The sequence below is a fragment of the Oryzias latipes genome, chromosome 7 (genome assembly GCF_002234675.1).
Source record: "Oryzias latipes chromosome 7, ASM223467v1".
NCBI lineage: Eukaryota > Metazoa > Chordata > Actinopteri > Beloniformes > Adrianichthyidae > Oryzias > Oryzias latipes.
The window spans coordinates 3,406,704-3,983,419 of record NC_019865.2 but is presented as its reverse complement, the minus strand read 5'-3'; the positions used below and the strand labels follow the sequence as shown (position 1 = coordinate 3,983,419).

The 576,716-nt window shown below is 41.5% G+C and overlaps 17 protein-coding genes and 6 long non-coding RNA genes across 32 annotated transcripts in view; 15 read left to right on the top strand and 8 right to left on the bottom strand.

Annotated features, from left to right (window-relative positions):
* LOC101157292 (serine/threonine-protein kinase SBK1-like) overlaps nt 1–3,350 on the bottom strand; it is a 4,200-nt gene extending 850 nt beyond the window's left edge. Inside the window, exons 1-4 of the mRNA XM_011476765.3 lie at nt 3,165–3,350; nt 2,231–2,397; nt 1,068–1,270; nt 1–158 (exon numbers count right to left, since the gene is read on the bottom strand). The exon at nt 1–158 is cut by the window's left edge and continues 850 nt beyond it. Coding sequence (XP_011475067.1) covers nt 1–158; nt 1,068–1,270; nt 2,231–2,393 — 524 coding nt within the window. The 5' untranslated portion in view covers nt 2,394–2,397; nt 3,165–3,350. The remainder of the gene's footprint in view (nt 159–1,067; nt 1,271–2,230; nt 2,398–3,164) is intronic.
* A 28,796-nt stretch (nt 3,351–32,146) lies between these two features.
* Nucleotides 32,147–33,850, bottom strand: LOC110015326. Its single transcript, XR_002290504.1, has 2 exons — nt 33,642–33,850; nt 32,147–32,647 (listed from the first exon to the last, which is right to left on the bottom strand). It is a non-coding gene; the product is annotated as an uncharacterized LOC110015326 (long non-coding RNA).
* Nucleotides 33,851–104,781: 70,931 nt separating this feature from the next.
* On the top strand, nt 104,782–107,373 carry LOC105354319. The gene is made up of 5 exons (XR_908964.2): nt 104,782–105,531; nt 105,619–105,806; nt 106,288–106,331; nt 106,840–106,923; nt 106,994–107,373. It is a non-coding gene; the product is annotated as an uncharacterized LOC105354319 (long non-coding RNA).
* Nucleotides 107,374–119,903: 12,530 nt separating this feature from the next.
* LOC105354317 lies at nt 119,904–126,013 on the top strand. Its single transcript, XR_908962.3, has 2 exons — nt 119,904–123,094; nt 125,667–126,013. It is a non-coding gene; the product is annotated as an uncharacterized LOC105354317 (long non-coding RNA).
* LOC105354318 lies at nt 123,087–136,891 on the bottom strand. The gene is made up of 6 exons (XR_908963.3): nt 136,320–136,891; nt 135,980–136,020; nt 131,026–131,132; nt 126,860–127,968; nt 123,399–126,430; nt 123,087–123,320 (listed from the first exon to the last, which is right to left on the bottom strand). It is a non-coding gene; the product is annotated as an uncharacterized LOC105354318 (long non-coding RNA).
* A 3,210-nt stretch (nt 136,892–140,101) lies between these two features.
* On the top strand, nt 140,102–143,315 carry LOC101157054 (serine/threonine-protein kinase pim-1). Its single transcript, XM_011476764.3, has 6 exons — nt 140,102–140,507; nt 140,655–140,761; nt 140,851–140,901; nt 140,987–141,353; nt 141,702–141,878; nt 141,965–143,315. Exons 1-6 carry the CDS (start codon nt 140,438–140,440, stop codon nt 142,174–142,176), a joined length of 984 nt encoding a protein of 327 aa, XP_011475066.1. The 5' UTR covers nt 140,102–140,437; the 3' UTR covers nt 142,177–143,315.
* An 11,978-nt stretch (nt 143,316–155,293) lies between these two features.
* LOC110015299 lies at nt 155,294–157,733 on the top strand. The gene is made up of 3 exons (XR_002290475.1): nt 155,294–155,647; nt 157,267–157,311; nt 157,457–157,733. It is a non-coding gene; the product is annotated as an uncharacterized LOC110015299 (long non-coding RNA).
* Nucleotides 157,734–172,287: 14,554 nt separating this feature from the next.
* On the bottom strand, nt 172,288–184,682 carry gss (glutathione synthetase). The gene is made up of 13 exons (XM_004070286.4): nt 184,183–184,682; nt 183,590–183,731; nt 179,980–180,125; nt 179,828–179,903; nt 178,725–178,864; nt 178,513–178,629; nt 176,736–176,816; nt 176,546–176,623; nt 175,435–175,504; nt 174,926–175,120; nt 174,769–174,850; nt 174,464–174,653; nt 172,288–173,602 (listed from the first exon to the last, which is right to left on the bottom strand). The coding sequence occupies exons 2-13, from the start codon at nt 183,719–183,721 to the stop codon at nt 173,479–173,481; spliced, it is 1,431 nt and encodes a 476-aa protein (XP_004070334.1). The 5' UTR covers nt 183,722–183,731; nt 184,183–184,682; the 3' UTR covers nt 172,288–173,478.
* On the top strand, nt 183,980–194,144 carry LOC101171079 (U8 snoRNA-decapping enzyme-like). Of its 3 annotated transcripts, none has more exons than XM_011476763.2 (5): nt 183,980–184,030; nt 190,252–190,383; nt 190,552–190,592; nt 193,517–193,757; nt 193,831–194,144. In XM_011476763.2, the coding sequence occupies exons 2-5, from the start codon at nt 190,252–190,254 to the stop codon at nt 194,083–194,085; spliced, it is 669 nt and encodes a 222-aa protein (XP_011475065.1). In that variant the 5' UTR covers nt 183,980–184,030; the 3' UTR covers nt 194,086–194,144. The 3 variants fall into 3 exon arrangements, with proteins under 3 accessions (XP_011475065.1, XP_004070336.1, XP_020560090.1); XM_004070288.4 differs by lacking the exon at nt 183,980–184,030 and adding an exon at nt 184,038–184,146; XM_020704431.2 differs by lacking the exon at nt 183,980–184,030 and adding an exon at nt 189,778–190,162.
* An 823-nt stretch (nt 194,145–194,967) lies between these two features.
* Nucleotides 194,968–233,844, top strand: LOC101156817 (rho GTPase-activating protein 4-like). Its single transcript, XM_011476762.3, is given in 25 exon segments — nt 194,968–195,131; nt 202,772–203,094; nt 209,740–209,911; nt 209,979–210,141; nt 214,686–214,748; nt 214,836–215,009; nt 215,178–215,306; nt 215,383–215,604; nt 215,726–215,827; nt 216,797–216,982; nt 217,065–217,149; nt 218,583–218,610; nt 220,780–220,807; nt 222,295–222,355; nt 222,441–222,518; nt 223,258–223,386; nt 224,217–224,322; nt 224,401–224,628; nt 226,167–226,222; nt 226,296–226,467; nt 227,145–227,234; nt 227,369–227,476; nt 228,501–228,603; nt 229,765–229,917; nt 229,919–233,844. Coding segments are annotated over 24 exon segments (2,748 nt in total). The 5' UTR covers nt 194,968–195,131; nt 202,772–203,024; the 3' UTR covers nt 229,961–233,844.
* A 1,614-nt stretch (nt 233,845–235,458) lies between these two features.
* On the top strand, nt 235,459–239,267 carry LOC101156574 (caveolin-2-like). 2 transcript variants are annotated; one of them, XM_004070563.4, is made up of 4 exons: nt 235,459–235,717; nt 236,583–236,791; nt 237,543–237,730; nt 238,900–239,267. In XM_004070563.4, exons 2-4 carry the CDS (start codon nt 236,588–236,590, stop codon nt 239,075–239,077), a joined length of 570 nt encoding a protein of 189 aa, XP_004070611.2. In that variant the 5' UTR covers nt 235,459–235,717; nt 236,583–236,587; the 3' UTR covers nt 239,078–239,267. The 2 variants fall into 2 exon arrangements, with proteins under 2 accessions (XP_004070611.2, XP_011475063.1); XM_011476761.3 differs by having other exon boundaries at nt 235,461–235,717; nt 236,580–236,791.
* Nucleotides 239,268–242,673: 3,406 nt separating this feature from the next.
* Nucleotides 242,674–258,006, top strand: fam50a (family with sequence similarity 50 member A). The gene is made up of 13 exons (XM_004070285.3): nt 242,674–242,948; nt 243,866–243,950; nt 244,049–244,148; nt 245,448–245,575; nt 245,740–245,816; nt 247,591–247,657; nt 247,848–247,909; nt 248,033–248,109; nt 248,287–248,341; nt 249,466–249,514; nt 249,723–249,793; nt 254,641–254,751; nt 257,864–258,006. The coding sequence occupies exons 1-13, from the start codon at nt 242,838–242,840 to the stop codon at nt 257,870–257,872; spliced, it is 1,002 nt and encodes a 333-aa protein (XP_004070333.1). The 5' UTR covers nt 242,674–242,837; the 3' UTR covers nt 257,873–258,006.
* A 189-nt stretch (nt 258,007–258,195) lies between these two features.
* Nucleotides 258,196–276,648, top strand: LOC101156324 (interleukin-17 receptor D). The gene is made up of 12 exons (XM_011476759.3): nt 258,196–258,453; nt 265,571–265,655; nt 265,768–265,926; nt 268,268–268,386; nt 268,993–269,116; nt 269,674–269,712; nt 269,810–269,955; nt 271,323–271,397; nt 271,559–271,625; nt 273,582–273,722; nt 273,805–273,980; nt 275,653–276,648. The coding sequence occupies exons 1-12, from the start codon at nt 258,334–258,336 to the stop codon at nt 276,184–276,186; spliced, it is 1,785 nt and encodes a 594-aa protein (XP_011475061.1). The 5' UTR covers nt 258,196–258,333; the 3' UTR covers nt 276,187–276,648.
* Nucleotides 276,649–276,951: 303 nt separating this feature from the next.
* On the top strand, nt 276,952–288,877 carry sars (seryl-tRNA synthetase). The gene is made up of 11 exons (XM_004070284.3): nt 276,952–277,895; nt 278,711–278,781; nt 279,910–279,990; nt 280,087–280,245; nt 281,244–281,387; nt 281,473–281,628; nt 282,960–283,181; nt 283,262–283,391; nt 285,481–285,638; nt 285,999–286,128; nt 288,328–288,877. The coding sequence occupies exons 1-11, from the start codon at nt 277,760–277,762 to the stop codon at nt 288,489–288,491; spliced, it is 1,551 nt and encodes a 516-aa protein (XP_004070332.1). The 5' UTR covers nt 276,952–277,759; the 3' UTR covers nt 288,492–288,877.
* A 1,543-nt stretch (nt 288,878–290,420) lies between these two features.
* Nucleotides 290,421–293,616, top strand: LOC101169696 (PTB domain-containing engulfment adapter protein 1). The gene is made up of 6 exons (XM_004070283.4): nt 290,421–290,591; nt 290,686–290,757; nt 292,746–292,844; nt 292,918–293,055; nt 293,178–293,282; nt 293,358–293,616. Exons 1-6 carry the CDS (start codon nt 290,544–290,546, stop codon nt 293,418–293,420), a joined length of 525 nt encoding a protein of 174 aa, XP_004070331.1. The 5' UTR covers nt 290,421–290,543; the 3' UTR covers nt 293,421–293,616.
* A 495-nt stretch (nt 293,617–294,111) lies between these two features.
* On the top strand, nt 294,112–300,953 carry LOC101169451 (transmembrane protein 106C). Of its 3 annotated transcripts, none has more exons than XM_011476757.3 (8): nt 294,112–294,422; nt 294,533–294,855; nt 295,605–295,668; nt 296,716–296,875; nt 298,171–298,311; nt 298,459–298,508; nt 298,598–298,648; nt 300,174–300,953. In XM_011476757.3, exons 2-8 carry the CDS (start codon nt 294,651–294,653, stop codon nt 300,304–300,306), a joined length of 804 nt encoding a protein of 267 aa, XP_011475059.1. In that variant the 5' UTR covers nt 294,112–294,422; nt 294,533–294,650; the 3' UTR covers nt 300,307–300,953. The 3 variants fall into 3 exon arrangements, with proteins under 3 accessions (XP_011475059.1, XP_004070330.1, XP_011475057.1); XM_004070282.4 differs by having other exon boundaries at nt 294,526–294,855; XM_011476755.2 differs by having other exon boundaries at nt 294,113–294,422; nt 294,546–294,855; nt 300,174–300,772.
* A 1,003-nt stretch (nt 300,954–301,956) lies between these two features.
* On the bottom strand, nt 301,957–357,134 carry tns2 (tensin 2). 5 transcript variants are annotated; one of them, XM_023956350.1, is made up of 29 exons: nt 356,884–357,134; nt 356,387–356,699; nt 338,284–338,389; nt 338,141–338,178; nt 319,334–319,372; nt 319,027–319,065; nt 317,210–317,259; nt 315,864–316,047; nt 315,540–315,590; nt 315,322–315,444; nt 314,643–314,707; nt 314,374–314,457; nt 313,227–313,339; nt 312,376–312,436; nt 312,222–312,297; nt 311,971–312,100; nt 310,039–310,104; nt 309,816–309,932; nt 307,842–309,356; nt 307,581–307,746; nt 305,598–306,538; nt 305,403–305,528; nt 305,236–305,331; nt 305,061–305,138; nt 304,023–304,100; nt 303,774–303,942; nt 303,634–303,702; nt 303,475–303,504; nt 301,957–303,333 (listed from the first exon to the last, which is right to left on the bottom strand). In XM_023956350.1, exons 1-29 carry the CDS (start codon nt 356,889–356,891, stop codon nt 303,195–303,197), a joined length of 5,070 nt encoding a protein of 1,689 aa, XP_023812118.1. In that variant the 5' UTR covers nt 356,892–357,134; the 3' UTR covers nt 301,957–303,194. The 5 variants fall into 5 exon arrangements, with proteins under 5 accessions (XP_023812118.1, XP_023812117.1, XP_023812120.1 ...); XM_023956349.1 differs by having other exon boundaries at nt 319,027–319,068; nt 356,884–357,133; XM_023956352.1 differs by lacking the exons at nt 356,387–356,699; nt 356,884–357,134 and adding exons at nt 347,606–347,668; nt 348,238–348,290 and having other exon boundaries at nt 319,027–319,068.
* A 15,010-nt stretch (nt 357,135–372,144) lies between these two features.
* On the bottom strand, nt 372,145–385,187 carry LOC110015325. The gene is made up of 3 exons (XR_002290503.1): nt 383,133–385,187; nt 379,825–379,978; nt 372,145–372,652 (listed from the first exon to the last, which is right to left on the bottom strand). It is a non-coding gene; the product is annotated as an uncharacterized LOC110015325 (long non-coding RNA).
* A 5,793-nt stretch (nt 385,188–390,980) lies between these two features.
* LOC101169203 (keratin, type I cytoskeletal 18) lies at nt 390,981–394,559 on the bottom strand. Its single transcript, XM_004070281.4, has 7 exons — nt 394,115–394,559; nt 393,220–393,302; nt 392,995–393,151; nt 392,737–392,901; nt 392,530–392,655; nt 391,268–391,491; nt 390,981–391,155 (listed from the first exon to the last, which is right to left on the bottom strand). The coding sequence occupies exons 1-7, from the start codon at nt 394,499–394,501 to the stop codon at nt 391,026–391,028; spliced, it is 1,272 nt and encodes a 423-aa protein (XP_004070329.1). The 5' UTR covers nt 394,502–394,559; the 3' UTR covers nt 390,981–391,025.
* A 2,556-nt stretch (nt 394,560–397,115) lies between these two features.
* LOC101168952 (keratin, type I cytoskeletal 18) lies at nt 397,116–402,670 on the bottom strand. Its single transcript, XM_004070280.4, has 7 exons — nt 402,148–402,670; nt 399,523–399,605; nt 399,092–399,248; nt 398,683–398,847; nt 398,039–398,164; nt 397,650–397,870; nt 397,116–397,574 (listed from the first exon to the last, which is right to left on the bottom strand). Exons 1-7 carry the CDS (start codon nt 402,571–402,573, stop codon nt 397,460–397,462), a joined length of 1,293 nt encoding a protein of 430 aa, XP_004070328.1. The 5' UTR covers nt 402,574–402,670; the 3' UTR covers nt 397,116–397,459.
* A 53,636-nt stretch (nt 402,671–456,306) lies between these two features.
* On the top strand, nt 456,307–460,682 carry LOC101168366 (keratin, type II cytoskeletal 8). Its single transcript, XM_004070277.3, has 8 exons — nt 456,307–456,802; nt 457,933–458,141; nt 458,566–458,626; nt 458,716–458,811; nt 459,027–459,191; nt 459,280–459,405; nt 459,486–459,750; nt 459,831–460,682. The coding sequence occupies exons 1-8, from the start codon at nt 456,416–456,418 to the stop codon at nt 460,112–460,114; spliced, it is 1,593 nt and encodes a 530-aa protein (XP_004070325.2). The 5' UTR covers nt 456,307–456,415; the 3' UTR covers nt 460,115–460,682.
* A 79,145-nt stretch (nt 460,683–539,827) lies between these two features.
* LOC101167707 (intermediate filament protein ON3) lies at nt 539,828–544,174 on the top strand. Its single transcript, XM_004070274.3, has 9 exons — nt 539,828–540,599; nt 541,760–541,968; nt 542,070–542,130; nt 542,210–542,305; nt 542,409–542,573; nt 542,652–542,777; nt 542,873–543,093; nt 543,175–543,236; nt 543,320–544,174. The coding sequence occupies exons 1-9, from the start codon at nt 540,069–540,071 to the stop codon at nt 543,520–543,522; spliced, it is 1,674 nt and encodes a 557-aa protein (XP_004070322.1). The 5' UTR covers nt 539,828–540,068; the 3' UTR covers nt 543,523–544,174.
* Nucleotides 544,175–557,335: 13,161 nt separating this feature from the next.
* On the top strand, nt 557,336–560,851 carry LOC101168116 (keratin, type II cytoskeletal 8-like). Its single transcript, XM_004070276.3, has 9 exons — nt 557,336–558,004; nt 558,790–558,998; nt 559,091–559,151; nt 559,225–559,320; nt 559,424–559,588; nt 559,667–559,792; nt 559,888–560,108; nt 560,190–560,251; nt 560,338–560,851. Exons 1-9 carry the CDS (start codon nt 557,540–557,542, stop codon nt 560,511–560,513), a joined length of 1,581 nt encoding a protein of 526 aa, XP_004070324.1. The 5' UTR covers nt 557,336–557,539; the 3' UTR covers nt 560,514–560,851.
* Nucleotides 560,852–576,716: the final 15,865 nt, after the last annotated feature.

The window sequence follows — 576,716 nt, the reverse complement described above, 5'->3', positions numbered from 1 at the left end:
CCAAAGTCTGCCAGCTTGACCTGCTGGCAGTGACTGTCCAGCAGGAGGATGTTTTCAGGCTTGATGTCGCGGTGGACCAGCCCATGACTATGGATGAACTCCAGAGCGCTGGCGACCTGCAGAGCGCAGCGTTTTACAGAGGGTTCTGGAATACCCACCTGAAAGAAAAACACAATGCTTTCCCATTGACTTGCTTTAAGGTTTTGGTGACAAGAAATTGTGTCAGCTTCAAAACACTCAAGTCTGTTGTTTCAATTGATGTCAATTGATGACACGCTACGCTGTTTTTCATTCTTCAATTTGTCATTGAAACTAAATATTTTGGTTAATTTCACAGTTTCTGGTGTTCATGGTATATTACAGATATTGTGTAATTTTAACATTGGTATGGTTTGGTTTAGACGTGGGTGAAGGCGGGGGACATCATGGACAGGTCGACAGTCTGTAGCAGATGTTTATGATTTCATTTACTATTTGACGCAATTTGACAAAATAATGATCCATTTATTTTGTAGATTGTAGATTTATAGATTTACATACGCATTTATGTTTCAAAAAAAAATTTTTTTTCACTGAACTTCTTTAATAGACTTAAAAAAGAAGTTTTTACACCCAAACACTGACTGAACGCAGCTTTTAGCCTTAAAAATAAAACTTTTTTTTTTTTTAAAGTTGGTTTTATGGTCTTGATTTATTAATATTTCGTCTTCTATGTTAAGGTAAATATAAATGTATGTCATGCTATTCTTCAGCCTTTCAGAGAAAAAAACTTCCAACACTCTTTTTTAAACAACCCATAACTACAAACGTCTTGGATATCAGAATCTGAATAATTTGTCATAATCATTGTTGGTGAGTGTGACTTTCACCAACTAGACTTCGTTGTGGTGATTGGTGCTAGAATAAGGCAGAAAAAAATAATTGAACATGACAAGAGCGAATATTCACACAACATGAATAAAAATGCATCAAACCAAATATGATTGGTTTAATTATTTAAATGTCAAGGTTTTTGTTTATTTGGGATTATGGCATATGTTGGCATACATGCAGTGTAACACTCCAACCTTTGGTTGGATGACGGCAAACAGGTCCCTCCCAATGACGAGCTCTTGAGCAAAGCAGTAGTGCTCCTTAGACTGGAAGGCAATCCCGAAAAGGCCGACGATACAGGGGTGGCAGGACAGGTGCAAAGAGATGCAGTACTCCCTCAGAAAGCCCTGCAGCTTAGTCGAGGCTTTTGGCATCACTTTCAAGGCCATGGGCGTCCCTGCAGATCATGAACACGGCTACTGTTATCACACTCCGCACGCATGCCGCTTGTCTTATGGAAGTGGGAAATGACTGGTGCTTGTAATTACTGCTGCTGGACTGGAGGAACTTGAGCCTTCTGTCATCTCAGACACACAGAAATCTGCGTTTCACCTATAGATTCTGCTGGATCTGCCGGTCGCACTTCCACTCCAGGTTTGCCCACATTGAACACTGTATTGTTCGGCTTCGGCTCGACTTTTTTGGGGGTCAAATCTAGCTCCTGCCCAGTCAGAGGAACTGGGTTTTTTTCGTCACCATCACAGAGACTCTGTTTTTATCTCTTTAAACTGAATGTTGTTTTTTTCTCATCTTTATCGACCAAAAAATCACTTGTGTTCTCAAAAAAGTGTTACCTTTATGTTTTAGGTAATTTAATGAAAGCCAACAGAGGTGTGGAGTTGACTTCAATTTGTATTCAATTTCAAAAGCAGAGGCTCATGTTGTGACTTACAACTTGTACTTAAAACACTTATGACTTTCATTTGATTTTAGGAATAGGATTTGTTAAAAATGATTTTTTTACCATTTTTTATCTGCAGACTGTCATCAATAGTGTCCATTAACAGTTTCTTTATAGCATTAACCCTTGTGCTATCTTAGATGACCCCACCCTTGCATTGACGTGTTCTCCCTACCATGACAAAGGTGGATAAAGGTGGAAAGATTTCATGTAATCCATGGACACCAGTGAAGATCACAAATCATTGAAGAAAAAAGGTTCAGAGCACTGTCTAGTGGGTCTAGATGACCCAACTCCCAACGTTAAAGTGCCTAGGATAGCACAAGGGTTAACAGGTAGACTGACGTGGACTCTTCAGCTGAAATATTTGGATTGGGTAAACTAGAGGGATTGTAACTTCAAAATGATTCACCATTTCGCTTTAGTTCCACAAAAATGACACGAGTGAAGTCACACCTTTGAAGCGATGAGTGACCAGCAGCACTTTGCCATATTTTCCTCGTCCGATCTCCTTGATAACGTTGAAGCGTTCCTGGATCTCCAGATGGTTGATGCTCTGAGCCGTCAGCTCCATCAGCTCGTCGATCAGGTTGCCGTCAGGGAGGCCCAGCTCAATCATCGCTCTTTAAACACAGGCAACACTTTTTTCAATTCCCACTAAAGTTAATTTTTCTCTCATATTTTTACACTATACTATAACACTATAATATTTTTTTTTCTCTACCAGTCTATTTAGATTAAACTATTATCTTGTATTGTTAGTTGTATGATGTTGGTCATGATCACTTTTTAGCTTTTAAATATCTAAATGTTATATAAAGAATTCTAGAAATGAGCGCTTACAATGGACAAATTGTAAAAAAAAAAAAAAGACGTAGATATATCTAATCCATTATTATTATTATAAACATGACACAACATTTTGTATCAAAATTCATACCTTTCATCAGTTGGAGGCATATTGTCATAAAGACAGTAAGAGGCTTGGATTTAACTAACCAAAGTAAACTATTTATATTGTATGACTAGTATTAGTCTATAATATTCATACATTATCAGCACATTTACTTTATTTGGTGGTTGCGATTTAGTTTATATTAAGTAAATAATGAGTTTATACACAAAGAAATAAAATAATATATATGTTGACTATTTTCTATTGATTCAGTTTATTAATTATATGATGCTAAAAACAGCCATCTAATAATATTAATCAATATCATAAGATAGATAGATAGATAGATAGATAGATAGATAGATAGATAGATAGATAGATAGATAGATAGATAGATAGATAGATAGATAGATAGATAGATAGATAGATAGATAGATAGATAGATAGATAGATAGATAGATAGATAGATAGATAGATTGATCGATGAATTCTTACGTTTTTGTCTCGACTCTTCCCAGCAGGCGTTCTTTCACATCAGCAGCATGCTGAGTCTCAAAAGCTCACGCAGGTCCAAATGCAGGCGTTCCGTGCACTGCCGCCGCCGCCGCTGCTGCAGGGTTGGAGCTAAAAGTTTCTCATCACACTGAGCTGCCCTTTACTCCTGTAGCATGGTGGGGGGGGAGGGACTGCCCTCCTAAACAGCTGATTATGAACCGTCTCTGCCAAGAGGAGGAGGACACTGTGTGGGTGTTTATGCTCTGCCGTTACCTTCATTGTTGACATTATTTTAAACTTTACACAGAAATGAACATAGTTCAGTGTAATCAGATCCACACATGTTATGTCACATTAAATGTTATTGAAGTGTTGCACAAGAAAACAATTTTATCGTTTGTTTGGAAAAAAGTCCAAAGGCTTGAAATAGTTTTTTTTAATGATTATGAATTGTAAAAGTTTGATTAAAAAAACCTTGTGATAGTGGATTGTGTGACTTTGTACGAGAAAAAAGTCATAACTGTTAAGGTACGAGAATAAAAAAGGAAATTTACAATTTTTTTGGTAAATTTACGACTTTAAAGCCTGTAAAATTACGGCTTATAATCTCGAAAATGTTACTTTTTTTTTTGGGTGGCCCTAAAACTCAGTTGAATGTTTTAGAAAAAAAAAATGTATATACATTTTTTTTATTTCAGCTGTTTTGCAATTCAGTGTATAAAGACAGACCTACTTTTGAAACATCCAGCTAGTGGTTACCGGGTGAATTGACTTGACACGTTCCAGTAACCTTTGTGCTATCCTAGGCACTTTAACCCTTGTGCTATCTTAGATCACCCCACCCTTACATTGACGTGTTATTCCTATCATGACAAAGGTGGATAAAGGTGGAAAGATTTCCTGTAATCCATGAAAACCAGTGAGGATCACAAATCATTGAAGAAAAAAAGTTCAAAGCACTGTCTAGTGGGTCTAGATGACCCAACTCCCAATGGTAAAGTGCTTAGGATAGCACAAGGGTTACCATTGGGAGTGGGGTCATCTAGACCCACTAGACAGTGCTCTGAACCTTTTTTCTTCAATGATTTGTGATCTTCACTGGTGTCCATGGATTACATGAAATCCTCTTCACCTTTATCCACCTTTGTCATGGTAGGGAGAACATGTCAATGTAAGGGTGGGGTCATAGGATAGCACAAGGGTTAAAACCACAAATGTTTCAGGTGGTTTGGTCCTTAAATACACAAATCTTTTGGTTAGTCACCTCCCAGTTCAGGAGGGCCAAAGCTGCAGTCACACCTGTGTCCAAGTGTGGGGATTTGTGACCCATTAAGGTTTAATTCACTCAACACTGTCCTGCAGTTATTTTGGGCAGCAGAGCATTAAGATAAACTGATGATCCAAAGAAACAGATACTTTGGTGTTTGGTGTCTTAATTAAGTTGGAACTGATAGAAATGATGGCACCCAAATCCAACAACACATTATTAATGTTTGTGACAGTTTCATTTTGTGCTCGTCTCCTCTCTATTTCACGAGCACGTATGGTTTTCCTTTTGGACCTCAGAAAATCCTCTGTTCTGTAACAGCCAGCCTGCCACTGTTCCGCAGAACCAGGCTAACGCAGAAAGGCTGCCATCAGTGATCAGCGTAATGTGGTGGAGCTGGGTTTGAAGGTTGTATTGATCGTGTTACACTGCCACCTCAGACATGGAGTCATGTCATTTTTGCGATCCCATACATCCATGATGGGGCTGGGTAATCCTTAAGACGCCAACTCCCAACAGCTGCTGCTGCGCTCTAAGGGTCTGAGCCGTCATGTGCCTGTCAGATGGTTAGAAGTTCAAAGGTTACTGCTTTGATTAGGAGACATGGAGGGAGAGCTTGTTGTTCATGTAGACAAACACGTGTAGAAGAATCTCTGTGGAGAATTATCATGTCAGCTCATGGGCTTCTATGAAAACAGAAGGAAATTTACAGTCAATTACAGTAAGCTTAAGAGACATGTAGACTGTAAAGGAAAAACATTTCATAGACAGTTTTGACTGAGCAGTAATCACATTGCATTGGCACCATGGTCAGCGCATGCCACGGGCCCTCAAGATCCTTTGTTTTAATTAAACAATCGTACGGTAAATGACATATACTTATAAAGCGCTTCTCCACCTTCTTTCAAAGGCCCAAAACGCTTTACAGTCACAGTCCCATTCACCCATGCACACACACATTCACACACTGATGGCGGCTTCGAACACTGGCGCCAACCTTCCACCAGAGGCAAGATGGGGTTCAGTGTCTTGCCCAAAGACAGTTCGACACATGGCCATGCAAGGCGGGAATTGAAACTGAATATTACGATCATGGGTCGACCGCCCTATTGCTGCACCACAGCCGCCCTGGTCTGCACCAGCCAGGGGAGGACCCCCGGTAAGAGAGGGGACAGAGGCAGCCTGCTTCCACAACCTGCCTTCTGCACAGCGCTGGATACCGCCACGCTAGATACCTGAGCGGGAGACTCCACTCCAGACTGCTGGAGGGGTTAAAGATCGACTGATTTATATACAGATAACACAATACGGCAGTCATGCGTGCGTTGTATACGCGATATGAAAGTTTTACATTGGTGGTACATGCTTGAAAAGACGTGCACTATTCATGAGGTTTATGTAATAATTGTGTTTAAACTACGTAGATTATGTGTAAACAACGTAATAAATTTTGAACAGCTCAAAACTGAATCCATGTAAAGACAAAAACATCTGAGCACATCGACGAATGAGAAATGAAAGAAACACTTATGAATTATCACACATGTATCATAAAAGACGGATGTTTGATATGTGGAAAATGCACAAAATATTCGTAGGGATAGTGTGACTCGGCCTTGACCATTGTCATCGGCTGCTCGTTAACTTTATTTACATTTAAAAAAATATGATTACGATTATTTTACTATGAGGGTCATCTGAAATGTCGTGAATATTGTAACCCAGCTTCTCTTTTCTACCTGCAGCTGTGAGAGTAACTGCAGCAATCTGTGAATGAGCCTGAGTCCTCTCGGTCTGAGGGAGGGGCTGAGATACTGGCTGCAGCATCAACAAAGAGGAAAAACAAAAACAGGTTTAATTATTGTACAATACCTGTTTTTAACCCTTGTGCTATCCTAGGCACTTTAACATTGGGAGTTGGGTCATCTAGACCCACTAAACAGTGCTCTGAACCTTTTTTCTTCAATGATTTGTGAACCTCACTGGTGTCCATGGATTACATGAAATCTTTCCCTTTATCCACCTTTGTCATGGTAGGGAGAACACGTCAATGTAAAGGCCCGTTCACACCGGGACGAATTTCGCCGGCGATTTTCGCCGACGTTTAACGCCTCGTGACTAAACAAATGGCACCAATGAGAGTGTGCACACCGACGCGAAAAAACGCCTCGCGTCAAAGCGTCAAAAAAGAAAAACGCCTTGGGATCGTTTTCTTTTTTTTGACGCCTCGCGTCGAAATCTATTCGACCAATGAGAATGCCGCTTTTGCACACGTGTCTGGAGCTTCTGAAGTTACAGTAAAACACAACTTGGGGGCGCTCAAACACAAAACTGCCTTGCTGAGCACACATACCAGCGAAGAAGATAGACGCCAAGTAGCGTCTACACTGCCGCGAAGAAATAATGACGGACATTCTAAAATGTCCCCGAACCAAGCACCAGTTGGAGCTACTGATGCTTGAAATATTCATGTTTTCTTTGTATGATTCTGACAAGCGCGTAAATACTTGCTCTCTTCCTCTGAGTGAAAAGCGACTTTAAGAAGCGTAAAGTTGCGCAGCGCCACCTTGTGTACAGGAGTATTTCTGTTTACATTAAGCGCCATCTAATGTCAGGGAATGAAATTGCATGTTCGCTCGGCTCATCGTCAGCGAAAATCGCCTGGGTGTGAACACAAAAAACGTGGCGAAAAACGCTGGCGAATAACGCCTGGCGAATATTCGTCCCGGTGTGTACAGGCCTTAAGGGTGGGGTCATCTAAGATAGCACAAGGGTTAAATTTAGTTTTAAATACCTTGATTTTTTTCCCCACTTATTGCCTATTTTTTATTTTGAGTTTGGACCTTTTGGTCAAAAAGGGCTTGAAAACTTTTTTACATTTCATCAATTATAGCAAAATGAGTTTGTGTCATTTTCTAAAGTTGACTTTGCCTGAGTTTCATTTATGTTAAGTTTGTTAAAAAAACAAACAACTGTTTACATCAAAGGTCTTTAGGGTGAGGGTTGGGATTAGACACATTTCAGAGGTTAGATGTGTCTAAATGGTTAGAGTTATCTAAAAGGCTGGGATTAGTAATGGTTCAAAGGTTAGGGTTAGTAGTAGTAGGCGTGTCACAAATGTTAGGATTAGGCATATTTAAAGGTTAGGGTCAAGCGTGTCTCGAAGGTCAGGGTTGGGGTTTGGCGAGGCGCTTGGATGAAGCAAACAGGGAAGACATGAAATCAAACCCAACAAAATGAACCCACTGAAGCATACACATGAATTTAATGTCATATATGGTAGAGAGTGTGAGGCTTGAATGGGGAAGTTTGGCCCCGAGTAGAAATGACATATTTTCATGTCATCACATTGAAACTCGTCACTCATCACAGAGAGAACATGACAGCTGCTCCAAACTCCTCCCACAGACCAAACTTCACCACATAACACTGATACACGTCTGTTCCACGCACACTTTGTTTTTAAGATGCACTCTTGTTTTCTCACGTTCCGCCAGGCCTGGACATTCGCTCAGAAAAGGTGTGAAACACCTGCTGAGGCTGGAAGGTTCCTGGACATGACAACCTGCAGCCATTCCTGGTGACAAGTAGTTTGGCGTGTAGCGTGCAAAATTACCCGACACGCCAATGTGCACGAGGGTGAACAGATTTCACATGCACAGTTTTACATAGTTTTGACCTTTAAAATCACAAAGATTGTAATAGAATCTTTGATGCTGTCAAGAAGTAAATCTGGGTTTTACATTAAAAATACACTTTCAGAATTCTTCTTCTTCAAAAAAAACATTTGTTAATATTATTATAACAATAAAATAGGTAATATGGAGATAAGATTGAAGTGACCTTAGTTTCAATTAGCTTTAATGTCCATTAACCTTTTTCACCACATCTCAATAAAAGAAGCTTTGACCAAAACCTTCTAACCCACACGTTTCTTTTTACCAGAGGCTCATTTATGCAGTGAAGGGTTTCCTAACAATACATCTATCAACACATTTCTTTTAAAACCAAAGCTGAAACTCTCCAGGATTATTTCTGCTGATCACCAAAACCCTACTCAAGATGTTGGCTCTTTTGCAGAAGACCATGAGAAGTATCTTCAACTTTTGGTCCAGTCAAAAGTATTTTCCCCCTCTTGATATATATTTTTTCACAATTGGTCACTCTAGATCAGTGGTCTCCAACCTTTTTCAATGTCAGACAATATTTTCACGGCCGGTCCAAACGAATGGTTGAGCCCTCTTGTTCCCCTGTTTTTCCTGTGTAATGTTGGTGTTTTGAACTTTTTTCTGTAAAGTCTTAACATGATTTTCATCTTCCACTCTCTGTTTTCATTCCATTTTTTTCAGTTTTACTCATTTGCTAAAGTATAAAACCATATAAATTCAAACATTTTACAAAGACTATTTATTAATCCACTGATCTCTGACGATGGGAATGTGGACGATTTATGAAAATGTATTTCAATGCATTTTTTCCAATAACAAATCATTCAAATGCAATGTATTATGGTCTATATTTACCAATCCAAAGAGCATCTTTGCACACTAGTTTTCGCTTCTGGGAAATATCTAGGCCACTGGATTTTGGAATTGTAGATTGGGCCATCCCGAAAAATGGTGAACGGCCTATTTAGTGCTCTAGGTAATGGGTATTGGGGGAATTCGGACACAAGTGAAGTTACAATGCTTGGTTTTCTAAAAGACATTAACAGTTTATGTGCTACACTAAAATAAATCAGAAGGTTCTGAGTGTCCATACATTTTACAGTAATGTCTTCCTTCCATATCTGTGTCTCCTGATGGATGTGCTTGTTGTTGTAGATTAGCTAACACCACTTAACTGCCACCTATTCACTGAAGATGTAAGGAATGTCGGTCCTGAGATACCGTCTGACGGTTCTGACCCGTCCTGAGCTGATCTGCCTTGTGAGAACATGACATCCAAAACATTTAACCCTTGGACGTGTTTTACATAAGAAGAAAAACACTAAATGGACTCAGTAATGTGAACATTTCCTTCCATGATTTAGTGAATTACAGTCTTATGGAATAAACTTGAAGTGCTAATAGAGATTACCATGAGCTCTCTGAGCATGTGTGTGAGTCATGTACTACAGAATAGTTCTGGTGAAATGTTTATGGGCATTACTCTGGGGGTCAGATGAGAGGGAGAGGCCGCTGGGTCCTGTAATAGAGAGGATAGTAAGTGGATGTAGGAGGAATGGAGTTTACAGCAGTGAAAGCGTTGAGAGAGCCGGCGAGGACAGCCTTCCTGGGTTAGGTTACAGATTGACATGTGCTTTAATGGCCATCAAACTAATGGGGTTGTGAAACTGAATTTTCCAAACAGTAAAATGTACTTTTACTGTGCCCAGACACTGAGGCACAGTTATGAAATCAGTCACATTAAAGCTGTCGCCGCCTCCGGTGGACCTGGATTTTCACTTTTGGATAAAATGATTGGAAGAAAAAAACCCTGGGATTGATTGTCAGATGTACAAAGGTGTAATTTTAGACCTAAAAAACTTTCCGTGTTGTTGCAGCTCTTTAAATAGATTGCTGCGCCCGCTGTGTCTGAGTGGGGGCAGGACCCGTCAGAGCTGTCCTCAGCGCAGTGATGTATGGAGAGTCGCTTAAGCTCGGAGCAATGATCTCAGATATTGAGGCTGATCAGAGACGTGCCTGAAATGAAGACGTAGTCCAACATATGAATGATTAGTTCTAAAAACAGAAAGAGACGAATGAACTGTTTACCTGCCAGAGGTGGAAGGAACGCGCTGACCTTCATGCCACATCTGATACAGAGCTTGGAAAAAAAGATAGATACAGTCGATCTCTGCCACATACTTGTAAAATTAACACATTCTAGTACTTAATATAAAAATGGCAAACTTCCATTTTTAGAAAGCTATCATAGGTTAGCAATGAGTTTATAGCAGTTGACAAATATTCTACTACTTGTTAGTTAATGTTAACTTATTGGATTGTTTTGACGGTATTTCTTTGGCTGCTAAACTATGGGATGTTTTTGAGGGAACATTTTAGTATTTTTTTGACTGAACTTTCCAACTGTAAAAAAATGCGTCAGTTCCATTTTGTCTGAATATTTTTGCATTTTGGTTGTTTTTTAGTATGTCTGACTTTTTCCAAAAACCTGCATAGCATAAAACAATTGTGCAGTACAAACGCCCGTATCATTGACTGTATTTGAGTGACACCCCCACCCCCCGGCATTCCAAACAGGAAGTACCCACTGGTCCCAAGATCCCAAAATCCCATAGACTCCTATAGAGAAATAAACACCAATTACTCAATCATTCTATTGGTCCAAATAACCATTCTTGATCTGATACCTTTTTTTTTGCTAATCCTCATTTTTCTTTCCATATTTTTTCTTTATTGCAAATTGTTCAAGTTACAAACTGCACATCAGGCGCCCTCAATAAAAGTAGATGATGCCTGGTGGCCCAACGTCCAATGTTTGAAACGTTTGATTGACAGATTTCAGATAAATTACTGCTAACTGACCTATCCTCTTGGTCCAACATGGCGCCAGATCCTTGCTCCTCTCTTTGCTCCTCTATGGTGCATAGCATGGTCGCCACGTTCTTATCCACAGTCTTTGTTTTGCTCTTGTCTAAGCCTTGCTCTCCGTTTGCCTCCAGGACTCATTCACCACGAGTGGTTGCAGCAGTCATCCTCCCCTCGGATCCAAGCCACAGAAAACCTCCTGTCATACCACGAGCCTCTGCATCCTTACGGTCACCAGTGACGTCACGGGCCGCCGAACCGAATCCATCCTCGCCGCCGGTTCCCCCAGGGACGTCACAGCTCTGCCAGGAACCATCTACTAACCGAGAATCTACATTAAAAACTCTTTCACTCACCCACAAACTCACCTGTGTTTCTTCCGGGTTCCAGCGTCTGGGTCTGTCCGTTACGCTCGCCATGACACAACTAAAGTTGAATAAGGCTTCGTGCAAATCTGGTGCTCCATGCTTTTTCTTTCACAGCTCTGTTCCAATGTATAAAAGACCTGCTGTCTAATTAATCCATCCGGGCACAAACCGCAATATTAATTTTTCCTCCATGATCAGTTTTAAACAGCTAGCACACTTGCATGAATTGAAAGGGACTCTTTCCATACATCACAACCAAATCAGAGTCTGTGATTGGTCAAAGTTCAGCCTGGTTTAACTTTTAGCGCCCGTTCTATGGCCGTGTGTTTTGTACGTTGAACACGAGAGATTGTAATGCAGAAGCCCAAATTAAACATTTACATGTGTTTACGTAGACTTTTCATTGGAAGTGGCCGCTTAAACATGTGTTTTGCATAGGGTGCTGTGAACATAGCTTTACTGTTATAATGTTTTTAAAACTTTTAAAGTCCCATGTTTGGGTGACCAAAGCGAAATTCGAAAGCCACAATCCTCTAATAATTAGTTCAGAGTACTGTAGAGTAGTACATCCAGTAGCGGTTTTAGGCACAGGCCATACGGGCGATTGCCCGGGGCGCAAACCTAAAGTGAGCGGTGGTCGCTCAGTGCTTGGCAAAGCCCGGGGAGCAAGTTAGTGTAGGACCGCCACTGAGTACATCATTCGTTTCTTGTACATTTTGAGTCAAATCCAAACTTTGCTTCTGCAACGTATTTTTTGAATGAAAACAAAAATGTATTTGTTCTCAGGACTTCTACAGGAAAGACATTACATTTACATTCTCTTAATGTCATTTTTAAAGTAAACTTTATGAAATCTGGTTTTGTCTGTAACAAAATATCTCAGCCCAATCACCGTCCCTCCTAATTTAAATGTCAGCGCTCTGCTACAGCCAGACCGGCAGAGGTTAAGCTTAGGATGCATGTTTTTGTGATGCCAAACCATCACAAGCATTGACCCTGAGGAATTCACAGCAGAGTCGCATTACACCGTGAGCCGCTGCTCTCCTCTCCTTCCTCCCTCCTTCCCCAGCTCTTTTGATCCCATGAATCCAACAACAGCACCCAAACAATGCTGTTCTGTAGCCTGCAGCAGTGTTAATTGAGATAATTGTGTGGAATGAGCCTCTGGTTATTCCTACCACGGACAGCATTGAAATTCCTCGGAGACCTGACCGGAGCAGAGTGTTGGACATGTATCCCAGCTCTGATCCAGGCTGTAATCCCTGCAGGATTTCAGTATGTTGGATACAGTGGTTTGTTTTGTCAACAACTACTGTCAGAACAGAGGTTCATCGAGGTGCCGCGTCAACCAAGAATAGCTCACGGGAGGCCAGTATTGGCTGACGGGAGTGCGGAAATACTCCAAAGGAAGTGCTAATGGAAGAAAAGGTCTGACTGATGGACAAACTCAGGATTTAAAATGATTCTTGATCCTTTTAAACAGAGTTATATTTGAGTTTTGGTTCATTAAATTATGTATAAGCTATTTTCATGTAGTTCAGCAAAAAGCGCTACATTAATGCAAAAAAAAACATTGCAATAGCTATAAATTCATGGTAAATAACTCCTATCCATCCATTTTCTGAGCCTTTTTGATCCCTTACGGGGACGCAGGAGTGCTGGAGCCTAACCTGGCCACTGTTGGGCAAAGGCAGGGTACACCCTGTTTCATGGCCACAATCCTGCACCCGTGTACACGCACATTCACACCTAGAGACAATTTTGAGTCATCAATCCACATATAAAGCATGTTTTTGGAATGCAGGAGGAAGCTAGAGGCTCATGCAGCTCATGGTAAATTACTTAAACTTACAAGTAAACTAAAAAACAGTTTTCTTTTCCAGGGGGGGGGGGGGGGGGGGGGGGGGGCTATACCAGTACAGATTGTTGGTAGCCAGGAAGGCAGATAATAAGTGTCGATATTTATTTGCAGTTAAAGTGAGCTTCAATTAAGAACAATACGAAAACCAACAATTAACTTTATTTCTATTTAGTTATTTCATGTTTTATTGGTTTTCTTTTTTGAAGTTATATAACAATTTACCCGAAATTTTTCATAGTAAATTCAATTTCAACATAAATGAAATGACGTATCTTTGTGAAAGGTTGAAATAAAAACAATACATCTAAGTCAAATTAACCAGTTCTATATCGGCCCGCCGCTGCTGAAATAATCAGCCTGGCTGATGATAGGCTGACCCTAACCACAAACACATGAGGATTTTCTAAATCGTGTGATTTTTTTTACTGTTTTTGTTGTTTCATTTGAAATTTTATTATAAGTTAAAAAACGGCATGAAATCATGCAGGATTGTTCATCTATTTTTAACATGGATTTAAAACGGACGAGCTAAAGAGACTCAGTAGGAGTTTTACAAATTTAGCATCCTCAACTCACCAAATTCTTTAAATTTAGAGATAAAGGTCTTTGACCTCAGTAATCAATATATCCACTAGGGGGCAACGATGGTCTTTGGTCTGAGGCTTAATTTATGTTCTGTTAAGGTAAAAAAAATAGTTGTCTCCCCTTTTCCTCTCAAAATAAACAATTAAATACTTTAAAACTGGCATTAATAAATGCATCTTTTATATCAATGAGAGTGTTAGGGATGGGATATAAATATTAAAAAACAATAACCAACAGACTTGTATTGGACCTCTTAAGCCCTGATCATATTTTTTAATGTTTTATTTTCACATTTTGAATAATAGGAATCATTAAAAACCCAAAATATAGTTCTATTATGCATACATCTACATTATGGGCTTATTGGTACACCTGCCTTTTGGCCTAATCATTGGTTTTGCATAATCATTTGTTTTTTTCTCTTTTTCCTTTGTTTTGTTTGCTTAAGTGTGAATATAAAAAATGACAACAAAAGAGAAGATTTTCCATCCTACTTTTCTGTGGTTTTATTTGATAAAATCAGGGAAAATGAACAGAACCAATGTGTTAGTCTTTTCAGGAGGCAGAATTTCAGGATGACTTGTTTTTCAACAGTGATAAATACTTTGTAATATTCAAAAACGTGAACAATTGCTGTATTTAACCCTTGTGCTATCTTAGATGACCCCACCCATACATTGACGTGTTCTCCCTACCATGACAAAGGTGGATAAAGGTGGAAAGATTTCATGTAATCCATGGACACCAGTGAAGATCACAAATCATTGAAGAAAAAAGGTTCAGCGCACTGTCTAGTGGGTCTAGATGACCCAACTCCCAATGTTAAAGTGCCTAGGATAGCACAAGGGTTAATTACAAGAAATTAAAAATCATTTAAATATTGGTAACATTGCATCAAATAAGCAACCGTCTTTGTTTTGTTTTCAATTCTATTTAATTTACTACTCGTCTCCCATCAAAAAGTTGTTTTTTTTTTAGTTTGGATGGTTGTGAATTGAAAAACTTCAAAGTAGTACAGTGTCTCGTAGTCTACTTTTGGATGAACACGGTGGGAGTTTAACCCTTGTGCTAAAGGCACCTTTAGATAAAACAACACATTACAAGACTGACAGAAACTACCAGGAGAGCCCGACACATTAATCGCCACCGACCGCTCGGTCATGAAGGAAGTGTTTGGCAGATTGTGGGCCATAAAAAATAAATGTAAAAACGAATTGCTGTTAGCCAATCATCATCCTTGCAGTGAAAAACAGCCAATTCGACATCCTCTTTTACACATGCATGTTTCTACTAAACTGAACAGATCTGGAGTTTTCTTCCTCCTAAGCTTAAGAAAGATGTGAGCATCAGCGTCCGACTCCCAACCATGGTCGTAGCCGCTAATGTACCTTATTTTCTCTCCACTTGGTCCGAGGTCAGTCACTCAAAAAGGGCCTCGAACAGAACGGAACTTTTCTGTATCGCTGCTGAAACGAGCGGGTGCATTTCAACAAGCTGTTGAAGGGAAATGCAGAAACATTTTATTATGTTGCAATTTCACATATTCATCTAAATCTATCAGTTTAAATCAAAATGTTCTGATTCACTTTAAAATCTCACAATAAGTCTGTGTATTAAAGCACATAGTGCTGAACATTTTAAAATGTTATTTTATATTAAATGCTTTTACTTTATGCAAATCTATTGTAGCTGGTTGTTTTAAAAGTAATCTAGTGGAAAATTACATTTCTTTTGTCAGAAGCAGCCGCCTGATGTTAACCAGATTGGCTGGTCCTGACAAGGTACCCTCTCCCAGGGTCAAAGGTCATCATAAGACCAATTGTTTGATTTTTTTTTTTTTTATATGTACCAATTTTTATAAATGTAGGCATTTTTTATTCTCTGATGAGTTTCCAACTTTAAACTTCCACTGTTTTGAACCTGAAATAAAAATCTTTCGGCAAAGGGTAGCTCGGTTGGTAAGGTGAGAGGCTACCACACAGGAATCCAGGGTTTGATTCCCGGAACAATGGTACTGGGGCAATTACCATATCAATGGCGAGCAATTAACATTGGTCCCAAGGGCCCTCGGGCAAGACCCTTAATGCTACTGCCTCCCAAGCGCGACTTGGCTGCAGCTCACCACTCCCCCAGAGGGATGGGGGGAAATGGGTCAAACGCAGAGAAGAATTTTAATTTGAACATTTCGTTTGTTTTTATGGTTATCAGAAAACCTTCCTTGTTTGCCCTACAGGGACAGGACAGTCTGACATAAACTAGCTCTTAGTGACCCACAGTGTTTAGGCTGGGGGGGGTCATGCTGTCAATCATTATACCTTCATCTTCCTTGTCTGTTGAATGCCATGAAAAAAAGGAAGTGGACTGTTTTGAAAGTGAAATATTTAGGGGCCTGTCTTATTGACAAAGAGGAACTGCGCAGCGTTTTGGGAAACGATCCGCCCCTTTCCTACACGCATCTTCCTTGTTTCTTCTAAACCCTGATCTCTTCTGTTTTCTGCAAACTTGTTTCACTTTCCGTGTAACAGAGAAGCCTCTTTCTGTAAACCACCACCGTTTGTTTATTTTTAGCAGACATTCAGAACAGAAAATTCTACATATTAAGACACTAAACTCCTTATTTTATCACTGAGCTGCTGAAAAAGAGAAGCCAGAATGTTTTCTTGGTAAGTTTTTTTTTTAAGCCAACAAAGCATTTTAAAAAAGGGAAATGTTTTTTAAAGGAGAAAGTGCAGATCAAAGTCATAATTTACAGCTGACGGAAACAACTATATTATTCCCATTGTTAGGCACGATGGTGGAAGGAGAATGGTTTGGGCTCTCCTGGAAATATCAAACTCCCACAAAGCCACAAGGAGGAAACAATGCAGCCGGGATGTACATGGGGGTATTGGCCTGCGAGCATCATTCAGACTCTCAGAGTAGCTGCAACTGTGTTATTATTCTTCCTAAAACATGAGAGAATATTTGTTCAAATCTGAAAATACCTTCAGTAAGACGGTTTTTTGAAGGATTTTTGCAGGGACACGTAGTTTGGGAATTAGGCTTAACCGCCCTTACGGGTGGATATGGGCTGTCTGCGGGTGAGGAATGGGCAAACCTGCATGGGCATGCCAATGGCCCGCAGGGAATGTCAATAAACCTCTCGGTCTAGTCTACAGCTAGTGCTGTTCACAATATTAACTTGCGTGCAGCCTGACTGTTAGAATGAGGAGGTTACCCAGTCTCAGCGTAGCTTGTGTGGACAACCTGTAGCATTTGGTCAGTAAGGAGCCAGTACTCGCACCTTTACTAACGGCTGGAGTGTGGCATAAAGGCACCATACAACAGCATCACTGGTACACCATACGAACGTGAAACTTACAATACACTAACCACACGTACGACAATGGTACGTTCCGTTCTCATGACGTCCTTTAAAGGGTTCGTAGGAACCTCATCGGAGGTAACACGCCTGTACTCCCCTTAACCCTTGTGCTATCCTAGGCACTTTAACGTTGGGAGTTGCGTCATCTGGACCCCACAAGACAGTGCGCTGGGTTAAGGGTGGGGTCATATAGCACAAGGGTTAAGATAAAGCCACTCTCCCCTATGAACAACCCAAAAACCTGCAGAACCTGAACAGGTGAAAAAGCCTGCAAAGAGAGGTTGGCCTCCTTTTAGCCCTAGTGCTATCCTAGGCACTTTAACATTGGGAGTTGGGTCATCTAAACCCCACAAGACAGTGCTCTGAACCTTTTTTCTTCAATGATTTGTGATCTTCACTGTTTTCCATGGATGACATGAAATCCTCTTCACCTTTATCCACCTTTGTCATGGTAGGGAGAACACGATTCTGCAAAAAGTCTGCATTTGTGACTTTTCCCTAAAAATTTTCAATCTTTGGCATAATTTGCACATTTGTGTATAAAACAAACTTGAATCCATGAAATGAGTTACCGTTGCGTGGTAAAAACCGTTAAAACCAAACTTACAAAAACTTTCTAATAACATTTACCTTTTAAAATTGGCTGCTAAATAATTTAAAGTCAATGAAATGAAATCATTGATGTATGTCATTATTTTAAGTTGTATCAATTCATATATCATTGTTTGAGTGGGAGTCATCAATGTCATTTCTGAATTAGACTTGAAGGTACAGCATGTACCAAACTGCCTTCATCGTTTCAACGACCTCACCAGCAGGGGGAGCTGGAGCACCACAAAGCAGAACAGTGACTGGCTATTTTTTGCTTCAGGGAAGGCCACAAAACTCAAATTTAAATGTAGAAAAGCAAATGCCCTGCATGAATACTTTTGCTGAATGTTTCTAAATTCTGCAGGAATAATGCAAAGCAGTGACAAACTTCAAACATTTGGCAGAAATGACAGCCGGCGACTTATCTGCTGCATCCAGAGAGGAGTGTGGTCACAGAGTTCAGCGCTATCATGTGACTCTTTCCTTCCTCTTTCTGACTTAACTGGTGTTTAGTTTCTAAGAACTGATTCAGCGTCGTCTCACCGCAGTTTCACTCTACTGTCTGCTGAAAATGATAATGTCTTTGAGGTTTGGATTATGACTTCTGCTGGTTTTACTGACTCTCTGCAGAATTTTCACACAGGTTATGCAAACGTGATGCTGCACCTACTGAACCAGATTCTAGACGGATCACCTTGTTCCTGAATGAAGCTTCCCTTGTGAGGATTGTTGAGTGCAACTGGATTTTCAAAGCTTCGTATGAAAAGATGAAAGTGTTATAGTGCATGTGCGATTCCTGCATTGAAGTGTCAGCTTCACACAAAAAAAAGGCCAAAAACTGTTAAATCCGGATGCTCCCCTTGGATGCTCGGCTGCAGCCCGTTTCCTTGGTAACAGAGGAGTTTGGCTGGGAACCAGAACCTGCAGAAATTCCCTTACAGTGCTCACTTTATTTTCTAGGCAACAGCAGAGACAGCCGTATTGCAATATCTCCAAATGTTTGCATGCGTGTAAAGAAAATACACGTCTAGACGGGCTCACTTCTTTCTCTGCTTTCATTCAGTTTCACACATCCAGCCTCTGTCTGCTCTCATGAGAGCAAATACTTCCACTTTTCCTGTACGTTGAAAAATGTGCCAAACTACAGGCAGATTGATGTCCCAGTGGGCTTTCCAGTGTGTCTTTAGTATCAGCAGGAAACATTTGATAAAGGGACGGTTATCTACTTTAGTCAAAACATCAAGGTAACAACTAGTCATTTCTTGAAAAACAAGTTTTCTGAGGGAATTATAGACTCACTCCAGTGAGAAGAGTGTTTTGGGAGTTTTTGTGACATTTTTCTGACGATGGAGGAGATATAGTAAGAAAATCAAGCTCAAAATTACATTTCTGAGTATTTCTTTAACCCCTTGTGCCATCTTAGATGACCCCACCCTCACATTGACGTGTTCTCCCTACCATGACAAAGGTGGATAAAGGTGGAAAGATTTCATGTAATCCATGGACACCAGTGAAGATCACAAATCATTGAAGAAAAAAGGTTCAGAGCACTGTCTAGTGGGTCTAGATGACCCAACTCCCAATGTTAAAGTGCCTAGGACAGCACAAGGGTTAAGCTCAAAAGCTGACATGAAAAGTCACTTTTCTCCACATCGGAATCAGCTGATTCACGTTGAACGGTCAACGATTTACAGTTTGTCAAAGGGCATGTGGTATTTAGGTGTTGCTGAGTTAAACATGTCACTGCAACCATGTAAACAAAGGTTTACAAAATACAGCTTTAATGTGTATTTGTATTTCATAAGGAACTTTTGATTTGTTGACAAAACTGATCAAACTGAACTTTCAGAGATGTTCATTTTTTTCGCAGCGAGTCTTCATGCAACATTATCATATTTTCACTGTATTCTTTTCACTCGTTGAAGTAAAGACTTGGAAATGTTTTGATGGCTTCTCTTCTTTATGGCCTCAATTTGTGATGCCACTCAGACGGAGAGACAAAGGTTTTTTTCACGCTAACTTTGCGGCCCTCATCTCATGCCTCAAAATTCACTTTCACCCCGATTTCATCATGCCCATCCAGCTTTCTTTGGGAGCCGTGCGTCAGCAGTAATGGGTTGTGACGGATGTTTTAGGCCTCATGCTTTTTTCTTTTTTGGGGAGGGGGACAACAGAGCCTGGTAAGCTCTGGAGTCCACACACCATGGGAAAAAGAGAGGCATCCAGATTACAAGTCCATCAGAAACCCCTGACCCCTTTAGTTATTATGGGTACCTCAGCTTCTTTACCTACATTCCCTCTTCCCAGGAAAGCTTTTCCCTTTTTCCATCTGAATTGGGAGAGCCATAACCCATAATCTCTTCATCTCCTCCCTCTTCTTCTTCTTTAATGCCTTCAAGTCTCCTTGTCTTAGAGGAGCTTTTGTTTCTGGAAACCGCTGGAGTCCCTGCCGTGGAATGCTGTTGGCAGCCTGGTCCCGCCTCCTGGAACGGCATTCCCATGCTGGGTCATTGTTGAGGGATTGATCGATCCGGGGTCGCAGTTAAGGAAGTGAACTCGGAAGTTTTCACCAGAGTTTAGCACCGTCTTGGTGCAACTCATCATGATTTATTTCTGCAAACACAAGAAAATGTCTTGGGATTACTTCAGAAGGGTTTGTTGAAGTTCTGGTCAAACCTAGATTAGAATTATGCTGTCAATCATTCAAAAAGGAGGCACAAATGTAACATATTTATAATTGCTATTTAAAAAAAAGGCCTCCAAAGATTTTAAAAGCACAGTTTTATCATTTCATAAATATTAACCATATAATGTAACGTCGTGCCCCAGATATTTGATAAGTCGGGTCAGCTTGATGAAGCGTTGATGACGAGTTTTTCAGTTTTAGATTTGAGATCAATGGGTCTCTGCTCCATGTGGTCGTCAAGGCTCCTTTGGTTTAATGTGGGAAGACAAAGCCATCGATGATGTGAGGTGGGGTGCAGACACACCACACACAAAGGGGGGGAGGGGGGCAGCAGCGTTTGAGGCTCCAGTGAAAGGAACTGTGTGTGGCGGTCGCGGCAATTCAGAGGCCTTTACTCGACAGAAGCCTTTGTGTCTCATCCAAAGATTGCAAGTTCACAGGAGCACAAAGAGGCTGAAAAAAGGAGGGAAAGTGAGGGCCTATAGACCTTTTTATTAATGCTTCTTTTTCTTTTACTTTAAAGGCTTGCCTCATTACCTGAATGCGTGATAGATACAGACACTTTGGACACATGTTCACAGACAGAGGAACATGCAGCCCACATCTAAGAAGGCTTTCCTGGGGCGGCAAAGGGGAGGCAGGAGGCGGTATATGAAGACGGGCCTCTTGCTTTCCACAAATGACAAGAAATATATTTGAAAACCTGTTACTTTTTAGTGTTGTGCATAATAACACATTTTCTGTTTTTAAGAACATAATAGCCCTGTGACAGACAATGTCTCAGCACATCATCATGGATACTTAAAATCTAAAAGCCTTACAATTCTTTTAGCCACATTTGGAGCATTTTTTGGAGTAACTGTCAAAACCTAAATTCTCCCAAAGTTTTAGTACACTCTGAATACTTTTGATGTTTTTTCTTTGGCTGTTTCCAACCTAAAGTTTTTACATCAGTATCTGGTTTGGCGCAACAGTACAACCACCATCTAACAACAGGAAGAAGTGGTCTTTTGTGTGGAGATCACACTGGTTTTAGATGTTCCAAATGTCTGCAGAGCTCCTGTAGGGAGTAAATCCTTGAGCCATGACTGGAGAAAGCCTCTTTTTTTGCAGGACCATGTGAGCTTTGGGGGTTTTTCTCTCAGTGCTGCTCCGCTGTCTTTGCATTTGGTTTTCATGGCGCTGTCTCTACCATCAGCATGGCATCTGTCCCTGCTTCTAAATATGAATCGTCTTCATTTTAAAGCCATGTCCCCCAGCCACTTTGTACATTTTGCACAGATGAAAATTGGTCACATGTGAAAATACGTGGAAAAGTTGTGTTGTTTACGTGAAATTTTCACTGATGTATCACGAATGAACCACGTTAAAACCACAGAAGAAGCTTTTGAGCTTTTGCAGAAAACCACTTCTTTGAAGCAGTTTTTTTTCTTTTTTTTAAAAGGTGAGAAGTCAGAGATGAGTTTACAATCTCACGATGATGAGAATAAAAATCTTTTGTTCAGACTCCTCTGTTCTTCGCTTTCTTGTTTGGCTGCACTGGAATAAAGAACTACTTCCCACGATGTGAAAAAGCTGCACTGAAATACACAGACCATCTGCTAATGCTCCATTTAGCTTTCCAAGAAAGCAGGCCATCTTGGAATAGAAACACCAAGAGGATAGATCTGTGTTCGCATTATGGTCTTGCTGAGTGGTGTAAGTGTCTCCCGTCAAGTATGATCCCATTAGAACAGGAGAAGGAGCCAGATTTATCTTCTCACATCCCCATTTGTGCGTGCACTATCACACAAACATGCACATTTTACTAAAAATATGTGGGCTTCACACTAGCCGTTTCCACTGACTGTTGTGTCCTGAGCTTGTTGCTAATGAGGGTTTTGAGATGGTGGGCATTTCCTTCCGGGCTTTCTCCTCTCTGCGCTGCTCCATTAAGACCTGCTCAATCACCAGATTGCAAGCGAAAGCCTTTTTGCGTCTTCTGACAAAAGTGAAGCAACGTTTTCTCACTGGAGCTGCTAAGGTTCAGCGTCCAGTTGAACAGGAGAAACTTGCTTTGCACCTTAAAGTGCAGAAACATGGGACACTTTATGATATTAGAATAGATTGGAAAATAAAAGTCCTAAACCAAATGTTTATTTTGAGTTTTTTATTCACAAAAGAACGTATGACACCACATTTGAATAAAGAGGCTAGAAATGTTTAAATTTGAGGCCTGGTTTATGTTATAAGATAGTCTGACTGAAAAGGCAAAACGTTTTAAAAAAAACTCAGAAAACACTTCAAAAATGAAGTTCACTTTTGTGTCATGATCAAATATTAATATTTAAAGTTTTACAGGAGAAATCATCAGAGGATTTCTAGTCTGCAAATGAATGTGTGAAAAGATTCAGAGAAATGAAGAAAAAAAGGTTACTTTTCAGGTTGAAATTGTTTTTTTTGCTTCAAGAAGTAGACAATTCGATACGCATCGTCATGGTAACGGCTACCGAGCTCTGCTGCAGGTGTATGAGGACTAACCAGCGTAGGAAAGTGGTTTATATGCTCAATGTGATGCCAAGTGATTCAAAGCATCATTTCAGGGATAAAAGTTCCCCAGATGTCCCCTTAGTGCCCTACTCGCCAATTTTAACTGCACCCCCCTTAGTACACACACCCCTCCCCCTTCAATATATACATTCCAACATAAACACACACACATGCACACACACACCCTCTCAAACACACATACACGCACACACATTTTGCAAGGAAGGTGGGACCTGGGTCCATCTGTCCCCTACCCCTTCCCTGGTGGGGGGTGCGGGCCCCTTGGCGATGGCGGCCGTGTCCCTTGGGTGCCGCTCCCTGGGCCCGGCGGTGCTCTCTCCGCACGGTGGGGGGGTTCATATTACACCTGAGCCGGGGGTGTTCGTGTCCCTGGGGGGTGGGTCCTGGTCCTTGCCCCTAAGCGCTGGGCCCCGCCAAACTTCCAACATGGCCGAGCCTGGTCGGGCCATATTTATAACACCCCTTGTGGGCCACCCTTTTTTCCCCGGGGTTCCCCCCTCCTGGGCGGGGGCGGCGGGCCCCTGCCTTGCTCCTCCCTGGACCAACCGTGGGCCGGGTGGGTGGCTGCCTGGAGTGCGGAGCGGCTCTCCTTTGGGGGGTCCTGGCTCGTACCTGGGGTTGGGGCGGGGGGATGCCCGGAACTCCTGGGTGGTGGTGGGGTGCTCGTCTGGGGCTGTGGGCGTCCTTCTCCGGTGGGGCCCTGCGTTGGGCTCTTCCGGCGCGGCGGGGGGGCTGCTTTCCTGGCTGGGCTGGGGCTGCGCTCTCTTTTCCTCCGCGCCTCCCTGCTCTCTGGCTCTGGGGGCCTCGCGGCGGTCCTGCTGGCCCTGGCCTGGGTGGCGGTCTTGGTCGCCCGGGGGCGGTTGTTCCCTGCCTGTTCCCATGTGGCGTTGGGGGAATTCCGGCTGCCGCTGCTGCTGCGGCGGGGTTATGGGTGTGGGGGTGGCTGGGCGCTCCTCCTCCTTCTTTTCACATTCCACCATCCATTTTAGAAGAACATAAACACTCACCTGAGCACAGGTGTTAGCTCACCTTTGCACTAATAGTTTGCATGATTGAATGAATGAAAGATTTCACACTAGTTGGTTTAAAGGCATAGGTATGCGTTTGTGAACACTATCTGTTTTGTGTACATGTTGACATGTGGACATTTTTGCGGCTAGCAGGTGTGTTGATAATTTTTGAGTGTGTGTGAACAGGCCCCCCCTTTTTGTACTACATTTGAACTGTACCGTAACGATAAACAACCAGTAAACCTGTCTGCTCTATGCTGCTTCATGGTCTTACCCCCCCCCCCTCTCACTATCACCCCCCCCCCCCCTCTAACATCCCTCCCTCTTCTTCCCTTCTTTCCTTTTCCGTCCGGTCCAACACCAAAGATTTTCAATCATGGTTGAAATGAATAAAGTTTGGCCTCAATTACAAAAGGGGTTTATTCAGTCAAACCTTTGTTTTGTCTGAAGATTAATAACACCTCTTGTTAAAGTAAAATATGTCCAACACAAGAGGCCCTCAGCTCTCATCTGCCTGCCTAGCTGTTGGACAGGACAAGTTAAAAAAAAAAAAAAAAAAAAAAAGTAATTACACCTTTTGTAGGTGTCCATTGTCACTTTGTAATGCACACCCTGCAGCCAATCAGAATCGAGTATTCACCCTGACCGAGGTATTAGCAAACGTCAAAGCTTTATGGGGATAGTGGCTGCCTTGTTCAACCATGGTCTAGAATGTCCTGGGGGTATTGGCTCATTTCTGGTCTTCTGTTTCACTGTTGGACAGTGTTGTGTGGTCTGAAGGTTCCAAATATGGCCTTTTTCTCTCGTCACGTCCCCAAGGCTGGAAAAATGGGAAACGTCCCAGTGTGAAGCCACTAAAAAGGCTCCAACATCTGATAAACATGGTCATGAAGTCAGACAAGACGAAGAAAATTAAAGAAAGTGATCATCTTCATGACGGTTGATCTCCTTAACCCTCATCGTCAATAGCTAATAAAAAGAAATTGCAAGTGCACATAAACTTTATAAATCAGTGTTTATTTGACAGCTAAATGGGGCTTTTACAGCCGTTCAGGCCCCTTCCGTTGGTGTCACTGTAGCCCCCCCACAGTCCTGAGGTCACAGAAAAGAGCTCTGAATTCCTTCTCATTACTGATGACATGGACAGAAGTGCTCTTATCTTTTGCCATAATTCTACAGGCAGAGTGCTGATCAGAACCAATAAAGCTGATTTATTTACTCCATGTTCAGACCTGTGCAAGCGGAGAGTTCTGGACTCCACGTTCATTGTTATTGCATCTTAACTACAAAAAAATAGCTTTTACTTTGAAATTCCTTCAAGAACGCAGTACACACACATTGATACTGGCGCAATCAGCCGATGGTGTTCACAGTGGACAAGCAGGGAGGGGCTACTTTTCCCGTTTCTACTGTGTACTAGCGCATCTCTTCCACCTACAGCTGGAACAGGCTGGGTTAGAAATAAAAAAATTAAATAGAAATATTATTTTATATTTATTTTTAGAAATAAAAAAAATCTGCGACAGACCGGCGAACTGTCCAGGATGCCGCCTGCGCCTTCGCACACTAGTGGCCGGGATAGGCTCCAGCAGCCCCGTGACCCGAAAGGGACAAAACAGAAGAAGATGAATGAATGAATGAAATAAAAAAATCAACATGGAAAATAAACAACCTTTAATTTTTACCGTTTTTAAAGGAGTTTTCTAAGAATATACGTCATGTGCCCAAAGCTAAACAAACAGTAACATCTGTCCACTACAATAAAAGCATATATCACATGTGATTTGTGCAATGACCAAAATAAAAGCCTACAAAACGTAGACTGTGCAGTTGTCAAAATTAAAGCATACATCATGAGTGATTTGTGCAATTGTCAAAATAAAAGCATAAATAATGTGTGATTTGTGAAATTAGCAAAATAAAAGCATACAAAACCTATATTGTGCAGTTGTCAAAATAAAAGCATACATCATGAGTGATTTGTGCAATTGTCAAAATAAAAGCATAAATAATGTGTGATTTGTGAAATTAGCAAAATAAAAGCATACATCAAGGGTGCTTTGTACAGTTGTTAAAATACAAGCCCACATCACATGTAGTTTGTATAATTGTCAAAAAAAGAGACATTTCGTTTGCTGTGTACAATTATCAAAACAAAAGCCCCACATTATATGTGATTAGATATATTAGATATATATATATAGATATATGTGATTTATTTTTTTGGTGGTTGTGCTTGGTGATTCTGCCGCCCACAGACAGCAGCAGCGCAGCTGACCACATGAAAAAGGTCATTGATCACACAAGTGGCTGCATTAACTCAGGACAATGTGTGAGTGAAGTTCTTAGCCCAGACGCCCAGTAGCTGGCATTCTGGTTGGTGACATAAATCAAGCCTTTGGAGGGGCACGATGACAGAAGGAACAATCGCTTCAGGGGTCAGTAACAGTAAAAAAAACCAGATGACCCCTGAGAGGAGATAGTTGAAGAGGGTTAAGCTGGATTCAAGAAAGCTTCAGAAGTTTGGAGGAAGATCGTTGAAATAAAAAGATGGAAAAGTAAGAACACCTTTTTGGATTCTGCTTACAGCTGTTAGACCATGTGCGGTGAAGAGGCAGATTTGCACCGTTGGAATTTGATCTTTTGGTGGAGGAAGTGTAATGGTGTGGGACAACATCAAGTCATCAAAATATTTTTTTTTTTTTTACTTTGGAGGCAATCTCAATTTAACCCTTGTGGAGGCACTTTAACATTGGGAGTTGGGTCATCTAGACCCACTAGACAGTGCTCTGAACCTTTTTTCTTCAATGATTTGTGATCTTCACTGGTGTCCATGGATTACATGAAATCTTTCCACCTTTATCCACCTTTGTCATGGTAGGGAGAACACGTCAATGCAAGGGTGGGGTCATCTAAAAAAAAGATACACAAACTTTCTGCAACATGTATCTGTCCCAAATCTTCACAGTCTGGGACCTAACTCTCATCAAAGATGACAACACCCACCTCCACAGATTGGGGTAAAGAAAAAAAATGAAATACTGAGGAAAAGTGAGAATCTGACATGTTTGTTATATAGCAGGATTTCGAATTTTGTGAAGAGTTTCCGTAACATTTGTTCCCTAATCCAGTGTGCATCCATGTTGACACTTAGGTTCACACAAACACCAGTAAATTTGTGTTTCCACGAGTTTGACAGCAGGTCTGTCATCCTTCTTTCTTTTCAGCCATATCTGCTCCATTTGCTGCTGCTTACCTCGATGTGTTGTGATAATCAATGAAGCCTGGAGTAACATCTGCTCATCAGCAGAGAGGGATGCAGAATGAAGTTCAGTGATATTTTGGTTTATTCCAAAAGATAATTCAAAAACTGAAATCATTTGCAGCATGAATCCATACCTGGGAGGTTGAAATCAGAACTGTGGAGTGTGCTTTTATGTGATGAGGGGAACACGTGTTCATGCGATGCTTGTTAAAGACGGCAGCGGCGCTGCTGCCCTCCATTGTTGCAGCCAAACCCCATTTGGTAATGAGCTGAGGACCAGCAATCAAAGGAGGATTTAGCATGAGCGGGCGGGTGGAGGTGTGCCTGCATGTGTTTTTTTAGACACGCGTGTGTGTGTTTGTGTGTGTGTGCATCCTCGCTCTTCACCAGCTGCATAGAAGATGGGGAATTAGAGGGGTGGATGAAGGGGAGGAATTGTCCATGGGTGGGGATGTGGAGCGGTAATGAAGACACTCCAGCCCCTGCCTTTGCTCTGACTTTGGCGTGAGCTGCTGTCCGTTGTGTGACTGGCTGCAGCTTACGCAGCACTTGCAGCGACCGAGGCCTGAGCTGCAGCACATCTCGCCCTGCGCTCGATGCCTCACCACCTTGGTAATGCTGGAGCCAAAAGTCGGACGCCACGCTCACGGGAGGATGCTGCTGACCCGGCGCCGCACTCAAATACAGAGGCAATCGAGGAAAATGCCCCCCACCCCCAAGATATATTCCAGTCTCACCAACCCCCAACACCTGCACCACTAAAGCACTCAAACCAACCTCCCTGGAGCCCCTCCTTTTGGTGTCCTCGTTGAACCCGTTTGTAAGGACCGCCTCCTCAGCAGCAGTGTCAGCCCCCTCCCCATCACCCCAGGGGGGGTTTTAAAAGGGCGGGAGTCTTTGTGTCTGTTCAGCATGTGTGTCTGAGGGCAGGAAAGAGTCAGAAACCCGAACCTGCAGACTTCTAATAAAGGAAATTGAAAATCCATTAACGCAGGAATCTTCTTTGCGTTTCACTTTACTATATTTTTATGTATAAATGTTAACATTTTTGGCTAAATTGACATTGTGGTTCTATAACAGAATTTACTCAAACAGGCTTTGTTTGTACAAAAAAAGACAAATCACCTCTAGAGTTTAATTGAAACACAATTCTGCAGATCAAATCCTCACATTCTGCTAGAACTTTAATAAATTTAATCTTCGACTGTTGACCCTTAGATGAATTATTTGAAAAAGAAAAACCTAGATCATTGACTCTGATAATAGGATATAAAAATTTTATAAAACTAATGATAATATAAAAAAACAGAAATTGATGGAAAAAGAAAAAACAATTTAGAAAATGACTTAACAAAAGTCTGGAATCATAATGATAAATCAAGTCCCAGTCAAAAACATGCTTAATCTATAAACAGATTTGTCCTATATTTGAAAGAACTTCCACATGTTTAAGCCCAGACATAGATGTATTTTTTGCTTAAAAACTATAATCCAAAAGACAAATGTGAAATCTTCCCCTCCTGTGTTTTATTTTGAAAGTGTGTCAGTAATTCTTCCAGGTTCACCGAGTCAATCTTTCCTTATCCCTTGTGCTATCTTAGATGACCCCACCCTTACATTAACGTGTTCTCCCTACCATGACAAAGGTGGATAAAGGTGGAAAGATTTCATGTAATCCATGGACACCAGTGAAGATCACAAATCATTGGGGAAAAAAAGGTTCAGAGCACTGTCTAGGGGGTCTAGATGACCCAACTCCCAATGTTAAAGTACCTAGGATAGCACAAAGGTTAAAGACTTTAGTAAAAAGACCAGATGGATTCTCAAAAAATATGACCCAAAGTAGAATGCATTTTTAACGCAGAATAGAAGCTGCTTTAAATATCAAGTTTATTGCAACGATTTATTGTAATGTTGATGTATTTTAAGCTTTCTGAACTTACGAATGACATTCATTCATTCATTTATCTTCTTCTGTTTTATCCCTTTCGGGGTCATGGGGCTGCTGGAGCCTATCCCGGCGAAGGCAGGGGACATCCTGGACAGTTTGCCAGTCTATCGCAAGGCTACAAATGACTTGTGTGTACTATTAAACAAAACATGATTTCTTTTATTTTCCGTATTATAAGGCGCACCTGAAAGCTTTATTTTGTTCAAAAAACGACAGTCACCTCATAATCCGAAGTGCCTGGACTATAGATTAACTGTGATTATGCTTATTGATGTGTAAGCGAGGGTCAGTCTGTTTTGCAAGAAACTTTGGGTGTTATTGTAAATACATGAACGTGGCTAACGTATAGCAAAACTGTGTTTTTTCACGTTACTGACAAGGTTGGAAGTTAGCATAGTCACAGTAACGTTTAGGGGTGTAAGGAAATATCGATTTGGCAATATATATAGCAATATTTCATAGGACGATACTTGTGTCAATTTAACTTGCTGTCAAGACGATATAGTTTGAATTACTTATGAGCGTCCTTTAGCGTCGGACTCGTTTTCCACTTAAACCCCAACAGTTAGTTGGAAGCGCAACACACTGAGGCACTTTGAGCAGCTCTACACTGCACAAAAACAACAAGATCTGGCGAGAAACAGCTTGTTTTAAAGGCCAAATGCTCATTCAACCTTGCATTATTTGTTGTTATGAGACGTGTAATGCTTAGTTTTTGCTTGCGATGAGTACCGAACCACCTCTCTGTGCCACGTTGCTGCCAGTACCGTATAAAAATGTGAATTGTGGGTTTTTGGAGTGGGCTCCAGATGAGAACGAACGACACTTGAGATGTATCGCCGAACCTTTGCCAATACACACCCCTAGTAACGTTTGTCTTATCTGTGTCCGTCTGTTTTTTTACATTGCAAACAAGGTTGGGAGTGACAGGTATTGTAAATACTCCAACAAGGCTGACGCTTTTTATGTGGCTAATTTGTAGCGTGTTACAAACAAGTTCCAGAGTTACTGTTAACCCTTGTGCTATCTTAGATGACCCCACCCTTACATTGACATGTTCTCCCTACCATGACAAAGGTGGATAAAGGTGGAAAGATTTCATGTAATCCATGGACACCAGTGAAGATCACAAATCATTGAAGAAAAAAGGTTCAGTGCACTATCTAGTGGGGTCTAGATGACCCAACTCCCAATTTTAAAGTGCCTAGGATAGCACAAGGGTTAAAAAAAAAAGTCAAAGTGACTGACAGGTTTATCTTCGACCCTTTTTTGCTAAATGGGTCTTATTGTTGGGCATGTCTTAGAAGTTCGAAAACAGACCACTCATTGACGGTTCATTTTATAATCTGATGCATCCTATAGTGCAGAAACTACGATAATATAATCTACATAAATAATTAGATAAAAAATACTTTTTGTATCAAAAATGTTCAATCTTGTGTAACACAAAGGTTCACAATGGAAACACGTTTAGTAATGCAGTATCTCTGCTTACATATACGGTCAATGCACAGCCCTTAAAAAAGAAAAGGTGAATCCTGGGTAATAATATCAAATAAGTGGATCTTCCAAAAACCATGAAAACCATTGGTCATTGACGCAGACTTGTTGAAGTATACGCCATTAAAGTTCTGGTGGAATCAAGGATAAACGTTAATGGTCAATGTTTGTGCATTAAACTGTTGTGACATATATCATTGAATAAAGATGGCCTTTGAATCCGTCCCATTTAACTCATGACCCAAGCAACAACCCCGCTCATGAGACTCCACAAGACAAGGGAATTCTTGTTTAAAACAAAACGCCATTCTCTGCAAAGCAAGTAAGTGGATGTGCTGCGAGCGCACTTGCTGCCGTGGACACCCAGAGCATCGTTTAATGGTCTTAAAGATTATTTCCTGTGGATTTGTCCATCCCCTCAGCAGCTGCTGATCCAACCTTCTGCCACATGTGTTCATCTGCCCCGCAGTTGGAGATTGCGGTTACAATAAAATCAGATTTCATGGAGTCAAACAGCATGCCTTGTAATAACAGAACCAGCGCCTATCAGTGACATTCTAGCTAGCTTTTTGTCTGAATGATTGGGTAGTGTGACTTCACAACACCCCCTCTTTGCCACCATCACCGCTTAATTTGCTGTGCAACTATAAAATTCTCAGAAATGACTTCATGTCTCCATCTAAAAGGGGCTTTGATGGTAATACCAAACAGAATTATTGCACAAACGTATGACATCTGTGGAGCTCTAAATTTTATAGACTCATGGAGGTCAGTCATGAGGAGTCATTTAGAACCACAGAGCATAATGAAGCCTGTTCCTGTGGGAGAACATGATTGTTCCTGGAAGAAAGTGATGGTTAGAAGTCACCAGTGGGAGCAGGAAAAGACTTTAAGCAGCAGCTCAGCCTGACAGGACCAAAGAAATAAGAAATTAAACATTTGCATTTAAATGTATTTTTTAAAAATTGCTGGGATAACCATACCTCCAAATAATTGTGTCCTTGTTCGTAAATCCACAACACTTTTGTCTTGAATTTAATATTATGTACAAGGTTTTGGCAAGGTGTGTTGTCTAGCATGCTTTATGTGTCTTTCTGTCTTCATCATTTGGCGTTTCAACTTTAACACAATGTCACCTGGATGAATGAGAACCTTCATCAACATCTTTTGCTACAGTTTGGTCCAATTCAGATGAATATACAGAACACATAAATCCTGGGGCGTTGAAACACGCTGCTCATTTTTGAAGAGCAGCTCACAAACTTTCGTCATTCAAGGAAATTATTTGGAGTCAAAATAAAAGCCTCGCGAAGGCAAAAACTGACTTCCAGATGGATGTGTTAGGAAATGTCAGCTGCTTTGGCTCCAACATCCTGTCTTTTGCGCCGCCGTTTGAAGCCAACCCTAAAGTAACAAATGTGGTAGTTCTTCAAGTTACCACTCCAGGCTGGTTTCAGAATAGACTGATTTATTTTTGTTTTTAACAAATCAGCTCTATTTATTTTATTAGAGCTGGATTTTCCAGATAAAGTTGTCCTGTTGGTTTCACAGAGGCAAAACATCCATCGTGCCTTTGGTGTGGTTTGTATTTGTGAAGCAGCTGGGATGAGGACCGGTGTCGCCACGTCTGAGGCATGGTTCCCGGAGAGAGGTGGGTTGTCCTCTGTGGGTGGGTGACCCTTATCCCGGGTGGAGGAGTTTTAACATCTTGTGGTTTTGTTCAAGAGTGAGGGAAGAATGGAGTAGAAGATAGACAAAAAATCTTTCTCCCAACACTCATCAAAGGTCAAGAACATTGGTCATAACTGAAAAAAGGTCCAGGATACAAGCGTCCAAAGTGAGATTTAAGCCAGGTTCTCCCTTAGAAATAGGGTGAGGAACTCGGTCAACTGGAGGGAGCTTGGAGTAGACCTGCTGCTCCCCCACATCACAGCTTCATCAAACACATTGAGCTATGGATTAGAGTAACCAACAGGAGGTTTGAACAAATCGTTTTAGGATTTTTACCTTCCTAAGATTAACTGGATGCAACTTTCATGCTTGGTGTTTGAGATGAGGTGCAACAACCCTGGGAGAAGGTGCCACTGCCATGTGGCCCAACCCCCAAGGAGTGACCTCAGTTGACCCCAGCTGCAGGGTAACAGGCAGTTGGGAAACAGCTTCTGGACTGTTCCCAACTGCCCTTTGAAGCACCCATACTCCAGACTCTGCCCCCTCCCCAAGCAAAAATAACCAGGTCTCTCTGTTGGGAGATTGTAGCCATTCTGTTTTGATTCCACAAACTGAGAAAAGAACTGGGTTGGTGCTACACCTCAGGAGCAGACCAAATCCCCCCGCCAAAACCTGGAGAGGGCCAATGGAGACCCTAAGGACCCCATTCGAGCCCTAGGGCCAGGGGTGGCATGAGCCCTGCTCTGGGCATAGACAGGCCCCCCACCTGGATCAGCCGTGGCCCCATGCACCTGGGGTCTAGTTTGATCCCCCAGCTGTATCCAGGGAGACCAACCCCTTGACTTAGCTAGGGCCCCCACCCTGCTCTAAGATTATAAGATCCAACAACAAATTCCTGCATTCAGTGAAGCCAACATTTCTTTTAAAAAATCTTTTACGATTATTTGGTTCAACTTTTGCAGATATTTTGATAGAAGTACGTAAAACTGAAAAAATAGTGACAACGTATTTCGAGATGGTGATTCTGTCATATTAGGACTGATTGTCTAGTCAAGAAACAACTTTCCGAATGAATTTCATCTTTATAATGATCAAATACTCAGATCTCTGAAAGCAACTGTTACCCTCCTTCCCAAAATAGCAGCGACTGATGGTTGCGCATAACCTTATTATTAGACTGACCACTGTCAGCTGATTGAAGACAAACACCCGCACTCACATTCAGGAGTCCGTGCAATCATCAGACCTCAAACACACACAGCCTGAACGTCTCACATGATCTTATTAGAGCTGACAGGATCCACGAGTCTCTCATTCCTCACATTCCTGCCGGTAACCGCCAGCCGGCTGTGGGCTCTTGGTGGTGCCGCCATGCCGGGCCGCGGCGCAGCCACCCGCACTGACTGCCTGTTTGGTGACTGTTTCTGCTCTGACAGTCAGACCTTTGGAAGTGATGTAGACCAGCATGCATGCAGCGGCTGTTCGCCAAACAAGGAGGGGGGGGGGGTGACGGCACAAACACGGCAAGGGAGAAAGGGAGGGTGTCCTGGCATTTTTAGTGGAGGGACAGCCTGACACTGATGTCATCCGTAACTGCTGGGCATGAGATAACTGCTGCTCGCGGCTTCGTGGCTCCCTCACCAAATAAGGACGCCTCCGTTATTATTAGTACAAACAGCAAACCCCACAAAATTCTCCTCAGATTCTGCCATAAATTACAAAAAAACAACCTGTGATGATTGTTGTTCTTAGTTCTGATGTGTTTTAATACTCTGCCATTGTCCAAACAGCTGGATCAGACGTTCAGCGTTTGATCAAAGACCAGAGTCTTAACTTCATCATTTGTAACCCTTGTGCTATCCCAGGCACTTTAACGTTGAGAGTTGGGTCATTTAGACCCACTAGACAGTGCGCTGAACCTTTTTTCTTCAATGATTTGTGATCTTCACTGGTGTCCATGGATTACATGAAATCTTTCCACCTTTATCCGCCTTTGTCATGGTAGGGAGAACATGTCAATGTGAGGGTTTGGTCATCTAAGATAGCACAAGGGTTAAAGAAGCATGCAAACAGACGGTCTTTCTGCTCCCTCGGACCCTAACAGGAGTGTGCATGAAAGCCTAAATCAAAGATGGTTCCTGATAAGTCTCTGTTGGTCCGCTGGGGGCTCCCTTGTGCCAGCTTTCTGCCGTCACACCCCAGCTCAGTCATACATCAGTAGTGAAACCCGACCTTTAAGGTTTGCCCTCGACAGCTGAGCGCCCGCATGGATCCTCTTACCCTGTGGAAGCATAACTACTCTGAACATGAGACTGCTCTATTAATACCCCACTGTGGGAATCTGACTTTTTGTCAGGTACCGAGTCGCAGAGCCAGCTCTCCTGAGGAGAAATGAGAGATTTGGAAAAACTAAGCACGGAGGCGATAAAACATCTAACCTCCTCACGCTGTGAAGGAACGCCGGGAAAAAATAAAAAGAGGGATTCCCAGTCTGTTCTTGTGTGGGTGGTGAGTGTGAGGCGCGCCAGGCGGGGGAAGCCCCCCTCCCCTCATTTCTGCCTCTGCAGTGAACCTCACCCATGCAGCAACCAATCAGATGGCAGCAAGAGGAGAGCAGAGAGTGACAGGGGGAAGCCGTGCTGAGGACGGCGCCTGCCTGCAGAGGTGGGTGTGTTTGTACGCACATCGCTTACATGAAGCCATATTCTCCCTGACCGAAAAAAGAAATGTGAAGTTGATCACTCAGGTATCACAGAATACAGCGAAAAATTACCGAATCCAATCCCCTGAATTCAGTTCAGTTCATTTATGAAGTTTAAATTTGTAACTTGGGTCCACTTAAGGTACAGCATGGAAATTACAGGAAAAATGTAAAACCAAACAAAATCTTAATGATGTAATTCGGCTGCAAAATAAATACGTCTTAATCAATTTCTAAAAAGCAAAATTAACCATGTGTCCATCCATCCATCCATCCATCCATCTACTTGCCCTCATCCAGGACTGGGTCATGGGGGCACCACTGTCCGACAAGATGCCCAGACTTTCCTGTGCCCGGTCACTTCCTCCAGCTCCTCTGGGGGGACCTTGAGGCATTCCCAGGCCAGCTGAGAATCGTAGCTAAATTCTTCCCCTACCCGTATGGCTTCTCCCTCTTGCCCCAATAGTAGGGGCATTTGTTCAAGTGAACAAATTGGGGCTGGGTATCCTTCTGCCACTAGGGTGATTCACGTCATGCTGTGACGCGTTGCAGAAACGCATTTCTTCAAATGCGTGTGCTCTGAAGCACATTAAATGTTAGTAATAGCTTTTTGCTCTTGCACGACTTTTTAAAGTTGTAAAATCGATGTTATGTATTTTGCAAGCACTGGCAGCTACAGGCTGGCAGATGACCAGGGAATGTTGATGACGTCATCAAATGGTAGTAAAGCCCGAATATGAAGACACTATTTTTCCATATCTCTCCATTTGGAAGGCTAAATGTAGAAGTAGGGGGAAGCCGTAGGGGTAAGAATTCAGATCCGGTCGTGGTCGCTCCACCAAGTCCTCGGTTATTTCTTGATATCATTTCTTGAAAAAACAATTGAGGCTTACCCTATACCCTATAGTACCCTACAGAGCAAAAAATGATGGTAATAGTTGTTTGTTTCTCAATTGAAGTCAATGGGATTTTGGCATCTTGGAGCCGCAGTTCCTGTTTGGAACGTTGGGAAGGGGTGACACTCAGTCCAGTTCTCATTTACAGTGAATGGACCGTATGATGAGAGGGCATTAGTGTCTGTAGGATCTCAGGATTAAAAGCCTCTGACTCTAACAACTTTTCCAATGTGATGAAAAACAGGATTACTTATATGTTATTAAAAAACATCTGATGGATCCACACTTTCATTTTCTGACGAATTAGGACCCATCATACACGGCCCTTTGTCCTTTTGATATTTTAAGGGGAGTTTCTGACTTTTTGTAGCTCATCCTTACCAGATTTCCTCAGAAGAAAACGTGTTGATCATGTAAAACATGACTTCCACTATCTCCTCTTTAGAAGCAGGAAACCTTTAGGTTTACATCTCTTGCTGGAAACAGAAACAGGGAGGCCTGAACCATGCGCCCTCGGGGAAATCTGGAGATAATCAGTGAATGGCTGGCCTGCTGGGCTCTGCCTCTCTTCACACGGCCTCCTGAGACCACTAGTTGTCATTGTGTGTCAGCGTGAACATCCGTGATGTGGGGGAGGGTCATCTGACAATTAAACCTTTATTGTTTCCTATAGAAGCAAATTAAGAAAATTACCTGAGTGCACTGTGAAGAGGAATGGATGTGACCACAAGCTGGTCAGGAGAAGGGGTGAAGGGTCAGAGGTCGCCGCGGTGACCCTGCAGGGATGCTGTGTGCAGGTTGGTCCTCCTTTTAGCTCATTGCCTCAGCATCACAGTGAGGGGGGAGCAGAGGAGAAATTGTTGAAAAACTGAAGCTAGACTCTGTACCACTGTAAATGTGAAAGAAATCTGTGAAACTAATCATCAGAAAGGATCAGAAAAGTGAATTTTATCAGACAAAACATTTACAGTGTAGTAAGGCAGACGTTGGAGCAGTGTTGTAGTGAAATAGGTCTTACACATAAATTATGTATGAGATGTAGTAAAAGAAAAGTTGTCTCCACTAGAGCATATGGTTTGCAAGGGCTGGAAGAGAAATCCATAATATTGTGAGTTTGTTTTTCTCACCACAGATTTCTGTTTGTGTGGACTCTAAACCAAAGCAGAAAAATATATTTGTGGGTTCAAAGGTTCTTTTCAAGAAATGTTTGTTGTTTTTTTTGGACAAATAAAAAGGAATTCAGATGCTACATCAAGTGGAGTCCTGTATTTCATAGAAGTTAGCGACATACGGCATGAAGGGGTTAAAAACAATGTTCAAAATCTTGAAATCATTTTCCATGAACAATTTCAAATATTCAAAATCAATTATTTGTTTCTCAAACATGTTGATGCTAAATCTTCCAACTTAAGCAAAAGAAAGTGACGCCGGAACGGCAGAATCAGGCCAATTCTAGCCAGCTCTTAGCACATCTCAATGGTATCAGTTACATCACTGCATGCTACTGTGCTGCAGTCCTGGGGCGACTGATGAAAGTGGGTCATAAGGCCCTGCAGCCCCCCAGGCTCGTCACCATCCGTGCTCCGATTCTTTCCTCCACACGCTCCATACATTGAAGCCGGGAGCATCTCTAGGAAGGGTGGGGTCATGGTGGGGAGGGGATGAACCCGCTCACCCTGCCTTGCTTCTCAAGACACATCAATATCCGCCCGGGATGATTTATTAATGGGGCCATTAGAGGATCTGAAAACTCCAGGATTTTGTAGACGGACAGGAATCCTGTTGCATGTGAGGACGCCAAGAATCTTTTGTCCTTATATAAGATGCAGACAAGAAAGCAGTTTTCTGGTAAATTCTCCACTTTCCTCCATTTCCGACTCAGGGGACTTTTATGACGCAGGCAGAGGCTTGGATGTGAATGACAAGCACATTCGAGAAAAACTGAAGGCAGGGGAGGAGGTGTGTGCGTCACTGCAGCCTCTCACGACTGCCTCTTTCCCAGCCTCTATCTGCCATTCCACTCAGGTAGCCTGAACTCACGATTCACGCTCTCCAATGTGCAGCCGGCGTCACCACGGAGAACGCGGCGCCAGAACAGAAGAAAAAGGGCTTCTGGGGGAAACGGACTGACTGACGGTGCAGTGCCTGCATCAGCAGCTGAGCTCAGACGTCAGCAGCCTCTTTGCTGCGTCATCATCTGTGCTGCAGAAAGACTGGATCTGCTCCGACACACTCTGCTAGCCTCTCTGCTGCCCTCGGTTACAGCTCAGCGGCTGCTGTGGATGAGCACAGGCTGTGGGGGCTCTGCTTCTGACACAGTTAAAACCACATTATCGCTTCCAGTAATATGCTCTGCATGAGTTCTGTTTGCTTCATGATTAATTTAAGGTGGAGGCAGGCAGAAGAGTTGCCGTAACCCCCCCCCCCCCCCGTGAGTCATTTCTGCAAAGACAGCGTCAGCAAAGCTTGACATCCTAAATGATGGTATGTTTTGCAGAGTTCTCGCACGTCCTCTGATGGTTCACTGCATAAAATCAATACCAAAATTAAAGCTGTGCAGTGTTGAATGACTCTTCCCTCCACCGCGCCCCCTGAGGCTCTTAAACAGCCGCTGCTGAGGCTGAACGGTTGGCATCACACTAACAGGTGGACCCCAATGAGATTTGAGAACCACAAAAAAACCTTAGTTTACAGACCCACTCTGAGAAAAACTATATTTTTAACACGTTCTTTTGGCATTTTTCTGATGATGGAGGACATATACAGTATATATGTATATAGAGAGAAAATTACGCTTAAAAATGTATTTCTGATTATTTCTCAATTCAACTCGTTCGGACAAAAAATGCCGTTCGAAAAAGATTGTATTGTAACAATAAAAATACAATGGGTGGGTCACAAGCTTTCTGCTCCACTGAACTCTCTGCAGAAACTATGTCCTAGAAAGCAACACAGATTTTTTCTTTTTTTCAAAATTAAAAGACCACTGGGAGTGTTTTGATTTTTGACTTTTTCAAAAACTATATAGATAGACAGAAAAAAGCTATTGTCTTTTAATATATGGCAATGATTGACAGGTTTTTATTTAGCCATAAATCATGTAAAATAAACCCTCAAACTTTTAGGTCAATAAGCAGACAGATGTTGGCCCATTATGCCCTTGTAAATGTAAAATAAATAATTATTCATATAGCCATAAAACATGTAATTCTGGATCCAATGATGTTTGGTGAAGTTTCTGTTCTTTTTAATTGGTCAGTATTTGGTTTTATGTTGCAAAACCCACATTTGCTTGATATTTTTATTGTTTTTGTTTTTTTTTATGTATTGACCACAGTCTTCAGATTTGGACAAATGCTGTTTTTTTTTATCTTACTGAATGGATTTTAATGCATTCAAATATGAAATGGAAGCATTTTTGTAAGTGAGAGTTGTCTGATGGAGAATTTGTTAACAAGACAGCTGCCTATTTGGTTCAAATTGCTTTAATTTGATAAATAAAACAAACATGGTCCAACAAATCAACACCTTAATTCTGCGGGTATTGTCACACTAATAGTCCAGCAAATTCAGTTTGATTAGGCTGAAAATGGTAAAAACTTTAGTTTATTTTAGCTCGCCTTTACACGGAACTTGACAAAAATAAAACACCGGGAAAAAGTTCCAATAGCTGCTAATTCAGGAGCAAAACTGAGCACTGCAACCTGAAAAAAGGTGTGTAAACCAGCTCTCTAAAACTATGTAATTATTATCCTTCACCTTTTGACTGAAACAAAAAAATTCTTTTGAATCTTTTTCCAATCATTTGTCTTCTTATGCATGGGGAATATTTTTGTTTCACTTTAAATCCATAGCTAACGTCACTCACCGCCCGTCTTTGGTCTGTTTGGATCCATACTGTTATTAACCCTTGTTCTATCCTAGGCACTTTAACATTGGGAGTTGGGTCATCTAGACCCACTAGACAGTGCTATGATCCTTTTTTCTTCAATGATTTGTGATCTTCACTGGTGTCCATGGATTACATGAAATCTTTCCACCTTTATCCACCTTTGTCATGGTAGGGAGAACACAAGATAGCACAAGGGTTACACTGCACCAAGGTTCACAAGGTTTACAAGTCAACCAAGGCCTTCATGCTTGCCTGCTGGATTTGCACCAGAGTTCAGATGAGCAGTTGGTAACATTTCTATTTTCCACACTTATGTAGAATGCACATGGATGAGATGTGGATGTAGGCCTGGACATTTCATTTCCCAAACATTCTCATTTGGTTCTTGAAAACTAACAGGTTTTTTTTTTTAAACAATCATGTTCTTGTCATTATTTTCTGCTTCACCTGCTGTTTGATCCACCGTCTGTGGGTTCCAATGAGTCCAGACTTTTGAGATGTCATGGGAAGAATTTCTCTTTTCTGTCGGATTCCATCGTTCAGGCTCCAGGCTGGAAACACATGAAGAAAGAGCCCGTCATCCTAAAGTCTCATGGAATAGACCCCCCCCTTACATCCGCTGATAAACATTATCACGCGCTGAATCCTGATGAGGTTCAGGCGCACACATGGATTGGGCACAGCAGCTCCTCATTCTGCATCAAAGACTGCATCGCTGACTGCTGCACTGCAGTGCAGAACAGCACGTTCTGTTCTGGAGCTGCGGCGGACCCGCAGCGTTCAGACAGCACAACACGTGCGCCCGTTTGTGCCTCTCATGGCGCGCGGATGTTCTCTCGACAGGAACCGTTAACACAACAGACCAAGAGAGGAAGATAAGCTGTTGACTCTGGCCATTCTCACAGGATGTTCCCAGCATGCCCTGTTCCCCCTGGAGGCAGCAGAGGTCACACCAGACATACATCTGTCCTTCAGAATAAAAAACGGATGAGAAAACACAGATCAGATGTATGAATGAATCTGCTGTGCATGACGAAAACAAAACAAATGCTATAGAGTTGCTTCTTAGTTTTAAAGTCAAGTTTTTGTCAGACAAACATTTTTTTGGCCCTCTTCTGTTTTTGCGATTTGCCCCACAAAGGGATTTGGATTATAGTTTTACACTAAAATGACGAGTCTTAACTCTGATGGGAAATTTAGTTTTTGAACAAAATTTCTTGTGTTTTTTAGTATTTTATTTGCTTTAATGCAATGTGTTGTGCTTCTACAAGAATGAAAGGCGCAAAACAAATAGAAACAGTTTGAAGTTTGACGAAAAAAATACCAATGCAACCAACAAACTATCACTGAAGTTGTGTCTTTCAAAGGTAGTAAATCTAAAAGGTTAGATGTTTTGGAAAATTGCTTTCTTTGAATTCAGTTCAATTTTATCTATGTAGCCTAATATTGCAACAATAATTGCCTCAATGGGCTTCATACCAGTAATTGTACAAAAACATGAAATCACTCATAAACTTAAAAAAAAAAAAAAAGATTCCAGTAACAAAACCTCAGAGATGTGCACACGAAGAAGGGAATGCACCAGAACTCTTAGAGAAGAATTAGCTTATCTAACTCTACAACTACATGTTTAAGTAGTCCAGCAGACGGGCTACATACAGATGAATGTGGGGATGGCTGGGGGCACAAGACGAGCCAGAGGCGAGGACCACGGCCAAGGACAGGCTTTGGAAATGTTGATAGATAAAGCCATGATAAAGGCAAAGTCCCAAAATGCAGAAAACAGGACTGTGGCAGTAACTTTTGATGAAGATATTTAAGCATGAAAATACGTAGAAACACAGCAAAAAAGATGGAAAAGCAGATGACAACGTATACGTGAAAACCAGATCCTTAAATACACTGATTGACTAAACATAGACACCTGTGGGTGATCAGAAACTTAAACCTGGCAACAGGACAATAAAGAAAACCCAAAACTTGAAAAACCAAGAAAACAACTGAAGGACTGAACCAAAGAACACAATCTTCACAGTTTCTGTCTACAATTGTTTACCAGAAGAGGCGAAAAATCTTCAACTTGAAAAACTGAGTCCATTTTAAAAATGTTTTCTGCTGAGGAACCGTCCTGGAAGAGTCTTTACAGATATGTTCAACAAGTGCTAATTCTTAAGATATTTTTTTGTAAATCCTTCAATAATGGCACACCTCTGTTTTAAGCAGTGTGCTCCTTTTTTCGCTCCTGCACAAGCGTTTGCTGATGGCACCAGGTTGTATATGAAACATGACTGTAACAGGATGAGATGAAAATCCTGACAAAACAAAGAATCTTTAAAACTGCCCTCATGAGTTAATATGGGCCGTCTTTGAGTGAAACATGGGCAAATCTTTATGGGGCACACACTAAATATCAAGGTCGTAGACCGCTCAATGACCCTGTAAAGCAGAAATGTTGATGCACATCTTTTACAGAAAGATCATAGTAAACATTTATACGACATGCAAGGGTAAGTAGGTGAGACTTCTCATTTTTTCAATCCCTCCAAATCCTGTAAATTGCACAAATTGCTGTTATTGTGATAAGTTTGCACTTCTTACTGTTAGAAATGAAGAATTCAGACAGTGATAGTGTATTTGGGTGGACATCCTACAGGTGTCCTACAGACACGTATCATGTGCAGGCCTTGTGGGTGTGGCATTCAAGCGCGGTCAGTAAAAAGCCAGTATTCTTACCTTACCAACGACTAGGGTGTGGCAGACGGACACCCTACACAGCATCACCCGTACATCATAAGTGTGTGTAACTTACATTATTCTTACGGATACTTAACGATACACTGACCACATGCACGATAATGGTACAATCCATTTCCATGACTTCCCATGAGGTGGCTGTACGAACCCGAACCGCAAGACACACCTGCGCTCCTTTTAGGATGCAGTCACTGTGACCCTCCACGGGCCGGACAACCCAAAACTCGCTACATCCACACAGGTCAACCCCTGTGCAGGTCATGTGACCAAGCCTTAAGTTCACTCCTCATTTAATGTAATGTTCGGGTCAGATTAGGAAGACTTGCTCAAAGGCAGAGGCAGCGTTTGACTCAACTGTGCTTCTTCCTGTCAGGTTAAAGTGAGCCGAATGCTGATGGTCTGCTGCAGTGGAATAGAGCGCTGTGAATTAAGCCGTGGTGGTTTGATGTTCTAATTTTCCTCTCTGCTGGTTTGGGGCCAAGTGTTACCGCCGGAATTGACCCCCCCCCCCCCCCCCCCCCCCCAAAAAAAAACAGGAAAGGCTGAATCTACTTAACATGGAGGGAACATGACACTAAAGGGAGATGTCTCTTTCTGCCACGAGCTACAGGACATCAGGTGGGATGAGTGCTGCCTTTACCCCCCCCCCCCCCCCCCCACAATCCCCACCATGAGCACACAGCCACACTGAGACCTATTAAAAATCAATTTTATAGCCCCTTCCCTTCATGCTCCTGTCAAACAGGGAAAGTGGCAGTGATTGCCCGGAGCATGAAGTCGAAGGGGTCGTGGGGTTGAAGCTTTTGAATGACGGGTTGATCCCTCACTTTCAGGTCAGAGGCAGGATGTGTCTTTTTAAATGGTTTGAGCTGCTTCTAGAGATAATTCTGTCAGGGGAAACGGTTCTGAAATCCTTTGTTTGCTTTGAGAATATGGACTTTCTGAGGTCCAGCATGGACATTTCTGCAGGAACGAGTCAAAGAAACCTCCATCATCTCCCTCCAGGAAATCCATACGGATGCCCCTCACATGTTCGCTGGGCTGCAAAACTTGAAGTTTTCAGTCAAAATGAGGTTCAATTAAAAGAAATCGAAAGTTGGAAATGTTTTTTTCTGACTAAATGGAAACAAAAATCTGTTGTCAAAAATGAAATTAGAAAACAAGAATCAGAAAATCACAGCATGAACTGATTGAAAGACCTGCTTGTACCAAAAAATGTGAACATATTACACTTAAACATGAGAAATATATCTACTCGAAGACTTTAACCTGAACTTACCCCCCAAGTTCATCAGAATTTCTCACATTAATTCGAAATTGGTTCAACATTTGCAGGTAAATGAAACACAAATGTCCCAAAAGCCAAGTTCTATGACCAGGGTCATGCCGAGCCAACCGCCTTCGACTGCCACCCAAACCACATTTGACCGGCCCCTTCTGAGCTCTCCTGCAGGTAGTGGGCCCAAGAGAGAGGGATCCCACGTCATTCCTTTGGGCTGAACCCCCATGGGAGGAATCCCAGTCCCTATAACCTCCAGAGTGGGGCTTCAGTGACGCCAGTCCGGAGGACATAGCAGAATCTCTGTTTCTCAAATGTGTGAAACTTCATGAGAAAGGATTTTTTTCTTTTACATTTAGTCTCCAACTACTTAAAAATCTGATGACGTCCTGAGAGACTATAAATGACAGAAAAGGCCTGAGGCGGTCTCCACAAGTTGCAAACTTAAATACAACAGCTAAAGCAGCAAACGCAGGTTCTCAGTTGTTAGAAAAAAACACTAAAAGTTGCTCCAAATGTCCAAAAAGACAAATGTATCAAGTATCAAACCAAACTTTTCATGAATTGAAAAAAAAACCTTTATATCCTAAATGAGACAAAAAAGAAAACAGTGTTTTATTCATTTAACACAAATATCATTTCATCAAATGGCATTTCAATTAGTCACAATTTTGTGTTTTGCCCAAAAACACATGGAGCTGCTGGGATTCAAACCATTGATCGAGCATTTGGTGGCCAATCGGGTCAACCAACAAAGGAACGGCCACCTCTGAAGATTCCCTCCTGGGACAATTTCGTAAATAAAATTATTTGACATTTCTATGGCTGCTGATTTATTTATTTATTAATTACCAGAATGTTTGAAAAGTTGTTGATTTTATGTCCAGAGAAAAGTATGGAAGAAGATCTGAGTTTGGCACAAAGTTTTGGTCAATGAGGGTAATGAGAATTAAGTTGCACAAACATAAAAACAGTATAAAAATTGAAGAGAATAATAAGTGAAATACGTTTTTAAACCATATCTAGAAATAAAAGAGACTTAAACAAAACGAGCAAGTGGCATTTTTAACGCAATGCAACCCAATCATGAGAAACTGAAACGTTGAGGTCTGACAGCATCAGTCACATCCGCCATGCTTTGACGCGCTCTTATGCTTTCATGAGATTACATTTCATTTCTGCCCTTACAGCACTTTAAAACCTGAATTACAGAAAAGTACAGGACTTTAAATCCTTTGTTTTTGTGTGTTTAATGAATTTCAAAATAAAGCACAGGAGACCTGCAGGCACAGATTAAAGGCTTTAACTTTTGTAGCTGGAAAAGTTTACGTTCAACATTCATTTTTAATTAAACCCTTTTTTTATATATCAACGAGATTACTGTTAATTTAAATGAGGGAATTATACAAATTGCACAATTAAAAGAATGAAAAGCCAAATTTAAAATCCCATATGAATGTAATAATCTAAAATATCTACTGTGTACTAAATAAATGATAAAATAATCACCTTTAGAACAGTTTAAACTTAAAATCAGGGAGTTACAACCTTGAAGAAATATATTTCTGTTTTAATTATTATTGTATTTGTGTATTTGAAATATTTTTCTCCCTATCGTATCCTTGAAAAGGGAACTGCCCTGAATTGTAAGAAACCCGATGGCTTCAGATAAAAGTCTCTTTTTTCCTCAGCTCGAATTTTCTTGTTATCCATCAGGACTTCTGCTTCAGTAAAACCTTTGTGTCTGTTTTTTTTAATTCTTGGTGAAACTTGTATGTCTTCTTCTTAAGTTTTAAAAAGCTCAAATTTAAGGGAACAAAACAGTCATAAATGTTTTTTTGGATCACTGTCTGTTATTTTTCAGCTGGTTTGCTCATGTCTCTAATATCACAGGTAAAACCATTTTAATCTGAGAACAAAACCTTTTATCCTGGAATTGTGGATTTAAAAAAAAACAAAGTTCTTCCACTTTCTTTCAGTAAATGCATGCTATGTTTTTTCTTTATTACCAATTTATTACCAATTGTGACATCCATCCTTTTTTCTTTATGTTCAAATCAGCCATGATGAACATTCAGGATGGAAACAGAACAGAATGGGCTTTTTTCTAACCATTATTGTTGGTGTAGTGAAGCAGAGGAGGATGAATGGATGAGCAGCCATCCCTCTGGAAGCTTCTCTGATGACTGCAGGTGTACCGTGACGGTGTACGATTTCTGTGACGCCATTTCCAGGTGAGCAGATTGTTTGTTTGGCATTATTTTATTTTTTATTTGCGAAATTTGTTCTCTGCATTTGACCCATCCCCTGGGGGGGGATGAGCGGTGAGTTGCAGCCACACCGTGCTCGGGAGGCAGTTAAGGCCCACACCTCTCAGGTGATGTTAATTGCTCGCCGTTGATATGTACCTTGTACCACCAGTACCATTGTTCATTCCCCTCCGGGAATCGAACCCTGGTGTTCTGCGTGGTAGTCCTTCACCTTACCAACCTATCTAATCTATTAAATAATGTGCTGAAAGAAAAGTAAAAGGAGCGCGTCACAGAAACCTTAAAGTGACAGACAGCAGTTCTCACAAGCAGAATTATGATGTCGTTAAATGTGGTTTATTAGGCATTCGTTCCAAGTCCCTCTTAGTCAATGAGTTAATTAATGATAAAAACCTTAGTCTTCTAGCCTTAACAGAAACTTGGCTCAAACTGGATGACTGTGTTAGCCTGAATGAAGCTAACACAGTTAGCTTCATCCCCCCCCCCCCCCCCCCCACTTATGCTAACTATCAGAAATCCAGGATTTCAGGGAAGGGAGGCGGTTTGGCAGTAATATCCCAGTCTAGCCTACTTCGCAGCCCTTAAGTCAAACATATTTATAATTCACTTGAAAGCATCATATTGTCTATAAATCACCCAAACAGGAAGATTCCAAAACCTGTTTTATTCATAATTATTTATCCCCCCCCCCGGTCCGTGTTCTGAATTTTTAACTGAGTTTACAGACTTCCTATCGACTACTATTTTAGATTTTGATTAAATTATAATATTAGGGGATTTTAATATTCATGTTGATGACCCCAGTGACTGTCTAGGAAATGCTTTTGCAGCTTTATTAGATGATGTTGGTTTCACCCAAAATGTAAATGAACCCAATCACACTTTATTTATAAAACAGCGCTTCTCATGCATTTGTGCAGCTCGAAGCGCTTTAACATTAAAAACAGAAAACACACAATATTACAGTAAAAACCCAACCCACCCTTCACTCACTGTCATAAGCACACCCTGGTTCTAACCCATGGTATAGAGATCAGTCAGCTGAGTGTCCTTCCTCATAACCCCATCATTTCTGATCACTTTCTGATTACCTTCCAGTTTACATTAGAACATGCTACTGCCCCAGTGAATAAAAACAGCTTAGAACAGTGCTTCTCAATTATGAGAAGGCCCCAACCTAGGAAAAAGAAAATGTTTTGCACCCCCCCCCCCCCAACACCCCCCATCCCCCCACCCACCACATACACACTCGCCGCAGTGACAATATATTTGGTTACTATCTATAAAAATTGTGTAAGCATACCTAAAATTGTATTTTTTAACATTAACAAAAGAAAAAAACAATATAAAACCCACTTTTAACAAATATTAACTTTATTTTGCCACAAAGAAAGCCTGTTAGTGTCTGAAACAGAAAAGAAGCTTAAAGTGCTTGAAATAAAAAATCTGTCAGTCCTTATTTAAACAAGAAACATTTTGACCAACTGAACCATTTGATGCTGATAAAAATTATTCAAACAATATTGAATGTAAATTGATCTGAAACATTAACACAGCAGCACCAATATATTTAACATTTTTAGTCTGAAGAAATAGGTTAAAAAAAAAAACATGTGCAGATTTTTTTCTAAATGATTGATTATTTATTTATGATCTCATAAAGTGCAGCTGTTTTCCTGCATTATCTGCTGTCTTTATGTCAAATACTGACACCAACTAAACCATAGGCAGACAAAGAAATCATTTATGGAAAATAAAGACACGTCATCAAAATGTCTACAATAGTTCAACATTCTTTCTGTGTGGAGTTTGCGTGTTCTTCCTGGGCATGGGTGGATTTTCTCCTGGGACTTCCCACCGTCCTGAAATATGCTTTGAAGGTTAATTGCTGACTCGAAAATGTCTCTAGGTATGATTGTTCAAATGTTCAGCTTTTAATTAGATTTCATATCTTTTCTAAGCTAGAATTTATTTTATTTATTTATTTATCTTTTTACTCTTATGTTTTATCACATAATTTTATCCTTTTATTTGTTAAATCTAGAACTTTTACTCTATTTCATGATATTTTATCACATACATATTTGTTTAATTTTTTTTATACTCTTATATTTTACGATATTTTAACACATATTTCTTTGTTTAATGTCTTTTAGCCAAGTTAGACTGTTTATGAGTGTTTTTTCTCCCCCTTAGCTGGGGTGTTTGTGTCTATGTTGACATCCCAGCCAACAGGAGGACAGGGCAGACGGCGCCTTCTGGGTTCTCTCTTCTTTATCTTTTTTCTTTAGTCATTTTTCTTTTACTTGTGTTTGTCTTTGTGTATTTTATTGTCATGGTGTGAGTTTGTTTTGTCTTGGTTTTTGCTTTAGTTCTTGTTCTGTGTTGTTTGGTTCTGTTTCCTATTTTATTTTGAAAGGGTTCTGTCTTTTCATGTCTTGAGTTTTACTTCCTTGTCCCTATCTGTCCTGATCATGTTCACCTGTGTCTTGTCTGCCCTGTCTGTATTTAAGTCTCGTCTCTCCCTTCCTCTTGTGCTGGTCCATTGACGTCTTCTTGTCTTAGCGTCATTTATTTCTTGGATCTTGCCATGTTTCCATGTTTCTTGCCACGCCACAGTAAGGCGCCTTTTGTTTGTCCTATCAAACCCTCTAGTCTTGGAACCGTTTGCCTCCCGCCTCTGCATCTGGGTCCTACCTGCTCTCGGACCCCCTTCACCGTGACATTTTATTGAGCAGGGCTTATTTAATTATTTTATTGCATGAAAGGGGATTGGTGTTTTCTGCATTCTTGTTTGTTTTTTATGTACAGCACCTTGAGCTGTTTTTATTACATGAAAGGTGCCATATAAATTATACATTTTTGAAATTGTGTGAGGTTGTGTGGCCCTGCGATGGACTGAATAGCCATTCAAGAAATTTGCAGCCTTCACCCATCAGTGACTGGGATAGGCTCCAGCAACCCCATGACCCCAAAAGAAAATAAGTGGGTTTAGAAAAGGAATGAATGGATTCTTTGAGGCTCAAAATTTGTTTTTGTTTTTTTGTCGTGCAGAGGCAATTTTTTTTGCAAAGGAGTTTTTCTGTGTTTAGAACACACATTATTTTTTAAATTCATGAAATGAAAAGAACAAACGAGGAATAATAATTTCATCCTGTTGCTCGTGTTATAAGAATATAAAGAAATCAGTGCAGAAAGCGGTGCCCTCACCTGCTGAGCGGCACTCACAGATTAAACACATGCGTGTGTTTAACACGGGTGCATGTATTGATTGTGGAGGCGGTGTTAGCCTTGCGGTTATTAATAGCCTGAGGAGGAAAGGCTAATGGGAGCTCTGCTTCCTCCAAGTGGTTTATTCATAGCAGGATCATTACCGTCATGATTGACCTCCTTCCTGCTCATTTGTGTGACTGACAGAACACGGAAACACGCCGTGTCCACGACTTCTGAAGAGCACAGCCAGGGTTGTGACCTGGGGCATCACGACCGCTTTTTGTAAGCAATATTATCAAAAAACTGAAACAAAAAACTGAGGGAAGTCCAAACCATTTCCTTCACTGCTGGCAGTGTGTATAGACGTGATGCTTGTGAGGAGTCCTGTTTCAGGATGAGATGGTGAAATGTGTGCATTTGGAAGTTATATTTTGAAACATGAACAAAATGTTCTTTCCAGATTCAGTGCGATCTTTTCCGACCCTTTCGGAAAAAAAGATTGAAAATCGGTTCACCAACTTCCATTATTGTTTTTCAATTTCTGTCACACATTTAATGATTTGTGATGTAAAGTTGTGTGTTCTATACACACAGACAGGTACTTGAACACACTTTTGTGTGGCTACGTGAAGCGAGCTCACAAACTCGCAGTTGGAGGAGGCTTGGTGTGGAATGTCAAAGCGGTGCAAATCTCATGACTCTTGCTCCAGGCTTTTTCTTTTATACAGCTCTATTCCGATATATGAAAGACTTGGTGTCATAGAATTCCGTCCGGACACAAACCGTAATTATTGATTTCTCCTTAATATCATTTTTTTAAACTGTTGGTTCTTCCATAAATTATAAAGGACGCCATCCATACGCCACTACCGAATCCGAGTCCCTGGTTGGTCAAAGTTCAGCTAGTCTAAAGTTCGAGTGTTCAATTGCTGCACATTTTGAACGTAAAGCCCAAACACGAACTTATCGAGCTATGTGCTACGTTTCAGGTGGAACATTAAACAGATTGTTGTTCAAAAACATAGATGAAGAAAAAAATCCTTTTTCTTTCCATATTCCAGCCGTTTCATCTTAGTTCCGCGAGACTTCACAACAGCACGGGTAGGTACCTTTGTAAATCACAGTGACACCAAGTGGTCAGAATATGACAGAGACATATCAACAAAAATGATATGTTTGATCTATATCTGTCTGAGCAAAGAACCTGCAGCCCTGCTGCTCTGCTTGTGGTCGTGAGTGTGGGAGGGGCCAGTTGCAGCACGCACTGTTCCCTGAATACCTGCGAAAAAATATCTCCAGGAGTTTTGTTATACCAGCACTATTAGAAGATCAAGGAAGTTATCAAAACTACAAAATAACTCTTATTGGCAGCATAAAACTTGCAGCCAAAGCCTGCTTGCTGCATTTCGCTGCACACTGTGCATGCTTTGTTAGCTTGCGTGAGCTCCTCTGGTGCTGCTGTTCCTCTCCTCTTCGCTGGAGTGTTCACTATCCCGACGCCTTCTTTTAACCCCATCACCATCATCAGTCCTTGGGCCAACAAATTATTCATTATCTTTTTCCTGCCTCCTTGATATGCTTTCAGAAAGCTTTTCCTTGTCCTTCAATTGAGCTGCATTAACAGCGGGTGCAGAGTTCATGTGTGCACGAGCGGAGGATCCCAGCTGCCAACAACATCCTTCCCTCCTGCTTACATCCAGTAAAAGCTGTTTACACGGATCTGCAAGTCCCTTCCTAGCTCTGCCTGCTGCATGACAGCTCCACACTTCCTTTACTTCTTTTTTTTGCCTGTGCGGAGAAGCCACTGAGTTCAAAAACAAAACAGTGTCCTGCAGAAATCCTGTTGTTTTCCCTCCTTTTTATCCAGTTACGCTGACTTCATCTGCGTTTTCTGCATTCGCACAGGCCAATCAAAGTGGCCTTTTGTCAGTGATGGATTCATTCACTTTCCTGCAGATCCTTTCTGCTCACACTTACTCTGCTGCACAGCTCCGACTGTGCCAGCTTCCTGCCCTGAGGCTGCGCCTGACACTGGAGAGGCAGCTTAACAATCACTGTTTGTGTTGCTTTTCTAAAGCACTTGGAAATATGGGCCCCAAACAATCGACAGCCTCCATGTTTCAGATCAAGATGACAGCCTTAATGTCAGCTCTATTTGAGACAGGAAACACCTTGATGAAAGTAGATTGGGACTTTTAATAGAAATAATAATAAGCCACTTAGGCCTTGGTCACCTGCACCTGGACAGGGGTTGACCATGTGGGTTTTTTTTGGGTTGTCCCGGCTCGTGGAGGGTCGTAGAGAGAAGTAGCCACATCTTAAACCCCCTGTAACCCTTGTGCTATCCTAGCCACTTTCACGTTGGGAGTTGGGTCATCTAGACCCACTAGTCAGTGCTCTGAACCTTTTTTCTTCAATGATTTGTGATCTTCACTGGTGTCCATGGACTACATGAAATCTTTCCACCTTTATCCACCTTTGTCATGGTAGGGAGAACACGTCAAAGTAAGGGTGGGGTCATCTAAGATAGCACAAGGGTTAACACTTGAAATGTGTACAGCGACACCCAAATAACACACGCTCTTTGATTTAGCTGTGATTTCTTGAGTTTTCCTATCAGCACCAATATGGAACACATTACTAACAGCTCAAAGCCGTTTTTCTCCACATCACAATCAGCTAACCTCCGTCAATTGCGTAAACACTTCACTATTGTGAGGTGTAGAATATCAGTGCATAGTTGCTTTTCTGCGCTTGAGGATCAGCTGGAATTATGTTAATTGCCTAAATCAGGGGTGTCAGAATCCAGGACTCGATGACCGGTGTCCAACATGTTTTCCAACCAACTTGCCATTAAAGCTCCTTGTTGGCTAAACACACTTGATCCAGGTATGTAGCAGCAGATAAGGCAGCATATCTGGAAAGCCAGTAGGAGGCCGGCCATGGAAGGCTGAAGTTTGTCACCCCCGGCGTAAATGGTTAAAGAGTTAAGGCCTGTTTCACACCGGGACGAATTTCGCCCGCGATTTTCTTTTTTTTTTTTTTTTTAACTTGTTCTGTCCAACAGCTGAGCAAACAGATTAGAGCTGAAGGCTGTTTGTGTTGGACAGGTTTTACTATCACAAAAAGAGGTTATATAGCTTCAAGAAACTAGAGTGTAGATTTGTATAAACCCCTTTTTGTCGTATTATTTTTTATTTATTTGTTACATTTAGTGTGTGTGGGGAGGGAGAGGGGAAGAATGTGAGGGAAGGGTGGAAGAGAGTAAAAGGAAGAAAGGTGAAAAGGTGGGGGATACAAGCACTGATTTGAATAAGTTATTATTTTAAGCTGTAACAATTATCCCAGATCTGCTGGAAAGACGAATGTTACATCAAAGGTGAAAATCTGACACTAAGATGAGCGAAAAAAATCTGTCCATCACTGTAGGTAAGGAGGAGGGATGAAGCAGACAGGGAGCAGTGTGGCAGTGTGCACGTGCACGTGGGGGTGGAGATACATGCATGCTGCCGACGTAAACCGTGTGTTCATAAAGGGAGCCAGATCCTACCCAGCCAGACCAGGAGAGGGGAGGAGAGCCCCCCAGGCCAGAAGCCCCCCCAGCATCCGGACCCAGGCAGCCCGGGAGGGGAGGAGGAGGGGACCGCCCACCCCACCAGCCAGGCACAGAGAGGGCTCCCCTACAGGGGCCCCCCCAATGCCCAGAGGCACAAGCGCACAAGACAGGAGCGCTTAGCCGTACCAGGCGGCAGCCATGGGGGCCACCGGGCGCCGGACACCGAGACAAAGGCCAGGGACGAAGCCAGGGCCCAGGGAACCCATGAGCCGGCCACCACCCGACCGGCGCCCCGTCTCCGCAAGCCAGCCCAGGCACGCGACCTTAGCAACCCAGGGATCGCCACGCACCCACAGCCACCCCCCATAACCCTAAAACCCTACGCACTACAACCCCCCCCCCGCCATAATATCTGGGCCCCCCTACCCAACCCTCTCAGTGCCCTCCCCTCTCTGTGATGGGGAGGGAAAGCCCCAGAGGGTCCCAGCGAGCCAGCCCCCAGGTCCGTCCTACCCATGCACTCACACACACATAATCACAATCATCTGGTTACCCTCCCTACCCCGCCGCCACGCAGTAAGACCCCCCTACCAGCCAGCCGACCCCCAGCGCCGTATGCCCGACCCTTCCCGCAGCCGACAGAATACCCATAAGCCCGGCCGCCCTGAGAGTACCAGGCGGGTGAAGACCGGACGCCCCCCCCCGACCCCACCCATGTATGGAGGTGTGGGAGTGCTGTGTGTGTGCTGCAGGTAAAATAGGAGGTCACCAGTGTGGGGGGCTCCACCGCTGCCAAGCCGCAAAGCCCCCCACTCCGGGGTCCCTCTGTGAGTGGTGTGTATTTGCTGTGTGTGTGCTGCTAGCATGCAGTGTGTGTGTCTACAGAGGAAGTTAAAATTGTGGGGGGGGCCAGCGAAAGGTGGCGATTTTCGCCGACGTTTAACGCCTCGTGACTAAACAACGGGCACCAATGTGAGTGTGCACACCGACGCGAAAAAACGCCACGCGTCAAAGCGTAACTTTTTCAAAAACACCTCGGGTTCGTTTTTTTTTTTGGTTTGACGCGCCGCGTCAAAATCTATTCGACCAATGAGAATGGCGCTTTTGCACACGTGTCTGGAGCTTCTGATGTTACAGTAAAACACAACTTGGGGGCGCTCAAACACAAAACTGCCTTTCTGAGCACACATACCAGCGAAGAAGATAGACGCCAAGTAGCGTCTACACTGCCGCGAAGAAATAATGACGGACATTCTAAAATATCCCCGAACCAAGTACCAGTTGGAGCTACTGGTGCTTGAAATATTCATGTTTTCTTTGTATGATTCTGACAAGCGCGTAAATACCTTCTCTCTTCTTCTGAGGGAAAAGCGACTTTAAGAAGCGTAAAGTTGCACAGCGCCACCTTGTGTACAGGAGGATTTCTGTTTACATTAAGCGCCATCTAACGTCAGGAAATGAAATTGCATGTTCGCTCGGCTCATCGTCAGCGAAAATCGCCTGGGTGTGAACACAAAAAACGTGGCGAAAAACGCTGGCGAATAACGCCTGGCGAATATTCGTCCCGGTGTGTACGGGCCTTTAGGGTAGTCAAAATGTCAAGAATGTCAATGTGTTAAATGATTTAGGGGACCACAAGTGTGTCTTCCAGTTCCCTCGAGGCTCGCACGGCCACCTCAAGGGACTTCATGACAATGGAACGTACCATTGTTCTGCGTGTGGTAAGTGCATCGTGAAGTACTTGTAAGGATAATTCTAAGTTTCACGCACTTACGCATCATATTCTCACCACAACCCGTTGTATATAGATGCATGGTAGGGACCTCCCTCCGCGTCACATATTGGTACAGGGAGTTGTGACTAAAACTTTATGGGGGAAAAAATCGTTGTGTTTCTGCACAGTTATGGTTCAATTTAAGATTTGTTGGTATTTTCCAAAGATAAACACAAAAGGTTCATGCCAAAAGACAGTATACAAAGATCTGAGTTTAAAACTTTCATATTTAGCACATTATTTATAGACCAGGCCAACTGGAAGTAGCCATACTCCTTGGTACACCATAAATTGGGACCTCAGAACAGAATGCATATCTTTCTTTCTTCACTCTGTAACTTTTGTCATTCATCCCTCTCTGTTTTGTGATTATTTGTTCTCGTTTTAGAAATGATTTTTTAATGCAGAAAAACTCTCAAGAACTAAGTAACCAAAGTTAATATTGAAGACCAGCTAGCTTTCTAGGGTAGCCACGCTGACCTCTTTGCGTCATAAACATTCCTTTAAAATAAGTGTGATTATAAAAATATGTAGAGCCATTTCATTTTCACAATAAAACGTAGACACTCTCCACCATCCAAATATTTTACATATTTTTTAAAGTCGATAGTGGAAAGAGAAAAGAAAATCTGCCAAAGCAACTGTAAGAATTTGTTGTAAGCAGTTCTCTTTTGTTGAGTTTTCCAAAACACGGTGTTGACGATGACGACTTGTTTTCCATCCCTGTCATCCTCTGGTTACACATTAAAAGCTTCCTGTAAGTAGTGAGGAAGATGATTGGGTTGCTGTTTGCTTAGCAGTGTTTGCTCATTGTCACTGGCTTATGTAATGGATACACTCACATGGTGGCAGGAAGAATGAGGAAACCGGATTTGTTTTTTCCTGATTTTCATCCAAGACCCCTCCCCCCCCTTCCTGATATGAGTGTGCAAACACACATGAACATGCAGGCGTTTGTGGTTGTGTGTACACACATGAACAGCTGGGTGCGTTTGTTTACACTCGCTTCAGGTTAGGCCTTCCTTCCTACCTAGTCAACAGGTTTGTTGGTGAGACTGACTGCTAAAGGTTTCCTCCGGCTTCCGCTCGGGATGTGACAGCCGTTTTCCGACCGTTTTCCCCGCAGATGCGCACAGACAATGCGGATAGCATTCATAAAAAAAGAAAAAACAACAACAACAAAACCCAAACATGTCAGTCCTACATCCTCTAGAGGATTTTCATCGTGAGCATCCTTCCTCACTTCCTCTGCTGAACTTTAAAAACATGAAATGAGGAATGGTCAGCGTTGTTTTCCAAAACAAAGAAACTGTGAAATTTGAAAACACTTCCTGTTAAGTGATGTTTTACAAATTAAAAGTCTATTTTTTTTATTTGAACATTTATATATTAAGAAAGGGACATTACGTATGAATGGAGGTCATAAAAACATGCAAAAATGCCAGAGTGTAGCCAGTCTCCATCTTCATCCATCTAGTTATATGAGCAAATAAATCACAGGTGAAAGAATGTTTCTGTCAGACAACTCTTGCAGTAAGAAATATTTATTTCCACATCCTTAATATTCACATTCTTTAAGTTGGCATTCACATCTTTCGTTTTGGCATAAGGCTCCGTTCAATTCCATAATATAATTTTCCATAAAACTTTCGGTAACAAAAACCCCCCTTAACGGAGCCCACAGGTGGAAGCCGGGGAGGAGGGAGGGGCGACGAATGAGCGCTGAAGGTAAGAAAGGGGTGGACAGCTGCGCACCTGGCTTAAATAGGGCGCTGAGCAGGTGAGTTAATTAACTGAACCGTCCTATGAGTAACCTGTAAAACACTGTTTCATGCAAGTGTTTCATAACCACAGGATTCTGCTTTTCTTCTATCTGCTGAAGGGGAATTCATTTTTGTCCAAACCAGGCCCAGATTTGGCCAGTCCCACTATGATGTGTGGGTAGAATCTCAAAGTTGGGGGTGTCACATCCCTCTGAGCCTCTAAAATGCATTGAAAATATGCTTTCATCTCTGTTAATCTATCTATCTTCTCCTTTGATCTGTTTGATACGTACCAGTTTTATGTTGAATGCTCTTCCTGACACTACCCTGTGCACTCACCGGACTTGGGACGAGCAGGACACTGGTCTTTGTACTGTTGATGATGCTTTTATATAGATATATTTTTTTCTTTTTCTGTCTGTCTATCAGTCCACCGTTAAGTGTTATTTTTTCTTTTCTTTCATGTAGTTTCTGTTTGTTTTTTTGTTTGTTTTTGGTTGTTGTGTGTGCGTGTGGAGGGGGGGATGTAATAGTAATGTGTTACCCCCCTGCCCCTGCTAAAACAGAGTCTTGATCCAAACTGCTTCAGTTACTGGCTGGAAGCAAACGTCGTTGATCCAGTGCTCATCAGAATGGACGGGTAATGACCTTTTAACTTGGTGCTTATGAGGTCTGGCAGAAACTCGGCACCAGGTTTGACCTGATGTTACAAAAATGTCCTCGTGAACAAACCTATCATGTGAGAATTTGTGTCACACACAGAAATGCATTTTTAAAAAAATCCTCCACTGAGTTTTAACACAGCACTTACGCAAACAAGAAAGCCAAAAAGAGTCTCGTGCAAATTCCACACATCAAAGCATAAATGCGAGAAAATATGTCCTGCTTTGCTCCGAACACGGACAAGTATGTACAAGGACGTCATGTGACAGCTGCAAGTCAAGAAAGGACTCTCAGTTGTTGCTAAGAATGCAAAACATGTGACACACTTTTGCTTCTTTCGATAAGCTGCTGGTATTTTACCGGTTTTTCAGCAACAGGTTTATAGTTTGGGATTGTATATATATATATATATATATATATATATATATATATATATATATATATATATATATATATATATATATATATTTAATATATATTTAACCAAAATACTGAACAGAGAAGAAAAGCAAACTCAGAGCTTCAGGAAAATGAAAAACAAGAAAATATCTTCATTTTGTTTGCTTGACGATGGCTTTGACAGAAGAACTTCAAGATCTCAGCTGAGAAATCAGTTTTACATTGAAACCAGAAAGAAAACGAATATTTAGCTTTAAAATGCGGATGTTTTTTGAGGGTACTTAGCAGGGGGGAGTTTCGCAAAGTGAAGAAGTCTTTCCCTGTTTTCTGCCCACACTGCAGTTCAGGACCATTTAGAAGAATTCCACTGGTGCATCTGCTGCTTTTTTGCATTTAAACTTCCTCATCTGACATTTAGACAGTTTTGCAGAATACTGCGTCTCACAGGAAGAAACCTTCCACATCTCCCCTGCTGAAAATAACTTTGCCGCGTTTGCGCTGTCCAACATTCAGCGCGCTCAGCAGGGAGAGAATGGGGGGGAGGGTGGGTGTTCAGAGCGTGGACATGGAGGGCAAATATTTATAAAAAGTGAAAAGAATTAAGCAATTTAGAGTTAGTCAGTGGCTTGTTTCATTAGCACATATTTGCTAATGGAGCAAATGAATGTTCTTCATGATAACTATGCCGAGTTCAATTGTGCTTGAAGCTGTAATATGTTAAAAGACACCATCAGATGACTACAAAAAGGATTTAAAGCCACACTGTGGCTTTTTTTTGATGACATACCTGCACGAGTTAAACCCTCAGTCTTTCTGAAGATGAAAAAGGTGTGAAACAAACCAGAAAAAGAAAAAAAAAGGCCAATTTAACCAAAAATTTCCTAACTTACAGATGTTAAAGGCTCTGTTTAAAAAGCACCTAAAAAACTGGTTTATATCACAACAAACATGTCTACATTAAACAATATTAATTGCCTTCCCCTCCTTGTCCGATCTGTCCCCGTTTTATATTTGTTTTTATGTTTCTCATTGTGTGCATGTTTTTATGTATTTAAAATGATTGTTTCCTGTACATGTATATTTTCTATAAATGTAATTAATTGATGCTTTGAGGTTTTTAGTTTGACAATTTTCAACACCTGTCCGGGGACTACGGATGTTAAATTTGCCTTTGGGCTAATTCTGGCGCATTGCAGCCATGCTTTTATTGTGCACTGTCTCTGTTAAATAAATGAATAAAAGAGAAACTTGTTTTCTGGGCACAAAGATGAGGAGCAGTTTAGTTTTTTGAACGTTGGGTGTGAGCCTGCAGAGGTAGATTCCTCATTCCACCACAAAGCTTTTTTTAATGTGAAATTTGTTGCAAAAGTATTGCTCGTGTGTACAAAAATGTTGTACTTGTAAGAAGAGATTTTTGTCTGTAAATGAAAAAAATTCCTTTAAAAAAGTTTTTTTTTTCTTGTAATAAGAAATTTGTGCAGCTGTTAAACAGTTTCGTTGCAAAATAAAATAAATAAAAATAAAAATTCTACAAACGAGATAAATAAAAAAATGATCAACACTTACTTTTCCGTCACGTGTTTTTATGTGCGCATGACGTTTCACGCAGTCTTGATGAAATACATCAATTACCATTTTTCTAGTATCTACTGCCATTTTTTGTCTTCTCTCCTTTGTTTTTTCTCTCTCCTGGCTTGGATATAACGCCTCTGATCAGGTGGTCTAAGCAGCACACTGATTGTGTGACAGTGAAAGTGATTTATTGAGAAGCAAAAGAATTGTACATGTAACTTTGGTTTTGTCATGGTACAAATGCTCATGGTTGTATGTGCGCATTTCATAAAGCACTTCACAGACGTTTTTGTGGACAGACAATTCTTTTCTACAGATACAGAATCATTTTACAGACACACAAATCTTTCATTACAGTTACAAAATGTACAGGTTTTTTTTTTAAATTAACAATATGTTTGCAACAGATCTAGCTTCAGACTTTTCTGTGATCTTTTGCAGGATTGTAAAAATCTGCATGCATTGAAAAATGGAGGCTGTTTTTTTTTGTGTGAAATCTTGCCAGTTGTTGATGATTAATTTACTTTTTTTTGCTGAGATTTTCACTTTGAGCCACAAAGATCTAATTACATTGATAAACCTGGGATAGATGGAAAGTAGGGTTGTGTATTTTTTCCTCTTACACGAGTCAACACGCATCTCCATACACGGTTAAATCAATACAGAAAAAATTGATACGATGCAGTACGATTCTAAAGAAATGCCTTTTAACAGAGAGGCTCTTTTTTATTATTAATTTTGTAAGCAATAAAAACAAAAAAGTGTATTTGACAAAACAGCTTCAAACATAAACATTTGTCATCTTTTAGACTTTTTGTTCTTTGTGGTTAAAAGAAGTTTGTCATATTAATTTATTTAAGTATTGGTTGCAATACTGTGAAAAAAAGGGTGATCATTTGTTTAGTTCAACAACACACATCCCTTACTGTGGTTCACCTTCAGCCAATTTGAGCAGACCCACTTGGTAGAAGCTAGTTCGTGATTGGATATCTTTCTGTTTGCATCATATGTACATTTAAAGACAAAGACAGTAAAGACACAACAGCAAGAGAAGATGACAAAGGTTGTAAAAATCAGCGCTAGATCAGTTTTCAATATGTATCGCAAAGCCTGGTAGGAAAGAGCTAGACGTATGTCGTTAAAAAGATTATGCTAAAAAGGATTTTCTTGGGAGAGAGAATCAGTTTGAAAAGACAAAATGGTTATTAGTTAGTTTGAAAACCAACGGTCAAGTTTAGAGATGAGGTACAGGCCAAGAAGGGAAGAAGTACAACAATAGAACCCTGAGGAACACCAGTGAGAAGACTGTGGGAGCTGGACCTCAACATTTCCAAACCAGAATTAAGGTTTGTTTATATTTGTTGTAAAGATTAACTTTGCGGCATTCAGGTTCACGGGTATTAGCTTGGTATGCAAAACTACCCCTGTGGTCATTTGTGGAACTGCCTGGAACTGACTTAAAAATTCGTAACAATCCATCGCAAACATTGATCTTCCTGACAAACTCCTAGAAAAAAAGACAGTTTTTTTGTCTCAATAAAGAATTCATACACCAAACTTTTGACAAACTGTTGCTTGACATGTGCTAATAAAAGCATGAAAAACTGTTTAAAAAAAGTTGGTATAGATAGAAAAATACAATGTAGGACAGAGGCTGTGTGTAACAATGACAATACAAAAGGTTTCTGATTTCTTACTCTTCTTCCAATGGTGGTGGTAGGGGGTTGGGGGGTCTGTATAAAAAAAATAGAAGAAAAGAGAAACACACCGTGACAGAATGGAGCAAAGCTATTTTTAACTGGCCCAGGCAAGCTGATAGGGCAGCTCCATATATAGAGCAGCAGAGGCAGATCAGGTGACCGTGTTTGTATCGTGTCGCTGTAATCTGGATCCTCATCTGCTAACCTTGTTTTTGCTGTAGCTCATTGGATTAATGCCTATCCTGTTGCCTCTAATGAACCTCAAGGAATGCAAACGCACCCAGCCATGACACCACAAACATCAAATATTCATAATAAACTTTTCTTACCCCTTGATTGTCTACGCTTTTAACACATTGTGGAGAAACGTTTCTGCTATAGGTCATTAACGTATGCACGGCTGCAGGCAGATTGCAGCGGGGTTAACCGCAGGGCGGCCGCTGATGTGTTTGCTGTTTCTGAGGCTTGACAGACAGGCGGCAAGAGCATCAAGGAGCTTTTGTGTGGACACATCAAAGCAGGTCCGACTGTATATTAGCTCAGCTGCAGTTCCTCTCCAACAGTTTTCCAACACAGACACTCAAACTTGGGGGAGGATGAATGGAAAGTTTGAGTCATGGTGTGGATTATTCCAGACTTAGTTTAAATATGTGAGTGGAGGCAATAAAAGCTGAGATTGTGTCTCTTTTTTAGGTGTTTTATATATTAAAAGATTTTCTAGTGAGTTAAATATATCATTATAGTTGGATTTATGCTGAAAAAGGGCTTTGATGACCGGCCACCCCCACCTGGGATAGCATCTAGGGTGGGTCATATACAGTATGTACAAAGTGGATAAAAGGATAAAGTACATAACTAAATCTCAATTAAAATACTGCTGAAGTTTACATTTGTTAAAAATATTTATATTGCTTTTGCATGAATTTAGATTTAAGAAAATTATTTAAAATTTAAAAAGCTGAAAAAAACTTTACCATAAAAGGAAAAAAGTACCATCAAAAAGGAATGAAAACAAATCAAAACAGAATGGAGCAAAAGAGCCAGAGAATGGCAAAGTACTGAATTTGGGTTGAAATTTCAGGTAGTTTGTGGGCATTTGACCTAAAATCAGCTTTTTTCTTTATTCTGCTTTGGTTTAAATGGCGTATACTTATAAAGCGCTTTTCTACCTGGCTTTAGAGCCCAAAGTGTTTCTCAGTCCCATTCACCCATGCGCACACGCACACACATTCACACACTGATGGAAGCTCCGCTGTCAAACACTGCCACCAGTGGTTTGATGTCTTCCTCAAAAACACTTCAACACATGGGCAGGCAAGGCGGAAACTAAACTTGCAATACTCCAATCAAAGGTCAACCGCCCTAACTCTGCACCATGGTCACCCCAGTTGTGCAAAATAACTTGCATGCAGTAGAGATGTGATGAACCACACGTTTTCATATGACAACACCAACAGTAAATCTGGGTTTGGCAGTTTCCTGGAGAACAGAACAAATTTGGCTGCATTTTGCCTCGGTAAGGGGGAATTATGTTGGGGCTGCGGACTTGTAATTCTGAGGAGAGGAACTCTAAAAGCTTGTATCTTCCTGATCCAACATGACTACACCAGAATAAGGTGAACTTTGGTGTGGAAGAACTTGGGTGGCCTGCAGAGTTCTGACATCAACCAGACAGAACATCCATCCATGCATCCATCTTCTTCCGCTCATATGGGACCGGGTCACGGGGGTAGCAGTCCATGAAGATTCCCAGTCCACTTCTTCCAGCTCCTCTCAGGCAACCCCAAGAAGTTCCCAGGTCAACTAAGAGACGTAGTGCCCAGAACACCTCTCCAGGGAGGCGTCCAGGAGGCATCCGCACCACATGCCCGAGCCACCTCAACTGGCTCCTCTGGATGTGAAGGAGAAGAGTGAACAAGCTCCTCACCCTATCTCTAAGGCCATGTACATCCACCCGATGGAGGAAAATCATTTCAACAGTTTGTATTTGGGACCTCGTTCTTCCTGTCATGAACAGACAGAGCAACTTTTGGAAAATTCGGAGCTAAAACCGTGAACTGGACCATCTTGTCCAACATCAGAGTCCAAACTCAAAAATGTGCTTCAGGAAGAACGAATGAATATTTGGGTGAAGCGTCCTGAACCTGTGGAAAGACTCCCTAGAAATAAATTTAAAATGTATGGACAGAAGATAGTATTCAGCAGTGGACTGAATCTGGACTGACTTGTTCATTCCGTGAGTTTGACGGAATCAAATCTCATTTTATTGAATCAATCATGAGATGGAGGTGCATGGCAAACTCCCTTTAAATTTGTGTTTCAGCCGACATTTGACGAATGTTTGCAAAGAAAAAGTGATTCTTGTGATCTTTTTTTTTCTTCCTGGGGTTCAAACCGTAATAAAAATCACTTCTCTGGTGATCAAAAATACTAAACTTTAATTTGCAGACGGGTGGCGTTTTCCCCCACAGGAGGAAATGTTGCTCAGCATTAAGGGTTACTACAGCTCACTTGGAAAAAAATATGTATATTTATTTTTATTTTATTTATTTTTTTGGTCAAATACATATACTGACACTTTTCTCTGTGTTCTGGAAGTTATTCAAAATAAATTAATTGTTACTTGAACTGAAAAAGATCCGTCCATCCTCAAACTGGCCTAATCCCGTGATCCCGGGATCACGAGGTTGAAAGTGCCAGGTGAAGGGGGGGGGTTTACACCTCATATAGTTTGGCCAGTCCATCAGAGGGCATGGCAGAAACTTGAGTGTCTGGAGAAAACTCACATTTCCCCAGACTGAATGTGCAAATGCCAGAAAGAAGGGGAATCAAACTACGACCCTCTCACTGTGAGGTGAAAGTGCTAACCACTACACCACCGTGCAACCCTGAACTGAAAAAAGAGCCTGCAGTAAACGGTGTGTATTTTTCTTCCTCAATTGTGGCCTCTTTAGTCACCTTTACATGTTCCCACACACACATTCCCACATACAAATACAAGCACACACATTCCCACATACACATTCACGCACACACATTCCCGCATACACATTCACGCACACACATTCCCACATACATGTTCACACACAGTCCAACACGTATACGCTCATACATTCCACACACATTCACAGATACACAGTCATGCACAAACATTCACACATTCACGCACACACATTCACCTATACACGTTCATGCACACACAATACCACATACACATTCACGCACACACATTCACCCACACACATACACGTTCATGCAATAACATTAACACATACAAGTTCATGCACACACATTCCCACATACATATTTACGCACACACATACACGTTCATGCACACACATTCACACATTCACGCACACACATTCCCACATACATATTCACGCACACACATACACGTTCATGCACACACATTCACACATACACGTTCACGCACACATCTTCAGACATACACGTTCACGCACACACATTCACACAATCCCACATACACGTTCATGCACACACATTCACACATACACATTCACGCACACACATTCCCACATACATATTCACGCACACACATACACGTTCATGCACACACATTCACACGTACACGTTCACGCACACACCTTCACACATACACGTTCACGCACACACACTCACACAATCCCACATACACGCTCATGCACACACATTCACACATACAGGTTCAAGCACACACATTCAGACACACATATGTCCACCCACACATGTATTCTTACCCATGTTCACAAATGCACATTGAAACACATTTGCATACACATTCACACACACACACACACACTTGCACACCTAGTCACACAAAAATGTCAATACATACATACGTTTACACATGCCCATTTAAATACATTCAAGCACTAAATTTCATACACACACATTGTCACACACACCTTTTCACAACCATGTTCACACATACACATTAAACTACTGTACATTCACACACAAAATTCACACACAAAATCACCCAAATTCAAATACTTTCACACACAACCACACACATTCTACCAAGACATTAACTCACACACAGACCGGCAGACTCACTGACCCTGCAGTGACAAGAAAGTGTTTTTGTGGGTATCTTTCTGGGAACCGCCTCCCCGGTTTAAGATGCACGCTTTCCATTGAAACGCTTTCCATTGGCTGGAGCATTAATCATTAAGCAGATGGTCATTCTTCTTAAGTGCACATGTGTGTGTGTGTGTGTGCATGTTTGTGTGTGTGCTGGAGGCAAAATGTCACAAACATGTATCAAATGACCATCCTTCAGACCGCACAGCCCTTTTAAATGATCTGCATTTATCTGTTTTATCACATCCACGTTAATTATTCATTTAAAATGAAACTGAATACTTGTTTCTTTTTTTCAGTGTGTTTGATAAAATGTGGAAAAATGTACAAAAACTTGTGCATAGATACATTTAGTAGACTGTCTTATAATGTTTAAAAGCTACACAGTATCTCATTGTAATTCATTGTAAATATATATTTTAATCTTTTGCACTCATCTAAAAATATTATGAATTATCTGTCCAACACGGTAACATCTCTTGAGATGTACTTCGTTTTATGATCGTAACCAAACTCTTGTCAATGCACAGAAACACAGATGAGTAGGGGGGGGACTTGTAAAGGTTAAGTTTTAAAAAATTAACCTGCATTTAAAACAACCTGAATAAGAGGAATGTTTAAAACACTTTCAATATGAGAATTTTACATGAAAATGTTAAATTTACAAAACATTTGTAAAGACATTTTTTTTCCTTTTTTTTGCTTCAAACGATTTAATTTAATAATGAAATAGGGACATTATTCCTAACCTTTTTTTAGTATTTAAGTGCTGTTCCATAATTGAACCATTTTTACACATACTGAAGCACTTTTTCTGTATTATTTATAATTTTTAGTAGCATTTTCTTTTTAAGGTATGATCTATTTGTCCGTCCATCCATCCATCTATCTGTCTAATTTCCTCTGATTTTACTGTAACTAATCTAAAAGTTTCAGAGACATTTTTCTAGAAACAAAATATTAAATCTTGTATTTGGAAAAAAATATAGTCAAATACATCAAACAAGGTAGTTTGCAGAAAATCAAAAGCTCCACCATAAAACTACATTGGTGTGGTTCATTTTTCTGTTTTGGGAGTTTTGTAAAAAAAGTTCTCATTTATTGTTTTACTGACAATTGAACATTTTTTCATTTGCGAACCAAAAAGAAAATTTGTAAAAAACGTTATTTGACCTTGTAAATTTTTCATTTGAATCCTTGTACGTACACAAAAAGAAGAAAACATCTGAGGGGTTTAGTGTGTTATTTTTGTTGGTTTCAAACTATAGTTTGAACCAGATTGCTTCCAGCTGTCCAATACGTCTCTTTGGCATGAGTTAAATAAAAACCAGTTGAATGTCATGGTGTTCACGGTGTCTCTCAGCGCATTTCTGCAGAGGCGACAAAGTGAAAATGCACCTCCAAACCCTCCTCAACCGTAACATCTGGTCACATTCAGATAATCCATCAAGCCAAAGCGCTGTGGGCAGCAGATCTGCTGCTTTCAGAGAACTGTGCTCTTCATGTGATAGTGCGCCTTCCAGCTGAGTGGCTGGAGAGATAAGCGCAGTGTTGTGAAGAGAACAACCAACAGGCAAAGAATTCTGTCTGTGCAGGGAAGATAAGATGAGAACTTCCAGCCTCTTTCCCCTTTGACTTTCCAACACCGGATCTCTCACACTGTTCAATGAATATTTATGAATATTTCTACTCGCAGTCAACTGAGCCAATGTAAATACTTAAACCCATCAAGCAGTGTTGAAGAATGCGTTCTTTCTTTTTTTAAATTTTCCTTTAAAGAGTTCATCTTTGAACAGATCAGTCATGTAATCAGATGATTCCTAGAAATTCGCTTTCAGTTTGCAGCCAAGCAGCTCTTTGACTTGTTCTTCTAAAGAGCATTGAAGCCCATTGAGACGACTGTCGTTGTGAATTTGGGCTATACAAATAAAATTGAATTGAATTGAATATTTGAGGTCTGGTGGGAGCGACTAATGCTCATATTTTCCTCTGGAAATAAACGCTAATATCCAGTTATTGAGGTATTTTCAGGTCTAAAAGAACAAGACAGACTTCCGTTTACAGATAAACTCAGCAGGTCTTCAGGCGTCTGCATGTGGTGATGCATGAAATCTTAGAAAAGTCTCAGTCACATGACCCCATACAGGGGGGTTTGACCCAGGTTTTTTGGGTTGTCCGGGCCCGTGGAAGGTTGTAGAAAGGAGTGGCCCCATCTTAAGGGGAGCCCAGGTCTGTTTTGCCGCTGAGGCTCATACAGTCTCCTAAAGCAGCAGTCCCCAAACCAATCATTTGGTACCAGGCCGTTCGAGAAATAATAAATAACTTACATTACTTTCGTTTTATTTATTTCAGAATCTGAAAGATGTTTTATTTTGAAAAATTGCCAGATTCTCTGCTATATTTGTCTATGTCACTCTTGACGCAGGCCAAGGTGCTCTTCTCGGTCACGTGATAGGCTACCGCTAAAATAAAAACCAGGAGCTACCAAAATAAGTAAAAAACAAACGTCTTTGGAAAGTTTCTTTGCCAAGGGGAAAATGCCCAGCCGGGAGACAGAAGAGGAGTATCCCACTCTAAAAAAAAGAAAGCTACACTTAATAGACAGCATTTCTTTTTTGCACTACGAGTGTGGGAAGGGGAGAGGATGATGACACCCGTGCGATGTACAATTAGATTAGATTTGCTTTATTGTCGTTGTCCATTGTACAATGAGATTGTACAGTGAGTTAATGTTATGCGAGTCAAAACAAAAGCTCAGAGTTCGTCTTGCTTCGTCTCTGTTCCTCCGTCGTGGAATGGCTACAATAATCGTCCGCTACAGCCTACAGACTGGTTCGTGAGAACTATGTCTGACGTCATACTGGTATGTGGCTTTGAAAAGGTTGGGGACCACTGTCCTGGAGGTACACCATAAAAATGAAATGTACCATTTTCATGCATGTGGTAAATGTATTGTAAAGTGTTTGTAAGGAAGTTGCACACACTCTAGTCATTAGTAAGGTGCATGTACTGGCTCCTCCCTGACCGCGCCTAAATGCTGCTCGCATCCGCATGCGAGCAGCGCGTGATACGTAGGTGCCCGTAGGACGCCCACACAACTATACTCTGTCCATTTTCCTCGTTTCTAACAGTCATGTAAAAGCACACACCTATCACTCAAACAGGACTAACAAATTTCTTGTGCAGGATTTTGTGATCATAAAATGTATTTAAAAGCACCTTTCAAGGAACCCAAGGACACTGGTGAGGTTAAATAAAGGAAAAGTTCATAAGACATGCCTGCGTCTCACCTCCTTCACCCTTACGTGTTGTAGAAATGCTTAACCTGTCGCCAACAGAATGCCCGTAGAAGAAGTTTTGCATAAACATTTTTGCTTTATGCTAACTTTGGGTCTAAGACCTTGAGTTTCTTCCAGGCCAATTGTGTGCTGTGTACAGGTTTAACCTTTTTTTTTGCCTGCAGACAGCTCATATCCACCTGTGAGGGCAATATGTCAAAACTCCATCTGTTCCTTTACTCTACCTTGCTCCAGAAACTGCAGATGGAAATGGGTTCTGTTTTAATATAAAACTAAACATCTTTGCTGTCACAAGAACGGGCAGACGGCTGGATCCAAATGCAGCAGGTCTATTAGCTCAGCTGAAAGTCCACGGAGCTAAATCAGGGTCAGGCAGGCAGGAGTCGGTAACAAGCATGAGATCATGAGAGAAGAGACAGGGGCAGTTAGGATCCAGGCGAGAGTTGGGGCAGGTGCAAAAACAGAAGATAAGGTCAAGATATAACACTCGGTAAGGGAGGCAGAGTGGCACAAACAATACTTCACACTGAGTGAGGCACAGTGCGGTGCTTAAGTATGCCTGTGGTTGATTGAATGAATGAGAGTCAGGTGTGCGGACTCCTGGAAGTGCGCGCTGGGGTTGCTGGGAGATGTAGCACCGTTAAAACTCTGATGACAAAGCTCTGACCTTTGACATTTACCCTCTTGTACAAAATGTTAAGGCCCATACACACCGGGACGAATATTCGCCAGGCGTTATTCGCCAGCGTTTTTCGCCACGTTTTTTGTGTTCACACCCAGGCGATTTTCGCTGACGATGAGCCGAGCGAACATGCAATTTCATTCCCTGACATTAGATGGCGCTTAATGTAAAACAGAAATACTCCTGTACACAAGGTGCACAACTTTACGCTTCGCTTTTCACTCAAAAGAAGAGAGCAAGTGGTTACGCGCTTGTCAGAATCATACAAAGAAAACATGAATATTTCAAGCACCAGTAGCTCCAACTGGTGCTTGGTTCGGGGATATTTTAGAATGTCCGTCATTATTTCTTCGCGGCTGTGTAGACGCTACTTGGCGTCTATCTTCTTTGCTGGTATGTGTGCTCAGCAAGGCAGTTTTGTGTTTGAGCACCCCCAAGTTGTGTTTTGCTGTAACTTCAGAAGCTCCAGACACGTGTGCAAAAGCGCCATTCTCATTGGTCGTATAGTTTTCGACGCGACGCGTCAAAAAAAAAAAAAAAACGAACCCGAGGCGTTTTTGAAAAAGTTACGCTTTGACGCGTGGCGTTTTTACGAGTTGGTGTCTCATTGGTGCCCTTTGTTTAGTCACGAGGCGTTAAACGTCGGCGAATATCGCGCGCGAAATTCGTCCCGGTGTGAACGGGCCTTTATCCTGTTCTTGTTAGGACAAATAAAGGTTAAAAAACATTTTTTTTGGCATCTATTTGGAAAAATATTTGTTTAGAATTTGTTCTAAATTTCTGAAAAAGGCTGAAAAAAATTTTAAGGGTTGACAAAAACTTTTCCTGTGACGCTTCAGAGGCCGTCCAGATGTGATGTAAAGAGGTTTATTTTAACGCCTCTTGAGAAGATTAACTGTCTTCTGAGTGTTGAAGGAATCAGCACAGCCCGTGCAGCGCACATTGGTGTGAAAACGTTTCCTTTTTAACACGCAGTGCTGAGTCAAATTGGGAAACTGCTGCTGAAAAAGTCGAAAGGGGAAATCACCAGCATCATGGACCACTGAACAGGGGGTTGTTGTCATGTGAGGGGGGTTTTCTGTGGCTTTACAGTAAACTGAACATGTGGTTTTGCTACATCAAGCAAACATGAATCCAAACTCCATTTTTGGTTTTTAGCTAAGAATCTTTTAAGCTTCACTTTGACTTTGTCAGCTTCAACCATTTAAAACTGTGTATAATGACACATGCTAATCAATAAAGACTGCTTTGTTACACAAAGCCTTTTTAGTTGATTCTTGGGTGTTTATTTAACATGTTGTGATTATTTCATATCTGGGGGTATTCCAAGCATGTTTAAACTACCCTGACTTAAACCCTGAACTCTGGCTGAAATCCGCCTGAACTTGTTTACTCTGGGTATGTCGGTTCCAAAAGACCGGATATGAGTTGGCGTAATTACGCTCCACTTGGTAACCCTGGGTTAACGCACGTGCACGGCAAGTACATAAAGTCAATCTGAATGGATCGCTGATTTAAAGAGTCACCATGGAAACGCGTCGATAAAGAAAGAGAGACGCTACACTTCAGTGAGACGGCGTCTGAAGATTATACGTCCATCAAAAAAGTAATACGGCTGCATCAGCAGCAAAAAAAAAAAAAAAAAAAGAGTGTCTGCTTGGAGAAAAAGAATGGACAAAGTAAACGCATGGGTTTCTCATTTATATTTTCATTGTGACGCATATATATATTTAACTTATCCAACTTAAATGAATTAACTCACTTGGTAGTATTGAGTTAAATGTATTCAACCTAATTTCTTACATCTTCTTCTTTCACTTTTGGCTTCTCCCATCAGGGGTCGCCACAATGAAACAACCCTCCCTTGAGGATGAGTTCACTTGGCAATGTTTTTATGCTGGATGCCCTTCCTGACGCAACCCTCTCAATCCAACCAGGCTTGGGACTGGCACAGCAGCAGAGAAGGGAATAGGGAGCAGCCTGGATTTGAACCCTGGTTACAAGGACGGAAGGCGCCGCAAACCAGCACAAGCTAAACCGGCCCCTTATGTCTATCCAACTCAATTTTTTTTTACAACTGAAATTTACATATTTGTCTAACTAAATGTCATTTTACTCCAATTCAATTAAATGTTTTTCCATCTTAATCTATTGTACTTCTTGAACTCTCATATGTCTAAGTTTGAGCCTGCAGATATTCTTATTTTTATAACAATAAAATGAATGAAACAAAACAGATTCACAATTTGACACATAGTGTCATTTTCCATTTCTCTGACTTTAACATTATACCACTTACCAGTAATGGTCCCAAATAAACTCATCCTCCTCTCCCTCCCTCTCACTCATGGTGCAGAAAGAATTAAATATAACAGGACAAATAACTCGACAAAACACAGTAAAACAGCTAAACAATTAAACACATTGGGTCAAAAACCCACCCTTAAACCCAAATCCGTCCAGACAGGCAAAGGGAATGGTATCCCACAATTCCTTGTGGTGCCGATCTAACAGCAGCACCAAAGTAACACCTACTTAATTGAATTAATTTGAATGAAAGTAAAATAACTGTCTGAAAACTATGTGTTATTTTTAAGCTGACTGAACTTAAAAAATGATTTACCTTAACTGAAGCAAATAATTAAGTTAGATCAAAGTAAAAAGGTTTATCTTTCCAACATCTATAGGTGGTCTTATCACCCTCTCACGGTGGAAAAAGTATTATCTGAGCTTCTTCATCCACTAAATCATCTTCAAATGGACACGCCATGCTGCTTCACCTCTCTGAAAACAAACTAACCTTCAACTAAACCTGCTCCAGACCAGGTTATGTTCAGAGCATGAGTTGCCATGGCAACTTGACATACCCTGAAACATACCTCCATTTTCGGAACCTAAAGCTGAGGTTATCAACTTCCTTAGCCTCAAACTTAATGTGGTAACTAGCATAACCTGCTTTCTGGAATACCCCCCTGCTACACCAAAATATCAAAACACAACAGATAATGTTACAGAGATCACATGAATCTAAGTTATAGCTAAAAAGTTTCATAAGCTGGTCTGTTATAATATTTTGAAAATATTGTTCAAAGCAAAAAAAAAAGACAAGTAAAAACAAGTAAATATGTATCTATGGCCACAAACTGTGTTTATATGACTTTTTGTTTTTCATAGTTAGTAATAATAATGAAAGTAACAATAATAACAACCTAAATATTTAATGAATTAGTAAGCAACTTGTTAAAGCAACTTTGCAGAAGTAGATCTGAGCAGTTTATTGACTCTTTTCCTAAAGACCCACTCCCATGTAAATTTATTTTTTTTGGTGTTTTTAACATGATCTTGTGGCATTTTTCTCATAATAGAGAACATATGGAAAGAATATTTAGCTCAAAACTCCATTTCTGAATATTTCTCTTTTCAGGTTGTTGTAAATCAGGAGCAGAAGGAATAACGGGCCACAAGCTTCCTGCCCCACTCTGGAACGGGAAGGGGAACGAATGGGAGGCGGGGTCACTGTGCACCAAAGGTCCCGCCCACAACTCAGTGGTGAATTTCTGATTAACTCCTGCCAGAAACTGTCCTAGAAAACGACACCGTTTTTTTTAGGGGGGGGGGGGGGGGGGGGGGGGGGGGACTGGTAACACTTTAAAAACAGATTAAAAGATGATCAAAGTGAGACTTTGAGTAAAATCATAGTTTTACAGCTTGAAGTCAGGAAACAAATTGAAACATGATGAAGCACTGAAGCGAGTGTTGTTGTGTTTAGTTGTTTACATCCTGGAATTGTTGATTGAGGTTTTGAGGGGGGTTGATGCTTTTCAGAGTCTTACTCGTGAGCTTCTTCCTGTCATTTGGGTTCGCTGGAACTGGACGGCAGTTGGAGACGCAGTTATGAAATTTTTCTGAATGACTCAGCAAAGCTAAAAAGGGCTTTAAATTTTAAAGATGCAAGATTGTTTTTGTTTCTCATCAAATTTAGATTTTAAATCATCACCTGATGTCACTTTTTTTTCTTTTTCTCTCCATATTTTTTCACTATCAGGCAATCTGGAGAAGTTTAAACCTCAAAGAGACAAACTGGAGACTTTTTTTATCCAACAAAGTCCTTTCACTAACAGAGAAGTAGATCTTCAGATAAGTCGTTGTGTACCAAAGAACCTCGGCCTGAGCTTGTTAGTATTGACTAGAATGAGTCTTTACAGGTCAACGACCTGAATTGTGGTGTGTCTGGTTCTTCAGGCAGCTCCGGTATTCCAATCCGTTAATGATGTTTATCAGACTCATAAGTGCATTTAGAAGTGATCAGGATTGACGATCAGTTTAAAAATGCTGATCAGACACCAGACTGAACACTGAATGACTTTGAAAAAGCCCAAAACGATTGAGAGTTACACAAAAAAAGGAACATTTGACAGGATTTTGGGGTTTGTCAGGTAGTTTTTTGAAGCAGTTGTAACAAAGAACTTACAGTTCATCCTCAGTATATATTAAAATAAAAGGGCGTTCCTCTTTATTTGTGGAACACCAGGTACATCATTTTCTCTGAAGGAACAGCTGTAAGAAAAACAAAGATCTACAGGGAAGACATCCGGGAAATTCAGGAAAGCTTTGGGATAGGCAGTCAGAGAAATGTTGGCTTCATTTGACAGATATTGCTACAACAGTGGCAGCGTACAAGTGGTAACCATGGTGATCTGAACCCAACATCCAGTCAAAGGGGTGAGGCTCTAATGATGATGATGATGATGGTTATTGGAATTGGGAGGAATGGCGTAAAAGAGCAACGATTATGGAAAAAAGACAAAGGGAGGAGAAGGAAAATTGATGGGAAAACGGCTGGAAGGAGTGACTCACAGAGGGGGTTGAGAGGCAGCACACTGGGGGAGGAAGAATAGCTGAAGAGGAATGTGGAAGATGAATCAGAGGGAAAAGACATGAAGGATGATAAAAGGAGAAATCAATCTCAGGATGAAGAGACTTTGCTACAAAGGAAGGGATGAAAGGACAAACTTTCAGGGAAGTGAGGGGAATAACTGATCCGAGGTGGAGAAGAAGAGGAGAAGTCGACAACCGATCAAATACACAACTTGATCACAAATAACCAGGTGGAGATGGAAGATGGTGGTGAAAAGACGAAAAGCAGAGAAAGACAGGAAAATTTGTAAAAATTGATGAAAAAAAGATGATGAATTTGCTGGATATTAGAGTGAATGGGAAATTCTAGATATTCTTGTCAATAAAGGTTATTATAAAAAGTAAAAAGAACTAATTTTGGTCCAAAAGGAATCATTTTTGTTGTCAAACATTTATTTTTCTTTTAAAGTAACTACACCTGGAGTTAATTTGAAATGTGAAGTCAAACACGTTTGTCTCTATTTGTTTACTGATAAAAAATGGGGTGCGCATGGAGGAATTAAAAAAAACTGTTTTAGAAAAACAAATAACTAACCTGCTGCATTTGGAAGCAGCCGTCTGCCTGTTCTTGTGACAGTAAATTAAAGGCAGTCTGTATAATGATCTATTTTGCCTTTTTGAATTAAAAAAAAAAGTATAGACTTTTGGGAAGCTTTAGCAATTTTGTGTTGTTTGAACTCAAACCTAAAATTAAACATATTGAATTCCTGGTAAAGCAAGTGTTACATTTCTTGGCTTTGTCTTTCAAACCTGACGGGTTTGTGTCACTGAGATGCAGCAGAAACATTCTAAATTCAGTCGGAGAGCAAGAAGGGAAGGTGGCGAGTGGAAAGGTCAGCTTTTTGGCGCTGTGATTGGCCAGCTGAGACCTGCAGCTCCACAGTCAGCCGCCCATCAGTCACTCTGTCCTGATAGAAGACGGATGAAAACAGAGTGTGTTTGTCAGAGCTGCTGGGCGTCAGGCTCACAGTGTCAGTTTCTGCAAACCCTCACACATGCCATCTCCAGTTTATAGTATCTCTGTCCCGAGCAGTGGATCCGCCGTCACGTGTGTCACAAAATTCTTCGGTCTGTCTTCAATTATGATGAGATGCGCAGACGTGAGGTGTCAACACTGGCAAAGACGAGCAGGCACTTCCCATTTTTCCTCATAAAGGGTCATCTTTTCCCAGCTGACAGGGTTTTTCGCCCTGTTAGTCGTGTGATTTATCGCCCCCACCGCGGCTGAAGGTTGGAGGCGGATGGGAGTGCGGTGCAAACAGCTGAGCAGGGCAACGTGTCAGTACAGAACGCCACGCCCCAATTCAACCACCGCCCCCCCCACAGACATACACAAATCTGACAGCTTCATAAATTGAATTAGGCCTTAATATCCTCTGTTGACGGATGACAGAAAGTAAGGAAACAGCTTCCATACATTCAAACATCCTGGCACAGGTGTTTAGTGTAGATAAGAAAGCACAAGTTAGGCCTAATCTACACATACATGTGGCATTTTGAGGGTGCTAACGAGGTCGTGATGCAAATACAGTCCTGGAGAATATACGTGTCAGCATAGCTTAGAGTAAAAAACCATAAAAATCGTTCAACATGAACTCACTCTGGCAAATTTGGAGGCTTTAGCAGCAAAAGTTTCAGACGTAAAAGTGGCGTTTTCCATGAACAACAAGAAATATGGAAAAATGTAAGTTCAGTTTTGGAAATTTAGGGGATTCAGCAGGTTCTGAAAATGGATGAATGGATGGATAGTAAAGTGTAATTGTCCTTCTTCAAGTGCTTTCACACTGGCGTTTGTTTGTTGCCATGGATCTGTGTTTTTCACACGGTGTGCCGGTGAGATGGTGAGGTGTTCTGTGGGAAATCACTCATTTTCACGGTTTTCACAAACATTTATCATCTCCAGGATATCAGCTCTGTGTTCATCCAAACAGGCCCTGATAAAACACTGAGTAGTTAGGAATATGAAAAATCATCTTTGTGTTGATTTAATTGCATCAAAGACACTTTGATAAGAATGACAGTACCGCGATCTAGCCGCAGTTTTAGCAAATACCAGTAGTTCTGTTTTTGCAAAAGTCCCGCCCCTTTAACTGTCTCCACCAATCATTCTTGGAGACCTAATCATACATCATCAGCATCACTTCTGACCAATCAGTCAGAGGAGAAGGAATAACGAGTTAACAAGTGGTTAACGTCCTCACTTCCTTGTTACGACTTGGCTCATGAAGTATCTGAGAGTATATCCAGACTAGAAAACTCTTTGTTCTGGATCGAGTCCCAAACCTTGCGTTTGGTCTGTATTCATATTGGCATCAAGCGGATCGTTCTGTAACGGACCAAAGCTTGGACACAAAACCACGTGGCTCTTCAGTCATTGGCCAGGAACTACGAGGGCGGGTCAAAGAGGCAAAAGAAATACGGACGAGCTGCGCTTTACAATTCTTTTTGGGAAAGTTATCGTAGAAAATGTTATGGTTCGATTACCAGTTTTGAACGTCGGGAAAAATACTTTTTACATGTTACGTTGGTACGAAGGCGAGCTGCACGGTGGTAACTGGCAAGGAAAGTGTGTGCTTTAACTCAGAGGATGCTAGCAAATGCAGTGCCGAGGAGACGCCCATTCTTGCTCTGCTACCTTTCTTCTTTCTTTAACATGTTCTTGATAATCCTCTTTTATCCCAGATTGCATTGCTGCTACAGCAGGAAACTGTAATAATCTGTTTTGAATACAAAGAGTGAACTACAATGCAGAGAGATAACAAGTCTAACCTTTGAGGGCCAACGTCTGCATGATTTAGTCAATAGCATCTGCCTTATGGTCATTTTCTTAACTATTGAATCTGTGTTAGGTTTTCTCTTCCAAGTGGTAATTTCTAAAACTCTCCTTTAAAGTGAGAAATGACCTTAAAAATTCTAATTTTCTTATTTGAATACAACTGGATTAAAAGTATGGCAACCTTACAAGATTTCCAGAAAATCATTTCAAAAGGATAAAGAGACGGTTTGGCTTCTTGACGCAGTCAAACAGCGTTAGCAGAAAGGTGTTTTTTTTTTTTTTAAACAGTCAGTTCTCTGAAATTCTGTTGAAAATGTACAAAACAGTCAGAGCAAACAGAGTTGGAGAGATTCAGAAAAGCTTGACTACATTCAAAAGAAAAAAGATTCTTAGAATAAATCAAAATGCTTGAAGGTTGTAAGTAAAAAAAAGAAAGATTCTCAGAAAGAGAATTCAGAAAAACAGATCGGGTACTCATCAAAGAAGGAGCCTTGTATGTTTAACTAATGGATATCACTGAGTGATGTTTAACTTATTACTCTATAAGTAGTGTTTTTCAACCTTCAAATCTTGAGGCACAACCAAAAATAAACACAAGACAAAAGATTGTCAAACTTGTCAAATGAATAAAGTTTGACCTCGAGTACAAAAGGGGTTTATTCAAACATACCTCTGGTTTGTCAGAAAATTCAGAACCCCTGTTGTTAAAGTCAAACATGTCCAACACAAGAGGCCTTCAGCTCTAATCTGTTTGCCCAGCTGTTGGACAGGAAAGGTAAAAAAATACATAAATAAATAAAGAGAAAAGACAGACTCTAGTCTTTATTGATCCACAGTCTCTCCACAATCTTACATGCATTTTTTTGTAAAAATTGAGGCAAACTTTGAAGTTGCAGCTATTTGTCCTAAAATTTCAGATAGTTTTCAATAATAATTTTCAACTAAATTAGTTGAGCACTATCCCGGGTAGTTTTCCCTCCAGATTATTAAAGTACCATTTCATGTAACCACACAAAAAAAAAAAAAAAAAAAAAAATGACATTCTTTCAAAACTGTAAATTCGTTTTTAAATAGGTTTTTTAATTTTTGTGTAACTAACTCCTGAACAACTATATAATCGCAGCATGTTTGAGAAATGTTAGACAAAAAAGACCAACATTGTATTCATGTTTGTAATTTTAATTGTAACAATACAAAAATGGGAAGTCTATTTGTTTTTCTTTGATTTATATCAAAAACATAACTAACAGACATTAAAAAAACACAGTTTTAATGTTTTTGGGTGAATAAATTGTTTCATTTTAGTTTAAATGTGTCTGCTGGTCCCTTAACCTTAATCTTGTGTCTTTTATTTTATCATTACATATATTTAATTTTAACTTTAAGTTTTTTTAAAGTGAAAGTAAAGTTAAAAATTGAATATATCATTAGAAAGCAGCGTTTTTTTTTTTTTAAAAGATGACTTAGAACAAAAACTGGAATCTCTGACTTTAATTCCTTTGTTCTTCAACAAAAACCTTGAAGAAGAACTAAACTGCTTTTTCTGATTTCATCAAGAATATTTGCAGAACTCCCAAAAATAATCTGCACAGATGTAAACCAGCCTTTTGGTCTAAGCTGATCAGACTCCTCCTCCCATATCGACAACATGCAACAGACACTAATTTAGCTTCTGAACCTGCTCAGTAAAGACGAGTTAGACAACTCTCAACCTGAACAATTCTGCTGCTCCTTACAATACTGTATCCAGAGAGCTACAAAACTCATTTCAACCAATAATAATTCTATTCTGTTCCATCCATCATCATAGTTTCTTCCCTGTTTCTCTGCTGTGTGAATTGGGTCAGATCTGGACAGTCAACCACTTCTTTAGTTGCTGTGGTGCAAAGGTAGGGCGGTCGACCTCTAATCGGCAGTTCGCAGGTTCAGACAAAACTAGACTAAATCCTGAAAGAATTGAGTTTTAAACTTTCTACATTTTCACTGTAAATTCCCTTGAGATGATCTTGAACATTAAGGAGAACAGAGAAGACATTAAAAAGGGTCAAAGCTTCATTTGTTTTAATGATTCCTTTTTTTTTCATGTACTTATCATATATTATGAATAATGCATCAAGGAGGAAAAATACTGATTTATTTTCGCTTTTGTCATATTTAATTCATAACACAGAATGGATTAAAGATTAAAATAATTTTCTAACAGAACATAAACAGATGCTGTGCGTCATAAAAGTTTATGTAATGAAATGTATACAAGCTTGTCCTATGTGTAGATGTTTCATTAATATTACTGTCAGTACTCAGATACACTATATTTTTAGTTATAATAGTATATAAGATTGGATTTTCTGTATAGGAAAAAGTTGCTTTTTAAAAAAATAGTCAATTATAAAACAATGAAGTGTAAATTTATTAATTAAAAAATATATAATATTTAACCTAAATGTAGTGTTTCCAAGCAGCATCTAATAAAAATGCATGAAAGATAGAAACATATTAATCTGCATTTATGATATTTTCCAGGGTGAATTGAAAACGTTTTCCAACTTTAAGAGGATTTTTTATTTATGTTTTCATTTTATTCTTTAGTTTTTTATGTTGTTCAAGTTAAATTCATACAAATAAAAAAATAAAAGCTGCATGAAAATGAGCAGTTTGAGATTTAAAGTATCCACAAATTCACACCAAAGTTTGTAAAGTAATGGCTTTATTTACATCCTCTCATTCATGGGAGATTATGAGCTGCTTTTCTAAACAGCTTTTACTTTTTCTTTTGTTATTTTGATGCCAATGCCCCCCCCTGTGTGTTTGATTCACCCACACACCTGTCTGATCTCCTCTGAACAGGTTACCTGTTGTCTTTCATCAAACCACCATCGCCAATCTGGATTTATGCCCTTTCTTACCATCATTTCCTGCTGTATTTTAACAGTTTTCATCAAAAGCTGCCATTTTTCCCGACCAGTCATGCAAACTGCTGCCTTGGTTGCTCATCAGCCTGCTCAGATCTCCCTTCTTCACTTAAAGACACAAAGAAACATTTGTCTTAGAAAAACGACAATTTCTTTGGAGCCAATAAACTTTTCAGTCTTTTTAACAGATATTTGTTCACATTTAACCTTCTTCTCACATCTGAAGACCTCTGAGATGAATGTCAGGAGGTAATTGGACTTCACTATTGAAAAAGTAAAGCCTCCATCCATTCATCCGTCCATCACCTGCTCACAGGTCAAAAAACTAAATTAACCAGTTCAGTTGAAGCAAATAATCTTACAGACCCGCTCCAATGAAAATTGTGTTTTTAACATGTTTTTGTTTCACCATTTTGATGATGGAGAAAATATATAAAGAAAATTAGGGTTAAAACTGTATTTCTGATTTTTTCTTTTTTCAAATCATAAATCAGGAGCAGATGAAAAAATGCAGGTTGAAAGCAAACGTAGGAGTGACAGAAAAAAAACACTTCTCCCTGCTCCATTCCGATGCATCCACTTGCAGACACATAGATCCACGGACGACTTGGTTTTCCTCGTCTGAGCTGGAGTCTGGATCAAAACCGGCAGGCTGGATAGCTCCAATAAAAACGACGTGTTTCTTTTTTTTATTATTTTGGCTAAAAACAGCATAATCATCATAAAAAATACCACTGGGAATGCTTTGAAAATAGATCAAAAGATAATTGGAGTGGGACTTTAACTCAATGCACAGACAATACACTGACACCATCTTCTGCAGGTGAACTTTACACATGCGACCATTTAAAGCATCACAGTCAAAAAGTAAATAAACCTACTCCCCTCCCACCCCCACCTGTCGTCATCACTAATGTCCACCTGTCTTTACATACAGGAAGAGGAATGCACTTCCTCCTTTTGCTCCTGGAAATCAGGTAAGTAAAGGCTACCAATCAATTTCAACAATTAGGGAAGTTAATAAAGTGAAACTTTACAGCAGTGAGTGTGTGTTTTAGCCTGTAAATTAATGATATGGAATCAATAAAATGCAAACACACAAACCAATCCAGGGCAGTAAATGTTAGCCGACACGCATGAACTTTAAATGAATGTAGGAAGGTGGACGGAGGACAAATGGGTATGACCTTCCCCGCTTTGTCACAATCCCCAATCCATTAAAGCGCGCCCCACACATACCCATCAGAGGCCTGTCATTCGTATTGGTTGCAGTTATTAAAATGAGCTGTCATCCTAATTAAGGTCACAGCTGTGGAGCTTGAAAAAGCCCCATTTCTGTAAACTGCTCTGTATTCAAGAAGAGCTCAAACCGGCTGCAAACACAGGGGCAGCTCTGCTCCGAAGGCAGCAGCACGATGTGCTTCTGGGAGATGGAGAAGGGATGTCTGCTGCAAAAATGAAGTGTGTCGTTGTGACAAATGTGCCGTTGTCAGCAAACAGACTAGATAGTTATGTGTCGCCAATGTGTGATGGATGAACACCCTGGTTAGTTTGCCGAGTTCGCTGCATTTTCAGCAGCGTGAGGGAATATCTGGACACATGCATCAAATCCAGACTCCTGTCCAACCCTGAAGAACACAACATTTGTGTTCCCCACATGGAGACAAAAGCTCCGTGGATTCATCAGAAGACCAAGATGCTTTTGTCTTTGTTAGAGCTTTAGTTTGTTGATCTACAGTCTAGTTAGCAAAACAAAAACTGCTTTTTTTATTTGTTTTGAGAAATGTAACTTGCTTTTTCTTCCATTAGAACTGCTAACAAGAGCATTAAACCATAGGTTCAAAAAAGGTTATCAATTAACATTTTACAATTGTTTTATGGGAACAGGAATATTTACTGTCAGCATATTATTTACATATAACAACTGTTGTTCAAATGTTGTTACGTGTTATCACCTTATGCTGTGTAAATGTGCAGCAAATATTCCAAGCTTCATATCCGAGACCATTATTGATTTATTGTACAAGTAAAGAGTAAGTGTTATTGTATCTGTGACCTCTCACCTGTTAAAATATGGCATCAAATGTGCTGTTTATTCTCCCAACGGGTTCAGTAGCAATTGAGGTCATGAAGGTCAAACAGCCTAAAAACATGCTCCATTCATGCAGAATTTCCTGGATGACAATATTGTTCCACCTCCTCTCAGTCTGTTAAACTGATGCAGTTTACGGCTCCTGCAGGAGGAGGAGGAGCTGCTTTGCGGCCGCACCGAGCTGGAACTCCCACTGCCATCGCTGCTTCCTTCTCTGTCAGATTTTTCCTATGTTACGTTTAGAAAAGGTAACACAAACACACAGATAAAAGTGCTTCAAATACAACTGACCTCTTAGCAAATGGACATTAGTGGAGAAGAGGGAAAATAAAGAGCAAGCCTTTAAAGCTATGAAGAGAAGTTGAGCTTCAAGGTCTGATAAAAATATAACTCCTTGAGCCTGCCGTACAAAATTATTTATTTCGTCTCAAATGCATCTTAAAGTGGGTTTGATTAGTTATTTTCCTAAAGCAAATGTTTACTGCACACTTTCAAAAGTAAAACGTTTACAAAATCGAAAGCCTCTTACGCACGTTTGTGAATGAATCTAACAGTTTTGTAATAACAAAAAAAATGGTTTGTTATTCCAGTATTGCTTGATTCTGACATTGAACATGCACCTAAAAAGGTTTACGTGGAGTTTCTTCATTTATGGAATTCTAAGTTAAATATTTAGGCACAGTTTTAAACAAAAAAGGAAACAAAACAACAGAATCTTTTTAGAGACATCGTGCCAAATATCCTTTAAATCCCAAAGTTGAAAATGAAAAGAAACCATCTACTTTTACTCCACTAAACTGCGTTGATCCATCACTTTCATTTAAACGGATTATGTACTTACAGAAAAAGCTCATTTGTAGAAACCTGAATTGCGCTCTGAACCCATCAGATTGGCCCCAGGCGAAGAAGTTGCACATTGAAAGCGCGTATCCCCACACATATTTTATGTATGTATCCTAGAAGCAAATGTCGAGGAAATGAAGAAAGATCAAGTGGCAACATTACGCCTCTCATCTCTCCGGTAGGTAATGCTCAGCAGCAAAGCTCAAGGCAATTAACCCCACAGTTAATGGATTCACATTAGCGTCGCAAAGATTTCCTCCCTCCAACAAACTACCATCATCTTGCTTCTTCCTGTTGTCAGGGGCTCTGCAGGGCTCGCTGGGAGTTTGGAAAGAGTTGGTGGAAAGGCTGGAGTTAGAGAGGAATTAATGCTTAGGAAGGAGCAGCTCTTTAGGCTGACATGACTCGACAAAACCTCCAACAAAATCAAGCCTATGGATTGACTTTAATGTTAAAGATCTTTGAGAAAACCCTTTTTCCCCCTCGCAGTTTGTTTTTTTCATGATAAATCTGCAGGGAATGAAGAATAAAAGCTTCCAAGAAAATACATCCCTGCATTTCTAAAACCTTAACAGGCTTCTCTTCTACGTTTTCAACGGAAGCAGCATTTGCTTTGTCTTTTCTTACAGGTACTGTCAAAAGTTAACTTCTTAGCATGCTGATGCCATGTTAAACCTGTTTTGAGCTTGCTTCATAATGACTGTATTTTGTTTACAGGCACTCAAATAACCAGGTCACTGTTTTGTACTCCTTTGTGGAAACAACTAGTAAATAAAAGAACAGGAGGCTAACTTCAGCTGCACACGTACGTGAACATCTTCATCTGATGAATGTCCTACAGCAACAACTTTGGGACAAAAGTTATGCCATCAAAGTATAAAGTTAGAGGCAGTGGCATTTAGATTCAATGTTAAGTCAATGTACAGATGCAGTCAGATGTCCAAACACAAACCTAGCTTTGATCCTTGATGTGTTGATGAAGCCAGGAGGTGGAGTTGGTGGAGTCCAAAATCAACACGAAGGACAATCTGATCACTCTCTTCCTAAATTTCATAATATTCTTTTATTTGCCTTTTTATTTTGCAATAACAAAAAACAATTTAATTTTATTAAAGTTTTTTTTCTTCCCTCGGAATCATGCGAGACATCAAGTCATCAAATTGGCTAATGGAGAGACAGGAGCACCACTCCAAGCATCTGTCATTCATACGCAGCTCAGCAGCTCAGCATCTCCTGGATTAGATGGTGAAGCTCACAGTACTAAAGTTAAAGTGAAAGTCGCATTAGCTGTCACACACCTAGGTGTGTGAAATTTGTTCTATGCATTTGACCCATCCCCATTTGGCGGACTAACCCCCCCCAATCCAACCCCTTAATGCTGAGTGTCAAGCAGGGAGGCATTGGGTCCCATTTTAGAGTCTCTAGATTTTAGAGTCTCTGGTATTCAGAGGTTCCTGGATTTGAACTGATGACCTTCCAGTGTTAGGGCAGACACTCTACCACAAGGCCACAGAGCTGGACTGGGAGAGTCCAAGAATGATCTCATGAACTCAGAGATGGAGACATGAATACCAACCCTTTTGTAGAACTTTTCAAGCTCAATAAACCTGATCTCTCAACCTCTAGCAATGAGGCTGAAATCTTTTGACAGTAGCTCCTCCCACACAGGGCGGGAGCATAAGGGTTCCGAGCAGATTTTAAGCCAGTTAAAATGTTAAACCAGTAGTGGTGTTTATGTGTGGGTAGAGTGCTTTTTAATTCATGGAAGTGTTAAAATAAAATATGTCCAACACAAGAGGCCCTCAGCTCTCATCTGTTTGCCTAGCTGTTGGACAGGACAAGTTTAAAAAAAAAAAAAAAAAAAAAAATATTATAATTCATGGAAGTGCCAACTGCTTAAAAAGTTATTATGAAGGAGAAATGAATAACTGCGGTTTGTGTCTAGATGGAATTCTTTGACACCAAGACTTACCAGATATGCACGCACGGTTTCGACATTTCGCCTTTTTCAACTGCAAGTATCGGATAGCGTCAGTCCGGTGTGAACACCATAAGCTAAGAATGTGCCACACATGCCTGTGTGAACGTAGCATAACAGTTACAACCGTTGTTTTAAAGAACTTACAGTCATTAATGATCTGTTGACCAAAATTCTGGTGGTAGAGCTGGTAAAGAATCAGTATCTATCTATATATCTATCCATCTATCTATCCACATCTACAGTATCTATGTCTATCCATGTCTACAGTATCTATGTCTATCTATCCGTCTGTCCGGCTGTCAATGCATCTATCCAAACTCTTCCTCACAGAAAATTGTTTCAGTATTAAATCTCATCATTCAGAGTCCCATGACTCATTTTCATTTCATTCACTTGAAAAAAATTCACTCATTGCTCCTCCACGTCACACCTCCCAAGGCTAAGAGAGTGAAAAGTTTCATACAAGAGTCTGATTTTCTGTCCGTGATTTCTAAAGAAAAATGTTTCTCACTGCAGGAGCTCGGGGGAATTCGTGGCATCCAAACTCCTTTTCTGGAATTTCTTTTTGCTTTTCATTGCCGGGAGATGGCTTTAAGTGAATGAAATTCTCCGAACAGAAAGCCTCTGGTCTAAATGGCTGAACACTTTTCAAAACTGAAGCGGTTTCTTTTTATTTCCGAAGGACATCTGCATTCATTCTTTCAGGAGAATGTGAAAAACATAAATCCATTCACTTTTGTGTGTTTGTGAAAGGTTACAAATGAAAACTGTTGAACTTATTCCCAGTAAGACATCTCACACAAACATAAAGGAGTGTGAGCGTCATCCCAAACTGGATCAAGACAAAGACTCATTCAGGAGCAGACATTTTGGGATTTAATCCATTAATAGCTCATTGATAAAGTCTGTATTTCTTTTCCTTCTTCTAATTCAATAAAACATTCAGTTAAACTTTAAGCAAACATCTTTAAAGTTTCTAAAACTTGAATTAGTCAACAACATAACCCTTAGAAGCCTTTGTTTGCGTTTTTTGCAGTGTCATTGTTACAAATGTGGCTATAATACATTCTTTTTGGTTCCTTTTGGAGTGTTTTTCTGTCTTTGCTTTTTTTTTTTTTCTGCTGCGGTGGGAGGTTCTGTCTTTGTTTGCAGATTGGAGCCCAGAATGTCCAGAGTACCTGACTGGCTCAGGGCATAAGAAGTTATTACTACCTTGCTCAATTTTTAAGCTCAACAAGTTCACCATGGTAACCAATCCCAGAAGCTTGTGACTTTTATTTTATTTTTATTTTTTTAATGGAACAAGTACCCAGACTGCTGCACCATTCTTTGCCTATCTGGACTTTACACCAGACAAAGTTCACATTGTGCTTTACAATCCAGGCCTGAGTCTAGATTCCACTGCAATCCTAAATGGTGATACAGATTATTTTTTTTGTTGACAATCTGATGAATAATAAGATAAAATAAAAGATTTGTAAGCACCATTGACTGTGTATGATAACTGGACTGAGTGACCCCTCCCCACGGGTGGTTCAAACAGGAAGTACCCACTGGCTCCAAGAAGCAGAGAAATAAACAGCTGTTACTCAGTCATTTTATTGGTCAGAATAACCATTCTTGCTCCAATACCTTTTTGTTTTACATGTTCTTGATAATTCTCTTAAATGTATATATTTTTTTCTCTAGTGCAAGTTTTTCAAATTATAAACGGACAAATAAAATGCCTCAATAAAAGTGGGTGGAGCTTTTTAAGTGGTAGGGGTGGGGCTTTCCAACAAGCTCACTCCTGATTGGTGAGAATAATTACCATTAAAATGATGACTCGGACCAATGTCTGCTTACTGATGACGTCTGCCTCCAATATATCGATGTCCGTATCACAAAAACTGAATGAATTAACTTCATATGGTTGGAGTAAACCATTCTCTATAGGAGACTTTGCACTCATTCGCTCCAGTTTTCACATACAGTCAATGGCAAGCACACAAAAGCAGTGGGCTACATTTTTAACATTTATTTATCTTTATGGTGTTGTGTTGCATTATTTGGTTTACAGTCAAAAGGTTCTCAGGCGTGTTGAGCAGGACGATGCCTTCTTCAACAGAATGTTATCAAAATCAATGTGGAGTGCATTGACGGAATAAACACAATTATTGTACCGTACTACAGTGGATCTGGATACGCCAGAGTCCACTGAACCAGTCTGCAGCACCTTCCTGCTGTACTGATATGAATAAACAGGTTTTTATTTGCATGCGTGTGCAATTACTGAATAGAAACATGTTTGTCATATGTGTATTTGAGAGAAACATTGAGACCATTTAACCCTTGTGCTATCTTAGATGACCCCACCCTTGCATTGACGTGTTCTCCCTACCATGACAAAGGTGGAAAGATTTCATTTAATCCATGGACACCAGTGAGGTTCACAAATCATTGAAGAAAAAAAGGTTCAGCGCACTGTCTAGTGGGTCTAGATGACCCAACTCCCAATGTTAAAGTGCCTAGGATAGCACAAGGGTTAAACAACCAAACATTTGATTTTTCTTAAACGATCAGATTGTGTAGGTGACCATGAAAACAAGATAATCTATTGTCCTTTACCCAATAGCAGCAGTTATCTGATGGGGAGAAACATATACTTTTCCTGAAAAAACAGATATTTTCCTGACACCTTTTCACTGATCTAGTTTTTTCTTTTTTCCACAGTTTTACACCAGTGCATCAAACAACACACAAAACACTGAAGCAAGGAAGATGTAATGCTGAATGAAATGCATCACACTGTAGCAGAGCCAATGTTACGGCTGTCAGAGCTACATTGGTAACAACTTTTGTAAAAACAAGACATACGTTACATTAATTTACCTGAGTTAAATAAAACTAAGACAATATTCAGATAAAATCCTTAATAGTTACTAAAAAAAAAACTCACAATAATCAGTTAACATACCATGACATCACCAAAGAACATTTGGTCTCTTGGCTTGAAGATAGAAAAAAAAAAGTATCGATTAGCATTTTTCTCATCAGAGTCAATTTCAATAACTCTCCATAAGTTTGTATTACTTTCCCGAAGGAGAAATGTTTTTATTTTTCCTCTTACTTTATCATAAAAAAAGGGGGAAATTGTTTCCTTATTTCTGCAGTGCTCACACGGTTCTGTTTAACCGCCAAATGCAAATGATTTCTGCAGCATTTCTGCATTTGCATTTGTATGTTTCCTGTCTCCTGAGAGGAGCATTGATGAGACGTGTTTGACATGACGTGTCAGGCAGATGCTTCCTTTGGTTCTCTCTGAAACAATAAATAGTCAAGAGGTTTTTATTTTTTTTAATCAGAGGAAAACTAGTGGGGATACAGTGAAGAAAGATTTTTCGTTTACTCCACATTTGAACAATTACAGCTGTCAAATGGAACCTCATTGCACATGCGTGTCTGTAGTTTTGGGAGGATTTCTTTTTTTTTTTCAGAAGGCTTTTAGTGTTTATGGAGGCTCCAACGTGTGAATTCATGTCAAATCCTGGATCTTTGAAGATAAAACTGTTGCCAAAAATTATTGGAGACGTAGAAACAGCTTGAACTTGAGCAGTGTTGCAGTGTTAGAAATATAAAAGGCGACATTTGCATTTAAAAAAGGGAATTTCTCTGTATATTCTTGTGAGACATAGCTTAAGATCAGACTAATTTAATGATCAATCAATCAAACTTTCTTTATAAAGCACTTTAAAAGCATAACACAAAGTGCTTTACATTAAAACAAAACAAAATATAAAAACAAGAATGAAAATTACAATAAACAAGCACAAAAATTAAAAATAGGGCCCCCCTCCCCATACCTACACACAGCCCCCCCCCCCCCACTCCTTTCACACATCCCACCCCCTAAATGATGGGGAAAGACAATGAGAAATGAGAAATAGGCTGAGCACGAAAACAAGATGTTGGAAACGCTAAGAACTGGAACCTCCCTCTCTGTGGACAGCCACATAGACACCCAAAAGCAGCATCACAGGCGGGGACCGCTCCACCACAGCTAAGCGGTGATGCAGGTTCCCATCTAGAGCTGCGGTGGCTGAACAGCAGCCGACCCAGAGGGAGAGAATCCAACTGAGGAAGAACCGGAAATAAAAATGAGAATGAAAAAGTAAACATATGTTGACATGTTAAGCAGTGAGCGATCCTTACAGCATCTTTGGTTGCCATGACAACAGGGGAGGAACCCACTTTTGGACTCTCTTTTCAGGAATTAATCAATGTCTAACAAGAACAAAAAGGTTTTTCCCCCTTTAATTAAAAATAACCATCCATAAGATTTAAAGTTATTTTTTCCACTTTTGTTTCTATTTATGAACAAACGCAAAACAAGTTTCATTTAGACAATCCAAGTAATAAATCTGATGTTCAAAAGAAATACCTTTGCAGCATTAAATTGTGTGTCAACTTAAAAAAAAACATGTTATATTTACAGGAGTGTAAGAAGCGTTAAAGACATTTCACATTATGTGAACAACTGAAACACAAATGTGCATCACTGTGAGCCTCCGGTGACCTTTGCCGGTTTTGTAGATTCTGCCTTCTTTGTGTTGTTGTTCCTTCAAATTACATTTGACCCCAGATTATTTTATTTTCACTTTAACCTCATTTAAAGTCTAGTATTAGAAAATTGAACACCAGAGTGGTCATGAACTCCTCAAATAGTGTTTGGATTTTTAATGAAAACTATACATTCATACAGATTCATAATTCAGCCAAAAATAACAAACATTTCATATTTTTAGATATGCATCCGTTTTTCTGTCCAGAACTGAAGATTTTCCACAACTCCCAGCATTTTTTGTGCATAAATCCAATTTTTAAGATAAGAAAAATGACAATAATTTTCTATCGTTCCCTCTGTTATTTTTATATTTTAATCAGGACAATGCAAATCGATCAATGTCTTAGCCTACCTAGAACATAAATCTAAATTACATCTGTTGTTCTAAGGAGGATAAAAACATACAGATGTTGGACACATTGAGTGAAATGCAAATAAACACTAAAGTAAAGCTTTTAGAGCATATATAATGTAAAATAACCGTAATGTTTACATTAAAAAACCCAAAACTCCAGCAAAAAATGCAGCTGATTGATCATTTTAAGTATGAGCACATCTATATTTCTTTTAATCTCACTCAAACGGTTTTAAACCATGATTATAGATTCCGATGTTTCATCTTCTACCGTTTGGTAGTCCTTCCCCGTCATCCCAGGTGTCTTCCTTCTGCGCCGGACGTGAGCCTGCAGCCACTGTGAAACGAAAGCATTTGACTACTGGTGTCGATGTTTGGGAGAGAAAAAAAGGGGGAGGAGCACAAAATAGTAAAAACTAAAGAGTCTAAAAATAAAAAAGGGATAAAAATCCTAGAAAAAGTCGAGTGTTTTTTTTTATTTACAAATAATATTGAGGTTTAAGATTTTTACTGTGAAATTGCATCATTTTTTTCTTTTCTAAATATTATTTACGTTATGTTTTGTACTTCCTGTGTTTGTCATTCAGCTTTGCGAGGCCAAAGGTCGACTATTATAGCAGAAAGGTATTTAGGATCAAATCTGCTGTGAGACAAGTTTTTTTTCTAAAGTTTATTCTTAACTCAGGCATGTGTCAATTATTTTTTTCATTATTATTTTTATTATTATTATTATTATTTGCATGCAAATATATTTGTTATTTTCATGTAACTTCACCATCTGTGGCTGTTCGAACAAACTACTTCAGGGGAAAATTAAACTTTGTCAATGGGATGTAAAGAGGTTGTCGGTGTTCCTCATGCAAAGCAAAAGTCAAACAGAACAAGTGTGTGCATGCAAAACTGAAATAAGCGTGACAAACACTTCTGCTGAACTGCACAATCGCAATTCATTGAACTTCCTGAGAATCTCAAATTCCCTGGAAGTAAAGAACGTAAATCCCCACCTGTTATTCCCACCATAATAAAACCGTCAGAAAAAAGGCTGGCATTGATGAGCCTGGAAAAGTCACATTGTTTTGTTTGTTTGTGTGTTTGTTTTAAGGGAAAAAGAAAACTAAAAACTTACAATCTTAAACTTGCAATTGTTCCTCTATAGGCAACTGGATATTTTACATATTTTGGGAAACGTATTTGGTCTGAAATTCTTCAGACACAATGTGAAGGCAGCAAGTGGCTCAGGCGGTAGAGCAGGTCGTCCAGTGACCGAAGGGTTGGCGGTTCAATTCCCGCTCTCCCTAGCCAGCTGTCGTCTCCTGAGCGCGGCGAGTCTGCTCACACCAGCGGATGGGTGAAATGCAGAGAACAATTTCCCCACTGTGGGATAAATGAAGTCAACTTTCTTTCTTTAGGAGACTATATGAGTACAAGCTAAAAACAATGATGGTTCTTATATTTCACAACCGTAACAAAAATCCTCAAAACACAGAAAATTATATATTATTTTTTTTGTCAATAATATATAAAGCGATGAAGGTGTTTAAGTAGGTTTCTTTTAAATAAAAAAAAGGTTTGTGTCTAATCTAAATATTAGGGATTATTGAAAAATTAAATAACCCAAATTGTTTCCAAATCCAGAGGAATAAAACAAACTTCTAGATTTTTAAATTAGTAAAACAATGTTTTTTTTTAATGAGACTATTTTTTTTCTGAAGGCTGCCTGAAGAAGTGAAGGATTTTTGTTTTGTCCTTTACATCATCTTCCATCTTTGATTCATATCTTGTCATATTTATTCATTTCTTGACCTGATCGAGTTGTTTTGTGTTGTTCCACTGAAAGTACCTCAGAAGCATTTCTCTGTTTAGTGCTGTTTGACCCACAAGTGTGTAAAAAGAAAGAAAAAAATGGATGCAGTCCTGCAGCTGCTTTATACATGATTGACCTTCTGACCCTGTCTGAAGCAGCCAGACCTCTCTGCTCATCTGGATCCAGTTCGTCAGTTCCTAGAGTCCAAACCAAACATGCATTCAGATTCTATGCTCCACAGATCTGGAAGAGACATCCAGAAAGCCTTAGATCAGCTGATACAGTCCATTTAAATCCAGGTTAAAGACCCACCTGCCACCTCATGTTTAATGTAAAGCACTTTGAGCTGGCTTTGTACACAAAATGTTAAATGCAAACAAACTGCCTTGCAGAACAACCTCTATGCTGCAGTTCCTCTTCTCCATGCTTGATAGTTTTATTTGTATTCAAATCAATACGGCAACAAACATTTGTAGAACTGGGTGAGCATTCAGACATTTGTATTTACGCGTCCACGATTTGTTCACCATCACATTTATGCAAAAAGTAGCTGCACGTCCAAAACAGAAAATACACAAAACCACAGTTTTTCTACCCAAAACTCATTCTATGTATGTAAAGATCTGCAATAATGCATGGAAGTCTTTGCTCTCCCCACTGAGATTTCATTATTCCCAGAGTTCTATTCTCATGAAAGGAAAGTAATTACGCACACGCAGTGTGCGATGCTGAAAATGCACGCCAAACATTTTTCATGTTCATCAGGACGAGCGTGTGCGCGCGGAACTGAAGGGGGTACAATCTGAAATTGTAATTTCCCAGCAAGCATCTGCATCCTGAAATGTTGCATGCGTGATGAGTCTCTGCGAGGCAGCTGGTAAAAATGTAAATGCAGCGCAGACTTTGTTTGAGCTGGGGTTTTTTCTTTGCATTGTAAATCTGCAGGCTGATAATTCCATAGAAATGTCCTTTTTTTTTAAATAAGCAGATTCCATGCTGTGAGAACGCTCACCAGGAGAAAAACTGAGCCTCTGAGGAACACCACAAACATGAAATGCTCCTTAAAATATGCAATCTGACTGTTGGAACCTTTGAATACAAACAGAAATATTCACAATAGAGCCCCTCCTTCTAAGAGAGATGACTGAACTAGAGTCGGGTTGATAAACTGACAGAATTTTTAGCATAAATTCAAGTTTTGCACCAAGAAGTTCAAGTAAAACTAGAGGAGGATCAAGAAAAGCCACAACAATGTGGAGAAAAGCACATGAAAGCATGGAGTTTCATAAACTAAAGTGTAATCTTAGATCGGGACGCAGCTGTGGGGATTAGAAACTACAATCAGGTGTGAAAACATGAAAAAAAAGAGCAGGAAGACAGTAAAAACAGAAGTTCTCACACATTTACAGAAACTTTTTATATCTTCAGATAAAAGTACTGTCCTTCTAAGAGACTTTCTCTACATTTGACCAATTAAAACAAAAATATAATCTTGATAACAAAGACTTTTTCAAATATTTACAGATTCCGCGACGTTATTAGGGCAATCTTTCCCACCTTTCCCAGTCAACCAGAAGAAAATGTTATGGATGAGATTTTACACAATGACCCATTGAAAAAGGGCTCAATTTCTATAATATATCATACCCTTTTTAACATTGAATGTACCGATACATTGGATCATCTGAAAGAAGCCTGGAGTTTGGACATGAAAACAATTACGGAAGAACAGTGGATAAAAGCTCAGCAACGAGTTCACTCCTCATCATTGTGCAGCAGACATGGTTTAATCCAGTTCAAAATCCTTCATAGACTTCCCTTGTCCAGGAAAAAACTATCAAGAATGTTCTCAGGAGTGGACCCTTCATGTGAACGTGGTGGACACGCTTCTGCCTCACTGTCCCACACATTCTGGGACTGCAACAAAATCATTCCTTATTGGACCAAAATATTTGAAATGTTGTCTCTAATATTTAAGGTTAAGTTAGCATTGGACCCTATAACAGGATTATTTGGAGTGCCAACTACTGGAATTTGCTTAAACAGTAAACAAAAAAATGTCTTGAATTATGTTACCCTATTGGCTACACGTCTAATCGTGCTTAATTGGAAAAGCAAATTTCCCCCAACATATCTTCATTTGATAAGAAACATAATGCAATATTTAAATTTAGAAAAGATTACATTTTCATTGAAACAGCAAGAAAACCTTTTTTATGAAACATGACAACCATTTATTGACTATTTCAACAGTATAGAGACATGTCAACCCCCCATTTAAACTCATAATATTAAAATAGCAGGGTTTTTTCTTTTCTTTTATGTTTTGTTTTGATACTGTACTGTCTGAATTGTTTGCTGAAAAAAAAAGAGTAAAAAAAAAAGTACTGTCCTGATTTTTTATTGACATTTGTTGCATGGCTTTCATTAAAGTATTTTCATTTTTTTTCCTTCAAAAACACACAGTTAAAGAAACATTTCAATGCAGTTAAAGTTGTTCAACGTGCATCAGTTTGACTGTGATGTTTTAGATGTTTAATTAAAAAAAAACCTTTCACCATGAACCACCAGTTTGATTCAGTGGTTATGGGACTTTGTGGCTTTTCTAAAAATCTAAATATTTGCAGAAAATATTTGTGATAAGATTTTGTGATCACAACATTTTTCATCAATAAAACAATTCACCTGAAAGTTATTTCGAATATTCTCAAATCAGCAAAAAAACATGGACAGCAATGAAATGTTGTCATTTAAATTAATTAAAAGTGGACAAATATACTGAATATTAATGAGAATAAAACAAACGTTTCAACAGTGAGGAGTGATATATTGATAAAAATTAAAATTACGCTAGAACCTTTCCACCAAAAGATTGCTTCTATTTTTTTTACATGCATGTTACATTTTTTTCATCATGTGTAAATTTAAAGACTTTTTGGTTTTTTTACCATGTTCTTGTGACATTTCTCTGATAATGGTTGACATATAAAAAGAAAATTCTTCACAAAAATTGAAATTCTGAGTAAATGTTAAATGGCGTATACTTGTATAGCGCTTTTCTACTTACAAGGGAAAGGGCTTTTACAGTCACACACCCATTCACACAATGGTGGCCACTCCGCTGCCAAACACAGGCGCCCGCCTACCACCAGAGGCAAGCTGGGGTTCAGTGTCTTGCCCAAGGACACTTCGACTCATGGGCGTGCAAGGCGGGAATCGAACCTGCAATCTTACGATCATAGGTCGACCGCCCAACCGCTGCACCACACCCGCCCGAGTATTTCTTTATTCAAATCTGGAGCAGATGAAAAAATGTTGTTTGAAAAAGATCGCATATGTGACGTCGAAAATACGCTGAGCGGGACAAAGTCTCCCTGTTCCGCTCCATTCTGATGAATGCACCTGCATAGATCCATGAACGTCGATGTCTTCCTGCTTGCCATTTCTGTTCCTCAGTCATGGGTGACAGGAAGAGCGGCAGGGCTGCTCCCTCAAACAGTGACAACTCAGAGGTGAATTTCTAATGAATTCCTGCTGCTCTGCAGAAACTATATGTCCTGTAAAACGACACTTTTTTTCCCAAAATTTTGCCTAAAAATGGCTAAATCATTAACAAAAGACGCTCAAGGAACGCTTTGAAAATGGATCAAAAGTTGATGGGAGTGAGACTTTAAAATGATGTGATTATTTGAAAGCACTTTAGGGGTGAAGCTCATCCGTGTTTCATGACCTGTGAATCTTCCTGGACGTTTGGGGTCAGGGATTTAGAGTCTGAAAAAAGCAAATCATGACCATTTTTGTTCAGGCGCAGCAAAAAAAAGTCTTGCCTTTGGTGTGAAGATCGCAGGACAGCCGGAAAACCAAGCTTGCAGATAAGTGACTGCCTCTCTCCACAACCATCTGGCTCAAATGTTGGCGATAATGTGATCACAAAGGATTTCACTTGTTATTGGATTATCTGCAGGTCGCCACATCACATTCATTTTTTTTATTTTGTTGTTGATTACGCAACAGCTTCTAAATCCTAGCATCTGATATGCAAAGGAGAAATTAAAATGTGTCAGCGTGTGAGCAAACACATTTACCGACGTCCTGCATAGCTGTAAGAGGCAGATGTTTCAGAAACATTTTATTTGTCAGCTTCGTGTTGATGCTCTGTGGCCTAAACTGTGACCTCAGAGTCAAGAACATGTCGGTGCTTTTGTTTTGGTGGTTGCATAAAGGTCAAGGTAGGATGAAGGCAGGATTACTGGGATTATCGGGGCTATCGCTCTGAGGGTCGGAGGTTTTCTTATGTTTCCCCTGCTGTTGTCAACGCCAGCATAAAAAGCAGTCATCACAGCTGCTGTACTAATCCACATCTGCACATGTTATCAGAGGGATGTCTAGAAAATTCCACTGGAGTGGTTCAGACCAGAAGATCCTAGAAAAATCACAACAGAACAGTTTTTAAACTTCTGTGAAAATCTGTAATGGGATCTGCAGCTCGTTCTTCCTCACTAAGACACATTCCTTTGGAGAAAGTTGAACGTTTCCCTTCATAAAAAAAAAAAAAAAAAAAAAAAGATTCATACTTTTGTAAACTGCAAGGATAAAACAGAGAAAAGTTGAGACGATTTAAAAACAAACAATTTTGGAGGCACACCGTTGTAGAGATCCATTTTTGAACAGCGTGTTATGATCAACTCAAGTGTTTTTATGGTGGTTTTTGTTTTAATTCTTTAGATCAACAACAAATGTTTTTGGCTGATGTGCAAGTGGAGCCTTAAAGCTGGTAATTCACAGTGAGATCATTCAAAAGAGTTTGGGTTAAAGCTCAAAAGTACAGACTTAGAGAACAAGTTTTGTTTGCAATTTCTGCTGTTAAAGAGACTTTAGGAGGAAACAAAGAGATGCAGGTCTGATGCTTGGTCATAGTGCAGATGAAAGTGTCTGAATGTAAAAAAATAATCCCCGGGGAGGTGTTCAGTGTGTAAGGGTTAATGGGCGACGAAGTGTCAGAAGTGTCGGCCAATCAGAATCGAATACTCGATGGGCGTGCATCAAAAAGTGATATACCACAGTGATAACCGCACACCGAAAAAAGAAGTTCCGGTCACATAGCACACATGTTCTGTATCACTGCGCCGGCTTCTTTAAAACAAACTTTTGCTTCATCATCTGGACACAGACAAGAGGGAATTAAACCTTACTTAACGCACGCCATGGAAGGAAGCTTGAACCGTCCCAAAGCGGAGGGCGGTTAACCATGGTCACTTAGAAAATAAATATTCAACCAATTTTAGTACTGTAATCAGTTCAATTCAAGTGCTACGGTAACCTACGGTGTTTAGACCAGCACAATGAAATAGAGCATTTGGGAAATGTGACCGGAACTTCATTATTTTGTTATGGTGTATCACTGTCCACTATCACTTTTTATTCCACACCCAGCAGCCAATCAGAGCCTAGCATTCCCCCGGACCATTGTAAAAACTAAACCCGAATGCACGGTTTCAGTTTGGATCTTTCTCATGTCTCTGAAAGTCTCCAAATATGCTTTGTGGTCCACAACTGTGCTTCCTTCAAACCTCTTCCTGTCTGGCCATGAATGAACTGAGCAGACTGCAAAGGAAGTCTGCGCAGCTGCTGCTTCCTCACTGCAGATGTGAGGCTCCCAGCTGCAGTTGGATGCCGGTTTCCTCTCTGAATCCTCGCATATCTTCACGATTGCTTTGCTTCAAAGCCGTCAGAAATTCAGTAAATAATCTGCTACTGGAGGTGGCGGTGCACAGCTGTCTGCAGACGCTCCCGCCTGACACATTCTCAGCCGGACTCGCAGACATCTTGTTTGCGTCGAGCTTTCTTTGGCAGAATTCTTGTGGTTTCAGATTTTGCAGCAACACGTCGTTTTCTCTGCTGCTGGCGTTTTTTTCCAAATCTCTCTGAGAAACCACATCTGGACCGGCGTGCCACATCTTCCTGACCTACCTCCGTCCCACCCCCACCCCCACCCCTCTCCCCTGAAGGGACGGAGGGGAATGAGTTCATTCTCCGACCACGAGACAATACCTCATCCTTCTTCTGCAGCTTTCCATCTGAATCATAGCCTCAGAAGAGGCAGAAAACATCTCCATCGGGCTTCGCCTTCTTGCTCCGGCCAAAACAAACAGCCACGGCTGACTCGTGAGCAGGAATTAGCAAACGTGTGGCCCTGGTTCCCTTCTCACAGGTTTGCAGTGAACTGCTGCCAGGTGACCCGCGCAGTTGGTCCAACTGAGAGTACAGTTCAAATAACGGAACTCATCACTGAATGGGTGAATAACAGATCATGTGGCCAGACTTGTGAATGGGCCTGAAGTGAGTCAGACCTGTGCATTCAGAATCAGGAAAACCCAGTTTTAAATCAACGTCCTGATCTGGGGTCACAGAGGAAGGTTCTTGCGGTTGTAGGTGGTTTCCATCAGCTGTAGGTTTGTACACTGAGGGATTTAGTGACAGACGCTACACAAAGATTCCACTATAAACATGTCATAACCTGGTGAACAGAGTTTAAAGGTATTACGCTGATTTTTTCCAGCTTTTTAGACAAAACTGTTCGAAAGTTCATTGTTTTAAGGTTTCAAGCTGCAAATGCTTTGACAACATTTCTGTTTTCTTTTGGCTTTTCTGTCCTCCATGAGCTCATTCATCACCTGAGTGTTCATTTGTCGTACCATGTGATCGACATTACACTTAGCCACATGATGCATCATAACCATGGACTGTCTATTAAAACTGGACTGAGTGACCCCTCCCCCTTGCGTCCCCACGGACTCCAAGAAGCCAAAATCCCATAGACTTCTACTTTATCATGTTCTTGCTAATCACAATTTTTTATTTTATTTTGTTTTGTTATTTTAATTTTCGTTTGATAGATTTTGTGTTGCCCGCTTTAGGGGTGTTGCCTTCCAACAAGCTCACTCCTGATTGGTGAGAGTGGTAACCATGGAAACAATGATTCAGAGTAACGCGAACCAACCACTGCTCAGGGTACTGACAACATCTGGATCCAGTCTTCAAAGAAATGGTGACTGAATCGACTTCTTTTAGCTGGAGTAGAAAGTAAATGATTTTCTATGCGCGACGTCGGTCCAGTTCTCAGATACAGTCATATCAGAGGGACTGTGAGGGTCCAGTTTTTTTGTATCACACATCTCATTCTGGAAAAAAGACGAGCTAAAATAGTCTGTGTTCCTTAAATTGGCCTGATTGTAGTGTGATATTGTGCTGTGAAGTGACCTTCTACTAGACTTTTAAACTTTCTGTCTTACTGTATGTTGCACCACTTTATAACCAGTCAGATCTGATTTTGACTGAACAAAAAGGGAAGTTCAGCTTGAAAATGAGAAGAAAATCTTCACAACAATCCCCAATAATTAAGCAAAGACAACGATTGGAAAATCTTTGCATTTCGATTATTTTCCACTTCAAAGTTTCCCTTCAGTCCTGAAGATCGGTGGGGAGTTTCAGGCTGGGGCGTTCAGAGGAACCAGCCCGTCTGCACTTTCGGCAGCATGGGAAGGAGAGACGAGGTTACACGGTGAGTTCTGTTGGGTTTTCCAGTTTGACGTCGGCGCCTTTTTTCACTTCCCCTTCGCCATGAGAAAAATAAAAAACACTGCAGACAAAGGATTTACCAATCAGTTGGGTTAGTGTCACTTTGAGACCATGTCTTATGTCTGCAGTGGACAAATCAGGGAAGGATATATACTATGACTCAAAAGATCCGCTCAATATTTGAGTTTTCCGTTTACAATCTACTCATAATGAACTAAAACAGCTTAAGGAAGGGCTCCAAAATGATTAAAACACAAAATCAAAATGAATTTAGTCCATCTTCAAAGCTCCCACCAAATGTAAATCTACAGTTTACATGTTGATCAGACTGAAAAATAGGATCAGAAGGTTTATGAGAATTTTCAGGCAGCATATCAAATAGTCTTTTCTGTGTTTAGCTCATAAATGGCCATGCCATACACAAAACTTTGTTTAGAAGTGCAAAACATTTACCTGAAATCTAAGAAATGCAATCATTTCAGGAAAAACACACATTTCAAATGTGTTCTTAAATGTTTCAACATCTCAGCAGACTGTAGGTCAATAAAAATTTTTTAAAAAAAGATGCATTCCAATAACTATGTACTATAGTAAAAAAGTATTTTTTATGAAATTAGATTTAACTGTTACATGGATGTAGTTCACTTTGAGGATGGACTGGTGAAATATGCTATAAGTTATAATATTTCAGGTTTTTGAAATAGTGATAGTATGTTTTGTGCAAATCAACTGATGTGTCTGAAATGATGCCATTCTGACAAGATTTGACACATTTTTGTGTTAGATTTCAAAGTAAAAGTCAAAGTGCAAGTGCTTTGAGCACCAAGAAAAAAGCGCAGATAAATCAAATCAATTATTATTATTATTATTATTATTATTATTATTATCATTGAAAGCAGGTTCCTCCATCAAAAACTAGATAATGAAAAGAACGTGTGCTTTCATCACTGTCAGCTTGATTTAAAAAGCCGGATCTTTGTCTGGAGGCTGCTCCTTTACTCACAAATCAGACTGACCTGAGTTGACCCGCAGTGATCCACGGCTGGAGCTTAGAAAAAAGCCATTTCCACTCCCCAAACAATACGAGGCATGACAAAAAACGAGCGGCAGGGGGGGACTTGAAGGGGGCACTGAGTGAGGAGGACATAGAAAGGAAGACAAATGAGGCTGGAAGATCCAACATTCTTCTATTTGGATGGATTTGGTCTCCAAAAGAGGCTCCGAACTGCGGCATAGAGCAGGTGGGATTATGGGTCGTGACCGCTTTGATGTTGACCCTACATGAAGTCAGCTGACTCTGTAACCAATTGGCTCGTTAAGACTGATCATTTCAGCACAAAGGCGTCCAGAGCAGAAACGCTCTGATAAATGCTGCTTTCACTGATGCTTCTGAGTGTTTATAACTTCCACTGCGGCTTCTGCCTCGATGTTTTTGTCAGGAGGAGAGTATTAACTATGATTACTAGCTGGAATGGCTTGGATTAGAGGGGCTTGTTAGTACATGAAAACAGCCAAAACAACAGTGTAAGTCATTTTATCCTTTTGCAAAAACAGCTTTTGTGGCTGACAATACATTTTTGTTTTTATAAAGATGATGCAATTTTGACACAATGGTAAAAATAAACTTTCAGCCATTTTGAGGAATTCTCCTGCATTAACGACAGGGGTATTAAATAAATTCAATTTCTATTCAATTTCATTTATATAGCTCAATATTACAGCACAGTTCTCTCAACGTGCTTCATTAATTGTTATAGGATATGTTATAGGATACAATAACTGATTGCTAAACTAAACCAAACTAAACTGGACAAAAACGAGTTTAGAAGATGGATGGAATTTTATGAGAAAAAAATCATATATTTATTATTCTAAAGCTCATAATTTTACAAGGATAAATATGTAATTTCATGAAAATACAGTTGTACATTCACAAAAAAAGTTCAGAAAAGACAGATTCAGCAGATTTCTCCCTATTTTCTGCAACATAAAACAGTTAATGTTTAATTGTCTTTGTTGAAACGTATCAAAAGCTATAAATGACATTTTATTTTCCAAACAGCATGACTTTTTCATGTAAAACTACGTTTTAAAGCACAAGACTTTATTCTGATAAATTGTTGACTTTTTTCTCAAAATCTAAATCTTTATTCTCATATATTTATTTATTTTATTTTATGGAGGCCCTAATGATCTGTTGAATGAACTAGATTTAACCTTAAAGTTAAATAATTGAAATTAATGGTAAAATCCTACTTTGTTGCCCCCCTTGTGTGTCTGTTGCATAAGGGGAGGATCTTGTTTGTGGAAAACGTGGAATATAAAGAAAACAAGTATAAATATGTTTATTTTATTCATGTTAGATCCTTTAATAAATTTTGTTTGTTCATAATTTTCACATCTCCGACATGGGTCCCAGAATTTAATCTCTAGTTATTCATGTCATCAAAGTAAACTTTAAACCCCATCAGTGCCTCAGTACTTTCCCCACCCTGGGTTGCATATATTCTAGAGATTATTCTGCTCTCTGACTTAACAAACTGTAGTTCTAGTTTCATGAGAGCAAACAATTCACAGTCGGTCTCGTTACCCAACTATTAGTGGATTTTGAACTATTATATTTAAGTTACCGTAAATAAACTCATGTCAAAATGTGAGATGTTGTTAGACTGATAAAGGTGGATATGAGAACCAGATTTTAAATTGTAGGTTACACCATCAATTGTTTTGTTTTATATTGTATATTCAAGAGGTTAGAAGGAAACACTGAACGGATGCTTTACACAAAGTCGTTTTAAGTTTCGATATTTCGTCAAGGGATTTCAGGTAAAGCTTCTACGTCAAACCGTGATAAGTTTAGTTCATCCGTCCTGTTTCTTCAGAAGCCTCTGTAAAACACAATTTGTTAAAAAAATATCCCTGCAGTGAGTGGAAGAGGTGTCTTCTGAAATAATGGTGAACGGAGGGGAAGAGTTTGACATTTGAGACCTAAGATTTCCTGTCAAGAGCCGGTCAGTTTCTTTGAACAATGACTGTTGAGTTTCCTCCAAGCCACAGCTTGTTTTCGGTTATCACACCTTCAAGATGGAGGCGCCAACGAAGCAGCAGCAGCAACAAGCCCCCCCCCCAGAAGGTGTCCATTTACAACACTCTAAGCACGGGTTTCAGGAAAATAAAACTCCTAAAAACAAGTTTTTTCTGTCAAAGTTGAAGGGGATGAACCAAAGCGATCCTTTAAAAAAAAAAAAAAAAAAACATCTGGAAAAAAAGTAAACATCTGCAAAAAAAGTAAACATTTTACTTTTGGAATGCATCTTTGGGAGATTATCTGACAACCTTTCAAAGGGTTCTTTCAATGCAAAATAATGAACAACATGCCTTCAGTACCAGTACTGCCCATTCTGGTCTTCAAGACCCTCTATCCATTGGTTATCTTAGTTTTTTTAGTTTGCCTGGATCTGGTGAATCCATCTACAGACTAAACACACCTGATCCAGTCAGCAAGTGACGCAGGAAGAATTTCCATCGTCATTCACGCTGGAATGAACCACACCAGAATTCACCTGCAGTTAACTGAGGACTTCATTACAGGTGAACTTTCCCAGCTGCCAATCAAAGTGGACTCTGTGACCAAAAATACCTGTAGGCAGTACCAAATGTGGACCAATCACCACCTTCTAATTAAATTAACAATAGCGCCTTTTATTATTTTAGTAACACTTGAATTGCTGTATTCATTTATTTATTTAGCATACTGTTTGTGCATAACCTACATGCTTATATTCTGTATATAGAGTAGAGTTTTTTGCACTATGGTGACGGTTGGTATCTCATTGTACATGTGGACAGTGACCATAAGGTTTTCTGATTCTGAAACCTTAAGGTTACAGAAAACAAAAACAAAAAAAACAAAAACTACTTATTTCCCTTAAAAATCTTGTTTTGTCATGGCCGGTTAGTCTACAGTTTCCTTTTTTTTGTGCATTTAGGAACTCCCCCCCACACACTTTTTGTTTTTTTAAAGGCTGTTTGTATTTGGACTCAATATCACTGGGATGAATTCCTGTGTGGTTTCATGATCTCAGGGGTAATTTGGTTCACAGAGATGGAGCCAGTTGTAATGCACTCATCAATTTTGCAGGAGCCTGCCATGCAGTGCATCTGTAAAATGTCTCCAGACATGTACGTTAGCATCCTCATTCAAAAGCTCCATGAATAAGCCAAACGGAAAGCACGCAAAGATGCTTGTGGCCATTTAAGACGCACTGCTTTAGATCAACTCTGCATGAACTCGTTTCATGGTGACAGGTAATGCAATAGCATCGTTTTATTTTTGTTTTGTTTTTTTTATTTCCATAGATGACTGAAAAGCCTGAAAGCAGCCAGAGCAAATCTGTTATTTGCAGCGATGCACGCGAGCAGATTGCAGCGAGAGAAGAGAGGAAGGCTGAGATGAATAACCAGAACGGTGTGTGGTAGCAGATGGAGACGAAAGCAGAGTGATTTAGAGACGGCGAGGAAGATGAGGAGACATGAGGAGCAAGCGTGCAGATGAGTGTATTAGAAAACCACTCAGCCGCTTCAGACAGCTTGTAAAAACAGACCACAGATCCCCACAGCAAGGTTCACCTCGGGTTACGGCTGCTGCACTCATCCATACAGCTGATTATAGGACGACAGAACAGGAGCCACGGCAGACTTTCCTAAAGTTTGAAGGTAGCTGCTTCAGTCTAATTTGTCAGAAACACAGCAAAAAACTGACTGTAGAAAGACTCCTGTGTCAAGAAAAAAATGTCTTATTTTCTGTCAAAGAAAAATGTTCTCATCAAAAATATTTTTAACAGCTAAATAATCTTAGTTTAAGAGAACATCTTAGTGGATAGAATTTCCATTCTATTCGATCCATTTTGAAAGCGTTTCCGGTGTTCTTTTCTTTATAATTATGATGACTGTTAACAACCCAGCCCACCATCCCCCGCCTGTTGCTGAGAGCTCTCTGTTTACATCTACTCTCACACTAGCTTACAGCCCCTCACATCCCCATCTTAAAATTAAACGTGCAAAAAAAAAGCAAAAGTAGAGCTATTAGGTTTTGAGACAGATTCATGCTCAGACGAGGAAAACACAGATCTAGTCATCTACAAGTGGATGCATCAGAATGGAGCGGAGCAGAAAGCTTGAGACCTGCCCATTGTGTTTTTTACATAACAAATATTGTCTCTTTTTCAAACTGCATTTTTTTTCATCTGCTCCTGATTCACAAATATTGGAATACAAGATGTCACTAATGAACAAGGCAAGAAATGATCAACAACAAAAAAGATCACTTCTGCATAGGTGCTATACATAATTTAGTGTAAATGTTTTGAATAAAACTGTAAATAGAAATGCGCACATCATCAGGTGTTGTAAAAAAAAAAAAAGGGGCGGAATCATACAAGATTTCTCTTCAACCCACCCCTTTTCAAGCACACCGTCTCGTTCTGTCGATTTGAAACTCTTGTTTATTTTCATTTGTGTTTGAAATAAAGAAAATTGAAGGTGATTTAAAAATGTATAAATCCAAAAGCAAAGCACAGACAAAGTCAACACAATGTGAAAAATATCTTAAAAAGCAGACGAAGCGCCACGAAATTACATAAAATTTTCCACAGATTTGCTCCCAGGCGAATCACAATTATGTGTCGTTAACTCTCATGTCTGTTTGAAACCATCAATTTTAAAGATTAAAACCTTTTTAAAAACTTCACCTTAAAATGTGAATAAAAACTATATTATGGGGGGGGGGGGGGGGGGGTTGCCATTCCTATGTATTGTAAACAACAGGGAGTTTGGACCACTAAGGGTTAATCTTGCAAAGAAACTTTCCTCAGAAATCGGAGATTCATCTGCTTTCTTGGCTGCAGGTAGAAGAAAGTCTGCAGCCACAGAGTTTACCTGTTTGTTCACACCACTCGCAACCTCAATTGTTTACTTCCGCCAGCAAAACAACACAACCAGAGGTGACGAGAAGGCTTTTTTTTTTCTCTTTTCTTTCGCAGTTTTATCTGCCGACATGTGGTTTACTTTCACTGCTGCACACAACTGGAGGCAAGGCAAGCTGCATAAGCTTGACATCAGGAAGCTCCTGAAGCATCAGCTGAACAACTGAGAAAGATGTAGACTCTACAGAGGAAAGCTGAAGTTAACTTACATTTGTTCTATCCGGTTTCCATCCTTTGTCTGTTTTCACCTCAACATTGCAAAAGTACCTGTAGAACACAGCTCCCCAATACTGTTCAAGATCCACCACCCTGCCTGGTTTCCAGCTCTCCCAGCTGATTACCTGGATCAGGTGTGTTCAATCATTCAGAACGAGGAGACACCTGAGTCAGCTCCCAGCAGTGATCAGAGAACTGTAAAACATTCAGGGCCAGGATTGGGCAGCCCTGCTTTAGAAGAGCAAACATGGGTGATGCTTATCAGATGTAGTCAATGTTGTGTTTAAAGTTGTACTGCACTGCAGGTGATGCTCAAGCTTAGTTCCTCTTGTTTGGTGTCCGTTTGCATCGCAACGCTGACCGACTCCCAGCAGAATCTTTCTGTTGGGCAAACAAGCGCAGGTGGCAGTGATCCGGGCATAAATATTTCAGGAGTGTAGCTTTTAGCGGGGCTTTGAAAGGTGGTTTTCTTTGCTAAAGAGGAGTGGGGAATAAGGGGAAGTAGACCGCAGCACAACTCCAGGATACAGCTGTAGGAAACCATCCAGCTGCTCCATACATTATTGAAGACGTCAATGTCCTGTTTGTCCCGCCTCGGCAGTTAGAAAGTGAGAAAACTGCTCAGTGTAGATTGGGCTAGAGTTATGTAAGAGTGCTGTTCTGGACTTGTTAATGGTTGGTTATTTTATCTGCAGAGGAAAAAGCCTGCAGCACCAATGCAACATTGGGCTCGGTGCATCTGTGGTGATCCTTGTAGCAGTGGTTCCCAACCTTTTTCGAATCGGTTTAATGCCAGACGGCATGTTCTCGGACCGACCTGTAAGACACTGAAGTGGACGTCTGGCGTTTGGTTTTGGCTTCCAGTTTTTTTTACTTTTTGAGGGTAAAGTTTATCTTCATCGTCTGTAAAACACCTGTTTAAACTTCATTTGTTCACAGGATTTTGTGTAGTAACCATTAAAATGTGATCTAGATTTTCTCTTAACTGCCGAAATGGAAGCCAAATAGTCGGACACCAAATGGGTAGATTTTAAAAAAAAAAAGGTCACTAAAACTAGTATTTTTCTAATACAATATAATAAAGAATCCAATGTTTGAGCAACTTTATCAGCACCATCTCTCGACAGTCGGTTGCTATGTATTGCGCACTATTATCATGGTCTGTGGGAACAATTGTTGCAATAAATCCACAGTTTTCGTTTAATGCATCTTTTATTTTTGAAAGGCTCTTCTTCTGTTTCCTTTCTGGATCTTTACTGCATAAACTTTCCAAATACGTTTGTTTTTATGTTAACTTTCCTAGCTTGGAGGTTTCAATTTAGTGGCCGGCTTAGATGCTTTAAGAAGGTTTTTTATTTCCATAGATGCATGGACCGGCCTGCGGGTTAGGGATTCATTTTTGACCAAGGTAAGTGCAGTCAGTGTGATAATTAGCTGCAGGTTCCCCCTTTTTGTATCATTATGACTGGAAAAGCAACCGTCAATGAGGTTAAGCATTTCAATTCGCTTTAGCGTTGTTCCCTTTCCTGCAACAGCTCATCAGATTGCTTTAAGGAGACTTTTGGTTGATCAGTGTTTCAGAACATTTTTGAAAAAGGATAAAAAGAAACCAAATTTTAAAAAAGGGCTAAGATTGACCGCACTGTACTTTTTGCACAACTACTATGGAAAGGTTAATGTGCATTTTTTTTATAGTGTACTTTAGGATGTAAATACAAAACGTTTGCTTTATATTTAAGTTTTTTGTGAAAATTTTAATAGCAATCAACATATTTAAATATTTATACTGATGTTTTTCTGTGCTTTTTTATTGTTTGTAAAAAAAATAATAATAAAAAAAAAAGTTTTTTTCTTGACTTTCTTCCAAAACCTAAAGATTAATAACTTTTTATTCTTTTTTTCCTTCAAAAACCTAGAGTTGCAAGAAGAATCACTTCTGAAGCTTTATTCTTTTTGTTTGTAAAAATGCTGTCTCCAAAAGCAATGAGAATCATTTTCAGGTAAGTTGAGGTCAGACGTTTTAAAATGTATGAAGCATCACATTCATCTGAGTGTTATTTACATTTATAGAACTGAAACACCCAGAAGAGCCTGCAACAGGAAATCAGGTTTCTCTAAATTCTTACCTAGGTTTCCTGTTTACTTCAGAGTGAAGAAGCCGAGTCCTTGAAGAGAGCGGACTGAAACCCAACTGCTCGCGTGCACATCGCACCATGAGTGTATGTGCACGGAATAGTAGCTAACTGTAAAGCCACGACGCTCTGGCTTCCAGACTGAAGCACATCAGTTCGCAGTCAGTCTCTGCTCACTCCACTGTAAAAGGACTGTTTCCACCTCTGTGTTTGGCTTTAAAGCCACAGAAAAAAATCATTGAACTTCTATGAATTTTTGTATGTTTGGGATCAAGCATGTGCGATCTTCTTTGATAAAAAATGCTTAAATTCTTTGAACTTTTGTTTTTTTTGTGCCCCGCCTCTTTTCACAGTTGTAGATGACTTTAATCCACCTTTATTTACAGAGTTTTGTCTTAGCCATTGACTGTCTATCAGAACTTGACTGAGTGACCCCTCCCCCCTGGCGCTCCAAACAGGAAGTACCCGCTGGCTCCAAGAAGCCAAAATCCCGTAGACTTCTATAGAGAAATAAACAGCTGTTACTTAGTCATTCTATTGGTCAGAAAAACCCTTCTTGCTCTGATACCTTTTTCTGTTAACATGTTCTTGATTATCCTAATTTTCCTTCATAATGTTTCCTGTGGAGGAAGTTAATTAAGTTATTAACTGGCCAATCAGATGCCTCAATAAAACCAGGTAGAGCCTGCTGGCAAGATTGACAGATTTCCCGTACCTCACTGTCAAATGGTAGGGATGTGGCCTTCCAACAAGCCCACTCCTTATTGGTGAGAGTGGTTGCTATAGAACTGCTGACTCAGACCAACTCGAACCAATCACTGCTGAATCCAAAATGGCGGCATCCTCATCGCAAAAAACAAAAAAAAGAGGATCGAATTGACTTCATTTTGCTGAGAATATAGGTATCACATTTTCTGTAAGTTACGCCACACTCACTCACTCCAGAGCTTATGTACAGCCAATAGGCTTGACCATTAGGACAGTTCTGCAATGCATTATGGGATCTGTAGAATGAATAATGTTCGTACAAGCAGGACTTTTATGGGTAAGGTGAACCTCCCCCCTGTGCCTCAGCATTAGCCCAAAGGGCTCCAGTGACCCCGAACAGAACCAAGCAGGTATAGAAAAAGAAAGCTTCAACTTTGATGATACATACATATTGATATTGAGGACATTTCACTAATCTGGAGTTTTTTTTAACATTTTTGACAACAAGCCAAATCTTTCTTCATTCTGTCAACAACCCACAGTTGTGGGAGTTTTATTGTTTAGACTAAATAATGCTCCCAAATATGGTGGTAGAAAATTCAGCTGAAATTTACCTTATCCCTTGTGCTATCCTAGGCACTTTAACATTGGGAGTTGGGTCATCTAGACCCACTAGACAGTGCACTGAACCTTTTTTCTTCAATGATTTGTGATCTTCACTGATGTCCATGGATTACATGACATCTTTCCACCTTTATCCACCTTTGTCATGGTAGGGAGAACACGTCAATGGAAGGGTGGGGTCACCTAAGATAGCACAAGGGTTAAATATGTGCAAAAACACAAAAACAAAAGTATTTCAGGCACAGCTGGATGATGAGTAAATCTCTTACAGTAAACGAGGGGCCTTATCAGAAAGCCTCAGCAGTGATTCAAGGGGATTCTGGTCAGACCTGAGTCTGAACTGTGTTTATCGGCTCAGTTAGTTCTGGGAAAGACTGAGGAGGGTCAGCTGCCATGAGTGAGTAACAGTGTGTGTGTGTCGTTCCGTTGGTGAAAGTGAAGGAACTGTGTTTCTCCCTCGCTGAAGTTCAGATCAGCTGGAGTTTTGATGATGGTGGTGCAGGAAAGGAAAAAAAACACACAAAAACCAGGCATGAGTGTGGACTGATCCACACTGCCCCGGAGATGCTGCACTTCCCTGGAAAGAATGTGACTTGTGGCATTGCGCCAGGCTTTTGTGAAAACAACGTTTTTCACGAATCTCAAATGCAGCTGGTTTGTTCAAAGTAGCATTCAACCAAAGTTAGAATTCAATCATAAGTGTCTGACATTAACAAATGAGTCATGAAGTTGGATTGTGAGGTGGAGTTGAACTGTAATCCTGTGAAAAGGCTTCTGAGGCTCATTGGTGCTGCCTGGTGAAAGTCTCAGAGGCTGCAGGAATGCACTGACATAGTTGTTCAGCTCTCTGTCAGAGCTGGGGAGTCGGACATCCTCTGATGAGCTAATCTCCACGGAGTCCTCCCTGAGCACTCTCGCTGCATTCCCGTATGTTTTTGCTGATATGTGAACTCAGTGAGGTGATGGCTTTGGCTCGGAAAGCCTGAAAGCTGTTGTTGGAAGGTTTCAAATGATGACGCCATGGCGTGGTTTAGCTCTCTGAGAAGGAGGACAGCCGTCTCTCTGCTGCTCCAGTCTCACTTTGGTCTTCATGGCTCGACCCGATCGATCAGAGCAAACATGTGTCACGTCCCAACAAATGTAGACATTCTTCTGTGACACAACAGGGCCTTCGCCTTCTGTTCAATGTTGCAGTTTGTCAAATGACCACTAGGGCCTGTTAGCAAACGGCAATTTTTGGCTCCATTTTAAGTCCGACTTTAGAACAGAAATAAACGTACATTTTATTCAATTCATTACAACGAAAAGAAGTCAGATTTTTTTATATATCAGCTGTTGGGTGAACACGTAAATTAACTTCTTTTTTTTTTCTTCAGAAAATGGGTGTAGCTAACTCTAATCGTTCTTCATTTCTACTTTTTTATGGGACAAGGTAAATGGTAAAGGGCGTATAAACTTATATACCACTTTACAGTCACAGTCCCATTCACCCAGTCACACACTGGTGGCAGCTCCGCTGTTGATCACTGGCGCCACCCTCCCACACTTTGACACATGGGTGTGCAAGGTGGGAATCGAACCTGTGATCGTACGATTATGGATCGACCGCCCTACCGCTGCACCACGGCCGCACCCAATTGTGACATCATTCATCCTGTGCTTTGAGGAAAATGGCAATCGCCGTGAAAAACCGTTTGAATCAATCTAAAGTACTCAATTAAAAGATATTTTCTTTTCCATACAATGCAAATGAAAACAACCTGCAAGCATTGAGAGATTTCAAAATGGACGTGTGACATGAATGTTGAAACATATTTGTTAATGTGTGCATTATTTAGAGACATGATCATACCTCCTAATGATGCATTAAAAAGTGCTGCATCATACTGTTATTATGAAACCTTTATTGTAAACAGTAAATCTAAGAAAAATTAACCAAGAAAACAAAAAAATTTTTGCTGAAGAAGTGTGACTTACAATTTTACTTTTAAATACAAGTAATTGCCCTTACAGGGAGAAACGCACTGGTTTCCACCCGTTTGAAGGATGTAGACCGCTAGGTGAACCCGCAGAGCAAAAATGTGCATGTGCATTTTTTCTATGGTTTTGCTGTATGTAACAGGTCGTAGTGAACACTTCTACAACACTTAAGGCTAAGGTTGAAGTAGATGTGGCCCAAATCCAGCGGACTGCACAGGAAGCCCAATAGTGCTTGACAACCAGAAGCTGCATTTCCAACACACAAATGCACAAAACTTTTTCAAAATTCTAGAAATGTCGAAAAGACACGTTTTTGTAAGGGTAGTCAAGATCCAGGTGAGAGTCGAGGCAGGCAGCACGCAAACAGAGTCAGGGTCAGAAGACAGAAGATTAGGTCCAATGAGGTCATAATTATGCGAATAAACCAAAAACTACCCACGTGATAAGTCATTCAAAAACATGGCGATGGATGTGAACAATACTTTGCTTTATAACAGATACATTCAATTTCCTGCCACGGCAATAGCGCTCATCATCGTCCTATCCAGGCGGTGGAGCGGCTACGGATGAAATGAAGCCATTTTGGGAAATGGTGGCTGGGGATTTTACAGAGGAGGTGTGAATCCAACAATTCCACATGACACGCCCAACTTTTGTTGAGATGTGATGCTGTGGGCCCCCTGGTGGCGCCCGCTGTGCAGCCAGTTCCTACAAAGAAGTGCATCGTCATCGCTATCTGACTCATTTAATTCAAAAAGTGTTTCGATTGCAGTTTTGCAAAAAAAAAAAAAGCCAATTTTGATGCGCCTCAAAAACCACCTCCTCCAAGGGGAAAAAAATGTTTTTCAATAAATGCGAGTTTTTTTCAAAATTGTGGTTTTTCCATTAGGCCCATGTATTATCGCAAATCCAATTTGCACAATTTCATAGTCTATGAAAACGCAGCTTGAGTGTAGTTTGTGTGGTCATCTCACAGGCATCACACGCACACCGCGTACATGCAGCGGTCAGTAAGGAACCTCATTGATGACCTCACTAATTATAGGTGCGTGCAAATCACATTAGGCTTGCAAATACTTCACGACACAATTCCCAAATGCATGACAACGGTACATCTATTTTTCTTGACATTCCTTTAGGTGGTTGCGTGAGCCTCAAGGAAACTGCAAGACACACCTGTGCTCTGCCTGAGATGCAGCCGCTCCTCTCTAGGACCGTCCACAGGCCCATGCAACCCAGAAGTAGCATCACCCGTACGGATTTATGTGACTGTGGCTTTAGTTCTACTGTTTCTGTTGATTATAATGTAAATTGAACTTCTTTCAAGTAATATTGTATGTGGATTTGTTCACGGGGTTAGAAGAGGAAGAAGTGACTTTACTGAGCAGAAGTAGTAAAGCAAATAACTGGCTTTTGTCTCAAATTGGGGGTCCTCTGCTTTGTTTTGAAGTTCTGAGGCATAATTAACGATATTGACAGCAGTGTTTGGAGAGGGGCCTTTGAATTTGACACACACAGCAGCTCTGTGGACATACGGGGGCCTCAGGGTCTGCAACACTTTTCCAGGAAAGAGCAGCGACTTCCTCCGCCAGGGTGCACAGACCAGAGAAACTGAGATGCAAGATGCCCCGCCCCTACACTCAGCTGCTCGTGCACAAACATCAGTGCATGCGCAGAGGGGCATCCACACATGTCACTCACGGGCTTCTGTTAAGGGCGTGCTGGTTTCTATGGAAGTGTGGGGCTGAGATAAGGGGGCTTCCACGGAACAAGTGGGAGGTCGGGTGCATGGCGGCTTACAGACAAAGGGAGGGAAAGAGCCTGGAGGTGGGGGGAGGAGGACCTGGATGTAAACAAATCCATCCATTCATAGTGGATGAGTGGCTGTGCTGCTTTGTTTCTGTGGAAACATTTTTTCTGTTTGCTGAGCACATAAAGATGAGTCACAAAGATGAGTCCAAACACAGAAGCAGCACTCAGCCTTCCTCACGGTTTGTTTGACCTGCTCCACCGCCGCGGCTCATTGTCATTGTTTACAACCACATGGTTAAGGTAATTTGCATAATAATAAACACACCGGTTTTTGAATGGATCGGCTGTAAGGGTAGTTGATAAAGTAGATAGAGATATCTGTTACTGGATTTGACATTATGGGGGTTTTTTTATCTTTATTTTTGCAGAATCAGACACAACTCTGTGCCTTAACAGGAACACTCAGAAGAAAAACGGCAGTAAATGCCGTATATTAAATAAAGCACATTTTCTACCTGGATTAAAGGTCAAGAGCTGTACAGTCACAATCCCATTAATTTATTTACAAATTCACACAATGTTGCCATAGCTCTGCTGCCATGCATGTCTTAATCAGACCACCAGAAGCAGTTCAGTCCACTGTCTTGCCCAAGGACACTTCAACACAGGACAGGAGCCAAAGCTGCTCTACCTCTGTACAACAGCCGCTCCTAAATTAATAATTACATAGAAAGATTGTTAAAAAAAATAATTAGAATCTGGCCACATTAGAATGAATTGAAACAAAATAGTATATTTTACTTTATTTTGATGTTTTTTGGATTCTGTATTCAGCTTGGGACAAACTTAATCGTATTATTCTGGGTTTTTAAAGTTAATTTGACACTGTGGACATGCGCCGCTACCTTTTAACTAACATCTACACCTGATAGTAACGATAATAAACCTCTAGCAGCTTGTTGCTTTTGTGATTCTACCCCCTCCTACTTCTTAATCCTCCTCTAACTTCTTTGACACCTTTTTTTTGCTATTTCTCCCATTTCTTTTGTACCTTTATCCACCATCTCTGGCATTCCACTCGTTCCTTCTATCTTCTTTTTTTACCTCCGGTCCAACACTAAATGTATAGAAATATAATTGAAATAATTAAAATAGTTTCAAATACAAAAAGAGGTTTGTACAAATACACACCTTGTGTGCCAAAAGATTCGTAACTCCCTATTGTGACAGAAAAATCTATCCAACACAAGAGGCCTTCAGCTCTTATCTGTTTGCACTCTGGCTGGACATGATAAGTTAAAAATAAATAAATAGATAAACAAATAGCCAATTTGACATTTTTCCCCCCATTTTGGCCAATGGAAATACATTTTTTCAGTATATATATATATATATATATATATATATATATATATATATATATATATATATATATATATATCTTATATATGTATCAATATGTATCAATTATCAACATATGTCAATATATATAACAGTAAAAAAACAGGTTCATCTTTACAGCTAAAACAATTAAAAAAATTACAAAATTTTGTATGTAATTATACACTCTTAAGTCAACATCAGCCTGTTATATCTGATGCAGATTTAACAAAAAACTTAAATCAACAATATATTTGGTTTTGTTACTTTGAAAGAACTGAAACAGGAGAAAGTTATGTTAAATCCTGTTTAAACATTTATACATCATAAACTGGATTTGAAATAGGCAATGTCCACCCCAAGGCTTGATCTAAGGACCAATCAGTTTTTGTCTTTAAATCAAAGGTTTTACATTTTTATGCCATGATATTTGATTAATTATATATTTAAATGCAAGGTAAGACAGGCGCTGCTTTAACATTAACAAATGTTGCTGAATAGACAAACAATGATGAAAACTGGTGGAAAAAATTTGAAGAAAAAAATAGTTTTTAATTATTGAATTGACTTTTTAAAATAAGCTAATACAACACAAATAATGTCACAAACCACCAGAACATATTTATTGTCAGTGATTTGTGAGCTGCTTTATTGACCATGTTTCACTAAAACCTACATTACATTTTGAGGAGATATTATGGGCTGCTATTTTTCTAGGCTTCCACTGCTTATAAATGCAAGCAAATGTTGAATTTCCAATAAAATAAACATAATATGCAAATAAAATGCAAATGTTGCACGACTTCCCTCGCAAAATTTAGGTTAAAATATCATGTTTTATATCTCAAATTTCATGGAAAATGTTCCTTTCAAATTGAAATGTTTCTGTCTCAGAGGATCAACTTCAAACCTGCAATAGAAAACTCAAAAACGACTCCTGGACCTTTAATTTCAGCTGTCCAGTCCGACATTCTTCACACAGGGTTTTAGGCCAAGTATAGGCAGGTGTAGTCAGGGTTTAAATTTAGAAGGAAGGCTAAACGTTTTCCTAAAGTCTGAGTTTGAACTGCTGGAATTACAGTTCTTGGTTAGAAATTGGCATTGGAAACACTTTGGATTCCCAAAAAGGATGCTGTGGACTTATACGTCCTGAAAATGTTAGACATGACATTTTTTGTCAGACGTTTTTGTAGCCCCCAGGTTTTATGTCCTTTAATGTTTCGCCATTTATATCCTTGATATGAGCTCATGTGGAACTTCCAGGAGCGTTGGACAGATGGCCAAAACAATAAAACCAAGATGCTGGTTATAAAACACAACAATTAACCTTTCAGCTGCAATTTATTACACAAGTAATTTGCAAAAATATTGTTTGCTCTTGAAGATCAACACTTTCATATTCCATATCTACCTGAATCCATTTTAGTTTGGCTCTCTATACTACTAAAAAGAAATGCCCAGTGCAGCTTAAAAATGTCTTCAATTTGCACAAAATACTTGAAATCCATTGATCATATTTGAATTCATCAGCCAAGTTAATAGTCTGCATTTATAACAAACCCTGCTCGCTATATTTAGCATTTAGAGTTCCATTCAAACCTGCAGCTGTGATGCTACGTATGCACACTCTGATCACTGAACTGCTAAAAACAATTGTTGGACTTAAAAAGCACTTAAAAAAGCAATAAGAAAAAAAACTAGAAGGAGCTGCATTTCCAGAAGAAAATGCAGGCTTGAAAGCCATATTGCTGAATGAAAATGAAACTTAAAGGGTAATAAAAGGCACAAAAAAGTAAGAAAGAAAGAAAGAAAGATTTACAATCCTTTAATAAATCACATTAAAATAAAGACACACTGTACATTAATAAAAATGAAAACCTAAAGGGTAGCCCCCATTGCGAAGCAAAACAGTATGTATGCCAGTAATCCATCCAAATTGGAACACAATGTTATCATCCTACCCAATAGTACACAGAACTCCCTCCAGAGCCCACATACCTTTAAACTTCTGAAGGTCATCGATCAACTTAATATAAGCCAATTCAACATTCACACGAGAGAAAGAAATCATAACAGGAACACCCACACAACCAGCAGAGAGTAACGGATTTTTCCTTGTTAACCAAATTGCGAATTTAGCTTAATAATATAATATATATATATATATATATATATATATATATATATATATATATATATATATATATATATGTTTCCTTCGGACCGTATACTTAGGACCATAAACGAACAATGTGAAGGAAAGCACCTCCGCAAGCCTGAGACACCAGTTTTCCAAGACTGTAAACAAACCTGTCACACTGTATCCCCAAATGGGCCAGAGTTTCAGATGCCCCACAGAATTCACACTTGTCTGATTGAGTTAGAACAAAGTGTGCTTTGTATCTGTTTGTAGCTATGGCACCATGTACAATTCCTCATTGGAGATCAGCTGTGCGTTTTTCAACAGGCAACTTGTACAGGGACCGCCAGTGTCCTTTTGGAGTGTAGCCTGTTCCAATAACCTAAGTCCACTTGGAGGCATCCATGTCTTTCAACTACATTTTTTCGGTTTTTGTTCATGTTTTTATCTTTTTTCTTTTTTTAACTGCTTCAGTGTCTCCTGAAGAGGCTGAAGAAGTTGGTATAGATGGAGGTCTGATGAACAATCGGATCGTGCAGAAGCAGAAAGATGTGGGTGTGCTGTACACTGGAGATCCCACAACGTGTTTGACAGCTGCTAACTTCAGGTCCTCCTGAAAAACCGACAGTTTTGCTCCTTTAAGCACAAAGGCATTCCATAATGACTAATGAGTATTTAAGCTATGGCATTAATCATGGAACTGCATATATAAACTTGAATCAAAACGTGCCACACCCGCTGTCTTTGTGCAAAAACCGTTTCTTCACAAACTCCTCCCACGCACTGATAACCAAACACACCCGGTTCAGCGATCCCCTCACATGACTTGTATGCTTTGCTTCACGTGGCTGTATGCAATGGATTTATTGTTGAACTATGGTCTGCCATCACACTTTACTCCGTGACTCATAAAGGGAAAAATGTGTGTGAGCGCGGCTGTTGTTGTCTTCACACCCGTGGCTGCTTGTGAGTCACATCCTCTCCGATTTACTATCTTTAAACGAGTGCACGAGTGTTGTGGAGTTTCTCTCTGTCAGGTGAAATCCCCAGCAGATGCAGTGTGTCTTAGTTTCCCTCAGAGTGCTGGGTTTTGTTCTAATATTCCACTCCTGTGTTTCTGGTCTGTCTGCTGTCCCCTCCTACAGTCCTATTTACAGATGTGGGAATAAAGCAGAGTTTCATTTTCCCCGTAAGAATCTTTACATTCTGCAGGTGCTTCAGTGCGCTGCTTTTGAATTGACTGTTTGCTTTCAATACCCGTTTATTTGGAAAGGTTAAATGGGCCTTGGAAAACATGAAACAGCTTCAAATTGGCACACGTTGTCATCAGTTTCAAATAAATCATTGCACATCTGAACCATTTTCTACTTGTGTGATAGTACTACTCAACACAGGCTAGAGGGGAAGATACAGTGTTTTAGTGCAACTGGGAGTGATGCTTTAGTCACAACTGCTATAATGGGTGGATACGGGCTGTCTGCAGGTGAAAAATGGGCAAACCTGTAAACCAGGTGGCCCACGTGAAATATCAAGGTCGTAGACCGCTCAGCAAGCCCGGAGAGTGAAATATCTGTTTTTTCTACAGGATTGCTGCAAGCGACAGGTTGTAACTTAAGCAACACATAAATAAGTTAGGGGGAATTAGGTGACACAGACGTGTGTTGTACAGATTTTTTTTTCAACCACCCCCTCCCAAATCCTGAGCGCTACGCAATGGGGCGCTGCTGCTGTTCACGTGATCAGTGATACATGAGGAAATTAGGCAATCAAAGCAAAGTTTGTGTGAACATCACGTAGACTCCTCGCATTTGCACGCAGTCAGTAGGAGGCCAGTGCAACAGCATGACGCGTACGTCATAAGTGTGTGAAACTTACACTATCCTTACAAATAAGTCATGGTACATTTATCACATGCACGACACTGGTACGTTCCATTGTCATGAAGACCCTTGAGGTGGCCGCACAAGATGCAAGACATGTGCTCCCTTTAAATGTGGCCGCTTGTCTCTGCGATCCTCCACGGGCCCGGACAACCGGAAAACCTACAGCACTCCTACGGGTCGACCCCCTGTACAGGTTATTGTCAATGTGGCCTGAGTGAACTAACAATAAACGCCTCTGGCTTTGGATATCTTCAATCTAAAACAATGTATTGTGGAAAAGGCATGGTACTTCCATCCGTGTTTACCAACTCTGTAGATACAAATGTCCACAATTGTAAAAACAAAAACTAAAAAAGGAAGAAGCAACTTCTTTTCCACGACCTACTTCATTGTTGAACAAAGGGAAACTAACTTCACAGAAATCCCCATTGAGAAGTCACATGCAGTTCCCCTTCCCACCAAATTTAGTTACTTCCTTAACTAGTGAGCTGCAGATCATCTGCTCCAAACCTAAAAGCCACAATGGGTTCCACATGTTTTACTTCCAGGGGATTCGCTGAAAACTTTTTAGGTGACGGTAAAATATGATTTTCTAGTCCTTTTGATGGGCTTATGAGAGGAATTACCCTCAAATGGGGCCAAAATGAAAACTGCATTTGCATTTGTGGTAAAACCTCTCTAAAATATGGATTTTCCATCTTCAGAGTTGGATGGTAGGCAGGAGGTAGTCATTGTGTTTCCACTTGACTCAGATAAAAAAATTTAAATATTTGTCTATTCATCATTGTTCAGTGGGTGTGACAAACCTGTCATTCTACGTTTCGTGTTGATTGTCTGCTGGAGGTTTTGCATGAAAAAAGGAAGCGTAGATTCTGCCGGTTCTCCAGTTAAATTCATTGTGCCATAACACAAAGCATGTGGTTCTCATCACAACATTTAATAAGAATGTGCAGTGCATAGCAGGCGACCGATCAACTTTAGTACAGAACTCAAACATGTTTTTGGGTGTGATTTCATGGTAAATTCAGGTTCTTATTATGGTTACCTGGAGGATGATAAGTGCCATTGTTGGTGCATCAATGATTTAAAAAAAGGATGAACTGTCCTCTCTGGATAGGGAGAAATAATTTCTGATCAAAAAAAACTACCAGATGTAACAGAGGATTGAAGCTTTTGTAGATCTGGAATCTGCTGATGCAACAGCTGTCATGCATTTGCACAGACTGACATCAGATCGCTTTCTGTGACCCAAATGAGACCTACATAAAGTTTGGATTCTACTACTACTACTACTACTTAGTGGTCGACAGATTCATAAAATTTGCCCTGGACATTTTGACTGTCTCTGCAAACGGGTGTATGGTAAAGTATTCCAATTCCAGTCTTAACCATAAACCAAGAACACAATCTTCTACGTTGGAGACAGGACTATTTGGTTTCAATTAATCAGAAACTGCAGGAAACCAGTTTAAACCCCTTGGTTTGCATTACCACTTCCTTTTGTTGTAATGTTCCAAAAGGTGAAAGGCTTCTAAGTATGAGGCCAGCCAGGCGCCGTTCTGTCTTTTTGGTGCTCCCACTGCTTTGGACCAACTTACAAATACTCTGATGTCAAAGACGGCTTGAAAGGCAGTGCCGTGTTCATGTTTTTTTTCATAACATATTCTGTCCTACGTATTCGGAATTTGCGGATCCTGCGTATTTGAGGATGTCTCTGGTCCCTAACCCCCGCAAATACGAGGGAAATACTGTATTCTATCCAACTACTCCGTCCTGCTACTACTCTCTAGGAATAAGGAGGGGATATGCTTCTGAGGAGTACATAGTGGAACTGTATCCCTTAGATTTAGATTCAGATTTATTTATTTTTTTCATCCTTCCATTTCATCTAAAATCCACTGCAAAGGAAAATTACTTTGCCCAAAACATAACAAAACAGTGTGCACACATGCTAAGCAAAGGAAAGTCCAAGGCAGGTCAAAACATGTTGGTTAGGCAAATGCAATCCAAATAAAAAACAATAAATACATTGTATGTATGTATGTATGTATAACAATGGTGAGGCAAAAACAAAGGCAAGTAAAGAGAACCATGTGAGACTGCGGATAGGTGTAAAACAATACAAGTGAACATGAGCCAAAGAAAACATAAAAATCATATTTAGAGATTCAATCCTTGCAGTTGAGCCTTCAAAGGAAATTAAGGAGTGGTAAATATACTCACGCAAATTTCAGGTAATACTTTTTACTTTTTTTAAGTTTAGTCAGCCCAAAGTGGTCTTTTGGCACTGCCATTATTTTTAAGGATCGTCACTGGAATCCTTAATTGAGGAGTTGCACAAGCGACCTAATTCCCAAAAAGGGCTCAGCAGGCGGCAGAGCAGCCAGCAGAACTCAATCTTTTGCTCAGATCAGCATGGAGGCATTGTGGTGCTAACTGTCTGTGATCTTCCATTGTTGCTAAATGGCCCAAAGAACAATTGCCTGCATTCCTGCACTGCTGGGCCATGTAACTGTATCTGCAGGACAGAGGTGTGACTGCATGTGCATGTGTTTAAATATGTCAGCTTTGTTTACTCACTCAATGCATTTTCCTTTGCAGAGTTTGTCTGTGGGTGGCCCGCATGTCACTGAAGGTGATCATCACAGGTGAAGTGATGTGGCTCCTAAAGGAACCATTTTGATTTCATTTATTTTCCACCTTCTCATCAGTTAAACCCCACAGAAGAATTGAGAGGTTATTTTGGGAGAATGACAGTTTAACTGACAAAAACAAGGGAAAAATGCTCAGAGGAACTTAAAAATTGAAGTCATAGTCCATAAAAGCTGCTAATCATTCCAATGTTTTCTGTTATCAAGAATAAGTTTAATAAAAAAAAGTCTAAAATCAAAATGACAACAGTCTAAAAAGGTAAACCTCAACTTTTAGCTGTTTGAAATTGCGAACGTAAGTATAGTTGCTACAGCTCAACCGTTTGGGATTTATTACTTAACATCATTAATTTGAAATGTGCCATTTAATCCAGGACTTCTGCAGAAATTTAGAATCAACTTGAAAAGAAAAGAAAAGAAAAAGAATATCTTTAAAAACTGGAACGAATTCCAAGCGTGAAAGGGTTAAAAAAAAATTTCTGGGCATGTAAATAGTACAATGACAATAAAGCTTTTTTTTGATTCTAGAAGAGTTTTGTTATAAAGAGTTTTCTAAATTTACAAAGCAGCAAATATATTCTTAATCCCGTGTCACTTTATTTATTATCCACTTTTAACATGATTTCCAGTTTTAAGAAACGGATCAACATGCAGACGAAACACTTCACCAATTTATATATTGACAAAGAAAGGTATAAAGATCATAGAATAAACTAATTATTACAAGATAACGAATCCAATACTCATACATTTAAAAGAATTTAAACCTTAATGATCCTGTTAACTATTAAACTAATGTGCAAAGTTCACAGTAAGCTGCTTACGGCCTAAAACCAAACGTTAGATGTGGTCAGCATAAAACTTACAGTCACATTTATAAAAGCCGAGAGGAAAAACGTACACAAAAAACCGGAGCTTTAACTCCAGTCTTGACATTTTTTCAACTACCGTAACTCTTCAACCGTTGATGCATTTAATGTAATTTCAGCAAAATCTGAAGCGGGGAAAAGCGGCTTTGGGCTGATATGCAGCATTTCTCTTTTTTCCGGTGTTGCATGGTTGTGCAAAGTTTATAGGAAGAACTACTTTTCTCCGCGTCAAAATCAGCCAATTCATGTTAATCGTGTCAACAGTTGAAGAACATTAACTATTTGAAGACCTACTCCAATAAAAATAGTGTTTTTAACATGTTGTAGCTTTTTTCTCATGACGTATAGGACATATTTGATTTTTCTGAGTATTTCTTTATTCAAATCGTGGTGAATCAGGAGCAGATGAAAATAAAAGCTCCCATTTGTGATGCAGCAACTGAGATGGGCGAGCCAAAGTCTCCCTACTCATTGTCCTCGTCTGAGCTGGAATCTGGCTGTGCAGCAGGAGAGCTGCTCCATATTTTTGTTGTGCTGCTAATGTTGGGGTTGTGAGGGGATAGAAGCTAGTGGGAGAGCATGTAAACAACAGGATGATGGGAAATCAGCAGAAGCTAACTTCTGCTCCAACCGTCCTGCCCTCAACTCTGAAACGAATTTCTAATGAACTTCTGCAGAAAATATGTCCTAGAAAACGGCACAGGTATTTGAATTTTGACAAAAAATGCTTCATCCTAATTAAGAGACCACAAGGAACGCTTTAAAAATAGATCAAAAGATGATCAGAGTGGAACTTTAAAGTGTCGCCGGCTGTTGTTGAGGGATTGAACAGAGAATTATGGCATCCCTAGTAACTTTACCTTTGGTTTTTGACGTATCTGTTCCATTTTCTTACATGTCTATTTGATTGAATGGATGTAAAAGAAGTTGCTCTTCAGGTTACAGCTCACACCTTTTACATTAGTCACCGTTTACATTGTCAGGTTTGTTTTCTGTCATTTTCACGAGTGAACAAAATCGAAACTGACATTTGACTCAAACTGAGACATCTTGAAAATGTTAACTAATTTGTCTCTCGTGTGAAACAGGTTGATCTTGACTTCACAGTGAATGATGAAGGTTATATAATTTTTCCAAAAGGGAAAGGAAACCGAATAAAAATTCTTAAAAGAGCAAAATCTGTGAGTGGTCAATAAAAATTGGAGATTGTCGCACTCCCTGACCCTCTTATCCAACATCCATGATATGTTCTCTAACGCAGAGTCCTGTTCATTAAAGCATATTACCATGACGCCATCCCTCTGATAATTGGCCCACAACACGTTTAGAGTCATGACCCACTATGGAGACAATCAAAAAGGGCTTGCCCAGGAGAAATGCTTCCTTTCCTTGAAGAAACATCCCAATTCTTGTTATTTCGCCGAGATTCTCTAACAATCCCCTATGAATGAGAGGATCTGTTTGCTCACACTCCCTCGCAGAGAGGTCAGAGGTCAAGCTCAGCCCCCAGAGCAAGCGCCAAGATGGAGAAGATTGAATATCAAGGTGCTAATTGTCCCAAAGACTGTGAAAATCACTTTTCACAATAAATCTCTTTCCCCAAATACCTGCAGAACATCACTAATAAAACAGCCTGAGCGTTCACATTCTTTTTGCTGCCCCTCAATCTCGTGTCATGAAGTCAAGAGAGATGGGTTTGGATGAAATGTTTCCAAACCGATTCAGCAAAGGAAATGTTTGAGAAAAACGTTTTACAGGAAAAGCACCAGTTTACTAAAACAGCCATCGGTTCAGCTGTCTTCATTTGGAAACTTCCATTGATTGGCATGTTGTTAACTACCTTGGAAACAAACTCAGACCTTAGAAATGCCTGGAATGATTTGCACGTAATATATGAAGCAATTTAAGTCATGCAACATAAGAGGAAGCCATAAACTGAGACCGAGTTAAAAGCAGCTTGGCAATAAACATTTGTTTTAAATGTCATGGCAAGCTAGGCGAGGCAGACCCAGGCGCTGGAACCCAGAAGGAAAACACAAGGTGAAGACGTTGGTAAGTCAAGTTTTAATGATATTCAGAGTTGCTTGAGATCTTGATGTGGCTGGAGGCTGGAGAGCAGCGGGTGAAGTTGCTGGAAGAAGCTTGAGGTAGTTACGGCTCGAGGCGAGGCTGGTGGTCGGAGTTGGTTCGTGGCGAGGCTGGAGGTTCTTGGTGTTCCGAGAGGTTCTGTGGCTCAGGTAATCCGGTGACTCAGGTGTCCACTCGTGGTCAGAATGTCCTGAAGGCGAGGCAATACAAAAGTTGGATGTGAACATGAACAATTGGACTAAACTAGAAGAGAAACCACGTTGTGCACCATCAGGAGCAACGAACTGGCGATGAATGCTGGTTCCGGATCTGCTTAAATAGGTCTGGTCGGTGATGAGGTGAGTGGACACAGCTGGGAATCATCAGGAGCTAAGCAGAGAGGGGAGGGGGAGGAAAGCTGAAAGAGGCACCATGACAGTAAATTGTTTATCATTTAAAGCGTTCATTCCACTCTTTTGAGTTTGAATCATGTCATTGCAGATCCAAATGTATTTAATTTTACAGTTTTAATTTTCATTTTTGCTTTTCATTTGTTTTGCTTTTCACGTTTTTAACAAAAAAAACGTTTGACAAGGTTTGCATTTTTTGCATAAAGATTTGAAGACCTGACATAAAATTGAGTCTTTTGCAAAGTCACACCTGAGAACAGAGAGTTTCTGGGAACCACTTAAGGGATAGGTAGTGAAGGTAGTTCCTGTAACTGTTTAAGGTGACTCTACAACTTAAACCTGTTCTTATTTTTGTTTTGACCACAGAAATCCTGGCTTCTGGGAAAACAAAGACTTGAAACAGGTGTACCAAGTCCACCGGCCCAGAACAAAAATCTGCTTATGTCAGGGACGGGGGGACTGAGTCAGGGAGCCCGTCAGAGACCGCTTCACACGGTGTCAGGGAAAAATGCGTCGAAAACACTTTAGTGTTCGGCCGAGTAAACACAACAGCGAGAGATCATCTCAGGGAGAGAATTGAAGGGTCAGATGAAGATTAATCCTCTAATATCATGCTACTTGTTTAGACTGTTAAGGTCAAATTAAATCAAATAATTTTTTTTGTAAATCTCTTACTAGTTCAAACCTTATTGAGCTGATAAAAATTATGAACTGTTGGTTTAAACATCAGAAAATTACTGAGGAATGAGCTGAAAATGCAAACGGTTTTCAGTTTTAGAAAAATTCTGAAGGTTAAAGTAGAGCTTTGTTGTCAAAGAACACGGATCGGAGGTGGAGACTCAGAACCAGCACGTGTGGCTTTAATGTCAGGTCTTCGGTCAGTGCACGGGTCAACCAACACAAAGAGGACAAACTGCTTTCCCTCCTTCAGCGGGGTATTTCTGTTCGACTTCTGCATTATCAGATCTTACGCCACTTTAAAATGTCCGCTTTTACAGAACAGGATTTCAGCAAGTACCTATTCTTCCATCTGCTTTTGCTTCAACATTAGGTAGTCTTGAGCTAAACTGTACAGTGGCCGAGAACCGCCATCACAGCAAAAAAAAAAAGCAACTGCAAACAAAATGAAAATGAAATCAAATAAAAAAGAAGAAATGCGAATAAAAAATAAATGCTGCAAACAATAACCGGCATCACAGCAAAAAAGAAAAAAAAGCGATGCAAAAAAAAAACTTTAAATGCAAACATAAAAAAGCGATGCATCTAGGAGAACGGCTGCAAATATTTTTTTCTTTTTTTCTTTTTTTATTATTTTTTGGAAAACGGCTGCAAATAAAAGGAAAGCCTTAGCGGAAGTGACATCACCACGAAAGTGACGCCACAACAGATCTGGAGTCAGTTTACAGAATGTACACCAGAAGTGGGTTGGCTTTGAATCGGAAACTGAACGAGAAAGTGAAGTAACTGAAAATGTTGGTGTTAAATGTTACTATGTGTAATTTTGATGTTATCTGGTTTGGCCAGAGGTAGCCCTAAGTTTTATTCTGGTTATTGTTAACTTCGGCTAACGCGCAGACACAGCCAGTCCAGTGTACAGAAAGACCACTAATCAAGCTGAGTTTCACGCGGAACGTGATTCAGCATTTGCGTCTACCGCCTCTTGCGCTTTGCGAGGGCACTAAAGGAACATTCCACTGCATTTTTTGGACTATAATCAGCTAAAACAGGGTCCTGTTCAAAAAACCACAGGACCCTGACTGCTTAAACCTGGATTATATTATTCATTTGGTTCTAAAGAGTACATTAAACACAGTTTCTGATTTGTGAAGATGTGAAATAGGATGATTTTTAAGGCATTTTATGCACTGAGTCCACCTCAGACCAGGTACTGAAAAACCGCTGGACCTGAACTGCTCAAACCTGGATTAAATTTAGATAGTAAAGAATAAATTAAACACGGTTTCTCATTTGTGAAACTTTTACCTGATTTGTGAAAATGTGAAATAGTATCATAAAAGCGTAAAACACGATAAAACTCATCTTATTATCATTCTAAATTTTAATATGGGTGGTTTGTATTGTCAATTTTTTTCTATCTACTTTTAGAGGATGACCTTGAAGGAGCTGTTGATGTTTTTTTTCTGCAGGTGTGCCACGTGTTCCTCCATCTGGTATGAGTCCTCTGACACGCCTTCACTTCATGTCTTCCTCAACATAAAGATTACCAACGGCGAATACCTGTGCCAACATTTTAAAGATTCCTCTTTTGGACTCCTATAGAGCCTGTAAAGCCAACATGGACTTTGGAATCAATCAAGAATTCCCCTGGCTTTGGGTGCTTTTAGACAAATGAATTTTTTTTTGTAAAAGTTAATGTTGCCACACCCAGTTATATTTCAGGGCTACTATATTTGTTATACTTTCTGTTACACTTTGAAAAACTGCAACATTTTTTATATAATACTTTCTGTAATAAAAAATACTGGACTACAGACATTTTTGTTCGGTTTCTTTCAGACATAGAAAACTTTTTTTGACACGTGAAATGATAGGAGAGAGGAAAATGACATATAGCTAATATCATACATAAAAAGGTTGTATTACTTTAGTTCTGGGTGCCCAAATCCAGCTCTTGAGAGTATGCTTCCTGCTGGTTTTGGGATGCCCTGGTTTAGTTACAATGCAAATACTTCCCTAAAGGTTTTACAGACCAGCCATGTTTTTTAGGGCGATGTAGTTCTCAATAGCTGATTCCCACTGCAAAGAAGCTCTTAGACCAATCTGATGTTGTAGTCCTCCAAAGAGGGTTTCATGCTCATCCCCACCAGGAGTTGCTGGCACTGGCAAGATGCTGGTGATGTGGTTCAAGGTTTGGTCAGATGCCGGGAAACCGCAATTGCTCCCATCAAATCTACGAGGAAGTACAGAAAAACGTTCATACTGAGCAACACATCAAAAAGGTTTAGCCTTGTTAATTTTTTTAGTTTCATGGTCATTCTAATAAATTCTGTCCGCAGAGTAGCAAGTGGAGTGTGGTTCAGTCTTCTGGTAAGGCCTGCACCTTTTTATCTTGCTTTTTTTTGCTGCAATGGCGGTGGCCACCGTAAAACTGTCATTCATGGCAGCTGCCATTAAGACTGACTCCATTTTTAATTTCAGCTGGTCGCAGGTGCAGCGATATTTCACCTCAGAGCTCAAGTGTAACGTCACTGAAATGCTCGCGCAGAACACTCTGAGCCTCCCTTGTGTCTGCTTCAGAGTGACATGCTGTTCTGAACAATGTGATCTGTGTTTCAAGATTTAGACTTTTTTAAAAGAACATCAGGTCACAGGAACAAACCTTCATCGAGGTCACAGACAGATACACGATGAGAACCACTGACGGATTATGAAAACTGGACTGAGTGGCCCCTCCCCCCTGGCGTTCCAAACAGGAAGTACCAGCCGGCTCCAAGAAGCCAAAATCCCAAAGACTTCTATAGAGAAATAAACAGTTGTGACTCAGTCGCTCAGATTAACCATTCTTGCTCTGATATTCACATCAGATGTTAGCGTCTTGTCTGTCAGTCAGTGACACGAAAGGAAAATGAACAAAATTAAGGGCAATCCACATCGAATCCCTTCTGGGTCTTTTCTGTGTGGACTTTGCATGTTTTCCCAGTACTCCTTTTTCCTCCCACAGTACAAAAGCACGCTTCATAGGTTATTTGGTGTCTCTAAATTGTCCCTGAGGTGCGAATGGGAGTGTGTTTGTCTCTCTGTGTTGTTATGTACTGGCAAACTGTGCAGGATGTACTCCACTTATATAGTATGTGGATAGGCTCCAGCAACCCTGTGTCCCTGCATGGGAAGAAAGCAGGTTTAAAAAAAACAGAATACTAACCGGTTTTATTGTATTCAGACAACAATGGAAGTTATTAAAAACAAAATCTGATTCAGTAAATCCCACATGACTAGTTCATTTTCACTTTTAAATCATTAGACAGCTTCAGTAAAGAGTTCCCACTGGTGGAAACACCAATGTTCCTTTACGTTTTACCTAAAGTGTCCTATGGTTGCATTTTTGGAACCATCAGAGTTTTAAAGAATATTTCTGTTTTTACATGATCAGTTTCTGACAGGGCAGCCCATGTGTGAGAGTTCTCGTTCTGCAGGTCTGTGAGCATCTTGTTTTCTCAGTTTGAGTGACAAAACATACGTGGGACATCTGTGGATTGCCGTCCCTCCAGGATTTCAGTTTTTACCTATTGGAACTTATGCAAGAAGACAGATAATCTGATTCCTGAAACTGTCAAAGCAGGTCAAACCAAGAGGAGACGTTTGTTGCTTGAGTGTTACCGGAGTTTGGGCGTTCCTCTTTTGCCTGCAGCGTAGGCTTACCCTCACACCCCTCTGGCATGACAGTGCACATGGCATGAAATGCGTGGAATCTGGCTGTGCTGTGTTCCTCTGTAACAAGAGAGGTGTGGAGCACCTGGGTTAGGTGAACCTTTACTGGCATAAAACACTCCTAATCCACCAGGATGCAGGAGAACTTTGTTTTGGGCATGCACCATTGATGACGCACCTCGGACCAAACCAAATGTCACATTCGTCATAGCAGGCCATCACTCAAACTGGAGTGATGGATGGGAAATACAGATAAATGTCAGGAAGCGAGACAAACTAACTGACATTGAAGTTTCAGAGCTGCTTCACGTCAGAAGGCCTTCAGGTGCTGCCAGTTTAGAGAGAACGTTCAGCAGATTTCTTCTATTAAAAAAACTTTTTCCTGTCTTGCTTTTTCTTTTCTTCCTCCTCTCTCCTTCCTCTTTTGTTTACCAAAGATACAGCCATCATCTTTCCTGGCACAGAAATTTTCCCAGGTAGGCAAACACGGCTCTCCCTTATGTCCACTGTTGATCCAGTGGGCCATTGGCTCATCACTGACGTCAGGACCGCAGAGTGTAAACAAAGGCTGGGACTCCAGGCTGCGCCTCTCCCACGTTCCCTTCACATCCGAGGCTGCTGTTTATAGAAGGGTTCCCTGCGCACATGCGGCCACAGCAGGGGTGGGACGAGTGGGACAGGAAAGTTACACATCCGTGTGTGTCGTTCAGAGTTCGGATTTACGCAGCTTCTGTTTGATTTGTCAATATTCTTAAGGCAGACGCTCATCTGCAGAGGAAAGCTGACAGCTGCTCTGACATTATCAAAAGGTCATCTTCCAGGCCAGGATTGTTTCACACAACAAGAGACAGAAAGACACAACTGTTACTGTGATTACAACTTTCCCGTTTTGGTTAACAAAACCAAGAAACAAAAGGGAAATGTAATCATATCTGTACTTAAAAATATATTTATGAGCGTCATAAAAGCAAATAAAATTTGGGTTCAGTTGCAAACACATAAACACAAATGGCTGTTAAGCTTGATCCAGGATGATGAAAAAGGAAATCAATCTCATTTGAATACCAATTTATGAGGTGCCCGTTCATCAGAGATGTTTTACTAGAAATCTGCAAACATCTAGCAAAAATAAATACATTTTTCTAGATTTCAGTTTAATCCAGATTTGTATAAAAACGCCAAATTGTCTATTAAATGAATAGCCTAAGAAATCAACTGCATACATCTAAGAGTTTTTATGGTCATTTCTGTACTGAGCACATAAATGACGGTGATGGAGAGGAAAACTCCTTCTAAATGGAAGACGGGAGAAAAAGGAAAAAGGAAGGGTGCGACAGCATCACCCGTACATCATAAGTGTGTGTTATCATCCGTTATCCTTACGAGTGCTTCATGATACACTTACCACACGCACAACAATGGTATGTCCATTTTCATGACGTCCATTGAAGTGGCCGAATGAGCTTTAAGGGAACTGCGCTCCACTTGGGAAACGCTGCTCTCCACTACCCTCCATGGACCCGGACAACCCACAAAAGCTCATACGGGTCGAGCCTGTGCACGTGGGTGCATGTGACTGAGGCTGGACATTGGTTCTAGACTTTTCCATCCTTTGTCTGAGGGCCATTCACAGTGTGGTCCAGACTGTTAGAAGTCTTTCAGACAAGGCCAGACTCACTAACTCATCTTAAATGGGCAACAAATACCAAAAAAGTTTACAAGTTCATTTGTTTTGGTTTCAGAAGGTCACGCGGCCTGGAAACACAACAGCTGCTGGTTTAGGACCCAGATTGCCTAAAGTTAGCAACCTTGTTCCTTGTGCTAGTCCACTGAAATGATATGTCAAACAAAAACATATTTAAAATTGTTGGTGGAAACGTTCAATATCTTCCGTTTTGAGCTGCTATGAGGATGAGTATCCGTGACTCATCCTCATAGCACCATGTTTTTATTTATCACAGTAGCCATTTATTCACCCTCTTTTTTCACTTTTGTCACTTTTTTATGTTTAAATTTTAGTTTCATAACGTTTTTCTTTTCTGTGTTTTAGTCTAGTTCTTTAGGTTGTTATTCTTTTCTATAAAGTATACATAATGGTTAATATTGAAGGTTTCAAACAGATTTCCCTCTGTCTCTCACATTTGGGTCCTAACAAGAGCACCATGTGTTTAGTCAGACATAACTGCTTCTGGACAGTTTTTATGTCTCCTAAGTGGATTATTAGACCAAGAATGTGAAAAAGTTCACACCTAGATTTGATTTAACACTACAGGTTTAGGAGGGGATGATATAGAACCCCTATTTTACAGGGAAGTGTTTACCCAAAAAAATACATGCAACAAAAAAAAGAAGAAAAAAAACTGCTAAAAGTCTTTAAATTGCAATTTATCTGATCATCAAATACAAAATAATATAGTATTTACCCACTCCTATGCATCTGCATTAAGATCGTTTTTCTGCACATGCTTTTACACAAGAAAAATCCAAAGAATTTTCTTTACCTGCTGTATAAAAAGTTATTTTAGACAAAAACTGTAACGTAAAACATTCAATTCTGTTTGAAGTTCCTATTCAGACTCTCAGCCTTGTTTTTTCCTATGTGATACTTGATTCGTCATCCTCTTCTGCTTTGCGACACACATACTACAGAACGACAATCTGATGTCTTAACAGCTATTTGAACACAACTGAAGGTGCGCTTTTGCATGAAAGCAGACGCTAAAAGCTGCATCTCAAACTTTTAACTACCGCTTGATCAACAAAGAAAGTTTAAAAAAAGGCTTTACAAGCGCAGCAGTGCTTTCGAACACTGCTGGCTATGTTTGTTAAAAATGTCAAAGTGTGCTTCTCTCAGAACGCTGCATGATGTGATCCAGCGTGAACATCTACTGCAGACAAAAAGAACGGGACAACATGTTCCTGGAGCTCAGATGCTAATTAGACAGATCTGGTTATTTGTAGGGTTCCTCGAAGGGATGGCTTCTTTAATCATTTTTAGCGTGGAGCCAACATCATTTGTGAAGAATGCTAAATATGCGCTCATCCTATGATAATGCCTTTCATCAACACACACACAGAGGAGGGAAAGAAGAGAGGAGTAGAGACTTGTTTTCCCACCTTTTCCCCCCTGAGGGACTGCAGGCCCGGATGACTCCACAGGCTTCCTCCCACAAACCTTCAGTCTTTCAAAGGTAAATTCACTCCAGTGGGATCGTTTAGGGAAGCTGAAAAAGAGCACAAATTTTACATTTTAAATTTGAATGGTAGCTTAATTAAAGATTTATATTGTAATTATGAGACTAAATTCCATTTAAACTGAATATTCTGAATCTACAGCATAGAAATGAGAACTCCTGAGGACAACATGTTGCATGCAAACTTTTTTAAGTTGTGTCTTTGGTCAAAAAACAGACATTAAATGTTTGTTTTTGTTTTCTTTAACAATCCAACTTAGTATATCTAGTCCCCTGGATTTTAACGCAATTTGGACACATGCTAATTACTTTTTTCTCTTATTTTAAATGGCACATATGATGTCACCTACTAACCAAAGTAAAAACAAATATATAATAAATATATAAACATTTCAAGAAGACTTTTTCTGAATCCACTGTATTCTGAGGATGAAAAATGGGATAATTCATAAAAAATAAAATACTGCATTGCGTTTGAACGATCTGTCATTAGGGAGCAATGGGGAGGAGCCAGAGGGGTGGGGGATGAATTTGGATTCGGCCTAAATCTGAGTCTCCCTGTGCTGGTCCCCAGCTCGAATAAAATCAGGGTCGTTTCGTAAAAATCCCTGCCAACCACCTGTGAGAAAACAGTGACAGCAAATTCACTGTGGCGACCCACGAAAGGATGTGGCAAGAGGTGAACATAAGTTACCAATTAGGACAAAGAGTCTTAAATAAGTTAGAGAAACCAAGTGCTGTGATGAAAGTCTGAAATCAAAAGTGTTTTCTGTGTTTTACTCTGTTGACTGGTTAAAGGGCTTTACCTTTTATGTCCTGCTTAAGCTTCTGCACATACAGCCCAGGTTCCCATTACGCCTCTGCCAGTTACCTACCGGAAAATAGAGGGTGCATCCAGTTTCATTGGCTTCCTGTTACCTGTTTTTACCCATCCCCTTTCTTTCCAGTGTCATCCCGGCTCTAATCCACGCCACATATTTGGTTCTGAAATGAATTTCTTCTGGCCGTCATGAGTGTTAAATACCTTTCCTGCGGTCGCCATTTCCTGGAAGGAAAAACTGCAAAGCTGATCTACAGCATATTTGTATATCTTTCTCTATTTCCTGAGTTTCTGTCACCCTTGGAATCTGTCTCCATTTACTAACGTCTTCCCAAAACATCTTATGTGTGTCACACAGCAGTTCCGTATTTGCTTGAATTTTTAGCTGAGTATAAAAAGTCTCAGTGACTTCAGACCCATATTTTTAGGCTCCTTCCCTTCTGTGCAAACAGCAAACAAAGGAGCCCAAATATTAGAAAACAATTTGTGAAGCACGGCTCACAAAAAGCAATCAAGAAAAGCAGAGCCAAGATGAGTTCAATGGGTTCGAGTAAGCTTTTCCATCCGGTGGTGGATGGGAACTAAATCAGAAATCTCACAGCCCCATCCAAACTGCTAAAACAATCGGGGGGTGGAGGGAGGGGGGGGGGTGTCTGGACGTCCTGATATGGGGTTTCCCAGGGAAACAGCTTTGAGCTCTTTCTGGGCCATGACATCACCGGCAGCAACACAGAGGTGTTTTCATTCAGCCGGATGAAAAGAGTTTGGTGGGAAAACCCCCTTCGGCACCGATGATAACAACAAAAACTGACGGCTAAACTCTCTCAGCCACGATGCAAATGAACTGTAAACAGTGGGTGCGGGTCGGTGGGCGGGGCCGAATGAGAAAAGTAACATTTAGGATGGAGGTTGGAATCTTTCAAATGCTCCACAACCTTACCCAAGAGGTTACTGTGTTAGTCATTGTGAGCAGAAGCTGTTGCTGGAACATAAAAAGAGAACAGCTTACTTCTGAAGAGGGGGCAAAGGAGGGACTCTGTGTGCTCCTCCTTGGAGGGAGCACATTCCCACCACCAACATTCCTTAGCGGTGACACTGGGTTGTTTGCGTGACGCCAGTTTAATATGTCAACCATGTCTGTTTCCCACGTGGATAAATGTGTAAAGCCCCGGTGCTGCACAACAACTCCATCCCTCCCACTACCCTCCGTGGGAAGGTGACAGGCTTCTTCCTGGTTCAGCACATTCTTCTCAGATATGCATCAGTTCAAACTCCTCCTTCCGGTTTTCAAACACGCCACGGCACCACTGGAAGAAGTGATGCTTTGCTGCGGGGGAAAATCCAGGATGGAAATGAGAAGACAAGACCCATCTTGGGTTGGTTAGCCAAAACACTGATCCGTTTTCTTTTTTAGATCTTAAAGACCTCAAAGGGCTCCCCCACATTTGTTCCTGATTGGGTCTTCACAGAACCACTTCATCTTATTGCGACCACCTGATTTGCCTCAGGGTCACTGGAGACTTGCTGTTGAGGTGTTAATGTGAAACCACGCAGCCACACTAGAGGTGATAATGTTTTTGTTTCTAATTTTACGGTTTATTCATCAACAGCCTCATTATTTATTTTTTTTTAATCCCAGAACAGGGGGTGAAGTTTTATTTTCTCTAATCTAAACTCCCATGTGGACGAGTAGGGAATGACAGCAACACTGTTGTTGCAACCAGGGGCAACGGTAAAGGCATCCCGCCTTATTTTACACACATGGGAGCGGCTCCTCTTCAACGAGCCCAACAAAAGCTACAAACAAACCTCGCATTGACTCTGTAGTAACCAAATCCCTAATTGCGACAAGTGGGGATAATTTCCTGAAAGAACAGCCTGAGCGGCGCTGCGCAGGTATGCCGCTCACCCCTGACCCCCGAGAAGGCCTGTGCTGACATGAAAGTTGGCCTGTGGTGACCTTTAGGGTCCTCTACCAACTCACTGTGATGCTTTCCCACAAAGAGCCACTTTGATGTCTGTTGGAGGCTTTTCTCATGGCCCTGCCGGTCAAGACCTCTCACGTCCCGAGGAGAGGAGGAGGTAAGGGGCTACCTGAGGAGAGGTCAGGCCACACTGGAGGTTACCCTACTCCACAAATGCTCCCTCTTCCTTATGGCGACCTCTAAAGATAATTTACCCTCCCTGAAAGACCCCCCCTGCATTATTCCCCTTCACACACATACTGAGTCGTTCCTCCTTCTTAGGCATGAGCTAAAACAGACGCAGCTAATTTAGAAGCGCATTTCAGCCCTTGTTTATTTGTGTGTGAGGTGTTTTGGTGACGTATAGGAGTCACAGTGAGCAGCTGCAAACCGCAAGGCTCGCCTCATACATTTTAATCCAGGAAGCTCAGAGTTGAGAGGGCCGTTGGGGTCATAACCTGTGACAACTTACATAGTTCTCCAGAGGAGGTTTGGAGCTAAGCTAAGATTCACAGATGAATTCCTGACTGTCAAATCCAAAGCAGTGAGGAAACCATGACCCCTCTGTCCTCATTGTCTGGAAACCCAATCAACATAAATGACACGGGCAGGCTTTGTTTGGCTGATGGGGGCAAGGCTGCTCCTCCTGCTGAGCCGTGGGGCACTTTTACAACCCCGCTCTAATTATGTGCTAATCTCCGTCAATCACCGACTGGACGCACAAGGCACCACCAGGAACTCCTCTGCACACCACTTCCACGAACCAACTGCCCGTCTTTCCTCAAAAGATTGTTACGTCATGGTGGGGCAGTGGTTCGCATTCTGACCTCGCAGCGAGAAGGCCCCGGTTTGAATCCCGGCTAGGAACTTCCTGTGTGGAGTTTGATCCTGCTTCCTCCCACAGTCTAAAAACACCCTTCATTGGTTAACTGGTGTTACCAAATTGCCCCTAAGTGACTGGTGACTCATCTAGGCGGAATTCCAGCTTTGCCCAATAGTAGCTAGATTGACTCAAGCAGCCCATTGACCCCAAAAAGGATTCAGAGGATTGATGAGTTGTTGCCGAAACTCGTGAGTCGAATGGGTAGCTCCATATTTGCTGTTGTGTATGTGAACTGCCATACCTGAATTTGTGGTTCAAGTTCCACTCCTATCATCTCTTGATCTATTTTCAAAATATTGCCAATGATGGTTATGCACTTTTTCCAGCAAAATAAAAACATCTGTGTCATTTTCTAGGACATAGTTTCTGCAGAGCAGCAGTAGTTCATCAGAAATTCACCTCTGAGTTGTGGGCGGGACTGTTGGCATAGAGTAAGCCCACCCCCAGTTCTGGAAAACCATCTGTTTACACTCTCTCCTGACTCTTGCTAGCTTTACAGTTACAGATACTCGGTGTGAGGATTACTTAGATGTATTTTTTAAAGATGAGTCATTAGTCAAAACATTATCTATTAAAAGACCTTTCAGAGCAAACTATATCCAGATGTGTGATAATGTATTACCCTTTGCACACGAAAGAACAATTTTTTAAATGAGATATTTGTTATTTTTGCAGCTCATTTTCCTACACGCAAGTAAGAAGACTCGATCTCTGAGGCCCCGCCTTTCGCTTCTTGTGGGTACCTCCCACTTTCATGTCAGGCCTCGTCCACGAAAACAAATCCGAATTTTTGCAAAGATTGATGTGCATATTGTCCATATAAAAGGAAACCGTTTTAGATCCATGCAGAAAGTGTGTGTGTGTGTGTTAGCCTGGGGGCGGTGCTGCAGTGCAGACTCTTCCTGGAAGGGGCTGTTCCTCACTTTGTGATGTCACAATGTGAGAACCCAGTCATTTTTGTGGATTGGGAGGGGCTGGTGCTCAGGGCCAGGGTTTTAGAGGAATACTGTGTGTATGTATCAAAATACCGCGTTGAACCCAGTCTGCAGCTTATGGTAATACTAAGCGGTTGAAATATCAGGTCAAAAGCCTGCCTAACACATTCTCTGGTTATGAAAACCTCTTTGAAAGGTTGGATTGCTTCTACATTTGTGCACCTCTAAACACCTCTTTAAGCTCATTACTGCACACGTTTTGTGTTTTCACTTACGGAACCAAACGAGATGAGCTTGGGATGCCGGTGATGACTTACTAAGGGAGAAAGGAATAAAAAAAAAGGTTAAAAATCCAGGAAAAGTGAAGCTTAACATTTTTTGCAGGGCTGCATGCCGAGCAGCAGCCGCAACGCTGACTCAGCACTAAGTGGCCTCAACACCATTTTATAGTCACTGAGTTGAAAAGGTTCACAGAACTCTAACTGCACATTTGGTTCATTAAAGCTTTAATCTAAAAAAAATACATTAATCTAAAAGACTGAAACAAAAACGGAGGAATTAAAGTAAACGCAACACAAACATTTGTTCGCTTGTCTTTAATTTGCACCGACTTACTGCAGTAGTGGAGTCCTGTGCAAACAAATAGCATATCTCAGAGCTTGTTATTTCCACACTTGCTTGCCCCCCCCCCATAATTATTTTCGCATCCCCCTGCAGAGTGACAGCAGGTGGGATCCGCCGCGGCAGCTGAAGCCGTGATTCGCTGGCCGTCCTGAGTGATGGACACGCAAGTGTTGAAGGAGCAGACAGGTGGCAGGACCTTTTACCTCGATGAGTGAGTCAGAAAGGAGAAGGACAGGCCACGCGGGAGGGAAAGTGAATCACAATGTGGGAGGACAATGTGAGTGCAGTTAATGTGTGACACAGGAAATGTCATAAATTTCTGATGAAGGGTGCGGGTGGAGTGTCAGGCCAAGGATCTGCCTACAGGTCAGGGAGATAAGTGAGTTCATGGGATGTTTCCCCCTTGCAGCGCCAGTGAGGGACGCAGCGCTGAACCGGCTTTCGGGGTCAAAGTTGACATCATTTTGTGCCGCATAAGAAAATGATGAGTTTTAGCAAATATTAGGGACATTTGCATCTTAAATATTCACTCCAATCATCTTTTAAACTATATTTAAAGTGTTCCCAGTGGTATTTTAATTATAATTGTGCCAAAATAAAATGTTTTCTAGGACAGTTTCTGCAGAATGACCTTGTTTGTTAAAGAAAATAGCATTAGGAAAATAAAATTCTCATCAAAATATGAACCAAAAATACAAATTATTTATGTTTTCAAAAAGCCAAAATTCTGAAGACTGAGGATTTTTCTAGAGAGATTACAATGTTGTTGTTTTGAAACTTCTCTCTGGTCATAGTTTCTAATTCTCCAGAAAGAGGAAGTCATTCATAATGCGTGGTTATTTCATCTGTAAACCAGCTCTGCAGCTGCAGTGCTGCTTCCCCTCATGGACTCCTGAACTTCAGTGTGATAGCAAAAGCCTTACATAAAGGAAAGAAGAAAAAAATTTTTAAAAATACGTCGCATGCAGGGGGCAGATCTGGGATGTCCTTCTTTACTGTAAGAAGCGACAGCTCATCCCTCAGGGGGAAACTAAGACTTCCAGATATTGGTGTGAGCAGCTGGCCACGGACTAATAATACGCCCCTCTGACAGACTGAACTGGGTGGCTGTCATTTGAGCCCTGCTGATCGTGCATGCAAGCATTTCTGCTGCCCGCAAAAAGATGCGCTCACATGCTGGCGTGCGTTTCCACGTCATTCCCGGCTCCCTGGACCGTGAATAAAGATCCACTCTGCAGCTACACTCCTAAAATAGGGATTGCACCACATTTGAATGCAATACCTGCACATGCACCGAGCAAAGTGGTGGGATTATTGAGCATAAGGAAGTTAAGTTATTAAACAAAATAGGATTAAGTGAGTCTGAGCTCATTGGTCAGATCATCCCTGATCTAAATCTGAAACAGCAAGAAGCCTCTTTGTCTCAGAAGAGATCATGCTGTGCAGACAGCAGCTTTGAAATTAAAAAGTAATCAAGAGCTCTGCAGTTGTGCTAGCACCCACACACACATCCACACACAACCACACCTTTGTGCAGGCATTCTGGCATTACCTTCCGATTTTAGAGGGAAAATACCACAAAAGTGGGAGAGTTTTTCTCTGGCATTACTTTAGAGTGTATAGATGAGGGGGAAAAAACATAAATATTGGGGAGTTTTCGTAACTGTGATAGCTTAATGGGGACGTGAGCGGGGCAGCCCCTCATTTGCAAGTTGTCCTCATTTCAAACGCTTCATAAGCAGCAAAGGAATTCGCCCTGAGCGTCCCGATCGCAAGTATGGACAAACTTGTGTGACTTTCCACCCAGTTATGCAGGCTGGCCTGTGAGAAAAACTCCCATGCATGTCTTATATGCGTTATTTAACCCACTTAGATCCAGATTCCAGCTCAAGTGAGGAAAACAAAGACGTCCATGGATCTTTTTGTCTGTAAGTGGATGCATCGGAATGGAGCAGAGCAGAGAGCTTGTGGCTTGTGTGTAACAACTACAAGCTTTTTTAAACAGCTTTTTTTTGTTTGCTCCTTAATCACAACAATTTGAATAAAAAAACAATCAGAAATGCATTTTTAAGCTTAATTTTTCTTTATACGCTGCCTCCATCATGAGAAAAATGCCTCTCTTTTAGAAGAAAGAGAGGCAAACGTTGCAAATTCGGCACAGGACTCTCGTTTGGTGTGAACGCAGCATTAGAGTTTTTCTTCTTTTCTGTTTTTTTTTTTTGTTCCTTTCATGAAGAGTAGCACATTACTTTAACATATTCTTTGCACAAAACACATCCATACATCTTCATGACTGGAAAGGAGCAGAGAGAGGAAAAAAAATCCAAAATTACTGCCCTTATGTCAGATCCTAAAGAAAAAGGGGAAAAAAGAGACAATTCTAAATTCACTTTTCTGCCTGCCACCACACCCAACACACATAACCACCCAATATATTCCTAATACTTTTTTTATTATTTGTACAGATTTCAGAACTTTCTAATGGGATTTTATTTTATTTTTTTTAAGAAAGGGCCCTGTTTAATCAATCATTTCCATTCGATCCATCCATTCATCCACGCTGGTTTCATCCTGGGAGGGGTCGTGGTCGTTTGGCGAAGTCGGGGTGCAGCCTGGACAGTTTTCCCCTTTAGATGAGTTTGCAAAAGCTGAAGGTCACTTCAAATGTCACCGACTCGAGGAGAAGCCCCTCATGAAGGTCAGAGGTCAAGGAACATGGTTTAACGTGGCCGTGGATGTGCATGAACTTTATGAGCCTGCCTCTGCAACGATTGCTGCTTACACTGTTATAATTCACTACAGTGTAATGGGATTGAGTCACAATGCAAGAAAGACAAAACTGTTAGTGAAGCTACGTGAGATTTGAAGTGCTTCATGACTTGAGTTGGTTTTAAATCTGTTTTCCAATAAATCTCTGTTATGACGGTTGAAGGGATGCCTTGGAATTTCAAAGGAAAACGAAATGCAAGTTGAGCGGGTTTTTTTGAAGAAAAAAAAAAAGCACATGTCATTCAGACAATAACAGGCGCGGGAAAAAAGGAGGGCGGAGGAGTGGAGGAGCAGAGAGAGAGAGGGGGGGGGGTGTTTGGAGGAGTAAATGGGACTCTTTTTATCTCCAGTTTCCCACATCCTGTGAACGGCTGCAAACGCGGCCACCCAATTTGAAAGAATGAGAGGAATGCGAGCCCCCCTCCCCCCCGCCCCAAACCCTCCCGCGCGCCCGCCCCTCGCGCCGCTTTGATGCGCAGCCAGTGGAGGGGACATTGTCAGTTAACAGAGCTCCAGACTGATAAACTGCGCTTTTAATGGGAAGATAATCAGGTAAATGGTCGGCCTGTTAAAACAACCGCATTGATTAACTGCTATGTCTGTGTCCAATCACCAAAAATATTATAAATATAAACAAAATAAATAAGTAAGTGCTCATTTGTTTTTATCAAATATGGTCATAAAAATAAGTATTTTTTTTCCTTTTTGGTTCTCCAGATGAAAAGCACTCATGTATTTTTTTATATATAATTATTTCTCCTGTGGAAGCAGCGTCTGTCTGAGTTCCTAATAATGGTTTAGTCTGGTTTTTGGCGCGTTTTGATTCCCGCCACGTCTGTCTGGGCCGGCCGGTTAAGAGGCTGTCTGTATTTTTATTTTGTGATTGACGGGCGTTTGGAACTCAATCCTTCAACCCCATTGGCGGAGAGGACCGAGAGGGGCGGAGATCCCATTGACGTCACTCATCCTTTGCTACGACTCATATAAGAATCCTGCCCCCCTCGGATCTCCTTTCAGGAGCCAGCGTCTGGCCAATGCCTCAACTCTTTTAATTTAAAACTGTGTATATAAATTATTTTTACTCGTTTGTTTACAAATATTGCGACTATATTTTGTTTTTTGGAGCTCCGCACTGCGGGATTTGGTCCCTGTGTTCCCCCCTACCCCGGAGCTCAGGCGGATTGTCCTCCCCTCTGGATGAAAGGATTCCTGCCGCATTTTTGTCGCTGCAACGTGGACTTTCAGCCCTCCAGCTCACGGGAGAGTCGCAGCCCGCCTCTGGATTAAAACAAAACAAAGTCCCAGCTCCAGCCGGTCCGTGGTGGATTATTATTCCAGAAATGCTGCTGTCCAAGCTGAATTCTCTGGCCGCAGACATGCCGGCGAAGATCCAGCTCCAGGTTCATCAAGGTTAGCCGCCCTCCGCGCTGTCATGGAGGACTGCAGTGGCCGGCAGCTCCGGCTCACTGTAGCGCCTCTTTCCCCCCCGAAACTGGGCTCTTTTCTTCCCGCTTTTCTTTATCTCTGGGATTTACCGGCTCCGTGTCTTTTTTGCAGTGAAGGAGAAGGAGCCGTTCGAGAAGCTGTACCAGGTCGGCGCGGTGCTGGGAAGCGGCGGCTTCGGGACCGTCTACGCCGGCACGAGGATTTCCGACGGAGTTCCGGTGAGCACGCGCCACATTTCCCTGACTCCTGCTGCGAAAATTCAGTCAGTGTTCGGGAGTTAAAACGTTGTTTTTTCTGCCGGTTACAGGTCGCTGTTAAGCACGTAGCCAGGGACAGGGTCTCCGAGTGGGGAGAACTGGTAAGAAACTAAACATGAGCGCAAATGTATCTGAATTTAACGTTAAAAAAAACGGAGCATTTATGGTGGATTTTGGTGTTTTCAGCCGAGCGGCGCGCGGGTTCCGATGGAGATAGTTCTGCTGAAGAAGGTCGGGACGGGCTTCCGCGGCGTCATCAAGATGCTAGACTGGTTCGAGCGGCCGGACAGCTTCATCATCGTCATGGAGAGACCCGAGAACGTCAAGGATCTGTTCGACTTCATCACCGAGAGGGGGGCCTTACCGGAGGAGCTGGCGCGGAGCTTCTTCCGCCAGGTGCTGGAGGCCGTGCGCCACTGCCACAGCTGCGGCGTGGTGCACCGGGACATCAAGGACGAGAACATCCTCATTGACCTCCGCACCGGGGAGATGAAGCTCATCGACTTCGGCTCCGGGGCTCTGCTGAAAGACACCATCTACACGGACTTTGACGGTAAATTTATTTATATATAAATATATATATTTTTTATGTTTTAGGATAAGTGCGCGTGACTTTCAGGCTCACGTAACAGAAATTCCTCCGAGTCAGTTACAAACAAAACCTCAAAGGTTTTCCGCCCCCTGGCGGACGGAAGTGGTATTTTTACAACCCAAAGTTTGTAAACAAAGTCACATGTCTGCTCCCCTCCCACGCGCGCGCCTCCCTCTCTTGCAAACACGGGCTGTCAGAGCTCCTGAGCCTCAGCTGACAGTTATGCAACCACACCTGCAAGGCTTTTATTTACACCTTATTGGATCTATTGCAGCGTTTAAAGATTTTTTTATATTTTCTTTTCCACAGGTACACGAGTGTACAGTCCACCTGAGTGGATCAAGTATCACCGCTACCAGGGGCGCTCTGCCACTGTGTGGTCTCTGGGTATCCTGCTATATGACATGGTGTGTGGGGACATCCCATTCGAGCACGACGAGGAGATCACCCGGGGTCAGGTTCTGTTTCGGAGGAGAATCTCTACAGGTGAGTTCACCCCTGCTCACCCCGCCGGCACGTCTGCATCGCCGGCGCTGTGGACTAACACGACGCTTCCCCCTCTACTCCTCCAGAATGCCAGCACCTCATCAAATGGTGTCTGAGTCTGCGACCGACTGACCGGCCGTCCTTCGAGGACGTCATCAACCACTCGTGGATGCAGAGCACCGCCTCTTCGGGGGTGTCCACGGCGCAGACGGAGAAGACGACCACGGAGATCCGACTGCACAGCATCAGCCACGAGCCCAGCTCCTTCACGCCACCCCCCGTGGGCGTGGCGCGGTGATGGCCGTTCGCACTGTTCTGGACTGAACACTGTCTGAAGGACTAATAGCCGAGACTGCGTCGCCGCCCAACCAGGAGGCGCCTCGCCCTGAGGGGCCGCTCCACGCCGTCCTCCTGTGGGACCGGGTTGAACACTGGTCGTCCTGCTCAACAGCTCCCGGGCAGTAAGGACTCCTCTGGCTGCAGCGCCCTGCACTTCTTCCTCCTGATTCCCAAAGGCAGGAGATGCAAGATTTACAGGCGTTTGTCACAGAGGAGCTGCTCGTTCTGGAGAAAGTGCCTTCTTAGAGATGGGGGGGGGGAAGGGGGGCCTGATGATACTTGAACCTGAGAAATCAAAAAGGCAAAGGAACCTTTTTGCTTCCTTACAAGGCTTTATATTTGTTGCTGTCAGTTTTAGTTTTTTCCTCTCATGGGCCTAGATCAGTGAAGCCTGTGCCAGTTTTACAATCACTACTTCCACCACCACCACTACTCCCGTCGCCATTAGCAACCACACAACCTCCTGGTAGCAGCCAAGTCATCCACAACAGGAAACACTGGACTTACCTCAATCCTGCGTCCACACCCCTCCTCCACCCGTCGCGCTTCTTCCGTTCCACGCCGGCATCCGCCGAAACGCACCGAACAATGCAAACGTCGGCATACCGGCGCGCCTCTGCTCCATCCTCCGCTTCAACTCTAGTGGGAAGAAAAAAACTGTAAATGAGAAAGATATTTATTATCAATGCTGTGACTCATCTTCCATCTTAAAGGATTTTTGTTTAATTTTTTTTTGGGTCGCAGTGTTTATTTATTTATTTATGAAAGCATTTTTGGCTGTGTGTCCCACAGCCAGCGAAGGGCCCACGATTTATTTAAGAGGAAATGCAAGTTTGATTATATTCTTTCTTTTCATATTTATGGATGGAAAATTTCACAAGAGCAGGCGTACGTTGGTCTATGCCGTGTAAATAAAGTGTAAATAATTCACAGAAACACTTCCATTTTCATGTACATAAACATCTACTGATGGTGGCTGGTGTTACGCCGTTGTGTGAATGTTGTTGTTTTTTTCCACTCACTCAAATTAGAATTGTAAATTGTGTTAGAAAGTTATTTTTATACGATTCCAATAAATATTTTTCTTTAACGATGACATCCGCTTGTGTGGTTTTTGTTTTTGGTGAACAGGATCAGGTTTGGACGCCTCCAGCGAGCTCCGTCTGAGACGTACGAGTACAACTTCCTGTCTGCCGCTTTTGTAGAAGCGCAGTTGATGCGGAAAAAACTGATGACAGATAAGAGCGGCGTAGAAGGTCTACGGGGAGATAAGAGCGAAGGGCTTTAGCGGCTGTTTTGTTTGAATCTACGACACGTGCAGGAAGAAAACAAAGCAAATCTTTTCTGTGAGAGGCTGCGTCGTGTGGCTGCCACTCTAAAAAACATCTTTCATTTAAACTACGTGAGCTTTCCTTTCTTGGGTTTCTGTTTTAGCCGTTGCAACAGGATATTTTCCACTTGGTGTTTACAAACTGCTCAGGTGCCCAGAGGCTTTTTATTTTATTTTTAGGAGTAGTTCCTTGTGACTCGAATTTGTTTTTGTTGTCTAATAAACCTGGATTTCTGCATAAATGAGACTAAACGCACACATCCGTTTTCAGCTTGTGTCAGAAGCCCAAAGGTGACGTAAAATCAGGATGCCCATCCGTCCTGATTACTCAGGTAATTGTTGGGTTTACAGTGGAATTAGTGAGACTAATGTCAACATTTGTCCCTTTTCTTCATAAGTTATTTAAAGAGGTGAGTATTGGAGCCAAGATCGACCGGTAAATCGAGAGCTTTGCTTTCTGGCTCAACTCTCTATCACCACAACGGACCGGTACCAATCCGGCTGTCTCCGTTGTGAACAAGCCCCCAAGATTGGTAAAGTCCTCCACCTGGGGCAGGGGCACCCCACCCACCCTGAGAGGGCAAACTACCTTTCTCCGGTCTAGAACCATGTTCTGTCTGTGTTGGTTTTCTCCAGACTTCATCCCACCGTGCTTCATAGGTTAATTGGTTTCTGAAGTCAATCTGTCGGTCGCAGACAGATTGACAACCTGACTAGGGTGTACTCTGCCTTCGCCCAACAGGGACAGGCTCCAGCAACCCCGTGACCCTCAAATAGGATATAGTGGGTTAAGAAAATGATTGGACGAATGGACACATGGATGGAGTGCTGGGGCCAGCTACTGTCGGGCAAAGCGGGGGTACTAAGGCAAGACAGTTCTCCAGTCCATCACAGTCTCCAGAAATGTCGTTCCCATTATTTTGGATTTAAAGAAAAAACACTCCCATAAAAGAAAGAAAATGTGTTTTCGAGGACAAATATGAAGAAAATTACAGACACTAGATCCATAAAGATCATAAAGATCTTGGTTTTCCGCGTCTGAGCTGTAATCCGGATCAAAACGGATATGGATATTGGATCAGTTTTGGACATTGAATACTGGATTGCTCGCCTTTTTTTGTTGCAGTGGTAATATTAGGCTGGGGTATGTGAGGGGCTGTAAACTAGTAGGAGAATGTGTAAACAAGAGGGTAGTTCCATGCCAACTGTCCCGCCCACATCTTAACTGTGAATTTTTAATGAACTCCTGCTGCTCAGCAGAAACTATGTCTTAGACAAATGACACAGGTTTTCTTGATTAAGGATAAAAACAGTACAATCATAATCAAATGACCACTGGGAGCGCTTTAGATCAAAGGCGGACTTTAAAGACCCTCAGTTGATATTTTCTGCAACGTCAGAACTGAAGGTGCAATAAAAGTGCTATCTTTAAAGCATTAGATCTTCTCTGTCAAATTTTACAACCTTGCAACCGTTACAACCTTCCCCCATGGTATTTTTTATTCTTTTATCTGTCCTGCATTTCTCCAAACTTCTTCATCACCTCTGTTGCCCTCATTCACATCTCCATTCAAATCTTCTTCAATCATCACCCTCTTTCTTCCAGAATTCCCCTGGATCTTCTCATCCATCTCCCTCCAGAATTTCTCCTTTTTCTCTTGCTCTTATCTTGACATTCAATATAACAACTTCGCCTTTCAGCTTCAGACTCATCACTATCTGACATTCTCTTCACTTTTTTGGACATTCTTAGCAAAGACTATCTCTGTTCCTCTTTCTATCCACACCACGACGAAACCTTAAATATGCTCCCAGTCTTTAAGCCTTGCTCCCTTTTCATCTGAACACACAGTAGATCATTTTTATTCTTTCCATCACATTGACTGGCTCTGTAGTTTTTCTGTCAAATACTTGAAGTCCTACACTACTGTCTTTCCTTTTCTTTCTCTGTTTACCAGTTACCAACAGCCAGAATCCCATTTTCACCAGGATCCTGTAAATCCTTAGTCACATGCACCAGTATGAGGGGTTGTACGGTGAAGCAAGTTTTTGGGTTGTCCAGGCTCATGGAGGATCGTAGAGAGGAGTGTCTGCATCTTAAAGGGTGCACAAGTGTGTTTTGCAGGTCTCTTGAGACTCGTACTGCCACCTTGAGAGACGTCGTGAAAATGGAACATACCATCGTCGTATGTGCGGTAGGTGTATCGTGAAGTATTTGTAAGGGTAATGTAAGTTGCCCTCATGCACTCATGACGTACAGCCGATAATGTTGTAAGGTGCCTTTATGCCACACTTAAGTCATTAGTGCAGTACGAGTACTGGCTACTTAATGACCGTGAATGTCGCACCAACAGGTGATACGTAAATGCCCATAGGATGCCTACATAAACTAGGCATTGCCCGTAAAGATTTGCCCATTTTTCACCCGCAGACACCCTCTAAGGGGGCAGTTGGGACTAAGTCAACAGCAAGCAATCTGGTAGGGCAGTTCAGTTCGTGATTCACGTAAATGATTTGGCTTTGGATTTACGTAGAAGCGTCGATCCAATTACTTCCAATCAATATTTCCATCTTAAAAGTCCACCAGACCTCATGACTCACAGCAAGTGTTTCTGCATCAACTGTGAATAAACGTCATCCAATTAAGAAACCCCTAAAATGTTCCGTCTTTAAGGGAATACAAAAAAAAAAAAGGCGATGTCTTTTAAAAATAGAGGTTGTTCTCTTCATCATCAAGTACCAACGAACCCTTTCTGTGAAGAGGCTGCAGCAAACAGGAGACCACAGGCTTCTACGAATGACACATCGCTTCATTTCCCCTCCAATTCTGAGAAAACACAGACCACTTGAAAGCTTGCGTGTCAGCTCATGTTTGTAGGAATACCAAAAATGTCACCAGAAAGCTTTTTCAGTGTCAAAATTCGGACTATTCTGGGGTTTATCACAAAGCAAAGTCTCACGTAAACTGGGGCAGTATGGCTCGCGCATTTAACATTTTTCTAGGTAGAAAGGTGGTTTTTAACGCCAGAAAAAAAGATTACGTATAAAACTTTAAACATTTCTTAAAATTATTTTGAAAAAATGTGAGTCTGTTTTTAAATAAAGCTCTCTTTCTAGAGCACAATTAAGGGGGGCAAAGCTGAATCTGTTTTTCTGATTATGAAAAATATTGAAACCAGAAAAACTGGATGGATTTTGTGAGGAGTATGCGACATGACAGATGATGAAGTACACACGAAATTCCTAATAACTGAATCACAACCATGGTAAAGACCACATCGTTAAGCACTTCTTTGGAAGACTTTTGCAAGTTGGAACATTTGGAATCTCACAGATGTGGGCCATACTGAGCTATGCAGCCAAAGAGCAGAATTACCGCTAATTTAATAGATTTTCAAAGCTGTTTGCTTGACTTGTAAACAGAAGTCACTGTGTGAAAATTAAAAAAAAAATGTGACATGTCTTATATGGTGACCAAACACCTGTGAAATGGGGCTCAAACTGCACACTGGAGATGACTTTGGAGTGACTTGAAACGTGACTTGGAGTAAGTCTGTGAGTTTAATTTGTATTGATCTAAAACAGGTGTTAAAGTAATTTTACAAGTAATTTCATGTTTTCCCTTGATAGTAGTAGATGTTATTGGAAATGTTATTGCACCATCACTGAATTTTTTTAAAATAGATTTGTGTCTATGGTACGGCCATATTTCCAAAAGGCCTTACATTCCCACAAGCCTTGGAACTGACCAGGAGTTTTCCACAATGATGATAAAACTTGAATTGTGTTTGCAACTCAAGACCTAGGACTTAACTTGGATTTGCCTCTCTAAAGCTACGTTCACACCAATGAAAAGCCTCTGTAAACTTGTGTAAATGCAAGTTTGGGGCTCCCATGTTCAAAACTCTCGCATTCCATCATCGTTACGCATGTTTTTTTGGGCGCTAAAAACAGAAGGTGCAGCCATCGAACGAACATTGAAAGTTAAACCGGGTCAAACCTTGACCAATCAGGGACTTGGATTTCGTAAGCACGTATGGAAAGTGGTCTTTTTAATTCAAAAATGATAATGAAGGAAAAATTAATAATTGCAGTTTGTGTCCGGCTGATTTGCTATGACACCAAGTCTTTTATATATCAGAATGGAGCTGTTAAAGAAAATGCCTGAAGCAAGATTTGCACTGCTTCGACATTTCACACCAAGCCTCTTCCAACTGGGAGTACATGCACTGGTGTCGGGTTGCAACAGACCTGTGTGAACTCCATATGCTAAAAGGGCATTTAGGAACCCGCGTCCAGCACATTCCTAAACACGTATCACATGCCCGGGGGGTACGTAGCATATGAAAAAGTTGACATAGATTTGTAGGAACTGGCTTGAAATTTTGCATGGGCTTCTAAAAAGACTTGTCTCCAGCGACAGGAAACTTGACTTGAATTTTCCCTTTTAAAATTAGACAAGTGGATTTGGATTAGTAGTCATTGTCTTTGGACTTGACATGAACACGTAAGACAAGACCTGATTTTGATTTGTAACTAGAGAGTTGGACCTAAATTTAAAATTACCCTCCAAGATTACACTTGATATGATTTGGAAACCACAAACTTGGAAATTGGTAAGGACTTTTTTCTTTAAGACAAAATCTGACTTGAACTTCTTGACACTTCTAACTTGCTGCTTTCAAACAAGACGTAGCAAGACTATGACTTGGAAGTGGACATGTACTTGTTTGAGACCAAATTTAACTGTTCATTGGAGCAGCAGCTGAGTATGAATAATTTTAAAGTCTCTGTTCTCATGTAGAAAAAGGTGGAATGCCCTCTTCGAGTCAGGAACGAGTCCCTCCTCCTGATAGAGGAGTATCTGAGCCAGTCCTGTTCACAAGTAGGGCCAGGATGTAGCCGGAAATTGGTTTATTAATTAACTGTTTACAACTTTTAATTTGTGGGCCAATTAATGTTTCTGCCCTGACTTGAAGCCCATCAACAATGGATTAAAATCCCACATAAGAGTAGCAGAAATGTTCTCAGAGCTGTTGTTGATGGGGAAATGATTTGGACATCTTGCGAGAACGGCACCTTGACACTTTCACAGCGAGGTGTTACGCCATGTACTGCCAGGGTAAGCCCCCACAGCAGATCTGTGCTGTCCTGGAAGCACCTCTGCATCTTTTCCGAAGAGCTGAGCGCCCTTACAGAGAGGCAAACACTAGGGAATATAATGGATAAATGGGAAGGAGGATGGATGAAGCGAAGGTGGGGTGAATGTGACTGACTTTCTGAGGGATCCAACATAAAACTCATTTTATTGTTCTTTCACCCTGATGGCAGCTATAACAATGTTGTAAGTGTGATTCTGGTGCATGCACACAGCAAACACACAGTGTTTTTTTTTCTAACCTCTTGGTTCATTGAATGACTATTTTCACAGAGAGCACAGACGCGTTTTTTGCATGTGAGTCACGGTTTCCCCTCAGACTTTATTTGACCACCACAGTTCATCACTGAGTCACTGCAAAAACTAGACCTTGGAGAGAAACGGCTATCACCGTTTTCACAGCAACACCATGTTTGGTTTTTCTGAAGAAAAGACGCGCCGATAACTCCACAAAGAAAGCCTTTGTGAGTGTGATAACTGCTTTTGGCTTTGGTCACAGCTCAGAGGGCCACTCGATATGCTATCCTCATCAGCCGCCGTCGCAGGCCTGAGACTTCCTGCAGCCTCACCAGTCAGAGCTTATTAGTTCATCTTGGTGTTGTTCCCGCAAGTCGCATGCTGTGCTTCCTTCTTATTAGCAAAAGACAGAAATACCATCTGTTGCATAATCATGTCCTCCTTGTTCTTTTATCGGGTTTTAAGTAATTATTGTCTGGAGCTGCCCCAACCCTCAGGCTCTGCATCTTCTGTTTATCTGCCCATTGATTAAAGCCCATTCTTTCGAATCTTTGCTTGATAGTTGAGGAGGAAATCATCTGAATTTAGATTCCATTTCATGCTAAAGCACAAATTTTGAGGATTACCTCCAATACTTGAACTGACAATACGGTGTAGTTCTTGGGGTGTTTCTATCAAACCACCATAGAAGACGAGGAATGTAGCCACGAGGGGCTAGAGATTGTGTCTGAGAGGTTTAAGTGAAGGTAACTTGTGGGTTCTGACGGCCTCATTTCTGAAGGCTTCAGCAGCAGAAGAGTTGCAGAATCTCCACGGAAATGTCCTCAAACCTTTGAGTAAACGTCGGCATTCATGAGAGAAAGCGATGCGCCAATTTTCTCCCAAAGTCGCTCTGCCGTGACACCGTGAGAGAAACACCTCAAGGTTTTTCCAGGAGAAACACAGACGTGATAAACCGTGGACAGCGAAATATTATGTCACGTCATGACACGACCTGCAGAGACAGACACGATGTTTGTGTTTTCATGTGTTTGTTTTGGTCACAAATTCAAGTTTTGATATGAGAAAATAAAAATGATATCAGTCATTAAAAAGTAATTTTGTTATTGTAAGTTAAAGCGTAATTAAGAATTAATTAACTATTAAATAAAGTTTTAGCTCCTACTTTTATTTGCATTACTAAGTGTGTTACTTAATGCATTAGTTATTTAACCTCAATGCATAACAAACTTTAATAAAAGTGACATAATGCAATTAAGTACCCTAGTATGCATTAATTCATGTTAGTGAATACCCTTTTAAAGCCTTAAAAAATACCAATGTAATTATTTACAATGGCTGATCAGAGTCAATGAAGCAATAAGTAAGGTTTTGCCTTAGTTTTTTACTCTGATCTAACCCTTAGTGCACATTGAAGACCCCGGTAAGCATTACTTAACCGTAGTTAATCATTCTGAATTTATTATTGGTGTCGTAACTTTTGGCTTCATTATTTCAGTGTTTTTCAACCAGTGTGGGAGATGGTCAGGTGTGCCGTGGGAAATTGCCCTCATTAACTGACCTAAAAACATTCACCATCTCCAGGATTTCAGCTCTGTGTTCATCCAAACAGGCCCTGATAAAACACTAAGTAGTTAGGAATATAAAAGATTATGAAATACTTTTTTCTTTGTGTTTATTTCATTCTATTAAAGACATTTTGATAAGAATGACGGTACCGCAATTTATCCGCAGCTTCAGCTGTTTTCGGAAAAGTCCCGCCCCTTTAATTATCTCCACCAATCATTCTTGGAGGCTTAATCACGTCATCAGTCTGACCAATCAGAAGTGGTTAAAGTCTTCACTTCCTTGTTCTGATTCTCCTCATAAAGTGTCTCAGTTCTAACAGAAATAGCAGCTAAAGCTCATATTTAGCAGTGTAGCTTTCCACAGAATCCGGTATCTGACCCTGGAACAAGTGAACAAAACAATGAAGCTCAGAGACGCAAGTATTTCTGCCCTTTTGCGGCAGTTTTCACATTACTTCTCCCATGATGCATTGGGTGTGACAGCATCCCAGCGCACAATGGGTCTTTCTTGTTAAACGTCTTGAAACCACAAAGAACACAAATCAAACTGTTTTTTAAATCTTGAATTTTATCTTTTATTACATCTTTTGGAAAAAAAAACTGCAACTTCCAGCTTTTTCTGCTACAATAATTATCACAAAAATGCATGTGAGATTGCGGAGGGGCTGTAGATCAATACAGACTATAAAGTTTCTCCTTTTTTTTTTTTTTTTTTTTTTTGATGCTGATGTGCCGCAGGATTTATGTCAAGGTTAAAGTGTGCCGTGGCTCAAAAAAGGTTGAAAAACACTGCATTATTTGACTAAAGAGGTTTGAGAGCCAACATTTGTTGAAGAAATGAGAGTGTTTTTTCAAAAATGTTACACACATTCCATTTTCCATCCATCTGCAGAACCTGCTGAATCCTTTTTGGCATCACTGGGCTGCTAGAACCAACCCAGCTGTTGTTGGGTGAAGGCGAGGTCATCCAATTTTTCTGTGGATTAATTAGTTTACTCAAGCAAATGTTTCCCAAAAGCAAATTATTATTAAACATCAAATAAAGAATCCATAAATAAATAAATGAATCAATCAATGATTGAATCAATTAATCAATAATGAGTTAGTTTGTTTGTTTTAATTGAGCTTAAATTTGTGCGTCTTTCTGTTTTGGAACACCGTTAGGTTTAGCAGAAGGACACTCTTGTCAATATGCCAACGTCTCACATCAGGTTTAGTTTTTGCCAAACACAATCCTGCAGAGGATGTCAGAGATCATCTGCCCGGTGGTTGGCTGTGTCTGAATTCCATTAGTACTCCCTGGTTAGTGCACGGCCCAGAAAACTCTGTGTGCATCTGTGCTCACTAGATTCGTGAATGTAGACCACGATATATTAGGTTTGAATGATTTGTCATTTGAAAAAAAAGCATGTAACTTCATTTTTATTATAAATATAAAACCCTGGCTACTGAACAGTCTTTTTAGGGGTTAGGTGGTACAGGAAGCCACTGTGTGAGTGTGGACGGAGCAAACAACACTGGCTGCTATTGGAGGATGCTCAGTAAGGGAGGGTTCTAGTCAAAAGACCACACCCCTCTTTGTAAACAATTACCATTAATCAAATAAAAAAAAAACAGTGTCCATTAAAAAGTCATCCCCTAGTAGTGCTTTCATGGATATGGAATTAAAAAATAAAAAACTAACAAACCTTTCTCATTGGAGAGAAAACATCCAATCTTGTGGTTCGCTAATGACATTTCCTTGTTACAGTTACGGTACTTCTGTCATCCCCAAGCAAATAGTTCAATCAATTTTAGGAAAGCTTTTATTTTAAAAAGCAATAAAAAAGACCCTTCCTGATGTGAACAGAATGTTCTTTTACTTGGAATTGAAAATCCAACCTAGAAGTGCAGCGCTCACTGAACCACAGCCTAGGGGGCATTGTTGATGATCTCAGGTGATGTAGATCTGAAATTTTATGTTATCGACCAGGAAAGATGTATGTGTTTTTGTGATAATAATCTCAAGAGAGGCCATTTAAACAAATCTGAATAGCTTCTATTTATACTATTATGTCAAAGCTTTATTTATTGCACAGGTTTCTTATTCAAAGCTATAAATAAACAATTACCTGCTTATAAGTGACAAAATAACCCCCTAAGTCTAGATAAAGGTTTGGGCTGCCCAGAATGAGGTAAAGATCCAAAAAGTGTGGAGTCTGTGTGAGCTCCATGTCTCCATAAGGTCAGTTTAACCTCGTATGAAAAGCAGACGGCATGTGTGTAATCATGTTTCCTGCCAGCGCCTCAGTCTCCTGTTACAGCACAAACGAGGTTACGGCGCTCCACAAAGGTTGAGCTGAACTGACTTTTAAAAGAGTAACACAATGTTCCTGAAGTCACCAGCTTTATTCTGGCTCAGGTGGGAGTTTGTGGGCGGCGGAGGCGGCGGTGGAGGTTCCACTGTCTCTGCTCATTCAGAGCTCGTCTGTCACCAAACTGGAATGAATTACCTTCTCTCAGAGAATTACAGCAAGATCAAGGTGACATGTTGATAGAAAACGGTCTCCAGCTGCTGACTTAAAGAAACAGAAAAACAACCTTTAATGAGGTACAAATACATTTATGTAGTTGATCCTGGACGCAGGATATCCACATACCGTTTTTTCACACTATAAGGTGCACTTACAGACCCACTCCAGTCATTTTTGATTTATTTTCAAAGCGTTCCAAGTGGTCTTTTAATTGATTATGCCACTTTGGGTCAAAATCAAAAAACCTGTTATTTTCCAGGACATAGTTTCTGCGGTAGTTGTAGCCGGGATTTTTGGAGTGGAAGTAAGCCTCCACTTATTTCCCATGATCCCTTTGTGTTTACACTCTCTCCCACTAGCTTACAGTCCCTGCTGGGACTATCCAGCCATACAGATTTGTGCCAGATGCCAGCCCAGACGAGGAAAACTAAGACATTAATGGATCCGTTTGTCTGCAGGTGGATGCATTAGAATGGAGTGGAGCAGTTAAGACTTCGGCCCGCCTGTTGTCGACACAAATGAGAGCTTTTTCAAACGGCACATTTTCCAGGTGCTCTAGATTCACTACAATTTGAATAACGAAATACTCAAAAATGCAATTTATGCTTCAATTCCTATATGCCATCATGAAGGAAATGCTACAAGAACATGTTAAGAACACCGAAAACACTGTTTAGATTGGATTTGGTCTTTAAAATTTTTATATGGATTAATTCTGGTTGTCGAAGGTATTTTGAAAGGTACAGGCTGTTATTGAGAATATGCTAATGCGGCCAACGAGCAGCTGTGCCTGACTGTGTTGTTTTACGTGTTACTAACAAATGATGTTTTGGAACATAAACTGAATGTGAATGGAAATCTTATATGTAATCATATTGTTGCCAGAAAATCTGCAATAAATATGGAATTTTTAATCGAAAATGAAAAACAAAAACAAATCTGAGGTGGGTATGAAAAAGAAGAAAAACAAATAGACAGTTTCAAAGCGGCTGACCGGACTGCAGAAGTTCTACACTCAGAACATGAGACTTCCTTTCAAACAAAACACTGAACCAAGCTGAACCTTCTCTGCATCACCACAGAGATCCACGCTGGGCTGGAAGCATAAACACGACCTGCATGTCTCCTCCTCTGTGAACGAAACAGCTCTATGTGTTTTCAGAAGGGCTGCGGCAACAGGCCAAACGGTACTCCTATCTCTGGAAAAGATGTGGAGGGGGTGGCAGAGTATACCGGTAGATACCTTGGTGTTCACCTGGACAAAAGGTAGGACTGATGCTGTTTTCAAGAAGGGTCACAGCAGGTGGTCCTTCATGAGGAGGTTCAAGTCTTTTGGGCCCTAGTCTCATGTGCTATGTTTTTTTTTGCAGTTCCCTTGAGGCTCCTGCAGCCACCTCACGTCTTGAAAATGGAATGTGCCATTATTGTGCGTGTGGTAAGTGTATCGTGAAGTATTGGTACAGCCAACGCACTTATGGCATACAGTGCCCATTAGTAACCACCTTAGGCCCCTTACCGACCACGAGCAAATGCTGCACAATATGCGTGTGATATGTACATGCCTGTAAGAAATGCCCACATGAACTACGCTCTGTTGTTCACTTTTTGGCTTATCCCGTTAAGGGTCGCCAGCACAGATCCGCTGACACAGTGGTTTGGCAGATGCCCTACACACATTTTCAAGGCACAGGGTAGGCAGCAGCTCGAAGGGTCTTGCCTTGCTCATTGGACACCCTGGGAAGCAAACCCAGCCAACTGAGCTATCTATCTGCTTGCAGGGTTACCCAAACTAATATGTTCTGATTGTCTAATTTGGTTTGTGGCTACAATCCCAATAGATTTCCATGCATCGATTTTCTGAAGCCGCTGTATCCCGTTTGGGGTCCCGGGGCTTTGGAGCCAGTCCACCTATTGTTGGGCAAAGTCGGGATTTACCCTGAACAGGTCACCACTCTGTTGCAGGGCCTCACACCAATTAACTTCTAAAAAATGTTTTCAGACTGTGGGAGAAAACCGAGGTGCCCGGAAAAAAAAACACGTATGCAAACTCCCTCCTGAAAGGATCCTGGGATTTGAACCAGTGTATTCTAGCTGTAAGGTGAAAGTGCTAACCCCCACCCCACCATGCCGCCTCCAATAGATTAATCCTTTAAATAAAGCAAATTAGTACACTTGTCTTCTATTTTAAAAAGCCTTCAAAGGCAGATCATTTCTTCAAGAATCCCAACCATATAAAATATTTGTTGTAATCAGAATGAGGTTGATGCTTCTAGACGTGACGGCTCAACAGATCTTCAGCATTCCCATGGCAGTCCATTAGGCAGGAATGCTTTGGAGCGTTTGAAGGTGGCGCTTTCAGTTGAATCCCTCTCCAGCAAAGCACTGAGTCATCATGAGGCAGCCTGTGCTCACACGAAGGCTGTTGTATCCACTTTGTTTTTGCATTTTTGTAAGTGACTCAACACGGGGTGGGAAGGGTGAGGTTTGATAGCTCTCTGCTCCACCCCTGATCGCTCTCAGCAGCCTTGCCTGATCCCACGGGATGTGGCCACATGTCATCCTGAGGTTAACAAGCCTGGACATGGAGGAGCGGTGGGCGGTTGGAGAGGCAACACAAACAACAGGTACCACCGTAACGTGCAGATCGTCCTGCTGCCGGATTCTTTTCCCACACAGATCATCTGTTCTTGATAACAGAAACTAAATGCAGGAATTCGAAATTTTCATTTTTAGTGACTGTGTTCATTAATCCCAGATTTTTATTCAAGAAGCATGTTGTGAAGAAAAAAAAAGACACCCCAAAACAAAAAATTTAGCGAGTTCAATGGCTGCAAACATACATGAAGACCAGCTTTCTAGAGTTTTACACCCGTTTCTACAATTAATCTGAGTAGAGAGGAGATTGACAAAGATCTACAGCCAATCAGGACACAGAAGACAATCCACTGTAAAAAATAAAAATAAAATAAACATGCAAAAGTGCACCAAAGACATCTGCGAATCAATGAGACAGTGTAAAATGAACCGTGATTTGGCGAAAGACCTTCATCGTTAGACTGCAATGTAGAGATGCTGCACGCATCTTCTGAAGTGCCTCTTATCTATCAGGGCTTTTTTTGGTTTAAGTCATGTGACAGCTCAGTTTGATGGTTCCTTTTTGACCGCTATACATCACGTAAAGTGTCTTTTCACTCATTTCTATGAAAACCCTTGAGGTTTCCAGTAGTAAAGTACTTTCACGGTGAGGCGAAGGTACTTGTGCTTCTGTCCAACAGGAAAGCAAATGTAAAAGGAAACGTTTGAAGAAGACTAATTGACCCTCACTGGTTTGGACGGAATAAAGAGCTGCAGTAAAAGCTATAATTAGAAATGGATAGAATAAACAGATCAGCCTGCTTTTCTTGGAAATGCACAAAAAAACGCGGCTTGCAATTTATCTGAAATGCTGAGATATTTCAGGAGGATACGAGAGAGTCTCCGTCACGTCTGGTTTTGATGCACACTGCTTCAAACAAATGTTTTCATGCTTCACGACATGACACAAAAAAGGTTTTAAAGTCCCACTCCGATCATCTTTTGATCCATTTTCAAAGCGTTCCCAGTGGTCTTTTAACGATAATTAGAACCAAAAAAAACGGTCCGTTTCTAGGACATAGTTGCTGCTGAGTGGCAGTAGATCATTAGAAACTTGCCTTTGGGTTGTGGGTGTGAGCAAGTGCAAGCCCATCCCCACTTCCTGTCTCTCCAGTTAGCTTAGAGCACGAAGCTATTCATGGATCTAGTCGTCTACAAGTAAATGCATCAGAATGGAGCGGAGCAGGAAGCTTGTGACCCGCCCAGTGTATTCTCGAAGTCAAAAATAAGTTCTTTTTCAAATGGCATTTTTTTGTTGGCTCCGGATTACCAACGATCTTAATTAAGAAATACTTAGAAAATACAATGTGAAGCTTAATTTTCTTTATATATGTCCTCTATCATCAGAAAAATACCATGTTAAAAACACAATTTTCATTGGAGTGGGCCTTTAAAAATTGCCCCGGAGAAGAGGCGAAATGTCTTCACCTTAAAATGCTAATTCCAGATCAGCCTATTTAAAACTTTTCTGCTATGGACCCACCCTGGGTGAATGAGAGTCTTCACATATGAGCTTCCTGATTGGCCATTTTCTATAAAGCATCAGAATACAAACAGGAAAGAAGAGAATCGACAGTGAAATTAGCTCAAATGTTGAAATTTTCCACAGATACGGGTGAAAAGAGGTGAAACGAGGTCCTGAGACCTAAAGCAGGTCAGTTCCAGCTTCTCATCAAACACTCTCATTTATTAGTCCTGGCTGAAGCATTTTCACTGAGTACTTTTCCCAGGCCTGCCTGGGAACTGCAGGAGTCCAAAGCCTGGCTGTGGCAGCTCAGCAGCTCTGTGTTTGTCTCCAGGATGCTTGCTGGGTTTCCAGGGTGCTGGGAGTAACTCGTCTGCCAGGACTGACCCTGACTTTCTCTCCGGCGGTTCCCTGAGCTGCTGATAGGCTGTGGAAAGGGGGGGTGGGTGCCGGCAGCGGGTCCTTGAAACTAAAAGGTTATGGGAAGAAGAAGGATCCGGACAGAATCGCCTAAAAAGGGGTTCTGCTCTGCCTTCACCAGGGTTGCTTCAGGTCTCCCCTCCCTCTGTCGACTCCACATAACATTAAAAGAATCATTGAAATTCACAAATACACAAATGTTTTGCAGCTTTAATTACAACTAAGACACACAAGTCTACCCCCCCCCTCCCAGGCAGGAACTAAAGTGAACACACACCAGCGGAAACTGCAGTCTGTGTTGCCAGGAAATGTAGGAACATAAAGCCTCCATTTAAAAGCAGGAAGCTGACAGATAAAAGAAGTTCTCCTATGTTAATCAATGAGCTTTTTTTTTGGGGGGGGGGGGGGGGGGGGGTCACTTTTCCCCCACTCCTAGAATACAGTCTCCTGCATCCCATAATCACAAATGAAACCAGGACTTGCTGTATCGTTTTGTCCTTCCTGAGGTTATAATGTTTCAGTGTTTGTTGTCTTCTCTGTTTACTTATAGAATTTTACCAGAATCTGGCTGCAGAACAGACTCATTATTGTTTCCCGTCTCTAAAAAAAGATGGTGGGAACCCGCCCAGAACCTAGAACAATGTGGCTGAAAGCCTTCATCAGAAACAGACACATCTGATTAAAATCCTCTCGAGGATCGAGTTTCTCTGTGCTTCTGTGGAGTCATAATGAGATTTCAGAGAATATTTTCATCAAAAATCCAAAACTTCTTTTGTTTTTTGTTTTGCTTCGATAAACAATTGTTAAAGATGATGTGCCTTTATTTTGTAATGTTCCTGATTGGCCGTTGATTATTCGTGAAGATTTCCAATCAAACTGATTACCCTGGAGAACCCACAAAGTCAAATTTGTCTGAAAATGAACAAAATTTACTTACATTTATAAGCCTGGATTAAAGTTGTTGTTAGGTTTCTTCATGGTTAAAACACAAAGAAAAAACTAGCCAATGCAAAAGGGAGCTTGTAATGTTGGATTTTATATATTAATAGAAGTTCAATCAAACGAACCGCAAGATTGCCTGATATATATTTCTTAATGTCAACTTTAAAAGTCAACATTTAATGGATTTGTTCTCCTGAAAGACCAACAAAAATGGTGTTTTGGGGTTTTGAACATGTTCTTGTGGCATTTCTGATATCTAATAATGGCTAAATCCACATACATCTTCGTTTTCCTCGTCTAAGCTGGCATCTGCCTGAAAACTGTTCGGCTGCAAAGCTCCGGTATTTTGTTGTACCCCTAATGTTGGGTTGGGGGTGTGAGGGCTGTAAGCTAGCAGGAGAGAGTTTAACAGAGAGCTCTCAGCAACAGGGAGGGGAAGGGGAAGGGGGGGACTGGGTTGATCTGCTCCAACGGTCCCACCCACAACTCAGAGGTAAATGTGTAATTTCTTCTTTCTTTTACAGAAACTAGTAAAGGTCGGTACTATGGGACATCGTTGATTGGATGAGGATGTTTGTCCATAACTAGAACTGTTGAGTATGAAACAATAATGCATATCGTCATCTACGGGTATTCCATTCATCTCCCATAGTACCCACCTTTCCCGGTTTCCTCATTTTGTTTATATTTTGTGTTTGTATTTATTCTCCAAAATGTTTTTTATTTTTATTTTTTTCCGATTTGGTTTCTGAAATTTTGCTTTTTTGCTTTTCTAAATTTCAATGCTGTTTTTTTTTAAATATTTGTTTTACTTTTTCATTGTTGTTGTGATCTTTTAAAATGTTTTGCAATGAGTAATTTGTACTTCAGGACCACCATAATTAATAAATCAAGACATAAACAAAGTGGGGCCTTAAGTCCCTTTAAATGAAAGAGAATCATCAGCGTAACAGGAGATTCCTGCAGACGGGATTCAGAATGAATGGAAGTGGTCCAAGCACAGAGCCCTGGGGATCACCACAACTGATTGTGCTGCGTGAAGGGGACGATATTTGACAAAGTGGAGACCGATCCATTTCATGCTCCTGCAAAATCCATAGCACATTAAAAAAAGGAAGGACAGTCTGAGGCGCTCATTGTCAGCTTTCTTCATTTCGCTGAAGCATTTAGGCACATTTGAGAAATAATTTGTGGGATTTTTGTACAGCTGTAAAAATTAAAAAAAAAATTCGATTATTTTTCCCCAACAAAAGAGGAGCTTCTGTTAGCTGTCCATCCATCGCTCCATGAGAACCTTTGCAGGGTTTCCAGGAGAAACTGTGGGAGTGCTGCATTCCTCTGAGCCTGACTCAAACGCGGCGCTGCCACGTCCTGCAGGCTGAAAGGTCAGCCTGCTCCGTCAGCACGTGAGAAAGCAAACACAGCCAAATCCCGTTTGGCCCTAAAATGCATTTGAAAGGAGATGAAGAAGGAAGAAGCTCCTGAGGCTTTGTGCAACCGCAGAAAGCACGGATCGATATTTGAGGGCAAACACTAAAGTATGACTGTGCTGTTTTGGCACTCGGGCAGCCTTGAAGCTGGAACATATTTATTTTGTTAAATTGGGAAAGAGAACACAGTGTTTTATTGCTTCAAGCTACAGTAATTTCCTCTCTGAACACTCCACTCTTTTGCCAAAATGACAAACCTTTCACAATAAAAGCTTGCGAGTAGGAACAACAGGAGGCGAGAGGCGGAAGGACTTCACAGCTCAAACCGCAGTGATAAGAACACCGGTTCACAATGAAACTCAACGTTTCCACCTTTTGGCTCTCCACTTTCGCCTCATCCTGCTCTTCCTGCGTGCTTCAGCTAATATTTGTCATAACTTCCCCACCCACGTGCCTTCCCAATACCCCCCCCCCCCAGGCGCCTGGTTTCCCGTAAAGATGCTGCCTCACGCATTTCCTCATTCTTGAAAACCCAATAAAGAACAGTGATGTGGCAACGCTCAACACCGGCCTGCGGGCGCTTCATTCAGCAACTGACAAATGAGCCCCCCCCAACTTGTTGTGAAACCGCCAGCTAGTTCAAACACATTCTCCACTCACCGCCCTCCAAGTACAACAACTCAGGTTGTAGTAAATAGACTTTGTTGTTTATGTTGTAGAGAACTGAAGGGGCGTCATCATATTTGAACTGCTCTATTCATTAAAAAGGAAATGTTTTTGTTTAGTGTTCCTCCTTTCAGTCTGGAATGTTCTGACAAACATTAAGCTTTATTTCAGCATCAAACATCGAAGCAATGCCACAAAGAAGAACTGGCAGATCTTTAGAAGCCCAACAGCCAAGTTCAACACCACCTCCAGACACTTTTTACTTTAATCGCTCAGCGAGGAAAAGACTTTGGCGAGTTTGTGTTGAAGCTGAAAGCCTCCTCCTGACCCGAGGAACCCGATCAGGCTTGGTCTTTGATGAGCCCGTCCCGTTTTACCCGTGGCTGTGGATCAGCGGCGGCCGTTCCAGCTCGATGTCATCTTGTTCCCCCATTGAAGTCGAAGGTGGAGACCATGGCGGATGCAGCGAACAACCAGCAGCAGAACAACCAACAGCAGAACAACCAACAGCAGAACAAACAACAGCAGGAAAATCCAACAGCAGAACAAACAACAGCAGAACAACCAAAAGCAGAACAAACAACAGCAGAACAACCAACAGCAGAACAAACAACAGCAGGAAAATCCAACAGCAGAACAAACAACAGCAGAACAACCAAAAGCAGAAAAAACAACAGCAGAACAAACAAGAGCAGGAAAATCCAACACCAGAAGGCAAGGCAAGGCAAGTTTATTTGTATAGCACAATTCGTACACAAAGTAATTCAAGGTGCTTCACAAAACAGAAAAATGCATTAAAATCACAATACATCATAGAAATAATCAACATAAAATTTACTTTAAAAGAAAAAAAAAATTTAAAAATTTAAAAAGAAAGGAAGGAAAGAAAAGTGCAGATAGGACCTTTCAGTCATATACACGGCTAAACAGAAATGTTTTAAGTCTAGATTTGAACATGAACACAGAAGAGGCCTGTCTTACGCCTTCAGGGAGGCTGTTCCAGATTTTAGCTGCAGAATATTGAAACGCTGATTCCCCTTGTTTAGTTCTGACTCTGGGCATCAACAGGAGGCCGGCCCCTGAGGTCCTCAGAGTACGAGATGGTTCATATGGCACTAACATGTCAGAGATGTACTTTGGTGCTCGGCCATGGAGAGACTTGTACACAAGCAGAGCTGCTTTGAAGTCTATTCTTTGAGGTACAGGGAGCCAGTGCAAAGACCTGAGCACAGGACTAATGTGATCATACTTCCTGGTTTTGGTCAGGACTCGAGCAGCAGCATTCTGGATGTACTGAAGCTGTTTTACAGCTCGTTTGGAGAGGCCGGTGAGCAGGCCGTTACAGTAGTCTAACCTACTGGAGACAAATGCATGGATAAGTATCTCCAGGTCTCGCTTTGAGATTATGTTTTTGATTTTGGCAATGTTTTTCAGGTGGTAAAATGCCGCTGATGTTACTGACTTGATATGGCTGTTAAAGTTCAGGTCAGAGTCCATGATTACCCCTAGATTTCTGACTTGATTTGAGGGTTTAAGAGACAGAGAATGAACAAACAACAGCAGAACATCCAAAAGCAGAACAACCAACAGCAGAACAAACAACAGCAGAACAACCAACAGCATAACATCCAACAGCAGAACAAACAACAGCAGATCAACCAACAGCAGAACAAACAACAGCAGAACAAACAACAGCAGAACAACCAACAGCAGAACAAACAACAGCAGAACAAACAACAGCAGAACATCCAACGGCAGAACAACCAACAGCAGAACAACCAACAGCAGAACAAACAACAGCAGAACAACCAACAGCAGAACAAACAACAGCAGAACAAACAACAGCAGAACAAACAACAGCAGAACATCCAAAAGCAGAACAACCAACAGCAGAACAAACAACAGCACAACATCCAACAGTAGAACAAACAAGAGCAGAACATCCAAAAGCAGAACAAACAACAGCAGAACAAACAACAGCAGAACAACCAACAGCAGAACAACCAACAGCAGAACAAACAGCAGCAGGAACATCCAACAGCAGAACAAACAACAGCAGAACATCCAAAAGCAGAACAACCAACAGCAGAACAAACAACAGCAGAACAACCAACAGCATAACATCCAACAGCAGAACAAACAACAGCAGATCAACCAACAGCAGAACAAACAACAGCAGAACAACCAACAGCATAACATCCAACAGCAGAACAAACAACAGCAGAACAACCAACAGCAGAACAACCAACAGCAGAACAACCAACAGCAGAACATCCAAAAGCAGAACAACCAACAGCAGAACATCCAACAGCAGAACAAACAACAGCAGAACAACCAACAGCAGAACAAACAACAGCAGAACAACCAACAGCAGAACATCCAACAGCAGAACAAACAACAGCAGAACATCCAAAAGCAGAACAATCAACAGCAGAACAAACAACAGCACAACATCCAACAGTAGAACAAACAAGAGCAGAACATCCAAAAGCAGAACAAACAACAGCAGAACAAACAATAGCAGAACAACCAACAGCAGAACAAACAACAGCAGGAAAATCCAACAGCAGAACAAACAACAGCAGGAAAATCCAACAGCAGAACAAACAACAGCAGGAAAATCCAACAGCAGAACAAACAACAGCAGGAACATCCAACAGCAGAACAAACAACAGCAGAACATCCAACAGCAGAACAAACAACAGCAGAACATCCAACAGCAGAACAAACAACAGCAGAACATCCAAAAGCAGAAAAACCAACCTCAGCAAACAACCAGCAGCAGGAACATCCAACCGCAGAAGAACCAACAGCAGAACAAACAACAGCAGAACATCAGACAGCAGAACAACCCAATCCCAATCCTAATGGTGGGACTGTTCCATCTGAAACGGCTTTTAATGCGTCCTTTATAAATATTTCATTACGGACTCTTTTTATCTAAATTTCACAGATTTTATTTTGATCCTATTTTGAATTGAATAATGGTTTACATTAGTTTGTTGTATTTGATTGTTGTGTTTTTTATTGTTTACTTTATTTTATTTAATTTTTTCAATTTTAAACTGCTATCAGTTGTCTGCATTACCTTGGTCCTTGGTTCTGATTGGTTCTTCTGACCTGCTGATGCAGATCCTTTAATTTGATCAACATAGAATAGAATGGAACTTTCGCTGTACAAAACGTTCTTTATAAATAAAGATCTGATGATTTGTACAATCAGAAAATGGAAGGAAACAACAAATGACTGCTAGTGAAGGTTCTCATTCAACCAGGTTGTTCTGAAGCTGAGCCCTAGCAACTGGACCTAAGTCTTCCTCCTGCTCATCAAAGCTGCTTCATCGGTCAGTTAATGACGGCGTTTGCAATCGCACACTGATGGTTTGTAAACTCCTGTCACATCCATGAGTGTGATGTCACAACTAAACTAACATTCTTGTCTCCAGTCACTTTGGGGCTTCAGGGAATCGCTCATATCAATGTTTGTGCAATACAGAAATGTAGTTATAAGGCATTGTGGAAACCTTAAAACATGATTATGCTATTAAAAATGTATTTAAACATTTTCATCCATTTACAACTGTTGTTTAAGGGGGCCAGCATTCTCAGTTTAAAATGGCTCACCATTGAACTGAATTGTGGTGAAGTGAATCGTCGCATCCCTACTGCAAACCAGTATGTTTATGTTGAAAGGGTCAAACATCTGAGGTGGATTTGTTTATTTAATGTTTTATTACATCACGCCATGCTTAGCAAAGGCCAACTGAAAGGTTTGTCTTCATTATTTGCTTATTGGTAAATAAAGGATTTTTTTTTGTATTTTTTTTGTTTTTTTGTAATTTGGTGAGATACAAATCATACATTGAACCAGAACAAAAGAACCTAAAAGTCGAGGAAGCAAATCGTTGGGTATCTGCCAATCGTTCGTATCTGTTAGCCAGCATTTAAAGGAATTGTTCCATCGAAACAAAGTCACCACAGATGCAGAAAAATGACCGAAGAAAACGGTTGTTGTTGTACACTGGTACGCCTTAAGCCAAATCAAGGAAAAGCAACTTGTAAACAAGCCGATGCTGTTTGTCCACGTAAGGAAAGTACGGAGCTCCCTCAATAACCCCGCAGTTCACCTTTCGCTGTTTTGCTGATTGTTTTCCGTGCAATTTTGCATGTTTTTTATTTTTTATTCAATGCACTGTGTTCTGCATCCTGATTGGCTATTAACATTGTCAATCAACCTCTTCCCATGTCTTCAGTACAGAACGTGTTCAGGTTGTGAATGTCTTGTTTTCATTTTACTGGACTTACTTTTCTATGAAAATTTGAACTTTGAGAGTTTATAAATGTATATGTTTGTTTGAAAAAAATGTGTAGTACGATGTTTTACAGCCTTAAAACATCTAGAATTATTGTAAAAAAAAATGAAGTAAAGATGACTACTTTGCAGATTTCACCTACCGTAAGTTATTTTTAGAACGTAACTCCAGCGTTAAATGAAGTTAACACTATGAAGAACATATAAGACGTAAAGTCGTCTCCAGCTTTTGTTCAATCTGAAAAAACATTTTTATTTACTAAATCAAAGTTAGTGAGTTACTTTTACTAAATTAGTTTTTTCTTCTTCTGAAAGTATTTTCACTGGACTTGACTTTTTACTTGTTTTGAAATAAAAACTTGACTCTTTTTCAGCAACAAAAACCTGTTATTCATGATCAGCAACATGCTTTTAGTTTGCAAAGCTGCTTCTATCCATTATAGGCAAACATGATAAAGTCTGAAACTTTCCTGCTGTCCTGAGTACGTGGTTCTACCAAACAACCAGACGAGCGTCTGCAGGAAGGATTAGAAAAGTCGATAAATTAGCGGTTTGTTTTGTAAGTTGAGGGTTAAGAAAAACTTCCGATGAACTTCAAGTGAGGAGAGAATCGCTGTTTCATCTCCACCAAAGGAAGACAAAGGTTAAATAAATAGGAAGTTGCGACATGTGTTTGAAAATGTTGGCAGGTCAAACAATATTGTTCAACAGATTTAATCTCCGCATCAACAAAGGTTTTTCTGTTGCACATAAGACGACAAACAGACGAATGCTCAGGTTTTTCCTTATTTCATTTCGGGACCAGAATTTACCAGAATTACATCATCACTTGCTTAAGTTTTAGATTACCGGTACTTTCTGCTCAAACTATTGCTCAGTTCTTGAGTGACTTTTCCCACAGTTAATGTTTAATTTGATATGTATTGAGTAATATTGTTGTGAAGTAAATCCACTGGAACTTAGGTACAGTTGGCAGAAACTCCACTCACCTCCAGGCTTTTCTTTAAACTGTTACTAAAAGAAAAAGCAGAAATGCCAACTCACACTCACAAAGAAGATAAATAAAAACATCTCCACCAACATTTTCCAAATACGGTCAAAATGTCTCATGATGACCACGTCCATGTGACCATGACCATGTGGTAAACATAAACACCAGTTACTAAGGGACAAAGGAATGAATGAATCTTTATTTTAATAACTTTGCAACGCATGTCCAAAGTCCGGCCCGTAACCTGTGTTTAAAATTTCACCAGGCCACGGGCTCCTTTGATCAAATGAACGAATGAATGATACTTTATTAATCCAAAGGGAAATTAGGTTCCAATCAATGATATTTAACCCCCCCCAAGTGTACGATTTCTAAATGAAGCCGTTGTGAACCTGTAGTAATGCTGTTGTGTGACGCGTCTTTCAAGCTCGGGACGGACGTGGAACGCCGACATGACAGAGGCAATGTAAACATTCTGATTAATTAATGAACGTTCTACTTTTTTGGTGTCAACGCAACGGAGACGGACCAGTGGAAGTCAGCCTCAAGTGTTCTGTTTGACCCGTCGCCAGCAGCATTCCCGTAGAAAAATGTGCTCTCCGGCTTGGACATTTCTGTCGGGTTACCTGCGTGCCCCGTACAGGTTTGTCCATTTTTTGCCCACAATCAGCCCGTTTGAACAGTTGTGACTAAGGCTTAAGTTATTTTGCAGCTTTGAGTAAAATATTGTCACATTTCCTGAAAGTTCAGGCTGTTTGGTTCCAGCCTAAAGAACCTCCGCCAACTGTCGCCCCTAAACCTGTGTTAATCAGTTATTATTAGAGGATTATGAGCTCCGTCAGGTACAAAACAGGAAGTGACCTTGACTCCTGTTGCAGGTCATTTGTGTTCAAGCCCAGCTTCCTGTAAGGCAGTTCAGGTGAACAGAGCTTTGTGCTTGTGTGCGCGTGCTGGAGCTGGAATGTAGATGGGAGTCATGGGAGTTTCTGGGTGTTGAAACGGTCTGTCACTGTCTTGACTGTTACTGGCATCCTTCACAGCAGCAAGCCGGATATTAACATTACACAACGCTGATGGAACGGCGGCTAACGCAACACAGTGTGCCCTGTACGATACAGACATTTAAAAAAAACACAGCAAACGCAGACGCCGCTATCAGGCGGTTGGGAGGGAATGTAAGCAGACCGCCTGAACCGTGATACCGAGACAGATACAAAAGAAAAGCATTTCTCCTCGACCCGGGTCTAATCAGTTCAAACATGATTTCTTTTTGCAATCGAAGACCTTTAACGCACCAGGATCTAAAGTCTGGGGGAAAACTGAAGGAGATGAGCGGCACGGCTTTCAGAGTATCGTCAAGGTTTATACTCCAACCTTTATACAAGGTTTATATAATTAACCGTAGCTGAGCTGTCTGAACGGAAGTTTAGAGTCGCATGTTTGTGTGCATTAAAAACGTATAGGTTCTGATAAACAAGATGAAATTATTTTTACAACAAAAAGCGGCGTTAAGACTGAACCATGAGGTTTGACAGGTCCAGAGAGTTTTCTTCAGTCAGGACTCATGATCTCCATAAACCTTGAATCTCAAACTTTTTAGGATTTACTAGAATTTCTTTGTGAAATGTTTCTTTTTCAAGTAATTTATACCATAGTCCAGGTTGAATACTCGATTCTGATTGGCTGCTGGGTGTGCATTAAGTAAAGCAATTCGCGGAAGCAACCGTACTCCGCCACGGCGTGTGTTAAAAAGTGATAATGCATACTTCGTCGGCCATTAACCCGCTTATACCATGGTCACTTGCAATAGAAATAAATAGTAACCGGTTTTAGTCCTTCATTCTTGTTTTTTTCCACCCTTGTGGAGTTTTTTTTCTAATTTGCGGACTATTTGTCATGCGTGAGGCACCACACCACCGCTGCAGTCAAGACTCTGCGATATAAAGCGATATATATATGCTGATCTTTCCGATGGGTTGAATAAAGCATCAGTTCAGAGAGAAACTTCACCTCTTCCTCTTGTTTTTGTCCAAATGATGAAGCAAAAGGTTGTTTTAAAGAAGCCGGCGCAGTGATACAAAACATTCAAGCTAGGCGACCGGAACTTCTTTTTTCACAGTGCGGTTATCCTGTGGTATATCACTTTTTAATGCACACCCAGCAGTCAATCCGAATAGAGTATTCACCCGGACCATGGCGTAAAAAGTGATAATAGCCACCTAAAAAAGAAGACCCGGTCACATAGCTTAAATGTTCTGTATCACTGCGTTGGCGTCTTTAAAACAAACTTTAGCTTCATCGTCTGGACAAAAACAAGTGGAAAGAGGTGAACTTTCTCTCTCAACTGATGCTTCATATTATAAGATGAGGACAATCATGGAGATGGAAGGAAGAAGAACCAGAACCTCCACTCGGCTTCACTAACAGAGTTTCAATAACACGATGCCACAGATGAGCTTCCAGCTCGTTTCACTTTGTTTAAATGGATCATAAATAAAGATATCGGTAAAAATTACAGAATCTATTCCCCATACCTATAGGTGCATAATTCAGATTCTAAGCTTTTTTAACCTTCAAACAACTCCTGACTACGTTTGCATAGTAAGATTGTTGACATATTTCGGTCTGGAAAAACCAGTCAAACTATTTTCCGATAAACGTAGTTACTTCCTCACAATAAGGATTTCCGCTCTGGTTTATTTTAGGAGAGAATTTTCGCTCTCAGGCTAAGAATGATTTGAAGAAATAATGTTTGTTCCAGCAAAGACTACTTTTAGTTCAGGGATTGTCCCCCTGCCATAAAGGTAAATCGGCAAAAGGGGAGCCAGCAGGCATTTTCACTTCCAGCTATTCTTCTGATAGGATGCAGCAAAAGTGGCAGGAATGAGGGAGAAGGTGGCGAGCGTCGATGCTGTGTCTCTCACACGACTGAGCAAACCCAGGTAGGAATCTGGTCTGACTGCAGAGAGGAGCAGGGTGACTCTGACCCACTTTCGTCCCGCCGTGACCCACATCGTGTCACTCGAACGCACACTCCGCACGGAGGAGTCAATGGCTGCCAGGAGCTTGTGTAACATGTTTATCACAGGCTGCAGTGCTTTCTGTGGGTCATTGTGTGGCGCTGGTCCTGCTCGCCCACGGTGACCCTTTGTTTCTGCCGGATGACCCTGACCCCCTAAAGTCCGCCTCCTAACCCCCAAACTGACATACATGGACGCCGCAGGTCGGTCAGAGCTGGAGAGCAAACAAAAAAAAAAAAAAAGAGGGGGAACCAAAACAAACAAGACAGTGTCCTACTTATAAAACAAAAATTAAACTTAAAGACGATCTTCAACTGAGACACAATTCTAATCAACACCTCAGAAAGTATCTAAATGCCTTTTAAATCCTCCAAGGACTAAACTTTAATTATCATTTTTAAGGGAAAATCTTTTTTTTAAATTGTGTAATCTTGCAGTTACAAGCTGTTACCACTAGATGGTGCTGCTGTTCCCTCAACTCCTTTTGAACAATTAGAACATTACAGAACAGATTACAAGACATGGCTTAACATCATAAATCAGACAAAGTCTTTAAATGACTACAAACAAGCAGAGGGGGAAAAATATAGAGTGAAACAACAAAAACAAAACTAATAGGATAAATCTGAGCAAAGTGATGCAACCTATATATATATATATATATATATATATATATATATATATATATATATATATATATATATATATATATATATATATATATATATATTATTTTTTAAAATCTGTCAAAATAGAAATCCTACAACACTGAGCTCACAACTAATTTATAACTTATAAAATACAAAAATGACCAACAATTTTACTTAAAATAAAAAAAAATGTGGTGTTTCTTCAGACGTGTCACAAAGTTTCACGAATGCTTTGTTCTCTATGATCTGTAATTTTGTTCTGTACAGTTTGTAAAGTCACATTTTAGCTTTAGCTTCAGGACTTCTTGATCTTTCTGGATGCTTTTTTTGTTTCATAATCCAGTGTTTCCTCTTGGGGATCCATTGTTCTGGGGCACTACTGGCTTCTCCTGTAGGGGGTGCTGTTGTTGCGTTGCCCGTTCTCATGGGGCCGGCTGGGGTCCCGCTCTGTGGGCTAATAGCTGTAGAGTGGGCCCTAAGCTGCACTGTGTTGGGCGGGCACTGTGGTAATGACCCCCACATTCGGGCTGGGCCTTGGAATGAATGGATCCCCATTATATCGTTTCCTCACAGCAGAACCGAGCCAGATCTTTTCTTTATGCTCCAGTTCTTCGTTTTTTGTTCAGGGTTCTACTGGGGGAACTGGGCGGGTGGAGGGAGGAATCTGGTGAGGGAGGGGTCCCATCTGTGCATGATTGTCCTGCGTTTTCTGTTTTAAATAATTTTCCTATTTTATGACTATTTTTTCTGCTTTTATGTTAAGCGCTTTGTGTTTTTAACCAAAATGAAAGGCGCTATATAAATCAATAAAGTTTGAAGTATTAAAACTTTTTCTTGACCTACCATGAACGCCGCCTCTTTCATTCCTAGGACACATGGTTTGTATAGAAAAATGTATTGTTTTACCTTTTACTTAAATAAATTGTTACAATTTTATATTGTTCTTTTTTCTCCCTTTTTCTTGATTTTGTTTGAACTTAGTTGTGAACTGGACATTTCTAAATAGACCTAAAAATCTATAGAAGAAAAAAGATTGGAGATCTGAAGTGTTTGCAAATGTAAAGTTAAGTTAGTCCAGTTAGACTTTAAAATGTCTCTAAAAACATAATTTCAGATATTTTGTAAAGCTGCACACACAAAAGCCAAGGCCAGCACATTTCCAGCTTGTCTTTGCTGCCACCTGGTGTCTACATTATGTTACTGCATGCTCATCTAACCAATGTTAAGATGAATTTCATCGAGTTTTCTCAGCACAACTAACTTCTAGTCAGTGACTCTTGTTCACTAAACATGTCAATTCTTTACTTTTTTTTATATTTATGGATACAAATATTTGACTTTCCATCTCATGTTTTGCCTTCAAACCCTGATTATTTAGACTTTTTGCTTTGCTTTTAGGACGTCTTGGGGATATTGTATAGAAAAGGTAATTAGAGAAACTTAGCCTCCTCTCTTCCTTTCAGCTTCTCCCTTCGAGGGTCGCCACAGCGAATCAGCTTCTTCCATCTAACCCCTTCTTCTGCATCCCCTCCTCTAACACCAGCCACCTTAACGCCTTCCTTCACTGCATCTTTGGTCCGATGTACCGTATTTTTTTAGTACTCGAGCTGAAATAATGGATTTTGCCCCATGATATTATCAAAGCACAAAGAATCAATTTAGCAAATTTGGTCATTTTTTCTTCCAACAACAGGCTAATCTCTCTACATGTTGACTTATCTCAATTATATATCTTTATAATTTCCACAGAAAACAAGAAAAACATCTAAACCATGCTGTGGAACCTCAGTGATGCCAAATAAAAGCAGACAAGTGCATCAGACTGCTGGTTTTATCCAACATTACAGAAATTCTGCTAAACAAAACTTGATTTAATAACTCCTTATGAGGTTTTTTCAAAATAAAAGCTTATTTCCCGAGTCTTGAGATGACTTAAAAAAATTTAAAGCAAACACGTCTTCTCTGATTCTGTCCTGTATAAAACGAAAGGAGCACAGATGCAGGCAGGAAACTCGTGCTTTGGGATAAAAGTCTATAGACTCTATATACTCATGGTATTTTGTATTTGGATCACTCGTTGTAATCTGTGTACAAAAATATACATTCTGAAACAGCTGATAAATACAAATCAGAGACGTACAACTGACATGAAGAGGGTTTCCTGGTTGGAGGTGTGGTCCCTGCTTCCTTTCACATCTAAGTTCAAACATGAAGCTGCCTCATCCAAAGCATCAGACGTGAACCAACTTGGAGGAATTTACAGTCCGGCGCCATCAGGCGTCCGCGTCGTCCTTAACCCTTGTGCTATCTTAGATGACCCCCCCCCTTACAGTGACGTGTTCTGCCTACCATGACAAAGGTGGATAAAGGTGGAGAGGATTTCATGTAATCCATGGACACCAGTGAAGATCACAAATCATTGAAGAAAAAAGGTTCAGAGCACTGTCTAGTGGGTCTAGATGACCCCACTCCCAATGTTAATGTGCCTAGGATAGAAAAAGGGTTAAATGACACCTCGTTGGAAATTATGCAACAGACAACGGCTGAGAAAACAAACGCACTAATTTGTCTGTAATTGATTACCGGTAATTGCGATCCCTCCTAGTTATTGATATAGAAGTTTTTCAAAATAAAAAAAATATGTATATATAAAAAAAACAGGAGAATTTTTACACCGAAATGTGAAAATCTTCTGATTCCTTCCCCGTGGCTTTAAATGATCAGAGGCGAGAACGGCTTTATGGAAAATATCCTTTTATTTTTTTATTTTTTGGTCCATTAACATTTCAGTTCAACTTATGGAAATGTTCATTTATTTTTTGTAGCGTTTTCTTCATTTAAACCACAGAAAAACCAGACACATCCTTTATTTCAAACTATTAAAAGTTTTTTTTTAAACAAAAACATCAAATATTTTACTCTTGTTACAAACAAATACTCCATTTGAAAAGATAATTTGATTTTGTTTTTTATAGATTATAAAAATTGAATTTCACTTTAAACCATAAGTGTTCTTTATCATATAATTTGCACTGTATATTACATATATTTTCTGAAATTCTAGAAATATTTGTTTTTCTCCTTCTTAAAATAATAACAATCAGAGAGACCGGAAGTCCTTCACAAGACAAACCAAACCGTTTAAATGTTCAGGTTTGTGATTCTCAGAATGCAGAACACGAGTCTCTGGACCACAGAAGTCTGAAAAGATCTGAAAAAGGAGCAAATCTCGACCCTCAGCAGCATAAAACCTCCCATCATCCTTTAAAGATTCAGTATTTTGGTCCAGTTCCTCCAGTGATGCATCAATGGAAACATTAAATAGAAGCTTTTCACTGTTTATCTGATCAGTAAATCCAGAACTTTCCATCAGACATTGTGTGGTGGATGAACGAGCGAGAGGAGAACGAGGAGGGAGCCCGTAACTAACCGCGACTCTTCCTCCCGTTTGAAGGATGAAGACTCTGAGCTTCAACGCTGACCTCTTTTCATCCGGCCGCTTAAGCAGGTCCAGTAAGAACAGCAGCTCGTCGGCATGAAAACGCACGACTGTGCTGTTTAAGCATGAAGTGACACATTAGAGGCACAAGGTGGCGCCACTGAAAGCCCAAATGAAAACGTTTCAGTCTGAATAACAGTCAGGATTTACGAAAAAGATTACAAAATGTGCTGATTGTAAATGTGGATTTGAAGATTTTTTTTTAAATCAAACAAAATAAAAGAGTTTTGATTTCTCCCTCCCAGATTCTAAATGCAGCTTTTTCAATTTGACTGATTTCATTTCAAAAGCTGCAACTCAACATTATTAATAATTCAGAAATCAAAAAGTGATTAGGAAAATTCCCAGCCGTCCACCTGAACCGCGTTCGTGACAGCAGAGACGTCCGGCGGTCTGGCGCCGTGTGACCTCCACGACCCTTCGCCTTCAGATCAGGAGCGGATTGTCCAGGACGGCCACGCCCGCTGCCACGCCCCCATCAGAGTGCTCCGAACTCTTGGTTCTCAGCAGATGACCCACGCATTCGTTCATGATCATGTCGGCGCCGTGTCTGCAATGAGAAGGAGCGTCAAACGCCGACTGAGCGTCCTCTCAGGTGTGAAGAAGCTGCAGGTGGTGAAGAATGATTTTGCCCCGCCCACTTTCTGTTCTGGTTTCTGATTTGTTTTAGATCTTCTGCTCTCTAATGTTGCATCAAATGAATGGAGGTGAACATAATCTGGACCCTCAAACTATGCAAGGGGCCGATTCTCTTCCCATGTGGGTCAACACCTGTGCGTACAGGTGCACAGCACTTGGGAATTCTTCCCCTACCTTTTACAGAGTCTGCATTTGGAGGGACTACTGTTCCATAACTCTCCGTTTGGAGGGCTCAATGTAAGGGTGGGGAGAAGCCGAATGGGTAGTGGAAGAATTCGGCCTCAGGCTTCACCTGGTTTTGCTGTTTTGCTCCGCTTCTGCTGCAGAACCTAAAGTTCAGCCTGAGTTCCAACAGATCAAAGACCTTCTCATCCAGAAAAAAGTCTTCCAGATCATGAAGTAGCAAAAGTCTATCACACTTCCGCCCCCATGCTTTTGAGTTGGTATGTTGTTTTTCTGAAAAGCTGCTCCACTTTGACATCAGATGCCACAGAGCAGAAGCGTTCTACTCGGTGTTTCTCTGGAGTCTCAAAGCGGCCGAGACGTCTCTGTGGTTCTTTTCTGGGCCGTCAGAATGAGACGTCTCCCGTTTGCTCCAGAATGTTCTTAAACGGCCGTGTGATCCGACTCATTTTTCTGTCACCGTGCCGGTTTCGTGACGACGTGCGTCAGGAATCCGGATCAAACTGAAATCGTTCCCAGATCGGGATGAACCACGTTTCAGCAGGTGTTTGAGGAAGCTTGAGGAACCCCCAGCGGCGAGGAACATTACCTCACATAGGCTCCAAACGCCCCCAGTTCACTCAGGCAGTTGCTGAGGGTGAGGGGGCCGCCCTGCCTCAGCAGGTAGTTCTGCACGGGGGCGGGGTTGATTTTGTCCATCAGGATGTACGCCGTCCGCTGCGTGGCGTCCTTCAGGCCCTCCAGGACCTGACGGATCTCCGCGCCGTAGATGTTGTTTCCTGAAAGAGCGACGCCGTCCGTCACAGGTTTTTTGATTCAAGCTCAAAACGGCAGAATCATAGGAAAAACAAACAAACACTGTAGCCGCTTTGAGAGGAGACCATCTATACTGACCTCCTCCTTCCCGTTGGGGCTTCAGGACGTAGCGGTCTGGCGCCGCCAAGGCCATCTCCACTGTTTGGTCCCCCTCTGGTCCCTAAAGGAGGACAAACTTCTATCAGAACCAGAACCACGCAGAGAACCAAACGTTAGCAGTGCCGCCCCCGCCCACCATGTCGAGGGTGTAGAGGCCGGCGAACGTCGCCCGGATCTGTTTCACGGCTTCAGGCTGATCCGGGAAGAACTTCTCCACAACTCCCGGCCTGGCGAGAACCTGCTGGACCTTCTTGGTTCCGGCTAAGTGAGTGCTGATGTCCGGACATTTCACGGCGCGGGATCGCTCCATCATGAGGCGAGCGTCCCAGCACTGCAACACAAACCCAATCAAAGGTGTTTCTGCAAACGTTCTTAATCAGTTTGACCCCCCCCCCTCCCCCCTGCAAAGCAAACGTGTCGGTTCTGTCTGGTTTTTGCTGCGTCTGCAGGACTTTTGGGGGATTTTCCTGCCGGCTTTGTCTGAATCCACATTCCCGACAGAACACGAGCGCGCTTGACCAGCAGAGCGGAAGAGCAGCTTGTTTTTCTGGGGCTCAGGGAGCTCCTGAGCGCAGACGGGGGACGGAGGACGGTCCCGCACCCATTCAGCTGCATGGAGACAAAACTTCATTCTGCAGCTCAGACCTCTTCAGACGTGTAGTTCTGCGGCATGTAACCGTTCCTGAAGTAGACCACAGCCACCTCCTTTCCATCCCTGACAAGAAACGAAGAAGAGTTTACGGCAGAAGCTCTTCCTGACATCAATCAACACATTTGTGGAACATCTTTCATCTAAAGGTTAAAGCAGTCAAAAGACATCAAACTCAGTCGACATAAGATGGTCCAAAACGCTGTTCCAATAGTATAGATTTAAAGATTTAAAAAAAAATCTAAATACTTGAAGACCCACTCAATGAAAATGATGTTTTTAACATTCTTGTAGCATTTTTCTGAATATGGAGGACATATTTAAAGGAAATGAAGCATAAAATTGCAATACTGGGTATTTCTATTTTCAGATAGTTGTGAATCAGGAGCAGACAAATAAAAAAAAGACTGTAGCATTGATGTAGCTGCTACGGTGGGCGGGGCCACAAGCTCCCTGCTCTGCTCCATTCTGATGCGTCCACCTGCAGACAAACAGATCCACGAACGTCTTTGTTCACCTGGTCTGAGCTGGAATCTGGATAAAAAACTGGACGGCTGCATAGCTCCGACATTGCATCATTTTATTAATTTTTAGGAATTTTTTGTTCTCGATTTCTTAATTTTTCAGTAATTTTCGAGCAGGTTTTTAAGAACATCCTATATTTTCATTTTGTTACTTATGCCACAGTTGAAAATAAAAGAAAATCACTGTAATTTATCATGTGTCGTCATGTTTTGATCTACTTTTTATGACAAGTACGTTTTGTTGGGGATATAATATCGGGTAAAAATGACCCGGTAAAAGTGGTGGTGTAACGTTTTGGGGCGAAATTCTTCTAGGGTTAAGCTTATTTTTCTTCATATATATGAGAAAAAGGCCACAAGAACATGTTAAAAACACCATATTCATCACAGTGGGTCTAAAAGACCCTAAGACCTGGAATAGAGATGTATTGTTCCACCTGTAGAATCCCTTATATGTACGATCATTTCCATCTATTGGTTCCAAATCAAACAAAAACACATTTGTTATTCCTCAGGTGGGATTTCTGTGCTTCCAGTTGGATCGGACAGCGATGCACTGAATCATGGGAGTACAGGGACGTACACAAACAGCCTTTTGTCCTGGTCCAATGATCCCGATCTACAGACATCGTCGAAGCGCTTCCTGATTGTGGGAATATTTCTGAAAAATTAAGGAGAGCCCAAAGTTAATTTCACATTTCAACATTACAATTTTTTTTTATTTCTGTGCTACAGCAGAGAGAAAGTGGAGGTACAATCAAAGTTAACTGTACCTCCTCCACAGTTCACTCTCAACGTATCGCTGATCAAAGATGTTCCTCTGCACCTCTTCCACCAAAAACATGACGAAGGCTCTGCAGAGAAATAACGGTTGGTATTGATCCCACAACCCGGAGATTGGTGGAGAAGAAGAAGAGCTGCCAGAGCGGTTCTCCTTCACAGCAGAATGAATGAAGACAGAATGAAGCTCAAAGCAAAGATCTGTGGTCAGAGGAGAATATGGATCAGCGGCTCCGTGACTTCAGGATATTAAAATAAAAAGCCAGCGTGTGAACTCAAAGGATTTAGTTGACCATCTGTGTTTACAGCCTCTGGACAGGGACGTTTAAAGCAGGCAGGAGCGGCGCCGGCTGCACTCCCACTGCTATTACACTTTTAACAAACACCCCCAGCCCCCCAGGGAGCCTCTGCTGCCTTCACTGAAACAGAGAAGAGACTCCCGAAAAGACAACTGCATCACAGTTTATACAGCTTTGGAAAAAGACGGTTATTTCCTCCTCTAATCCCCTTTTTCTACAATCGGAAAGTCGACAGGAAATGAAAGATTTTTCACAAATTCTCTGCTTGATGCTTTCCCCAAAATGTTTTATATTCCATGAGAACGTTTTCAGATGTTTGTCCTGAGCTGGAGAAATAAAAGGAAGGAAGGTCAACAGGAAGCTCAATCCCATTGTGCTGGAGATGAGCAGCTAAGTTAGTGAGGATCCAGAAAGATCAGGATCCTGGTGATCCACTAAACCAGTCTTTCCTAAAGGTGTTGCATGTGGTGTTTTAATTAGGTTTGTGGAATTATTTCATAGTTTGAAGTGTTTTTGGCTTTTTCTCCCCTCGTTCCTCTCGGTTTCCGCTTAATCTAGCAGAATGCAATTCCATCTCAAACGGACTCTTATTTGACATCAATTATTTTGTGTTTTGGGGGTTAAATGTGGCATTTGTTCAGCGGAACTGTCAAACCTAAAAGGACCTCCTGAATGCTGGGACATTATAGAGCGAGGCAAGGGAATGAGGAAGTACAATAACAAAAAATATTGTGTTGACCTTAGCTTTTTAAATCAGTGGAGTTTCTTAACTTGGTATGCCTGCGATGACGTTTTCGGTCCAGCAGGAGTCAGTATTGAGCGACACAGTGTCAATGCAGTTTGGGCAATGTGCTGAAGCGCTTCATGAGGCCTCATTTACCCATCAGTAATTGTGTCACTTGTTCCCACAGACCACAACGCATCATATTCAGTAACCAACTGCTAATAAAGCTGCTCAAATGGTGCATTCACGTCCATCATTATGTTCATAAAATATCACTTTTAGTGACCTTTTTTTTAATCTGTATTCGTCGCACCTTAAGAGTTGGACGAGGCTGAAGTTGCCGTCTGATTTGTTTTTAGTTTCCACTTTGAGAAAAAAATCTAGATCACATTTTAATGGTTCCTACATGAAATCTAGTGTGCAAATAAAGTTTAAAGAAGTTGCAGATATTTTTACAGAGACATAAACTTGACCCTTAAAGGTTGAGGGAAACTGGAAGCTAAAAAAAAACACAGACTTTAGCCTCGAACAGGCCGGTCTGTGAAAATGTTGTCCGACATTGAACTGATCTGTGGCCTGAAAAGGGTTAGAAACCGCCGCACTAAACCACAGCTAACGCTGGAGGGTTCATTCAAACTTCTGAAGGTTTTGTTCATAATGGCCTCTTAGCTTCTCCTGCTCTGGCTTTTCAATGCACAGTACTGATAACAGCTGTTCTTCATTTGCGGGATGGATCTTGGTTCCCACCTCTCTGATCCGTAGAGCTCCCAGGCTTTAGCCACAGCCCTGGCCAGTCCAGCTGCAGGGTTGTTGTCCAGGATCTGCCGGCTCTCCTCGGGCCTTCCTGCCACCTTCAGGATGTGTCTGTTCAGGACAACAGAGAGCGCTTCTGTCAGGCTTTTCTCCGCCTTAACGTGACTTTACGGGATTCGAGAAGACCCCGTGAGGTCTGACGTGACCTGTGTACGTCTGGAGTGCGTGAAGAGAGGCCTCCAAAACTGGCAGCAAACGTGTTGATCTCTATTTGCTTCAGAGCGGACGTCCCGTCTTCGCGCTGATCCAGCATGTAATCAGAGCGGTTGAGTCCCAACACGATCTTCTGTGAAGACGCAAATAAAACATCAGCAGGTACTGATGTCAACATCTCCAGAAACCCACCACCCACTGATTAGATTTAACCCTAAATGAACAGGATGCCTTTTTAGATTGTTTTTATTCTGCTGGTTTGAATGAAAGAAAACTCTAAATATATATATTTTTAATTTATGGAAAGAAAAACAGTGACATAACTGAACACAGCATGAATTTAGTCTAAACAAAAGCTATCAGTGATTCATTTGGCTGCATGATGTCTTCACGCCTGAACTTTTCATGCACAGAAAGCCATTATGAAGTCAAAATTTAACTAAATCATTGATGAAAATGATTTTCATGATGTTAAAAATACACAACTGAAAGAGCCAGAGTTTAGCTGACTTTCCAAACTTTAAAGTGGTTTTCTAGCTTAAAAAAAAATACAAAATACACACATTTTCAAATCATTTGTATTGAGCATAAACGTCTTAACATTTAAAAAAATATCATGTAAAAGATGGCAAAAAAAGCAGGATGCTCCTGAAGGAGATGAATGTTTTGGTTGAAATATTAAAAGAGTTTAAATGAAATAAAACCAGAAGGAGAGGATTACCTTCAGATTTAAGACAATTCAAACCACGGTACCTTATTGGAAGGATCTGGACTGAATTGGATCACAATAGTGAAGATTTTTTTGGAAGGACTTGATTTGTAAGAATCAATCTCGACTGAAGGGATGATTCTTGCTTTTATTCTTGCATCTTGGTGCTTTAGAAATAGATTTACTTTAAATAAATGTGACTATAACTGTGACTGCTGATGAAGCATTCATCGGTCGTCTTAACATGTTTTTATAAAGCAGCAGGAGAAAGAGATTCTGGTTTTAGTTGCTTTGATTGTTTTATTGCCGCATCTTGCAAAGAATAATAAGTTTTATTAAACTCACAACTGATGCAAAAATAAAAAAAACAACAATTCCAAAAACTACCTGAGACCGTCCTTCTTCAAGGATCTGCTGGTGGATCCTGAACAACCTGGCAGTGAAGTCGTCCACCTCAACGGTGCTGAGAACAGAGGATCAGTCAAAATTCTGTCGACTAGAACCAACACCTGTGTTCATTAATGAGGTGTAGGACGTACTTTGCCAAAGCCTCTTGGAGGAAGTCTGAGTCCTGGCTGATCTTGTCCACAAGTGTGTTGAAGTGAGTCTGGACTTCCAGGGCCTGCAGGAAGACGGCTTTGGGCACAGGTGAGGGGAAGAGCGTGAACGGGGCGTAGGTGACCAACTGGAAACAACAAATACATGAGCGACATCATCGACAGATTACGGAGCGAGCCCAGTTTAAAAGAACTGAGGCAAAGACAAACCCTGACCCTGATTTATTTCAAATCTAATTTTGTTACAGAGCTAATTGTTTTTTTCATGTTAGTAACATTTCTTTTGGCATTTTTCTGATGATGGAGGACATATATAATATAGAAAATTGATCTTAAAACTGCACTTCTGAGTTTTTCTTTATTCAAATTGTTGTGAATCAGGAGCAGATGAAAAAAATGCAGATGGAAAAAGCTTGTAGGCGTGACGTAGAAGCTCCAGTCGGCAGCGCTCCATGGTGATACATCCACTTGAAGACAAATAGATCCATGATCGTCAGGATCTGGATCAAAACTGTACGGCTGAATCCAATATTACATAATTGTGAAGGGCTATAAGCTAGCCGGGGGGTATTCCAGGAAGCATGTTTAAACTAGCCTGACTTTAAGCCTGAACTCTGGCTGAAATCCGCCTGAACTTGCTTACTCTGGGTATGTCGGTTCCAAAAGGCCGGATATGAGTTGGCGTAATTACGCTCGACTTGGTAACCCTGGGTTAATGCACGTGCACGGCATGTACATAAAGACATTCTCAATGGATCCGATTTCCGGAGTCACCATGGAAACGCGTGGTGAAAAAAAAGAAAGCACAATACTTCAGTGAGACGGAGTCTGAGATTTAAATGACGGCGTATGAAGATTATACGTCCATCAAAAAAGTAATACGGCTGCATCCGTAAAAGAAAGAGTTTCTGCTAGTAGTAGAAGAACAGACAAAGTAAACGCACGAGTTTCTGATCTTTCCATTTTCCTTGTGACGCATACCGTATTTTCAGGACTATAAGTCGCCCTTTTTTTCATAGTTTGGCAAGGGGTGCGACTTATACTCCGCAGCGACTTGTATTAGAAATAAATTGAATTAAATACATTGTTAACCCTCTTGTTATGTTCATTTGTGAGGAACAGAGATGATGTTTCTGGGTCAATTTGATGTATGAGGTATGTTAAGTGTTAAGAGTATGTTAAGTGACTCAGAGAATCAGCAAACTTTTTTTTACAGTAAGATCTTGAAGGCTAAAAACATAATATTCTATTTTCCAATGATTTCATAGATTCAGAAATGAAATAAAAATGACAACTGTTTCTACAAATACAGGATGAAAACAGAGTATTAGTTGGCCAATGATGCTTCATGAAAGGAATAAATAAATAAGTTTGAGAAAAAATTATTGTGAAATTATTAGATAAACAGTCTGCTATGATTGTGTCATATAAGGTTGTGAAAGTTAAAATGCGACTTATAGTCCAGTGCGACTTATCTGTGTTTTTTTCTACTTTATAATGCATTTTTGGGCTGGTGCGACTTACACTCCGGTGCGACTTATAGTCCGGAAAATACGGTATATATATATACATATATATACACACTACACAAAACTTAGCATATTTCACCAACTTAAATGAATTACTTCTATTGGTAACAAGTAATTGAGTTAAAAAATATTCAACCTAATTTCTTACGTCTATAAAACTCATGTCATATTAACATCTTCCACTTTCGGCTTCTCCCATCAGGGGTCGCCACAGCGAACGAGTCGCATGGTAGATTTGGCAATGTTTTACGCCGGATGCCCTTCCTGACGCAACCTTCTCAAACCGGGCTTGGAACCGGCAGAGGTAGAGAAGGGAACAGGGAGCAGCCCAGAGTCGAACCCTGGTTTCACGGACGGCAGGCGCCGCAAACCAGCACGAGCTAAACCGGCTCCCAACATGTCATATTAACATAAATGTTAATATTACTCCAATTCAATTAATTGTTTTTTCCATCTTAATTAATTATATTTCTTGAAAACTCATATGTCTAAGTTTGAGCCGACAGATATACTTATTTGTATAAAAATAAAAAGAACGGAAAAAACCCACAGAGTGCATAAATTAATATAGAGATTTTCCATGATTGTCATGACAGTAATAGATGGTAGGGGTGCTATATAAACTCATAATCCTCTCCCTCCCTCTCACTCATGGTGCAGAGACTAAAGCAAAATAGGACAAAATAACTAGACAAAACACAGTAAAACAGCTAAACAACTAAACACATTTGATCAAAAACCCACATTTAAACCCAGATCCGTCCAGACAGGACATGGGATTTCATAAATGAAATAAAACATTCACACCTGCAATAAAACATACATCGGAGAAACAGGACGCTCCTTCATCACAAGAAAAACAGAACATCAAAAAGAATGCGAAAAGGAAACAAACAAAATACTAACAAGAGCCAGACGACAACAGGCAGTTCAAGAAAACATGAAATCAGCCATAACGGATCACTGCAAACAAGAAAACCATATCATGGACTGGGAAAAGGCCAAAGTCCTCCGCACTGAAGACAACAGACACCGCAGATGGATCATGGAGGCGGTGGAGATCAGAAAACGAGCCCACACTTCTATGAACCGGGATGAGGGGGCTTTCCTGCTCTCTCACACCTGGAGCAACATCCTCCAGAGAAAGACGGACATCAAGGGGCGGAGTCACTTGTCAAAGTTTGACAGGTGACTCCGCCTCAGTCACAAATCAGCTGTTTTTAAAGATGTCACACGCCACCATCTGATGACGACCCTGACGAAGGTGGAAGACATTCCGCCGAAACATGTCGGTAGGTTTTACACAAAACAAACCCAGTGTCTGATAAAAAAATATTTTAAGTGCTTAAGGAAAAGGGAATGATATCCCACAATCCCTTGCGGTGCCGATCCAACAGCAGCATCAAAGTTACACCTACTTAATTAAATTAATTTGAATGAAAGTAAAATAACTGCCTCAAAGCTACGTGTTATTTTTAAGCTGACTTAACAAAAAAATTATTTATCTTAACTGAAGCAAATAATTAAGTTAGATCAAAGTAAAAAAGTTTATCTTTCCAACATCCACACGTGGTCGTGTCACCCTCTCACGGTGGAAAAGTATTATCTGAGCTTCTTCATCCACTAAATCATCTTTAAATGGACACGCCATGCTGCTTCACCTCTCTGTAAACAAACTAACCTTCAACTAAACCTGCTCCAGACCAGGTTATGTTCAGAGCATGAGTTGCCATGGTAACTTGACATACCCTGAAACATACCTCCATTTCTGGAACCGAAAGCTGAGGTTATCAACTTCCTTAGCCTCAAACTTACCATGTGAGCTAGCATAACCTGCTTTCTGGAATACCCCCCAGGAGAGAGTGTATACAAATGGATGATGGGAAATGGGGGCGGGCTTACTCTGAGCCAGCAGTTGCACCCACAACTGAGAGGTGAATTTCTAATGAACTCCTGCCGCTCTGTTTTTGGCTAAAAACGGCATAGTCTTAATTGGAAGACCAATGGGAACGATTTGAAAACAGATTCAAAGATGATTCAAATGGGATTTAAAAAAATCTCACCTCAGATGAGTTGGGGCTCTCCTGGATCCTCATCAGGACCCCCTGGAGGAGAGCTTCGTCTTTTGCCACATCTGCCAGTTCCCTCACCAGAGCGGAGTTCTTCATCACTTCCTCCGGAATGTTCTCCCCCATCCTGATTCACCTGAAAGTGCAGAGTGTGATGGAGCAGCAGCACAAGGGAGGAACAAGAAAATGCAGAACCTCAATGAGAATTGATAATTCCACGTGATTCACTATAAACCCAAAGCTGTCTTTAAAAATCTGCTCATTTGGGATCACAGTCTCGGGTGACACGCACATTTATTGATGGTATTAAATAATTATTATTGAATCCATGTTTATCTACAACAAAACTTTAAACGACAGTAAAATAGTTCCCCATTACCCACGTTTTAAAGAAAGTGACACACTCACTCAGCGGAGGGATATCAGAACGTCACAGTGAGTGACACCAACACAAATATTACGTTCAAAACATTTAAAATGACTTGAATGCAAGTTATTTATTGGCTACTTATTAACGTATAAACCCGTTTAGTGTGATATCCGGGGTTCAGGTGAGTTTTTAAAAGCAGATGCGAAGTCAAACTTACCCGATCTGTCTGAGCTGGAGCTTGAAACAAGAAGCAGCAGGACGCGTTTGGCTAGCAAGCTAATCTATGTCGACAGTTGCTTTTAGCTAGCCGCTGCTTTGTTGTCTTGGTTCTGACCGGAAAACGCCCCAATGAATAAACCTCAGAATATGGCTATGACTTTCTACGAAACAGAGCTTTAAAATACCAACGGGGTTAACATTGACAGCGGAGATGTGGATCAGAGAACCGCGCGAGCGAAAATCAGAGGAGGAATGCCGCTACTCCATTCAGTTCCCTCTGTCATTGAAATCCCAATAATGTGTCTGCCTGTACTAAGAATCGCGTTCCAGCTGTTTATTTACAGTGATGTGACAGCAAAAACGGCTGTTACAATGATTAGGTTTGTGTCTTTTAAAAATCTGTTTTATTTTGAGAACACACAGATATACATGTATCTTTTAAAGCTTCACTATTTCAGTCGGTAAAAGAACACGTTTTTTAAAAAGCGGAAATAAACATTAAACAAACCGGTGGGTTTTGAATGTAACACACGTGGGTCTTCATGCTGCGTTCAAAGAACTGCGGAATCGAAAGATACTATAATTAAACTTTAATAAACACTACGTTTTATTGTCTTCTTTATTTACCTGTAATTAAACGACATTATATTTCAAATATAAATAGAGGTTGTGTATAAAACCTAACATTATAGCAAAACTTTTACATAAAATAACTTTTTTTCTTTTCGGGTAAGAATTTTATGAAGAAACATAAATGTTGTTCGGTTGTTTTATCGGGATGCATCGTATTTTTCCTTTACAGAAATTAATCTAATTTAGCGGTTTATTTGTTTTTCACTTGTAACTTAGATAGGATTTTATTTTTTACTTCTTTCTAGTTTGCTAGACGCAAGCAGCTCCTTAAAAGGAACCTAGAGGTATCCGCCTATTGGTCAATACGGGTTACGTAACCAATCAGAACACTCCACGTCACGAGTGTGGTGTTATTGGTTGGAAGTAAAAAAAAAAACAGCTGACTGAAGCTTGACTCAGCATTTTGAAAGCTTTTAATGCAAATCGTCAAAGATTTGTATTGCCTCAAGTGCAAAGTGGTGTAAACTTGTGATTTTATGTGTAAATTGAGTGCAGAAAATGAAGAAAAAAAAGTTTAGAATAGTCTCATCCGTTTTTTCTGCAACATTATTAGTATTTTAAAGAGACTTTTGGAAACGTATTTAGAGTGAAAACGCAGTTTTTTTGGGACATTTTCTCAAGTGCAGAATGTGATCACACCTTAACCTTTTAGTGGTGATTTTAAATGAAAACATATGTTTCAAACACAAATGTACTTCTTTGTTGAGTTTTTTTTTTGTTTTGTAAATATAGGCTATTTATAAACCTTTATCTAAATAATGAAAGATGGTAAAATATACATATTAGTGTGAATCTTTAATCCGTTTTTATGTCAGTAAGATCTCATTAAATCTGTGCACATTAACTGTAAAAGTTCAGTCAAGTTCAGCATTTCTTGTTGGATTTTCTCCCATCCAGCAGGGGGAGCTAAAGTTTTCTGAGAAGTTACTCATGTTTTTTTTTCAACAAACTTTATTAAACATTTTTCAATTTACAGAAATTCACATTCACTTGCACAATAAACAATTGTTAATATCAAACACACATATAAGACCGAGAAAAACAAAAAACAGTAATATTTTTAACTATGTGTGTACCTCTTTTTTATTTTATTTTTTTTTTTTAGATGCTCATATACAAAACAAGTTAGGGTGAACAAACGTTATAAATGCACATGAAGAAAAAAAGAAATAAAATTAAAATAATAGGCAAAGGCAAGGCAAAAACAATTCAAAATAATAATACTTTTGATATATTTTGATAAATTACTGTAGTTTTCTTGTTTTTGTTAGGAATGCATTTAAGACACTTATAATAATCAGAAAAATAATTCAAAAAATACTAAACAAAGGGCATGTATTTTTCCATTTACATAAATGAATGAAATGTTTGCATAAAATAATAACAACATTAATGACATCAGAAATTACTGGGTCCAGATTTTCCATATAGAAAAGAACATCACATAAGGAAAAAAAGGGAATATTTAAAATTTTGAGTGACAACCAATTGTGTATATCAGACCAAAATTTTTTTAAATCGTTGCAACTGTAAAAAAAGATGTTTTAATGTTTCAGTTTCAGATGAAAAGAATAAGCCTGGTTCCGATTCAAATTTGAATCTTTTATGTAAAAAATCTCCAGCAGGGTAAATTTTAGATATTATTTTGAAATGCGTTTCTTTCATTTTAGGTGGAAGTGGGTACTTTATGTATAAAGAAAAAGATTTGTTCATTTGGGTGGTTTCTAACTCGCATCTATTGTTTATACTAAAGTTGTTGAAAATTATCTGTTTAAAGGTTAGAGTTATTAATGTATTGTTGCATTTATTATATTTCAGGGGACTATTGTTAATTTTCAGCTCTGAAAATTGTGGTTTGATTTCATTGTATTGTAGTATGTTATGAATAAGATTAAGTAGAGGTATGGGAATTGCTTTACAGACTTTGTTATAACAGTTACTAGAATCCTTAATCTTGTATTTAGTTACAAACTCATAGTATGATAACAGCCTTCCAGCAGTACGCATCAAGTCATGAACAAAACACACACCATTATCATACCATTCAGACATAAACAAGGATTTCTTGTTCACAGTTATAAATCTGTTGTTCCACAAAACAGTGTTGTGAGGGGAGAAGTTATGGTTGAAAAGCATATTCCCAAATTCTAAGGCTTGCTTGTAAAAGTTTGATAGTTTCATTGGTATTTTTGATGTATTATAATCACACCAGCAAAAACTCCAGTCCCCCGACCTTACCGACGTTTTTGTTTGGGATATGATACCACATAGAATGAGGCTGGGAAATACAGCCTTTCAACCATTTCATTCTAAACGCTACAATCTGTGATTCAACGTCTAAAGCTTTTAAGCCGCCAATTTTATAATCTCTGACCAATTGTGATTTTTGTATATAGTGAGTCTTATTTTTCCAAATAAATTTAAAGAGAATAGAATTAGACAATTTGATGTTTTTTGGGGATGTATATAATGAGTGGCAGGGATACACAAGTCTTGATAAAACCTTCCGCTTTGGATAATAGAATGCGACCAAATATTGATAGGCCACGTCCCAACCATTGATTTAAAGTTTTCTGTATTGTTTTTAGTCTGGGAGTGATATTTACACTTTCTCTATCATTACTGTTTTTTGTTATTATTAGACCAAGATATTTCACTTCACTTTTTCATCTTCCATCCACTTTGCCTTTGAACGAATAAATGCTCCTTTGGCTTTTTCGGTATAGAGTTCATCTAATTTAGATTACAATTTGTTAATTTCAATGACATTCTCCTCACTCAGTTGAGTTAAATTACACAAAGTGTTTAATTTTGAAATGATTTCAGTCTGTTCTTGTCTTTTTTTCCTAGCCAAAATTTTTCCTTCTACAATCGCAATTTTTCTAATATTAAATTTGAACCACTCCCATCTTTTAATAGGAGACAGGTATTGTATTTCTTTTATTTCAGGAATAAGTGATTTGATTTTTTTACAAAAGTTTTTGTTATTTAAAAGGCTATTATTGAATTTCCAGTGGGATGTTCCATTTTTTGGTTGATTTTTTTAGGGGAGAGAGCCAAAGTGATAGCACAATGGTCAGTGAGAGGAGAGTGAGAGATATTACAATTCAAGAAGAAGATGATAGATTACTTGTTACTAACCAGTAATCTATCCTTGAGCGTTGAGAGTGTTGAGTTATTCCAGGTGTATTGAAGTTTATTTGGATTTTGTCTACGCCAAATGTCGATAAGGTCGAGAGAGTTAGAAAATTTAGAAATAATTTTATTGAAACGAGGAGAGTTATGTTGAGTTGGATATCTGTCTTGGTTTTCATCTGGTACTACATTAAAATCACCTGCAACAATAACTTTGTCAGTTGCATACATCTGTTTCCAGTTGATTATCTTGTGATTTATGTTTGTAAGGAATTTCTGATTTTTTGTCCTATTATTAAAACCGTAAATGTTAACAAGAATATATTTAGTGTCGTCCACCTCAATGTTAACCATTAGCCAATGACCTTCTGTGTCACTTTTATGATCAACAATTTTACCATCAGAATTTTGTAAGAAAATTGCCACTCCTGCTGAACGAGGACTGCCATGAGATAAATAAATGTTTCCACTGCCCCACTGAGATTTCCAAAAATCAAAATCTTCTTCACTACTGTGTGTCTCTTGAAAGAAAAAACAGTTCACGTTAACTTGTGCCTTACAGTAAAGAAAAATTGCCTTGTGCTTTGTTACATTCTTAAAACCACGAACATTGAAAGATAACAAAGAAAGAACCATAAAGAATAGCTAGAAAGCAATTAACTCCATAAAGGGCTATAATGCAATTTCACATTTTTTTATCTGTTTCCTCAAAGCTGTAATAACATTCAACACAATAACATACCAGCTTTGGATGTATTTTCTCTCTTGTCCTTCAGGAAGATGTCTTTGCCCATTCAGTCTAGATGAAGGAGTGTTGGTTTCAGGCTATGACCTGATGACCATCGATGACCGCGTAGCCGTCCTTTAAAAAGGCCTTGAGTCCTCTCTTCCTCGCCTCCTCCACTCTCGGCCAAAGACGCTGACGAGTCTCCCTGTCTTCTTTGCAAAAGTCTTCTTTGAAGCGAACATTTAGATCTTTGCAGATTTTTGCATTTTTTGACATTCTCCAGACTTGGTCTCGAACAACTCTCATTCCAAACTGGATGATAATCTGTCTTGGTTGGTTATTTTTTCCTTTCTGTCCCAGCCGATGCACTGTGTCCACTGAGTGTCGTAGTTCCTCAACGTTGACCGACATCACTTTGGAAAGGATCTTGAGAGTTTCATCTCGTGTGATTTCCCCTTCTTACTCAGGAAGGCCAATAAGTCGCAGAGACCATCTTCTTTTATATCTTGCATGTTCCAGACACATTTCACGGAGAGAAGCATTTTCCTTTTTGCAGAGACACCATCTGCAGTTTGAGGCGGTTCACATCTTCCACAACACTTTTAACAGCAGCTGTATTTGCATCAACAGACTCTTTAACTTGTTTGACAGCATCTGTGTTCTCTTGCAGTTGAAACTCATATCCGTTCAGATATTCGCTTTAAGTGTCAAACTTGGTTGTCAGGGTTTGAATTGCATTTAAAAAGGACACTGTTGGATATTTCCTCCTTGCGTTCTCGTGGAGCATTCTTTTTAATCTTTTTAGGGTTTGGGCTTTTTACCGGTGTGTGGTGTGTGTTGACTCTCGTCTGATCTTGTGGGGTGTCTTCCTGTTCATCCATCCATCCAACTTCTCCCTCGCTGCATGTCTGTCCTGAAGCCACTAGATCAGAGGTGGGCACTGAGGGCCGCATTCCTGCATGTTTTCCAGCATACCCTGCTCTGGCATGTTCTAATTGGCTGGACACACCTGAACCAGGTAATCAGCCATGAGTAGGGCAAGACTATCTGGAAATCATGCAGACACACCGGCCCTCGAGGCCTGGAATTGCCCACCCCTGCACTAGATGGTACTCATGGTCTTTGCTAGTGTTAGCCATTTCTTCACGTCGAAGTTTGAAAAATATAACGAAAACAGTGGTAAACAAACCTCTTTCAAGCTGAATCGGTTTGAGAGTTCTTCGCTGGTATTTTCTTTAGCTTTGGTTGAACTTCTCACATGGAAAGAATTGTTATTTCAGCTGAAGCGTCGGAGCCCCGAAAAACGTAACCGCTTATTCTGCCATCTTGGTAACACCGCCCAGAAGTTACTCAAGTCTCAGGTCGGCCATTCTTCCCTCATCCAGCAAAGCTATCAGATCTCGAGTCAGATCAGAAGTAATCTTAAAGTCGGAAGACAAAGCAGGACAACAAGGAAAACAGATACAAACAGAAGGACAAAAAAGTCAGCGATTTCACATGAAATGACCCCCCAGGGGTGAATGGAACCATCACACTGTGGCTGTGAGTAACTTTTCTGTTTGTGTCTCGTAGATGGCGAGTGGACAGCTGTCGAGGGAGGAGGCCCTGGCGTGCTCGGGCTGCAGGCATGCGTGCCATGTGATGCTGTATGCCGACACAACATCCAAGCTGTTTGGGAGAACTCCCATCAGACACATCGTTCTGGTGAGCACCATGTGTGCGATACTTGTGTGTGTGTCAGGGGACAAACGGGGCGAGATATGCACTGACCTGAGCTTTTGCACAACACACAATGTTGTTTTTCTGCTTTTTTAAAGGGAAAACGTGCATTTTTCTGTGTGTGTATATAAGAAGCTCTGTCACCTCCCACAGATGCAGATGCGCTTTGACGGTCTGCTGGGTTTCCCTGGCGGGTAAGTCTCTTCTGGGGAGGCTTTTTATATCCCTGTGTGTGCAGGTACGATAAGCGCCGCCCTGTGCATCTCTCTCTTTTTTTTCTTTCTTTACAAGCTGCTGGAAGCCAACAAAGGTGGTAAAAATGCAAAGACATGCATCTTCTGCACACCCTCATTTTGTTAGCAGCAGTTCAATAAACTGCTTTGTTTTCTTGGTTATTATTCAGGAAAAATGAATCACTTCTCTTCTTTCTTTCTTTTGTCAGGGATTTGCAGAAGTTAACGCCAACATTTCAGATGCATCATCAACCAACACACTGAAATTATTTAAAAGGGGAGGAAAAGGAAAACAGAATGAGGAAGGTTGACCATCTTCATGCTGCTTTATCATTAAAAACATTCACTTTATTGTTTAAAATCAACATTATAAACCAAAAGTAGCAAGTAAATCTGTTGTTATGCAAGAAAACCTCAGATAAGTTTTCAGATTATGTTGACTAAAGCTGAAATAATTTCTCCTTCCTATGCTGACGAAGTGAAACTCAAACTGCAAAATGCTGACAGGAAGCAAACACAAGTGAACTAAACACAATTTCAACTGAATGAATTTCAATCCCTTTACCCTGACAGTCTTTTTAGGTCATTTCAATCACTAAAGATTTTGATATTACCTCTTTTCCATTTTTAAAATTGAGTTTAATACAAAAGTGACAATAAACTAAAAAAGAAAGATAATAGTGCTATAATATAGGACAAACAATTAATACTAAAAGTGTTAGAATTTTGAATTAAATGCTAAGTTTTGCTTGAAAAAAATACCCAAAGTAATTATGGTATTTGAAATACATTACTGCCTAAACAAAGTCTAAAAAAAAATTTGAGAAAATTATGTATAATACAATTAAAATCTACAGTATATATTTGATTTCCTTGATTTATAATTTTTCATGCACACAAATTATGGTAAGGAAGCTCATTTGAATGTGAATTTACATGTAAAATATATATATAGAAAGAATGAAAGAAAACTAAATTAATATAGAAATGTTTAAAATGGAAAATAAATGTCAAATGCTTTAGCTGAATCCTAAATTGACAATAAAAGTCACTGCTAAACTTAAATATACAAAATAATTAAATGTACAATGTACCTCGCTGTAATGCGGTTCTCTGATTTTTTTTTTAGTGGAATTTTGCTTTGTGTGTGTGTGTGTGTGTTCTGCGTCATGATTGGCTGTAGACTATTGCCAATCAATCCCCTCAGTGTTGTGTCTCCTGTACAGAATGCATTCCAGTGAATCTGACTTTCTTGTTGCTTAAGTGCAAAGCTGCTTTTCTCTGTCTGAATCTGTTGGAGTTACATTATTTGTGTAAATGGTCTTAAGGGTGTATTTAGATTGGAAAAATCCTTTGGTGGAGAACCAGTCCACTTAATTTGGTCCGGACCGTGGCCTGAACCTTGTGTTTGGTATGACTTTTATACATTGTATTGAATTCAAGATTGCAGACCTTATAATTCATTTTCCAAAAAATAAAAAATGTTGTTAAAAGATCAGCTGCCAGCAGCATTTCCCAACAGCTATGTCTCCTTTACGATAGGCTTTTAAACAGCGGTAAACTCTGCAGAATTCATGTTCTCCTCAACAACAGAGAGCTTCCCTCAACTGGATCACAGCCCCGAAAGACAAAGAACGTAGCCTAAATACAACACTGTGTTATCATAAATTGATGTCGCAGACGACGTGAATCTCAATGATGCAAAATAAAATGACAGCCACACAGTTTGGAGTCCTTCTCTCTGTTTGATCGTTTTTATTTTTTATACATGTTGAGAAAAGGACAACAGAAGTGAGCGCATTTTACTCTGAGGAGACATTACGGCCCGTTGCAGTCGCTTAAAAACGTGTCTTAATAATGTGTCTGTGTTAACGGAGTTAATAAAGTGTCAGTAAGGGGCGCTGGATCCTCTCAGCTCGGGGAGTAAACTGCTGTCAAACAAAACAGAAGAAGGAGAAAACATGGGAGGATCGCGTGGTCCTAAACCTTTTCTTTTTCTTTCCATTTTCCCAAAATTAAAGTGGACTATTCAAACATGTAGTTGTAGAGTTAGATACGCCAATTCCAAGCGAAAAAAAGGAAATGGAAAGTTTTTTGTTGGTTTTGCTGTTAAAGTCCCACACAGATCATCTTTGTATCTATTTTCATAGCGTTCCCAGTGGTCTTTTAATTGTGATGATGGCGTTTTTAGCCAAAATGGACAAACCTGTGTCATTTTCAAGGTCATAGTTTCTGCAGAGCGGCAGGAGTTCATTAGAAATTCACCTCTGAGTTGTGGGCGGGTCTGTGGAGTGTGTCATGGAGCAGCCCCACCGCCCCTTCCTATCATCCCTTTGATTACACGGTCTTCTGCTAGCTTACAGCCCTTCATACCCCCCAACCTAACATTAGCAGTGCAACAAAAATGGCGAGCAATGTTGGAGCTATGCAGCCGTACAGTTTAGATCCAGATTCCAGCTCAAACGAGGAGAACAAAGACGTTTGTGGATCTATTTGTCTGCAGGTGGATGCATCAGAATGGAGCGGAGCAGAGAGCTTGTGACCCGCATTGTTAGCTTCTCCGTCACAACTACAAGCTTTTTCCAATGGCTTTTTTTTGTCTTCTCCTGATTCACACAATTTGAATAAAGAAATACACAGTAATGCGACCTTAACCGTAATTTTCTTTTTATATGTTCTCCATCATCAGAAAATGCCACAAGGACATGTTAAAAACATCAGAAACATCACAGTGGGTCTTTAAATGTTTGCGTTAAAAAAGTGTTCATGTATATTTTTGCTCTGGTGGTACGAAAGCTTCGTGTTTTTGATTTCTTAGCTCATAATCTGCAGACTCTCAGAAGGATAATCTAGTACTGACCTTTGACCCCTCTCCCTCATGTCAGTCTGGTTAACCCGGCAGAGGAGAGTCTGGAGGCGGGGCTGAGCAGGGAGCTGCTGGAGGAGCTAGGCCTGGAGATACCCATAACTGAGGAGGACTATGTGGAAACCTGCTACGCTCCCGCGCTGTCCTGGACCGCCAAATCAAAGCTGATCCTTCACTTCTACGTGAAGAAGATGGAGGAGGAGCAGATCAAGGAGGTGGAGAGGGCAGCTGCATCCACCGCGGTGGATCACGGGCTGGAGGTAGAGCATCCCCTCCGGAGGTCTGCTCTAACTCGCGCTCTGTTTCGTCCTCACCTGCTTCCTGTCCCTGCAGGTCATGGGGATGGTCAGAGTTCCGCTCTTCAGAACCAACCATGACGGCGGTCTCTCGTTCTTTCTGTCCCACTCCTTCATCGGCAACGCTCGCTCCCAGCTGATCAACTCTCTGCTGCGCCTCCACCTCATCTCCCCACAGAACCTGGCGAAAGCGCTCAGAAAGTCACTGGGGATGCACGCCACAACCAGGGAGGATCTGCGGGCGGCCCTCGCGTTTGCAGAGCGCAGCACGGCCGCTGGTGCACAGCCCTGACATGCTTTTCTTTTACAAATAACCAAAAAGAATAAAGTTTCTTTGAAGCTTTTCAAATTTCATATAATTTCCGTCATCCAAAACGCCCCGTGGAGCTTATTTGTGCTTCAGTTAAAGCTAAACAGGAAAGTTTTACTTGAAAACACACAGAGGATGCTGGTTGCCTTATATGGTGAAGATCAGAGTCCTCTGTGGTTGTCTGAGTCTGCCAGGAAGGTGCGTCTCCTCAGCCTTTGTTCTGCTCCAGAGTCCCGGCAGCGCTGGTGCAGCCCGAGGATTCATTATGTCCACGACGTGCTACTCCGCCTGCAGGAGAGGAGCTGATTCATTTTAAGTGCCCCCCAGGTGCTAATAAGACGCCTGCAGCAGATGTTTGCAGGCTCGTACCCGTGAACCGGAGCACGATGCCACCATGGTGGAACCTCAAAAATCCACCTCAAAGAAGCACCTTTTATGTCTCACAGAGCCGTTGTCATGAAGCATTGACTGTTTTTTTTTTTTTTGGGGGGGGGGGGGGGGGGGATAAGAAAGCAACCACATCCTGCCCAAACAGACAGGAAGCAAAACCTTATTTCTGTGGTCAGAAAAGGATGCTGTTATGTGATGCGTTTGTACAGCGAATGATACAAGGTCATCATTTAGGAGCGAAAAACAGCAACGAGGAGGGGGGGGGGCATAGGAGGAGAGGGATGGATGGAGGGATGCTGGAGGAGAAAGACGGTGTATTCATAGCAGCAGCAGCTTTTATAGCCGCCTAGAGGAGAGAGCTGGAGGGGGCGTGGCTTGGGCCAGTGCTTCCTATGACCGAGAGGGAGGCGGTGGGAGGAGAGAGGCAGCTCTGGCATATAGCGCAGGGGGGGGGGGGGGGGGGGGGGGGCTGTCTCTGAGCATGTGTGCGCGCGTCCCTCACACTGGAGCGAGTCAGCGAGAGGGAGTACAGAGCTGAGCGGAATCTGTCAGGTTCAAACCCCCCTCCTCGTGAGGCAAACGAGGGATGAGAGCGGAGGCGCAGACCCCAGGGAGACGCCGGAGGACCCCAAAGTGAGGTATGTGCGGCTGTCACGGCGGAAGCCAACCTGTGCCGTGCGTAAAGGGGCGCGCGCGCACGCGTGACTTCAGAGTCTTCCCACAGAGTTGAGCGTCTGAGACGGACACAGTTTTCACTTTGGGGACAGATGGAGCCAATGACTGTTGGAGTAGCAGTTATGTAATGCGTGTGCACCATCTCCAGGCTTGGCTCTCTGTCTGCTTCACGCGCTCGTGCGGCTGTCCTGGGGCTGTTTGTGTGGTCGTTGTGCGCAGCCCTGAGACCATATGTGCCGATTTTTGCAGCCACGCAACAATTCCATGTTGCCATTGCAGACACCTGCATGGCAGCATCCCTGTTGAGCTCTTTGTTTACAGAGCAACAACAACCTATGCAACCGTCCAGAGCAGCAAAGAGACTGCAACCTTTTTTGGAGCATTTTTCATCTTCCCTCAGGTTTGGACAAGTTGCACCTTTTTCTTTCTTATTTGTGTTTGACCACAAACAGTTCAGATGCATATTTCCGATGTATTGTCAAGATTGAACATAAGGTTTTTATCAAATAAGTTTGTGAAATGTTGAAGTTTGTAGCTTTTTCTAAAAGGAAAAAAAATGAAGTGGGGCTATTTTTTTTTCAAAGAATAGCCATCTCAGAAATGTCATCTTGCCTCTTTGAAATCATCTGTTGGCTTTCTCACAACTCTCAAGCATAGTGGCAGAGTGTTGATGAAATGGGCTCTTTTTGGAGAGACCAGATACGGAGTTGACCATAAACTTTTATGTTCCGTGCCTCCTGACTAGCAGAAACAAAACAATTCTTTTTTTTAGAGTCAATTACCGGAACCCCACCCCTTCACATATGGCGAAAGCTGCACATGTCCTCTGTAGATACCAAAATGAGATAATTCAGTAGTCTGCAGTGGCTTGGAGATATTCAGGTTTTCTACAGAGGACACATTTGCATTGCTGGCTCTATGGTCGGGTCAAATATTCGGGTTTGGTATAGTAAACTTGGTGATCCAGAGTAGTTGTTTCCTACGGAAATTGATGTTTCTCATTAACTCAGTGGCCTTGTGGAACAGTGACTGCCCTAAAACTGAAAGGTTGTACGTTGAGTCGTACCAAAGACTCGAGCAATGGGAGCCAATGCCTTCCTGCTTTACACTCAGCATGAAGGGGTTGGATTTGGGGGGGTTAAACCACCACACTATCGCAGAGCATTGCTGTGTCTGTGGCTCACCGCTCCCCCGGCGGATGGGTCAAATGTGGAAAAGAAATTTCACACACCTTTTGTGTGAGGCAACTGATGCGGCTTTAACTCTTGCTAATTGTATAATAAAGAATAACTTCAAGAATTATGCTCAGTTCAGTCAGAAAAATCATTCATCAGATCTGCTCCTCTTCCTCCTGCAGCGGTTTGCCTGTGAACTACGACACTGACTTTTAAGGCCTAACAGGAACTTCACTTTTTCCATTTTCCTCTGAATAAGAATGAGTGGTTGAAGCTCTTGCAACACTTGTTACTGTAAACTGCTCACCCAACTTTTTTTTGTTGTTTTTTTTATTTTTTTTATCACTGTATTTTAAGAAGGGAATAGTCTTTTTGCAGTTGAAAACATGGCTTCCTGTTTTGAAACACTTCAAAGAAGCTGCTAAGATGCAAAGCCGAAGAAGGCCTTGATAGGTTGGGGCCATTTTCAGGGCCTCTGCCTGCAGTCGTGCGTTTGTGCTTTCGTTCACTTAAACTGTGACATCCGGTAACTCAGCTGTGATTCAAGGTTTGGCAATATTTAGAAAAAAAGCAGATAAAGCACCCTTCAACCAACAGAATGCAGTTTCAGGCCTTTTTTGGGGGGTTGGGTTGCTCAAAGTGACTCATGTTCAGAGTAACTGTTTCTTTTGGCTGCAGTTGAACAGAAATGACTCATGTTTTAGAGCCAATGAAATTGCTTCTGTTGAACCTCTATTTTTGAAACGATGCAGATTTAGAATGCAGCATCCTGATGCTGGGATGGCAGGTGACAACATTTCTGACTTCACCTCTTTTTTTTGTCGACCAACATTTTTGAAAGTGTGCAACAGAGCTCCGCCGGCCTCTCCAGGAGAAACCCTCATTAGGTCTTCAGAGTCACCTCTAATGAAATCATTAGGCTCCCTTCCAAAGAACATGCCGCACATCTGTTCCCACAGGCTGCATTCCTCATACCCCACACTGGCGTCTCACTGGGGAAACTGACACCCTCCTCGTTCGGCCTCAGAGCTCAGATACTGGATCTGAAGCAACTTCGCCAAGAACGACTTTGATTATTTTGTCCCATTTATACAGCGATGCCAAATAGGATTATTTATTACCTGATTCTGCAAGTTGTCCTATTTGCAAATATATGATAGGTATATAAAGTTCATCATAGAAACAGTTTAACTGTGAGAGACAGAATGTAAATAAAAAAATCTAGGATTGTTTGATTTTTATTCAATTTACTTGTTAAATGAAGCAGAAAATAAGTATTTAGCTCAAACACAGAAGTAATAATTCTGTCCTTCACAGAGCTGTAACTTCTCTTTTTAGACGCTCTTCTATCCTCTACTTGTTATCTGTATCGTTACCTGTAAATGACGTTGAGAACGGTGAGAAAAACGGCACAGAGCTAAACAGAGGAATTGGTCAATGACTAAAATCCTGCAGAGCTCCAAAGGACCTCCTGCTTAAACCAGCACATGTCCAGACCCGTCTAAAGTCCTCCAGAGACCCCCTGAAAGATCCAGAGGAGGATTGGGAGAATCTTGTAGTCAGATGAGTACAACTCTTTGCCATGTATGGACGAGGAAGAGCGGCAAGTCACATACTAAGAAAACCCAACCCACTGTGAAGCATGGTGGTGGAAACGTCATGGTTTGGGGATGCCTTTGCCTATGTATGGTGGGAGTATTGTGGATGAAACATGTCTGGATCGCCTAGCAGGACAGGAATCCCAAACATATCGCCATGGCAACAAAGAAGCGGCTACATTACATTTTATACATTTATACAGCATTTAGGAGTGTTCTAGCCAGTCTCTTGACTTCAATCCCATAGAGAATCTGTGGAGGGACTTAACAGTCTGTGTTGTCCACCAAACATCAAAGCTCTTGAGAAGATCTCCATGGAAGAATGGACCAGAACAGCAGCTGCAGTGAATGCAAACCAGCTAAAGACCTACAGGAAATGTTTTAACCCACCAGAATCACATTGCAAAGGATTGAGTTGAACTTTTGTTATTGACCGAATGCTTTATTTTTTCGTTACAAAGAAACAGTTTAAATGCAAACAATGGGATTTCCTGGATTTTTTGTGTTCATTCTTTCTCTCACAGTAGTAGTTTATCTATGATGAACATGACAGACCGAACTCAGCTCTTTAAGTGGAACAACTTTGTGACACTAAAAGGATGCTGCTCTGTGGAACTGTAAAAGAACTGCTTTATCTTTTTTCATTGAAACATAGAGCTTTATGTGATAGAGTCTATGGAGCTTTCAACAGGTTGAATACAAATAACGGTGTAATAAAGTTACCATCGTTTCGTTTTCTGTTAATTGTTCATTTGGTGGGCTTGGTAGGCTTTTCCATCTGACCAGACAGGCTGGTTATGGTTATAAAACCCTTTTGTCTCAAGCTTTCTTTAGCTTAAATCTAAACGTTATGCAGCAGCTGCTCATTTGAGGGCAGCATTACCTCAATGGAGCTGTGAGCAGAACAAATGGCAAAGAAGAGAAAGTAAGTCCTTGCTGCACCGCATTCACCCACGTGGCACCTTCCTGTTCTTCCATTATTTGTGATTCTATGGATTATCGCTTTAATTTTCTACTTGTGATGCACATCATGCTCAACATGATTGCACAAGGAATCGATGGCTTCTGTGCGGTTGATCCTGCGACCTATGACCCCTGACTGTAGGCTTCAAAATGACCCAAATTTGGTCCTTCATTTTTTTTCAATTCTAGTTAAATAAATGTATTGAGACATGTTTGTAAATACAAACTGTTGACTGCAAATACAGCCGTGGTGGAGTGGTGCAGTGGTCGACCTCTGATCCCAAATTGCAAGTTTGGTTCCGGTTTTACCCACCCATCTGTTGAAGTGTTCTAAGGCAAGACGCTAAACTCTACACTACTGGTGGTTAGAGGTTAGCACCATTGTAAGGCGGTGGAGATGCCCTCAGCGTGTGAATGTGCGTGGGTGAACAGGACTGTCTCTGTGAAGCACTTTGGGACTTAAAGGTGGCGTGGAGTAACCCCGCCCCTCATTCCCCACCCTGTTGCTGAGAGCTTGGAGCAGGAAGCTTGTGGCCAACCCACCGTATTTTCTATCTTTTTCAAACCACTTTTTTTGTCTGCTCCTGATTCACAGCAATTTGAATAAAGAAAAACTCAGAAATGCAATTTTAAGCGAAAGTTTCCACATAGTATAGAGAAAAATGCCACAAGAGCATGTTTAAAACACTAAAAACTCAAATTTCATTGGAGTGGGTTTCTAAAAGCAAGGTAGAAAAGTACTGTATCAGTACACACCATTTAACTCTTACATTTGTAGTCCTGTCCTGTCTTGCATACATTTGTGTAGTCTTTCCTACTGCATTGTTATTAGCTTGTTTCTCTCCGGCCCGCCTGTCAGGGTGGTGAGTGTCATACCTGACTCTACCCTGACTCGTGTTTGCATCGCTGAACACCGAGCTGAAGCTTGGCCGAGGCGTACAGACCGGCATCAGATCGCTTTGACAGGAACGGGATGCCTAAATGCCTGTGTGTGCCCCATGCAATGGAAACATTAACCAATCTTCAGCTTTTCAGGAACTGAGCTTTTCTTAGCTGAAGGTTCCTGTAAGATCACAGCCCTTCTCCTGAACTGGGACTCAGGATTTAAAGACAGAAATCTGTCAAAAGCCAACAAATCTACAAGAATAGTAAGAATTGAAATGAAAAAAACGGACTGCCCAGAAATCCCCTTCCAGCGTCAGCACTTAAAAGTTTATACAATGGCCTAATTGTATCGTGGCACTGCATATACTTTATCCTGTCTTGTAATCAGTATGACATCCCTCCCTCATTAACCTTGACTTCAGCTGTGAAATCCTGATCCCTCATGACCTCCCTTTCTGCCTGACGTTCACTCCTCAAAACCTCTTTTCTTTCTCAGTCTTCTGCTGAGAAGCCTCCTCCATCCTTCTCAGATCATTTACATACATTTTGTTCGGCGCAGATTAAGGTCGCACTGATGAAAGCCCCCCTCCCCGAAGAGCCTTGTGGAGGTCTCAGAGTCCCATTTGTAGAAATCTCTCTTTGTTTATTAATAGTTCTTTTGCATTTACTCACGACTTCCATCTGAAACCGTCTCTGAAATGTGTCTGAAGCACATTCACGGTTTGCAGGGGAGGAAATGAGAGTTTCAGTTGCATACGCTTTGCCTCTGGTGTTTTGGAGCAGCGTGGAGTGACATAACTCAACAATTTTAGGCTGTTTTTTGTTTTTGTTTTTTTTATTTTCACGTCTCCTCTTCTTCATGTGATGCTGCACGCAGGGTTACAACAGGCTACACCAAGCCAGTTCTCTGTTGTAACCGTCACATTTTTTTGAAAGCCAAAAAGGACTGCTTGAGGCTAATGGAGAAACAGTTTCCAGTGAAAGCTGTGAGTAGAGCTGTGTTCTTCAGAGCTGTGAAACCTGTTGAGAAACTGACACCGGATGTGGGAAGTGAGGTTCATCTTAGCCTGCTTGCTTTGTTGAGAGTAAAAAAAAACCCAAAGACGTATAAATTTAGACTACGACAGCCTTTCAGCAATTTATTAAAGTTTGAAAATGGACCTTAGATGACCTCTCATGATGCATATTTCCCATAATGCATTGCAGGAACAGTCAGATCTGCTGACATACAGAAGCTTTGAAGGGCGGTGAAATTTTTTGCTTTGTTTTTGTCCTTCTTCCTGCTGTAACCTAAAGATATCCAAAAGTTTGAAGTCTCCAGAGTCATTTTAGACTAAAATCTGAATGATTCAAAGAAAAAAACATTGCACACACACACACACAAAAAACTGCTGTCTTGTATTTATTTCACGTAGAATTTCAGAACCTGCTCTAATTATGTTTTTTTTTCTGTCAGAGTGGGAGGTCCTCTATCTTTGCTTTCTGCTGCCATCTTTGTTTACAGATGTTCATTTATTGTCAATCTGAAGGCAACATTCAAATGCTGAACATCTTTTAGTGGCAGCAATTCAGCTGACTTTTCCACTCATTTTACATTAGTCCTTCTAACATTTGGTTATTTTTGTAATTAGTTGTTTTTTGTAAGTAAAACCCAGATTACTGGAATAATTGTGAGTTTTTGATTCATTAAGGTGCTTAATTTGCTCTTTTTTTTCTTTTATGTTATGTCAATTGACTGTATCTGAAAACTGGACTGAGTGACTCCTCCCTTCTTGGCATTCCAAAAGAAGTACCCGCTGACTCAAAGAAGCCAAAATCCTATAGACTTTTTAAAAAGAAATTCACATCTGTTACTCAGTTATTCTATTGGTCAGAATAACCATTCCTGATCTGATACCTTTTTAACATGTACTTGATAATCCTCCTTTTTTCTGTAGAGCAAGTTATTCAGGTTATAAACTGACCAATCAGATCCTTCAATAAAAGTAGGTGGAGTCTGCTGGCCCCTACGTTCAACGTTTGAAACATTTGATTGACAGATTCTCCTGACCCACTCTCAAATTAACGGGATGTGAACTTCCAACAAGCTCACTCCTTATTGGCGCAAGTGGTTACCATAGAAATGACTAATTACAGCTCAATTTCTGTCTCCAACATGGCGTGTTTACGTTGCAAAAAAAATGGCAACAGAAATTATTTCATTTTGTTATTTCATCATGGGTGACGTCACAATCACTCGGTCCAGTTCTCATACACAGTCAATGGATGAACACTGCTATACCACGCAGTAGAAATATATTCAGGACATTGTCATAATAGTTGGATGTTCAGACTTTTGTCTATGAGAGAACTGGAGGAGCATTCATCTAAAAACAAATATCTCAGTCAGATTTGGCAAAAATTTAGTGTCTTTAAGAAACGCTTAAAACCCAGTTAGCTGATTGCTATTTTTGAAATATAGTTGAGTGTCATCTGCATATAAGTGCTTCCTCTTCTACAGGATGCCGATAAAAGTGAGATATTTCTTGTGTCATAGGCTAGTGCATATGAATTTTACTGTACACTATCCCCTCAAAGTGTTACACAATGTGAGCGGCAACGCTGCAAACCAGCAAACAAACTGCTTTTTGGTGTCAGTCATTGCTGCCTCTTGCTGTGGTTTCTCAGGTTACAGTCAGTCAGTGGAGGCATTTCTCTGCTGCGTAACCTCGAGGTATAAAAAATGCCCTTTATTACTGCTGCTATTCATCACCTCTGCTCCTCCCATCCCCCTATCCTTCATCTTGCCTCTTCATCACTCTGCCCCCTTACTGTCCACTCTGCCCCCATCACACCGCTCCTCCTATTAAGCCTCCCTTCTCTGGTGTCACTGTTCCTTTCTGTCTTGTCTTCTTGCCCTCGTTTGTCCACTACTGCCCTCTTGTCATCATGTCAAACTCTAACAACTTTTTCCTCATCCTTCCTCCTCTCTTTGCTGCTCAGGTCACTTCCCTTATGAGCACTCAAACCTGGATCCCATCGCCTTCCATGGTGTAATCGATCTGTGTTACCTCCCCGTCGAGAGAAAACAGTCGACCCTGATGTCGATGCAGTTGTGAGGCGGCGAGACCAAGAGGTCAAGGGGTCAGAGATTACATCGAGCTGGGACTGAGAGCTTTCCAAAGCGAGGAACCGGGAGGCTGCGCGAGGACCCCGGTGCCTGGAAGGACGGTGTCATCGACTCAAGGGGTCAAAGATGATGACATCGCACGGAAAACTGAGGAGGGAGAAGGGGAGCCTGGCGGAGTATGACTCTCAGATGAAGGGTGAGCCGCTCCGTGTTTCATCACCACGTCTGTGGCCTTTATCTCGCTTCTCTTTGTGGATGCCTGGCTTCCTGCACGCATGGATGCATTTAAGGAAGCACATGCACACTGATGTGTGTGTGCCGCCGCTTTGGATGCAGATTGTGCATTTGGGTACATGCATGTAAATCCTCTCAGTGGGAGGCTGGATTCAACTCATTTGGGGCGCACGATTCTGCAGGACAGAAAGATGCGCGTCATGTGGCGTGTTTGGGTTCTGGAGCTGCTGCTCTCCGTACTGTACTACAGGGGTGTATTTATAGCTAGTATTAGTGATGCTGTCTTCTCGCATCCAGTCAGCCGGGGGCTGTGTACTCACACAAAGAAGGTGGTGGGGGGAATAGAGTAAAGAGGGGAATGATGGGGGGAAAAAAAGAAAAAGAGGGAGAGGTGAAAGAGCAAAGGGAAGGCGGAGTTACATAGTGTTTACATTGGCCTTTTCATATCAACGTGCTGACACGCTGCTCTATTGGTTTTGCTGCGTTTGCCTACAAGCTTGTGTAAATAAGATCACTTTATATGAGGTGGCAGAGAAGCAAAGGCTTCCCGATTTGTTTTTCCTGTATGTCAGGAAAATTCCGCTCTGCAAAAGCGGAATAGTAAAAAGATTCTTGTTGTAAGAAAAATTCCTTATTTTTCGTCTTTTCAAAAAGATAGTTTTGTAAAAGCAAATCAGCTTAATTTAAGAAAACATGTCTTAGTGACTATATCGTATTTTTCTTAAAATTGGCAGATTATTTGCGTATTCAAAGAAAATCTTTCACTTTTAAAGATGTATTTCTAGGGGGGCTGTTTTGCTGTTAAAAAATGTAAAAAAAAAATGTATTCTTCCAGAATAAAGTTTAAACGCAATTTTTTGATAATTTGGTGATGCATTTATTTGGGACTCTTGTGAAAACAAACATTGTGTTACAGCAGTCTGTTTTCTGACAGTTTAATCACATTTTATTACATGTAAAGTTGCTGATAACACATCTATTCTCTCTCCTATGTTTTAAGTTCAAAACTTTAAAGTTTATGAATAAAAAAATAGCAATGATTACGTTTATATCTTTTTTCCTAAAAATGTAAATATGCAACAAATTCTACATTTCACAGGACAGGATATACATTTTTTTGTGTGTGTCCTAAATAGTTTTGCCAGGTGGTCGTAGCCATAGTCATGACCGTTGTGTCTTTGGGGTTAAAGAGTTGACTCCGTGAGTTGAACCTCTGATGGCCGCTTTATCAGTAAGAACAGAAGCAGGGAACATGTATAGCATGAGGCAAAAATGATCAAACTGATTTTAGCTCATAAAGGATTATTAATTACACTATATAAATTGACTAAAACTCAGACAAATTTTCCTCCTTACAAAACGTCACCCTGGCAATGACTTAAAATATTACAAAAGACAAAACGCCTGAATAAAGCAGACAAAATAATTTGTCCAAATATAAATAGTGCGGTGTGGATATAACCTTCCTATATGGCGCCATCATTGGTCAAAGGGTAAAGTCCAGGGGCCTCATTTATAAAACTTTGCGTAGGATTTGCATCAGAAGTGGCGTATGGATGAAACATAGGACGTGCGTACGCACAGAAATATTCGGATTTATAAAACCGTGCGCACGCACATCCTACGCATCTTTCCCTTAATAAATCACAACCAACTCTAAATGCAGCGCAGCTTTTGCGGCTTCATGACACGCCCATAGTTGCTCATAAATAGTCCGTGAAACGCCTACAAATGAATATTTATTGATTGTGAAATCATGGCAAACACCGTGAGGAAATCAAAAAAACGTAACTTCACTCAATGTGAAGTAGAAGTTATCGTTGGCGAGGGGGAAAGATGAGAAAAGTGTTGTTTGGAGGGCACAGTGTGGGCATTACTAATGCCAAAAAGGCACGTGAGTGGCAAACGGTGGCAGACGCCGTAAATGCTGTAGCCTCACAACCTCGGACCGTGGCCGAAATAAAAAAGAAATGAAAGAAATGATCGGACATCAAAGTCGTTTGCCAGCAAGTCTTCTTGCTGTCTAAAGATTGTGCGTCATTACGCATTGTGATGGGGCATTTTATTTCCTTCCATTTAATTACATCTGACAAGCTACAGATGTTGGTAATAATTGACGTGGAAATGGGAAATTGTTCAGCGCTAATTTAATTTCTTGTTGCTTTCTAAATGGTTGAGACATACGCCATACATTGTTTTATCAAAAATAAAACAAACTGAAGGCAAATGCATGAATACCATAATTCCGTAGCTTATGAAGAAATATTTTACTATGAAAACAACTTTCCCCAGTGGACAATTAATATGTCCGTCTGTCTGTCTGTCTGTCTATCCATCCATCTGTCTGTCTAATTGCACCTATATCTGCTCCGCCAGACGGACACATTAACGAGAATATCAGTTTTGTACATTATTTCGTTCTGTTAACTATATTATTTATGAGGATGAATTGCACAACATGCCAATATTGCAGAACATGTTTCACCTTTCTTTCTGCAAATAAGTGTTCATTTGAATTTCTGTTGTATTTTTCGTTTGATTTTTTGTTTGTCTCACTGCTGATCGATCAAACGGGTGTTCGTGTAGCTGTTAATTGTAAGACTTGCTTTGGGAAGTCTTCATGTTATTTCTGAGAGGCAGGATTGTCATTTTCACTTTCACGTGTTTCTTCCATCTGCCGACAGTGTCGCCGTTTCTCATTTCACCCGTTTTTGTGCGTACGCCTGGGTCAGAGCTTGCGTGAAGGACCGCACATTTTCCTGTCAAGTTTGCTTTTTATAAATTTCAATTATTGCGTAGAGAGTGGCGTACGCCTTATTTTGTGCGTACGCCACGTTTGTAAATGAGGCCCCTGAACTTTTGTGAACTCTTTGGGGTCTGAGCTGACAAACGATCTAGCTTGAGCAAAATCCCAGCATGAAAATTGGTTCATACATTTTTGAACTTCAAGTATAGTAAAATATGATTGTTATGGGTTTATCACATGTCGGTACATGAGAACTGGAGTGAGTGAGTGTATCGTCAACCATAGAAACGGGTACTTCCTGTTTGGAGCAGCAGCAGCAGGGGAGAGGGGTCACTCGGTTCAGTTAATGTTTTATATTATTATATTCAATTTAAGAGGTTTTTATTTTTATTTACATCTGAAGACATACTCTGACCGTAAAATGCTTTAGCAGGAGTGGCGTAACATTCACACATATGTGGATGGACCAGGTTAGAGATCTGGTAGCAACACTCATATGTAGTCAGTGGTTTATCACTGGAGTGGAGGCCATTCCTTTGATTGTTTGGATTGAAATCCATGTTAATAATATGTTTTTCTTACAATGGAGGACATCTATAAATGAAAATTAAGCTGAAAATTGTATTTCTGAGCATTTTTTTTTTTCAAATTGTTGTGAATCAGGAGGAGATGAAAAAATGCTGTTTGAAAAGGGTGCATTTGTGACGTAGACGATACGGTGGGTTGGCCACAAGCTTCCTGCTCCGAGCTTTCAGCAATGGGGGGCGGGGTTGCTCCACATCATAAGTCCCGCCCACAACTCTGAGGTGAATTTCCAATGAACTGCATCCGCTCAGCAGAAACTGTCCTGGAAAACGACAGTTTTTTATTTTAATTCAGACTAAAAACGGCATAATCATATTTAAAAGAGCACTGGGAACCCTTTTCTAATAGTTTAAAAGATGATCCGAGTAGGACTTTAAGGTTCTGATGGTAAATGTCTGTAGAACCTCTTTTAAAGAAGGCAGAATTTATTTTTTCTTGGGATTCAAATCAACAGTGTGTTCTCATCTGACGTTAATATTTTGTTGATTTAAATGTCACACAGAAGGAAAAAAAAAGATCCACATGGGATAAAGCGTAAACAATGTTTGTGTTTATTGTTGGGTTGCTAATTTACCGCAGTATCCAAACCTAATCCCTCATCTGTTAATAAGGTCAAATGCTTTAATCCAGTGGGGGAGGTTTTGTTCAGAGGAAACCATGTGTGTTAACTTAACACAGATTCAGATTTACAGTTTGTGAACGGGTTATTCTTTTTACCCGAATCGTAGGCGTTTGCACACAAGATCTATGAGATGAATAAAAGGTTTTTTACAGGTCGATCCGTCAAACAAAAGGTTATGTAAAATCCTGCAGAACGGAGGTAGAGGCGCCACTGCATCAAGAAGAAATTCACACAAATCCAGATGCACGACTCCAATGCAGGCTTTAATATATTTAATAGAGTCTGACTTTATTGCTTCCAAACTGACCTGATGCTCAGAATTATTTGTTAAATTTCATAGTGAGAATTAAAAACAGATTAGAAAATGCAGAATAGAAAAAAACTAACAAATTCACCTCTAATTTTAGAGAAAATTATCTTGTAGAGGCGAATAAATGAGAGGCAAACAGTTATATTACCATCCAATTATGTTCTCTGTTTGACGATCCGTGACCGTTGGATCATGCATGACCCATTCACATTCTGACATTTCTTATCATGAAACCAAAAATGTCACACAATTCAGAACCATAATCTCAACACATGGCTCTGATCTCCATTTACAGATAAAGGTTTTCTGTGTAAAATTTGCAAATAAGCTACAGAATTCTGCCGCACAAAAAAGCTGTAAAATTCCCAGTATTCTGAACATCTAAGGCTGCTGTCTTTCAGAATAAGATGCAGCTCGGAGCTGCAGAAATGTCAGCGGTCTGATCGCTTTGGTCCACCTGCTGCACACATCAGTTTTCAGGAGGCGTCTCTGCAACAGCGAGCAGTTTGTGCGTCTCAGCATCAGCAGCATTTCTTTGGTGAACAATAACAAACAGCAATGCATCTCACTGCTTCTGACAGCCGCTTTGCATTTTCTGAGCTTTCCCTTCAGCTTTACATGAATCAAAGTGCTTCTACATGCAGCTCCAGGTACAGGAAGGCAGTCAGGTGTCACCTGGTGTGATTGTTGTTGAAAGTTACTCCCTCTGTTCATTATACTCACAGTTAGACTGCACCAAATCTAAATTATTTTAAGAATTTTGCAGAAAACAAATTTCAGGGAGTTTGAAAATATTTTTTTTGGCATCTCAGTTTTCCCAAAAAGGGGTACTTTCCTTCGGTTTGTTTTATTTTTAAGAAAATGGAAACTTCAAATAGTTTCAACAGCAGCTTCTTTTAGGTCTTAAGTGATCAGGGAGCAAAGTGGAAGTCCTGCTGTTTCTTTGTTTGGGCCTCCACCTCCTTATTTTATTTATTATTATTTTTTGTCAAATGTTATTTGAACTTGCAGTTCACCTGAAGGTCAAAAGGCCACCTCAAGGGACGTCATGAAAATGGAACGTACCATTGTCGTATGTGTATTGTGAAGTATTCGTGAGGATAATGTCAGTTTCACGCACTACAACCTCAAAATTTTGTGCGGGCCACCTGTACAGGTCCAGGTTTGTCTATTTTTCACCTGCAGACACCCCGTATCCACCTGTAAGGGCGGTTGTGACTAAGGCACTAAATGAGCCAAGATTTCCCACTTAGCAGAGTTCTGGTGAACATTCAGAGGAAGTGAACTGTCTGAAGTAACAAGAAGGCCGACGTGAATGTGGCGTGTAATGTTGAATCGCATCAGGGTTTACTTGCAAGTTAACATCTGCAGTAGGATCCCCCCCCGCATGGGTTTCAGGTGTGTGCAGTGTTTGAGTCTGGCCCAGGACTCGTGAAATCACATTCTGTCTGCTCGAGTACTTTCAAATGGAAAATCCTCGCACTTTCTCAACAGCAACGAGGTTAAAATACTCGAGATTGTCTTTGGCTCATCGGCGAGATGCTGCTTTTAGAACGCTAATAAAAAATGCATGATATGAATGTGGTGCAACCACCCGCAGACCAAAATAAACACCATTATTGGATAGTTTTGCCTCGTGCTGTATTCAGGTTTTTAAAAAAATGGCTCTGAGTCCCACAAACAACTGAGTTCCCTTTAAGTTTTTATGGCTGCAGGTAGAATAGTTGAAATTCTGAACCTCTCCTGAGTTTTTCTTTAATTTTAACACACAACACACTCAGTTTTGTGATACAAGTTGAAGAAAATCCCACAAATTGTGCATGTAGCTGTTTGTTTCTCTGCCGCTTGTCTTCTTTTTGTTTAGTTTCTCAACCCTTTATTCCTGACTCCATCAAGCTACAGATCTCTTCAAATATGTATGTAAATATATATACTGTTTTTTTCTAACAAAGACATCACAGAAAATCCACATCTTTGTGCATTTTATCTTGTAGCAAAGCAGCTAGAAGTAATTTTAGAATTTTTTAAATAAGTTTTACTATTTAACATTACATTTTTCTAAAAACAAAAATCTTTCCCAGACTGAAAAGGGTTTTTAAGATTCTGTATAAATGTATGGATCTCTTTTTAGCAGCAGACAGACTGAATATTTCAATATTTCATGTGATGGCTAAGGGGTAAGAAAACCTCCTGCCTACAGAGCGGATCTGTGGCGTAAACCCGGTTCCTGTCGGCGCCTTATTTGTCTGTGTTTGCATGCATCAGCGTATCTGTTTGTTTTTATGAATATGCATTTATGAAAATAGCTATTCTCCCCTGATTGTTTGTCTGTCTGTCATGTCAGATCTGCGCGCCCAGCTGACAGATCAAGTAAAGATTCTGGACTCCCAAGTGGAGGTAAAACAGCAGCAGCTTTCGGACCTTTCGGAGTTCCTCCGGCGCCGAGGCGACATAGAGGCCGAGTACGCGCGGGCCCTCGACAAACTCACGGAGAGGTTCACGCACAAGACTAAAAAGTAAGCTGGTGGTGTGTGTGTCCCCGGTCTGCCTCTCCGTGCCGTCATATCAGGTGTGATCCTGCAGGAAGGAGCAATGGGGTCAGTCGGTGTGTCAAGTCTGGTCGGTTCTGCTGACTCAGACGCGCCTGGAGAGCCGGGAACACGCAGCGCTGGGGGACACCTGCTGCAACACGCTCACTCAGAGGCTCGCACACAGCACGGAGGACACACACCGTCTGCACAAGCGGGTGAGTGCGCGCTCAGTCGCGTCTAGTTCAAGTGAGGCTGCAAGAGTCTCCCTGCTTTTATTGTGAAACAATCACAGCCATACAAACAATAGATCATCTCTGACTCCGCCCACCACATTCTGCTAAATTCACTCCCCCAACCAATGTTCTGAACACAGGGATTGGGCGGGGCAAAGTGAAGATTGACGCTCTGCTGGGTCCATCAGTCAAAAAACCATGCCTCTTAATTTTCGTATTTGAGCTTTAAAATGATGAAAAACAAGTGATTTACACCCTCTTACTGAGTGATTCACTCAGTTTTGAAGATGTTTGTGGTTTACGTGTTTAGAAAAAACACAAAGGTTTGTTGCAGCAACATCAGGAACAGTTCTTTAGAGTTGGAAATGATGGTGCTGCGGTTCAAATCTTGATATGAAGACAGTTTTCTTCAGAGCATGTTTTGGTTTGCTGCAAACCTTGTGCAGTTGCCATGGCAGCAATTTGGAGGCGGTGGAGTCATCAACGTTTTTCTTGTGGTCTGTGGCTTTTTGATATAAGTTTTCCCTAAATGACAAACAGGGTTTAAATGTTTCAATTTATGTTTTAGAAATTCTTTTTTTTTTTTTTGTAACATTTAAAAGTCTTCAATAAAGCCTCAAATGCTTTTGCTTAAGATTATTTTTACAGATTACAAACAGTCCAGCTTCTTGGTACCAAAGATGAGCATATCCTGAGCGCCAAATCATAAATATTCTCAGAAAGTGCACAGTGTGGGATTGGTAAAACTGCAGGTTGTCTAAATTGACTCACAGGAACTTGTACAGTTAAAAACGAGCAGAATCTTAATTAGGCCACATGCGTTGTTTTTAAAGCAGCTAAAAGGTTTTGGTTCAACGCCAAGAACATCTAGGTCCTTTCAACATCACTCTCAGCTCCACATCAAACAACGCAAATGTGGCCAATCAGAGCCCAACTTCACAGACCGTCAAGAAAAACATCCTAGAGGATGAAGCAAGCTTCATCTCTCTTTTTTTGTAGGAGGATTGTCTTTGCTCTGCCTCTTTTTTCTGTTCTGATAAATGGTATTTAATACTTGAAAACATTTAAAATATATGTGACGGTACAGGTGCAGCAACCTAAGGTATTTAGGTATAAAGGACTGAAGGAGCCAAAACTATGAATATAATATAATAAAAATAGATGTTTGTACTGTTGGCTGTATATGAGAACTAGACTGAGTGACCCCTCCCCCTTGGCGCTCCAAACAGGAAGTACCCGCTGACTCCAAGAAGCCAAAATCCCAAAGACCTCTACAGAGAAATAAACAGCTTTTACTCGGTCATTCTATTGGTCAGAATAGCTATTCTTACTCTGATTTCGTGTTGCCCCTAGTGGTAGGGGTGTGGCCTTCCAACAAACTCACTCCTGATTGGTGAGAGTGGTTGCCATAGAAACAAAGCTACTGGTTACTGCCGACATCTGGTTCCAACATGGGGGTGTCCGCATCGCGAGGAAATAGTGTCTGACTTGACTTCATTTGGTTGGAGCTGGGAGTAAACCACTTCCTGTTGATGACGTCACGCTCAGTCACTCCAGTTCTCTGCTACATTCAGTGGTTAGAACGTTATTCTAGAACAGAAGAACTGAATGGAAAATAACAAAACCTCAAGACTTGCAGCATGAACCAACACATAATACAATATAATACTTGCAGCCTAACATGATACTTCCCTGAAGCAGAACAGCTGTGGTACGGTGGTCCCTTGCTATACTGCGGTTAACCTTTCGCTGATTCACTGTTTTTTTTTTTTTAGTTCAATTTAGCATGCCATTTTGTTTACAGCGTATTGTGGTCTACATCCTGGTTGGCTGTAGACTTTTATCAATCAAGCTCCTCTGTGTTGTGTCTCCTGTGCAGAACTTGTTCAGTTTACCAAGCTAAAATAAATCATAGATCTTGAGATCTTTCATTCTGCAAAATCTGGACCTTTTTTTTTTAACGAAAGTCCTTTGAGAGTTTGAACAAGACAGAAAAGTGTGAAAATGTTCATTACTGTCTGAGAAAAATGCATAAACAGTGTAGTGATGGGTTTAACGCCTTTACACATCTAGAATAATGTCAAAAATAAAAAAGACTTCTTTTCAGATTTCACTTATCGCGGTTTATTTTTTAGAGTGTAAATCTGGCGATAGACGAGGTAAAACTGTACGTACGTCGAATACAAAGTAGTTTGTTGCAGTTTGGTAAAACTTTACGAACCACAATAACGATCCCTTAAAGATACTGAATGTTGGAGTGTGAGAGTTTGGGAGTTATTAAACGATCAACAGATAGGAATTTTCCCAGATCTTCATAGCACATTCAACTCTCAGTGGTTTCCATTTGAGGGGAGGGTAGATTAAGATGCCCCCGGGGGTTCCATCCGGGCTTTAAGCCCTGTTTCCCCCACATGTGCTGTGGTGACACATCAAATCAACGAGGACTTAATGTTGTGAGACCTCAAACCTCATAGAATTGGTCTCCTTTAGGTCGATTCGAGGGGGGGGGGGGGGGGGGGCATTTGTCTTGCAATTAATTACGGTACTGTGTTTGTCATTGTATAGATCTTCTTCATTCAGATAATTTCTTTATTTTTTCTTAAACAGCAAACCCTTAAACCAGGCCTCGCTGAAGATGTTTAAATGTTGCAAGCTGCAAAAGTTGGAAGTGCAGCCTTGTTGGATTGCAGACAGCAGTGCGTGCTTTGAATGATCTGATTTGGATCTGCTCCCTTTTTTCTGAGGCTGCAGATCAAAACCACTTGGGTTGAGTTTTAGCTGATAAAAATCGTTTTAAGCTCCAACCATTTTTTTCCTTCGCTCTGTGAGATCTGACAAAACAAGCTGTGAACCAACTCACTTTTAATCCTTTCTCTCTAAAGCAACTGCCTGCACACTCATCATTGTTTTTTTATTCCATATGAAGGAAACCAAAAAAGAGGATTTTTCACTTGAAACATTACTGATAATTTTTTTTAAATGTTTCAGGTCTTTGTTTCATTTCTCTCCAAGCCTTGACCTGTTCCCTAAATTGACAGGAAGTACCAAATATTGCAGTTCCTCTGCAGACCACTGAAGGCGGATTGCTTCCCATGTCAAAAAAGTTCATCTTTGCACCCTCAGGTTTAAAAACCCACTCTGAGGAAAATTTGCTTTTTGGTGTTTCTAACATATTGTTTTAGCATTTTTCTGCTAATGGAGGACATATATAAAATAGTTAAAATTGTTCAAATCATTGTGAATCAGGAGCAGACCAAAAAAAGGCATTTAAAAAAGCTTGTGGTTGTGTTGTGAGGGAGAAAGTGTAGACAAAGGGATGATGGGAAAGGGAGACAGGCTCACTCAACACCTATACTCCCACCCAGAACTCAGAGGGGAATTTCAAATGTGTTCCTGTCGCTCTGCAGAAACTATGTCCTAGAGACGACACAGGTTTCTAAATGTGGGCCAAATAATCCTGATTAAACGACCAACGGGAAATGGATGAAAAGATAACTGGTGTGGGATAGAGATTTTTGTAATTTTTTATAGCAGCTCTGAGCAGGATGGAATTATTTTGAAATCGCTGGTCCAAAGCTTTATTTTGCTCTGTCCACTTGCCATTTTTGGAATAGTGTTGGGTTGGGCGGAGCTACGTAAGGTGGATGTGTGTTTCCCTCTTCAGAACCCAAAAGCTGACGCATTAACTGTGAATGAGAACTGGACTCAATGACCCCTCCCCCCTGGCGTCCAAACAGGAAGTACCTACTGGTTCGAAGAAGCCAAAATCCCATAGACTTCTATAGAGACATAAACAGATGTTCTTCAGTCATTCTATCAGTCAGAATAACCATTTTTGCTATGCTACCTATTTTTAACATCTTCTTAATAATCATAATTTTATATTTAAAGCTATATTAGTTATGAACTGACCAATCAGATGCATCAATAAAACTAGGAGGAGCCTGCTGGTTCCCACATCTAACGTTGAAAGGGTTTGACAGTTTTCGTGTAGCCCACTTTCAAGTGGTAGGAATGTGGCCTTCCAACGAGCTCATCCTGATTGGTGAAAGTGGTTGCCATAGAAACGATGATGGACCGACTCGGACCAATCACTGCCCACTGATGTCATCTGGCTCCAACATGGCGGCATGTGTATCATGAAAAATGGCGACTGAATTGACTTCAGTTTGTTGGAGGGGGAAGTAAACCACGTTCTACCGGTGACGTCACACTCACTCGCTCCAGTTCTCTGATACAATCTTTTCTGTCTGGCTTCAGATATATGATTTTGTTAGCCAAGCATGACCATGTTTGGTTAGACGTGCACATTTCAGTCATCGAGTGCCAGCCTCGCACGGAAACGTGCTTTCATCATTGCAACCTGCCACATATGTTCCAAGATCATAAACCGTGATGTGATTGTGATGAGTTACTTCATGTAACTCTGTGGATACGGGTCAAACACAAACAAATATACATTTTTATGAAAACTGACTCAAAATGTTGGAGATTTTTGAATTCAAGGTTTAACCTTTTTATCACAGAGCAAAGAAATTGGAATCCAGATGCAGGACGAGTTGCTGAAAGTCACGACGGAGCTGCAGACGGTGAGCTCCCCGCCACAGGATTATGGCACACATGGTGATGGTGAATGTGCGCTCATGTCTCTGCTGTTTCACCCAAACTCCTTCAAGGCTCTGAAGACGTATAACCAGTACCACACAGACTGCCTGATAGCTGAGGGGAAGCTGAAGGACGCTGAGCGGCTGGAGGAGAGACACACTGGCAAGGCGACCGAGCTCGGCCCCGGCCAGCTGGTGGGGCAGAAGCGGAGCTCAGTGAAGAAGATGGAGAAACTAATAGAGAAGGTATGTTTGAGTGGCAGGAAAGAAAAACCAAAACCCAGCGAGTCGTAAAATGTTTTTTGTGCTTGGAACCCACTTCCTTTTCCTGTTGTTCACCCACATGTCACGCGCATGTGAGCCAGTTTTATTTATTTTTTTTACAAATATCTGTGCTTTTTCTGTGGCACCTAGAGGTTTGGCAGAGTCCAGGAGACCCAGCTGAAGTGCACCAAGGCGCGCAACGACTACCTGCTGAACCTGGCAGCAGCAAATGCAGCCATGAACAAGTACTACCTGCAAGATGTCAGCACCCTCATCGACGTAAGGAGGCCTTCCGCAGCAGTTTCATCATTTTAGGAGAGATAAAAATTTCAACCTCTCTTTTATGTTCGAGCAGTGCTGCGACCTCGGCTTCCATTTGTCTGTGGAGAGGGTAATGAAGTGCTACCTGGCCAGTAGATGGCGTATCCAGAAGACAGAAGAGACGGGCCTGAAGCAGCTGGAGGCTGCGGTGACTTCCCTGGACCAGAGCGGAGACAGAGATGCTCTGCTGCAGCAGCATGACTCCGCATTCTGCCTTCCCTTCAGGTTCAACTACCACCCACATGAGGGAGACCAGGTGAAACCGGGCTGACGGGATCCTTTTCAATGAAAACTCTCAGTCTTTAGTCACAATAAAAACTTTTCCATGCACCGTTACTGTCTGTCTTAATATCTTTGATTATGTTTCTTGGTGTCAGGTGTGTGAGGTTAGTGCGGAGAGCCAGGTGAGGTATGAACTGGAGACCAGGTTCCAGCAGCTTCAGTCTCGACTCGCTACCGTTACCTTGGAAACAGAGGAAGTAAGTTCATTATTGTTTGTATTCTTTGATCTGAGTAGACCACTTTCAACTTTACCTGATAGCCGCAGGCGGCGTTGTATGGCCACAGATGCCGCCCTCACTCTCCCCTCCTGCCCCTGCCACCCTAGTTGCAGCACATGACAAAAACGTTTTTTTTCAAAGTGGAGGTTCTTCCGTTGGTTATATCTCCATAGCAACCATTTTTTGGGCCGCTGGGGGTGACAAAGACGTCTATGTAATTTTTAGAGGAATCAGCAAAAGTGAATTTTGGGATTTCCTTGGCAACTGAGATTTTTTGTTGATCACACCCAAATTCCCAGTATTGTTCAGCTTGAGCTAAGGATCCATGTATTAAATTGTCAATATTTCGGTAAAAAATATGCGAGCAACGGGGTAACCCTACTTTTGAGAGCCCACCACGCTAACGCCGTTCAGAATCTACAAACTTTAAAACCCAAATTAAACCCCAGATAGCTTCCTGATGACACACAAGAAGTTAGAAGGCGATAGATCGACATCCCTAGATGGACCTTAAATTTGTTGAAAATACCTAAGTTTTTTTTCGGCGGGGGGGGTTCAAGATGGCAGCCTATTCCGGCTTTTAAAAGTTCCTTGGATGTTCCCAGAATGCGTGGTTTGGTTTCATTGACATCATTTTTTGGGGCCCATAAGAGATTTTGGCCCCATTCGTTTTTTTAGCGCCTTTGTCTGCTGTGATGTCATCATTTATTATTTCTTTGGGAGGGGCGGGGTGTTGTCCACCATGCCCAAAATTCATATTGGGGCCAAATTTTGGTGAGTTTGTGAAGGCGTAGTAAGAAAGAAAAGTTGCAAAAAACAATCTGGTCCTGCAGTCCAGGTGTGTGAGGTTATGGCGGGGAGCCCGGTACGTCAGCCTGGTATTTATGCCAGCTGCTGCGAGGCATAAATATGTTTTTAATAAAAGTTGTCCTTCCTTCCCCTCGTCAGATCAGTAAAACGCTGAAAGCCACGCTCGCCGCCCTGCTGGAGACGATGTGTGACAGCGAGTGCAACCCGTCTCCAGACGTATGCAGCAGCCTGACACACGACCCCCCTGTGGGGACCAGTGTCCCAAAACTGACCCTGGCTAAACGGCGAGCCAATCAGCAGGACACAGAGACATACTACTTTACAGTGAGTCAGCTGGAGCTTAACGCAACATTTTTGAATGACAAAATGTTGATTTGGGATTAAATGTTTCTTGTTCTTATCGTAGAAAGTCAAAGAGTTTCTCACCAGCAACTCTCTGGCCTCCAAGCTTCAAGCCAAACATGATCTTTTACATGATGCCATTCAGAAAGGTAACTAAAGCTGGATTTTGTTGCATTTTCAGAATTTCTCTTTATATGATTGTTCAGATATAATCAGGTTTCCTATTTTTCTAGCTTTTAATGGCATTTTTAGTTATAATTTATCATTTGAACAATTATTTTAATCAAAAAGTTGAATTTACTAGTTTCAAATGTAACATATATTTTATATAGTTTAATATTTAGCAAACATTTAATATTTTTAGTTTATTTTGCATATTATTTTCTGTACATTTTTACAATTGTTTTGCATTTTTTAGCTACTTTTAAATAATAAAATAATTTATCTCTGTAAAATTCCAAAAACTATTATGTTAATTATTTACTTAATTTGCCTTTTTTGCTTGGTTGCTCATTTTGAGTTGCAGTAATTAGCAGTGGCAAAAACATAAAATTTGAAGCTAATTAAATGTTAAAAATTAAATTCAATAAGAAAAAAAATCCCAGGTCCAAATTTGACCATTTGGGAACTACAGGGTTATAATAATAATAATAATTATAATTATAATAATACATAATAATAAAATGGGAATGAACAAATTTGACACATTTTCAGTCATTTAGCAGTTTCTGCAAAAAAAAAAATTTTGGCATTTTCTGCATCTGCTTTTGAAATTAAAACAGCATTTTTCTTGTCATCTTGTACTTCAGTATTTTTTTGAATTTTTTGGGGCATTTTGCAGCAATTTAAGTTTATTTGGGTTTATTTATAGCAACTGTAAACATTCATGAGCTCATTAAGCACTAAGTTTATTCGGTTTTCTGTGTCATGGTACGTTTTTACATCTGTTTATCTACTATTATTTATTTTTCTGCTTCTTTTTTTTTTACATATTTAGCTTTTTTTGCATTTACTTTTTCTTTTTTAATTTGTTCACACTATTGAACTTTTTTTTTGCCTTATTCAACTTAATAGGTGGTTACATGTTGTTCTGGTATTACATTTTTTTTTACTTTTTTTGGCTCAGTTTGTTGTCTGTCACATAATTTTGTAGATCTAATATTCAAATTCTGCCTCTCTTTTGTTGACATGGTAATGAAGCATTTATTTTAGGATTGTCTCAGAATTATTTTTGTTTTGTTTCAGCTTCCTTATGATCTTTTATGTTAGCTTTTGTGGCATTTATTTCAGAATTGTAGCATTTAAATGACCTCTTTAGTAATGATCAGTAGTATTTATTGTATTTGTTGAAGGAAAAAAGAGGTCAAAGTTCACTCATTTCCGCATTAAGTCTTAAACAAGTTTTACTTTTCCCAGGTTTTAAACAGATCCTGACCTCATATATCTGTAGGATGTTTATCATCTTGTTTATGAAGAGTTTAAGTCCCTACAACAAGTGTTTTAGTGATGCTTTGTGTTATTATTATTAGCAGCCACTCACTGTGACCTTGGAGTTTCACGTTTTTCTGTTTTTCTCTTCCAGCTGAGGCGGTGGACAGCGACCCTTCCAGGTAAAATGAATAAGAGCTGTTTTTAAGAGCTAAAGGCAGTGAATCTGAGAGGCTTAGAGGTCAGGAGAGGGCAGAGAGGACAGACGGGAAGAGGAGATGGACATGCCACTCTGGAAAACTGTTGTTGTGATCCGTTTTCTGTTCACGTCAGATCGCAGAAGATTTCCAGATCCTGTCACTGACGGCATGTGTAATCGGGCCCGTGCATTTGTTATATTTCCCAGAACGCAATGTGCTCGGTCAGTGCGTGTTCGGAAGTCCAGACCTGTTTCCCAATTCTGCCACACACTCTTCACCTCAGACATTCTCTCCTACATTCAGGTAACAGACGCTCAGACTTTCACTTCCCTCTTCTCTCTGCTGTACTTCGCTGTGCTGCTGCTTATATGGTCCTGATGCAGAGGATACGGACGGATGGGGGGGGGGGGGTTCTTGCAGCACGTTATGTGCCCCCCCCCCCCCACCGCATGCAATGCTAAAACTGAATCTTAAGAAAATAAAAAAATTCTTGTTACAAGAAAAATTTTCAATTGAAACGTTTTAGAAATCATGTCTTTGAGACATGCATAAGAATTCTTGGTAATAGCTTTTTTTTTACCGCATTGACGATTTTTTTTTGCTGCCAGTGGGGTTAAGGGTTTTTGACTTATTCCTATGGGGGCTGTTTTAGCAGTGTGCAGAGACTGCTGCCATTCTGTGCTTGGTTATGTTCACTGCAAAAAGGGGTAGGCTAAAAAATAGGAAAAAGAACTCTTATCTTCAGAAGAAAATCTCTAGAAAGGAGTAAAAGGATGCAACAAGTCATCTTTACTGAACGAGAATAATAAGATATCAAAATCTAGAAACAAGGAGTTCCACACAACCATTCAAAATTGAAAAATCTGCTAAAGAAAAGCTAACTGTTAGATAGAACTTCAAACTTCAAACTAAAAGTTTTACAAACCAGTTATTTGATCCTGGTCAATCTTGGAGCCCCAATCTGATGAAAACGGTGGTTTTAACATGTATGTGACATTTTTCTGACGATGAAGGACAAATATAAAGAAATTTCAGCTCAAAATTGCATTTCTGAGAAGGTCTTTTAGAGTCATTGGGAATCAGGAGCAGATGAAAAAATGCCATTTTAGAAAGATCGTATTTGTATAAATACAAATAATAATAATAAATATGATGGGCGGGGCCACGAGCTCTCTGCTCCGCTCCATTCTGATGCAGACATATAGATCCACGTACGTTTTGGTTTTCCTCGTCTGAGCTGGAATCTGGATCTAAACTGTACGACTGGATAGCTCCGATATGTCTCCCCATTCTTGTTGCACCGTTGATGTTAGGTGTGAGGTACTGTAAGCGTGTAAACAGAGGGGTAGGGGGGCGGGGTTTCTTTGCACCAACAGTCCCAACTACAAATTAAAGGTGAATAACTAATAAACTCCTGCTGAAACTATGTCCTAGAAAATGACAACATTTTTAGATTTTGCTTAAAAACTACATACATAATCATAATTAAAAGAACATTGGGAAGACTTTAAAAATAGATCCAAAGATGATCAGAGTGGGACTATAGTAGATGTTCATAAAATCTAAAAGTAGCACATATTCTCAGAACAAAACTGTGCATTTTTGTTTCTACAATAATGGAAAAAATAGCAGTCTAACCAAAGATTACAGCAAAAAAAAATTTTTTTGTTGTCAAGAGTATGGAGCAAAAGGGGTTTTGACTTTTTTTTAATCACTTATTTCTTCCTTTCTGGATCCTATCTCATGATGAGGCAAAAAAAATTCTCCAGTGTGCTGATTTTTGACAAAAGCTTGGAAAGGTGTTGAGCGAATAGAAGTTAAAACAACATCAAAAGTTAATCAAATCTCTTGCATGTCTAGAAACCAGGTTTGAAATATTTGGAAGGATTAAATAGTTTGCAGTGCTCGTAGCTTATATTCTGGCTTTCTCTCCTTTCAATCCTCCTCCTCTTTTATCTCTTCCCCTCTCGCTTGTGAAAGGGATTAAAAAGCTCTGTCCTCTTTGCTGCCTCCTCTCTACATTGGGCCTGTGTGTGTGTGTGTGTGTGTGCTCCTCCTCTTCCTCCTCTAAATCTTCTTCCCCTCATTGTTGCCTCTCTTCTAATCTCTTTTTCTCTGTGTCCCTGCTCTTCTGTGCTTGCCTTGGTGCAGAAGAAGAAGGAGAATGTCTCGGACACAGGTACCAAGTACCGCCGGCGCCTGATCTGTGCGCCGCAGGCAGGCGGGCGGGCGGAGTCATGTCATGGACTTCACTGTTACATTTAATGAAGAGCCTGTTTTCACTAAACACGTCAGATTGGGGAAAAAAACTGAAAATGGGACGCTGCCAGACAGAGCTTTTCTCTGCGGTGCAGCAAATAAATGCCAATAATCGTTAACGTCCCATTTATGAAGCTTTTGTGTATTTTAAAACCGTGGTCCCCAATCCCTGGCCCATGGACCGGTACTGGTCTGTTGATAAAAAAGATATAAATAAATCAAAGATTGTTCAATTTTAGAAGCCACCAAATTCTGTCCACCACATCCGTGTACGACTCTTAATGCATGTCCAGTCGTTCACCTTGGTCGAGTAAATGTATTTGCCTCCTCCTTAAAGCAGCTGCTAAATGCGAAGCTAAAAGTTAACAAAAAAGCGTGTGTGAAAAGTTCCTTTTCCAAAGACGAGCCTTCGACTTCAAAGTAAAAGAAATACAGATTTAACATGAATCTTACTTGAAGTATGGACTGATTGTGAGAGTTGTTTCCGCACATTAAGGCCGCTCTGCACAATATGCAGTGAACGACTCTAAGGATACAAGATCGCTGCTAATAAAGTTGCATTCACTGTGGATTTATGTTTATTAATATATGCAGAAAACACACGTTATTATGGTGGTATCATTATATTTTGTAATATTTATCCACTAAACCTTAAAAGTTGGACAAGGTTGAAGTTAGTGTCCGGTTTTTGCCTCCACTTTGCTGGTTGAGGGGAAAATCAACATTACATTTGAATGGATCCAAAACGAAGTGGACGTTTAAAGCGTCTGCAGAGGTTCAATCAAAGGAAGTTTCTGATATTTGAAAAACGTGTTAAAAAAAAAAAAAAACGTACAGCAAAGCTGAGTTAGGCAGGAACTTGTAAAGAAAAACTTTAGCAGAAAAAAGACTTCTCTGTGTTAAAGAGAAACACACAACGAATCAATATTTCATAAAAAAATATATATATATATTTTGTTGTTTCACTGACAATGACAAATAAATCTTTTTGAATCTTGAAAAAAAACCTGAAAAAACAAATCTTTTGCCTTAAAAGAGAATTTAAGCCTGGATTGAGTTATCAGAAAACGGCATTCTATGATCAATAAAAAAGTTTTTTTAAAAACCCTGTAATGTTGTCTTAATTGAAGCAACGACTGTCCTTGGAAAGCGGAAGCTTAAACAAATTAAACGCCAACTTCAGCGTTGTCTGTGAAAATATAGTCTGACATTAAACCGGTCTGTGGCCTAAAAAAGGTTTGGGGACCAGTGATTTAGGAAACCACGACGCAGAGGCAGCAGTAAAATCTGGTCCATGTCTAAAGACCCCATAGGAAATATTAAACTAATTATTATCTCGTCTTTCTTTTGTCTTCTCACTTTAGTTGCCCATCTTTGTAATTTCTTTGTCTCTTCTTGCGTCCTCAGAGCTCCGGACAGCAGATTCCTGTGGTGGTTGAAAGCTGCATCCGCTTCATAAACCTTCACGGTGAGATGGTTTATTTCTCCGTTTCAGTCCGTTTAACGACGGAGTCTCTGCCAGAAGCGTACGTGACTAAATGTTTGTGCGTCAGGACTCCACCACGAAGGGATTTTCCGAGTTCCTGGATCGCAGAGGGAGGTCAACCTCATCAGAGACGCCTTTGAGAGAGGTAAGAGAGAGATCCTCGGCTGGAACGGGTTTCCTCCTGACCCAAGGAGAAGGAGATGACGATGTCCCGCACTGCAAAGAATGTCCTTTGCAAAACTAGCCCAAAACAAAGAATATAGGATGTTTTTCTCTTGTTAGTGAAAAAGTCTGCCAATAGAACTAGTAGTTTGTCTTGGTGAGAGTTTATAAAATAAGTTCTGCCCTTTGAAGAGAAATTAAATCTTCAAATTGGCACTTTTATTTAAGTTTATTCCTCTGGGAAGTCTTGAAATTATGTCTTAAAATAAGCCTGTGTTACTTAATAAAAAAAACTTAACATCCTCAAATTAAGTATATTTACACGCGCTTCCCTCAAATGTATCCCATTTTGTCCTAAATCAAAACTATAAATACACACGTTGGGATAAAAATGTATATGTAAAATATGAAGCAAAAAAAAAACTGGATCCAAGTGCTGCAGGTTTATTAGCTCAGCTAAAAGTCCACAAAGCTAAATCAGGGTCAGGCAGGCAGGAGTCAATAATGAGCACGAGAGCATTGGAGAAGAGACTGGTTTAGTCAGGACGAGAGTCGGGGCAGGCGGCAGGCAAACAGAGTCAGAAACAGGAGAACCAAATATAACGCTTGGCACTACCGGCAGAGTGGCAACACAAAGGGCAGGAAGTCTTTTATTCTTGAAGGAGCCTTCAGAACGTGTGATCTGAGTCTTGGTGTGAGTGAAAATGCTTGAACTCCTGCAGGAGAGGACCCGCTGTCGGAGGGTGAGTGCGACCTGGACTCGGTGGCGGGCGTCCTGAAGCTGTACTTCAGAGGCCTGGAGCCTCCTCTGTTCCCCTACGACAGCTACTCTGATCTGCTGGAGTGTGTCCGTAAGACGCCTTTTTTTCTAACCTCCACATGTGTCTGTGCTTCACCTTTTCTCCAGGTTATGATTCATTAATAGAAGTTAAATTTAGCTGCTTGTGGCAGATACTAAACACAGCTTGGATGGGAATATGTCTGCATAGATGATACATTTTGATGCAAAATGGTGCAACTTCTGTGTTTTTTTTTTAAAGTCCCACTCCGGTCATCTTTTGATCCATTTTCAAAGCCTCACTATTGGTCTTTTCTGCAGGGCAGCAGGAGTTCATTCAAAATTTTGCCTCTGAGTTGTGGGTAGGACTGCTGGCATGGAGTAAGCCCGCCCCTGCTTCCTGTCATCCATCTGTCTACATGCTATCCCCCTAGCTTACAGCTCATCACACCCCCAACCTAACATTAGCGGGGAAACAAAAATGGCGAGCAATTATGGAGCCGTATAGGTCAGATCCAGATTCCAGCTCAGACGGGGAAAACAAAGACGTTCATGGATCTATTTGTCTACAAGTGGATGCATCGAAATGCATCAGAAATGCAGTTTTAACCTTTTTTTTATATGTATATATCCTCCATTATAAAAAAAAATGCCATAAGTACTCGTTAAAAACATGCAAAACACAATTTTTATCGGTGTGGGTCTTTCATCTCTTCTCGTGTAGGCGTGCATCATTTTGTTTACAGCTCAAAATTCTTGATTTTAACTTTTAGTTGCATCAGTGAGGAACCTTGTAATCCTGCTGTTTTGTAAAGTTGCAGCTCTGAGGGTTTCGGGCGGTTTGTATGTTTGAAGGAGTTTGAATCTGCCGCTCAGCCTGCTTCCCCTCCCTGTCGTGTTCAGAAATCGACGACGACACAGAGAAAGCGGCCAAGATCAAGACGATTGTTTCCACCTTCCCTCGGCCCCTCGTCATCGTGATGCGCTACCTTTTCGCCTTCCTCAACCAGTAAGCTGCTGCCGCCCTCGGTGTGGGACTTGAACCGTGACATGGGCTGAGAGAACCATGTGTGCGTGTTTTCCCCAGCGTGTCCCAGTACAGCGATGAAAACATGATGCAGCCGTACAACCTGGCCGTGTGCTTTGGTCCGAGCCTCCTGAGGGGTCTGAATTCTGATGACGCCGTCGCTAGGCAACCACAGGTTAACGACCTTGTCAAGACCATGATCATCCAGCATGATGCCATCTTCCTCGGCCAATCAGAGCTGCCGGGCCCTGTCTATGAGAAGCACATGACTCTGGAGCAGGAATACTGGTGAGATGTTTTCCGTCGCTAATACGAAATGTGGAAAATTACGGCGGGAGAAGTTTCTGACATGAGCTTCTCTAAACCTTCAAAGCATTTAGTTTATGGTTTAGCACCAAGTAGATATAACCCAAGATATACCCTTAATGTTGGCCTGATACAACGATTTAAGTACAAATGTCAACAATTTCCTGTACAGCAGGAAGGCCTAATGCAAAATCATAAACTATAAATTCTAGAGAACATTTTAATTAGTCAAGAGGTTTAGAAGGCACCGTTTTTTGGCTCTTTCTGCTTTATTTCTACTTTAAACTGTATTTTCAAAGCTGGGAATAAAATAACAAATATATCCATTAAAATAAAAAAGTTCTGCAGAGTCAGCAGCAGCTCTGATCTCCTTTTATGAGATGCAGCATCCATTCATCAAACCAATCAATCGGTTTTCTCTTGCTGTCCTTTTGCTGGAAAATGACTTTTCCTTTTTTTATGTTTTAAAGTTTTTCCTTCGTTCATCTCAAATAATTTGTTAAGTAAAAAAGCGATCATTTAGAATATAAATGAATCAATATTAAAATCAGATCAACTTGAACTGAATCCATTCATGAAATTGTCAGACTGACTCCTCTAAATGGAACAGAATGTTTATATTTCAGCACAGACTGTAGTGGAGCCTTATATTTGAGTAAATCTGAACTTTTTCCCCACATAAGATGACTGGAGTTGAAAGATTCTTCCTTTAATTTCCTTTTGGAAGAAACATTTTGTTTTGTTAAATGTTATTTTTGACTCACAAAATTTATCGTCCAGTGTAATCCATTTTTTTATGGGTTAGTGTGATAAATATGCACAGATCTCTTTTTTTTCCTCTACAAATTTTGATTTTTGTTGTTCGTGCTGTTCCCATTGTGATGTTATATTAGGGGCGGAGTCATGGGCTTTGTTTACCCTGGTCTGTTGTTTTTGTTGGATTTGTGATGACTGTATAAGAGAACTGGACTGAGTGACTCCTCCCCTCTGGCATTCCAAACAGGAAGTACCCGCTAAGAAATCAAAATCCCACAAACGTCTATAGAGAAATAACCAACCATCACTCAGTCATTCTATTTTTTTAGCATGTTCTTAATGATCCTCATTTTTTTTCGGGGATTTTGTTTCTGTAGTTTAGATTATTCAACATGTATACTGACCAATCAGATGCCTCAGTAAAAGAAGGTGGAGCCTGCTGGCCCCCATTTCCAAAGTTCAAAACATTTGATTGACAGATTTTGTGTAGCCCGCTTTCAAGTGGTAGGAGTGTGGCTTTCCAACAATCTCGCCCCTGATTGGTGAGAGTTGTTGCCATAACTGGGTAGCTCTAAATAAGAAGGATAAAAAATCCCTTCAGTTTCAGTTTGACCCGTCTCCTTCGTTGCCTGAAAGACGCATTACTTTCCTGTTACGATGCAGCAACTACATAATCTGATCAAATCTCTAAATCCTGTCTTCTTCATGATGAAGATTGTCAGACTTTTCTATCGGTAAATTCTGGTCTTTCTGCTGACCTGCAGTGAACCCATCACGGAGGAGGGAGATGGAGAAGCAGAGCCTCTCCCCAGTGAGGACGGTGAGTGCGGACTCAGACATCAGGGCGGATTTGTGTGGGTTTGCCGCCAACGATGTGCTCAATGTGTGCGCAGAGTGGGAGGCCGTGGCCATGTTCGACTACGTGGCCAGATCCCCAGCAGAGCTGTCGTTTAGGCAGGGGGACCTGCTCCTTCTTCACAGCAAGGCTTCCTGTGATTGGTGGAGAGGCGAGGTGGGAGGGGTTAAGGGCCTCATCCCTCACAAATACATTAACGTTTTGGAAGGGTGAGTGGCCTTTCTTCGTATTTAAAGGATGTGTCACACAACCACTGTATACATTTTTGGCAGTTTCCGTGGATGAAATTTTGCTCTTTGTGATCCATGGGTCATATACGTAATTCATACGTGTCTCTTGCATTCGTCCATGTGCACAGATGTCCATCGAGGACGTGTCGGTTTTGAGCTGTTCAAAGTTTTTGGTTGGTTTACGCATATTTTACATAGTTTATACACAATTATTACATAGATCTTTTTCATGCATGTATCACCGATGTATAACTTATTGCATCGATGGCACACATATCACATTCAAATTAAATTATTGACACACGAATCACCAATGAATTGCATATGAACAGCGCAATAAACACACGCGGTCCATGTTCTATGTTGTTTTGCGGGGTTTATTTGTCTTTCTTCCGTGGTTTTAATGTGGTACACTCACTTTTTCCACGTCTATTCACGTATGACCAATTGTCATCCAGGCAATATGCGATAAATGCAAGTAGTGGCTGTGTGACACGGCCTTAAAGCGATTCTGGCAACTGTGAAAAAGGTGATTGCTGCAAAAGAGGGTCGGTAAAATGATGTATGATGTTTGTGTTGACAAATCCATCTGTGTAGATCGTAGAGTTACTCAATAGCACGCTCTCAGCTGTGGTGGTTGCGTTTTCTGCCTTCAGGTCAGAGCGAGGGAAGAGAGATGAAGGAGGCGGAGGAGGCAGCACTGGAAACCTAACAGCAGAAGATCCAAACTCGGAGAGCACAACTCGGTACACACACACACCAACAGACGTGGTTTCAAACTCCACACTCAAAAAACACACAATTTTCATTTGTGTCCAAAATACATGCATGTGAGCTGACACAAACCGCATAGAAAAGTCACGCAGCTTCTCCTGAACAGGATGCGAGTGAACAGCGATAGTGCTTCGTTACCGGGGAGACAGAAAGGAAGTGAGGGTAGCCCGGGTCGAAAGCCTCAAACCTCCCCCGCCGCCCGGCACCTACCTGTGTAAGCCTCCGTTCCAGAACTCACTGAACACCTGGGCCCGTTTGGGCTTCTGAGACAGAATGTTCTGTCTGCTAGAAAATATTCAAATGCAAACTTTAAAGACCCACTGTGATGAAAATTGTGCTTTTGACATGTTCTTGTGGCATTTTTTCTGATGATGGAGGACATGTACAAAGAAAATCAGGCTAAAAATGTCATTTTGGAGTATTTCTTTATTCAAATCGTTGTGAATCAGGAGAGGAGGAAAAAATGCAGTTTGAATAAAAAACTCATTTGTGACGGAGATTATATGTTGGGTGGGCCACAACTCCCTCACTGTTCTGGTGGATAGCTCCAATTTTGCTTGCCATCTTTGTTGCAGAGGGGCAATAAGACAGTAAACCGGGACCTCTCAGCAACAGGAAGGGGAAGACTTTAAAAATGGCTCACAAGATAATTGTAGTAGGTGTTTAAGAATGAAAAAAAAAATCTATTTTTGTTGCAATTAATTTGATCTGTGTAACCTTAAATGGAATTAAAATGTCAAATAAAATAAGGTTAAATCCAGTTTAGTTATTTCAATTTAAAATAGGTTAAAGTGAAATAATTACTTTGGAATATACCCAAGTAACAAACAAACAAGTAAAGCAGGGTATTCAGGGTATATGTTGAATCTAAATTTAGGGTTTAAATCTGGAAATTTACATTACTGATACCAAAGGCTAAAAGAGAAGCATTTTTAGTGTTTAAATATAAAAGACAGTATTGTAATATCCCGTATGACCTCATGGTGGCACTGTTGTCTTGTTTGAGATCATTGTAACACATCCCTGGCAATTTGGCTGATTGAAGCAAAAATATTTTTGCTCTTATTTTGCCAATTTTTTTAGCTTTTTCATAAATAATTATTAAAAATAAAATCGTCTTTTCTGGTCAGTTGTATTTGATCTCAGTTGTCTAGTGGTTGCAGAGCAAATCAATGGTCCACTGTTATTTGTCCTCATTTGGGTTTGTCCAAACATCCGTTTGTGCTTTTTCTCTTCAGGTCTCATGAGCGAAGACACACTTTGGACATCGTAAGACCGGGTAGCTTTAAAGTCTCAGACAGAGCTCCAGTCGCTCTGCAAGAAAGACCTCCAGTAGATAAGGTCAGTGGCCCTCTCTGTTGTCAATGGTTCTGTCTTGTGTCAATAGTTCTTTCTGGTGCCAGTGGTTCTGTCTTCATCTAACATCATCTTTGAAAGAGCAGAGGAAATGTTTTGTTCCTCTCTGGTTGATCCGGTTTGGGGCTGAAGTTGACTAGGTTCAAGACTCAACTTAAACTTAAAAAGCTGAATGTTCAGCCTTAGTACCATGCACCCTTACTGAACGTTACGGATGACCTGCACGGGTGCTGTGGGTTTTTGGGTTGTCCGGGTCCGTGGAGGGTCTTGGAGAAAAGCGGCCACATCTTAAGTAAAGTGCAGGTGTGTGATGTGGGCCCACCTCAAGGGATGTCATGAAAGTGGAACGTGCCATTGTCATGCATGTGGTAAGTGGTAAGTACCGTTGAAAGTGGCCATCATTCAGACGCAGCTCTTGCAGTAGATGGTGAAGCTCATCGTACCGGGGGAGTCTCTACATCATCTGTGTCTTTGATAATGCAGAGATGAGGCTAAAAACTCTGGCTCCTCCCACATGCATCTGTGTCAATCGCATTTGCTGTGAAAGCAGCATTATGACGTATGGGTGATGCTGTTGTACGGTATCCTTACGCTAGTAGTTAGTAAGGTGCAAACGCTGCCCACACAGGGTGTGCACGTGATATGTGCAAGTTTTCATAGGAGGGCCACACAAACTATGTTCTTATTGTCTAATTCCCTCATTTCTAACAGTCAGGCTGCAAACAAGGAGCGTGCACTTATCACGGGAACAGAGCTAACGGGCTCCTTCAGGGTGCGCAGGATTTAGAGGTGTTGAAAGGATGAAAAGATCTGTGCGACACGCCTCCATCTCACCAACTTACCCCTTAGTAACCCTTGGTATTTAAGTGTCAGCTACGGCCTGTTGCTTGCAGCATGCCCATAGATTAAAAAAAAAACGCTCATGGACATTTTTACTCACCAAGCGGTCTACAACTGATATTATTTCGTATGGGTCGCCTGCCTGCCCGGTACAGGTTTGACCTTTTTTTTTTTACCCGCAGACAGCCCTTATCCACCCATGAGGGCAGTTGTGACTGAGGCTTTAACAGCTTCCGGTCTGAAATATTCACAGACTTCAGCAGTAAAAATGTCCTAATGCCTCCTCACATCTTCTCTGTGTGTCAGGAGATGCTCAGCCGTCAGATGAACTCTGTCTTCAAGGAGCTCCTGTCCCGACAGCCTCCGGTGCAGTCGTCCGCCCCCGTCACCTCCGCTCCGTCCTCCTCGTCCTCCTCTTCATCACTCGCACAAGCTGCTCCCGCCGCCAAAAAAATAAGTATTTGGTCTCAGAGGAAGGGACCCTTTCAGACCGGTGGACTGAGATGAAGTGAGGACAACAAAAGAATTTACTCTTGATTATCCTGCTGTTGCCAACGAGGAGGCTGGCGCAGAACTTGGTTTTATTTTTGACATGTGTAAAATAATTGCGTCTGCCATCTCATAGTGCCACAAGTCTCTGTGCCGTGTAGCCGTGCGTCCGGTGTCTGTTTTTTAGCCAAACGGTTTCCCTTTTTTTGTTGATTTGGTTACGTCTTGGCAAATTTCCCAGAATGGAAATGTGACTTGATCAAAACTGACTATCTCCAAGTGGTTGGTGCGGTTCTGGCTGTGTCAAGATAAGGATTCACAAGCTGCCCCCTAGTGGCAAGTCTGAGAATAGCATACCTGACGAGTGCATATTTGAACATATACACCTGACCTGTCTGGGAGAGCCTTCACATTTTTGACCATTAACACGTTTTTTTCTCTTCAAACCATCAAATGGGCGTAAAACTTGAATTTTCAATTGAAATTTATTATTGAACTTTTATGAGCACTGTTGTTCGTTATTAAAAAAAATGCATTAGAACTGTGATAAACAGCTAACGTAACCAAATATTAAACTAAATATATTATAAGTATTATTTTTTGTCCAAATGCCCTTATTTAAGCATTGCACATTAGTCTATGTTGAATCATAAATTCCTACAAACTCTCATAAATTCTGAACTCAAATATAAACTAATCGTAATTTGTAGTTACCGTATTTCTAAATATGCACTGAATGAAGATGAAAACAAAAATAACTGCAACTGATTAATGCATAATCTGGAAGCTGAATGCATTTGATGGTAAAGTTTTAACATCTTTTTAAAATGATCAATTTTGTGATTTTTATTTTTTATTCTAAAATCAAGGATAGGTTATGGCAATAAAATCTAAATTGGTCAATTCAAAAACATAATGGATTACCTTAAAAAAAGTCCACAGCAAATGACACCAAATGTTCATAATTATCAAATATATTATTAACTCTGTCATTTTAAATTAGATTAATGTTGTGCGTTTGTTTTAGTTAGATGTGAAAGTTAATTTGACCTGACTAGCTGTAAAATGACTGAAGCTACACTTCTGTGTTGCTATGTAGCCAACAGTTAAATATTACCCATCAGGCCTTGAGAACTAACTTTCAGCTAGAGTTTCATAGAATAAATCTCTTGCTACATGCATGTTCTAAATGCTAAATTAGTGGGTTTTACTTAAAAAACATTGAGTCTGCGTTAGCAGCATCTCCCTTTATGGAAATAGTAAAGAACAACCTCCAGTTCACAGTTAAGGTTGGATAAACGTTAATAGATTTTTAGCAGCAAAAATCATAAAATACTTTGAGACAGTTTTGGCTGACAAAAGCTAAAAAGCTTATTTGGGAAACAAACCCCATCAGGTTTGATTGTCTGGACGTACGATGGAGGATTAGGGCCACCAGAAAGGACCATAAATAAATATATGAGAAAACAGTTGGGATTAAAAAGAAATTATTAAAGTTATTATCATCATCATCAACTTTATTTACAAAGAGATTTAATGCAATTGAACTCGAACAAAACGCTGTACATTAAAGGCTAAACATAATCAACACCAATTTAATAAACGAGTGAATAAAAAAAAGCACATATAAATTATGAAAACATCAACATTTTATGAGAATAAAGTTATAAAATCATAAGGAAGAAGTCAGAATTTTACAAGACTAACGTTGTGAAATTAGGATTAAAAACACAAAACCTTTACTAGAATAAAGTTTTACAATAATGACAAAAAGGTAATAAAACCATGAGAATGAACTAAATTTTTACAAAAGTGAAGTTGTGAAATTATAAGAAAAAAAAGTCAAAATTTTCGTATAATTGTCAATTTATGATTTACAAAACTATAGTTTTACAAGAAAAAAAATCATGCTGTTTTGACAACAAAGATGAAACTTAATGAAAATAAAGTCGTACATTTACAAAAAACAGTAAAGCGGATTGAGGGAGTTTCTTGAGCAGTGTGAGGTCCCTCGGATTTTTTTAAATTGCTCTGCAACATAAAAAAAACCCGATAATGTTTGTTATCCTTGGTGAAACATTTTAAAGCTAAATGTAAGATTTTAGGGCTTAATTAAAAAATACTTTTTTTCCTGTAAAATTACAGGTTTTTACAGAGTATTACAGCTTATTTACGACTTTATTCTTGGACAATTTTGATTTTTTTCGTACTTTATTGTCATATATTTGTTTCTTTTTAGTTTTTTATGGAGGCACTGATACTCTTGTCGTACCGATTGTGCAAAACCACAATGATGAATATAAAACCATGGAGCAGGAGAGCACCTTTGGGGTGCTGATGGGTTTAAACTTCTGGTTATTTCTTTTTTTTTTTTTTTTTTTGCGTTCTTCCAAAGTAATTTGCACTTAAGTACAAATTTGAACTTTTTCTTGAAGAAATTAATTAAAAAGGGCATTTTGGAAACAAAATTATTTAATTTACAATAAGAGCATAAATTAATTTCTGTGATTTGTATTTAAACTATTACTGCAACGGATAGTTTTATTTTTTCAAGTAACAATGATCATTTGGAGGTTAAATATGTCTCATCAAATGGCTATTATACATGTTTACCTTCAGAAACTATGAATTGGTGTTTGTGTTTTACAAGGCAACTGGTAGATTAAGGAAAAACACACAGAACAACCACACATTCCCCTTTATATGTGATAATCGGGCCTGGAACAGGCCAAATCTCAGGGCTTTTGCAGAGTTAAAGACGGCCTAACTCAGGTTTGGGTTTGACAGAATAATTTCGAGTTTCCCACTCAGGTCTTTGGGTGATTCATTCTGCTTTCCTTGAGCGGCAAAGTTGGAAATGAGTCATTTTAGGAGTAGATCATTCCAGATAAAAGTGTCAAAAATCCCAACAATGAAATACAGAAACTGATTCACAATCCGTTCAAGCAAATAAACGACATTTTCTAGCTATGAACCAATAACAACAACATTTCCCTTGAATAGACCTTTAAAGTTTTACTGGAGTGTGTTTAATTCAAGTTCAATGTCATTTTACAAATCAAATGGAACGCACCATTATTCAGTCCCTCCAGGATTTTGCAAAGTTGCAATCGCTTCAATTCCCACAAACTCTACAGATTCAACCACATATTTCTTTTTTTTTCCCTATCTTGAAAATGTTCATTTTTGTGTAAAACTGATTGTTTTTATATACATATTTAAAGTTGCACAAACATGAAAAATAGCTTTATTTTAAAATAAATCCCTGTTCAATAAGGAATTTCATCAATTCTGTGAATTTCTTTTGGTGATTACATGAAATTGCGTTTTTAATAACCTGGGAAAAAACTGTTGCTTTAAGTCTCGTACATTCTGCTATGACCCTTCAGGTCAAAATGATCATTTATTGCGACTTTTATTGCAAATTTTTAGAAAAACTGTCTCAATTTCAGGATTTTTTTGCTCCACAATCATTAAAAAAAGCCAGTGAGATCCTGGCGGGACTGGACTGGATGCTTTTTAACTGGAAACGGTACCCACACCTGAACAGCCAAAATGGTCCGGTATCAGAGCTGACCCCCTCTGGTTTGAACTGTGAAAGCAACGGCGGCATTGTGGATCCAGGACGGAAAATCTCCTTTCTCCACATACTGTTGCCCCTTTGCAATGACGCTTTAAGCACTGGTCATATTTTAAGAAATGCTTTTGAGTTTCTGATGTAACTGTCACTGTCATCTTTTTGTTTGTTTGTTTGTTTTTTACATCCATGATTCTTCTTCTGCAACTGAAACCTGTGTTTTTAATCTGTTTGATGATGCCACAAGATTTACTGTGTTCAAGTGTGTATGTGGATGAAAAAAATCTGAATACAATAAAGAGAATAAAGTGATGAATAAATGTGTTGCTGTGTTCAAACAACTCCAATCTTATAACAAACAGAGCCGCCCTCAAAGGTCACATGTTTCTTTACGTAACTGAATAGGACAGCCGATTCTCAGAATCTGTGTTTTATCATGAACCAAAGAGGGCACCTAAAGGACGACCAAGGTTAGTTTAATGAAGCCTCCCCGCTTTGGAGAAACTTCTCCATTCTCTGGGAGTCTCCTTCCACTAGAGCGGCACATCGTCAACCACTGCCTCCCTCAGGCCCGGCTGGTTGTGGAGGACGCCTTTGGCAGGATTTCTGCGCCGTGGCGCCTGAATATGCACCTCTTTGAAGTCCAACTGGAATCTGCAGTGAGGGAAGTTGTGGCCACCGGAGATGGACGCTCCACAGGCTGAGACGGGTTGCAGCCAAAGCTTTCCAGAAAGGCCCACCAACCTTCATGATGCATCTATCTGCAGAGGGAGCAGACCCATAGGAGCTTCAGAATAACGCCTCCTGTCTGAACCACAACAACTCCTTTAGGAGCTTGATTAGTTATTTGCTGGACAATGTGACGTATTACGAAACGTTTTCCATAGCTAATTTAATCTTTCTTAAAAATCAGATTGGAGTATGGAAATTTACGACAGAGTTTTAAGGCCAGTTTACATAAAAATTGTTATTATTTTTTTCAATTATGACTTTAAAGTCGTAAATTTACAAGAAAAAAGTAATAACTGTTAGATTACAAGAATAAAGTCGTATATTTATGACTTTAAAAGTCATTTGCTAAATTTATGACTTTTTATTTTCTTGAAAATTTACAGTATGAGATTTAAAGTCCTAAATGTACGACTTTTTTCTCGTAAATTCACGACTTTAAAGTCATAATTGAAAAAAAAACATCTGTTTGTAAAATGGCACAATTTACAAGATTTAAAGTAGCAAATTTACAACTTTTTTCTCATAAAAAATCGTAAATGTACGACTTTATTCCCGTAATTTAACAGTTATGACTTTAAAGTCGTAAATCAAATAAACAAATTAAAAATAACATTAAAGACCGAACAAAGACCATGTGAGGCAGGAATGAAGGTATTTTCCTGGAAGATGAGATGATGGTAAAGTGAAGGACACAGATGAAGTTTTAGAGAAAGGAGACAAAGTCTGTTTCATTTCCTGCAGATTACAGCCTTTTAGAAGAATTCATTGCTCTCTGATAAATTGATTTGTGAAACTTTTTTATGCTTCTTTTTCTCATACTAAAACCTTCAAACAAGGATGTTGGAGGTTAAAACAAAGTCCTGTTTGGCAGCATCTTAAAAGTCATTTTTTTCTCCCATGACAGATTTTTTTTTAACAAATCCTGGCTTCAGAGCAATAAATCTAATCATCAAACACATTTTTTTGCATAAAAATGTATACATTTATTTGTGTGAGTCCATTTATTTACTTTTTATTTATTTATTTGTTTATGGTTTTGGTTTGATTTTCTTGAATTTGGTCACATCTGTAAGATAGAACAAACCAAAAATGATCGTGAAAGTGATGTTCCGATTTCGCCCAACTTTCAATTCCTAATATTGAGTTTATGCAGTGATGCAGCAGCTGTAATGTGATCTATCAGACTCATCCACCCCTCCTAAAATAACCCCCTACCACCGCCAACCAAGACAGACCCCCACATGCTCAAAAAAAAAGGGAGGCACTGCCCCAAATTAGCACTTGTGCCGCTCAAAGTCAGTGTCAAACACTGTGAATGGTGTCCATGCCATGTCAGTTCTGCGGGACGCTGAGAATAAGCTGCTCAGCTGCCCTCAGGGACGTTCCAGATTAGCGCTACCAACTCTGCCCCGTCTTTCTGCAAGACTCTATTACTTATACAGGATTAAAATCCCCCTTTTGGTGAGTCGGGTGGGTTCTGATCGGTTTCAGCCTGTTGGTCCCCCAGCTCGCCTGCATGCTTTACACAGAAACTGAAACAGCTGTAGAGTACAGATTTAGGCATCAAACATTTTTGGTGTTTGATGACCAGGTAGAAGGCGTGTCCATGAAACTCTGGTTCCCAGACTCCCCATTTTACAAGTTTTTATTGGTTTTATAAAAGCAGATGCTCCAATTTCCTGCAGTTTTCCTTGAGAGTGGATGCAGGGAAAAAGGAGCCATAAAAACTAAACACGGCTTGACAAAGGGACAAGGAAATGCAGAGCAGGAAGCATGCAGCAGAGAAGCCCTCATGAAATGAAACTACAGAAAAGGAAAATGTGTGAAGACAGGGATCTTTCACACCCCGGAAGAGAGGTTTTAGCAAAGGGCTAAATTCACTACAGAGATTCCTGTAGTGGATTTCATTGCAGCCCCAGAATCTGCCACCATTCACCAGAAGAATCTGAACTAAATTATGGATTTCCTCAAATGTGCCAAACATGAAGGATGAGGCAACAAAAAGGGTGACCGAACAACATGAGTAGCATCTCCGCGACCCCTTACTCCTGCCTGTTTTGAGAGGGTCAAAGGGACGCCCCTCACCCAATAGTTACTTCCCATATGCTCCCATCCTGCCTTTTTATGGTTGTCTGTAGAAGACTGTACCAAGCAGGGCTCCAGGATGTCCCTCATCACAGTAAAAAGACTGTGGAGCCCCCCCAATTCAACGGGTTTGCTTCCAAAAGGAACGCTTTTCCTCACGCCATGTCGTTTTTTTTCTCCTCTCCGTTCTGATTCAGTTGCTTGCATTTGGATCCTCAAACTTTCTATGTCTTGACAGCAGAAAAGATGATGATGGTGAGAGACGACTGCTTGGTGGAGTGTAAAATTGACGACAGTGATGAAGAACAGATAAACACTCCTCCTCCCCCTCCGGAATTTGCCTCCAAAGCTTCAACCCCGAAACCTCCAACCCCTCCTGCAGAACAAGCTCCTCCCACTCCCACCTGTTCTGTCAGCAGAGACCCAAAAGGCATCAACAAACATCTAAAGGTCGACATTTTTTTTCCCCCTCTAGATCTGCTCATTCGTGGGTCCCATTCAAAATCCTTTACTGCATTTCTACAGTTTGTTGCTTGTTGGGGTCGTGGTGGAGCGGTTTTTGTGTCTTGGAAATAAACTTTGTATTGATCTAAATGATTTATAATAATAAATGCATTTATGAGAGGTTGTTTCCTCTTCAATAAAGTTTTAACGAGGTGTTCTTTACCTCTCCTAATGAAACAGTTGATTGATATAAACTTTATTTAAACGGTTTAAGTTTAGACTGAAAGTTTGGACTAAAACAACGATTTGGATTTCTATTTCAGATTTCTTTTCAAATGTTGTTTCTTCATTCAATTTTCTTTCAAACGTGTTAATAAGCATTATAGAAAATAGGGATACATGTTTGAAAGGGAGCACCTACGGAAGAGGATTAGGGCCACGGAGAAAGAAAAAAAAGGGCCTCGAAAATTCTGACTTTAATCTCAGAATTCTGACTTTAATTATGTCAAAAAATCAGAATACTGAGAAAAAAGTCAGAATTTTCTATGCCCTTTTTCTTTCTTTCTCTGTGGCCCTAATCCTCTTCCGTAAGCAGCTGACTCTACTGGTTTTTAATGTTTTTAGGCTGCTGCAATGATTCTTCCATTTTAACTGTTTTTAATCTTTGGTTCAGATGTTTGTAGTTTGATACCCAAACAAATGCAGCCCAGCCTGTTGTTGTCTGAGACTCCTGCTGTGTTCCGTCTGATTGTTCCAGGTGGAGGTCAGTGACGTCCTATCAGAGCCCACAGCTCCTCACAGCACGGCTGCAGTGTGGACCGTCAGTGTCTGCGGCTTTGAGCGGACACGCGTCTGGACGTACCGCTGCCTGACGTTGCTGCTCGCCGTCCCCATGGCTTTCGTGTGCGGCCTTTCCGTGGCTGTTCTCGCCAGCCTGCGGGTCTGGTGGGTTCTTTGAAACTCAGCAGTTAACCTGACAAAGCTCTCAGGAGAAAAACCCTCCGTTCTTTGTAAAACCTGCAAAAAACGATTCCTGTAAAAAACCATGATCATGATTGAATTTTTTGGTAAATATGAGAACACAGACTTTTAAAACCCAAATCAACTAAAGTAATAATTGTTGAGATCTTCAGGATTTTGAGCCAAAGCCAGTTTACCTGTCCTCTCTGTGGAAGTTTTTTAAGTATAATTTCATCAGATTAAACGTTTTTCATTCACAAAAACAGACATTTCTATTGAGGGTGACTATTGGCATCTGAAAGTGCCCCTCTCTATCCTGGAGTTAAACTTTTTACAGTTACTTAGCCTGATGTGACTCCTTATTCTCCATGATTAACTGATTTATCATCCTTCAGGTGTGTGAAGAGAAGCACTTTCTGTCTTAACAAAAACCTACGGTGCACATCTGGAAAATCTCTGATTTGGTGGACAACTCTTCAGTTTAGTGACAGCAAAGGAGACTCCGGGTTTCTAAGAGCGGGTTAAAGCTAAGATGGTCCTTTTACAGACTCAGTAAACTAAAGATACGTGTATTTAAAACGACATTTTAAAAAATTAAATACAAATATGACTTAAAAACTCTGTAAAAAAAATTGTGAAAAATTATAAACAATTCTAATATTTTCATTGTTTGACATAGAAAGATGGAATAAAAAAATACTTAAATTCATTATTTTAAATAATGCATACATGTTTCTATTTTTCTCTTTTATTCTCTGACAGTTTTTCTTTTTTAGACTCTAAATGTCCGCTTTGATTCTTTAAAATAAACTAATTTTATAAAGATGCATTAAGGCGGAAGAAAGAAACTGCATTTAAATTGTTCAGGTCACACTGTTTTAGTATGTCTGCATTCATATTTGCTCACACACAACTGTTAGTCTTTAACTTCTTTTTACCTATATCTCTTTTTTTATTTTCATGTTTTAAAAAGAAAATATGATGATTTTTATTCAAGCTTTGGTTTGTAATTCTGTTTTCTTTTTGTCTTTGAGATGGTCTTAATGGTTTATGTGTGAATTAACTTAAAATTATTCATGAAACAACATTGATTCTAAAGAACAGCATTGATCTGCAGGTTTAACGGTGATGCTCTTGTGTGCTTTCTGCTGCAGGTTTCTGGTTCCTTGCATTCAGCTGAGCAGCCTCTTCATTCCATGCCTGCGATCTTTGTGTTTGTGTGCAGTAGATGTCGTTGTGTCTCCGTTCTGTGTGTCACTCGCGCTCTGCTGCAGTCAGATCATCATAACACTGACAAGAAAGGACAAACCTGAGAGCAAGGACACCGTATGACCGATTGTTGCTCATGTGGGAGTTTCTCATGTGTTTTGAAAGTAAAAATGAAGTTCCTATAGTAAAAATATGAACTTGAAATAATTAAGCTTTATTTCTCCTGTAATGTGCAAAGCGTGCAGAAATTGTTCTCATAAATTTTTTTTGCAACATTCAAAAAATAATGTAGTGTAGGCCTAAGTAAAAATATACAAAGCCCATGTACATTGTTGGTATTTTAAGTTTCTTTTTAACAACACAAACAATCAAATACAATAAGTTTTATTTTCTAATTATGATTTATAAACCAAAATTTAGACACACAAAAAAATCAAGCATTTGCATTATATCAGTCTTTTTTTAAAAAACGTAACCCTGGTGGATTGAGTTTTTGTTTTTATTCGTCAAATAAATAAAGAAAAACTTTACATTTGAAAGCGTAAACAATTAAGAATCGACCTTGCTTGAAACCGGAAGTGCATGTTTCTTAAAATTCCGGCATACCAACAGTTACGAACAGCAGGTCCGCAATTTTGTACGTTGTCAGGGTCGTTTCAAAGCCGTAGAGATGATCGAACCAAACCATTGACTGAAAAAGTTATTTACACTCAGTAAAACAAAGTGACAACAGCTGCGTTACCATGGTTCCGTTTGCTCACCATGGTTACGAGTAGAAAATTCCGGTTCAGACAAAATACGCACTGCCCGTTTTTTAATCGTTGTACCTCAGTAAACATAACTGAGAAGACAACGTTTTTCCGTTGAAATTAAAAATTAATTACTCTCTCTATCTATCGTTTCAAACAACATTAAGGTTGTATTGCCTATTTTCTTGACCGTTGTAGGTTTTTTTAATTTTTTTTATTTATTTATTTTTGCTCCGAACATTTTTTTTAACTTTATTGTATAAAACGGAAGTACAATACAAAACACAATTTTACAAAATAAACTTCAGATATGCCAGGGGAGTACATATATACATTTTTCATAAAAACATTCAGGTTTCTGGAACTTTCATACAGAAATACAGCTTTTTGATTAAGACTCTTGGAGATGTTACCAATATACATTTAAATTTTTTTGATTAAAACAGGGGAAAAAATAGAAGATGAAGAAAATTTACATTTATGAATTTAAAATTTGCCAAAAATAATAATAAGATTAATTATGAGTTTTTTATTTGAGTCCAAGTTTTTATTATGAAAGCCAAAAATTATATATTCAAACTTCAGAGTAAAGTTGGGGTGATTTCTAATAATAATAATAGTACAATTCCAAAAAACATGGTTAATTGTTTCTGGATATTCTTTGCAAAAAGTACAAGTAGGATCAATTGTTTTAATGTATTTTAGCATGAATTGATTGGTGGGGTAAATTTTGTGAATTATTTTAAAAGAAACTTCTTTCATTTTATTATTTATCATAAATTTTTGGGTCACACTCCAGCCTTTCCTCCAGATACTGTCGGGAACAAAACATCTCCAGTAGGTTTTAGTACACGGTACAGAAATGACATCCTTTTAAAACAACACACGTATTTTTTTGTTGTTATTCTTGTGGGTAGGGGTAAAACAAATTTTTCCTGTGGGGGTGTCAGTTGCATCCATAGGGGGCATTTCTTCATTCGTAGCAGTTGTTTTAAACATTTGGCATATTTCTTTGGAAACAGCATCAAACACAATGGCATATTCTTTAGGAGTCAAAACCAGATTGTGTTTAGAGTTGAATTCAGTATACTTTAATAAACGCCCGTTCGTGTCAAAAAGTTGACCGTTGTAGGTACCATGACTATTCGGCCTGCTGTGACGTCAGCACTACTCGAAGGACCCCGAACGGTTATTGAAGGCCGAATGGTTGTGGTACCTACACCTACACCGTTTCAAACCCCCTTTTTACTCTTCATTTCCAAAGCAGAGGGGATTTCTGGACTTACTTACTCCGCTCTGTCTCTTCACCTGGACAATCAGACTCTTAAATCTTTTGACCAAATGTTGTTAAACTTCATCTGGAAAAACCGTATTTAAAAAAATCTGTATTAATGAACTCCTATGAAAAAGGAGGTCTAAATTTTCTTGATTTTACTACTTTAAATAATACTTTTAAAATAAACTGGATTAAGTCATATTTTAAAAAATCCACTCTCCATTTGGAATCTTTTCCCTCATCACATGTTTGCTAAAGTAGGTGGTCTCCATTTTCTTCTGCTTTGTGATTATAATATCGACAAAATCCCAGTTTTTATTTGGAATAACAGATATATCCTCTACAAGAACAAATCTTCATTTTACAATAATTGGTTTGACAGTAATATCCTACTGGTGGGTCAGCTCTTTAACCACAATGGTCAATTACTTAGATATGAGGAATTTAACCTTATATACAACCTTGCTGTTCCTCCTATAAGAGTATGCCACTGTTTTTGATGCTGTCACTACTGAAACCTGTGAACTCTTTAAAAATACTACACTTGATGCAAATATTTCCTTCATGTCTCTAAGTGACACCACTGTTGGAAAATCTTGAATCAACTGTGCCCGAAAAAATAACAAGATCACACGTGTTTCAGCAAAATGTTGTTTCTGTTTCCTCTACTGTTTTTTATTGGAGAAAGTTTATTCCTGACTCGCCCTGGAAAATGTTTGGACCCTGCATCAGAAATTATTACTTAATAACAAGATGAGAGACGTCCCCTACAAACTCCTACATAGAATCTATCCCACTAATCAATACATGTTCAGATATAAGAAGACTATTGACCCCATGTACCTTTTGTAAAGAACACCCAGGAACAATCAGTCACATATTTTGGAACTGTAATACTACTAAAAAATTTTGGAAAGATTGTGCACATTTTATAAATTACAAATTAGATTCACAATATCAGATGATATTTGAACATATCATATTTGGCCTACACAAAAAAAATATAAGATCAAAAATAAAATTGGCAATTAATCTAATTATAATATTTGGTAAATTTCATATTCACAAATCAAATTTTTCCTTATTGCAACTTTTTTCCCCTGTAATAATTAATGAATTAGAATCTTATTTACATACTATCTCTAATGGCTTAAACAAAAAGGCCATACATATTTATGAAAACTGTCTGTCTTTGAATATTTTCAATGCATAGCAATCTGTTACTGTAATATTTCTTATGTAATACATGTACCATCCCCTGACATTCTCGTTATGACTGTTGTTCCTGTCATACATATTTGTTCTATTTGTTTTGAACAATAAAGTTTAAAAAAATACTCTTCATTTAAAATTAAAGATCCAGCCTAAACTAGGTTGTCATTTTTGTTTTCTAACACTCATTTGATTGTTTCAATCAATTTACTAAAATAAAGTTAAACCAGATAAAAAAAATAAAGCAGAAAAATATGTTTACATTTTTAATGTTCTGATCACAAATTACTTTACCTATTCGGCATCTCTTATTCAGTTTGTTTTTTAATTTACATTTGAGTATACAATTAGACGATTTTGGTAACACAATCAAAAACATGTTTGTTTGTTTTTTTAAATAATCCAGATATTTACAACACTTCTTGTGTGTCTGTTGTGAGAAGTGTAAATCATAATTCCAATTTTTCTCAAATACGTGAAGGCAACATTTGGGACTGCGCCTGCGCGGCGGCCATTTTTGTTGTTGGGGAACCCGCAGTGTTTTGAAGCTCTGGAAAACTCTGTCACTTTTTGATTAAACCTCGCTTCTAAGCCTCTTGTTTGTGAGTTTTTTTTCTCGGAGGAAACCTCAAACTTCAGGTGGAAAATGGCGCAGTACAAAGGAGCCGCTAGCGAGGCTGGAAGAGCCATGCAACTGATGAAGAAGCGGGAGAAAGAGCGAGAACAGCTCGAGCAACTGAAGCAGAAGATAGCAGAGGTCCGTCACTTTTACATCTTCGGTGTTTAAACTCCCACTAAAGGAGGTCACCTTCTCACAAATCTGTTCTTAGACTGCGCTAAAAGGCGTAAGTCCAGTAAACAGTTGTTATGTAATTGTTTCTCAGTAAAGCTTGAAAAAAGTCAACAGATCCTCACCGTGTCATCCTAAAAAGTATAAGCTGCTGTTAAAGTCACTTTCCTGTGTAGGAATTTATAAACTCGTCTGCTTTGATGTTATTTGTGTCTTCATTACTTAAATTGATTTATTAAATGTGTAAAAATGATTACCGATACACACTTTCAAATGATCTATCCCAGAATCCTCAGAGAAATTAGTTTTTTATTATATTATTAATATGAATTACATAAAAATGTTTTCAACAATGTTTATATGATACGCTCATATTAAAAAACGGTAAAGCTCGTTTGGCCGTGTCATCAGTCAGGTGGTAATGATGCTAAGTCCAGAGTGATGCTTCTCTCTGACTCTTTTCCTCCATGTTGGGAGTTCAGCAGGTTCTCTGGTCAGGAGAGAGTGATAGAGTAACATCTGTTGGCGGAGGCAGTGTGATAATGTGGGCCTTAATGGGGAGCAAAGACTTGTGAGCCCGATGAGGAGGATGTGCAGGCTGGTTGAGCTGCTGTTTAATGCATTTCTAAATCACCGGCAAGTTTTTCATCTTTAAACTTTATTCTTCAAACCCACCAAAATGAGTTGACAGTAGAGAAAACTGCTGGTCGGAGGAGATCCAAAAGTTCTTCATGGCTCAACCCACACATGTACCTCACACTTGCCTTTAAATAGAACTAAAAAGCAAAAGAAACCCATCAAAAATGCACAGTATTTAATTAATTAAGCTGATTTCACCTTTGAATATTCACATTTTTGCCTTCCCACCAAAACTCTCTTTGCAGGACAACATGGTGAAGGCCAACATCGACAAGAAGTTCTCTGCTCATTACGACGCCGTGGAGGCTGAGCTGAAGTCCAGCACCGTTGGTTCGTGTCTTTGCAGTCCTTTTCGGAGTTTTTGAAACGAACAGCAGTTGTGAAGCTCCTCGGTGTCCTGTTTATTTTTTTATTTTTTATTTTGTTAGGTCTGGTGACGCTAAATGACATGAAGGCCAAACAGGAGGCGCTGGTGAAGGAGAGGGAGAAACAGCTGGCTAAGAAGGAGCAGTCCAAAGAGCTCCAGCTGTGAGTAAAGACGCTGTTTTTCCCCCCTCATGTTTTGATTGTGTCTGAAATAAACCCTTTAATGGTTGTAATTCACATACGTGTATCTCTGTCTACTTCCACAAGAGGGCGCTAAACACTTGGAGCAAAACCAGCTTTTAAAACGTAAACAAACAAAATCAATATATTTTTTAAGAGTTTACCTTAAACTGACTGAGAAACAGTAATTTAACTTTAAAAGAAAAAAATCCACAATCTAATCTGTTATGGAACATACTTTATAGTTATCTTATTAAATAAGTTATTTCTTATAATATTTCAGTTCAGAGGAATATTTCAGCTAATAAAATACTAGATAAACATAATTTTAGGTCACTATTGATAGTAACCTGGAAGGATCAAACTGAAGTCTTGAAGCCTTGAAATATTTTGCTTAATTATTTGTGTAAAATGCAAGCTTTACATTTTAAATTGACAAAATAATATATAGAACTTTTTATGATAATTTATTCCTTCAAGATGAGCCTTTAATGTACTGTAAAGGAGAATTTGCTGGTTTTGTTGTGTTTTTTAATTACTTTTTTTTATTATATATTTATCATACTGACTAGAGGTGTAGGCGGGGTGTCGTGGTTAACAACCCCCCCCCCCCCCAGCGAAACACAAAATCCCCTGGCGGCCGCGTCGCAAATGAATACAATTACAACGCAGTATTCTTTATTAACAAATAACAGTAAGAACTAATTACTGCATCACCGCGGTGATGGTGACGGTTATCGTATCATATATAATCCAGTTTCTGGTTGTCGTTTTGCTGCAGAACCCGAGTTAAATTGAAACTCAAGGAGGGCATCTTCCTATAGGGTGTTCTGCTAAAGATCATAAGTCATAGCTCCACCATGACACTACCACCTCCATGTTTGGCTGGTGCTCTGATATTTTTTTATCTAAAGTCTGTCCAGATGAAATAGGACACTCGCCTTCCGAAAAGTCCCTCTTCTGCGTCGTCTAAGGCTTCGTGGAGAATCCAGATGTTTCTCTGTGTTCTTGCTCCTCAGCATTATCTCTTTCAACAGATCCGTCGTTGATTGTGGTGAAAAACAGATGATGCAACAGTTTTTTTTATCTGTTATCTTTTAGCGCTTCTCAGCTTCAGGTTATTATTTCTTAGTGAGCTGTTTCGACTTGTGTCACTTCAATTGTAGAGATGACATTTTTTGCTTCTTCTGAAGTTCTAAACCTCACAGAGAAGAAAAATGTGTTGATTTGTACGATTGTCCGTCATCAATCAATGCCTCAATGGTTCTATTTCTCTCACAGCAAACTGGAGAAGCAGAAGGAGAGGAAGAGAAAGGAGGAACAGAAGAGGAAGATAGCCAGTTTATCCTTTAATCCTGAAGAAGAAGAGGAGGAAAGTGAGGAGGAAGAGGCAGAAGACGAGCTAGATGGTGAGAGGGACAGAAAAAATAACAGTTTAACAAATACACTTTCTTTTTCTCTAAAAGGTTTCTAATCCTATTTTTAGGTGCTAAAACATTTCAAACATTGAATCCCAATTAAAAAAAAACTCTGTGTTTGCCCCTCCAACAAATCAAATGATTTGTTTTCATAGAAGGTCCAGTGAAGAAGAAGAAGTTGGGTAAAAATCCAGACGTGGACACGAGTTTCCTGCCTGATCGGGACAGAGAGGTGAGCCAACTGAAAGACCGAAAGCTGCTCTGATGACGAAAACGAACCAATTTTAGAAGAAACCTCACCATGGAGGTGTAGCCAAAGTAGCTTCTGAATCCCAGGAAGCAAAAACCCAAACCAGAAAGAGAACAGGTTTAGTCAGACGGAAGCGACAGCGGTTAGAAGTCGGGAATGAAGAAGCGGGTCTGGAACCTCCTCTCCTGGAGTTAGCAGGAGCGAGGTGAGCGACATGAGGATATTAGGCTGCCTGGTCAGAGCATACGAGGAAAACCAGAGGCCAGGAAGTCCTTCAGGCAGGATCAGAGTTTCACCACAAGTGGCTTCATGAAACCTTTAAGAGGAGACATAAGTCCAGAGAACATGACTCAACTTCACAATAAAAATGATCTGTCAAAGTGAACCTGCAGACTCAAAAACCCTCACAAATAAACAATGATTTTAGGTGCAGAATCCAAAGCAGGCGTGAGTCTCCGTGGAGACGTGAAATGACTTTTTTTATGCTCTAGCTTTGAGTTCATCCCAAATGTAGAACTTTACCGAAATGTTTCATGCTGTTGCTAAAGCTGGAGATGACTATTTAATTTATTTATTTATTTAAAACTGATGAAAAAATAATCCTCCTAAACGGAGAATGTATTGATAAATGACCAAATGCAAAGTTCAAAAAAGGCTTTGGATAAAGTTTTGGTAACTTATCGAGTCCAAGCCCCTTTTTTCAATTCACTCCAAACTTCAGATTCATACAAACTGTTTTTTTACAGAATGACAATAAATAAACACATAACCTAAGAAACCATCCATTCTGGTCTCTAAACCTGGATAGTTTTTCTGCTCCCGTTCCCACCAAAACATTATCATATTCATAGAGATGTCAGATTATTCACTTGAGCTGCATAATCTGACACCATCACCTGATTTCAGAATCAAGCAGAATTTCCCTTATGGTCACTGATTACACAATGAAATGATGATGCTCTCAATGTGTTTAAAATACGTCTAAAAGTCAGGATTAGACAAAAAAATCTATTTTATATAAGAAATCTAAAACATGCTCATCCAGGACAATCGTAGACTGCCGTTTACCATTGAGGAAATAGTATTATACTTGTATATAAGAAATGACCAATAATTGCATTTCTTTACCCAAATAAACATGATATACATGTGTTATTGAACTGAATAAATGGCTAAGGGATTTTTTAGCGAATCTAATATCTCAGTATCAGATTATCTGCAATTTCCTTAATAATTGCAATTATTTTGCGTAAAAGAAAAAGAAAGACTTAATGGAAAATGAAAGCCTGCAGGCAGATGCTTGTTTGAAAGCCAATCCTAATTTTCTGTCCAAGACCATCAGGAGCCTGTAATTCATTTACAGGCTTTTAACATCTGTAGGAAATAAGATGATGTAAACAAACTCTTTGAATAATTCATCCCAAGTTTGACAGAAAAGTGTAAACCAGCGTTTCTCTGATCATCGAATGCGTGACGACTCAGTTCTGATTGTTGCTGTCGTAACGGGAACAGGCAGACTCATGCACCTCCTTGTTTCAATATTATCTGTACGTGAATTTGCCGTTTTTCCAGATACGTGCTTAAAAACTTCAGTACTTTTGCAGAAACCAGCTCCCAACTCCAGTGCATCCAGACTTAACAGGAAAGAAAGCAATCTTCCCCTCACCCCCCGGATCCCTGCGGATGCAAACGGCTGCAGACGCTGCACCTCAGCTCTGTTTTGCTGTGACTCTCCTGATGGCCTTTGTGTTTTCAGGAGGAAGAGAACCGGCTCAGAGAGGAGCTAAGGCAGGAGTGGGAGCTGAAGCAGGAAAAGATTAAGAGTGAGTCCCAAGGCGCCACTTTGGATTCAATGTTTCTTTGCTTTTAGATGAATCAGATGTAAAAACCCTCAAATGATGAAGGGTTGTGGATGTTGCATCTCCAGAACATTCTTTGGTGGCTCCTAATGGATTAAAGGAACGCATGTTGGCACCAGTGGTGTGACAGAGCAACTGTTGTTTCCCTTTGCAGATGAGGAGATTGAAATCACATTCAGTTACTGGGACGGGTCTGGACACCGGAAAACCGTCAAGGTGAAGTAATGGACGTGTAATGTGTAGGAGCGGTAATAAAGTAGAAAAGTACTCCCCTCCTGGAAGGAAGAAATGTTTCCACCGTCAGTTTTCTTTTTGGGAATCGTGTTTTTTTTCTTTCAGATGAAGAAGGGTAACACCATCCAGAACTTTCTGCAGAAGGCCCTGGAGGTCCTGAGGAAAGACTTTAGTGAGCTAAGGTGGGTTTCGGCCCTGATCCGGTCTCCTGACCGAAAGATCATGGTGATGTCTTCAGATTTGACCATCAGGACCAGTCCTGCTGCTCTAAGAACTCAACCAGAGCTCCACTTAACTCTGCAAAAAGCCAAAAATATGCTGACGACCCAGTTTGATTCCTGTCTGTCGTTGTTCCACAGATCTGCTGGAGTGGAGCAGCTGATGTACATCAAAGAAGATCTGATAATCCCACATGTGAGTGACAGTCGCAGCTCTTGGCATTTGGTGATGGAAGACTTCCTTGTCTTTCATGAAATTAAAAACGTCTGTATATGTTTACTAACTTTGGTGGTTGAAGCTCTCAGCATGAAGACCACATGCTCCATGATGAGTGCTTTGATAAAAATTTAGTAAGTGTTCAGAACCATAAAAACCCTTCAAGTTAAAAAGAAAATCCCCCAAATTGTTTCTTAAATCCAGATCTAAATGTCTGTAAGATCAACCAGGGCCCTGTATAATGTTGCCATGGCAACTGAAAACAAGCTTGGGTACATATTTTTTTTTTTTTTTTAATGGACGTCTGGATTCAATTACCTGTGTGTTATTTACCTTCAATGCGGTTCTGTGAGAAAAAACTATTTGACTTTGTGAATTTTCCTACAAACAACCTTTGATTTTAATGGAAGTTTTACTTGAACACAAAGAAGCAAATCAACAATGTTGACATTTTGAAACCAAGTTCAGGATTTGATCTTTCATGAATCAGTCAAAATTTAGACTTTTGATTGAAGAAGTGGATCACATTCAGTCAGTAAAACCAAACAGCTGCCCAATAATGTCAAGATCAAGTCCTGTGGACCTGTGTCCTGCTCTTTTCTGAGGCATTCCCGCCCCACCATCCGATAATTACCTGACGCAGGTGTGTCCTGCCAGTAAGGAGCAGCAGTGGTCGATGGAAAAAAGCGGGACATCCTGCTGTACGTGTCAGGCCTGATGGCCACTTGGTACAATTTCCGCACTGTCCACGGATGAAAATGAGTCATACCTGAATATATGTGGAAAAAAGTTAGAAAATCTGTGTGGAGAAGGTCACCAACACAACCAGAGGTTTGATTTAGAGTCTCTGAGACACCAATGCTTGGAGAAAGTGAACAAACGTCATGACAAACCAAACATCCGACCTCTGCAGACCAACAAGGGCTCAAATGTGTTCTTCTCTTCATCTAAACTAATGTAGAACTTTTTTAAATTGTTTCTTCTGGAGTTTTTCTCTCTCATTATTCATCTAAACTTTCCATTGACATTGAATGCTGATCATTTCTGTCAACAGATCCGTTTCCTTCGTGTTAGTAAACGACTCTGCTTTGTGTTTCCTTCAGCACCACAGCTTTTACGACTTCATTGTCACCAAAGCCAGAGGGAAGTCTGGTGAGTCTGATTATCTCCTGTCAGCACGTCTCCTCTTGAGTTTGCGTGGAGTGTGCTGCGGCTCTCGTCTCTTTACAACACGTAACACTAAACGCCCAAACATGTCCAGTTGTGACGGTTTCTCTAACGAAGCAGGATGGTGACATTTTCCATGGGATTGTAGTTCAGTTTCTTCAGGATTTAGTCTGAAGTGTCTCCTCGCCTTCAGGGCCGCTGTTCAGCTTCGACGTCCATGACGACATTCGGCTGGTGAACGACGCCACGGTGGAGAAAGATGAGGTGAGAACTTCTGTTTGGAGAGAAGTCGGCACAAAAAAAATTAACTCTTAAAGAAAAAAAATCCAGTTGTATCATGATGACCAGTTTCTCAATTTTATTCAGATTCCATCCATAGGCGGAGCTACAGGGGGTTAAGGGGTGGGGCAGCTTTTCATTATTGACCAAGATTTAGCAATCATCAATACAAGCTTCTTTAGGGATTGCAAAAATAACAAAAGCAACATTTTTGAATGAAATAATAATAATATTCTAGCTCCGCCTCCGTGACTCCACCCATTCCGTGATGTCATCACAGATGCCATGCAGGTTTACTGTGGAGTCACCAGAGATTTTAGAACGAACCAGTAGACCAGTGGCTCTCAGACTTTTTTTTTTTAGCAGACCACCCTCCTTAAGTCTTACTGCCCCCAACATACCACCCAAACAAAGCAAAGGTTTTCTGATACTAAGATCTTCATTCGTTTGGGCGACCAGTTGGTATGAGTCACCGTTAAAGCACTACGATATAAATTCATTTGGAGCAAACTGAATATTTCCGACTTCATTGACTGCGCTGAAAAGCACCTTTTCTTTTGTTTGTGCTTTTAAAGACCAAGCAGCTCGATTCTGCAGCGTCATCAGTGCCTACCATTAGCATCCGAACAACGCCAAAAAGTTTTCACCGCCCCTTCTGTGTCAGAACCTTATTGATCAGTGGCGCTAACGTTGCAGTTGGTGCCCTCTTCTAGGTGAAGAGTGGTACTACAACAGTGCACTCTTCTGCATACTGGACTTTATTTTCATCTTCAAACCATAGACTGTATCAGTGGACAGAACCAAAATGGTTTACTTTCGACTCCAACCAAATAAAGTCGATTCAGTCACCATTTTTTGCAATGTGCCATTCAAAGCAATTTGTTCCGAGTCAACGCTTCCATAGCAACCACTCTTGCAAATCTGGAGTGAGCTTGTCGAAGTCCACACCCCTACCACTTGAAAGGGGGGGGCTACACAAAATCAAAACATTTCAAACCTTTGATGTGTGATCCAGCAGGCTCCACCCACTTTTATTGAGGCATCTGATTGGTCAGTTTATAACTTGAATAATTTGCAATAAAGAAAAAACATCTTGAAAAAATTAAGAATAGCAAGAATAGGTTAAAAAAAGGTATCAGAGCAAGAATGGTTGTTCTGACCAATAGAATGACTGAGTAACAGATGTTTATGTCTCTGTGGAAGATTTTAGATTATTGGAGCCCTTCCTGTTTGGACCAACAGGGGGGAGGGGTCACTCAGTCCAATTTCATATTCAGAGTCACTAAAAGCATAGCCAAAAGGATCACATGACTTAAAGACGATGTGGCTGTGACTTATAGATGTGGAATATCATCTGTATCAGCTGGCAAACACCTAAAATATTATTTTTATATCAAACTAAGATTCTTTCATTACTGTAGACCAGTGTTTTTCAACCAGTGTGCCGTGGGACACATTAACTGATCTAAAACATTTTCCATCTCCAGTAAATCAGCTCTTTGTTCATCCAAACAGGCCCTGATAAAACACTGAGTAGTTAGGAATATAAAAGATCGTAAAATACTTTTTTCTTTGTGTTCATTTGATTCTGTTGTAGACATTTTGATAAAAATGACGGTACCGTGATTTAGCCGTAGCGTCAGCTGTTTTCGGAAAAGTCCCGCCCCTTTAACTGTCTCCACCAATCATTCTTTGAGGCTTAATCACACGTCATCAGTCTGACCAATCAGAAGTGGTAAAAGTCTTCACTTCCTTGTTCTGATTCTGCTCATAAAGTCGCTCAGTTCCAACAAAAATACCAGCTTTAGCTCGTCTCCGGTGTCAGACCGTGGAACAATTGAACAAAACCATGAAGCTCAGAGACACGAGGCTATCTGCGTTCGGAGGCTGTTTTCACTACATCTCCCATGAGGCATTGGGTTAAAGTTTGTTTTATTTGTTGCTTTCGACGCATTGTGGGAAAAAAAAAAAAAAAAAAAAAAAAAAAAGTTACAACGTCTCAGCGCGCATGAGTCTTCCTTTGAGATCTTGAAACCAAAACGAACACACATCAAACAGTTTTTAAATCTTCTAACTTAACTTTTATTACATCTTTTCGAAAAAACAGCTGCAGCTTCCAGCTTTTTCTGCCACAATCATCACAAAAATGCACGTGAGATTGTGGAGGAGCTGTAGATCAATACAGAGTATAGAGTTCTCCTTATTTTTTTATTTTTATTTTTTTGATGCTGGTGTGCCACGGGATTTTTATCGAGGTTAAAGTGTGCCGTGGCTCAGAAAAGGTTGAAAAACATTGCTGTAGTTGTTGCTACTGAACATCAACGGAAAATCACCTGTGGCGCAACCATTCGCTGAGAGTTTCCAGCAAACCGCTTCTAAAACACGAGGCTTCCACTGTGGGTGGAACAAAGGGCGCCGTTCGGTTAACGGGGTGTTAGCGCTCATAACTCTGCTTTAAAACAACAGCACCCCTCCGACACCTCAGGTACGAAAACAAAACAATAAAGACAAAAGTTCATAATAGCCTCCCAGTTCCTGCTTGTTCCGCTGAGATCTCCTGCCAGGAATCCCCTCCGGAGCAGCGCACAGCAGTTTGGACCAGAACTCAACAGTTTGACGTCCAAAGACCTGAAATAAGCTGTAACAGTTCCTGAGCGCCAAAACCGGGAACGGATTCAGCCGGTTGATGGACTGGATTGGAGATCTATAAAAGCTAAACAGCTTTTTACATATATTTAAACATTTTTCTTTATTTTTTTAAATAACATTAAATCCATTTAGAACGACACTCTCTTCGCGTTTTGCTGATTTTTTTTGTGAAATTTTGAAATCGACTGACACGTGTTTGAAAATGTCCCCGCCTCCCCCTTTGTGTTACACAAGTACAAACATAAGCTAAATTTATGGTTAAGTAATTGAATTGCGCTGTGGCTTGGCTTCAAATTTAATTTAAATCTTTTAAACTACTTTTGAGGGCTGTAAATTGTTTCTAGATCCTTCTGCGTTTTAATCATTCCCAGCCACCTGTCCGCTCCAGTTTCCCGCTGAGTTGTTTGGTCCGACTTCTTAAAGTTCAGCTAAACAAAATCCTTTTCAAGGACCTCCGTAAAAAAGAAAAGCCTTTAAATGTTGTCAGACGTGCTGCTGATTGTTGGCGTGTATGTTTGCTTCCACCACAAAATATTTTTGAAATAGGAACAATGTGGCTGCTCGAACTGGTTTTTCAGTTAACCATCCAGTTAACCCTTAACTGTAACCGTACAGACAAAAACAGGTCAGCTTGAATCCCATTCTCTCATTTAAGATCTTTAATGACGTTTGACAAAATACAACGTTTTTAAACTTCATTTAGCCTTACGGATCAAGAAGAATCAATAAACCTGCTTCCCGTTTTTACCAATTTACGTCTTTTTTCAGTTTTGTTGATTGAACAACAAAGAACCACTTTAGAATCCAGGTCTTCTCCAGGCTCCTTTCACAGAAAACTGCAAAAAGATAAATAAAATGTATACTACAGTCATTTATCTTTTCTTTCCCATCTGGTGCAGATTAAAAACGTGTTGGAAAGCCTGTGTGTCAAAGAAAAGAATCCACTTTTTCTCAGAAAGTAGAATTTACGTTAATCCCAAACACATCATTAATGTTTCAGCATTAAATCACGCAGGGAAGTTCAAGTTGGGTCATATTTACTGACTCTTTCTTGGATATATAAACTCACCAGCCACTTTATCAGGGGCACGTTGCTAGAACCGGGTTGGAGCCCCTTTCGCCTTCAGAACAGCCTTAATTCTTGGTGGCATCGATTCAACAAGGTTCTTGAAACGTTCCTCAGAGAGTTTGATCCATATCGACTTGACCGCATCACGCAGTTGCTGCGGATTTGTCCGCTGCACATCCATGATTTCAATCTCCGGTTCCACCACATCCCAAAGATGATCTATCGGGTTGAGATCTGGTTACTTTGGAGGCCGTTTGAGTCCAGAGAACTCATTCTGAGATGATTCCAGCTTATCCTGCTGGAAGTAGCATCAGAAGATGGCACACTGTGGTCAGAAAGGGATGGACATGGTCAGCAACAATACTCAGGTAGGATGTGGCGTTGGAACCATGCTTAATTGGTACTAAGGGTGCCCAAAGTTTGCCAAGAAAATACCCCCCCACACACACCATGAAACCACCACCCTGAACCGTGATGCCAAATTCTGACCCTACCATCTGAATTTGGAGACTCGTCAGACCAGACAACGTTTTTTTCAATCGTCTATTGTCCAGTTTTGGTGAGTCTGTGGATTGTAGCCTCAGTTTCCTGACAGAAGTGACACCCGTCTGCCTCCCGGTTGGACGTGTTGTGCGTTCAGAGATGCTCTTCTGCTCGGTTGGAACCAGTGGTTCTTTGAGCTCCTGTTGTCTTTCTATCAGCTGGAACCAGTCTAGCCGTTCTCCTCTGGCCTCTGGCATCAACAAGGCTTTCCCGCCCACAGAACTGCCTCTCACCGGATATTTGCTCTTTTCCAGACCATTCTAGAGATGGTTGTAGGTGAAAATCCCAGCAGATCAGCAGTTTCACATTCGGAGTAATGTCAATCACCTTTCTTCCTCATTCTGATGCTCCGTTTGAACTGCAGTAGATCATCTGGACCATGTCTACCTGTCTAAATGCAGAGTTGCTGCCGTGCGATTGACTGATTAGAAGTTTGCGTCAACCAGCAGTTGGACATGTGTGCCTAATGAAGTGGCCAGTGAGTGTAGATTAGGAATAATCTTGTCCTGCCAGTGTATGTCCTGGGCTATAAAACATGGGTTTAGGACTTATTGGCCTCTTTTGAATTCAGTCTCACGCAGGTAAAGTGGTGCTGAGGAGCTGGTACGAGAAGAACAAGCACATTTTTCCTGCCAGCCGCTGGGAACCGTATGATCCGGAGAAAAAATGGGACAAATACACGGTAAGAACACGTTTCTGCTTCATGCTTTTCTGTCTATAAATGTTAAATGTGTGGTATGAGGTAATAATAACAATAATAATAATAAATTTTATTTCTATGGCGCCTTTCTGGACACTCAAGGTCGCCTCACAGGACAAAAGTATGTAAAAACATAGAAATACAACAATAAAACTTCTAAACACTAAATAAATGAACAGTTAAAAACAGCAGCTTAAATATTCTGTGTTGAATGCATGACGAAAAAGGTGAGTTTTGAGGTGTTTGGAAAACTGAGAGAGTGAGTCCATATTTTGTGGATCAGAGGGGAGGAAGTTCCACAGTTGTGGGGCAGAGCTGCTGAATGCTCGAGCCCCCCCCTTGGTAATGAGACGTGGTCGTGGAACAGCCAGTCAAAGGCAGGAAGGGGATCTGAGGGAGCGAGTGGGGGTAGCAACAGTCAGGTTGTGGGGGGCTTTGAAGGGTAAAATGAGGATTTTGATGCTCTCATCAGACAGCAACTCTTAATGATTAACTGAGGTCAGAGGTCACATCAGGATGGTGTTTTTATTCAGTTGAGGTTGTATTTAGAGTCCTTCATCAGAGTATTATTATATTATTGTAATAAAACAGCTGGTGTAGGCTATGAAAATCAAAATAAAGCTGATTAAAACAGTTGTTTTCAACCCCCTCTAGTCTGATTTGACTGGATTTCCTCCACCACATCCGAATCATTAATGACACACGTCAAGTCGCTCAGACACGTGTCCAAAAAACCATCCACCACTTTCTTCAAGCGGCTTCACCAACTAAGAAATTGAAACCTCCGAGCTAGCAAAGTAAAATAAAAAACAAACGTATCTAGAAAATGTATTCTGGCGGAAAAGATCCAGAGAGGAACCAGACGAAGAGCCTTTGACTTCAAAATAAAAGAAAGCTGCATTTAACAGAGAAAAACCAGGAGTCCTTACTCCAAATATGGACTTATTATGTATATAATGCAGAATATTCAGCAACCCGCTGTCTAATGTTAGTGGATGCTGCTGATAAGGGGGTTCAAGCGGTGGATTCATGTTTATTATTATATTCAGAAAATTCCCGTTTCTGTTTGTTAGTTTTTATTTGTTGCACCTTAAAAGTTGGTCGAGGTTGATGTTGGCGTGTGATTTTTCTTTTTAGCTTCCACTTTGACCGTTATAGGGTTAAGGGAAATTCTAGATCCCATTATAAATGGTTCCTACACAGAAGCTAGTGTACGAATAAAGATATTTCTCAGAGGATTAAGATAAACTTTACCAACAAAAGTGAAGAGAAACTAGAAAAACGTCAGCCTCGTACAGGCCGGTCTGTGAAAATATAGTCATGACATTAAAAAGGTTAGAGATTTAAAGTCGTTTTTCCGTTTGACTCTGAAAATTTGATCTCAAACCATCTCTTTTTTCCTCCTGACTGCGGGAAGTGATGAAAACATGATTGAATACGTTTAAACTCAACTTAAACTGTACTTTTAATATTCAAAGAGGCTTTTCTCTCCAGAGTCAAAGGATTTTTCTTTTTGAACCGCCTGAATGTTTGTTGTTGTTGAAACTAAAGTTGCACATTTCAAATGCTTTATCGCGTTTGGGGGCAACAGCGGCTTTGGAAAAAGCGTTTGTTGGGGAAAACAAACTCTCATCAGGCAATGTGGTTCATATTTTTCACACAATGCCGCAGGTCCGTTGCATGCGTGACCGAGACGAGCGGCTCCAAACGAAGCCTTTTTTTCTGAGCGGAGCTGCCAGATGCTCAGACCTCCTGACACGATGTTTGGAGATGAGAGTTGGAAAATGTCTGAGCGCCCTGACGTGCACGTGGGGGGAGGCCTCCTCCAGCTGCCCGCTCTCCTTTCATACTTCACTCGTCTTTCTACATAAACATCCACAGCTAAAGATTGAAGTTTGATTCCTGCACAAAATCCTGGTAAACAAAACCTTCAGTTTCAGGAAAACATTAACTTTGCAATCAACAAAAAGAAAAATGGGATTTAAAAATCCAAAACAGGACACTATGGTTGAATATTTACATTCTCGGAGCAGAAAACAACAGAACAAAATGCATTTATTGGCTTAGAACGTTAGAGTCAGGTCTGGTTTAAAATACAGAAAAGAAAAAACATTTAAAATACATAAAAATACAACAAAAACAATAAATCAACTTTGATGTTTTGAACTGAAAATGGAAGAAGTTTATGTTTAATCTACAATAAAATAGAAAACATTTGTAGAAAGTAAAATATCGTGTTAAGTTTTTCCTTTGTTATATATTTTTTGTTAGTAAATTACAGTTATTAAAATACTGTTATCCCTGTTATTGTTCTGGTAAATGTGTACAAAACTAATGATTCACAACACTGGAATAAATGTCCTCTAAACAAATTAAAAATAAAAAGTGCTTTATGTGATAAAGAAGCCGTGATTTTCTGCTCTTTTATGACTAAATCAAATCCTATAAACACTCTTACTCTGCTGTACTGCTCCAGTAAATCTATATTATGTCTTTAAAATAAGCACGTTTTGCTCTAAAAAGCTTTTGTACCTTAAACTATGTATCTTTGTTCTCTCTTTAATCCAAAAACATCCTATTCTAAGCGTCGCAGCAGTCCAACTGAATTTACATATTTTTAGATTTATTTTTCTTACGAATTCAAATAAAACTTTTCAGTTTCTCTAAATTAAACAAATCCGTTTCTTGAAACAAAACTGCTCGCCATCAGAAATAAAACTTAAAGTAAAAAAAACATTATTTAATCAAAGATTTTGCTTAAAAGAAGATTACTGCACAGGGAATTCAACATAATTTGCCTTACGTTTTTACATTTTACAGAAATGTTATAAGAATTTAGTTTTGTATATCAAGTGTAACACAATATTTAAAGCAGCAACTAGACAAAAATACATTTTTAAACCTTTTTCCCCCCTAAAATTGAATAAAAAACAATGTTTGTGATCATCAAAGTCTGTGGAAATGTGGCTTTTATTGTGAAGTTTTGACCAGATGTTTGCTCAACATGTTTTTTTGGTTTGAATCGCACTCGGATCACAGAAATGAGTCCCAGGTTCATTTTCAAGCGATGTTTTTTTGTTTTGTTCTCTTCCAGATCCGGTGATCCTCCTCCGTGTTCCAGGAACCCCTGATGGCCATATTTCTGTCATATTTTCTCAGAACTTGTAATCATTGTCGTTTTCTGTAAAGTGCCGCTTGGCTCTTTGTACCTAATAAACTGTGAAAGCGTCTCGCGGGTGACGTGTTTCCTAATATTTTGGGTTTTCATCACTTTGTCACACCTGTTTACTGGCCGTGGGTGTCTACATGTCTCTTCTTGTTTCTTCTGCTTGTGATCTCTAAATTGCATAGTTCTGCTGCTCCTGCGCTTCACCGTGAACTCGCCTCTAGAGTGCAAAAAATACGTTTGTTTTTTTTTTCTGCTAAGGCTGGCTGCGCCCCCACCTGGAGACGCTCCTCCCCTCCTCCACTTTCTCCCTCCTTCAGGTCGCTCTGGAGGCATTTGAGCCCGCAGCCAGCGGAGGATCACACGGCTTGCTTCCATGTCCCGCCGGCCGTAGCGTCATGAGGGGGGCAGCCGCGGCGGTCTGGTTCCTGCTTTCGGCCCTCTGCCAGCCTCTCCGGGCCGGAGGCTCTGCTGCAGCCGTCGCTCCGCAGGACTGCAGCCTGGACTGCATCCGACAGGTAAAGCTGCCCTCCCGGCGCGACACGTCCCTCAGCCTCGACTGAGTTCACGGCTGTGCGGCTCATCGGTCACGTGTGGCGTGTGCTCAGCTCCCAGTTTACGATCTTTATACTACGAATGTATGAAGCTTAAAAAAATAGAAGGAAGTTTTAACGTGGGTTTCTTCTGTTCGGTCAAATATTGTGTTTCATACATGGGATGCCCCTCCAGGGTCAGGTGTTCTGGTGTTTGGTTTCAGCAGAACTAAAAGTCTCCAGTTCTCTCTGGTTTTGATGTCAATCAGATGGTGAATTTCCAGCTCGTTGTTGATGCCTGAGGCTCTCTGTCGTTGTCTCCACCTAAGAGAGTTTTCAAACAAGCAGAACAAGATCCAGCTCAGGACCGCAAGAGATTCAAACTGGAATTCCTTCTGGTAGGGTTCACACACATCCCCCCCCCCCCATCAGGAAACAAGGCTCAAGAAATGGACTTGATTTACTCTCCTACCTCCACGTAAAAGTATTCACTCAAGTGGAGGTAAAGCTGCTAATGAAGAACGAAGAACAAAACCACGAAGCAGAACTGGCCTACAAAGAAGCAGAAACTTAATTTTCTGCAGCCTGTAATCGAGTTCTCTCTCTGTTAAAAGAGACGGAGCCTGAAAATAGGAAAATAGCTCTAATCCTAAGAAGAAAATAACTACAAAGTAGTAAAAGTATCTGCCAATGCTTACCTGACAAGAAATCTTAGAAGAAATGAAAAACTGAGTTCCACACAAGCATTCAAAAAGCTTTTGTTGTATTTAATGTATGTTTATGTATCTAAGGGTAGTTTATTTTGCTTACAGTAACAAAAAACAAATGTAATAAGTGGAAAAGACTCATTTGGAACAAAATATAATCAAAAGGAGAATACCATGTAGGTACAAGTTGGTCCACCTTCATGAATCCTCATAAAATCTAAAACCTAGCACTTATTCTCAAAACCAAAATCTTTTTTTTTTTAAATATTGACAGTGCCAGTCTAACTTATCTACATTTATTGAACTTTAAAATAACATCCTTAAAATTGAACCAAAGATTCTTAGAAAATAAAGTTAGAACACAAAAAATGACATTAAGCTTTTCTGCATTTTTTTTGTCCATTAACACACAGAAAAATATTTGAAATAGTTAAGTGACATGTTAAAACCTTCTAGCTCAGGGGTGTCGGACTCTTCGACTGTTTTCTCTGCTACTGATACCTGTTCCAGGTGTGTTCAGCCAATAAGAAGCTTCGACAACAGGTTTGTTGGAAAACATGTAGGACAGCAGCCCTCAACCAAACAGATTCAATGTGTCTTCTTCGTGTTGGGAAGTAATTCTGTTCAATAAAATGCATCTAAACGTCTTGTAAACCAAACAATTAGAGGTTTTTTTTTAGTCTTAAATCAAGTTTTTCAATTGTCAAGATGATTGAGCAAAATGATTTTTACTTATTTTGATAATAATTTCCATAGCTCTTAATGAGACAAAAAATATTCCAAAGTTTCGAGAAAATCTGGGAAAGGTGGGGGGCAAAGAACCATTGAAACAATTAAAACCTGCTGAAATGTGTTGAAGGTCTAAAAACAAGATTTTAAATATTTCCCTGTTGGTTTGTTAGAAGATTCATAACCCTTGTTGTTAAAGTAAAATATGTCCAACACAAGAGGTCTTCGGCTCTCATCTGTTTGCCCAGCTGATGGACAGGACAGGTTAAAAAAATATGTATATATATTTCCCTGTTGGGAAATTTAAAATATAAATATATCCAGTTTGCAGTGCAGCTTCATTTTTGTTTTCTGTTAGCTGTAATCTGGACACAAGGAGATGGATGAATTCATAAGTAGTTTTATGATACAATAAGTTAACTTTCAGAATAATTTTGCTCCCAATTAAGTTGTCATGGATACTTGATCCAATGACATGGCTAAAAACAAATGTGTATAATCACATTAAATGTTTATTTCTGTTATAAAAAAGGCTTTTTTCTACACTTGGGTAACGACTCACCTAGTGGCCTTCAGGTAAATGGACCCTGCTTCAAGCTACTTTTTTTTTTTAAATGTGCATCAATCCGGAAGTTGGAGTCTAAACTCTGACGAGGGGCCCAACTTAACCAATCATGCGGATAAAGTCCAGCTTCCTTCTGCTGCTCTTTCTCTATCCTTCCTCGCCAACTTGAGTTATTTCAGTTAAAAGGTTTGAAAGCTTCAAATGTTGCATCTTAAATGAACACAAAAGAATGTCAGAAATTATACAAATGAGCAAGTTTACACTTAAAAATCCCACTTAAGTATTTTTATTACAGTCTTTTTGTGTCAACTTCTCATGTTTGTCTCAAAGCTGTCAGTAATAAAACCTGAAGCTATTAAACCACTGAATCCACTGATTTAAATTCCCAACTTTATTCTATTTGCAATCAACACAACTTGATTCTTATAGGCCCACTAAGTTCAGCTTGACAAAACTGAAACCTTTTTATTAAAACTATAGTTATGTAGCAAACAAATACTTTTTTTTTTAAATTAGGACTTTAAAGTCGTAAATTTACAAGAAAAAAGCCTGTGCTGTTAAATTAGGAGAACAAAGTCGTATATTTCTGACTTTAAAAGTCACTGGCTAAATTCATGACTTTTTTTTTCTTGTATTATTTACGAGAGAGAGAAAAAGTCATGAATTTACCGAGTAAAAACACCAAAGTTGTCTGTTTATTGGAGCCTAGCCTGAAGATGAAAGATGTGGAGCATTTTGGGAAGTTTTCTTTCCGGTTAGATTTCAAAAACAAAGATATTCTGAACCTTTTGGCGACTCAACATCCAATTCTTGTCAGTAAAGCTGGCTTTTCAGGGGTTTGGTGTTGATAAAGCAGAGTTTTCTTTGTAAAATAAGGAGCTCAGAGACACATTTGGGTGAAGATATCATCATTCTCATTCACATACCCAGAAGTCCATGTGTCACCTGGCGTCATGAACCTGTCATGCACAGAACATTAAACAGGAAGGAAAACAGAGTTACATACAAAACGAAGAGATGAAAATAGTCTGTTATATTAGCATTAGATCGTTGAAAATGCCAAAAAGTTCTCCTCAGACGGAAGCATCACACAAACGTGGAGATCTTGTCTTTGGTGGAGGAAGAAAGGATTCAAGTGGACATCTGCAGGGATTCACGTCTTCATCAACGGGCTGTAGAGATCCTGCAAGCCACCAATCAACAAATTAAACATTCATAAACCGTAAGTCAAACATAGGAGCTTCCAAACATTTGGAACGTTATCTATAAACATCCAGCTCACCTGTTGAATTGAGTTCAGTCTGCTCTTCTGCTGCGTGGCATGCATGTGCTGCACTGCTGTGTGATCACTTCCACTTTCATCTCATAAATGTATGAGTAAAAGTTGTAAATTTACGACTTTAAATCTTGTAATATAATTTTTTTTTTTTTTTTTGGTGACACTAAAACTCTGTCATAGTTATGCAATGAAAACTGAAGGAAAAGCTTTAATTTGCCCTTCATAAATGAAATCAAAATCAAGTAATGGAATTTATGAGTTATAATATTTCATTTTCAACGTGTAGGTTTTGGTTTTCTTGTTATGTTTTAGTTTGGTAAAAGCCTTGTGGTGCCGATGCACATTCTTTTCATTTTATGATCCTAACAGAGAGACGACAACAGATTTGTGTTCCTGGTGACATTTTGATCACTGTGGTCCTCACAAGAGTCTTTTAGCTGCTTCATTTAGAAAAAAATGTGTTTTTTTTACGTTAAAAACACAATTGCAAAATTGTGTTTTTAACGTCGCATTTTTCTGATGATGGAGGACATGGATAAAGAAAATAAGGCTTACATCTACGTGTTTCTATAATCAAATCGTTGGGAATCAGAAGCAGAAAAAAATGCGGTTTGAATAAGGGCGTATTTGTGACGTAGAAAATACGCTGGGTGATGGGAAGTGGGGATGGGTTTACATCACGCCAACAGTCAAACTCAGAGGGGAATTTCTAATGAACTGCAGAAACTATGTACTAGAAAAAGACAGGTTTTCTTGGTGTATTTTGGCTATAACCAGTATAATCACCGTAAAAAAAAAAAAAACAAGCACTGGGAATGCTTTGAAAATGGATCAAAAGGTCCGACAGTGATCTGGTTGAGCTGCGGGACGAAAAATGGAAACAACTGTATTTAAAAAACGATCAAAATGAAATCATTCTTTAGAGCAATTAAACACCAACAATAAAAATGACATTTTTCACAAAATGAAAGGAAGACATTTTCTGTTAGTGCTTTGGTATTTGTTTGGATTTAGGCGGAACATCGTTTTCGTGTCGCTCTCAAAGCCATCCATCTCAACTCCCTGTGGGTCGGAGCAGACGCAAATTATGGCCCATGGTGCCTAAACGCCTGCAGATGGGGGGCTTTAGCCCTTTGCTCTTGAACACGCTGCAGAGAGCTCACCCGCTTTTCCCGCCTTCTGCTTCCCATTTATCACTTTTAGTGCTGCAGGTAATGGCGTGAGTCATGGACCTTAATTTCCGAGAAAAAGGCAGTTATGCTGTCGAGGGCAGCATAAATCATCTTTAAAAAATGTCTTCAATTTAATGGAGGATAAATGAAAACACTTGGTGTTGCAACAACAGGAATACATCAATTCGAACCATCTATCGGTCTTTTACAGTGCAGCTTTTACTGTGCAAATCCTTGCCGTTTTTTTAAAAAAAAAAAGGAATTTCCAGAAAACACTTGAGAGCAAACAGGTTCTGTTGTCGAAATGCGATCAACTCCAAGTTTGTCTTCCATGTTTGATGAGTCCAGACTGAAAGAAATTCACGCTGTTGCTTCATTTTCAGTGACCGACTGTCGATTCAATCTTTGGGATTTTGAATTGATAGTTTGGTTCAATGCTTCAGTCTGGGCTGCATTTCACTTGTCCTCTGCTGAAAGACCCCGACTCTTAACCCCTGGTGGGAAGTCTCAGCTTCCATTGCAGAACAACAATAAATCCTAAAGGTTTTGTTATTTGTCATCACGCTTGTGGTTTTTTTATTCATTAAAAGCAGCTGTTCTTCCTTAAATCACATGCAGGAAATCAGATCTAATGGCAGACAGCTGGCCTCCTTAAACACAAATCCCTCATGAAAAACGGCTACAATGCCGGGCAATTACTTTTTAACGCCCACAGATGTCTTTTATTGTGAAGTCAAAACCATTTCCTCGACGACTGACAGACTTATCTAAAGTAGTTTAATGACCTGTGAAGGCTCCGATGTCTCCCTAAGAAAGTATGAGGTGATATATATGCCAAGACACGGTAAAAAAAATTGTTTGCTTTCCAAAATTTTTGTTTTTGTTTCAAAAAACTGTTTTTCGCTTTCAAAAACTATTTTTACGTCTGCTACACAAATGTTTTCACATGCATAGTGTCTCATCTCGCTTTCTCCCTATCTTTGACTTTGTGTTCATACGTTTCAGTTTAGCGTGACGTATCTGCCATCAAGCAGCCTGCTGATTGGTCTAGATTCTAACCAATCAAATGGCCATATTTATCTAACTTGATGGCGTCTGCTAACGAGGCTGAGAAGCCAAACCGGCTCTTTTTACCCTCGATTTAGTCTCTTAGGCTAAAGAACAATTCATTTTAAACATTTGGAAAATAATTCCTGTTTACTTTCTTTCTTGTTTTTATTTTGTAGACGCAAAAATATTTTTTGAATGCAAAATAAAAAGTTTTTGAAAGCAAATATTTAATATTTTCATGCATATCCCTTCATAAGAAAGTGGTCTTCTGTATTCATAACTGAGCCTCAGGAGGAAAACACAAAGAGGTTAGAAAAGGATGCTGTGAGACTCCCAGATACACAAAAAAGTGACATCAAAGTAATCCTAAAGTGGAAGTAATCCCGTCTCTGCACTTGAGTCTTCTGACAGCAGAGCGGAGCCTCTGCAGATGATCCAACATGCTGCTGCACGTCTGAGTTATTGAGAAAACAGAACATCAAAAACGATATTTTAGTAACATTAGTAATATCTGTTAAGACAGATTGTGGAATGAAGTGTTGACCTCTGCACGCACAGATGCTTCACTTTAAAGACTAAAGTCTTCTGCAGTTTTCTGTCTGTGCACCTTGAAGGAATTTCCGTTGATGACTGAACCCTCTCCAGCAGAATGTGCGGTTAGAAAGGGTCTTTTAGGCGAAGAGTCCTCAGATTATCACAGGGATCCATCATGCAGATGGAAAAGCGGAACAAAACCAGACCTTCTCGGTCTTCCTCACTTCTTATTCCTTTGCTGTCCTTTTACTTATTTTGCCTGAAATTAAACCGTTACCCGGGCGAAGCAACGAAACAAGGCGAAAATGTTTGACATTTTCAAACATGTCAAGCGGCCAAAATGCAACATATTTTTAACAAAAGTCCTGATAAACGGACAAATATCCCCAAGTACAACTAATAATCTCTCCTTCTTTGTTTGACGATCTCCCAGCTTTACCTGAGATTAATAGCTGTAGTCAGGTGTACACCCATAATCCCAAACAGGCTCAAACAAAGAATGGTTAAAGAATCCCAAAACACACAAACAGAAAAACGTTATGAAGATAACTTGTATTTGCGCGAAGGTCTGTCAGGTATTGAATTAACTGGACCCAAAAGCAGACAGAGACTTGGTTTGAAGTTATGCAGTTAAACGTAGAAATGAAGGACTGGACTTGGCTTAGTTTAAAGAGGTTTGACTTGGCTTGGTGTCTGCAGCCATTGGTGAATTCTTCTATGGAGAAGCAGACGAACCGACGATGGCTGGAGGGCGTGATGGACCAATAAAGGTTGTCTGATTGGATGTAGAAACAGGTGCAAGTGACCCCATCCTCAAGCAGGTAAAAGTAAAGTCAAGTAAAGGTGCGTCAGGGCGACCCCGACACCTGACGGGGTCTGAGCCTCACTGTCAGTACCGACGATGAAAACTCGTAACCATCTGCCACACTGCATCTTTGCGGCTGAGACACGTCGAGGCTTAATCTGGAACGTGCGACTCTGAAAGCAAAATAACTCATCTAAACAAACTTTAGTCATTCAAAGTTCATCTGACAGACTGATTTTTGTGATTATTTCTCATCTCCAGGGTGGATTTGCGTGTGAATACTGCAGAATAACCAGAAGCAACATCCAGCAGGCTTTGGGTTTTAACACCAGCATCCCGTTTGGGAGTAAGTGGATTTTCATGAGGGCTGTGTTCTCCTAACAGTACGGAGCGGCTGCAGCTCTGGAAGCACTTTGGATCAGAAACTGAGACGTATGTGACCCCTCCCTCCCTTTCAGGTTGCATCCCATGGCCATGTTTTGAGCTGCTGGGGAACGAAGACCGTGAAATCTGTGAGCACTTCGTCCACGCGCCCAACGATGTGAAGGTCGAGTTTGTTGATGACCCCAACCTCAAATCTGACACCATCGTCGTGTCCTGGAAGCCGAGCTCCTATGGTAGGTTTGACCCAAACCACCTTTATTTGACCTCATGATAGAGCAACTCCACCTGTTTAACTCCTAGAAAGATGTTTGTGTGGATGCTACAGAAGAAAATTAAGAAAGATGGAAACGGTTTTTAAAAAAAAACTTTTTTTTTGTCTTAAAACAGTGAAACAAGTTGAACACAGCCTAAATGATTTTTGAAGGCTAATTAATGACAAAAAAATTGACGTTTATTCCTTAACAAGCTTCTAACAGGACTTAACTAATGAGAAAAAATTGAAATTAGTGGAATAGATTTTAAGAATTTTGTTAACAAAGTAAATAAATACAAAATTAAAATTTCGTGGAACAAAAAAGACAGAAAATTAACATCTTTGCAGTTTTTATAAACACCTTAAAATCTCAAAAACCAGAAATGATTTTCCTAAATCCTAAAGATTTTATGTCTTGAAAAACATACGAGTTTCTCAGGTTAATAAATACCAAAAATACAAAAAATTGACCATTCCAATCAAACCAAAACTTACAAACTGTATTTCAGTAATGTCTGATGTTAGCGAGGTAACGCCCGAGAATCTCTGATGTCTCATAGGGCATCAACCCGCTTATACCGTGGTCACTCACAAAATAAATAAATGGTAAATCAATTTTTAACACTTAAATCTGATATTTTCTAGTGGACTATTTGATATTTGATGTGACACGCTGTCATGGGAACGGCTACAAACTTTGCCCTGACCTCTGCTGCTCTGCTGCAGCGCAGCGACTTGTTTATATGGTGAACGTCGTGTTCGTTGATCCAAAGCATCAATTCAGAGGGAAAGTTCACCTCTTACTACTCGGTTTTGTCCAGATAATGAAGCAAAAGAGCGTCTCAAAGAAGTAAAGTCCAAAGGTAGTTTCCTAGATCGCTTTGACTGCAAGAAATATTCCCCATTAACTCTGATCACTAAATGTGTATAGACAAACCAACTTTCCTCTCATTAATTAATAATATCAATGATTTAGAAACACGTGTTACGAGTTTTTGAGGTTCCAAGGTCAGCCCAAAAATCGAAAACATTCAGGTTATGTGACCAGAACCTTGTTTTAAGATGTCCATTTCAAAAAGGAGAGATCTTGACAGTGTGATGGAAATATTTCATAGTGAAGCATAAATAGTTAATGAGGAAAACTCCCGATATTAGTGATCAATATTGCGATGATGATATAACTTGGAAAAATATACAAATAGTAAAAAAAAAACACTTCCATTTCACTGCGAAAGTTTCATTTAAATAAGAGTCAAAATACTTTAATGTATTGTCCAAATGACCCTCGTCTAATTAGGAGGTCAACATCTAACATAAGAGGCTCCCTCCGATTGGTCAACAACGTGAAGGACGTCCATCTGATTGGTCTAATGCATAAAGGGATTCATTCAATTCAGTAAATAGTTCAACAGGCCATAAGATTGTTTTAGCACATTTAAGGTTCACCATTTAATTCGCCGACTTTTGCGATATGGATATTGCACAGCTTGAAATCGCGATAACGATAAATTTGCGATTGATTGTGCAGACCAAGTCAGTAGTCTTTGGCGGTTGGGCCGGACTCATGTATCGTGTTTTTGATGACCTCGGGCCAAGTGAAGAGTGCAGACACGGATTGCGGTCAAGGCCAGACCACGCCGAATCAGAGGGCGGCGGTGGGCCGGGGAAATGTCTGGAATGCGGATAAACAAAGTTTAATGGATATAAAGGCAGGGATTTGAGACAATCCACAGAGAGGGGTAGGGGTCAAAATGGATAAAAAGAAAGAAACATTGAAAAACACACTGGGACATCTATTAGTTAAGCCTTGTTTCCACTGAATGGTCTGGTTTAGTGGTCCAGGTAATGACCGTTCCACTCAAAGTTGGAGCCTCACGGCGCATGCGGGGTGAAGCTAATTTTTTCCTGCTTTTGGTACTTGGTATCTACAAAACTTTCTTGGCGCTCTTCTTTTTTTTGTCGTGATGACTTTCTGCTAATCAACGGGCTTCAAAAGGAGCTCCGCCCTCACCGGTCCGTTCCATTTTTGTATGGACCTACAACCAACAGAGGACCAAAAATGGTACCGTTTGGTCTGGCTTAGTGAGTCCATTTTATAATGTAAACACTCAAAATACCCGACAGAACAGTACCGACCGTACTGCTCAGTGGAAACGAGGCGTTAGAGTCCTGCAATAAGGACATGGTTGGGTGAAAAATCACAGTTAGGTCCTTGAAAGGGTCCTAGACCTTCAAGTCTTCAGGTCGCATCATGGCTCGTTTTTTAGAAATCCCTTTAAATCTTAATAAGTTGAAGCCGACGGACGTTTGTGTCTTTGCAGGGATCGCCTTCCTGCGAGGCTTCCAGGTGACTCTGCAGGCTTTGGGCAGCTCCAGCATCTCCTGCCAGCTCTTTTTGTTCCCCCGTAACGTTTCCCTCACGGCGACTGAGGCTCACACGGTAAAATATACAGCTTTGTTTTTCACCGCTTCATCTGGGCGGCACGCCAGACACTGAAGTGTTTACAGCCAAGTTGGATTGAATCAGTATCATCTCATGTTTGCTTTTCTTGGCTCTAAACTGAAAGACATGGCAAATAAAGATTCAATGGAGTGTAAATGTTTGTTCAAGTGTTGTGTTGAAAAGAAAATAAACCAGACAAGATTTCAATGGAGTTTATTGTGATGGGGTCAATTCACAGCATAAGTCCTCTCAGACAGAGAGGAGGTGAAATAATCATGTACCGAACAGTTAACTTCCTGCAAATATAAGTATTCTAATTCACATTTTGCTGCACGGTGGTGCAGTGGTTGCATCTTCTCCCTGTGCATGCGTGGGTTTTCTCTGGAGACTCCCCCCACCGTTCAAAAACATGCTCCATAGCTTCATTGGTTACTCTAAATTCTACCTGGGTGTGTGATTTGTGGCCCTGCGACAGAGTGGCGACCTGTCCAGGACGTCCCCCGCCTTCGCCCGGGATAGGCTCTGGCAGCCCCGTCACCCCAAAAGGGACAAAAAGGGCTCAGGATATGAATGAATAAAAAAAAAACATTTTGTACTCTCCAGGTATACATGTCGGACCCGTTCCCCGGGCTCTCCCTGGGAGCCCAATTTGCTGTTACTGTCATGTCTCTGCCGGTGCCTGAAAAGTGGGAAAAATTCTACAGCAGCACCACCTTCTCTACACGCTGTGAGATGCCGTGAAGCTTCTGACAAGATTTGGTTCATTCACACGCATACATGTGCACACACACCACACTGGCACATATGTGGAAGCATGCACACACACACATATAAGCATGCACACATTTATACACATGAGCAAGCACAAACACTAACGCACCCATGTGCAAGAACCCACACAAACGTGCATGCACACACACATGTACACACATACAGACACATATGGGAAAGCATGCTCTCACACACACGCACGCACACACGCACACACACATGCAGACACACACACGGAAAAGCTTCCACACACAAAGACTCACATGTGAAAGCATGCACTCACACACACACACACCTGGGAAAACATCCACTCACACACACGTGCACGCACACACACGTGCATGCACACACACAGACACAGAAAGATTAAAAGTTGGATTAGGTGACAAAAGAAGTGACCTGGATTTGTTCTTTTCAGGTCTGTTAGTGATGACAGTTCTTTAGTTTTTGCTTTTCTTTGCCCTAAAGTTCTTCACGAGTGTCTGTGGTTACATGTCGGTGTTGTCTTTGCAGCGTGTGCAGAGAAGATCGGTCTGGAGAAGTGCAAACATGGTGAGGCAAAGGCACAGACAGTCTGTGAAGAAAACTCTGAGGAGATTCTGACATGTTCCCTCCTTAAACTGTGTTTGGTTGGTTTTTTTGGCTGCAGATTGGTACCCAAGACATGTTGAAGTCCAGCAGGAGGGCACCCTGGTCACGGTGACCTTTAACCTCGCCCCTCCAAACCTCGGCATCAGGAACTACTTCTCGCTGTGTTACGCAAACGGCAAGAAGGAATACAAAGCCATAACACCAGTGAGTGGAGGGCTCCCTCCTCCGTCAGTGTTGAAGACAACTCAGTACATTTCTCTTTAAACCTTCAGTTAAAAGAAGAACAAATGCTAAAACCAGGAGAAACTGACTTTACAAACCAACTCTGTCTGTTGTCTGTATTTGTAATCATGCTTTGTAAAGTAATTTGGTCAGAGCAAAGTGTTTTAAAACACAGGAAACAGACTGGGATGAGTTCATGAGGAAGTTCATGCTGCGATGATGCAAACCTGGATTTTACCTTCCACCATTAGGAAAGGAAGTTTTAGCTTCAAATCAGGTTTACTGTTTTCTTTTGATAAACTAAATTTTCTTTTAATGGCGCAGTGGTTAGCGCTCCTGCCTCACAGCAAGAAGGCCCCCGGTTCAAGTCCCGGCGGGGGGACATGAAAAACACAACATCAACAGGGGACCTTTCTGTGTGGAGTTTGCATGTTCTCCCCGTGCATGCGTGGGTTTTCTCCGGGATCTCCGGCTTCCTCCCACCGTCCAAAAACATGCTACATAGGTTGATTGGCAACTCTAAATTGTCCATAGGTGTGAGTGTGAGAGTGAATGGTTGTGTGAATGAGGATATTCTACCCTGCGACAGACTGGCGACCAGTCCAGGGTATCCCTTGCCTATGCCCAAGTGGCCGGGATAGGCTCCGGCAACCCCGTGACCCCGAAAGGGACTAAACGTTTAAGAAGATGAATGAAATTTTCTTTTATTTGTATGCTACAATAATTGGACACTGGACAAAACAGCAATGTTCTAAAGATTAAAGTTTTGTTTTGTGTTTTTGTCTTTGGATTAAAAACAACAACAAAAATCTAGGAAAATTCCCAGAATTCATAGTTTTCAAAGGCCTCACCTCTGTGGAAAGGAAGCTAAGTCAAAATGCATTAGAATCTGAATTATATCGTATAGGTAAAATTTCAAGGAAAATCAAAATCCAAATTCCGTTCCGACTTTTGAAGACGAAGAAAAAGGTACAATTGAACTCTTTTTCTCATCCAAAACCTTTTTTTCCCTTTAATTGTCTTTTCCAAATGCATACTTTTTTTAATTAATTTTTAAAAATCTTAATATTTAAATATTTACTTGAAAAGTAAAATAATATACATTTTTCCACAAATGTTCCTCTATGGATCAACTTCCTGATTTCTATTCTTCTCTTAAATGTAATTCCTCACTTTAGACACTAGAGGGCTCATTTCCTTATTTAACAGAAATCACAAACATTATAAATTAATACATTTTTGTAAAAATGGTAAATATTTGGATGCTGCTTGGTTTCAGGAAGTAATTTTCTCCCCATCAAAATGATTTTACAGCTGTTCAGTGAATCGATTGTTCCTGATTTTTCCAGAGTTTAGCGGAGAACCAAACTCACCACAGCTTTCAGCTGGATGGTCTTCAAGAAGGAACCAACTACACTTGTGAGGTAAAAATGAAGCAGGAGTTCATCTTTGACGCATTAACGGCAGCGTCAAGTTTTATTGCTGCACAGCTTGAATCCATGCGAAGCAGGAATGGATCGAGTTTCGATGCATTTACTGCAGGAATTTTCTGCTTCGTGTTTTTTTTTCCTTTTCTTTCTGACAGCTGGCGGCTGACCAAGTGGATGCAGTGAGGAAAATATTCAACGTTCACGTCCAGACTCTGCAAACGGGTGAGGAAAAACAGATCTGGTGCTTTTTCAGGTCTAAAGGCTCTGGAGATTTGGCCTTTGAAGAAAATGAGACCATAATCTCAATGAAGTCAAGCTAATCTGAGAGTTTACTGTAGTTTTCAAATGAAACATGAAGAGAAAAAAGATTTACCAAACAGATAACAAGAAGATATATCATTTACTGGATGATATCGTTTCTCCCAAAAGTGGTCAATGTTGGATCGAGTGGGTCACAAAGATACCAACTTCTAAACTGAGAAGCTTTTTGTTTTTATAGGGATGCCACGACTTACTTTCCCCAATATTCAAATCAAATTTCAGTTTTTGGGGGTTTCTGTGCGATGTAGGATTGGTGCATTACAAAACAACAAAAACCAAACAAAAACGGTTTTAAAAAGTGCTAATAAGCAAATAACAAACAAAAGAAACTTTGAGTCGGCTTATGCTTACTGCAAAAAACAGAATCTAAAAGTAAGTTAAAAATAAAGATCCTTGTTTAAAAAACAATTATTATTTTCTTTCTTGCAAGAAAAAGAAAATAGTTAATAGTTTTTCAATAGAAAAATCATCTTAGCTTAAGAAAACCTGTCTTAGTGACTAGAATCTTTGGTAAGACTCCATTTTTTGCTTGTTTAAAAGAATATTTTAATTCAAATGTTAAGGCTTTTGATTTCAATCCATCAATCAAACTTGATTTATTGTATTGTGTTCATGTTGACACGTTTGTGTGTGAGCCAACAGGTATGTAACAGGCATTTACACCTAACAGTATTGATGACTAACACACACACACTTTCTGTAATCATCCTCCACCTTCAACTTCCTTAACGAAGTCGACCATAAAGAAAGTGAAAACAGCACAATGCCAAAAAAGATATATTAGTAAAAAATGCAAGCATTGGAGTTCAAACCAGCAAAGTTGTGCGCCACAGCTCACATAACATCCCAATACCCCACCTAGGTAGAGGACATAAACTCTGTTTAGTCCTACAACATCTGGAAAAGTTCAAGGATTTGAAGGACCAAATGTTGTGACTGGAAGAAGCTGAAAGAGTTGAACATTTGAATAGTTGAATGGTTGAAAAGCTGGAAATTGTCGAAGGAGCTGAACGGCAAAAAGTGACAAAAGATACTAAATCAAAAGAAAATGCAGGGTTGAATGCTGTATTGCTGAATGGAAATGAAACTTTAAGGCTAATGATTGGCACAAAAAAAAAAATATGATCAAATTTGACCATAAATAACGTGAAAACAGCACAATGACAAATATATTTCTGCCAAGTATCGAACCGGCGAGCTTCTGCACCAAGGATTCCCCATGTATTTCAATGGAGGCAAAGATCCTGAAAATCATGGAATATCTGGAAAAGTTCAAGGATTTGAAGGACCAAAAGTCATAGCTGGAAAAAGCTGAAAGAGCTGAACATTTATACAGCTGAATGGTTGAAACAGCTGAAACATTATAGGAGTTAAGCGGCAAAAACGGCGGAAGATCCTCTATTAAAGAAAGAGAAACAGGAAAACAACGGGCGCTTTATAACATTGAATCATAATTATAAAAGAGACGTCTGCTGTGGCTCCGCTGTGAGGAAGCGATATAGCAGGAATCCTGTATGCCAGGAGCAGCTCAGCCACAGAACATCGCCACAGCGCCCACCCACGCTGGACAGCATCAGGGCCATCTCCCCAGCCGTGAGGCTGCCATCCCAGCCCCCCCCAAGCCAGGGCCAGCACCTGACTGCTTTCTACGGGTATAAAACTATATCAAACATATTAGACTTAGCCCGACACGTGTTTGACACCTTCAATGTGTACAGCAGCCATGATGCAACCATTCCTTTTCCCCACAATTCAGTGTAATTTGGCTTTAAACTGAGAACTGTTTGTTTTGACTCTGCTGATGAACATACGAGTTTGAAGCTCCTCTTTGGTCTGAACGGATGCTGTTTCCTGCAGAGGCCCCCCCTGTGGCTCTGGCCCTGGCTGTGACGCTGCCTCTGTGTCTCATCACCGCCGGCCTTCTCGCCGCCGCCGTGCTGGCCGCCGTCAGCTGCTGGAGGTCCAAGCTGCGCTCCAAGGCGTTTCACATCAAATCAGGTGCAAACAGGAACCCAACGGAGGCTTCGCCGCTCCTGTGACCCGCTTTGACCTCCGTGGTTTCAACCCGTCCTCGCTGCAGATCTCATCAGGCAACACGAGGAGGAGAGCAGGGTTCCAGAGGAGGTGGTGACGCTGCAGAAGGACCGACTGACCCCCCCGCGACTGCTGATTTGCTACAGCAGCCGTGACGGCCCCGCCCACGTCAAAGCTGTCAATCACTTTGGAGCTTTTGTGCAGAAGCACATGGCCACTCAGGTACTCCACTGTGTGTGTTTTATCATGGCCTTAGATCAATACAATAAACAAAAACAACACAAAAAGGCAGGAAAAATAAGCTAAATGTTAGATAGTGACTTCAAAGTGAACGTTATACAGCCGAAAAATACAGTTTTTTGCTATTTTTACAGAAATGGTTTGTATTTTTTGAGTTTTTATCAACCTAATTATAATTTGTTTAAAATTAAAGTGACATAAAACATATATATATATATATCTGTACGGGACACACCGCAGCTGCTCACTTTTATTTATGAAGTTTAGCACAAACTGAGACGAACGAGGAGCTGCAGCCCTCCAAACGGGAGGAAACAGACTATTTATTGTTGGTTTTATTTTTCCTGACTTTCCTTCAGAGATCACAGAGAGAGTTGTTTGGTTATTTCATAAATAGAGTTGAATTTATTAAAAGGACAATGAATGAAAGAAACAAAACTTTATGCATATACTCCTTCAGAGTACCAGAAAGCTTCACAATAAAAGACAAGTTTCTAATTAGACACATCGGAGAAGAAAAGAAAGTTATGTGGTCCTCACAAAAAAAAGGTTTGGGGAAACAGCTGGGGGGTCAAACGCTGAACTACTCCTGCGTTAAACTACTTAATCTGGAATACATTGTATTGATAAACCATATTGTTTGATTTTCCCCTGTAATTATAGAGTCCCCCCATAGATGGTGCACTACAAATAAATGGACCTTCGTTCAGGTGCAGAAAGTTCTTGTACATCCATGTGGTGTTGGATTGTTATACAAGATTAGTTTTTTCATTTTTCCAATAAGTCAAACACCACATAAATGCAGCATTTCTCTAAATTTGTGTTTTGCAATTTTGAAATAAAAGCTCAATGTTCCGTTTTAAAATATATATGAATTTTCGATCAAAATTAAAGCAGGTTTTTGTCCAGATTCTGTGTTTTTTCTGTCTTTTAGAAGGTGGATTACCAAAACACTCCACGTATCCGCTCGTGGTCCGACCCCTCTGTCAGCCCATCCCTGGTCTAGATCCCATCTCTTAGTGAGACAAAAATCTGCTGGTTTTGACAAAAGCTTGGAAAGGTGTAGAGCAAAGAGAAGTTCAAACAAATATCTAAAGCAAGCTTTTTATTTTTTGCAAGTGTCAAATTAGTTTGAAGTGCTGTGACATTTACGCAGAAACAGTTTTCTGGAGAGCTGGACCTCCAGATAAAAGCGGTTGATGGGTTGCTTTTTTTTAGGCGGGTTGTGTCTTAAAGCTCCTGTCTGGTGCTTGTTGAAGTCCAAATTGACTTCCCCGGGTTCTGATTCAGAGTCAGAGGGATCCTATAGTTGAAGGTTATAATAATAAGACTTCACACCTTTGCAAAGGGAGAATTCCAGCACAGCTGTTCACATCTGCTCCTCACACAGACTGTGCTAAAACTCTGCCTGCCCCCTTTTTATTGATCCACACATAATGTATGCATAACTTACACCCTGCTCAGTTATTTTTTAACAAAGCCTTCAGGTCTAAAGCTCTCTTGACCACATCCTGCACAGCCTCCAGGTTCACATCCTAACCGTTGTCACCCTTCACTTGAAGTCACAAGTTATCATACAAATGTCTCATGTTTGCTTAACTCACATATAACACATTAATATACTTTTAATCATAATTCGCACATGCTCTTCCAGGTCTGCCTGGACCTTTGGGACTCTCTGGGCGTGGCTGAGGAAGGCTACATGGCCTGGTACTGCCGGCACATCCGGGACAGCGACTTCATCCTCGTCATCTGTTCCCGGGGACTCAAGAGGAGGCCGGAGCCGCCAGGAGCAGAGGGGGACGACGAAGACGAGGAGGAGCCTCTGAGTTTCGGGCCGGACGCCCGCATGTCTGAGGCGGTCGTCCAGCTCATCGTGGAGGAAGTGGGGCGGGCCAAAGCGCGGGGCCAGGACCTGTCCAAATACATGGCGGCCGTGTTCCAGTACTCCCAGCAGGCGGACATTCCCGTGGAGCTGGGGCTCGTCCAACACTACACCCTGACCAGGGACTTGGCGCTGCTTTTCTCTCACCTGCACGGGGTGGCCCTGCACAGGCCGGGGGGGCACCTGAAGATAGCCCCCCTGTCAGAGGAGGGCTTTGCCGAGCTGCCAGCAGGAGCCGCTCTGCAGAGCGCCATCAGCGATGCCGAGGCCACCATGAGGAGGAAAGTGGAAGAAGTCGAGTAACCGGTAATCCTGCTGAGGCGGCGCTCTGGACTCGCACGCCTAAAAAAAACTCTGTCAGAGAAGGAGGTGAAGGTGTGAGGGAGGAGGAGGCTGAAGGTGGGGTTGGAGCCAAAAAAGTGAAGAAGAAGAACTGCGTAACGCATTAAGCAGTAATAAAATATACATGTTTTTATAAAACAATAGCCGTATTAAAGCTCTGATAAAAAGCTCTAAGTATTATTTTCTTCATATAGGAATAAAACATGGAGTCTGCCGATGTGTTTATTTACCATGTTTACCCCGACAGACTGAACTCTTGTTTACAGCCGTACTTCTGTTTTTATTTATTGTGTGTCAAACGTCTTGACAGCTAAAAATAAAGAAAAATACATTTGTATTTGTCATTTTGTCTGCCTCCATGACTGAGTGGTTAATTTTTTTTTGTCTGGCTGACAAAACAATAAAAAGGAACTTCAACAAATACATTATGAAGCTGAAGCCTGTTTAAATGTTTAGTTCCTTAAAATAGTTTTTAATGAGAAAATGACTACAAAAAATAAAAAAATATTCAGATTTGCTCTGTCTGCTGGTTAAACACTTTTGTTTAAGAAAAAAAAGTTTGTAAAGTAACCAAGATTTGACTCGAGCACTACGGGATTTAAAATTATTTTTTTCTTCTAAGAGTGAAAACTGCAGTTCAAACCAATGTTAATGAAATTCAAAAGAAAAAAACATATCAAGGAAAAATCAGTATTTTTTAATAAAAAAGTCATGAATATTTACTGGAATTAGAAATTCTTCGAACCCATCACTGAATTAGGAAAAATAAAATATTCTTCAGATAATCCTGCATTATTTTTTCAATCACACCAAGATTTTTTCCATGAGTAAATCAACAGAAATTGCACAACAGCGCCCCCCAGCGTAAGGCGTTGTCATTCACAAATCCTGACACTTTCTGCACCAAAATTCAAATTGAGACTGCAATCTGTCAGTCTCATCAGGGGGATGGATTTTGCTTTTAAACTTATCATTTAATAAAATATCAGTCTGAATTTGATTTTGATAGTAAATGTTTTACTTCAAAATGAATTTTCAAATTGCATATTAAAATTCCAAATGGAAAATACGTTTACGTATTGTTAAAATGCGTATCACACATTGGAATTGATTTTTAAAATAAATAGTTTTAATTATGGTTGAAAAACTTCCCATTTATAATATTTTAAGTAACCCTTTTTTGTAGTATGATTGCCTGAGACCAAAGTGTTAAACAAAAACCAAGACGGCTAAAAATGATTATTAAATGTAAAAGAAAACACTTTTCTAGTTTTCCGCCCACATCATCATACTCCCTCTTTCTATGCTATAATCTAACGATCAAAAGCAGAATGTGTGAAAATTTATCGAGAACACAAACCTTCTTCTCAGCTCTTTTGTTCGTCCTCAAATAAAAATAAAAAGTGACTCGTCAGCTAGTGAAAGTGAAAGAAATTCCGGATTTGTTTCCGGAGCGAAAAAAACCTGGCAACCTGCAGAGTGGCGTTGCCGGTCCGGCTTCATTCAGTCTCTCCCTGACACGCAGCGTGGAAACATGGTGCTCGACTTGGACCTGTTCCGGACGGACAAAGGCGGCGATCCCGAACTTGTTCGTGAGACCCAGAGGAAGAGGTTCAAGGACGTGACGCTGGTGGACAAGCTGGTGGCGGTGGACACTGAATGGAGGAAATGTGAGCGCCTTTTTACGGTTTCACCCGGAGAGGCTAACGGTAGCAGCTAGCAATGCTAATGCTAAACTAGCTTCAGGGATGAGCGTCCCGCTCAGGGATAGAAACGGACTTTATTTACAAACATACGCTCCAATGTCAGGCTAAGCAGTCATTTAGAGTAAGTTTTAATTTAAATCGAAGCATTTCTCAGGACGACCAGTGGAACGAGCGCTAGCTAACGCTAGCTAAGCTAGCCCCACTAAACAAATCCAAGTGAAAGAACTGCTTCACACAGATTTCAAACTTTATTTATAATAATATTTCATTAACATTTTAAATAGAAAAGGAAGGTTAACTAATTTAAAACGGCGTGTAAACGACACGTTACCTTACTAGCTCATCAGTGCTGACTGGTCTCTCTGCAGTCTGATGCAATACTGTCAATCAGGGTAACCTGCACCTGCAGCGTCACTCCATAGAGGCGCCGCGTGCTCTTATCATCCAAGTGGACAGGTTTGGTTTGTTTACATCCCTCAGTTGGAGTCATGTGAGGGTTTGGAGTTAACAAACAGTAGATGAACTTTACAGGTCATCAATGCGGACATCCTACAAATTCTGGCGTATTTTTTCCTCACTTGAAGCTCACACAGTGGTGGGGATTTAAAGAAACAGAATAAAAGTGATCTTTTCCTGAGTTTGCTTTACACTTAAATGTAAAAATCTTTTGCATAAAATTAGTAAAATCATCTGCTAAATAAATGCAGTTCAGATGCTGAAGAGTGATGCAGGAAGGTTTATGTTGGATGCTCTGACTGACGCCCGTCTTCCCCCGACAGGCCGTTTCACCGCCGACAACCTGAACAAAGCCAAGAACCTGTGCAGCAAGAGCATCGGGGAGAAGATGAAGGTACTCGCTCAGCACATCCACAGCAGGGACAACACGCCCTCTTTCAATAAAGCTTTACTCCTGTAAGAAAGCAACAACAACAAAAAGGCTGGAGATCTTTTCTGCTCCTCAGAAAGTGGGAATCCGAGTTACGTTCTTTGTCCTTCGCTTTAAAAACAAGCGGGTGGATGCAGCGCTCCGTCATCCTGGAGATCAGTGGGATCAGATTCATGTGACAAAAGCCGACATACAAAAACCTGGTTTGGCAAGAGGTATAAGGTGTAATGAGCGATTAATAATCCAGATTTGAATAGAATAAAACTTTATTGACCCCACTACAGGGAAATTCATTTACCACAGCTCTATTAAAAAAAACAGTAGATACTAAAATAACACCACAAATACTCTTAAAATAACAAATAACCCACTGCGCTCATCTTCTGATTGATTTTCATTTTTCCCAGTGGTCTTTTAATTATGATTATTGCACTTTTTCAGCCCACATTTAAAAAGAATCAGTCGTTTTCTAGGACTTTGTTTCTGCAGAGCAGCCGCAGTTGGTTAGAAATTCATATTTTCGATGTCACAAATAAGTTCATTTACAAACTGCATTCTTGCGTCTGTTCCTGATTCACAAAGATTTGAATAAAGAAAAACTCAGAAATGCTTGATTTACTATAAATATGTATTTATCGTCAGAAAAATGCCACAAGAACATGATTTCTATTGGCCTGGGTTTCTAAGTATGTAGTAACTTGTTGACGACATTTTTGATCAGAATTTAACGATTGGATTTTCTTTTGAAATTGTGTCACAAGAAAAACAATGAAAAGAAAAAAACAACAGGCTGCTGGGATTTTCTTGTCATAATTGTATTTATTTGTTGTACATATTTTGATTATTTAAAGTATTTTTTGCCGCTCCAAGGCTGCTACAATTTCATTGTATAAATATGTACAACGACAATAAAGGATTCTGGTTCTGATTCTGTTTCATTGCTTTTATTTAGAGTTTGGAGATCAAAATGTCCAAACTGAGCTTCTGTTCTACACACTCCTACGCCGCTGTCACCATTAAGATTTCCAGTGGCTACAATGTGTTCAGTAACCCGGCTGACCTTTGGTTCAGACCCGTTTGTCTTGATTGCAGAGAAAGGAACCGGTGGGAGACGACGAGTCCGTCCCAGAGGAAGCTCAGAACCTGGAGTCTCTAACAGCTGAAACCTTATCGGTCAGACGACAGAATCTTCTCACGTTGGACCCTGTAACTGATTCTGTTTTTAACTACTTGAGATTTTTTTTTATTTCTTTATTTTTTTTGCTTCAGGCTCTCACTGTTACGCAAATCAAGAAGGTGCGTTTGCTGGTGGACGAAGCCGTGGAGAAAAGCGACAAGGAGCGGCTGAGGCTGGAGGCGGAGCGCTTCGAGTACCTGAGGGAGATCGGGAATCTGCTGCACCCGTCGGTGCCCATCAGCAACGACGAGGTGAGTGTCGGGAGGGTCTGAAGTTCCTTCAGCAGCTCTTCTTCGTTCCATCACGTTGGAGCTGACTGTGTGGATCCGTTACGAGTTTCTCTGATTGGTCTCCTGGGAGCATCGCGCCTCTGACCGCTATCAGCATTTATGTAATTGAGTTCCACTCTGAAGAAATGCTCTGTCAGGTTCCTGCAGAGTCCTAAGAAGTTCACAAATGTGATGGAAACATGTCTTAAAATTAGCTTTTTTCAAACTTAAATGGCCAAGCCACCAACCTGAAGCTCAGTTCTGCTTCAACCAGGCGGCTTCAGGCTGGTAGTCTTGAGATTTAGCTTCTTTAAAGTGAGCCACAGACGCTCCTCTGATCCGTCTGAACATCCAAATCTTTCCCTCAATGCTGGACGGAAGACTTAAATGCTCAAAGGTTTTCAGCCATGAGGGCAGTTTGCTTTGTTCTACAGCAGAAGAGTTTGTCGAAAACACCTGGATTTAGTTTTTAAGCTGAAGATCCACCTGGGAACAGATTTGATACGTCTTCCACTTACAAAGTGAGGTCATGTTTAAAACTTGTTCCTCTATCTTGGAGGGGCGCTCTCTGCCTTTTCTCCCACCGGGAAGGAAGGTGTCGGACCTGCCGGTGTTCGCTCACTCAATACCTCCTGTAACTACAGGAACCAGGTCTTCTGATTTTTACTAAATTCAGCCGTGCAAAGAAATTCTGTCCGTAACGGATCAGAACTGGTGATGAGGAGCGGTCCAGGAGGAGTCCTGCTCACAGCCGAGGGCCCGCCGCTTTTTAGAATGTCCAGATTCTCAGCTCAGTTATTTTTGCCATAATGAATCCGTGGACGCTGCAGATGGAGCTCGACGCCCAGGCGGAACTCAGAACTTATTCCACGGTCCTTCATTTTACAATCCAAGAAAACGCCCTTATTTATCAGACTGAAACCAATGACAAAGAGCCAGGAATGGGGGTTTTGAGGAGAATTCCTTCTTTTTCCTGTCAGGATGCGGACAACAAGGTGGAGCGGACCTGGGGCGACTGCAGCGCCCAGAAGAAGTACTCCCACGTGGACCTGGTGGTCATGATTGACGGCTACGATGGCGAGCGGGGCGCCGTGGTGGCCGGGAGCAGAGGCTACTTCCTGAAGGCGAGTTCTCCCGATGCGTCTGAACTCCCGCCACCATGAAGGTAGCAGGACTCAGGCTCTGGTTCTTCTGCCGTGTGGTCCGCAGGGCCCCCTGGTGTTCCTGGAGCAGGCGCTCATCAACTACGCCCTGAGGATCCTCCACAGCAAGAAGTACACCATGCTGTACACGCCCTTCTTCATGAGGAAGGAGGTCATGCAGGAGGTGGCTCAGCTCAGCCAGTTTGATGAAGAACTCTACAAGGTCTGTGAGCCTCCAGCGCTCCTTTTGGTTTTCCTTTGTAAGACTGAAGAGTTAGTACGAAAACGTTTAAATCTGAAAAGGTCAGAAAGTCTCTTTTTAAATCCAGATTTCGGCTTCTCATCACTTTTATTTATCCATAAACGCTCCATTTTGTTTAGTTAGACATTTTTTAAATTAAACTTTATCAAGAAAAACGCAGGTTTGTTAAGCAAAAAAGATCCATTCCAGAATAATAAATAATAATAAATGATTAATAAAAAGAAAAGAAAAGTAATAAATACAAAGAAAAAAATCCACACAGACATGAAGAACAAAACTATGAAGAGTTTTTTCCTGTTTTTCTATAGTGGAAGTGAGAGCAAGAAAAGCTGAGGTTCCAGCAAAGGAGAACCGTGGAGTGTAGGAATGTTAGGTTAGAGAAAACAAATTAAGAAAAGTTTAAAAAATAGACTAAATTTATGAATTATTAGCAGCTCTTTGTTTCTAATCCACAGCTCAAAATATTATTGATACTTCACCACTAATCCATTAATGTGTTCTCTGTTAGTTTCATCCATCTCTATGTGATTTAAACAGAGGTTTGTCGGAAAAAGGTTGCAAACAGCTTATTATAGCCTTCTGCTGCGTCTTTTTGAGCTTCTGTTCTCCTCATACCGGTCCGTGGGACAGTTGGAACCGGCCGCAGAGGGGAAAAAAAAACACCACTTACGTTGTTTCCTGTTTAATTTACAAACTGATTGTAAAGCAAGTTTTATTTCAGAGAACTACTGGATTTTCTCCACCAGTCCGAGGCTTGAAAAAGATCGTAAGCCGCTGGTTTGCACAATATATTTTCTACGCAAAGGAAGAACTGAAACTTTTTGATTTGTTGAGGCCTCGTTGACCAGATCCTGCCTGGATCCAACTTCTGGTTGGACCTGACAGGAGAGTTGATCTCAGACGGGTTTTTAAGAAGTCAGCCTCACCTTTCAGATGTTCACGTTTCACTAACACTGCGAGAACCACAACCAGCAACAAAAAAAAACCAATGACTCTGCCTAGAAGGCGGGGGAGGCTTCCAGAAAGAGCAAAAAGCATTAGAGCAGCACCGTGATGAAGGCTCATAAAAGCATATGTCAGACATTTCACGTCAGACCTGCTTCATCTGCCAGCTTTGAAACGATTAAAATGAGCAAAAACTGAATTAAACAGCTTTGTTTATATCTGATGATTGAACTAAATCGGTCGAAAACTCACAACTTCCTGCTTGAAAAGATTCAGATGTGACTTGAAAGCATCACCTGTTTAGAACAGTTCAGCTTCTTTAGATAAACCGCCGCCACTCCCCTCAGGTCATCGGTAAGGGCAGCGAGCGCTCAGACGACAGCTCCCTGGATGAGAAATACCTCATCGCCACCTCAGAGCAGCCGATCGCGGCCTTCCTGAGGGAGGAGTGGCTAAAACCCGAAGACTTGCCGATCCGCTACGCCGGCTTCTCCACCTGCTTCAGGCAGGAAGTGGGCTCTCACGGCCGGGACACCCGCGGGATCTTCAGGGTGCATCAGTTTGAGAAGGTGAGAGGTCAGGGCCTTTGGCGGTGTGAGAACGGAACGCCACAGCGGTTCAGACTGAGCTTGTCCTGGTCTCCCGCTAGATCGAGCAGTTTGTGTACGCCTCCCCCCACGACGGAAAGTCCTGGGAGATGTTTGACGAGATGATCGGGACGGCAGAGGAGTTCTACCAGACGCTGGGGATTCCCTATCGGATCGTCAACATCGTCTCCGGTGAGTCCTAAAGCAGGGCCAAGGGAACCCAGACATGGTACTCGAGTAAAAGTAAAAGGTTTGATCCAGATCACTACTCGAGTACAAATAAAAAGTAACCAGTGACAAAGATACTCAGGTAAAACTTTGACGTTTGCTGAAATAAAAAACATATGAGCCCTGTTCCACTGTGGAACAATAAAGTTTTATTGTTTTTTCATGAATAAAAAGCACTAAAGGTTTAAAAATGACTGGACAAACCAATGTAACTAAGTAAAAGTCCTGCTTTATTATCATCACTCTACTTGAGTGAAAGTGAAATGTATTATTCTGAAAAGTTGCTCAATGTTTACAAAAAGGTACATAAGTAAAAGTACCTTTTGAGTTTCATATGTTTTAAGTAGTATGCCAGCAATAATGTAACTAAACAAACATTGCTTGTTTGTTTATCTCCAGATTACTGTTGTTGGTCTTAAATAAAGATTTTCCATCAACTATGGAATTCTGTTGACAAATGCTTGTCTGTCAACATTAGTGATTATATAACAAGAAATAGTTTCAGCCCAAAAACAAATGGAAGTTTGGATTCAAAATACAGAAACAGTACAAACGTCAATTAAAATCTGTCAATCCAGAACTATCTTTTTTTTTTAAAATAAAGATGAGGTTCTAAAGCAGCTGAGAGAACCTCTGGATCCTCTAGGGCAGTGTTTTTGTGCCGCGGAGAATTGCCCTCATTAACTGATCAAAAACATTTCCCATCTCCATGATTTCAGCTCTGTGTTCATCCAAACAGGCCCTGATAAAACACTGAGGAGTTAGGAATATGAAAGATTGTAAAATACTTTTTCTTTGCGTTTATTTTATTTTATTAAAGACATTTTGATAAGAATGACGGTACCGCGATTCAGCTGCACCTTCGGCTGTATTTTGTAAAAGTCCCGCCCCTTTAACTGTCTCCACCAATCATTCTTGGAGGCTTAATCTCGTCATCAGTCTGACCAATCAGAAGTGGTTTAACTCTTCACTTCCTTGTTCTGATTCTGCTCATAAAGTCGCTCAGTTCCAACAAAAATACCAGCTTTAGCTCGTCTTTAGTGGTGTAGCTTCCCACAGAATCCGGTATCAGACCGTGGAACAAGTGAACAAAACAATGAAGCTCCGAAAAGCGATCTCCGGCCGTTTTATGCATTACATCTCCCATGATGCATTGGGTTGTGAGAGTGACAGCACACAAGGAGATCTGTTGTTAAACGTCTTAAAAACCAACAAACACACATCAAACTGTTTTTAAATCTTCTAACTTGATATAATAATAATAAATAAAGTTAAAGATGAAATAATAATCTTTAACTTTTATTGCATCTTTTAGAAAAAACAGCTGCAGTTTGCAGCTTTTTCTACCACAATTATCTCAAAAATGCACGTGAGATTGCGGAGGGGCTGTAGATCAATACAGACTATGAGTTTCTCCTTTTTTTTTAATTTTTGGATGCTGGTGTGACGCGGGATTTTTTTTTAGGTTAAAGTGTGCCGTAAAAACACTGGTCTAGGGTTTCTCCAAGTATGACTGGAATTTTCAGCACCTTTCAGGGTCACATGTGAACTGAGCTGGTCTGAGGACAGAACCCTGTGGAACTCCATTATTAACGGATATCTATAGAGAACGAGCTAAGATAACCCGGCAGATAAATGAAATTGAAAGGTGCGAAGCTTCGTGTTTTCCATTCTTGTAGCTCTGCAGCAAATAACCAGGAGTTTTTCCAGGAATCAGGAAATCTGCCCTAATGCTCTCAGTAAAAACGGATCTAATCCACCTGATGGTTATGGGTAAGAACAGATCTGGGATTTGTTGGGAGTTGAGGATTTACTGCTGCCACATTCTCACAAATGCGACTCGCATCTATGAGAGAAGTGACTGTTAAAATGAAGATAACAGATTTAACTGGAGGCCTGTTTGACCGACATGTTAGTATTAACCCCTATAATCTTTTTTGTATTTAGAGGTGAGAATTTTTAAGAATCTTAAAAAGCAGAAAGTTTTTGTTTTTTATTCTCTGGTATTTGTATTAATGACCATCATGACTGATCTTCTTCGTCGCCATCTCAGGCGCTCTAAATCATGCAGCCAGTAAGAAACTGGACCTGGAGGCCTGGTTTCCCGGCTCCGGCGCCTTCCGGGAGCTGGTCTCCTGCTCAAACTGCACCGACTACCAGGCCAGACGCCTCCGCATCCGCTACGGACAGACCAAGAAGATGATGGACAAGGTGAGAGGGGGTTGATGGGTAAGAAAAGGTACACGGACTTGCTTTCTTCATCTATAGCTTAACGTTTCCGTAGCAACCATGTAAAAACAGTCGGAAAGTCTTGAAGCTGAAAACGTAAAAATCCAAATTATTGACGACCTGTTTTGCGGCTGTGACCTCTGACCTTTGCACACACCACCAGCTTCAGTTCTGAGGTTAACTTTAATCCTCCAATGATTTTCTTTTGTTCATTTATTAAGCATATTTGTCTCATATAATAAAGCGCGTTCATTTTGCTGCCCAATGAGGCATTTTCGGAAAGTGGCGCCGCTCTCCTGCAGGATACGAGCTTTGACGTCTCTCCCTCCTTCTGATTGGCAGACGGAGTTTGTGCACATGCTGAACGCGACCATGTGCGCGACCACGCGCGTGATGTGTGCCATCCTGGAGAACTACCAGACGGAGGAAGGCATTGTGGTTCCAGAGAAACTCAGGGACTTCATGCCTCCAGGTATGACGGGAGATTTCCAGACGTTCCGGTTCGTTTTAGTCCAAAGACTCGAGAAGGAAGCGCTCAAGAGAAATAAATTCATAAATGTAAATCCAATGCAAACAGAAACTTTACAAAACAGAAAAAAGTACCCAGAGAGAATTGTTTGAGTTTCTTGGAGTCTAAAAACTGAAAAATGTCCTGAAACTCCGCAGAAATAGGAGTTTATGGTCTGTTTAACCACATCAGCTGCATCCCTCATGGGTTTCCTGTCGTGGTTGTCTCCATTTCAGTATAAAAGCCCACAGAAACAGGAAGTAGTTCAGCTTTAACTCCAGGCGCTTCTGCCATCCTGTGAGAGATTCGAACCTCACTAAGATCTCAGTCTGATAGAGAAACTGTTTAGTTCCCTTCAAAATCCGCAGCTCAACACTTTTAAAAACACAGAATTACACAATTATTTCTCAGTAGAAAAATTCTCTCAGTAAAAATCCTCTTTGAACCTGAATCAGATCACTCTTAGTCTCTAAGTTGGCTTCTGTTCAGATAAAACTGAGCTCAAACAGCAAACGTTCTTCTGCAGAGACGTTAAGGATTTGGAGTATTTTGATTTTATGCATCGTTGTTTCAGTGAAATCGCATATTACCTTCTTTTTCTCCTTCAGTTTTTTGTTGTTTAGAAACTGCTTAAGGATTTTATTATTAAATCCATTTCATTTTAGATTCTAATTTTGCATTCTTCAGCTTCTCTAATTTATTTCTTAAAGATTTTTTTACTTTAGTCGTTAGCATGTATTTAATTCAATTCAATTGTATTTGTGTAGCCCAAATTCACAACAACAGTCGTCTCAATGGGCTTTCGTATCGGTAATTGAAAAAGGTAAACGTGAACTCAAAAGGATCATGAATACATAGAATTCAATAGGAAAATATTAAAATGAACTAACAAACTGACTAAGCTATACTGGCATCCCTGCCCTTAGACCCCCCTTCGCGGTAAGGAAAAACTCCTAAAAAAATCGGATTCCGGAAAAAACGAAGAAACCTCAGGGGTGCCCACATGAAGGAGGGATCCTCCCCCAGGACGGACAGGCGATTTACCAGAACTCTAAGAGAAGAATGAACTTATCTAAATCTACAACTACATATATAAAGTCCAGCAGACGAGCCAGGTGTAGAAGCAGGAGCAAAGGCGAGGTAAACGGTCAGGAACTGGAGCACGGATGAGCCAACTGGAACCTGGAAGCACTCCCACTCCCCAGGAGGGGAGAGGGAAAGAGGGACAATACATGAATCGCACTGCACCAAACAGAGGCATGGAGAACTAAATGATAAATGATGATCAAGAATAGAGGAGAGGAAGGGTAGAAGTAGAAGAGAAAAGAGGACAGAACCCCAGTGCACCATAGTTACCCCAGCTTCAACTTCTAGCAGCCTTTTAAAACAAATAGTTATTGTTATTAAGTTTAATTTAAACATGTGAACATTAAGTTAAATAATCTCTGAATATTAACTAGTCTGACAATAATCCTGTCCACAGAGGAATGTTTTCAGTCTAACTTTGAATGTAGAAACTGTGTCGGCCTCTCTCACATGAGCTGGGAGTTTATTCCATAAGACAGGGGCTTGGTGGCTAAACGCTCTACCTCCAACCGTACTTTTACTAATTCTAGGAACCACAAGCAGTCCTGCGTTTTGCGAGTGAAGTGTTCTGTTTATGCTAACATATTAGCATAGTGAAACTCAGTTTTGTGTGGATTCAGCTGATTTTTATTTAATCAGGAGATAAAAACTTTCATCTTTTACTTTTTAAACAGGAAAATATTGTTTTCACTTTTATATTAGAATATTTTTAGTGGATTTTATTGTATTTGTAAAGTGTGGTTCTTTCCATTTTAATTAAAAGGCCTATATCATGTTATTCTTAGGCCTTTTATAGTCAACAATATGATGATATATTACCCTCAAAATTCCACTTTAGGGTTGTTTTTCATGAGGAATGAAAATCGTAATACACTTAAAGGCTCAAAATGTTGATTTTGGATGATATGGGCCCTTTAAAACTGAAACTCCACTTTTCCCAGATGTTCTCAGATGTTCTTGAATGTTCTCAAAGGTTTTTCAGATGTTTGTGTGTTCTTCTCTTAGACCATTATATCAGTAAAACAAAGACGGGTTCCTGTTTTTCTTTGATTGTCCGTCTGTTGTTCCCGCCGTCAGGTTTGACAGAGATCATCAAGTTTGTTAAACCCGCCCCCATCGATCAGGAGACGGCCAAGAAGACGAAGAAGCAGCAGGAAGGGGGGAAAAAGAAGAAGCAGCAGGGGGGAGGAGAGCAGAACCTGCCCAACGCCATGGACAGCATGTCTGTCAACGACTCGTAGACTCCAGTGCCGTCGCCGCGGCAACCTCGATGCAAACAGATGGAACTGAGCCTCGTCCGCAACTGTCCCCACCGGTCCTCTCCTGGAGCCGGTGGATGAAAGGAGAAAGTGGGGAGAACGAGGCTCTGTCTCATCCGTGTCCTCCTGGTTGTCTTCTTTCACATAAATGTCCTCTGTGCACTTCTGGAAACTTCCCCAAAGATCTGCTCATCTCACACTGAAGACGGAGGGTCTTTCTGAGACCAAAAGCCTGCTTCTGCTCTGTCATGGAGAAGACGGAGCCTCTCCCTCCTTCACTCTGAGGCGACTCGCCTATTTAAGGGTGTATGTGGTCGTGCGTTGATGACGTGGCGCTTACTGTAAAGAATAAATACAGTTGACATGCAGGTTCGTGTGTCTGTGCCATTCTTGAGAAGAATGTGGGAAACATCCCAGCAAACGCAAAGAACACAGAAGATCGTTTACAGAAGCTCCGTTTTCTAGCCGCCGCGTCTCACGTGTTGCTCTGGAAAAGATTCAAATTCTAGTTTTTCTCCCATTTGTATACATAAATACAATATGTAGTGACATGATTGCACAACAGGGTCCAATTATAAGAGCAGTAAGTATAGATTACAGGTGACATAAACACCTGAGTACTTGGAAACGGTCTACTGTCTCCATCAGAGGCTGGTGGTCCCTGGCTTTCTGGTAAAATCCACCATCAGCTCCTTATTTTTGACCAACAGTGAGGAGATTGTTGACCTGGTACCCCGTCTCTCTAGGTAGGTCGTCTCATTGGAGATCAGGCCCATCGCTTCAGTTCTCTCAACGGTTTTTGATTTGTTTAAACGGTCTTTGGCCTTCTTAATTAACCGATCTGCTTTTTAAGATACGAGCCCTCACGGACCCTGCGGTCCTCTGGCACGGGCCTCTTAGTTGTTCCTAAGGTGAGGACCAAAAGTTATTGTGAGGCTTTGTTCTGCAATTATGGTCCTCACATGTGGAACAGCCTGCTGGAGAACCTCAGGGAGACAGTAGAGGGTTGTAACCCTTGTGCTATCCTGTATGACCCCACCCTTCCAATGACGTGTTCTCCCTACCATGACAAAGGTGGATAAAGGTAAAGAGGATTTCATGTAATCCATGGACACCAGTGAAGATCACAAATCACTGAAGAAAAAAGGTTCAGCGCACTGTCTAGTGGGTCTAGATGACCCAACTCCCAATCTTAAAGTGCCTAGGATAACACAAGGGTTAAGAAGACCCACCTTTTTAATTTAGCTTTAACATGACTTTAGTAATTATTTTACTCATTTATTTGATTATCTATTTTCCCTACTTAAAAAAGTTTTTACTTGCATTAGGACCGTTACCGACAGACTTTTCCTTTCAGCTGCAGTTCTTTTTTGTTCAGGGTTATATTGAGGGAACTGTGTGGGTGGAGGGAGGAATCTGGTGAGGGAGGGGTGCCAATTTTGTGTTTTCTGTTTTAACTCATTTTCGTATTTTAATGACTATTTTCTTTCCGTTTACGTAAAGCGCTTTGTGGTTTTGGTCGAAATGAAAGGCGCTCAACAAATAAATGAAGTTTGACTTTGAGCATCCTCCACAAACCTCCTGATATTGGTGGAACTGGAAATAGCCAGACGTTTCCTTCTGCTTCACGTTGGATTTCAGATCTTGGTGACTTCATGAGGCGCCAGCTTTCCATCATGAACAACCCCGAATGTAAAAAGCTTTTCTTTGGACTATATTCCTCTTCATTTGTATCTTTCTTCTGATTGGCTGGTGAAGCTGTCTTAGTTTGACCATCAGTAAAGACCAGAAACCGCCTGGTTGAACCGTCTGATCCAGCTCTGGTGCTCCTGGGATCAAACTTCCTGGTGGCCCGGATCCCTGAGGAAGAGCAATAAGGAAGACGGGACTCTGTCACTGATTAACCACAGAAGTCCTGCTGCAGCACAAAATCCACTCCGGTTTGGTTGATCGAAGGTAGAACACGTCTTTGTTTTGACCAGCTTTAAAGAAAGAGCAAAAACTCGAAGGTGTGAGTTTGGTTTGGTGACCAAGATGGACGAGCCCATGGAAGATGACGTTGAGATCACATTCCCCGTGAAGGTAACTGGATTATTTGAGAGATTTTAATCTAAGATTGGATTCTCTTGAGAAGGTTTTTCCTTAAAACATCATTTCTTTTGGGTCATGACTTTAGTTTTTGGGCCGGGTGGAGGTGGTTCGTTCGGACGGACTTCAGATCCTGGAGGAGGCGGTTTATAGTCTGAAGGTCAGGATCCCGATACCTCCTCTGCGGTTCCATTTGGAGATCACAACACATTTGTGGTTTTCATTGGGACTTTCATGGATTTTGTGTTGATTTGATTACAAACTTTGATTGAAAATATTCTGTTCTTTTTCTAATAAACTGCTTTATTCCCACTAGAACAGCTTTCATGTCCCTCAGCCTTCATTTCTCTGATAGATTTGAGTCTTTGGTCATTTTGAGTTTTTTCATGATTTAAAGGGAACACAGTTTTCAAGCAGACACAAATCTTTTTAAGAAAAAAAACCCGAAGAAATATGAATGTAAATGCCAACCAGTGTTTTGTTTACCTCGGTCAGCTGTGCTTCGCCTCTGTTTTATGCCATATTACTGTTTTATCAGTATTCTATTTTTGGTCCTTTGTTCAAAAGTCTCTGTTTTCTTTGTCACCTGTACCTTTTAGATCATTTTATTGTTTTTTACATTTGTTTCTATTTCTTAGTGATTTAGTCAATGTGTAATGCACGCACATACAAAGTGAGGCAAAAAAAGTATTTGTCAATATCTGATGCTGTCAGTTTTTCCACTGACGTTCATCATAGAAACACTTCAACTGTGAGAGACAGAAAGTAAAACAAGGATCCAGGAAATCACTTTATTGAATTTTACAGAATGTATCTGTGAAATAGTGCAGAAAATAGATATTTGGTCCAAAACAAAAGCTTCTGGTTGGTCAAAGGTCTTTTGTAGGTCTTCATCAGGTTTTCACTATAGCAGCTATTTTGGCCCATTCTTCCATGCAGATCTTCTCAAGAGCAGTGATTGTTGGGAGGTGCTACCGGACAACACGGACTTTCAACTCTCTCCACGACCTCTCTATTGGTTCGAGGTCCAGAGACTGGCTACGCTCTAGAAAACCTTCAAATGTTTTTTTTTTTTATGTAGCCCCTCCTTGGTTGCCATGGCGATATTTTTGAGATTATTATTATGCTTTAAGGTCCAACTATGATTTGTTTTGTTTTTTTCTCGCTGATGGAAGGTTTTTGACCTAAATATCACCATCCAAGGCTCCATTCATCCTTTCCTTTATACGGATCAGTCTTTAGCAGAAAAGCAGCTCCAAACCATAATGTTTCCTCCCCCGTGCCTGACAATGGATATGATGAACTTGGGGTGCAGCTCAGCATTTTTCCTCCTACAATCACGCCGAGTTCCGCTATGGTCTCATGATCTGACCACATGACCATCTCCCAATCCTTCTCTGGATCATCCGGACTCTGGAGAACTTTAGACGAGTCTGGACATAAGCAGAGGGACCTTTTTTGACATTGTGTGTTACCATAGTAACCTCTGTTACAGTGGTTCCAGCCCTCTTCCATGTAGTTCTGGGGGCGTTTCCTCACCGTTCCCCAGATCTTTTGTTCCACCAGGGGAGATCTTTTTCTGTCCAACCTGCTTACTTATAGGAGATTGGTTCATCCCTGTCTTGGTCAGACGTTGTCCCTACTGTCCTTTGACTGCTCTTTGGTCTAGACTCTAGACCATGGCGGATCTAGAGGTCGCATGGTCACTATTGAAGGGGTTGGACATGTGCCATTAATACAGGTAACCAGTGGAGGATAGAAGAACTTCTTGAAGAAGGCCTGTGAGGGACAGAATTCTTACTTTTTTAGGAGCTAAATATTTATTTAAAAAATAATTTAAAAATAATACTGATTCTTTTTTTATTTAATTCTGTGTCTCACAGTTACGGTTTTACAGTCTTACAGCCCAAATTCATCTTCTTAAATCGAAAATCTTTCAGAATTTGTGGCTACCATTTTGCCTCACTGAATGAATGTATAGAAATACCTTTTAGTGATGTTTCTTTTCCTGCCCATTAAGATTCTTGTTTTTATTTCTTAACTTACACCAAAGAAAAGGAAAGATATTTATTCTTGAATAAATAGTTTTGGGAACATTTCCCCAACTCTGGCTGACAAATCACACTTTGTTTTTTTTTTTTTTTGAAGACCCCAGATAAGTATTCATCCGAGAAGGTGACGAAGAACACTAAAGTCCTCATCTTCCTGTCTTTGGGTGGGATTGACATTTTGGAGCACAAAACAAAGGTTTGTTTTCATTTGCTGTGGATTATAATCTCTAACGATCATCTTTGAACCGCCTCCTCTTTGCTCTCCTCAGTTTCTGCTGTACCAGTGTCCTCTGTCCACCGTCTCCTTCTGCGCGGTTCTTCCATCTTTGCCCAAAGTCTTCGGCTTTGTGGCCAAACATCCTGCTTCGGACATCTACCACTGCTACCTGTTTCAGAGCAAGGCCTATGTGAGTAATCTGCTGCAGAATAACCGCAATCTGGAAACTTGTGACTCAATGAGGCAGCCGGATGATGAGACTAAAAATGCTGGAATTGGACTCCAGTGAGATTTTCAGGCGCTTCTTTCCAGGCCCACGTCCTGGTGTCCGCCATCGGAGACGTCTTCAGAGCGTCTAAAAAAGAGGAATCCGTCAGAGGAGGGCGGGATCTGATCGTGGAGGCCCTCAGGCACAAGGTGGATACTTGAAAAATCTCTCCTCAGATTCAAGATCCAAATGTTGTTTCTGTTTCTGAATTGCTGGTTTTTCAGAATAAAATACTTCAGAGAGAGAACGAGGAGCTGAAGAGGAAGCTTGCAGCACAGCGGAGCTAAAAAGACGGAGCGGATGCAATCATTTTTCCTCTTCCTGTTTCATGTTTTTCCCAAAAAAACGCTTCAAAGACCTGCAAGAATGAAAGATAAATGATTTTAAAAAAGGCAAATCATTTAACTCAAGTATTCCAAAGCTCTAAATCTGATCAATTTGTTCGAAGAAATTTTAATAAAAATAAATGTGTTTTTTCTCGCACTTTAAAGCTGAAAATATTTTTCCAATAATGTGGACACATAAATGTGCTTCTTTTGATTTAATTCTGTTTGTTTTGTGTCTTTATTGTTTGCTGCTTTGAAAAACAAATATATTCTTTTGCTAAACTGGGATATATATATATATATATATATATATATATATATATATATATATATATATATATATATATATATATATATATATATATATATATAGAAATAGTTTTTTGAAAACATTATTTCAGAGCAAAACCAACATTTTTAATGTATAAAACGATCAAAGCTCAGAAAATAAATTTTAAAGCTAGCAAAAAGATGAAATAAATAAATACCAAAACAAAACTATAAAATATATATATAGTATTTTAATTTAACAAAAAATATCAAAATAAGAACTCCCTTTTTAAATATTTTTATTATGTTTAGACATTTAAAAGATAGATATTAAATTTACTTTCTTTCTTTTACTTCATAATTGTCCGCTTTAATCTTCTACAAAAATGTAAAATAATAATTAATCATGTCTTTTCTACGTTTTCTGACGTCATACTGAGTTGCTGCATTCCGGGTTGCCAAATTGGGAGCAAAGCCACTAAGCCAGATGCTGCCACAGCGCAGTGTAAAGCCAGAATTCCTAAAGCACCCTGAACGCACCAGCAGTTCCTGTGGGTTGACCTATGAACGCTATTATTTATTTATTGTGGGTTGGCCTCTGAACGCAGCACAATGCAGACACAAACCTGTTTGTTGTGATGACAGAGGAGATTTCACGGTGAAAACTGACTATCGAACATTCTGTCCGTTGAGGTGAGTAAATTTCTCGTATTTTAATGTCTGTGTTTACAAACTTTCACAAAACGATTTTGCCGTCAAACAAACGTCTTCAAACTTTTATGTTTCCGAATCTCAGTTGACAGAATTTCTCCAAAGGTCTCCCAACAACAGTCTTCGCTCGTTTCCGGCGGCTGCATGTCTCCCACCCGTCCACCTGTGAGCCGGTGGTAGCCCCCGGGACCCGCTCCGCCGTAGGCCGCCATGGGGACGCTCTGGTCCCGCAGAGGCAGCAGCGTTGTCCCTTCGTCCGTTTCCAGGCGCGAGGTGGGCGACGGAGACTCGGACGACGAGTCTCTGGACGGACTCGTCAGGCGCGAGGACATCGCCCAGTTCCCCTACGTGGAGTTCACCGGCAGAGACAGCATCACGTGCCCGACCTGTCAGGGCACCGGCCGGATCCCCTCAGGTGAGTGGAGACGCGAAGTGCGAGGATGGGGCTTTGAACGCACCACAAGAGAAATGTTTGTGGCTTTGAACTCATCACAAGTTAAGAAATTGAGGCTTTGAACGCACCACAAGACCTATGTTTCAGGCGCTGATCGCACCAAAAATCGAGAGTTTTAATCTTTTGACGGAATCAAAAATCAACAGCTGAGGCTTTGAACGCATCAATAATCGAGAGGATGAATCTTTGAACGCACCACAAAAGATCAGGTTTCGTTTTGGCTTTGGACGCATCACAAGTTAAGAATTTGTATTTATTTTTTTAGTTAAGAAATTGGGGCTTTGAACGCACCACAAGACCAATGTTTAAATCGAGAGTTTTAATCTTTTGACGGCATCACATATCAACAGTTAAGGCTTTGAATGCATCACATATTGAGAGTTTAAGGCTTAATTGGACGCATCAATAATTGAGCGTTTGAATCTTTGAATGCATAAAAAAAAAACAACTAAAGTTTGATGTTTCGAACGCATAAATCAAGAGTTTGAATCTTTGAACGCACCACAATATAAGAGTTTGAGACTTTGAACGCATCAATAATCGAGATTTTGACTCTTTGGATGCATCAGAGAACAAAAGTTTGAGGTTTTATACGCATAAATCGAGAGTATTTATCTTTGAAGGCACTACAAAATAAGAGTTTGAGGCTTTGAACGCATCACGAAACCAAACTTATTTAACAGGGACCGTTTGTGTTTGTCTCCTGACAGAACAAGTGAACGAGCTGGTGGCTCTGATTCCGTACAGTGACCAACGGCTGCAGCCTCAGAGGACGTGAGTATCCAGAAATCCAAACTTCAGCTCCTAATGATCATAGCCCCCCCCCCCACACACACATTTTTGTATTTGCCTCCACACGGTCAAACTTCCAACCAACAAGGTAAAACATCTAAAGAAGCTTTTATTTTGAAACTGTCAGGCTTCTGAGTGCCCCACCGCTCAGCGGTGACCTCTGACCTGCTCAGGAGACCGGGTTTTGACTTACTGGTTTGGGGCTTAAAGGGTCAAACGTTTTTATTGTTTGTTTTTTTTTACAACCCAAATGTGGAGAGAAAAGTAACATTTTGATAATGAAAAATGTACTAAATAGCTAAAAACTGAGTTTTTCTGTGCATCAACCTGCAGGCCTGAAAGAAAATGACCAAAACATCACCTCCTCTTATTACTGTCTTTGTGTCAGGACGAAATATTGTTAAAAAACCTGAAATATTGCATTTCATAGCATCTCATTTTAAAATACTTACATGACATAAATCATCAGATACTTTCATCTGTTGCTATGGTTTCAGATAATTTAGGAAACTTTATCTGATCAAAATGATGGACGAAACAGCGTTATCTTTTAAGGTTTGCAGGGCAGTTTTATGATTATTTAAAAATTAAAAAACAGTTGAACCACTACAGGATAATTGATCATCACCTTGTTTTGAAAATAATTGTCATCTGACCAACTTTTGAAAACATGAACAGACTTGGATTTCAGTCGTCTTAAATAAACAACTACAGCGAGGCTCTCAGGGCTGCTGGATCAGAGTGCAGCCTTCCTCGCCGTGGACCTTGAAATCCTTGACAGGCTGGAAAAGTGGGCGGGGCTAGGAAGTCCGTTTAGATGGGTCCGATCTTATCTTGAAGGCAGAAGTTATTGATCATAACAGAGACGGTCTCCACGTCATGCGGCGCGCCCCAGGGCTCGATATTTGGACATCTGCTGTTCAACCTCACTGCCAATTCTTCATGCTGGAGTTGCGGATCTGTGGTTTTTAGAAAATTCTGAGTTGGTTTGATGTTTGGTCTGAATCCCAGCTGCTGCTGTCTCCTCAGGAAACTGTATGTGGGCCTCTCGGTTCTGCTCTGCCTCCTGGTGTCTTCACTCGTGGCCTTTTTCCTCTTCCCTCGATCCGTGGTCGTGGAGGACGCGGGGCTGCGATCCGTCACCGTGCGCTTTGATCACTTGAGCAAGAAGGTCCTGATGAACATGACGGTGAGCTTCATCCTCGCAGACGGCAAACAAAATAAACCTTTTCTCTGAGTTACTAAGTCGGCGAAGTCGCAAAACATGAGATGACGGATGACTGACCTCTGCAGCTCCAGTAATTATCTATAGCCACGCCTCCTTTAGCATTTTTCAGGGCAGTGTCGCGCCCCATCATCGTTTGATCTATTTTCAAAGCAGTGGTCTTTTAATGATGATGATGATGTTTTGGGGCCAAAATATAACGAACATTTTCTGCAGAGCGGCAAAGAAGAAATTCACCTCCAAGTTGTGGGCGGGACCCTTGGAGTAACTCCGCCCACCTTCCCGTTCCCATTGCTTGGAGCTTGGAGCAGGGGGCTTGTGGCCCGCCCGCCTTCTTTTCTTCGTCAAAATACGATCTTTTTCAGAAAACGTGTCAAACAGCCGGAGAGATCATTCCTGCCACCGGACCGCCACGGCGCTACCTCCAAATATACCCGGGTGATGGCTGACCCATGTCCAAAAATTATCCGATCGCAGCTGAATCTATAACCGGCCGCTGGATTACAAGTGACACGACGCAGCCGCCTGCCGAGTTTGCTGAAAAATTGGCATTTAGGCCGCCGCGCGGTGGTGTTTTGGCTTAAGCCAGGATAACGGGGATGTGAACTCGGACCATCCGGAGCCAAAGTCAACAGAGAAAATGCGTTAAAATGTTTTTAGCCTTCGGCAAGTTTCACTTTGAATCACAAGGATTGAGCGGAGATTCAACTTTGTTTTTATTTTTAGCCAAATGGAGTTTTTTTCCCCCTCCCCTTTTTGTCTCGGCGCCACAAGAAAACCTTTAAATTTGCTAGAACCTAGAGTCAGAAGGAGCGGGCGTGTAATCGTATGGTTGTGCCGCGCAGACGGAACACGGCATCATGGGAAGATTCTCATTATGACATAATAACACGATACAAAATCATTGATTTCTCATCACTTTGAAAGTCCTCTGAGCAGAACTTTGTGTGGTTGTCATGGCAACAAGGAGGCGGAGAATGCCACTTAAATTATTTTTTGCAATACGGTTCTGTAAAAAATATTTTATTTATACGATGATAAAAGTTATGAAAGCAACAAAAAATCTCCTCAATTTAAAGAAATTTGATCCAAAAATGGTTCAAGTTTTCTTGAAATCAATCAATTTTTCACTGTTGCCATGGCTGCAGATGACATTTGAGATGTTCTCTGCTGATTCTTTGGGGTTGAGAAAAGTGTGATGGAGAACGTCGTCTCCTTCTGGGACAGTCTAAAGGACCCTCCTCCCGTTTCTCCCATAGAGCACGCTGAACTTCAGCAACCCCAACTTCTTCTCGGTGCTGGTCCAGAGCGTGAGCTGCCAGGTTCTGTACATGAAAACGGTGATCGGGACCCGGCAGCTGGACAACTCCACCACGGTTCTGCCGCTCAGCCAGAGTCAGGTGAGGAGAAGCGCCTGCAGCTCAGAGCAGCCTGAGCAGAACCTGGCAGAGGAACCGGGTCGAACCCAGACACACGAGCCTGTTTTTACGCAGTTTCAAAATCTGCCGCAGAAACTTTTGCTTTTAACTCTGAATTGACGTCTGCAGCTGAACTTCACCGTCAGCGTGGAGATTGGCAGCAGCGCTCCGTACGTTTAGTGAGTTCACTTTAATCCTTCTCCAGAACAAAATGTCCCAAACTATATCCAGCAGAGAAGAAGTTCAAACCTGTTCTGCTTCCTTTCAGCGCCTTCTGCACCATGCCCATCAAGGTCCACAACATCGTCATCTTCATGCAGTGAGTCCCTTCTTCTGTGGTGTATCCATTACACACACTCTGATCCACTTTTCAACACACAAATGCCCCATGCACGCACACACACACACACACACACACACGAGTGTTCTTATCTGTTTGTCTCCAAAATCCTCAAAGGCCTGTTAGGAAGAAAGCCCCAGAGGACATTTGACGGATTTAGTTTATTTGATCAACTTTTAGGGTAAAACTGTTATGGAAAGTCCTTTCATCCGTCTACAGCTAAGTAATGTATGAAATACAAATGAATGTTAAAAGGTTGCAGAGATTTGGAGTAAAATACAAAGCAGAACCAGAACAGAAACACAAAGAAATGTAAAATAGAACGAAACGATCCACATTGTTATGACGTTCTTGTGGAAAAAAAACAAATTATTGATGAGATCTTGGTTTTTGTACATGTATACCCTGTACTTGTATATTCGTATACTTGCAAAATTGTATACTCGTATATTTTTTTATTCATATACTTGCGTACTTGTATACACGTTTACTACTATTCTTGCGTACTTGTATACCCATATACTTGTATACTCGCATCTCGTATACTTGCATACTCGTATAATTTTTTATTGATTTACTTGCGTACTTGCATATTTGTATACATGTATACTCATATACTAGCGTACTTGTATACTCGTATACTTGTTTCCTCCTATTCTGGCGTACTTGTATACCCATATACTTGTATACTCGCGTACTCATATGCTTGCATATTTGTATATCTGTATACTCATAAACTTGCGTATTTGTATACTCATATTCTTATGTACTTTTATACTCGTATACTCATATACTTGCGTACTTGTATATTTGTTGCCTTGTATACTCAAATACTTGCATTCTCGTATACTTGCGTACTAGTATATTTGTTTCCTTGTATACTCATATACTTGCGTACTCGTATACTTGCGTACTTATATATCTGTTTACTTGTATATTCGTATACTTGAGTACTTGCATATTTGTTTCCTTGTATACTCATATACTTGCATATACTCGTATACTTGCGTACTTGTATATTTGTTTCCTTATATACTGATATACTTCATACTCGTATACTTGCGTACTTGTATATCTGTTTACTTGTATACTCATTTACTTGCGTACTTGTATATTTGTTTCCTTGTATACTCATATACTTGCGTACTCGTATACTTGCGTACTTATATATCTGTTTACTTGTATACTCATATACTTGCGTACTTGTATATCTGTTTACTTGTATACTCATATACTTGCGTACTTGTATATTTGTTTACTTGTATACTCATATACTTGCGCCATCAGTATACACACTGGCGGCGGCTCCGCTGCCGAACACTGGCGCCAACGTTCCACCAGAGGGAAGGTGGGGTTCAGTGTCTTGCCCAAGAATACTTAGACAAGGCGGGAATCGAACCTGCAATCTTCCAATCATCCACAGCCGCCCCAGAATAAACACTGCCAAATGAATGAGATGCTTATGGACAAAAGCGTTGATCTGACCCCGTTTTCCCGTCTGCAGAACCACCGTGAAAACCTCCTACATGGTCAGGACATCCCAGAACAGCCTGGAATCGTACCGCTACATCGACTGCGGCGCCAACACCACCTACCACCAGACGGGGGTCCAGCGCCAGCGCCCCCCTTTGGGCTGACGTGGAGTCACTGCAGTTCCCTTTTGAAGGTCTGGGGTGTGTGTTGGTTCGATTCCGCCTCTAATCCCTCCAATGGTGAAATCTTGCTCACAAGAGCGCCCCCTGTCTGCAGCACTCCTGTATCAAGGAAGGATTTTAGTCCTGGATCGCATTTATGCACTTTTGTAACTGAACTTTTCACCTTCAGCACATTAATGCATTTTTCTGAGCGGATAAGTTCATAAAACCCAGATTTCAGGTTGGTCAGATTTTACACCAAGAGTTTTTTTTTTTATCATATTTGACACTCCCCCACAGAGAACATGAGGGATCACAAACACGGATCCACAACTTTTCTTTAAGCTGTAGTTTAACTCTGAGAGAGTTTACCAGTGGAATTGAGCTTTGTTTTTTCAAAGGTGATAAAATGCTTTGGAAATAATTTAAAATGTATGAAAGGGAATTAATAAATAAGTTATGAATCAGTGTTGGGTGTTGGGTTTTTCTTGTCCGTTTCTAAACTTCTGTTAAATCAACAAAAACCTTCTCAAGAAAAACCTCTTAATACTATTTTTTATAACCTCCTGTAGAATTGTATTTCTGCATCTTAGAAATTCTGTCCTTTTGTGGAGGTAATATTTTCTTTTCAAAATAAAAGCATGATTTACAGATTTTCTGTGTTGCCTTTTATATTTCATGTGTAATTCAGCTCAATATTACAAAATAAAAGTAAAAGGAAGGAGAAGAAAAACAACGAGAATAAAAAAAACATGTTTTTTTAAATACATTTTGTTTTACAGCTCCAGTTTAAAATGGTGTTTATTCTGCACAAGTTACTACTATATAATTGAAAATAAATGTTTTGGACTAGGTTTTTTTCCAAGGTGGATCTGAGAGACACTAATCTGTATTTGTCATCTATCTTCTAAATGCTGTCGATCTTCTTCATCATCTTTCATTTCCTGCTGATGTGCTCAGAGTTTCATGTGTTGACAGATGAAAAGATAAAAATCTGTGATGTAAAAACCACATATGCAGATCGGCCTCTTTCTTAGCCCTTGTGCTATCCTAGGCACTTTAACATTGGGAGTTGGGTCATCTAGACCCACTAGACAGTGCTCTGAACCTTTTTTCTTCAATGATTTGTGATCTTCACTGGTGTCCATGGATTACATGAAATCTTTCCACCTTTATCCACCTTTGTCATGGTAGGAAGAACACATCAATGTGAGGGTGGGGTCATCTAAGATAGCACAAGGGTAAACATTTTTCCCATAAATCCATTCTTTATTTCCAAAGCTAATATTTGATTTGTAACCCTTGTGCTATCTTAGATGACCCCACCCTCACATTGACGTGTTCTCCCTACCATGACAAAGGTGGATAAAGGTGGAAAGATTTCATGTAATCCATGGACACCAGTGAAGATCACAAATCATTGAAGAAAAAAGGTTCAGAGCACTGTCTAGTGGGTCTAGATGACCCAACTCCCAATGGTAAAGTGCCTAGGATAGCACAAGGGTTACTGTGCAAAACAAGCATATTCCATAATAAAGACATTTGTTTAAAAAAAAAAAATCAAAGAAAAGTGGCTGTAATTAAAATGGAAAAAAACCTTAAACTTTCTAAATACTAAGTTGTCTTTTGGAAATTAAAATAATCCATCAAGCGTCTGGGTTTAAAGTCTTTATTTCTGTTCATATAAAACAGCATAGTTTCCTTTTTCAAATGAACAAACGGTTCCTCTTTTGGCCCATAGCTGCATGTGAAAATATATTATTACTACATGAGGATCAAAGAGAAGAACATACACAATATATTATTGCTGGAATACAAAGTTGTGTGGTTTTTTTTTTCCTACCAGAAAAGTATCATAAAAATATACGAAGCAATAAGTACAAAAATATAACTGAATAAAAAGCTTATTAATAGGAGAGTGCTTCATCTTTGGTTACGTACGTCTGTCGTGTGTTTGGTCGTGTAAAGCGCTGAATCATCAAAGGTTTCACAACTCGTCTGGTTTGGTTCGTCTTCCTCATTTGACTTTAAAGCGAACACGTCCTTAAATTCAACACGTTTACACCCCCACCCCCACTCGTACACGTTGCAGACATGCAGAGCTCCGCCAGTCTCTCCGTAATGTGGAACACGAAAGATTGTCGGCCGTCCGCTGACCCATAGGTGCCGCTGTGGAGCAGCTGAGCATACATCTCTGTGGGTTTGGTCACGGTGGATCGTCTCTGAGGGTCTGAGCCATGAAGCAACTCTGACTCTGGTCACCATGGAAACCTCGCATCACCAGCTGACAACTGGGTTTGCTCTCTACTCATTTTCTTTTGTCACGTTTTTTTTTTGTTTTTAACCAATCAGTTGCTGTGGGGAACTTCTCCGTTCTAGTTGTTTGTATGTGTGAGAACAAATCGAACCGCCATCTTCACCCGACCTTTGAACTTTGAGCATTTCTTAAAAGTGGCCGAATTAAAAACAGGTATCATATTTAGGGCGAAATGACAAAACATTATCCTTTAAAGACCCACGCCGGTAAAAATCCTGTTTTTGGTGTTCTTAACATGTTCTTGTGGGATTTTTTTTTATGATGGAGGACATAAATAAAGAAAATTAAGCTTAAAATTGCATTTTAGTTCCTGATAAATGTTTGATACTTAAGGAAAACAAGTGGAACTATTTTTTGCTTCCTGTGTTTTTTGACTCCGCATTTCTGCTCCACCTGCTAAATTCTGACTTTAGCTTCTGAATAAACCCGGTTTGCTGCATTCAGCACCAGGAAGGATCCAGCTGTGACCTTCTGAGCACAGCTTTAGTGGATCGACTTGCTTCATGACACCTCAGACTCTTAAGATCCCCCTGAACCGCTTCGTCTGGACCCCGACAGAACTCTCTTTTGGCCTCTATCGGCGCTGCGCCAGCATGACCTTGTTGATGAAGTTGACGATGGCGCAGGCGGGCTGCTCGGGGTCCAACTCGGCGAAAAGGTGGCAGACGTTCTCCGCCAGGCTGCCGGGCTTCTTGGCGACAAACCCAAAGACCCTGCAGAACAGGAGCAGGACGTAAGCGGCGGCGGACTCTGCGCCCGGCGGGGATTCGCCATCTGCTGCGCTGGAAAGATGCTCGCCAAGCCTCCATCATGCACGGGCGCATTCATCACAACAGAAATCAGGCAGCACTTACCTAACCGTGGTGTTGTCGGGGTTAGTCCACCTACAGACACAGACAGACAGGAACCGGAGTAAGACATGCGCAGGCCGGAGCGGCGCATGCGGGTCACCTTCATGCACGAGCTCGCAGCCACAGGTGCAGACAGACTTTCAGACACGCCCCTTTTCTCACCTGTGGTCCTTCGGGTCGACGCTGCTGAAGGTGACGCTGTTGACGGGGTAGTGCCTCCTGAAGAAGACCCTGAAACAGACGCTGACGTGAGGAAGAGCAGAGGAACGAGGCGCTTCCTGAACGGGACAACGCGAACGTACCGGCGCTGGCTGTCCGTCAGCGTGATGCCCTGCGACGTCACCTTGAACTGGACCACGGTGGCGGCAGGACGCGGCTGTCGCCCGAGGGTGGCCTCTGTTGCCTTGGCGATTGCCTGGGGGCCAGTCAGGGACTCTGTCTCCACAGAGTTCAGGTAGAGGACGTTGCAGGCTGAGGAGGGAGAACGCCAAAACCTGAACGTCAGCAACCCGTTCAGGCTGGAGGCATAGGAGGATGTGGGAGGAGCTTACCTGCTCCCTGTTTCAGCAGGTCGGCCGCCGTGCTGATGTTACTGACAGGCGGGGCCTCCTGCACCTCCCCCAGGAGATCTGACGGGATGGAGAGAGACCTCAGAACAGCTTACAATACTAAGATTCTAGACAGACGGCGGATGACGGAGACGCGGATTCTTTGAAATGGCGCCGGTGCAAAGGCGCCATTAAACGGTAAGTATGTCTGAAGACCATGATGCAGCAGGTTTTGTGTCTCTACCCTAAAGTTAAACTCCAACCGATCAACGGTAAAAAGTGCAGAAAACCCCCGTGCTCACTTTTAGCGGATCGTGTTGCCAGGTCTGCTGGAGTACGTAAACTTTAAGGGTAAACTTTTGTAAAACTGTTCAAAATCAAATCCGTGTTTCAATTATTTTAACAAACGCCATGTTCTCCACATTTTTATATGAAAACCATGAAGACTTTTGCTAGTTAACTCCAAGAAGACTAACCTTATTTGTTTGCCACGGCAACATTGAGCAAGAGGCAAAATAATTGCTTGAAAAAAACAAAAATGAAAAAGTCCATGGGATCAAATGTTGACCGTTGGCGGAGCCTGTGCCGTCTACTGTTGGGCGAAGGTGGGGTCCTTCCCCTGTTCGTCTCAATTTACTTCAGGGAAATGGAAAAAATCTGCCTGGACTCCAGTTTTGATAAAAACCACCCACTTTAACGGTGCACACAAAGCAGATCAGTTGATTTGAAAATTTGTTTCAATATTTTTCCGACAAAAAAAAAGTTATCAACAAGATCTGAACGGTTTTCTGTCGACATATGAGCTGTTTTGCTGTTTGTTTTCAATGTGACTCTACTTCATTTGGACGTCTTAGGATTTTTGAATAAAACTTTATTTAAAATCATAACGTTTTGGTTTTTAAAATGTTTCAAACTTTTTATCTTCAGAAAGTCATCAGTGATCTGAAGTCTGAAGCCTCAGCGGTTCAGACAGGCTGTTTTTTTTATGAGGGTCTTTCAGATTCTCTGGCAGAACCGATCCAGAACTCCGGAGGTACCGACCTTTCTCTGGGATTTGCAGGGCGCAGGGCAAAGAGATGGGGGTGATGGAGTGTTGGTAGACCAGCGCAGACAGACTCCCTGCAGACCACAGAAAATATGGACTTTTATTCCAGAGAACGGTTCCGTCTTCTCATGTTCGGGTTCTCCAGAGAAGACAGATCAAAGGAGATCTTACCGAAGTACGGTTCATTCTGGCAGCCTTTGATCTTGACTCCTCGGGGGCCGGTTTCTATCAGGAAGTGCCTCACCAGCTGCTCCAGAGGGTCCCCCCCTGTCCACACAGAGCCTCAGTCAACGGGCTGCTTATAAGCTGAAGGTTTGGGGCGTGACGGCGCCGTTTACCTTTGTTGTTGTGGACGCTGGGGGGCGGGACCGCCACCTTCAGGGCCAGGCCGTACGCCCCCTGGAAGGAGTTGCTGTCCCTGATGAGGAAGGTTCCTGGTTCTCTCTCCTTCAAAGCGGCGATGGCTGCAGAGGAGAACGCTGAGGGTTAGTTTGGCTCTACCTGTACCAGGTGTGCACAGGTGAGGGTCTGACCTTGTTCTCTGGTGATGCCGGGTTTGTACCAGAACCTGGAACTGTCCTGGACGAACTTCACGCTGACTCTGCTCGCCGCCTCACCGTGCGCCACCTCGTCATTTAGGCCTGCGGGGGGTGCAACTTCCCCCACAGTTGGAGAGAAAGTGACGTGGTGCTGATGCTGGGCGGAGCCGGGGGCGGGCCTGGCGGAGTCAGACAGGGCGGGGTGATGCCGTTTCTCCGGCAGCGGGGGCTGCGGGTGGGGAAGGGGGATGGAGATGGTGGAGGAGAGGGACGGGGGGTGGAGGTGTGAGTGGCAGTGCCTCTTGTTGGTGTCCAGGGGGGCGCAGTGCTCCGCAGCAGGGGGGTGGTAATGAAGGGCGCCGTGGTTCTGAGGGTAACTGGGGTGATGGAGATCTGACCCACTCAACATCAGACGCCTGCTCAGAGTGGCAAACCCGGGAACCGGAGGGTCGGACACCGGGGAGCCCTCCATGCTGTTGGATGACGGTGGGGGGGCAAAGGTGGGGCTGGAGGATTCGGGGGCTGCGGGCAGAGGTTTCTGAGAGGGGGAGGATCCGTTGGGCTGCACCGAAGCGTTGCTTTGGCTCTGAGGCAGGGAATCCGGGGATGTGGGGGGCGGAGCAGCTCCCTCCGCAGGAGTTGGTGTGGGAGGACCTGCGGGGGCAGGAGGAGGGGCCTGACAGGACGCAGCGGAATCTAAAGAAGACGGCGTGGTCGTCTCCGGGCTGTGCTGTGGAGAGGTGGGGGCGGGGTCTGTGTGCGACTGTGCATCTCTGAGTTGGACAGAGGAGCCCTCTGAGCTGCTTTTGGGGCTCCTCCCACTATCCGCGACCGTGTCGTTGCCACGGTGATGTGCATCCTGCAGCTGCGGAGACTCGTAGTCGTCAATGATGTCTGTGGTCCGGATGTGGAAGTCCCTCCCTCCTGGACTGGGGCTTTAAAAAAAACAACACAGGAACACAAGGAACCAATCAGCATGATTGGCCGTTATACATTTCAATCAAGTGACTTACTTCACGCTGAGGATGATGATTTGCTGACAGATTTTCTAAAAACATGATTTTATTTTGTTGTTTATCCTTTGATCTACTGCACATTGACGTAATAAGCCCACCTGCCTTAAAGGATTTAACCTAAAAAACACCATAACTTCTAAATTGGTAACTTTAAGTGTTTAAACCCCTCATGTTTTTGTATTTTTTTTGGCATTTCCTTCATCAAAACGAAATCTCAAGCATTTATCTGAAGATGTAGATTCAGATTCAGATCTTACGAGAATGGATGCAACTGGTTTGGGTTGTTTTTTCTGGTTGGTTGGGTGTAGTTTGGTCTGATTTAGTTTGTTGGTTGGATAATACTTTATTATATTCATCCTCATCAAGATAGATTCGGTTGTCTGATAACACATCAGTCAGAAATACACACAATAGATAAATTAGTAAAAATGAAAATGAAATAAAATAAAAATTCAAATGCTTTCTAAGAGATTGTATAAAATAAAACCTTATGGCAGCTGTGATAAAAGATAGTCTTGCAGTGTAAATTAAACTGAAGTGAACCTTTCTGAGTATAAATCTCCGAAGTCTTTTATGCATCGTTTGGCCATGGGTGCGACTTATACTCAGGAGCGACTTATTTGCCAAAAAATACGGTAGAGTTTCTTTTTTATTGAGCACGGAAAGGCCTTTGCTTTCCCAGACAGGAGCAGCCATCTTTTCCAAACTGCATTTTGTATTTACTCTGATTATCTTTGAGGAAGAAAAAGTGATAAACTGCAGATTTAGTGCTGCTGGACTGGAAGAAGTAGAAACTTTCCATGACTGGAATGAATCTGAATTATTTTCACAATCGAGGAGTCGAGGTGTTCCTCAAACATCGTCTGTTCTGTTTCTGACTCGTCCCGGCAGCAGCAGAACGTTCTGACTGATGTTTGTGGCATCGTGGAAGCGTTGAGTCATGTGGTTGATGAACAAGTACCTCTCCTGTGAGCGCAGGGGGCTGCTGGTGTGGACCGGAGTGGGAGGGCCGGACATATCGGACGGCGTGGAGCAGGCGCCGTGAGCGTCTCTGTGGACCCTCTTGAAGGAGCCGTGGGTGATGTGGTCCCTCCAGCCCACGCTTTCTCCAGAACTACGAAGAGCATCTGAGGAGGCGGGGACAACAGAGGGGATGGAGTCACATGACTTCAGGACAAGTATCTTGATGAAGGATGAAACTCGATGAAGGCGTCAAACTCACCGGTGTGGGAGTCCGGGTGGTAGCACTGCTGTGAGTCTGGATGGGGGTGGCTGTGGTTGGCGGTCCCGTTGCTGTGGCTGCAGGGTCCCGTCATGGAGGAAGGGGGAGGCAGCGGTGACGTTGACTCGGACTGGTAACCGGAGGCGTAGCCTCTGCTCTCAGACGGTGAGGGCTGGTATGGCGAGCAGGGGCAGACCTGGCGGGGCGTCTGGTAGCCGCTGCTGCTGCTGCTGTACTTCAGATCCAGGTGGGAGTGGGCGTGCGACCTCGATGCTTCAGGATAGGTGGGGTGACCGGAGGGCAGAGGGTCATAGGTGAAGGCTGGGGGGTCGTGGCTCTGCGAGCCGTAGGAGGCTACGGTGGCTCTTCTGTGCCAATAATCGGCCTCCCTCTCCCACTGAAGCTCCGCCTCCCTGTCCTGCTCCCAGTGGAGGGACATCTCTCTGCCTCGTCTCAGCCCGGAATCTCTTTCCCAGTGGAGGTCTGACGCTCTGGCTAGCTCCGCCTCCCTGGTCCTTCTAAGCCCCACCTCTCTTTGCTGAAGCTCCGCCTCTCTGTCCCAGTGGAAGCTGTCGCCGCGGTCCAGCCTCAGGCTGTGGTAGGAGTCTTCCCTCCTGATGCTGCAATCTCTGCACAGGCAGGGAGGGGGCGGCAGGCCGTCCAGCAGCATTATGTCATGGTAGGTGGGGCTGGCGGGGGGTTTTGGGTGGAGGTGGTGGTGGCTGTGAGGTGGAGATGGGTGGTGGTAGGGCAGATAGTCCTCCTCCCGGCAGCAGAAGCGGCCGGGGGCAGGCGCGGGGTGGTGATGGGAATGGTTGTGGGGGGTCAGATCCGGTGAAGGGTACGGACAGATGTGGCGAGAGGCCTCCGAACAGGTCCGGTGCAAGTACTGAGCCGGGCCACTCTGCCTGTCCCACACCAGGTCTGGGGGTGGGAGGGGCTGGTGGCTGTGGGGGCTGTAATGCTGGCATAGATCCACATGCGAGGGGGGAGCAGCCAGGGGGGCTGCCCCGTGGTGGCCGTTGGTCCCCGGGGCTCGATCCAGGCAGTAGCCGTTGGGCATGAGGAGGGTCCGATCACAGCCGGGCTCTGCGCAGCGCTGCGACCGGTAACCCTCCCGACAGGAGCAGGAGCGGCTCAGACCCAACGTCCCCGTCCTCTCCAGCGTGTCTCCATCATCCAAGATGGCCGTCTCCCGTTCCCCATCTCTGCTGCCCTCGATGCCGCCAAGAAGACGTTCAAGCTCCTCCCTCTCCTGCCTTGTCGGCGGTGGCGGCGGGCGAAGCAGCGCCTCATCGTGGTCGGGATGGGTCGATGCTTGGTTCAAATGCAGAGAGTGAGCAGAGAGGGCGGAGTCAGATCCCCGGCCAATGAAGTGATCGGGCCTGTCGTCGCCAAGGGGCCCCCCAGGACTGCTGCCGTTGGTGGAGTTGAGGGAACCGGAACCAGCTGCTCTGCGCTTCTTGATCTGTGCATACAGGCTTCCATCTACAGGACCTCTGGTGTGGGCAATGTCTGAGAGAAACAAAAATCCTCATTACATTTAGAAACAAAACCATGTCTGAAACACCGGCCCTTTGAAGGAATGAGCAACACGCCATGTTTTAGAAGAGAAGCTGAGAAAAAAAGTGCTGCTGTCCAGTAAAGAGCTTAAGTCTCAGTACGGGGAGGAGACCAGTTCTGTCTGGTGCTGCAGGTTTTAACCGGGCAAAAACACATCCTCCCATCTGGATGGTCAGGAAACATCCAACCAAGTGAGAAAAATAAGCATTACAATATTCAGCTCAGGCCATCTGAGTGTTAGCAGATGATTGAAAGCATGTTTCACTCATGCTCTGTAATATAAAGCTGTCTTTGTTCCGATCGGAAAATTGTGCGACATCTGTTTGCAGCTGGAATCTACTTTTCTTGTCTAGGTTGGTCCCATAGTTTGAAAATAAAGGCCAACTTTAGAGACATTTAGACAGAGGTTACCCTCCAGGCTGTCCTGGTATCTCTGGTTGAAGTTCTCGTAGGAATCCCAGCGGACCACCGGGTCGGCCGTGTTGTAGTCCACCGTCACGGCCGGGTCGTTCTTGTGATATTCCCGGCCTGACCGCAAACACAGGAGTCTCACAAACAGAACACACATGCATTCATTTTTCCTTTTCTTCATTTAGGATGAAGAAAAAAGCCTCTGATGGAGCAGAGAACCCACCTTTGATCCTCTCAGGTCCAGAGGAGAAGATGAACTCCACGGTGGCGTCAGAAGGAAAACGTTCATCTAGAGCGAACAGATGAGAAATGTTATCAAAGCAAACGTTTTGGGTTTTTTCTGGACATTTCTCCGCCTTTTTCCACAAGTTGAGTTTGAAAAAACAAAATATTTCATTATCATTTTGGATTTGATTTGATTTGAAATGGTTTATTACAAGCAATCAAAGCAAGAATAGTGCACAAAAAAATACAATCAGCCGTTGCTAGAAAGGGAGTAGAAGGAAGCGAACTAATATAATCCCATTTTATTACATGTTTTATCATTATGCGGTTCATAACATTTTATCAGACAGAATCAAGAATCCTTAAATATCAATAAATCACATGACAAAGATGAATTACTTAATTATTATTATGTAAAAATAGACATACTATTTCAGAAGAGTTATCTAAAATATATGCAGATTATACATATTAGCAAAAAAATCATGACTATGATTAAAAATAACACTATATAAGAAAAAATAGACATAACACTGTTTCATAAATCTTCATGGCACATGCAGATCAAGTATCAAAATTTTCAACTATGTGCAAATTATTAGAATTAAAGAAGGCACTCAGGAGGCACTTTAGAGAAAAAAAAATTCAAGAATCAATTATCTAGTCATGAGTACTTTACTGTCTGTAAAAATAAGCCACTAAGGGGGAATAATCTTTAAAAAATATATTTTTTATATAAATATATGATTATTCATTACATTTTTTGAATCTATTTCTGCCATTTTATTTGCTCAAAATTCAAGTTCGAAACAAATGTCATTTGTTTTCTATGTTTTTACCAAATGCTGTTTTGTATTAAAGCTGACTTTTATCTCCAGAAACCTGCAGGTAAATGCAAGTGTGCGAGGCCAAAACATGTTATAACACGCTCGGACCACTAGAGGGAAGCACAACCAAAAAATGACAAGCAGCGTGTTAAAGAAGCAACAATCCTCGGCCATTTAGAAAACATCATTTAGAAAACATTGTTTTAAGGTTATGCATTGATCCAATTATAAATAACAGGAAGCAGAGTCTATGAAAATAGAAACTGGAAAAAAATGACATAATAAAAATAATTAAGTAAATACTTTTTCACTCGTGTTTTTCTGATTCTAAGGAAGTTTTGAATGAATCCTGTCACTATACCGACTGCTGCTGCTATTAAGACATTTGGTTTGATATCAGTGAGAGATTTATAATTTAAAAAAAAATCTTTGTTTAAAAAAACTGTATTTCTATATGTAAACTGACATATTATAAAATAAAGATCTAAATTTAGCAATCCTTTTTTATGATTGGGAGTTTGAAAAATTGCATTGCAGAGGAATTCTTTCTCTTTTAACCTGTCCTAAAGGGATGCTGGGTAAAAACAGAAAATGCATTTTCTGACACATAAAGCTCTGAATGCTAGAGCAATCATTGTTTCTTATTGGATCACTTGTTCTGCCGGATTTCTGGTCTTAACCAAACCAGAACAGGTGTGGGTCTTGGTAAAAATTGAATTGGGTCATAGAATTCTAAGAAAATAGTTTATTTTGTGCTTTTTTTAAATAGCTTTCTCTGTAAAGAATCCTTCAGTGGCAAGGATTAAAGTCAATCCGCCTGCAGCCTTTCTTTTCCTCCTGCATAACAGCCACATTCCTCGCTGATAAAACGGTGACAGGTTGAAGCTAAAGTTATTCACACTCCTACTTCTTACATTTACTTGTTTATCAAAGAAAAATGTCAAAGCGTTTGGAAAATCTCAAACTAAAGTCAATGACTAGAAGTGTTTTAAGACCGCTAATATTTAGCTAAATTAGTAATCAGCAACGATCAAAAGCTAAAAAAATAAAGCTGTGTGGTTGTAATTGCAGCTCTCCTGCCCCTAACAGGTCCCTGAACGCACCAGTGAAAGCTTCATCCAGCTCTCCTTTGCCGAACCACAGCTGGGACCCGTGGACGGTGCAGGTGTGGAACTGCAGCCGGAAAACGGTGTCTCTGTCGGCGCTCTGGGCCTGCCTGTGGTAGCATTTCACCTGCAGAGGGCGCCAGAGAGTTTGAGGGATCAGCCCAGCCAAAGTTGAGCTTTATTCAGTTCAAGGCAGCAGAGGTTTCTGCAAACATGTGGCCTTGGTCATCTCCTCCCTTGTGACTTACCATGATGTCACCCTTCAGCAACAGCGCCGGTTCGATGGTCACACACAGACGTCGGCCTCCTGTGCCCTGAAGGTCACTGTGGATGAGAAAAGCAGCCGATGATGATCAGGAGCAGCTTTTGGCGTGACGATGTGTCTTCACAGGGACAACTCACTATATTCCAGAGGTGTAGACCAGCTGCATGCACTGGTAGATCTTCAGGAAGGGGTAGTAACCTGGAAACAGGACAGGGTTTCATCAGCTGACAGGCAGAAGAATGTGCTGACGGCTGTCCCGATCGTCAGACTGCAGGCAAAACGGGTCAGCGTGTGCGTGGGCAGCGGATGCATGCACCCATGCGGTATCTGCATGCCAAAACACCACTGCGCTTCCAGGGGAAGACCGTCTGAAGAGCCCGCCAAGACAAACGGCGCTGTCCTATACAGGCTTCGTCAAGGTAAACGACGGAGCTTTGCAGCTTTAATTTAGCACCACTGACAGCAGAGAACATAGAAAACACTCATCCCGAATTGCATGTCCACTGTTTCCTAATTTTTCCTTTCATATTTATTAACAAGATTTCTGCCGTCTTTATGTCTAATCATTGGATCGCTTCTCTTTGTCTCAAAACTGAAATTTTAAAAGTTTGTGCTTTTATTTTGGTGAATCTTTGGAAACACGTGTCAGAAATAATCAAACAGAAACAGAATCTAAACTGTTTTAAACTCGTTTCTTTAAAAATAGCTCTTAAGTTTCAGCATCTCAACTCCACAAGTTCCGCTGACTTCTTCTGCGCTGAAACGCCAACAGAAGGTTACACAACCCAAAATTTAAGTCCCACTCCGCTCATCTTCTGATCCATTTTAGAAGTGTTCCTAGTGATTATGCTGTTAGTAGCCAAAATAAAAAAACTTGTCGTTTTCTAGGATTTAGTCTCTGCAGAGCGGCAGGAGCTGATAAGAGATTTGCCTCTGAGTTGTGGGAAAGACAGGACAGTATTCTGTTTTTAAAGGTCAAGGAGCATACCTCCTTCCCCCTGGAAGTTTGGAAGAGATGGGATGAGGACTTGATGGAGGAACAACGGGCTGCTGTTCATCTTTATGGCTCCAGAGAGGAGACCTCCAAAGTAATAGATGTACCTGAAAGATAACGGATAGGATCATTGTTAAAAAATCCAAGCCTCATTAAAGAGTCTTGTGTTGAGCTCTTCTCTCTCACTCTGCATGGTGACAGAGAAACACCTCTGATCTTTCCACTGCTCTAACTCTTCACTTAGATATAAATAGGTAGAGTACTTTATTGATCCCGGGGGAATTTAGCTGTCGCACATCTAGACGTGTGGCATTTGTCCTCCGCCTTTGACCCATGAGTGATGAGCTGCAGACACAGCCGCGCTCGGGAACCATTTGGTGGTTTTACCCTCCTTTTTAGAGTCTTTGGTCTGACTGGGCCTGGATTTGAACTCATGACCTTCCAGTGACCTGACACTCTTCCACAAGGCCACTGAACTGGTTCCAGTGTATTCTGGAGCAAAGAAAAACAGCTCAGCGCTGATATGCGACAGTTTAGTTTGCAAGACCCTGAACCCCACCTTGCCTCTGGTGGAAGGTTGGCGCCAGTTTGGCAGTGGAGCCGCCACCAGCGTGTCCAGGAGGCATCCGGACTAGATGCCCCAGCCACCTCAACCAGCTCCTTTGGATGTGGAGGAGAAGCGGTTCTACTCCCAGCTCTCCGCGGGTGACCGAGCTTCTCCCCCTATCTCTAAGGGAGCGCCCAGCCACCCTGCGGAGGAAGCTCATTTCAGCCGCTAGTATTCGGGACCTCGTTCTTTCGGTCATGACCCCATAGCTCATGACCATAGGTGAGTATTGGAACCAAGATCGACCGGTTAAATTGTTTTAAAATTTGTCATGAAGGTAGAACAGATCTACATTCAGAGCCCAAAGAACATGTGAGACTTTGCTGAGACCTTCACTAGTTTTTAAAAACATTTTAGTTTCAAGATTTTCTAACTTCTTACGGGGAAAATGTCTGAGTTTGAAGTCATTCCTAGCTCTAACTTCCGGGACCAACACTAGTAAAGTCTCCTCTGCTGGGCTGATAATCCACCATCAGGTCTCCTTCCAGTTTTTCCTTCAAAAAGCTCCCCACAGATAATCCACGCGGCGTCTACCTGTTTTGGGACGGCTGGAGAGACGAGGACACCTTATCTTCGCAGAACTTCCTCATGGCAAGAGTACTGAGAGCCTGGTCCGCCCTGCACATCAACACACACACACACACATATCCTTTGAGCCAACATTTTCCATCAGGGATTCAGCTTAGCTGCTGCAGGCAGAGGATACAGCTGTTACAGTGGACAGGATGAACCACTTCCAGTGTTCCACAGCAGAATGGCTTCATAGATTTACAGCTAGTGTTCAACGTGCAAGCAGCACTCACCCTGCAGAGATCTTGCTGTAGTGCATGTACGCCGCAATGATCACGCCAGTTTTACCTTTGTTCCCCTGCAGACCGGAGAGGAAAAACGAGAGAAAACAAATCCTGATTTCACTCACAGACGCGTTCAGACATCGGACAGATGTGGAAGCTTTCATTTCAAATTAAAAGCCTCCCCGTGTTCCTGAAAAGATTTTTCCAGCTCAAAATTGTGAACATGACATTTTAAAAACACCAGCAAGAAAACTCCAGGCACACTGAGCGCAGGCTAATCCTACAAACAACTCAGCAGTGACTCATTTTGATATTCACTTAAGTTTGTTTGTCTACATATCTGGAACAAACCTAAAGCAGGAATTATTTTCCTGAAGCTGGAATGTTCTGGGAACCACCGAGGAGGATCTATTTCAGATTTATAAACGTTCAAATTAAAAAACAGTCAAAGTCGTCCAAGAGTGATGAGTATTTGGTGCAGAAAAAGGTTTTTCAAGAGAGAGACAGTAACTGGAGGTCATAGAAAACAGGATCAGGAACGGATTCTTTCACTCATGCTTCATCTTTGCTGCTGCTTTACCGGTGCAGTCACATTGAAACAGCTGAGGTCCAGTGCTAACATGTGTGTGTGTTTCAGAGTCAGTGAAAAACTGGAATGTCTCTCTTGAAAAGGCCTCTGAACTCTGACCTTGCAGTGCAGGACCACAACATGCTGAGGGTCGGAGGTCAGCCAGGTCTCCATGGCTTTGCATATGGCGCAGATCTTATCCAGCGGCGGGGCGTGCAGGTCGGGCCAGCCGAAGTCTTGAACCTGTTAGTAGATGGAAAACGAAGACAAGTTTGTGGGATTTGAGGGATCTGAACGCTCAGCATCCCAAAAACAAAAATTCAAAGAGAGAGTCTAACCTTTGGATTCAGTCTGGTGATGTCATGGCGCCTTTCAGAGAGATTCAGGAGCTGAAATGGAGCGTGTAGATTTGACTTTCAACAGACTTAGTCACAGTAGGACATTTATTATGTTTTACTATGGGAGTGACACACAAACAAAAAAGCTGCTTATTTGCGGGCTCCTAAATGGGTTTGGAGGCCCGCTGTGGCTTCAGAGAACACGGCGAACTCCGTTGCACAACATGAATCTTCAGCCGGTTATAAGTAAACACCGCAAAGCCAGCAAGATTCCTTGTGGGGAGAAAGCCACAGGAACCGTGGCAGCTCAACATCTCAGCTCACCAGAAATTTGTCCTGGTGTTTGGACTTGAGCATGGCCGCCACTTCCTTCAGGTTGATCCGATACCTCTGCTCCTCCAGCTTCGGAGGAAAGAAGACGGAGATGATTCTCTCCGTGATGTAGGTCAGGTCAAAGTCATAGTTGCGCTCCATCACGCGCTCCATCACACGGTCCACGCTGAAGCTCCTGAAGCAAACCAAACCAAGAAAAGCAGCCTGAGATGTACGTTAAACCTTTACATTCTTCTCTGCTATTGTCATCTTATACACTAGATATTCAATCAACAATATTGATTATAAGAAAAAGACAGTTGAGCAAAAAATACATTTGTTTGATTCATCTTTCCTCCAAGAATTTGTTACAAGTAAAATTAATAGTCCTGAGAGAGAGAGAGAGACAGACAGAGAGACAGACAGACAGACAGATAGACAGACAGATAGACAGATAGATAGATAGATAGATATTTTAGGTCCGTGCATTATTTATTCATTCTCCCAGCTCAGCTCCATTCTGCTGCAGACAAACAGATCCACGAACGTCTTTGTTTTCCTGGTCTGAGCTGGAATCTGGTTCTAAACTGTACGGCTGGATCGCTCCGATATTGCTCGGCATTTTTGTTGCACCACAAATGTTAGTTTGGGAATGTGAGGGGTTGTAAGCTAGTGGGACAGCATGTAAACAGAGAGCTCTTAGTTTTGGGTGATAGGAAGCGGGGTGGGGTTGCTCCGCCCAACGGTCCTGGTCACAACTCAGATTTGAATTTCTGAAGATCTCCTACCGCTCTGCAGAAACTATGTCCTAGACAGTAGTTATATTTATATTTATGGATCAAAAGACGATTGGAGACCACAATGGAGTTTGTAAACGAAAGTTATCTGAAAGCCCAAAAAATTTATGTTAGAAAGAGAGCAAAAAAAAAAAAACACTTTAAAGCGAGAAAACTTTGTTTATCAAATCACTCCAAATGATTATAAATGTATTTTAATATTACCCAGATTGAATTAAATGTTTGGTGTAAATTCTTTTAGCTGTGAATTTTCAGATAATAGTTTCAGTTGAAATGTTTCTTTCTTATGTTAATGTTTTTAAATAGTTTTCACCGAAGAAGCTACTGTATGTATCCCATCAGTGGGATTTTAAAACATTTAGCCTGGAAATGAATATGTTTTTTAGTTAAATGTATCCATTTTGTGGATGTGAGCTGGCCCGCGGCGTTTGGCACGTAAAGGTTTGGTGAAAGTCGTGAATGAAAGCCAGAAACTGGATCCAGAGAGTAACACGTAGATCCTATCGAGTTACTCCTTCCCCCTGTGAAGCAAAGCTCTCTCTGAAAGAAAGAGCTTTTTACCTGGGCAACGTGTTCCTCTGCTTGGTGTAGGTCAAAGACTTGGTCGATCCCTGCGGAGAAACAACAACCTTAACCCGACTGAAGACTTTACTGACGACCTGTTCGGCCTTTAGTGTGTCACGGCGATCCTCTTTAGCCGTTGACAACAGTCGGGTCAGACGATGACCCCGACTTTCACGCTCCTTTCATGTCTCCTTAAAAAAGAACTGAAACAGTCAGCTGCACGTCAACGGTGACCTTTTGTGTTAATTTAAACTATTTCCTAAAGCACTCAGTCTAACAGACTCAACTATCCCAAAAGTGTAGATATTGAAAATACATTTAACATAAACAGAGCTGCTTTAATACTTTTGACTTCTTACGGTGACATTAACATCACAGATGCGTAAAATATTACTTGCTGCTTCCATATTTAAGTACTAAACTGAATCTAATAGTATTCTCATCAACAATCATGTCTGCAGTTTATTGCTAACTTCTTTTGGGGTCATACAGGATGATCACATGACATGCATTACCTGTGTATTCACCTGCTGAACCGTTTTAGATTCAGTATAAGCCAGAGGTTTGATTTCATTTGCTGTTAATGTTTAAACAATTTCATGACAACTGTCTCTTTTCTGTGAATCTACATTTTCCGTAGCAGCCAATGATAATGTTTCTGTTAATATTGACGTAGAACTTAGAAAAGCTTTTCATCAAACGGCAGGTCGATCATTTTACAGAGAAACAGACAAAGAAATTCTAGTTGTGATTTTACTTTCATAAAAAATAGGCTTGGTTTTCACTGCCAAATTCCTTAATTCATTTAGATTGAAGAAAAATATTGATTACATTTAAAAAAAACAGTTTGCACATTGCCAATGACTTAAAATGAAAAAAGCTAACATTTTCCTTTTTAATTTTGACATCTAAAACAAACATATGCTTAAAATCTTTTATTCCTCGAAATAATGTAAGATGTTGCTCTAAAGCAGGCATGTCCCAAGTCCGGCCCATGAGCCAAATGTTCAAAGTTTCAATAAAATCAGTAAGAATCAGCCCCCAGCGCTTTCTAAGAACTGTATGTAGGATTTTTTTGATTGTGGCAACGCGGCGTAGAACCCTTTTCCGTGAAGTTCAAAACAACTGGGATCGCCTACAAAGCTGAGAGACTGAAGCTGTTTTCAAGGAGTTCAATATCTAGAGGCTCTACCAACAAGACAAGCCAACTGAGAATGAACAGTGCAGGAAATTTACTGTCATTTGTGTGAAAAACATATGCGGATGTCTTTGTGTTCCATGGGATGACATGAAATGTATGTTATTGCATTAAAATGATCATTAAATCGTTAATTTGCTTATAATGTTCTTCAATTTGTGTCGGGCCAAATGGTCACATTTCCACCTCACCAAATCAAAAGGTTTGGACATCCCTGCTCTAAAGGAAAAAAATCAATTCATGGATTTTAGGAATCAACTCGTTAATGAAGATCAGTGTAAATCAGTGAACTAATCGTTACTCCATGAAAGGGGAGCAAATACATGGCTTATCTCCTGGTTCCGGCAGGTCTCTGGAGGAGCAGAGATTTGATCTGAGGTCAGAAGCAGAAAACTTCCTGATGACCTTTAATGAGCTCCACCTACAAGTCCCGACTAAAATCTGTGCCATTTTCCTCAATTGTTTTATTTCTGTAAAGCCTTTTATTACCACCCCATTTTACTCAACCGAAAGGAACCTTTTTCCACTTTATGAATTTGTGCAGACAATAGAAAAGAAGATGGGTGAAAGGGCATGGAGACATGGGGACAGGGCATTAGGGGGCCATTGTTCTCACCAGGTGTTGGAGCTGTCGTGAAGGGGCGGTCCCTCTACGCTGCTGAGGTACAGAGGAAGCAGGGCAAAAATGGCGAGAGACAACAAAATAAAAGAAGGAAAGGAGGGTTAATGAAACAAATGAGCAAACGAGACGACTTCCTACAGCAATGTCAACATTCTGCTGCTCTCCAACCGAGCTGAGGGGTCGGTTTCCCAGAAGGAATTCAGCTTCAGGACCGATCCAAATGGTGGTTTTCTTATTATAGACAGACAGTGGGAAAAGATGTCTTGTACCCAGAAAGCTCTTGAGGAAATAAAAGATTTACCAGATCGTTGGAGGGCGCTGGGATGCAGGCAGAGGTCACCTGGAACGGAAGACGACAGCAACAAGTGGCCGATTAGAGACCACGACCCAAAAAAATTAAAAATAAGAATCTATTTTTGGCTAAACTTCCTGAAGCTACAACAATTCAGTTTACTTTTATTTCCCGCACTCTTATCTTTTGCATTCAGAATAACAGAACTACAGATATGACAAAGTTTGAAAGAAGCAGGAAGGAGAAGCATTCCACATTTTTCAACAAGTGAAGACCTCCTGCAGCCTAAATCTGGGATTTCTGCCTAAAATATTAGCATCTCTTTACAAAATGATGCATTCTTTTCAGGACTCCAGCAGTAGTGATTTAACCTTAGTGTCATGCTGATAATATTTGATGTTTCAGAGACTTTTGATCTATAGACACCTTCAAAATCCTGTTACATAATGCCCAACTTCATTCATTCGATTTAATCAATTTTATCTTCTGCTTTTTTAATAGTATGAAAAGTAACAATGAAATGCAAAGGGCACCATTAAAAAAATTAATAAATAGACAAAAAAGGTATTACAAAAAATGTATCATTTAAATTGTCATAATTTTACAAGGAAAGTCATGCTCTTTCAAAAAAGTTTATAAAAAGTATAACATGTACAGTAAAAGTAAAACAAATTCAATGAGACATTTGAGCAGTGGGACGTCCATCTGATTTCTCTGAATTGACCATAAATTAATGGTAGCATTTGATTGTCTTTATTGAAACATTTTAAAACCTAAATGTAACAATTTCCTCATAAAATTACAACTTTTTGAAGCATACTGAACAGCTTTTTTCCTCCTAGTTGTATGACTTTATTCTTGTCAATTCTTGTCTTTTGAGGTGTTCCTCAAAATGTTGTGACTTTATTTCTAATATTATGTTACATTAAATATTATATTATATATAAATCTTTTGATCATATATTTGTTTTGTTTTGTTTCTTTTATGGTGTCCCTAACACTATTGTAATGGAAGCATTTATGATTTAATTAGACAAAAAGGGTTTGTTGTGCTAATTTGTTTGAGTGTTTTTTGAAATATTTTTTCCGTTGTTTACAAGATAATTCTTACCGAGATTTTTAAAGAACTACAAAGGAAAACAAACTACAATTAGAAAGTGACCATAAGTGTCCAGGTTGAACAGTTATTTTTTGTTTGTAGTGATGGAGAAACTGACCGTCAACAAAAAGTACACCAAAGCATCACAGATAATCAGTTTTACATTATCAGCAAATCAAGACAAATAGAGAACTACATCACAGATACTCATTACTACAGATTCCACATATATTCTCCATTGATCAAAATACTATTACTCTTTCTATTATACTAATTATACAATTGCCTTTGTAGACATGTCCTTCTTCCCAAGCTTCCGAGTTTCTATTTTTGAGATTTTTTTGTTATTCAAATTAGTTTTTATTTTGAGTTTAATGAAATCAGTCAATTAAACGACAACCCGTTTTGCTCACGGAATGACACTCCATGTTCGAGGGCATGTTAACAAGACGCATCTGCAAATGTGAGGCCAACAGCTGCACCGCTGGAGGATCACGGCGACCCAAACACTGACGTACGCGGTTCCCATGACTGCTGTGGGCCTGCGGGTCACTGAACTGCACTTGAAGAGTCCCTCTGAGGACAGAGGCTGAAGGCCAACAATCGGGTTACATCACAAACACACTTCCACACAAGTGATGTTCCTTCCAAAAAGCTCTATTTTGGACTGTTTATTTGGATTCAGGAAAAGGGCAAGGGCTTGTCTATGTTTCATTGTACTGAAAGGGGAAGTAGCTCAGGCCCTGAACCTGGGGGTGTGTCACCACACAGTCGCCCTGTGTTCAGCTTTCTTTTTTCCTTCTTTAGCAGCGAATTAGTCACTGCTGCTTCTGCGTAAGCACAGACATCAACAGGAAAACAGAGGCACTGATAGAGAGCTAAACTAAGACTCTGACAGAAGTCTCCGGAAAAGGTTCGGATTTAACAGAAACTATCAAATGACTGGACCTTTGTTCCTGTCACTTTAGAAATGGATGTCTTCCTTTAACAAAAAGGTTTTTGTTTTATGTGCAAATTACGTAAAGCATAATGGTAAACACAGAAAGGAACGTCGTTGGTGTCTGATGAAGCACCGGCGACGTTATTTGCTTTGATCCAGGAGGCCACCATGTTGGAGTAAATCATGACTTCTCTGAAACTGTAGAAACATGATATCCTCTTGTAACTGTAACTTGTAAGCCGTGGCAGTAACACAACCACGGCTTTTCCATGTTTTTTTTCGTAGTCGACAAATGGAGTTTAGGGGTGTGTCATAAACGTCTTTATGAAATTCATTCATCCACAGGTTACCTGCCACCTATTCCAGTGGCCAAATTGGCTTGGAGGCTGAAGTCTTAGCAAAGATTCCCAGACCCATGGATGGGTACCGTTTGGATTTTATCCAGTTCCAGTCTTTGTTATAATGGTTCCAATGCCTGAACGGAGCTCAGCCAGCTTCAAAAAGGAAAAAGTGTGATTTTCCTTGAAAACATTTAAGTGTGACAGGGGGAAGGAGAGCGCTTGAATGTGCCACACAGAAGACACTGTTCATCGCCATGACACCAGCCTTTTTTTCCAGGAGCACTGTAAACGTCACTCTTGTCAACTGACTTAGAATCTTTTGCTGTCAAATACAGCCAAACTTTTGCTTGCTTCACTTTCAGCCTTTTTACTGAAGCTCCACCGACCCTTATGGCCTCACCCACTCTTATATAAGCCCGCCCCCAATTGTTGAAAAGGTAAAATGATTGGCTAGAATTGTACAACAAAGCTAAATAGAAGAGAACAAGAGACTGACATGTCTGAAACGAAGCACAAATTAAGCACTGAAATGAAAGTTTTTTACACAGTACCAATAGTATCGTATACATCTTTACTGATACCAACTTGTCACCGAGTTTTGATGTCTATTCATGACCAGACCTCCATTCTCCAGACCACCTCTGCCAGGTCTTCCAGGAGGATACAATACCATTTCAGGCCAGAGTTAGAGTTTCTTCAGCGCGTCCTGTTTATGTCACACGTTCTCCCTTGGGTTTTACATTCTGGTAATTTGTCAATCCACTAATTTCACTCATTCATGTCCAAACAACAACCCAACTTCATTCATTTGATGTGGAGGAGTACCGACTACTCTGAGCGCCTCAAGGACGCCTGAGCTTCACACCCGATCTGGAGATCCCAAAAGAAACTAATTCCTTTCATTCACAGCCCACAGCTCCTGGTGGCAGGTATGAGGGTGGAGATGCTGACTGACCGATGAAGCTTTACATTTTTTTATCACACCTGATTATGCCACTGGAAAACTTGAGACCACCCAGTTGTTTGAGCTCTAAATGTCCATCATTCCATAACAGAGCACATTATTTAGAGGAACAGCAGGTGACCATCTGTCTGATGCTCTCCAGGATTTCAATCGCAAAATCCCCATCAGGTCTTCCTTACAAAAAGAAAACGCTGGGTCTAGTTAACAAAGGGTAGATGTTTGGCATTTATAAGGGGAAGCGACTCATCCAGAAATGTTTACTCAAACAGAACCAAATCTTACATGCCTACACCTGAAGACCCCTTATCATTAAGAAACAACCTTACATTCATCAATTTTCCCTGATTCTCTTGACACTCTTGTGGGATAAAACTACAGCGGTGGGTTAATAAAACCATAATGAATGTGAATTTCTTCTCCATTATATCCAGCATACATCAGTGTCAAAAATAACAAACATTTGTGATATATAATTTCTGGGTTTGATCATATATCCCTGTTGGAACGTTTCACTCCAGCAGACAAAAGCGTTTACTTGTTGTTCAATGCTTTTGCATTACATTGCTTTTTCTCTCCATTTACCCTCTTTGGTCTCTGCTTTTCTTACATTTTATCAGCTTTGATGCACATAAACTTTTGCAGTAAAGCTTTGAATCTGTAAAATTGTCTAATGTAATCATTTCACTTAAAAATCATGTACAAAGTGGATGGATGCGACCTTAATTAAAAAGTTCTTGCTTTGAAAGTCTTGTTGAGAGCAACGTTTAACTGAACACAGACCACACATCTGACAGCAGCAATTCACTTAACTTCAGAGGATAAAAATCAAACCCTCATGGGATCATCCCCTAGTTTCGGTTTCCAGTTCTGGAAGTACTTTCGAGTCCTAAACCGTCTTAAATTAGCAATTGTTTTCTGTCTGAAGTCGGACTCTGCTTGGGTGACCAAAAGCCAAACAAACTTTGCTGACTCTTTTGCAGGGTCTTTCCTCATGTTGTACCAGTTTTTCTCTTTACTCCGATATTAATACCCGCTCTCCAAGTGCCCAGTGAAGGCCCCCACTAAGGATGGCCACTGGGCCAGAAAAAACAGCCCATAACACACCAGATTCCATCTCTACTGGCCAACACTTTACGCTCAAACTTCCTGCACGCAGACCTCCACCCATCTCTCCCCTCACTCTCCCACTTTCTCTGGCCTTTTATCAGTTATCTCAGATTTTTATCCCATCTTCTCATCCTGCTCCGTCATTTTCCACCCTTTTTAAATTTCCTTTTAGCACATTATTTTTTTCCCACTTCTTTTTCACTCTTCCTTCCTTTAAAAAAAAAACAAAAAACTTTTTTCCACACAGTATTTTTTTAAACTTCCTCTCTCAAGCTTTTCACCTTGTTTATTTGCGGAAATTTCTCCTATTCCCAGCTTTCTTCCTCCTTATAAATATAATCTCCAAATTACAATGTTTCCTTCCTTTTTTTGGCTTCATTTTTCGCTCATCAGTTTTTAACAAGCTTTTTCCTGTTTGCAAGCCTTCTCCAGCTTCTCTTTAGAACATACTTCACTTTATCGATCTTTCTGTTAAGGGACAACCTCAGCTGCTTCTTCTCAGGTGGGTCCAACTGGTCAAACCTTTTAGCCCACCTTCTTCTCCCATCGGTTTTTTCCACGTCTTTGCCATCCTCCTCTTAAAAGCATTTATTTTTGCCAAAGTGGCTCCACTGACCTCCTCTTTGATCCATCAAAACCAGCAGAAGCATAGCAAATGGATCATGCTCAGCTCTCCCTTTCTCTCCTCAATGTACAGATTTCGAGCTGTGGGCTCTCCAAGGGGATGATGATGGGGTGATGTAGGCGCTTTGGTATGTTACTGCTGTGAGAAATGGGAATGTGAGGCCACTGTTTGCAAGACATCGTGTTAGAGAGACCCAGAGTTTCTGTGAGTTCAAAGTTACAAAACAAAATGTGACTTTTGTCAGTGTATGCAATTAAGCTGATAGAATAAAACATCAAATTTGCAGAAATATGCTCTATTATTGTTCCTAAAGAAATACTCTGAAGTGATCTAAATTACATATTAAACATGAAAGAATGTGGACAGTATAAAAAGTGTGTACAGCAAAAATGATGTATATTTCAACCTCTCACTTTGTGGACTCTTCAATACTCTCTTCGTACTTGTGAATGAGGATTTATGAGGCAGTCCTGGAGCTTTTCAAACACTTTGGAAGGAGTTCCCACATATGCTTGGTAGCTGTTGGCTCACTGTCCTCCACTTGTGGTTAAACTCAAACTCTTAACTCAAATCTTGAGCAAGCGAGGGCCTGAAAGGAGGGCAGTGAGCAGCCTGTAGTCTCTCCCGTTGGCCATATGACCTTCTGCAGCATCTTCCTGTCAGCAGCAGAGCATCTGGACTACCACACTCTTACAGTGTGTCAGGATGGGTTCATTCGAGGTGCAATGGAAGCACTTTTTGCTGACGATGGTTCCTCCATCCTCCTTCATAACTGGGGATTAGGGCTGCACGATATGAGGAAAACTTGGGATAAGCGATATCAGTGATCAATAAGGCAATGACGATATAATTTGCGATAAATGAACAAATAGCAAAACAACTAAATACAACATTTCCATTTCACTGCAACAGTTTAATTTGAATAAGAGTCAACATTACTTAAATTACACTCCAAATGAACCTCGTCTAACATAAGAGGGCTCCATCTAATTGGTCAATGATGAAAAGGAGTCTTTCCAATTGGTCAAATGCATAAATCATTTATTTGATTGGTTAAAAACTTCAAGCTTCTATAAGATTGTTTTAACACATTTAAGATCAGCATTTATTGCAATTTTCGCCGACATTTATGATGACGATATATTTCCGATATATTCTGCAGGCCTACTAGCAGGCCTACTAGGGTTGAACCCTCTTTGACAAAAGATCTTCTTAAATGTTGATGCTCTGGGATTTTTAAGGTGAATGATACCGGTAGAGCTTTGTACTCGACCAAATCTCTGTGACAAAAGCAACTTAACAGTTTTGGACATTGGTTTTAATTTCACATCGTGTATCCAGTTGGTAAGAACTTGGTAAGAAACAAACCTGGGAGCATGAGTCAGCATGGCTGATTTATAGCTTTCCATTGGCTCAATGCTTGCACCTCCTCCTGGACACGACGACCAACCTACGGAGAACCAGGTGGTTTGGCGAAGTCCGCCAACATGCCCAATTACCGTTAAAGGTTCCTTGTAACGTCCCTGAAACTTTGGTGACCCCTTTATTGCAAATTCCCCATGTAAGGCAGGACGTTTTTCATTTTTTAAAAATGTCCGTTAAGATACAACAGACTGAACTTGTAGGGAATCTAAAAACCTGAATGCCAGAAAAAATAAGCAAAATGCATCCCATTTAATTGATAAATGTTTTAACTCTAAAATACCACTCGGATCATGTTTTGATCTATTTTCAAAGTGTTCCCAGTAGTTTTTAAATTAGGAAAACCAGGACACACATGGATCTAGTCATCTACAAGTGGATGCATCAGAATGGAGCGGAGGGAGCTCGAGAAACGCCCACCATATTTTCTACATCATAAATTTGATCTTTTTCAAACATTTTTTTTTCATCTGCTCCTGAATTGAAACTTTTTAAATAAAAAAATACTCAGAAATGCAATATAGAGCTACATTTCTTTTTATATATATATATATATATATATATATGTCCTCCATCATTAGGAAAATGCTACAAGAACATGTCAAAAACACCAAAAACACTATTTTTCTTTTTAAGTGAGTCTTAAATATTATCCCCATTTATTCACAATTCAGCAATCTCTCCAAAAGTTACCAGAGTTGTGCTGAGTTGTGGGTTTTATTTTGTAATCTGATATTTTAGCAGATTTCTTTTTAAACAAAAATCCCCAAAAGTCAAGAACAATTGGTAGGTTAATCTAGATTTTCTTCAACTTAATGAGTTTAGCAGAATTTGTTAAAATTATTTTAGAAGTGCCACGTTTTTGTTTAACCATATGCTGTTCTTTGTTAATAATGTATATTTCTAATATGCATACAAGTTCAATGGAATATTTTACACTTTTTAAAAAAAAAAGTGTAACATAACTTGTGAAAGTATATATATGACATTTTATGTAGAACTGTCAGGTCAAACATTGTTGCTGGGTGACCTAACTCAGTGTTGTTGTCCTGTTTGCTCATCATGAAGGGGGTGTGGTGGCAAACAAAGATGGAAAAGAAAATATCAACCTTTGCCAAACAAGTGGAGTAATTAGGAAGGCATTTGGGATTTGACACCACAGGGAAGCAAACCTTAAAGAAAAGCTACCATCTCTGATAAAAAAAACAACTGCTTTGTTGCAACATCAGCTGGACGCCCAAAGTAGCAGAGGAGGCACCGCGAAAAATCTAAAGTATTTAGGGCAAAAGCATTTGTGTTGTGCGTGTGCAGAAGACGTGAGCTTAAAGTGTCTGAAACAGGGATGAAGAGCGTTATTGTATGACCATGAATGACAACTGAGCTTTTCAGGAAAGCACTTTGCCTTTTGGTCAAAGGTGTTGTCTTACGTGATACAGTTATTATTGTACTATCTTTAGAAGGTGACACAATCCCATTAGAATTTAAGAATTTATAAACAGAACATAACAGAAGATAACAGAACATTGCTGTCATAAACTTAAATATATACATTAAGTGATTGCTCAGTACAAAGCATTAAATCCATAAGGTTTTTATTGACCTAAAACATGGTCACTACTGTGGTTATAAAAGAAAATAGAATAGGTTAATTTGGTCCAATTGGAATTATCTCAATGACATTGTCCTGTAACATTCTTATGTAAGTTGGAAAATATTAGATTATAAAAATCGAATCAATTTTGCTTAGTTTGACATTTTCTAAAGCTGTGTCTTGGGATTTGGGATCTGATCTTGTGGTTGTAAAAAGGCGCTTCATAAACAAACTTAAATAGATAAATATTGAAATTAAAGGCAGAATAGAGTCATAGGAAAATGGACAATGGCACAACTTCTGCAATCTATAGTTACACACAATCTTATATCAACATCCAGCAATTAGGATGTTTCTGATGTCTTTAAAAACAGAAAAATGAAAAACAACACTTGTGGAAAAACTTACCTTTCCCCAAAATCACATGCCATATGCTCAGACTTCTTTGTATTTTTTCTGCAAGGCAAACTCTTGTGTTATCGTTCTTTTTCACTCTACATGTTCATGTCTGTGGGTTCTTCAGTCACGAGTGATGCCAGATTTTTTCAAAGAGCTGTAAAATAATTAAAGTCTTAACTTCTGATAATCTAATACTAAAAGAAATGTCATGTCAGCAATGTCTTGTTAGTTTTTTTCAAGATGTCCCTTTTGTGAAGTGTATTTTTCTCCTAAAAAGCATTTACAGAGACATTAAAGCAATGACAGACAACCAAAGAACTACATTAGTTCCACATCCGACCATGTGAGCCATGCCAGTTACATAAGAGCTGAACTTAATGTAGTTTTTCCTTTAATGGTCAGCCTTTGGCCTCACAATCTTTTCATTCCTTTGAGTCCCCATGAGGGAGTCAATCACAGAGCACTGATGAAAAGAGAAACAAATTAGGAGTGATAGCTAATTTGGACCTTTACTGCTTTCATGGTCAACATCTTGAGTTTACCGACAATGAAGGAGACTTCATAAAAATGACAAGGAGGTAAATATACTCACAGCTCTGTGGATTTCACCTGTTATGCTTTATTTAGTCAGTTTAGCTATTTTTAAGATACTTGCGAACTATACTTCAAAGACCAACACAACTGCATCAACATCAAAGACATCAGAGGAACAAAAGACATTACTGTCAATGAGTTCTTTATGCTTTTAGCCCAACAATAAGCCCACTGGCTATATAAAGTCATGCTGTGGTAGAAAAGCTTTACTTAGCCTTGCTGTGTGCAGATTTTTGGTAAAGGAGCAAAAAATATCAGTTCAAGATGCTAAAAGATCCACTGGCAGCTCAAGTTTCAGTAGATTACACTGAACTTTGCTCAACATGTAGTCTAGTGAACTTAGGGAGGCTGTAACCTCTAGATCTGTGAAGGAGTCCAAGGTTAACGTTAATAGTGAACACACCACACATGGATGCCTGTTTAGGATGTTTGTGTTTGCTCTAGATTCCAACTTTATCCTAATTTGGCAGAGTAACAAAACCTGTTCCCAACAAATAAAACTAATCAAAGCTTTCCCAGAGAAGAAATTGCATTTTTAACCTCTAACAATGACTGTTTTTATTTTTTTTACTCAAACCGTAGTCCTAACTGCCCTTACAGGTGGATATGGGCCATTTGTGGGTGAAAAATGGTCAAGTGGTCTGCAGGGGATTTTAAGATTGTAAGCTGCTCAGTAAGCCCGTAGGATCAAAAATGTTTATGTTTATATTTTTCTACAGGCATGTTATGGGCAACAGGTTGTAAGTGAACACTTATACACTGGTACAGAATTTTCCAGAACCAGTACAAATGTATGTGACTAAGGCTTTACCCAAAGGCTATTAATGAGTAATAAAAAAAAAAAAAAACATTTATTCATTTATTAAGAAAACAATATAAAAAGCTGTAAATTTGAAGTGATGATTAATAATAATTTGAAATAACCTTGGTTATTAGAGTGCTGTTGACATTTTCTTGATCAATATAGATCATTTGTAAAGTAAAAATGTCCATAACATTAGTGACCAGTAAATTATTTTCTGTCTGCTTATTCAATGGATTCCATAGGACTTATGTGTACTTTTATTCATTTCCGTAATAGATTTATTAATTAGTGTATAAATAGATTCGTAAACACATAGTAACATATAGTATATAGATTTGAGATATTTATGTATTTGTATTATATTTTTTTCCCTTTTTTTCTAAATAACTTAGAGAGAAAAAACAATCAATCGATAAGAATGTGGACAAATACCTTTTATAAAACTGTTTGAATGGATTGTGTAATTGAAGCTCTTTTTGCCAATTTAAAAATTTAAAAATACTTAAGTCTTATCAGTTATCACACACCGAGGAGTGTTAAATTTGTTCTGTGCGTTCAACCCTTTCCCTGGGGGAGCGGTGAGCTGCAGTCCCAGGCACGCTTGAGAACCCTCTGGTGGTTTAAACCCCCTAAATCCAATGCCCTTCGATGCTGTCAAACAAATACATCAAAAAGAGTCAAAAACTGAAACACCATGTCTTTGCAGAACCCTGCAGGAATCCTCTAACAGTTCTGAGAACTATCTTCACGTCTTAGCCAGTATAACAGTCTTTCAAATGCGCCCCACATGCCAAATCCCTCCTAATCGTCACAAGGTGGGCTTCATGAGAAAACCAGAAACCCTTCTGCTGAACGCAGGGGAGCTTCAAGGCCAACAGTGAGCAGAATCAACACATCCAGGTTAAAAAGAAACATTTACATCCAGGAGACATTAGGGCCCAATATTGTGTTCTCCTGTATGAGGGGCCGCATGATCCCTCTATTATTTTTAATACCAAACACATTTTCAGAAGTTCCTGTACTTTCTTTTCACCCCAAATAAAGTTTTTTGTCGCATTTCTTCTCCAAGCAGCTCAAAAAGATGTTGTGGGGCGCTGAGGTGGAGCTTTTACAACCAAGTGGGATCCAATTCCCTGTTATGGAGAAGGTTTTGACTACAGTGGATGTTGAGGACACGGACAATGCTAATGGAAAACACAAACGTGAATGTGCATGTTGACTTCGTATGTATGTTAACGCTGAAAGCCGAAGCCCACCCATCTCACGGCATTCTCACCCAACCATCTTTATCTTCTCCCCAAGCTAAACAAGTGCTGACATTTCCAAGCCAGATAAAAATAAATGTGGGCAAATAAACAAAAAAGGAAGAGTCCGTTTTTGATGAGACTACAAGGCATCAGGAAAGGAAAAATAGCTCTTGTGAGCCAACCAACGCCGGGCATTATTACAGGGCTTCCATCCTTGTCTCCATGTCTACTCTTTGTGGTCAACCTGTCATTCATTCTCTTGATAAGTGGGCACTCACACAATTCCCAGAAGTCTTCTCCTCTTTTTATATTTGCAGAATGTGTGGGTCTAAACAGTCTCTACCATTGGCACAAAAAAGCCTCCAGATTCTTCAGGCGGGCCTTTTTTAGCAGCTGCTTTAGGGCTCGTCTCCTCCTGCATAATACCACACATCACAACAAAACATTGCTGTGGTGGTATTGTATTTTCCTCCTTGTGTGTTTTTTTTTTTTGGATACATCATCTACTTGCTTGGGGATGTGAATCCAAATAACAACGCTGATGAAAAATAGGTAAGGTTTTTCTTCTTGAACCCAAGAAGATCTGCATCAGTAAGTGGGGGCTGGATCACCAACAGGAAACAGCTTTAGAGGCTTCAGTTGGTTTGTTTCTCTGGAAAATGAATCATAAGCATGGCGAGTGTCTTTGTAGGTAGTGTTTGCAGTCAAAGTGAAGCTTTTAAGGGTAATATGAACAGTCAGGATGGTCCTCAGGAGAAATGAAGACACAAATTTAATCCCCCCAATATTTACTCTTGCCAGGTTCGAATCCTTAAAAAAGCAAAGGACATGTAGATTCGCCTAGGCTGGGAAGAACTATAAACATGTTTTTTTTTTTTGTCAATTGGAAAACAGACTTTATGTGCTAGCTACAGGGTCTGATTTACTAATGGAGGCTGTTTCTTGAAGGCTTTTGAAAGTTCTTAAACATAAATTCATAAATGTAAAATTATAAAATGTTAAACTTTTTAAAATGGATGATTACTTTTGCAGTAATCGAAAAGTCTGTGCATATATATATATATATATTTTTTTTTTTGAGCATGTAAGTTGGGTAAATTATGTTGCAGGTTTCAGCAAATAGTCATTTCCTAGTTTTACAATATTGTGGCGACCTGGGGGTTAGCCCGCCTTCAGCCCCTAAAACTCATGGGAAGTGGGGAATCTTGGGTGAAAACCATGAGTGAGAGGGTTGTGACCAGAAGTGACCTTCATGCTGTTTGGCTGTTTGCGGGGTGTTCGAATAAATAAATGGGCGTTGATGCTGAAAAGGAGATATTGTATAGAGATATTCTCTGACTATTTCCCCCTCTCTGAGACCGTCTGGGGTCGTGCGGTGTACGGGGCACGGACAGTTCTCCAATGAAGCCACTTCATTAGCAGTTCGGCTATAGTGACACACCAGCTGGGTTGTTACATTATTTAAGAAAAAAAAACAAATTTTTTTTATCATACTATTGAACATAAGCGGAAAAAGACAATATTTCATCAACTAAAATTTAAGTTTAGAGCTCAATACATTTCACTTTTTTTTGGAAAGTATGGGTTTACCAATCCATGATGGCCTTTTTTGTGTCACATTAGTTCAATCTCAAATAAATGCTTAAAAATGCTGTGGTTTCAAAATGTCATTTTGGCTTCAGGGTTAAAAACTATAATTAGTGCAGTTTATAATCCCTTTGATAAACCCCTACATGCACAAAATGCACTGGCTAACTCCCAATTAGGCTAGGTTAGCTGTCATGTCTATGGTTGTAACTCCAATCAGCACGGCTCACTCAATTGTTTCAGGCCACACACACAATCACACAGAAACACAGCTTCAACACAGAACAGACAGCCTATCTCGGCAATTACCAGAACTGTCTGTGATAAAGTGGCGTCTCTTCTAGTCAGAAGAGACAGTCACGGTCCCTTTAATGTTAAACGATACATTTGCTTCCTGTTATCCTGAGTGATTCACACTGACATGAGTATTTGGTGGAGTGCTGGGTCTGCAGGAGGGAAGCCAGAGGTCTGGGCTCAAGGCCACAAGCATTACTCAGTGTTGTTCTAACAGAGACCCTTCAAAGAACCCAACTCAAAACAATTAAGGGGGTTACTTAAAGGAAATTACTGGAAAGGGTTGATTTAGAAAGATAGATGCTTTGTATTAATGTCCCAACAGAGGAAAGAGCCATTTAACAAGCTGTAGCTGACATGTTTTTAAAGCCATGACTGACGTATTCCTGTAGCGATTAGTTTTACAGGAAGTCCTGGATCAACAGGGATGCTGGGGTCAGCTGGGATGTTTCAACACGTGACAGAGGCTCTCATGTCCTCCTGAGCGTTATTTTGTAAGAAAAGTCGTTGTGGTTAGTGCAAAGGCACAAAGAAACAAATGTTTTTTTCCCTGTTTTAGAGGAAAAAAACATTTTTTCTATGTTGTATTGCAGAGAAAGTGCCAGGAAGTTTAAGTTTTTATGTGTTTTCCTAACTTGTTTCATAGTACACCTTTACTCTTTTCTGTTTCCAATCCACGAATCTATACTAACCTGTCTAGTTCTTTATAAATACGGGTGCTGCGGGTTTTTGGGTTGTCCGGGCCCATGGAGCGGCCGCATCTTTAGGGGGGAGGAGATGGGTCCTGCAGTATCATAGAGACTCTATACTGCTCAAGGGACGTCATGAAAATGGAACATACCATTGTCATGGTAAGTGTATCTTGAAGCAAATTGCACACATTTTTGATTTTAGATGCTGTTGTTCGGTCGCCTTAAGCCACACTTTTTCGTTAGTAAGGTGTGAGTACTGACCACCTACTGACCGCACACCAATGCTGCACAGACAAACTTGTATTCTCTGGCCTATAACTGGTTGCTACTACAAACCAATTCTGCTTGTTTTTTTTTTTCATTTATAGAATAATCACTACTTATTCTCTTATCAGTTTTGTGATTTTCTGCCCTGTAAGGTGGAATACACCAAAAATGTTTAAACGAGAGTTGTTGGGTCATTGTAATAGGTTTTATTTAACACCAGGGATGTCACCGGTGACGCCTAAATAACTCATGCTCTTGGATAAACTGGAACTGTTCGACCATTCCGTCAATTCAAGAGTTAAGGTTGTCAAAAGAATGTAAACACGGAATCTAAAGCTTCAGTAGTAAAGAGTTAAATACATATTTCATAAATGATTTAGCCTTTTATTGAAACCATTATTTTTTTTTCTATTTGCTTACTGTGAAGTTTATTGCATTTTGTCATCAACTCCTTCAGACAACTTTAGCTATAAATTGGCACTCTATAAAAAATGGGATTAGAAAAAGTGGTCTGTCCACCTCCACAGACCCCCCACACACACACACACACACTTTATTCAGACCTGACTGCACATCCTCTCTAAATACAGAAATGCTGAAGTCAAACAGATCACAGCTTTGTCCCAAATGTTTTTTCGTGTTCAACGGATAGGAGGACCGACAACAAGAGTCCAGGAGGAATCAGGAGATGAGGGTCGGGGAAGCTGGGACTGTAATTATTGTGGTACAAGGCTCTGGCTTGCCAGCATTTGAGAGATGGCTCATCCCTCCAGTCAGTAGAATTAGGACCGAAGACTTTCTTCAGTCAGCTCTAAACGTCAGACGAATCAAAGAATTAATCTGTTAGTTTCCTTAGATAGAATAACTTCCTTACAAAGTCTCACTTTAAGAGAAGCATTTGAATAAAATGATAATCAAAATTCAACAACAAAAGTTATTCAACCATGAGGTTTTATTCAGAATTTTCTAAAGGTCTCATAGACGGGCCAATCAAGTAATCACAAACAGAATTTCCCAAATTTCCACCCTCCCTTGTTATTTTTCAGCGTCTTTTTCATCCCTCCCCAGTCTATGCCCCTCCAAGTCGCTTCCCTGCGGACACAATTTTCCACTTGGGATCAAAGATACAGGGGGAAACTATTCTCTGAGAGGAAATGTTCTCAAATGAATAGCGGAGAACTGTCAGTTGGTCTCTGTGTTTTTATGGAGGACCAGCTGAAGGCAGATGTGGACACAGACGAGGGTAGAGGATGACTATTTCTTTTCCAAAACAAAAGGAAAACCACGACCTGCAGACAGACTACCTCCCACCAGAAAAACCCGTCTGAGTGGGAGGGGGGTTTACAGAAAGTGTGTGCGTTAGGAAGGGGGGGGGCGGGTTCTACAGTCAGAGCAGATGTAATGAGAAAACTCAACAATGTGGTGATGAGATGATTTGTCACCCAGCTTGTTGCTGCGCCAGCTGTATGAAGATGTAAACAGATGTCTGCTGAGAACGCTGCGCCTTTCTGATGGCAGATGTAGTAAATGTGCTTGTAGTGAAGGAGAGAGGTTGCCGGGTCAAACCCCGCCTTTTGACAGGAACCTCCAAATGCAATTGCCTTACAAGGCTGAAAGCACTTTGAGGCAGCAAGGACTGGTAAAACCACTTCCCAAACTCACCAGGAACACAAGGTTAGATAACGGCAGAGATGTACACAGCGGCCGATCCCCCACGCCCTGATATCCGCCTCTCCCTTCCTGGGGAGCAGCGATGAATATCGCTGTTTAACTCCCAGTCAACAACCACACATCAGACGATTCCCTCACAACATCCTGTTTTCCTCTTGGCCATCAGTTTGGTCAGCGCGATCCAGAACTTCAATAGAATGGCAAACTCTTGGCTTGTAAAGGAATAAAACCTTTGAGCCCCTGATGTTCTTGTTGTGTTTAATTCAACTTATAAATACATGGTTTTCAGCCAAGCTAAGAAAAGAAGATCATCTAGATAACTAATCTAGATGACTAATAGTTCTACAACACAGAATGTCTGGGGGGGGGGGGGTTGCCAAAAAATCTTAAAATTTGTAACTTTGCTCAGTAAAAAATATTATATTGAACTTTTACTTTGAAAATAAACAATTGTTTATTAGTGTGCTCATCGTAGTATGGAAACAATAATACAGTTAGCCTGAGTCTTCCAGCTCTAAAGCGGTCAACCTTTTGACCAGTAGATTATTGACATGACTGTATATGAGAACTGGACCGAGTGACCCCTCCCTCTGATGTCCAAACAGGAAGTGTCCGTTGGTTCCGAGAAGCCAAAATCCCCTCGATTTCTATTGAGAAATTAAAAGTAATAATCACTCAGTCATTCTATTGGTTAGAATAACCAGTCTTGCTCTGAAACCTTTTTGTAACATGTTCTTGATCCTCTTTTTCCCCCCATGTTTTTTGTTGTGCAAGAAAATCAAGTAATAAACCGTCCAATCAGATGAATAAAAGTGCGTAGTCTCATGTCAAATGTTTGATAAATTTGATTGACTGATTCTCTCGACCCCACCTTAAGCTTTAGAGCTGTGGGCTTCCAACAAGCTCACTCCTGAATGCCAAGAGATGTTGCCATAGAAACATCGAGTCAGACCAACTAGGACCAATCACCGCTTGCTGACCTTGTGTGGTTCCAAAATGGAGACATCAGTATTGCAAAAATAAAATGGCGACTGAATTGATATAATTTGGTTGGAACCTGAAGAGAAATTTTTGTACGGATAACGTCACACTTACTCGCTCCGATTCTCAGATACAGCCCGCCCCTAAAAAAAACTGAAGTCGAGTTTATTTTTTACAAGCAGCAAATCTTTGAACATGTTCACTCCGACGTAGATTTAGTTTAACGCTTTAACACCGGGGCTCTAATTGCTCAATTATCAGAATTCCACCATTGCTTATACCTCATTGCACCAAGTAACTGTTGGGATTATGCTAATGTAAAACGGTTGAAGAGTTACGGTAATTCGAAGATATTTCTTATCGCTGGGTATAAGAAATTTATTTTACAGGTACTGTATTGGAACTAGACAAAGAAACTTGTCATAGCTTCATAGCAGATTATTTACAGGTCTGTTTGCGTTAAGTTACCGTTACGCTTTGTTATCTAAGCTTGATTTTAAAGCCTTTGCATCTACAGAAGAAAGACAAGAAGGACGAGATGCAACCTCGTCTTTGACACAGGCCTTCACCCCTTTGGCGTTCTCTCCTTGGACTGCCACTGCCAAAGATCTCTGCTTCTACCTCCCCCATCTGCGCTCTGGCGACGTCCATGGTTAGCATTCTCCCCCTCTGCATCTCTCTGTCTATTCATCATGCCAATCCTCCATCAATGACTCTTTCAAAGAGGCGCCAGAGTGCGGTGCAAAGAGAGCTTCTGGATCATTCCAAGGAATGCAACTGCAGACTTTTGACTGGAAAAAAAGTGTTGGCACTTGTTCCCGCTGCAGAAATTTGTCGTGTTGTTTCACACCTCAGTCCAATCACAAAACACTCTTTGACAAGTTAAACATGAGGCTTTTAAATACACTGCAGTCACATGTAGGGCTGGGTTTTACTTCCAAACCATTACATTGACTCAACTTTGGTATAGTTATACATACTTAAAATAAAAAACAACCAATGAAATTTCTTTAAGAATTTTGAGTTTTCCAAATAAAAATCTATTCAAATTATTGATTTTCTTTCCCCCAAACGCAGTCCAAGTCACGTCTATAAATAACAAAATAAGTTATATAAGTGAGACCGTGATAAAGGTCACAGAGGACTTTCGTTCTGGTTTTAACCTTTTCTGCAGTAAATTTCGTGCTAAATTTGTGCAATACTCCATAGGATCTGTGCTAAGGCTTCAAGGCTAAGGTACATGTGTTTTATATATTTTTGTCATATTTTGCACACAAATCAGCTGCTCCGGAACCAGAATCACTACTTCTGTTTCACCCCTGTGGTCAAATGAGAATAAAAATCCCTGAATTGTTTTATTACTTTCACTGTGCCGAAGTGTTTCGTGATTTCCTTTCTTCTTTTTTTTTTACTCTTGCCAACATTAAAGGCATTTTAATATCCATAAAATCTCCACAGAAGCTCTGGGAATCTAGGTTATCGATCTCTGGGAATCTACCGAGCTAAAGGCTATTGTCACTTAAAAGATACATGCTTTCTTAACTAAAAGTTAAAAGAACGAACAACAGGCACATGAATGAACTGTCAGCAATAATAAAAGCCTCAAGCGTTAGGATAACCACTCCATGTCAAAAACCAATTGCGAATGCAGGCAAATTTGATCGAAAACAACCTTTACACTCCCAAAAGTTTGAATTTTTGTTCTATTTTTTAATCACTTTTTTAATCACAAACCAGCTCAGCAAAAAAAACAGATCTTAATTCATGTAATCCCATTTCTGTGTCAAACCACAGTCAGCGCCTCGAGTATGTTTTTGAACTTTTGTAGCAGATTAATAAAAGCAGAGCAGCTTATGCAATCTTTTCCCACAGCTGAGTGACCATTACACTGTCCTTCCACAGTCTGCAACAACAGACGGGCTCAAAGGTGATTTTTTTTTTCCATTCAAACACAAATCAGGTCATTTTGTCAGCTCCAGTTTGTGTTTCTTCCATCTTTCGACATGGGAACTAATATTATTTTCCAGTTCTTCTACTCTCGTTTTTGATGGGAAAGACCATCCTAGTTTCTGTTTCTCACTTTAGCAGAATTTTCAATTTGACTCTCAAATGTACATGACTTGAATGACAGTATTCTCCATTTGTGCAGCAGTTTTTCATTGTTTGTAGTTCTCTGAGGTTGATCTTTACCTTGGCCTCGCACTTCCTATGGGTGGCTGTTTTGCATCCTGAAGAAAACAAAATCACAACGAGAGATGACAGATTAAATGGGATGAAGTTCGGACAAGTCACTTCATTTTTCCATTACTGTAAAATCGGATGTGGCTGCATACCTCTGCAGAAGGAGCCCACGCTGTCAATGTTTTGCCGACAGACGCTGCACTGACGCTTCTTCTTGAAGGCCTTTTCTTTGAAGACGTGAGGCTCTCCCTTCCCCGACTGTATCCACACACAAGACAACACACGGAAAGTTTAATAACCAAGTCGGACACCCGATACCCCTGCAGGTTCTGCAGCCTGCTCTCAGAAAACAATGAACAAACGCTCATTTGAAGATTTTAAGAAAACCAACTTCCACCTAAGCGAGGAAAAAAAGATGCTTGACTCCTTCCAAAAGGAACAGAAACAGAAGTTAGATACTGCATGCACATGTGACAGGACCTCAGAGGGTTGTGTGTTTGTGAACGCCCACATCTACATCCATTGTGTTCCCACTCTGTTTGTGTAACTGTCTTGCAGTGATAACCCTCGTGGTTCCCATTCACGCTGGAGCATAAAAACATGCTTTATGAAAAAGGATTTTTAAAAGAGCCCGATGATAGACGGGCGACCTGTCCGGGGTGTATCTTGACAGGGTAGCTGGGATTGGCTCCAGTAACCTTGTGGCTCCGCACCGGACTGAGGTGAATATACGGATGGATGAAGTCTAAAAAGCCCATGAAGCAAGTGAACGGCAGAAGAAATCATCAATTTTTCCCCCTCATTGTGTAAGTGTGTGTGCGTGTACAGTGTGTGTGTGTGTGCTCGTGGTAATCCCCCAGCACCTCTTTGTTTCCCCACATGGGATTTAGACCCATGGATGACTGGGCTTGATGTGAAGACTTTGAACATGAGAATCCAAGAGTCCACAGGCTAAAAACAAGGATATATAACAGAGGAGGACAAAAAAAATACTAGGGGAGGACATGTGAGCCAACAATGTGCACGGTCATGCTTAGAGGGAGCGTGCAAAATCTGGACATTGGCGGGCTTCCAAACACGGATTCCAGCCTGTTCCTTTACCTGGGAGTAGTTAGACGTTTGGACACCATCCATGTGATCATTATCGGACTAGAATCCACCGGCTTTACAGGGTTTCCGTATTGATTACACACATACAAGGGCAGGGTTTTTTTTTAATGTTACTTGCTGTCTGTGTGCTTTTCCTTTAGAGGGAGGCTGCTCATGTACTTTTTCCAGGATCCGGCCTTTCTTGCTCTGTTCTGGGACAGAACTGTGTTTGGACAGCTGCCTGCCTGGCATCACCCGCTGCCAGCTGTGTTCAGGGGCTCCTGTAGAAGCACCAAAACCACAGCAACCTACAAGGTGGAGGAGCTCAGGGTCAGTGACTCACAGGCCGATCGTATTCGTTTATGTAATACGCCGGTTGTAGATTCTCTCATTTTTATGGTAAGAAAGTCCGATTTTTCTTCCAGATGGGATTTAAAATCTGAGTCAGTGTGCTGCCCAGTAACAGAAGCAGAGGAAAAGATGAACCATTTTACTTGTATTTGTTCATTTCTTGGATAAATCTTTGTTTCTGTGTAGCGTTCTTACTCTCTAGGTCCGGGACGACAGATAAAGCATCACTTTCTCTTGTCCAAAAACATGGATTCAAATCAAATCTTCGGTTACTAAGGCTTCCATGCTGGATTATTTTGTATAGATGCCCTTTTACATCCACACAACGTCAGCATCGTCCAACTCAAGCATTTCTACTGACGAGTCTCGCCATGGCGTTTCTGCTTTGGCCGTACTGCCACCGTGACCGGGCGCACACCAGTCAGTGAAACTGGAAAAGCCGTCAACTGTTTTTCAGACACACACTCCAAATTGGCTGTTTTAATGTTTTACACCGCTAGAAGCTTATCTGTAGCGCCAACATTTGCTCCCTGTGTTATCCTGAGACCTTTTTTAATAATCTTCCATCCTCAAACGGAGCACTTTGGTTAAAGTCAGGACTTTAAGTTACTCATAAAAACGTCTCATTTAGGTCAAAGTGCTTTGCAGAAAACACCAGTCTTTGAAAAACACTCACCAAAGCCAAAAGACATCAGTTCGTAGACCTAAACAGATTTTTTTATTTACTTTTTAAAAACTTCATTGAACTGACATAACCTTCAAGCATTAATTGTTTTAACTTTTATTTTGTAAAACTGAACTGCTGTTTGTTTTAGTGGTGATTTTATTTATTTTTCCATCAATAATTAATAAAACTGTTAAACGTATCAACAGAGGTTTGAAACACTGTATCTGCAAAAAATCTAATACTATGCTTTTCTAAATGGGTTGTTTTTTGGGATATATATAATAAACGTTACGTTTTCAAACAAAACTAAAATTTTATAATTAAAAAAAAGACATTTAGTTCTGTAAACAACTCAGACCTGCGGAAACAATTATTAAAAGGTAAATAATTTGTTATTTTTTCGAACAAATATTATTGCAGCAACAGCATGACAACTTTTTTAAACTTTCAAATGTGGAACCAGAAACATCGTTCCCTCGTTTTTCATAAAAGTGATTGCAAACATTTTTTTTCTTCCTATCAGGACGTTAAGGCTGGATTCAAATTCATTCCCTGCCTTTACGGCTCCTCCCTGTTGCTCCAACTGTAGGGGCATTTGGAGCTGTAGTGGTGTCCAAACTTGTTTTTTAAGGGGGAATTCGTAGTGACTAACCCTCCGCAAGTAGCGTGATCCGAGCTGCGGTTGTGGCGCGGAGGAGAAACGCATTTCTTCACGAAGTTTACATTTAAATGCATGTAAATACTTTTTGTTTTGGCTTTACTTTTTAAAGTTATAACTCTTTTATAGTTATAACTTCAAGCTATGAGTTACGACAACATTTTTTTGCATAATGCAGTATTGAAGCACTTCACAAATCTGCTACTGAGGTGGTTTATCCCATAGACTGGATGTGTGGGGAGATTTGATGGGGGGTATAGGCTGGAACGCACCATTCAGTGCTCTGGTGTTTAGCAGTTTTGGTTCAAACTGAAGGCCCGTGGTTCCGTGCGTGCATGCTAGGAGTTTCAGCCCACAGCATGCATCCAGACATCACTGCAACCATTTGGGGAAGTTTCCACATGCGCGCATTTCTATACATACCCACGGGGCCACGGCGAGTTTAAAAAAGCAACCGGTTACTGTCAGCTGGACCGCAGTGGCGACACGTCAACACAAAGAGGAAGGGTGGCAGCATTCTTCCCGCTCCAGACACAATCAAGACAACTAAATTCTCCAACCACATGCAATCATGGTCAGACATTGATACCCCACTCTGCCCCCGAGTGCTCCACGAGGTGTTGTAAAGCTCCACCATGCTGGTCCACGCAAGAGCAGTGGAGGGTGAAACCGGCGAAGGTGAAACCACTTTGCATTTCATGAGACTGAAATGTTTTGGCATTATGGGATTCTTGAGGTTGAGGTTTTCCCTCTATGAACCTTTGATTGCAACCTTCTACGATCACACAGACGAGGACAAACGCAGCACATGCTGGGACTGTGGGAGTGGAGGAGGTTCAACGATTCTGTTTAAAGCGGAAAACGGCAGCTGACAAAACAATCTCATCTCAAGCTCCATTTCATTTACATTTAGTAGAACAAGCTTTTTCCAACCAAACCTGAACCAGAAATCCTTCACCTGCTTCAAAAGACCCTTTTTTCTTCCCGCGTGGCTGGTTGTTCTGTTAGCTGGCATTGTTCTTTTCCTGTAATCAGGTCACTCCAGCGTCACGATCCTTCTGATGGTCTTTTGTTGTTTTGATATGTCACACTGACAATTGCTTTTCTTAAATACACACAGCTGTTTGGTCCCAATAAAAGGAGTTCGTTCCCTCTTTTAAGAGTTAAAATTCTCCTAAACATAAATTTGAAGCAACTTTACTGTAACCTTTTTTTTCTTTGCTGTTTGCCAAGAGTTCGACCTTTCTATAGAACACAAGTGTCTTTTATCATCAATGATCGCAGACATCTTCAGATGTGTTTTTGGAAAAAGGTGTCTTTATACTGTCCAATAATAATTACATTCCTTCCCATTGATGAAAACTGTCTCCTGATTGTTTTATTTTTATTTATAAGAAAAAATCTCCAAGTGAATTTAAGAATAACTGACTTTATTAACCCTTTAGTGCTGTTCATGTTACCAACGACACAAAGTAGCAGACACTCTTTGAATCACTGCAACACTTCCACAGCTTTTCTACACACTATACCCATCTGTGGGGGTTGTAGAGAGGGGCAGTCGCATCTTAAGGGGAGTGCAGATGAGTATGAGATCCAATATAATTGGTGATAAGTGAATCTCAGACAGTACGCCATAAGTGCACACTTATGATGTACGGGTGATGATGTCGTATGGTGCCCTTACAACACAGTCTAGTTGTTATGGGGTGCATTACTGGCCCCCTTAGCGACCCTGCAAAGAGAATCCATACAACACACCTGAGTATCACTTACTACCTGTTGCCTGCAGCATGCCCATATAAAAACAAAAGTGCATTAACATTTTTGCTCTACAGGTTCGCTGAGTGGTGTAGACCCATTAAGGTTTGCCCATTTTTAATCCCGTGTCCACCTGTAAGGGCAGATGTGACATAGGCTTGAAGACCCCCTCTGATTAAAAATTGGTGTTTTTAGTGTTTTTAGCATGTTCTTGTATCATTTTTCTGATGCTGGAGGACATATATAAAGGAGCAGATGAAAAAAAGCCATTGGAAAAACCTTGTAGGTGTGATGTAGAACCTCCAATGACAAGCCACAAACTCCCAGCTCTGCTCCATTCTGATGCATCCACTTAACTGAACATCTTTGTTTTCCTCATCTGAGCTGGAATCCAGGTCTACACCGTACAGCTGGATGGCTCCAATATTTCTTGCTATTTTTTTGCACCAATAAAGTTGGGTTGAGGTTGTGAGAGGCTGTAGGCTAGTGGGACCAAGTGTAAACAAAGGGATGATGGGAAATGAAGGCAGGTTCACTCTCTGCCAACAAGTCTCACCAAAACTCAGAGGTGAATTTGGAACGAACTCTAGCCGCTCTGCAGAAACTGTCCCAGAAAACGATAAAATGTTTTTTTTTTTACATTTTGGCTAAAAATCGCATAATAATAATGATTAAAAATAAAACAGGGAACACTTTGAAAAAAGATCAAAAGATGATCGGAGTGGGACTCTATGCAAATATGATTCCTATAAATACCTGCAAACTGGTTTTACGGGTAAAAAAAAATGTTGTTTTTTTTTTTTGTGGCAAACATTTATCATTTCCAGAAATAAAAGAATCATGGTTGGTAGGATCCACTTTGATTGATAAAGACATACATTCTCAGTTCAAATCAGATTTCAATAAACAACATTGAAGTTTTTCAGTGCCATAAAAGCGGAAAAACATCAAACCGTCAGTATTTATTAGGGATGCGCCAAAATATCGAAATGGTGATATATCGCGATATTTAGTCCCGTGATTGATTCCCGATGCGTCTTCATCGAGTATCGACGTTAAATTTATGTTTGGAGACCCTGTGAAACGTTATATTAATCATCCTTTGGTATGACGATTCTTCGATGGCAGAAAGGGGGCGCTCGTTGCGAGCTTGGCTGTCGCGGACGGACGAAGAAGAGTACACAGTCAAACAAAAAAGGTGGAAGGAAAAACATGGAAAATAGCGAGAGCAGCAAGTTAAAAGACGCGCCGGCAGCATCTAAGCTGCATCACCCTGAGTTGTTTGACAAAGCCGTGGCTGTTGCTGGCGTGAAGCCGACACAGCCCGGCGCGGATAACTTTTTCCAGGCAAAGCTACCACCGTCTAATATTGTGTTTAAAAACCAAAAAATAAATGGGGAAATATTTTCCAAAAAACAGTTTTTCGAGTTCTTCTTTCTTAAAATTTGATATATCGTGAGTTGTTAGAGACGACATATATTAATTATCACATTATCGCCATATCGTGATAGTATCGTTATCGTGAGCAATGTATCGCAAATCGTATCGTATTTGCGATACAGTGATTCCCATCCCTAGTATTTATCCATTTTTTTTCCAGATCCTTGTTTGTTTGGTGCATTACAGTTGAAACATATACTTTAAATTAGCATTTTTTATTCAAAATATATGTTTCCAATTATGTTAGAAAGGGAAACAGTTTCAAACAAACTTATTTTAGCAACACTGATGCCAAAAATATGAATAATTCAAAATGCAGATATTTTTTTCTGACAGTTTCACTGATATGATGCGCTGAAATTCTAAACCAAAGCCTTCAAAAAGGTTTACGGCCTTTTAAATGAAAACAACGCATACTCAGAGCTCTGTCCTCAGGACAGCCACTGCTGTCAACAAAGACACGAAAAACAAAACCGTCTCTGCTTAAACTTGTGGAATTCAACAATCAGTGATCTGAAGTCGTTCAGAGGCAGATTAGATCTGTTTTGAACGCCTGGCGGGAGGATTCACACCGTCAACCCGCTGGGAGCGCTCCAACTTTCACTGAGGAGGAATGAAACGCCAACAAACCTCAAACTCTTCGTCTGAAACCCCAGACAGCTGGAAAAAACAGACAGCTGTCCCTTTTCCTCTTCCTGTCCCGGTGCCCCCCCCCCGCCGCAACATCTGCCAGGAACAACAAGGTCCTTTTTAACATTTTTAGCCTTCTGGCAAAAAAAAGAAATGAAACGTTTTCGCAGTCAATGAGACGCTTTCTAACCCGACGCCCCCACTCGCCCCCACTTTTTCCTAGCTGCCCCGCCACCAGCTGTTATCAAACAGAGGCTGAATTCACAGAGGGAGGGGTCAGATTCGTGCATGAGGTTCGCAAGCACAAATGTATAAACAAACACGCCTCACAGAGGGAACCTGTCTAAAAATAGTTTAGACATTTCCACGCTGATGGTCGCTCTAGGGGGAGGAGCTCGTTCATACCATCAGAACCGTGTTTGGGACTCCGCCCACAGATGGTCAGCGACTGAAACCAGAAAAAGAGGCTCTCCGGGAGACACAGAGCAGATCCAGTCCATGTCCTGAGGCTGCAAAGCAGCCCCAAACCACCACACTACCACCACCATGTTTGACTGTTGCTGTGGTGTACTTCTTCTGAGACCAAATCTTGTGTCTCCTGAGCCTAAATATTTCTCGAAAAAGTCTAGAAGAAAATCCAGATGTTTTTGTCAAATATGAGAGAAGTCTTTGTGTTTTTTTTGCTCTTCTCCTTTAAAAATGTATAAGGAATAACAGCTGTGGAGAGCAATCGACCAACAATACATTTTGTTGGTAGATCAAATGCTTTTTAAGTCAGGCCATCCTTTCTATGAAACTGTTTTTCTGGCCCAGACCCACATGTTTGGGGGGACATACATGCAAAATGGCATTTTATAGCTATACTGTACCTACATAAAAGTGCATTCTAGATCAATTTGACCCTCTGTGAGTCTTTGGAGGCATCTGGACTGTCTGAAATGAAACTTAAGTCTAAAAAGGATGAAAGCGGAGCCCAAAGATGGGCCCAGACAGAAAACCAGAACTATATCTGAACCAGAACTGGTGGAACCCCATCAGGACTAGAGGCAGGTCTATGTATTTTTGGCTCTGACTTTTCCTAGGAGAAAGACATGAATTTGTACTATTTTTAGAGGATGAATTTAAAACTATAGTCAAATGTTTTTTTGACAAACCGGTCACTTTGACTTTTTGTAAAAAAAAAAAAAACATGAATGAAAAGGATGGCTTTTATTGTGAAAGTACATGTACCATTTCATATTAATGATGCCATTGAGCACCAAAAAATAAGAATCTGTTTGATATCTTAGATTATTCTTGCATTAATACTTTGATATTTAGTTCCACTGTAAACTGGATTTCTGTTTAACAAGGAACGTAGTGTGAGGTAATAAAGTGGAACTTTTCTTAGGTTCTCATTAGGACCTATGTGTTCTTGTTAATTAGAGATTTTCATCTGAATGTCATTTTAAAGTTACAATCTTAAGACACGCTGTGATTGCCACTTAGTAAAAAAAATGAACAGAGCCCACACTCGTTCTAAAGGTGGACATTTACCTGGCAGTTAGCTGAAGTCGTTTAATTTTAAAAGCAGGCGGGTTCTGTGCCGTTCAGCACGCTGCAGCGTTTAAAAAGTGTGTTCTGTCTATGCAAGAACCCACCTTCTATTCAAATGATCTCACCCGGGTTCCTGCATCATTTGCTGGCATTAAGGTCAGTGTGTGTTTTCATGCATCCACAGGGCGGGTCAGGCGGTGCAGGGAACAGAGACAGCCTGTTCCCAGAGGTGAGGTCAGCTCGCTGCCTTGACACACTTCCGTTTGGACACACTGAGGAGCCTATACGCTTTTATTAAGCAGCAAAATGTCACACCTTTTCCAGTCATTTTGGCTGTGTCCAAACTCCCACCCTAACCACTAAACTACTAAAAAACTATATAGTGCGGGACTATGTAGTGCCCTGAATTTACCATGGTCACTTCTTCTTTTCTTTTTTTTAAATATGACGTCATCTATTTCACAAAGTTAATATGAGCGTTTTGTGACGATTATTTATGAGTCCACTGTCTTCTGAAGATGAAAACGTTGATGGTTTAATAAAAAATACATTCTTTTTGGCAAAAATTGTACAGACGCAATGCATTGTGGTCTATATTCGCTGATCTAGGCAGCACTGGTTTATCGCAGACTTCTGGGAAATTTCTAGAGCACTGGATTTTTGAATTGTAAATTCGGACACCACTACAAATATGGCGAACGCACTATAAAGTGAACTATGTAGGGGTTATTCGGACGTAGCCTTGGCCTCAGTGAGAACACCAGAGTGAAGGTCTTGTGTGCCACTTTTATCAAAAGTATTTCAGGTGGAAGATTGAAGTTTAAATTAAAGGGGATTTGCTGCCTCCGAGCTGTTTCGGGGGGGGTGAATAGCTGGGTTTCCAGCCGGTGTAACAGCATCTGGAACCAGGAAGCGGGACGCGGCCCGTTTCAGTCTCCTACTGACTTGGCAGTGACCATAGGGCGTCCCGGGGAAACACAACCACCCCGTGCCAACAGACCTCTCAGTTACACCCAGTAATTACAAATATAGAATACCTCCTGTACACCCAAAACAAATGAAGTATTGTGTTGCTGCTCACAGAGCATCTCCAGCCTCACTCCGAGGAGACACACCTCTTTAAATGTCCTGCCTGAGGGTTTTCTCAGAAAGGTTTGGAGGAAAATGTGGACGGACGTCCACTCAGCTGAAGGACAAGTTGCTCCTCACAGGGGAAAAAAAAAAGGCCAGACTCATATCAGAGGAACGTTCACATCCAAAAGGGGTTTATCTCCTTTGGACAAGCAGGACAGGAGCCAAATTCATCAACATCCAACAGCTGAGGCGCAACACAAGACTACAGCACCTTTTCATCATCATGACGCTGTGGTCTCCCAGCCATCAAATCCCGTCCATCAAAGCAGAAGCACTTAAAAAAAAAAAAAAACAGTGAAAGGAGAAGCTTCATCAATCAGCTGATCCAGGCTTGTTCCCCAGCTGGAAACAAACTTCCAAAAATCTACCTCCACAGCTTTAGGAGATGCTCTAAAAATAAAAAAAAGGAGGAGAATCCAGGTTGATTCCAGCTGGAGCACCGAGATTTTCACTGGAAAACCGCTTAACAACCCCCCCACAGCTCGCCTTCTTCATACGTCCAGCTCTTCTTGGACTTCTTCCTTTCAAATTAAAAGCCCGTGACACAACTGGATCTGAACGCATCACATGAGCGCATCCAGAACATTTCTGTTGATTTCCCAAAACTCACGAAGTCACCAAAATGTTATTATTATTAACACACCAAAATGCGCATGTTTTGTCGCGCAAACCGGGTTTTAAAAACACAAAACTCGGAAAGTGCGCAACACATGATGAGTCCAAAACTTCATAATTATTTCCACACACATCAAACACGTTTTTCAGCAAATAGTACGGCCTCCTGTGGGTAACAGACCCTTCAAAAACTGGCCTCCCGCTGGTCCAAAGCCTCTCGGGACCTACCTTGTTCATTTTCCCGCTGAGCATGTCCGCTGCTTCAGACGGCGGCCTTCCCCGTCAGCTCAGAGCTCTGAGGCGGCCCGGGACTCTGGAAGCCCCGCTCCTCAGTCCGCTCTGATAGGGGCGGGGCTAAGATCATGGGAGGAGGGGCTGATGCAGAGCTTTCTGGCTTCTGATTGGTTCGTTTATGGTGGGGCGCGTTAACACACTCCCTTCTGATTGGCTCAATTCATTTCCATGATTTTGCTGTAAACACTTGGCTGTTTGAGACTGTCAATGAAGACTGTTGAAAAAAATGGAGAATGTTTTATTTTATTAAGCCACTTTGGCAGAAACTACTGACATGAAGGTACCTAGATTCCATTTTTTACCCGATTACACTAAATTTTATACAGTTTTATACATTTTACCTTTTAAACTGTTGTTTAGAAATATTTTGTGATTGCATAACTAACATTCAGCGGTTTTTATTTGATTGCATTTTCATTTTTCCTGCAACATTAATTAAGTATCTACAAGTTAATCCCTATATTTTTTTTAATAAGAAACGTTCATCAAACAGTTTTTCAGAGCTTTAATATAATCTTATTTGAATGTTTTGGAGGGCATCGTTTTATGAAAGAAAATATTTGCCAAACTGTTTAAAGAAGGATTTTAAACTATGCTCCTCAAAGCAGCTCTAATATTCAATTTTCTAAACAAAATAACCATTTTGTCTACATTTACACAAGCCTGGGTTTATGTGAAACAGGAAAACAAAAGATACATTTTCGATTAAAATGTCACTCAAACATGTTAATTTGGAGGCAGACAGGCATTTTAGTTAAGGTTTGAAAATTTTTCAAGCTCTATTTGTACACTTTGGTTCACTCTCTGATGCTCAAAGTTCTTTTCCAAAAACACATTGATCTGCTGAGGAAAAATTTGCATATTTATATACAAACACACAGTAAAAATCAAAGTAGAGCAAGAGAAAAGACAGTCAAAGCGACTTGCTTAAATAAATAACTTTAGTCAAAAACTACTAATCAGAAATTTCTGTCAAAATAATCTAAACAATAAATGCTAGAATAAAATAAAATAAATGCTACAAATGCTAGAATGCAGAACCTATTTTTGGGATAAAATATTGCTGTTACCGTAACATGCCTTCAATGAAGGAAGGGGCGTGGCTAATTTTCACAACTGCACTGTGTGACTCAGGACGGATTAATGTGTTTGCAGCAGCATCTAGTGGTATAACTGAATAAATGAAAAACATTCCAGAAAAACATATGGTAAGCGTTGTAATTCTGTGTGAAATTTCCTTACGTTTGAAATGTTATTTATAAAAAAGAAGGCACATTTTTTCTCCATTTTGAGTTGCATGAAAAACATGCAGCTCTGGGCACACCTATGGTTGCAATTACATTAACGTATGCATGCACATGCTTCGCTTTAGAGTCGCCTGGCTTAAATTGTGAGTCCCTAATGGTCTCCAGTCTTTTACTTTAAATGCCTGCAGTATCAGTTCTGTCTGCTGCATCACTTTGATGGTATGCAGGCATGAAGCTGGCAGAGTATGTTTTTTTTTAGCGTACTTGTTTATATGGATCACAACACACGCAGGGACCTGCTCCTCCACCAGGCAGCATGTGTCCACTGCTGCTGCTCTTTGTTTTGCTGCAGTTTGAGGAATTCTTGGGTAAATTCATGATGAAGAAACATGGAGGGAAGCAGTGAGAAAAGGTGAAGGAACTGCCCACCGAGGGAGGATGTGAGACAGGAAGCTGGTGCTTTGGATTGGAATGAGAGGTTGTAGTCGATGGGGGGAGGGGGATTCTGGATTAAAGGTGGAGAAAAGAGGGATGGAGCTGCGGTGAATAAAACCAGAAGAATCATTCATTTTTTGTCCTGCACAGAAAAACAAACACAGCTGACAAAGTGATGCAAGGTGCTTCTTGCTGCTGGACATTCTGCAGATGTGGAGGGACTGGGACCACTCTTTGTGGTAAATGAGACAGAGGTTGACAGAGTGGGGGACCCCAGCCAAGAGGAAATGAGCGGACGGGGAGGCTGGAAAAGGGGGCAGCTTGACAACGGATTGTGTAAGACAGCACTAAGCCAAGCGCTGATAAGGTGCAGCTGTTGAAGGAGCAAAGGATCGGTGGGAATGTTGGGTGATACTGTGGACACAAATGAGCACATGTTCCCATTTATTGCACCGAAGAGTTCCATAAAGCCAATCTCTCTGTGCTGCAGACATTTCCAGGAGTTGGCCAATCATCAAGTTGAAGTTTTTTTAGTGTAAAAGAGAGAAATAATTTGTGTGAAATTCTCAAGGAGGCGTTTCTTTTCAGGGCGATGTTGGGATATGTTGGGAATTTAGCCAGGAGAGGAAATGGGGGTTTTATGTCTTTCCCTTCTCCCCCGATCAGCTTTCATCTGTGTGACCGCTACACACAACAACAAGCATTCCTCAAATCCAGCTCCGAATTTGGGAACAATCTTTGTTTTCAAGCCACAGGAATCCAGGCTACAACAGCCATCACCGCCCTGGACTTCATGCAGGCTTTTAACTTTTTATTAGTAGAAGTGTGAGGGTTGCATCTGCTGCTCTCCTGGTTAAGGAGCATGTGGGAGTCTCTATATTTAACCCTGACTGGTCACTGTTCCGTCTTTTGTTGGGTGTGTTTGTCGTGAATGCCTGTGGCTCATGGCCTCTGTATCATCACGGCCAACCCAAACGTTTCCTGAAAGGAAGAATTACTGGGAAGCTACACAAATAAATACAAAACCACTGACACTGCTCCAGGTCTCTCCGTGCATTTGATCCGTCAACAGAATGAAAACAGGGCAACCGCCGTTTCCAGCATCTTTCAAAGGAAATTAAAACTTTAAAGGCAGATTTTTTAACTGGTTAGACCAGTTATGGTACAGCTGGCTTCCCAAAGATAAAGTTGTACATCTAAAGATAATCTAAATCCACAACTTTAAAGCTGCATTTAAACTCATGATTTATTGGAAACCTCATGCAGCACTTCACCTACCATAATTAAGACGGTACAATATTTTAATGTGTGGAACCTTTGAAAAAAATCAGAACTTTGTATTTCATTCTTTACTACGGAGCCCCTAAAGAGCAATTGAAGAAGAAAAAAACTTTTGAAGTAAATAAAATAATAATAAAAATCTAACAGGTGCTAACCTGTTAGTAACGGGCGCGCACAAGACACCCGTTAGCATCTGGCCATTTGTGGTCATATGCGCACAGAGGCATTTTTCCAAGTTATCTGGAAATGGCATTACGTGAGCTAATTGAGTTTCACTTTGCTTTTGGACTTGTCTACAAAGAGACTGCAGCTTTGCTTGCTCAACATCACAATTATTTCATCTATGAACGTCATCTTAATCGAGTTTTAAAGTCATGTGGGTTTTTTTGACGCAGGGGTTACACCAGTTTAGATCAGGTTATTGCTTTTATTCAGGAAGAATTAAGATCAAAGATCGCAAAGTGCATTCAAAATGGGCTGCACGTAAGGAAAAACATGTCCGTCTCGTTATACAAGAACTTGACCCACAGGGTGTTGAACTCTGAAGAGCCAGACGACTGCATCGCCGCAGTTACAAAGGGTCCAAATTACGTTTGGCATTTGGATTCTTTGGATTCTTACGACAAACTGAAGCCATTTGGTATTTGCATTGATGGCTATTGGTTACTGGTGCTCATCAGTTAGTTTTTATCTTTTTACTTCAATTGTCTTTTTTCTTTAGTCGCTCCGTACTTTACCAATAAATATTCCTTTTTTTTCTTCGTGATAGCCTGTAAAATTTCTGTTAAATATGACGTGGAGGATTTGAACACGAACATGGAACATACTATTATTGTGTGAGTGGTAAGTGTATCGGGAAGCATTTGTAAGGCTAATAGAAGTAGCACGTTCTTATGATGGACAGGTGATGCTGTCGTACGATGTTTTTTGCCACACTCTGATCATTAGTAATGTGTGACTATTGGCTCCTTACTGACCACACACAAATACACCACGGACTGGGTGTGGATCTGATACGTAAGTGGCTGTAGGTTGTCCACACAAACTGCACTCTGATAGTGTGCAGTACAACTTTTCGCCTGCTGCATGCCCATATAATATAATGTCCATGAACATTTTCTCTCTATGGGTTCATCGTGTGGCCAACAATCTTGATATTTTATGCGGGACAACAACCCTGCAGGTTTGACCATTTTTTTGCTCGCAGACAGCCCTTTTCCGACCGTTAGGGCATTTGTGACTGAAGGCCATGTCACACTGCCACACGTGAATATACGAGGAAAATGTGAGAAAAGTTGTGGTCTTCACGTGAAATTTTCACAGATGTATCATGAATGAACCATGGAAAAAGTACAAATAAACCACGCAAAGAACACGTAAAGTAACGTAGAACATGAACCATGCGTGATTATTGAGTTGTTTATGTGCAATTCACTAGCAATTCGTGCGTCAATTAGGTAACTTTAAAGTCATATAGGCACTGTATACGCGATATAAAAGTTATATATCAGTGGTACATGCGTGAAAAGTCCGTTAGACATACGTGGACATACATGAAACGGTCGTGTAGTTACATATAAACTATGGAAGATACACTTAAACTTTGTTACTTTCAACAAGCTAAAACATTTAAACAGCTCAAAAAACAAAATCACATAAAGACCCATCAGCCAAAACGCTTGACAGACATCATTTGTATGACGACAAATCCAAGAAACACTTATGAATTACTTATATATCACGCATCAATCACGAAAGACGAAAATTTAATACATGGAAAATACGCAAAATGTACTTATTGGCTGTGTGACACAGCCTCAGGGATTAGTTGCATCTGAACTATACTGAATTTGGTTCCCAATCATTAGGTTTTTTTTTTCAGCCATTAAAATGTTAATATAAAAATTTAAGAGAGGAACGCAGACCAAACTGTGGGTTTTATCACCTTGTAGAATGGGCTACACATTATTCCTGCAGCAGGAAGTTTCTGAGGGAAACCATGAGAACTGCTGACTACTTCTGTTTATATCCAGACTCCACCCACACAGGACTGTTTATTTATTGACACTCAGCTACTCTTCATCAGCAAGAGTGACTGGACAAAGCGTGTTGGTGGGAAGCCAAAGAATAGTCCATTAAAGGCTAATTTCCCCAGAATCATTCTGGGTTCCTTCCAGCCACATAAACACAGTTATGATCACTATGTGAGGAATCCATCCATGTGTTTGATGAAACACTTTAAATATGAGTTCATTATAGAACTATTCGGAGGAGCATATGGAAGATATTTTATTTCAATTTCCAGTAAAGAACTGACAATGGTTTCTGTTTATCACGCCAAAGTAAACAAGCATGATTCTTTGTCATATTCTGGTCAGATTCCCTTGGATCCTTTGGAGGTCCAGTACCCTGACATGTTTATCCATGTTTATGAAAAGCACTATAAAAGGAAAAAGTACTTTAATTAAAAGAAAACCATAAAAAGATAAGACACATGTCCTCCCTGGGGATAATTGGGATCTAGCTGGTTCCCACACCCTTTAGTTTGGGGTCGGTTGCTGCAGGATGACGTAGTACAGGAAGCCTCACATTCCCACGCTGCTCAGGATTTGACACAGAGCCCAAATGTGCACATTAACTCAACCAAAAAAAGCGATGAGACAGATCTTTCCATGGAAATGCAGAAAATTTGTTCTAACATTCCAGCCAATCAAAAAGAGAGCTCACCTTAGTGCAATAAACGCTGGTGCTCAAAGGTCAAAGTTACCACAGTCCCTCAGCCCAAACAACCATCACGCTTCTGTTTACAAGACTGCAGCACGCTGAGGCCTTCACTACAGGGCTGTTACAGCTGCACAGATGTGGCCGCAGCTTATGGTCATCCATATCCTTAATACCGCACAGAAGAAAACACGCACACTCTGTTTTCTGTCCCTGAATGTGCAGTTTCAAGTGTCAACATGACTGTCGCATCACAACAAACCCTCTCTGTTAGCATCTCCGGACAATGGTCCCTCGTTTATCCCAAGAATTAGGTTCTAAAAATAACCAGCGATCGATGAAGTAGGATTACAGGTGTTTTAAGGCTGTGAAACTCCTCACTACACACTTTTCTCAGAATAACATGAACATTTTAACACTTTTCTCTCCTGTTTAAACTCAAAGTTCAAACCTTCATAGAAAAATAGATCAAGTGTCATAGAATGAAAACAAAGATCTGATCGCGATCAGAGATTTATGTAAAATTGACAAATTTGTACAAGAGCCAGGCACTGAGGAGATTGATTGACAGGGTCAACAACCAATCAGGATGCAAAACACAATGTGCTTTTAAAATTAAAGCAACCAAAATTGCACTGAAAAAATTCAGCAGAACAGTGAAAACGAAAGGGCGAATATACAGTAGCTATGGAACACTGTATCTTCATAAAGGAGAAAGGTGGTTTTCAGAAAATACATTGAAGCTAATTCATGCCTTTCCCACAAGTCTTTCATGTTTCATCAAATCTCAAACTCTGGATTTCAGTAAGGGCCTAAAACTGATGATGATGATGATGATGATGATGATGATGATGATGAGGATGACATTTCATTTCAGACATATACTTTAAAAGGAAAGATAAGACAAAATAAACAAAGAAAGAATACAACAAATATTCAAAAGGGAGAGACAACAAGTTAAAGTTTTGATCATAAGTGATCTTAAAGTTCTCTTAGAACTGGTTTCTTCAAGTAATGAAGTAAGGGTAACTGGGCAAGAAACTGGGAGAACTGGATAAATATGGTTTGGAACAAGAACTACACTGACAGTTAGCTGAAGACCAGCACCAAACTGTCCAATAACTGCAAAGTCAATGGATGGAAGTGACCTGGAAAATTGAAAAAAAAAAGGGCCAGAAACTGGATAAAAAACAAATGGTAATACATTTTTTAAAGCAGTCTTTAAATTATTAGAGGGAAACAAATGGAAAATGTCTGAAGATTTTATGATAATAATCTAAAAATGCTATTAACTGAAGGTTAATGGAAGATAGCTTCGCATTGTGAAGATGCTTATTCCTAAAAAATCTGATTGAGGATGAGATCTTCAATGAAAAATGATTTTTCGTTTTTGAAGAACAACTTTCCAATGAAATCACTTTGGTAGTTTTTAAAGGGTCTTTACCATCCTATTTTTAAGCATTTTCTAGGAAAGAAAAAATCTGTATATATGATAATATATTACCTTTGGAACACAAAAGAACACATTTTTTATGAAATATTAGTTATGTACCGAAGTTCTTTTCTAACCCAGAAGAACTCTCTTCTTCCAACCCAGAAGATCTCTGAGGCCCCGCCTTTTACTCCTAGTGGGTCCCGCCTATTTAAGACGTCAACCCAGAGCCAACCGCGGCAGCGTGTCTGCATCTCGCCCACGGAAACAAACAACATTCGAACTTTTGCAATACACTTCAAAACTCAAAAGCTTGATTGTGCACGATAAAGGGTCTTCATTAAAAGCTCATTAGAAAATTGCCTCTGAGTTGTGGGCGGGGCCATTGCCACAGAGCAACCCCACCCCCTTTCCCATCCCCATTGTTGAGAGCAGGGAGCTCGTGGCCCGCCTTGCGCATTTTCTACGTCACTAATAAGCTCCTTTTCAAACCACATTTCTTTTCTCTGCTCCTGATTTTACGATTTGAATAAAGAAATACTTAGAAATGCAATTCTAAGCTTCATCCATCATCAGAAAGATGCCTCAAGAACATGTTCAAAATACCAAAAAGACCATTTTCATCAGAGTGGGTCATTAGATGATACATCATAGTTTTTATCAATGATTATTTACATTAGGCAGGTTACTGTGGGAGTAAAAACTGCAGGACCCTAGAACCTAAGAATCTTGATAACCTTGGTAACAGGTGCAGAAAATATCTGTCACTGAGCTAAACTCTAAGTATGTTGGGTCATAATAAAACATTTCCAGTGAGTGAGCGCAAGTAAGCTCAGGGAGTTAAAGAATTTGGTTGGAGTTGTACCTGCGGAAAAACGTCAGCCTGAACAGAAGGAGGAAACAACAGAGCCGTCCAGCACAAACACCACCTGATGACGTGACATCATGGAGAGCTCCTCACACTGACCTTTGTCAGCCTCATCCTGCCGCTATCGCTCCTCTCCAGACTCCTCCTGTGCAGAGACGAGCTCCTGACCACCGGCACCGGCTGCACCACTCCCTCCCCGCACCAGTCCGAGCTCAGGGCGCACCCCATGTGGGATGACGAGGTCCTGGACGCCTTCTTTCCTCCGTCTGTCCTACCTGCTCCTCCTCGTCTGTCCCTTTGTGTCGCCTTCACCTCCTGGATCCTGGAGGGCGACTCCAGCTCCCGGGCAGCTGTTTTTGTCAGCTGGATAGACGGACGCCCTTCCTCTTTTCCTGGCTCTTGATCAGCCCAGCTGCAGGGACAGAGGGAAGGAGACTCTCTGCCCTGCTCTGCTGCTTTCAAAACAGTCGTTAAAAACACTCGCCTCTCCTCCTCGGCCCTCCTTTTCTCACATGAAAACTCCCCATTTTTTGCCTCCCCCCACTAACTGTTACCAACAGCAACTTTCTTCAGCACACCTTTGGCTTGTCCCTTACTTTCTCATTGCATCCGTCTTCTGTGGACTTCCCAGATCCTCCTCTGATTCATCAGAGCTTCAACTTTCCCATCTTTGAAATGTTCCCGTTTCCTCCTTTTCTCCTCTTGCTTACTCTCTGTTCCAAGAACAACGTCTTCCCTCCTTCTCCCTCTGCAGCAGTACCCCTCTGCTACGGTTGCCTCAGTCTTACGTATACAATTACCTCTCTGTTCTCACCCCCACCCATCTCTGCAGCTCCCCTCTGCTTTCCTGCTCCCAGATACAGGCAGTTACTCCTCAGCCCAGGCAACACATTGTCTGTATTGTCTTGCAAACAACCAAGAAAACCTCAGCAGTGTGACGGCTGCCGTTGGGATGCTGTGCATGGACGGTGACTCAGGCCGGACTGAGCTGGCCGTTGTTCGGGACGCAGTGGCCTCTTCTCTGTGAAACAAAGTCCGTTTCACCACAGAATCCACACCTACAACACCCACCCTCTGTTAATGCAAGGTCACATGCATCAGGACGCTGAGATGCTGAGATGCAGCAGCATCAATAAAAAAAAAAAAACACACTTTTGCACCAAAAGCCTTTTGGACTTTATCAAGAAGAAATGTTAATGGATTACTTTACAATGCTTATTTATGAGTTCAATGACGTCACAGATCCAGAACAGATTCAGATGTTTGGAGAGCAACAGTCTGCATGTTCCCCCATGCATGGTTGGGTTTCCTCCAGCCACTCTGGTTTCCGTCCAAAACCCAAAAACATGCTTCATTGGTTAATTGGTTGCTCTAAGCCTAAGGTGTCCTTGTAGGTGTGCATGTGTGACTGTAAGAGATTGTATGCCCTGTAACAAACTGGCGATCTGTCCAGTGTGTACCCCGCCTTGATCCAACAGTAGCTGGGAGAGCTTCCAGCAACCCCCAGACCCCATAGGGCGGGGTCGGCAACCCGCGGCTCAGGAGCCGCATGCGGCTCTTTAGCGCTGCCCTAGTGGCTCCCTGGAGCATTTTTGAAAATGTTTGAAAATATAAAAAGATGGGGGAGAGAAATATATTTTTTGTTTTATTATGGTTTCTGTAGGAGGAAAAACAAGACACAAACATTCTTAACGTTTTCCAATGCTGTAAGAATGTGTAGAATAAATATTAAATTTTTAACATTTCTATCAACGAAGATTTGCGTCATAGTCTGCGACACACGTTTCTACCAGCAGGGCGGCGGACCGCTAGGCAGGTGGCTGATATAAATCGAACCACCGTCAGTTCCGTGCATTGCTTGATGAAGTTGAAAGGGAATATTCTGATCTCCTGCTACAAAACACAGTCCGATGGCTGTCCAGGGGTGACGCTTTGCGTCACTTTGTCGTCTGTTTCGAACACGTGAAAATAATCCTGAAAAGCAAAGACCTGAACTACCCGCAACTGGAAGATACTGTGTGGCTCGAAGAGCTGCACTTTTTGGTGGATATGACTGTGACAAGCCACCTAAACGAGCTGAATGAAAGTCTCCAGGCCCTGCAAATGCTTGAAGCGGTTCTGTCATTCGAGCGCAAGCTGGCTGTCTTTGCCAGAGTACAGCGAAGAAGAGAAGAGCATGCTGCTTGCACTGACTTGCTTGGCATTTGCACAGAAATCGAACTCAACTGTATTAATTTGATTTTATATACTTTACCTTTTCAAAAGGCTGCTGTTTTCTTTTTTATAAACGCAGGCTGTGTTTTATTGCACTCTGTTTAGTTCCCAGAGAAGGGGCACGTCACGCATGTTCCATTTTTTGTTCGAATCCTCAAAATGAAAATGACATGAAAAATCGGATTTCTTTATTGCATTTCTTTAATTTTATGAAAGCAATGAAACACAATTCATTAATATGCGTCAATATGCGTCGTTCTCCGCAGAATGCACTGCAGGGCAAATAAACATTTAATGGTCAATGCTCATTATGTGTTTGTAGCAACTTAGTCATTTTGATAGCAGGCTAATATAGCTAAAATAGATACATATGCATGCGTTGCCTTCATTATAAGGCCTATATAGGGCTTTTAATATTTTGCAGCTCCAGACATATTTGCTTTTTGTTATTTTGGTCCAAAATGGCTCTTTCAACATTTTGGGTTGCCGACCCCTGCCATAGGGGATACAGCGGGTTAGGAAATGGATGGATTGAGGTTTTAATTGATCAGAAATTGGGTCTAGAAATTTATGATTACTGATTCACGTCTGAGGTTTTTGAACGCACACTGAATGTTTTTTGTTATTCAACCTTGTGTTTGTTACAAGTTTGGCATTCATTCGATTTCAAATCACCATACTTTAATGAAAAGTGCCAATATTTCCCATGTTGTTTGTAAAGTTTGTGCCTCTAGTTAGAAACAGTCACAACAGCTTTTCTGAGAAAATATTTATCATTAAAAATGTTTTAAAACTACCATGGAACAAAAACTAAAATAAAGCTTTCTACTTTTGTGCTCAAGCATTTTGGTTGAAACTCTTGAAAACAACATTTGCGAGTTATCCCTGAAAGCCCAGCAAACAGAGAATTTTACCAATGAAAAGAAAACTCATTCTTCCATGCAGGATTCTCTTTATTCTATTTTGTTGGTTGGTACTTTTCTATTTTAAGGCCAGGACAAACTTGGTGTCAGGATTATGCACTTGGACTTTTGCTGCTTCTTTGGTTCATAATGTTCTGTTTTCCTTGTCAATCACACCAGGTTTATCAATATCCATCTTGATTTGCATGAATGTTTCTCAGTGTATTGAAGTCTGTGGTTTTCAGCTCCGTCCTGTCAACTTTCTGTCATGATATTACTAGACTTACTAGCAAATCCAGATGCTGGAACCCGGAAGAAAACCCAGACGACGTGAGGTAAGTAAGAGGTATTTAATTTATAGTCGGATATTTTGGTAGCAAACTTGAAGGATGGATTCAGATGACGAGCGGAATGATGTGAATCAGGAATCTTGACTTGGAGGCGAGGCGTGGCCGGAGGATTTGGCATAGGAGGTCCCGGAGAGAAGGGCTTGAGCAGGATGCGAGACGTGGAACCAGAGATGACGACGGTGACCAGGTGAGCACTCGTAGTGGAAAAATCCTGTAGGCGAGGCGTAGGAAAAATTAGCGAGAGACAAATAGTCATGAACAAGATACTAGAGGCTGCCAGACAATGCACCGTAGAGGAACAACGAACTGGCGTTGGATGCTGGCACTGGATCTCCTTAAGAGGCTGCAGGCTGATGAGGTGAGCGGAACCAGCTGGTCATGTCGGGAGCAGAGCAGAGAGGGGAGGGGGAGGAGAGCTGACAGAGGCACCATGACACTTTCTGTTTTTCCATGTCCAAGTTTAGTTAACAAATTAAATGCCTGGCACTAAGCCATGCTGCATATTGGGTCCTACATCACCAATTCCTGTAATGTTTGCACGTCAAGTAGCTCCAACCCATATCCTCATTCTGCCACTTCTGCACTGCTGTGGCACTTAGTGAATTGACTTTGTCTACATGACCTGCTACATTTTACAGAATGTGAACCTCTGTTTTAGGGTCAAACCAAACTCTTCTGCCTTATAATTCTTCCCAATGAGCCAAGCTTTGGGAATATGTGATGTCTTATGACCTGTGGGATCTCAGATGCAGCTCTTCCATTTCTTAGAGGATTGCACGGTGATATTTCCCTGGTTTTAATGTCATGTCTTTATAACGTTACACTTGTACTTGTAAGCATGTCAGCGTGTGAGTTGTCTCATGGAGTCTTTGCTGCAGTTCATTTCTTCTCTCTTGAGTGTTTTGGCTGCTTCACCAGAGCTCATGAGGCTCAGAGGACTGAGACTGTACCCCTTACAAGGCAAATTCTTGATGTTTCTCCAAAATCCCCCTTTCCTCCCCCTCTAATTTGCCCCGTTTTGCTTTTTTTCTTCTTCTTGCGGGGCTCTCTCAGCTTTTCATTGTTTTTGTTCAGTCTGAAGCCAGTGGTTCTTGAGTTTAGCTCCAAACATGAGTCCAACACCCACCTCTGCATCTCCTCTACCCGTTCCAGTTGACCCCCCCTCTGTGCGCAAATGCCTCCACGGCCAGCTTTCAGACTGGAGCTCAGGCTGCAGACAGTGTTTACAGCAAGCCCCCCTCCTGCTTTTACACGCCGTGAAATGAACTCCTTCTAATCAACTCCCATCTCAGCAGCATTCACTGCTTGTTTTGTGTTTGCAGAGGAAGACATGCAGCAAATTGAGCTATTATGTCAAACTGGTTCTAGATGATCAGCTTTCTGATTGCAATGCGATTAGAAAACGTGGAACCAAATCAGTTCGAACAAATTTAAAAGTCTTTTTTTGTTGTTGTTTTTTTTGAAAGAGCTGTTAAACGTTTGGCTCATGTTTGGAGAACTGGCAGAAATCAGTTCCAGTCTGGTTCAGAGCAGAACCGGATGAGCTCCCCGATGGGGAGGGAACGGCTAAGATCTTAGGCCGGAGTCAAAAAAATCAACCAGGTCCAAATATGGAGAGAGAAAGAGACGGGATTGTGATGTAAGAAAACAAAGGAGCACAGAAATAGAAGCAGTGGTGATGAGGTCAGTGGTGATGCTCCTCTGAGGCACATCACACTTGTTTGTTGATTGAACCCCCTGAAGCAGGAGTTTTCTGGATCTCTTGCACCAAACTTTCCTCTGACTAAAATGTCCTAACTAAGCTTTAAGGCTTGTCCAGATGTGCAATTATCTGTCTTGGAGTTTCTACAAAACTTCTGTGAAAAACAGATCAGAAACTTTGCAGGCGGTTCAGTCTAGTCGGATAAAATCGCTGGACTTGTGTCGACTTTTTCTTCTTTCTTCTTTCTAAAATTGTGGTTCATTTTGTTGTGTTTTGGCCGTCTGACAGCTTCTGTGGAAGTAAAACTGTTCAAATGTCACGAGTTTAACAAATATGAGCATTCCTGGAATTTCTAAGTTTCATAAAAAAAGGGAATAGAACATTTTTACTCCTCCAAAAGAAATTTAGATAAATCCCCTTCAACAGACTTTCTCCTACTGGATTCAAACTTCAGATTCAAACTTCAGAGATCGTTCAACTGTTTATCCTTTTAAATTCTTATTCAGCTTTAAATAGTTTTGAATAACTGTTACTTATCATAAATGACAGGAAATAAGTTCAGTCCTCACATCTCTTGTTAAGCTTAATTTATGAGATAAAACTTTCGCCTAATTTGCATTTACTAAATACTGCTTTGAAAAATAACAGCCTTTTTTTGTTAGACTTTCTATAACGCTTAACTAAATGTCTTTTTAGCATTCTGTAACCCCTTGTGCTATCCTAGGCACTTTAACGTTGGGAGTTGGGTCATCTAGACCCACTAGACAGTGCTCTGAACCTTTTTTCTTCAATGATTTGTGATCTTCACTGGTGTCCATGGATTACATGAAATCTTTCCTGTCATGGTGCCCGGATCAGTTCCCCTCCCCTCCTCCAGCTGCTCCTCTCCTAACCACCACCAGCTGTCGTCACTCAACCTCATCAAACCCTGCCGTTAAAAGGAGACCTCATCCACCAATTCATCGCCAGATCGTTACCCCTTATGGTGACTAAGCCTGGTCGCGAGTCAGTTTATGTCAAGCTCTCTGTCTTGTTTCTCGCCCTTGACTTACCTTGCTCTCCTGCCTCAGGAAACGTTCGCCACAAGTGACGGCAGTGGAACACGGGACCCACTTCACGGAGCACCGCCTGGAAACTTCAACCTACGCCGACTGCGTTCGAACCTCCAGCCACGCCACCAGTCTCGGCCGCCTCAGGATCTCCCTCGGACCACAGGACCTCCTTGGAGGAAATAAATTACTTTCTTACCTGCCGCTTACCTGTCTCGTTCTCTGGGTTCCAGCATCTGGGTCCTCCACGCTAAGCAGATCATGACATTTCCACCTTTATCCACCTTTGTCATGGTATAGGGAGAACACGTCAATGTAAGGGTGGGGTCATCTAAGATGGCACAAGGGTTAATGTACCTTAGCCTCTTTTTGAATTTTTGCACATTTCACAGCAATTTTACGAAAACGAACAATCCAAATAGCAGACACTGGACAAAATAGATTGCGCCCTGGCATTGCCCATAGGAAAAAACTGGCTTTCGTTTATGGGAAAACAGCTGTGACAGAAAAAGCCTGTAGCAAGATTCACCACATTTTCCACATTTTGCACCAACCCTCTTTCAACTGTAGCTGGCGGGATGCGACAAGTAAACGGTAGCAAAAGAAAATTCATTTCAGTTCAATTTCATTTGTATGGGCCAATGTCACAATGGGCTTCACACCAGAATTGTACAAAAACATGAAATCAGTCATTAAATACAATAGCTGATTGCTAAACTAACAAAACTAAGCTAAACTTTTCATCCATGCCTTTTAGATCCTCCTTCTCTATGAAAAAGAAGTCCCTCCCTGCTTGTCCAGTGTGAACACCATGGGCTAAACAAGTGTTTGAGAACCTGCATTCACATGCCCTGCGTGTGTCCGTAGCATCAAAGATGGTTTGTCTGTCAGGTTTGATGCTCTATAAACAGAAGCAAGGAACGGACCGCACAAAATAAAACAAAAATCAACTGAGTGGAAATGAGTCACAATCCCAGACTTCCAAGAGTCTGTCTGAACTTAGAGAGCAAAGACACTCGTAGTGTTACAGACCAGAGACGGCAGCCAACAACAAAACAACTTTTGTTTGTTTTTGTACTGAACTTGTTTCTGACGTGTGCTTTTCTATGATGCCATCATTTGTTCATATGACTACTCTGCAGAACATCCTTTCCTCTTACCTTTCACTTCCTTTCACCTGTACTTCACCTGGACTCCAGGAACTGTGTTTATGACCAACCAGTATTTCACAGTGAGACCTTGAGCTTTAATGCTCTCTGATTGGCTGAATACTTCCCTCTTTCCGTCTCCTGCTGGTCTGTCTGGTCCAAAGTCTGCCAACCTGCTTTGAGATATTTACTTTTAAACAATCATATTTGAGTTTTTGTTCAACTTAGAGGTTTCCACATGTTCACGGTGGGTTCAAAGAACCTGGGTGATCCCACATGATGGTATTTTGTAACGGATACCATCTGACACAAGCCTGAATGCCAAACAGTTATGAACAACAAAAACATACTTCTTTTGATTCTGGATGCTGCTGGTTTTAGTTTCCCAGAAATAAATAAACTTTGTTTGTGTGAATGAACATTGACATGAGAAGAAAGTGAAACAAACTGAAAAAAAAAAGAGTTTCCGTATCATCAGATTTACCTTCAAAGTCCAAGAAAAAAAAGGGGCATCTGGTTCAAAAGCTAACACTAAAATGTGTATGAGAGGGCTAGAAGTGATAAAGCACAAGTGTGAAGCATGGCAGTGGGAGAATCATGTTCTGAAACGTGACGGAAACTAAAAAGGAAACCACTAAAAATACTTCAATGTCAGATATAAATGAGTCTTTCAGATGAATGTGACCTCCGCTCTTCCTCCAACACAGATGGAACAACCTTTACGAACGAGAAAAATGAGAATGATTGTTTTTTTAGCACTAATATGCAAAGTGGAGCATTCAGACATGTTTGGAGTGAGCACAAACCTTTAAAGAAAACAAACATTTGTTATCATAAATTGCCTCTTTTCAAAGCAGCGTCTAAAAATCTTAAAAAAGTGGTTTGATCAAAATTTTTCCTTTGGTCCACTTCAAAGCGCTGCAGTGACAAACATGGTTCTGAAACACGTTTGTCATTTTATGAAAGAAACTGTCCATTTCCATTTATTTTTATTATTATTTAATGGTTGGTGTATTCTAAGCATTTTTAAAAAGGAGAAAAAGACATTAAAAAAATAAAAATAAATTCATAAAATCTATTTGAAATATTAATTCATACATTGCTTAGAAAATAAAAGAAAATGATGCAATCTTCTCGACATAACGCTCCTAATCATAAATAGACATTTATACATACAATAAACACACAAATGTACCTTTAAATCCAATCAACATAATGACTGTTAAATTAGTTTTATTAACTGCTTAAAAGGGCAGAAGCTAACTTATATGATCTGCAATAAAAACAATTATTCAGATTCCCACAGTCCCAAAATATTCTGCCAGTAAAAATAATAAATAAAAATGAAGGCAGAATTCTAAGGGGAACCAATGTTTTTATTCTGCACTCATGAGGTAAAAAAAACTTTACATGTAAGACGCAATGAAACACGAAAACCAGCAGAATTCCCTGATCTCTTTTTCTTATAGAGAATAGAATTTTTTCAGTCCGATATCAATCTTTCTGGTGCAGAAACAGTATTTCTATGGAGTCACAGCAGCTCAAACAGTAAGATGCTGTGCTAGTCTCTGTGCGTGAAGGCTGATTATCCTGGAATGATGAAAGCCTCAGCTGACTGTGGTTTCACTCATTTTTATGGAGACACTTAATCCTCAGAAGAAAACTGAAAAATATGACACCAGCATTTCCTAATGGATTCCAAAAAGCCCCTTTTGGTTAACCCGGACGTCTTCAAACCGCCTCATGTTGAGTTGATTAAGATACATTTCACTGAATCCCACTTGGGCCAGATATGAGGAAGAGGCTGAAATAAGCAGTTTTATGTTATAACGATGCTTTTAACTTGTTCTCCTTAATCCCTTGTGCTATCCTGGGCACTTTAACATTGGGAGTGGGGTCATCTAGACCCACTAGACAGCGCGCTGAGGCTTTTATTCTTCAATGATTTGTGATCTTCCCTGGTGTCTATGGATTACCCCTTGTGCTATCTTAGATGACCCCCCCCCCTTCCATTGATGTGTTCTCCCTACCATGACAAAGGTGGATAAAGGTGGAAAGATTTCATGTAATCCATGGAAACCAGTGAAGATCACAAATCATTGAAGAAAAAGGGTTCAGAGCACTGTCTAGTGGGTCTAGATGACCCAACTCCCAATGGTAAAGTGCCTAGGATAGCACAAGGGTTACATGAAATCTTTCCACCTTTATCCACCTTTGTCATGGTAGGGAGAACACGTCAATGTAAGGGTGGGGTCATCTAAGATAGCACAAGGGTTAAAGGAAAGGGAGAAAGTTTTATCTTCAACAGGATGAAAGAACAAAAACAACTTCAATTTAGTCAGATTTCCTTTAAAAAATAGGAACATATTTAAGCTTTAATGCTGAAGTGAAGATGCTCAGAAGCATCTAAAGTTTGTTCAGATCAGCTGACCCCCGTATTCACACACCTACTCAACAAATTATCACAGATAAGGGAAGTCTCCCTGCACGGTGCCCAAACCCCCCCCATTAAAAGACGACATTTGTAGGCATTGCCCCTCCACTCCAACCGACCCAGCTACCTATTCCCACCTTCACCTGTCAGAAGATAAGCCCCCGACAGGCAGAAAGCCGCAGGACGATCAACATGAGACTGAGATGAGACTGTGCTGATACAGGTGGAGGATGGAACATCTGGTCCTGTAGCCACAATGGGAAGACCATCAAAACCATAGAGATGCTGGTGAACGACAAGTAAACAACCTCTTCCCTTTCCGATGTCCAGAAAGAGACTTTCATGGACCTCTAGGACTGCAGAGGAGATCAGTGGGCCGGACCCCCCCATCCTTGGAAGACCTGTACACCTCACAGGTCAGAACGATGGAAGGAGATTATCTCTGCAGACCCTTTGGACCGAGTGAGTGTGATGCAAGCCAAAGAAAAATGTCTTACCTCCTGTTACGACAAAATGAGGTCAATTCAGTGGCCTTTTTTTTTTGTGCAATATGGAGGCCGCAATGTTGGAGAAGGGATTGGTCCAAGAGGGTCTGAGTAAACACTTCTATGGCAACTCTCACCAATCAGGAGTGGGCTTGTTGGAAGGCCTCACACCGACAACTTGAAAACGGGCTACAACAAATCTGTCAATCAAACGATTTGAATGTTGGACGTGGATGTAAGCAGGCTCCGCCTAATTTTTTTGAAGCATCTGATTGGTCAGTTTATCATTCATTATTTTTGGTCAGTTTGAACAACTAGAGGACAGAGTCCTTCCTTTTTAGCCCTGAACATTGACGTTTCGTTATTGAGTAACTCTCCCCTGTCCGGTCGAGTCGGGAAACCTTAAGGCTGTTGTTCCTTAAAAGATATTTTTGGACAGACAACAAAGCAGATCATTAAAGGAAGGTAATTTTACCTGAGAAATGTGAAAAAGTAAAGTTTAGGTCTGATCTCGTGTTTATCCTTCACTTTTGGATTATTTTAATTCATTGAATCGTCTCCAGTTCGTTCAAATCCCTGCAACGAAGCTTTCATCTGAAGCCAAGAGAGATTCAAGATTCAAGATTGGTTTATTGTCATTCCACACACAGTATTTGCAAAGACGGGTGAGACGAGATGTTGTTTGTCACTAGCATGACAGTGTAAAAAACAGCAATAATAAAATAAATAAATAAAAGCCAACAGGACTCGTCACATTTTACAGAGACTAGTGAAACCAGAGAGGAATTTCTGTGTTTTCACTTAGAAAACACCAGGGGGCAGTGCAGACAAAGAAGCGAACAAAAGCAGAGTCTGCCTTTTCCCCCAGAATCCACCAGGAGGCAGTGCAGGCACAGTGTTTAGTTGGGTGAAAACTGATAAGTTTCCCAAACTTTCAGCACATTTAAATCAGATTTCTAGCAAAAAGTTTAGTTTTAATGTGTAAAAAAGGAGGCGAGGCTCCCAGCTCATTGCCTCATTCATTGTCACGCAACAGTTGTGTCTCTCTGTATGAATTGGGATAAGCACACATGGATGAAAGGCAGCTGACTGTTGAGCAAAGTCACTTCAAAGCAGATCAAAGACCTGCTGCTGTGCCTAAAACACAACCCTTATCTGTCTGGTTTCTGCCACAAAAGCTGCTTGTGTACATGGAAACACACGTCAGTATTAAACCACCTATGAGGGTGCCAACACGAGGGCAAACCGGAAAGGGGGGGAGGCAAAAAAAGTGAGAGGAAGCCAATTTTTATCCTACACTGCAGTTTTTTTGGTCATCAGAAGCAAAGCCTGGAAGGGATGGAAAGCCCCAAACAGTTAGGTGTTGACACCCCCTCACATTCTAGCCGGCCCGAGCTCCTGTGGACTTTACACCCAATGACCGTCAAGAATGTTCCCAGACTTCAGACTCTTTCTGTCTGGGATGATAGGATCTTACAGCGTTATTTCTGATCAAGCACCTCAGCAACACCTGAAAGCATAAACACACACCTGAGCATTAAGCCGCCACTAAAATGGCTTAGGAGAAGTAAAAAAAAAAATCAAGACAAATCCTTTAAGCTGCCAGTCATTTCTCCATAAATAGTTAAACATGAACTTTCTGTTGTCTGTTCTTAAGTCTTATCAGGAGCAGGGAGTTTAAAGTTTAAATATTGAAGGGGGTGTATTGAAAGTTGAATGAACTCTGAGAAACACACAACTGAATGAATGTTGTTTAGTCAAACTTTGGAATTTGAATTAAGATTGAGATCCTGTTTGATGACAAAAACCAGCTGTTGACGTTGGAAAGTTTCCATGAATTCCTTCAAAAACACGAGAAACGGCCTGCAGGGAAGATGGACAACCGTCCAGAGTCTGAGGGTTTCCAAAGAGATGACAGAAGGTCCAGCAACTGACAAAAACTCTGAGGTTAAATTTGGTCGGACGGATGGCACAGATGGTAGAAAATTCATAGTTTTCTCACTCATAACTGCAAAAAAACCAAACATTTTTTAACAGACTCCAGCGAGATTGGAGTCGACTAATTCAGGACCTGAATTTTAAGTTGGAATTTTAATTTGTGCCAAAATACACGTTTTTTTAAAGACCCTATCAGATGCAAAATTGTGTTTTTGGTGTCTTTAACTTGTTCTTGTGGCATTTTTCCGATGATGAAGGACATGTTTAAAGCAACTTTAGCTCAAGGTTGTATTTTTTCTTTTGTTGGGAATCAGGAGCAGAAGGAAAACTGCAATTTGAAAAAGATGGTATTTGCGACACAGAAAATAGGCTGGGCGGGCCACAGACTTCCTGCTCTGCTCCATTCTGATGCATCCACTAGCAGACAAATAGATCCATGAACGTCTTTGTTTTCCTCGTCTGAGCAGGAATCTGGATCTAAACTGTTCGACTGGATAGCTTCATTATTGTTCGCCATTTTTGTTGCATGTTATGTTGGGGTTGGAAGGGGCTGTAAGCTAGTGGCAGAACATGTAAACAGAATGGTGCTTGTAAGTGGGGGCGGGGTTGCTCCATGCTGACAGTTCCACCCAGAACTTAGGTCACGTTTAAACTGCAGTCTGAAACGACCCAATTCTGATTTATATTTACCCTATGCGACCTTTATCTGATCTTTTCATGACAGTCTGAACGACACAGATCCGATCTTTTGAAATGCGACTCAGGGTATGTGGTCCTGAATCCGATACGTATCCGATCTTTTGAAAGTCTGAACGGCTAGGCCACATGAATCCGACCTGTACGTCATCGATATGCTTTAAACGTCATCATTCTGCATTGAAGTAGGCGGGACGAGAAAATAAACATCAACCATGGCAGACGATGCTGCTGAGACCAGTCAGTGGAAGGTAAGTGAGGTCACCGATTGGATTAATATTTGGGGTGACAGCTGTGTTCAGGCCAAACTCCAGGGCTCTTATCGCAACCGGGCGGTTTTTGAAAATATTTCCAGCGAAATGGCTGAGCGTGGTGTTGAACCTTTTTTTTTCCTTTTACGACCGTGGTCAGAAGCACGGGGGACCGAAGGCGGATCCTCCTCCGGGGTTCACTTCCCCGTTCGGACCCTCAGATTCTCCAGAGCGGGTTAATAAAGAGTCAATGGCATCTATTCTGGGGGAAGCTTTTTTTTTTTTTTAAATCGTTCTCCTTCCTCCCTCCCACACTACCTCCCTCATTCTCTTCCTTGCTGCACGCGCTCTCTCCTGTCTCTTACACGCGCGCAGCACATAAACATCCCCATTCCACAACAGTGGGTACAGACGATCCCGGCTCCAATGCCTTCTTAAAATGAGAAGTTTGCAATTGTGCTGGCTCCTTTGTGAAAATAAATGTAATAATGCAAAAAGAGCTCCGCTGTTGACAACACTGTTGTTGACATGCATTGCTAACGTTAGCTACGTCTGCAAACAACAAGTTACATCGTTCACCGTTGAGTACTCTTCTGTGCATGAGGGTCACTTCTGGGTCATTTCACGGTCACACAGGAGATCACAAAAATTCGCATTTAATTGGAAATGTGAACGGCCTTGCAAAAAAATTGGATTTTTTCCAAAAATCGGAATTGAGCATTAAGCCCTGCAGTGTGAACGTTTGAGGCACATTTTTAATGAACTCCTGCCTCATTTGCAAGAAAGTCTGTCCTAGAAAATGACAACGGCTTAATCCTTAATAAAAGACCACTTTTAGATGAAAAGATAAGCAGAGTGGGACTTTAACTGCTCTGTCATCCAGCGCTGCGGAGTTGGAATCACGGAAAGAGTCGATGGTTTTACACAGTTGTGTGCTCATCCGTCTGCTTCGCCTCTTCCGTCATCGTTTCCAGAAGCCTGTCAGGCAGAGTTCCATCCAGAGACATACAGGAGATGAAAGCCGACTTCTGCTGTGGAAAATGACATCCATTCATGCTCTTTGAGTCACCACTGCCTAATAAAGACGTGTCAGCAACAGCTCAGTTTAGCGTTTTTCGTTTTAGCACAAGACGGTGAATGACTCTGGAGGACATGCTGGGTCTGTTTGGCACGGCCTGATGAAGTGGAGGGAGAAGCAGCTGTCCCAACAAACGCTCACCAACGACACTGTGTGATCCTCACAAACAGGCGGATTTAATTATGTGGTGATGAAGTCAGAGATTTTCAGCCTCTAAACAATGAAAGTGAAGGACAACAAAAGTGATAGTGCCAAAGACAACAGAGATCCCGCAGAAACACACTGGATGACAGAGAACAAAGGAAACCAGCGACCCGGAGAGACAGAAGCTGAGATAGTCGGAAAACAGGAAGTGAAGATGAACACAACACGCAACTTTAAAAAATAAAACAGGAAGAGCTGCTGCTGGGCAGTGGAGGTCCAGAAAACCAAGGATCTGAGGGCGCTCACACCCTGCCCCACCTTCCTGTGTTCCCATCATGCTTTTCACCTGCTGCATTTTTTACAGTGATGCCCTGCATGCTGCACTACGGCCTCTGGATGTTTTTTCTGTGTGGATTAATGTGGTCGTTTTCCAGGACAAAGTTTCTGCACAGTAGCAGTAGTTCATTTGAAATTGTTGTAGGTGGGACTATTGGTGCCTAACCTTTCCCCTCCCCATCGTTGAGAGCCAACCACTTCGGGACCAGTAAAAAAGTTGTTCATTAAAGAAAAAGAAGAACATCTTCTTCTTTTTCCTTTGTTTTCCTGCTGGAGAAACTGGGATGAGTGTCATCGTGACAGCTGCTCTGTGTTCTCCAAATCAAAGACAAACACCTGTTCATAGCCTGAGTTATCTGTCTGCAGCGTTCAGCCTGACCTCCTTACTGTCCAAACACCAAAAACAATGTTTATCCTAAATCTGTCAGATCTTTGAGCATTGTCTTTCAGTCATCCAGCGTTCAGAAATCTAGTAATCCTTCCTGCTTCTGTAACCCTTGTGCTATCTATCCTAGGCACTTTAACATTGGGAGTTGGGTCATCTAGACCCACTAGACAGTGCTCTGAACCTTTTTTCTTCAATGATTTGAGATCTTCACTGGTGTCCATGGATTACATGAAATCTTTCCACCTTTATCCATCTTTGTCATGGTAGGGAGAACATGTCAATGTAAGGGTGGGGTCATAGGATAGCACAAGGGTTAAAGCCAGTGTTTCAGACCAAAAACCTTGTGAAATTTGAAAGTGAAAAGGTAGGAGGAAAACCGGAGAAAAAGTATGTCACTAGACTCCTCAGTGATCAACTTTCCCTTTATTTCAAAGCTTTTCTCTCCAGCAGACAAACATCCGGCCCTTCCTGCTGTGGGATTATGACTCAGAGCCTCATGAGCTCCTGGCAGAATGGCCTTTTTGGACTCTTGGGTTTGCAGGCTCTGAATCTTTGCGGAATCTGATCTCAGGGGGTTTTGGAAATACATGTGACCACTTTATCCCCTTTTACGTAAGACTGCTGCTCTGAAAGCAGAGCGGAGGGAGAACGGACTGTGGAGAAATGATCAGGGAAACTGTTCCTGCAGCTTTACGGTTAACCAGGTAGTCAGCTGTCTCAACAAAATTAAAGAATGCGTTTATTCAGTCCTGTTCGTTTATTACTGTAACGAGAAACAATACATTTAATTCCCATTGAACAACCCACAATCCATTGCAACGTGTGATGTGTGCGCGGTCTTTGAAGCTGCACCTCCCAGGTCAATTTTGACAGGCCAACCGTCTGACGCTGAGAAACAACAGAAGCTGCTTTTGTTACCATTTGCTACCCTGGAACATGAATATGAGAAGCCTTGTTTAAAGAGCAAACTTGTATTGGTGTTTACATCTTCATAAAAGTGACAGAATCTATAGAGACTCCCATTTATTCTGCAGAAATGAATGGTGAGCCTGTGAACAGCAGCATCTGGCAGAGCAAACATGATGATTAAGCTCAGGTTTGGACTGGGACGATGGGAGGAGGTGATCTTCTGTTTGACTCTTCTGGCTGCACGGACGTTTGTTTTGAATTATATTTCTTTGCATTTACAGGGTAAACATGAATCTGGGCCAGAGGACGCTGCCGGCAGGAATGCACGATCGACTTTACAACTGCAGAGAAATAATGAGAAGGGAAGTAAACGTGTGAATTATATATGCAGTAAAAGAGTCATTTTTACAAAGACGTTTTCCATCATTCATGATGGGAGTCACAAGTTCAGCAAACTAGAAGGAGCTGTATTTTTCCAGAATAAAATAAAGCATTAAATTCTTCATTGCTGACTAAAAATGAAACTTAAAGGGTAATAATTGGCGAAAATAAATAAATATATAAAGAAATGATCACAGTTGACCATAAATAAAGTGAAAACAGCACAATAAAAAATATATTTCTGTGAAAAATGCAAGCGGTGGGTATCGAACCAGCGAGATTTTGCACCAAGGATTCCCCATGTATTTCAATGAAGGCACAAATCCTGAAAATCCTGGAATATCTTGAAAAGTTCAAGGTTTTGAAGGACCAACGGTCATAGCTGGAAAAATTTGAAAGAACTGAACATTTTAACAGTTGAATGGTTAAAACAGCTGAAATTTGTAGGGTTTAAGTGGCAAAAATGGGATAAGATACTATAATAAATAAAGAGAAACAGGAAAACAATGGGTTTAATGTTTTATAGCATCTAACCAAATGGAGATTTAAAATCAATAGTTCCTTAGCATAAAACGTGAAAAAGGTTCTGCAGAGCCAACAACATTACTTTGTTTTATTTTGCACGTCAAAGACTAACCGTCAGTTACATTTGCAAAAAATGCAAAATATCTATTTCAAAATGCAAACATAAGGGAACATTCAGGAGCTGATCTCTCAGCACTCTGCGTTTTCATGCCGGCTGAACTTGTGCAAAGATTCCCTGCTGGGACGTTTACCTTTTCATTAGACGCCACTTGAAGCATTTAATTGCAATGCTCACAACGATGCTGACTCATTTTAATGAGCAGTTAGAATAATTATAGCTTTCCCTTATCTTCAACACTTTCTGAGATTTACTCCTGCACTCCCACCAACCTCTTCCAGGTTTTTTTACTTCAGGAGTTTGGCAAATAACTGGACATCAGCTCAGCTCAGCTCAGCGTGAAGAAAAACACAAATCAGGGCTAGCAGTATGAGGACTTCCCATTCACGGAGACTCTCTTATTTCTGCTTCTCTTTAAGACCAACCTCTGAGAGCGCCGGGCCGTAACAACCGCCTAAAACAGTTAGGACAGTCTATAATCTGTGCAGCAGTAAAGTCAAAGGCGGAGCGGCTGGACGTTTTGGCAGCTGATCCTCTGTTTAAAGATGACATCAGCGACCTGAAACCAGGAGCTGAAGAAAAACACATGGAACTGTAGTTTCCCTTCTGATGTCAAAGTGAGATGAGCTCATTATTTGCAGAGATTTAACAAAGCTTATGTCATTATTTCATTCTTGACAGGCGGACGTCATCGCAGTTCAAACAAACCACTAAGAATTGAAACCCCTGATTTGTTGCACCAACAGGGGAGTGTAAACACTCGCACTTTTTATCTCTAGGTTCAGCTGGGTAAATATGATCTCAGCTCATGATTGAAGGTTTTATTGTCTTCACATAAAGTACATTTTTACTATGAAATTGCATGCGGCTACAGCCGCTCTACTTCCTTCTCTATTTGTTATGTACTTATTCATACTAACAAAGATAATCAGATTATTGGATGAATGTCATACATCCTCTTTTTAAAATCTGATGCTCAGTTATAAATGTAGAAAGACGCTTGTTGCTTAAAAATGAAAGAATAATCTGTAGCTGTTATTTTTTTTGATTTGAAATGGTTTATTTCAAGCAATCAAATAGAAATAATACACAAAAGCAATACAATCATCAGTTATACATTCATACAGTAACTAATCAAACTTAGGATAAATAGGCATATTAATAAATATTGCTTGAAAGGGAGTGGAAGGAAGCGAACATATATAATCCCACCCCGTTATGATGTAACCATTTTATTACATGATTTATCAATATCCGATTATGGCATCTTACTGTTCCTAAAAGCTGTTAAGAACCAAATTTGGATGTTGGACCCAGTCTTTTGGGGTTTTTAACCTTTGACTAAAAACTTGCAAATTTAGATACCTGAAGAAGACAAGTCACTGTGTTTTAGCACAGGGAGGTTATTAGCGCTGCAGATAAGAAAGCGTTAATGGCCCTTAACTCGGCAGCTTTAGCTTATCTTCCCTTTTTTTGCTACGTTCACACCAGGCAGGTGTTGCGCGATTAAGAACGCTCCATGTTGACATGTGAATATTTTTTGCAGCCAACAGGTATGTTTATAACATTTGAGTGTGTGGACAGGCCCCGCCCCTTCTAGATTGGTATTATATCTGAACCTGACCATAATGATAAACATCCAGCAACTTGTTGCTTTGTGCTGCTTCATGATCCCCCCCATCACCCTCCTACCCCCCTCTCTCTAACATCCCTCTCTCTTCTTCCCTCCTTTCCTTTTCCGTCCGGTCTAACACAAAATATTTTCAAATACGATTAAAATAAATAAAGTTTGGTCTTAATTTGAAAAGGAATTTATTCAGACATACCTCTGGTGTGTCATAAGATTTAGAACCCCTGTTGTTAAAGTAAAATATGTCCAACACAAGAGGCCTTCAGCTCTCATCTGTTTGCCCAGCTGATGGACAGGGCAGGTTAAGAAAAAAAAAAGAACGCTCCAAATGCTCCTTTTAGCATACGGTGTTCACACCGGACAAACAGGGAGCTTCGGGAGGGGGTTTCTTCTTCTTTTGTTTTTTTTTTACTATTCAACAGTGCATGTCCACCCGCTACTGTTGGAGGAGGCCTGGTGCAAAATATTGGAATGGTGCAAATGTTATTTCATGCTTTTTTTTTTCACAGCTCAATTCCAATACACGAAAGACTTGGTTTCACATAATTTGCACCGGGCCCAAACTGCAATTATTAATTTCTCAAATTTAAACTGGCTGGCATTTCCAGGTCTCGAAAAGGACTGTACTCATACATTGACACGAAATCCCAGTTCCAGATTGGTCAAAGTTCAACTGCTTGACGTTCAAGCCGCTGAGAGTTCAATGGGTTGAACTGGTTGATTTTTCAGCAACGCCGTACTGTAGAGCCCGAAAACAAACTTAAAAAATTATGTAGCAATGAAAGGACACAAGAGCTTTAAATGCTGAAGCCAGAACAGCAGTTTTATGGGTTTTTACATAGACTTCTCTCTGAAACTGGTTGCTCGAATGCCAGTTGTCAAGGGCCTGTGTGTACGTAGCTTTAGACTTTTTGCATAATTCCATCAAAGCCCAGAAAAGCAGCTTTGCACTGATATGCAACACTTTACTGACTGGACTTATGTAAAGTGTTGGATTTCCGCTCCATATCCGTTGGAATTGCATTAGTGCATAAATGGTCAAAGAGTCACAATAATTCAAAGAGCGTGTTATTTTGCTGTAGGTAACAGCTCTGGTGTTAAAGGGTGAAATACATTTGTACTAAATTTATATGTCCGTTTTGTTTTATATCAACTTCAGCAGTCGTGGTGTACCACGTGGCTCTTAGCTTGGTTACATTTTTTATGAATGATTGAATTTTCCATAAATGTCCAACATTTTGCTGATGACACTTTGATATTCTTCTTTACTGGATCAAAGGAAAATCTAGCCACAGGGGTTGCAAGCCAGTAACTTCTGTGCCGGTCCCAAGCCCGGATAAATAGAGAGGGTTGCGTCAGGAAGGGCATCCGGCGTAAAAATTGCCAAAATAACCATGCGAATCATCCACACTTTAGACATACCGGATCGGTCGAGGCCCGGGTTAACAACGACCGCCACCGATGCTGTTAACCTACAGGGTGTCGGTGGAAATTTGACTACTGTTGGTGGAAGAAAGAGGGGAGGCAGAAGGGTCCGTGGCCAGAGAGAGAAGGGAAAAGGCAGGAACATAGGTTTGAGAATAGGGACTCTTAACGTTGGCACAATGACAGGGAAAGGCAGAGAGCTGGCAGACATGATGGAGAGAAGGAAGGTAGATGTACTGTGTGTGCAGGAGACAAGGTGGAAGGGCAGCAAGGCACGTAGTATTGGAGGAGGATACAAACTGTTCTATCATGGTGTTGATAGGAAGAGAAATGGGGTAGGTGTGATTCTGAAGGGGGAGTTTGTAAACAGTGTTCTAGAGGTGAAAAGAGTCTCAGACAGGATGATGAGCCTAAAGTTAGAAATTGAAGGGGTGACGGTGAATGTAGTCAGTGGGTATGCGCCACAGGTTGGCTGTGAGTTAGAAGTGAAGGAGAGATTCTGGAGTGAGTTGGATGAGGTCATAGAGAGTTTTCCCAGAGGAGAGAGAGTTGTTATTGGAGCAGACTTTAATGGGCATGTTGGTGAGGGCAACAGAGGTGATGAGGAGGTGATGGGCAGGTTTGGTGTGAAGGAAAGGAATCTGGAGGGACAGATGGTGGTGGACTTTGCGAAGAGGATGGAAATGGCTGTAGTCAACACTTACTTCCAGAAGAGAGAGGAACATAGAGTGACATACAGAAGTGGAGGTAGGAGTACTCAGGTGGACTACATCCTATGTAGACGAGGCCATTTGAGAGAGGTTAGTGACTGCAAAGTGGTGGTAGGAGAGAGTGTAGCCAGACAGCACCGCATGGTGGTGTGTAAAATGACTCTGGAGGTCAGGAAGAAGAAGAGAGGGAAAACAGAAAAGAAGACCAAGTGGTGGAAGCTACAGAATGAAGAAACTTGTGAGGAATTTAGGCAGAAGTTGAGGCAGGTCCTGGGTGGTCAGGATGAGCTTCCAGAGGACTGGGAAACTACAGCAGAGATTATCAGGGAAACAGGTAGGAAGGTGCTAGGTGTGTCATCTGGAAAGAGGAAAGACGGTAAAGAGACTTGGTGGTGGAATGAGGAAGTACAGGAATGCGTCCAGAGGAAGAGGTTGGCTAAAAGGAAGTGGGATGTAGAAAGGACTGAGGAAGGTAGACAGGAGTACAAGGAAGCGCAGCGTAGAGTGAAGAGAGAGGTGGCAAAGGCCAAACAGAAAGCTTACGATGAGCTTTATGACAGGTTAGACACAAAGGAAGGAGAGAAGGACTTGTACAGGCTAGCCAGACAGAGAGACAGAGATGGGAAGGACGTGCAACAGATAAGGGTGATTAAGGACAGAGAGGGAAAGGTGCTAACAACCCAAGAGAGTGTACAGAAAAGATGGAAGGAGTATTTTGAGGAGCTGATGAACGAAGAAAATGACAGGGAAAGAAGGGAGGAAGATGTGGTTGTTGTGGAGCAGGAAGTAGCAGAGATTGGAAAGGATGAGGTTAGGAAGGCTCTGAAAAGGATGAAGAGCGGAAAGGCCGTCGGTCCTGATGACGTACCTGTGGAGGTATGGAAGTGCCTAGGAGAGACAGCAGTGGAATTTCTAACAAGGTTGTTCAATAGGATTTTAGAGAGTGAGAAGATGCCTGAGGAATGGAGGAGAAGCGTTCTGGTTCCGATCTTTAAGAACAAGGGTGACACGCAGAACTGCAGCAACTATAGAGGAATAAAGTTGATGAGCCACACAATGAAGCTGTGGGAAAGAGTAGTGGAAGCCAGGCTTAGGAAGAAGGTGGAGATCTGTGAGCAGCAGTATGGTTTCATGCCCCGTAAGAGCACCACTGATGCCATTTTTGCTTTGAGAATGTTGATGGAAAAGTACAGAGAAGGTCAGAAGGAGCTGCATTGTGTGTTCGTAGATTTAGAGAAGGCGTATGACAGGGTGCCGAGGGAGGAGCTGTGGTACTGTATGAGGTCGTCTGGAGTGGCAGAGAAGTATGTCAGAGTAGTTCAGGACATGTATGAGAGAAGTATGACGGTGGTGAGATGTGCTGTAGGTCAGACAGAGGAGTTCAAGGTGGAGGTGGGACTACACCAAGGATCAGCTTTGAGTCCTTTTTTGTTTGCTATGCTGATGGACAGGCTGACAGACGAGGTAAGACAGGAATCTCCCTGGACAATGATGTTTGCGGATGACATTGTAATTTGCAGTGAGAGTAGAGAGCAGGTGGAGGAACAGCTAGAGAGGTGGAGGTTTGCTCTGGAAAGAAGAGGTATGAAGGTCAGTCGTAGTAAGACAGAATACATGTGTCTGAACGAGAAGGATCAAGGTAGAAGCGTTAGGTTACAGGGGACTGAGGTGAAGAAGGTGCAGGAGTTTAAGTACTTGGGGTCAACAGTTCAGTGTGATGGGGAGTGTGGAAAAGAGGTGAAGAGGCGAGTGCAGGCAGGTTGGAGCGGTTGGAGGAAAGTGTCAGGAGTGTTGTGTGACAGAAAAGTGCCAGCAAGACTCAAAGGAAAGGTGTACAAGACAGTGGTGAGACCAGCTCTGCTCTATGGGTTAGAGACGGTAGCAGTGAGACAAAGACAAGAGGCTGAGATGGAGGTAGCAGAGATGAAGATGTTGAGGTTCTCCTTAGGAGTGACCAGGTTAGACAGGATAAGGAACGAGTACATCAGAGGGACGGCTCATGTTGCCTGTGTTAGCGACAAAGTCAGAGAAGCCAGACTGAGATGGTTTGGACATGTTCAGAGGAGGGATAGTGGATATATTGGTAGAAGGATGTTGGAGATGGAGCTGCCTGGCCGGAGGGCAAGAGGACGGCCAAAGAGGAGATATATGGATGTCTTAACAGAGGACATGAAGTTGGCTAACGTTAGGGTAGAAGATGTTCATGATAGAGTGAGGTGGAAAAGGATGATTCGCTGTGGCGACCCCTGATGGGAAAAGCCGAAAGAGAAAGAAGAAGAAGACTGGATCAAAGGAAACCAGTCAGCTGTCTATTCCACTGATACTTGACCCAATCAATAGTGGACATTTAGTTTTTCTTATGTTTTTTTCACTTTCTTTACCAATTCTTTTTAATAAAACCCATTTTTGTCAATATAAGAATTATAATCTGAATTCTTTCTATTTTTGTCATGTTCATTGAAGAACAACATGGATTCTTATTTTTTGCTATACCACAAGTTAATGAAAAATATGAATTTATTGGATTAAAAGTAAATGTTTCAGTTTAAAAAATAAGATTTTACAAATGAGGTACATACAATTATATAAGTCTGTGTTGCAGGAAAACATTTTTTAGATGTGAAAAACTGTAGTCACAGTCTGCTCCTCTTTTAGGGGTTTCATGACTTTGTTTTATGGTGTTTGTTGGAGGGAAGCCACATAAAAAGTGGTTGAGAAACTTACTTGACGTCCATCAAAGCAGGAAATTAAAATGTCTCTTCCGTCATCAAACCAGCAGTTCTTTGCGTCTGCCAGGAGATAAATAGAAAAAACAGCTCTCCTGAACTTATAAGGCCTGAGTGCCGGTCCTGGGATGTGGACGGAGGAGGATGGAAATCTGTGAGAGCAAGAAGGTGCAGCACATTCTTTGAAATCCAGACTAAGTATTTTAGAGTTGTTAAGGTGCTTTTGCTTTCATTTGAGTTGGCTGAAGGAAGTCCAGCGCTCTCTGCAGCCACTAGTGGGAGAAGTCGTGTTCAGAGCCAAGAGCGGAAGCTGTGATCAAACTTTCTAAGCCCAATTGGATTTCTTCCTTTTTCACTACAACTTATTCACATTGGATTAGCCTGACACTGAAGGTTATCATTGATGTGAATTGAAAGATGAAGATCACTTAATGTGTTTCCTTTTACTTTTTCGACTGTAAACGTCATGTTATGAAAACGTCATGAAACTCGCGAGATCCTTTAATAACCACTAAAAGCAAAGCTGTCCTGGAGGTTTCATGGAGCGGATTTAGTTATTTTTTTATGTTCCATCCTGTTTTGCCAGTGTCAAATTTTGACCCGAAACTCCTTTGATGACCCTTAGCAGCAATTTGCAACCCTCCACATGTGTGGGGAAGAGGAGGTTGCTGCCTTCCAGCCCTTTTTTGGTCAAAATGCAGCAAACAGGGGCCAAAGCAAACATCTGTGAGGAGGAATTCTGCTGCATCATTTCTACCTGAGCCAAAACTGGCCAAACTTTAGAGAACCCAGCGGCGGATTCTGCTGTTTGGCTCATCTGGGGCCTGTTTCACAAAGGAGGTTCAACCAACTCTGAGGTCAAACCTGAACTCTGAGTTGGTCAATCGAGAGATTGACAACTCTGAGTTTTCAGTTTCAGAGCAGCTGATCCGCGTTAGATCAATCAACTCTGAGTGGACTGATTCGGAGGTGAGCGTGCGCACCGCGTCTATAAGAAGCCATTATCAATGGAGCGCAGATATCACGAGTCACCATGGCAACCGTGAAAACAAAGAGGTCTGCGTATTTTTCGCCAGCTGAACTTGACGTGCTGCTGCAGAGTTGCAGTGAATATGAGAACATATTCCAGAAGAAAAGCAACACCGCTGCATCTGCAAAACAGAGACAGTTAGCGTGGAAAACATAGCTGCTCAAGTTAATGCCTAAGTTTGCATTTAAATCATTGTTATAAATATTGACTGTAATAACTTTTTAAATAGCGTAAGGTGTGAAATAAAAAATGGTGATATTTAGGTGTACTTTTGAAGTGTTATTCCTGGTGTAATTGCATGAAATGCTGCATAGTGCACAGAACCAATCTGGGGGAAAATGCATTTAACGTCGGTAATGTTTAGAGGACTTTTTTGTTAACCTTCCCCTCTAGCAAACGTTGGTCATTTTAATATTAATACATGCAATTGTGTTTTTAAAAGTGAACTTTTGTCTACTGTTGAACCTTTCGCTGCGCAAAGACTTCCTTCTTTTCTCTCGTCTTTCCGACCGTGCGTGGTCAAAAGCGCAGGGGAGATTTCCTTCAGGGCTGAAGGGAATTCTCCTTCGGGGTTCACTTCCCGTTGGAAACCCTCAACCTCCAGAGCGGAATAAGAATGACTCCAAAACAGTTATTCTGGGAATGACACCTTCTCCGTCCTCCTCATCCGTGCTCACCCCACCCCCCCCCATCTGCACCTGCAATCGCCCCTCCCCTTGTCTCTCGTGGATTGCACCCCGCTCAGCACACACACGCTGCAACACTACCCCTGTATTGATCAAGTGGTATAGGTTTATATGGGATTAAGAAAGTAAGCAGTGCTGGAAAATTGTGTTTCCAAAAAGTAATTGTTACATTAATCTAATTCAATGTCCCTGATTTCATTTTCATGTAGATGCAATCCTGCAGGAATTTAAAGAACATGGCAGCAGCTAAAAATGAAGTATAAAAACATAATTCAATCAGGTCAAATGTGAGCATGTCATGGATGTAGGCTTTGTTGACAATATTTGACATATGAAACATCTACATAGCAAGACCTAATGTTGTTTTCATTTTGTATATGTAATTGACTGCAACGAAAAACGGTAACGCTCAAACAAAAACGTATGGGGAAATGACAAAACATCGAGTCGAGGTCTCAAAATCCTCGTACGACGTAAATGTAATTCTCTACGAATTAATGCAGCCTCCTCATCTATTGGGTCCTCCAAAAAAGGACAAGCCATTCTTGTCACTTAGATCGCGTGACGGAAATGTGGGCAATGAAGGTTGAAGCGAAATATAGTGCTTCGTCTTTAAAAAGGGGAGGGGACCGGCAAAAACTTCGAGTTTGGAGAATAAAACCTGCTCCCGACCAGGTTAGGTTCACAGCATAAGTAACCATGGATACTGACTCCGAGTAAAAGTTAACTCTCTTTCAGAAACGGGTTTGACTTACTCTGCTTTCTCTGGTTTGACAAACCTCCGATTCTGAAACGGAAAACCCAGGGTTTCCCTGATTTCCGGGTTTGTGAACTCAGAGTTTACACTTAACCTCCTTTGTGAAACAGGCCCCTGGATAAAAGGGTTAATTGATGAACTCATTTTTATAAAACCAGAGGTTTTGACTCCTTCTGAGAGCATGACTTCTCAAGAATTTCATTTGCTTTTTCATTTTTGTGAAAGGACTTTTGCAAATAATGTGAAAGAGACATGGACAGAATTTCCTGATTTCCTGTGTTTGGTTACGAAAACAAAAGAACAGAAGGAATAACATAGGTGGTAAACAAAAGCAGAACATTCCCATAGGAAAAGATTTTATTTTTAAGAATAGATTCAGAAAAAACTTAATTGAAAAGGAAATGAAGCAACAAATTTAAATATATTTTGATAAACTCAATGAAATAATAGCAAATGAAAATAAAAGGAAAATGACACTGCACTGAGTTATTGAGCGATTCCCAAAACAAAAACAAAACAAAACCTATGATCCATCTGTTTGCAGCCCCTCGCACCCCCAAATGTAGCTTTAAAACGGTAGATATCCAATTTAAAGCTGACGTTTCTTTCTTCTTGTCCTTCATCATCAGAAAAAAGGCAGAAGGACACATTAAAAACACCAAAAACTCTAGTTTCATCAGAGTGGGTCTTTAAGCTGTGGAAGATATTGTCTGTTTTCATAGAAATATTATTAAAAGTTCAGGATTATGATAATAAATTTAATTTAAATTGGTGCTTTTGTTTCCAGTTATGTTGAGTTTAATTGAGTTTTGAATCTGGGGTCGACAACAGACCTCCAACTGCAGCGGCGCCCCGGCAGCAGAGAGGCGGGCTGCAGCTTCCCGTCTCCCCGTCGGCTCCCTCAGAAACGACATTTCCTCCTGAGAATGTGCCAAAGAAAATGTCGCCACGGACCTCGGGCTGCTGACAGATAATAAAACCTGACATGGTTTGTGCAATCCAACACAAATCATCCAGGAAAGCATGAAGTATTTCTGAACTTGTGAGTCCTGCTGCCTGACGTCTGTGTGAGGACCAAACTCCGCCCAGTTCTGGTTCTCCTGAGGATCCACATAGATTCTGACAGACCGTTTCGCAGACGAGCTCAGCCAAACCCAGACAGCAAAGATGAGGAGTCAGACACAAAGACCTACTTTGTCCTCCTCTCCATGTGTGCTCCAGCTGTTTCTGGGTACTTTTATTCTAAAACTAAATAAACCAATAAAGGTAGGCTGCTTCCTGTACGAAGTCCGTTACTACGGTAACGCAACCCCAAACAAAAACTATGGAGTATCTTAAAGGGATCTTCAACCCACAGCCGTCACAGCAGTTGAGGGGAACGTCTCTGCTACTTTGATTTTTATCAAACTCTGGAGAGTTTCTGAAGCAGCCAACACGTTTCCTGTTGAGATTAAGAAAGCTTTCACTTGGCCAGACTTGTTTTTTAGAAACACTGCTAGTGCTTTCCCAAGGAGCAGTGATTTGGCTTTTAGCATTTTTTTAAGTGTTTATTTGAGCTTTTCTGTCATGGACGGCAAAGACAAACTATTCCTGAGTCCTCAGGCTGCCGTCTTTCCTTTGCCCTGAACGCTGCTGGAAACAAGAAGGCGAGCGGCTGGAAAAACGGCTTCATGTAGGAAGAAATGGGGAAGAGAAACCACAGACTTTTATTTTACTTTAAAAAAAAAGAAGCATCACCAGGCAGAAAATGTTCTATTTAAAGTATTTTACTTTCATTAAATCTGACGTCTGTAAAAATAGAAGCCCAAATGGAGCAAAGACTCTCTAATTTTCTGTGGAAAGTCCTGGAAATATTGTGGGTGGGATAATCTGGATCAACTTTTTTTTTTGGCAGAAAGAACATGTTTTTCTGTTCTTCCTCTAACAGAACAAAAGTGATTCTTGCTCAGAGATTAGTCACAGCAGTTTTGCACTCGACTCAGTTCTGCCTTTCTGCCTCAGTTATTTTGACAGAGATTTCCCACTCGAACTTTCAGAGGCTTCAGTTACGCTGAAGTGTCTGTCAGCAAAGCCGAGGCCGATGACCTGTGTAGGTGTGCCTTTGACCTGTGTGGCGCTCCAGTGCAGAGACGACATCTGAGCAGAGCTTCTCCAGCGACCATCCTCCTCTCATGGAAGAAGGCCGTTCAGAAAGGAACAAACTAAGCTTAAAAATGCTAAAAAATATGCTGTACTTTGATTTGTTGCCTTTTCATCGGAGACGATGAGATGTGCTTCCAGGAAGTGTCTGACTAAAGTTCAAAACTCCTGGATGATCATTGATCTGAATCTCTGACAGTTTTACAGAAAAGATTCTGTTTCATTCTGAAAAATGTTCATAAAGCTGAAGGTTCCTTAAAAAACATTTCACTTTATAACAAGCAAAGTAAAGCTCTTTAGATATTTAGTTGTTATAGTAAAGTGGAATTAAAAAAAGAGATAAATAGAGTAAAAATGAGAAGAAAAGTCAATCAATGAAGCTAAAAACGTTTCATCTTCTCTCTGACAAAAATTTACTGATGTAAACATGGTAACTTGCCAACTTTTTTGGTCTCTTTGTTTCTTATATTTGCGTCTTTCAAACATAGTAATGTGTTCAAATCCCAAAATACTGTATAAGTTTCTCAGTGATGCTATAGACTTTTCAAGTTTCGGTTGCTCTGTTCACCAACTGGCGTTTAGGCCGCAGTGGAATAATCTAGAATAGCGGTCTGCAACCGTCAACACTTTAAGAGTCATTTGGGTTAAATTCTTCCCAACCACAACCCAGTAAGTGCCAGAAAGTCTTAAATAAGATACTGATCTTTATTTATGCTATTGTTACTATTGGGATAAAAAAAATATACTGTTGTTTTGGGCATAAGGACAAAACAAGGAAAATCTTTCCAAAATATGAAACGGTCTATAACTTTTGACAGAGATTCATGTGACTTCCTTTCAAAATAAAAGACATTCTGCGTGAGATAGGATCATTTCAATGCAGTTTATTTGACCATTTTTGGTGCATCTCAGCAAGGAAATTGTAAATCTAACTATCCAAAATTAAATCAGAGCTAATTCCCTGACCCATACTGTACTTTTTGAACCATAAGAAAAAACTAAAAATCCCTGAATACTAGAAACACCAGTGCGAATCAATTCTAGTTGTGCATACAAACCTCTGATTGACTTTCTGTGCTAAATTGCACAAAAAAATCTTTAAATTTTTTTTGCTCAACTTGTGAAATGTACTTTCCTTTAGCTATTTGTTTACTTTATTTTTATTTTTTTTATTTCGACTTGCTTACTTTTTATTTAACAGTTACTTTTTTTCCAAATAAAAATCCTTTTTATTTTTCTTTAACCAGAGAGCCACAATTTAGGGGTTAAAGAGCCACATGTGGCTCCGGAGCCTCAGATTGCAGACCGCTGATCTAGAATATTCAGGCCATGCGACCGGAACTTCCTCTTTAAGTCTCCATAGTCACTTTATAACAGACCCTGCAGCCAATCAGAATGGAGTATTCACCCTCAGCATGGTCTAAATTCGGTTCATCAGTTTGAAAATATACCGAAAAATTATTATTTGACTTATTTTTTCAATACTTTGAAAAATAAAATGAAGTTGAATGAAGTTTCTAAAATTATTTAACCAACAGAAGTGTGAAAACTCATTCATTCATCATTCATTCATTCATACATTCATTCAGAAGCGTGAAAACTAAAACTAAAAAGTAATAACAGTAGATAAATATTGAGGAAAGAGAAGCTAAATGAAAAGCTTTTCCCCGTGTTGAGCTGGAACTCTCCTGTCTCTGAAAGTTTCTGCAGTCGGCTCACGTCGAATCTTTTATTCAGAGAAAAATGGAATAGAAAAAGATAAAAACAGAATCTTTGTGGTTTAACTTTGTTTTAGCTCTGAACAGAGCTGCATTGTTCCCTCTGCTGGGGAATGTGAGCGTGTTACTCATTCAAAGAATGTGAAGGTTAATAGAAGTGCTTCCAGATAACAGCATTACCGTCTATGAAGGAGAGAAGAAGGGACAAAGGCTGCTTTAACTCCACGAACTCCACCTTGGATGTTTCAGGCCGGATTCATCCGCACAGCTTTATTTTTGGCAAGAGGGCGGGTGCCAATCATCTCCCCCACCATTGAGAGAGCGGCTCTGGGTTTTTTGGTCACCAAGTCTTTTTTTGGTTAGAGTTTCCACAGAAACCAGACGAGTGAGTCACTCGTCAAGTTCAGCCAATGAAGCCTTTCAGTTTGGGACGCGAGCCTTGGATTTCCATCCAACCCCCAAACACACACAGCGGTTCTGTGTATGGGGGTGGTGGCGGGAAAGGGGGCGGCAGTAGTGGCTTGCTGCCCGGTTCTTACTTAACCTGGCCTCTCCTCCCCCCCTTGGCCTCTCCTTTCGCTCTGCTCTCCCACGTAGAATTTTTCCTCCTGGCTGTTCTTCATTTTCACTTTGAATCAGCTCTTTTTAACTTTGTGGCCCCGCCCCCTCCTCTGTCACCTTTGTGTCACCTCTGCGGTCACCGCGCTGACCACGTCTGAAGTCCTCGCAGAGCCCAAAACACTGGTGGTTTACTTCCCACAATTCCTTTAAGGTGACATTCATGGGTCAAGTGTGAAGTTCATCTGGAGGCCAAAGGTCTCCTTCTGCTGAGAAACGTTCACTCGGATTCACCCCACGCCCCCCCCAACCAACCCTCCATACTTTAGCGACCACTGGGAGGAGGTCCAGTAAACCGGGTGCTCTGCATGACTGACTCCCACCGGGCACACCCTGCAGATGTGTGGGGTCGAGGGACACATCCCCAGCTCATGTGTGGGAGAGATGCATGCTTTATTATCGGGGAGGGGAAGACATGAAACGGCTCCTGTGAAGTTAGTCTCTGACTCATGGCTGCTTGGAGAAAGTTCCTGATAAATCCCTGAGCTGTTTATTTTTGACAGCTGATAAATGTTTCCAGGCCTGTGCTCGTTAGCCCTAATTAAAGGGAACGTTCACCACGCTGTGCTCCATGTGGTCCAACGTGTGAATTTTTCAGCATTTTTGGCGACTTCATCAGCCCTTTGCTTTGTTAGAGTTCTCTCGGTTGGAATAAACATCCGTATCTCAGTCAAACATTTACTTTAAGTCTTATCCCACAGATCTGTTTCTGCAGACTTGTAGCAACACATAACAGAGCTGCAGTAGGCGTCTTTTAAAAATCTGTTTCAACAAAATTAGAATTTTGTTTTAAAAAGCAAATCCCAAGCTGAGTGAAACCACCACATAAAGCTTTAGTCCCAGCTTCCGTTATGGATGAATACGGGCTGTCTGCAGTTGTAGACAATCAATGAGAGAAAATGTCCAAGCACATTTTTTACACGGGAATGCTGCAAGCGACAGGTCAAAGCAGACACTTATACAACACGTCAGGGTAAGTGAAGGGGTCGGCAACCTGAACCTCTCAAAGGGCCATTTGGATCAGTTTCCCACTGAGATGAAAGCACAGGGAGCCGCAACACTAGATGTGTTAGAAAAAACGTTTTTGCCGATGTATCGCGATTGTTCATTTGGCAATACTTGAATTGATTCAAAATGCTGTCAGGATATTTATTTAATTATTTATTTAAATTCTTTTTCAGCGTGACGTTTCCTTTGATCTTTTGTCCGTTTTCCACAACCTTGAATAGACTTTTCAGTCTGTCAAACACCCAGAGTTAAGATGAGTGAGATGATGGAAACAAATTCACTTTGATGCAGACTCCTGTCTACTTATTTTGCCTTTAAATCCAGTAAACTCAATAAATTATATTAATTTTATGGATGACTACTATTTTTTATTAGGAAGCAGCTGTTAGTTTGTCTGGAATCATAAATGGTGAGTCTAAGCCCCGCCCCCGCCTCTTTACCTGTTCGTTGTTTTCCCTCGCGTGCAACCCCCCCCCCCCCCCCTCCAGCGTGTTTTACACAGACAGCGCAACATACGGTCATCGTAGCAGCAAGGTGACAGGATAGTAGGGGTGCCCTAACGCAAATGTAATTAATCTGGCAGAAATGGGTGGTCTTAGTCCACGGGGGGAAAAAAAAGACCTTTTTTTGCGCTCATGTTTCCCCTATGAGATTGCCACTGACTGTCGTTTTTAGAAGAACTTTCCATCCCATAAACAGACTCTGGTTGGCGTTCACAGCCACGCCCCCTCTGCGCGTTCACGCTGCTCTCTTCCTCCTGCCTGCTCGCACTGCCTGAGGCACCATGACAATCTTAGAACATGATAGTTATTTTACAAAAACACAGAGAGCCGCAACACAGGCATGAAAGAGCCGCATGTGGCTCCAGAGGCGCCGGTTACAAACCCCTGTGTTAAGTGACGGGGAGGTAGGGGAGACAGATTTATCTTTTTTTAACCCCCTTAATTCTTCAGCCACGTAGGGAGCTTGTTAATACTGTTCACGTGATAAGTGCACGTCCCGGACGAGCAGCCTGACTGTTAAAATCTAGACAATCAGAGTTTAGTTTTCTGTGAACATCCTACGGGCGTCACGTGCACACCCCGTGCACACCCCGTGTGTGCATTCATTGTGATTTCATATTCTTACACAATTACCAGTATGAAGCCCTTTGAGACGACTATTATTGTAATATTGGGCTATATAAACATAATTGAATTGAATTAAATCAATAAGGCCCAACCCCTCCCTGTTCAAAAATCAAAAGACGTTGGATTAAAGGGGGAAAAATCCCCGAGCTCAGCTGTATCTTCATTCCACCGCATCCCCAGGCGATGGGTCAAATGCGATGAACAAATGTCAAACATCCAGATGGAAACCGTAGATTCTCACGTCCACAGAGGTTTAACGTCTTTAATGAAGTCTTCGTGCAACAAAATCCTTTGATGGTGACATTTGAAAATGTTCTCCTCATAAATGCCGGGTAAACTTATAAAGAAATGAACTTTTCTTTACATAAAAAAACATGAATGCAACAACAAAAAGGTTTTATGTGACAAATGTTACATTTGATTAATTTTATTGCCTTTATTTGTTGATAGCAAAACTTTTTATTGCTTTAATTACAAAATTCTATAATATTCAGTTGTTTTATGAGAGCATCAGCCTCTAATACCGAGGAATTTGTCGGAAAGTGCTCTTTGGGGCCCACAGAGGTATTACTGGCATGCAGAAAGGGCTCTTTGTGCACAGCTGGTCTTTGCTTTCTCCCTCATACAATCCCAGCATCCCTCCTTTTCTCTCCTTCTCCAGTTTGCTAAGTTAGACTTTAATAATAAGTGCATGGCTGAACATGGGGCGGGAGGTGGGGGAGGTCCTGGAAGGGCAGTTTTATGACCGTCCAAGTTACAACAGTCGCCCCCTGATACCAGAAATGTCACGCACACACTTTACACAACTGCCCCGGGGCAATCAAAATTGGGCAAAAGTGATTGGCTGTCAGAGGTCTTTGCAAAACTTTTTGAGGAATGCTGCATCTGTCTGAATGTGTTCCACTGATGAGGAACTTTTCCTGATGCAAACATCCTAAAAAAAAAAAAGATGCTCTCGGATAAAACAAAGAAATCTGCAGCCCGTATCTGTAATGCATGACAGCCTAAAGACCAAAAGTTACGCAATAACTCTAACTACAAGAGGTTAGCTTGTCCAGTAGGGTCCACGGTAATCAGCATGACTAATAGTTTTGGATATAAAGGACTGGACTTGGGTGTCTGGGCTGGACGGCCCATGGGAACGGCAGGGCCCTGCCTAGAATGGAAGAAAGTTGAAGAATTACAGGTCAGAATGTGAACTTCTCATAAGCCCAAAGAATTTCCTGCACTCTCTACAAACTTGGACAAGGTTGGAGAGGATGGCTGAATGCCAGCCAGCCATCAGTGTGTGTGTGTGTGTGTGTGTGTGTGTGTGTGTGTGTGTGTGTGTGTGTGTGTGTGTGTGTGTGTTTGTGTGTCCACTGCCTTTGTGTTATGAGCAGAATTTGGGTTTTAACCCTTAAACAACAAAGTTTCAGCTCCAGTGTTCACGCTCTTTGAATTGCCGTAATTCTTCAACCGTTTTACGAAATTAATGTAATTCAGACAGATTCTGAAACTGAGAAAAGCAGCTTTGCACCATTATGCAACACTTTACAGTAGTGTTTTACACAATCAATGTCAACCAACGGATTCTGACGCAGTGGGATGGCCATTTTGCAAGCATGAAAAAATGACAATTCACATGTTATTGAAACAAACCTTTTTACCTCTAGAGCACAGATTTGGTGACAACTTTGTTGACTAAAAAGTATTTTGGCGACTTTACATGGTTGTGAAAATAAGGTGCTTCTTTCTCAGGTAATATTGCATTGATCCACCGTCTGAATGGAATTCTGTGTGGATTTCTGAGTTGTGGCATCATATTGATGGAAATTTGAGGCGGATTTATTTGAAAATGACAAAGTTCGCTGGAGAGCTTGGTGTAAAATGCACTCCCCACCACTGATCAACTGTAAAGCAAGGAGGTAGTGGAAACATGACTTGGAGCTGCTATGGTTTAGAATAGATTGATGAGGGATGTGGGCAAAATGACACATTTTGTAATATAACAAACAAATATGGAAAACGTAACATTCTCACTGTCATGATGGTGTTACGTCTATCAACAAAGCACAAGATGTAAACAGATTGTTGGTACTTTTTTATTTTTGCTTCCTCTTTGTTTTTCACTCTAACTAATGACAATTTTCTCATCGGATTTGACGTCTTTGTTCTCTGACACCAACTTTCCATCTACCAAAGTCTGAGTGATGGTCACCACTTTGGTTTGGACTTTCTTCTTGTCGACGGCATCCTCCAGTCTAGTGAAACAACAAGAGGTAACCCGTCAAACAAAGGCATTTTTCATTCAGGTAAACGGAACAAACCAAACATGGAAACATGCTCATGTACTTGGTGGCTCCTCATACTCACTTCAGCTCACCCCCTCCTTCCAGCAGCCTCCTGTACTCTGCGATCTCGGCCTCCAGTTTCACCTTAATGTTCAGCAGCAGCTCGTACTCCCTTCCGCTCTGCTGGATCTCATTGCGAATCTTGGTCAGCTCTTCCTGTAGCCTCATGATGATCCCATTGTACCTTTCTAACTCCATGCTGTAACGCATCTCAACATCCTGCAGGCTGGCCTTCAGAGCTTCTATCTGTCAAGACATGCAGGTGAATTGAAGTGACGTTTCTTTTATGTGATGCTCTAGCATCAAAGTTCCAGCTGAAGCTTTCAGTCTTTCAGTCTTTCAGTGTTTTTGTCATTACAGACTTGTGACATTGTACACATTTTTTGGAATCACACTGAAATGCTATCAAGCAAATGTGAAAAAGACTCCTTAAAAAATTGACAAACAGTTTTCCTGTAGTTCACATGCAGCTGCAGATTTTTATCTAAGTCTCCAAATATTTGCCATGTAGTGTCAAAGGATGTAAACCCCATTCAATTATTTGTTCCTGAAACAGACTTGATAAAATTAAAGGTGAGTTTAAAATACAAATTTGAAGCGCTTCAGATCAGGTTCTTCACAGTTTATGCCACCAACATAAATTACTCTGTCATCAGCGTACAATTTTACTTTCTGTGTTAATATGTAAAAAACAAAAATCAAAGTTCAAGCTCAGAAGAAAGGTTCTATGATATAGCCCTGAGGAACTCCAATATTTAAACCTACAGTTGATGTTTTAAGAAAAAGATAAGTAATCATTAAACCACAACATTACTGTCAACCACTGCAGGACCAGCCATGTATTAGGTCATACTTTAATAGATTTGTGATAATGAACAAGTACTCTTCCTCAGTAACAACTGGTAATATCTTTCTTTTTTTTTTTGGTACTGCCTACTCTACACATGAGGGATCGTCTTAATATTGTTTTTAGGGCTATAAAATGTGCAAGAGTTAACTTAATGTACTTTGCAAAATTAAATTCTTGAGAAAAAATCATGTAATTTTATATATTTGTCTACCCATTTTAATTGTTAAATATTATGCAATAAATCCAACGTTCTCTGTTTCATAGGAATATTTTCAGTTTGCTTTAAATACTCTTACTTGAGTAATTAATGGTCACAATTACCTCTACTTTCTCTAACCACTTTTTAAACTACTTCTTGAGTAGTTTAAAATCTTATTAGTTAACAGTTTTCTCTCCAAGTTGAATTATTTACTCCAAACCAGCAGATTTCTCACCAGACTTAATGCGGACTGAAGTTCAATCTCGAGAGCTTGATGTTTCCTCCTGGTTTCACTCATCAGACTTGTGGCCTCCTTCAAAGCTACAGTGTTTTCGGTTACCTGAACCTGCACCTCAGTCATCTGAACAAAAAAGAGAGAACACACATGGTACTTAAAAAACTCAACCTAAAGTCCCAAAAACTCAGATAAATTGTAGAGTACCTGAGATTCGTGCCATGCTTTCACTTCCTGCTGGTTCTTTAGTGCTATCTTCTCATACTTTGCCCTCATTTCCTCCATGATCTTAGCTAGGTCTTGACCTTTAGGGGCGTCGACGTCCACGAAGACACCAGCTTGTGTGATCTGTGTGCGAAGTTCAGTGATGTCCTGTTGAGAAGAAATCAGTCAGTGAGTGGTTTAAATACGGGCAGCAGATTTCTTTGTTTTAAAGGTTTAACCTGTAGGATCTGGTTTACCCACCTTCTCATGGTTCTTCTTCAAGACAATCAGCTCCTCCTTCAAAGACTCAAAATCACCCTCCAGGTGCATACGGAGGACGTTGGTTTCATCCAGAATCTTCCTCAGCCTGGCAACATCTGCCTCCACTGTTTGTCGCATTGACAGCTCATACTCCATCCTACCAACACAAGCCTCCATCAGACACCAACCAAGTCCATGTCTTAACTTTGAAGCCATTCAGCTTACTTGACTTTGAAGTCCTCTGCAGCCAGACGTGCGTTGTCAACGGCAATGGAGAGTTGTGCATTGCCCTTGCACATGTCAAGGATCTAGAATGAAATGAGATTGTTTTTTATTGTTTGTGAAAGTGGGGTCTTCTCTTTGATGAACTGCTCAGGTGGAAAAATAGCAGAAAATGACTTTTTATGACTCATAAACATTTGCAGTCCTGCTAACGCTGTCAGAGTTGTAAAGACAAGCATGACACAACCATAAACAATAAAAATGTATAATTTACTAAGATGTATGACTCTGTTAGATGATTGGTTCATGATTCTGTTCTCACTCTGTTTTTTCCCAGAAAAACTAGTAATTGACAGGAAAAGACTGTGATCTAAAGAAAGAATGATGCCTGGCCTTGACAAAGCATGTTCGTGACCACTTCCAAGAAAAGTCTATGAAAACGCACATTTATCGTTTATCAAGCTTTCACATGTTGACACGTCACAACTAAGGTTTTTTAGTTTGTTTTTGGGCTCTACGTACAAAACGTGCACAACTGAATGCACGTTGAAAGTTAAACCAGGTGAACTTTGATCAATCAGGTTCTCAGATTTTACTTTTGGCTGAATCCCTTTTAATTCTTTGAAAATTGTCTTGATGAAAAAGTTATTATTATATCATTTCTATGACACTTTGTTTTTCATATACCAAAATTGAGCTGTGAAAGAAAATTCAGGAGAAAGATTCACCAGATTAGCACCACTTTGACGTTTCACACCAAGCTTCTTCCAACTTTGAGTACAGGCGCTAGTGTTGAGTAGAGACAGTCCAGTGTGAACACCAAATGCTAAAAGTATGTTCATGAACCTGCGTTAAGCATGTTCCTGAAGGCAGATCAGTAGGTACACGTCAGGCTCACCTTGGCCCTCAGCTCCGTGATGGTGGCATTGTACTTGCTGTAGTCCTTCCCCTCCAGCGGGCCTTTCTTATCAATGACCTCCTTGATCTTGATCTCCAGAGTGTGGTTTTCCTTCTCAAGTTTCTTCACCGTCTCCAGGTAGGATGCCAGACGGTCGTTCAGGTGTTGCATGGTTGCCTTTTCGTTCCCGATGGCCAGGTTGCCAGTGCCGGTCACAGAGTGGTAGTCATGCCCACTGCCACTGTATCTCCTGCCACTCCATGAGCCCATCGTAGTGGAGGAGATCCTGGTGCCATGGCCTCCTGCACCCCCAGTGACGCTGTAGGCATAGGTAGTCTCTCCGGGCAGAGATCTGTCAGATAATTGTCGTCTTAGCATGGACTCCATGTCTGTTGGGGACGCTGAATCTGGTGGAGAACAGAAGAACAGGGTACGGTCGCTGAGAGTGAGGAACAAGAGAAGAGTTTCGGGTCTTAAATACCAAACTGAATGCACACTCCTCCCTGCCACTCCTATCCTATCTATATTGCATTTTTACTATCTTCTCCCCTCTGGTTAGACTTTGTCCAACTTTTCTAAGAGTCAAAGTCAAAAAGGTGTGCCACCATCTTGCGCTTCCTGCAGTAAATTACCTTGGTCTATGGAAACGCCACGCAAACAGCTCTCTAATTGCTGTGTCATCAAATCCCAGGAAATCTAATCTTCAAACTGGAGTACAGATATCCCACTGTTGTCTAAAATTCTTTGACTAAATGAGCAGGACTTTGAGATTACCTTATTATTACATTCGGTATGCACGTTATTTTTAAGTCTGCAAATACTCTCCTGTACACATCTAGTGCAGCATATTCTGGTATGACTTACTCCAGTTTGGGAGGAAGGACAGGCTCATATTCCTAGCAGAACACTTTAAACAAAATGAAACTTAAAAAGAAAAAAAAATATTTGATTGAAAGGGAAGGAACGTTTTTTGACAGAGAAATGAAATCATTTCTCTGGTTTATTGATGAACATAAACCACCACAACATCCTCTGGTTTTAGGTGGTGCAGGAGGAGAAACTGGTTTGAGGGATTTCCTCTTTATCCGTTGATTTTATGGTTTGACTGGAGACTCTACCTGCCCCACAACCCCTGTATTCCCTTACTCACAGCAGGCTTGATTCTAGTCAAACCTTGGAACCAATAAATTCCTTCAAGAAAAGCTGACTGACAAATCTAGAGTGGAGGAAATACGTATTTTTATCCCCTCTTGATTTTGCAGGTTTGCTCATTCAAAAGAAATTGTCAGTGTGCCGTCCTAGTGGTAGGTTCATTTGAACAGTGAGAGATGGAAAATCACAAGGAAAATCAAGAAATCTATTTTCTTTTCATGAGGGTAATAAGTATTTGAACCCTCTTGCTGGGAAGACATAGTACTTTGTGGCGAAACCCTTAGATGTTAGATGTTTCTTGTAGTTGTTGAGCAGGTTTCTGCACATGGAGGAGTTTTGGTTCACTTTTCTTTACAAATGACTTCTAAATCATCCAGATTTGGTGGCTGTTGCTTAGCAACTCTGAGCGTCAGCTCTCTCCATATGTTTTCTATGGAATGGAAGTCCAGAGACTGGCTGGACCACTCCATGACCTTGATATGCTGCTTCATCAGCCATTCCTTGGTTTGTCTGGCTGTATGTTTCGGGCCATTATCCTGTTGGAAGACCTGTCCACCACCCATTTGAAGCCTCCTGGTGGAGGGAAGGAGGTTCTCACTCAGGATTTGACGTTACATGGCTCCGCCCATCTTCTCATCCACACAATAAAGTTGGCCTGTGCTGAAAAACACCCCAAAGCATAATGCTTCCACCTCCATGCTTGAGAGTAGGGATGGTGTTCTTTGGGTCATAGGCAGCATTTTTCTTCCAAATGTTGTGAAGAAATGTGACGTGTTGAGTTGATGCCAAAGAGCTCAGTTGTGGTCTCATCAGACCACAGCACCTTCTCCCAATCACTCTCTAAATCATGAAGGTGTTCCTTGGCAAACGTCAGGTGGGCCTGCACATTTGCCTTTTTAAGCAGGGCTACTTTGTGAGTTCTGCAAGATGTGAAACCATTGGGGTGTAAAGTCTTACCAACGATTTTCTTGGTGACTGTGGAGATCATCAACTAGCTCCTGCCGTGTTGTTTTATTAAGCTGATTCTCTCTGATCTCATGATCATTAAAATCCCACCATGTTGGATCTGGTTTGGAGTCCTAAACCTTAAGAATTGCACCAACAGTCGTCACCTTAACCCTCAGCTTCTTGCTGATGGTTTTGTAGTCCATCCAGGTCTTGTGCAGGTCTACAATCTTCTCCCTTAAATCCACTGAAAGCTCTCTTTTGGAATCATGTTGGAGAGTTTGGAGTCTGACAGATAGACTCATTTTGTGTACAGGTGTCTTTTCTACAGGTGATTAGTTTAAACAGGTTGATTAGGAGAGTCCAACTGGTCTGTGTGAACCAAAACTCTTAATGGTTACTAGGGGATCAAATACTTATTTCCCTCAATGAAATTAAAATAAATACATATAAAGGTGATTTCTTGATTTTCTGTCTCTTATTGTTCAAAAGAAAAAACCATTAGGATGACAGGCTGACAATTACTTTTTCGGAGGGGGTAAACCTCCAAAAATCAGCAAGGGGTAAAATACGTATTTCCTCCACTGTAATGGCTGCAACCCAAATGGTACAGACCAAAAATGTCATATAAGAGGAAACTTGTTGTTGGGTTCTACCGGCTTAAACAATTTACATGTTGGAAAATATACTGACGGGTCTGAGTTTAACAGTTCTGCTAAAAGAGGGAAACGTAATCGACACAATTACCTTTTTTCTTCAACTGAAAAAGCTTTTTTTGTTGTCATAATCATAATGAAAATCAAATAGGGGAGGAGGGAAACAGCCTATTTTTGTGTATTTTTTGAAGTACGTCTGTAAACACTTTAACTGTCTTTCAATAGGCTGAAATAAAACCCAAAAAGAATATGTCCAAATGTATTTATTGAAATGTTTCATCAGCTCAGAACAGCCGGCAGACCGGACAGAAGAAAAACAAAGATGATGATGAAAATGTAAAAAAGAAAAAGGAGTTTGTTTTTTCTGGAAGTTTCTCTGGATCTTTGCTGTCCCCTCCTCTGAACGTTTGTAAACGGTTGCAGGTCACCCCACATAAATAAACCATGATGAAATAAATAAAGATGCTTCTGATTTGGCCTTGTTTATTTGTTTTCTGCATCTGCCGTCACCAAGAAGTGAAAATGGTCGTATACTCTGTCTGCAGGCTTATCTTAAACATGAAATGACAAAGAAAAGGTTTCACTGCTGGTCTTAGAGGTTCTTGGTCTCTGTGCTGGAGGAAACCACCTTGCCGTCCACCAGGGTTTGTGTGACGGTCATCACTTTGGTTTTCACGGTTTTCTGCTCCTCCAGAGCATCCTGGAGCCTAATTAAAGGGATATAAAGGATGTTTAGTCTCTAAGACGGTGTGCAGTAAACCTCTTAAGAGGCTGCTGCTCACCTGAAGTCTTCTCCGTCCAGCAGCCGTCTGTAGGTGGCGATTTCTGCCTCCAGTTTCATCTTGATGTTGAGCAGAGCCTCATAGTCTTGCGTCTGCAGCTGGATCTTGTTCCGCAGCTGCGTAAGCTCTGCCTCCAGGCCCAGCATGATGCTGTTGAGCGACTCGACCTCCATGCTGTAACGCATCTCCGTTTCCCTCAGCGTGCCCTCCATCGAGCCTTTCTGTGAGAGCACAACACCGGTTAAACTTTAACCGCTGTCGTCACGGCGACGGAGCAGCGGAGTGTGAAGCTTGTGTCAACATAGTTAAAGGGGACTTCAGGGGAAAGTGAGAGTGCTGAGCTGGTGTTGAAGTAAATGAAGTGTGCGCCACTGCTGCAGGTTCCTCACCAGGTTCCTCTGTGAATCCAGCTCGATCTCCAGGGTTTGAATCTGTCTGCGCAGGTCGTTCATCTCCGTCTGCGCGCCCTTCAGGGCTTCTGTGCTCTGTGACACTTGAGTCTGGACTTCGATTATCTAAAGAATGGCAAAAACAAATGTATATAAATCAATTAAAGCTTTGTATTTTTTCTCTCAAAAATATGAGCTAAGAAACTATTTGCTCATGAATGAGAGACTCTCAATAAGATAAGATGCTCTTTAATTCAAAATTTAAAATCTCAAGTCCTAAATGAACAAGTTGTATTGTTAACCTCCTCCCTTTTCTTTCTTTGAATTTCTAAAACTAAAAGGGAAAGCGACAACATTTTGAAGACTCAACTGAACAAATCCCCTTTTGAGTATAGTAATCATTTTGGTCCCTTTCCTCACTTTGTTCTTCTAATCCTCCATGTTGGTGATGTCAACGTTGTTTTTCTCATGGCTGATCTTTAATTTCTTTCCTTTTTCATATTTGTTAGATCTAGTTATTCATTAGCAGAGAGTTGTTTCTTCCCACTGTCCTAAAATTCTGCCGTGGTCTGAATTGTAACGACTAGATCACATCTTTGATTTCTTGTTTTTACTGTTTGTTCTGCTCTGAGCTGGTGACATACCTGAGTTTCGTGCCACGCTTTCAGCTCTTCCTGGTTTTTCAGTGCCATCTTTTCATACTTGGCCCTGATTTCTGCCATGATCTGTGCCAGATCTTGACCCTTAGGAGCGTCGATGTCAACGTGGACTCCTGACTGTGAGACCTGGGTACGAAGCTCCATAACTTCCTGAAGAATGGAAAAATGATTGAGTCGTTAGATGACCGTGTGTGCTGGTCAGAAAGGTCTGAAAGAGTCAATAACTCCTTAACTTAAACACACAATGACATGAAATTACAGGGATGAGCTCATATACGCAAACAGCATCCTCAAAGGGTGTGGATGTTTGCTTTCACCGTGTTCAAAGGTGAACAGTTGTTGTTTTTTTTAAAGATGAGAGATGTGATGAAGGTTTGAACTTCAGCCAACTCACATTGTCGTGGTTCTTCTTGAGGTGGATGAGCTCTTCCTTCAGGGCTTCGATCTCACTCTCCAGGTTCATGCGGCTCAGGTTGGTGTCATCAATGAGCTTCCTCAGCCCTACAATGTCGGCCTCCACGGACTGGCGGATGGACAGCTCAGACTCGTATCTATAAGGCGCAAAGGGACACTTGCAACTTAATAATTGATTTAATGTGCAAACAGGGTTATTATTTAATGTGTGTAGATCCAGCTGTGTTTGGTAAGTCATTTAAAACAGTGACTCCATCAAACATAACTCAAAGGTGGTGGCTGCATGAGTAATGGGTGCATCCTTAGACCATGACAGTATGCATTCATCCTAAAGCTCCTCAGTGGTAAAACAGGGAGTGTCTGCAAATGTCTGGCTGGCGGTTTTTTTACGACCACAGCAGAGCGTCTTACTTCACTCTGAAGTCATCGGCGGCCAGGCGAGCGTTGTCGATGTTCAGGACAAGGCGAGCGTTATCAGTGGTCGCATCGAATACCTAAAGGAAGAAAATATGCATTAGAATATTACAAATGTTAAATTGTTTGTTTCTCAAATAGTTCTCAAATCCCAAGAAAAGAAAACTGGCAGGTTTTTTGCTAAAACATACTAAGCCTGGAAAAAAGTTTTTTTCTTTTTAGAAAAGTATTTATCACTCATAAAATCTATAAATATTTAAATACAGTTGAAAAATAAATAAAAACTATAACCTAATAAAATGATTTTTTTTCAAAACTTACTTTAAAAAGATAAATAAAGCAACATGACTATATCCTACATTAACATACAGTATATGGTAATGTAGAAAGAGAATCTTTAAAACCTTTGGTTTGGCAACATAACATAACAAATTCACAACGAGGTGAGACTTGATGGTGTATCTTTGGGAAAAATCAATTTATGTTTATAAATACTCCTACATCAGATATCATAAACATTAAATATTGTGCAAAATACCACTAAAGAAAAAATAAATACAAAATATTAGTGATATTCAAATTTTAAACCGTATTAGATGTTTATGGCGAGCGAACCATTTATATTACGACAAAAACTTAAAAGTATAAATTATAAACGTAATTCATTTAACGAGATCATCTCAGAAATTAAACAAATATAAAAACTTTAAATCTGTGATCGAAAGTGAGTCCAAACAGCTAAAATTGTATTTTAGCTAAACTGGCTGCTAATCTGCACAAATGCTTAGTACAGAAACTGCAAGTTTTAGTTGAATTTATTTATTTTATGCATTATTTATTATATGCAAAAATGAAAACACAACACAAAATCATAATTTAAATATTTCTCAAAGTTTGTGAAGATATGTTTATAATTATAATTCAATGGGTTACAAAAGAAATGCAACATTTTGGAGTTTTCAGGTTCCTGAAACTTTTTTTCGTTACTATGCAATGTTCCTTTGCTTATGCACAATGTGCACATCCATCTTTGCAAACGTTCAGATATCATTCGTTTTCGTGGGAGAAACGCAGACACGCTGCCAAGGCCGACTCTAGGATGACGTCATGAAATGGGCGGCACCGATACGGAGAGAAAGGCGGAGCCTCAGAGATCGAGTCGTCTGACTTTCAGGCAGGAAAATGAGATGCAAAATTAACTCATATTTCACAAAAAAAATTATCTTCAGTGTACCAAAGTTATAATATTATCATATATTTGGATGTAGTTTACTCTGCAAGGCTTACGAATTACATAAGCCCTTTAAAAAGCTAGCCACAATTTAGATTACCGGTAGTAACAAATTAGCCTAAATCTGCCAACTTTTTGTTCATCTGAAACGGTTTTGGTGGAAATCTCTTTAATTCTTAAATGTTTTTCTAAATGTGATTTTTAAAAAATTTCTGCTGAGCTGCATTAGCAGCTAGCTTTCATAAATGCTAAGCTAGTCTTTGTGCCTGCTTATGTCATTCAATAAAAATCTAATATAGCAAAAATAAATAAAAACCTAAACATGTTTTTAAACTTTTTAAAGATTGTCACACTTCTATAAATTGTGATTTAAGTGTTTCAGTTTTTCAGTATGAATAAGAAAAACGATACTTTGAAGCAGGTTTTTGGTAAAGGGCCGATCCATGTGAACCTGCAGCAGAGCACAGGCTCAGTCCTTCACCTGAAACAACAGATGGCTGCTCTGTTTGCTTTAGCATTTCCAGCTGTAGTGATAAGGGCTGGGACCGGTTGGAGGAACCGGGATACGGCAGCGTGACACAGCTGTTGAATCAGGATCTGTTCTGTATTTGCATCAGGAAGGTGGAGGCGGTGTTGGGGTTTCTCGTGTGTGCGTGCTGAGGCGTGTGCGAGTTTTGCATCAGTTTGTGGGCCGCCCTGTTTAAACCTTTGCCTCTGGGAACCGTGTGACCGACAAAGTGTTCTGTTGAAATAAACAAATGTCCTTGGCTGTTAGTAAAACAAACACAGCCTTATATCAAAGGGGGTTTGCTCTGATGGAATATTTTGAGATAAAAGTTTGAAAACCAGCTCAGGTCTTGGTTTGAGGAAATTTTAGCTGACCTTGATGCTTCTGGACTATCTGGAAGGAAAGGGCTAAGGATTCTGCATGTTTCCCACGGATGCATAAACACAGGTTTCTGAATGAGGGCCTTCAGCAGGCAACATGGTATTTAGCTTTCTCTTTTTCTCAGCCAAAATGTTTTCTTGGCAGGAAGAAAACCTGAAACAATGAAGTCAATGTTCAGTGTTTAGATCTGTTTGTAATTATTTGTCTGTCAGGGTCAGGGGTCAGCCTCCGTTTTCTTTGTCTCTGCTATCCTGTCTACGCAAACGTTTGACACCTCAGCATTCCTCATTTACTGCGTCCGGTCCAGCTCCAGCTCCAGCTGAATGGAAGAAAGTTTTGAGAAGCATCTGAAAAACCCTGAGATCTAACAGTTTAAGTTTTTTAAAGCTCCATGTCCTTGTTTTGTATTTTTCCATACAATTGCATCTTTCACAATCAAACCCTCTCAGAGATGACATGATCGTCATCCTTGCATCTCTAGGTTCCTGTGCGTTTTTCTCACCTTCTTCCTCAGGTCGTTTATGATGCTCTGGTACTTGCTGTAGTCTCTGAAGTCGGGGCCACTCTTCTCCAGGGCCTCCTTGATCTTGATCTCCAACTTGTGGTTGGCCTGCTCCAAGTTCCTCACCGTCTCCAGGTAGTTTGCCAGGCGGTCGTTCAGGTTCTGCATGGCAAACTTCTCGTTTCCCATGATGTCTGCGCTGTTCCCGCACACCTGGACGCCGCTGGAGAAGCCCCCCGCTCCAGAGGACATCCCAGCCCCCAGAGAGGAGCGCATGCTGGAGGACACGCTGATGCGGCTCCCCCCGGCGCCTCCATGGATGCTGGAGGCCCTGTAGACAGGGAGGGAGGCACGGCTGGCCGACACAGCGGACGGCCTGCTGCTGGAGGAGCGCACGGAGTAGGTGGTTTGCCTGGAGGTTTGCATGGCTGCAGCTGACTGAGGCAGACTGGGAGGGAGACAGAGGCGCAGGCTGGGCAGGCAGAAATCTGAGCTCACACACTGAAGGCAGTAGCAGAGGGGAAGCCGCAAGGTTTTTAAGTCCTGTGGGCCAAGGCCCGCCCTTAGACCGCCCCCTCATCCTGGTCAGCTCTGGGGCTCCACCCACAGTACACATGCCTTTGTCCAAAATCCACATCTGTGTAGAGGACTAGAGAGAGTGAACATTTTTAGGAAACTTTACAGGAAGTAAAACAACACTTTAAGGACTAACAATAATACACACATTGTAATTATTCTGTCCCGCAGCCGTCCTGGACTGTAAGGACCAGATTATTTTCACAATTCTTCTTTCTTGCTTTTGGGCAAAACTGTGGAATGTGGTTGAGTAAATTTAAACCCAGTTCCTCACCAAAACTTGCATGCACCTAGTATCTGTTGAAAGATCAATTTTGAGCATCAGCAAAAAATGATGACATCACAGTGGCAAAAAAAGAATGAATGGGGCCAAAATCTCTAATGGGGCTCAGAAAATGTTTCAAAATCCACTAATAAAACCAAAACACACGTGTTGGGGATATCCAAAGAAAGTTTTAAAATTATTATGGGATGGCCACAGGACTTACAGCTTTTTGGCCATTTTGCAGCAAAGTGTGAAATTTGGTGATTTTTGCATCTTGGTACAACATGGGGAAAGAAAAGTTTTTTTCTACAAAATTTCACACACAAGCGCCAAACTAAGTCGACGACCATAACGGGGAGTGATTCCCCTTTGACCTCGATAAGAGTCGCTGTTTTTTGTTTTAATTACCTTCAGCACAAATTCAAATTCAAACTTCCTTAAAGGTGTTTAGATTTATCGCCTCCTAACTTTTCGTGCATCAATAACTAGTGGGGGAAAAAATGTTGGTTTAGAGTTTCAAGCTCGCAAAAGTGGTGCTACCCTGTTGCTTGAGAATTTTGTCTTTACCAGAATATTGTAATAATGTAATACATTAATAATTGGCTCAAGTTAAATGAAACCATATGACATTCAGTATGAATATATTAAGAATGTGGGTGTGGTTGACAGAAAACCTCGTCTATTTTTGCAGATTCTTCTAAAAGTTACACAGCTATGTGCATCCCCCACAGGCGACCAAAACATAATATGGTTGCTATGGAGATAAAACCACCAGAAAAGCCACAATCTTGACATATGCAGCTCTGTAGAGGCAGAAGGGGAGAGTGAAGGGCTTAAAGCAGTACTCAGTCAGGTAAAAAGGTGGTAATGGAGGGACGGCTAGGGCGGGGCCAGGCTGTACCTGCGGGCTGTACAATGCCGCTCGTGGCTGTAATTTATTAATGTTAACAGAAAAATTGCTTTTTCTTGAGAAAATCGAGGCGAGTATTTCACACAAACTCTTGGTCAATACAAACTTGACGAGATAATGTTTCTCAATACAAACAGCTGCTCAAATACTTGAGCAGCTGTTTGTTTTTTTACTGTCTCCTTCTCATTTCAGTCACTTCCTGGCAAGCTACCTCATCCGTCATGCTAGGGGGGGTTGAAATCCAGCCACACCTGGAAGAGAGGCGTCTCAACTGTCTGAGGTTTGCCTCATCATCTAATGTTGTGTCATCGATGTCTTTTTTCCCCCCAACAATAATCTATGGAAACTATAAATACAGTGGGAAAAAAAAGTATTTAGTCAGCCACCAATTGTGCAAGTTCTAAAAAGATGAGAGAGGCCTGTAATTTTCATCATAGGTATACCTCAACTATGAGAGACGGTGAGCAGAAATCCCAGAACCACACGGGGGGACCTAGTGAATGACCTGCAGAGAGCTGGGACCAAAGTAACAAAGGCTGCCATCAGTAAGACACTACGCCGCCAGGGATTCAAACCCTACAGTGGCAGACGTGTCCCGCTGCTAAAGCCAGGCTCGTATAAAGTTTGCTAGAGAGCATTTGGATGATCCAGAAGAGGACTGGGAGAATGTCCGATGGTCAGATTAAACCAAAATATCACTTTTTGGTAAGAACTCTAGATCCAAAGAGTTGCATCCAAAGAACACCACACCTACTGTAACCATGTATTGTCTGATTCTGAGTGAAAACCTCCTTCCTGCAAGGACATTAAAGATGAAACGTGGCTGGGCCTTTCAGCAGGATTCGATCCCAAACACACTGCCCAGGGAAACGAAGGAGTGGCTTCGCAGGAAGCATTTCAAGGTCCTGGAGTGGCCTAGCCAGTCTCCAGTTCTCAACCCCTTAGGACATGTTTGGAGGGAGATACCCAGCAACAGCACATTGCTGCTCTAGAGGAGATCTGCATGGAGAAATGGGCCAATATTTCAGAAAAAGTTTGTTAAAACCTTGTGAAGACTTACAGAAAATGTTTGACTGCTGTCATTGCCAACAAAGAGTATATAGCAAACTACTGAGTTCAACTTTTTTTACTGACCAAATACTAATTTTCCATCATCATTTACAAATACATTCTTGTGTGATTTTCTGGCTTTTTTTAAAAACTCATTTTGTCTTTCATTGAAGTTCACTTACGATGAAAATTACAGGCCTCTCTCATCTTTCTAAGTGGGATAACGTCCACATTCCGTGGCTGACTAAATAATTTTTGCCCCAGTTTAAATCAGGTGTGTTTTTGAAGCGATGCAGAACTTTGTTTTCGGACCCCTGGAGCCGGATGTGTGTCTGATTGCCCCCCTCCCATTAAGGATGTGGCCAAACAAAGAAGCAATTCCGCATTCTGTTGGGGAGATATGAGAGAACAATGCATTTCTACACCGGTGCATGTGTTTTTAAGAGCCCCTTCCCCGCCCACCCCCCGCTGGTTTTTTATACAACCACATTCCACAGGAACACACTTTTTCACAGACCTCCTGTTTTTCGTTGTCCGTTTTTTCATAAAACTAGGAGTTTTATGAAATCTGCGTCTGTTGTGTTTAACGCCCTTTTAGCAAACATAGCATTACAGCATCTCTCTATGGAACCAAAACTTTGAACAACACATTTATGTCCGAAAATGTACAGACCACTGCATCAAATGCCAACATACTGAGAAAACCAGCAGCTATTGTTTCAGAGAGAATCTATATTAAAAGGTTTTGATGTCTTATTTTCATGTCTGTGTTTCTTTGCGTTTATTTACGATGTGTGGGGCAAAGATAAGAACACGTTGATGATCAGTAAAGACAATCATGTCAGGTTAGAGATAAACTGTGATTACGGTTTTCCACACAGGCACCGTCCGTTATGTATTTTCAAAATAAATAAAAGAGCCGGTGTGGTTCTGTACCAACATTTCTGCTGGCACCAGGTAGAAAAAACAGATGAGACAAACTAGGAAAAGCTGGTCTAATGCTAGTTCACACCGAACGGGATTTGTGCTGCAAATTCACGTCTGCCATCTCTGTTTTGATGCTTGTCCAAAGGTGTGTTTATAAACTAGCTGCTTGTGGGAGGAGCTACCATCACATTTTTTTAGCATCATCGTTGTAGTACTGAAGACATGGATGATGTTGAGAGATCAGGATTATTCATTTTGAAGAGCTCTTCAAAAGCATCAGTAAACACATCTTCATGTCTGGCGGTAATGAGATCAGTGAGCTTCAGCCTCTCCTGCAGGAGCTGCGTCTGAACGACGGTACTTCTGTCTTTGTGACCCAGTTTGAGGACTTGCTGTCCCGCATGAGTCTGAGGAGGGAAAAACTTGGGGATCTTTTTAAAATGGTCTCCAAACAAATCTGAAAAAAATTGATAATGTGTTTGGGACGAACTCAACAACTCAACAAGCTCCTGGTAGTTTTGGACTCCACCCACTGATAAACCCTTAACACACCACTAGAGAAAGCTGAGTTCCTGATTGGTTGGCAGAATGTGACACTTTGCCAACATTCAAAAGTTTTGAAACATGGCGTCAGCATTTTCGCCACGCTAAAATGCACTGCCGCTAGAGAATCACGCAATGGCCAGGATTTAACCCTTGTGCTATCCTAGGCACTTTAACATTGGGAGTTGGGTTATCTAGACCAGTGTTTTTCAACCTTTTCTGAGCCACGGCACACTTTAACCTTAAAAAAAATTCCGCGGCACACCAGCATCCAAAAATTTAAAAAAAGAAGGATAAACTCATAGTCTGTATTGATCTACAGCCCCTCCACAATCTCACATGCATTTTTGAGATAATTGTTGCAGAAAAAGCTGGAAACTGCAGCTGTTTTTTCTAAAAGATGCAATAAAAGTTAAGTTAGAAGATTTAAAAATAGTTTGATGTGTGTTCGTTGGTTTCAAGACGTCTAACGACAGATCTCCTTGTGCCCTGTCACTCTCACAACCCAATGCATCATGGGAGATGTAGTGCATAAAACGGCCGGAGATCGGTTTTCGGAGCTTCATTGTTTTGTTCACTTGTTCCACGGTCTGATACCGGATTCTGTGGAAAGCTACAGCGCAAAAGACGAGCTTTAGCTGCTATTTTTGTTAGAACTGAGCGACTTTACGAGCTAAATCGGGACAAGGAAGTGAAGACTTTAACCACTTCTGATTGGTCAGACTGATGACATGTGATTAAGCCCCTCAAGAATGATTGGTGGAGACAGCTAAAGGAACGGGACTTTTCCCAAATACAGCCGGAGCTGCAGCTTAATCGCGGTACGGTCATTCTTATCAAAATGTCTTTAATAAAATAAAATAAACGCAAAGAAAAAGTATTTTACGATCTTTTATATTCCTAACTCCTCAGTGTTTTATCAGGGCCTGTTTGGATGAACAAAGAGCTGATTTCCTGGAGATGGAAAATGTTTTTAGATCAGTTAATGAGGGCAATTTTCCACGGCACACTTGACCATCTCCCACGGCACACTAGTGTGCCGCGGCACACTGGTTGAAAAACACTGATCTAGACCCACTAGACAGTGCTCTGAACCTTTTTTCTTCAATGATTTGTGATCTTCACTGGTGTCCATGGATTACATGAAATCTTTCCACCTTTGTCCACCTTTGTCATGGTAGGGAGAACACGTCAATGGAAGGGTGGGGTCATCTAAGATAGCACAAGGGCTAAACCTCACCGCAGGACCTCTGTACTTTGACTCAATACTGAAACTAGACGCGCGAGCTCCGTGAACCCGATGTGAACGCAGCTTAACAACAACACAATGTTTTTAACTGTCCTAGAATAATACTGTCTGCAAACACCTTGGTTGCTTTCACACTTGGACAGTTACTCAGACTTGATTTGAATGGGCAGAAAATACTAATAAAGAAGGAACTCTTCAAGTTCTGCACGTCTTCTGGCAGATAATACTCATCTTTTTCTCCTTTTGGTTCCTATATGTCTGTAGCGTTTTGAGACCCTCATTTTTAACTAAATTTTATTTCCTTTAGGGTTTTTCTTGGAAGCAAATGGACAAAAAAAACAACAAATGCTGAAATTGCAGGGATGAGAGCCACAGACTGGATGTGCTACACCATCATCTGCGTTTGAGCTTGAAGGCTTCAGGTGTCTTTTCCTGGGATTGTCGTGTTGCATAAGCTTCATGTTTTTGTAATGGTCCAAACTGCAGGCATTTACACTCTCTGTCACATGCTTTAGCAGGCAGCAGCACAACCCGAATTCCACTGTTCTGACTCTGTGTCAGCATCATTCATCTGTTGCTCTGATAGTCATCATCCACACCTTAAAGAGCTTCCCACCCTGACGTGGTCAAGTTTCCTTTCAGAGTTGTAAAATGACCTTTTCATATGTTACGCATTTGTTTATCGGGAGAATGATGATGGATGCAGGAAAAAGTGGACTTCTAAAAACGTAGCTGCCAGAATATACCTAAAAAATAAAGATGTAGTGGGCAGTGGTTTAGGAAACTGAAACAGACATCTTCAAGCAAATTTGCATAAGGTGGTTTTTATGACGTCTTTGATCAGGGTTCGTACACTTTCACAGCTTTCGCTTTAACACCGACTCCTTTTACTAAAAAAGATTAGATTAAAAGTTGGATAAAGAACTCCAGAATCCCTGCAATGACTTTCAGGTGAGCAGGGAGATTAAATCTGTGTGAAAATTTTGTGCAATGATTAAACCGGCTAAGATGAGGGCCAGGAGAATCACAAGACAGTCATGCAGGTTGAATCATAAATGCTGACATTTACCTACAGACTTACCATGTTTGATACCGTTAGGGTTTGATTGGGAGTGTTTGTGCTAATCCAATCATTCTCAGCAGGGATTTACTCATGGCCCCACCCTTCTGTGGGAGTGGGTGGGCTGACAGAAGCAGACAGTGATGGGAGAGGAAGCTCATAATTCAGCCCCTTGTGTCGACCTTGTGTCAGAAACTGAGCGATCACAAACCGTCTCTTTATAGGACGTGTATTTAGGATAAAAATACTCAGAAAATTAGAGTTCATTCAAACACCTTCATGCCAGAGTTTGGCTTGTTTATGAAGGAAAATGAAGGTTAACAAGTCAATATAGGTAACAAGGCAAAATTAAAAGTAAATACATATGTATTTGTCTGTTATGTGTATAATATAGAAAGTTCAATAGGTAAATAAAACATATAAACAAAGTGTTTTGATTTTTGTATCAATTGATTTTGGATTACATGTAACATTTGATCAATGCAAAAAATAGTTACATACAACAAAATTAAGAATAAAATATTAAATAGAAACACAACAATGACATAAAGCTATTAGGGCTACTTTAAACTGTAAACTGGCTACTGGATTGGTTTGGTAACGGGATATGATTTTGAAAAAAAATACAGTTTAATTTTTTTTAATGATTATATTTTGCTGTCATGTTGTGTTGATGTAGAAAAAGCAGAATTGATAAGATAATTTTCTTCTGTCAGACATGTAAATTACTTGTTTTGTTTTCTTTTATTTCAAAATAAAACAATAAATATAAATAAATGTTAAATTCTGTGTTTCTGTATTTTATGCACTTTGTACAATCGAGCTTTAGTTTATCAGTTAGGTCATCCAAAATGACGCTGTTGTAAAATAAAAGTGAAGTTTTGAGCTAAAGCTGTTCTTCATCTGTTTTTTTATTCTTATTTACGCTATAGAAAATTATTTTTATATAAATGTCACACATAAGCCATTGACGCAAGAATTTATTTCCAATTATAAAAATAGATTCATAAATGTTTTTGCTTTTAAGTAGATTCTAAATTTTGGATTTCAAAAGTTTGGAGCAGTTTACATTTGCATCAATCAGCTCCAAAGGAGTTTTAATTACTTTGGTAAATTCAGTCTTTGAAAAAGATATTTCACTTCATTTTGGTGCTTTTAAGGTGCAGGAAGTCACTCCAGCAGAACAGCAAGGTCAATTCTGAAAAGTAAAGTCAATATTTTTACCATGGACAAATGAGACGAGTGGGGCGTGGCTAAAGCTCATAAAGTCAAGACGCCTGTCTGCCAAACCCTGGGTTGGGGATCCAAATCCCAGGTCATTGTTTCCTTAAGCAAACCATCATTCTCTATTAGTCATTTATATCTGAAAGGGGTTCCTAAATGCGATTTAAAGTCATTTTTACAGAAGTGGGCATGGTTTCACCTGCAGTGTTTTCTACCAGAAATAGCAAAAAAAGAATAAAAAATGACAAATGTCTGTGTGTGTGTTAAACCATGTTTAAAGCCTTTCACTGTCTGCAAATCTGCTGTCAGGAAGGCTTTAATCTACAAATGACGACATAAAACAGCCCAGTGGGATTATTCTGTGTGACTCCCACCCTCATAATCTGATGTGTGAAAATGCAGCTGTTTTTTTAGTTTTTTTTTTAACTTCCCTGTTTTGGCAGCTCTCAGTCTCTCACACACACGGCAATCGTCCGGAACATTTTCAAGTGTGTGAACATTTCCAGTGATGTGGCTGAATCACCGATCTGACATCGTCTGTTATGATGTTAGGTTTGTGTCAGAGGAGATGAGAAACCAGCAGTCAGGGTGTGCTAATGAAATACTCTAAAGTGTTAATGAAAGGCTTCTGCTTGATTCCTGGAAGATGCATGTGAGCAGTATTCATATCTGCAGAGGACGAAGACTGAATTTGCCGTAAACTCCTGCAGCTGACAGGAAGAGCCATGGAAAAGGGCGGGGAAACCATGAAATGTCGTCTGTCGGGTCAAAATGGACTGTAAATAAAAACCACACATCCTGAGTCCGAAAGGTCGTTGGGTTTTTTTTGTTTGAGGGGAGTGGTCCATATGATCCCAGGGAGGTCAGAGGTCACTGGCCTGCTTACAGTCAGGGCTGATAACAGATGTGTGGTTTTTCATCAAAATAATGTCACTATAAATATACAGGGGTGTTTTTGTTTTTTTCTGTGTGTGAAAAAATTGGGCTTTTAGACGCAGAACTGCTTTGAGATAAAAGTCTTTGGAATTGAAACGTACAGTATTGGAAACGTCTTTTTGTAAAGATGGAGGTCATTTGGGGATGCTACTGTTTAGCTCCCAGAACTAAAAATATCATCGTACATGCAGACATTAGAAGAACCTGAGCATCGTTGGATAGTTGAGGATAATCTATATACTGATGGTTTTGGATTTTCAGTTTCACATTAAATGGTTAAAATCATTCACAAATACATGTTATGGGATTGTAAAAACCAAAACACACAAAATTCCACAAGGAGTTCCCCTGGGTACTATTCTTGGTCTTTCATTTTTTATGAAACATAAAAAAAAAGTAAATCCCCCATTTAAAAGACGACTTTATCACCGGGTATGGGACTGCACTAAAGTTCCTCATTGGAAAAATAAATAACTGCCAAAGTTATCTTTGGCTATCACAGACGACGTGTTTGATTTCCTAAAGTACCTCATGAAGAGCATGAACAGAAGAGTGGAAAGAAAGAAAGAATTGGTGAGTGAGTTAATAACTGGTTCAGTCCTAAACTCTGGATTAGAACTATGTGAGTTTGAACATGCCAACCTCAGAACCATCATTCAGCTTTCTTGAAGCAACACCTTCTTAATTGCTCCTTCCCTACAGGACGTTTCTGTTCCACAATTCATTTTTGATTAAAGTCCCTGTGATGTCAATCTGGTAATTGGACAGAGTGAGTGAGAGTAATTTAAGCACATGTTTTCATGTTTGTAAACCATTTCTAATTGAACCTTTTCTTCCTGTTGCAGTTGAGAGGGCTGGGAAAGATAATCCATATAATAGTGATAAAAAATATTAAAAAGAAGTAAAAACAAATGCCAGGAAAACAAAGCAACCATGTGTAACTTTGATGTATGTAGTTGTTTGCAAAGTGTAATAAATAAAGGTGACATATTTCTGATTAAAACTTATAATAACATGTATACAATTAAAGGAGTATTTAGGTAACTACTTAAAAAAGAAAGAAAGAGAAAGTGAGGCTTTAAATTTAGCATCAGGATTGATGTTTTTGGTGTGGTGGGCACAGAAATGCTCATGGAGGGCGTGCCAGCTCTGCGTCTGAGCTGCTGGGTGGAGGTTTGATGGCTGACTCTTAAAACTTTCAAAAGAAGACAAACTGATATGACTTAATCTAAAGACATGCTATTTCACATTCATGCTAATGAAAGAGTCACTCTCTCAGTTACTGTCTGTCACACACTCAGACATTCTTCTTCACCACTGTGCCCCCTTTCTCCTCCTCCTCCTCCAAACCCCGCCCCACATTCCAGCTCCTGTAATTGTTTTCAGTGACGCACTCTCCTCCAGAAAATTCCACACGGCACTTCCATGGATGCAAGAAACAAGCTCGGAGAGGCTGTTTTGGCGAAGCGCCGATGCACTCGCTCGCAGGACCTGTGTGGAAGCCTCCTGATGAATGCCCGGTGGAGTTGACACACCACATTTCACAAACCCATGAGAGAACAAACTGCATCCAATACTTCAGAGCTCCTCTCTGTGTGTCCCAGCAGCTGGGCTGCATGTTTCCTCACACAATGGCTTCATTCGAGTGGACCGGCACAGTATGAAAGAAGTTCTCCAAAGAGCTCTCAGTCCTTCCGAGCGATAAAAAGAATAAAAAGAAGGAAGAGAAAGAACCACTACTGTCTGGTCTCAAAGAATGCGAAAACAGGAACAGCCTTTGACTGGGATTGACTGCATGTGAGCCTAATAGGTGTTCCTGTCAAGCACACAGACCTTTAATCTTCAGCTTGTTGTTCAGCTTGTCTCCATAGTCGACAGCTTTGGAGAACAACAATAAGTTGAAACATCTAAGACAGAAGCGACTACAGCAACAGGAAACACTTGGAAAAAAAAGAGAAAACATCAAACTTCTCAACAAACAGACCAAATGGAAAATTGGAAATTTGACAAGCTTCTTCAAGGTCTTAGTGCATCCAAGCCTCAGCCTAATGTCTATCCGATATTGTGACTGAGTGTCAGTTTTTCAAGGCTTTCATAACACCTCCCGCATGTGAGGGTTGTGCTCCCGAACTGTGAACGGCTGCGAACCAAGCCACTGGACGGTTCTCACATTCTGAAGGTCGGCAGAGTTTTGCTACAGTTTGACGTTGGTGTGAACAGTTCTGTCCTGAACTTGTGAAGATTCGGGACACACTGCCAAAACAAACCTAGACATAAAGTGAAAATGAATCAAATTTAGAATAAATAAATAAATAAATAAATAAAAAAATCTGCCATTTACTAAAATGGTTTTACCAAGAATTTCATTAAAAGAAAAAAATTCCAGTCAGTTTTCTCAAACTAAGATTTTTTTGATTTTGAAAAACGTTTTTTTTTTTTTACGATTACTTTGTTCTTTCAAGACAGAAAAAAAGACATTGTTTTTGCAGAGATTGACTTTACTAAAGATTTGGTTCAAACTTTGTTTTTTGGGTCATGATTTTTTTCAGTCTGATATATAATTTGTGTTACAAGACAACAACAGAAAGATAAAGTTCAGAAAAATGCCTTTTTTTACTTGGCTATACCGGATGTGTCCACACTTATTTTGCACGCTAAACGAACAGCTCCAAAAGATTTACACAGAGTTATTATGAAAAGTGGATTTTAAAGTGAATCAGAGAATCATTGGAATTTAACTGACAAGTGAAGTTGCATCTATAGGATTACAACATCTTTCGTTTTCCTTTAACACCTGGTCGAGTTGGACCCGTGTGGTCGTAGTTGTCATGTCAACAGCGCCGCAGCGTCTAGTGTGATCACAACAGAAACGTTCAGTGTGCGTTTTGTTTGAGGTATTTTTTTGAGTGACTGACCTCGGGTCATTTGAAAAAACATGGTTAGGAGTCTGACGCTGAACTCTACTCTGTTCTGAAAATTAGAAAAAGGAAAAACACCATTTAGCTTAATTAGTGAGAACACATATGAGCAGCGACGTATGCATCAGAGGATGTTCTGCGTGTCAATCAAGGTACATACGTCATGGTGAGGAGAATAATTGCAATAATACACATAAATTCTATTTATTTATTTTTGATGGCCTGCAATTTACCCACACTTACTTCCAATGGATCGCTCGATTGCAATCTACGTTTTTGGGCTCACACAAAGACTGATGTAATGTGTTTATTCATTTAGCACATGAGTAGCATCGTGACATAAGACAAGATAGTAAAACACAAGATAAACTAAAACATTTACATTAAAAAGAACGCTGTGAAGGCTTATGTTGAGACCAACATCTGAGAAATAAAAGACAATGAATTCAAGAAAAGACAAAAAAATAAAAGGACATTTGGCAAAAGCATAAATAATTTGCATAATTGAATAAGTATTTAGCCTGCAATGTCATAAAACAATAAATTCCTTTCACACATGTGTTTAATACTTTCAACGTAAACATATGGTTTGCAGGAGAGATGCAACGATTCCCCAGAACTTGATTCACAGAAATCAAAGCCATAAGACAGTCTGATAAAAATAACAAAAACAAAACAAACCGCCAAGATTTTAAAGTTAAGTCTTTGTGTTTTACCAGAAAACATCTTTGCAGTGGAAGATTCGTCAACAAAGAAGGCAACTTCTGCTCAAGTTATTGTTTTTAGATACAACCTAAGGAGTAAATACTTTTTTTTTTTTTTTCCAAAAACCCAACCTTTCCCATCTCTGATCATTTTGAAGTGATGACTTGTTTTCCATTGACTCTGTTGGTTCCCATAGTTTGCTGTTGAAGACTTTCTGGAAAGTGTTTCTAATTCAGGTACCGGGGCTGACTCATTCCTTCCCCGTAATTCCTTTTTGGCTGACCAACCGTCTCCACGTACAGTTAGTGACTCATGCAGGGAGGGAAGCCACTTCAGGGAAATCCCACTAAAAACTGGGTGTCCCCCATACCAAAGGAAATCCTATATTCTCACCGGACGGCCCCTAAAGCACCAACTATCAACGCACCAACATCTGCAAACCATTAAGTTTTCCTTTAGCCTCCCTCAACTTACTCTTTCAGTACCTTTTCCATGCCTCACCACCACCATCATCATCAAGAAACGTTTCTGCTCCCCTAGACTGTTGGAAAAGCTTTCCAATCTCCTCTGAGCCTTTGGTGTTTTCAGGCAAACAGACCAAAATGCAAACTCAGAGTCGGGTAAAGACGGAGGAGATCGGGAAGGCGAGTGATTCAGGGCCAGCTGATAAATATCGCACAGGTTTACTAGCTGCAGCGTATCCATACGAAAACACAGACATCTCCAGTCGTGTCAGTGCCTTCTGGTTGGTACTGATGTCTGGTCTTGAAGGAATTTGTCAGTCTGGCAGCCATATGTCGGCGTGTCAGGAAGTCAGCCAGTGGAGCATGTGCTGACCTTTGGTGACCCCTCCTCTCTGTGTGTTTCCTTATGTTGCCATGGAAACTCTAAAGTCTTACAGCAGTGCTGAACATTTACATCTGAGGATCTTTTCTTTTTTTTCCCCCCTATTTTTTTTTCCAAGATGGAAACAGAGTTATGGCTCCAAGCTTCTGGGTGGGTGATTTCCATAATGACGGCTGAAGGCTTAAAGGCCTGTGGTTGCTAGGAGATGTGATCTTCCTGCAGCAGTATGTAATGTGTAGTCTACAAATACTGATAAAAGACAGTTAAACCCTTTTCAGCATGTCTGCATTTGTCCAACAACACCGGAGATTTAGGACACTGAGCTAAAGTTTCTCAAAGTGAGCCCATGGGAAACCAACACCAACCCAAAAAAGCAAAAAAAAGCAGCAGCAGGAGGAGTGTCCCTGTAATTTAACAGTGACAAATAAAGTTTTTCTAAAAACAAAAACAATGTTAAAGGATGGTCTTTCTTCAGTATAAACAACAAGAAGAATATTTGGTTTTGTCAAATGTGTATTTCAATCAAAAGATTTAGTTAAAATGTGTTTAGAAGACATTTTTGTTGATGACATCCTGTCATCATCCTATCATCATCCTGTGAACATTTGTTAATAAAGTTATTCCACATTTAAAAACAGCCAGAGCTGGACTCTTCAAACGCCAGCCTGCAAGCAACATGCAGCCTAGGACTAACAGCTCAGTGGCTCAGACAACAATCACTCAAAATAATAATTGTTAAAATGTTATGCATTTTTCATAAACGAGTGCAGAATTTCCCACAGATGTTTAGTCCTCAAATGGAGCACACCAAGTGCGGTCAAGGTTTCTCCACCAACACGTCCCAGTTATCAGACATTCATGATCTGACTTGTGAGGAAGAGAGACAACACTGCCCTTTGTAACCCTTCAAAATAAAAGCGCGTCTGCAGCATATACGTCAACTCGAGAGGACAGTATTAAAACATGCCTATTTTGGAAATACCCAGAATCCAGTGAGGTATTACATTTTCACCTGTTTTTAAAAATGAGGGTGTGACACCATTGACTGTGAAAACAATGGACAGCTCGACCCCTCCCTTCTCAAGAAGTATCATTGCTTCCTTTTTTCTTTTTTTTTTAACTTGTCCTGTCCAACAGCTGAGCAAACAGATGAAGGCTGAAGGCCTCGTGTGTTAGACAGATTTTACAACATGGGGTTAGGAACCTTCTGACACACAAGGTGTATATTTGAATAAACCCCTTTTGTAATTTAGACTAAACTTTATTTATATTAATTGTATATAAAGAGAGGGGGTGATAGGAAGGTGATTATAGAAAGTGTGTGTGTGTGTGTGTGGGGGGGGGGGTTAAATTATAAAACATCATAAAGCAACAAGCTGCTGGAAGTTTATAATATATACAGTCATATACATCTCTTATCTGTGCATTGACTGGCCAAAACAGGTTTTAAACGACTTTTATTTTGAAAACGTATTTGACTCCCTTACAGCAGTGGTATTAAAGTCACTTAATGATACATTCCTGATTATTTTTTTTTTTTAATAAAATGGCCACATTTAATTTGAAAACAAATTACCCTGTGCATGATCATAACAGATGTGTAAATGCCACAGAAAAAAGGGCATTTTCTGTGTTTACACAAGCTTGGATTTGTCCTCTGCTTGTGGATTTGCTTTTTTTTGTCTTGAAGGTCTCGCGAACAAAGCTGCAAATTCAAATACCTCTGCTTTTGTGTTTGAGCAGTTTTTTTTTAACATCTGCTGGAGCTCAAAGGGTCCACGTGTCTTTTCATTGTTGACTTTGAGGGTGTTAGCTAAGCTTTGGTGTGATGACCTCTGACCTGGGCGTGCTAGATGATTATGTCTACAAACTGATGGATAAAGTAGAAGTGCCCGGGACCTCCATCCTTCCCTTTTTTCTCAGAAACCACGTCACTTCCTCAACTTTCTCTGGTTTCTTCAGGTTTTTCTGTTGTGTTTTTTTAAACCATCCACTTGTGGTGAGTGTTCATCTTCCCCATCTGTGGTTTCATCTGCTTCACACTTTCTAATGTTCTTCTAAAAACTTCTGTCCTCCAACCAGGAAAAGCTAAAAACCACAGCAAACACTTTCCTCTTCTGAACCCTTTTCTTGTCCTCACCACACCACTCCCATCCAGTTATTGTTTGTAGTCAATCTGAGGCCTCTAATCATTTTCTGATTGATGTTTTCTTTTGCTCGCCCCCGTCCCGTCATAATCCCACCCCCTTCTCTTGCTGACCTTCCAGCTGCTCAGATCTGGTTCTGCATGCCGCTCGTCTTCCCTGGAATGTGCTGTTTGCCTGTAAACAGCACTGATAACGGAGCGTCTGAGCAAGAGAAAGACGACGCAGACAAAAGAGACGAGGAGGAAGGAAGCTGAGATGATTCATTCAGCTCTGAGGATGAGTTGTGTAAAGAGGATTTCAGGGCACAAACACAAAAGTCAGAGTTGTAAAACTGTGATTTGAGAGATCTATGAGATCTAACACAAATTTCCCTTCATGCATAATATTATCAAGCCCACAACTTCTTTCCCAGAATTTGTAGCAAACCCAGAGTCAGTTGTAGTTCCTCAAAAAGACCACTAGAGGCTGGTTTCACACAGGAGCTGTTTCCCAGCAGCTGCGGGGATAAAAATGCAATTTGCAAAAATAAATTAAGGTCTTTTTTGTAAATCAGTCATTTTGATTATATTAGAGCTGAAATTTGCCAAATTTGTAGAGTTAGATTAGTTTCAGGTTAGGGACCGGATGAGATAGAATTAGTGTTATATTATCTTAGGGTTGGATTGGGTCGGCAACCTGGGGCACCTGTGCCACGGGTGACATGGAGTGGGAAAGACAGTGGCAGATCAAGTGCAACAATAAGCACTTGATCTGTTGTCTGTTCGCAATTTTCAGATTTGAAAAAAGAAAAGGGTTTGAGTGACAATCTCTTCCCACAGTGAGCCTTTTTTCTTCCATGGCGTCATAAGGAAGGGCAGCGCTGTTACTGTGATCAGCTGTTTTCTTTTGGGTCATGTTTTTGGCATCGCTGACATTTATGAAGTTATAAACTCAGTTTGTTGAATAATAACCCAGCAAGGTCAGATTGAGCTCAGACTGTCTTTCTGTTCTGATGTTCAAATGTTGATTTTGATCACCACTCCATGTACCGGGGCTGGAAAAAAACTGTGGATATTTAATATGACTATAATTATCACACTAACGTCAAAGTAAAAACATTTCATTCTACATGCCTTAAAATCACCATCACAGAACTAACTTACATCAAGTTCCAAAGGTCTCATAATGTAACAAAAGATGAATAAACCAAAATTCACTTCTTGTTTCACGTTAACGGTTGTGAAGTTCTTAGAAATATTTTTGGTGTTTTGCTCTGAAGTATCCAATCCTTTTGCTGTAGTACGACATACTACAAATGCTTTCAAATAAACATAAATGCAATACTAGGTCAATTTTCACAATTGTCACAATTTTCCTTGTGCAATATTGTTATGAAAGCATTTTTTTGAGTTCATGCTAAAATAGGTCAAAAACAGTTATTTCACCAGTTTTTTAGAATCAAATTCAATTTCAGATTTGTTGGAATTTTTTTTGTATTTCTTTGTATTAGAGTTTGCAGTAGAGTTAATGATAGCACAGTTGTTGCAGATACAATTTCAAATGTCATAAACGTTGCTGACCCCTGGTTTAGGGTTAGATTAGGTTTGGGTTAGTTTTAGATTAATTTAAAGTTAGAATGTTAATGTTGGATTAGGCTACTTTTAGTTTTACATTAGGGTTAGTTTTAGAATAGTCTATGGTTAAATTAGGTTTGGGTTAGTTTTATGTTTCAGTGGGTCACATTAGGTTAGATAAGTTACGTGGGAATTTAGATTAGGATTAGTTTTAGTTTAAGAAAGATTATAGTTATTCTGAATTTACGTTCAGTATGAGATTTGTTAGACCATTTAAGTCTTCCTTTATTTCATTCAGATCCTCTAAGTCAGTGTTTTTCAACCTTTTTTGAGCCACGGCACACTTTAACCTTGACAAAAATCCCGCGGCACACCAGCATCCAAAAAAAAAAAAAGCAGAAATTTATGGTCTGTATTGATCGACAGCCCCCCCCCCCCCCCCCCCCCCCGCGCGCAATCTCACAACTACCCCTGGTTTACTCCAATCTCACGTGGATTTTTGTGATAATTGTGGCAGAAAAAGCAGGAAGTTGCGGCTGTTTTTTTCTAAGAGATGAACCACCAGCTTAAGACGAACTCTAGCTGGTATTTTTGTTAGAAATGAGCGACTTTATCAGCAGAATTAAGAACAAGGAAGTGAAGACTTTAACCACTTCTGATTGGTCAGACTGATGACATGTGATTAAGTCTTCAAGAATGATTGGCGGAGACAGTTAAAGGGGCGGGACTTTTCCTTACACAGTTATAGCTGCAGCTAAATCGCTGCAGCTATATCGCGGTACCGGTATTCTTATCAAAATGTCTTTAATAGAATTAAATAAACACAAAGAAAAAGTAATTTTAAGATCTTTTATATTCCTAACTACTCAGTGTTTTATCAGGGCCTGTTTGGATGAACAAAGAGCTGATTTCCTGGAGATGGAAAATGTTTTTAGATCAGTTAATGAGGGCAATTTCTCCACGGCGCACTTGACCATCTCCCACGGCACACTAGTGTGCCGCGGCACACTGGTTGAAAAACACTGCTCTAAGTGACATCAAAGAACAAGTCTGTGTGTTTAAAAAAATAACCACAAAAATATTCCAACCTTAGCGATGAGTTCCTTTGAACCATTTATGAAAACCCCAAATCCTCATTGAGTTGTGGAGACTTCACTGCAGCTTTTTTGGATTTAGTGACAAAATCTTTTGAAAAACCACATCATCAAAAACAATTCCTAAAGAATGCATTAGACTGCATAACTTTGGACTCATGCAGAGTTCTGGGTAAATTGAATCCACTGAAGGGAGTAAAACATGTTGAGAAAACAGATTTACAGACAAAGTAATACTGTTGCATCAGTCTGCACATGGAAAATGGTATCACCCTCCCCTCAGGACTGTTGAGAGAGACGTTCACTGCCTGATGTAAACCGCGGTTCTTCAGACAGTCAACTTCAAACTACACCTGTGTAAGGAAATATTAAGACTCTTGAACAAAAAGCCTAAATAGGAGAAAACACTAAATATATGTAATATTCATTCATGTCTCTGAATCTAAACTTTTAGCCTGACAGGAATAAAAATGGATTAAGGTTAAAGATGGATTTTAGGGAGCAAGCAGGAGGACAAGGGGATGTTCAGCGTTTTTTTTTTTACCCCCCGAATGCAAAAAAGAAGCACAAATGAACTTAAACACCAGGCCTGTAAAAGGTCAACGTGACATACATCTCCTCAAATTAGGAATAAACCGAACACGGTCTGATCAAACCGCATGAAACATGCAAGAACAAACACAGAAAATGTTTACAAAGTATAAACTTTGTTATTTTATGTGCACTCACTGACAAAATAATTTTTTTAATAAAGGCTGGGATGATTAATGTGTGTAATTATCTTAAGATAAATTACTAAGACATGCGTGACTGTTGATATAACCGTGCGATAGAAGGATCCACCTAAATGGGTTGGTAATAATTGACGAGAATATTTGAAGATGTTTTTGTTTTTATTTTTAATTTTTCCCAGCTGCAAAATGTTTTAGTGAAGTTAAGTGTTTGCAATGTTTTGATAAACTTGAGAAATATCTCATGACTGTTGGTAAGAATTTGCACCAAAGAGTTTGATAACAAGCATCTGTTTTGAAGCTTAAGCAGACTTGAAAGACATAGAAAAGCTGAACGTTGTCAGCGTGTCCCTTAACAGAAATGAAATGTAGAAATGTAACCCACAGTCAAGCAAAGGTTTTCCCTGGCACACAAATTCCAGCTTTGAGTTTTGTTCCCATTATTGGACTTTTGATTGTCCTTGTTTTCTTTTAGAGGTTCTCACAGCTCCCTGCAACGTCTACCAGCCGTGTTTTGCCTTTTGGCAAAAAATGGAGTGATAGCAGAGATTTTTTTTTTACACCTTTAACATTGTTTATAACTTTTACATTTTTGATCAATCCTTCTCAAATTGTCTCACAGCGGAAAAGGCTGAAGTTTGGCCTGAGTGATGCACTAAAATCCAAGTTGTAGGATCTTCATGTTAAGTTTAGAGTGAGAACTTTTTCATCCCAGAATGTCAGCTTTTGACTCGATTGTGATAACACTGAGGTAAAACCAAATACTCTTTTCATTTCCTCACCTTTTTCTTTCTTTTTATGACCTTTGTGTTTGAGTGAGCAGGAGCTGAATGGTACAAATTTGTCACGGATGCCTGTGATAATTTGCCAAGAGCCAAGCTGCAGACACACACAGGTTTCCATGGAAACCAGAGGTAATTGTTAACTCATTAACAAAAAACAACAAAACACGGAGTTTGCTAAAATAGTTTGAGATGCTGCTTCAGGATCTAATGTAAAAACCTCAGTTAAGCCCGGCTCACTTTCCCAGGCAAATACCTCAAGACGTCCAAAGACGGAATCCGTCAAGCTGCTGCTGCGTCGAGGTAACAGGACAATGATACCAAACTCCAGAAATGCAATACTCACTTCTTTTTGCATTGAAACGTTCATTTTCTTAGGCAGTTGTTTTGTTTTCTAAAGAACAAATCACACAGTGACTGCACTGAAACAACTCTGCAACTGTTGTGATGCTGCGTTCACACCAAACACGGTCCGTGGGTCAGATTTGCGTTGGCCACCTCTTTTGGGACGCGCGGTGAGTTCACCGCTCGACGCTTGTTTGAAGATGTGTTCATAAGCTTGACACACCAGACGCATGTGGGAGGAGCTACCGTTTATCTCGTTAACAATGCATGGAAGACAAGAATGGTGTTGAGAGATAAGGCTTGTTTTTAAATGCTCTACAAAGGAAAAGGTTAGCCCGTCTCCATGTCTGAGTTCATCTGATGGTTTAGAACAGGGGTCCTCAAATCCAGGCCTCGAGGGCCGGTGCCCTGCTGGTTTTCCAGAAAACCTGCCTTATTTGCTGCTGATTACCTGGATCAGGTGTGTTCGGCCAATAAGGAGTTTTAATGGCAGCTTGGTTGGAAAACATGTAGGACACCGGCCCTCAAGGCCTGGATTGTACGAAGGTACGGTGAGAGAATAACTGATATCTCTATAAATGATTTTAAAAAAGGGAATAAATTAGAGGACCTTTTGAGTGTTGTCTCGATAAAACTAAGAAAAATATCCATTTCAGGATGAGAACGATCAGCTTCTCTCCATATTGGATTTGAACTCCACCCGCTGATTGCGTCATTGAACATGTCACATGCAAAAAATGAGATATTTATTGGCTGACATGACACGTCGTCATCGCCAAAGTTCCGATTTTTTTTAACTTGATTGAAAATTATTTACGTTTTTTTCCTTATGTAATTTAACTTAATTAATTAATTTTAATTAGATTGAAAACTGACACTCTATTAGAATTTCTAATGCGTTATTAAATGAACTAATACATTGTTGTTGTTGTTGTTGTTGAGCTCTGAAACACTCCAATGACAAAAACATCAACAACAGTGTTTTGTAGAGTAAAAAATTGTTGCACAGTTACAGTGATTATATAAAAGATGTTGAAACAAGATAAACCTTTCCAGCTGTAAGATCTCCCAGCTGCTGTTCACATTGTTCATGTTTGTAAAACAACAGTGTTCCTCTTTTTCCTGTGTTTGCAGCAGAAGGGGGCAGTAGAGTTCAGGTGTTGCACAGGTAACTCAAGTGTCAGGTGAGTCACAGTATCTGCCTGGTTTTAAATCTCTCCAGACAATGGCCAGCTCTCTTCAGATTACAGCTCAGCACCCATCCGGCAGTGTGGTTTCTCCTGTTGGGGGTGTCCCTGCACGAACGTACCTGTTGTGGGTTCTTTTGGCAGCTCCTCTGTGGAACATGTTCTCTGCACATGTGAGGCTGTGGGGCGTGTTTTTATCCAAGAATTGTTCTCATCTCCGCCGGGGAAGCCAGCAACATAAAAGAGCTTTCCAGAACAACAACTTGTAGAGAAAATAAACTTTGTTTTAGAAGCTTTTGTCCCAGCACTCCATCCTGACTGGGTCGGAAACAGCAGATGCTCATGCCGCACTCCTCCCGATGGGCGTAGCTGATCTCCCTCCACCTTTCACTTATTTATTTCCTCCCCCTTCTTCTCCCTCTCTTTGTCTCTCTATAACTGATATCAGCTGCACCTTCTCTCCTTATCTCACCTCCAGCTCTTTTATGTGATCTGACCCATTTGTTCTTCAGTCCAAGCCGTGTTGTTTCTGAACAGGGGATGTTAAAAACGCAGCAGCAGAACTCAGATATTTTACAACAAGTCTGCACTGTTAACAGACCAATGTTCCCGTCATGTTTATGTGGTTTAAGGGAACTCGTGAGCCTGTTTATGCAGATGTTTATATAATATAATACAATACAATACAATACAATACAATACAATACAATACAATACAATACAATACAATACAATACAATACAATAAATATAATATAATAAATCTACAAGTACGATATTTTCCAGGGTGAATTCAACTTTTTAATCCACACCCAACAGCCAATCAGAATAGTGTATTCATCTGCACCATTGTGTAAAATAAAATAAATAGTTTATTTTAGTTCACGGTTTTGAGCAGCTGGTTGCTAAAACCTCCTGTTGGTCTGATTTTTATTTTTTTGCCCTGCCAAACTTGCATGTATTTTTCATGTCATTTTCTAACTTTTTATTTTAAGTAACGTCAACCTGGACCGTCTTCTACACCACTTTTTTATGAGTAAGTGGCTAAAGTCATGACTCTAACTTCAAGTGGCTTTTTTTTAAAACTCATTAAGGAAAAAAAGCCGAAAAAATGATGGAACTGTTTGGATGAGAACAAAGACATTCAGGCAGTTTTGTCTAAGCAATTGTGTAGATTAAAAGAACACAACAACTTGCACCTAAATAAAATGCAAACTTTATTCTATCAGAATAGGAGAAAAACAGAGAGAAGGAAAAGCTTGGTGCTGGTTGAACGTTGAGATTGATCTGATTCCATTGATTGTTTTAATTCAAGCAGAACCCTAAATGCTTTGATATCAACTTTTTGATGTCATTTCTCACTTAAAAAGGAGTTTGCTTGAGGATCTGGCAACGTCTATTCTTAAAGATGCTGAGGAGTTCTTCACATGCAAGAACTGTTTTCATGATCAGAGATGTTCAGTCTTCACCTCGTCGTTTAGCTGCACAACGAGCCCAAACTGGTGGAGCAAGAAGAATTAGGGGTCATTTCACTCTCAGTAAAATAAAGGGTCAAATTAACAGACTGGTATAAATAATCATAAATTCAGTGTTGAAACTCAGTTTTTAAATCAATAATAAAGCTTAACTTGTGACCAAAAAAGACTAACAATATAATCAAAGAAGGAAATATTAAGTGGTTTTAGCTACGCACGTGTGTCTATTCAATGTATAAATAGACACGCAGTAAAGATCAGTTTAGCTTGAAATAAAGACACAAAAATTGACTTTAACTCATGCATTTTTTTTGTTTTTAATTGTTTAGATTTCCTAGTTACTCCTTTTTTTGTCATTTTAGCAGTTCTAATCTAAATTTATTTGATAAAAAATCACTAGGAGAGATTGTCTTATATAAAAAGAAAACACCCAACTTATTACATTTGTAAGTTGAATTTTTTTGTTTGAATTTTTGTTGCATTTGTTTTGATTTTATTTTGCAGAGAGCCATTTAAAAATGTTTTAATTCGTTTTGTCTATTTCTTCTGTATCCAGGCAAAAACTTTTAGCAAATTAGATGAATTTCTTTTAGTAAACATGGAATTAAACAATCTGTTTGGTAAATCTATAGTAAATTAAAGCTGTGAGCGGCGTTGTATGTCCTGCCATCCTGATCAGAGCTGCATGTGACAAATTCAGGTTGTTGTTGTTGGTTTTATCTCCATAGCAACTATTGTATTTTTTGGTTGCCTGGGGGGGATGAACAGGTCAATATAATTTTTTGGACAACCTGTAAAAGCAAACTTTTACATTTCCTTTGCAACTAAGGTTTGTTTTAACCACGCCTACATTCTTAATATGGTCATATCATATGTCATATCATTTTGTCCAGCGTGATCCAGTGATTCATTTACTAATTGTTCACAATATTCCGATAAATCATGTTCAAGCAACAGGGGAAAATCTACAAACCATAAATTAAAATTTTTTCCAAAGGTTCCAAATAATGCTCAAGGAGTTAGGAGGTTTTGAAATCTCTAGCAGTTAAAAGTAGGTTATTTTAATTTAATGTTTTAAATTTGAGATAGTACTCTCTTCTCTAAGGTCAAAGGTCAATGAAACTTCAGTTATGGTCGTAGACGTAAGAAAAATGTGTGCACTTTTGTAAAGACCACTTAAAACTATTTTTTCATTTTCCATATCAGGGGAAAATGAGAAAAAATTGCAAAGTTTCAAAAATTGTCGCCAAGCCACAGGGTGTGTGGGCATCCCATAATAATTTCAAAACTTCCGTTAGATATTCCCAACATGTCTGTTTTGGTTTCGTCAGTGGAATCTGACATTTTTTATTTTCACGGTTTCTCCTGCTGTTATGTCGTCATTTTTTGAGGAATTTTTTTAGGCTGTGGCGGGAGCGAAAGTAAGAAAGTAGAATCACAAAAACAATCCAATCCTTGCAGTCCAGGACTTCTGTGGGATAGAATTTTAAAAAATCCATCAGTGGGTTGAGCCGATTTGGACTTGCTTTAGGCGTTAACCACACGTTAACGCCAGTAAACTGATTGATTCTGCACAACTTTTATCAGACCTTTAAAGCCTTTTTACCTTTGACCTGTGAACACTGTTTGCACAGAAAGTTGGAATTCAGTGAATGTACACACGTAGAAAAACCCCCTTCCATAAAAGGCAGCAGGCTAAGGACAACATAAAGATAATGTGTTGTTGTGAGCTTCAAATTTGTGTCGTTTTTATAAACTTTTGCTCCGTACACGTCCTTTAACCTGGGTGTGTGGTTTATGAGAAATCCACATATTTTCTTCAGATAAGGTGGAAAGCTGTGACACCTTGATATGATTCTGGTTATAGCGGAGGTGTGACGGGTGAAGTGTCACAGGAAAGTCATTATGGACCTTATCATGTCTGTGGACTGAATGAATAAAAAACGCAGTTTAGAAACGTAAACACAAATAATTACAGTCCAGCTCCTTTTTTTGTGAAATTAAAAAAAAAAAATCCAAAACCTTTTCTGGGTGTTACGTAACTCTGTTACACAAGAGAACGCAGCCTCCAGGGGAAACCTTCTTTACCCCTTGAGGCCCCTCTTGCTTTCACTTCATTCACAGTGATGGTATCTGCTCAACACCAAACTAAACATTCATCAACAAAAGTGGAGAAACCACAGAGGGGTTTGCTTTTGTGCAGGATTTCTAACACCTCATCTCTCAGGCTGCACTCACACCACCGGTCCTAAAGCCTAAGTCTGAGTCTGTCTTTTGTTGATGTTCACTCCTCTATTTTCAGTGTGAAATATTAGGACACAGACAGCATAAAACTGAGAAGATATTAGCTATTTATCAATGTTTATACCATGGTCCGGGTGAATACTCGATTCTGATTGGCTGCTTGGTGTGCATTAAAAAGTGATTTTCATGGTGATAACCGCACGGTGAAAAAAGAAGTTCCGGTCACCTAGCTTAAATGTTTTGTATCAGTGCGCCGGCTTCTTTATAACAACCTTTTGCTTCATCATTTGGACAAAAACAAGCGGTGAGAGGTGAACTTTCTCTGAACTTATGCTTTATTCAACCCATTGGGACGATCAACATATATACATCGCCGAATCTTGACTGCAGCGGTGGTGCAGCGCGACGCAGACTATTTGTGAGAAAAGCGATCCAAATTGGGAAAAAAACATGACTTAAGGACTAAAAACTGGTTAATATTTATTAGTTTTGTAATTGACTATGGTATAAGCGGGTTAATGCCCTTCGAAGTGCATTATTACCTTTTAAAGCACGCCGTGGAAGCCTAAACCTGCTTCTACACAGAGCCTGGCTCCTCCCCCTTTATGATGATCACCTGGCTAGTCATTCCGTGCTGTGGGATCATTTTTTAATCAGTCAACGCGGCTTCATCTGTCACTCTGGCCCCCCACGAGTGGATCTCGGGTTCAATGTAGGGTCAAGGCCGCCGGCATCCCATCCTCTGCACTCCCGAGATCTGAAGGAGGTTTATGTCAAATGTGTGTGTGTGTGTGGGGGTGGCCTTTGTCCTTTTGGATAATTTAGACTGTAGAGATGCAGGATTGCCACTGGTTGCAGATAATTTATCATTATTGACATAGACTCCAGTGTTCATAATTTTTTTTCTAGATGGCAGCGCAGCCTCCACCCGAAAAATGATACTGTAATGGTGAGTTAAAAACCCCTAGAGGTAGTCTTAGTGTTCAGTTTGGCACCAAATGTTACAGACTAATAAATCTGGACTCGTTCCAAAGAATCTGATTTTCTGAATTCAACTGAATTCAACTTCAAAAGTCAGACAGAGATCTGATCCATGTGCCACTATCTGTGACTTTTCTAAACAGCTCTGGCGTTCACCTGGTGTTTGTCAGATTCATGGACTGTATATGAGTACTGGAGCGACTGAGTGTGACGTCATCCATAGAAGATGGCTTACTTTTAGCTCCAATCAAATGAAGGGAATTTAGTCGCTATTTTTGCATAATGCATTGAATTGTGGTCTATATTCGCCGATTTAGTGAGCATTGATGCACACTTGTTTTTCGCAGAGACTTCTGGGAATTTTTAGGGCACTCGATTTTGGAATCTTAGATTCGAACAAAACTACAAAATGGCGAACTTACTAAATAGTGCACTATGTGGTCAGTAGTGAAGGATTTTGGGCACAACCTATGAGATTTTGGCTTTTTGGAGCCTGTTTGCAACGCCAGGAGGGAGGGAGGCCGCAGTCCAGTTCTCATATACAGTCAATGTTCAGAATCTGCAAACCTCAGTCATTATACACTCAACAGAATTTCCCACTCCCCCGGTTCCAGCTTTTTCTTTAGTTTCTTTGTTTAGATTTTTTCTATGTTCAGGATATTTCTTCGTCATGCAGCAATTTAGTTTTTTGCAGACTTTTTGATCATTCAAATGTAAATGTAGTCTGCCTTATCCATGTTCTGTCAGTCAGATATCCACAAGTTTCCTTGGGCAAGACACTGAACCCCACGTAGCTTTTGATGGTTATAGGTTGGTGCCAGTGTTTGGCATCAGTATGTGAATGGGACTGTGACTATAAAGCAATGCAGGGTAGAAAAGTACAATATAGGTATTTTATATAGGTATACCATAAAAGATAATTGAAAAATAAAACGTTTCCACAATCAAAACAATCAACAAAAAATATACATTTCCTACTTTAAATGCCGTTTGGACCTATCATAACATTAAATCTTCTTTGAACAGATATTGCCACCTTTCATTATATTGGGTAAGACTCAAACGCGTACAGAACACACGCATATTGTGTGAGTTCTAATCCATGGCTGACTCATTTTAAACAGTCACTCTGACCTGTAGTTTGTCAACTTAATCCCATTAATATCAGTTGTCACACCGGTCGGTACAGGAAGATCTCCTCCATGCATAGCCGGGGGTGGGGGGTGGGGGGTTCCTTCCAACCAGTGTGACCGGATGTGTTTGGTTTGTATACAAACACACCCACACGAACGTCCTGTCAGGGCAGAGGAGAGAGCTGCTCTCATGTGTTGGGTTATTTGAGGAACCACTGATGTATGGATGCTGCCATCTTTACATCTTTGATTGTCTCTTGAAGTTGAAAGACCCTCCCCACTTCGAAGGCTGTCGCCGGGACAAACAGAGAGGCTGGTTTCCATGGAAACGCAGCACGCTTTCCTCTCACACAAACATGACCAACCCCCCAGCAGACACCCTGCCCCTCTCTCTCTCTTTCTCTCTCTGCGACCCGCACCACCCGGGATTTACTCCAATGTCGGGGCCACTTTGTCAGTGGAGTGGGCGTGGCAGTTCACAGAGTAAAAAAATAAATCATGAGAGAAGTCAGTTGTGAAGGCGAGGTGTTTGAAACAGCTCCTCGATGTGTACGAGCAATCTTTAAATAAACGACATGTCAAAGACGTAAACAAAGCTTTTCCCTCGATCCCAAAATCCTGTCAGAGTCTGCATGGACGACTCCGGTTCAACTTAATGCAAATGTAGACAAAAAGTTTAATGCAACTTTTAATACAAGTTGCCTCTTTTAGCCACTTGTTCATGCTAAGCCATGATGTTAACATTAATGTACCCTGTTCAAGACGTCAACATTTTTCATGACACTGTAAAAAATGGCATTTAAATTAAATCTACAAAAGAAATGAAATAATCAATGAATATGAAAACTTCCCTGGTTCTTCCTTTTGCTATGCTGCAACTAAACGGTTGATTTATTACTTTAGATACACTCCAAAATGAAAAGCTATTCATCGCTTGGTAAATTGTGCGCCAGTAAATGATCAAGTAATTCATCAAAGGAATACTGATGAAAGCTGAAGTCTCTCTTTTTCATGTTTTGTTTATGGAACCTCAATCATCATCTAAAGTTCCCGCCCTGCCATCTTTAAACCCTTCTTGTCCTACTCGTTTCAGATCACCTGGATCAGGTGTGTCCAGTCAACCAGAATCTGAAGATTACCTGGATCAGGTGTGTCCATCTACCATAATCTGATCAAGTCATCAGCAGCAAGTTGTGCTGGAAAACAAGCAGAGAAGCCGTTTGGAGGGAGGTTTTAGTTGAGTTTTCTTTTATTTTTTTGATGAAACCTTGTTTTGGTTTGGTTTCAGGTCATATCCAGGCTTCAAGTCTCCTCTAGTATCAGGTTTTAGTTTCAGTCATCCACATCTGTTTCTATTTCAGTTCATTGCTCCTCCATCTTTTTACATCCATGGTTGGCAGCTCCTCCATTTACCCCCTTCTAACTTCCCCCACTGTGATCAGGTTTTAGTCATGGCTTGGTTCTGCTCTTTGGTGTTTGATGTCCTGCTAAAGTACATTTGAGAACCGTTTTAGGGTTTTGCCTGCTCCTGATGTCTAATCGTTGGGTCCTCCATGCACCCAGATGTGGATCCAGGGCTTTTTGAGGATCTGTTTGGATAAAAAAATTTAAAATAACAGATCATGAAAGGAAAACCCTTTAAATTAAGCATTCTTTGTACAACAGTATGGGTTTAAAATGAGCAAAATTGACTAAAATCACAATTGAAACTTAACTTTTGGTTCTCAAATGATTTTTAATGGGTCATTTTTTTAATTTAGGTTAACTTTTTTATTCAGCCCTAGTGGTTGTTCATGGACTTTCTATTTTGGACACACCTGCCTCATTGCTGCAGGGGGAGCGGGGGGCAGATAGTGTGTTGTGGGTCAACATGTGAAGCTCTTTAAATCCTCGCCTGCAAACATGAGCAACAATTTGACTCTGGCTTCCTTTATTTTGAAAGTCAGCCATGGTTTGTGTCCCAACATTTCACTTTGCCAAGAAAAGGGTCCCACAGCAGGTTTTCTCAGGTTGAAGCGCCTGAGGGGAAATGGGTGGAAGACGAGTGGGGGAATTGGACACCTCAGTTCCCTCCTCAGAACTCATAAATCCAGCTCTCCCTGCACATAAAGCCCTTGTTTGTTCCTGACTCCCTTTTTTAATAGCTTCAACTCCACTCCTACATCCCATAATCCCATGCTTGTATTCCACACCTCACTGTTTGCATGCAAGGCAGCTTGTGAGGTTGTCGGGACTCCAGTTTTTTTTCTTTGTCAGATCGTAATCTGTTTCAGGTTGGATGTGGACTTCTGTTTTGAGCTCTCTAGCACTCCCTGTTGCCTGCGACACCTCTAACACTGAGAGGAACCATTCAGGGTTTTGGTAAAAGCACTTTTTCTTTTCCTTGGCAAGAGTTAGCTGAGAAATACTGTTCTGACCTGCGATAAATCTGAGGAAACTGACAGAGCGGCTGTGAGCAGTTTGCTTAACCAGCAGCAGTGCAGTTTTAATCTAAAGTGGGTGAAAGGGTTGGCGTCCCACAGCCTAAAATCCAACAGTTTTACATTCAAACACGCAAAAAAAAGTTACAAGCTTTAGACCTCACCTTTATTATGCAAAACCCAAAACCACCAGCAATCTTTCAAGTCTTTACAATTCAGAAAGCTACAATTTCGGCGCCGAGGAAACACAACACACCTCCTTTTTCCTTTGTTGAGCATTAAATGTCCACATTTGCAGGACTGCCCCAAATGATTTATGCAAACACATGTGGAAAGTTCTGGTTTGCAGCAAATTCACAAATAAAAGGGGGCCTACATCCACAGACGTGTGTTTTTGTGGTTCCCATGGCGACACAAGGGCGGAGTCACAGACCTCCAGCATTTTCCTGAAATTAGATTTGTCCTAAGTCTGGACAGTTTGTGTGAAAGATCAAATACGAATAAAGTTATACGTGAAGACTACTTTGATTTCAGATTATTTTTTGAAAATGGGTGAAAAAAGTCAATTCAGTCCCCATGTTTTCACAATACGTACTCCGCCATGTTGGAGCCAGTGGTCGCCAGTGATTGGTCCGAGTTGGTCTGAGTCAACGTTTCTATGGCAACCCCACCACCAATATGTCATTGGAAAGTGGGCTGCATGAAATCTGTCAATCAAACTTTTTGAACGTTGGACCCAGCAGGCTCCACCTACTGAGGCGTCTGATTGGTCAGTTTATAACTTGAATAGCTTGCTATAAACAAAAAGAATCATGCAACAAATTGTTTTTGCATCTTGGAGGTACTTCCAGTTTCGAACGCCAGGAGGAGGGGGGACTCAGTCGAGTTCTCATATACAGTCAAGGGTTGCAAATTAGCGGCGTAAGGCGTGAAGGGGCCAAAACCTTATTGGGTTTTGAGATTTCATTGATCTGAGTCAGAATAACTTCTTGTAGCATCAGTTTGGCTCAGAAACTATGTGTGTTGAAGAGAAGCAGAAAGTCCCTCATTTTTTACATCATTGCCTTCAAGTAATGTATTTTTTTCCCCCCTCAGAAGTTGGACCAACCACAGCTCCGTCCTGGTACCACCCTCTCCTGTCATCTCCCTCTGTTCGCCCCCCCTCCACCGCTCATGACTTCTGCTCCTGTTTCTGCCCATTTCAGTGCATTCCAATCCTCTTCCATCATACCTGCCTTTCAAACTGGCAAAGTTGCCTCCCTTTAGCAACCCAAGTTCTGGACAAAGACTCTTTGGTTTTATTTGTTTCTCTCCTGCTGTTCTGAGAGGCAGTCAAAACCAGTAACACACAGTTAATTTGTGTGAATTTTACCCATTTAAATCAACGTATCCCTCTTTTTTCATTTAGTTTAAGAACTTTTAGTCACTTTTTTTTAAGTGTTAGCATTTATTTCAAATGCTTGCTTGTTGGGTGCAGAACTTTGTCTGTTTCTTGTAAAATTATCTTCTATGAGTCATTTGCGTTCTGGCCTGGAAGCACAAAGCCAGAATTCAAGCAAAGATTTGGAAAAGCTGCTTCCATGAGCAAGTGAGTCAGGTCATTGTTTCCCTTCCGTGAGGGCTCTGTGTTTTACTACACCATTGTGTCCCGCTGTTATTGTTCTCAATTATTTTGCCAGCCCTGAAATCTCGCTTACTTTGGAAGGTGCTAAAAGCCTAATTCTGTAACCACACCTGGAGTTTCTGTTCCTGCAGAGGAAGGCAGATACCGCCATCGAACATAGTTTTCATGGTTCTTTTGTGAATACATAGCTATGAAGAGTAAATGTTAGCATTCAAACTCATCTTGATTACCTGTGTGTACTGTGCTAGAGTGACACACCTTAGAGTTGGAGCAGCGGCTGTAACATTACCCATCACCTCTTCATTTATGGCAAGTCTTTGATCTTTCGTTCAACCAGAAGGCTCCCCATGAGATCACAGGAGCCCGTTCCTCTTAATCCTCCCAACTTTCACCGAATGCACTCTAATTCTGCAGCGAAACCACAATAAATTCCTCCCACTTAAGAAAACAAACAACCACACTCCAACTTATGTAAGCCTTCTGTACAGATTTACATCATTTGGTAAGTAAAGCTGCAGCCTGAACTCACCAAATGTGAGAAACGAAGCCCCCCCCCCCACCGCCCGTTTCTCCTCTTCCAAACTCCAGCTTTGTGCTTTTATGGAGAACGGACGGGGAGAGAACTCCTCGACCTCTCTGGCATTTTTCTCTCCTCGCTGTTATCTTCTGTCTCAGGATTTGTCAGACGGTTTGGCTCTGGATCTCGGCCCCAAGCCTCCGCGGTTTCAGAGGACTGAGCGCTCAATCCTCCAAACCGCACTGTAAAAAGAGGAGCATTTTAATTTTGTCTGGCCTTCCTGTGAGAAAAGGTCAAGGCAAACCTGACAGTAAATCAAAGGTCACTGGGGTGACAGAAACGTTCAAGAAATTCCGCTGCGAGAAGAGCTGATGGGGCTGATGTCCTGTTCCTGCAAACTGCAGATATAATCTGTGTTTTGGGGAGAATCCACTACTGTGAAGCTACCAACACACTGTTGGAATGTTTATGCACTCTCACCTTTTCACTGAGTTTTTGTCGCCCTCACAGGAACCAGATTATTAAATACATTTTAATTCTACACACAGAAATCATAAATTAAAGGTGTGAGAAGCATTGTATGGCTTGCAGGCGCTTCCTTCCCTTGCCACCCCCCCATTACCCCCTTTTTTACCTTTCTGTTCAGCTTGAGCCAAGGATTCATATGTTAGATTGGGGAACGCCACTTTGCGAGCTCGCCACTCCAACGCCAAAACTTTAAAGCCAAAATTTGTTCCAAAGTAACATCAATGTTGCTCGAGCAGTTAGGAGGGGAAGGATCAAATTTCTAAAGAGGAGTTTAAATTTGTAGATGCTACTAAAATTGTCTTTTTTTTATTCTTTTATTCAACGCGGCGGCTTCTTGAGGTCAAAGGTCAACGAAACCTCAATTGTGGTTGTAGACTTATTCTGGTTGTGAAATTTCATGATGATTGCTTGAACTAAAGTTTTCTTTTGCAATATTGTGTGAAAATGTGAAAATCTGCAAATTTCGCACTTTGCTAAAAAATTGGCCGCCAAGTAGGTCCAGTGGCCATCCCATAATAATTTCAAAACTTCCTTTGGATTTCCCCAATACATGTGTTTTGGCTTTGTGGATTTTGAAGTATGTATTTGAGCCCCATGAGAGATCATGGCTCCATTAATATTTTGATGGTTTGTTCCACTTTGATATCATCATTTGGGGGGGGGGGGGTGTTCACTATGTCCAAAATGTGTTTTTGGTGGCTACTAGGTGTGTGCAAATTTTGGTGAGATTTTTGCTCAAATGAGCAGTAAGAAAGAAATTTAAAAGAATCTGGTCCTTCAGTCCAGGACTGCTGTGGGACAGAATAAACACAAAAATACGTTTTTTCATTGCGATTTATAAACAAATATTAGTCTATACCTGCCTGAATCTTTGTGAAAAAGCCTTTAAATCCAATAACCGGTTGAGTCACCTTCAGCAACAACAACTGAAAGAAGTGTTTGTGTTAAAGCTGCAGGTGAAATTCTGATTTCTTCTTCTCTGCAGAATAAATCAAACACAAACCAAGTGTTTTTTTTCTGTATAAATGGATTTTTAGGGTCATGAGGCAGAATTTTAGTCATATTTACTTAATTTGGATCTATTTAGAGATGGTTTGGATCTTTGTTCCCTCCCAGACTTTCTGGCAGATTTTGGTTCCATCAATTATGCAAAGTCGTTTAGCTGCTTCAATCTTTCAGACGGCTTCTATTTTAGGGATTTCTTGATTCAGGCCTTTTCTAATTCTCAGATCTGGGTGTGGCCAGCAAATGTAACCTTAAAAATACAGTGAAACAAAGATCATTTGTGCAAAAGCGAGCAAGTTTAAACAGCCGTTTCCTTTCAATAAGTAAAGTTTGTTTAAAAACTTTAGTGTGTTTACGCCCCCGTTTCCTTTGTTTGATGGGCTTAGCATTTAAGTTCTACTAAAAAAAAATCTAAAATCAGGAAGGAGACAGTACTCTTTCACTTTATGTAATAAAAACACAAAGTTGTTTCTGACAGTAAATATTATGAAACATTTGCAAATCTTTACCGGAAATATCTACTAATTTGCTGTAGAAAATAAGGCGCCGTTTTAAAATGACGAAAGGTCATTACAGTACAAAAAAACATTGAACATTTAGAATCTCATGAATAAGAAAAAACTTATATACGTCCAATTTTTCCTTCCATTTCCTTCCGCTCATCCAGAACCTGGTCGAGGGAGCAGCAGTCTATGCAAAGATGCCCAGACTTCCCTCTCCCTGACCACTTCCTCCAGCTCCTCTGGAGGGACCCCGAGACGTTCCCAGGCCAGGAGATGTAGTGTCTCCAGTGTGCTTTTGGTCTTCCCGGGGGTCTCCGTCCAGTGGGACATTTCCAGAACACCTCCCCAGGCATCCAGATTCCAAGCTACATCCGGGTGATTGAGTTTCTCTCCTTATCTCTAAGGGAGCGTCCAGCCACCCTACGGAGAAAGCTCATATTTGCCGCTTGTATTTCTTCTTGTATGTCTTGTTCTTTGGATCATTACCCAGAGCTCATGATCACAGGTCAGTATTGGAACTTAGATCAACCGGTAAATGGAGAGCTTTGCTTTCTGGCTCAACTCTCTCTTTACCAAAACAGACCAACACAACGACCACATAACAGTAGACCAGGGATGTCCACCTCCAGGCCTTGAGGGCTGGTGTCCTACATGTTTTCCTACCAATCTGCCATTGAAGCTCCTTGTTGGCTAAACACACCTGATCCAGGTGATCAACAGCAGATAAGGCAGGGCTTCTGAAAAACCAGCAGGAGGCCGACTCTTGAGGCCTGGATGGACACCCCTGCAGGAGAACCTGCACCAATCCACATGTCAATCTCGTCCTTTGATCTTCCCTCACTCGCGAACAAGACCCCAAGATACTAAAACTCCTCCACCTGGGGCAGGATCATTTCAACCACCCAGAGAGGACAAACTACCTTTCTCTGTCAATGACCATGGCCTTTGACTTGGGTGTTGACCCTCATCCTAGCGTCAAACGGCCCCAATGCATGGTGGAGGTGCTGGCTCGATTAAGGCAACAGCACAACGTCATCTGCAAACAGCAGAGAAGAAATCCTGTGGTCCCCAAAACACACCCCCTCCAGGCTGCACCTGGAAATTCTGTCCAAAATGATTATGACCAGAACCGGGAACAGGTCCAACTTACTGCCAATTATGCCAACCAAGCTCCTGCTCTGGTAAAACAGAGCTTTATAAACCTCTTTTGATTTATTTGTGTCATGGCATTAATGAAAATTCCAAAAATTTACCACACTACTTCCTTTCCATGAACCATGTTTCCATGGTAACCTAATTTGTCAGTCATGGTAGCTGAAAGAGGAAGACAAATCAACCATAGTAAGGAGAAGTGCAGGGACGTTGTAACTGTTTCCTTTCAGAGAATAAATATAAAACCTTTTCATCCCTGTTGAGGTTCTGCAAACCAAAATTCTCTCAGAACTCGGAATGGACCTTTTCACCACTGAGCTTTAAAAAGTCAGACTATCTGAGATCTGTCCAGAGTAAAGGCGTGTACACTTGAGACATAAAGGTTGTCATGATAAATATTCATCCAGCTCTGTCCAGTTCACTGTAAAAACCGACATTTACATTGCAAATGATCGATTGTCACGTTTTGTTTGTGTACTTTTATTTCGGTGGAGATGTGTTTTCTTCTGCCTTTCATTATTTAATTTCTTTTCGTGTCTTCTATTGTTTTCATTTCCTCAACATAGTCATATTTTTAGCATTTGTGTCAGTTTACCAAAGTCCTAAATCATAAATGAGTTTAGAGTAGTCGATGCATAAGGTGTTTTCATTTAGCTTCTTGGAAACGTTTCCTTTTCATTTCCAAAGTGGATTGGAGAAGCATTCTTGACCCACTTTAGAGGTCCAGACCATGCAGGACAACCTTTGTCTTAAAGAAGTAAATGCAGCATCTGTGTGATGCTTGTCCGGGATGACCTATGTGTGAGTCATTTCCACTTCCTTTTAAACAAATTTAAAATTATTTCCGTCATATTCATTGTTGAAACCTCATCCACGATCATTCACAGCTGCACCGTATTTATAGAGTTTTTAAAAATCTGCATTTTATTATGTAAATTTGACTAATTTTACCAGATATTTTAAGGTAAAATCAGGTCCTTCTTCCTGGTTATCAGTATCGTTATGGGTGGTGCAGCACAGAACGGTTTGTCGTGAAATAACTCTCAAAAGTTCCTTTTGCTGTTGCACACAAACTTGTTCTCCACATTTGATTTATCTCCTGGAGGACCTGCAATCAGGAGCCATTGATGGTTCCAACCCTTAATGCTGAGAGTCCAGCTGGAGGTGTTGGATACTCTACCGCTATGTGGCAAAGTGGGGCTGATCCTTTTCTTCATGTCGGAGTCAAACATGTTCACTCAGCAGGTGGGATCCGCTCAAACAGTGAACGGCTTAAAATCCCTCTCTTTGGTGCGACAGCAAACACGACACGCCCTGCTGCTGCGTTTTGGGCTAAAGCAACAAAACCGTGCCGGGACAAGACCCTGTGTACTTCACTTTTGTCTTCACAAGATGAAAACGGTTTCAAATGCTCACATTTGTTTCCCTGACACTCCACAACTCACTGTCTGCAAAAGAAAAGTTCACACATCTCAGTCTGCTGGTTCTCCAAATCACGTGTTTTCCTTCTGAGAGCCTCAAAAACGTCAACTAGACGAATTCTTTAAAGTATAACTGCTTCATGCTGGGATTCAATCTTCTCATTAACTCTGCAGCTCCGCTGATTTATGTCCTTAGAAGGAGAGGAGGCAGAGCCACCCGGTCATGTGGGCCGACTGGAGTGACTCATGGTCACATAATCATGGGTTTTAGGCAAACAAAAGGTTACCCAGCATCAAATTCATAGTTCCTCAATGGAGATTGAGAGGCAGAAGCAGCTCTGTGAGGGTGGAGTCGCAGCGGATGAAAGAGGGAAAGCCACTCCCCGAGTTTGAAACTTGATCTTCACAGCAGCACCAGCTCTCTATCTGTGCTTTATTACACTGGATCGCATCGCATGTCGCAGGTTTCCATTGGGAATGCAGCGGTAACACAGTAAAACGTTATCAACAGGAACGTTTCAGACAGACAGAGCTGCAAATATTGTGTTTTTGTGATTATGACCAACGACTCATGCAAACAAGGAAAAGCTCTTTTTACAGACACTAAAAACAGCAAACCAATGCTCGGGCTTTTTAAAAGATCCAGTCAACACAGCTATTCATTGGGAGGATTTAATAACCAATATAAAAGGTCATGAAAGATTAAAAAAAAGCTCCAGGAATATAAAAGCAAAGCCTCACAGAAAACCTCAAAGCTTCACTTCAAAGAAAACATTTAAATGAGATCAGATGTACGGAAGCACAGTGGTAGTTTTTAATCAAATCAGATATGCCCACGTTTTCATATCTCAACTAGGCCTTCACTCTGAACCAACAGCTGAATAGCCCACCTTTTTAAATTCATGGTCATTTATCCTTCTCTATTCTAGACGGTTCGCCTGCCCCCCTCCACCCCGTTCTACATCTGGAGCGATACTTTCTCTTGGACTGACCCTCAACCACCATCAGTGTCCTGGTTGTGGGGTTTATGTAATGATGGTCCGAGCAAACCCTAACAGAACACAAGACGTCTTTGGCCCACAGCCAAAACCACCAGACAATCCACTTTATTCATGCACATCTTTTGAATCACTAATAAATATTTCTTCTGTTTACATTCCAAAGATCTCTACTTAATGACATTTTCTGGAAAAAAACAACACAAATTTAATCATGGTAGCAGGTTTAGGGGCTGTCATCTGGACTGGAGTTAGAAGACGTTTCACCTCTTATCCAAGAGGCTTTGTCAAATCATAATTGATAGGATAAGAGGTGAAACGTCTTCTAACTTTAAAAACTAAGTCCAGATGACATCCCCTAAACCTGCTACTATGATGGAATCAACCTGGATAAATGAGAGTCTCCATAGACAACACAAATTTAAAATGAACTAAAACCTTTAGCTCAAGATTTACCACGAACAAAATCCATACAAAACAAAAAAAGACAATATTTATGTTCTAAATAAACACAATTGTTTTTTGTTTGAATTCTGTTTAAGAAATATACAACAAAGTCAACCTGGCGACCTGTCCAGGTTGTCCCCTGCCTTCGCCCACAAGTGGCCCAGATAGGCTCCAGCAGCCCCGTGACCCCGAAAGGGAATAAACTGAAGAAGATGAATGAATAAATGACAACAAAGGCAGTGAGAACTTGAGAACAGTTTGAGAACAATGAAAACAGCTAGAAAAAAATCCTTTGAGAACAGATCAGTTGGAAAACTGTTTGAAAACACTTTGAGAAACGTTTGAAAATGCTTTGAGAACAGTTAGAGAGCACTCTGAGTGCACCTGAAGACCAGTTTGGAAACAAGTCTAATGTTGATTGCCCCTTTATTTATGAGTCTGTCAGCAACTTCTCTTGTCTGTTCAGCCGATTGACTAGAATGAAAATACTGGATTCTGGACACAAAATTCAGACAACAATTTCCTGACATAGAAGAAAACGTCAGGCAAATTGTACCTAAAGCTTTAAAACCGAGTAATAAAGTTCATAAAACATAAGCCTACATTGTTTGTTCTGTAGTTTTGTGTTCCAGTTCTTTTTTTGTTCATTTCCTTAAGTTACTTTTGTTTACTGTTGACTCTGTCCTCTCTTTAAAAGCTTTTTCTGCTTTATTGATATCTTTTTTTAGCATGTTGGAAGAATGGGAATTTTAAAATCCAAGATTGTATTTTAGATTCAATCTAAGAGGTTTTTGTGACTCTTGTTCTTTCTAAGTAAGTCTGCAGGTAAATTACAAAGTAAATAACGTCTTTACCTTTTACTGTCTAAAAAAATCCAACAAAAAAGCAGTGAATTGTACCTCAGTAGTTCAGCTGTTCATTTATGATAAGGAACAGCTTATGAGGGAAAGTTTAAAAAAATGAAACTCGAGGGTGGCTTCAGAAGATTACAGAAAACATTAAATTGTGACGTCAGGTCTCGTTCACGCTAGAACTAGATTATGTCGCTGTGTCTTCTTTCAGTCTGCAGTCAGTAATGACAGATAGAACCACCGTAAATGGGTCATAAAGATGAAGGCTTATGCATTGATCTGTCTCACATGTCAGACCATACTCTGAGGAAGTGTCATCCGGGCCTTTTTATTTACCATCTCAGTTAAAAAAAAAGAATCTGTGTCTTTCCTTCCGGCATTGAAAAGGCTGCAGTAAAGGTTCTCATGAAATAAGAGTAAAGAAAGCAATGCTCACAAATCCATTAAAGCTTTGGTTATATGCACCCATACGGGGGTTTGAGGTTTTCCGGATCAGTTAAGGGTCATAGAGAGGATCTGCAGCTGTGTCTTGCAGTTCCCTTACCACCATCTTAAGAAACATCATGAAAATGGAACATATCATTGTCGTGCGTGTGGTAAGTGTATCGTGAAGTATTCGTAAGGCTAATGGACGTACAGCTGATGGTTTCGTATGAAGTCCTTATGCTACACTCTAGTTGTTAATAAGGTGCAAGTCCTGGCTCCTGACTGACTGCCTGAGAATGCTGCAAGCACTGTGATACCCAAGTGCCCAGATGCCCACACAAACTACACCCAATCTTATCACTCTTATTGTCGGAACAGCACTAATGGGCTCCTTGTATAAATGGGAACACTTACAACACAGACAGCATGGCCAAAGAGAAATATGTATGAACATTTTTACTCAGGGGCCACCAGCGGTCTACAACCTTGATCATTTGTGTGGGCCACCTGTTTGCCCCATACAGATTTGCCTATTTGTCAACTGCAGACAGCCTGTTTCCACCCGGAGGCCAGTTGCAAGCAAACCGGAAGCCTTTTTTGTGTGACTTCATAGTAAAATCACAAACAAAACTCTACAAACACGGCAGAAAATATAATTACCACGATTGGTTCAAGCATGAGAAATGATTTAAGATGCCAGAAGGTCCCAAATGTTTCTGTTAAACATTTACACAAATGTCCAAACTTCATGGAAGCCACCCCTCCAATCAGGCGGAGGGGGCTTCTGTAGCCGAGAGACAAATAAGCTTTGGCATGAAACATACATGGATGTGTCATATGAAGGTTGATGAAGGACCCAAAATGGAGAGGCGAGGAGGCAGGTGGTTCCAAACACAAAGGGGTTTCAATACTCAAACAAAAAGCACTGCTGAGCAAAACCAGGTTAAACCAACTGTCGGGGTAACCAGGAACACAGGGAATCAGCCGGAACTGACAGACCTAACAAGACACAGGTGAACATGATCAGGAGAGATTGGGACCAGGGAAGTAAAACTCAAAACTAACACAAACCTTCAAAATAAAACAGGAAACAGAACTCAAATCATGGCAGAACAAAGACAGAAGCAAAAACTAAGGAAAAGAAACCCAAACCATGACAAGATGACTGAAAAAATGTACCATAGCTTTCTTAATTTATGTTTTACCTTTGTTGTGTTTTTTTCTGGCAATGAATGCTTTTCAATCGTCATTTCATCTTTAAATTTAAACACAAAAACTGGATTTGGAATGAAAAATTGACACATTGATATTCATTTGAATTGTGTTGTAACCTTGTGGATTGAAATCAATTAGTAGCTGGCCAGTGGTACTCATCCTTGTTGATTTCTATGTCCACTGTACTGAACACACCACACTGACCTAAAATAGAGACCATTTCTTCAACGTTCGGGCAAGCATGAGTTATGGTGGTTGTGTGTCTTCTGGTTGCAGATCAGAGCCCCTCATAACTCACTCACAGGTTTCACCAAACCTCCAAAACATTTTGTCATTCAGCCGCGATGACGGGACGAGCCGAGGCTGTTTTTTTATATCAGCCAGTAAATGGCCGCTCCTCGTGTTGGGGTAAGTGTCACTTATCGCTACCATGCAGGTTCAAACATCCATCCCAGAATTTCCAGCAGCAACTCCAAACAGCTTCTTTTCCAGGCTCCGGTCCAGCGATTTTTCCTTCTTTTTCCATGCTCGCTCAGTCCTTTGATTACTACTTGCTGGCATTTGCAACACACTGCAGTCATTGTTCTTCATGAAGCCATCACATTTCAGTTAATGATGCTTAGGAGCGCCGCCCGCTTACTCTGCATGTGGGAAATGCACCAAACAAACTGCCTTATCTACCCACTCATATCCACAGCACCTGTATATTTCCTCTGTATGGATTTACTGGTATTCTCTTTGTTAAATGATGAACCAGCAGAGATGCTGAACTAATGCGTGCATACACCTTGCCTAAATCACAGGGGTTTGCAACAGTTTTATCATATGTTCGTATACTGTTTACAGTATATTTACACAGGTATTTGTACAACAACACAAGTGGCTGATGCTGTTGGGATGGTTTAAAACCATGAGGCCATGTAAGGTTTGTTAGGATGGGTCAAAATGTCAATAGTTGTAGTTGTGACACTGCAGATTCCTGAAGGGATGTTTTTCAAATAACCACCATCCCTCTTGGATGTCTGTGTGGAAAAAAGAGGCCACATTTCAGATGTGTCATAGGATTTTCTGTTCATCAGAAAATCTCATTTTGTTGACATTTTTACTTATTTATACAGAACAAACGTACATAGGATCATACAACTACAAATTAGACAAAAATACTTGGTGAGATTTTGATTTTTTTGCATTGTAGCTAACTAAGTATAAACCCAAATCTACTCCCTTTAGGGAACACAGTCCTGTATTTATTCAATCATACCTACCTTTGATGACTGTCATCGTCAGCCTTCTGCAGAGGCCGAGGTTGAGCTGAGTCAGGTGTGCAAAGGCAGAGCAACAGGGAAAACATGCAGGACAGCGTTGCTGAGGACCAGGGTTGGGAAACACTGAGCTAGACCGCTGGGCTTTGGGGATTTTGTCGCTTTTTTAGTGAATATTCTTAAAATTCAGAGCAAAGGTTTTTAAGTTGAGATTTCAGAGTTTTATATTCATAAAGATGTGACACATTGGTGCAAAGAGTCGCTATAGAGTTTCCTGAGGTTTCTTTGATGGAGCTTAAAAACTGATATTGCCCCTTTCTCAGCCCGCTGATTAGGTTCAGGTTTTTTTCTCTCTCTTCCTGCTTCCTGTAATTAAGCTCACCTGTTCACCCCCTCTTATTGCTGTTTCTGTTCACTTCAGCAGTGGTTCATTTGCTGTGTTGCTGTAGCTGTAGCTCCTGTGTTGGGCATTTTGTCCTCTTTTTGCCTTTTTTTTTTAACTTGTCTTGTCCAACAGCTGGGAAGACAGATGAGAGCTGAAGGCCTCTTGAGTTGGACATATTTTACTTTAACAACAGGGGTTATTAATCTTCAGACAAACCAAAGGTATGTCTGAATAAACCCCTTTTGTAATCGAGGCCAAACTTTATTAATTTCAACCATGTTTGAAAATCTTTGGTGTTGGACCGGACGGAAAAGGAAAGGAGGGAAGAAGAGAGAGGGACGTTAAGGGGGGGTAGGAGGGTGATCATAGGAGGGGGGGGTAAGACCATAAAGCGGCACAAAGCAACAAGTTACTGGATGTTTATCCTTACGGTGAGGTTCAGAAGTAATACAAATATCAAAGGGGCGGGGCCTGTCCACACACACACTCAAATGTTATAAACACCCCTGTTAGTTGCAAAAGATGTCCAAATGTCAACATGTACACAATACAGATAATGTTCACACACGCATACTTATGCCTTCAAACCAACTAGTGTGAAATTATATTTCATTCAATCACGCAAACTATTAGTGCAAAGGTGAGCTAACACCTGTGCTCAGGTGAGTGTTTATGTTCTTCTAAAATGGATGGTAGAATGTGAAAAGAAGGAGGGGGAGTGACCAGCCATCCCCACACCAAGACCCCCGCCACAGCAGCAGCGGCAGCCAGAATCCCCCAACGCCACACGGCAGCAGGCAGAAAACAACCGCCCCCCGGGCGATCACATCCGCCACCCAGGCCAGGGCCAGCAGGACCGCCGTGAGGCCCCCAAAGCCAGAGAGCAGGGGAGCATGGGGGGGAAAGAGAGTGCCGCCCCAGCCCAACCAGGAGAGCAGCCACCGGACCACGCCAGGAGGGCCCAACGCCGGGCCCCGCCCGAGAGGGGTGCCCACAGCCCCAGACGAGCACCCCATCACCACCCAGGAGTTCCGGGCATCCCCCCGCCCCAACCCCAGGTACAAGCCAGGGCCCCCCAAGGGAGACCCGCTCCGCGCTCCAGGCAGCCACCCACCCGGCCCACGGTTGGTCCAGGAAGGAGCAAAGCAGGGGCCAGCCGCCCCCGCCCAGGAGGGGTGCACCCCGGGGAGAAGGGGCCCAGAAGGGTGTTGTAGATATGGTCCGACCAGGCTCGGCCACAGTTGGACATTTGGCGAGGCCCATCACCCGGGGGCAAAGACCAGAACCCACCCCACAGAGACACAGACACCCCCGGCTCAGGTTTGATGTGATCCCCGGCTTCTGGCCTTGCCAGAAAGCTCAGGGATCCCCCTCCCTGCGTGGAAAGAGGACCGCTGGGCCCAGGAAGCCAGCACCCAGGGAACAGGGCCGTCGTTGCCAAGGGCCAAGTAACGCCTACTAGGGATGGGGTAGGGGACAGATGGTCCAAGGTCCCACCTTCCTTGCGGAATGGGTGTGTGTGTTTGTAAGGGTGTGTGTGTGCTTGTGTGTGTGTTTATGTTGAAATGTATATTTTGAGGGGGGAAGGGTGTGTGTACTAAGGGGGTCCCCCCCCCCTCTTTTTGCCTTTATGTGATCTGGCCTTTGGGACTTTTTTACTTTCTTGTTTTTAGAATATCACAGATTTTTTTTATGGGACTGCCTACCTCAGGACGGAGTAAAGAGGATGCTGTCGTTTTTAACTTTTTCTGTGGAGGACATTTTTCTTTTCTTTTCCCATTCCATTTCTACAACATGGAGGTGGTGAAAGGTTCCTCAGTGCATGTCCTTGCGTTACGTCTTCTTCCTTTGTTTGGACGTTTTTTGAGTAGTCCTCTCCAAATTATTTCAGACATTGCAGCATCTTCAATACAAGTTGAAATGTTTGACAGCTTATTTTCTTACAGCAGCTTTTTTTTTGGCATAGCAATAGTCCTTTTTCCAGTTCACCTGTTTTCTTGTGGTTTTAGTTTTTGTACCCACAGATAATTTTTCTAATCGTTTATTGCTGGTTTACAGAGAATGACTGCACATGCACTACAGGTTCTACTCTATAAGAACTTGGCATGTGCTTTATCGATACCTTATGATTCTTAATTCTGTCTGATAAAAGCTAGGAACCGGATATTGATAAATCATGTAATAAAATGGTTACAGTATAACGGGGTGGGATTATATAAGTTCGCTTACTTCCACTCCCTTTCAAGCAATATTTATTAATATATCTAATTATCCCAAGTTTGATTAGTTACTGTATGAATGTATAACTGATGATTATATTGCTTTTGTGTATTATTTCTACTTAATTGCTTGAAATAAACCATTTCAAATCAAATCAAAAAATAAGAACTCCATAAGAACAATGTTGTTCAGCAGCAGAGCCCTCTGTGTTTCAGCTCAGGGTCTCAAACACACGGTGGAGTTTCTACTGTCTTCCTCTTCTTCTGGTTTACAGTAGATTTTATGGTTACCTTCAAGTCGTCTGGGTTCTGAAGCAGTAAAACATCTATTCATCCATTGACTATGTCCCTTCCGGGCTCACAGGGCCACCAGAGCCCGTCTAGGCCACTTGGCGGAGTTTGCAAAGGGCACCATTAAAACATTCCCACATTGTCACACTATCACCACCATGTTTAACTGATGGTAAGAATTGTTATTTTCTAAAACGTGTCACTTTTATGTCAGATGTAATGATTCTAGTCTCATTAGTCCACTGAGGAATGTCCCAAAAGTCTTGATGATTATCTGGATCATTCTCACCTGCATGTTCTAGTTTAGCAGTGATTTTCATTTACATTTAGTTTTTTCCCCTCAATTATAGGCAGCTTCCTCTCAAAGAAGATGTCTCCCCACTTAAATAAGAGAATAATCCACAGCGCGTCTGACTCTTCTTGAGAAAACAAATATTAAAGTTTTGGTCAAAGATCCAGATTTAGACGTTCTTCTTTTGGAACTGGTTGATGCTGGAGTTTCCATCATCCGTTAAATGTATGCAGCTGATTGAAAACTTCCAGCTGAAATAAGGGAAGCATTGTAAGCAAATTTGATTGGAAGCAGATTTAGTCCACAGTTTTCTGCTCGGATTGAAAAAAAAAGAAAGAAAATTTGCCGGCTTCCATTTCCTGTTTCGTCTAAGGCTGTTTATCTTTGTATTGTTCTGCAGTGCAACATACTGTGTGTGTCTGTGTGTGTGTGTCTGTGTGTGTCTGTCTGTCCACTCACTCGCCAGGAAGAGTGGCGACCGCCAATCCCCGGTGACGCATGCTCACACGGCACAGTTTCCACGCATAGCAGAGTGCCGCACAATATGCAATTACACATCGTGAGGTTCGGTGTATCCATGGCAACCAAACTATTTCCATGGCAGTCCCAAACGCATCTGGGTACGTTGTTGCAGCTCTGTGGTAAACCCTGTTGTCACAGCAACCGTGGGTGTAGCAGTGGGCGGGCCGAGTAGAGAGGGATTATTCAAGGACACACATGAGAGAAGCGTGCAGGGTGTGCTGAGAGACACAGATGAAACTCATGTGTGACTGATCATAGTAGAAGGTGGAAGGTTTCACAACACACACACCCACAAACACACACACACACACACACACACACATACAAAGTGAGGTTTTGGCAAATCAGGAAAAGCTGCTGTTTAGAAGGAGAACAGAGAAGAGAGAAAATGAAATGAGAAACCAGTTATTTCTGGGCACGGGGGCTCAGGGATCTGAGTGGGAGCAGGTTTTTCCATGTTTGCTTTACCTCCCCGGCTTTTTGGAGTCTACTGTAAGGCGGCCGGTTGTTTGCCACATGTACGGATGGACAGACCTGTGGGCTGAAACAGGGAGAACTCGAAGGACCCATTCTCCTGCTGAGGCTGAGGCTCCTCCAATGCAAAAAGCAGGGCCACTAGCTTAGAAGCTACAGGTGGAAAATGATAATTTAACAATGTGCACTAACACACAGATGGATAATCAGAGCGGTTGTCTGCTTGCCTGGTTGTAAATCCCTGGATTTAATGCTACTGGCGCTTGTCTTTCTTGTTAAATTGTGTGAAATTTGCTTTTGTCTCAGATTTGAAGCTGCAAAAAGTTTCTGCCAACTTTTGCAATAACAAACACCTCTGCTCCATTTCCTGTAATTATTTTTTTAATTAAAAACCAACCCTGATTAACTTTTGATCTAATTCTAAAGGTTTCCAGGGGTCGTGCTTCCATGTTTGTGTACAGCATCTCTCTGCAGCATTTCCACACTTGAAGGCATTAAAGCCAGTCAGACGTGCTTTGCCTGCTCTGCTGATAGATCTCACCGGGAGGAGTTTCATTTAAATATTAGTCAAATTCTACTGATGACTTTTTCCAATGAAGCCAGCCGTTCTCCGCCTCTAACAGCTCTGTGTTGCCTAATTGAAACCTACCTGATGTCCTCACATCTGTCTGCGTTCTTTGAACAGAATCTGTTGAACAGGAATGTCAGACATGCATGAAATAAGCAGGGCGATAACGTTGCAACACCTGCGCGGCTGCCCTGTAATGAGCAGACAGGTAAAAGTGGGTCACTCTGTTTGTCGTTTGCTTTACTGTTACAGTGGGATTTTTCTGAAATTATCACTTTGACTGTTTGGTCCTTTATGAAAGCAGAAACAACACTAACCCACACACCGAAACCACATTTTAATTTAAAATCTGTTTGTTTCTGGCATTCTGTCACCAAGGCAACAACATTATCAGTATGTATCCCATTAAGTCACGTGTCAAAAGTGCGTGAAATGCTACTACCTGCAACTTCCTCTATCCTCCTCTCACCAGAGATGTTTGTTTGTTTACGCCTCATATAATGACATTTTATCATTCAGGCATAGAACTTTGAGAAATACTTTATGCAGCTAAAGTGTTCTAAGTATAACTCAGATGCACACCTAAACATGGGAAATGACTAACCTTGCATCTGAATATTGCACAGTATTTAGACATTTTAACCTTTTAAATCTCAAACCTAGTTTTGTGAGGATTGTGCACTTTTTTTTTTCCTGGGATGTTTTTTCAGTGATTTGGACTCGTCCCCCTGTCAAAGTCCAGGTTCATGACAATAATCATCCACAGAAGTTTTCATTTCTGTCCTGAGCTGATGAAAGTGCCTGCCTTTCAGTTCGTCACTCTTCCGTTGATCTCTGGGTTTTTTCATTTTCAGTTTTTTCTTAATTAAATGTTTTAGTTTCTGCCAGTTCCGCACAAGTTTAGATTATTTTAAAAATACATATAATAGAGTTTTTCATTATTATTCTCTATTGAGTTTTCTGCTATTCTGTTTTTTTAGCAATTTAGTATTTTCATTATTTCATTATGTCAAGCTTAGATCAACTTCCCTCTTTAATATTGTTCACCTTTAGTTTCAAATTGTTTAACAAAACTAAGGTACTCGTTTGCTAATTCCCAGCTAAATCAGAATTTCTGGACTATTTTGTATTATTATGGGCTGCACGGTGGTGTAGGAATCATAATTGGGTACAATAACTAAATCTCAGCTGTTATATTTTTCTGTTTTTGATTTCTGTGTTTTGTTTTTTGTCTGTATGTGAGAACTGGAGTGAGTGACCCCTCCCCCCTTGGTGTCCCAAACAGGACGTTTCCGCTGGATCCAGGAAGCCAAATTCCTGTAGACCTCTATAAAGAAATAACCAGCTGTTCCTCCTTCTATTGGTCAGGACAACGATTTTTCCTCTGATACATTTTTGGTTTAACATGTTCTTAATCATCCTCTTTTTCACGGTATTTTTCTGTTGTGCTAGTTATTCAAATTGACCAATCAGAAGACACAATAAAAGTGGGTGGAGCCTGCTGGCCCCCACGTCCAACATTCAAAACATTTGACAGATTTCGTGCAGCGAACTTTCACGTGGTAGGGGTGTGGCCGACGTCGGTATCACAAAAAAGAAAGGCAACTGAATTGACTTCATTTGGTTAGAAGAAAACCATTTTCTATGGACCACAACACACTGACTCACTCAGTCCAGTTTTGTAGAATCTGTTCGAGTCAGTTTATTATTTTACAAGCAGGAGTTCCTACCTAAACTATCAGTATCTGATAACTGGAGCTGTAATAAATCTTAAAAGTCCACCTTAATGGTTAAAACATTTCTTAGTTCTAGATAAAAGTTCCATTAACAGCTGTCAGAGTCGATAGACAGGAGGGTCAATGTCTTGGATCTACAGTCGTGAATGTCAATGATTAGTTTGTCAGATCCTATTTCTGATCCCTTGCAGGGCTTGTTGCCTCCACTCACATCCACCAAATGTTGCAGTAATCAGAGATATGAAGCATTCCCGGCTACACTCTTTTTAACTCCGAACAGATGTTTTTGCGCAATCCTGAAGGAACAGGATGAACATTTCTTACTCCAAAATTGCCCCAACCAGCCTCGTGCTGCAGGATAACATCTGTGTGAAATGATCTCAAAACGCGTTCCTTCGGGGTAAAAAAGGCGAAACAGGTAAGTGCAGTCAGACAGGGCGAGCCGCCTTTCAGTTGATGGTATGGACGTCTTGAGCGTAAAACAATGCAGTTGCGAAAACAGAGGGCTGGTTCAAAGTGCAGGCTGATTAGAGCGTATCCTGTCAGGAAGGGCTGCAGGACAACCTTAACACTCTGTGTGTTAAAGTAGAATTTTTTTTGAGTCTGCTGACATCACAACGTGAAGAACTGTTCAGGCTGCATTTTTTTTAGAGCCTTAGGATGAGTGATTATTAAGACTGAGTGGAACACACACTAATCCCTGCTACACCCACAGATATACACCTGAGTCACAGATGGACACACCTTACAGCACCTCTGACAGCTTAGAAACAGTTTGACCTCAGAGTGTAAAGGTCCACTGCTGTACACGCATCTGTTCAGTCAATTAGATAAAGTCAGCCGCCTGCGCTTCAGCAATACCCTGGAAGTCATCGATGAACGCTGACAAGAAAGAGGTGAATGAGAGGACACCGTCTCTGAACAAACCCAAACATGACAGCTCTGATCAGGCCCTCTGACAGGAGCACGAGCCCCCACCACACTGATTTGTACGGTATTGACTGATATTGGATGAGCATTTTTCTCCTGATCTCCCACAGACACAGGAAGCTCCTCATTACCTCCATGGGACTTTTTTGGAAGTTTAAGCATGTTTTCGGTTTTTGCAAAGAAAGGAGATGAAAGGAAAACGAATGAATGACTTTAAATAAGAAACATCAAAGTTTGTACACATGATATAGCTGAAAATTCGTTTCTGTAAACGTCTAACCATACAAGCTTTAGCAAGATACTTTTAAAGACCCACTCTAATAAAAATCAAGTTTTTAACTTGTTCTTGTAACATTTTTTCACATGATGGAGGATATTTATAAAAGAAAACTAAGATTGAAATTGCATTTCTAAGTATTTCTTGAGTCAAATCGTTGAAAAACTGCCTGTAGCAGTGACGTAGGTGCTACATCTCCCTGCTCCGCTCCATTCTGATGGATCTACTGGTGGCTCATCCTGTGGTCTAAGACTTTGGTATTTGTTGCGGGTCTTATGCAGGTTATGCCACTTTTTGCCGGCTCGTATGCACCTATAACAGCAGTTGGGACAAAGACTTAGCATAAGCAGACATGTTTTTTTTAATCCATGCATTAGAAGCAAAGGAAGTTCTTGAGGGATATTTTGATTTTCAATCAAACAGAAATAGAAATATTTATTGGTTCTAAATTTAAATTGTCATACTTTAAAAACTACACATGATTTTGTTTAAGTGTAAACAAGTGTAAGTGAGTTTTTAGCATGTGTTACACTTGTGTCATCTCCTTGTTTTTTTCCCCTGCACACCCCTCTGCAGATTAGCGTTTACTGGTACTGAACGCAATGGAAATGATAGTAAGAAGATAGAAAAGTCTGGACTTTAAAACTAACAGCAAATCTAATACTATTAACATAATTCAAGCCCACCTGCTACTTCAGTTTACTGTCTTGGTGTGAATTTCACAAAGCCAAACAGGAAGTCCACTTTGACACAGTTTTAATTGTCTTCCTTATCAGATTTCCTTCATGCGTTCAGAGCTTCACGACTTTGCGCTTGTTTGCCCACAAAATCTTTTTCTGGCTGTCTGACTCAGGGCTTCAGCAGCCCCAAAGGGGATGGGAATGCGCTTTATTTCTATTTGTTTCCATGACGACAAGGAGGCCAAGAGGCACTGGCAGGAGGAAAGTTGGGAAGAAGGGGGTATGGTGGAGGTGGTGGCGGCGGGGACGGTTTAATGCCAAAACTCATGACTCATGGCGAGGAGGGACGTTAGTGTGATGGGAGGCGAGAAACGCAGGGCGGGTATTGGTGGAGAGGAGGCTGGAGGTGAAGCAGTGACTCCAGAAGGTGAGAACCTCTGCAGAGATTATCTTTTAAATCTGAAAGTGTCAAATCTTCAGTTTCTGTATCAGTGATGACTCACCAAAGACAACAAAACATTGCATCAGAGTACAGCCATGCAATGGAGATGTTAGATCCAACTCAACCTCCTTTGGTTTCCCTGCACCGCAAATCCTGCGGCACAGTTTATCACTTCAGGAAACATATTTCTGCAGCAAAGAATTTGAGCCCTGAAGCAAAAGGTGACTAAACTCCTCCAGAGTTGTTCTTCAGCATCAGATCAAAGCCTCACTCAGATGAATATGGTGTTTTTGGTGCTTTTAACATGTTCTTGTAGCATTTATCTGATGATGGAGGCCATGTATAAAGGAAAACTGTGACGGTGTGGCACCGTCAGATGACGAGGGGGGGGCCACACCGTGTTTTATTTTTGGTGTATTTATTTATTTTATGTATAAAATTGATTCCTGTGATGCCACCTGGAGGATAATTAAGAGCCACGCCCAATGGGAGGGGCTCACTATTCAAAAGGGAGCATCACAGGGAGTAATGGAGGAGTGAGACAGAGGTGCCATGTGCTGGTGCGGCCCTGCGTGAAACAACTTGTGTCCTGAATAAAGACAGAACCTCCTCACCTTGGCTCCTCTGCATCCTTTCTCGGCGGGACCCCGCCACATATGGTGTCAGAAGTGGGATTGCAGAGGGGCCACAAAAAGGTGAGGACGCAGAGGCGGTGAGGAAGATCCCCAGGCACAGCTCCTCCGTCGAGGACTCCATCCTCTGAGGAAGAGGGGGTGGATCCGGGTGGCCTTGGCGGTGCTTCAGGCCTGGCCAGGGGCCCGGAGAGAACTACGGCGTCTGGTTCGGCGTCCATGAGCGGCGGGCTTCGCGGACAGCAAGGGCGGAGCGCCGGAGCGCGGAGACGGCCGGAGGCGGGATGGGCACACCGCCTGGTTCCACAGCCGCTTACGCAGGCGTTGGAGGCCTGCGCGGCAATGGACAGGGGGCGGACCCACGTCTACCGGCTCGTCCACGGAGTGCTCCGGGACAGGAGCAACATCTCGCCTGGAACTTGCTGTCGGCGGCTCCGTTCTGCGGAGGTGCCATCCGGAAGGGGACCAGCGGGGGCGTGTTGCCGTTCGAAGGGCCTTTGCCGGGGCTGGGACCGACCGGAGCGGCGCACCGAGGAGCAGAGCGGGAGGGTCGTCGCCATGGGGCCGCAACCGCGAGTGCATCCATACGGCGTCAGGACGTGGGTGGAGGAGCACGAGCCGGAGGAAGGACCCGCTGATGCCTGGCCTGCTGAACTGTCGGGTGGATCGGCGTGGTGCCTGCACTGTGGCGGACAGCTGGACTAGACCGCCGCACATCGTCGGTCCCTCAGAGGAGGGGGATGGTGTGACGGTGTGGCACCGTCAGATGACGAGGGGGGGGGCCACACCGTGTTTTATTTTTGGTGTATTTATTTATTTTATGTATAAAATTGATTCCTGTGATGCCACCTGGAGGATAATTAAGAGCCACGCCCAATGGGAGGGGCTCACTATTCAAAAGGGAGCATCACAGGGAGTAATGGAGGAGTGAGACAGAGGTGCCATGTGCTGGTGCGGCCCTGCGTGAAACAACTTGTGTCCTGAATAAAGACAGAACCTCCTCACCTTGGCTCCTCTGCATCCTTTCTCGGCGGGACCCCGCCACAAAAACTTAACATTGCATTTCTGAGAATGTCTTTCTTCGAATTGCTGTAAATCAGGAGCAGATGATAAAAGGTTTTTTATCGTATTTGTTGAAAATAGGCTGTTTGGGCCACAATCTCCCTGCTCTGCTCCATTCTGATGTGTCCACTTGTAGACAAATAGATCCATGAACGTCTTTGTTTTCCTTGTCTGAGCTGGCATTTGGCGCCAATCTTTGCGGATATTGGATATCGTTAAATAGGATATTGGTCGCTAGTGTTTGATTGGGGGTTTGAGGGGACTAAAGCTGAATCCAAATTCCTTCTCTACTTCTCTGTCTCCTCCCTATTGCTCCAATTATAGGGGCATTTGGAGCTGTAGTGGTGTCCCAACTTGTTTGTCGTAGCGACTCAAGGTTGGGTATCCCTCTGCCGGTAGGGTGTGTCGCATCGCGCAGGTGAAACGCATTTCTTCATGTGGGTGTGCTTTTAAGCACAGATGTTTACATTTGCATGTGATGACTGTTTAAAGTCATAAAAGCAATGTTGTTATGTCTTTTTCTGTAGTAGATGACCGGCGACTATTGATGATGTCATCAAACAGTAGGAATGTCGGTGTTGAAGACACTATTGTTCCAGGGCTGAATGTAACAGGAGAACGTGTAAACAGAAAACTCCCAGTAACAGGGAGGGGAAGGGGGGCGGGTTTGCTACACCTGAGCAGCTGAATAGTCCCATCCTCAACTCAGAGGTGAACTCCTGCCACTCTGCAGAAACTATGTCCTAGAAAACGACAGTTTTGGCTAAAACCAACCAAATCGTATTTAAAAGACACCTGAGAACGTTTGGAAAATAGATCTAATAGTTATGTTCTTTGGCAAAACAAGGAAAAAAATAATTTTCAATTTTTCTAAAGTCAAAAGTCTGTCAAAAACTGTGACGTTGTTTTCCAGAACCTTCATTTCCGTAAAGGAAACTACTCAAACAAAAACTCAGTAAGTCAAATCTTGAAGGTGAAAAAAAACAGTGAAGCTTTTGTTTTTGAAATGAAAAAAATATAGCTTTGTAGATGACTTTGATCAGAAGGGATATGGAAATATTACTGTTTGCATGTTTTTGGGCTGTGGGAGGAAACCCATACATGCTTGAGGATGCAACTGGGATTTGAACCATTTCTGAACCATCTGTGAGGTGAGTGTTAGGGTTGGTTTCGTGTGTGTTACAAATAAACCCAAATGAAAGCACAAAACTTTAGATAAGATCACAAATGAATGCAGGGGAGATGACTCCCCCCACTAAAACCAACCACTGTGAAACCAAAGCACAAAAAGGAACTTCCACGTCGTGTGTTAATTTCTGATAAGGCACACTTCATCTGCCATTAACCCTTACATAACATTCGATATAACCATAATAGGAATGTGGGAATGGTTGACAATAAACCTCCTTTGCTAAGGAAATCTAAAAGTTTCCTCAAAAAATTACACAGACCTGTTTGTGTCCCCCCTGGGGACCAAAAAACTAAAATGGTTACTATGGAGATAAAACCAACAAAAACGCAAGTACTTTGATTAAAAAAAATTTCATGAATTTGTCACATGAAGCTCTGACCAGGGTGGCAGTCGTGTGGAGAGTGAAGGGGTGTAGCAGCTTCTCAGCCGGTGAGGGAAGGTAAAAAGGGGTAAATGCGGGCGTGACGGGGCGTATAGCGCCAGTGGGCCATACAACATTGCTTACACCTTTAATTTGAACAGTTTTAGCTCAAATTTACCCCAAAGTGGCAATAATCTCCAATGTGAAAAACTTATATGATTTACAAATAATTAAATAGATCTGAGGTTGCAGTTCCCATTTTCACTTGTATTTCTAAAAAAAATAATCATGTTGGTTTGTTTGACTTTGTCAGTTTCAAACTGCATCCCAGAAAACACAAAATATCACCTTTATGTTTTTTTGTGTGTTATCTTTTTACACAGAAACAAAAACAGGAATATAAAAATTGATGGTGAGGAAAAAGATGCCTGCTGAAAGCAAACAAAGCTGCATTTCAACCCCCCACAGGCTCCACACAGCATATCTGACAGGTGAAGGACCAATCACACCTGGAGAGCATTAAAAAATGAGTGTCAAAGGCAGCAAACAGCCCCCACAGCCAACCGGCCCCTCCCCCTGTAGAAACTTTTGTAAAGTAAACAGACATCTCTCAAAGTTGATCTGATCTTCAGGTCCGTCATGCCGAGTCAGCTGAGGTAATTTTTTGCACCTGGGGGAGAAACTCAGAAGGAGTAAAGAACATCCCCCATTGCATTCCTCAAAGAGACGAGTTATGCTAACTCAGGGCCGTTTGGGAGGATATCTCCCCACCCACAGGGAGGTGCTTCCAGTGCAGAAACCCTCCCTCGCTGCTGCTTTAAAACTCCTCCGTCTGGTCGCCTCTGTCTACCCTCTGGTCTCTCCCCGGGCTGCCTGTCTGCCTGCGCTACCGAACGAGCCAGTTGCTCTGACCAACCCAGAAATCCTTCATTAGAAAGAAAAAAAAAGGCTTCAACATGTCTTACAGGTCAAATGTCACCACTTTCAGGAGTTCAAGTGCCCCAAGAAACTTCAGCAGCAGCTCCTATGCTGGACCAGGCGGTATTACCTCCCGCAAGAGCTACAGTGTGAGGAGTTCCTATGGAGGAGCAGCCATGCCGGCCTATGGTGGAATCAGCAGCAGCTCTGCCTTCGGCTTGAACTCTTCCATGGGGGGTTCGGGAGGCTACGGCATGGGCTTCGGCGGAGGCATCTCCCAGGTCCCCATCACCGCCGTCACCATCAACAAGAGCCTGCTGGCCCCCCTGAATCTGGAGATTGACCCCAACATCCAAATTGTCCGCACCCAAGAGAAGGAGCAGATCAAGACCCTCAACAACCGCTTCGCCTCCTTCATTGATAAGGTGAGTAGAAACTGATCATGTGTGCTTCAGGATCAGTGACGACGATGCCACAGCTGTCGCTCAGTTGTGTAATTTTGTAACTTCAAGCCATATGTTTGGCCGTTGTCCTCCAGAGCTGACTTCCTCATTTGTTCTGCATGCAGAAAGTTGATTTATTTCCTCCACTGTGCCTGGTTTCCCCCACCTCCCACAAACGCAGGCATCTTGGTGTTTGGCTCTTTATCTTTTGGCTCTATCAGCCCTTTTTTTCACGGTGATGAAAAACAGGCTGTAGAATAGGAGGGGGTGAGAAAGACAAAGAGCAAAAGAAAAAAAAGTGAAGGGTGTGTCAGAGCTTGTGATATGGGTTACCTTGGGAATGGTTCCTCCCTAGCAGAAGGGGTGTGGCTCTTTCTGGCCCCTCGCTTCATCTGTACAGATGGATGGACATGACTGCTTAGTGTCACCTTTATTAAACACTGGCTTTCTGAATAAGAAGTTTCTGCTTCCCCAAAAAGTCCCTTGGATCCTCCCTGAGGCCCTTCACCTCATGAAACCCAGCTGGACTGCACTGACTGCCAGGTTAATATTTAAAAAGGTCCTTGGGTGTCATGTTCTGTTCAGAGCCAGCTGACAGGCAGTGTGTCAGCGCCCCTCCCTGCACAATGATTACGTTAAAATCCGGCATTCTTGTATACAAAGCAGATAAACTATCTAGTGGTGGCACCAAAGTCACGTTGTCGTCGTTATTCACTCCACTTCAAAGGACGGCCTCTCCAACAAAAGAAGGACCAATGTCCACGAAGCGGCTTATCTGCTGCCTTATATCTCGTTTTTACTGTTCGCAACTATGCAAACGTGTCACCCTTCACTTTCTAACCTATCCCACAAGGTTAAATATTTACCTTTTTGCATTGCCATGGGGCTGCCACGCCCCCTTTTCTCCATGCCTGTGCAAAAACAGGAAGGGAAGCAGGAGAAGGGTTTATTCTATTCTTCCATCACTGCTTTTCCAGGCCTCTGCCTCCTGTCAGGATGTAAGTCTGCAGCGCCGGCCTTCCTGAGGCCTCGCTGTGGAAAAACACATCTCTCTATTTGATCGTCTAACCCAACTTTCGCCGTCTCTGCTGCATGTTTCTTCATAACCACAGGTCCGATTCCTGGAGCAGCAGAACAAAATGCTGGAAACCAAATGGGGCCTGCTGCAGGAGCAGACCACCACGCGCTCCAACATCGACGCCATGTTTGAGGCGTACATCGGCAACCTGCGCAGACAGCTGGACAGCCTGGGCAACGAGAAGATGAAGCTGGAGGCCGATCTGCTCAACATGCAGGGTCTGGTGGAGGACTTCAAGAACAAGTGAGTATGGGGCAGGGAAACCCGATCATAGAGTGTCCCCCTCCCCACATCTGTCCACTCGGTTGCATCATCCAAACTTCAGGAAATTACAACATCGGGGAATCATGTGATAAACACCCCATTGCATGACTGTAGGTGAAAATCACTCTGGTTGTCAGCAAGGGCGTCCACTGAGGTTCGGGTGGGGGCGATGACTACCAGATCAGAGACGGGCGCAACTGCACGGCTCTTATTGTCTGAGGACAAATGGAGTGTATCAACTGTAGAGTTCCTGCGGGAGAAACATCTATGACACCTCCCACACTTGGCCTCAAGTCAACACTGTCCAGGAGGAGATCAGGACTGCAGGGGTGGACTCTTTGCGCCACCTGGTGTTGCTTTGGTGCAACATATTTCTATAAAACATATTTTTCTTTCTCCTCAGGTATGAAGATGAGATCAACAAGCGCACAGAATGCGAGAATGACTTTGTCCTCATCAAGAAAGTGAGAAACTGTTTCAATGCAGCATGTCTTTAGACTAGGGTGATTCCAGTATTTGAATTCAGAAGAAGTAAACCAGCCATTTCTTGTAGGACGTGGATGAGGCCTACATGAATAAGGTGGAGCTGGAGGCCAAGCTGGAGAGCCTGACAGATGAGATCAACTTCCTCCGGTCGATCTACGAGGAGGTACAGCTTTTTTTGATTTCTCACGTCGTTTCCAATTCTCTTGATTGATCACCTCAGCGTGCCCCAAATGTTTGCAGCCTCTAATCTCAACATCTGTCTCACATCTTGACTCGACTCTTACTCCACCTCTGGAACTGCTTTAGCTGGTTTCCTCCAGAAGAGGGCGTGGCTAAGGTTGATCCCCCTTCTCATCTTTTGTTCTGACATATCCTCAGGAACTGCGTGAGCTCCAGAGCCAGATCAAGGACACTTCTGTTATTGTGGAGATGGACAACAGCCGCATATTGGACATGGACTCCATTGTGGCTGAGGTCAAGGCTCAGTATGAGGACATCGCCAACCGCAGCCGTTTGGAGGCAGAGTCCTGGTACAAGACCAAGGTGATGCACGCTTCTCCGCCCTCAGAAGCTCAGTGATATTTGTTACCTGGTTCTGTTTGTAACACCTGCTTCTGTTGACTTTTCTTAGTATGAAGAGATGCAGACATCTGCTAGCAGATATGGAAATGACCTGAAAGCCACCAGGACGGAGATCGCAGACCTCAACCGCATGATCCAGAGACTGACATCAGAGATAGACGCTGTCAAGGGACAGGTATGGAAAAGGTTTTCCACAGCTTGGAGCACCAGTTTGTTTGAGATGCCTTATTTATTAAAAAAAAAAATCTTCCCTAGCGCTCCAACCTGGAGGCCCAAATCGCAGAGGCGGAGGAGCGTGGTGAGCTGGCAGTGAAGGACGCCAAGGGCCGCATCAGGGACCTGGAAGACGCCCTGCAGAGAGCCAAGCAGGACATGGCCCGCCAGATCCGAGAATACCAGGACCTGATGAATGTCAAGCTGGCTCTCGACATTGAGATCGCCACCTACAGGAAGCTTCTGGAGGGAGAGGAGGACAGGCTGGCCAACGGCATCAAGGCCGTCAACATTTCCCAACAAAGCAGTGAGTCTCCTCGGAAACCTGAACTTCCACATCCAGTAGTGCTTTGTTTTTAGTTTTCTAACGCTGTCTTTGCTCCGCAGCAAGTTACAGCGGTTTCCCCAAGGACACGATGAGGGGCAACTACTCCACCAGCTTCTCCAGCAGCGGCTATGGCAGCGGCAGCGGCTATGGCAGCGGCTATGGTAGCGGCAGCGGCTACAGCGGCGGTGGCAACGGCAGCGGCTATGGCAGCAGCAGCTTCAGCAGCGGCAGCGCCGGGGGCTACAGCACCACTACTCAGAGCAAGAAGAGCGTGGTCATCAAAACAATCGAGACCAAGGACGGCAGAGTTGTGTCTGAGTCCTCTGAGCTCATTCAGGATTGAGGTCCCAACGTTTCCGGTGTAGCTGCCGTCTTGCTACAATTTCCTCCGCCTTCCTGGTAGTTTTGTACTCACAGTTCACACCCACCTCTACTTTTGTAATAAGCAATAAACACTGAAGTAAAAAGCTTGCCATCCACTCCCAGAGAAAACACACCAAGCAATAATCCAAACCCCACCAAAGACCTTAAAGGGACCAAAGACCCCATGTCCGTACTACATGACCCAACTGTCCGTACTAACACTAGTGACGTTCAACCTGGGCCAATTTGCAACAACAAATGAAAAACGTTTGTAAGAACCACACCCACACAGTTTACGCCGCTGCATTCCCACTCGGGAAGGGCTGAGGTGTTGCATCAGAGGAATGTGAATGTACTGAAAAGGAGCTGAAGTGTGGGTCAACTAATGTCTTCGGATTGCCTGCTGCAGTAGGTAGTGTATGTTTTTCCTGTGCGTGTTCTGTAACTGAAACGGTTTGACCCCTTAGGAGGCCAACTTTGTCCGACTGTTGTCCTGAGGTGCTGTTTTTGCTACCAAACTGAATAAAAACGTGTTTACCGAAAGAAAACGTCTGGCTTTTTTGACAAAAATAATGAACATGGAGAAAAACATGGCTTTGTAACAACATTCATTTTATAAAAATTCAAAAAGATGTTGACTGAAGTAAAGTAGAGATGTGAAAAGGCAAAAAAAATTAGACTTTTAATCATGATTATGTCATTTTTTGCCAAAATCAAAAAAACTGCATCCAGGAGTTCATTGGGAATTCATCTCTGAGTTGTGGGTGCCCATAAGACCAATCTGTTGCTCATATATTGCTAAATCTAATCTCTTGATATCAGTTTGAGCGTCATATATTCGTATTATTCTGTGATCATTTGCTTCTGAACTCTTGCTCTTAAGGGAGCCTTAGGAGCAAGAGTTAAGCTTAAATGAGAAAAGACATCACTGAGAAAAATGAGGTTTAGTTGAGATGACTGTTTGAGCAATACTTAAGAAGTGGGAGAGAAGAATCTGAGACGCTTATAAGACAAATCTGAGAAGAATGAGTCCAAAAAGAGATCTCATCATTGTCTGTCTGATGTCTCTTTCATGTCTGACTCATTTCTCTTGGTTGTCTTACCAAAGCCATTTATGAGAATGATATTTAAGATGTATTTGAGAAAGAAAAGAGAATGTACTTTTAAAATTAATTATCTATAGCGGTGGTCACCAATCCAGGGCCACTATCCTGCAGGGTTTAGATGTTTCTTTGCAGCCCAGATTTGAATCAACAGGTGATTAACCGCCTCCTGCAGAACTTGAGGAGGCAATTCAACCACTGCAGCAGATCTGTTGGAGCAGGAAAACAGCTAAAACATCAAGGACAGTGGCCCTCAAGGACCAAGATTAAGACCACTGATATACAGTAAATGCTTTACACTTTATTTGGGCAGCACCCTCATCACAGCATTTGAATAGCAGTGTTAGACCCTTTTTTATTATTTAAAAAAAAGACAGAATTATAAAACATAAACAAGAAACAAAAAATAAATTAAATACAAAATAAATTAAAGCTCTCTCTTTATCAATTAACACACTTCTTAAAAAGTCAGGATTGAACAAAATCTTTTCTCCAAAGGAGAATTTCAAAGTACTTCTAATTGATGAACTATTTTCAGCACAACCAGAAATACATTCACAAAATTGTAACAATATTGTTTTATACCCAGAGATCTATTACTAATGGTGTGCAAACTTAGTTTATGAAACTGCATTAAGTACATGAACTGTGGCATACTAAATCTGGCTGAATACTTAACAATTATTAAAAGCAAGAATATGTAACCAGATAAAAACATTTTCTGGGACTTGCATACTCCTAAATCCATGAAACAACTTGAGAACCAAATTAGGACAAAAAATAAGAAAAAAGATGGAAGAGAAACCAGTCCACATACTGTAGATTATAGCAGGGGCCCACTCCTTAGAACCTGTGTAGGTACCATAACCGTTCGGCCTGGAACTTCAGTTCGGGGTCCATTGGGGTCCTGGGACTAATGCTGACGTCACATTATGTGATTGGCTGTCCGTTGGTCCGATGATGTGTCAGATAGTGATTGGTCTGGACAAATTACGATACTACCATAGAAGAAAATATTATGAAGTCTGTTGTAAACAAATGCAGCTCCGACATAAAGCAGGATTGCCTTCGAAACGTGCCTTTAGTATTGTCATGATTATTATTGAATGCATGTTCGCTTATAATTTTTTTAATCTGTACGCCCAATGCCTTATTATTGGCAGAACGGTCCCGGAAGAACAACATTTAGCCGTGCTGACAACATTTTCAGCCACGGCTGAACTTAAACTGGAATCACAAGGAGATTGGGGCAAGATCTCTTTATAAAAATTACAAAGAATATTGTCAGACACAATTTATGAGGAAAACTAACTTTAGGTTACAAAAGGGAACGTGAAATGAATATTTTTAGAACCCGAGAATATCTCAACGCTAAGTAGTTTGTCCTAGTGGGGTTACCATAGTGTGACGTTACCTTCAGTCGAAAGGACCCCAAACGGAAGTTCCAGGCCGAACGGTCATGGTACCTACACCTGCTCTGGCCCTACATTTGTTGACAAAGGCTTTCTTGAGCTTGGCCTCTTCAATTTGTTCCCAACCAGGTAGAGTGGCACATCTCAGGACATAAGCTGTAAAACAAGGACATTAAAATCTAGCATGAGTAAATTGACAATAGATGGCACACAACAAAGATAGCACTTCAAGCTAGAAGCAAGTGGTACTAAATTAGAGCACTTCGGCTTACGACTTTGTTTTGTTTGAGACTGCAGAATTACCCCTTAGTGCGGGGGTCGGCAACCCGCGGCTCAGGAGCCGCATGCGGCTCTTTAGCGCTGCCCTAGTGGCTCCCTGGAGCATTTTCAAAAATGTTTGAAAATGTTAAAAGATGGGGGAGAGAAATATATTTTTTGTTTTACTATAGTTTTTGCAGGAGGAAAAACAAGTAACAAACATTCTTAATGTTTTTCGATATTGTAAGAGTGTGTAGATTTAATATTATAACGCCCAGCAGGTACATCACTTACAGCGGGAAAACGAGGAGCCGAGCGATCAACAAGCTATCTGTCAGTCCAGTGGCTATGATGGAGATCTGTCCTTTTCCCAATCACCCCATGATTCCGCACAGTCACAGAGAGGAGGAGGTAGAGAGAGAAGCTGAGAGCACAACCTCACTTCCAGAATGACAAGACCAATTTACTTTTAACACGCAACACATTGAACATTGCACAGAACTCATCAACCTCTCCCCCTTCCACACTCACGGTCCAACAAAAAGAAACAAACATAACAGGAAGAATAAACTAAGGTGGAACAACAAAACTGTCATATGAAAAGAAACGTGGGCAAACAGAAACGCTCCTGCTGAGCCCTAATTAGATCAGGAGACCAACTCCCATAATCCCCTGCTGCTGACAGACCTAAAATGCACATGACCGCCACTACAATACATTTCAACATTTCTGTTAACGGAGATTGGCGTCATAGTCTGCGTCACACGTTTCTACCAGCAGCAATGCGACATTGACCAGCAGGGCTTTTTTTTTACTTTTAGCGGACCGCTAGGCAGCTGGCTGATGTAAATAGAACCACTGTCAGTTCCGAGCATTGCTTGATGAATTTGAAAGTGAATATTTTGATCTTCTGCTACACAACAAAGTCCGATGGCTGTCCAGGGGTGACGTTTTGCGTCACTTTGTCGTCTGTTTTGAACACGTGAAAAAATTCCTGAAAAGCAAAGACCTGAACTACCCGCAACTGGAAGATCCCGAGTGGCTGGAAAAGCTGCACATTTTGGTGGATATGACTGTGACAAGCCACCTAAACAAGCTGAATGAAAGTCTGCAGGCACCGCAAATGCTTGAAGCTGTTTTGTCATTCGAGCGCAAGCTGACTGTCATGGGTCACGCACGTTCCATTTTATTGTTTTTTTTTTATCCTCAAAATAAAAATGACATCAAAAATCGGATTTCTTTATTACATTTCTTTAATTTTATCAAAGCAGTGAAACATAAATCATTTATATTGTTATGAAGTTAAACTTCCACAACAGAGCAGTCACGGGAGGCGTCGTTCTCCGCAGAATGCACTGCAGGGCAAATAAACATTTAATCGTTAATAATGCTCATTATGTATTTGTAGCAACTTAGTCATTTTGATAGTAGTTTAATATAGATACATATTGCATGTGTTGCCTTCATTATAAGGCTTAAATAGGGCTTTTAATATTTTGCGGCTCCAGACATGTTTGTTTTTTTCGTCCAATTTGGCTCTTTCAACATTTTGGGTTTCCGACCCCTGCCTTAGTGGTACGAAAGTAAATATTGGAAAATGTCTGTTATAGTAAGAAAATGTTAACTTTTTCTGTGCCACAATTGTGCAATTTCAATTGAATAATTACCCCAAAATGAGGCTTTTCACAGCAAAATTTTTGGTTAGCCAGGGCTGCTCATTCCTGGTCATCAAGGTCTACCACCCTGACTGGGTGGTGACCAGATCTCCGAGCCCTGCTAGCTGTTGATCAGCTCAACCACTTGTCTCCACATTCTGATTGAATAAACACACCTGGTCCAGGTAATCACCACCAAGTCATTCAAGGAGAGTGGGAAAACAGGCAGGCTGGTAGATCTCAACAACCAGGGATGAGCAGCCCAGAGTTCTTACATTAATTAATCATAGTTCATGATTGACCAAATCACACCCAAAAATGAATGGCATGACCGCACTAATAAATATGTACCTTTGCAGAAACTCCAGGTCTGAACCCAGCTAAGTTGGATAATGACTGTTAAAGCAGAAGTAGCTTCTGAACATCAGGCATAGTGCTGCAATGTTGTGTACGATGAAGCGGTCCAAACTCAGCATGAACCATCATGGGGAAAAGCAAGACTGTTGTCATGTTGCCTGTCGGACTCCTCCCCCTCCCAGCTCTGCCTGCTTCTCTGCCTGATTGCCACCAGCTGACTCCACTCTCATCATCATCTGCTGCTGCTGCTTAAAAGGAGACTCCTCTCCACAGTTCATCGCCAGTTCGTTACCCCTTATGGTGACTAGCCCTGGTCCAAGTCATGCTCAGTAACTTTATGTTATGCTTCGTTCTCGCTCTAAACCTCTGCTCCTTGTCTCAGGATCTTCAACCACCCAAGAGTGAAGTCAGCGTGGATCATCCTCTCAGCTGCACAGAAGCCTACAAGAAACCACAGCCTACGCCAACCGCATTAAGCCCTCCAGCCACGCCATCAGGCTCGTCCATGTCACCACCAGCCACGAACAACTACACATCTGGAGAAACAATAAAACTCTTCTTACCTCTAAACTCACCTGTCCTTGTTCTGGGTTACAGCATCTGGGTTCCACCCCCCACATTATCATGACAACTGTACTAAACACAGATCAATGGATAAAGTAAAAATGTCACTTATGTACAGTGTACAAAGACAAATCCTTTAGAATAATTTAACATTAGAAGATCGTGAAACTTGACTTACCACATGTGTCAAACTCGAGGCCCGTGGGCCAAATGTGGCCCTCCATGTCATTTTATGTTGCCCGTGAGAGCATAAAAGTTTTTGTTTTCATTTATTAGAATAAATATTAAAAATTGGTGATTATTTATTCATATCTAGGGGGAACCAGACTTGAAATATCAGATTGGGCAACTATACATTAGGACTTAAACACTGTCCATATAACTTAACCTGACAGAATCAAATGTAAAAGGATTTATGCTAGAGTAACAAGCAAACATATGTTTTCTATGCAACTGTAATTGTCACTTTAAAAAGGTATAATAACTAAATAAATGAGTAATTTAACATTAAGGAGTAGTTACATTTATTTTTCGTTACATTTAGTTACATGTATAAGTTCTATCTCGCCCTTTTAGGACAGCCACTATGCTGATGTGGCCCTCGGTGAAAATTAGTTTGACACCCCTTCTGTAGGCCAATGAAGCAACCCAACAAACTAACAAGCCACCATTTTTAAATAAGTCTTTTTGGTGACTAACTTTATTCATCTAAGAAATAAATTTACTAAGAACTGGTACAAAAAATGTACCTTTTACCAACCGTTCTTTCAATCCTCTTATTTTTTGGGTATCTATATATTTTTTAGACAATTCTTTTTTAAAAGACCTACTACTCAGTTCTAATGACTAAGATTCAGACTTGAGACTTACATTTAAAAAAATCGGTATTTATTTCGTTTTTCATAAAAACTTTTGTTTTCCAAGAGTCTTTCTCAGTTCTGATGATTCAGATTTAGAATTTAAAAGCCTCTTGGATAAACAGGGAAATGTTTTTAAGAATAAAAGAACAGACAAATCCAGTTCACTGCTTTTTTTAACCAACTAATCTAAATAAAAAAAATCCTACTAATGTGACTAAGAGTTATTTACAAAAAAGAATTATTACATTTTCAAAACAAAAAACTATTATAAGAAAATGAAAATGTAAATATATAAGACACTTCCATTGCCCGCCACCCTGTAGGCCAATAAAGCAACCCAACAGACCAACGAGCCACCATTTGTTTTTTCAATTATTAATTTTGGTGACCAACTTTATTAACCTAAGAAGTAAATTTACTAAGAACTATTTAAAAAAACATATATTTTAAAAATATTAGAAATTAAAAGAAAAGACAAATCTAGTTGACAGCTTTTGTTTAACCTACTACTAATTATTGAATTATCTAAATGAACTATCTAATTTATTTCTCCTACAACTAAAAGCCGCAAAACATCCTCCAATTCTTTTGCAGAGAATGTTTTTGACACAAGGCTTCATTTGTAGATCTCCTATGCATTTGATGAAACTTGTATCAATCATCGTAGCGAGCTGATCACTTTCTATAATTCTCATTGACTGCGTCATCTCTGACTTTGTCCATTCTTCACAGAGATTCTTGAAAACCTCTTCATGAAGTGTGTCCAAGTCTTTCAGCTCAATTTGATTTCCATTTGCTTTCAGAATTCTTCTACAAATCACCTTCACAAAGTTTGAATCCGTCAGTAGTTTCTGAAACAACAGCAGCATCACTTTCTGGGCGGACTCTCTTACTTTCTCTTCTGTTGACAGTTCAGTCTTAGAACCAGATTTTCTTTTGAATACATTTTTCACCCTTTTCCACCATTTTCTTTTGGGTTCTATTTCTGGGTGAAGAGGGCGTTCTGTCTTTTCAGAAAACGATTTCATGACACAAGGCTTCTCCTGTGAATTTTCCATGCACTTCATGAAATGTGAAGCAATTCTTTCATTTAGCAGATCACTTCCTATATCTGTCATTGAAGGCATCCTCTTTGACTTAACACATTCTTCACAGAGTTCCTTGAAAATCCTTTCATGGAGTGTGTCTAAATCCTTCAGCATGCTCTCATCAACATTTGTTTCCAGAATTTTTCTACAAATCACGTCCACACAGCCTAAGTCCATCAGTAATTTCTGAACCACCAGTGTTATCACTTTCTGAACGGACTGTCTTAATTTCAAATTTCTGATTTCCACTCTTTTTTCTGCTGACGCTTTGTAATTAAAACAGGATATAGCTTTAAGGACATTTCTTTGCCTTGCTCTCTTCTCTTTCTGTTCTAATTCTATTTCTGGGTAAAGGTGGCGTTTTATCCGTTTTAGGATCCTTCTTTGGCTCATTCTTGGGTGATAGAAGATGATTTTTAATAGAGCTTCCCTGTACAAGTTTCTTAAAGGTAGTTTTTGAACGGTTATTAATTTGCAATCATCAAATGTTGTCCAGAAATAAAAGCAAGAACGATGTAATAAATCACGAAAACGATCAATGTAAGCGGTAACTCTACTTACAGTTGTTGGTCGTGAGGCTCTTTTTTTCATTTTCCTAAAAGCTTTGACTAACACTTCATCCACGCTTTTCTCATAAAACTGGGTGCTTTCCTCATCTTCTTGCTGAACAGCATCTAAATTTGTCTCACCTATTACGGTATTGTCGCTACAGAAAAGCTCATTTAGAGCATCAGTGATGGCAGAGGACATATTATTCATTCGACAATAAAATATTTCAAAAAGAGCATCTTTGAGGAAGGATTCCACGGTTTCCGCCATGAACTGTTCAGTCTGAGAATCATTTTCTCCAGAAGAGGTTGATTCACTGTCACTGTTAGATTCAAATGGACAATCTTCTGCTATCACATCTTCAAATATTGCAGAAGTGAACCTGGCTAAGCATTCTGAATATAAATCCTTGACCTGACATTCACAAAACTCGGGTAGGTTGGGTCTTACATTGTCATGATAATCTGCACAGAAGTAGTCTTTTAAGGTTTGCTTGACTTCTTGGTCCCATCGCAATAGTTTTAGGTTATTTTTCAGTCTTGGGAGAGAAATGTTCTGTATAACAGAATCCATAGAGGGCATGAATTCACATTGAAGCATCATACTAATTTTGTTAAAGTGATTGGCCACATCATACAAAAATATTAAATTATAAACTCTCCAGATTTTGTATACAATTTGAGGCTCATCAATCCTGCTGAAGCTTTCCTGATAAAGTATTCCTAAATTTTGAAACACTTCTCCAGGTCTCATTTCACTTTCCAAAATGTCTTCAGTCATTTCTAAAATTTGCTCTCTTTCAATTTGATAGCCGAGGGATTTTGTGACGCCTTTTGTTTCCCTCATGATTTGTGAAATGTAATCTGAACATTCTGGTGATTCACTATCAGAGACCTCTGCTCTCAAATTAAATTTAAAAGTCTTTGTGGTCGACATTTCTTTATTTTCGAAATCCCATGAAGTCACATTGAGAGAAGAGGTGTCGCTGTGATCTGCTTCTTCTGGGCTTTGGTTAGTCGCTCTCTCTGGTAAATCCTTTGAACAACCAGCTGTGGGTTGTTGCTCAGAAGGGTCAAGAGGCTTAACTTTGTTTGTGCTTTTACCAAACCACTTTCGAATCTTCCCAAAAAATCTCTGCATTGTCTTGAATTTCTGTTCCACAGACGTTTTCAAGTTCTTTTTGTGGTGCTGAGCAGATGTACAAACCAGTGTTTCAGTGAATATAAGAGAACTTTTTTTTGGCCACTGATGATGTCAATGTGAATAATAATGGTGTCATGTGACATCATACTCCCACATTGATGGAATCACTAGGGGAAACAATGTTGTCATATGACATCATCATCATTCCTAATATGACGACATCATTGTGGGATGATGATGTCATGTGACATCACCCCATGATCACTTTTTACGACATCATTGTGGAATGATGTGTAACAGCCCCAAACATTTATGTGTTTTATCTGTTTTCCAATGTATTTTCATTTGCGCCACCACCCAGTGGTAAAGGCATGAAGACCAAAGTTCAATTAAAGTTCCAAACGGACTCATTTAACTGCGCACACACCTATCAGCGCACTGCTGCAGACGCGTGAAGATCTCCGGTAAGATCAGTAGAAATCACATAAATGTGTGACAGAATTATCAATGTAATCATTTTAGTAAGTGAGAGGGAACCTCAAGGCAAATGAGCAATTACTCCCTCGTTGAAGTCAGCCCACGAGGTTTGTGTGCTTTTATTTTGTCTAATTTAAGTTTCATATTTTGTAAGCAAGCATGTTCATATTTTCTAGAAGTCTTTTTGATGCATGTCTGTAGTTGCTCTCCATAGAAATATATTCCGTCAAATTATACAAATATGAACATGCTTCAGAACAAAACAAAGAAAGCCTGCAAATAATAATAATAAGAAATAACAAATCAAATAATTCCGTTTTCTTTGCTCTTTTATCATTTTTTAGAGCATTTTTTTGGAGCTGGACTCCTGCTTCATTTTTAGCAATAATGTCTTAATGTGTGACGTCCTGTATGTGTCTTTGCGAAACATATCAGAGGGATTAGATCTAAAAAAAAAACCTATTGTGAATACAATTTTTAGGTCTTATAAAACATTAAAAACTAAATCATAAAACTCATCAGTGGGATTATTCCAAAAATATTTGGCATTTCCCTAAAATTGTACAACACCAACAGCAGAAATCCTCCAAAAAACCTTAATCCAGGGGTCGGGAACCTATGGCTCGCGAGCCATATATGGCTCTTTTGATGGTCACATGTGGCTCGCAGACAAATCTTTAATTATACTTTTTTTTACTTAGACCAGTCCTTCTCAGGTGCGATGCGATGCCAAGGGGGGCGGGTGGTAGTAGTGGTGCTTGGAGAAAATAAATCTGCACCACTATCAATTAACTATCATCTATTATTTCACAGAGTTTATAACAGCCTAAAACCTGCGATCCGCCGTCTCTTCAACTGCGCGTCCCCGTCTCTGAGAAAGAGCGCGATGGTGCAGCGGGATGTGTGAGGACGAAAGGGGAGGGGGGGGCACAGACAGCAAGGTGAATAGCGCAGGGATTGTCAAAATTTAAAACACGCTGCCTGTCAGATACTGCAGCGTGGGAGCATATGTTTGGCTCCACGTCTGCATGTGAGCAGTCTGTCTCACATCTACAGAACATTCAGACCAACCTAAGATCAAGTTTAAAGTCTCCACGCCTGCATGAAGCTGAAACTCACCACGTATCAACCAGACTAGACCATCAGCAAACCACGCAGCACCAGAATTTGTAATGATGGTAAGAAATACTCATCATTTATTAGCAACAGCATAACATGTTATTAAAAAAGAATCCACAGACTTATTGTACTTTAAAAGTGTTGAAATTACATCAAATGCACACATTCACTTGTATATTTAGTTTTAAACATATTGTAGCGGACCGAGTTAAACTGGTGGCTGTTGGGTTACGTTCTAAATTCCGGAGTTCATTGAATGCACCAAGCAGAGATCTGATTGGCCCTCAGTTCTGTCACTCAGCCTGTCGTTAAGGACTTTGGACCAATGGGGTTCAGCTATGGGCCAAATAAGGTATATGGGAGGGCTGTGGCGGCAGTGAAGAAATATAAGTTTGGGAGAAGCGCTCTCGTCCCGGTGGGAGAGATTCAAGAGTTGCTGATTTAATTGTACGGCGTTTGTTGCGCTCTACAGTAACCAGAATAAAGAACCCTAAATGAGGTTATGTCTCAGTGTGGGAAAGAGACAATTCATTATTGCATGGCTCTTTCGAAATTACATTTAAAAATATGTGGCGTTTATGGCTGTCTCGGCCAAAAAGGTTCCCGACCCCTGCCTTAATCCATAAAAAATGGTGTGCGCCCACCACCCCTCCCCTTCCCTCTGACAAACGCGGCGCCGTCTCAATGACGGGAGGCGGAGCTGCGGTCCAGAGTTGATTGTTAGATAGAAAAAGACTCCCAATCACCTGTTAGTTTGATTCACCCAGTTGCGCCCCCCTCTCGAGTTTTTTGACTTGTTATGTTCCAAAGACTACCGCAAAGAGGTGTGGCCGCAAGTGTCTTGCAGCAGAGGGCGGTGGTCACGTAGTCTGCTGTGTCGGAGCAGGGAATTGTGGGAAATAATCCCCATTGCCTGATTTTGTCGAAATTGGGTTGAGCACAGGTGTTTGTTCTGCCTAATTCCTTTTCATGTGCCTGTTTTACATTGTTTCACTCTGAGTTATTTCATCCCTTTTTTTTTTTGCACCATAAGTGTGAAGTGGGGAGAGGATGAAGACATTGTTAAGAGTCTGATGTGTCATAATAAGAGCGTAAAGTGTCTGCAGCTGCAGGCAAAATAAAAGCTCAAAGTTGCCTCTTTGAATTTAGTAACACATTATGTGTTACGCAACGGGCACTGAAAATGCCGCCCCCTACGAAGTGCCGCCCTGGTCCACCGCCCACTTCACCCATATCAAAAACTGCCATTGCATGTCTGTGTTTTTATTTTGCTGCCAGTTCTGGTGGGTTGTGAAGAGCAATAAACCCTGTTTTAAACACCTCGTCCTCATGCTAATTCCTCGAGGGTGCTACAGTGAGAACTCTTGGGGTAGACGAGACGGTGCCAGCACCGAGAGGGACAACAGCGCCACCCACCCTGCAACGAACAGATGCACAACAAGCAACAACTTCAGGTTCCCAAAAGATGAATGTTGCATCAAAGACTCTGATTAATACGAAAGTATAAAAGTTAATAAGGGGCTGCAATAAAAAAGAAGACATTTTTCGTTTCTGTTTAACTGAAGGGACTGAGATCATTTTAGTTTTCTTTTCCTGTTCAAGTTGAAGTGATTTGTTCAATAGGGAAATTTATTTATGCTAAGTAACCTGTATATTATTCATTTTTAGTGATTCAGACTTAACAGGAAAAAATATGTAATATTGGCCTATTCAGGACAAGTTATTGTTTCTTATTAGTAACGGCCGTGGTGCAGCGGTAGGGCGGTCGACCCATGATCATAAGGTTGCAGGTTCGATTCCCGCCTTGCACGCCCATGAGTCGAAGTGTCCTTGGGCAAGACATTGAACCCCACCTTGCCTCTGGTGGTAGGCAGGCGCCTGTGTTTGGCAGCGGAGCCACCATCAGTGTGTGAATGTGTGAGTGAATGTGTGTGTGACTGGGTGAATGGGTCTGTGACTGTAAAAGCGCTTTGTCCTTGTAGGAAGAAAGGCGCTATACAAGTATACGCCATTTACCATTTACCATTTATTAGACACATTTTATGTTGCATTAGAGAAAATATGAAGACATTTATCAGCACTGTTAGGTTTAAGGTGCAGTAATTTAAACCAACATTTTTCCATTTTCTCTACAAAGTACTTAAATTTAAATCAGTACTTTATTCTTTAAAGTCAAACAAGAAAAAAATGTCAAGATTGGATGTTTCGTCTGAAGTTGGGGAAGATGATGTGACATTCAGGATAAATGAGCAACCATCAGAAGCTGAGTGTGTTGGAGATGATATCCCCACTACCTTACAAGAAGGAGCCAAAGAGTCCCTACGCTAACGGAAAAGGGGCAAGAGCTGCATGATGAGCAGATAAAGAAGGTCTGTGACTGTAAAGCGCTTTGGGCCTTGAAGAAGGTAGAAAACCGCCATATAAGTATACGTCATTTAACTCATTCTTGACTCGTGTTGAGTCGCTCAGTCTCGTGAAGAAAACACATCTGCTACTTTCTTAAAGCAGTTGGGCCAACTTCTAAATTTAAATCCCTAAGCTAGCAAAGTTGACTAAAAACAAACATATTTGAACATTTTCTTTTTACAGAACAGAGTCAGTGAGGAAACAGAAGAGGAACCCTCAACCTCAAAGAAAAAAGAAAGCTGCTTTGAACAGATAAAAACACAATGATTAAAGAAGCTGCAGGTATTTAAAAGAGGATTAAAAAAATCATCTTTACCCTCAAAATTTAAGGGAAAATGAAAGCTAAAAAAATGAATCGCATTTGGAGCCCACTTCAGCCTCCTACAGGCCGGTCCGTAAAAATACGGTTTGGCCTGAAAAAAGTTGCAGTCCACTGCTCTATGATGCAGACACTCGTGGCATGTTTTTTCATTGACTAGTTCAATGTATTAAGGTTTTTAACAAGAAAGAGTAAATATATCATAAATAAGGTTTTGTGATATATTGTTGCAGAACAAAAAAATGTTGCTTTTATCCATTTTGGTAGGAACCTGCTGGATGGTCAGTGCAGAAAGGCGCATAATCTTTGAGCTGGACAAGGAGAACAACTTTGCTGAGGCACTGTCAGTCTTTTCGGGTCATTTTATGTACTAAACCTGGAATTCCAACAGGCAACATGTACCACATTGGACCTACTTCAAAGGTATGTTTGAACATATAGATTATTATTGCAAGATGTTGAATGAATTATTTTCAAATGAATTTCCCAACACAACTTCATGTTCTTGCAATATACCGGTTTATTATATCATATGAGGTTCATTCCGAAGAAGGAACAAAATGTATCCCCAAAGTTGGCACAAGCAGAAAGACTGGAACAGCGGTGAAGCCAAAGGTTATTCACATTAATCCTCATGTTTCAAGTTACTCCAGCGGTTGACGGAATTTGAGTGGAAAACTTCTAAGTAGGAATGACTGATATCATTCCAAGAGACTTGAGTGTAATACAGTGCATAAATGATGCAGGCAGACATTGTCTTCTTAAAGTGTGGTTGTGTCCATGTTATTGGAAAATATCTTGTCTCCACACATGACCCAATGCCTAGGTTTCTGGACATTATGCATGAAGTATAGAGACAACCTACCTCACCACCCTGCAAGAAACTGCCTGACAGTCTAATATGACTTATAGTTCAACTATGTTATTATATTTATTATTATTCTATTTAAAACTATCTAACAAATGTTATTGATCTCAACACCTGTATTGTTTTACCATGCTAAATCTAGAAGAGGCTTCCCATCAGACAGTTTGATTTGTTGTGGAATTTTTCATTAAATTGAAAAAGACAAATCAAAAAGAAAACTAACATCCAGAGCGTTTTGTTTACACTCCAATTGTTTTTTATTATACTTTTACACACATATATGTTTGTGCATTTGCGTCTGTTTTTTTCCTTTCTTTTTTATTTGGACAATTTATTTTGAGTCAAGTATGTTGCTGTTCACTTATAACTTGGTAAAATAGCTAGTGTTAAAAAGTAGAAACTGTCCGCAGGAACAATGTTTTTTTTTCCATTTATTAGAATAAATATTAAAAATTGGTGATTATTCATTCATATCTAGGGGGAACCAGACTTGAAATATCAGATTGGGCAACTATACATTAGGACTTAAACACTGTCTATATAACCTAAGCTGACAGAATCAAATGTAAAAGGATTTATGCTAGAGTAAGAAGCAAACATGTGTTTTCTATGCAACTGTAATTTTCACTTTAAAAAGGTATAATAAATAAATAAATGAGTAATTTAACATTAAAAGACAATGATCTGTTCCGATCAAAGGTGGCGGACCTGGAGGGGCGCAGCAGGCGCTCCAACATTCGCCTCGTTGGCCTACCTGAGAACATCGAAGGCCGTCGTCTAAGTGCGTTCTTCTCACAGCTCCTAAGTGAAGTTTTTGGTCCGGACATCCGGACACACCTCCAGAGATTGACCGAGCTCATCGGGTACCTGTGGCCAAGCCGCTGCGGGGAGCCAAACCGCGGCCTGTGATTCTCTGTTTACACCGTTTCCAGGTGAAGGATTTAATTTAATCCTCTAAAGCCATACAACTGTTCATGTCACAATATGGTGTCACAGATGTCTGGCGTCATTTTAATCCAAATGTTAAGCATTTCTCTTTTTTCTCGCGGGTGCACAGCTCTTTTTCTAGAATAGATTTTTTCCTCATGGATAATAATTTGCCCTCTGCGGTCAACTCTTGTGAATACACCCCCATAGTAATATCAGATCATTCACCTGTTACGCTTGATATTTCTCCCCCAGGCAACTCTTTGTCACGGTCTCCATGACGCTTTAACCCATTGCCTCTCAAAGACACAGACTTTGTTCAGTATTTCAGTACCGTATAGACCTTTACATTTCTACTAATAATACACCAGATGCATCTGCAATTTCAATTTGGGAAGCATCTAAAGCATTTCTGAGAGGGGAAATAATATCATACAGTGCCTATAAAAATAAGATTGCCTCACAAAAGAGCTGTGATCTGTATTCTGTCATATCTGAACTGTAAAATAAGGGTGCAGAATCCCCCAGTGCTGATCTATCTAAGGAATTGCTTATAAAAAAGGCAGAATTTGACTCGATGGCCACCGACGAGGCAGTGCAATTAATACTCAGAACCTGTTATTGTCATGATTACAGCTGGCAGCTGCTCCCTCCTCCTCCTCCTGGGCAATCACCTGGATCTCAGCTGTTGTCTGTTTGTAATTTGTGTTTGTGTATTTAGGTTCCTGTCCCTGTGGTTTCTGTGTCGCAGTGTCCTGTTTGTTCAGTGTCACTGATGTTTGTTTCCTCGAGTTATCGAGTAAATCTTTGACTACTCAACGTTTGGCTTTCGAGTCTTTCCTGCATTTGGGTTACTCAGTTACGAGCCGTAACATTACACTGCGACCATGACCAACCCAGCAGGAAGTTCGCATCTTGGGGATTTACCTGGATCATCCGCTGATGGAGGCTCTGCCGCCGGTGAAGAGCTGTCTGCCCTGGCACGGGAGATGCGGGGTTTCATGTCCGGTCTGCAAGAACTCCATGATCGCCTCTCCAGGCTGGAACATGTTCCTTCGTCTCCGTCCCTGTCTCGTCAAACCCGATTGGGCCGTCCAGAGCCATTCGATGGAACAGCTGAAGACTGCCGGGCCTTCATCACCTCCTGTCGCCTTCACTTCGACTTCAATCCTGACGAGTTTCCCTCCGAGCAGAGCAAGGTGGCATTTGCCCTGAGCTTTTTGACTGGTCGGGCCAAACGATGGGGATTGGCAGAGTGGGAGCGCGGAGCTGACCTTTGCCGCTCTTTCAGAGCGTTTTCCACCCACCTCCTCACTGTGTTCGACCCTACCGCTTCGGAACTGCTTCGTCTCCAGCAAGGGGCGCGCAGCGCTGCAGACTACGCCGTGGAGTTCCGGACTCTGGCTGCCAGCACCCGCTGGGCGGACGAAGCGCTGGTGGACGTGTTTCTTCAGGGCCTCTCCGGCATCCTTAAGGATGAGCTGGCGGCGAGGGAGATCCCCGAGGAGCTGGAGGAATTGATTAATTTAGCTGTGCGTATCGATCGGAGGATACGGGACCGGGGTCGTGAGCGACGCAGCAATTCTAGCCCCCGCCCGTCCTTTCCTGTGAGTGATCCACCGTCCCGTTCCAGCACTCCGCGCCAGGACTTCGTTCCTCCCTCCGAGCCCATGCAGCTGGGAGCAGGACGTCTGACTCCCGCTGAGCGACGGCACCGTATGGGAGCTGGACTTTGCTTGTACTGTGGACAGTCTGGACACTTAGTGCGCGACTGCCCGGGAAACGCCAGGGTTCACCAGCAAGGAGGGAACTGGTGAGCCGTACCTCCTCTTTTTCTTCACCCTCAAGACCCTCAACCAAGGTGTTGATGAACTATGCAGGAGCCCAGAAGGAGCTGGAGACTCTTATCGACTCTGGTTCTGATGGGGACTTTATATCTCACGAGTTGGTAACCGAACTTAAGGTTCCTGTTGAACATTTGTCTCCTGCGTTGCTTATTCGTGCTATTAACGGGTCTGTCATCCATAATGTGTCTGCACGTACAGTTAATATTCAAGTAACTGTGTCCGGTAACCACACTGAACTGCGTCGTTTCTATGTTGTTGACTCTTTGAAACCACAGGTGATCTTAGGTTTCCCCTGGTTGTGCAGACACACTCCACATATTGACTGGACTTCAGGGCGTGTATTGTCCTGGAGTTCATTTTGTCTCTTGAATTGTTTAACTGCTGCCGCTGTTCGCTCCTCAGTTAAAAGTCCTCCTCCCGAACCTCTGGATCTCAGAGCTGTTCCTTCAGCTTATCATGACCTAGGTGCTGTCTTCAGCAAACTTTGGGCTAAGTCCCTTCCCCCACATCGTCCATATGACTGTGCCATTAATCTTCTTCCAGGGACACAACCACCTAAGGGACACATATATCTTCTCTCACGTCCTGAGCAGGAGGCTATGGAGGAGTACATCCAGGAGGGCCTTCAGGCCGGCATCATTCGCCCCTCTTCCTCTCCTGCAGGGGCAGGATTTTTCTTCGTGGGCAAACGAGATGGGGGTTTACGACCCTGCATTGATTACAGGGGGTTAAACAACATCACTGCTCGGAACACGTACCCCTTGCCTCTCTTACAGACTGCCTTTGACCAGCTAAGAAGAGCCCAGATCTTCACTAAATTGGATCTTCGAAGCGCGTACCATCTAGTCCGTGTTCGAGAGGGGGACGAGTGGAAGACCGCCTTTAAAACTCCTAATGGTCACTTCGAGTATTTGGTCATGCCTTTTGGACTTACAAATGCACCTGCCGTTTTTAAGTGTTTAATCAATGACGTGCTCAAGGACATGTTGAACAAGGTCGTGTTTGTTTATTTGGACGACATTTTGATCTTTTCTCCAGATCTCGAGACCCATGTGCAGCACGTCAGAGCCGTACTCCAGCGCCTCCTTGAAAACCAGCTTTACTGCAAGGCAGAGAAGTGTGAATTCCACACCACACACACAAAGTTCCTAGGTCATGTGGTTTCACCTGGTTCAGTGCTTATGGATGACGACAAGGTGAAGGCTGTTTTGGAGTGGCCTGTTCCTACCGGGCGCAAACAGGTCCAGCGTTTTCTAGGGTTTGCCAACTTCTACAGGCGGTTCATCAGAGGCTTTAGTGACGTGGCTGCACCACTGCATGGACTAACATCGGCTAAGGTACCTTTTATCTGGGAAGGGGGTGCAGATAGAGCGTTTACTGAGCTAAAAAGACGGTTCTCTACAGCTCCTGTTCTTACTCAGCCTGACACCTCCAAACAATTTATTGTGGAGGTGGATGCGTCTGAGACGGGAGTAGGGGCTGTTTTGTCTCAGAGAGCGTCTGATAACAAAGTCCATCCCTGCGCGTATTTCTCCTGCAAGCTCACTCCTGCAGAAAGAAATTACGACATTGGGAACAGAGAACTGCTTGCTGTCAAACTAGCCCTTGAGGAGTGGCGTCACTGGCTGGAGGGGGCTGAAAGACCATTTCTTGTGTGGACGGACCACAAGAATTTAGAGTACATCAGGACTGCCAAACGCTTAAGCCCTCGCCAGGCACGGTGGGCTCTGTTTTTTGATCGTTTCGCCTTCACCCTCTCTTATCGCCCTGGCAGCAAGAACACAAAGCCGGACGCTCTGTCTCGTCTACATCAGAGAGAGGAAGGTGGGGACTCGACTACATCCAGCCCCATTGTTCCGCCCCATCTAGTTCTGGGTGCAACGCGCTGGTCCCTAGAGCGCCGGGTCAAGGCTTCTGTTCCTGATCCTGCAAGTATTCCTCCAGGCTGTCCTGCGGAATGTCTATTTGTTCCCTCGTGTCTCCGTCAGTCCGTTTTAAAGTGGGGACATTCTTCCCGTCTAGCCTGCCACCCAGGAGTTACGAGAACTGCCTTCCTGGTGGCCCAAAGATTTTGGTGGCCCACTATGTCTTCGGACATAAGGGCGTTTGTTTCCTCTTGCCCCGTATGTGCCAGTGTAAAGACTCCCAGGACTCCCCCTGCTGGGCTTCTTCAACCTCTGCCTGTACCTTCCAGGCCATGGTCCCATATTGCGATGGACTTCATAACCGGCTTGCCCAATTCCAAGGGGAAAACGGTCATAATGACTGTGGTGGACAGATTCTCCAAACTGGCTCATGCAGTCCCGCTGCAGGGGTTACCATCAGCCAAGGAGATGGCAGTTTTGGTTTCGAAACATGTGTTTCGGCTGCACGGTCTCCCACAGAACATTGTTTCTGACCGTGGACCGCAGTTCATAGCTTCGTTCTGGAGGGAATTCTGTAAGCTGTTCGGAGTTAAGGTCAGTTTAAGCTCTGGTTTTCATCCCCAGACCAACGGCCAGGTGGAGAGATTCAACCAGGATCTGGAGACCACTCTGCGAGCGCTGTGCTCAAAAAACCCCAACACCTGGTCGTCTCATCTCTCCTGGGCGGAGTATTCTCACAACTCCCTCTTTGGCTCCACCAGTTTTTCTCCCTTTCAAGCAGCTTATGGCTACCAACCGCCTCTCTTCCCTCACCAGGAGCAGACGGCCGCGGTTTCAGGTCCTGCAGCATTTGTTAGGCGCTGCCATCGTTTCTGGAAGGGCTTTCGTCACCGGTTGCTGAGGAACCAGGAGAGGTTCACCGCAGTTGCTAACCGCCGGAGGACGGCCGCTCCTGAGTACAAGGTGGGAGACAGAGTTTGGCTCTCTTCTACAGACATTCCTCTGAAAGGAGGTGCTAGGAAGCTGATGCCCCGCTACATCGGTCCATACCCTGTTGTGGGAATCATCAATCCTGTGGCGGTCAGGCTTGATCTTCCTCGCACTCTCAGAGTTCACCCGGTATTCCACGTCAGTAAACTCAAGCCTGCAAAAGACTCACCTCTCCAGCCTCCTCCTGCACCCCCTCCTGCACCTCGTATCGTGGATGGTGGGCCCGTGTACACTATTCGGAAACTCCTCGCCTCAAGAAGGGTTGGCCGGGGTGTCCAGTATTTGGTGGACTGGGAGGGCTACGGCCCTGCTGAGCGTCAGTGGGTGCCGGGGCGCCATGTCCTCGACCCGAAATTGATCGCCTGTTTCCACAGGGACCACCCTGATCAGCCTCGTCGGGGTCCGTCTGGGAGCCGGACTTTGTGAGGGGGGTTATGTCATGATTACAGCTGGCAGCTGCTCCCTCCTCCTCCTCCTGGGCAATCACCTGGATCTCAGCTGTTGTCTGTTTGTAATTTGTGTTTGTGTATTTAGGTTCCTGTCCCTGTGGTTTCTGTGTCGCAGTGTCCTGTTTGTTCAGTGTCACTGATGTTTGTTTCCTCGAGTTTTCGAGGAAATCTTTGACTACTCAACGTTTGGCTTTCGAGTCTTTCCTGCATTTGGGTTACTCAGTTACGAGCCGTAACAGTTATAGCTATTATAAGTTTGGGGATAAGCCTAATAAAATACTCTCACACCAGATTAGACAGTCAACAGCAGCTCAAAATATTACCTAACTTTCTACCTCTGATGGACTCACACTTAATCCTCAAACTATCAATGATACATTTAGGGATTTTTATTCTGCTCTATACACCTCTGAATGTTTTCCTGATGAGAAACGTTACAAAGCTTTCTTTTCACATCTTAAAATTCCGACAGTTGAAGCAGATGTAGCTGCTCAATTGGATAAGCCTTTCACTGCTGAAGAACTAAAGAACGCTGTCATGTCTATGCAGAGTGGGAAAAGCCCCGGACCGGATGGGTTCCCATCTGAATTTTTTAAAGTTTTTATGGATAAGTTATCCCCTCTAATGCTAAACATGTTACAGGCTTCAGTTGATATTGGTGCCTTACCGGCAACTTTGCGACAGACCACAATCTCTCTTATCCTAAAGAAGGATAAAGATCCCCGATGCTGCAGCAGTTATAGGCCCATATCTCTCCTGTGTGCGGATGATAAAATTTTAGCAAAACTTCTAGCAAAACGCTTAGAGCCGATAATGCCCACATTAATCTGTAACAACCCAGGGTTTGGACAGAGCTGCAGGTGGCTGGCGCCCCCCTCTTTCTGTCAGTTGCTAGACCACCGTGTGTGTCAATCAGCGGTGGGCTGGTGACTGGTGGGAGAGAGGGGGCCGGGTCTACCTGTGGGTGTGTGGATGTTTGGTGAACGCGCTCGCTGAAGTTAGTTAGTAGAAGCTGGCTGTGCCTGTTGGTCATGCTGTGACCGTTCTGAGATACAGAAATAAAAATAAAGAGCTGTTTGACAACCGGCCGCCTAAGGAGCTTCCTTGCAATCACTGCACTGGTGTCAGAAGTGATTTCCGACGCGGGGCGGCGTACTGACGGTCGGACTGGTTCACGCCGGCGCTCGGATTAGCTGTGTTAGCTGGAGCTAGCTTGGAAGCATGGCCGTGCGGCGAAAGACTAAAGTGAAAGAAGAGGTGAGCGGAGAAACGGGGGAAGACGGCGCATGCGGCTGGTCGGATGACGCAGTTAAGGAGTTCGCTAAAGCTACATGTGAAGCAAGAGTCCGCGTGAGGGAGGCCGCGGTGAGTATGGCTGACGCAGCGGGACTAACTCCATCGACACGCGCCACTTCTATCCGCTCCGGAATCGGCGGCCATGATGCAGCCTTGAGCGGGAACGTCGGCTCTAGAATGCCAGTTGTTGTCTCAACCACCAAGATCCCCAAGTACACCGGTAGGTCAGATTGGGAAGCGTTTCTGCCGCAATTTGAGCTGTTGGCGGAAGCTGAAGGATGGACTGTTAAATAGAAAGGCTTTAAACCTGGCACTTTCCCTCACCGATGATGCGTTGTCCTGTCTTTTGCTGCTGAACCCGGCTGACAGACGTGATTATGGAGCACTAGTGGGTGCTCTACAGCGACGTTTTGGACAGTGCTTATAACCTGAACTCCTGCGCAATGAACTGAGTAACCGGGTCAGGAAGTCTGGTGAGCCACTAAGGTTGTTGGCCAACGATGTGGAAAACCTGACCCGGCGGGCCTATGCACACATGTCCCCTGGCGTACAGAGCGAGTTGGCGCGGGACCAGTTCATTAGAGCTCTCATTAGAGCTGCACATTCAGGTGCAGCTGCTGCACCCTCAGACCCTGCAGGCAGCCCTGGAGATGGCAGTGGAGAGGGAGAATGTGTGGGGTTTGTCGGTTTCTGGTGGGCCCGGTTCTTATGGAGACCGCCCTGCCAGGGGAGCTGCAGTAGAGAGTCATAGAGTGGAGAAGCCGGCCTGGGTGAGTGAAATGACTGAACTGTTGAGAGCTGTATCATTACAGACAGCCCGCCGACCTCACCCAGGTCTTAAGGCCTGCTGGGGATGTGGTCAGCCTGGACATTTGGTCAGAGAGTGTCCCAACTCAAACAGACGGCAGGGAAACGACTCGGGGTCTGCATAATGGGGGATATGCAGACCCAGACCTCTGCTTTGCATGTGCCACCCCAGCTAATTCTCTCGCTACCACCAGGAGGGGCCCAACATCACAGCCGGGGAGGCATGGCGCAGCCTTCCCCAGAAGCAGTCATCGCGAGCAAGCCAATCATCGCGGTGGGACGTGCCGGCTCTGGAGACTCTTGCTACATTCCTGTTACAGTTGAAGGGGTTCCCTGTTCGGCGCTAGTGGATACAGGGTCAACAGTCACTGTGGTGAGACATGACGTGGTTCCAGAGGGAACCGTGCTGGAGCCCACTTTGGTACGTCTACGCACTGTCACAGGTGAGCTGGCCCCAATGAAAGGCAAAGGTGTGCTCTCTTGGACTGTTGGGGGGAGAACACTTCGCCACACCGCTTGGATAGCGGCAGTGCAGGACCCGTGTATTCTGGGCCTGGATTTTTTAAGGGCTGCAGGCTGTCAGTTAGATCTATTAAGAGGCACTGTGAGCTTCTTCGCGGGGTCGGTTTTCACCTTGTTTCCTAGGTGTCATGAAGGACACCCAGTGCGGCTAACAGCTAGGGCCGCAGACACAGTTGGTGTCACCCCCTTCCAAGAGTCACCTTCTGGGAGGGACAGCGGTTGTGCCACTTCAAGCAGACATTTTTGCGCATCAACCTCTCCCGCTGGAGCGCAAATGGAGAGAGAGGGAGCGGTGGGGGTGATAAGAGAAATAAGGGAGAAAAACTGCGAGGATCTTGAACCACAACAACGGGACCGGTTGTGGGAACTGCTAGTGGAGTTTCAGGACTGTTTTGTCATGAGTGATGAAGAGGTGGGGAGGACGGAGCTGGTGCAACATGAGATTGACACGGGTGATGCACGGCCTATTAGGTGCCGCCCGCGTCGACTCCCACTGGCTCGACAGCAGGCATGTGATGAGGCTGTGACCAAAATGCTGCAGGCAGACATAATCGAACCTTCAGACAGTCCATGGGCGGCAGCTGTGGTCATGGTCCCAAAGAAGGTGTCAGGTTGGCGTCTCTGCTCTGACTACAGGCCGCTGAACTCTGTGACAAAGAAAGACTCGTACCCGCTTCCGCGCATTGATGAGTCGCTAGATCTGGTTTCAGGGTCCTCCTGGTTTTCCTCCTTAGACCTCCGCAGTGGGTATTACCAAGTGCCTCTTGCCCCCGAGGCTAGACCCAAAACAGCGTTTTGTACTGGACGAGGCTTGTGGCAGTTCAAGGTCCTTTGTTTTGGACTCTGTAATGCCCCAGCTACTTTTGCCAGACTGATGGACAAAGTTCTGGCCGGTGTACCCCGCCAACAATGTCTGGTCTATCTGGATGACATACTTGTGCATGGCAGCTCCTTTGAGGCAACCTTCGGTTCCTTGCGGCTGGTGCTGACAAGAATCAGGATGGCTGGCCTGAAGTTACATCCAGACAAGTGTCACTTCATGCAGCGGGAAGTGTTCTTTCTGGGACATAAGGTGGGAGGAGAGGGGATTGGCACTATGAAGGAAAAGGTGCAGGCTGTAACTGACTGGCCCACTCCAACCACTCAGAAACAACTGAAGAGTTTTTTAGGCCTGGCGTCATGCTACCGTAGGTTCGTACGGGGTTTTGCATGCACAGCCGCTCCTTTGTTTCAGCTCATGCAAAAGGACAGAGACTATGTATGGACCGAGGCATGCCAGGAGGCTTTCAGTTGCCTACAGCGTGCATTGAGTGAAGCTCCAGTTTTGGCTCCGGCTGATCCCTCTTTACCCTTCATCTTAGACACAGATGCTAGCAGTATTGGAGTGGGAGGCGTGTTGTCCCAGGCGGGGCCAGAAGGGGAGCGGGTGGTCACTTATTTCAGCCGGGCGTTTAACAAGCACGAAAAGCGGTATTGCGTCACCCGCAGAGAACTGCTAGCAGTGGTGCTGTCAATCAGGCATTTTAAATACTACCTGTGTGGATTAAGATTCACAGTGAGGACTGTGATTCACAGTGAGAAGCATAGGGCTGGGGCACGCCACGCTAATGCAGATGCTCTTTCTCGCCGTCCATGTGCAGCGGATGCTTGTCGGTTTTGTGATGAGAGGGAGGCCAGAGAAAAGGAGCTACAGGAGGAAGGGATGGGGGCCACAGAGCAGCCAGTAGTCGAGTGGACTTGCCGGGGGCTGCAGACTGTAGACATGGCAGAGTGGAAACGGCAACAGGAGCAGGATGTGGACCTACAGCCTGTGCTGCAGTGGGTTGTCACACAGCGGCGGCCACCGTGGGAGGAAGTGGCAGCACTATCCACTGCAAGCAAGGGGTTTTGGTCTAAGTTTGAGGCTCTGCGGTTAGACCAGGATGTCCTACAGCGTGCACGGGTGGCGCCTGCAACGGGTGAGAAGAAGTGGCAGATCGTGGTCCCAAAGGGCCTTCAATTGGAGGTGCTGCGGGCCATGCATGGAGTGGCGGGGTCTGGACATTTTGGAGTTGCAAAAACTCTTCGCCGACTCCGTCAGGGTTTCTATTGGGGCAGATGTAGGAGGGACGTGGAGGACTTTTGCCGTCAGTGCGACCCCTGCATAGCCCGCAAGGGTCCTTCAGGCCAGTCACATGCTCCTCTCCAACCATTTCAGGTGCGAGGGCCGATGGAGAGGGTGGCTGTTGACATCGTGGGCCCGTTGCCGCGCTCTTCTAGAGGTAACCGTTATATCCTTTCTGCTATAGATTATTTTACTCGGTGGCCAGAAGCGTACGCATTGCCTGATCAGGAGGCAGAAACGGTGTTGGATGCCCTTCTGGGGGGCATGATCAGCCGTTTTGGGGTTCCGGAGACCATACACTCCGACCAGGGCCGGAACTTTGAGTCTCGGGTGTTTGCCCTCATGTGCGATCGCCTGGGTGCCCACAAGACTCGCACCACCCCCTTGCGACCGCAGAATGATGGATTGGTGGAAAGATTTCACCGCACCTTGGGGCAGCAACTGGCTATCATCACATCAAAGCACCAAAAGGACTGGGATGACCACCTTCCCATGGTGCTGATGGCATGTCGGTCAGCTGTGCAGGAATCCACATCCTGTACACCTGCTTTTCTCATGTTGGGAAGAGAGCTCCGTACACCGGCCATGATGGCTTTTGGCCGGCCACCCGATTCTGACGACACGAGTCTGGGGCCTGAGTATGCTCGGAAACTTCAGGAGCGTCTGGACTCCGCAAATACTTTTGTTCGGGAACAGCAGCGAAGTGCCGGACAGAGACAAAAGCGCCACTATGATGTGAAAGCTAAAGGAAGACATTTCGTAGTTGACGAGCCAGTGTGGGTTTACAGCCCCCAACGCAAAAAGGGACGATGTCCAAAGCTGGACAGCCAGTGGATTGGGCCATGCAGGGTCCTAGAGAGGCTAGGAGAAGTCGTTTACAGGGTGCAGTTTCCACACAGGGGGAGAAAGGTGATTTTCCACAGAGACAGACTGGCTCCCTATCGGGGTATCTCTGCTGCGCCTAGACAGACAACGCCAGCTGTCCCATCCTTGCTGGTTTCTACACCAAGTTCCTTTTCTGCCCCTCCAGCTTCTCCAGATCCACTTCCAGCGGCGGCAACACCAACCCTCTTAACCCCGTTGCCTCCGCGGGGTAGGCCGCAGCGTCAGAGGAAAGTTCCAAGCCGATTCAGAGACTTTGTTGCTTCCTTTTAGCAGGTAAAGTTGTTAATGGTGGGACAGTTTGTTTTAGAGGGCAAGAATGTGCCCTGGTCCCTCCGGAAGGTCTGGTGGTCTACCCAAACCTTCTTTAAAAAAAAAAAAGAGGAAAACTGTGTTGACAATGATGGTTCTACGGTTCTGTCCTGTTTTTCTTTACACGTTCCTGCTGTGTAAAATTGTGGGTCAGGTAATATGTGTCCCTGGGACTTGGTGGGGCGGGGGTAGTGTAACGACCCAGGGTTTGGACAGAGCTGCAGGTGGCTGGCGCCCCCCTCTTTCTGTCAGTTGCTAGACCACAGTGTGTGTCAATCAGCGGTGGGCTGGTGACTGGTGGGAGAGAGGGGGCGGGGTCTACCTGTGGGTGTGTGGGTGTTCGGTGAACGCGCTCGCTGAAGTTAGTTAGTAGAAGCTGGCTGTGCCTGTTGGTCATGCTGTACCCGTTCTGAGATACAGAAATAAAAATAAAGAGCAGTTTGACAACGAGCCGCCTAAGGAGCTTCCTTACAATCACTACAAATCAGTCCTGACTATGGCTGCAGCTATCGATTCTTTTTGTAATCGATTAATCTAGCACTTAATTGATCGATTAATCGAGTAAAACGATTTGTGTGTGTTTTTGAACAACCAAAACAAATCTTGCATAACAAAAATGATGTGGTTGTAAAATGAACAAGCATTTGATTTTAAAGATCCGCTCTAATGCAAATGTTACTTTTGGTGTTTTTAAGTTGGTCTTGAGAAATGTCGTGGAGCTAGAACATTTTGTATGGGGGGGGACAGAAGACTTTGAAAGGGTGGCACAACACCAAAGTGGAAGGCCATTAAAAATAAAAGAATCAGAAAAACATATTTGATCATTATCATTGTTTATATTTCGTGTAAAAATAAGGCTTTTGTTATTTTTGCAATGCTTAAAGAAGCCTCGCGGTCCGCGGAAAGGCGAGCTACCGCCTGTCCCAGCCCCTGCCTCTCGGCGCCCCCTCCGCGGCCCGTGCTGGTCGCGGCCCGTGCTGACGCTGCCCCTCGCTCGCTGCCGGCGGCACGCGCGGGTATACCAGCTCTATTTTGCAGTAGAGACACTGCCCTTTGTTCTCTTCTTTATTAAGTGTGTAATGATCCCACACTTAGGACAATTTCTGCCGTTTATTTATAGATCTATTCTCTGCCATCGCGCCAACTAAATTCAAAAGGTCCGTGTGAATAAACGGTCCGTGTGACACAATCAAATCCCTGCGCCGCGCGTATAGTGCGCGTCATACGAATTTAACGAGGCTTCAAGGCAGAGTTTTTGCCTCGAGGAATTTTTGTAATCGAGTTACTCGAGTAACTCGAGGAATCGTTTCAGCCCTAGTCCTGACCAAACTGGCTTTATTAAAACCAGACATTCATATCACAATATTAGGCGGCTTATGAATATTTTATACTGCACCTCTCCAACTGACTCCCCTGAAATGGTCATCTCTATGGATGCTGAAAAGGCTTTTGATCGGGTCGAGTGGCCTTACCTGTTTTATACTCTGAGACGGCTTTGGCTTTAAATTTCTGTCATAAATCAAATTACTGTACAAATGACCTATGGCACGTGTTCGCACTAATAACGACTACTCAGAATACTTCCCCTTTGGCCGTGGAACTAGACAGGGCTGTCCTCTTTCTCCTCTTTTGTTTGCACTAGCCATTGAACCGCTTGCGGCGGCCATTAGAACTAGCTCTATGTGCGGTATCTTGAGGGGTGGTGTAGATCATAAAGTAGCCTTATATGCAGATGACCTTTTATTATTTATCTCAGATCCAACTGTCTCCATGCCACCAGTTTTAGCTCTGCTGAGGGAGTTTGGTCAGATCTCTGGCTACAAATTAAACCTAAATAAAAGTGAACTTTTTCCTGTCAATACGGAGGCCATGGCCTACCCCCCCTCAGACTTTGTAACTACTTTTTAAAATCTCCCCATCTGTCATTAAGTATCTATGCATTCAAGTGACTAAGGAATTTTCTGATCTTTTCAAAACCAACTTTATCCCATTACTGGAACAAGTTAATTGTGACTTACAGCGCTGGTCTATGCTGCCGTTATCTCTTGCAGGTAGAATAAGCTGCATTAAAATGAATGTGCTGGCTAAATTTCTTTATTTTTTTCAATGCCTACCAGTATTTATTCCAAATCAATTCTTCAGGTCCCTTGACAATTCTATTGCCCAATTTGTATGGGAAAAAAAGCCTCCAAGGATGAGAAAACCATATTACAGAAACGGAAAGATAATGGTGGCTTCTCCCTACCAAACTTTTTATTTTATTATTGGGCTGCAAACAATATTATTTTGGTGTCATAGTCATATTGTTGAGCCAGTCTGGTTACTAATAGAGGAATCATCTTGTACTTTTGCCTTTGCTACTTTATTCTCTATTTTGTGTCTGCCTCTTAAATTATCTTTCACATCTTACACCGATAACATCATAGTTAAGCATTGTTTAAATATATGGACTCAACTCAAACAGCACCTTGGAAGTCAAAAAATCTCTCTCATGTCCCCACTTTATCTTAACCCTCTGTTTCCTCCATCATCCACTGATAAGACCTTGTGGAGAAGTCGTGGCTTAGTTTCAGAAAAAGACTTTTACATAGATGGAACTTTAGCTCCGTTTGAGTTATTAGCTAAAAAGTTTAATCTGCCCAACACTCACTTCTTTAGGTATCTGCATGCTCGTAATTTTATCTGTCGTCATTTCCCTGATCCCTCCAGTGCCCCAACAGCCACTATGATTGACACTCTCGTGGGGATAAACCCCTCTCTGAAGGGTACAATATCAAAAATTTACAACCTTTTACTATCCACCCTTGATTCGTCATCTGACCATCTACGTGCGACTTGGTCAGAAGAGCTTCATGTAGACATAAATGATGATCAGTGGAGATCTGCGCTTGGGCGAATTCACTCCTCATCAATATGCGCCCGGCACTGTATCATTCAATGTAAAGTGGTTCATAGAGCTCATTGGTCTAGAAGTAGACTTGCCAGAGTTTTTCCTGGTACTGATCCTAACTGTGTAAAATGTAATTTAGGCCCTGCAAATCTTATCTTATGTTTTTGACATGCCCGTCGCTTTCTGACTTCTGGGACTCTGTATTTGACTCTTTATCCTCTGTCTGTATCGTCAAAGTACACCGAATCCCAATGACAGCTCTTTTTGGTATTCTCTTTATTCACCTAAGAAATACATTTACTAAGAACTGGTACAAAAAATGTACCTTTTACCAACCGTTCTTTCAACCCTCTATATATTTTTTAGACAATTCTTTTTTAAAAGACCTACTACTCAGTTCTAATGACTAAGATTCAGACTTGAGACTTAATTTAAAAAAATTGGTGTTTATTTAGTTTTTCATAAAAAGTTTTGTTTTCCAAGAGTCTTTCTCAGTTCTGATGATTCAGATTTAGAATTTAAAAGCCTCTTGGATAAACAGGAAATATTTTTAAGAATAAAAGAAAAGACAAATCCAGTTCACTGCATTTTTTAACCTACTAATCTAAATAAAAAAAATCCTACTAATGTGACTAAGAGTTATTTACAAAAAAAATTATTACATTTTTTACTACACAAAAAACTATTATAAGAAAATGAAAATGTAAATATATAAGACACTTCCATTGCCTGCCACCCTGTAGGCCAATAAAGCAACCCAACAGACCAACGAGCCACCATTTGTTTTTTCAATTATTAATTTTGGTGACCAACTTTATTAACCTAAGAAGTAAATTTACTAAGAACTATTTAAAAAAAACATATATTAAAAAAAGAATTAAAGAAAAGACAAATCTAGTTGACAGCCTTTGTTTAACCTACTACTAATTATTGAATTATCTAAATGAACTATCTAATTTATTTTTCCTACAGCTAAAAGCCGCAAAACATCCTCCAATTCTTTTGCAGAGAATGTTTTTGACACAAGGCTTCATTTGTAGATCTCCTATGCATTTGATGAAACTTGTATCAATCATTGTAGCGAGCTGATCAATTTCTATAATTCTCATTGACTGCATCATCTCTGACTTTGTCCATTCTTCACAGAGATTCTTGAAAACCTCTTCATGAAGTGTGTCCAAGTCTTTCAGCTCAATTTGATTTCCATTTGCTTTCAGAATTCTTCTACAAATCACCTTCACAAAGTTTGAATCCGTCAGTAGTTTCTGAAACAACAGCAGCATCACTTTCTGGATGGACTCTCTTACTTTCTCTTCTGTTGACAGTTCAGTCTTAGAACCAGATTTTCTTTTGAATACATTTTTCACCCTTTTCCACCATTTTCTTTTGGGTTCTATTTCTGGGTGAAGAGGGCGTTCTGTCTTTTCAGAAAACGATTTCATGACACAAGGCTTCTCCTGTGAATTTTCCATGCACTTCATGAAATGTGAAGCAATTCTTTCATTTAGCAGATCACTTCCTATATCTATCATTGAAGGCATCCTCTTTGACTTTACACATTCTTCACAGAGTTCCTTGAAAATCCTTTCATGGAGTGTGTCTAAATCCTTCAGCATGCTCTCATGAACGTTTGTTTCCAGAATTTTTCTACAAATCAGCTCCACACAGCCTAAGTCCATCAGTAATTTTTGAACCACCAGTGTTATCACTTTCTGAACGGACTGTCTTAATTTCAAATTTCTGATTTCCTCTCTTTTCTCTGTTGACACTTTGCATTTAAAACAGGATATAACTTTAAGGACCTTTTTTTGCTTTGCTCTCTTCTCTTTCTGTTCTAATTCTATTTCTGGGTAAAGGTGGCGTTTTATCCGTTTTAGGATCCTTCTTTGGCTCATTCTTGGGTGATAGAAGATGATTTTTAATAGAGCTTCCCTGTACAAGTTTCTTAAAGGTAGTTTTTGAACGGTTAGTAATTTGCAATCATCAAATGTTGTCCAGAAAGAAAAACTAGAATGATGTAAACATTCATGAAAACCATCAATGTAAGCGGTGACTCTACTTACAGTTGTTGGTCGTGAGGCTATTTTTTTCATTTTCCTAAAAGCTTTGACCAACACTTCATCCACGGTTTTCTCATATATCTGGGTGCTTTCCTCATCTTCTTGCTGAACAGCATCTAAATTTGTCTCACACATTACGGTATTGTCGCTACAGAAAAGCTCATTTAGAGCATCAGTGATAGCAGAGGACATATTATTCATTCGACAATAAAATATTTCTAAAAGAGCATCTGAAAGGATGGATTCTATGGTTTCCGCCATGAACTGTTCAGTCTGAGAACTGCTTTCTCCAGAAGATTTACTCTCACTGCTTGAATAAGCTGGAGAGTCAGGTGCCATGAAATCTTCAAATATTGCAGAAGTGAACCTGGCTAAGCATTCTGAATATAAATCCTTGACCTGACATTCACAAAACTCGGGTAGGTTGGGTCTTACATTGTCAAGATAATCTGCACAGAAGTAGTCTTTTAAGGATTGCTTGACTTCTTGGTCCCATCGCAATAGTTTTAGGTTATTTTTCATTCTTTGGAGAGAAATGTTCTGTATAACAGAATCCATAGAGGGCATGAATTCACATTGAAGCATCATACTAATTTTGCTAAAGTGATCGGCCACATCATACATAAATATGAAATTATAAACTCTCCAGATTTTGTATAGAATTTGAGACTCATCAATCCTGCTGAAGCTTTCCTGATGAATTAATTCTAAACTTTGAAACACTTCGTCAGGTCTCATTTCACTTTGCAAAATGTCTTCAGTCATTTCTAGAATTTGCTCTGTTTCAATTTGATAACCGAGGGATTTTGTGAAGTCTTTTGTTTCCCTCATGATTTGTGAAATGTAATCTGAACATTCTGGTGCTTCACTATCAGAGACTTTTGCTCTCAAATTAAATTTAAAAGTCTTTGTGGTCGAAATTTCTTTATTTTCGAAATCCCATGAAGTCACATTGAGAGAAGAGGTGTCGCTGTGATCTGCTTCTTCTGGGCTTTGGTTAGTCGCTCTCTCTGGTAAATCCTTTGAACAACCAGCTGTGGGTTGTTGCTCAGAAGGGTCAAGAGGCTTAACTTTGTTTGTGCGTTTACCAAACCACTTTCGAATCTTCCCAAAAAATCTCTGCATTGTCTTGAATTTCTTTTCCACAGACGTTTTCAAGTTCTTCTTCTCCAGATGTACAAAGGAGTATTTCAGTGGATATAAGTTAATTTTTTTTTGGCCACTGATGATGTCAATGTGAATTACAATGGTGTCATGTGACATCATACTCCCACATTGAAAAAATCATTAGGGGAAATAATGATGTCATGTGACATCATCATTCCAAAAATGATGACATCATTGTGGTATGATGATGTCATGTGACATCATACTCCCACATTGATGGGATCACTAGGGGAAACAATACAATGATTATGTCATGTGACACCACCCCATGCTAACTTTTTATGACATCATTGTGGAATGATGATGTCATGTGACATCACCCCATGATAACTTTTTATGACATCATTGTGGAATCATGTGTAACAGCCCCAAAATTCATGTGTTTTTTTTTTTTTCCTTAGTGCCCTACTCGCCAATTTTAACTGCACCCCCCTTAGTACACACACCCCTCCCCCTTCAATATATACATTCAAACATAAACACACACACATGCACACAAACACCCTCTCAAACACCCATACACGCACACACATTTTACAAGGAAGGTGGAACCTGGGTCCATCTGTCCCCTACCCCTTCCCTGGTGGGGGGTGCGGGCCCCTTGGCGATGGCGGCCGTGTCCATTGGGTGCCGGCTCCATGGGCCCGGCGGTGCTCTCTCCGCACGGTGGGGGGGTTCATATTACACCTGAGCCGGGGGTGTTCGTGTCCCTGGGGGGTGGGTCCTGGTCCTTGCCCCTGGGCGCTGGGCCCCGCCAAACTTCCAACATGGCCGAGCCTGGTCGGGCCATATTTATAACACCCCTTGTGGGCCGCCCTTTTTTCCCCGGGGTTCCCCCCTCCTGGGCGGGGGCGGCGGGCCCCTGCCTTGCTCCTACCTGGACCAACCGTGGGCCGGGTGGGTGGCTGCCTGGAGTGCGGAGCGGGTCTCCCTTGGGGGGTCCTGGCTCGTACCTGGGGTCGGGGCGGGGGGATGCCCGGAACTCCTGGGTGGTGGTGGGGTGCTCGTCTGGGGCTGTGGGCGTCCCTCTCCGGTGGGGCCCTGCGTTGGGCTCTTCCGGCGCGGCGGGGGGGCTGCTTTCCTGGCTGGGCTGGGGCGGCGCTCTCTTTCCCTCCGCGCCTCCCTGCTCTCTGGCTCTGGGGGCCTCGCGGCGGTCCTGCTGGCCCTGGCCTGGGTGGCGGTCTTGGTCGCCCGGGGGGCGGTTGTTCCCTGCCTGTTCCCGTATGGCGTTGGGGGAATTCCGGCTGCCGCTGCTGCTGCGGCGGGGGTCTGGGTGTGGCTGGGCGCTCCTCCTCCTTCTTTTCACATTCCACCATCCATTTTAGAAGAACATAAACACTCACTTGAGCACAAGTGTTAGCTCACCTTTGCACTAATAGTTTGCATGATTGAATGAATGAAAGATTTCACACTAGTTGGTTTAAAGGCATAGGTATGCGTTCATGAACACTATCTGTTTTGTGTACATGTTGACATGTGGACATTTTTGCAGCTAGCAGGTGTGTTGATAATATTTGAGTGTGTGTGAAAAGGCCCCGCCCTTTTTGTACTACATTTGAACCGTACCGTAATGATAAACAACCAGTAAACCTGTCTGCTCTATGCTGCTTCATGGTCTTACCCCCTTCCCCTCCTATTATCACCCTCTTACCCCCCCTCTCTCTAACGTCCCTCTCTCTTCTTCCCCTCTTTCCTTTTCCGTCCGGTCCAACACCAAAGATTTTCAAACATGATTGAAATTAATAAAGTTTGGCCTCAATTACAAAAGGGGTTTATTCAGACATACCTTTGGTTTGTGTGAAGATGAATAACCCCTCTTGTTAAAATAAAATATGTCCAACACAAGAGGCCCTCAGCTCTCATCTGTTTGCCTAGCTGTTGGACAGGACAAGTTAAAAAAAATTCATGTGTTTTATCTATTCCACATTGTATTTTAATTTGCGCCATGTAGTGGTGATAGCACGTGGATGAAAGTTCAATTCAAGTTCCACACGGACTCATTTCACTGCGCACACATCAGCACATTGCTGCAGCCACGTGAATATCTCTGGTAAGAATATCTCTGGTAAGAATGTATGACAGAATTATCAATGCAATAATTTGTTTATTGTTTTTTTTTTTTGGTAAGTTAAAAGAAATCTCAAGCCAAATGAGCAATTAGCCCCTCGTGGAAGTCAGCCCACGGGGTTTCTTTGCTTTTATTTTGTCTAATTTAAGTTTCATATTTTGTAAGCTGTAGAAATGTTTTTGATGCATGTCTGTGTTTTTATTTTGCTGCCAGTTCTCACGGGTTGTGAAGAGCAATAAACCCTGTTTTAAACACCTCGTCCTCATGCTAATTCCTCGAGGGTGCTACAGTGAGAACTCTTCTGCTCTTCATGCGTAGACGAGACGGTGCCAGCGCCGAGAGGGACAACAGCGCCACCCTGTTACGAACAGATGCACAACACGCAACAACTTCAGGTTCCCAAAGAAGAATGTTGCACCAAAGAATCTTGATTAATATTAGTTCATATGAAAGTATAACAGTTAAGAAGAGACTGCAATGCAAAAGAAGATATTTTTCGTTTCTGTTTAACTGAAGGGACTGAGATCATTTTAGTTTTCTTTTCCTGTTCAAGTTAAAGTGAGTTGTTCAATAGTGAAATTTATCTATTCTAAGTAACCTGTATATTGTTCATATTTAGTGATTCAGACTTAACAGGAATAAGATGTAATATTGGCCTATTCAAGAAAAGTTATTGTTTCTTATTGCACACATTTTATGTTGCATTAGAGAAAATATGAAGACATATTGCAGCACTGTTAGGTTTAAGGTGCAGTAATTTAAACCAACATTTTTTCTACAAAGTACTTAAATTTAAATCAGTACTTTAACCTTTAAAGTCAAACCCAAGCGAAAAATGTCAAGATTGGATGTTTCGTCTGAAGTTGGGGAAGATGATGTGACATTTAGGATAAATGAACAACCATCAGAAGCTGAGTGTGTTGGAGATGATATCCCCACTTCCTTACAAGATGCATGAAGGAGCCAAAGAGTCCCTACGATAACGGAAAAGGGGCAATAGCTGCATGATGGTCGCACATCGTTGGTGCAGAGCTACCCCGACCCCACTTCCCCTCCCCATTGCTGAGAGCTCAAAGCAGGGAGCAAAGCGTAGTTTCTACATCACAAAATAGCTCTTTTTCCAACTACATTTTGTTGTCTGCTCAGGAATGTGATTTCTAGCTTTATTTACTCTATAAATGGCTTACATCATTAGAAAAACATTACAAAAATCACCCAAAACACCACTTTAAGGGCACCAAGATGAACCCTTCATAAAAATGTCGGAAATAATTATCATGCCATTTTTATTTTCTTTTGTTGACAACCTTCCATAGTGTACTGTTTAGTTCAACCCTTCAAGTATTTTGTTTCTTTCCTTTTCTGTTGTAAAACCCAACAAATACAAAAAAGGCAAAAGATTTTGTTGTGATCTGTGTGAGCAGGTGGGCGTGGCTGACTTTTTCCCGAGTGCCTCTGTGGGTACCGGATGTTCTCGGGTTGCCGGATGTTCTCGGGGTCCTTCAGGGTCCTTCAAATGAGTTATATCACTAGACGAGACATCACGTGGTTCCTCATGGGAGGAGAGCACCGCCATCTTGGTGAGGTCAAGTTTTTTTTTTTTTTTTTTTTTTTTTTTTTCTAACTTGTCCTGTCCAACAGCTGGGCAGACAGATGAGAGCTGAGGGCCTCTTGTGTTGGACATATTTTACTTTAACAAGAGGGGTTATTAATCTTCAGACAAACCAAAGGTATGTCTGAATAAACCCCTTTTGTAATTGAGGCCAAACTTTATTAATTTCAATCATGTCTGAAAATCTTTGGTGTTAGACCGGACGGAAAAGGAAAGAGGGGAAGAAGAGAGAGGGACGTTAGAGAGAGGGGGGGTAGGGGGTGATAATAGGAGGGGAAGGGGGATAAGACCATGAAGCAGCATAAAGCAACAAGTTTACTGGTTGTTAATCATTATGGTAAGGTTCAAATGTAGAAAAAAATAAATAAATAAATAAAGGGAAGGGGCGGAGCCTGTCCACACACACACTCAAATGTTATAAACACACCTGCTAGCTGCAAAAATGTCCACCTGTCGACATATACACAAAACAGATAGTGTTCACACGCATACTTATGCCTTAAAACCAACTTCTTTCTCTTTCGGCTTTTCCCATCAGGGGTCGCCACAGCGAATCATCGTCCTCCACCTCACTCTATCATGGACATCTTCTACCCTAACATTAGCCAACTTCATGTCCTCTGTTAAGACATCCATGTATCTCCTCTTTGGCCGTCCTCTTGCCCTCCTGCCAGGCAGCTCCATCTCCAACATCCTTCTACCAATATATCCACTATCCCTCCTCTGAACATGTCCAAACCATCTCAGTCTGGCTTCTCTGACTTTGTCCCTAACACAGGCAACGTGAGCCGTCCCTCTGATGTACTCGTTCCTTATCCTGTCTAACCTGGTCACTCCTAAGGAGAACCTCAACATCTTCATCTCCGCTACCTCCATCTCAGCCTCTTGTCTCTGTCTCACTGCTACCGTCTCTAACCCATAGAGCAGAGCTGGTCTCACCACTGTCTTGTACGCCTTTCCTTTGAGTCTTGCTGGCACTCTTCTGTCACACAACACTCCTGACACTTTCCTCCAACCGCTCCAACCTGCCTGCACTCGCCTCTTCACCTCTTTTCCACACTCCCCATCACACTGAACTGTTGACCCCAAGTACTTAAACTCCTGCACCTTCTTCACCTCAGCCCCCTGTAACCTAACGCTTCTACCTTGATCCCTCTCGTTCAGACACATGTATTCTGTCTTACTATGACTGACCTTCATGCCTCTTCTTTCCAGAGCAAACCTCCACCTCTCTAGCTGTTCCTCCACCTGCTCTCTACTCTCACTGCAAATTACAATGTCATCTGCAAACATCATTGTCCAGGGAGATTCCTGTCTTACCTCGTCTGTCAGCCTGTCCATCAGCATAGCAAACAAAAAAGGACTCAAAGCTGATCCTTGGTGTAGTCCCACCTCCACCTTGAACTCCTCTGTCTGACCTACAGCACATCTCACCACCGTCATACTTCTCTCATACATGCCCTGAACTACTCTGACATACTTCTCTGCCACTCCAGACAATCTCATACAGTACCACAGCTCCTCCCTCGGCACCCTGTCATACGCCTTCTCTAAATCTACGAACACACAATGCAGCTCCTTCTGACCATCTCTGTACTTTTCCATCAACATTCTCAAAGCAAAAATGGCATCAGTGGTGCTCTTACGGGGCATGAAACCATACTGCTGCTCACAAATCTCCACCTTCTTCCTAAGCCTGGCTTCCACTACTCTTTCCCACAGCTTCATTGTGTGGCTCATCAACTTTATTCCTCTATAGTTGCTGCAGTTCTGCGTGTCACCCTTGTTCTTAAAGATCGGAACCAGAACGCTTCTCCTCCATTCCTCGGGCATCTTCTCACTCTCTAAAATCCTATTGAACAACCTTGTTAGAAATTCCACTGCTGTCTCTCCTAAGCACTTCCATACCTCCACAGGTAGGTCATCAGGACCAACGGCCTTTCCGCTCTTCATCCTTTTCAGAGCCTTCCTAACCTCATCCTTTCCAATCTCTGCTACTTCCTGCTCCACAACAACCACATCTTCCTCCCTTCTTTCCCTGTCATTTTCCACGTTCATCAGCTCCTCAAAATACTCTTTCCATCTTTTCTGTACACTCTCCTGGGTTGTTAGCACCTTTCCATCTCTGTCCTTAATCACCCTTATCTGTTGCACGTCCTTCCCATCTCTGTCTCTCTGTCTGGCTAGTCTGTACAAGTCCTTCTCTCCTTCCTTTGTGTCTAACCTGTCATATAGCTCATCGTAAGCTTTCTGTTTGGCCTTTGCCACCTCTCTCTTCACTTTACGCTGTGCTTCCTTGTACTCCTGTCTACCTTCCTCAGTCCTTTCTACATCCCACTTCTTTTTAGCCAACCTCTTCCTCTGGACGCATTCCTGTACTTCCTCATTCCACCACCAAGTGTCTTTACCGTCTTTCCTCTTTCCAGATGACACACCAAGCACCTTCCTACCTGTTTCCCTGATAATCTCTGCTGTAGTTTCCCAGTCATCTGGAAGCTCATCCTGACCACCCAGGACCTGTCTCAACTTCTGCCTAAATTCCTCACAAGTTTCTTCATTCTGTAGCTTCCACCACTTGGTCTTCTTTTCTGTTTTCCCTCTCTTCTTCTTCCTGACCTCCAGAGTCATCTTACACACCACCATGCGGTGCTGTCTGGCTACACTCTCTCCTACTACCACTTTGCAGTCATTAACCTCTCTCAAATGACCTCGTCTGCATAGGATGTAGTCCACCTGAGTACTCCTACCTCCACTTCTGTATGTCACTCTATGTTCCTCTCTCTTCTGGAAGTAAGTGTTGACTACAGCCATTTCCATCCTCTTCGCAAAGTCCACCACCATCTGTCCTTCCAGATTCCTTTCCTTCACACCAAACCTGCCCATCACCTCCTCATCACCTCTGTTGCCCTCACCAACATGCCCATTAAAGTCTGCTCCAATAACAACTCTCTCTCCTCTGGGAAAACTCTCTATGACCTCATCCAACTCACTCCAGAATCTCTCCTTCACTTCTAACTCACAGCCAACCTGTGGTGCATACCCACTGACTACATTCACCATCACCCCTTCAATTTCTAACTTTAGGCTCATCATCCTGTCTGAGACTCTTTTCACCTCTAGAACCCTGTTTACAAACTCCCCCTTCAGAATCACTCCTACCCCGTTTCTCTTCCTATCAGCACCATGATAGAACAGTTTGTATCCTCCTCCAATACTACGTGCCTTGCTGCCCTTCCACCTTGTCTCCTGCACACACAGTACATCTACCTTCCTTCTCTCCATCATGTCTGCCAGCTCTCTGCCTTTCCCTGTCATTGTGCCAACGTTAAGAGTCCCTATTCTCAAACCTATGTTCCTGCCTTTTCCCTTCTCTCTCTGGCCACGGACCCTTCTGCCTCCTCTCTTTCTTCGACCAACAGTAGTCAAATTTCCACCGACACCCTGTAGGTTAACAGCATCGGTGGCGGTCGTTGTTAACCCGGGCCTCGACCGATCCGGTATGTCTAAAGTGGTGTGGATGATTCGCATAGTTATTTTGGCAATTTTTACGCCGGATGCCCTTCCTGACGCAACCCTCTCTATTTATCCGGGCTTGGGACCGGCACAGAGGCAACTGGCTTGCAACCCCTGTGGCTAGATTATATGCCTTAAAACCAACTAGTGTGAAATATTTCAGTCATTCAGTCATGCAAACTGTTAGTGCAAAGGTGAGCTAACACCAGTGCTCAGGTGAGTGTTTATGTTCTTCTAAAATGGATGGTGGAACGTGAAAAGAAGGAGGGAGAGTGCCCAGCCATCCCCACCCCAAGACTCCCTTATTTTTCTTTTTTTTTAACTTGTCCTGTCCAACAGCTAGGCAAACAGATGAGAGCTGAGGGCCTCTTGTGTTGGACATATTTTATTTTAACAAGAGGGGTTATTAATGTTCAGACAAACCAAAGGTATGTCTGAATAAACCCCTTTTGTAATTGAGGCCAAACTTTATTAATTTCAATCATGTTTGAAAATCTTTGGTGTTGGACCGGACGGAAAAGGAAAGAGGGGAAGAAGAGAGAGGGACGTTAGAGAGAGGGGGGGTAAGAGGGTGATAATAGGAGGGGAAGGGGGTAAGACCATGAAGCAGCATAGAGCAGACAGGTTTACTGGTTGTTTATCATTACGGTACGGTTCAAATGTAGTACAAAAAGGGCGGGGCCTGTTCACACACACTCAAATATTATCAACACACCTGCTAGCCGCAAAAATGTCCACATGTCAACATGCACACAAAACAGATAGTGTTCATGAACGCATACCTATGCCTTTAAACCAACTAGTGTGAAATCTTTCATTCATTCAATCATGCAAACTATTAGTGCAAAGGTGAGCTAACACTTGTGCTCAAGTGAGTGTTTATGTTCTTCTAAAATGGATGGTGGAATGTGAAAAGAAGGAGGAGGAGCGCCCAGCCACCCCCACACCCAGACCCCCGCCGCAGCAGCAGCGGCAGCCGGAATTCCCCCAACGCCATACGGGAACAGGCAGGGAACAACCGCCCCCCTGGCGACCAAGACCGCCACCCAGGCCAGGGCCAGCAGGACCGCCGCGAGGCCCCCAGAGCCAGAGAGCAGGGAGGCGCGGAGGGAAAGAGAGCGCCGCCCCAGCCCAGCCAGGAAAGCAGCCCCCCCGCCGCGCCGGAAGAGCCCAACGCAGGGCCCCACCGGAGAGGGACGCCCACAGCCCCAGACGAGCACCCCACCACCACCCAGGAGTTCCGGGCATCCCCCCGCCCCGACCCCAGGTACGAACCAGGACCCCCCAAGGGAGACCCGCTCCGCACTCCAGGCAGCCACCCACCCGGCCCACGGATGGTCCAGGTAGGAGCAAGGCAGGGGCCCGCCGCCCCCGCCCAGGAGGGGGGAACCCCGGGGAAAAAAGGGTGGCCCACAAGGTGTGTTATAAATATGGCCCGACCAGGTTCGGCCATGTTGGAAGTTTGGCGGGGCCCAGCGCCCAGGGGCAAGGACCAGGACCCACCCCCCAGGGACACGAACACCTCCGGCTCAGGTGTAATATGAACCCCCCCACGGTGCGGAGAGAGCACCGCCGGGCCCAGGGAGCCGGCACCCAAGAGACACGGCCGCCATCGCCAAGGGGCCCGCACCCCCCACCAGGGAAGGGGTAGGGGACAGATGGACCCAGGTCCCACCTTCCTTGTAAAATGTGTGTGCGTGTATGGGTGTTTGAGAGGGTGTTTGTGTGCATGTGTGTGTGTTTATGTTTGAGTGTATATATTGAAGGGGGAGGGGTGTGTGTACTAAGGGGGGTGCAGTTAAAATTGGCGAGTAGGGCACTAAGGGGACATCTCCTGATTACTCACAGTGATGTCCCCTCACCCTCCACACCAAGGGGCCCTAAATGTCTAAGGTGCGGTTAAAATTGGCGGGTAGGGTGCCAGGAGGACATCTGCTGCTTGCTTGCAGTGATGTCCAAGCACCCCCCCTACCAAGGGCCCTACATGTCTAAGGTGCAAATAAAACCGAAAGAGGGGGGGCCCACTCCATACGGCAACCATAGGAGGGGGGCCACTGCCAAGTAGCCCCCCCCCAAGGCGCATCGCAGGCTAGACCCCCCACCCCCTCACCCTAATATGAGGTTATATGAAGAAGGGGGTAAGTTGGGGACAGCTGGTAGACTGTCCCCCGGTGGTCAAACAGCCGTCCCCCAGCCCCCCCCCAGCAAAGGGGCCAGGGCCACCCAGCCCAGGGGCCCCACCCCCGGAGGGCGCCGACACCCCAGGCCCGGCACCACCCACCCCACACAGAGAGAGAGGAGCCAGAAAGCGTCGCCCCCCCCGGAGCAAGCCCAGGCCCCCACCCCCAGACGCCGGCCCTAGAGGAGCTCTGGTCAGGCCTCGACGGGACCGAGGAGGCCAACCGGCCGAGGCAACCACCGATTGCCTCAGCGGAGACCCCGACCCGTTAGCCCCCCCGACCCGTACCAATAATGGGCCCCCCCTCCCCCCCCAGAACGCCCCCCCACAGGACAGGGCCGACAAGCCCCCCACCCCACCCCACCCCAGACCCCGCAGCCGAAGCGGGTGACACCCAGAGCGACCGGGGGCCCCGAGAGGGTTGTCCCGTCCCGTCCCAGAGCCAGGGAAGGGCCGATCCCAGCCCCAGGTGCAGATGGGCAGCCCATCCAGCGCCGCTGGGCCCCCCCCCGAGCAGGGCTCCCCGCCAACCCCCCCCAGCACAGGCAAAGGGACCACCCCCCCAAGCCAAGCCAGACCACCACCCCACTCCCCCACCACGCACCCCCACACCCAAGCCCAGAGAACCACGCAGCGCCCCAGCCCGCCCCACCCAGGCACCGGACCCGACCCCCCGACCAACGGAGCCCCCCACCGCCCCCGCCAGGCACCGGAAGCCCCGACCCCCACCCCAAACCACAGCAGAGGGGCAAGGAGCAGCGACGACCAAGCCCCCCACCCCCTAAGTCATGGAGTCAACCACAGGAGACCAGAGAGACAGAATTCTTTCAAAGTTACTTGAGCTTTGGGCTGACATTTTTTCCAAGCTGATATGATCAAACAGCAGATTTCTGTGTTGACTTATGTTTATATTTTTCTTGTTTTTCCAATTTATTAAAATAGTTTTTTTTGTAATACAAAGAGTTATGAAAATGATAGATGCTAATCCTTCTTCTATATCGATGGCACTCATGTCACCAAGCACACAAAGTGACGGTGAGGCACTGATTGAAACCTTAAGCCAGACTGATAAATCGGCACATACCTGCTGCCAGAGAGCCTGGACAGGAGTGCAGAACCACAGTGCGTGCATGTAGCTGTCGGGTAGATTATTATCACAGTGCTCGCAAATGTCTGAGTTACTGAGACCCATCTTGAACATCCTCTGTCCAGTGTAGTAAATTATGTGAAGAGTTTTGAGATGGATTAGCTGCAGATTTGGACTTTTTGTCAGTTTAAAGGTGTTTAGACAGAGTTCTGACCAGAAGCTTTCATCTGTGCTGATGCTCAAATCTGCATCCCATTTTTTTTGTTGGAAGGGAAATATTGTTATCTAAATTACATAAAAGTTTGTATATTTTGGAGAGAGTTCTATTCATTGAAAAATTAATCAGAGTGGTAACTACATCTGGTAGCTTTAAATCGTCGTCTTTAAATTTATACTTTTTAGTAATACTTGATTTAAGTTGCTGATATTCCAAGAAGTTATTTATTCCATATTTGTCTTGAAGTTCCTGGGGAGTTATGAATCTTCTATCAGTAATCACGTGCTCTAGTTGTTTTATGCCCCCTGCTTGCCAAGCTGGGAAGTGAATCATTTTTTTGTTAATAAGGATGTCCGGGTTGTCATTTTGCACGGTTGAATTGATGATTTTGATATTTTGAGAAATTCCCACCAGGCTGTTAAAGTGGCATTTATATTAATGCTTTTGAAACAATCCTGTTTTTTAACTGTTTGGCTAATAAATGGTAGCTGTGACAGGTTGATCTTTCCACATAACGCCTGTTCCAAGTCTAACCATGAGTTAGTTTCTGGATTATTTTTTAACCATTTTAAGATGTATTGTAATCTATTTGCAAGAAAGTATTTGTGGAAGTTAGGTAATTCTAATCCTCCACAGCTTTTTGCAGATTTTAAAGTTTTTAGACTAATTCTTGCAGGTTTGTTGTTCCATAGAAAGCTTGATATGGATGAGTCTAATGTTTTGAACCATTTTAACGGCGGTTGTGTGGGAATCATTGAGAAGAGATAATTAACCTTGGGTAAGATTTTCATTTTAACCGTGGCTACCTTGCCCATAAGGGACAGAGGCAGGTTGGTCCAGCGTGTTAGATCGTCCTGTATGCTTTTCAGTAATGGGGTGTGGTTTAGCTGCACCAGTTCTGATAGTTTGGGGGAAAAGTAGATACCCAGATATTTGATATTTCCTGATTTAACTGGTATTGTGAGTCTTTGCTCCGCATTATTGTTCAGTGGTAATAAAACAGACTTATTCCAATTACTGGAATAGTCTGATATGGAGGAGAATTCATTTATGATCATTGCTGTTTCATTTACAGAATGTAAATTCCTTAAAAACAGTAATATGTCATCCGCATAAAGACTAATTTTATGATGGCTGTGTTTGTTTTTTATTCCTATAATGCTCTCATTCTGTCTTATTGCTGCAGCTAAAGGCTCAATGAATATAGCAAAAAGTGAAGGAGAGAGTGGGCAGCCCTGTCTGGTTCCTCTTCCAAGAAGAAACCTGTTTGAAGTCTGTTTATTAGTTCTAACTGATGCATTGGGGTTGTGATATAATATTTTGATCCAATTGATGAATGCTTCTCCAAAACCAAACTTATGGAGGGCGGCAATAAGGAACTTCCAATTTACTCTGTCAAAGGCTTTTTCAGCATCCAGCGATAGTACCGTCATTTCCTGGTTTTCAATGGTGGCAAAGTCTATTATATTAACTAGTCTACGGACATTATCATCCGAGTGTCTGCCTTTGATGAATCCAGTCTGGTCGAAGTGAATTATGTGAGGAGTGATTTTTTCTATTCTCTGTGCTAGTGCTTTGCAGATAATTTTTACATCTGCATTGATTAAAGAAATAGGGCGATAGCTTGAAGGACTAGTGGGATCTTTGTCTGGTTTTAGAAGAAGAATTATGTTGGCTGAGTTCATGTTAGGTGGCATTGATTGGCTCTCATTAATAGATGTGACCGTTTTATAAAATGTTGGTGCCAGTTGTTCCCAGAATTCTTTATAAAACTCAGCAGGAAAGCCGTCAGGCCCTGGTGCTTTACCATTGGGCATAAGCAACAGAGCTTCATGAAGTTCAGACAGCGAGAGCGGAGAATCTAAGTTTGTGATTTGATCCTCATTTAGCCTGGGTAGGTTTACATTATTAAGAAATGAGTCAATACTTTGCTCTGACGGATTGATCTGCGGTGTGTACAGGTTTTTATAAAAGTTTTCAAATGCGTTATTAATTTTGACCGGGTCATGAGTGACATTTCCTGTTTGGTCCATAATAGAGGTGATTGATGATTTTTCTCTATTAATTTTAAGCTGATTAGCCAGAAATTTGCCAGATTTATTAGAGTTTTCAAATCTTTCAAGTCGTAGCCTTTGTATTTGAAATTGTGTTCGTTTATTAATGATGTCATTTAACTGCAGCTTTAAATTTTTCAGATCTCCCAGAATGTGTTCCTGTGCTGAAGCAGCATAAGCAGTCTCCAGGGTTTTGATTTTATTTTCTAATTCTAATAAATCTGCTTTCTCTTTGCGTTTTTGTGCGTTGAATAAGAAATTATTTTCCCTCTCATGACTGCCTTTGCTGTTTCCCAAAGAACGCACGGTGGGATGTCTGGAGTATTGTTGAAGTCTAAGAAGGTTGCCCACTCTTTTTTAAAGAATTCAAGAAATTCCTGGTCCTTTAACAGAGACAAATTAAGCCTCCAAGTTGTACCAGAGGGTGTGGATTTTTCCCTAGAAATGTTTACAGAGACTGGTGCATGATCACTGATAATAATTGGATGGATATTGGAGCTTTGAATATTTTTTAAAAGAGAGTTACTGATTAATAAATAGTCTAAACGGGAGTGTGAATAGTGAACTGGAGAAAAAAAGGTGAACCCCTTAGTGCTTGGATGACATGAGCGCCACGCGTCGCAGAGACCCAAATCATTCATGTACTGCTTTAGAATACTTGCAGACCGCCATGTACGCTGATTTGCTGCTGTGCTGAGTCTGTCAAGTTCAGGGTCCAGAACAAGGTTGAAGTCTCCTCCTATAATGATTGTGGAGTCAGAGTGAACTGAGAGTGAGGTGAAGAATCTGTGAAAGAAGGAAGAGTCGTCAACATTAGGGCCATAAATACTCGCTATACAAAAGTCCTTATTCTGAGTGGATATATTAATGATTACAAATCTGCCTTCTGGGTCAGTAACTGTATCCTTATGAGTAAAATTAAGATTTTTATTAATTAAAACAGCAACTCCTCGTTGTTTGGAGTTGTAACTGGCAGAGTATATAACTGGAAATTGTAAGCAGCACATAAGGTGATTCAAAGAATTTGATAAATGGGTCTCCTGCAGTAGAGCTATATCTGCTTTTAGACCATCCAGGTGATTTAACACTTTCAGTCTCTTTGGCTCGGAGCCAAGTCCACGCACATTCCAGCTAACGATGTTAAGACTGTTCATAACTGCTCTGACTGAAAAGGTGTAAAGCTAAGTAGTGCTTGTGTACCAGTCCGTGTGCGCGTGCCCGCATTGAGAAGGGCTGTGCGCGTGAACGTTTTCTGGCTATGTGAGCTGCGTGTCGCATGCGTCCTATGAGAGCCTGTGTGAGGTGATTGCAGTATGTCGGCGTGTGTGTGCGGGATCGCATGTGCACGCCCCTGTGTGCGCTTGTGTGCGCGCGCCCGTTCCGTGCATAAATAAATACTTACCGAGGATGAGTTGCTTCCATGTGATTTACATATGATGAGGGGGGAGAGGGGGGGGGGGGGAGTAAAGGAAAGAAAAAAAGAGATAGAAGGGAAAACGAAAACAACAACAAAACAACAATAGACACATGAGTTGGACTGAGGTGAAGAAGAAAAAAAAAGACTGTTTTCCTGAGATCGAGGTGTGGATTATTGATGATCCGGTTTTCCATTCATTGAAGTAAGTTTAGCGGGTTTCTTCTGGGCAGCGCAGATGTTCTCAGCGCGGATCTGAAAGCCTTCAGCACAGCCAGGGGGTGATCTCCGGGTCCCGGAACAGCCGGCCGTCCACGTAAAGTTTGTCAACGGCCACAATCGCTCTCGAACCAGCAGCAAGATGCTTCCTCCTCAGCGGGAACAGGATCTTTCTTCTACGGAGGATTTCTGCCGGGAACTGGTCATTAACGCTGTAATGCGTGCCTTTGAGTTCCCGTCCGCGGCCCTTCACCAACTCCTTCTGTTTGAAATGTTCGAATTTAGCAACAATAGGACGCGGGCGCTGGTGGTCGGACCTTCTTCCTCCGAGGCGGTGAACCCTGTGGAAAGAGATCTTCTGCACCTCCTCCTTGGGGAGCTTCAGGTGGACCTCTAAAAAGGATCTCACGGTGGCCTCGGGGTCTTCTCCTGCCTCCTCTGGAACCCCCGCGATCACTAGATTGTCCCTCATGCTCCTCGACTGAAGATCCAGGAGGGTTTCCTTTATGGATCGGTTCTCCTCGGAGAGACGAGTGGTGTCACTGTTCAGGATCTTGACGGTCTCTCTGAGGGCCTGGTTCTCCGCTGCGAGCTCCCGCACCTGCTGCTGGCTGAATTCCAGAGACTCCCGCAGACCTTGAAATTCTCTATGGAGGATCTCCAGCAAATTGAGGCGGCAATCAAAGCTGGAGAGCTTTTTGTCAATCGAATCCAGGATATCGCTCATTCCGCTGCCTGGAGAGGACACAGCCCCGGGAGAGTCCTCAGGCCGTTCTCGCTTGGCGGAGGGGGTGGTGGTGGCGGTTCTGGGCTTCACCATGTTGCAGGTATTAAAACACTCGTCAATGAAATTCTCCAGGTCCTCCAGGCTGACAGAAGCTTAATACTCTTAACAGGTTATGTTAGTTAGCAGGAAATATTTTAATATGGCGGAAAAATGAAACAAGATCGAAAATGTTTGTTCAAATGCTTACGCGCCGCCAAGTTGGCTCACCACACTCGTCTCGCTGGGTCTCGCGATACTACAGCATCACCTATAGCATTCTGGTGAGGTCAAGTTTTGAAGACCAAACCACTTTTATAACATTTAATAAAGAGCTCTGTTTTTGCTTTCAATCACTTCATTATATGAAAAAGAAGAATGGCTTGAAATTGCTTAGTTTTGTTCAGAAATACAAACTTCACGAGTACCCCTAACTTAACTAGTATTAGACTACTCAGATTTTTTCTATGTTCCTTTATTTTATTTTACTTGTGTTTGTATTTATTTGTGTGTTATGTTCATTGTTTCTTTTTTTCCCCTCTTTTGTTTATTTTCTATGTCAATATGTTATATTTGGCAATGGTGACTGATCTTCGAGGCAATATTGATTACATCGTTATTGTTCGTTGTTTTTTTTTTTTCTTTTTTAACTTGTTCTGTCCAACAGCTGAGCAGACAGATTAGAGCTGAAGGCTTTTTGTGTTGGACAGGTTTTACTATCACAAAAAGAGGTTATATAGCTTCAAAAAACTAGAGTGTAGATTTGTATAAACCCCTTTTTTTCGTATTATTTTTATTTATTTGTTACATTTAGTGTGTGTGGGGAGGGAGAGGGGAAGAATGTGAGGGGAGGGTGGAAGGGAGTAAAAGGGAGAAAGGTGAAAAGGTGGGGGATACAAGCACTGATTTGAATAAGTTATTATTTTAAGCTGTAACAATTATCCCAGATCTGCTGGAAAGACGAATGTTACATCAAAGGTGAAAATCTGACACTAAGATGAGCGAAAAAAAAAAAAACTGTCCATCAATACACTGTAGGTAAGGAGGAGGGATGAAGCAGACAGGGAGCAGTGTGGCAGTGTGCACGTGCACGTGGGGGTGGAGATACATGCATGCTGCCGACGTGAACCGTGTGTTCATAAAGGGAGCCAGATCCTACCCAGCCAGACCAGCCAGACCAGGAGAGGGGAGGAGAGCCCCCCAGGCCAGAAGCCCCCCCAGCATCCGGACCCAGGCAGCCCGGGAGGGGAGGAGGAGGGGACCGCCCACCCCACCAGCCAGGCACAGAGAGGGCTCCCCTACAGGGGCCCCCCCAATGCCCAGAGGCACAAGCGAACCCAGTGTCCGGCCCCCAGGCCACAAGACAGGAGCGCTTAGCCGTACCAGGCGGCAGCCATGGGGGCCACCGGGCGCCGGACACCGAGACAAAGGCCAGGGACGAAGCCAGGGCCCCCGGAACCCATGAGCCGGCCACCACCCGACCGGCGCCCCGTCCCCGCAAGCCAGCCCAGGCACGCGACCCTAGCAACCCAGGGATCGCCACGCACCCACAGCCACAGCCACCCCCCTAAAACCCTACGCACTACAACCCCCCCCCCCCGCCATAATATCTGACCCCCCCTCCCCAACCCTCTCAGTGCCCTCCCCTCTCTGTGATGGGGAGGGAAAGCCCCAGAGGGTCCCAGCGAGCCAGCCCCCAGGTCGGTCCTACCCATGCACTCACACACACATACTCACAATCATCTGGTTACCTTCCCTACCCCCGCCGCCAAGCAGTAACCCCCCCCCCCAGCCGGCCGACCCCCAGTTATTGTTCGTTGTTAACGTTAATGTCATTGTTAATGTATGATACCGCAATTGTCAATAGTTTTAAAAAAAACTTCGCGACGTTAACTCATTGGTCGTGGCAACTTACAGCCAATCAAATAGTGTGACGTCATCATTGGTCGAAGGACCCTGAAGGACCCCGAGAACATCCGGCAACCCGAGAACATCCGGTACCCACACCTCCCTACATGGCACACCTGTTCCTCATCTCATCAATGTCTTTAAATGCCTGAGCCTGTTGCTTCTCCATGCCAGATTATCACTTTTCCATTGCTCTATTTATCTGTGTTTTTTTAGTCTAAGCTCCCTGATTCAGCTGCCTGTCTAATTCTGTTCCCTGTCCTGTGAGTAATAAACTGTTTAACTGCCCTCGGAGTCAAATTCATCTCCGCTGTGGAGTGTGGGTGGAAAGAAAAGGTCCTCACTGGAATATTTTACCGGGGTCTTAGAGAGGAGATCAAAGACGAACTAGCTGCTCGTGACGAAACGTCCAATCTAGAGGAATTAATTTCCCTCTCCATAAGACTGGATAACCACCTTCGGGAGAGACGCAGGGAAAGAACAGCTAGACCCTCTCGCCCAGCCAGCTCCTCGCCGGTCACGCCCCTTCATCTGCCGGTGTTCCCTCCACCTGCAACTTAGCGGGACTCCGCGACCACGCCTCCCCAGGAACAGAGCACGCCGCGCTGCAGCGAGGAGCCAATGCATCTCGGCAGGATGACTCTCACACCTGAGGAACGTCAGCGCCGCATCTACCAGCGGCTCTGCCGCTACTGTGGTCAGTCTGGCCATTTCCGCCCCAACTGCCCCGTACGGCCAAAAGACCGGGCTCATCAGGCTCAGGAGGGGCACTGGTGAGCCGAACCCCTGTGGATCCCTCCTCCAGACGCATCCATCTTAAAGGTACGATCTCATATGACTCCACAACATTACAGATCCAGGCTTTAAAGGATTCCGGTGCAGATGACAATTTTATCGACTCTTTTATCGACCCCAAAAAAGTCTTTGCTCTGGATGGTGTAACTCACCGTACATGTCCTGTGTCCCTGCTGGTTTCTGGCAACCACAGAGAACTGATAAATTTTAACATAATTTCATCTCCACCCTCTCTGCTGGTGTTGGGTCTGCCCTGGCTTTCACTCCATAACCATGTACCACCTGTTTCCACTTCTCCTGAGCCTCCTAAACCTATTGACCTTTCTTGTGTACCATTGGATTATCATGACCTCAAGGAAGTTTTTTCTAAGGACCGTGCTTTCTCTCTGCCCCCTCATCGACCCTATGACTGTGAGATTTAGTTGTTACCTGGTGCTTCTCTACCTTCCAGTAAACTGTACAACCTCTCCAAGCCTGAGAGGGATGCGATGGAGACGTATATAACTGAGAGTTTGGCTGCTGGACTTATCCGTCCATCTTCTTCCCCTGTTGGAGCAGGATTTTTCTTTGTTGATAAGGAGGGGTCCCTTCGCCCATGTATTGAGTACACAGGTCTAAACAATATAACAGTCAAAAACAAGTATCCTCTCCCACTCATGGACTCTGCTTTCAGCTCCCTCCAGACTGCAACCATCTTCACCAAGCTCGACCTCCGAAACGCTTACCATTTAGTGAGAATAAAGCAGGGTGATGAGTGGAAAACGGCCTTCAATACTCTTCTGGGACATTTTGAGTATTTAGTGATGCCGTTTGGACTGACTAATGCTCCAGCTGTTTTACAATGTCTCATCAATGACGTTCTGCGTGACATGTTGAATAGATTTGTGTTTGCTTATCTTGATGATATTTTGATTTTTTTCACGGACTCTTGATGAGCACGTTCAACATGTCAGTCTTGTGTTACTGAGGCTGTGAGCAAACAGGCTCTATGCTAAAGATGAGAAATGTGACTTTCATGCCTCCAGTGTCAGTTTTCTTGGGTTTGTGATTGAGAAGGGCCAACTCAAGCCAGATCCTGCCAAGATCAAAGCTGTAGAAGGGTGGCCTACACCCACAACCAGGAAGCAACTCCAAAGGTTTTTGGGGTTTGCCAACTTTTATCGGAGGTTCATCAGAAACTACAGCTCTGTGGCTTCTCCCTGGACCAAGCTGACCTCTGTAAGAGAACCCTTCACCTGGTCCTCAGGAGCTGAGGCAGCCTTTATCAAGTTGAAAAGTCTTTTTTGTTCTGCTCCTGTACTGTCTCATCCTAATCCTACAGCGCAGTTCATGGTGGAAGTGGACGCCTCAGAATCTGGAGTTGGGGCGGTGCTCTCTCAGCGTTCATCCTCAGATCGGAAGATGCACCCCTGCACTTTCTTCTCCCGACAGCTGTCTCCTGCGGAGAGGAATTATGACGTGGGGAATCGTGAGCTGTTGGCAGTTGTGCTGGCCTTGAAGGAATGGCGCCACTGGCTGGAAGGAACAACTCAACCTTTCCTGGTATGGACAGATCATAAGAACTTGTCGTACCTCCGTTCTGCCCGCAGACTGAATCCCCGTCAAGCTCGGTGGTCCCTTTTTCTGGGACGCTTCAATTTCACCCTCACTTACCACCCAGGGTCCCGCGACCTATAGCCTGATGCCCTGTCCAGGCAATTCGAGCTGCCAGCCTCCTGTGATACTCCTCAGGACACCATCCTACCTCGCTCCTGTGTTGTCGGGGCTGCCATCTGGGAGGTGGAGCGTGAGGTTGAGAGAGCTCTGAAGGACCTTCCCTCTCCACCTGAATCTCCCACAGGTCTTCTGTTTGCTCCCCCATCTGCTCGTTCCTCTGTGCTGCAGTGGGGCCACAACTCCAAGGTGGCTTGCCATCCTGGAATACACCGGACTTTGACGTTGCTTAAACAGCGGTTCTGGTGGCCCTCCATATCTGCGGACACACGGGAGTTTGTCCAGGCTTGCTCTGTCTGTGCTCGTGGAAAGGCTTCTCATTGAGCACCAGCAGGTCTTCTGCGACCACTCCCAGTTCCTCATCGACCCTGGTCCCACATAGCTGTGGATTTCATCACTGGCCTTCCACCTTCTGAAGGTAACACAACAGTCTTGACAACCTTCGACCGTTTTTCAAAGTCCGTCCATTTTGTGCCACTTCCCAAGCTCCCTTCAGCCCTTCAGAGAGCAAACCTCCTGGTCCAGCAGGTATTCCGTTTGCATGATCTGCCCCAGGACATTGTGTCAGACCGAGGCCCCCAGTTCACCTCCAGGGTGTGGAACGCTTTCTGTCGGGCCATTGGGGCCACAGCTAGCCTGTCCTCTGGATACCACCCCCAGACCAATGGCCAGACTGAGCGGGCTAACCAGGACCTTTGCGCTGTGTGGCAGCTAGTCATCCTGCTTCGTGGTCAACTCATCTTCCCTGGATTGAGTATTCACATAATTCCTTGGTCTCCTCTGCAACAGGTCTGTCTCTATTCATGGCGTCCAATGGCTATCAGCCTCCCCTCTTCCCCTCTCAGGAAAGAGCCGTGGCCGTCTCTTCTGTCCAGGACCATCTCCGCAGGGCCCGTCGTGTTTGGCACGAGTCCCGGGCAGCCCTCTCCCGCACTGCCTCTCGGAACCGTGCTCAAGCGGACCGCCGCAGGGTCCCAGCCCGAGAATACAAACCGGGTCAGAAGGTTTGGCTCTCCACACGAGACATTCCCCTGCAGTGCGAGTCCAGGAAGTTGTCTCCGAGGTTCATTGGCCCTTTTGAGATAGACTGGGTCATCAACCCCTCGGTGGTCCGTCTTAAGTTGCCTGCCTCAATGCACATCCACCCGTCCTTCCATGTGTCTCTCCTGAAGCCTGTCTCCTGCAGTGTTCTCAGCCCTCCGGCCGAGCCCCCTCCTCCTGCCCTGGTCGTGGATGATCATCCGGCGTTTCCTGTTCGCTGCCTTCTGGATGTCCGGCGACAGCGTCGCGGTCTGCAGTATCTCGTGGACTGGGAGGGTTATGGCCCGGAGGAGCGTTCCTGGGTTCCCCGCTCCTTTATCCTGTCCCCTGCTCTTTTTGATGACTTTTATGCCCGTCATCCCGACAGACCTGGTCGGCCGCCGGGTGGCGTCCCTTGAAGGGGGGCACTGTTGTGATCTGTGTGAGCAGGTGGGCGTGGCTGACTTTTTCCCTAGTGCCTCCCTACATGGCACACCTGTTCCTCATCTCATCAATGTCTTTAAATGCCTGAGCCTGTTGCTTCTCCATCCCGGATTATCACTTTTCCATTGCTCTACATATCTGTGGTTTTCTAGTCTAGCTCCCTGATTCAGCTGCCTGTCTAATTCTCTTCCTTGTCCTGTGAGGAATAAACTGTTTAACTGCCCTCGGAGTCAGATTCTGCTTTCGGGTCCTACCGCTCGCCATAACAGATTTGTTCCAACTAGAAAGTGAGGGGGTAACAAATTAATGCATTTAATTAATTCTAAGGAAACATATTTGATATAATGTATATTTGTTTAACCTTTAAATCTTATTAAAAAAAAGTAAGAGACACAAAACTGTGAGAAAATAAACATTTTCTTGTCACATTGAAATATCAAAAACTTTATGATCTTGCTGTGAACTTTCAACAGAAATTTACCTGAGATCCGATTCCAAACTGTTCTGTCGCCAGTCAGTCGGTCGGTCGGTCGGCCAGCCAATCAGTCAGCCAGCCAGTCAGTCATGTTTTGGGAATTTTATAAGCAATAAATAACCAAAAATTCCCATTTAAGTTTTTAAAAGGGAAAATTAAATGTCTTTAGGAGTCTATCGAAATGGAGTCTTATTTTATTATAATTTTAAAAACAATGAGGGGAAAATAAATTAAGCATAATAAAAATTTTGGGTGCATTTAACCCTTTTCAAAACAGTAATAAAATGTGAGACAGCTGATCAACTAAAACAAAGAGAGGAGATGAGAGCAAGTGTTAGAATTGGATCAGTCAAACTAATTCTTGATCAATTTCATAGAAATCTAATGTGAGAACAGTTCAAAAAACACAAGCCTGACATCTATTGGTCAATTGAGGTATTACTCTTTATTCTATATATTTTTGTGAGATGTCCTAATCATACATCTGAGCTCAATTAAGGCCCAACATGACACCATTTACGCTGCTTTGCTTTAAAGGTAATGATAAAAAAAACATTCATTCATCTTAATAATAAATCGGCATGAAAATACTGACTTACGTAGATAAAAATAATCAGTAAATCAACTTTTTTTAAATTGTAATTGTACATAAAGTGTTTATGATGCATTTAGTTCCCTGAAACTCTAAAACCTACATTCAGTTGGTGTAGATGAGCTAAATGAAACATTTAAAAGTTAACATTAAAATTCCTGATTACCATTGGGGAAAGCAACGGTTAACAACATCAACATCTGGTTTGTATCAGTCAACTTCAGGGGTCGTGATTCAATCACTTTCACTCGAAGGAACTGATGTCAGCCTCTCCGTCTACAACGATACAACCCTTGTGCTATCCTATGGGGTCAAGATGAACATTGACGTGTTAGTCCTACCATGACAAAGGTGGATAAAGGTGAAGAGGATTTCATGTAATCCATGGAAACCAGTGAAGATCACAAATCATTGAAGAAAAAAGGTTCAGCGCACTGTCTAGTGGGTCTAAATGACCCAACTTCCAATGTTAAAGTGCCTAAGATAGCACAACAAAACAAAGGCAGATGAGATCATTCTGTAGTAAAAGGAGACGAATGCCTTTGTATTTGTGGTCGTTGACGTCCATCAATGATGGTTTTATACAAAAAGGAAAAGCTGAAACCAATGATTCAGGCTCAGTTTGTCATTTTTAATCCCTGCCGCTTTCACTCGATGAACAGATTCAAACATTTAGAAAAAATCATCTTTAAAGTCCCCCTGATCATCTTTTGATCTATTGTAAAAGAATTCCCAGTGTTGTTTTTTTAAATCTAGGTCATAGTTTCTGCAGAATATCAGAAATTAATCTCTATATAAGTGTGTAGGACTTTTTGCATGGAGTGAGCCTCCCCTCATTTCCCATCATCCTTCTTCCGCTAGCTCACATCCCCCTCACACCCCCAATATTTTTGCAGTGTTGCAACAAAAGTAGCGAGCGATATCAGAGCTATCCAGCCGTTCAGTGTTGATCCAGATTCCAGCTCAGACGAGGAAAACAAAGACGTTCATGACTATTTTTATCTGCAAGTGGAGGCATCAGAATGGAGCGGAGCAGGGAGCTTGTGGCCCGCCATTGTAGCACCTACGTGACTACTAAAACCTGTTTTCAATGGTTCCTGATTCCCCATTTGAATAAACAGAAATTCCATTTTAATCTTAATTTTCTGTATATTTGTCGTCCATCATCAGAAAGATGTGGAAAAAACAAGAAACAGCATTTTCATTGGAGTGGCTCTATGAATGTTGTCGATCATTCAAAATAAATGTGAGAGATGTAGAAAAGCCCCGCTAACCGCCCATTCCCAACAAGCATCAACAAAAGCATATCATGAACTTCAAGCTGCTCTGGACCTTCAGATAAAATAGCCTGCAGGCTTGCAACCTCCTTTGTGTGTCAGCACACTGTGTAATCATTGTTGTTGTGTTGCTGCCGATGGACACAGGGCAAATATCCACACACATAACAAAAATGATCTTTTTGTTGATTAAAACTCAAATTAAAAAAAAAACTTTTCATCAACATTTAGAGAGTAAACAATTTCTTTGATAGTGAACAATCTGCTTCAGTGACTTACCACCAGGGGGCGACATCTGTCCACTTCAAAATGCGTGTTGCTGACTAGATCATCATAACAAATCTATGGTATTGCAGGGACACTGGAATGCTGTGAGGAGCATCTTTTAAAGTCTCACAGCATGTTTGCATGAAGAATCACAGTTATCCAATAATGGTGTTTTTGTTTTTGGTTTTGTTTTTGTTGGATAAGTGATGAATTTTGTAGTGAAGCAGCCCCACCCATCCTGTGGTTGATAAATTACCAAACACTAACGGGTGACTGGCAGGTTAGCACCGTAGCAGCACTGCTACACAAGATGGAACAGGAAAAAAAACAGAAACTCAAAAACTAAAATGACTTGAAAGTAATATCTGAGGTTTTTGGGTTTGGAAAAATGTGAATTTTTAAGAGTTGGCTGCTCAGATAAACAGTTTGTGTGCATATTGAGTGTGTGTTGATTTCACATTTGTTGTTAGACAAGAAGGGCCAAAAAGTAAAATTGGTTGCTTTTATTTACATTTCCAGAAGACAGTGACTTGTTTCACATTAAAAGTGCAACAATATAAATATTTTTCAATAAAAAACGGACCTGTAGAACTTTTCTTTTGTTTTACCTGCAGCTGTGAGAGAAACTTCAGAAATCCACATCTACACACATAATCTCTTCATACAATCCTTGCGTCTCATTCACCTGTATGTGGGAGGGGCAGAGTCACCAGCTGTAGGATTGGCTGCATGTTGAGAAGATTAAAAACGACGCACTGTTTAAGACCCAGATTCTCCAGAAACTTTATGTAATGTTTGTACTTTTGCCAGCAGCCTCTTGATTTAAAGACCCTTAAACATCGGCGCTTTAGCTCCAGTGCTTACATTCCTTCGTCTACGTAAACTCATCACCCGTTCACGCAATTAACGTAATTCCAGCAGATTCTGAAACAGAGAAAAGCAGCCCAGCACTGATATGCAACAGTAGTGAAGTGTTTACACCATCAACGTAAAATTAGCGGATTTAGTCTTGGAAAAAAAGCGGCTTTGCCCCGTTATGCAACTCTTTATGAATTTTAGTTAAGTGTGGCAAAGCGGCGTGAAATGGTCAAAGAGTTACGGTTTGTCAAACTAAATGATGTCTGATGCCATTTTTGTGACTTTAGGTCGCATATATTTGTCTGCTTAATGCTACTAACGCATTGCAGCACATTCTCATCTTAGCTCGAGACCTTTTGGCTAGCTCGGTACTAAACTTCTGAGACTCGTAAGATACTTTCCCAGTAGCTTACGAGATCCTCCTCTTCACTGTCCACACAGTAAACGTTTTAAAATGGGCGATGTGTCTCCGACCAAACAGAGTGAGCGAGCTGCAGAATATGAATTACACCATGGCACTTCTCCATACCATGGAGAAGGGGAGCCAATCAACCTGCACACGACACCACCTGGTGGACAACATATGGTACTACATATGACTGCATACATTTTAAGCCGTGAACATTTTCTACCACGACAAAAGGTGTATTAATATTCAGGCGTAGTTTTTTCTAAGTCATGCTCTTTAATGAATAGTGACATATTGTTTCTGGTACTGTCATGGGATATATCGGGGGGACGTGTCGTATCGTGCCATGTGTATCGGGATACGTATTGTATTGGCAGCCTCTTGTGAACTCACACTCCTAGTCTTAAGTATCACTTTGTGCTATGAGTAGGAAAATCTCACAAGCTAGGATGGGTCATTTGAACACATCTATTGTGTTAAAGGGTTCAAAGCTTCTTCAATGAAATTGGAAACACTCCTAGTAGTGTATTGCAGAATGGAAGGAAAAAAAGAAACATTTTATTGACTGATGCATTCCAACTTGTGTTCATGTGTGTGTATGTTCATAATATAAAATGTAAATTAGTGTTTCAGAACCCGTCACACAAACTGTATCTGTGTTGTATAGTTTTTCAATTCAATTTCAATTCAATTCAATTTTATTTGTGTAGCCCAAATTCACAACAACAGCCGTCTCGATGGGCTTCGTATCGGTAATTGAAAAAGTTAAACATAAGATCAAAAGGATCATGAATAAAAAGAATTCAATAGGAAAATACTAAATTGAACTAACAACCTGACTAAGCTAAACTGGACATTCCTGCCCTTAGACCCCCCCCTTCGCGGTAAAAAAAACTCCTGAAAAAACGGATTCTGGAAAAAACAAAGAAACCTCAGGGGTGCCCACATGAAGGAGGGATCCTCCCCCAGGACGGACAGGCGATTTACCAGAACTCTTAGAGAAGAATTAACTTGTCTATCCCTATAACTACATATATAAAGTCCAGCTGACAAGCTTCATCCAGTTGAAGTTGGGTGGACAGTCGGGGGCGCGACACGAGCCGGAGACAGGAACCACAGCCAGGTGTAGAAGCAGGAGCAGAGACGTTTTACTTGGAGCGAACGTGGCTCCAAGCTACCTGGTGAACTGAGCTGGCTGTGGCTGGAGGGCTTTCTCCTGTGAAGCGGTAACTGTTCTAAAGGGAGAGAAGGACAAGTCATCTCAGTTGTGACACACCCTGTTTTTTCGATGAGTCCCAAAGGAAAAATGTGAAAGGAAGTACATAATATTCCGTTTGTGGTTTTGCACAGAATATAATTTGGTTTCTTTTCACTCCCAGTTCAACAATTCAATTCAATCCTGTTCATTTTGATGGGCTGCACTGGTTCAAATCCCTGCTGGCTTCTCTCTGTGCAGAGTTTGCATGTTCTCGTGCATGCTTGGGTTTTTCTCTGGGCGATCCAAACACAGGATTCGTCTGTATTCCCCCTAGATGGGATTTTGAGTGTGAGGTTGTGTGGCCCTGTGAAGCAATGACTACCTGCTCAGGGTGTATCTGCCTTGAAGGCTGGGAGAGGCTCCAGCAACCTCATGATCCTGAAAGGGATTCAGTGGTCGGATGGATCCAGAAAACTTAGATGTCTCTGATAAAGGACGCCACGACTCCCTTACCCCTTGTTTCGGTTCAAGTCTCGAGTTTTGCGTCATGGTTCTGTTTCAGTTCCATATATGATTTGTGTGCAAAAAAGCAACAAAAAGAATATATTTCGGATTTGCTAATGAGCGATTAAGCCTTGTGCAACCCAATAAAACAACAGTAAATATGTTGAATTCAGCACAACACCTGGGTTTGACACTTTCAACGTAAACAAATGCAAACATTTGTAGTCAGGATGCAACGATTCACTCTCCCCACGATCGGGTTCAGTGGTGTCACATGAGGTTCAGGTTTGAACCGAGAATTGTGTCCATCCGTGGTGCTGATTCTAGTGCATGAATGGAGGAACATTGTCCAGCCCATAAGCACAAACACGTAAAGTAGTTAGGTGAACATGATTATTCTGCACACCCAGTTACTGAGAAAGGTTAATTGGTGAATTACACTGCCATAGGTTGATGTTTCAGTGAAGTTTCTTTGACATGTCAGTTCATTTTACTTAAAATATTTCAAATGTACCCAAACTATCAGCTCCTGCGACTTTGCGTTGCTGGTATTTTGGTGTGTGGAATGCAATAATTGGGTAAATGCTGCCTTACAGCAATTTTCCATCACTGGACATGACAAGAAGGAAAAATGTTTTTAGGACATCTTTGCCAAAGGTCAGAGGTCATGCTTCGCCTTATCAGAAATGATCAGGCGAATAACCTTATGTATGGTGGATTTGACTATCATAGGGGGCGTTTTCCTTGCTTTTCACCATACGGCTGGTTCACTAAAGTCCAGACGAAGTGTTTTTGCACTCCTGCTCTTTGCTGTGCTCTTCATTGAGACTAACCTAACACATTTTTGAAAGCTCGCCTGGGTTCTCTCTGCTGTGCCTCTAGGCAAAGCTTGTTTTAACCAGTGCCAGAAGAAAGCAGGTTGAGACAAAGCTGCAGTGTAACTCACAAAGTATGACACAGATGAGATTTGAAAGAGGAAGAGTGGCTCCTAAAGCAACCACCGGAGCAGCTTGCCTTCTTGTTGGGGCCTGTCTTTGAAGAAGGCCAAGTGTAAGCTGACATGCGATCGAAAAAGTCAGAAGAGCAGCAAACGATCCACACGGCCGATTCCGCAGACAGCTTTCATATTCTTTTCCTATTTGAGGTGAAGATTCGATTGTCTGGGCATGTAGGGCTGGTGCCGGTTTGCAGGGGTGGAGACAGCATTCAGACCTTTGGCCTTTCACTCATGCAGGGGGTTTTAGGAGTGGATATCAGCTTGTAGAGGTAGCCATGCATGCACTTGTGCAGCTGTTCCAGTAGTAATGTTTGGCTTCAACAGGTCACTCCCTCTGCATGATAGTGTCGCCTTCACAATAATGTGGCTGCCTGCCAGATAAACAGTAAATTAAAAAAAACAAGACTTTAAGTAAAATGCAAGCAAATAAGACACAACATGTTGCTCATTTTCAGAGACAGTTGAACGTTTTCCCAACTGAACAGGTGGAGCTGAAGATTAATGCCTGTGCAGTCAGATTCTTTCTTCTCTAAATCTTATTTTTGACTTTACTAAACTGGTTCATGTTGATCCAGTACTTAGTGAGAAGAGATGGGTTTCTCCTTTGGGCCTTGTGTAAACAGAGTCTTCAGGAAAAGCTCAGCGCTTTGAAAAAGTTTGTTTAATGCTTCGTCTGACAGCAGCAAAAGGGGGTTTTATCCACAACGCATGCAATGTTTTTCTGGCTGGATTTTTGTTTTGCACATTTAAAAATTGAAACAAAGACCGCGTCTGCCTGGATAAAACCTAATTCCACTGAGGACGATCAAAACAAATAAAAATAACAGGTTGAGCCACAAACCCAGAAACTTGCTATTTTCCCAGGAACATAAAACTTTATGCGATTTGAAATCTGCAATTTAGTCAAATGTAAAGATGGTGACCAAACGTTACTGAGCTATGGGCGAAGGCTGCAATGATCTCAGGTGTGTTTGGTTTGTTGTTTTTGCTCAGCTGAAGCTACAGTCACATGCACCTGTTGACCCGTATTGGCCTTGCAGGTTTCTGGGTTGTCCGGTTGCATCATAGTGGGAGTGCAGACTCCTTGAGACTTGTTGAAAATGGAGTGCATCGTGTGAATCGTGAAATATTTATAAGGCTATATTGGACGCTGCACGCACTTATGACGTGCAGGTCATATGTGCTGTTGCCTTTACAGCACAGTGATAGTAAAGCACTAGTCACGCCTTCCCCTGTGGCTGAAAACAGGCTGCAAAAAATGAGCAAACCTGTACGGGGGACACAAGGAGCATGCTCTAATCCTGTTGGCAGCACATACTGACTCATTTTTGCTGACTTTCTAGCAGATAACAGAGCTGGAGTGAACTTAAAAAACGTCTCTGGGGTCGATGTGGATATGTCCTCATACTTCCTCATATGTGATGATCACATGATATACCTTTGACAGAAGACTGTCTGGGCTCTTTCAGCTCCAACCACACCCAAGTTTGCTTTAAGTAAAGTTTATTTCCTTGTGCTTTGCACTCATTCACAGACACTTTACCACAGTCTTTCTAACTTTCTTTTTCTCGTCAAGCTTTATTTTTAAATCCTTTTTTCCAGATTTCAGGGGGATTTTTTTTCTTTCTGTCATTTTTTGCTGGATTTTTTTGTTTTTTCCAAACAGTCATTTATAAAATTTCCACTGTGAAGCAGGCAGAAATGGGATCTAAAAATCACTTTGAAATTAAAATGTCACCTTTAAACATTTTAACTCACATTTGGTAGAATTTGGTGAAAAGTTCATGAATTATATAATCAAAGTTACAACGTTATGTAAATGTAATATTCTGCAGTTCCCTCTTTTTGCCAAAGGCGCTGCAGATCACATAAACTGTCATTTCAAAGTGTGTAAAAAGGCCGAACCCTTTAGGCAGGCTGGGATTGGACCAAATAGTGTGGGTAACATCCTCATACTTGCTGAAGGGCGTCTTTTTTCACCTTAAGGGGGTGCTTCACCTTTCTGCCAGTGAGCGGTTCCAAGAAAGCCCCTCAACAGAACAAGGGCAGCTGCAGCAATGCTGCTTATCCAAACTGTCAATCATCCATCACCCTCTCCCAGTCAGTTGGAAGGCATGTGACAAGAAAAATGTGTGAAAGTAAGGTGTGATTGAGAGTCAAATGTCAATGTTGAAGCTCAATGTTCAGCACACTCTCACTTTTCTTCTAACCTTTCTTTAATTCATGATCATTTTTCACGTCTTAAGAGATCAAATGAAGATCAAAGGAAGCCTACAAGGTGGAGGTATTTAGGTGGGGTCACATATACTCAAGAAGAGAAAGGCCGTGCATTTGCTCAAGAATAGAAGAATATAAAATCAGAAAGAGGGAAATGCCTCTGTACATGCACAAAGGGTCTCGTGCTCTGCAGTTTGGGAGAAACATTAAAAATAGTGGAGAAACTAGATGTAAAAGGTGGGCATTTCCTGCAGCAGCAGCAGCTTAAATGAACAGAAAAAATGCCTGTCGTGACTTCATTGTCAGGCTTTCACTAATGGAGAAAGTTCTCCTCAAACTGGAAAAGGTTTTTTAAGCCAAATTCCTCAGTCAGCAAATTCTTTTTTGGCTGCAACTAGAATAAAAAAACCTATTTAAATTATACCAGTCTTCACCTGCAAAGGGCATCAGTGATTTATGAAATTCAGAAATTTAATTTACTTTTAGTAAATATTCTTCTGTATTATTTTGGCCACCAGGTTCAATGTGAATCAATAGTGATAGAAAAATATTTTTATTAAACAAAAAAAAAGCTTTTTAAAATGGACTTGAAATTTATAAAGGAAACAATATCAAGTCTGATTTAATCTGTTCTGAAGAAAAAAAAAGTGGAATAGGGGGCTCTTATCTTACATATTGTGCCACTCAAATGTTCACTTTTTATTATTTTTCAGTTCTAGTTTAGTACAATTTGGTATTTTATTCATTTAATTTTTTTCACTGACATTCCTCATGTATTGGAATCAGCCAGTGGCGGCGGTGGCGTGTGCTCAGTAGATTTCATTTGTAGTCAAAAGCTGCCGTTGAGCATCTCCTGACTCTGACTGCAGCTGGGAGGTTCTGCTGCTGGAGGTTGGTCCATGTTTGATTCTACAGCCAATACAGTGCAATAAGTTAGCATCCCTGCTTTGATTAAACTATAGCAGGAGGGCGGAGCAAGCAGCTCTAGAAGTTAATTTAGTCTTTGTTTTGGTCATCTTAAACAAATCTTTGTTTTTTACAACACTCACACTAGTGCAGTCAGTGTTTCATCTCATTCAGTCACACCCACATTCCCCAAATCTGTTGTGTCTTCAGCTTAAATTCCATAAGAAAACACTGCGTGTAACTCTAAAAATCAACAATTTAAGCTTACGTGGTTTCACTATTTTCTCAATGCGTAACATTTGAAATAGAAAAAAGTAAAATTACTGAGCTAGGATGTTGGAAATTGTTTAAATTTTCAAGATAAGACTTGGTTTGAATTTAAATCACCAACACATCCACATTAAGATCACAAGTATGTGTGAACATTTCAAAAGAATCTCATAAACTTTGGTGTGTTTTTTATTTTTCAGTTTTGTGATTCTTGGTACCAGACGTTCATGAGGCTCTTCTACCTAAATCTTGTTTAGTTTAACACGGATGCCTGTGGGTGACTGTCAATCATCCTCATTGTGCGCAAGAAATGTCACAATAAAAACTTGTGACACGAATGATTTGCGTTCCCAGGTTTCGGGCAGGTGTGTCAAAGTAAGACAAATATGTTGCCAACCCCTTCCGTCCAGATTCAAGTCCCAGGCCCCTCCTGTCACATCTAAGACTCTCAGTTATGTCAGGGAGGGACTTGATGACAGCCTGGAGCTACAGCAGAACAACTGATATTGTGGAGAAACTACCCAGCAGAAGCCCACAAATTGGCCAAATTTTAGAAATGAAACCCTACCGTGTGCTTGGTTTCAGTGTTTGGATTTCGGGAGTCACTCTATTAGGTGAAGAAGAGCCGCAGGGCGCTGAAGAAGGGCTGTTGGGCTCGAGTGCCAACCACTTATGCAACAGCCAAATTGAACTGTGACAAGCAGGTGCATGCTCCGGGAGCAGGCATGAACGCAGGGGATCATGTCGGGGCTATATCACTCAGACACCAACTGCACCTTGCAGAAATCAAAAGTTTGGTATCCAGTCACCATCTGCAGCATTCCTGTTAAGTGCCATTCTGCGTCAGGACATATTTTTATTGATTGATGTGCTGCAGCGTAAGCATTGAGGAGCCCGGGGAGCTTTCAGCCTGCAAAGCCTGGTGTTGTCCTGTGAGTTTGCACACCTGTCCCCATTTATGAGCATAAACACAAGTTTGAAAAATCAGAACATTTTTTGCTTTAAGGAAGACCAGCAACTACAAGGATAAAATATACAGATGGAGGGTTAAATGATAAGAGTAAGAAAAGGTGTAATGTAAATAATGCACGAAAGAACTACAGCAATAGATGGCCAGCACACACAACCCCATGTTGTATTTGTGCATCTACACTAAAGACTCTGTGAGCTTCAAACACCACCATTACTGTCTTCAATTTCCTTTTTTATAACCTGTGTAAAGAGTTCAGTGAATGACGTCAAAGTGGAGGGTTTAACTTTTTCCTTCTTTTTTGCTGTAAACTCTAATGGTCTCTGAGCGTGAAATCATTTAACAATGATATCTGAATGACAATGATATCTGTGTCATTATCACAGAACAAACCACAATTGGTGCATTACTAACCAGTTGAGATGCAAAAAGAGAAGCAAGAGCTACAGGTATGGTCACATACACCTGTACGGGTGCTGCAGGTTCTTTAGGTTGTTCTGGCCCAGCAGAACAACCTAAATGTAGAGATGTAGAGGGGATGTAGAGAACAGTGGTCAGTTCAGGATGCATCTTAAAGGGAGCGCAGGTGTGTCTTGCATTTCAGTAGAGGCTTGGAATTGTGAAGTATTTGTAGCATGCACTTTTGACTTACGGGTGATGCTGTTGTATGGTGCCCTTAGTCACAACTGCTCCTGGTGCCAGTTGTGGGTGAATGACGGACAAACTTGTATGGCACACGCAAAAAGAATCTGCTCATCACGTGAACAGCACTAACGGGTTTCTTGCATTGTCCATAGGATTTGTGTGGTTGAAAAAAATGAAAAGTATGTACGACACACCTGCTTCTCACTTACTTTACCCTTCCTTACCTTTATGCATTGTATAAGTGTGATGATCTGTGGCTTGCAGTATGCCCATAGAAAAAATGTGGATGAAATGTTTGCTCTACAGGCTCACGGAGTGCTCTACAACCTTGATAATGGTCAGGTTCGACCATTTTTTTGCCCATAGATGGCCCCTATCCACCTGTAAGGACAGTCGGTACTAAGCCATTAGCAGTTTCTGATGTCATTGTTCTCCCTATACAAAGGTCATGAACCCTTCATGACTGACTAGAGGAGCTTGGAAAAAAGAAGGTTGTAGGAATCTTTGCTTAAACTGGCAGATGCACAACTGCATAAATGATAGAACAGGTACATAAAGGAATAAGCTGGTTTTGGGTGGTTCCAACACTCTGGATTATATGTCAGTGAATCCTTCAACCATTACAATGTACAAAAAAAAACAGAAATCCACAATGCAGTTTGAAGACATTATAAAACTCTGTTTGATTGGCTACGGCGTCACTGTCAGGTTTATGTCCTAGAAAATCCAATGGACCACAGTGCAATGGACTGACTGGGAACTCAGAAATAAATGAAAAGCAACGCTCACAATGCAGAACACTGAAGATTCTCCAACCATGAGATCAACAAGGGTCCTTTTTCCAGAAACAGATTTAACCCTTGTGCCATCTTAGATGACCCCACCCTTACATTGAGGTGTTCTCCCTACCATGACAAAGGTGGATAAAGGTGGAAAGATTTCATGTAATCCATGGACACCAGTGAAGATCACAAATCATTGAAGAAAAAAGGTTCAGCGCACTGTCTAGTGGGTCTAGATGACCCAACTCCCAATGCTAAAGTGCCTAGGATAGCACAAGGGTACACCTTAAACCAAACTCTTTTAAAATTATTTCATGGGATAACTCTTATGAGTTCCGTGCTTGGCCCTAAATGTGTTGACAACTTCTTTCTTCAGAAACTTTATATAAAGAGCTTAAGATCTCTATCACACTTGTATATTCCTGTTAACAGTTAACCTGTCACCACATGAATAACAAGCCTCTTTGCATACAAGGAGATGCCACAGAAGAATGTTGCTAAAACAATCATCCAAGCGTACAACTTTTACTGTTACTGGACCAGAGACAAGCTGGACACTTTGCAAAGCAGCATTCCCTGAGACAAAAGGGTTTCCTGGTAAAAGCTATAAATGAAGAAAGAGTGAATGCAAAATTAAAATACCTTTAAAAAAAACAGACTGATTTTTCTTGTTTAGGAACAACACCCTCAAAGTATTTTTTTTGTGTCAAAATGATAATGAAAGAAAGTGACAGATTTACAACATTGCGCTTCTGTTTGGTGGAGCCTCTCTGGACCTTCTGCACCTACATGTGTCTGCTTTATTTCTGGGGAACAGGTGGAGCAGACTTCAGTTTATAAACCTTCACGCTTAACAGATCACCACTTCATGATGATTTTCTACAATCACTTAGTTCTTCTGAATCCATCTTGAAACAGAGCCATGCTTGGGCATGTTGACTGTCGACTACACCTGGGCCTTCCTGTCTAATGACGTGTCCTAAAACATGATGCTACCACCCCCATACCTCAGATAGGGTTTCAGCCATACGGCCTTTTATCTTTTGTCATTGCACACCTGGCTTTGCAAGAATTTTCTTCCATTCTGTCATTGCATACTAGTCAATCTATAGAACACCAAAGACCTCCTCGATTGAGATGAAAGCTTTGTGTTCCTATAGTGGTTAGATATCATGTTTAGGCTGATGACTGGAGGACCTTCAGATACCTCTGACAGATACATTTGTTTTTAAGAACATCTGCCGTTCTTATCTAATGTCTTGGATAATGTCTCTTCCCATGATAACTTGCAGGATGCTGCGTTTAAGTGGTGTCCTAAAATGCATTCACAGAAATGTCTTCAGTTTACTCAAATCGTGTCTGACTGTTTCTCGGGTCATAATCGTCATCCATCATTAGTTACAACTGTCCTGATGAGTGAATACAGGCTACCGTGGGCGGAAAATGGGCAAATCTGTACAGAGCACAAAGGTGACCCACCAGAAATATTACGATCGTAGTGAACCCGCAGAGAGAAAATGTTCATACACATTTTTTTTAACCGGCAGAGAGGTCAAAGCAAACACTTAAACAACATGCAAAGGTAACCAACCAAACAACCAATTTGTATAGCAGGAGCAACCAAAGTGCTGAACATAAAGTCAAATATAAAATAAAATCACTAAACAATAAAATACGATAACAGAAACAGTAACAATAAAGCAGCAAAACCTTTAAATTAACAAGCTGGCCCGCTAGATCAGCTCGCTGGCGTTAAAAATCTGAGTAAAAAGATGAGTTTTTAAAATTGATTTAAAATCTCAGGGATCTGGCAGACCTCACAGAAAAGGGGAAAGCAGTCCAGATTTAAACTTTAATTCTGCTCACTGTGGAATTAGCCCAGTCATGCTGTTCACATGCTGAGTACGTGCTCCTTGCGTGCAGCCTGACTGTTAGAAATGAAATGAAAAATAAATTAGCGAATCACCGTAGATTATATAGGCGTCCTACAGACACTTATGTGTTACGTCCCATTCAATTCAATTTTATTTCTATAGCACAAATTCACAGCAACAGTTGTCTCATTGGGCTTCGTACCAGTAATTTTGAGGTAAAAATACAATCAAAAAGGATCATAAATGCATAGAGTTTAATAGAATAATACTAAAACTTTAACTAAACTAAACTGGCATCCCTGCTTTTAGACCCTCCTTCGCGGTAAGAAAAAACTCCTGAAAAAACAGAATCTTGAAAAAACAAAGAAACCTCAGGGGTGTCCACATGAAGGAGGGATCTTCCCCCAGGACGGACAGGCGATGTACCAGAACTCATAGAGAAGAATTAACTTATCAAACCCTACAACTACATATTTAAAGTCCAGCAATTGATCTTCATCCAGTTGAAGTTGGGGGACATCTGGGGGCGCGAGACGAGCCGGAGACAGGAGCCACAGCCAGGTGGAGGAGCAGTGGTGGAGGCAAGCCAGAGACGAGGTACACGGCCAGGTACAGGAGCACGGATGAGCCAACTGGAATCTGGAAGCAGACAGGGACAGTACATGAATTGCACTGCACCAAACAGAGGTAAGAGTAAGAAAAGTACTGACACCTTACTAACAACTAGTGTGGCATGAAGGCACTGTACAACAGAAAACCCCATATGTCGTAAAATGTGTGTATCTTTAATCATCCTTATAAATACTTTGCAATACATATACCACACACATGACAATGGTACATCCCGTTTTTATGACGCCCTTTAAAGTGGACATACAAGCCTCAAAGGAACTGAAAGACACACCTACACTCCTCTGCACGACCCTTCACGGCCCCGGACAAAGCATGTGATCATGAGGGTTTAGAAGTCTAAACGGGTTAAAAAAATAAATCTGCAGATAATGAAGCTTTCTACATTGGTATGCAATCAAGCAGTAAGACTACATCCATTAGTTCATTTTGAGTCACAGGGTTGCTGGAGCCTATCCCAGCTATTGACGCCAGGAAAGGTTTAGTGCAGGTTTAACATCTATGAGACCCGTTGGTTGATCTAGATGATATCCTTCCAGTCAAAAGTTTTCCAAATTACATCCTTTGATGTGTTTGATTTAATTTATCTTTCCTATTACGTAACATGTATAACTCGTAAAATATCGTGCACAGTTGCACTTCAGGGGGTGGCTGTAAATTTGCTTTTAGATTATTTGAAAAAAGTACAGACAAAAAAAATAAACTAAACAAAACAAACACATGCATGAGAAATATCTTCTTAGGTCAAGTCAGTGAAATTTTCATAAAGGAAGCCAAGATTGCAAGGCGTTGCACTGTAAAGAAACACGAAAAAATCTTGTTCTTCACAGCCGCTGTGTATTTCAGCTATGCATCCACTTGCCAGTTTGCCTGTGAGCTATTGTAGTACAGGGTGTGGTTGCAGAAGATATGAGAAAGGTGCAGCCTTTGGATCGTAGCCTTTAAGAATGCTGCAAAGATCTATATGTGCCCTTTCAAAGCCCTGTCTGAAGACCTTTTACTGTTGGGGGGCTTCTCCAAGCTTTGGTCCTGCACCTTTGATTTCTAGAGAAATGAGATGACATCCATCATTCTTTAGGAAGCTCAAGGAAGGGCAGTGGCTCTGGTATTTGACCTCGTAGTACTCATCTAAAGGTGTGGCAGTTTGTCTCACTGCCAGAATTCCCCTCCGGCTTGCGGACCACTACCATGACCCTGTGAGAGCATTTGGAGAACTAAAGAAGCCTCCTAGATGCTGGATACCAAACCAATATTTAAACGAATAAACTGTTAAAACACGTTCATTGCTTTTGCTCCTGAAATGCAGCCTCATACTTAAACTATTTGCTTTATATGTTTTTAGCCCCTTTTTCATGTCTTTCTGCACCTGATCAAACCCAGCTTCATTTTAGCCCTGAAGTTATGGAACAAATTCTTTGGTGGAGCTAGTCAGTCAGTTTGAACAGAGCAGAGGATTTTTTTAAGAGCAGCTCAGCTGTGAAAAATGTTGGTGCAACACTGGTTTAAATAAAAGAACCACATTGCTGAATCCACAGTGGAACATTTGCTTGACCTAAAGCGATTGAGGTCAAAGCTATTTAAATGATGGATAAATGTTCCCTGCTGCAGCGAGGGCTGTGACTGGACTTTACTAAGTGCTGTCATAAGCACCCCCCCCCCCCCCACACACACACACACACACACTCAACCATCAATTCATGACCTTCCTGCAGCATTTGGCTTGAAGAAAAGCCTTTAGTTTGAGAGAAGCCATAGTTAACCAAACAATCGGTAGAAGTCCTCAGAAACAAGAAAAAACCAAAACAATTTGCAGAGTACGCCAATGTCTAAAATTTGTTGAGAACTACCTTGTAAGGATGCTCTGTCGTGGTAAATGAATCTGTGAAATACCATTCCACACAGACATGCAATCATCCCAAGTGTAATCTTTTTTCTTTTCGATGCAGAATTAGATCGAATTGCTGATTTTTTCAGTGAACAAAATTGTTCCGTTTTACTAAAATAACCAACATGAAATAAAGCAAGCCAAATACTTCTTTGTTAAGAAGGGCTGGGGTGTAACAGGCCTGCAGGAAGAAAATGCGGATCTAACAGGTTTTGGCTTGTCTACTGCAACCTGAAAGAAGAGCTGCAGGATTTGGATTTAAAACGGTCAATATTCTTTAACGGCTGTTTAAGAAATGTTATTTTATCTTAAAAATGGATATGCTTAGGACCTGGGTTCTCTCAACTGAACTTCCAGCAGGTTGGCTGGGTGGCCGTCTGGGGCGGGTCTCCCTTGGGGGTCTGGTTGGGGTTGAGGTTGGGGGATGCTTGTCGGCTTTTCTGGGGTTGAGGGGCTATCTGGCTGATTGGGCCCTGTGCTGGACCCCCTTGTGCGGCAGGACGGCTGTTCTTCTGGCTGGGCTGGAGCTTGCACTCTCCATGCTCCTGTGCCCCCCTGCTCCCCGGCATTGGGGAACCCCTGCGGTTGTCCTTCAGACCCTGGTCTGGGTGGCTGATGTCGGGTTACCCGGTGGGCAGATTTCTTCGATCTGCTTTCCGGTGCAGGTGTCTGGGGGGGCTTGGCTACCACTGCTGCCTCGTCTTTGGCGGGGATCTTGGAGCAGGGGAGAGCGGGCGCTCCCCTCATTTCACATTTCAACATCCACCACAGCAGAACTCATTCACTCACCTGAGCACAGGCGTCAGCTCACCTTTGCACTAATGGTGTGCGTGATGGAATGCTGGACGTGTGTGTGTTTGTATACATAGGTATGTGTGTGTGAACTGTAGTTGTATTGTGTGCGTGTTGACATGTTTGTGTGTGAAGATCTTTCGAGCCAACGTTTGAATGTGTGTGGCCCCGCCCTTTTTGACATCTACACCTGACAGTATAAATGATTAATCTCCAGCAACTTGTTGCTTTATGTTTCTTATGTTTCCTTCCTATGTCTTTTTCATCCTCCAAATGTTCTTAACCCCTTTTTTGCTACCCCCCCCCCCCCCCCCCCCCCATCGCTAACATCCAACTTTCTCCTTCTGTCCTCTTTTTATCTGTCCGGTCCAACAAAAAATATAGGGGACAAAAGGGGTTTATACAAATATGCAACTAATTTGCAAAACTTTACAAGAAGGGAAGTGTTTACTTAATCAACGTAAGTCAACTTATTTTGAGGCAGAGATAGCGGCCAGTATTTCTAACCAGCTTTGCGCCGATATGAGTTAGATAAGTTCAGTTCATCAAGAAACACAATCGCAGACCGGACGAAAGAGCTAGCAGGTGAGCTCAAATTACAGATTACCAACAATACAACCAGTTTTCTGGCTTAGTCATTAGATTAATGAAAGCACAAACCGCACAACTTTCCCTTTCAGTTCTAAGTGTACAGGCAGTCCTGTCTGTCACTGAGGAGCTGCTGGATTTAGCTGCTATGCTTGGCACAACAACATGGAAAGGACATTTTTCAGGCAGCGTCCATAAAATACCGTGGGAAAGTTTGATGGACTGACTACAGACGGCGCTCTTGCAATGTTTGGTGGAAGAAGAAGTTTGATTAGACTGGTAGAAAAAGCATAAAGGCGTGGGTTGTGTGGTCCTCTCGGTTTTAATCTGTGTTTTTAATCTTATTTATATTCATTTGATTGTTGTATTTGGCTTTTTTCATTTTGTTTAATACTTTTTATCAAATTTTAGTCTGTGTATGGGACTTAGGAAGCTGTTCATTTGGGAAATGTGCTCTATAAATAAAGTGGATTGGATTGGTAAAAGAAAAAAAGTGCTCAGAAAACGTCTCACTGCATCATCCATCAAGAGGCTTTGTGATGACATGATATTGTAGCCACAGCAATGAAAACAGTCAACTTTATTAGTGCGCACGGTTTTAAATACGGCTGTTTTCAGCTCCTTTTTTAAGAGAGGGACGCCAAGTATTGAGATGTCCCGTATCACACAGAAGTGGCTCAAAGTGCTGTCCTGCAGTGATTCTTCGAGCTCAGAGAGACAATTGTGCTTCTAATGCGAAGCAAAGTCTTGCATGAACTTTCAGATCCAACGCTGGTGTGTGTCTTTGCCATGTTGTGTCATCTTCTGCTATGTTTACACCAGCCTCATCAATGTACATTCAAGCTACCACTTCCAATGAAAAGTCTACATAAATGCAGATGTATGCTTTTGGGTTTCTGCGTTTATTGTTGGAGAAGTGTCGAGCAACGAATGATGCACGTCAAATGAAAGTTGCCGGATGCGCCGGATTTCGCCCAACAGAACCTGAGACTGCAGGGACGCAGATGTCCGACTTAATCTCAGCGTTCCAGCATAAACGTCACCTCTGGAAGTCCCATCGAACAGGACAACCTTGCCCACTTTCCTGTGTGCCACAGCATTTCAGACTCATTCAGTTTTTTTGTGGGTCAGTTGGCAACCAGAGAAATCGAGGGTTATCTGACTTCAAAGCACAGCAGACAGGTTTTGTCATCTTTGCAAATCCCTTTACTGCTGATATAGACATCGCACTGCAACATTTCAGATACCAGCATTAATAATAATCCATTTCATTTAAAAGCGCCTTTCAAAAAACTTAATAATATTAATGGATTGGATTTATCTGCGCTTTTCAAGTCACTCAAAGCGCTTACAGTGTGTCCATAATTCATTCACTCCTCAATCATACTTTGTTTTTTTTTTTTTTTTTTTTTTTTTTTTAACTTGTCCTGTCCAACAGCTAGGCAAACAGATGAGAGCTGAGGGCCTCTTGTGTTGGACATATTTTATTTTAACAAGAGGGGTTATTAATCTTCAGACAAACCAAAGGTATGTCTGAATAAACCCCTTTTGTAATTGAGGCCAAACTTTATTAATTTCAATCATGTTTGAAAATCTTTGGTGTTGGACCTGACGGAAAAGGAAAGAGGGGAAGAAGAGAGAGGGACGTTAGAGAGAGGGGGGGTAGGAGGGTGATAGTAGGAGGGGAAGGGGGGTAAGACCATGAAGCAGCATAGAGCAGACAGGTTTACTGGTTGTTTATCATTACGGTACGGTTCAAATGTAGTACAAAAAGGGCAGGGCCTGTCCACACACACACTCAAATGTTATAAACACACCAGCTAGCTGCAAAAATGTCCACATGTCAACATGGACACAAAACAGATAGTGTTCACGAACGCATACTTATGCCTTTAAACCAACTAGTGTGAAATCTTTCATTCATTCAATCATGCAAACTATTAGTGCAAAGGTGAGCTAACACCTGTGCTCAGGTGAGTGTTTATGTTCTTCTAAAATGGATGGTGGAATGTGAAAAGAAGGAGGAGGAGCCCCCAGCCACCCCCACACCCAGACCCCGCCACAGCAGCAGCGGCAGCCGGAATTCCCCCAATGCCATACGGGAACAGGCAGGGAACAACCGCCCCCCGGGCGACCAAGACCGCCACCCAGGCCAGGGCCAGCAGGACCGCCGCGAGGCCCCCAGAGCCAGAGAGCATGGAGGCGCGGAGGGAAAGAGAGCGCCGCCCCAGCCCAGCCAGGAAAGCAGCCCCCCCGCCGCGCCGGAATAGCCCAACGCAGGGCCCCACCGGAGAGGGACGCCCACAGGGAGACCCGCCCCCTACTCCAGGCAGCCACCCACCCGGCCCACGGTTGGTCCAGGTAGGAGCAAGGCAGGGGCCCGCCGCCCCCGCCCAGGAGGGGGGAACCCCGGGGAAAAAAGGGTGGCCGACAAGGGGTGTTATAAAAATGGCCCGACCAGGCTCGGCCATGTTGGAAGTTTGGCGGGGCCCAGCGCCCAGGGGCAAGGACCAGGACCCACCCCCCAGGGACACGAACACCCCCGGCTCAGGTGTAATATGAACCCCCCCACCGTGCGGAGAGAGCACCGCCGTTCCATTCCTCAATCATACTTGGTGACGGTAAGCTACGGTTGTAGCCACAGCTGCCCTGGGGCAGACTGATAGAGGCGTGGCTGCCAGTTCGCGCCTCTGACCAGCACCGGGATCATTCATACACATTCACACACCAGTGGAGCCACACTGGAGGCAAGGAGGGTGAAGTATCTTGCCCAAGGACAAAGGGGGATAAAGAAAAAATGAATTGAACAAGTGCATGATAAAAAAAAATCCTACACTTCAATAGTAAACAATGTTGTTGTTGTTTTTGTATTTTTAAACCAAATATAGTACTAGATGTTTTTTAGCAGACAAATTTCACTTAAGAACATTCAACATTTGAATAAAAGGGTTGGTGTCGGGTACCGGGGTCCAGGGCGGTTATAGGTTCACCTTCACTTCCGGGTTGGGGCTTTTATTTTGTTAGGTTCCGGTTCGGTGTTCTGTTGTGCTTCTGTGGACTTGACGTCTTCATCGCCAGCACCTGTTTTACTCACCTGTTGTCAATCACTGTTGTGTGTATATATACCTTGTGTTCCTCCTCACTCATCACCTGATCGTTCTCTTATGACTGTTACTAGTTTACGAGTCTCAGAGCTTTCCTCAGGATTAAAATCCTTGTGTTTCTCAACTTCTGTCGTCCTGCATCTTGTGTCCACGTCTTCGTTCCATGACAGTTGGAGCAGGGGGGCGTGGCTGGCCTTTTCCCAGGTGCCTCTCTACACTGCACACCTGATTCTCATCACATCATCAAGCATGTCTTTTAAAGCCTGCATCTTTCTCCCCGCCGGATTATTACTATTCAGTGGTTCTTAGCATCTGTCCTGTTCATCGGTCTAGCTCTGTGAATTCAGCATCTTGTCTGATTTAGTATTTGTTCCTGAGGAATAAATTGTCAACCTGCCCTCAGCTTCAGTCTCTGCTTTGGGATCCTTCCACTCAACCTAGAAAAAAATCACGTTTTTTCCAAACATTTAAGTTTCAAATTTGGTTTGATTGAAGAAAAACGAGAAAAAGAAAAAACTTTTTGAGCCAAAACACATTTTCTTTTTACTTTAATGCTACAAAAGGAAAGGAGGTGGCTGTGGTGCAGAGGTGGAGCAGATGATAGGTGAGTGGTTTGATTCCTCACTTCAATTCAAAGCTCTGCATGCGTGGAAAAGGACCAACACTGCAAAGTGATGCATCTCTGCCTTCGTGCAGGTGGGTCCAAGACTTTAAGAAGTCAGCAGGTACACGGTTTTCTCGTCAAAACAGGAAAGGCATGTCCTCCTCGCTTATGGAGTGACTTCAGGCAGAGCTCTGCTGCATCACCAGAATCAAACTATCATGTGCCCGGTTGAGGTTTTACTTTTGAAAGGATGCTTCTGCCTCCTCCTTCTCTACCTCCCACCCACAAAGCATAAACCCGATTGTTCTTGTCTCAATCATTTGCATGATAAAATGATCCCAAGATTCTGCTCTCCAGCGTCCCCAATTATTCTCCCCTCCCTCCCAAGCATGCCATTTTAGACTGAAGGCACCTGCCAAGATGCAAATGCAAAAGAGCTGGCAGCGGCCGAGCAGAACTCGTTCACATAATTAGCTTGTCTTTTTGATTCCTCCTGCCAAGTTTCAGAGGAGTCAACACCCATTGGGAGGTTGGTTCTCACAGAGAGAGCGTCATGTGAACATTCCTCAACGTGTGCTGACACTGCTCTGCGCCACATCATGTGACATTAAATTGACTCCTGGATCCTGGGTGTCACTGCTTTAAGGGAAAAGGGAGACACCCCTCAATTTGGGTTTGGCTCTACCTGGTATTTTTTTCCAGAAAACGTTCAAATGTTTTTTTTTTTTTTTTTTTTTTGACAGGTCAGTGTAAGTTTGCAGCTTTTTTCTTTATTGAGAAAAAAAAACACATCTTTGAATGGATTTCCTTTTGGTCAAATATTGGAGTGAAAAAAATGGTTAAACACTTTATGCTGTCTTCAGAGATGTTCTGCACGTCTCTGCAGCTTTTGCTCAAAGTGAAATGTGCTCAAAGTGAAATGTGTTTACCGCTTAATAGCTGCGTTTAACTGTTGGGATTGGGAAACACGTCGCTTGTGCTCAAACTTCTCTGCATATCTTGATTTGTAGCTCTGACAGCTCGTGTTGCTTCAGTCGGGTTGGGTAATAGCAAGTTGGAGATAAGGAAACCGGAGCTCTCTTACTTGGAAAGAACCAGTTGAGTTACTTTGACCACTGACTCTCCCTGAGGCGTCCGAATGGAAAAAGACCACAGTGGATCCAACCCTTCATGGAGAAACTTTTTCTCGTTGTGTTTCCACCGTTGGTTGTGAAAAACGTGCCATTGTGGTCTGTGGTTACATGCAAGCTGCAGTGGGTTTCCGTGGAACCTAAAGGGAAAACCGGCGACATATTAATTACTAATAATTCTAATATGAACTGTCACGCCACAACAACACCTGCTTTCATTTGAGTAGTAACGAGGAAATTTAGAAGAAATAAACATGCAAGAACATTTGAGTTTCACAAACATTTTCATGGCAAAAGACAACTGAGAATTTCTAAAATGATCTTCAATAACTAGATAATACTTATGTACAGAATCTGGATGTTTTCATGTGAGCTGCAAATGACAGCAAATTCAGACAAAAATATTATACATAAATCACACTGAGGTTCTTCTAACATTTATTTAGTTTTGTTTATTTTATAGTCTAACTTTTGTTTGTATCCTTTGTTTATGTTGACCTAATCCCAACATATAAAGTAACTTCTGCTTTTGAGGATTTTCTACGAAACTCTGGTATAAAAAAAACTTTTCTAGTCCCAAAGTTACAACAGAATATTACAGGCCACCATTAAAGAAAAAGTTTATAACTATAAGAAAAAAAAGACACAAAATTATGAGATTAAAGGTAAAAATTTAAAAAGAATAAAGTTGCACAATAATACAAAGAAAAAAGCAAAAAATGCTGTTTGACAAAGATTGTATTTGTGACGTAGCAAATACGGTGGGCGGGGCCACAAGCTCTCTGCTCTGCCCCATCCACTTGCAGGCATATAGATCCACGAACGTCTTTGTTTTCCACGTCTGAGCTGGAATCTGGATCTAAATCTATACGGCTGGATAGCTCTAAAGTTGCTCGCCATTTTTGTTGCACTGCTAATGGGGTGTAAGCTAGCAGGAGAGCTTGTTAACAGAGAGCTCTCAGCAATGGGGAGGGAAGGGCGAGGTTGTGTCAACGGTTCCGCCCACAACTCAAAGCTGAGTTAGTAATGAACGCCTGCCGCTCTGGAGATACTATGTTTTAGAAAATGACACAGGTTTTTTGATTTTCAGTAAAAACTGTAAAATCATAAATAAAAGATCTTTGGGAACGCTTTGAAAATAGATCAAAAGAGCATCATAGTGGGACTCTGCATTCATAGTGAACTGAAGGTTTAGGGGCACAATTACTTTTGCTCAGTTGTTCCTGATGCAGAGTTCTCTGGCTACAAGTTTGTTTATTTGTTTCATAGATGTTGATAAAATTACAACAGAGTCAACGGCATCACTGCTCCTTTATAACTGACCTCCAGTGGGTGTTTGAAGGAACCTCAAGTTCTGCCGTTTCCCCTTTAGCTCCGGCATGCTGGAGGGTGAATGCTAAAGCGGTAAGATCACGCATACAAACATCTGTGCTTGTGCAAGACTTGTTTATTTTGAACAGCAGACATGTTGCTTGACTTGAAAATTGCATGTCGGACACAATTTCTGCCTGATTCTCCAAAAATCAACAATCAAATTGTTGGAGAAGTCAGGTACAATACAGTGTTCCAGACTGACAGAATAGTCACAGGTTCAGTTTTTGGATATGTTGGTGACTTTAAGATTTTGACCTCTAGTTCATGGGATTCCATCAAGGAGGTGGCGGACAGGGGGATGCTGGCTAAGCTAACATCCATCATGGATACCCCCAAACTGCAGAGGCGCTGACCAGCTCCTTCAGCAAGAGACTGTTGCCCCCACAGTGCAAGAAGGAGCTACTGCAGGCCATTCCTCCCCACAGCCATCAGACTGTACAACACCGTGTTACAGTGACACTCCACGGACCCTCGAGGGTTTTTGGTGTTTTGTTTTGTTATTTTATTCACTCATTTTACTTATTTTGTAAACTGTTGTTGTCGTTTTTCATTTTTCTACGGTTGCTTGTGCTGTGTATTTTTACTTAGTTATTTTCTGTTTGCTGTTTGCACTTCTGAATGCTTTTTTTTTGCTGCTGGAGATAAAAGAATTTCCCCATTGTGGAATGAATAAAGTTTTATCTTATCTTATCTTATGGGATTCCAGTGTAATATCCTGAAAATGCACCTTAAAGGTGTAGAACGTTGCTACTCCTATAAACATGACGGATTCTTTTTTTTGTTTTTTTGCATATAACGTGAAAAGCATAATAATGTTGCACAAACCGAACGAAGTGCTCTATGTAGCTCAGCAAAGACAGAAAAGGGAAGGAATGTCATGCATGATGTTAATTTCCATATCTCCTTTACTGACAGCAACAACCTCGGTTTGCAGAGAAGCTAAAACAAACCAAACAACCCGAATGTACCAGCTCTGGTAAATCTTTTCCAGACACGAATACTGACAAATGTGCAGCTTTCAGCATTTGAACATAATTCTTCCATAAAGTTATTGGAATTGAGAATGAGGCAGAGGTTTCTACATCTGGGGCGTGACTCTCCGTTGTGCCCCGCAGATCGTTGCTATGCGCCGTAGAGTTGCAGCAGTCAACATTTTCATACAACCGTTCCATTTCTATCACCATCTGTCCCGCCTGTTCATCCCTAAATCAAAAGAGGTTCAACACAGATTTTTAAAACAATAATATTTAAACAACGGAGACTTAAAGTATAGCTAAAGTAGTTTTCAATAAAAAAAAAAAACCCTGCAGCAACCAAAAAAAAAAAAAAAAAGGGCTCTGCAGATGGTATGCATGCTGCCCTCAAGCACCCACAAAGTACAAGCCTGAGCAAGAGCTGCTAAGATGATGGATTTAAATTACTGACTTTAATATTTGGGACGGATTGATTTTTCTTCTTAACGTTGGTACTGAAATTTTCAGGAAAGTCACATTTCTGTCATTATTGGCCATCAGTGTGGTCATTTGTCTGCAGGTTGAAACATTTGATGCTCCTGCAGAGCCTCACCACTCACTCTTTGTGCTGCTGCTTGATGGTTTTGATCAAGCTCTTCTCTTTTCTGTCAGAAACCTTGTCTGCATGACTTGACTTCCTCCAAGAAGTCATCGTTTCTTGCATGCTGATCTGCCGCTCTGCAGTTGATCTATAGTAAGTTTAAATTCATTTTTATTGAAAATGTGTACGCTGAGTGCATCTGAAAGTGTGTATTTAGCTTCATGCGCTCACGCATGATCCTATTTTAGCTGTTTTATCTGTGTTTGAAACTAAAAGTTGCTGTTTTAAAGCTGCCAAACTCTAAGAAAAGGATATAAATGGCATTTTGATGAGCACATGCTTCGTCCCACCCTGCCCTCACACGCCTCTTAGAAAGCCCCCAGCTCATCAAGTGTCATGGGCTCCCCTCAGGTGTAAGGCTGTTCCTCTGCAAGCATCTGGGTGTGTCAGCTTGAGTTACTTTATACAGACGACCCTTTTTCTTGTCTGACAGGATGGGCAGCTTCATGCTGGTCTACCTGCCTGACAGCAGAGCCTCCAGGAGCACAGAAGATGGGAGGGGAAGTGGGGGAGGAGCAAAGGAGGCTGAAGGCAGATAAAAACCCTCAGAGACGGGGGTTAGGTACTCAGAGGGACTTGGCTCTCCTCTTAGTGTGCTCTGCTGCTCTGCCAAACCTCTCTCTGCTCAGCCTTTTCTTTGCACATCCTTACTTTAAAAAAAGAAGCAACAATGTCTGTCCAAACAGTCAGCAGGACGTCGTTCAGGTCTAGCAGTGGTGGCCGTGCGTCAGGATCAGGCCTCATGTCATCAGGATTCTCCTCAAAGTCATCAGCAGCTGGGATGTCAGGCGGTTTTCAAAGTGGCTCTATCCGTAGGTCAGGTGGATTCAGCTCCAGCTCTGCTTATGGCGGAAGTAGTGGTTTTGGCATGAGCTCTGGTGGTTATGGTGCCGGCTCTGGTGCTGGCTTTGGTTCTGGCGCTGGTGCTGGTTTTGGTTCCGGCTTTGGTTTTGGTTCCGGCTCTGGTGCTGGTTTTGGTGCCGGTGGTGCCGGTGGTGCTGGTGGTGCCGGCGGTTTTGGTTTCGGCGCTGGCTTTGGAGCTGGAGGCCCTTCACTGCCGACAATCACAAATGTTCAGTTCAACCAGAGCCTGCTGGCCCCCCTCAACCTGGAGATCGACCCCAACATCCAGATTGTCCGTAGCCAGGAGAAAGATCAGATCAAGAACTTGAACAACCGCTTCGCCAGCTTAATCGACAAGGTGAGTCTCCTGTCCAACGTTGTTGAAATCTGACCAAAAGATGCCAATCTCGTTATTTTTCTCATGAAATTTGCTGTTGGTAGAAACTAATTAAAGGCACTGAAAGACCGTAAACTGATGCTGCAGCACACTTTCTGTAAGGCACCACCTGAGCTCATTAAATATTAAAACAGCAACTGATCCTCACCATTGTACAGAGTCACCAATGGGGCTTGGTAGCCCAGTCTAGGATGATAATCATAACCCAATTAGTTAAAGGAGAGTGGGAAATTTACCTATGACAGATCTTATTTTCATGTGCTTCCTACTATCTCCTGATCTTCATGTAGCCCTAACTTGCCCCCCTGCTTCGGACATGAAAGACTACACGGGTCGGATCCAGTGTCTGGCAGCTTTTAGAGTGAGAGAATGGAGGATTATCAGGATATTATCTGTTGCCATGACCCTTTGATTATGCAGTAGTTGCAGAACCTTTCTTTTGACCGTATGCTCACAGGTTTTGGAGAGACTTAAGTTGCATGACTAAGAAACTCCAGATGTTGACCTTAGCTCGCATGACAAAATTATCAGTCCCAGTTTTTCCTGATTGTGTTTGTTTTTGCATCTCTACTTTTCAAGCGTCTCACTATTTGTGAGCTAAAATTAAGGAAAATAATGAGCAGATTGGAAACCAAGCATGTTTTCAAAGCACAAGCTTTCGATTGAGATGACAGATGACACCCGCAGGCATGTTGCATTAATTATAGGTTTTGCAGGAAGACAAGTTCACTCAGTGAAAGTATTTCTCCTTTAGGCGGGGGAGTTGTAATATCTAAGATGAGGTGTGGCCCCTGACCCCTCCCATTGTCCCTGTGATGGGACTTGTGCCAAAAAATTGACTCAACATTTTATTCCACTTTTATTTTAAATTTTTACATATTTATTCCAGAAACGAGTAGACATTTCCAGACCACAAAAACTTTAACAAGTTACTTAAAAGAATACACAAACACACAAAAAAGGCTGACTTAGCATTTGCAAACTTATTTGTAGGTGTGTCTCAACAGGTTCTTGCAGAGAAGTTGACTTACTGCAACCACACACGGTCCACTGAATGGGTTAAAATGAGATAGCAGCAAGATCACAGTGACAAACAGCTAAATATGATGTTGATTTTGTAGGTCCGCTTCCTGGAGCAGCAGAACAAAATGCTGGATACTAAATGGAGCCTGCTGCAAGATCAGACCACTTCACGCTCCAACATTGACGCCATGTTTGAGGCATACATCGCCAACCTCCGCAGACAGCTGGATGGGCTTGGCAACGAGAAGAACAAGCTGGAGGGAGAACTGAGGAACATGCAGGGATCAGTGGAGGACTTCAAGAAGAAGTGAGTCTAAGTGGGATATCTAACTTTTTTGCTTTCAAAGGTAGACCTATCTTACAAAAACAATACAATCATTTTCCATCTGCTCCTCTTTCCACCATCAGATATGAAGATGAAATCAACAAGCGTGCCTCTGTGGAGAATGAATTTGTGCTTCTCAAGAAGGTGAGGATGAATCTGACATTTGCTGATTATTAGCTTTTGTAATTCTCTTTGCCCTTTTTGACCACCTATCCTCTTTCAGGATGTAGATGCCGCCTACATGGGCAAAATTGAGCTGGAGGCCAAGGTAGATGCTCTTCAGGATGAAATTAACTTCCTCAGAAGTATCTACGAAATGGTAGGTCCCAAAACCCACAGAAACCTAGACGTGTTCCCACAGACATTAGTCTGAACTCTGTCAAAAAATCCTTGAAAATTAACCCAATATATTCACTCCACAGGAACTCTCTGAGCTTCAGGGACAGATCAAGGACACCTCAGTCATTGTGGAGATGGACAACAGCCGCCACCTGGACATGGACGCTATTGTGGCTGAAGTCAGAGCTCAGTATGAGGAGATTGCCAACAACAGCCGAGCTGAAGCTGAGAAGTGGTACCAGCAAAAGGTTAGCAGAGACTGTAATGGGAAAATCACCAAGCTGAGTTCAGTAGTTTAACAGCTATTTCCAATTTCTGCTTCTCAGTTCCAGGAGATGCAGGTTTCTGCAACTCAGGCTGGAGATGACCTTCGCAACACCAAGAGCGAGATTGCTGAGATCAACCGCATGATCAGCCGCATCCAGAATGAAATTGAGGCTGTCAAGGGACAGGTAACAACACTTAGTCTGTAGTCTGTGGTACAGCTTTGCTTAACAAGAAAATGACTTAGACCCACACTGCTTCTGCCTACTTTTCCACCACCTAGCGTTCTAACCTGGAGAACCAGATCGCAGAGGCAGAGGAGCGTGGAGAGATGGCAGTAAAGGACGCCAAGCAACGCATCAGGGACCTGGAAGAGGCCCTGCAGAAAGCCAAACAGGACATGGCCCGCCAGGTCCGTGAGTACCAGGAGCTCATGAACGTCAAGCTGGCTCTGGACATTGAGATTGCCACCTACAGGAAGCTGCTGGAAGGAGAAGAGCTAAGGTAAAGCTATTTGCCTCAGAGGGACACAGTACTGAATTTTATACATCAACAGCTAAAACATCTCCTCCATTCTTGCTGTAGGATTTCCTCTGGTGGTGGCACTGCCAACATCCGGGTGATGTCTTCAAGCTCTAGTAGTGGTGGTACGTATGGACATTTAACTAACTGTATAACTCAAATATGAGAAAGAACTGAACATCCTCTAACTTTGTGCTGCTCTCATCAGGAGCTGGTGGTAGCGGTGGAGGATCAGGCTTCGGAGGTGGCATGGGATATGGCATGGGCGGAGGCGGAGGTTTTTCTAGTGGAGGTGGAGCTGGAGGATATGGAGGCGGAGCTGGAGGATTTGGAGGCATGGGAGGAGGCATGTCCTCGGGAGGAAGCATGAGCTCAAGAAGCAGCCTTCGGCTTTCTTCTGCTCGCTATTAATAATAATATCAACATTCAATGTTTCCCTATAAATCCACTCAGGCGTCCAGAAACCCAATCCCATCTTCTCCAGCATACATACAGCATTTCCTGACATTTCCTGGTAGAGAGAGCGTGTTTTTTTATCCAGAAAAGAAGCAGAAAAATAGTAAGACCAAAAAAGCAAGAGCCACAGAGATTTGAGTCAGTCCTGTCGTCCTTCGAACAGTCAGCCCGGCTGTCTTTTGGTTGCTGGATATGCTGTTGAGCAGACAAAGCAAAAATTGTAGTGTCAGAACAGAAAATCCTAAAAAGCAACAACCACTACGCACAATGAGCTACATCTGTACAAAAGGAGGACAAGATACTTTTGAATTCTAAAATTGCATATAGGACATGTAGTGTCGCCACAATGACTACTTTCATTTGTAACTTGTTGTGCACGTTAACACCATCAAAAGCAGCTCTATGTAATGTTCCCTCTCCCCTTCCTTCTCACTTCCTGTTCCAGAGGTAACCCTCAGCTGCCATATCTCTAAATGAATGGTTTCTTTTGATGCAATTTGTTCCTTTTCACAAACACCAAAAAACTTACATGAGGCTGACTGGTACAACCAGATTTATAATAAACTGTACCATCAAAACATCTGTAATAAATCTGTGTTCAATTTTCTTATGGGTACTCTGTGTCTTTTTTCCTTTACAATTTTAAAAATAAAACCAATAATGGCCCTCAATGCTGATACCACCAAGCACTCAGATACTGAAACTGATCAGCCATCACCTTCATTGACCACTTCCTTATCCTTAATTCTCTCATCGAGTGAAACAAATCTTCAAAACACTGAGAGTACACACTTACAACCCTCTCTCAGTTCTGTGCACTTTCCAAGAGAAGAAATTGAAATTTAAAGCCTCGCTTAGATCATGTCTTAATGTGTTTTTTTTAATTACAAATAGTTTTTAGCCAAGAGCAAAAATCTTTTGTCATTTCCTGTGACAGAAACTACTACTGCTCTGCAGAAACTATTACAAATTCATTGAGACAAAAAGTCACAATGGAGAGATAGTTACATGTGCTGACAACACAACCACACAAAAATTATTCATGGAAATTAAATGAATTAGCCTACGGAGGTCTGGATGTGGAATCACACTCAAAACTAAAGTGGAAAAACTCACTACAGGCAGATCCAACTTGGATATGTCTTTGAAAAAAAAGTCAAAAGGAGGCTCAGTTGTGAGTTTGGCCTCCATATGCCTGTATGACTTCCCTGGGTATGCTTCTGATGAAGTGGCGGATGGGGGATCTCCTCCCACACCTTGACCAAAGCATCTGCCAACTCCTTGACAGTCTGTGGTGCAACCTGGCATTGGTGGATGGACTGAGACGATGTCCCAGATGTGTTCAACTGGATTCATGTCCGGGGAGCAGGCGGGTCAGTCTATGACATCAATACCTTCATCCAACAGAAACTGCTGACACACTCCAGCCACATGAGGTCTAGCATTGTCTGGCATAAGGAGAACCCCAGGGCCAATCACATCCACGTGTGGTCTCACACGTGGTCTGAGGATCTCATCTCAGTACCCCTAGCAGTCAGGCTACCACTGGTGAGCAAATGGAGAGCTGTGCAGCTCTCCAAAGAAATGCCACCTCAAACCATTACTGACCCACTGCCAGAGGGTCATGTTGGACGATGTTGCAAGCAGCAAAACCTTCTTCACAACATCTCCAGACTGTCACGTCTGTCAAAAGTGCTCATTGTGAACCTGCTTTCATCTGTTAGGACCACAGGGCGCCAGTGGCGAATTTGCTAATCTTGGTGTTCTCTAGCAAATGCCAAACATCTTGCACGGTGCTGGGCTATAAGCACAACTCCCACCTGTGGGCGTCTGGCCCTATACCACCCTCATGGAGTCTGTTTCTAACAGTTTTAGCAGACACTTGCACATTTGTGGTCTGCTGGAGGTTATTTCGCAGGGCTCTGGCAGTGCTCCTCCCATTTCCCCTTGCACAAAGGAGGAGGTAGTGATCCTGATGCAGGGTTGTTCTCCTATGGCCTCCTCCACCTGATGTACTTCCCTGTCTCCTGGTAGTACCTGAACAAACCTTCTTGCCGTAGCTCACATTGATGTGCCGTCCTGGAAGAGTTGCACTTCCAGGGCCACTTGTACGTTTTAGATTGATTAAATTGATTGTCGGAGTTGTTTCCTAATTGGACAGTTTGATTACACAGATGCATCTGCCTGTCTGTCACATGGATCTATTGTTGTCAAAATGTCTGACTGTAGAATCATGAACTCTGACCTCAACAGAGTTGTATCGTTCTAATGGTCCAAGGGTTTCTACAGGAAGGAGATTTTTTAAATTGTATTGGTTAATCTGTCACCCAACTGTTCCATTTTTTTCCATTTTAAGATATTTTTTCAGTTAACAAGTCTGCAAGTAATCAGTGAGGCAGATAAATCAACTCTAATTCAATTACAAGAGTTCACCTCTGAGTTACTTTTCACTAAAATCCAGGCAGGATTGAACTGATTTTTGCTTTCCTACATGAAATCGTTGTTCAAAAACGATTTTTTGTTAGGTTTTCTTTGTGTATTCTCACATCAAATTTTTCTAAATCACAAAAGTCATCAATATGCAAACACTGACAGTAGATAGACATGATCTAAAAGACACTGTATCTGTCCCAGAGCTGAGCCGTAAAGTCAGTCGTGTACAGGCAGCTTTCCAGATAAGTTTCTGACAAGAACAAGGCTACAGTCTGACTGATCAACTGAATGATCCTCACTATCTAGAACCATGTTTTGGATGTAAAGGAGGGTGATCATAGTCAGTTTCTTACTAGTCTCAACCTTTTTATTTGTGTTTCTTTCCAAAAACTACTCAGTTTAGTTTTTTCCGTCAGTGAATCAAAACTTCTCAAAAGATTGTTGTGATGCAATGCTCCCCTCTACTGTTGGAAACATTGAAGTATCATGCATAAAAATAACAGTATTTAGAATCAAATGACCCTTTTTTTAATGAAGCTTTTGTATCCTACACAATATAAACTGTGGAAAATGTTCTTTTTAAAAAGCATTTTTATCAACGTACACTGGAACATGCATTCCATACATCCACCTCACAGCACAAGAATGTCGTCTCATTTCCAAGTGATGTGTGATAAAGGCGGGTGCATGGTGGTGCAGTGGCGGTTCTGCGGTTTGGAAGTGCATAACATAGCTGCACTGCCATTTATTTATTTTTTTTTTTTTACTTGTTCTGTCCAACAACTGAGCAAACAGATTAGAGCTGAAGGCATTTTGTGTTGGACAGGTTTTACCATCACAAAAAACAGATTATGTAACTTCAAAAAAACAGAGTTTAAATTTGTATAAACCCCTTTTTGTTTTTTATTATTTTTTATTTAATTGTTACATTCAGTGTGGTTGGGGAGGGAGAGGCGAAAAATGTCAGGGGGGGGGGGGAGAATAAAAGGAAGAGAGGTGGAGAAAGTGGGGGATACAATTGAATAAGTTATTATTTTAAACTGTGTAATAATTGTACCAGATCTGCAGGAAAGACAAATATTACATCAAAGGTGAAATTCTGACAGGAAAATGAGCAGAAGACATCTGTCCATCAATACACTGTGGGTAAGGAGGAGGGATGAAGCAGACAGGGAGCAGTGTGGCAGTGCGCACGTGCACGTGGGGGTGGAGATACATGCACGCTGCTGAAATGAACCGTGTGTTCATGAGGGGAACCAGATCCTACCCAGCCCGACCAGCCAGACCAGGAGAGGGGAGGAGAGACCTCCAGGCCAGGAGCGCCCCAGGCGATGGGACACAAGCAGCCCGGGAGGGGGGAAGGAAGGGACCGCCCACCCAACCAGCCAGGAGCAGAGGGCGGCACTTCCAAAGCCTCCATGGTCGACCATCTTAACTGAAAATAGAGTTTTAATAGTTACCCGTTTCTTAGCTTTGTGTGCCTGAGGCCCACTTTTCACTGCAGTCATCCAAATCAAAAATTAAAAAAAACATACAGGAATATATTTACAAACTTATGATGTATAAAGTGTTAAAAATATTACGTTTACTAATGAAACAATAAGTAGGGGTTTTAAAAACTTTAAAAATATAAAAAACAACAAAATGTTTGCCTCCACAGAGAGCTCAGGGGCCTGTTTCAGAAAGGAGGTTCAACCAACTCTGAGGTTGAACTTGAACTCTGAGTTGGTCAATCGGGAGATTAACAACTCTGAGTTTTCTGTTTCAGAGAAGCTGATCCGAGTTAGATCAATCAACTCTGAGTGGACTGATTCGGAGTTTAGCGTGCGCACCGCGACTATAAGAAGCCATTATCAATGGAGCGCAGATATAACGAGTCACCATGGCAACCGTGAAAAAAAGAGGTCTGCGTATTTTTCGCCAGCTGAACTTGACGTGCTGCTGCAGAGTTACAGTGAATATGAGCACATATTCCAGAAGAAAAGCAACACCGCTGCATCTGCAAAACAGAGACAGTTAGCGTGGAAAACATAGCTGCTCAAGTTAATGCGTAAGTTTGCATTTTAATCATTGTTATAAAATATTGACAATTACTCAATTACATATATACAATGAAAACAACATTAGATATGTATTGCTATGTAGATGTTTCATATGTCAAATATTGTCAACAAAGCCTACATCCATGACATGCTTATATTTGACCTGATTGAATTATGTTTTTATACTTCATTTTTAGCTGCTGCCATGTTCTTTTAATTCCTGCAGGATTGCATCTACATGAAAATGAAATCAGGGACATTGAATTAGATTAATGTAACAATTACTTTTTGGAAACACAATTTGCTAGCACTGCTCACTTTTTTAATCCCATATAAACCTATACCACTTGATCAATACAAGGGTAGACATAAACTCACTTTTAAAAACACAATTGAATGTATAAATATTAAACTGACCAACGTTTGCAAGAGGGGAAGGTTAACAAAAAAAGTCCTCTAAACATTACCTACGTTAAATGCATTTTTCCCCCACATTGGTTCTGTTCAATGTGCAGCATTTCATGCAATTACACCAGGAATAACACTTCAAAAGTAAGTAAGTATTTCACACCTTACACTATTTAAAAAGTTATTACAGCCAATTTTTACAACAATGATTTATATGCAAACTTGCGCATTAACTGGAGCAGCTATGTTTTCCCACGCTAACTGTCTCTGTTTTGCAGATGCAGCGGTGTTGCTTTTCTTCTGGAATATGTGCTCATATTCGCTGTAACTCTGCAGCAGCACGTCAAGTTCAGCTGGCGAAAAATATGCAGACCTCTTTTTTGTTTTGTTTGTTGCAATTGTTCAATAAAAAATAAAATAAAAAAAAGACCTCTTTTTTTCCACGGTTGCCATGGTGACTCGTGATATCTGCGCTCCATTGATAATGGCTTCTTATAGTCGCGGTGCGCACGCTTAACTCTGAATCAGTCCACTCAGAGTTGATTGACCTAACTCTGATCAGCTTCTCTGAAACAGAAAACTCAGAGTTGTTAATCTCTCGATTGACCAACTCAGAGTTCAAGTTCAACCTCAGAGTTGGTTGAACCTCCTTTCTGAAACAGGCCCCAGGTTTATAAGCAAAATCTTCACAAACAAACCATGTAGAATGAGTATCAACTGACCTGAGGCTCCGCCTCGGGATGTGGATCCTGCAGACCTCAACCAATCAAGAACACCTGGCGCTGATTACCGTTTAAAGCCCTCAGCCGCAGGTGTTGAGAGCATGTGACCAGCTACGACCAATCCCTTTGAAGTACACACAGTGACGCACTAATGCGGTCAATAGAATCCAATAGAATGGAAGATCCTACATTTTTGAAATGCATTCTGCAAATGTTTAGTTAAAAAAAATAGGAAAGGTCCGTTTTTTGGAACTATTTACTTTTTCAACAATAACAATAATAATAATAATAATAATAATATTGTTTAAGTAACTTGGTTGCTGCCTTTTGGATTTTTTTTATGGAACACCAAATTTAACTTAGTTGAAAAAAATTGTTACATCATTGAAGAAAGGAAATGAAGATAATAAAATAGAAAACATACATTTATATAACCCCACGTCAGCTCAGGAAAAGGTCAACCCAAGATGCTGACACTAACCTGAAAATCCTCATTTTGCTGCTTTGAATGTAGAAACACAATCAGGAAACAATTTAATTAAAAGTTTGCAATTTGCGGCTTAACTTTCCGTCCCTAAAACATGGATGTCAGTCTTCATCCATTTTCTTCATCACAACCCCAACCTGACAACAAAAATCCAGCCGTACAGTTAAGATCCAGATTCCAGCTCAGACGAGGATAAATAATGTGAAAAATCACATTTAAAGGCGAAATACTAAGTTTGCTGAAAATCGTTTGATTTTTCACCGTATTTTTTTAATTTGTTTCATAAAAACGCAGTTTTTCTATAGCCTGTCGTACCTTTTACCTTCAAATCATCCTTTATTCTCTGCATTTCAGTTCCAACTCACAGTTTGCCTTTAGCATAGGTTGTCTGCTAGTATGTAGAATAACGCTTCTGGTCCTAAAGTCTTTATTTAATTTTCTGAGAGTCGAGCTTTGTTGACTTTTGCCATCGAGAGTAAAGGACGTAATGCTGTCATCCAAGGTTCATAAGGTCTGCCCAGCCGTTTGTTCATAATCTGCCGCTCATTTCAATCCTCTCAGATGTTTCTTGTCTTCCTTCTGCTGGTTGCAGCTGCAGCATGGTGTAGAGACGGTATCAAGCCAGCCCTCGTTGAACGGCTCTCAAGTGAGCCCTCTCTTAAAAACAGCGTGCTAATTTCTTCTGAACATTGAGGTAATAGCAAGAAGGACTTCTTTTTAAGTATAGGACATCTAGTGATGTAACAAAATATATTTCAGACTGATCCGATGTGGAATTTCAAAATAAGACCCAGTTGAAATCATGTATTGAGTAGTACTTACTTTAAAGTTAACATATGTGTAAAAAAAAACATCTAGTTTCCACAGAGTCATTTCACTTCTCACCGATAGTGTCCCATCCATTGATGTAACAAAATACATTTCAGACTGATCTGATGTGGAATTTCAGAATTAGACTTTGTAGAAATTGTATTTCTGAGTATGTCTTTGTTCAAATCGTTGTGAATCAGGAGCAGATGAAAAAATGACGTTTGAAAAAGATTGTATTTGTAACATAGAATCGTGGGGCCACAACCTTCCTGCTCTGCTCCATTCTGATTCATTCACTTGTGGACAAATAGATCCATGAATGTTTTTTTTTTCCTCGTCTGGATAGCGGCTGGATGGCTTCGATATTGGGCGCCATTTTTGCTGCACAACTCAGAGATGAATTTCTGATAAACTCCAGAAACTATACGTCCTAGAAAACAACAGTTGTTTTTTGGGGGTTTTTTGCACTTAAAAACATCATAAGTATCATAAAAAGACCACTGGGAACATTTTGAAAATAGTTCCAAAGATGATCAGAGTGGGACTTTAAGCGGTCTAATGCTGATTATGAGTTAATAAGAAAATTGTAAATCATCAAAAAGTTCAAACTTTAAACAACTTCTTGTTTAATGGAGCCTCCATTAAGCACCAACATGCTCTAGCCTTACATTGAGAAGGCCCTGGTTCAAATCCTGGGTCCCCTCTGTGTGGAATTTGCATGTTTTCCTCATGCATGCCTGTGTTTTCTCCAGACACTCCGGAGAACATAGAAGTTTATTGTTTCCAAATACTTACATAAGTAAAACAACAATCAAAAATGACTTGAAAAGGAAAGTAGCAGATCAAAAAAGCTGGAGAAGTTCAGAATAACAGTTTTAAAGTTTTTCATTTAGATCAACAAATACTGTTAAAATGTTCCCACACTATACAGTACAGACCAAAAGTTTGGACACCCTTCCCATTCATTTGAATGAGAAGGTGTGTCCAAACCCTTGGTCTGTACTGTAAATGAGTGAAAATCTCTGCTTCCCCTGTGTTTCTGGCAGCAGTGATGTGTAAATGGGAAAAAGATAAAATCAAAATACTTATGAGTTGAATGTCGCTCCTTGCAGCCGAGCCCTGGTCTTCTCAATCCACCATCCTGTTTGTTTTCCAGTTATTCCTGCTAGTTCAGTAAATCAGAAACTGGACTTACCTGAGCCACTTTGTCATTACACCGGAGGGGGCTGGACGAAAAGCATGGGAGTAGCCCCCGAAGACCAGGGTTGGGCAGCTGAGTGTAGCTCACGTGATGCCTCTTAAATACACATTTACTACAGCAAAAGTAAAAGGCAGTAGTACTGCTATAGAAACGTTTTTTTAGTTACTGATGTAAATGTTACAAAAAAGTTTGACAGGTTTTTAAAAGTGATGACTGTATCCAGAAGAGCGTGAGTCGGTCCACCAATAATCAATATTCTTTGTAGGTTATTCAAATTTTAGGAATTTCTAAAAGTCTATCTGTTCCTAAAGAATGCTGCTTCAGTCTGTTGTGTATTTGATGTCAAAACATGGTTTTTATGCCGTTTTCAATTCAAATGTGACTTTTAAGGCCACCTTTGATGCATTTTCACCCTTAAGTAAAGAGAAAGCTGTCATCCACATGATGGATGTCATAAACATCCATCACTAAGAAAGGGCCTTAAGAATGTAAGAAAACATGCAACCCATTAATGGAGCTATGCTGTACTCCTATGGTGCATGTTCTTTGGATGATAATCTGCTTTTTAATCTCACACACTGTTCTGTTACCATTGAAGTATTCACACTATTGTGTGATCAAGAGGCCCAGAGCAGTTCTTGGTCCCGGACCAGGGTCCGCTTGGGTGTATTCAGATGGAAAATTTCTTCCTGGATTACTGGGGAAACGAACTCTGGTTCACTTAAAGAAAACAAAATGTGTCCAGTCTGAATACACCCTCAGACATTTTTACTGACTCTATGAAGTCTTGACCATCGTCTAATTTTCAGTTAAATTGAGTCACTGCACCTGATAGAAGACAATGCATCATTTTGCTGAAGTCAAAGGAGTCTTAAAAAAATGTATCTTACATAAAGAAAACGTTTTTTTACCTGCATGCACACACAGAAGCTCCTCTTTCTACTTTTTATGCTTTTGTGTTCTATGTGTTTTATCTGTTCTTAACCTAATGTGAAAACACACTGAAGTTCTGCTTACCACCGGTGCCACAGTTATAGACCATAATCCGGAGAACGTACCAGTCGAGCTAAGTGACTGGGGTCTGGTCCAGAGGTCTGCTCAAGCACCGACCTCAACTCCTGCAACCAGGCCGGAGTGGAGGTGCCACAGCCTCTAACATGTGCTGTTCCTCTGATGTTCTCAATCCTGATCCTGTCCATCCTGGTCACTCCCAAACTGAACATCAGCATCTTCAACTCTGCTGCCTCCAGCTCTGCCTCCTGTCTTTTCCTCTGGTTCTCTAGGCCCAACAACATGGCTGGTCTCACCACAGCTTTGTACACCTTTCCTTTCATTTGAGCTGCAACTCTTCAATCACATCTGACACTTTTCTCCACCCATTCCAACCTGCCTGCAGTGTCTTCTTCACTTATTTTCCACACTCCATTACTCTGAACTGTTGACCCTAGATCAGGGGTCGGCAACCTGAGGCACTCATGGGTGAAACAACGATAATCACTTGATCTGTCGTCTGTTTGTATTTTTTAGATTTGAAAATAAAAATCAGGTTTGAGTGAAGATCTCCCCTCACAATGTACGTTTTTTTTCTTCTCTTTGGGGTCATAAAGAAAGGATCCACTCATGCAGCGCTGTGATCCCGGCCACCGCAGACGTAAACAGGATTTTACTTAGCTTTGATATCTGTGTAGATGAAATTGATGCAATCGTCATTATTTTATGTTAGCAGATTAAATTAAACAGATGGTAATAATTTAATATGTTGGTCATGTTCTGTCCCCTGTCAGTCATTCAAGGTAGAACTCTCTTATTACAAGAACATGGTAAAAATACCGTGGGGCATTTGTGCTAACGTTTTTTACTTGTGTCACTAGCCGGAATTTATTCATATTAATGCAATAATAAAACAGAGGGCACAAGGCAAAAACTGCAGGTGCCTGCCGCCCACCCACATAAACACTGCCATTCCTTTCAATAAAACTCTATAGTTCCACACGATGCACATTACTTTCAGCTTTAGCCTTCATGGACAGGCGATTTAAATTAATGCAAAAACAAAGTTTTCCACAGAGAAATGAAAAAGTTGTAATAATATAGTACAGAAATTTGGGGGAATAATTACAAGAGTTCACTCCATCCTCTCTTTTTACTTCAAAAACCAGCCGTCAGAATTGTACATAAAGCCGGATATCTTGATCATCCAAACAATCTATTTTATCAATCTAGACTTTTAAAACTGTATGACCTTGTGGATTTTTACACTGCGCAACTTTTATACAGAGTCAGTGGGAAATCGTTAAGGAGGCAACAGACTGAGGGGATGTAGGAACTTCAAGATCAAACTGATAAGAACCACAAAGAAAAGTTTCTGTGTGTCGGTGTGTGGCACTAAACTTTGGAACGGTTTGAGGAATGAGCTCAAAAAATTTTCAAATATTCAAGAAAAGGTATAATGAAACTCTGATTTCACAATATAAAGATAAGAGTTAAGGATCAACAGGTGTTTGAATAATTCCAAATACATGTGTGAAGTTGATTGTGGTGAAATAATCAAAGCTCTTTAAATTACAACCACTGAGTGTTACATTGTAATGTGCAATAATGATTACTGAAATGTTTGAATTACAACCAATAAGCTATTGATTTTGTTTACTTGATCTGCAATGTGTAGCAATATTTACTTATTTGATCATGTGTTCTAATGATAATCAATTATTATTACATATCGGTACCGTTACTGTTTACTGAAATCATGAATGAATGTTTTCTGAAGATCATCAATCACTGGATTATGTTACTTGAAAAGAATCTATTTGATCAGAACCGGATTTAACACACTGTAAAACTATCAAATGAATGAACTCAGTAGGGGTGGGATTACAGAAACTTGCTTCTTCCCACTCCTTTTCAAGCAATAAATCAAACTCTACTTATACTTTGGTTAGTGATCACTGTATTTAATTAAGCAAATGTGATTTAAGTGACGTTTTTGTTTTGTTTTATTTTCTGTCTTTTCAATCTATGCATTTCATCATTTCTGTAATGAGTTTGATAAATATGTGTAAATTGTTTATTGCTTTGACTACAATGCTTGAAATAAAGCAATAAATTAAAAAAAAATATATTAATGACCCTGTGCTGTAAAACTGTTGCCGGTGAGATGACAGGTGCGGCAACATGAGTTAGGGTCTCTGGATAAAACCTGAGCGGCAAAAGCATGAAGCTGATCCGCGAGCTGCTGCACACATTTATGACTGCATAGCTTTTTTGTTGTGGTTCATGTTTTTGGCGTCGCAGCAGCTGACATTTATGAAGTTATAAGATCAGTTTGTTGAATAATAACCCAGGTCAGATTAAACCCAGACTTTCTTTCTGTAATGCCAAACGTTAATTTGAAAAATTTACAAGTTTTGAAATAGAACTACAGCTGATCATCACTCCATTCACCGGGGCTGGTTGTGCAGGTCTTAGATATATGTATGGTATTTTGCTCTGAAGTATCCAATCCTGTTGCTGTCGGTACGACATACCACAAATGCTTTCAAAAAAACATAGATTCAATACTATTTCAACTTTGACCTTTTTTCCATGTGCAATATTGTTATGAAAGCAGTTTTTTGAGTTCATGCCAAAATATGTCTAAAACCGTTATTTCACCCGTTGTTTGTGAATTAAATACAATTTCTGTTATGTTGAAAATTTGTTTTTTGTATTTCTTTGTATTAGAGTTTGCCGTAGAAAATGTTGAATTGGCCTTTCATGTCAATTCTTCTCTATTTCCTCCTTCATGTGCACATCCCTGAGGTTTCTTCTTTTTTTCCGGAATCTATTTTTTAGGAGAATATCTCTTACCGAGATGGAGGGTTTACTGGCAGGGATGTCTAGTTTAGTTTAGTCTGTTTAGTGTAGTTTAGCAATTAGGTGTTGTATTTTATGGCTGATTTTATGTCTTGTACAGTTACTAGTGTGAAGCCCGTTGAGACAACTGTGTTGTAATATCGGGCTATATGAATAAAATTGAATTGAAAATTGAATTACAATTCCTCATTCCACCACCAAGTCCCCTTTTCAACTTTCTTTTCCAATGCCACACTAAGCACACTCTTACCTGTCCTTCTGATCACATTAGTTGCATTTATCCCGTCATCAGGGAGTTCCTCCTGACCACCCAGAGCCTGTTTCAACTTCTTCTCTGCAACATTCTTCCTTTTTCAGCTTTTACCAGTTTGTCCTCTTCTCTGCCTTCACCCTTTCTTTGTTTTTATCTTCTTTCTTCTTCACCTCTGTCTAGAAACACTCTCACCTACCAAGTCTTTGATGTCAATAATGTTGTACTTTTTGTCATTGTGCCATACTTTAAAGACAATAATGTAAATCTGGCTAAATGTTAATTCTGAAGGACTTTTCGAAACATAATTAGAAAAACCTGCAACCAGCAAACCAGCAGTAAATTTAAATGAAAAGCAATGAAATGATTAAAAAAATAAATCTTACATTAAGAAAGTTGTAAGCAAGTACATTTGGTAACAAATCAAAGAGCAGATTATTTTACCAGATTTCTTTTAAATAGTCATTCTGCTTTAGTACAATGTCATCTGTTTGGTTATTGTGTTCCACATTAGGGACAATAATTTTAACCTGAGTAAATGAGCAAAAATATATGACTTGACAATACATAAAAAAAACTTGCATAGCAGTTACCTTAATTGAAACACTGAAAAGATTAAAGAAAATTTTAGACAAATATAAATAAATAATATATATAAATAAATAAATGTAATATATATAAAACTCAGACACTATGAACTTTATTGAACTAGGAAAGAAAATATATCTCACATGAAGAGACTTTTAAATAAAAAAGTTGGGAAACAATATAAAGAGAAAACTTCAGCATGTTTTCCAGATTTGTTTTGTCTTAAGAGTCGTTCGGTTTTAGTTACATCTTATCTATTTGATCCTTCTGTCTCACATTAGGGACAATTTAAGAGCAAATTAAACACAATATGTATGTACTGTATATAACTTGTAAACACATAAAAAACTTGCATAGCTTAAATTCAAATGAAAAGCAATGAAAGCATAACAAAAAATACATCTTACATGAAGGAAATTTGTAACAAAGAGACAAGTTCACTATGTTTACTGGATTTTTTTTAGAATCATTTTATTTTAGCTACATGTTACTGTCTCACATTAAGGACAAAATGGTTAATCGGATTAAATAGACAAAAAAACAAAGTGTAATTATGATGAGATCCATTTGTGACCTTTTTGTAAAACATATGCATAATTGTCAATAAAAAAGAAATAATTGAAATTATTAGATGACAAAGACGTAAAAATAAATCTTAAATATTTATAAAATGTACAATAACTTTGTTTTAATTTTCAAAGGATGAGATATAAATATAGATTGGTTTGACCATTTTTTTTTAAATTTAAAGTTAAATTAAAGCTACAAGCGCTTGGGAAAATCCCTGAATGACGGTTTAAGAAGCTCCCAGACCCACCCTTTTAAGTGAAAGCCCTCAGCAAAAAATGTTAAATTGTCTTTGACAGAAGTATTTGTTGCCTCCTTGCCTTTGGGTCGTGAGTTTTTCTTTTGCATATTTTTCATTCTTTTGCAGATCAGTTATTTTCTCTGTCCAACAGGCTGAGCCGTTCTAAGCTGGTCTTTCTGCTTAGAGCGGACCATCCAGGGGGTGACAGGTGAGTTAGGGAGGAGTCGAAGAGGCTGGATAAAACCCCCACTGAGACTGGATGAGACACTCAGGACTTGGCTCGCCTTTCAGTGTGCTCCACTGTTCTGCCAAACCTCTCTCAGTCTCTGCTCTCCTTTTTTTCCACATCTCTTTAAGAAGAAACAGCCATGTCTGTCCAGACGGTCAACATGAAGTCTCTCAGGAGCAACTATGGGAGCGGAGGTGCTGCTCTCAGCAGTGGCCGCAGTTTTGCTGGAGCAGGACAATCCTTCTCCTCAAGATCTGCTTTTTCAACCAGATCAAGAGCTGTAGCTAGCTTTCCAAGTGGCCTCAAGCTTAGGCCCGATGGTGGATTCAGCTCTGGTTCTGCTTCCAGCTTTGGTGTTGGTTCTGGCATTCGCATTAGCAGTGGTAGTGTTGCCGGTTTTGGTGGTGGTAGACTTGGTTTTGATACCGGCTTTGGAGTTGGAGTCGGAGGTCCTGCAATGCCGACAATCACAAATGTTCAGTACAACCAGGGCCTGCTGGCCCCCCTCAAAATGGACATCGACCCCAACATCCAGATTATCCGTAGCCAGGAGAAAGACCAGATCAAGGTCCTGAACAACCGCTTCGCCAGCTTCATTGACAAGGTGAGTTCATGTCCTCTACTGTCCAATGTTTGTGAGATCTGACTAAAAGATGCCAGTCTAATTTATCTTACAATGTTCCAGTTAGTATAATTTAATTAAATGCATTGAGGCACTGTAAACTAATGCTGCAGCACACTTTCTACAAAGCACCAACTGAGCTCATTTAATATTAAACAGTAACTGATACTCCCCCTCACAGAGAGTCAACAATGGGGACTCACCTGCCCAGTCTTGGATCTAAGATAAAAGTCTATCTGCTAAAAAATTCAAAAGACCATTAACTTAGTGAAACATCCCAAGGGATCTCAAACTGTATGATAGAAAATACATGCAGACACAATGCTTTAATTACAACGATTTTCAATAATTAGGTTCATTTTTAGTCAAGGACATTCTCCAATAGTGTATAAGATCAAACATTTATATATAACATATAACATTTATGAGGTGTAGAACCTCCCCTCGTCACATGAATTAGTTTGGATCAGAAAAAGTCTCATTTAGGCCTTCATCACAAATGTTTCACATAAGAAAAAAAAACATTTTTAGGATCTAAACATGGACATTTTTGGTATCTTGTATGTAAGTTTTAATTCATTTACTTTAAAAAATGGAATTACTAATTAAAGATGAAAGCTTTTTGTGGTTATTCACACAAAGTCCAACACAAAAGCATCATCAACCAGTTAGATATTTATGATTTGATGAAAAGCAAATGTGATAAAAAAAAAAGTATAGTATTTTAATTGTGTGGACAGACGATCTAAATGTGACAAATTTCTTAGGTCCGCTTCCTGGAGCAGCAGAACAAAATGCTGGAGACCAAATGGAGTTTCCTTCAGGAGCAGACCACTACACGTTCCAACATTGACGCCATGTTTGAGGCATACATCGCCAACCTCCGCAGACAGCTGGATGGGCTCGGAAACGAGAAGGTCAAGCTGGAGGGAGAAGTAAAGAACATGCAGGGATTGGTGGAGGACTTCAAGACGAAGTGAGTCCAAGTGGAAAATCTAACTTTATTGGTTGCATAGGTAGACAAAAACAATACAATCATTTTCCATCTGCTCCTCTTTCCACCATCAGATATGAAGATGAAATCAACAAGCGTGCCTCTGTGGAGAATGAATTTGTGATCCTCAAGAAAGTAAAGAAGAAATTTGCTGATTATTAGCTTTTGCAATTCTCTTTGCCCTTTATGACCACCTTTCCTCTTTCAGGATGTAGATGCCGCCTACATGGGCAAAATTGAGCTGGAGGCCAGGCTAGTTGCTCTTCAAGAAGAAATTAACTTCCTCAGAAGTATCTACGAAATGGTAGGTCCCAAAACCCACAGAAACCTAGACGTGTTCCCACAGACATTAGTCTGAACTCTGTCGAATAATCCTTGAAAATTAACCCAATATATTCACTCCACAGGAACTTTCTGAGCTTCAGGGACAGATCAAGGACACCTCAGTCATTGTGGAGATGGACAACAGCCGCCACTTGGACATGGACGCTATTGTGGCTGAAGTCAGAGCTCAGTATGAGGAGATTGCCAACAACAGCCGAGCTGAAGCTGAGAAGTGGTACCAGCAAAAGGTTAGCAGAGACTGTAATGGGAAAATCACCAAGCTGAGTTCAGTAGTTTAACAGCTATTTCCAATTTCTGCTTCTCAGTTCCAGGAGATGCAGGTTTCTGCAACTCAGGCTGGAGATGACCTTCGCAACACCAAGAGCGAGATTGCTGAGATCAACCGCATGATCAGCCGCATCCAGAATGAAATTCAGGCTGTCAAGGGACAGGTAACAACACTTAGTCTGTAGTCTGTGGTACAGCTTTGCTTAACAAGAAAATGACTTAGACCCACACTGCTTCTTCCTACTTTTCCACCACCTAGCGTTCTAACCTGGAGAACCAGATCGCAGAGGCAGAGGAGCGTGGAGAGATGGCAGTAAAGGACGCCAAGCTCCGAGTCAAGGACCTTGAAGAGGCCTTGCAGAAAGCCAAACAGGACATGGCCCGCCAGATCCGTGAGTACCAGGAGCTCATGAACGTCAAGCTGGCTCTGGACATTGAGATTGCCACCTACAAGAAGCTTCTGGAAGGAGAAGAGCTAAGGTAAAGCTAGTTCCCACAGACGGAAACAGTGCAGGATTTTATACATCAACAGCTAAAATGTCTCCTCCATTCTTGCTGTAGGATTGCCTCTGGTTGTGGCACCGCCAACATCCGGGTGACGTCTTCAAGCTCCAGTAGTGGTGGTATGTATGGACATGTAACTAACTGTATGAATTTAATTTGAGAAAGATCAGAAAATCCTCCAATTTTGTGCTGCTTTTGTCACCAGTGGGTGGTTCAGGTTTGAGCACTGGCTTTGGAGAATCAGGCATGAACTTCTACGATGCTGGGTTTGTCGGCCCTGCCATTGGAGGAGCCGGAGGATATGGTGCCAGGAGTTCCATGAGCACCAGCAGCCTCAGCTCAAAAAGCACCACTATGATCGCCAATACTCGTCATTACTAAAAATGTCTGCATTCATCGTCTCCTTTCACCCTGCTTGTCCCAATCAAGCTTTCACAAACTCAACATGTCTTCATATCATTTCTTGACCAGCTATACCCGAAATCATTTGATAAAGAACAGTCAGCCTGGTGTTCAGGAAAAAGGAAATAAATGGTTTCTTTGGACATAGTTCTTCCTGTACCACAAATGATAAAAACAATGTGAAAGCCTGACTGGTACTTAGTGATTTATGATGAAATGTACCACTGAAACACCTGAAATAAATCTTCCAGCTTTCACAGTTACTTGTTGCCTTGTTTTTGTTTCATGCAAATGAGAATAAATGAAACTGTCTAAACAAAAATAACAAAACATTTGTTTCCAATTTGTGTGAGAATTATTAGTCATGTGAAATGTGTTTATTTTGTAAAAAAAATTAAAAGAAAATAAACAATTTAACAAGTTTATGGGTAACCATGGTGCAGAGGTAGAGCGATCGGCCTCTATAGGAAGATCGTTGGTTCGGTTCCTATCTTGCCCGCCCATATGTCAAAGTGTCCTTGGTGGTTAGAAGTTAGCCCCACAATCAGTATGTGCATGAGTGAATAGGGCTGTGACTATAGAGCACCTTGAGCCGTCAAGGAAGGTAGTAAATGGCCATATAAGTACACGCCACTTACCATTTATGCCTTGCAGCTTTTATTCTCATTTAACCAAGTTAAAGTCTAGTAAGTTATTTTCTTTTTAATAATTAAAATTTAACATTCTTGAGTCCCTAAAGGCATTTAAATTTAACTGCATCTTCAAAATAACGGCAAAAATACTGCAGTGTCTTCTTCAGCTGTAACGGTTTCAGTTCCTTTGTGTTTTGTTCCTGGGTTTCCTGTTTTATTTTGTAGTATTTCCTGTTTTGTTGTTTTGAGTTTTACCTTGCCCCATCAGTCCTGAGTGTTTCCACCTGTGTCTTGTTGCCTTGTATGTATTTAAGTCCTGTCTTTCCCTTCCTCCTGTGCTGGTCCATATTGTATTCTTCCCTGGTTTCTGAGCTTAGTACATTTCTAGTGTTTCGAGTTTTGCCTGCCGTATGCAGTGGTCTTGTTTTTGTCTTTAGTTTTGTTATTAAACCCTATTCCCTGCATCTTCCTGCCTCCTCTCCTCTCTGCGCCTGGGTACTCCCTCATCCGCTCCCCGTGACATCAGCTGGTTCCATTGGTGTCTGAGCCACACCAGACCTCAGTAACCGATGCAAGCCAATGTCATGTCCAGTCTAGGTTGCTTCTGCAGGACATTCCTGTTTGTTCTGAGGGTTTTCTCAGCTACACTTCAAAGATTTTTTGTTACATTGGGTCTTCGAAAGGTTTCTGAAACCTTTTTACCTGGAATGTCTCCACGATGCTTTTTACTTGGTTTAGGGGAATCTCTGAGGGCTTCTTCGTCTAACCCAGAGGGTATCCATATCCCTTGATGGACTTGTTTGGTTCAAGGCGTCTAAGAGTTTCTTCTCAACCTGCCAAAATCTAAGAAGTCTCCTAATTGCCTCTTAACGTGTACGTAACGTGTCATAGGCATTCTGGATGGATGCGTTGTCCAGGCCTATGAAGGGTCGTAGAGAGGAGCGGCCGGTTCATCTTAAGGGGAGCTCAGGTGTATCTTGCAGTTTCCTTGACTCTTGTTAAAAATGGAGCCTACTGTTGTCATGCATGTGATAAGTGTATCGGTATGTTTTTGTGAGGCTAATGGAAGTTGCACACACTTACAGTATGACGTACAGGGGTTACTGTCATTTGGTGCCCTTAAGCCACACTCCAGTCATTGGTTAAGCCTAGGCAACTGTCCTTATGGCTAAATATGGGCCAAACAAAAAAGATAAACCTTTTCTGGGCATGCAAGAAGCTTACAAAACCCTCGTCTATGGAGTCATTTTTGTGCCATTATTCAAAGCGTAACACTCATTGTTTTGAAATTCTCTCGAAACAGAGCAGGACGCAGAGCTACAAATGTGCAACAAAAGCCAGCCAATCACAGACATGGATATGAAGGTGGATTCTGATTGGTCAGAAATTCTTGTAAAGTCATAAAGAATGGGATGGTTCTGGACCTCTGTGATCTCGTCAACCGATATGACTCTCTCCTACAATGTTTACACCACAGTGAAAACATAGAGAGTACAGCGGAAAATACAGGGCTCCAGACTAACTTTTTTCACTAGGAGCACAGTGGCCCCCAACTGAAAATTTTAGGGGCATAACCAGAAAATTTAGGGGCACATACCGTAAATCAACATGCCAACCAAATCTACTAATTTCCACTGTATTACTAATAAATACTTTATTAATAGATGCAGAAATTACAATGTGCTGTTTCAAATTCATTGTCACATTTTATTCTACACTTTTGAAGATGCAACAACGAGGTAAACTGACAGCACCATCGCTGTCATGACAGTACAAATAGTAAACAAAATACCATACATTTAGAATAAAAAAAGTTTTTAGTAACAAGTGATTACCGTAGTAACCTTTCGGTCATTTCACAGTTTCATACAATACTTAAATGTATGTAAACATTAGGGAATGGAAATTCATGTTGGCGACACCAAATAGGTGCAGCCAAGATGCACAATAATTTGAGATCACCCAGATGGACACAACGCTGCGCAGATCACCTGGTGTGAGACATATTTTTGTTTTTGCTCTAACATCACCTGTCAATCAAAACAAAAATATCACGAGAAGGGGTGGGAGCAAGACCCCAACCTGAGCGAACGCAGCTGGAAATTTAGTACTGAACTGACTGAAAGCTGCCCTACTGACTACAAAACAATGCATTATGGGACATGTGTCCTGATGGGTTTTTTGTAGTTCACTGATCAATTAAAATAATTAAAAAATACCAACTGATTATAAAAATGCTACATACATTAAAAAACATTAAAATAATTATAAAAGATGTAATATCACAGATCATACTTAGGGGGAGAGGCATATTAAAACTAAATTGAATGTTAAGGACAACTCCTAATTCCTGTTCTCCTTCAGTCTTAAACACGTCTATCGTTGCATTTTCCCCACGTGTTTTAAATGTGTCTTAGACTAAATTGTGTTGTCGCTCACACGTGTTTAATGTTAGAGCATGAATACGCATGTAGGTGTGGGACATTTATTCTCCTCAGCTGACCATCTCCCGCGGGAGCGGTGTGCTGCCGTAACAGCCGTGCATCATGAGAACCGTGGTTTGCTTCGCGAGTTTGAGACCCCTGCTGTACACTCTGGCACTGGTACACTAGCCGCAGGTCGAAAGAACGAATCAATAGTTCGCTTGCTCATAGCTCAGACGCACATATCAGGTTGTGATGATATTTGTCTCCGTTTCCTTCCCACAGATGTTTACGCACACTCGATTATCTCTTGGCCCCGCCCCTCTACATATTTTAGCCACTTGCAGTGACTTTCCCTATTCTTCTCACACGCATTGGTCGCCTCAGGCATCACTCAATGACACGCGAGTGTGCGCTCGCGTGTGCTCCAGTCTCATGAGTATTCGCGCGAGTGTGTGTGTCTGTCTGCGTTAGGGATGGGTACAGTGCCCCGGTATTGAACCAGCCCCGGGGCCACATTCTTCAAGACCGCAGTATCGTTCAGATCTGACCTGAACGGTTCTGCTATCGGTACTGGAGAAGTCGCTTTTTCTTTTTTTTTTTTGTGTCCAATTAATGATGATATTAATTTCGGTATTCTCGTTGAAGCGGAGAGCTCTGTCTGCCTATTTGTGTGCACGGGGGGCGGGGCTGTTGTTCAGATGGCACGCGCCGCGCGCTCACACACACAAGACAAGGCAGCGCACACACATTCAGTGGCGATCTCGTAGGGGACACGTGAGCGCCGTAGACTAAGAATACCCGTTTCTGCGTAAAATTAATGAAGTTTGCATGAAGGAGCCCCTACCATGCCGTCACCTTGCTGCTACGATGAACCTTTGTTGCACTGTTTGTGTAGAACACGCTGGGGCGGCGTGTTCTACACAAAACTAACAGGTAGAGAGGCGTGGCTTAGATTCACCGCCTATGATTCCAGACCCGTCACAAACTATCAGCTGCTTCCTAATACTTAATAATAATTAATGACTGATGATAGTTACTATCCGTAAAATTAATATCATTTATTGGGTTTACTGGATTTAAACAAAAATAAATAAATAGAAAGGAGTCTGCATCAAAGTGAATTTGTTTCCATCATCTCACTTAACTCTGGTGTTTGACAGACAGAAAAGTCTATTCAAGGTTGTGGAAAATGGACAAAAGATCAAAGGAAACATCACTCTCATAAAGAATACAAATAGATTAGAAATTAGATTAAATAATTTAAATGAATATCCTGTCTGGAACATTCTCATGTATAAAGTAAATTTTTTTGTTAAAAAAAGTGTTACATAATGAGGAAATAAAACACTTTTTGTTCTTAATTTGTTATTTATTTATTTTTTGTCCTCAGAAAGTATCGATAAGAGTACCGTTAAAATACCGGATCGATAAGCAGTATCGATAAGAGTAGTAGTACCGTTAAAACCTTAACGATACCCATCCCTAGTCTGCGTGCGTGTGCGCTCGCGTCTCATTGATGATTTCATTGCTCATTTCAGAGATCATTGACGTGCCCCTTCCACGTTTAATGTATAAAAAATAAGGAGGGTGGGGGAGGCAAATTTACTGGTCGCACATGTGCGACTGGGTGTAAAATTCAGTCGCATACTCTCAAATTTTGGTCGCAAAATGCGACCAAATGGTCGCAGTCTGGATCCCTGAAATAGGTTTTATTGTGAAAAATGGACCTGATACACTTTACACTGGCTTGCATGTTTCACGGTTTAGGTCGCTTATTTTGCCCCAACTCCCGTAGCCGGCTGCTACGACGTCCGGCCAAAATTGAAAGCCAACGAAATGGATTCAAAGCGCCAGAGGGCTGGACCGGAGAGGATACGAGCACCTCTCCCATTTTTCAAATTACATAAAGACTCTGGCGGCCGCACCAAGGCTGTACTTGATCCAGTGTAAACCCAGGTTTATAGTTAGTAAAGTAACAAAAATTATATATTATGTTCTTGTATCTATGCAGACTTCAAGTATTTGGGGGCAGGCCTCCATTGTTTTGCCCAGGACTACTAGCAAGACTAGCCAAAACCGTTTCCCCTCCAGCCCGCAGGATCTGGAGGGTCAAAAAAAGACAATGTCCATAGGACAGCCAAAATTTCCCCTTGCATGTTAAGTGCTCGCAGCATTCTAGTAGAAAAAGGTGCATAAATAACGGGCGGCCGTGGGGCAGCGGTAGTACGGTCGACCCCTGATCATAATATTGCAGGTTTGATTCACACCTTGCACTCCCATGTGTCAAAGTGTCCTTGGGCAAGACACTGAACCCCACCTTGCCTCTGGTGGAAGGTTGGCGCCAGTGTCTGGCAGCGGAGCCGCCACCAGTGTGTGAATGGGTGAAGTCGTGAATGTAAAGTGCTTTGGGCCATTCAGCAAGGTAGAAAAGTGCTATACAAGTTTACGCCATAAATGTTTTTTGTTCTACAAAAACCAGAATTGAGGAATCAGATTTCATTTTTTTTTTTCATTCTGCTTTTATTTTTGTATCTCACAAACAGTTACGTTTTTAGAACAGCAGCAATGAATAAATCTAAAATGACGATCAAATATTATATGATCAAGAACACAACCTAAATATAAAACACAACACATGCTACAAGCATGCTCCCTATTAATGACTAGGTGTCAACAAAAGAGAGGTTTTATTAAATATACTATCTTAAAACGAACCAAAATTGCTCCTTGGTACATTGGGCCAATTCAATTCAATTTTATTTGTATACAGTGATCCCTTGCTATAACGCGGTTTACTTTTCATCGTTCCCCTACTTCACGGATTTGCATCGTGCATTGTGTTCTGCATTCTGATTGGTTAAAAAGTCACTCCGCTTCTTCTCTACCTGTGCGTCAATAACGTTGCAGTTTAATATGTACACGTACGTAAAACAGCTTGCCAAAATTACAGTACGTACGTAAAAATTCTCTTGCATTTTCGAGTTTCTCTAAAATAGAAAGAAAAACAGTAGAAAAAAGAGCGACAACAACTGCCTATCACTATGTTCTTCTCCCTCTCTCTTGGGTTCCTTTTGTTCTGGCATGATTTCAGTTCACGTCCTGTTTTATTTTGAAAGGTTCCTGTGTTAGACATTGGTTGTGAGTTTTACTTTGGTTCTCTTCTGTCCTGAGTGTTTCCACCTGTGTCTCGTTTGTCTGCATGTATTTAAGTCTTGTCATTCCCTTACTCCTTGGCTGCTCCATAGGTTAATGTTTCCCTGTTCCAGTGCATTTCGAGTTTCAAGTTTTGAGTGTTTCTAGCCTGCTCTGCAGTGGTTTTTGGTTTGTTTAGTTATTAAAGATCCTGTTCCCCTGCAACCTCCTGCCTCCTCTCCTCTCCTCTCCTCTCCTCTCCTCTCCTCTCCTCTCCTCTCCTCTCCTCTCCTCTCCTCTCCTCTCCTCTCCTCTCCTCTCCTCTCCTCTCTGCGCCTGGGTACGTCCCTCCCATTCCCCCCGTAACATTATGGAGCAGCCCAGGAGGAAGGGAATGACAAGACTTAAATACATGCAGACAAACGAGACACGGGTGGAAACACTCAGGACAGAGGAGAACCAAAGTAAAACTCACAACCAATGTCTAACACAGGAACCTTTCAAAATAAAACAGGACGTGAACTGAAATCATGCCAGAACAAAAGGAACCCAAACACAAAGGTAAAGAAACAGAAACCGTAACATAACCCCCCCCTCAAGGAACAGCACCGAGGTTCCACAAACGAAACCCAGGGAGAAGGGGGCCCGAAAGTTTAACCCAAGGGCCAACAGCAGTCTGTTGAGATGGCTCCGGAGGACTACCTGGAGGCCGCTCTGTCCGGCGAGGCGGGTCCGGAGGGCGGCCGGGAGGCCGCTCTGTCCGGCGAGGCGGGTCCGGAGGGCGGCCGGGAGGCCGCTCTGTCCGGCGAGGCGGGTCCGGAGGGCGGCCGGGAGGCAGCGCCGTCCGGCATTGACAGTCCGACCAGCAAATGGCTGGCGGCTCGGGCTCAGAGTCTGGAGCTGGCGGCTCAGAGACCGCGTCTGGAGCTGGCGGCTCGGAGACCGCGTCTGGAGCAGGCAGCTCGGAAACCGCGTCTGGAGCAGGCGGCTCGGAGACCGCGTCTGGAGCAGGCGGCTCGGGCTCAGGGTCCGCGGCAGGTGGCTCAGGGTCCGCGGCAGGCGGCTCGGGGTCCGCGGCAGGCGGCTCGGGCTCAGGGTCCGCGGCAGGGGGCTCGGGCTCAGGGTCCGCGGCAGGGGGCTCGGGCCAGACATCTGGTGCAGGGGGCTCGGGCCAGACGTCTGGCGCAGGGGGCTCGGGCCAGAAGTCTGGCGCAGGGGGCTCGGGCCAGACGTCTGGTGCGGGAAGGGGTTGAGGTGTCTCCGATTCCCTCCGGTCTGCCATCCCCCTGTCCAGGACCCTCCTGGGAGCAGGAACGGGACGGGGTGCGACCGACACCCTCCTCGGAGCCGGAACGGGTCGTGGTGGGTCCGACACTCTCCTCGGAGCCGGAACGGGTCGTGGTGGGTCCGGCACCCTCCTCGGAGCAGGAACGGGTCGTGGTGCTTCCAGGTCCACCTCCGGAACCAAGACGGGTAGTCGTGAAGGGCGGCGGCGACGACGGCGGCCCCTTCTTACAGCCAGACGACTCCCGTCAAAAACGGAGGTGGGACACTGGAACCAGTCAGCCAAGTCTGTCATCTCCTCCTCCTGGCAATAGGCATTCCACAGCCACATGTCCTGATCAGCTGGGTTGAGGAAGAGGGCCCCTTGGAGTGCGTCCGGCTCCACCACAAGAACAGGAGAGGAACGTCGACGGGGGTGGTGGCGATGACGGCGACCCCCCCTCACAGCCAGGTGACTCCCCTCAAAAACGGAGCTGGGGAACTGGGGCCAGTGGAATCTGGTCCTCTCTGCCTGCAGGCAGTAGGCCTCCAGGAGTCGCATGTCCCTCATAGAGGAACTCGTCCGGCTGGTTTTCGTCTGCCTCCTGGCAGAATGCTCCAAAATGTAGCATGTCCCTCTCTGCTGGGTACTGATTTGGCTGCTCCATAATGTTTCGGGGGGAATGGGAGGGACGCAACCAGGCGCAGAGAAGAGAGGAGGCAGGAGGTTGCAGGGGAACAGGATCTTTAATAACTAAAACTAAACAAACCAAACACAGGAACCTTTCAAAATAAAACAGGACGTGAACTGAAATCATTCCAGAACAAAAGGAACCCAAACACAAAGGTAAAGAAACAGAAACCGTAACAAACACTGCCACTCCTTTCAATAAAACCTTTATAATTTCACACAATGTACATTACTCTCAGCTTTGGTCTTCGCAGACAGATACGGTGGCCCTGAAGTGCAAATCATTCAACAGATTACTCGAAAAATCTACAAGATCACAACGACATTTTAGAAAACAAAACAAAATTTCAGATACAAAAATTTAAAAAGCAAAAATGAAAAAACATTTCAGAACATTTAAGAAAACAAAATGAAATATTAAAAATTAAAAAAACATTTCTAAACCACAAGAGGCAGGTACTACGGGACAACGCTGATTGGATGATGATGTTTGTCAATCATTTGAACAGTACAATATTACAACAAATACTAGAAAGAAAAAAATGCTACTGTGCAAAACATCAAAATGTACAAAATATCCCCCCCCCCCCCCCCAAAAAAAAAAAAAAAAACTGTAAATGCTGTGTTATCTCCTTATACCTTGAGGTTGTCTGGGAGTTCTGAACGTCCTGCATAGGTAGGATTCATTGTGATGTACACAAAGCAGTTGGGATTCAGTTTGAGCATAGTTCCTTCAAAGTTAAAGTACTCCACTTTGTGCATGATGGCCCTCTGAATGCAGAGAACCTGTTGGGCCACTACAGATAGGAGCTTCAGCTCAATGCGTTTGAATTCATCAAGGAATGCCCAGGCTCCAGTTGAAGCTACACCTTTAAAGAACTGCGAGTAATAGTACATTAACATTACTGGTACAAGCAATGATACAACAATCAAAAAGGTTGTTTTTTCCAGTTAGTTGTTTACTTTTTCCATAGCGAGATAACTTCGGAACAGTTGAAGACCACACACTGAACAGCAAGAGCTTTGGCCAAGTCTTTGGTGGTTTCCGTCTTTCCTGTCCCAGCCGGACTCTCCGGAGCACCACCGAAGTTCACATGGAATGCTCCAATCTGAAACAATGTGAAGCTTTAGAGTACTCAGTACTGTCCCAGTGAGAGGATGAAAAGCCAGTGAACAAATGTTTTTACCAGGCTTCAGTAGCATCTATCTGTCAGAGCAGTGATCACTAGACGAGGTGAATTCTCCAGGTCCTCATAGGCATATTTTACATCACAGTTTATGCTGTGGACTCGAACATTGTCATTCCTCCAGTAATAGCGAAGCTGAGCTAGCCACTCAACGTCAATTTCATGTGATACACCTATAAAAACAGGCATATTCAGTACATGTAAACTACGTGCATTTTCCTTGAGTGCTTTGCATCATTAAAAAACATCTTAACACAGTAAGTACCTTTCTCGATGAGATCCATGACTACATTCCTGGCATGGACATCAATTGATACCAGTGCTCTAAGAGTAGTCCTTGTCTGTTCAGGCAGTTCTCCTCTCATCAGTTCTACAATTTCATTTACTTGATTTTTTAGTTGTTGATGATACTTTTTTAAACCCTGTAGGGACCAAAAACATGTTTAATATTTAAATTAGGGCTGCATAACTTAAACAGCATATAAACTGCATAGACAGAAACATTCAGAGACTGTTTTATTTTTTTTATTTATTTTTTTTAAATGGTTTATTTCATACGGAGCCCGTGTCCTGACATTAAGATATAAAAATATATCTTGTTCCCACAGATTAATATCTTGTTCCCACAGGTTATTATGTCGTTGGCACGAAATACTATTCCGTTCCCACAAGATACTATTCCGTTCCCACAAGATACTATTGCGTTCCCTCAAAATACTATTCCGTTCCCTCGAAATGATTAACTCGTGCGAACGCAATAATTATGTCGTTCGAACGCAATAATTAATCCGTTCGAACGCAATAATTATTCAGGTCATAAGTCATACACGCGGATAAAGATCAAGTCAAATGAATTACACATTCACAAATCACAGATGTAGAAAGGGGATATTACTCGACTGGCTTTTTCACAGCTACCTGTCCAGTCTAAAAGCACAATCATATCTATCTATGATTGGGAGAAACAACAATATACAGCTTTTGTAGATTTTTTTCCCCTACTGGACTGATTAAGTACCCGATGCGGTGATTTTGCAAAATAAAACATTTCTCAAAATCAAAAATAGTTCAGACTATTAATAAAAGGATTACAGTATTGAATACTTCTTCAGCGGACCGGCCTTCTTCAATTCATTTTCTTAACCCGCTATAACCTATGTATAACCTCTTCCATCCCTGTGCTGTCCTTGCGCCAAAGCACCCCGACTACTACCGTGTCAACCTGCTGCTATGATGACCGTATTTAGCACTCTCTGTGTTGGACACACTGGAGGAGCGCGGGGGAAAACAACTCTGAGCTAAAGAGGATATGAACAGGTAGAGAGGAAAAGCAGGTAGGGAGGCGGAGGAGGGGCGTTGGCTTAAACTGTCAGAGAGATGGAAACACGGGCGTCAGATTCACACGCAGCTTTCCCTGCGGGAGTTGAAGCAGAGACTTTCTCTGGGATGATCTCATGAACTCAAACATGGAAACATGATTACCAAGTAGAACTCTCCAAAATATTAAACCTGATCTCTCAACATTCTCCGTGTCTACCATGCATTGATACACACAGACATGCAGCGATCAGACAATAACGTTAGCTCGTAGCTCCGCCCACACGCGACCGCGGTGTCAGCTTTAAACAACGCAACTTCTAAGAGGAGGGGCGGGGCGGCAAACCCCCAACAACAGGTTAGATGACAGAACCCATTAAGCGTCTCTGCCTGGCAGTGGCGGTTCTACCCTGAATTACTCCCCGGGCGAGACCCTCCCCAGGCGCCCCCCCCCCCCCCCCATAGTCACAACAGAACTTTGTTTGTCTTTGTCAACTGAAATGTTTTATTGTCATTGAAATTAAGAAGTGGATACAAAAGATGTCTGAACAGCATTATAAAAGTTATCAGAACACAAAAAATAAAAGACCATAAGCATGGCAAAAATACAGTTAGCTAAGAAAATATTGAATCAAACTCAATATTAAATAAATAATATAAAATAAATATTTTAAAAACATTTATGAATTGGAAATTTAAATTGTCATGTTCTATATCGATCTCTACTTCAGAGAAGAAAAATTAGCTCATGTTTTACTACAATCCTTTGATTGGCACATTTTTAGTTATGACCTGTTACATTATGTTTTGTCCCCATAGAGTTGCAGTAAATGGTAAATATTCATTTTTAAAACTACCTACAGATTTATGGAAATTCTATTGGCTAAAAATATAACCCCACATTTGTAAAACAAATAAAAAATAAACTTCATATGCAGGCTCAAAATTAACCCCTAAATCCCCAGTTAAATGTCAAAAAAACATTGTGGAAACGTTTAGGCTGCCACAAATGATTATTAATTAATGACCAATCTCAAATTATTTGCCCCATTAGCATATTATGGCAGCAGCAGCATGCTGTGTAACCATCACAGCTTTTTTAACATTATGAACTAGTATACAAAAGCAAAACACAACAAAACCTTTGTGTTACAGCAGAGCAGACAGACACATGAATCATAACTAATGTTACAAGTTAAGGCAGAGCAAATTTTTAAGAATAAAATCTAAAAAAAATAAAAAATGACGCTATTTGCAACATTTGGGCCTACTTCAGTGTTGGTCATCGACCAAAATAAAGTTTTCATCGGCCACGTTGTTGTAGGGCAGGTAGCATTAGAATTTGGAAAAAACATGCATCAAGCTGTGAGGACTTACCCTTTTCTTTATCTCTTTTCTCCTCTTCTTCTTTTCTTTTCTTTCTAAATTGGGCACCAGATGGCTTTGACCTTTTCTTCTCCATATTTTAGATGTTTTTGGCATTTGTTTGGCATAAATGTCCTCACGTCACGAAGAAGGCATCAAGTCCGTCGACTGAACCAACTGTCACCTTAGTGACAGCATTGTTTTGTGTTGCCATTTTTTTTATTTGGGCATTTCACACAAAATTAACCCAAAAAGCAGAATATATTTTTTATACCTTTATTAAAATGTATGTTATAGAATGTCACCTTATGACTGACTTATAAAGAGGTTTTATAAAGTAGATTCAAACCCCCGCCCTTGTCCCCACCTAGCCACTTAATTTGGAAGCGTCCCAAAACTGATTCCCCGCAGCCCCCTCCCCCCCCCCCTTCCTTCACACATTTCCAGCAGGAGCGCGTGCAGCTACAGCCAGGGGCGCTCATTCGCTACATGACGGCGCAGTCGCAGCTTTTACTTTTATTTTTTTCATCAAGCCCGCGACCGTCGCCTCCCCTGAAAGATGAGCCAGCCAGGTTTTGCGCATGCGCAAACGTGGCTGGCTCATCTTGGCTGAGCCGCCGGTGCCGCCCCCCTTCAGTTTTCCGCCCCAGGCCACCGCCCGGACGGCCCGTGCCTAGAACCGCTGCCTGGTGCGTTCACGGAGCTTCAGAACATAAGACTTCAACAGCCACCCAGCCTAACGTAGTACGCTATTATATATTCATGAGTGGAAAAAACCCGCCGAACAGACCCTAAAACCGCCCAAATTATGCAAACCCGCCCAAAGCCATTTTTACCCGCAAATTTAGAACCAAAACCGCCCAATTGGGCGGAAAACCGCCCAATCTGGCAACACTGCTTGGCTGTTGGGGCGCGTTATAAGTTCTGGAGTTCATTCAACGCACCAAGCATTGGCTCTCAGTTCTGTCACTCAGCCTGTTGTTAGGTAATTTGGACCAATGGGGTTCAGCAATGGGCCGAATAAGGGAAATGGGAGGGCTGGAGCGCGAGCAGGGGAATATAAAGTTGGGAGAATCGCTCTCGTCTCGGCGGGAGAGATTCAGGAGTTGCTGAATTAATTGTACGGCGTTTGTTGCGGTCTGCAGTAACCAGAATAAAGAATCTTAAAAGAGGTTAAGTCTCCGTGCCTCAGTGTGGGAAAGAGACGCTACATAAGATTCAAGATTCAAGTTTTATTGCCGTTTGCACATGCGGTACATCGGAATTTTTCTTTGGCATCTCTCATGTCAGGATAAGTTAAAAAAGGACAAAAGAAAATTTTGAAGAAGAAATAATAAAGAAAATAAAAATAAATAGAATAAAGTTAAAAGTCAAAATTAGACAACAAATTTACATGGTGTATAAAAATATAAATATCAGTAAAATATGATAATGGATATTGCAGAGACCCAATCTGTACAGAAGCATTATTGCACATAGAATTATTGCACATATTATTGTTTATTGCACTTAGTAATTTAGTCCAGTCTCTATATATATATATATCTATACACACGTATATATATACGAATATATATATATATATATATATATACACATAGATATACAAATATACATATGTAAATGTATACACACATGTGTATATATATACACACACACACACACACACACATATATATATATATATATATATATATATATATATATATATATATATATATATATATATATATATATATGTACATATATATATATTTACACATAGATATATACACATATATATGTATACACACATATATATATACATATATATATATATATATATATATATATATATATATATATATATATATATATATATATATATATATATATATAAATATATGTGAAGAGACCACCAAATTTAATGTGAGACATAATCAATCAAACAAACAAACAAACTATAAACTACAGCAATGCATAAGTAAACAAACACACATGTATATGTTCCAAAGTTGGAACCATAAAGGTAGAGGACTATGTAGACAAAACCACAAATTCATGAAGACGCATCCATGCATTTACCCACTTAGAATGTTTTACTGCAAAGATCACAACCTAAAAGAAAGAGGAGGCATGGCCATTTGGACAGATCTGACAAATTAATTTGACAGGTCACGCCCATCACAATCAGCATGTGAAGATAAATAACATCTCTTTAACTTTACATCTGTCTGGTTTAAACTAAAAAAAGGTTTTAGAATGTATCTATTTCATATATTGCCAAGAGGTTCAAGACTTCCATATTCAACCCCGGAAGCACTGACCTGAGTCTGGTTTGCACTTGTGTGGACAGAAAAGTTGAAAAAAAATGGAAGGTAGCAATCTTTGTCCAGATTGTTCATCAGTTTGTCCTCAACATACACTTACTTCCCAGTACCAATAGGACCAACAAACAGGAGAGGACTGTTCAACGCAGATAAATAAACCATGAGAAATGATTAAAAAAAAGACATTATAAATACAGAAAAACCACAAAGCCAAAACATAACTAGCAGAGCAATGACACAAATATAAAAAATACAATTTTTACCCTTGGCTCATCAATAAATGTTATAGTTACTGGGTTAACAAAATCGTAAAACTCTCAGTGTCATGTTACCATAGATAGTGGGATAACTGTTTGACCTTAGTCCCACATGAGGACAAATTTGACCCTTAATTTCATTTTTAAAAATGTATGTACTCTGCATAAAAGGTGTGTGTAAAGATCACTATTTGAGTTGATACAATTCAGGAGACAATGATTGCAATAATATATGGTAAATGCATGGAGAAGGGGACCCATCTGACTTAGTGAAGACCGGAGCGTGGACCCCAGCATCAGGGAGGAGCCGTTGGTAGTGTGTGATGAGCTCTCCAATAAGGAGAGATATTTTTAAGTTTCGTGTTAAACTTTAAATAAATATAGAGTGACACTTCCACAGCTTTGTTGTATCATTGTACTAACTAAACATGCATTGTTTTGAAATCAATAGCTGTTATGAAAAAAAAAATTTCTGAAGAAATTAAACCAGAAAGTACATTTGACCCCCACCTCACCCCTCCCCTCACAGAGTTCAAACCGTGCCCACTGAGAACCCGCTAATTTTGAAATGGAAACTGCAAACTAAGCTAGCAGCAGATGGGAAGTAGCTAATCCCCCCACCCACAGGGTTCCAATATATTTATCCCAAAATATAGGGAAATCTGTGAAGGCTGTAAAAGTTTTTTACACATCATACACTTGATTGATTGATTGACAGATGACTGAGACACAGAAGTATGCTGTGTGCTGATCAAAGAATGCCCTCCTTAAAGCTTGCTCATGGGTATGGAAAAGCTAAATAATGACAATAGTAATAATACCTTCTCATATTTTCTTTCAATTTCGGTCTCCACAACGTGGAGGGTGAGAGGGGCGTTTTTTGTATATATATACACATATATATATACACATATATATATATATATATATTATATACACACATGTGTATATACATATATACACACACACACACACATATATATATATATATATATATACAGATACAGATATACAAATATATATATATATATATATATATATATATATATATATATATATATATATATATATATATATATATATATAACCACACAGAAATATATATATATATATATATATATATATATATATATATATATATATATATATATATATATACATATAAACACACACATATATATGTATATACATATGTACACATATATATATATATATATATATATATATATATATATATATATATATATACATATATACACCTATATATATAAATATATATACACATATATATATTTATACACAATTACACATATATATATATATATATATATATATATATATATATATATATATATATATATATATATATATATATATATATATATATATATATATAACTTTGACGGTTTAGTTAAAAGCCTTGCAGCAGCGATCTGGACAACCTGGAGCCATTCTAAAGATTTTTTGCCTAAGCATGTGAAGATGGAGTTGCAATAATCAAGACGAGATGAAATAAAAGCGTGGATCAGCATCTCCATCTCTGAACGTTTCACAATTGGACTCAGTTTTGCAATGTTTTTAAGATGAAATTTGGATAATTTTT

Coding starts and splice junctions, on each gene's coding strand:
- LOC101157054 (XM_011476764.3), top strand. CDS start 140,438: ATGCTGCTGTCCAAGCTGAATTCTCTGGCCGCAGACATGCCGGCGAAG. Junction 140,508..140,654: donor CCAGCTCCAGGTTCATCAAG/GTTAGCCGCCCT, acceptor TCTTTTTTGCAG/TGAAGGAGAAGGAGCCGTTC. Junction 140,762..140,850: donor GGATTTCCGACGGAGTTCCG/GTGAGCACGCGC, acceptor TGCCGGTTACAG/GTCGCTGTTAAGCACGTAGC.
- gss (XM_004070286.4), bottom strand. CDS start 183,721: ATGGGGGAGAACATTCCGGAGGAAGTGATGAAGAACTCCGCTCTGGTG. Junction 176,624..176,735: donor GAGAGTGAACTGTGGAGGAG/GTACAGTTAACT, acceptor TTAATTTTTCAG/AAATATTCCCACAATCAGGA. Junction 173,603..174,463: donor GCGTTTGGAGCCTATGTGAG/GTAATGTTCCTC, acceptor TTCTCATTGCAG/ACACGGCGCCGACATGATCA.
- LOC101171079 (XM_011476763.2), top strand. CDS start 190,252: ATGGCGAGTGGACAGCTGTCGAGGGAGGAGGCCCTGGCGTGCTCGGGC. Junction 190,384..190,551: donor CCATCAGACACATCGTTCTG/GTGAGCACCATG, acceptor CACCTCCCACAG/ATGCAGATGCGCTTTGACGG. Junction 190,593..193,516: donor CTGCTGGGTTTCCCTGGCGG/GTAAGTCTCTTC, acceptor CCCTCATGTCAG/TCTGGTTAACCCGGCAGAGG.
- LOC101156574 (XM_004070563.4), top strand. CDS start 236,588: ATGATGATGGTGAGAGACGACTGCTTGGTGGAGTGTAAAATTGACGAC. Junction 236,792..237,542: donor GCATCAACAAACATCTAAAG/GTCGACATTTTT, acceptor TGATTGTTCCAG/GTGGAGGTCAGTGACGTCCT. Junction 237,731..238,899: donor CTCGCCAGCCTGCGGGTCTG/GTGGGTTCTTTG, acceptor TTTCTGCTGCAG/GTTTCTGGTTCCTTGCATTC.
- fam50a (XM_004070285.3), top strand. CDS start 242,838: ATGGCGCAGTACAAAGGAGCCGCTAGCGAGGCTGGAAGAGCCATGCAA. Junction 242,949..243,865: donor TGAAGCAGAAGATAGCAGAG/GTCCGTCACTTT, acceptor CTCTCTTTGCAG/GACAACATGGTGAAGGCCAA. Junction 245,576..245,739: donor GGCAGAAGACGAGCTAGATG/GTGAGAGGGACA, acceptor TTGTTTTCATAG/AAGGTCCAGTGAAGAAGAAG.
- LOC101156324 (XM_011476759.3), top strand. CDS start 258,334: ATGAGGGGGGCAGCCGCGGCGGTCTGGTTCCTGCTTTCGGCCCTCTGC. Junction 265,656..265,767: donor CACCAGCATCCCGTTTGGGA/GTAAGTGGATTT, acceptor CCTCCCTTTCAG/GTTGCATCCCATGGCCATGT. Junction 269,117..269,673: donor CACCACCTTCTCTACACGCT/GTGAGATGCCGT, acceptor TTGTCTTTGCAG/CGTGTGCAGAGAAGATCGGT.
- sars (XM_004070284.3), top strand. CDS start 277,760: ATGGTGCTCGACTTGGACCTGTTCCGGACGGACAAAGGCGGCGATCCC. Junction 280,246..281,243: donor TGCCCATCAGCAACGACGAG/GTGAGTGTCGGG, acceptor TTTTCCTGTCAG/GATGCGGACAACAAGGTGGA. Junction 283,182..283,261: donor GGGTGCATCAGTTTGAGAAG/GTGAGAGGTCAG, acceptor GTCTCCCGCTAG/ATCGAGCAGTTTGTGTACGC.
- LOC101169696 (XM_004070283.4), top strand. CDS start 290,544: ATGGACGAGCCCATGGAAGATGACGTTGAGATCACATTCCCCGTGAAG. Junction 290,592..290,685: donor AGATCACATTCCCCGTGAAG/GTAACTGGATTA, acceptor TCATGACTTTAG/TTTTTGGGCCGGGTGGAGGT. Junction 293,056..293,177: donor TGTTTCAGAGCAAGGCCTAT/GTGAGTAATCTG, acceptor GCTTCTTTCCAG/GCCCACGTCCTGGTGTCCGC.
- LOC101169451 (XM_011476757.3), top strand. CDS start 294,651: ATGGGGACGCTCTGGTCCCGCAGAGGCAGCAGCGTTGTCCCTTCGTCC. Junction 298,509..298,597: donor AGCAGCGCTCCGTACGTTTA/GTGAGTTCACTT, acceptor GCTTCCTTTCAG/CGCCTTCTGCACCATGCCCA. Junction 298,649..300,173: donor AACATCGTCATCTTCATGCA/GTGAGTCCCTTC, acceptor TCCCGTCTGCAG/AACCACCGTGAAAACCTCCT.
- tns2 (XM_023956349.1), bottom strand. Junction 309,933..310,038: donor TGGACCTGAGAGGATCAAAG/GTGGGTTCTCTG, acceptor GTTTGCGGTCAG/GCCGGGAATATCACAAGAAC. Junction 303,334..303,474: donor CCCGACAACACCACGGTTAG/GTAAGTGCTGCC, acceptor CCTGTTCTGCAG/GGTCTTTGGGTTTGTCGCCA.
- LOC101169203 (XM_004070281.4), bottom strand. CDS start 394,501: ATGGAGTCCATGCTAAGACGACAATTATCTGACAGATCTCTGCCCGGA. Junction 393,152..393,219: donor GCAGAGGACTTCAAAGTCAA/GTAAGCTGAATG, acceptor TTGTGTTGGTAG/GATGGAGTATGAGCTGTCAA. Junction 391,156..391,267: donor GAAGGAGGGGGTGAGCTGAA/GTGAGTATGAGG, acceptor TTGTTTCACTAG/ACTGGAGGATGCCGTCGACA.
- LOC101168952 (XM_004070280.4), bottom strand. CDS start 402,573: ATGCAAACCTCCAGGCAAACCACCTACTCCGTGCGCTCCTCCAGCAGC. Junction 398,848..399,091: donor TCAAGAAGAACCACGACAAT/GTGAGTTGGCTG, acceptor TCCATTCTTCAG/GAAGTTATGGAGCTTCGTAC. Junction 397,575..397,649: donor CTGGACGGAGAAGACTTCAG/GTGAGCAGCAGC, acceptor CCCTTTAATTAG/GCTCCAGGATGCTCTGGAGG.
- LOC101168366 (XM_004070277.3), top strand. CDS start 456,416: ATGTCTTACAGGTCAAATGTCACCACTTTCAGGAGTTCAAGTGCCCCA. Junction 459,192..459,279: donor AGTCCTGGTACAAGACCAAG/GTGATGCACGCT, acceptor GACTTTTCTTAG/TATGAAGAGATGCAGACATC. Junction 459,751..459,830: donor CAACATTTCCCAACAAAGCA/GTGAGTCTCCTC, acceptor TTTGCTCCGCAG/CAAGTTACAGCGGTTTCCCC.
- LOC101167707 (XM_004070274.3), top strand. CDS start 540,069: ATGTCTGTCCAAACAGTCAGCAGGACGTCGTTCAGGTCTAGCAGTGGT. Junction 542,131..542,209: donor AATTTGTGCTTCTCAAGAAG/GTGAGGATGAAT, acceptor ATCCTCTTTCAG/GATGTAGATGCCGCCTACAT. Junction 542,306..542,408: donor TCAGAAGTATCTACGAAATG/GTAGGTCCCAAA, acceptor TTCACTCCACAG/GAACTCTCTGAGCTTCAGGG.
- LOC101168116 (XM_004070276.3), top strand. CDS start 557,540: ATGTCTGTCCAGACGGTCAACATGAAGTCTCTCAGGAGCAACTATGGG. Junction 558,005..558,789: donor TCGCCAGCTTCATTGACAAG/GTGAGTTCATGT, acceptor CAAATTTCTTAG/GTCCGCTTCCTGGAGCAGCA. Junction 558,999..559,090: donor GTGGAGGACTTCAAGACGAA/GTGAGTCCAAGT, acceptor TTCCACCATCAG/ATATGAAGATGAAATCAACA.